The following is a 572,186-nucleotide window of genomic DNA, read 5'->3' as shown; positions in this document are numbered from 1 at the left end:
GACTGAATGCTCAGTGTGTACAAGCAGGATATCTCTGTTACAACCAGCAGGGTTGACCTGTTAAAGCTATTCCCTTAAGCAGCCTGAGCCTGGGAGCAGCTCCAGCCTAGCTGTCCTTTTGTCTCTGCCAATAGCTCCGGTAAGTGGGTGTATAATCACTGTCCTGAATTTTTCTGAGCCCCACTATCTTTTATGTTTTAAGTACTGAATGTGTAAAATTAGATGCCGAAGTGTTTTCCCTAGGTTATTTCATTTCATTCTTACTTCAACCCCTGTAAGGTGCAAGCACTCTTACTGCCCGCCTTTTACAGGTGAGGATGCTCACTGTGGCATGGGATGATTAACCTGCCCCAGGACTCCACCACCAGAATTCTACGCCCAGGTATGTGGATGTCAGAACACATCTGTGTTCTCCATGCTCTGCTATAGTGCCAAAGCCATGATGGTTTTGTCTACACACCTCACTAATAAGTAGATCTCTCTCTGACTTTGACATTGCCTCGCCGCACAGGTGGTAAAGCCAGTGTGCTCTTTACAAAAGAGATTCCTCTGCATAGTTCAGAGTCACATTTCCTGTTCTAGACTCAGCTTGATTCATGAATGAATTATCCCTCTCTTTCATGGGGGAAAGATTTAACTTGGAGCAGGTCTAGAGGAAGCTGGCAGATGGCCCTTCCAGGCTTCTCTACTGCTTTTCTTCAAGTGAGTACAGCCTGAAGCACTATTCCTCCTCCTCCCCTCACCACAGCAACCTCAGCCATGGGTTCCGTGAATTCGGCTCTTGAGTTGTCTTGTTGGATTTTGTTCCTTCTCCATTTTCCCATATTCTAACCACCCCACCCTCTGACAGACACCTGTTCTTCCTTAGAGCAAACCTCCAGTCCCGACCCTATAGATTCCCATAGAAGCCTCACAGTAGTTAGTATCAATAAGTCTCCAGAGAGGCTCTGTCTGCCCAGATTCCCAGAACCCCTTCTTCACTAGCAGTTGGCCCAGTATTTGGATCAACCAAAGCCAATCTCATCAGCTTCCATTCAAGAGTTTTGCTTGGCTTTTTAAATTTCAGAGGGCATTTCCCTGTACTCTCTAAAATGATATTTCCCAGATGTTTCCTGACCTCCACCGGGGGGGGGGGGGATTCAATATCTTTCTCTCCAGAGGCTTCTCCCAAAAATAAAATCTCAAATTCCTTGGGACTTAGGGTGGTTTAGAGGGCTGTGGTATCTTTGAATCTTGTCTAAAAAGGAAGATCATAATTTAAACTTAGCACCCCTATGATTATTGTAGTCTTTAAATCAGTGATTCTTAAATCGCGGGCCTAGATCAAGAGCATTAGTGTCCCTCAGAAACTGTTGTTGGCAATACAAAGTCTTTTTTGATTTTTTGTTTTGTTTGTTTTTTGTTTTTTTTGTCCCACTACCCCATAACCTGGAACTAGCTCTGTAGACCAGGCTGGTCTTGAGCTCACAGAGATCCGCCTGCCTCTTGTCTCCTGAGTGTGCGCCAACTCCCAACCCCTGCCCCCAGCGGCAGTACAAATTCTTGGGCCCCACAGACCTACCAAATAAGAACCTCTGGTCCTTCAGGTGATGTGACACACACTAAGGTGTAAGCTTTCTTTTGAAGTCTTAGGTTTAAGAATATGATAAAAAACTGGGGCTTTCTCAGTGACTTCATAGAACCTACCCCAAAGTCCAAGTTAAACTCTAGAACTTCCCCACCCCACCCCAACTGCCACCTGCCATCAAAACTACCATGATAGGGGGCGACAACCTACTCTCTGTGCATCCTTACTGTCAGATGTCACCAAAGGTATGCATCCCCTGCAGACAGCACAGGAGTCAGGTTTGCTGATCTCTGTGTCTGCAGTAATCGTAATCTATTGATAATATACTACAACAACCAGAAAAATAGGGGTTGAAGAGATAGCTCAGCAGATAAGAGCATGGACTCATCTTCCAGACGACCCAGGTTTGATTCCCGTATCTACATGGTGGTTCATAACCATCTGCAACTCCACTCTCAAGGGATACAACACCCTCATGATGCACAGACAAACATACAAGCAAAACATCAATATACATAAATGTTAATTTACAGAAAAAAAATTAAATGCTAAGCTGGGTATAGTGGAATATTCCTGTAATTCTAGCATTGCAAGCTGCATGAAGCAAGACTGCTCACGAGTTTGAGGCCAGCCTGGCCTACACAGAGAGATCCTGTCTGAAAAAAATGAAAGAAAGGAATAAAAACCATGGACCGTCAGTCCAGGCATCTGGGGCCAGATAAAGCAACTGACCACTTGTAGAGCTGGGAGCTGAGTGTCACAGGAGAGTAGAACTGTCAAACTCTGCAGCAGGCTGACTAAGGCAAGGGGAAGGTGATGGCAGCTAGAGTTTTATCAGTGGCAAATCTTGATCTCTCGAGAGAGACTCCCAAGACCAGGGCCCCTGCTTGAATTCTTCCTAAAAGCACCTGAGCTGTCAGTGACTGGCAGCCATGCCCAGCGTCTGTCTGTCTTTCTTTCTTAGATTTATTTATTTTTATTTTATCTTTATGAGTGTTTTGCCTACATTCCATGTGTGCCTGGTATTTGTGGGGGTCAGAAGATGTCACCAGATTCTCCCAGACCTGGAGTTACAGCTGGTAGTGATCCACCATGCAGGTGCTGGGAACTGAACCTGGGACTTTTGGAGGAGCAGCAGGTACTCTCTAAGTCCTTGACTCATGACTCAGAGCAGCCTCATTGGGGTGTAGGCAGAGTTTTTCATGGGGACTGCTGGCTCCACAGTAATCTACATGGAGACTTTTTATTGTAAGTGCTTAACTGATAGCTTAGGCTTGTTACTAACCAGCTCTTTCAATGTAACCCATATTTCTCATCTATGCTCCACCATGTGGTGGTACCATTTTTCAGTATGTTCATCTCATGCTTTCTCTGCATCTGTCTGACTCCGCCCTTCTTCATCTCTGCTCTCTTTTTTGTCTGCAAGTCCTACTCTTGGCCAGTCCACCCTTTATTAGACCAGTGAGAACAGCAAATATTCAGCACACAAAAAAAGATTATCCCAGAGCTTTGGGGAAATCTTTCCTCTGTAACTGGAGCCTACTAAGAAGGCTGACTGAAAGATATGTCCAGCTATAGGGATTGATTATCTCGTAAATCTCTCCCTGTGACTGGTTCTAAGAAGTGGCCAGGCTGGCTGGCTGGCTGGCTGGCTGGCTGGCTGGCTGGCTGGCTGGCTGGCTGGCTGGCTGGCTGGCTGGCTTATTTATTTATTTATTTATTTATTTATTTATTTATTTATTTATTTATTTATTTATTTATTTATTTATTTATTATGTCATTAGGCCAGGTTTCATTGTGCAGCCTTGGCTGGCCTGAGACTCACAGAGACCCATCTTCTTCTGTTTCCCAAGAGCTAAGACTAAAAGTGTGTGCCATCAGGCCCAGCAAAAAGAGGCTTATTTTTGAACTTGCTAACTTCACACTTCTGAAACAGCAACTTAAATCACTCAGAAGTCCATTTCTCTTCCCATCTTATTTCTCTCTGTTGTAATAAATAGCATTACCATATACAAATTGTTTAAATCAGAAACAAAACTTGTTTTCTGCTCTACTCTCCCTCTTCATTGGCCACATCTCCTGGACCACACTACTGTCCCTGTAGCTCAGTGGTTCTCACACTTCACACTGTCTCACAGTCTCCTGAGGGACTTGTTAGAACACATGTGCTCCAATAGCTGGAGGTGGAGGTCAGTGGGGAAATGCCTAGCACATGTGATGCCTGGGCTTTGATTCCTAGCACCGCACACATACATATACACACCACACACATACCACACACACACACCTATACCACACACATACACACTCCAAACACCTACACCAGACACACACAGACTACACACCCCACACCTACACATACACCACACACACATACATATTCCACACACCAGACACACCCATTTCACCCCTCCACATACACACACACCACACCTATACAGTATGTGTATATACACACACCTACACCACACACACTTCACACACACTACACCTCACATATCACACACACACACATCTACATATACACCTATACCGGACACACACACTCTACATCACACAAACACACACGCAAACCACTTACACACCATACTCCACAGAAATACCCCTCACAGGTCCTAATAGGCCTATCTTGAGTTTCTCATTCAGCAGGTCTGAAGTGAACCCTGAGGATTTTCATTTCTAGCAAGTTCTCAGGTAATGCTCCTGCTAATGATGTAGGAAAACATGTTGATAAACACTGCTCATCTGTTTTCCTTCCTAAGTCATCCCTACTTGTCCCCTACTGCATCCTGCATCATCCCTTCTGGGCTCCTGGAACCAATCATACCTCCTGAGGTCCATCCTTACACACTACAGCCAAAGGGAGCTGTTTGGTTTTGAGACAGAGTCTCACTATGTAGCCTTGACTGTCCTGGAACTCACTATGTAGACCAGACTCCCCGCCTCTGTTCCCTGCTTCTCACTCACTCAGGATAAAGTCTAACTCTACGCAGTTACACGGCCACAGTGACCTGACTCTAAGTCTGGCTTTCTCTCTTTCCTCTCAGCCCCTTGTCGGTTTCTCTCAGTTTCTTACCCATGTGGAGTGCAGGGCTGCCCAAGGGCCTTTACGCTTCCTGGAAGGCACTTCCCTCACACTTTCAGACGCTCCCCCCTTCACAGGCAGGCTTCTGCTCCTGTGTTGGCTCCTCAGTGGCATCCCTTGACAACCCAAACTGAAAAATTCCCTTCAATCTCCCCTCAGCACTCTGCCTAGTGCTTCCCACTGTTCAAATTTCCTTCCTTGCTTATATATTTTTGGTTTTTTTTTTTTTTTCCAGACAGGGTTTCTCTGTGTTGCTTTGGAGCCTGTCCTGGAACTAGCTCTTTTTTTTTTTTTTTTTTTTTTAATATTTATTTATTATGTGTGTATCTCTGCAGGCCAGAAGAGTGAGCCACTATGTGGTTGCTGGGACTTGAACTCAGGACCTTTGGAAGGGCAGGCAATGCTCTTAACCACTGAGCCATCTCTCCAGCCCCCTGGAACTAGCTCTTGTAGACCAGGCTGGCCTCAAACTCACAGAGATCCGCCTGCTTCTGCCTCTTAAGTGCTGGGATTAGAGGCGTGCACCGCCACCGCCCAGCCTGCTTGTATGTTTTTATCTCTTGGTGGTATAATGCTGAATACGATTCCCATGCCATCTCTAGTACCCAGTCAAGGCTGGCACACATTTCCTGGGCCTTTCTCTTGGGAGTTGGATGCCCACTTTCCTTGAGATGAGCCAGCTGAGCAAAGGGAAGAGACTAGCTCTTTGAGGACAGTTCGCCCCGTTTCCACATCTAAAACGGAAATGAAAACAACCAAACTGCGGACAACTTTCTAGGACTAACGTAGAAAAGAATTGTCCTCATTTAACAGGCTGTGGTGGCACATGCCTGTAACTCCAGCACCTAGGTAAAGGCAGGAGGATCAGAAATTTGAGATCATCTCCAGCTACATAGTAAGTCCAAGGCTAGCCTGGGCTATAATGAGACTCTGTCTCAAAAAGAGGGTTAGGTGGGTAGGAATTTCTTCCTGGTTTTAAATGTAAAGTAAAAATGAAGCTGCTAGGCTCAACTGAGTTTAAAATAAATGTAGACGCCTTGATAATTTTAAGGCTATGGAATTGGACTCAAAAAACAAAGTCATACATAGAGATGGGACACAAAGCTTGAAACTTGCCAGCTGACTCCCAAAAGTAAAAGGATAATCTTTTGAGAACTAGGTTTCTCTGTGGAGGACAGGGACAGGGGACATGACCTGGGAGACCAGATCCTGGTAGATTCCCTGATCTTTGGGGGGAAGGAACAGTGGGAATGGAGTCTAACGTGCTAGATGTGAAATCAGACCCAGGTGCAAAGCCAGGCTTCCCCCTCCTTAGCTCTGCAGCCTCACAGCTCTACAGCAGCCCCTGCTCACAGTGTCCTGACCTGTGAATGGGTACAGCGGTGCCTACTCAACAGCCCCTGCTCACAGTGTCCTGACCTGTGAATGGGTACAGCGGTGCCTACTCAACAGCCCCTGCTCACAGTGTCCTGACCTGTAAATGGGTACAGCGGTGCCTACCTCCTTTGATTATTGGTAGACCCAAGTGAAATAGCTTACATCAAGGCTCATAGCACAGTGCTCGACAGAGTGATGTTAATAAAGTTTGCTGTTATCTTTGTCCTCTTTATTTTTTGTTGTTAGTTTAAAAAAAATTGATGGAAACAAGGGTCAGGAGAGATGACTCAGAGGTAGGTGTGATCACTGCTCTTCTAAAGGACCTGCGCGCAGTTCCCAGCACCCACATCATCCGGTGTAGATGCAGATCCAGGGTATCTGATGCCTCTTCTGGTCTCTGTGGACACCACATACATGGCACACACAAACAGTCATAGATAAAAAAAATAAATCGTTCCCCAAAGGGGGTGGGTGACAGTGAAGGGGAGCCCTTGATAGGGTTCAGTAGCAGCCATATTCCAGGTAGGACACAGAAGAATAGCAAGTGTGTCCGGAATGAAGAACTAGATTTCATTTGGCTGGAGGGAAACCCATCCTGACTCCTTCCTCTTCTACTGTTCTGCCCCTGCCCATGACCTCACAGATAGGGCTATATGCTAGACCACATTTGCTGGGGCTTTCCCCTTTGTGTCTGTGTTCCAGGCCTGGGCTGTTAGAGACCTCCTGACTGCAGTAGAGGAAAGAGCATAAGCAAACTGTGGCCTTAGTCTAGGGACTCTGCTTTCTTTGGATGCTGGTGGTAGCTCTGCCATCTGTCAAGGGTGTGGGATGTCTAGAGGTCAACATTGAATATTAATTTACCTGCTGGACATCTAAGATAGCAGCTAATCAGCCCCAGAAATGGATCTGGAGTGAAGGGAACTGGATTTACCATGGCCAAGAACATTCTAGTCCTAAAATACTCTAGAAATTCTACCCAAGATTAGACCTTCATGGACAATGTACATTCTTCTGATGAAATGATCCTTAGTTTTCATTAAGAAAACAAAAACAAACTCTCAAGCCACAGCTCAAGTCATTTCAGAATTACTTGTCTTGTATTGACCATAGAGCAACTAAAAGGCTGCATCTTTCAGCATGCCTGATGGTCAGGACTCTCAGCCAAAAGAGTCAGAAAACATGGTAGCTAAGGCAGCAAGGGAGGAGAGCCACCCTCCTTGGGAGGCCTCTCTTATCTATATGAGGAGTTTGGGGATTCTTAAGCTCACTACCCCATTTCCCCCAAAGTGTAGGTACAGTAGTAGCAAATACTGCTGTGCCTATTGTTGCCCAAGAGGGGACAGGAGCTCAGAGGTAGGAGGAGGAGTCAGATGGCTTTGTTATGTAGATACGTTGGTTGCAGTACTGGTCTGGGTATGACAGTCTCTTCCTGCTGTCCCCCTGTGAATGCTTGGCACGTGGTTGGTCCACAGCCAATGTTTGTGCTGTTAGGAAGGAGCTGTTTCCTTCTGGGGGCAGTGACTCTAAGCTCCTGAGTCTGCTTTCTAAGTTTTCTAGGGGAGCCCGGTGGTGGTGGCTCGCCTGGGGAACTACAGGTGGCACACGCCTTTAATCCCAGCACTCGGGAGGCAGAGGCAGGCGGATCTCTGTGAGTTCGAGACCAGCCTGGTCTACAAGAGCTAGTTCTAGGACAGGCTCCAAAACCACAGAGAAACCCTGTCTTGAAAAACCAAAAAAAAAAAAAAAAGTTTTCTACGGGCTAGGGACATCCTTTCACAAGGAGTCAGGTGTCTTGGTCTTACCCCAGATGCATTTATTTACTCCTTATATTTCTCTTGAAATCCTACAGTATAGCAGGGCAGTGTTGGCAGATGTCTTTGATCCCAACACCTGGGAGGCACAGGCAGGCAGATCTCTGAATTCCAGGACAGTCAGAGCTAACAGAAAAAGTAACCCTGTCTCAATAATAATAATAATAATAATTATTATTATTATTATTATCGTCATCGTCATCATCATCATCATCATCCTGCAACCTCTGAAAGCTAAGCTGGGGTCTGAGGGATCCCCTGGTGCTTCTTAGAGTATGATCCATCATAGAGGCTGTGCTCTGGCCAGTCTTGACTAGCATCTCCATTTCTCTCAGCACACTCCATTCCTTGTTCTAACTCTGGTCATGCTCTGCGTCTGTTCATGAAACTTCATCTACTCCCCTTCTCTCAAACCCCCAGTACACATATTCAACCCAGTTTATCCATTAGCATTGAATACTGTGAGATCCCAAAGAGTTGAAGGTGTCTGTCCTCCAATCTGAATCAAGCAAGTACCTGCTGAACTTAGAATCTGCTCGCAAATGAGAAATGGGAGCTGAGATAGCATAGCACGGTGGTTCCTGACTCCAGGAACAGACATGATCTCCACAAAGTGCTGTGTCCATACACTCTGAAAGATGAGCCCACAGACTGGAGCCTGTGATGGCTACAGGGACAGCCCTTCCTCCAGGGGTAAAATTGCTCCTGCTCTTCCCACCAAGCTTTCCTTTTCCTCTGTACCCTGTTTCACTCAGCCCATAGATGCTGGACAGCTATCAACAGCACTAACTTGAGTTAGCTCTCCATGGTAGGACACTGGGGTTGATGGATGCTCAGAAACAGACTCTTCCTGCAGTGAGTTGAATTCTGTCAGAAGGAGAAGACAGAGTTTCAAGGCCATCTCTTCTCCCATGCTTCTCCCTCTCACGATGATCCACTCCTCAGTGCCGGACAAATCATTTCTGTTTTTGTTTTAATACATATTTGCAAAAGGCTTTTCATTTTTATATAATCAAATGCATTAGTCCTTTCCTTTTTGGCTTTGTGTTTTGTGGTTCTTAAAGGCTTACCTGTCAACTTTCAAGTATTTTCTTGTGCTTATTTCAGAGTTGGGTTTTTTTGTTAGATCTTTAATTCATCTGGAATTTACTTTTATATTATAACTCTCTCAGAGGTTTGCTTTCTGACCAGTGTTGTCCCATGGGCCATCCTCTCCCAGGGCCTTCAAATACTGTTTTCATACTGGGAAGCCCATGGATACATGTAGCTAATTCTTGATTCTTTGTTGCTTTGAACTGTTCTTCTTTTACCTGGTCCAGTACCATAACATTTTAATTATTGTAGCTTTGGTGTATGATTGGATGAAACCATATTTCTCTCTTTCTTTTTCCTCATAGGACTATTTTATTGGTTTTCATCCTACATATGCTTACTAATCAGCTTTATGTGTTTTTTAATTCCGTGCATATTTTATTTTTGTTTTTATTTGTTGAGGTTGTTTTCTTGTTGTTTCTTTTTTAGAAAATAAGTTTGACTTGCTGCAGTGTATAGCTCATCACTAGCGTGTCAGTTAACAGAAGAGCCCCTTTCTAAATAGCTGATCAAATTTGATTGAACAAACCATCTTGGGATTCTGGTTGGAATCTTACTGGTTGTGTGTATTGCCAGGGGAGAATTGGTACATTTACAATGGTAAGTCTTCTCATCCAGAAACAGAATGTCCCAACTGTGTCTCAGAGGCTTCCAGGGAGACCTTGTCTCTTAGACCACCTCTTAGATCTTCTCATTTCCCTGGGCTGGTATCCTGAGCCACCAAAGCCTTGTAGTGCTTTGTCCAAGACTCCAGTGTTCCTTAGTTCCTCTCAGAGCTGGCTCAACATTTGCTTTTGCTCAGAAATTCTGAGTTTTTTTCTTTCTAAACCCAAAGACCTCCAGAGAGATTGGCCCATTTTTTCTCCCCTCCGTTTGTATGTCACTCTCAGTATCTCCCGTTCCATCACCTTTGTGTGAGCCTATTGTCTCCAGTCGAAACTTCTGGAAGACCCTAGCCAACTTGCAACACAGCTCTTCCTTCCCACCTCCTGTCTTCACATCATCCGTCATTCTGAACTCTGTTGAGGTAAGAACCGTGTCCACAGGGTGTTTAAGGGGAATAAACACTGTCTGTGCCTCTGCAGTGCCCACCCTAAAGACACCATGTACCAGCCTGTAGCTCTCATTGCCAGCCTGAGCCCCACAGAGTTTCTAAGAATTCCTAGCCATTCGATTCCTGATTCTGTCCCCACAACAAGCTTCTCCATCTGGCTAACTGCCAAAGGCCTTGGGGTGAAGGCAGAAGGCTCCAGACCCTCTCCTTAAATCCCTCTCCTGTCTCATTGTCAGTGTGAATCCTGAAAGGGCCAACACACAACTCTAATTGTGTGGGCTTTTGTACCAGGTGTGACCACCAAGTAATAGAAAACAAAAGGCCACCATGAGTCAGAGTACTCCAGAAGATATGAATGGACCGTAAACGTAGGTACAGTGGCAATGCAAAGCCACAGAGTTCCAGCACACAGACACCTTTTACCCAGCCGTGTTCCCCTTTGCTTTGCATCTTTGTGACTATCCCTGTACCAAGCTCCTTTGGGAGTCAGCACCGGTTTCCACTCTACCATCCGTTTGGTCATGAGGCATCTTCATCTGCTGCTTATACAGGGAATACAATTTAAAAGTGAGCACTGTGGAATTCACAACAGTAATTAGAAAATTGCTGTAGCTTGGGACTATCACTAAAATGTTACCTTAGACATTTATGTTTTGAAAGCCAGAGAATGAAGCTAGGCATAGTGACATTAGTAATCATGACACTTCTGAGGCCGAGGCAGGATCACAAACTTGAGACCAGTGTGAGCAACATAGCAAGACCCTTTCTAAAGAAATAAATAACTAAACACATATTTTAAAAGGCAGAAGGAACCAGTCCCTACCATAATGAACCAATTCAGAGACAGGAAGTCTGCCATAAGAGCCGAAAAAGTCCTGGTAACACAAGCAATACTTCAGAATCTGATTCCTTAAGATTCCCTTTTCCAGAGGTAACACTCTACAAAGATCTTTTCCCCAGCTAGTCCCCACCCAGCCCCCAAGTTACTCAAGGCCCAGCCAGCCACCCAGTTTTACATGTCTAAATCTGAAATCAAAGTCCCGGGCAGGGGAAGGGATTGTCACAAGTAATTGCAACATCCCACAAGAATTTGTTTGGGAGTTAAAAGGCGCCAAACCTGGGTCTTCTCCAGAGCTTGCAAGTCTGAGCTTTCTGAGAACCACATTTGATACTTCCAGGGTGTTAAACGTAAATACTTTGTCTTGGGGCTGCCTGGCAGCTTTAGGGGATTCTGTAGGGCCCCGGGTGGCCTTACATATGGTGACAGGTGCATATGTCCCTGAAAGAGGATAGAGTAAGTTAGCCACAGGCCCCCAGAGGTGGCCTTTATCCTGGGCCATCCTCTGCACACTATCCCTGGGAGGAAGAATTGGGAGAATCAGGACTCAGGTAGCCTCAGGGGGGACTTGAATGGGAAGAAAAAGGCCTGGCCTTCTGCTTCACCTTCGTATCTTTCTCACTAGCTTACACTTTGCCCCTTCCCTAGCCCTTACCTTATTTCATTTTATCTCAACATTTCATCTTTATAGGCATCATTTTGAGATGATACCCTCTATTTTCATGTATAGAAAAAAAGAGCTATCTTTAAAAACAAAAAACACTATAGAAGCTGAGTGTGTGGCACATCTATGTAACCCAGGCACTGGATATGCTGAGGCAGGAGGATTGAGTCTTTGAGGACTTCTGCAGCAGTCAAACCCTGTCTTTTTTTTTTTTTTTTTTTTTTTCCAAGACAAGATTTCTGTATGTAACAGTTCTGGCTGTCCTGTAACTCACTCTGTAGACCAGGCTGGCCTCAAACTCACAGGGATCACCTGCCTTTGCCTACTGAGTGCTGAAATTAAAGGCATGCACAACCATTACCTGGCCAAACCCTGTCATTAAAACTGGGGGTGGGGTGTTGAAACAATGGTTTAATGGTTAAGAGCACTGGCTGTTCTTCCAGAAAACCCAGGTTCTATTCCCAGCGCCCATATGGTGGCTCACAACCATCTGTAACTCCAGTTCTAGGGGAATCTAACACCCTCTTCTGCCCTCCCTGGGTACCATGTAAGCAAAACACCATACATTTAAAAAAATTTTTTCAAAAGCAGCCTGTAGATGGAGTTGTTGCCGGCCACTGAGCACACGGATCCTGTGAATCCTCTCCGTAACCCCTTTCTTGTTTTTGGTTGGTTTTATTTTTGTTTGTTTGGAGTTTTTGTTTGTTTGTTTTTGTAGATAAGGTCTCTCTGCTTAGCCCTGGCTCTCTGTAGACCAGACTGGCCTCATACTCACAGAGATCTTCCTGCCTCTGCCTCCTAAGTGCTGGGATTAAAGGCGTGTGCCGCTGCCACCTTGCGAGGGCAATATTTCTATTTCCCATCAAACAAAGAACAGACCAGGCCTGGCAAGATGAACAAGCCTGCTCCAGGCATCCCACTTGTTTGTCTGAGTTTCAGAGGACCTGGGGATATGTCACTATGGCACGTTTTTCTTCCTCAAGGAGAAGAGGAAACAAAGCTGCGACGCACATGCCAGCCTCAGAAGTGTAAGCTGTGCAGGCCTGTGTGGAGGGACGTGCACACCATGTTGTTCACACCGTGTTCACACCATGTCAGCGGGTCTCAGGCCTCCCCTGGGAAATTCAGGCAGTGTATACTGTCCAGCCATGTTTGGGAGGGACGTGCACACCATGTTGTTCACACCATGTTCACACCATGTCAGCAGGTCTCAGGCCTCCCCTGGATCATTCAGAGATATTGATAAATGATGCCTTAGGGATGAGGATGAGAGGAGGGAAAGCCAGTAGGTCGTGTATTGTAGCTTAGAGAACCTTCCATTGTCACAAGCATGTGGTACCTAAGAGGCATCTGAACCCTGACTACTTCCTCCTAGTTCTTCCGGCTGTCCCAAGGGATGGCATGATTTCTTACTGACACCACTCTGGCCCTACTTCAAAAAAAAAAAAAAAAAAAAAAAAAAAAAATGAAGGCCAAGGCTGTCAAAGCAGAATTTTCTGTTTGGAAGCCAGGGGTATGATTGACCCTCAACCCAGTTTTTTTTCAGCATAGCCTAATACCTCTGTCCCCTCTGCTGATTGACATGGTAGGTTTGTTTAATTAGTCAGAGGTTAGTCAAAGTGCAGCTTGTCCTCAGTCAATTAATATTTACGGAGTTACTGCAGTGGATGACGCCAGGGCTGCTGTGTGTTATCTGTATCAGCTTAGGGAACAGACTTCAACCCCTTGAACCTGGTTTGAGTGGGGAACAAGAGCCAGCCAAGGAGGAGAGCTGGGTGGATCTCTTGATCCATGGGCCTCACCTCCCTACCGACAGTGATCATGCTAAGCCTGAGTGCCTGACACAAGGGAGACGTAGGAACTGATGGCTGTGTTCATAAATTTTCCAAAAGGGGTGGCAGAGGAAGGTGACTGGAAGATCATGTCTCTCTGGGGCTCGTTCCAGGGGACAGAGGTGTAATGGAAACAGAAGCTACGGGGGACATATGCCCTTAGCTGTACTTGCTAAGCATCATACATGAATAAACGAGACAGTGTCTCCCTATTTTTCACATGGCTCCTTCTAGGAAAGGGAGCAGGAGGGAGTGACTGATGCTGGAGGAATTCCAGCATCACTGGAGTAAATGGAGTCTCCTTTAGCCCTGACTTGATTGCAAAGGGAAAGAAACCTGGTGTGGGCAAAAAAAAGCAAAAAGAAAAAAAAAAACAAGAAAAAAAGAAAATAACAGCAAAACCCCACTAGACTATGTGGTTCCATTAGGCCAGGGCCCTCCTCCTCTTCTTTTGCCCTCTTCCTGAGTATGTTAGAATCGCACCCCACTCATACCCTGAAGCCTTCTTGCTTGCCTCTTTTCCTAGATGGTACTTCATTGGGTTCCCAGCCAAAGCTAGCCCTCTCCCGTAGAGTGCATTCACAAAGCCATTATTGTGACAAGATCTTGTGTCAGTGCTTGCTTCTGTCCTCCGTGAACTCTAGGACTGCCATACCTGACAAATATCTCACAGCTTGCCGTGACTTTGAATGTTGGGTGGCATGAGAGTTCCATGCTCCACACTGCTTTATGGGTGTTAGTTTAGAAATGCCGGCTCTTGACTTTTCTGGAGCCTCCACACTCCTCCATGGAAGTGACAGCATAGCCAGATATGTCTAGGCTTTTCAGCTGAACTGCCAGGCTTGACCTGTCCGGGCCTGCCAGAGGGTCAGGTTACAGGGGTTACCATGAAACAGCCCCAGGCGTCTTTCTGGAAGCCGAGATCAAGTAAGTAGACATGCCACTGAAATAAGACTCGGCAGTCTGTCTATCTCCAGCTGCCAAAAAGATGACTCTTAGAAGTCAGACAGTACACAGAGAAACCCTGTCTCGAAAAACAACAACCACAACAACAAAAACAAAAAAGTCAAAGACAGGAGCGTGGTTGCAGTAGCCCAAACCCCCCCCCCCCCCCCAGATTTGGACAGGATGACAATGAAGCCTGCAAGCATCTCTCCAGGTTTGCTTGTTTTCTCTCTACAAAGTCAGGGTTGGGATAGGAACTGCCCAGTCACCTGAATGACTTTGATGGGACAAAACTGACAGCCAGATTGTCAGTTGTGCTCAACTCTGATAGATCTAAGGTTCAGAAACCCCTGCGCCCCCTGCTGGTCGCTCAGTCTGGCTTTTGGCTTCCTCCCCTGGAGGCTTCCTCCCAGAGGCTTCTGGCGATCCTTTCTTGCTCCCCTGTACTGGAATGACTGCTTCAGTGGTTTGTAGCATTTTTGCCTTTGAACCTAATGGGGAGCTGCTTTCCTGTTCCGCACGCAGGGTTTTTTTCTTTCTGACAGATACCCTTGGGTCCACCCTCCCTTTCCCAATCAGCCCTCCATCTCACTCCAGACAGGCCCGGAGGATTCTCAGTTTCTCTTTATACATCCTGTCCAGTTGGGACATTCCGGTAGCTCTTAGTGTTCACGGCCCAGCTTCACCATTTCCCCCCCAGGCGTCTGCTGCTGGGTCTGTGCCTGTTCTCTCCCAATTGCGCCTCCCTATTGTGTCTGTGGTCTCCCAACTGTGTTGGCCTTCTGAGACTGGAAGCATCCAGAGGTTGAAAGCCTTAACTCCCATAAAGCCTGGACAAAGCCATCCTCCCCAGGGGCTCTCAAAGGAATGTTGTGCCTCTCCTGAGGAAACGTCCTGACACTCACTTCCTCAGAGCTCTCCTGGGTGTGGCTGGCCCGGGGTTGAGGTCTGGCCAAGGCTGTCATTGTCCCAGGTCACGCCTAGAGATTGGGTGAGGGTGGAAAAACGCTGGAAGATGAGGTTCCTAGGTGTCCTCCATCACATTAATGGAGAAGCTTACACGGAATTTGGAGTATATAGATAGACCCAGAGAAAACCTCAAGTCTCATAATGGCCCTATCCCATCATCTGCCCCTTTTCCTCCCCAAGTCCGCTTGCCTCCCCATTCCCAGAGTGACCTCGGGCGGAGCCCAGTGCTGCTGTGGACAGCTCACTCTGCTGTGCTGCGGAGGCGGCCGCGCCCTGCGAGTCCCGGCGCCGCCAGGGGGCGAGTGCGGTGCCCGGCAGCTCCCGGGCTCCGGGGTGGCCCGCACTGCGCTTGGGAGAGGCCCGGCGGGGTAAGACGCTGCCTTTGGCGACCTCCAAGCCCAGCTCTTGGGAGCGCCTCATGGCTTGGGGTTCCCAGGTCCCGGGATGGGATGTGGTCACACCGCCCGGGGATCCTGGCACAACGCGAGCGGCTGCCGTGTAGGCTCTTGGCGCTGCCTCCTGCTCCTCCGGCCCCCTTGGCTGCCCGGGCCCAGCGTCGCGGTGGCCCACACCTCGAAGCCGGCAGCTGAGTAGGCCGCATCCGGGGCGCAGCGAGCCTAGGACATTGGAATGTCGGTGGGAGGGGGGCGAAGAAAACGTAGTTTTCCTCCCCGCTTTCTCCTCCAGCCCCTCGGAAGAGGCCGCCCGGGCCAGTGTCTTGCAGGGTGCGAGGGGCGGACCCTGAGCCAGCGGCTAGTAGCTGTGCAGCTCCGGGGCGCCGCCGCGCGCACCTGTTAGCGTGAGCCTCCGCTCTCAGCCCCCCACCTTCCAGACCCCCGGAGTGTGCGCAGCCTCCTGCCACACAGGCTACCAGAGCGGCAGTAGCCTCCCAATCCAGCAACGTCCAGCTTTAGGTTATAGAGGAAAACAAGACCGGGGTGGGGTGGGGGTGAGTACGCAGCTACATTTCTGGGTTGCTTCCTGAGTCCTCTCGAGTCTGCAGCGGCTCAAAACAGCTCCAGGGCCGCATTAGACAGCCTGGTAAGAGGTTCTTTTCATGGAGAAATACTCTGTTCCTGGAATCACAAATCAACCCTTGAGAAAACTGCCAGAGTCGGAGCTGGGGGAGCCCCCCGTGTTTCCACACTCTCCTTCATCCTTCCTAGGCGTTTCTTTCTATTGTTGAAGAAATCCTTCCTTACCAAAAACGAAGTCGAGTTGATGTTTCATTTTAAAGGGAGTCCTTGAAGCAACACCTCTGCTTGCCTGCCGACTTACATTTCTGGGTTCGGTTGATTCAGTTAGAGCCTCACATAAGCGCTGATTTCACGTCCAAGCGTTCAGAATGGGTTTCCGCCCTGACAATGCCAAGGCAGAGCCAGATCAACCTGTCTTCTGATTCATGGCTGGTAGATAAGACTCTCAATCCTTTAAGGAGGGAGGGGATCCTGAATAGGGGTACTTCACTGCACACCAGGATGCTCACAAGAGCCTTGCCTCCCAAGCAGCTTTGAGCCAGTACTAAAGTATAGCCCCTGTCCTGCTAACAGCATCCCTTTGTATGGTTCCAGTCTGTGGCAGATGGGAACATCTGTAGAGAATTACAAACAATGAGAAAGAATTCCAGGGTGCTTGGAGCACAAGCCAAGAGGGTGGGGAGAGAAGTCAGTCTGGGTGTAAGGGACCATCCCCATCCCTGACAGAACCTGTCCTGGTGCCTGCCCTCCTTGGGAGGCTGCGGTGCCCTGGTGGTCACTCAGATTTCCTGGCCAGCTTAGTATGGCTTACCTCTGTAGAGCCAGCCATGATAAGGTAAATAGAAACAGACCACCCAAGGAAGCTCTCTACTTCAGCCATTATCACCTGCAAGTGTAGGACTCTGGCCATCGGGCATCAATAAGTTTAACGGAGGTCTGAGTCTCAGTAGTTTGCCCTGAAGCAATACCTGGTTGCAGGAAGAATCACAAACTGAGATTACCCGAGCACCACCCAAGAACAGACCATCCAAAGGAAATGCCTAACGTTCCAGCTGTTGTAGATAGGATCACCTGCCAGCACACTCACCAGGACACCCCTAGGCAAATGTCAGCCAACTAGGGGTCCTGAACCTTAGAAACCCCTCACCCCCACCTTTACTACTATAAAATCCCAACTCTGAGTTCAGGGTTTTCCAATTATTCCAATATGTTGGACATCTGGAGAGATTGAGTTTGTAAACTTGTATAAAATAGAGGCTCTTTGCTTTTACATTCAGGGCCTGGTCTCATTGTTGGTTTTGGGGGACTTTGCGGGACTGGGCATAACACCTCATCTTGTCCTCCATCAAGAGGAGTTAAGGTTTGGAACTTTTAATTTAAAAAAACATTTCTAAGACTGGAGCAATGAGTTTTGAACACTGATACGTGTACACGGCCCTCTTCCATTAGCCTCCATCCTTCTGGCTCCAGAGCTGGCTTGTTTTCAAGGTCTAGCTAAGATAGGTCCCAACCCCCATCCCTCAGAATAGCGGCAGGGCCTGGGCAGCAGGGCTCCCGGGCTGGGACCCTTCCAACAACACGGCCATCCTAGGAGCTGCCTAGGTTATGTTTCTCTTCCACTCCATGTGTCTTGGTGGCACGGACTGCCCTGCTTCTGGGTAAGGACCACACTGCCTGGGCAGCCAGAGGCTGCTCTGTTAAGCACTAGAACAGAGATGTAAGAGACAGCCCTCCATAGCCTAGCCATCCACAGACTGGCTTGGAGAAAGCTGAGAATTCCTCTGCTCCCCTGGGCAGGCATGCAGAAGTCCTCAGAAGGGCGAGCTCCTCACCATGGTGCAAACACTACCCATGGCCAGAGGGTGGGAAGGTATTCTGTGTAGTACTGGGAACTTGATGTAGGCCTTAAGAATCAGCAGTGTGGCCAGAATCAGCAAGTATTCCAAGTCTTTGTGTATAGTCTCTTGCTCTCCCTAGCCGACAGCTCCAGGTGGCCTGCCTGGAAATGTTGGTGTCCCTCTGCAGACACACAAGCACCCATGCCAATACAATGGCTGTGCTGGAGCAGCCTACCCATGACGAGACAGTCTTTAAACTTGTCCTGCTTCCTTTTCTCATTACAGCCCAGTCGTCTGTCTCCCTCACCAGCGCCTGGAGGTGACGTGCAGAAAGGAAAGGCAGCTCCTGCCTTGGACCCCAGTGGTCCTGTTGCTCCCCCTTTTTAAGCACATTGACCTTCTCTGTAAGGCATTGTGGATGCTAAACAGATTCACTGCTAGTCTGGACAGCACTGAGGAATCCTGGATCAATGCTGGGAACATAGATTAAAAATAGTCATTACCTTTAGTTGTTCACTTAATGTGTATACGCAGAGATAAATGCATGAGTCTTATTATTTAATCCTTTTAAATTAATTAGTTGTTTAATCTTATTTATTTAACCCTCACAGGTCTCTACGAGATATCTACTGCTGTTGCATTTCACAGCTTAGGAAATAAGGCTCAGTCTGGTGTTGTGGCGCACTCCTTTAACCCCAGCCCTCGGGAAGCAGAGGCAGGTGGATCCCTGCGTTCAAAGCCAGTCTGATCTATAAAGCAAGTTCCAGGACAGCCAGGGCTACTCAGAGAAACCCCATCTTAAAAAAATTTTTTTAAGAACTAAAATCAAAAAGAAGGAAATAAGGCTCAAAGAAATGAAGATCACAGGACCTCCTCATCCACTTAAGGGGCTCATGGTTTCCCGCCCTCCATCATCCTACCCCCAGGTCCCTGAGCATCCTCTGGCTCTGAATGTGGTAACTTGAAGGTAGGCTGTGGGTTCATCAGCTCTCAGACTCCATGGTTTTGGTGGCTGACTTCCCCAGCCACCTGGGCTACCTGCCTCCACTCCCACCTTGGGCCTAATTAGTAACCCCCTAACACCGCTGACACCTAGCAGGTAGGCAGAGTAAGATAGCAGAGGATCCATAAAGCCAGACGCATCCTCTAAATCTGACGGGGGTGGGGGTGGGACATGGAGATGGAGAGTTCAGAGCCTCTACAACTGAAATACCTCAGAGCTACCCTCCCCTCTCCAGAGGCCCCCATTTCCTATGTGAACGTGGGAAGGGAAGGGGTCATGTGGGAGGGATAGTCACCCCACATCTTGTGACAAAGGGATGAGGAGAATGGAGGGAAAAGAGGCCTTGCATATCTTCATATCGTACAGAAGGGCAATGTTAGGTGTGGGAAATGAGTCTCCCCAACGCCCCCCCCCCAACATCCACAGTTCAGCTGCGTGCTCTTAATGTTACCAGGTTTGGCCACCACCCACACTGCATGGACCCCTTTGGGCAGCTAACACTTGGAAGTCTTACATATTAGGACCAAAGATGAGACCCACCCCATCCTTGGCCGGTAGCAGTTGTGAGATGAAACAGATACTTGACAAGACAAGTATGCTGGAAATAGTATAACATGGCCACTTGAAATAAAAGAAAGCCCCAGGTACTTAGGACAGATGCTGCGAATAGCTGGCCATTTGAAGGAGGGAGGGAGGGGAGAGAGAGATCCTCAGGGCTGCCTTGAGGGAGTCCAGGGGAAGAAGTAAGCAGCAAGACAAGAGGGTCCTGAGTGGTAGGTACCGGTGTCCCTGCAGAAGAGCCCCTTCGGAACTGCTGAGATTGGGTCGCTGGCCTAGACAGAGACAGAAGCGAGCTCCCAGGTAAGAAATCAAGGCCCAGGGACAGGACCTGTGGGTTTACAAGCCTGAGGAGGCAGGGACAGCCAGAACCTCCCACGGACTCCGGGATCTCGCCGCGAACCAGCCCGGGAACATTCCAGCCTAATCGCAGTTCAGATCGGCAGCCCCGGAGAGGACCTGGCGCCCGCCTGCTGCGAGCGAGTTCGCTTGGGGCTACCCGCCTGACCCAGTGGGGACTTAGGAAACCCTACAAAAGCTGGAGGCCCAGGGGTTTCTCCCCTCTCCAGGTTCAGGGGAACTGGGTAGAACTGGAGGGTGGGTGGGCAGGGAGCCAAAGACCCCAAACCGGGGAGGAACACAAAGATCCTGTCCGGAACCGAATGGAACTTGGCAGTCACCACGCCTCTGGGATGCCCTGCTTTGGCTACTATTTCTGGAAAGGACTAAAAGATCCCAGTGTGACAGCCCAGGCCTCTGCAGCACCTGCTCCAGGTCCAGTCCCGCTGCTCTCCTCTGGAGGGGAGGAGGACGCGGTCCGGAGCAACAGCCCCCGCCCCGAAAGGCGGAGTCAAGGGCCAGCTGGACAGATTTAACCCCAGAGATGGCCCCTTTCTTCCTGGTATTGGAGAAGGAGCCACCATGGTCATCTTCATCCTGCCCCAGAGCCTTCTTTACCCTGGTACAGGGAAGCGAGACTCTGGCATTGGTGGAGACAAAGTTACAGTCCCCTTACCACTGAGGCCAGACAGGACACCTTGCTTTCTGGAGGTCTGTAGCAGGAGTTAGGAAAGTGATTCCGAAGATTTCTAAGCTTCCAGTGTGATGCCCAAAATGTGCTGTCAGCTACTACAAATCTAGATCAGGACACCCCTTCACCACCTTCACCACCGGCTCCCCAGACGCCCATCCCAGAGCCTTCTCCAACAGCAGCCAGTTCAGTGACGTCATCCCAGGATATCAGTCACTAATACTTGCCGCTACCGACATTGGTCTCCAATTTTTCATTCATTACTTTTTTTTTTAATCCCTCACAACCCTCATGAGAGTGTGGTCCTGTTTTACAGATGGGGTAACCCCAAGGCTCAGGAAGTGAAGTGTTCTCCCAAGGTCATATACCTTATAGGAGACAGAAGCAAGATTGAAACTTGGCCTACCTGACTCCAAAACCTACATGGTCGCTCAAGCCCTTCCCCCAGCAGACCAGCATTGCCCCCTGCCCCCACCACCAAACCAAGGCTTTCTGGGCATTAGGCATAGTTCCTGGCCCTGCAAGATACCTGTCCTACACCAGCCCAGGACTGGCTGTCCAGAGCTAGAGAGAGAACCGGGTTCAGGAGGAGTCTACTGTTCCCACCCTCATCCTCTTCCCCAGGGCTGTTTAGTTCTAGTGTCTCAAAAAATGAGAGCCACTTAGGTTTTCATGGGGGGTGGACAGGCGTCAAGCCAGCATGTCCTGGCACATGAGAAGAAGCTGAGCTCAACTTGGCCCATGGACTGGGCACAGCCTGGCCAACGGCACAGGACACGGGGGCGTGCCATAGTCGCTTTTGTTAGTTGGGATGACTGCATTCAGAAGTGGGGAGGAAGGGCCCCAGACCAAAATTCCTGGAGTTACAATGGGGGGATTTGCAGCTCAAGGTGGCAAAGAGGGTGCTCAGGTATCTAGGATCCCGCCAGCACAGCTCCCAGCCCTGGGGCTCGCTGTCCGCCTGGCCCAGTACTTCTCTCCCTGTCCTTCCTAGAACCCTTGAGAAAAAGAGACCCTTGTCTCTAGATCTGTACCCATCAGTAGCAGCCACAAAAATAGAACTCAGTTTCTTTCCAGTCAACCGCTGATCTACCCTCACCTCCCAAAGGAAGTCCAGGTTTTAGAGCCAGAGGAATTTGGGTTCAAATCTGAACGCCTCTGCTTTTAGTTGTGGGACTCTAAGCCTTTCTGGGTCTCTGAACTGGCAGAAAATTGTGGCAGAAGTGCAGATTATGGGGCTGGAAGGGTGGCACAGGGATTAGGAGTGCATACTGCGCTTGCTCCCAGCATCCACACCAAACAACTCACAACTCCAGTTCCGAAGCCTCTGATCCGCAAGCGCGCCTGCATTCATGTGCACACAGGCACACATACATGTTTTTTAAAATGCTCATTAAAAAATGTACTGTGCTGCTCATCAGATGCCACTATACACCACGATAGCTCGTGTATCATCTCACTGAACTCTAAAACTAGTCTGTGGGCTGGGAGATACCTCAGTCTGTCTAATGCTTGGAACACAAGCACAAGGAACTGGATTCAATGTCCAGCACACACACACAATTTCTGGTGTGGCAGTACCTGCCTGTAATCTGAAGCAGAGACCAGGGGATCCCTGGGGCTTGCTGGCCAGCAAGTTTAGCTGATTGATGAACTCCAGGTTCTCTGAGAGAGCCTGTTTTAAGAAATAAAATAGAGCTGGACAGTGGTGGTGCACACCTTTAATCTCAGCATGCAGGAGGCAGAGGCAGGTGAATATCTGAGTTCATGGCCAGCCTGGTCTACAGAGTGAGTTCCAGGATAGCCAGAGAAACCCTGTTTCAAAAAGATGAAAAAAGAAAAGAAAAAAGAAAGAAAATGGAGAGTAATTGAAGAAGACACAGCATCAACCTTTGGCCCCCTTGCACACTCACATTTGCATGTGCATCTGCACCCACAAACTCTGAGATCAGGGCTACTAACTGCCCCACCTTATAGACAGGGAAACAAGGCTTGGGGTTAAGTTGCAAGCTACAGAGCTGGGATACTTACCCTCTTCCCCGACTCTGATTCACTGTGCTGTAGGCTACCCCTCTGTGCTTCTGGCTGCTGTGGATGGATACCCACACTGGGTGGCTCCCTACCCCCTCAGTGACAACCAGAAGTGCCAAGCTCAGCCCCCTACCCCTGCCTTTTGAACCTGTGACAAGCTTTTCCTGGCCGCCTCCCCAAAAGTCCCTACTCCTTCCCCAGGGCCCAGCTGGGGCCTGACATCCTGTGGGTGTGTGCAGGACTCACAGCAAGGGCAATGCCTTCTTAGCAGCCTGCATCCTCTGGTGTGTTTGCTTTTGCCTCCTCCCATATGGCCACTCACCAGGCCCAAGAAAGCTGAGTTCCACTGGGTCATCGAGTGGTTCCCAGGAAGGACTTTTCTTGGATAGCCCTTCTTCCTCAGCAGCTCTCATCTCGCTCCCTCAGGGAATATCCCAAGACCAGACTCTGCTCCCTAATGCAGTTAAAACTACTGCTCCTTTTTGGCCTGGCTCATTACCCTACTCGCATGCTGTCCGATTTTTGTGAGCAGGCTCGCAGTGGCTCTGCTCACCATGGTCTCCATGGCACTGCGCAGCACAGGAGACCCAAATGGTAAATGAGGGAAGGAAATGGAGGCTGGCTTGTCTAGGCCCCATGCCCTAAGGAAGCGGAGAAGCTGCAGGAAATCTCCCCCCCCCCCCCCCCCGCCGCCCTAGCAGTGATTACAGCAGAAATAGCTCTGTCCTCAAGCAGAGGGCAAGACCTGTCACCATCCGGGCTTCCTGGACCAATTCACAGTAGAGACCAGAACAGCGCCTGCTCGCCCCAGACCCACCCCTCACCTCCGCGGTGCGTAGTCCGTTACTTGAACACCACGGTTGCAGCCTGAATTGCCAGTTCCTTCTCCAAAAGCAGCTCCAGAGACAATGACTAGTGTCGTTTAGTCCTTGGGCCCCACGCCCTGTGCTTTCAGCACCTCACAATGGCCCTTAGAAATAGCTTTTCTGTTTCCATTTCACACCTGAGGAGGCTGAATCAAGAAAGGTTCGGTCTGCAAAATTCTCTAGGACACATTCCTTGAGGGGAGGTGAAACTGAGCCGCCACGTGGTCTCTGCTAGCATATCTTAATCCCAAGTCTTTGCGCCTCAGGGACACGCAGTCCAAGGTGACGACGGTCTGGACCAGGTGCTGTCTGGTAGGCTACTCCCGACGTATGCAAGCGTGCTGAGTTCTCTGAATCCGGAATGCAGCCTTCACCCTCGCTGCCCCCCGTAGGGCATCTTTCGCTGATTAAGTTGACATATATTTACAGAATACCTACAGCACACTAGACGCTTTAGCAAAAAGAGCTCCCAGAGCCCGTTCTTACAGAACCCATACCAGTAGGAATTAGGCAAACGCGTGACCCATTACAAACAACCACAATGTGAAGGAAGACCCTGAGTGGGAACATCAGAGACAGAATTTAGACAGGAGTGAGTAGCCATAGATAACATTTATGCATTCATGCAACAGGCGAATAAACCGGTTGACCAGTCAGAACCAGAAAAGCCCTCGGGGCCTCCTGCCCGGGCTGCAGAGAACTGGAGCTTTCCCGCGGTCTCTTCTCTTGGGGTAGGAGGTGTGTGTGTGTGGGGGGGGGTGGGATGCTGCAGCCCACGGCCATTTTGCTATTTGTTGAAGTAAAGAGCTCATGAGATTAGAGATCCCTGTGACTTCGGAAGTAAAGGACGACAGAAAAGGCAAACGTGACTTTTGTGTGTGTGTGTGCGCGTGTGGGGGGGGGGGGGGGCGGGAGCGTTGCTCTGGGATAAAACAGGAAGGACAGCGCCCTCCACGCCCCGCTGCGTTTGAGCTGCTGGCTCCTTGCAGCCCTCCCCTGCCCAGAATGTGGTGCTTTGTCGCCACCTGGTGGTTGGAGTGGACCCTGCATAGGACGGCTGGACCCCGCCGCCTGGGGTGGGATGCAGGGCGCCGCTCTCTTTGCGCAAAGGCTAATGAACCCTCAGGTTTGGGTGACTTCCCGGCACGGGGCAGAAGTGGGGAGAAGGAGCGAGGGTGGTGCATGGGGAACCGCTGCTTGAAAGTCAACTGACTGGGGACCGACAATGGCTTCATTGTGTCCGGGGCCTTGACCTTTATTTCCTGCCACTCTCATCCCTGGAGTATGGCATCACCAGGGTCTGATTGGCCAGGAATCCTCTTGGCGACAGTGGGCGGGCTGCAGGGTTGGCCACTCGTCCTTGGGCTCCCCAAAGGCCGCGAAGAAGAGCTGGCCCTACTCCCCAGGAAACCCAAGGGCCGGTGGCTCTTGGGAGTCAGCTGTCGGTCCTTCGCCAGCAGGAGGCAGACTCTGCGGATCCTGAAAGGCTGTGAGGCCTAAGACGTGGGATCCGCAGTCTGTGCGACCAGGTTCCAACCGCTTAGCTCACAGGTGTTAGTGCCGCCCAGGTTTTTTGTTTTTTGTTTTTATTGCTCACACATAGTTACATATTTCCAATGTAAAAGGCAGGCATTCCACAAGGTAATAAAAGCTAAAGCTGCCGATTTGGGTTAGCACTCCTTAGGTAACTATTATTCCTGTACTATATACCCTTCCTGATCCCATCCGATCTATTTATATTCCAGTTAGTATATATAAAAATGTGTGTATCATCGAGGCAGGGCCTGGGAGCCCAACTCCCTACCTCCCGAAGCTAGGGCAGGAGGGTAGAAAGTTCTAGATCAACTAGAGCATTTTAAGGCAACCCTATCTCAAATTTCTTTCTCTCTCCCTTTTTTCCTTCCTTCCTTCCTTCCTTCCTTCCTTCCTTCCTTCCTTCCTTCCTTCCTTCCTTCCTTCCTACCTAACCTAACCTAAAAAAGAGGGCCAGGGACATAGCTGAGGGAAAAAGCCCAGGATGTGCTGAGCTCCTAGATTAATGTCTAACACCACAAAAAGAGGGAAGAAAGAAAGGAGGAAAGAAAGGAAGGAGAACGTGATGTTGGACTAGAGGAGTCTCCTAGCAGTGGAGAACTTGCTTAGCATATGCAAGGCCCTGGGTTCAGTCCTCGGGATCACACACACACACACACACACACACACAGAGTCTGATTTTTGTCTTCCAACTCTGAAGATGGAAATGAAAATAGCAAAGTAGAGAGGTTGTCTGGGGCAGTTAGCACGGTACTTGGCACACAGTGTCTTGATTTTGTCCTTGTCGCTGTTATTGTCTTTGGACCCCAGACCCCAGCAGCTCCTTCCTCCTCCACGCACAGCCTGCTCCTCCAGTCCTCCATCTCCCTCCTAATGAACCAGACTGATAAAAATCTGTGTCCCTAATGCCTGTGTTTTTTGAAAAGCTAGAAAGAGCAGCTGGTGTTTTTGCAGTGTGTCCTCCCCTCCCATATTTGACCTAGATGGGACCACTCATTCTCTGTAGAGAAAACATTCCTATTCCGTGTCAGAAGAAGAAATGTTGACAGCCGACAAGATACCATGGCCCCCACAGTGACTCTACACACAAAGACAAAGCTGTCCCTGGAGAATGCTGAAGGGGAGGCCAAGGGCTCTGTGGAACAGGTAATGCGAGGCTGCTGTCTCAGCTCAGAGCTCCCTGAGGGGCAGCCACGGGCCTGCGCTTCTCCTCCATGGTACTCAGGTCTTCAGTGCTCCAGCAGGCTACCTACTACCCATAAGGAAGCTACCACACTCAAGGGGATGTGGGATAACAGATCACCAGTGCCAGAAGGGACCTGCCTCAGAGAAAGTCCCTGAAAAACAGCGAGTTTTGTGGTATTGTAAAGCAATGTAATGTGCTTTCCCCATACTTCAAGTATGCAAAGGGAATTACCAACAGCTTTCTTCTCTTTAATATAAGCCAGTCTTGCTGGGTGTGATGGCGCATACCTATAATCCAACACTTGGGAGGTGAGGCAGGAGGACTAAGAGTTTAACACCAATTGGACTAAATAGTAAGGAGCCTATCTCAAAAATAACACACACTCTCTCTCTCCCTCCCTCGCTCCCTCCCTCCCTCCCTCCCTCGCTCCCTCCCTCCCTCTCTCACACACACTTGCACACACATGCTCTTACACACTCAGTGCTCTCTTATACACTCCTATTCTCTTACACACTCATACTCTCTTACACACAAGCCTTATACTTTTACACACTCAACACTCTCTTACACACTATTTTACACGATCTCTTGCACACACTCTCTCTTATACACATTCACACCACTTGTCTCTGCAGCACATAGAAAAAAAATTGGCTTTGACCTGAAGAAAGAGAAACTTGACCTGGGGTTCCTGCTAGAACATCTAGCTGTCACCTGTTGATGTTGTTGCGGTTCCCCCATGCCCTCCACCCAGAGACCACAGGACCCAGAAGAATGCTACTCCAGAGGATGCAGCAGGACATTCATGAAACTCCACAGGAATGAAACAGGGCCAAACCACGGGTTCAGCAAGTACCCTCTGGACACCTGCTATGGGTCGAGGGGGCCTCCACAGCGCTTCACAGCCAGGGGTCCCTAGAACACAGCAGTCTAGATTGAGAAAAAACACTTGCAGCAAATACCGACTGGTATTCTTTCTGAGTTTACTAGGTGCCCACTGCTCTAGAAGACTTTAAACAAGAAGGCACATCTGGCCTTCAAGCAACTTGTCTTTCAATAAGTTCCCTAACATGGTAAGTAATTGTGTCCTTTTCTCTGCTCTTTTTTTAAGGCCCAATTTACACACAGTCTGCTTTTTAGTTTATGAATGTTGACAGATGCAGCCATGTAACCACCATCACGACTCTTATCGACGCTACAGTTTCCCTCTGTGCTCTGGCACTAATCTCGCCTTCAGCCCTAATCACTGACCACCACTGCTCCCGTTCTCTTCTTGGAGCTTCTCCTTCCAGCTGAATAATCTCACAGTGAGTAGCCCTTTTAAAAACAGTGTGTATGTGTGTGAGGGAAATAGAGAGAGGGGGAGTAGAGAGAGAGAGAAGGGGGGGGAGAGAGAATGTGTGGCGTGGCGGACCTCTAGAGGTCTGTAGAGGACAGCTCTTTTGGGAGCCAGTTTGCCCCTTCCACAGAGGGTTCCAGGCCCCAAACTCATCAGGCTTGTGTGGCAGGTGCTTTTGTCATCTGGGCCTCGCTGGCCCCAGTGCAAAGCCTTCTGTGAGCTTGATCCTCGTGCCTGCTAGGCAAGGGTCACACATTGTCACTGAGCTGTATCTCCCCACCCTCAGCAGGCTTTTGTCCCCAGCGTTCTGCCACCGTGCTATGGGGATTCATCTTCATTAATGTGCATATCCAATGATATGCAATTGGCCTTCATTTTTTCCTTCAATTTTTTTTTATTATGAGCATTTCCTAATATAGAGTTAAGGGACTAATACAATGAACCTGTAGGTCTACCACCTAGATTCAGTAACAGATGACATTTTGTCATATTTTTAAATGACATCTTTCTATATAGACATACATTTACTGAACCATTTGAAAGTAATTTATAAGGGCTTGAGAAATGGCTCTGTGATTGCTTTAGGCAGTAGTGGTGCACACCTTTAATTCCAGCACTCAGGAGGAAGAGGTAGGTGAATGTCTGTGAGTTCAAGGCCAGCCTGGTCTGCAGAGCAAGTTCTAGGACAGCTAGGGTTGTTACACAGACAAACCCTGTCTCAAAAAATAAAATAAAAAAACAACAAAAAAGAACGCTGGCTGCTTTCACAGAGGGCCTGGGTTCAGTTCCTAGCACTCACATCAGAAAGTTGACAGCCGCCTATAACTCCAGTTCCAAAGAATTGACACCCTCTTCTGGCTTCCTAGGGCATCTGCAGGCACATGCACACACACATACACATACATAAAACAACAATATAGGGGCTGGAGAGATGGCTCAGAGGTTAAGAGCACTGACTGCTCTTTCAGAGGTCCTGAGTTCAATTCCCAGCAACCACATGGTGGCTCAGAGCCATCTATAATGAGATCTGGTGCCCTCTTCTGGCATGCAAGCATACATGGAAGGAATGTTGTATACATAATAAATAAATAAATAAATTTAAGGAAAAAACCCAACAATATAAATCTTTAAAACATCTTTTATTGTTTTTTTTTTCCTCACCTGGTGGAATTTTCTTTTTTTCCTTCTTTCTTTTTGTTTTTCCAGATAGGATTTCTCTGTGTAACCCAGGCTGTCCTGGAACTCATTCTGTAGTCCAGGCTGCCCTGCTACTCAGAGATCCACCTGCCTCTGCCTCCTAAATTCTGGGATTAAAGGTGTGCACCACCACTACCTGGCTGTTTCATTTCTAAACTTTTGGGACTTTAAGCTTTCTGATTTGGGTGCTGGGAACTGAACTAGGGTCCTCTGTAAGAACTTAAAACACTCTTAACTACCGAGCCATCTCCCTGAACTTTTACATTTGTGTTTAGGTTTTGCGTGAACATGAACTTCACATCCCTTGAGGAAATAAGTAGGCATAAGATTGGTGTGTTACAATCTTGTTTGTTTTGTTGTTGATACAGGGTCTTGCTATGTAGCTCAGACTGGCCTGAAACTCATATATAGCCCAAGCTAACCCCAAACTGCACATTCTCCTGCCTCAGTGTACCGCGTACTGAGGTTACACATCTGACTTGCTAATAATTACTGGACTTGCTCTTTGTTGCCCCCCACCCCTGCTTTAAGGATGAGCTTAGCTTTCTAACAAGGATCTCCAGTGTATAAGATGGTATGTGGCACAAAAAAATTAGTGTTTGTGAAGTAAATGTGTCTAGGAAACTTCTTGTGACCCTCCTGTCATCCGATGCCTCCCGTTTTCCCCTGCTCTTCCTGTGGTAGAGATCCTTGGCCTGGCTGCCCCATTTAGGGTTCTCACACCCACTCTGGATTCCTGCCGTGCAGCCTGGAAGACTGGGCCATGACACTGGAAGCCATGGAAACACCACACTCCCTCTGATGCTCACTGGACACTCGGAGGTACACTCCATGCTGCTCTGAACTGTGCTCCCCCTGGACCAAGACCCACTCGTCCCATGGCCGTGATCATTTCACTCCCCATGACCCTAACTTCTGTATCTTAAAGGCAGCGAGCAAGCCTTTCCTTGATTTCTTCGCCTGCAAGGAAGTGGCAGAGATAGAGAAGGGCCCAGGCTAGACGAGAACAAACATGAAACCACAGAGAGATCAATAACAGTTTAAAGATGCAAAATCTGAATAATTATAGATGAAGTGGTGCTTCAAAAAATAACATTTTTAATTGATTCTCTGAAAAATGTATGCATGTATACAATGTGTCTTGATTATATCTACCCCTTATTTTCCACCTCCTCTCCTTAGGTCTTCCCAGGTATTGACTTTTCTTTGGTTTTATGAGTTGATCTTACTGTGTAAGCCTGGCTTCCTGGCTGACCTGGAACTATAAACCAATTGGCCTTGGACTCACAGAGATTCTCCTGCCCCTACCTCCCAAGTGCTGGGATTAAAGATCTGAGCCACCAGGCCCCATCAGGTACTGACTTTTTAACAGATAGTGGTAGAATAATTGACTATCTGGCCCAATGAGATAGTTCAGTGGATAAAGAATTTACTAAACAAACCTGAAGGCCTAAGTTTGGTCCCTAACTCACATAAAGATGGAAGGTGAGAAATGAAGCCACGGGGTTGTCCTCTGACTTCCACACACACTACTACACACACACACTACTACACACACACTACTACACACACACTACTACACACACACTACTACACACACTACTACACACACACTACTACACACACACTACTACACACACTACTACACACACTAGTACACACTACACACACACTACTACACACACACTAGTACACACTACACACACACTACTACACATACACTACTACACACACACTACTACACACACACTACTACACACACTACACACACACTACTACACACACACTACTACACACACTACTACACACACACTACTACACACTACTACACACACACTACTACACACACTACTACAACACACTACTACACACACACACTACTACACACACACTACTACACACACTACTACACACACACACTACTACACACACACATACGCATGCACATGCACACACACCACATACCACATACTCATCATATACATGGAAGACATCATACACACACATATCGCACACACAGTAATAAATAGTTTAAAAAGAATTACTGAATATCCATATGGAAAGCATTGCAATTCAATCCTGACTTCACACAGTAATTAAAATGGACCCAGCAACTGATTGTTTTCTGAAGGAGTAGTGTTGGCCCAGGCTTAGTAGCCACTGTGTAGCCTGTGTGAGCCCTGTGTTTGAGCCTCAGCTGAGAGGGAAAGACAGAGAAATGAACACAGAGGTCATACACCAGAAACAACTTTGCACTATCTCTCTGCATATATGTGCGTGTAAGGACGAGTGCACGTGCAAGTGCGAACTTGTAAAGGCCCAAAGCAGACTGCCTAATTCCTTTATGGCAGGGTTCCTCATTTTTAAAATTTCCTATTTATTAAACTTATTGATTTTTGAGATATGGTCTCACTATGTAGATTAGGCTGGCCTTGAAGTAACAGAGATCCTCTGAGGTAGATTGGATCTCCAGTCGGTCGTTGTTGGGTTTTGTTGTGTTTTTCTTTTTGTTTTTTGGGTTTTTTTTTTTTTTTTTTTTGGCTAGTCAGGCAGCCAGGGATCTTCTAGACTCTGCTCTGCCCCTTGCAGTGCTGGAATCACAGGTATGTGAGGGACCAGACAGTTTTTATGTGGGTACTGGGATCAGAATTCAGCCCTCATCTTTATGCACTGAGCAATCTTAATCGCTGAGTCATCTCTTCAGCCCTAAATATTTTTTTCCACAAAAGATTTTTACTTAGTAAGAAATCTTATAACTCAGAGTACTAACACAGTCAAATTAAAATAATGAAGGAAAGAGTTTAACAAGTGCCTCAAAACTACATCTACACATGAAAAGTTTCTCAACATCATTGGCCATTAGAGACTTGTACATTAAACTCCCAATGAGATAATGATGTAATACCAAGTGTCAATTAGAATAGGTAAGGTTTTTGTTTGTTTGTTTGTTTTTTGTTTGTTTTTTTTTTTTTTTTTTTTGGCAGGGTTTCACTATATAGCCCTAGCAGACCTGGAACTCCCAGAGATCCCCCTTCCTCTGCGTCCCAAATGCTGGGGTTTAAAGGCATGCACCACCACACCTGGCTAGAATAGCTACACTTAGAAAGACTGGAATTTTGCCAGTCTTTCAAAATGCATGTGTCTGTAATCCCAGCCAACAGGAGGCAGAGGCAGGTGAATTTCTATGAATTCAAAGCCAACCTGGTCTACATAATGAGTTCTAGGCCAGTCAGGGCTACACAGTGAGATCCTGTCTCAAAGAAAACAAACAATAACAGTACTTTAAGAAAAAAGAACTGGAAATAACGTGTGTTTGGTAAGAATATGGAGCAATTAAACTCTAGCTTAGTGTGTGGAGAGATAGCCCAGTGGTTATGAGCACTTGCTCCTCCTCCAGAAGACCAAATTCAGTTCCCAGCACACTCTTTTTTTTTTTTTTTAAATATTTATTTATTTATTATGAGTACAATATTCTGTCTGTGTATATGCCTGCAGGCCAGAAGAGGGCACCAGACCTCATTACAGATGGTTGTGAGACACCATGTGGTTGCTGGGAATTGAACTCAGGACCTTTGGAAGAGCAGGCAATGCTCTTAACCACTGAGCCATCTCTCCAGCCCCCCCCAGCACACTCTTAAGGTAGCTTACAGCTACCTGGAACTTCAGCTCCAGGGAATCCAATGCCTCCAGCCTCTGAGGGCACCTGCACTCATGGGCACATACCCACATAGATACACATGCATACTCATAGTTAAAAGTAAATACTAAAGTTTTAAAGAAGGCTAGCAGGTCGCTAACAAGAGTGTGAACTAGAACCATTACTTTGGACAAAAGTCAGAATCCCTTATGAAACTGACCATACTCTGACCGTAAGCCCAGCAAGCTCCATAGCAAGTATGCACTAAAAGACAGAAAGAAAATAGCTGTTCATACAAAGACAGGGATTGTCAGAGCAGCTTTGCTCAGAACACCCAAGACTGGAAATGGCCCAGGTATCCATCAGCAGGAGAATAAATTACAGTAGATTCCTACAATGGCTTATCATTCAGTAATAAAAAGGACAATGGCCCGGGGAATGCACTACATGAGCGCACTGATTACTTTTTGTCAAATTGATACAAACTGGAGTTGTCTGTGAAGAGGGAACCTCTGCAGAGAAATTGCCCCTATCAGATTGGCTTTTGGGCATGTCTCTAGATTGCTTTTTCCCTCAATTAATGATTGATGTGGGAGGGCACAGCCCACTGTGGGTGGTGTCACCCCTAGGCAGGTGCGCAAGCCGTGCGTGGTTCAAGCCAGTAGGCAGCGCTGCTCCAAGCCCTTGCCTCAGTTTCTGTCTCCAGGCTCCTCTTGAGTTCCTCCTCTGACTTCCCTTAATGCTGGACTGTGCCATGGAAATGTAAGCCACATCAACCCTTCCTCCCCTCAGGTATTGGTCAGGGTTTTATTACAGAAACAGAAAGCAAACGATGCAGTGACTGAACCTCAAAAGCACACAAGCTCAGAGAAACCAGACGGAAGAGTGTGTTCCAATCAAAGTTCTAAAACAAAACAAACCAGGTAAAGGTGACGGAGGCTACAGGAGACCCAATCTTAGCAAACCAAACAACAAAACAATGATAATAATTCTGTATTAATGAGTAGCAGTATCATGCAGTAAGTCCTAGCAGGAAGGAAATGTGGTGTTGTCAGAGAGAATAATAAAGAAAGGACTATTTTGATTGGCTGGCCAGGGAAAAATTCTCAAAGGGCTGACATCTGAGCAGTGGGTGGAAAGAGGGAGACACCCATGCAAAAACAAGGTAGAGGGCAATCCAGGCAAAGAGCATTAAAGAACAAAGGCCTGGGACCAGGAAGGAGTTTGGTGAGTCTGGGCCCAGTCTGAGGCCATGGCAACTGACCAGGTCAGGATGGGCGGAGAGGGAACAGAAGCCAGATCCTGCAGGAACTTCCCAGCCCTGATAAAGACTTAAGAATTTGAGACTGTAAATCTCTCAGAGTCTAGTGAGCAGAAACACTTGGGCACATAGAAGAGTCATGATGACAGCAGAGAGTGGCCAGTGCTACTTGGTACATCTGGGAAGTCTTCACAGAGTGACATTTCCCGAGAACAGGAGGGTGGCCGAGAGAATGGGTTAGTCCGGTGGGGTCTAAGGTGCCTACAGGCATGAGGCCGCCTGGGACAGTCACAGGCCTCCCATGTTGTATTATTGAAGGGCTTCCTGTGGGAGATGGGAGGCTCCGAACTTCTCTCACCCTCCATCCTGCAGGGCATGAAACCCTCTGAAGAACTCCACATCTGGGAATATCAGAGTGATGTTATCCTTCAAGCAAGATCTCCATCCTAGACAGGCAGACAGCAGGAACCAGGGTGTAGAGTGAGCTCATGTGGGGAGGAGTGGGGCCGGGTCCTGGAGAAGGGTCAAACTCGGCCACTCACCAGTACGCCCACCTAGGCTGAGGAAGAGCTGCAGAGTTTGCGGAGCCAGAGGACATAAGTTCCAGCTTTGGTGGACATCTGCTCCTGAGGACAGCTGCTCATCACACGGCAAGACCCAGAGGCTCCAAACGCTGGATTTAGAAGCTTTGGGTCTAGTATGAAACTCAAGAATGTGTATACATAAAAAACATGCAGGAACATTTGACAGGCTATGAGAATATTTTTCACTTGCATGCTATGATGGATCTGTCAAAATTTATTTAACTGCCTACCTTAGAAAGGGTGCAACTTATCGAACATAAGATCTACCTTAGGAAGAAGAAAGTGAGCCAACAGGTGTGGTGGTTCACGCTCTCTCTGATACAGGGGGACTCCACACCTTGTGGCTGCCCATGGAGCCTCTCCAGGCTCCTGGAACGGGAGGCAGAATGGGCACATTCTCATCTGGGTTGAGGCTGAAGTGGTCCAGAGAGCCAGGTAAAGCCAGCAGCTCCCATAAGGCTCTGGGTGTGATGTGAACAAAGACAAAGCTGGTGAAGAATTGTGATTGATTGGTCCTGGCCATCTGCACTACAGCGGTTCCTGGTCAACCTTCAGGGATTTGATTCCCAGTGCTGCGGAAACTGTATTACATTCTTGTAATAATAGCACTTGGAGGGCCGAAGCAGAAGAATTAGCAGCTCAGGGTCATTCTTGGCTACTTAGAGAATTTAGATCCGCCTGGATACATGAGAGCCTGTCTCAAAAACAAATCAAGACACAGCAATTAAGGGGAATAACGTTTTAACTTGTAAGGGTGTGGATGAACCGGTCAGCAGGTTCCTGGGTGGGGGTGGGGACTACAGGGAACTGAAGAACAAGCACCTGGGAAAGGAGCCGCCTGGACCACACTTTCGCCCTATTGAGCCTCCACACAGTGGTTGAGCCTGAACCTTCTAGGTTGATGATACTTTTGTGAGGAAACTGAGGTTCAGAAAGATTCAGCTAATGGTTCTGAGTCCCAAAGAAAGGATGTAGGAGCCTACAGCCCGCCCCCCAACACACACACACACTCTGAGCCCTATGTAGCACTGCGCCACCTCCCCCAAAATAAGAGAAGCCACCTGGTAATCATGAGTGATTTTCACAAGGGTGGGTGTGGGTATAAGCTGTGTCCCTGCTCCCCAGAAGGTATCCACGTCCTCCTTGTGTGTGGCTTGAGCGGCTTCCTCTGAGAAGGATCTGAGACCCAGAGGAAGAGGAATTTGGAGCCTCACAGTGTAAACAGAGGTAGAGGTTCCAGCACTTGCCTGGGTCTTCTAAGAATCCCACAGCAGTGCCACATGTCCTCGCCTTATCCAAGCAACAGAAGGAGGTGGTGGAGGCAGCAGCGGCAGCAGCTACAGCAAATCTGTCCCCCTTGCTCCGCAGGGCTGTTTTGCTCTCATGAAACACACATGGCAGATGGTTGTGAAGTTACTATCTTGAGAGCTGATAGAAATGAGATTTTTTTTTTCTTGTGCCAGATCTCATTTCCTTCTGAAACAATTCTTGTAGTAAACAGAGGTTTTTGATCTTGTTAAGATCCAAGGATGGGGATTCCTTTACATATTTTAACTATGAATATTTTATTGAAGAGTTATAATCTGTTAATGGAGGGATGCTTTTGGTTGTTGTTTTGTCTGTCTGTCTGTCTATTTGTTTGTTTGAGACAGGGTTTGTAGCTCAGGCTGACCTGGAACTATGTAGCCTAGACTGGCCTTAAATGCTTGGTAGGTAATTCTCCTGTCTCAGCTTCTATAAAGCTGTGATTACAGACTCAGATCACCATATATATGCACACACACACACGCACACATATATGCACACACACATATATATGCACACATACACACATATATGCACACACACATACATATATATGCACATGCACACATATATATGTATGTATGTTCATTATGTGCATGCAGAAGCCTCAGAGAATAGAAGAGGGCGTCAGATTCCCTGGAACTGGAGTTACAGGGAGCTGTGAGTTGCTGTGCGGACGCTGGCAACTGAGCATATTTCTTCAAGAGCGGTCAGTATTCTTAAACCCTGAGCCACCTCTCCAGCCTAGGGTGTTGTTTTTTTTGTTTTGTTTTGTTGAAATGGGGTCTCCTCATGAAGTTAGAGTTGGCCTTAAACTTTATGTATAGTCAAGACTGGCCTTAAACTCTCTATATAGCGAAGGTTGGCCTTGAACTCCTGATCCTTCTGCATTAACCTCCCTCTGTTCTGGGATTACGGGTGTTCACCATCATGCCCAGCTGGTGCTGTTTTGCTGGTGGCCAGGAGAGGAAGAGACACTGCCATTACCAGAGAGCAATTTCGGCTATAAACCACAGTGGATACGCCTCCATATGTTTCCCTGTGGCTACCGTCTCTCGACAAATGGGCCAGCGAGAATGAAAACCTTGCTGAGTGTAGGAGGTCCCAGGCAGAGGCGATATGGAAGGACCAAGAAGTGGGTAGATTGTGACTTGCATGAGGAGAATTATTTTGAACCAAGCCTTGCATGCTGACAGCATAATAATTATTATTAGAGCCTCAGATATAACATGAAGCCCGCCCTAAAGTTAAATTTTCCCTTTCAGAGAAGTGTGGCCTGCCAGCCCTGTGTAAAACGACGACACTATGCCAACCTCCTCCATGACACGAGATTAGAAGGCTCCAACTATTTCCTTCCTGTACCTTCCCCAAAGCCCTTTGCTTCTTGGGTAAATAAGGACTCAACTTTCTTACCTTAGTATTAAAAAAAAAAAAATCAACCTAAGAGATGTGAGCATTCCAGAGTTGCAGGCTTCTTCTCATAGCCAGCTTTGGGGTTGCAGTCTGGAATTCTACCTCCCAGGGACCCAGTGGGCCCAGTGTGACCTCAAATAGAGGAACAGATCTGTGTCCAGATTACACCCAGCAGATTTTTTTTTTGACTATTACAGTATTTTTGCTTTTTGGTTTTTTTTTTTTTTTTTTTCGAGACAGGGTTTCTCTGTAGCTTTGGTGCCCGTCCCGGAAGTAACTCTTGTAGACCAGGCTGGCCTCAAACTCCCAGAGATCCGCCTGCCTCTGCCTCCCGAGTGCTGGGATTAAAGGTGTGCGCCACCACCGCCCGGCTGACTATTACAGTATTTTGAAACTTGATTTTGCCTTGTTTTTGTTTGTTTGCTTTTTCATTGAAATGTTGCTTGCTTGCTGGGTTTTGTTGAAAATAAGAGAATGGGAACTGGTGAGATGGCTTAGTGTGTAAAGAAAGCATGGAGACATGAGTTTGCATCCCCGTGTAAAGATGAACGGAGCAGCTCACATCCGTAGTTCCAGCACTCCTACAGTGAGACAGGAGACAGAGATGGAGGCTCATGGGCCAGCTAACCTGGTGTGCATGGGAGAACGTCCTCAGCCCCGTCTCAAACAAGGTGGAAGATGAAGACCGACCATGGAGGACTGTCTCTGACCTCCACATGGCAAACACACACGAGAGAGAGAGAGAGAGAGAGAGAGAGAGAGAGAGAGAGAGAGAGAACAGAAATCTGAGTGGGACATGGTAACTAACCCCTGAGAGAGAGAGAGACAGGCATAGGAAGATCAATAGTTTGAGACCACCCTGCTCTACATCCTGAGTTCCAAGCCAGCTAGGGCTAACCTGTAAGAACCTGTCTCAAAAAGACCATAACAAATCAGAGAGCCTGGCCACACCGAGCTGTGTTTCCCATGACAAACTGCTACTACTTGAATAGAGTAGTTGCTTCCTTTCCATAAAGCTTTTTCCCTGCTTCACTACGGACGCTACCACCCCCAGTCATCTCCCATCCACAGGCTAGAAGTTAAGTTCATGCTAAAGGCAAATATGGGCCTGTGGATTTCAGCCTCAGTCCTGCCACTTAATCTCCATGTTCCCCTGAACAGAAATTTGCCTCTCTGTTTTTTGAGACGAGGGTCACATGTTTCCCAGGCTGGTTTCAGATTCAGTACGTATCAGATGATGGCCTTGAACTCCTGATCTCTCCACTTCCCCAGTGCTGACTGGCTAAAATATTTTCCTTGTTGCTACACCTCCAGAGCCTGATATAACCCCTGACCCGTGGTAGTTATCAGCAAATGTATTAGATATATAATTCTTTTTTTTTAAAGATTTATTTATTTATTCTATACACAGTGTTCAGCCTCCAAGTATGCCTGCAGGCCAGAAGAGGGCACCAGATCTCATTACAGATGGTTGTGAGCCACCATGTGGTTACTGGGATTTGAACTCAGGACCTCTGGAAGAGCAGTCAGTGCTCTTAACCTCTGAGCCATCTCTCCAGCCCTAGATATATAATTCTAATGCCTCCCTAACTCTTGTGTCACATACTAAATTCTCCTTGTCCTATTTTATAAAAAAAAAAAATGCAGAAGAGCTGGTGGGTTCATTATTTCCAGATCACGTGTACTGGTTTTCTTTTTGTTCTTCTTTAAAAGGTTGAAATCAGGAAGATGTTTCAGGGTTGTTGGGGCTTTCTTTGTCATCGTCGGCAGAGACCCAGCCCAGGAGAGAAATGGCCTCTGCTCTAGGGCTGGCTTTCTGAGGTCACTCTCGGGATGCCAAGCTATGGCAGGAATCAGTTAGAAATGCATGCACTTTCGTGCTGCCTTTGAAAGCTCTACAAACACACTTAGGGCATTAAGTGCTCCTTGAAGCACCTTCCTTAGAAGCAGGGCTTTCAGAGAAGTCTGTTGCCGTAAAGCCAAAGGCCAGTGCTCTTGGTGGCTGGACTCTGAGTACCAGAGTTGTCCGCTCATTAGATGTTCCTTTGCTGGAACACCAAAGAAGATGAGTGATTCTCAAGGGAGTTCAAGCCTCCTAGAATATTCTATGACATCAGCCTTTTGGAACTTTCAGTAGACTTATGCTCTTGGTGTTGGTGGCCAGTAGGGGTCAGCTCCTACTTCTGCTTACTAAACTTCCACGTTCCTTGGGAAGCCATCCTTCCCTCCTGTGGAACTTAAGGAGAATGAGCTTACTTCTCACTCCAGAGGTGAGCACAGGGCCAGTCAAGGCTTCACACCCCTGCCTACAACCCTACACTCAGAAGAAAGCCAGTTCCGTATGTTATCCAAACCCAAGATTTCATCCTGGGGCTTTCCCCAGTGCTGTTGACAGCCTCGGGTGTGCTGAGCCTTTCAGTGGGGAGCAGGAACTGGGGCACTGAAGGACTGACTTCCCAGTAGTCCTGAATGAAGATGCGTGGAGGAAACAGTGAGAACCAGAGAGATGCCTATTGTCGGCTTTCCCCTGCATCCAGGTACACCTAGTGTTCATATGAACTCAAGTGCTTTGACTAGCGCTTGCAGCAAAGATCATCCCAACTCACAAATCTCAATTCAAAAACGTACGTAGGAAAAAGGCACAAAGCTCAGATGGAAACCACAGCCAGAGGCTGACAAATGACTGAGCTTTTTCCCTTCACACGCACTGTAAATTCCATGAGAGCACTGGACTAGGAAACAGTAGTTTTGTTTGTGTTTGATTTTGAGGCAGGCCACAGGCTATGTAGCCCAGGCTGGCCTCAACTCTATAGCTGAGGCTGACCTTAAATTTCTGGTCCTTCTGTCCCCGTCTCCCAATGCTGTGTTTACAGATGTGTGTCGTGAGCTTAGAAGTGAGCCCCAATCCAGCCTTGTTTCTTTTTCTTTCTTAATTTTTTTCCTGGTTTTCTCTGTGCAATGGCTTTGGCAGTCCTGGAACTCTCTCTATAGACCAGGCTGGCCTCGAACCCACAGAGATCCACCTGCTTCTGCCTCCCAAGTGCTGGGACTAAAGGTTTGCACCACCACCACCTGGTTCCCCCTCATTTCTTCAATTCCACTTCATGGAAGGAGGCGCTAGCCATTCTTCCCTGGGTTTTGTGCATGTCTGGTCATAGTCACATCTGTCTACTGTGGGGGCGGGAATGGCACTTAGATGAGCCAAGTCTTAGTAGATTTCTCCAGAACTTAAAAATTTGCTGTGCTTGACTGAAGAGAATTTTCTAGCATATGCCATTGGCCCTGTAAGCTCCAAAAAGATGTCCTGTTAGTGTGCCTACTGACATTCACTAATAGGATTACCGAGGATGCCATGTGTCAGGCTCCATCTCCCACACAGGGACATGTGGGGGTGGGGAGAGCAGGCTTTCTTTCTGGGGAGTGGCAGCTCTAGCTCCTGGCAGGCCCTTAACCCTTAGAAGCTGCACCTTTGCTCTATGGACCCAACCTGGATTCTGCTCCCAAACATTTTTTTTTTCCACAAAACAATGTATTTCATCCCAATTCCTCAATTCAAGGAACTTGAACGGTTCCTTTTCATTTCTAGACTCAAGATACTTTCTTCCGCTTAGTTCTTAGTTTGAAGCACTTAACTGTATGTTGGGCCCCAGGCTTTGGTTCCACAGTTTCTTAATCCTCAGGAATGCTGTAAAGCAATTAGCAATCTTATCTCCATTGTTGAAGGATCTATTTGCACAGCATTTAAGTCACTTGGTCTAGGTCATGTGACCAGTAAGTCACAGAGTCCCACTGCAATCCTGCCGGTCCGGATCCACACCCTGTGTGCCTACCAGAAGAATCCATTATCTCAAAAACTCCTACACTCCTTCTGTCTCTCTTTTCCAGAACTTCCTGGTTTTCAGTCTGCTTAGGTTGGTTTTATGGGTGTCTACCGTTCTTCCATTCTTTTTATCGTCTTTGCTTATATGTTGACTCATTCATCCATTCCTTCCTTTGCTCAGTAAAGCACATCAGGCTGATTTTACATATTACCTGGTAATTCCTGGTTACCTTTGCTCATTCCTTCATCCGTTCACTCACAGAGCCCCGGTTCAGATGCTCTGTGAGCCAGAATGCCCACTTTCTCCAGTTTCTGCCTAGGTTTCAGGGCTTTGACCTAGACCCTCCCTTTCTTAGAGTGTACCGTAGCCAGTGTAACTGGCATGCTGTTTATACCACGGACAACGAGGGCGCAAAGGATGCGGCAGTTTACAGTTCAGTTCCACTGTGCCTTGGTAATCGCCCATGCTGCCTGGTCTTTCAGCAGGAGTTGGGTGTCTGGAAGACCCAGCCAGGGTGATTAGAAATTAACTCTCTCCCCTCTATATAGATAGAGGTCTTTATATTCCCTGATGGTCTTGAACTTGCTATGTAACTGACGGACAACCTTGGACACCTGTGTTTCTGCTTCTACCTCCCAAGTCCTTGACTACAGGTATAAAACCACAACTCCCAATGTGTCACTGAGTAATCTAACCTAGGACTTCATGCATGCCAGGCAAGCATTCTACCAATGTAACCAGACCCTAGTCCAAGAAACATTATTTTTTTTTCAAAAATGCTAACCTTGAATTCTCTATAGCTTCAAATGAACTTTGAATTCTTCTGTCTTTATATTCTAACTGGTATGATTACAGGCATGTACCACCATGCCTAATTTACACCACGCTAGATATCAAAAACTGCTTGCCTTACATGCGCGAGGCCCATTCTACCCACCAAACTATATTCATAGTTTCTGTAGTAGACTTTTAAAACTATGAAGGCTCTGGGAGTGTAGTTCTGTGAGAGATCACCTGGATAGCTGTGTGAGGAACCAGATTTGATCCCTGGCACCACAAAAATAGAAAGTTATGAATGTGGACTCTTCCTTTGCCCTGCAAGGCCCCTAGAGTGTATGATAATCTTGTGAGGTAGCCTCGTCGTTTTACTGATGGAAGTAAGACTTGCCCAAAGCATAGATTCCCCTCATTGTACCATGTTGCCGCCACATCATTGGACGATTCTTACCGATGAACACATGTTGAAACTCATTGCAACTTCTTTGGTTCATGGACTTCCCAGAAAATACACCTTACCACACACTGTTTCCTCGAACAGAAACTCATTGCCTTTGTGAAGAGATCTGATGAAAGTCCAGCAGCTTCTACCCAGGCCCAATGTAGTCCTGGGACGTGTCAGATCCTAGAATAGAGGCATGTGGTTGTGCCCGCGGGCCACGTCACTCGTTCTTGGAACCCGTCAGCAGCAACCGTGAGCTTTTACTCACAGGACGTCACTTTGTCCATCAGCAGTGGAGGCAGGGGCAGGGATGTTTGGTTTTTTCCTTTGATAATGATTCCTTCACTGTCACCCCTACTAACTCAGGAAAGGGGGAGTAGTTGGGACTTATTGAAAAGATGCATTGGCTTCCTTTCTTCCCCAGGGCAGCCCTCATATGTCCTGGTCTTAAGTAGATGCCATAAGGCTCTTCTCTCTTTCAAAGAAATTGCCTTTCTGCCTCATCCCCACCTTGCTCACTCAGAGTCAAGACAAGGAGACTCATTAGCAAGGGCCTAGAAATAGTCCAGACACAAAGAAAAAGCCTGTATTAGTCAGGGTTCTCAAGACGAATAAAACTAACAGAAGAAATATATCCCATGAAAGGTTCAAAAATCTAGTAGTAGTTCAGTTCATAAAGCTGGACGTCTCAGCTTGTCTCCGGTATATGCCAGAATCTCAAAGAAGTCTCTAATGCCAGTGAAGAAAAACAATCAGGCAGAGTGAGCTTCCTCCTTCGGTGTCCTTTATATACCCAGATTAAAGGTGTACTTTCCCACTCAAATGATTTAATTAAGAAAAAATCCCTAGCCGGGTGGTGGTGGCACACACCTTTAATCCCAGCACTTGGGAGGCAGAGGCAAGCGGATCTCTGGGAGTTCGAGACCAGCCTGGTCTACAAGAGCTAGTTCCGGGACAGGCACCAAAGCTACAAAGAAACCCTGTCTCAAAAAAAAAGAAAAAGAAAAAGAAAAAAAAGAAAAAGAAAACATCCCTCACAGGTGTATCTAGCTGCTCGGGGTCTAGTTAGTTCCAGATGTAGTCAAGTTGACACCCAAGAATATTGTCACACTTCCCTTTCCCTTAATCTCAGCCCTCGAAAAACAGAGGCAGGCAGATCTCTGAGTCGAGGCCAGCCTGTCTATAGAGTGAGTTCCAGGACAACCATGACTATACAGAGAAACCCTGTCTCAATAAAACAAAAATCAAAACCAAAGCCCCCCCCCCTTTTTTTTGGACAGAGTCTTGGTGTGTAGTCTTGAACTTGAGATTTTCCTTCCTTTCCAGAGGGTTGTGATTACAGGCATGCACCACCAGTCCAGATGAGCCTGTCTTGATGAATACTGTCAGGATGTAGTTATGTATGCACCCATATCTTCTCTTCACCATATGTCACAACTGTGTAAAGGGCGGCTCAAACACGCAATGCTCCAGAGATAGTTGTGGGGGTACATGTGGATGACCTCTAGTCCTCAGAGGTTCATGAACAAGGCTGCTCTTGTCAGCCTGCCATCAGCCTGAAGCCATAACTGGGCAGGTGCTCTGTGGTGTCATCTCCCTGCCCCATTCCTTCCTTCCAGGTCTCACTCTTTCAGCCTCTTGGACTTCCTTCTTTTGATGCTGTTACATGCCTCTGCTCTGTCTTCCCTTTCAGAAATCTGTTTCCAAAACCACGGCCCACTCCTCCCTTCTCCCGGCCCCCACCTCAGGATCCATCAAACCTCATCCTGGCCCTACCCTCTTCCCTTATCCCAACTCAGATTTGTTTTCTAGATGGAGGTCTTCTCAGTTCTGCCAGACATCTCAGGCCTTCCTGCCTCTCTGCAGCCCACTATCTTTCTCTCCATTGTTCTCTGCCTGGGTTCAAGTTTTCTTTTTTTCATTAAAACAAACAAACTAAGGTCTCATTCTGTGGCGCAGGCTGACCTTGAGCCTTCTGTGATCCTATTGCTGCACACTCTCGCCCTAGGATCTTCCAGACTCTCGTGTTTCCAATCCCTCTTCTCCTTTAGCTCTTCCTTAGAGTTGCAATGCTTCTCTGCTTTCCACGGCTGTCTTCCATTTGTGTGCTATACTAGTTGGTGGGGTTCTTGCTCAGCATCAGCATGGGTTTGATCCTCAGCATCAAATAAAACCAGGCACAGTTGTACTTACCCACAATCCTAGCACTCAGGACAGAGGCAGGAGGATCAGAAATTCTCCAGCCTCAGCTACACAGAGAGTTCAAAGCCAGCCTGGGAAATATGAGATCCTATTTCAAAATAAATACATAATAAAATACAAGTGCAAAAAATGGTACTACAATAAACAAGTAGTTAGATGTGAAACAGCCCATTACACACACACACACACACACACACGTATGTATGTATGTATGTATGCATGTTTTCTTTTTTTGAGAAAGGGTTTTTTTTTATTTTATTTATTTTTTTTTGGTTTTTCGAGACAGGGTTTCTCTGTGGTTTTGGAGCCCGTCCTGGAACTAGCTCTTGTAGACCAGGCTGGCTTCGAACTCACAGAGATCCGCCTGCCTCTGCCTCCCGAGTGCTGGGATTAAAGGCGTGCACCACCACCGCCCGGCTTGAGAAAGGGTTTTATTGTGTGAGCCAGTCTGGCCTCAAACTCAGATCTTTCAGGTTCAGCCTGAATGTTGGCATTAAAAGCTGTGAACTATGGTCAGGCTGTTTATCTATGTATTCTTGATCTTCTGATGCTGTATATCAAGCAGCCTGGCCCCAAAGGGTACTCAGGTGGTTAGTTGTAAATTAACTTCTTGGTCAAAGATCCTATTGTGTGAAAGCCTGGGAGGACATACAGAAAGCCTTGGTAGAGGTTCAGGGAGTGGGAGACTAAAACTGAAATGGAAGTCAGCAAGAAGTGAAAGGCTCTTAAAACGAGCCCCCCCCTCAGGCTCTTAATACGAGGCCCCCCGGGGTGTGCTTCATTTTCATTTCATTTGTTTACATTTTCATAGTCTGTTTGGAAAGACTGGACAGTGACCGAGGTGTAAAGATACCAGTGTAGCAATCAAGATGAGGAATTTGGGTCGCTTTCCCCCTTTTCTTTGCCAGTTTTGGGAGTCACTTTAGCCTTGCTTGAGCTTCACAAGCACTCAACCACTGAAATATACTCCAGCCCCGAAAATCAGTTTCCAAAATGAAAATCCAAGTTTTTTTTCTTTTTCTCATCTTTTTTCAAGTAGGACTAGGAAACTTGTTATAGGGTGTTCTCCGGGAGCATTGCAGCGGTTTCTTTTCCTGTGGGAATAGGTGACCCTGAGGACCCAGAGGTCCTGGCTGGGATACATAAAAATATTCCTAGTTTTGCAGTTAGTCTCGTTACAGTCTCAAGCACTGGTCACACACTACTGCAGCAAGGTTTATGGCAAGTTGCCAGAGTGCAATTTAGTCATCAGCCTCAGCGGACAACTCCAAAGTAGGCTCCTGAACCTAGCTAGCAGCGGAGAAGAGGCCAGGCGGCAGCAGCTCACAACCCGACGTATTCTGCACCGAGCAGACCCCACAGCCCTTGCTGTTTCTCTCAGGCTTCAGCCTTAGCGATGTGGGGCAGTGTGCCCTCAAGGAGTTAGAGAGGAACTCTAGAGACAGCCTGGGACCGAGGTGCCAAGCGCCAGGCTGTGAACCCCCACCGCCTTGCGGGGGGGCGGGGCTCGCGTTATGACACCGCCCTCGCTTGGCCCCGCCCCCTCGCGCGTTGCCAGGGAGATCAGGTGACTCGGGGCTTCCAGCGCTTGAGGAGCGGGTGACGTCAGGCGCGCCGCTGCGGCTCAGTGGCTCGCGGCAGGTGCGGTGCTGTTGGCGTAGTCGGGTCCTGTCTTCTTCAACAAGACCGGGTCAGCACCCGGCCGCGGCGTGGAGCAGAGAGGTGAGGGTGGTGGGTTTGGAGCGGGGCGGCCAGCCCAAGGCGGGGAGGCGCGGGCGGCTGCGCGGGCAGAGCTGGCGGGACCCGCGGCACGGCGGGTTGGGGCGAGCGACTCCTGAGGAGGAGGGGACTCCACGGTGCCACCACCAGACGTCTGTGGCGAACTGAGAGTCTCCGGTGGTCTGTGGGGTCCGAGGGAGTCCGCGGGCTGGGAGCGGAGCGGGCTCGCCCCACCCTGTCTCCGGGGACGTCTGCGGGAAGCTGCTGGATTTCTTTGCCTTGGGCTGCGATTTCTGCGGCTAGGCGGGCGACGCGTGATCGGGGTCGAGCTTGCTTGAGAGTGGGGGGACCGGTCGCGGGGGAGTGAGCTGCAAAGGGCTAGGGAGACGCGGAGCGGAAGGTGTGGGCGCAGGGAACCCCGGCCGCTTGCTGTGGGCGCCGGATCGGGATCCGAGTGTACACCTGTTGAGGAGATGAAACCGGAGAGGGTGCTGAGGACAGGGAGAGAGGGGACCTCTGGGGAAGGAGACCCGAGTCTTGAACTCTGTGTAGTACGTGCTGGGGCTATCTGGGATGGAGAATTTGGAGCATTAAGTTGGGACCTGTTGGGAAAAAAGCTTGAGCGAGCTGAGGCATCGTTTGCTGTGGGGGGCCATGAAAACTGGGTTAGGGAAGGGAGATCACTATGATGGGGAGGCATTGAAGTGGTTGGTGTGATTCCGGAATAGTTGACAACACCTGAACTCTGGTGAGGGTTCAGGCAGCCTAAGTGCCGGGAACACTTCAGCACATTTAAATTTTATTCTAGAAGGGACGTATCCAACCGTGTCTTATTTTCTTGTATCCCATTTGACTGGGTAGAGTGACTCGTGAGAGAGATAGGCTTTCTTCGTTTTGCATAGAGTCTGGAATGTTCCCAGCACATTGCCCTTCAGAGACCTCGGCACGTCTTGCAAAAAAAAATACCCCTATCCCTAGGGTGAAATCCAAACCGAACTGATTGGCAGGTGTTTCAATGTGGGAAGTCACTAAAGGGAATTAGCACCAAACCAAGCTTATGGAATGTTGAGTAAGGTGTAAATTGTGAAACAGCTCACTATTTTTTCCTACTCAACTTCCCTCAGTTTCTGGTCTTCTCAGAGGAAGATTGCTTAACTTTGTATGTGGATGGTGCCTGTGTGTCTGGTTTTGGTTCTGATTTTGAGGAGATAGTCCCATGTAGTCCAGGTTGGCTTCTGCTTTCTTATTCTGTTTCCACCTCCCAAGTACTGGGTTTACAGGCACACACCATAAACACCCAGCTTTGTTTAAATATTAATTGGACTATTTTTTTCTTGATTTCCCAAGAAACCAGAAAAATGTATTTTGAGTTTATGATTTGGTGATGTATATATATTTTTGTGTTTCTGAAATATATCGATGCTGCTAAAACATCAAATCTTTTGTTTTCTGTAAAGAACTGAAACGACCAAACTTTCCCACCGATTTGTATTGTATTTGTTTCACTCCAGAAAGCAAAATTGGACCTCCAGGGATCTTGTATCGTAAAAAGCAGTTTAGGGAATTGGTAAGAACTTAGGAGGTGGCCTCAGCTGGTTTACATGTAAATGCAAAAACTGGTCCAGCACTCTGGAGAGCCTAACTAGAGTGGTTGAGATGAGGAAAATGAACTTCCAGCCAGCTGTGAAATCAGGCTCCATAAAAGAATCCCTAAGATAGGTGATGTTAAAACAGACACAACCACAAAACAGCAAAGTGCCTAAAGGCCTCAGAGGTTTTTTTGTTTGGTTTTGCTTTTTAATGGTTTTCCAAAGCTGTGTAGCCTTGGCTGTTCTGGAACTCGCTCTATAAATCAAACTGGCCTAGAATTCACAGAGATTCACCTGCCTCTGCCTGCCAAGTTCTGGGATTAAAGACAGGCACCACACTGCCCAGCTAGGCCGCAGAGATTCTCAAGAGTCTCTTCAGGGATCTCTTAAGAAAGGTTAGAAATTGCTGGGCAGTGGTGATGCACAGCTTGGGAGGCAGAGGCAGGCAGATCTCTGTGAGTTCCCGGGCAGCCTGGTCTACAAAGCGAGTTCAGCATAGCCGGGGCCATACAGAGAAACTCTGTCTCAACAAACAAAAAAGAATGGCTAGAAATTAGATGCCTTAGCACGTCAGGTTTTTTTTTTTTTTCTGTTAAAAGTTTTCCCAGTTTCTGATCATATTTCAGATGTCCAGCTAATTCCACCTCTTCTGGAAAGAAACAGACTTTCCCATCCCCCTTTCCCAGACAAGGTCGCAGGGAGTTGTCAGGACAGATACATAGACTGAGAATTTCTTTGGAAATTTTCCATTTTCTTTCACCCTTGCCACTCCCACGTGTTTTTCTCATTGGTAGAGAACTTAAGAGTTCATTGTCAGGGAAAAAAAATGTTAGTGTGTTTTCCTAAAGACAAGCTGTGATAATACACCAGGGCTGGCCTTCCAGCATTCGAAACACATGGTTTTCCTTACATGGACTGGGGCCAAGGACTTGTGATGCAACTCACTGTTGGAGTCTTGCCAAGCATCACCACGACCCACACGGGGTCCATCTCACCCGCAAAGTGGGAAGAGTTGGCTACTGTTTTAATTCCAGTATTTAAGAAGCAGAGAAGGGACATTGCGAGCTGTAGGCCGTCAAGGGTTACATACTGAGTTTGAGCCAAATAATCAAAAGAATTGGGCTGAGGTGAGAGGCTTAGCCTGGTATATTTTGAGCCTTTCATCTCTGTCATTTCTGTCACTCCCTACTTGTCATGGTCGGTGCCCTCTTCACAGAGATACAAGAATTAATGAGAAGCTATATAAAATTCAGATTGCTCCAAAGCAAGACTTTTTTTTTTAATATTCCTGAATGAATGGTGTATTTGAGATACAGGAATTTTTTTAAAAAGAGGTAAAAGTTACAAACTTTTGCTAACATCCCATTTACACTGAGAGGCCTTTTTGCTGTCCAGCCCACCCCGCCCTGTAGTTCTGTGGACTTAGTTACTAATGATCAAGACCTGGAGGCCTGAGATTAAACACCTGCTTGTATTTCATGTGCAAATAAGCACACTTTTCATTATCTTATACTCTTTCTCTATTACCAGGTGTTGATTCTTTCAAGCACTTGCAGTAAGCCAGTAACAGCAAGCTGTGAGGCTGGGCAGCTTCTTACTCAGAATCCTTTGATGGTGATATTATTACTGGAAGTTGTCTCAGCCTGTAAGGAGCTAGTCCTTAAAGCTCTTCCAAGGAAGAAATTGGGGATACTGCTCACTAAATTGATAAAGATCAGAATAGTTATCTTTGAAATTTCCCTATCTTGTTCAGCCACAGGTCTGACCAGAGAGAAATTCAGGTGCTTGCTATTGTTCCAGGAACTCTGACATCAGCCCTCAGACCTCTCACTTTGTTGCCTGAGTAAATCTTTTTTACCTGAGGGAATTTAGACAGAAGAGGCTTCCTGTTTCCTCAAGCTAAGCCAAGTGCTGTGTCCCAGACCTCAGAGCTCCCCACATTTGTCCAAGTCAGCTAATTGGCTTGGCTCTAAAATGGGAGTCAGCAATGAAAAGCAGCAGGGTAGAAGCCAGGGCACTAAGAGCCGGCTCTCCAGCCTCACCCACGAAAGGTTCATGCCACCTTGAGAACTGTAGCCACAGGAAGTTTTAGGGAAGTGTGGAAAGTGCTACCCTGATTTACCAGGGTTCTACTTTTCAGCGGTACAAAGTCTTACCCATATAACCATTCTCGTTTTTTTCCAGTATAGTGTTCAATAAATTAACTACAGATTTTCAATACTCTCCATCTCTCCTCTTCTCTCTCTCTCCCCCTTTAAGGCAGGGTCTCCTCTAGCATGGACTGGCCTCAAATTGCTGTGTGGCTGAGGCGAGGTTTGAACACCTGATCCTGCTGCTTCTGCTTTCCAGGAGCTGGGATTACAGGCACGTGTCACCATACCTGACACCCAGTACTTCATTATGTACTTGCTTTCTGGATGATTTTGTACAGCTGCTGGCTAGTGTTAAGTGTTGCAAGCACATTGAAGGTAGGCTGAGCTAAGCTATGGTGTTTACTATATTAACCACATTTTTATTTATGATAGTTTCAGCTTATGATGGGTTTGTCTGGATGTAACCCCACCATAAATAGAGGGACACTGGGACTGATTTAGGCCTCAAAGACAAATGTGTGTAACTGGTAGGGTCCTCACATCTAAAGCAAGGGAGACAGATGGTTTGAGTCTGACCTCTGAGCAGCAGGTAGCAGGCAGATCGACAGCTTTCTGTACTCTTAATTAGATGGTTTAAGGGAGCGTTGGCAGTTGTGGTGGGAGGAAGGTTTGCTTTACCTGATGCCCTCATTAGGGAGTAAATGCTTGCTTTATTCAGAGATGCCTATCGCTAGTTCCCTGATGGCTTATCTTAAGAATTGTTAGCTAGTCCCAAGAGCATTGCCAGAAAATATGTCACATTGAAAACTACCTAGACATGCCCATTGGCAAGAGAGAGGGCAGGATGGTGAACAGTTGAGCTGCAGAAATATCCAGGGAGAGGGAAATCTGGGAATGGCCTAGACTTCTTCCCCGTTTATTTCAGCATCAGGACTGTAGGTAGGAGCAGCTGGAGAGGCGTGCGAGTAGCAGACATAGGCACGTGCCTGTCTCGCGTCTCCTTTAAGCCTCGTTCTTGCTGCTTTCCTGATGTCCCCAGTAGCCTGTGGACTTACTCAGCCTTTCCAGCAAAGGCCACTGTTAAGCTAGTGTAGATCCCAGTTGCTGCAGCCCTCTGCCTCTGCTGACTCTTGAGTTAGGGTTCTTGGTGCTCTTCAATGTCTGACGGTGGCTATGAAACTGGTGGGGCGCCGGGCTGTGGTGGCGCACGCTTTTAATCCCAGCACTCGGGAGGCAGAGGCAGGTGGATCTCTGTGAGTTCGAGGCCAACCTGGTCTACAAGAGCTAGTTCCAGGACAGGCTCCAAAGCCACAGAGAAACCTTGTCTCAAAAAACCAAAAGAAGCCGGGTGGTGCGACGCCTTTAATCCCAGCACTCGGGAGGCAGAGGCAGGCGGATCTCTGTGAGTTCGAGACCAGCCTGGTCTACAAGAGCTAGACAGGACAGGCTCCAAAACCACAGAGAAACCCTGTCTCGAAAAACCAAAAACCAAACCAAAACAAAAAAAACAAAAAACAAAAAACAAACAAAAAACGGTGGGGCAAAAGTTTTCAGGTGAAAAAGAGAAACCTCATGTCTTTCTCACACTTCATGTTCTATATGTGTGATTTTTGTCCTATCTCCATGCCTTCCTTGCTGTTTTTTAAAAATACTTCTCATTTTTAAATTTTGTGTATGTATGGGTGTTTTGCCTGCATGTATAATTTTGTGCCATATGCATGCATGGTGCCGTGAAGTTCAGAGGAAGGCATTGAATCCCCTGGAACTGGAGTTAAAGATCATCAGGAACTGCCTTGTGGGTGCTGGGAGTCGAGCCTGGGCCCTTTGGAAGAGCAGCCAGTGCTATTAGCCACCAAGCCTTCTCTCCAGTCCAGCTCTTACAGTCTCTTTATAGGGGCAGCGGCTTTTGAGACAGGGTTTCTCTGTATAACCGTAACTGTCCTAACTGCTCTTTGTAGACCAGGCTGGCCTCCAACTCATAGAGATCCACCTGCTTCTACCTCTTGAGTGTAGGGATTAAAGGCTTGTGCCACCACTACCCTGCTTCCAACTCTTATACCCTTTAATTGGCTTAATTAGTGCAGCTGTCAATAACTATCTCTCATTTCATCTTCTTAAAACTTCAAATTTTTATCCCAGAACTCACCTGGTGGGGAAAAAAAGGAGAAAAACTGACGCCCACAAGTTACCCTCTGACTTCCAGATGTGTACCATATTGTACATGGGGTGCTGGAGTGCACACACACACACACACATACACACACAATAAATGTAATGATTTTTTTTAACTTGAAATCTTATTTACAAGGGAAGCTATCATTGCCTTTAAGTTGAAAAGTACGGTACCCGCTGCCACAAATAGAAGGTGAATGTTATAAGCTAAAATAGAGTTGTTTGTATATGTTCTCTAAATCATAGTGCATACATGAGTCACCCGTGGTGAGTTCTCCAGGTGGCAGGAGGTGGATGGTAGAGCTGGTTTATGTAGGCGGGCTTTCAGAGAAGTCTCCCTAAACCCTGTCCTAAAACTTGTATGAAAGTCTGATGCTAAGAAAGCCACAAAATGAAGAACCTAGTTGCTGAGAATAGGTAACTGCGATGGTAACACACACCTACAGACCTACCACTCAGGAAGCTGAGCTAAAAAGGATTGCAAGCTCCAGGCAAGACTGTCTCCCGGAAAAGACAAGTATAATATAGAAACCTCTGTCTTTGTTTGTTTTTCTTATTTTTTTATTTTATTTTTTTTTAACCACTGCCATTTTGATGCGGTTTGCCATAAGGAGGCCTAAGAGGTGGTGATGGTGTGCTCTGTGTTAACTCAGACCAGAAGCTCAGGCCTAGCTTTGTTGATGCCGTAGTGCGGTGTTGTCCTTTCTGTGCAGGTGTGCCCCGGGAAACTCAGGTTTTACCCGGTGGCGAGGGCAGTCCTATTAGTTTCTAGGCTCTTTGACTCCTTTGACTCAGCTGCTTTGAGTCCTTCATCTTTTTGCATGTGGAGTGCTCTTTGTAGGTGCCAGTAGTGACAGAACGTTGTCATTTAGCATTTGTTTCTTCTAGTCTTTGTTACCCATGCCGCTCATACCCTAGACCAGAAGAGGTTGGGCCGTGCTGTTGGGGTGGTGTGATCTCTGGGAGCCTCATGTGGTCGGTATCCATGGCACTGCAGGTGTGAACTGAAATTTACTATTGTCTGTCATGGGTTACCTGCCGTGTTGACAGAGCTGCGGCTCTCTCTGAGGGCTAGAAAAGGAGCTTTCATGGTGGAGCAGAGAGGGCCGTTTGGGTATTCATCAGGAGCTCAGTTAAATTGCCAGCACATTAAGCTGTAGGAGCCTTTTACTAAGCCATCAAGATGTCAACTTTTCCACAAAGCCTACTCTAATGCTCTGGGAGGCTGTGAAACCCGCCTTTCAGGGGCTGTGCTGGGGGGGACCTGACCTGGGAAGTGGCTTTCTCAGGCTCCTTGGGAGGGATGGCCCTGTCCCTTTCTAGTGCGTCCTCTCAACTTGGCAGGGGGCAGGGTTCTTCCTCTCTCCAGCTTTCTATGTGCTAACCCGGTTCATTTCCCTAACTCCTCTCTGTGTTAGCAGCTTTCTCCCCCCTCCCTTCCCTTCTGCTCACTGCTGCCCCTCTTTTGATCCTTTCTATTGCTGGGCCTCATTTTCTCTCTGTTTCCACTTTGAGGGTTGCCTTGTTTGAAGTCCCAGAGTTCCGGTGCTGTCCTGTGACTGGATGTTTTTTGCAGGAGCAGCCAGCCATAGGCTTTCGGCTAACCGCGTTGGTGGGCTGCTGACCAGAGCTGAGCCGCTTGGGCCTAGTATGAAGCGAGTGTGGATTTGCCTGCTGTTCTTAGACTGTCAGGCCAGGGGCTGTGCTGTACCCCCAGAGACTCCTTCTGGAAGCTCAACGCAAAAGGGAGTCCCGCATTCAGACAACCTGTGGTTTTTGCCGAGGACCAAACACAATGAAGGCTGAAACAGGCTGGTGGCCTGGGAACCTGCTAGATGCTTGCAGTTATGGGTACTGCCTTGGAGCCAGGTGTTCCCACATGGTCAGTGGAACAAATCTATTTTCCTTGTACTTGGAAGTGTCTAAAAGCAGCCTTTCCTTCTCAATAAATTAAGACATAAGTTAATTTTTCCCCTAAATTCCATGTGACTTTTAGTCAGGGATAATCAGTAGGCATTGTGAACCTTTATTGCTAAATAAGCCATATGGGCTAGGCATATTTAATCCCGAGTGCTGGGATTAAAGGTGTGTGCCTGGCAGAACCTAATTTTTTATTTATTTACTATTGATTGATTGGTTAAGAGAAGATCTTATTGCTTATTGCTGGCTGGTCGGAATCTACTATGTAGACCAGGCTAGCTGGCCTCAAACTCAGAGATCTGCTCACCTCTGCCTTCCAAATGCTGGGATTTTAATGCCTGACTTAAAACTTTATTTTTAAATCTAAATAACTAAGTAAATGCACTATATTACAAATTGTTGCTTTGCTTTGTTGCTGTTACTTAACCACGTTGGTTCATGTACTTCTGTCTCATTGTTTTGAAGACTCTCAGCGGTATTATTTCTATAGTTTGGGAGTACTTGGGTTTATTTTATCTTCTCATAATAATGGGTTTTTAGAATACTATGTACCCTGTGTATGTGTTATGTTGCTGTTATGAATATATAAAAATGTGTGTATATGTAAAATTTAAAATTTTTAGCGTACTGCTGTAATATGTTATCTGTAAGATGAACCCCCTAAAAGTAGGTCTGCCAGTTCAATAGATAAAATGTTAATTTATTTATTTGGGATATAATTTTAAATATGACCCGGGCACAGTGAGAAACAGTTGTAATCCAGTACTTGGGAGGCTGAGACAGGAGGAACTCAATTACAACCAGCCTGGGCAACATAGGGAGATGTCAGGAAGGAAGGAATGTTAGGAGGGCAGCGTCCTTTGGTAAACACTGCTCCTGAGTGGAGTTGCATCTGAGTTCACTTTCCTCAACTAGCTGCCCATCCACTGTTGCGGCCTGACTTTCCCACTGAGGGCTCTTCTGCTTGTACCTCATAGACCTTGTAGAGCCCTGAGGTGTGGCTCCGGGACCTCCTAACTTGAGTTTGTCTAATCTGAGTAGCTGGACCACTTAATGAGACCTTTGCAATTAGAAATCTCGCAGATTTTCCTTCCTGGAAAAATAATAGACTAATAGAGAAGTTGCTAAAGCCTAAGTAGTGTTAGAACTCTTCTCTGCTGCCCGGCTCGGGTCCTGATGCTCAATAGAGGTGAATAAAGTTCTAAGATTTTTTTTTTTCCTTTTGGTTTTTCGAGACAGGGTTTCTCATCTTCTCAGCCAAAGATTTCCTGGAACTCACTCTATATAGATCAGGCTGGCCTCGAACTCACAGAGATTCACCTGCCTCTGCCTCCTGAGTGCTGGAATTAAAGGCATGCACCACCACTCCTGGCCCTAAGATTCTTTCTGAAAACAGTAAAGGGTAGTTATAAAAAGGGAGGCATATAAAAGAGCATCCTGAGTCTGTCCTTAGCACAGCGGTGCTCACCTTCAGCCTCATTCTGTGCAACAGGTGCTCACCATAGTGATCCCCATCCAACTCTGAAATGTACTTCGTTTTTTCTTTGGTATTTCCCAGATTGTTGCCTCTGACTAATGTGTGAAGTTGGAGTAGTTCTCAGTAGGATCATCACTTATGCGTAGAAACTGACTTGTCTACTCTTGCTCACAGTGCTCTGTGTGTCCCCTCTTAGAGGTTGGTCTGTGATTGCTGCTGCTGCTGCTGTCTGTCTCTCTAGTCAGAACAGAAACTGAATCTTGTCCACACTGTCTCAGTAGTGGGGGAACCTCGAGTGGAGTTACAGCTGATGTTCCAGAAGTTTTCATGGGCTGAATAAATGGCAGATGTGAGTAGCATAAAGTTAGCATACCCAAGTTACAGTAAAGTGGAGTATTTTAGTGAAAACTGTAAGTCAGGGAGATAGATGGCTGCGTAAAACCAAAGCTCAACAATCCTACACATAAAATTATGGTGTAGATTCAAAAAAGTTGAAGGGCCTAGAATATAATACAATCTGTTTACAGTTATCCTGTTAAAAGGCAGCTGAAAGACATGGAGGCCTTTAAGTTAAGATCATGTCTTTGTGTCTTTTCAACTTTAAAGAAAATTATACAAGTTGCCGGAAGGATTCTTAGACTAGAAGTATCCTGACTTCAGGCTTCAATAAGATCAAAGGTGGGAAAGTGTGAATGTCACACACAAAAAATCTTATTTATCCCTGTGTTTTTACCCAGCCAAATCTTCCTAGTTACCACAAAAAGTCACAGCTACAAAAGCCAAAGCAGAGAGACAGCAGTGGACAGACACAGGATAATAGTTAATAAGGGGAAGATTGGAAATAGGAAGGAAAATTGACTCATCAGAAGAGGCCAAGTTTTAAGAGGCAAAATGGTCATTAAAAAGAGCAAGCAGCATAAATATCTCAGAAAGCATGAAGAAAACTTGATTTCCTCAGCTTACTAACAGTGGCCGCCACATTAAGTATAATTTTTAAAAATCACCTGTGATTTCAGCATAAGTCAACGATGATAGATTTTTTTCCTTATAGCTAAGTATTTATCTGTTTGCTTTACAATGTAGAATATGAAAACTTGACTGTTCAACTCGGTGGATTTGTATGTTTTATGAGAACATGACTCAGTTCAAGATCAGATCATTTCTGCCATTCTGGAGGTCTGTCTGTCTCGAGTGTCCTGAAGTCTTGGTGGCTCTTGCTCCTCAAGTGAATGAACATCAGTGGTGGTGCTTGAACAACATCCGGCTGACGGTGCTCACCTGTCTCTGAGAGTCACCGGGTTGCCACAGTGATGGTTCTTTGATTTATTATTTCTGGGTGGCCGTTGTTTGCCCTGTACAAACATACCATAGTTTAAACTGCTGTGCCGCAGATTGTTTCCAGTGTGGAGCAATTATAATTCACAGCTACTCTGGGGTATGTGTCTTGTGGTGGCCTTCGAGCTTCTTCCCTTCAGCGTATAGGAACATGCTGAACACTTGGGCCACCAGCTGCACTGCATACACCAAAAACTGGTCCCTTTAAACTGCTTAGTGGTGATACAGCAGGAGTTGTAGTTTGCTAAAAGTTTGCACAGCAAGTAAATCACCAATGACATAGCTCCACGGAATCCTCAGAATGAATACCGTAGTTAAAGCAGGACTCTGTAGAGATTCCAATTCCTCAGAAGCATCCCTGTAGTTAAGGGAGGCATAACTGGTTATCAGGGAAGAGAACTGCTGAGTCAGAAGAGAAACTGAACATATGACATGCTTTTTCCTAAAAGTGTGATGCTGTAGCTTTTATTTATAGTTCTGTGACATGTTGAGTTATTTTTGTATATAAAGCTAGGAATCACCCCTCCCCCCACAGCCATTAATCTAGATTATTTTATTGGAAACACAGTCTTTTCCTTTCTGAATTGCAGAGGTGCCCTTCTGTTAAATTAAGTCACTGTACTGTGAATTTGTGTTAGGACTTGACATTCTATTAAATTTTTTTTAAAGTTTAATTTAGGGGATAGCAAGATGGCACAGCAGTTACAGGCACCTACCACCAAGCCTGATGACCTGAGTTCAATCCCTGGGACCCACATGGTAAAAGGGAGAACTGACTCCCACAGGTCATCCTCTCGTCTTCACACAGTGTCATGGTACACTCATGCTCACAACACACACACACACACACAAACAAACATAATAAAATTGGATAATTACAATAAAAATTGAATTGAATTTGGTGTGTGTGTGTGTGAGAGAGAGAGAGACAGAGAGACAGAGAGGAGACAGAGAGGAGAGGGAGACATGTGGAGTTCATCAGGTTTGCATGGCAACTTGTTTACAATTGTGTTCTCTCCAGCCCAGGATTATTCTGTTGTATTACATTGATCTTTTTGTTAGTTTTTATTTTAGCAAAATGTGGAATTGTGCAGACTATATAGCTTTCAAGTTTTTTCTTCATGTGTGTGTGTGTGTGTGTGCATATACATAGGTAGGCCAGAAGTTGATGTCTTTTTCTAGTCTTCTTTGTTTATTTCATGTTATTTTTTTGAGACAGGGTTTCTTTGTGTAGCCCTTGCTGTCTTAGAACTCACTTTGTAGACCAGACTGACCTCGAATTTACAGAGATCTGCCTGCCTCTGCTTCCTGAGTGCTGGGATTAAAGGCGTGCGCCACCACTGCCCAGCTTTACTTTTTAACTGACAGTTTTGTGTATACACACACACACACACATATTGAGTAGAGTTTTTTTTTCCACATCCTGTCTCAAAGTCTCCTCTTGTCCATTTTCATCTTATTTTTTAGACAGAGTTTCTCTCAACCTGGAACTCGTCATTTTGGCTAGACTAGCAGGCCAGGAAACACCAGGGATCCCTTTGCTCTTCCCCAGCACTGGGATTATACATTAATGGCTGCTGTGCTCCGCTTTTTATGTGGCTTCTCTGATTGAACTCAGGTCTTTATGTATTCCTGGTAAACTCTTTGCCAGCTGAGACATCTCTCCAACTCCTAAACTCTGCCGCACAGAATTCAGTTTATTTCAAGAGCATAGAACTTGTAGATTGATGGTTGAGCACTTGCTTAGCATGTTTGAGCCTCTGGGTTGAATCTTCAGCACTAGACCCCTACGTATACGCACAGAAATGAAAACAGAGCCCACTAATAGATAAACTATGAGTTGGGTGTACCGGAGTAGCTATTTTCTTCTATAGGTGTGTGGGTTATGATTTCTTTTCCCTGCTTTATGTAGTTCCCGTGTGGAGGTCAGAGGATAATTTGTGAAAGACAGTGCTTTTTTCCCAAGGATTGAACTTGGGTCATCAGGCCTGGAAGGAAGCTCTTTCACCTGCTAAACCATTCTGCCGACCCCTTTTTGGTCTTGTTATTTGTTTTTGTTTTGCTGTTGGTTTTCAAGACAAGGTTTCTCTGTGTAGCTTTGGAGCCTGTCCTGGAGCTCACTCTGTAGACCAGGCTGGCCTCAAACTCACAGAGATCCGCCTGCTTCTGCCTCCCACATGCTGGGATTAAAGGCAGCACCACCACCACCCGGCCCTTTCTGGTTTTTATGTTGAAGGCCTCACCCTCCAGTGTCTGATAATCTTTGTCCATCCATTAATATATAAAGCAATAAATAGAAGTTCTCTGTGCATGACCTTACCATAGTTGACTGGAGAAGTCATTTCTTTGTTATCCTCTTGTGTATTGGTGTTGGATTTGTTTTGTTTTTGAAACAAGGTTTTTCTGTGTAGTCCTGACTATCCTGGAACTCACTCTGTAGACCAGACTGGACATGAACTCAGAGATCTGCCTGTCTCTGCCTCCTGAGTGCTGGGATTAAAGGCATGTGTCACCACCACCTGGCTGGTATCTGTTTTTCTACCATTGAGATATTTCAGTTTTTCTGAAGGAAATGTATTCACCATACTGCTCATAGGGGCAGTGCCGGCAGCTACCAGGTAGACTGTAACAATGACATTTTTCAAAACTATCATATTTTTATTTCTTGGCCTTGATGAGTCCTTAAAGTGTCTCTGTGAACCACTTTCCCAAATAGCTATTGCCCGTCTCACCACACTGCAGAATGACGGTGATCTCGAGGCTGTGTTGTGTGCATCTTGAATGAGGTGGGGAGAACAGTGGGCAGTCTAGTCCATGCCCGGATCCTGCTGTGGCACCCTTTCAGCTCTTCCCTTTGAAGCTCCAGTTTGTCTTTAAGGCTTCATACTGTGTACATTCGGTCTTTAGTAATGCTCTACTTTCAGCAAGGCTCATGTTTTACCAAATTTATGAGGGAAACCAGTCAAGTAACAAAGTCCAGTGTCCCTGATTCAAAATTAGTACTTTGTTAATGAATGCAGCATGGTTTGTAATGCATGTGTCTGTGTTAGGGGATCTTGGTCAGGTCAGCTTGTTTCTTTAGTGGCTGGACAATAATAGGTTTGCCCCAAGTAAAGTCCTGCTTTTCAAATCCTAGCTCTAGACCCTTGATTCAATTTAGATTCTCTCTCTCTGGCTTTTGCTGTTCTTTCATTGTGAGTGGGTTTTTGTTGTTTGTTCGTGTTTGTTTAGAAGAAACTGGACTTAGAACTATCTCTGTTCCTGTAAAGATGGCTGCCTGGGGAGCGCAGACGCGCATGTGGGAGGGAGCCATGGTTGTCGGAGCCCTATGGCTTTCTGTGCGTGTCTCCAAGAACAGATGGTTTTGTTTCCTCTTTAGACTTGTTGTTGCTTGAACAAAGGGAGAAAGGCATACACTAAAAGGAGCCGTGATTGAGGGGCAAGGGCACATTCATTTGGAATAGTGTTTTGAGGGCCTCGGGAAGAGAAGCACAGAATGGCGAGGAGTGAAAACAGACAAATGGGTTGAGAATAGTCAGGAAGTGTGGCGGCAGCAGGCATCGAGTGTGGCAGTTCTGTGCACTTCGTTGTTTCTTCTACACTGCCCATTGTTCTCAGAATCATGTCTTTGGGGAAGGATAGCCTTTGGCTTTGCCTGGGATGAAAATGGTCATCACAGCGTAGGCTTGCTGGATGGATCAGTTTAAAACACAGTTTTAATGGAGTTAGGTCATATATAATGAATTTCAGGCAGAGTAGTTGCATTGACTGTGTTCTACTTTGATGACTTAAATAATGGGAACCAGGCAGTGGTGGCACACATCTTTAATCCCAGCACAATGGAGGCAGAGGTAAGCAGATGTCTGTGAGTTTGAGGCCAGCCTGGTCTACAGAGTGAGTTCCAGGACAGCCAAGGTTACATGGAGAAACCCTATCTTGAAAAACCAAAATAACTAACTAGCTAGCTAACTAACTAACTAATTAGCTAACTAGCTAACCTACTAACTAACTAAGTAATAAAGGCATGGGCATATGAGAGTTAGTGAGATTGATTTCTAGGTTAATCGGCCTTCCTGATAGGAGAGAAGAAACAAACTGCACAAGCGCTCAGTGTTCCCTATGTCTACGTTCGGGCAGTGCTTGTTGGATTAGTCACTGTGGGCAAAGGCTTCCTAGGGTAGGATGGGATGTCGTGTTGGCATATAACAGAGGTCAGAGAATGGGAAAAATCAACGATGGTTTTCACTGTTTGTTCTTGCGGGGTGTGTGTGTGTGTGTGTGCGTGCGCGCGTGCATTCGTGTGTGTGCACACACAAACATACTTGCCATGATGCGTGTGTGGAGGACATTCTCTGGCGTTGATCCTCACCCTCCACAGTGTTGAAAACAGTTGATTCTGTTGATTGTGGCTGTGTACAACAGGATTACAGACATTTAATGTGCTGCTGAACCTGACTTTATGTGGGTTCTGGAGATTGCAGCTCAGGTCTCACGCTTGAGTAAAGCAGCAAGTCCTTCACTCGCCGAGCCATCCCCGCAGCCCCACTAGTTCTCTTTTGAGTCCCTATCAGACCCTGGAAAAGTAAGACTTTAAAGTGGGAGGCATAATGCAGATGATTCCCTTATAACACTGATTCCATACAAACACTGGTTTATTTCCTTCAAGGGCCTCTCCCCGTCCTTCCTCCTCTAGGTTTATGCCTTTACTCTAGCAGTCATTTTGTCTTTCAACCCTTTGCCCAAGAGAAGAATTTGAGCCACACTGGATATCTACTCCCCACTATAGCCCACCTCCTAGTGTGTGTTTAGTTATACGTCGTCGCTTGTTACTTGATGTGCTAATCACTGGTTCTTAGGACTAGAACCCTACACAAACAGCTTAGGTAGGCTGGACTTTGGTCTTTAATTTATGATCTGTTGTACATTCATCTGGAATTCCACCTTCTTTCTGACCTGCCTGTGTGAAATACCCACTGTGTCTTAAGGCTGACACAATTGCTGATTGGCTGGCAGTAATTTTGTCGGTAATAGTTTTCATAGACTTTGTGTGTCTGTATTAGTGGCAAGGGGAGCTTGGGTAAGCGTGCTGCTAGAGCTTTCTACTGACTGAACCACTGCAGACTGGCCACTCCAGTCCCAGTGACCAGGAAATGGCTTTTATCATCCGCTCAGTTCTGGGTTCCTCGAATCATTTGTGATGAAAACGGAGATGCCAACCATGATTGGCTTGGCTGTGGAGGTTCCCCCTGGAGCTGGGACAAGATGAGCTTTTCTTGAAGCGCATGAGCTATAGGAAGAACTGATGGCATCTAACTGGGAATCTGGTAACTATTTGGAAGGAAGAATATGGAAGTTAAATAGATAACCAGAAAAATATGTTACTTTAATCCAGAGCCCCTAGGGAATCTCTGACTGCTTTGGCCTTCAGGAAATCACTTAATATTGATTCCATATTCTGGAGAAGAATTAATAATGAGATGACTAAGTTGTAATTATTTGACTCTTTCCTACTATTTAATTGGGGTTAGAAGATACTCAAATAGGTGAAAAGTTAAATATTAGTCTAGGAGATGCTTAACAGTCAGGCAGTCCGGTATCGCAGATCTCATGCCATTTTGTGACTCATGTGGAGTATGGCCTGTTCCCCAGTTATGATTTGTTTGCTTTTAATCTGGAAGTCTCTGTGCCAGGCACTGTGGAGATTGTAGCGATGATGGAAGCAATATGTTGGCCCTCAGAGCTTCAAGACCAGTCAAGAGAATATTTAATAGGCTCGGGGGCTAGGAAGCATAGCCTCCCTCATAGAAACAAACCACTGCGGGCAGGAACTTGTGAACACAAGTGAGGATTCCTGGTGAGTCTTTCAGAGAATCCCGGGAGTGTGGACGCTTGGGGGAAATTTTTTCTTGGTGTACTCCGTGGGCAGCTCACTGCTTAGAGCAGTGGGTCTGGAAAGAACCATATTATCCCAAAGCAGGGACATGTCTGGTCACTGCTGGCAGTGCCAGCTCTTAGTACTTAGTACACTACTGTAGCCTAACCTTGTTTATTGGAGGGTTTTCTAGTGGACCAGCATCTACTATTCTGGTTGATGGTGCTGTTAGATTTTCTACTATCTTAAAGCTGTCCAGCCGCATTCATGGACATTTCAGGGAATTTAAAAACAAAATATCTGGTTATTCATCCAACACATTTATTTAAGAGACCACAGGTACTAGGCAGGTACATGGTGGTGACCCCAAACTGACTTGATTGATTCATTGTCACGTCCGACTGTAGAACAGAAAGGAAGACAAAGGGGAAACACGCAGCTATGTAAGAGAATAGCCTTGTGGTTCTTGTGAGAATGAACCCAGATGGACATGGTCAGAGGTGTTCCAGTCTTTGAGACACCTTTAAGGCATTTGGTAAATGATCTCATCAGCTGGAAAATGTTTCCTAATGATTTTCATATGCAAATAATTTTTATTTCCTTTGTCTCTTTGGTGCATCGCTAGGTTCCTGATGAATCCAGAGAACCCTCCACCATATCCGGGCCCTGGCCCAACGGCCCCATACCCACCTTATCCACAACAGCCGATGGGGCCTATGGGAGCCCCACCTCCTCAGGGGTACCCCTACCCACCTCCTCAGGGATACCCCTATCAAGGATATCCGCAGTACGGCTGGCAGGGTGGACCTCAGGAGCCTCCTAAGACCACAGGTGGGTGTCTGTGACTATGAGAATGTGCATGTCTTCAGTGCCACACCACCAGACCTTTGTGGTTTCTGATTGATGTTTGGTGCTGACGCTCAGAGTGAGAAACTTGAGGCCCCAGTCAGTTCTACCTTTCTCCTTCATGCCCCTTGAACCCTCTGTGTGGATGACTTCTGGCCTACTTGCTCTCTAGGGGCTACCTCCCATTCAGTGATTCTCAGCCTTCCCAATGTTGAGACCCTTTAATACAGTTCCTTATGTCATAAAATCATCTCATTTCTACTTCATCACTGTGATTTTGCTACTGATGAGTCATAATGTAAATATCTGATATGCAGGGTGTGAGACCCCAAAGGGGTCGAGACCCACAGGTTGAGAACCACTGTCCTACAGCGCTGATGGGGAAAATACCAACTGGTATCTTTCTCTTGCAGTTTTTTGTTTTGTTTTGTTTTAGCTTATTGGGGTTATTTTATCTGTCAGCTTGTTGGCCCTCAAGTCATCCTCCCGTCTTGCTGCTGGAGTTGGTTTTCCTAGGTCTGTTTAGTCTGCGACTTGAGAGTGCAGTTGTTCCGAGTCCTTCGTGTATGCGAGAACAATGCGACCCAAGGCAGTTCACTTATTGACAGTGAACTGTTAGTGGCCTGTGAGGAGAGAAAGTGAGAGCAAAAAAAAGGAATGATTTGATATTCCCCACAGTCAAGCATGTGATCACACTTTACAAAAGCCGTCGGTGCAGGATTAGAAATAAAACATGGCGAGAAGCATTGTGCTGCATACATGTCTCGTGACTATTTATAAGCCTCTGGTCTGTGGAATAGCTGCTTTCATAGCTGTTTCAGCTTTTAAAAATAATTTTACCAACTGCTTGGTTTATGCCAAGTGGTTTCCCAAAAGCTTTATGTCCATCAGCATTTAATCCTTGCAGTATTTCCAGGAGCAAAACGAGGGCCCTGTGTGTGCTAGGCAGAGAGGCCGCCCGCCCGCCCGCCCGCCCGTCACGCTTTAGGGTTAATCTAGATATGCACTCTCCAAGGCGTCCGGTCAGGGGTTTGCACTTTACTGGGCTATGGAAAGGAATTAGCCTAGTGTCCGGCTTGTCTAGTAGCCTCTGCCCAGTGCTTGTCTGGCATCTCATCCTTTACCCAGGGCACTCGTGGTCATCTGTGCCATTTCCAGGCTTACCCTCTAGTGTGCATTTGATGATTTTAGAATTTAGAATATTCAGTTTGTCTAGAGCAAGCATGTCCTAGGTTTGGTGAACTTCATGCAGAAAATGCTGATTTGATTCTCTTTTGTTCATTTAATTAGTATCGATGTCAGCCATTTTGAGAAAAGAAAACTTCTTCATTCCTAAGATTAAAAGACTCTTAGTTTAGTGTTAGCAATCATAATTCACAAATGCAGCTGGAAGCTATTTAACATCCTTCCCCGCGACTGTGAATCATTAACTACCTGCATTCATTGTGTGCCCAAACAAAGCAGGTACTGCCAGCTGGTCAGCTTTCCTCAGGTGGGGCCCCAGTCTGTGACTCGCACTCTGGGGGTGAGTTCATTACAGAGGGAACCTTTGGGGAACTGGTTCACTCCTCATTCTTGGCCTTGTGTCTGAGATCTCCAGTCAGATCATATGCTGTCCTATTAAAGTATCTGAGCTTCACATGGAAATTTAAGCCTTTCGTCTCCAGTTAGAAGATTTTAGATTTATCTCCTGCAGCTCTTCCTACTGAAGTTCAAGTGTGGACTCAGTTCCTTCTGTTAACCGCTGCACAGGTAGAAATGGTTCCTCCTTCAAAGGAAGGAGGCCATTCTTAATCGACTTCTGGTAATTATTAAGGGCTTAATGTGCACGTGATACGTGGGTGGCCAAGTAGCTAATCTAAGAACTTTCTTTGCTCATCTGTTTGTGATACATAGTTCATTTTTCAGGCCTTGTAGTAAAAGGGTCTGCAGGATGGCTCCATGGGCAAAGGAGCTTGCTGCCAACCTGACAGCTTGTTTGATACCCAGAACCCACTCCTGCACGCTGTCTATCTTCATATACTTGAACTATGGCATGCATGCACACACACAAATAAATAATAGAGATTTTTAGTAAGAAATTGTGGCCCAAACTTAAAAAAAAAAAAACAAACAAAACCAAACCTTTTATCTGTCTCAGAAACTCAACCTTTGGAAATCACATAAATGGAAGTACCTGTGGGAATAAGGCCTCCTCCCAAAGGGCATGCCTGCAGCTTGTGTTCAGGATCTCTCACGACTTTTCCTAACGATAACAAGTATTTCTTGTGCATTGTGCTCACTGTTAGCCTCGTGCAATGTTGACAACAAACCTATAACATCAGCCCCATGCTGCAGAGGTAGAATCTGAGGCTTATCGAGGTAGTATTTTAACTATTAAGGACGGTACACCCCAAGGTTCACTGACTTAAAACAGTGGTTGTATTATTATTCTGTGTGTTGGCAGGCAGGGAGATTCTTTTATTTCATGTGATCTCTTGTGGGGTCACTTGTGTGATTTAATCCAGCTGTCAGCGTGGCTGGATCCAGGATGTCCAAGATGGTCTCACTTTCACGAATAGAGGGTTGGTTTGCCTGCACGAACCACTCTGTAGCATCTCTCGTCATTGGGTAGACTAGCTCCCAGTCCTGGAAGGAGATATATTTTGCTGTTCGTATTCCCTCCCATGAATTAAATAGATTCATATCCAAGACTACCAGGCATCTCAGCCAATAACAACATTAGTTTAAACAGTCCACCATTGAGGGTTTGGAACTCTCAGCAGTTAAGAGCACTGGCTGCTCTTCTAGAGGACCCAAGTTCCATTCCTAGCATTTTCATGTCAGCTCATAACCATCTGTATGTAACTCCAGTTCCAGGGATTCCAACACCCTCTTCTGTCCTTTGCAGACACCAGGCATGCACATGGTACATAGACATACATACAGCAAAAATAAAAATAAAAAAATCCATCATTGAAGTAGTTTCTATGTGGACTAGGCCTGTTACTTCTGTTTCACACTCACCCCTCATTCCCACTTTGCCCCATCCTGCCCTACACATCTGCAGATCAGAATAAAACATCTGCATGAAACCTGTGATCACCTCTGCCACATCTCCAGGAGAACTTCCTCCTCCCATATGTGTCACTGTACACGAATGGACTCACTTAGTGTTCATTTTATGTCCAGCTTAACTCCTCAGCGCCCAGATTCAAGTAGCCTCACTGCTTTCCTCCAGACTGTAAGAGACCTGTGACAACCTCAGCCCTTATCACTAACGAGCAACAGAGAACCACCCGAGGAAAGACAGGTTGGTGTGGGAGCAGAGGCTTCAGGGAGCAGAAGCCCTCCTACAACACAGAAGGAAGGAACCCTGAAATATGTTCAGGATTCCTGGGGAGATGAATAAGAGCAGGGGTGCGGGATGAAGGAAGTTCGAGGCAGCCGCACTTAGCCTCGAATGGGAACAACCCCGCACAGGATCACATATGAGATTGCTTTGGGCAGCCAGATCCTGCTGGCCAGAATTTAAGGCTTTCTGCTACCAGTGAAAGTTTTGGTCAGCTGAGCAATTAAAGATTATAATTGTAATTTCGATAGAACTTTGTAGGAAAGGTTCAGCTCTTTTCTGCACGACACAAACCATAATAACAGTGTGCTTGCTCTCTGGCAACCCCTGCCTGTATTTTGAAACAGGTTCTCATGTAGTCCAGGCTAGCCTCAAACTTACTACGTGGCTGAGGATTCCCTGGTTTCCCAAATGCTGGATTAGAGACCTGCATGGCCATGCCAGGCACCACTGCACCCTTTCTTTCCTGTAGTAAGTTTCATAAACATTCCTGCTAACTTTGCATCAAAATAAAGTTGTGCTTTGGTTTGATTTACCCTGCACTGCGGAGAAGAGGCGCAGCTGCTCCTCATCGGTGTCGCTTCAAGAGGCTGAGAGGGAGAGAAGCATGGGGGCAGACTGGCTATGAGGCTGCTAAGAAGATTCTGTTGTTAAGTCTGGACCCAGAGGCCCTTATTCTTGTGTTTCCCACCGCCTTGGGCTCTCCACTCTCACTGGCTGTGCATGACTTCTTCAGTTTCCTTTAAGATTTCATTCAGTTCAGCCATATTCTGTCTGTCAAGCTTTTTAGTTTGGGCGGAATTTGTACTTCTGATTCATTCTAACAAGAACTCCATAGGTAGTCACCGACCAAACATCTTAGCTGAGTGGTTGAAACACTTGGGTGCAGGGTGTCTCTCCCTCTGCTTTTCCCTCCCCTTCCTTCCCTTCGTGGGAAGCTTCAGGGTGGTTAGATCCCAAATCTTCCTTTAAAAATAAACAAAATACTCATTTAACTTGATCCTAAAATAATTTCAGATGTATGTAAACATTGCAAAAGTAGTACAGATCACCCATATTTCCCCAAACTACATTTAATCACAGTGCAGTCATCTGTGATGTTCATTTTGCCCCTCGAATGATATTTCTGTCTTTCATACTCTTTGAGGCAGGCTTTTGCTATGTCTGTGTAGCTCAGGCAGTCTTCAACCTGCAATCTTTCTGCCTCTCCTTTTTGAGTGTTAGGATTACAGGCGTGCACCCTATACCTGCCTTCATCCACTCTTTTAGTCAAAGCAGTCACAGCTCTCTAGTGTATATTCCATTCCAAGGGAGAGTAAGTAGACCCTCCTTGATTGGGGAGGGATGGTGGCGTCACTTTGCAGGATGGGAGGTCTTTGGAAACACAGTTCTGGCAGTGGCAGGTGAACCCCGCGCAGATGTAAATTCTTATGAACATGCAATAGTAGAAACAGCTGGGTGGAAACTGAACATAACAGTTTCTCTAGTCTTGTATCAGAAAACAGGCACCAGGCCTGGTGGTGGATGTCTGCCATTCTGACTGCCTGAGCAGCTGAGACAGGAGGCTCACATTTGAGGCCTGCCAAAGCTACTGAAAAATAGGCACTCTGTTTTTAAGGAGAGTTCTGTAACTGTTAGATCATGAAAAGGGATTTTAATCTTCACTAGATTAAAATGACTCCTGCTCATGTGACTCCAGGGTAATCGCAGCAGCAGGGCCGCCCAGGTTCTGAGTCACAGCAAACATCACTAATCCATTATTGATCTTTCTGTTGTGCGTGGATTCGACTTCTGAGTCCTCACCCAAGCGTGCTAGGCAGCCATTATTAAGTGTGAGTTTCACATGGACCCATTTATCATTTCTTACTAAGCCAACTCCCTCTTTTTAGAGAAACTGATGCCTCAGAACCACTAGGGATTTGCCAAGGTTAGTGAGTCCTTTTGTTTGGGAAGGATTGGTTGTGTTAAGACAAGGTCCTGCTTTGTAGCCAAGGCTGGCTTCCTCAGACTTGAGGCAGTGGTTCTCCACCTGCTTGGTGCGATTGCAAGGTGTGAGCCATAACTCCTGACTAACAGAGTTTTGACTAAGACAGAGGGCTTTGATTTCAAGCCAAGCACATTTCCTCCTTGTGTTCTGGATATCCAACACAGATTTGCCAGAAATTCTGAAGCACCCACCAAAGGAAATTATTTTTTTACCCTTTTCTCTCTCTAATCTGTCTCTCAGAACACAAAAATAAAACAAAAATATGTCGTAATTAATAGACCAGTAGTTTCCCCCTTTTCTTCTTCCTCCTCCCTCTCCTTATTGTTTTCCTCTTTATTGATTGATTTATTGATTGATTGATTGACAGGGTCTCACCATGTAACTAACCCTGGCTATTCTTGAACTCATTGTGTAGATCAGGCTGGCCCTTAACTCAGAGATCCTTCCTGCCTCTGCATCACAAATCTTGAAATTAAAGGCATGCACCACCATGGTAGCTATTAGTTTCCTGACACAGGAATAAATCAGCATCTGATAAACTAGACTCGTATTCCCTTACTAATACTAAAATCCAGGCGAGTTTCTTAAACTCCCTGGTCTTTGACTGTGCCCTGCCTCCACTTGGAAGTCTTAAAAAGGCAGTTTTTCCTCTTTTGTCTCTTCTAGAAAAGGGCTAAGTACATGTTGTACACAGATGTGTATGTGCATGTAGAACTGACATGCACATACATGCACTCACTAAATATGTGTGGGGTGAATGGAAATGTTTCCGAAGGTGGTTGTGAATTTGTGGGTGTCTGGGCCCCTCCCCATTGTCTCTGCCATCCTTCCCTTGCTGTAACCACAAGACCTGTTTTTTTTTTTGGGGGGGGGGGTTTCGAGACAGGGTTTCTCTGTGGTTTTGGAGCCTGTCCTGGAACTAGCTCTTGTAGACCAGGCTGGTCTCGAACTCACTGAGATCCGCCTGCCTCTGCCTCCCGAGTGCTGGGATTAAAGGCGTGCGCCACCATCGCCCGGCACAAGACCTGGTTTTATACATAGTCTTCTAGGACAAAACTATGGTATCTGACAGAGTGCTTATTTAAAATGGATTCTATTTACAGCACTATCCTTTGGGATGCCATGTGGAACTACAAAGCCCAATTGGCCCTGGAATTAGGTTTCTAAGTTGGGAACCTCACATTGACCCCATTTCGGTCCTTTGTAATCTGAGGGAAGGAAAGGGAGTGTATTTTCTGGGGTTGCCTTTCCAGGCTAATAAAAAGTGAGTCAGAGCTGTGGGGAGTGATGGAGAGACGCGTGTTTCTCTTCGTGTGCTCCATTCTTGAGGTCTCGCCTGCTTTCGTTAGTTAGTGTGAGGAGAGAAGGGATGGAAATGTGATGTTTCTGACATCACTGGCTGATTGTCCTGGGTGTGGGGCTGCAGCCTGCATTGTGTGAGCGTTCATGCCTTCTGTCAACGGAAACTCCCATCAGGCAGTTTCATTCCCTGAGAAGCCTCTCCAGCCTGGACAGTCTGGGGCCTTTTTTTTTTTTTTTGCCAGGTGTCAGATGACAGAATGTCTCAGCAAGGACACTGAGTCATGACACCAAAAGCCACATTGATTTAGTACTCCAAGTAGCATTTATCTAGTTTGTGGACGCCAGCTTCCTATCCTGTAAAAATGGGATTATAGGCCCATGGTAAAAATAAATAAAGGAATGCACCTTCCACAGCATATGACACATCTGTGGGCAGTGTAACTTTTGTTTGTAGGTGAACAGAAGTGGGGAAGAACAGGGAGTGCTCAAAACAGGAGGGGAGACAAGTTGCTGGTTCCCCATCACCCTACAGGATCCACTGGCCTGGGACAAAGGGAGTGGTCCCAAGTCACCTCACCTGTAATCATAGCCTCTAGCTGGCTTTCCTCCCTTGTACCCCTGCTGTGTATTCCCTACCAAGACCCCCTAAGTAGCTTCCATTTTATTTAGGTGAAAGCCAGGGTCCTTGCAGGGTACCCAGCTTTGTGAGCTGGCTGCTGCCACTTCTCAGCCTGCTGCTTGCTCTGCTCTTCTGGGGCCACCCTGGGCACTTGCCAGGCCTCACTACAGACCCTTTGCACAGGTTGTTCCCATCCCCCAGGCATCGTCTGCCATACAGCCTTGCTCTCTCTCGGTTCTTGCTGACCTTTTATGGCTAGAAAGGCCTTCCAATTGCTTCTTTCTCCCTAGTCCTTTGTGTACAGTACTCAGACTAGCTCTAGTGTCCCTGTTCCCCTCCCTGGCACTGTTTACTGGTTCATGGCTGCGCCTTCCCCCTTGTAATATAAGCTCCTTGAAGGCTAGGCCTTGTGTGTGTTTTCATTGTTGTTTGAGAAAGGGTCTCACTACGTAAACTAGGCTGGCCTAAAAGCTTGTGCCACCACACCCAGCAGGGGCTTCTTCATGCCAGGGTCACTGCTGGACCTTCTGGTGTCTTGTGCAGTCCTCTCTCAGGCCTCCCTTTTCCTCTGGTCTTATTTGGACTCAGCCTACTGGGCTACATCATGCATCAGGCTTGGTGCTAAATGCTGCATACATATCCTTATCATTTCATCGGCATGACAGTTAAACCTGTAGAAGGTGGAGCCTCGCGAAGAAGCTGGTTTGTGAAGATGCGAGCTAGCAGGGGCAAAGCAGGCATCTGATAGCAGTGTCTGGCTTGTAGCCTGCTCTCTGCAGACACTGCCTTGGCTGCCCCACCCCCTCCAGGATAGGCCACCATTTCCTTTGGACTCTGCTTACTCCATTGTTGCCTTCCTACTCCAGATGTGGCTGTGGGCTGCGCTTGGTGTGCCTTGTGCCTCAAGCACTGCTTCCTCCTTGGCCTCTTAGCTCATCCTGGTCCCTTTCTCAATAGCAAGAGTTGGCTGCTGGGCAAATTACCCTCTGTAGTGGATCCTTAGTTTATCATGTTCAGGATCCTTAAAATTCTTCCCTCGATCACATCTCTGCTATTCTGGGTAAGAAGTCTGGGAAGACACTCTCTTTCTCTTTAAAAGAGTTATTTTTATTATTTAGTTATTTGTATGGGGAGTGGTCTGTGCACATGAGTGTGAGTACCTACAGAGGCCAGAGGTTGTCAGATCCCTCTGATGGCTCAAATTCAGGTCCTCAGGAGGAGCATTATGTGCTCTTAACCACTGAGCCATCTCTCTGACCCTTGCCTTCCTATCTCTTAACTCCTATCCAGGGACATCAGTTCGAGTGTGCCAGTGCTCAAATGGTATAGTAGTAGAATCCTTTGGGAAAATTCCCCTGGGTCTTATATAGGCCTAGACAGCATCTCTTAAGATCGTATCTGGGCATGTCACAGAGTCTGGACACATCCTTTTGCTAGAAAGGAGACATGAAGCTCCTGGTGACCACCAGGACAGTCTGCTCTGGCCTCTCAACTGGAAGAAGACAGATTACTTACGGGCTCTTCCCAGGTTTGTAGCACTTGGTAGGCCATCTTGGAAACTTCCTCTCCACCAGAGAAACTTGCTGGTCCTGGATGTGGAAGGAAGCCCTCTTCTTCCTCCTTGCAGTGTTCCGTTGCCCTCCTAAGGTGGGGGCTCCACCCACTGCCTGGACTTGTGTGTGACAGGTGAGAGGAGGTGACTATAAAACAGCATTTAAGTCTTCCCTCATATTCTTTTCTAATCTTAGAGTAATAGCCAGCATTCAAAAAGACTGAGACCCATCCTGGTCTATCCTGCTTCAGGATGTTTTTGTTTCTTGGTCTCACCAGGCACCCATTCCTACTGAGCTTTTACAAATACCGTTTCCTCTGTGTTGCTTGAGATATCCTTTACCCCTCTCTGACTGGCTGGATAGAGGTAGCCCCTGTGACTTCTTTGTGGTCATATCCTGACTGGGAATGAAGAAAAGACAGAAGTATATCAGCAATCTGTGGTCAGATGGACTGAGTACACTCTGATCTAATGGCTCCAACTACCACACAGCCTGGAACCTCGGCATGGTTATTGTGTACAGCACAGTGAGAGGAACTGGCTAGTCTTTGTAAACATCTGGGAGGAAGAAGCAATAGCTGGGAGTTTTTGCACACACTGGTCAATTTTCCTAAACATTCATACTTGGATCAGAGAAAGGCTTTTGTCGTTCTGAGCCTGGGGGTCGGGAAGGCTTTGCATTTTCCCATGGGGTCTGTAGCATTGGTCTTTACATGACTGTAGTTACCTCCCAGTTGGAGTTAGGTTTCTGTCCTTCACTCTGCTGTCTTCATTCAGAGTTTTATAACCTTGCCTTTGGTTATAGAATTATTTTCACTGATCTAAAAGCACCATGGTAGATCATGTCCAGTTTAACTGACCATCAGATTCCCTGGTAACTATTTGAAAGTGATTTTAAAATGAGCAATTAGCTGGGCATGATGGTGCATGCCTTTAATCTCAGCATAGGGAGGTAGAGGCAGAAGCAGCTTGCTCTGCATGACAAGTTCTGGGGCAAACAGGGCTAAATAGAAAAATCCTGTCTCAAAAAATCTAAAAATATGCAGAGAGAGGACAAGTAATGTAATGTAGGACAGCGCAGAGGGAAACTGGAGGAGCCTTTTCAAGTTGTTAAACCCAGCTTGATTTTGCAGAAAACACTGAACACTTCCTTCCTTCCCTTACTCATTTTTGGTCTGAGAGCATTGTTAAGACGCCAGCAGTCATGAATGTCTGAGGAATCTGAGCTCAGAGGTATAGCTGGGGGCATTCATATCCCATGAGTTCCAGCTCCCACTATCTTCGGTCTCATAACATACTAATAATAGCCCCAGAACTTTAAAAAATTCCACTTATGCTCCAGATACCCCATCATCGCCATTCATTTTCATGTTATTTCCTGGGCAGTTCTCGCTTCCATGCACATGTCCTTTGTACGTGGCTGACACCGGGCTGTTATCTCGTGGGCACCATTGTGTATTGGTTACAGCAGCTTTCCTGTAGGGCAGGTTTCTCAGCATTACTGACCCCTCTACCAGAAATGCTTTATGGGTGTTTTCTTGCGGCATTGCCGCATGTTCAGCGGCTTCCCTGTGCTCCAGCTGCTAGCTGCCGCAGAGGCTCTTGGTTATGCCTCTAGAGCTTACCAAACCTTCTTCAAGGCTCCGCATCACCTTCCCCTGAGAACACTGCTGTAGAGTCGGAATCACTAAAAATTGTGGTGGATCTTTGCCTTTGAGCCCAGAGAAGGAAAAGGCCTTCCTAACCCATTTTGTCAGCTCCTGAAAGGCACAGGACGTGGCCTGCTGATCTGCTGGTGGAATTTGGAACTATGTAGAACTTCTGGGTTGGACAGGCTTCATTTCTCAGTTTCTATAAAACCTGGGGTTAGAGACCTAGATGCTATCAATTCCTGTATTAAAGTTATTAGAACAAAAAGTTTCAGGCCAGTGTTTTCATTTTTTTATATTAAATATTAAGTAGTTCTTTTATTAAATAATAAATACTAGCTAAATAATAGAGCAAATATTTGCTGACTAGTTACGTATGTTGGCTGCTTTTATATGCAAACTCATTTAGTCCTAAGAGCAACTCTGTGAGGTAAGCCTTCTTGTTATCATTGCCATGTGGATAGTAGACAGGTAAGGGCCAGCATGTCCCTGGGCAGCAAAGGTCTGGTGGAGCTGAGATCCAGTCCCAGTGTTCTGAGTCGGGAGCCTGGGCTCCTCTGCAGTGGCCACTTCACTGAGCACCTGTTGCAGTTCTGGTTCTGAGAGTCTCACAGATTAATTTCTGATTTCTTCATAGTCCTTCAGGGCATGTGGCAATATCCATGGGAGACAGAAACTTACAGAAGCTATAAGGTCGTGCTGTGGTCTCTCGGGACGCTGGTCAAAAGCCTCACTTGCTTCCATGTATCATGTGGCCTCCTATGCACAAACAAAAATTAGAGAGGAGATGGCTCAGTGAGTGAATGTGCTACCACCAAGCCTGACGACCTGAGTCTGAGCCCCAGGACCATATGGTAGAAAGAGAGAACCAACTTCCTCAAGGTCTCCCCCCACACACACTCACACACAAATAAATAAAATTTAAAAGATTAAAAAAATGCATAACCTTGGAACCACCATTCTTTCAGCAGGTACCAGTTACATGCATCTTGTCACTCAGGGCTGGTGACAAGTGTTAGTGTCTAGTTGGACCTTATTTGAGTGTTTTGTGGACATCATCTTCTTTAAGCTATAGCAGTCCCAGAGGAGAAAGTAAAATGACTTTCCTCGTCTGTTGACATAGTAGCTAACTGAGCCTGATTTGGAACCCGCATCTGTCCAGTTTCAAGCTGTGTTAACGTTTAGGCCCTTTTGCATTAAAGGAATAGTCTTTAAACACAGCATTAGCAATAGCACACACCGTTAGTTGTAAAGGACTTCTTGGTGAGTTCTCTCTGGTAGCACTCAGTGGACAACTTCACAAAGACAGTGAGAATGGCCGTCAGGAGTCTCTTACTAAGGACTTAGCACCAGCTAGGCCCAGCACTCTAAGGGTGGTCTCCTTGGTAAGTGTGCTGAGTCTCTTAGACCTGTGGGTTATGTGAAGGCAGTCAAGTCTGGTGCACAGGACTTTAATCCCAGCACTTGGGAGACAGACGGAGGTGAACCTCTGAGTTCAAGATCAGCCTGGTGTACAGAGAGTTCCAGGACAGCCAGGGATACACAGAGAAACCCTGTCTCCAAACAGAAAAAAAAGACAGTCTAGCTATGAAGACCTCAGGAGACCACAGACTCCTAAAGATGGGCTCTCTTTCCCCTTTGGGGGAGCAGAGACACGCTGTACTTCAGTCCTGTACTTTATACACAATGCCCCGTGTTTCTTGTTTGCCCAGCACTCGGAGGTAATGGGGTATAAAAACACAACTGCCCTTGCGGACTCCTTTTCCTTGGCTAGCGGATGGGTATATCCATGCCTGCCGGCTGAAAGCAGGCTTGGGCTGCCGAGACCAGTTTGCTCACTGCATTCCCAGCCTCCCTTTACCCACATACAGCCTGGGTTTTCTGCTCAAATATTACTCTACCTTGTCTTGAGAACACAGGACTCACATATCCTTCACTTTTCACATAGATTTTTATTTTTTAGTTAGGCCAGTAGAAACAGTGCAGACGCTGGCTTGGTGGACAAGGAAAACAAGTCACAAACAAGGAAGTTTAAGCTGTGGGCTAGATGGCATGGATAAGTCTCAGGAGACTAGCTGAGCACACACTGTTGGAATTTCTCTTTGCAAGCTTCACTCTATTGAGCAAGACCAGTGCTTCAGGTCATTAGTTCTGGGGACCCCGGGGTGACAGGAAGCTCCCTTAGATACTTCCTTCTGAATAGCAATAAGGCATTAGCTGAACTGCAAGGACCTCTGCTTGCGGGCTTGCACAGAGCAGTGTGGCTCTTGTCACACCACTGCCCATGGCACAATGCCCAAAGCCACCTAGCACCATCTGCCCAGTGGTCAGTGTGGTTAGCCATATTGGAAACCTGAGGAAGACCTCTTTACAACTGAAGTCTCCCTTGGGTTTTCATGGAAGTCACTTTGAGGAGAAGAGGCTCCCCAGGAAATGATGCCTTGTTCAAAGTCGGCCCTCCAGAGTTGAGATGCTCTACAGTTTGGGCTCTGCCACAGGATGATTCTCATTGGGCTGCTGACAGAGGAAACAGCAAGGATTGCTATCAGCACTACTGAGTGAGGACTTAGCCTGGCAGACAGTAGCAGTGTAAAAACCGAATCCAGAACTCCCTGTGGCCAGAAGAGCTGTTTTCTTTCAAAGCCCAGCTTAGTTAGCTCTCCTAACACCCAGGGCTTCTGCCTCTGGTTAGGCCTGGGTTCTGGGTCGTGTGTCCCCCCCCCCAAGAAAGGTTTTCTCAGTGTAGCCTTGGCTGCCCTTGAGCTCGCTCTGTAGACCAGAATGGCCTCAAAATTACAGAAATCCATAGCCTCTACTTTCCGAGCGCTGGGATTAAAAATGTGTGCCACTATGGCCTGACAGGCTCGGTTCTTGTATTAAGAAACCTGGCCGGGGCTGGAGAGATGGCTCAGCGGTTAAGAGCATTGCCTGCTCTTCCAAAGGTCCTGAGTTCAATTCCCAGCAACCACATGGTGGCTCACAACCATCTGTAGTGAGGTCTGGTGGCCTCTTCTGGTCTTCAGGCATACACATAGGAAGAATACTGTATACTTAATAAATAAATAAATATTTAAAAAAAAAGAAACCTGGCCATTTTAAAAAAATAATTTTATGGAGGCTGGAGAGATGACTCAGTGGTTAAGAGCAAGTATTCTCATTCAGAGGACTGAGTTCTGCTCCTAGCACCCATATAAGGTGGCTACTACAACTCCAGCTCTAGGGCCATCAGATGCTTCTAGTCTCCATGGGCCTGTGCACTCACACCCATGTATACAGATACACACATATGCACATAATTGAAAATAGTAAAAAATCAGTCTTTTAAAATGACTTTATAAGTTACTGAGTTAGGAAAGAGCCTGGGATGGGTCAGTGGTGGAGCCTTTGACTAGTATGCACTCTTTCTGCCATGTGAGTCCCAGGAATTGAACTCTGTCAGGCTTGGCAACAGGCGTTATTAACCAAGCCCTCTCTCTAGTTCATGATGCAGCCCTTTTTGAAATTTGTCTAATACATGGTCTTCATCCAGGGGATATATCTGAAGCTAATCCTGTACTCCACATAAGCGTTCTGGGTGTTTGATGTTCTTGTTCCTGTCTCCATTTTACATTGTCAAGGCTGACATTGACTGCATCTTGGCCCCTGAGAATGTGAGCCTTCAGGAGTGGGTATCAGTTTATACCGAGGTCTCCATTTCAGCTGTTAGCCTTACTCTGCTGACTCCGTGCTATGCTTTTGTCCATCCCAGTCTAATATGTGCCTCACCTATGATGTTGGTATTGGGATGTCGTCCCCAGTTGTTTCTGTACCTTATTATCTGAGACAGGATCTCTTACTGAACCTGGAGTTCACTGTTTCTGCTAGACTGACTGGCCAGCAAGCCCCCAGGATCTGTCTGCTCATCACCGTCCCTAAGTACTGGGGTTGTAGGCATATATCATCTGACCAGCTTTTTGAGTGAGTCTTGGGGCTCTGAATTCATGTCCTCCTGTTTGCACAGCAAGTACCCTACTGACTCAGTCGTTCCCCAAGACCAGTCGTTCTTTGTTTTTTAATCACAAAGCAGTGTAACATACTGTGAAAAGATTACTTTTCCTTTTAACTCTTGACTAATTTAGAAAGAATAATACAGTAACAGTCATAATTTTTCTTCTACTTTGTGCTGGGCACTGTGCTAACTGCTTGTGAAGGAATAACTCATACAGTCTTTATAATCATCCTACGAGGTTGCTGCTCTAAGGGCAGCCATTTCTCAGGAAAGGAAACTGAGCCACAGAGGGGATGAGGGACTTGCATTTGACTTCAATGGACTATGCCAAGTATATTAAGCATAACCTAAATCCAGTAAGCTTGTGTCTATAAGAGCTGGACCTTGGGCATACAGAACTGATGAGGCCTGCCTTCCACCTGAGCTAAGTGGAAAAGCTGGCAGGGACCTGGGGTTCACAAAAACAGACCCAGTGAATGGACTCTCGACAATATTCGAGTCGTGCCTTTATCCTCTTGTTTTGCCTTGGCTCTCTAGAAGAGTATGTTTACTCTCCAGGGAATATTTTCCTATCAACTCTTAGGGTAAGGCTTGCCTGCTTGCACCAGGTTTTGAGAGGTCAATAGTATTCTCCTCTTTTTCCTTCCCTGCTATGGGGGGTTGGCTTATGCATTTAGATTGGGATACTGATTGGAAAAGATCCCCCTCCTAGGGTGGGTCTTACTCACTCTTGGCATTTCAGACATAAGGAGCTTTTGAAGCATGGGGGAAGGGCAGACTGCACGTGTTCTCATAATTTCCTATTCTTGGGGTACAGCCCAGGTTCCTGCTTGGGATCCTTGGCATCAGACCTTTCGCCCTTTGACTAAGATATCCCTTCCCAGAGACCATAGGAGCAGCCTAGAGAAGTTTTTTAATATTTATATTTATTTTATGCGAGTGTTTTGCCTGCATGTATGTATGTGCACCATGTACATGCCTGGTGTCCATGGAAGCCAGAAGAAGGCAAAAGATCTCCTGGAACCAAAGTTGCAGGTCACTGTGAGCTGTCATGTGGGTGCTGGGAATTGAACTCAGGTCCTCTACACAGTGATGTTAAGCACTGAGCCATCTCTCCAGCTCCCTGGAAAGATTTTTATGCCTTTCATTTGTACTTTTCTTGAAGGTAGAATCTCCTTATGTCTTTATTTTATTTTTAATAGTCTCTAGATTCTCTCTAAACTTTGGAGATAGAACCCAGGATCTCCTATATGCTTACCACACAAACACATCACCGACTCTCAAGCACGTGCCCAGCTTAGAGGATTTTACAGAGGGACTGTAAGGTTGAATTGGGAAATCCAGGCTTGACGACACACACCAACAATCCCACCACTTGGGTATTTGGGAAGCAGAGGCAGGTGGATCTTTGTGAGTTAAGAGGCCAGCCTGGTCTACATAGTGAGTTCCAGGACAGCCAGAGTTATACATAGTGAGACTCTGTTTCAAGAAATAAACAAATAACAACTCCATAAGATTGTATTTGTGAGTTCTTAAATGAGCAGAATGATTTTTTGATTGTATCATGTACCACGTGTATCATAGGTCATTTGTGAAGGACTACAATTCATTTCCCTTACTTTAGAGTCCCCCCAAATTCCTCTCCAAGCCCCTCTGTGAGCCTTCGAGTAACCATGAATTTCCTAGAGCTGTGGGCAAGATATTCTGGACTATAGAACTAAAAGAAAGGTTCCAAAAAGACCCCTGTGGGAAGGTGCATTCTGTGGCTCAAGGCCTGCTCTCCCTGGCCAACAACTCAGCACCACCACTGCTCTGAGCTCCATTTGCTTGCATGATCCTCTCCCAAGATCTCTCTGCAGTCTGAAGTGATGTCCTGGTGTCGGGTATGGCTGTCAGCCCCTTTACAGAAACGCTAGGGTATGCAGGTATCCAGGTCTTATCTGAGCATGCTAGCACTTGCCTGTAGTTCAGCACTCTAGAGGCTAAGGCAGGGGGATTGCGAGGTTGAGCCTTGCCTAGATTATATAATGAGACCCTATCTCCAAAAAAAGTTTTATGGTTAACTGTCTTCCTTGAGTACTGTGGCTGATCGGTTTTGGTGTTTTCTTACTAATATTTATGGTTCTTCAGAGAGCAACCAGCTAAATTTATACCTGCAGCTTGCTTCCAAGTGAGGCTTGAATAGCAGCTATTCTAGCGACAATCACAGACACACAGCAGATTGCTTATTCATTCACTTGGTGTCTTCTGTGTGCTAGGCCTCCTCAATTCCCTACGGCAGGGTTTGGGCAAAGAATGGTAATGGCATTAAAGACCTGAGCAGTTTTATCCAGGTAGAACTAGGAGCTGGAGGCTCACCTCTTGAAGGTCAAAAAGTATGATCATTGCCCCCTTTAGTCCTGAGAGAAGAATGATGAGGGTAGGAGTACTGGAAGGGTTCGTAATGTCAGCTGGCTTCAGCCTTCTGGTACTGTGGGTGCAAGTACCAAGGATGACTGTGTGTAGTTGTGAATTCTATTTATTGGGAGGCAGCACTCCTGGCCTTTCTGGAATGTCATCCAGCTACCTGGCATTCATTCCTTTTCTACCTGTCTCTTTGTCCCTTGTTGGTTTTTCAAAAACAAGTTAGTTCGTTGTATGTATGTAAGGGCTCTACCAGCTTTATGTAATGCCCACACTGCTCCTAAGTCTCAGCCCCGGGGCCTCTGCCCTTCTTTCTTTGGGCGTCTGGGGAATAGCAATAGCAGCTGAACACTGATGTGTAGTGGACACTGGCCTATGTGGATTGACTCAGCGAGGGAACTCTGCCTCTTACAGATGGGAAACTAAAGCTAGGAGAAAAACTGTTGCTTCCTCAGAGTGGCCTTGAGGCTGGCTGTGGCGTGCCCCGCTCCAGGCTTCTTTCCTTTCTCTGCAGTGTTCTTGGCAGGGCCGGTTGCCAGTGAGATACTGAGTGCACAGGCAGACACAGCTGCACAGCCCAAGAGTATGCTCCAGGGTGAGTGTGTGGCACGGTGGGCTTCCCGAGCTCCCCCAGAGTGCTTTTGTTGTCTCCAGTTTCCCTGTACCAAATGGGCGGGACTATAAATAACCCCACTGCTTTGAGCAGCTGAGCCGTCCTCATGAGTGTGTGAGAGAGCCAAGCCTTCCTGGCAGAGCGGAGACTCCATGTATCCTACCTACTTCACCTCCAAGGCCAAAGGGTTTTATGGCAGAGACTGGTAGCCTGTTTCAGTGGGACTGTGATGGTGGTGGCTGTTTTGACTGCCTCGGTGTGACTAGCTGGCCAGATGATTGTGTTGATCATGGGAGAAGGTGTTTCTCTAAATACTGGCTCTGTCTCCTGGGCTAGAAGAGTTCCAGTCAAAAAGCCCAACACTGCCTCTCTCCCTTTCTCCACTGGGGAAACCTCTGGCCTCTCCTTTGACAAACAGTGTGTCTGTGTGAACAAGGGAGTGGTTTTCAGGACCCTTTGTCATTGACTTTCAGGTGGATGCTGGCTTGTCACGGCTTAGGAAAACAACAGCATTTGTGACTAACAGAGCTCCCCACACTGATCTTCCCAGATGTGCAAGGGTAATCTTCGTTTCTCTAACCCCTGGCCTTGTGCTCATTGCACAGAGGTGAGGCACGAGCCCGTTAGTTCTTACTCGTGAGGTCTGCCCATTCCGTCATAGCCGTTGACAATGTCGTCCTGTCCTGTTCTTGACCTCAGAGCTCTCACTGCACCCAGGAGAAAGCAGCTATTTTTACTGTCATATAATTATGTCTGCTGGTCAAGGAAGAAAACAGCCTGGAGTGTTTTTGCATAAATACATCTGTGGGAGCTGTTAATTAGTAACCTGGAAATCTGTTCCTGGTAGAAGCCAGTTGTGGTCTATATACCTAAGATAAAACCTGCTTTGTGTTCACTAGAAATGATACGGTTGTGTTTGCTCTCCTGGAGAATGTGGCAGATACTGTTTGAATGAGACTCCTGGGGCTGGCACAGCTCATGAGTCAGGCTGACATTGCTGATAATAGCCTCCTGTGCCTTTCTGTGCCTGGGCACCAGCAGTGAAAGCCAGCAGCTTCCTCCTTGGTGATCTCTGCCCAAAGTGCCGGCTCCCCTCAAAGGAACCTCTCCATTTCCCCTTTTCCTGTAACCCAGGACCTGAAAACCAAGAAAGCGACCATTTCTCTGATTTGTTTAGCTCTCGAAAATCATTGTAGCGTCTTATTTTCAAGGCCACCTGGAGGCTGGGCGAACTCTACTACTGAGCCATATCTCAGTCCTCTTAACACAGGCTCCAGAGCTACAGAGAAACCCTGTCTTGAAAAATCAAATAATAATAATTTTTTAAATTTTGAGACAGGGTCTCACAAAACTGCCCGGCTAGTCTAAAATCCAGGTTCAAGCCTTAAGTTCGGCAGTCGTCCTCCCCAGCCACCAGGCCTGACTTGCTCGCTTTAGGTTTCTGTTCTGCTTCTCCTGAACACCCCCTCCCCCTCTTTGGTTCTCTGGTTCCAAACATCTTTGCTGCTGCTATATACAGTATAATAACAGGTCATGTGTTAGCTGCCCTCACCACCATGTCATCCTGCGAGGGTGGGACCACCAGACCATGTGGGCCATACTGATCAGAAGAAGACGGGGCCAACCAAAGTGATCCAGGATTGACAGCCATCCCCCTCAGCTCATTGTGAAAGGACTCTTTCCTGACTCGGGACTTCAGTTGTGTTTCCTGTTGATTCTGCCTGTTCCTCCTTGCATGCGCCTGTGTGCAGCGTCCGTTTCTTCTCCCAAAGGGTTCTGTGAACTCCCCGAGTTAGCCAGTGTGTTCTTTTTCTAGACTCCCCTCCAGGGTTGGCTGTGTCAGGAAGAGAGAAGTGGGCATAGAGGGGGAGACTGAGCCAAGTGTCCACAGTCACAGCTGGGCTCCCCTGGAGCATTGGGAGGTGCTGGGAGGGGAGCAGTCTGGAAGAGTCGACAAGCAGAACAGGCAAGCATCGAAGAAGGCAGAGCAGACTTGGTTTTCTGGTAACCACCTGTTTCTGACTGACTGGAGCCCAGGCTAGCCACAGGGAGTACAGGCCGGAGGAGAGTCAAGGCTGCTACTGGAACACAATGACCCTGGACCACCAGAGTTTCGCCACTGTGAACTAAGCTGTGGTGTCCTCACCTCCTGATGTTGAAGAGCCCTGGAAGCCTCATGAGTCAGTAGAACACTGAAGAATGTGTGCTTTGATAGCACTCAAGAGCCTTGAAAGGATGTGTGTAGTTACATATTTGTAACATCAAAGCTGTTCTTACCCTTGTCTATGGACATGGGCAACATTAACTGCATTTACATGGTTGGTCAGACATTGTCTCCAAAACTTTTTTTCCCAAACTGAAACTTGGTATCTCTTGAATAACAGATCACATATTCTTTGTTCTGCCCTTGACAACCTGCCTTTGCCTATGGATTTCTCTGCTGTATGTAGCTCAGATAAATGGAATCATATAATCATATAGTATTGCCCTTCTGTGACTGGTTGATTTCATGTAGTGAGTCTTTAGAGTTTATCCATATTACAAGATGTGTCCAAATCTTCTTTCTTTTTGAGGATGGATAATATTCCATTGAAGATATATTCCACATTGAGTTTATTCATTCATGGTGGATATTGAGTTGTGTTCACCTTTCAGTCATTTTAGGTAATTTCAAATAGTGTAAATAATGATCATGGGTATACATATTTGTTCAGGTCCTTGCATTCAGTTATTTTGGATGAGGGTATTAAAGCAAGATATCTTTAAAGATTAGTTGCTGAGGGCTTGACTTTCAGACCAAAAGTCAGCTTTACTCACCTTCTAAATTTAGACTACACATACCCATGAGTGGTCACCTCAGCATCACACTAGGTTTTGATATTTGATCGGCTTTCACAACAGGCTACGGCTGTAGTTTTACCTATCACCTTCCATGGAGAGCTCTCGAGTTGCTGATGTCCTTGCAACCATGGGAGTACCCTTGACATCCAGTGGGTGGTCTTGGGCTACACAGAACCCTGCTTATCTTTTGATTTTTATTCCTAGAAATGGCTCCATCTGGGGACTTGAAACCATAAGGTGCTGAAGCCTGAGGATTCTTGTCTTCTACTCATGGCACCTTTGTGTAGGCATGCCAGTGTCCCCAGGTGGATAACCTGCTTTAGAGAACATAGTGAATTGTGGAATTATATGTAGATGTCCCCTAGGGAAATCTGGCCCACTCGTGAAGTTCCTTGGCATCGGGAATTGTCACTGGACTGGTTGTACCGACTAATGACACACCTGCATGGGAGTGGGCTGCAGCTCTCCTGGGCCTGCGTCCCTCTATGTTGGCCTGGCGTTACTACTAGAAATGGAGATGTCTGGTTGTAAGAAGTTGTGTTCTTAATGCTCATTGGTGTTCTAGACCCATAGATGAGCCAACCAGATTTCTTTTGCATAGCCACAGACACGAGGTAAGGACCTAGGTTGTGGGCCATGCAGCCCATGTGAATGCGCAGAGATCCTGCCAGCCCCTGTCACTGCTACCCTTCCCTGGATCTCAGGCCCTATGTGGGCAGTGTGTGAACAGGGAACTCAGAATCCAGTTAGGATGTATGAAGACATCTCGGATAGTCCTGTTCTGCTGTTGATGACCTGAGTAGGAAGGAAGATCACCAGCTCTAGTCTGTATTTCTCCAGCTCACGTGTTCCTGCCCACGCACTGTGCGGCTGGGACTGGCCTGGAGTGGCCCCTCTCTGCCTCGGTGCTCAGTTGATAAGGCTGGTTCTGCACGATTGCAAGTGAATGTGCTCGCAGGAGTCTCGGGCCCCTAAGAGCCTTGGGAGGCTGGAGATGGCAAGGAAGGCCCCTCCCAGGAGCTGTAGGTCCTAGGTGGTGGAGAGCAGAGGCCTTTTGTTCTGACTCTTCTTGGCACAGGGCTACTGGGACAGATGGAGAATAACCCTCTGGTATTCTGATGACAAGACAGTCTCATCTCGGACACTCATTACAAAACACCAGTCTCAATTCTGAGAGGTAACAAGGAGGATCCAAGTTAGGAACAGAGCTGAACCAGGGCCTGACCTGGGGAAGGAAAGGGTGTCTGAGCTAGATAAGGGACGGACCTGCCAGGGCCTGGGTTATGCCCTGCTATTGTCTTGAATGCTAGAGGTCTCATGGGGGGCAGAGGGTAAGGAGGGTATTTTCACAAGGTGACCCAACCTTGAACTGAGTCTTTGGAATCCACTTGGGCAGAGCCAGCTAATGATCAGGCAGCTGGTCTGGGAGCTGACTCAGAGCAGGGTACTATCTGCCCTGAGCCCTGCAGGCCATTCCTTTGCCATGGAAAGAAGAAAGAAGAGTTGTTCAAAGGGTATGTGGCCCCATCAGTTCCTGGAGGTGGATGGGCATGTTTGCTCACAGGTGCTACTGCCCAGTCTGGGTCTTTGAAAATCTGAGGCTTAGCAGGTGGTCTGGGCAGGTGCAGGTGCAACCCATGGGAGGAGCAGGGTTCCTGCTGGGTGCCCAGGATATCCAGGCCTTCAGTGGGTGACGTACATTTTTTACTGAGGATAGACCTGTCACTCCGGTTGTAGCTATGTCTGTGTTCTTGAGCTATAGCCCGTGGACTGCCCTCCCAATGGTTTCCTCTGTTTCAGGCTCCGTATGTAAGATCCCCTCCACTGACTGCCCTTGGAAGTACCTGGGCCTTACCTGGGCTTCTAAGAGTTGGACTTCCCAAAGGTGGGACCTGGACTTTGGACTCCACTATATTGAGGCCAAAGGAAAAATGATGGGAACTGCATGGAGCTGTGTGTGAGCTGATGCCAGGGAAGACAATAGGCAAGACCTTGATTCCAACTATGGCTAACTAGTGTGTGTGCCACCACTGCCTGGCCTGTATGGCTGACCAGCGTGACTGTTTTGCTTTCTGATCCTTCAGGCGAGCTTTATTTATTAAAATACAAATGAAATATCACTACAGCCAACAGTCCAGGCAATTTCTCAACTGAGGCCTCTTCCCAGGTGACTCAAGCTTGTGTCAGGTTGACAAAAACAATCAACACAGCATCGCTTTAGGATACCCAAGGAAGCCAAAGCCCCCCTTTCCATATGTCCCCTTATCACCCGTCAGTAGAGACTTCTGTGACCTCTAACACATGGCGGTCTCTCCCACCAAACAAGCAAGCATCTAATAATGTAGCATCAGATGCCAGCCTGGGTGTTCCCTTATCTGCTTCTCAAGTTGTCCACCCATAATAGCGTCAGATCCCGGAGGCTGAAGGCTCAGTCTCCTTCTAGATGCCAGTTTTGGTCTCTTTGCTTTGCCTGTGGTTCCAATCAACTTACCATTAACATGAGTCCCCACAACCCTCTCCTAGTTCATTTGTTTGCTTGAGTGGCTCAGGGAACACTTTGGTTTGCTGGTTCATTATAAAAGCCAGTACAGGAGACAGGGGTGTAGAACATGGAAGACTTCTGTGCCCTCTCCAGTCTGACACATCCAAGAACTTAGCCATGAGGTTAAGGTTGCCCAGAAGCCCCAAACTCTGCCCTTTGGAATATTTTATGGAGATATTGTCAGGCAGTCATGCTGCTGGGATTGGACTGGAGGGACAGATGTGACACAGAGCAGGGACCTGGAAGGACTGTCAGTGCCGCATTCTTCCCTCCGGGGTGTTGGGCAGGACCCTCGGAGTGAGGAGGGTCTTCTGACCTACTTAGAGGTAGGCCAGAGAGTTCATTTTTGTTTTATTTTGCTTTTTGAAACAGGGTCTCACTATGTAGCTCTGACTGTCCTGGAACTCACTGTGTAGACCAGGCTGGCCTTGAACTCACAAGTATTGGGATTAAAGGTGTTCGCCACCGCGTCCAGCCCAAGGGAGTTCATTCTTTATAGCCAGTCCCAAGACAGAAAGGCGGAGGAGGCTCTGTGTTTCTGTGGATCTGCTTTTCGGAAGAGAAGCCCAGTTTCTGTCTCTGGAGGGAGTTAGGAGCCAGAGACTGTGAGACAAGAACTAAATAACAGACTCTCACCTCCTTCTGTACACAGTTGTCCCATAAGAAGGGCTCCTTCTCTGTTTTTTTTATCTGACTTCCATCACCAGAGTCCGGCAGAACCTACCATCCCTTCATCCTGCCACACTACTTCCTGCTGTGCCTCAGGTTCCTGCAGTAAGGAGAAGGGCTGGAGAGATAGGGACAGGAGTCTTGAAAATGTAGTTAGGGGGCTGTCTTTTTGTGTAGTGCCTCCTGGGGCACTTGGTGTTCTATGCTCCTAGAGCTGGTCTGGGCCACAGGGGAACACCTGTGAGCCATGTGTCTGGCAGATTCTGCCTTACCCCAAGCACACTGCCTGCCTCCCTTCACCCGGCTTCCAGAGACAAGAGTTCCGCAGAGTTCCACAGCTACCAAATACAGGCCTTGGTGCTGCAGACAGAATTTTATCACCTGAAATTCATACTTCTCTTTGGGTCATTCACAGCCTGGTACTTGAATTTTACACTGCACACGTGCCTGGAATTAGGTTCCTTGACTCTTAGCGGGCCTGCTTTCCGTGATCACTGCAAGGCGTCCCTAAGGGGCTGTGCTCTTGTTATGCTGGTAAGCAGCCTGCTTTGGGGACAGATAGGTCAAATCCAGGTCACTCGAGTGCAAGGAAGGGCACTTGGCTCTGAGGTATCGGAGGCCCTATGCACAGTTTGGGCAGTAAAGGACCAAGTGCTGTGGCAGGAGCCTAGGTGTTCCTGAGCAAACGAGTGATATGGTTGGTGGGTAAAGTGTGGGATAGTAAGAAGGTGCTGCAGATTACCTGGGAGACTGGCATGGAAATGCTGGCAGCTGGCTTTGGACAAAATCATGTAACTATTTGGAGTGGTTTCCTTCTCCATGAAATGAACCACAGTATGCTGGCCACCTGCAGATGTGCAGGGCTTCATGGGCTTGGGCCCAGTGATGGTTATGATGAATTATGAAGGCCATGTCTGGGAGATGCAGGCAGGGGTGCTGACTGGGAAGCTTCAGTCCTGTATCCTGCTCAGATGTTGGAGAGCCACCTAGGAGTGTTAAAGGAGATATTTGCAGCAGCTGAGCACATCCTCGGTGTGGTGGATGGGAAGTGAGTAGGTCCTGGAGTTTCTCCTGATAGGGTGCCCTAAGGAACCAGGCCGCAGCAGTGGAAAGCACTAGAGTTGAGACGCAGGGACTCAGGATGGGAGAAGAGCATAAGCAGCACACTGAGGTGAGCAGCGAGGGGATCCAGGGTCTGGAATCCTCCTGGGGGGGGGGGGGTTCAGCAGACACCATTTCCTGTGTTCTCCTCCTCCATGACCCAGCTCAGCCGAGCTCTCACTTCCTAGAAAAACACAGTTCTCTGAGAGATAATGGTAAAGCCAGCACGGCTGTGGTGAGATGGGGGGAAGGGTCATATATTTGGGGCATGGCCTTTCGGGGTTGTATTTGTACTCACAGGGGCCCAGCTCTAAGAATGTCACAAGTGCCTGAGCCCTGTGTTCATCCAGGGCCCATAGGCAGCAAGGCTGGGAGGAATCTGACTAGAGTGGCAGATGCATGGGGCCTGGCATCAGAGGCTGCAGTGTGGCTGGGCGGGGGCATAGGTCAGGTAGGGTCAGGCCAGGTGGGACTTGTAGCTGACAGGGACTTGGGAAGCAGTCCAGGTCAGTCAGCCCCAGGATTAGCGCTTACAGAGAGGACAGAGGGGTCCGAGGCAGCCAAAGTCACAGTTACCTTCCTGCTGGAGCTGGGCCCTCTCCGCTTCCCTCCCTTTTTCACTTTGATGTGTGTGGCTTTAGGGTTAAGAAAAGTGAAAAACGGGAAGTAAAAGCCGCTACTCTTCCCCACACATTAAGTTCCTGGCATTTAAGTTTCTTACATTGTGTCAGAAGCATGGATAACCCTTTCCATATAAATAATATGAAAACGTTGCTATATCCCTCCTTACACTACTGGCCACTAGAGATCTACCAAGCCCTCTCTAGAGGCCGCTGTTCTACTCTGTGCTTTGTCTTCCTGATACTAATGGTTCTTTCTCAGCCAAAGCAGTTGCAGCCCATCCCTACAAATTCCCCTTCCCGACATGTGCGTCCCCGCCCCCAGGTAGGGAGTAGCCGGTAGTAGCAGATTGTGAGGATTAAATGCGTGGGTAAAGCTTTCCCAAAGCCACGGACCTGGGCTGAGGGCAGAGGCTGTAACTGGGTCGTTGCAGACCACGTCAGAGGTGTGTCTGTCAGCTCCTGATGAGCGCAGACACGGAGTGGCCCTGTGCTGCCTCATGGAGCTGACAGTTCTGTGTGAACCTTGCAGTGTGTGTGGTAAGTGCTGCCAGACGGCCCTGCTCCAAACCCCTTAACTGGTCTCTCTCCCCGCCCCTCCCAGTGTACATTTTGGAACGGGAAAGGAAGACGGACACCGATGGCGGCTGTCAGGCAGCCCTGGCTGCATGCTGGGCTGCGCTCTGCTGCTGCTGCCTCCTGGACAGCTTGGACTGAGCAGCCAGAATCCAGTTCTCCCGCAGCTGCCACTCCTGCTACTGGAATAAACAACCAGTGTTACACAGGCTCAAATTTTTTTTTTATTTCTTTGGAAAAAAATGCTAATCTCCAGACTAAAATTCTAGTACCTGTAAATGGGTATGAACTGGTATTTCTCTTTTGCCCTCCAGATTACCACTGACCTTGAACAAATACCAAATATATTTAAATTTTGTGTGTGCACACGTACCCATGTGTTCATGTGCCATGATACACACATGGAGATGAGACAGCTTAGGAGTTGGTTCTCCCACTCTCCATGTTGACTCCAGGAGCTGAACTTGGCAGTGTCTTTACCCACTAAGCTAGCTCTTTGGCCTCTGGTGTATATTCTTAGACTATTTCCCTATTAGTCTTTTCCTACTGACTTTTTAGAGAAGCCTGGTTTGCTTTGTTGCAGGGGGAAACATTTGAGATGTGGTCTTACCATGTAGCTCTGGCTGTCCTGGAATTTACTCTGTAGACCAGGCTGGCCTCAAATTCACGGATGATACCTACCTGCCTCTGCCTCCTCCAAGTGCTGGGATTAAAAGTGTATGCTACTATGCCCAACTGAGAAGTCTCTTTTTGATACATGAGTGCTTGTCTGGTTTATAAGCTTACAATTGTCTTCCACTGGGTTATCTTATGTTCTCTCTCTCTCTCTCTCTCTCCCTCCCTCCCCCCTCTGTGTGTGTGTGTGTGTGTTTGTGTGTGTATGTGTGTGCATGTGTATCTCTGTGGAGGCTGGAGGAGCCATTCTGTTTCTTTGAGGTAGGTACTCTCTCTGAACCTGAGCTGGTGTTTGGGTTTGGTTTTGTTTCTGAGTTGGAAGCCTAGGGATCCTGTGCCTGTGCCCTGAGCAGTGCTGGGATCTGAATTCTGGTCCTCGTGCAGTGAGCACTCTTGTCCATCTGGTTTGCTGTTCCTTCAGTTCTCACCGTGTAGTCGAGCTTCACTGTTTTCCTGCCTGGGCCTCTCAAGTGCGGGTGACAGGCACATGCCGCCATCCCCAGCCTAAGTTTGTGGTCATGGGGGATACAGTTCTGCTTTTTCTGTTGATAGTTCCAGCCCAGATTTTGATTATGTTGTTGAGTAGAAAAAAAATAGACCCTGTCTCAGTTTCTTGTATATGCCGCCATAACAGAGGTCACTTCTGACACTGGACGTGGGAGGTCTGTTCAGCAGAGGCAGATACCAGCCCAGTGTCCTCAGCTCAGCTCATTCTGATGATGCCTGCCAGGAGATGGCATTAGACCCATGAGTGGGGTAGTTGGGGGTTATTAGGACTGTCCCTGTAGCAGGTGTCAGGCATAGACCTCGGGCAGCTTTACTGGGGCTTCTGATACCCGCTATGTAAATCATCCCCATAGCCTTGCCACCAGAGGCTCACAGAGCTCAGGACTCCTGCTGACTGGCTTATTATAAAGACATTACATGCTGATGAAGAGATGTAGAGGGAAGGGGCGGTGAGCCCCTGTGCCTTTTTCTGGGTTCATTACCCTTCAGGGCCTCTACATACTGAGTTTTCTGAACCCCATTCTTCTAGGTTTTCTGGAGACTTCATTGTAGTGGAGTGGCTGTAGGTAGCACAGGCGGCCATGTAGTGTGATCTAATACCCACAGACGGAGTGTGGAAACCCAGCCAGGCCTGCCCATCCCAGTTGTTCATGGCCTCTCCATGCAGAATTCCTTCCTTCCTAATTATTACTCAGACAAGGCAAGTCATAGAATCTCTCCATGGCCAGCTCCAGACCAGGGGCAGAGTGGTGGTGGAGGGCTGAAGTTAGCGTCCCTGACTTGCCTTGAAGAAGATAAATCCCAGTGTCTGTGCTACCCTGGGAAGAAGTTATAAGCTACGGGCAAAGCATATGTCTATAAATATCACAGCCATCCCTCCCCCATTAATTTGAAATGGGATTTGCCATCTACCAAGTTCCCATATATAAATGGTGTGGTGTCTGCTCTCCTGGCTCCTTTCAATTCTCTAACTGGAAGAAAACAGGAACCTGACCAAGACCCTGAACTGTATCATTTTGACATAGATCTGCTGTAGGTCTTCGTTTACTTGTTCTGAAGCCCTGACTGTACTAGGACTTGCTATGTAGATCAGGCTGGCTTTGAAGTCACAGAGATCCACCTGTCTCTGTTCCTGAGTGCTGGGATTAGAAGTGTGCACTACCATGCCCAGCTTTTTTTTTTTTTTTTTAAAAAAAAAAAAGTTGGTGTTTTTGTTTTTTTAATAAATTGATCTTATGAGTAACTTTTGTCTGCACTTACACAAACAGGCAACTGTGTATGCCTGTTTACAAAGAGGTCAGAAGAGAGCTTCAGGTCCCCTGGAACTGAAGCTGTGAATGGTTGTGAGCCAGCATGAGCAAGGGCTCCTAAAAACACTTCACCATCATCCAGCCTTGTTTTCTTTCCTGTGTATGTTTGTTGGAGAAAGTTTCATGTAGCCCCAGCTACCCTTGGACTGTGATGGAACCATGGACTCTGCTATCCCTGCCTCTACCCGCAAAGGCTGGGATTATAGGTCATGTCTATCCTAACAGTGTATTATATCCTATTTATCCTAACAGTGTATTATATAATAACAGCTTTTAATTTTGATAAAATCCAGTTTACCAGAGTGCTGGGATTAAAAGCGTGCACCACCACCATCTAGCTAAGGTTAATTTTTAAAATAAAATGTAATGTTTTAGTTCTGGGGGTGGAGTCAGGGGTGGTGTGCATGGAAGCAGAGGCAGGTGAATCTCTGGGTTCTAACTAGCCTAGACTATAGAGCAAGTTCCCAGATAGCCAACGCCACTCTCAGAAAACCCTCTATCAATCAATCAGTCACTAAGATAGTTTAGGATTGTTTGGTTTCTGTGTTCCCGTTTTCAGCATTCTTTATGAAAAAGCCCCCCTTCATCAAGCCTGCTCTGCATATCTGTGAGCCAGTAGGCAAGGTGGTGCCAGTCTTTCTGTTCCTTGTTGTTCCTTTGATCTGTGGAGACACAGTAGAGAACTGTTAAGTCTTGACTGCTGTAACTTTGGAGGGAATTGTACTTTAATCATCAGTTTTCTTGCTTGTCTTACATTTATCTATGATGTGTCTTGTGATTTTTGTTGGAATAGTATTAAATCTAGATCATCGTGGAGCCTGATCTTATTTTTACTTATTTACTTGAGACAGGGTCTTTTTTTTCCATGATATTTATTGAGCTCTACATTTTTCTCTGCTCCCCTTCCTGCCTCTCCCCTCCCCTCTTCAATCCTCCCCCAAGGTCCCCATGCTCCCAATTTACTCTGGAGATCTTGTCTTTTTATACTTTCTACTTCCCATGTAGATTAGACCTATGTAAGTCTCTCTTAGTGTCCATATTGTTGTCTAAGTTCTCTGGGATTGTGGTTTGTAGGCTGGATTTCTTTGCTTTATGGTTAAAAACCACCTATGAGTGAGTACATGTGATAATTGTTTTTCTGGGTCTGGGTTACCTCACTCAAAATAATGTTTTCTAGTTCCATCCACTTTCCTGCAAAATTCAAGCTGTTGAGACAGGGTCTTACTGTGTAGCGGTGGCTGAGACCCCAGCTGGGCTAGTATTTAAGTGGATCTTTCATTTGTTTTGTATGACACAGGCGGCTCCCTCATTCACTTGCTGTGCGTGGTGGCTGGAATTAGAGCCCCCCGATGACGCAGGCTTCTGTTGAAACCTGGAAGCACCTGAGGTGCAGGGTCCACGCAGACTTTGAAGTCCTCACTCTGGTCAAGACAGAATTGTGGTGCAGTAGGCAAGAGCAGGCTTAATTCTAGTGTTCTCTGCCCACGGCTAACAGACACATTCACAATTATCTCTAAAAACTGCTTCAGAGCCAGGTGTGGTAGCACAAGCCTTTAATCCCAGCACTTGGGGGAACAGAGGCAGTCAGGCATCTGTGAGTTCAAGGTCAGTTTGGTCTACACAGTGGCAGTTCAGTTAGGGCTACATAGACCTTGTTTCAAAAAAAAAAAAAAAACAACACAATTCCTGTATGAGACACTGACCCTCTGCCGTGTACAGTGGTCCCTGTGGTGGGTTTCCAGCACGGGACAAACTGTCTTCTTCCCAGTGCACTCTGGAGCCTTCCTACTTGTTGACCCTCCATTTGCTCCTCACACTGACATCGTCCCAGTTCCCACTCCCATTTCCTCCAGTCTGAGCTGAGTGTCAGCTGTGGTCCAGAAGGCACTGAGGAGCTGCTGTTCTACCCTCCCGTGAAGTGTTCTGGCTGACCCCAGGATCAAAGGAAGCTGGGTCTCTGTCTCACTAAATGTCTCTTCCCTTTGGGGCACATCAGAGTGCTCGGCCAAGGCTGGAGCAGGAAGCGGCCATTTGGGATTCTCTTTGTGGCGTGTTTCCTTCTTTCATCAGCATGGGAAATTCTCTCAGGCTTACAAAAGCAAAATGGATTCTTTGTTTTACTTAAGCCAGAGTATAAGCTTTCATTCTATACACACATCTGGTTAGGGTCCCAGGCAGCTGGTGCACAGGGTGTGGCACCGTGACAGCTTTGCTGTGGTGTTTGCTGCAGAATTTGCAAGGCCAAGATTTGCATGTACTGTGCTGCTCCAAGGGCCCTCCACTCTCCAGTATGTCAGGCCGAACAGTGTAATGTCTACCAGATCAAGACAGCCACTCTGGACTGGCAAGGTTGCTCAGTGGGTAAGACCTACACACACACACGGGGGGGGGGGGCATGCATCCTACTCCCAGAACTTAAAAATGTAATAAAAAATAACTGAAACAAAGAAAGACGCTCTGTGAAAGGTGCTTGAGAAGACTGAGACGCCCCGGGAGGCTGTGTCTCTGTATTTTGACCTGTCTTAATAATACTGCCTTCTCTTCAGCGGCACCTTTATCCTGGGCAGTAGTTTCCACAACTTTGTCCTCTCATTCACAGTACAGCAGGCAGAGGCTTTTCAGAGAAGAGTAAGTCTGGGACCTCAACTCAGTCCTGTCAAGTCCCCCACGTCCCAACAAAGGTCCTAACCTTCTGTTTAAATGGAATAGCACCTGCTTATCGTGGAGGAGTGCCGTCTTTACTGGAGAACAGGAAGAACTTCGGATACTCCAGCCTCTTGCACCCTTAAGGCTTGCTGAAATTTTACATTCTCATTCAGACTAAAGTTTGATTAACCTTTGAAAAACAGCTAAGCCAGGTAATGGTGGCGCTTGCCTTTAATCCCAGCACTTGGAAGGCAGAGGCAGGTGGATCTCTGTGAATTCGAGGCCAACCTGGACTACAAAAGCTAGTTCCAGGACAGGCACCAAAGCTACACAGAGAAACTTTGTCTCAAAAAACCAAAATCATAACTAGCTCAGTCGGTAAAGTACTTGTCCTGCAAGCATGAAGGCCATGGTTCCATTCCCAGCACCCACAAAGCTGGGTGTGGTGGCATACAGCTGTAATCCAAACCCAGCACTGGGGAGGAGGTGGAAACAGGAGACTCTCTAGAGTGCACTGCCCTGCCCATCTGGTCTAACCGGTGAGCTTCAGGTGCAGCAGGACCCTGATTAAGAACGAAGGTGAAACAAACAAGCTGAGGGATATGCACTCTAGATTGTTCTGTCTCCTCCTCCAGTACTCGGATAGCAGGCACACACCATCACACTTGGCTTCTTTACAGGGATGCAGGCGCTGGAACTCGGGTCCCCACAATTGTGCAACAAGCACTTTGCCAACTGAGCCAGCTGCCTGCCCCTTAAGTGTTGACGTCGACTGCCCACGTTCCTGTGTTCTTCAGAACTCCAGTATTGGCGTGTTAGTGATATCTGTATTCACCACAGCCAGGAAAATGTTGCCCCGTGCCTATGAAGTTCTCCTCCCTCCCAGTCCCTGCAGGATCCACTAGCTAAAGCTGTATGTACCTGCCTGCTACCCTGGCCTGGCCCACAAAGGATGACTGCAGGTCATGTGTGTTCCCTTCCCAACACACACACTTGTGCCTAGACTGCTGTTACTCCTTAATAACATGGAACCACACTCATAAACACAGCTTCATATAGGCTGACAGGAGGCCCTCCCCTCACAGACCCAGAATAAGAAAACCTGTATTTTCATGATTTGTCCCGTAGGGTGTCTCCTCGTTGTAGCTCCTTGTGATGTCCTCCCTTCTTGGCCCCATGCCAGGTCCCAGCAAACACTCCACCTCCTCATTTTGTGATAATCTGCTTCCTATGTTACTTTCTGAGCTGTGAGGTCAGCGCTGTGACTTGTTCTGTATCATTAGTGACTCAGCGGCAGAGTCAGGATTGGGATTAGAACCCATGCACATAACCACTATTCCAGAGCATCAAGCCATGAGGAGTCGGGCAGCTGAGGAAAAGCTAAGCAAGTTCTCTTGAAGGGCCAGCAGGGCACCCACTCACCAGGCACATAGGAAATTTACTGTCATGGCTGACTGCTAGAGCAGGTCTTGGGGAATGGGCCCTGACTCAAGCATTCTGGTTTTGGGTGTGTATTTTTGTTTTGTTTTTTCGGGACAGGGTTTCTCTGTGGCTGACTCAAGCATTCTGGAGCAGGGCACTAGCTAGATCTCGACCACCATGCTGGCCTCAAAGGGAGGACAGGTGCACAGGAAGGAGACAGCTTTCTCCTGTCACAGGAGCCACAGTCCATGGTCCGTGTAGCGAGATGGCTTGTCTTATGAGGAGAGCCATCCTGATGTGCGGAGCCCAAGTTTAGGAGGGAGTCGGGTGGAATGGACAGGCGAGGATCCGCCTTTAACTCACTGTGGAGTCCCCGTCGGACTTCTTGTGTGACACTCCAAATCCATATGACTGGCCAAGGTGATCTCAGTTCCACACCTGCATCTCTGGCTCGGAGGCCTTGTCCTCATACTTGGCTAGAGGGTGGTGGTGCAGTCCTACATATTAAGCCAGTACTGTTTGCACAGTGCTCAGTTGTGGCTTAGGGGTTTGGCTAGGGCTCCATCGTGTAGCCTCTTGAGTGCTGAGCATACAGGCATGTGCTGCCACCCAGCCTTCACTGGTCTTGTCCATCCAGAAGCGAGGCCATTGTGTTCTGCTCAGTGTTGGGGTGGACTGCTAATTACCAGGCTGAGCTTGTTACTGAGCCTTGAGCAAAGGTGGGATTGTTTGGGGGTTCGTCTGAATGACCCAGGGGTTCACTAGGTTTGTTTCCTCAGCCTCTCAGAAACCATAGTGGCAGCTGCACTCACTGAAGCCAGGCAACAGGACTCATGCCCAGACCAGCACTCGTACTTCCCAGACCAGCCCACAAACACTGGCTCACATGATCAGAGCACTCCTAGATCAGTGGGGCGCCGCTGCCTGGCCGGCTCTCAGTCTGCTCTTCCTCAGGTACTTTACACTGAGGGTAGAAATTTAGGAGACACGGCGCAGTTTCATAGACGAGAGCATGCGACCAGAACTGAAGCTTCTGAGGGCATCTCAGGAGGAGCAGTGGGGGGGGGGGGGGGGCTAAGATGGAAGGAGAGGAGGGAGGGGAGACTGTGGTTGGTATATAAATGAAAAAGGAAATATAAGGGCCGGAAAGGCACAAGGGGCTGGGAACAGTCCTGCTCAGCGGCAAAGGTAGCTGTGGTCACAGAACCTGGCTGAGGCTGTGCTAAGTCCTGACAGCACCTTATCCTATGGGAGAGGCAGAGGAGTGTGGGAGGGTCTCCTAACTTCTCCTGTCCTCAGTCTTTGGTGTCCAGAGTAAACCTTACAGACTTAAGCTGCCCAGCTGAGCCCTGGGGATGGGGTGGGGCAAAGCTGAGTCTGTCCCTCCACAGTCCTGGTTTCCCTACCCCCACCTACTCACGTACTTGCGGGCTAAGCAGGTGCCTGTGAACATTGTTCACAACATTGCTGTCAGCAATAGGACACCTTTGTGCTGGCAGCAAAAGATGTCACTGGAATGGATAGCCTCCAAAAGGTGAGGCAGAGCAGAGCCCCTTGAAGCTGTGTGCCCTCCCCTTCCCTGCATGAGGGGTGAAGGCCATCCTGTGACGGCTTGAGGTTCTATTTATAATGAAAATGCATAGGATGTCTCCTTTACTTGCCTCGTGGTCTGCGCAGTAGAAAGGCGTTCGGGCATCTCCTGTAAACCCCAGGTTAGCTGCCTTCTGTTGATCTAGATGCCTGATGTGGGATGATGGCAGCTGAGACTCCACTGGTGGGGCTTCTCAGAGATACTGTGGCTATGTGGTCCTTAAAATTGAGGACACCCCCCAGCCTGTCCCTGGTCTGGGACATGACATGTCAAGGTACAGTCTCACTCCTTGTTGCAGGTCCGTGTTCTTGTATTAAAGGCCTGCAGCATCAACCCTGCGTGAGGGCAGACTGTCTGAGTCTGCTCAGATGCGCCCACAGGCATGCATGGGGACCTGTAGACTCTAGCAGCAACCAGAGCCTTTGATTAATCATTTAGAAGGGTAGAGCAGAGCAAGTGAGGTTTCGGATGTCAGGCTGCCATCACCTGAGAAGGCCTCTGTTCACGTTCTTGTGACTCATTCCTGCCCTCCTAAGGGACACCTGTGAGGTTGTAGACTATCTAGGGACCAAGGGACTTCTGGTATGAGGTGTTGGGTAGCCCTGGAGAAAGACCCAGGGATTGGTGAGTAGACACTGACCTTCCTTGTAGCACAAAGACAAGACGTGGGTGACCGCCCTTCCCATAACAGTCGAGCCCTCCCACACTTGCTCTGCACCAGGCCTCTGGGGCCCTCTGACCATTCTGGCCTTCACGGGGCCCTTAGGTCTACCCCAGCACCAACTCTTGCATTTGCACCCAGATTGCAAAGTTCTAGGTATCTGTCCCTCTGCAGCCCCCACACCAGGCTGGGGCTGAGAATACTGACAGCTGGTTCAAGGGAGAGGGATGGCTTCAACAAAAGAGGCAAAGCAGTAAAGGAGCCTAGACCCGATGTCACCCCAGCCTGATCATCAGACCCTTCCTGCTCTACTAATGGCCGAACAGGATGACCTCTGTCCCTAGTGATGAACAAGGCTAGTACTCTGGTTGATGTGAATGTACACAGAACCTAGAACCAGCCTTTGCCTCACGTCTGGCCACCAGGGGGCAGCACTTGACCTCCAAGGATGATCTCAAGCCGGAGCAAGCTCTGCAGCGCCAGCACCTTTCCGGCCAGGGGCAGCCTACCCACTGCTTTGTACCCCTAGCCCCCCTTTTTCTTCTTTAGAAAAGAAAGGCTGAGAGGGGTGTGGAAGAAAGAACCTCACAGGGCTAACACCACTTACAAAGGCTCTCAGCAGCAGCACACACACACACACTGCTTTAGCTATAGAAGGCAGCTACCAGGACAGTCCATCTGGGCTAGAGCCATCTCTGTATGACTGACTGGTACTCCCAGCTCAGCTTCAGTAAGTGCCCACCGAGCAGAGAATACATGACTGATTCGATACTGGGAAGATGTGAGGATTCTCAGGCAGATTCCCTCACAGAGGTGACAGGGACAGTGGCAAAATGGAAGACAGAGTCACGCGGCCCCTGGGTGGACAGAAATCCTGAGGCAGAGATCAGGCCTTGCTATTCAGTACAGGAGACACCCTCTGGAAATGCAATGGAACCTCATGAGCAGGTGGGAGTCTAGAAGGTAACTGTTGGAAGATTTACCGTTTCTAGGCCCACAATCGTGCTACAAGGATCTGGAAGGACTTCCTTTAGACTTACTTCTGGGCCACTGCTGCTTTCGTTAACTTGAAAGCAAGAAAGAGGTGGGTAGGAGACCTGTAGACTCCACCCTGTCCCCATCCGGGTCCCCCTAGCCTCGGTGTGAGGGAAGGGCAGTCAGAAGGGCTTTGGAAGGTTCTGTCCTCTGGAAAAGGGTGCCTTGGGCATCTTTTGACGTCCGTCAGCAATCTGAGAGGAATGGTCTGGAAATCTTTAGGTTACCAGGTTTCTAGGAATTAGTGAGAAATGAGAGCTGGCAGGAATGACCTTGGCTGATCTGGAGAAGGCAGCAGTGAAGGAAGCAGGATTTGGTATTGTGTTGACTTAGCTGAGCAAGCTCAAGGTCCACTGGTTCTCACAGGAGGGAAGGCCCTGTGCCTAGTACCCTATGTCTGCCCCTCAGAGAGGTAGAGGGTTGGATGGCATTGTGCGGTAGGCTTTTGACTTAAGTTTTGGCATTGTGAGCAACTACCCAATGGATGTAGCTGGAGACTATGGGGCCAAGTGGTCTAGCATTAAACCTGTGCCAGATCCCTAGCAAGCCAGGGCACTCTCCTATACCAGCTCCAGTGGCCAAGATATAAAAATAGAAAACACAAGACTGGAGCTGAAGGCCAGCTGCAGGAGAGCTGGCCTGATTCATAAAATCCGTATTCCTCTGCAAGTCTGAAGTCCTTACTGCTTATGGATTTGATGAGTTCTAGGGTTAAAGTAGCTTGCAGCTGCTCCTCAGTGTTTAGAATGAGCCCTGGGGAAGAGAGACCAAGCTGTGCCTATTGTAGGCTTAGATCCAACTCCATTCTGAAAGCCTCCAGCCATCTCCCCACTTGACCTGGCTGCCTTCCCTGCTTGCTTTACAATGTAGTTTGCTGCTGAGCAGCTCTCAAGTTTTTGTTTGCTTGCTTGCTTGTTTGTTTTGAACTCCCAATTACTTCTTTAAGGCACAGATTTGAATTCTATTGGGCTTAGCTGAATCTGAAGGAGTGCCCCTCCCCACAACCTTTGTAGAGCAGGGGACAGCACTTCCTGTCTTCTTAGCTGACTGAAGGCCATCTTTCTATCTGTTGCTTTCATTGGTTAATTAATAAAGAAACTGCTTGGCCTCTGATAGGGTAGAATTAAGATAGGCGGAGTAAACAGAACAGAATGTTGGGAGAAAGGAGCCAAGTCAGTGAGTCGCCATGATTCTCCCACTCCAGAAAGACGCAGGTTAAGATCTTTCCTGGTAAGCCAGCTCGTAGTGCTACACAGAATATTAGAAATGGGTTAGATCAATATGTAAGAGCTAGCCAGTAAGAGGCTGGAACTAATAGGCCAGGCAGTGTTTAAAAGAATACAGTTTCCGTGTAATTATTTTGGGGCATAAGCTAGCCAATGCGGGAGCCTGGGTGGCAGGACGCAGCCCGCCGCTCCGCACAACATGAAGGTCCACCAGCTTCACTGCCTTGGCTTAGGGTCATTCTGTAGTGTCCTAGCGTTCATCCTAGGAGGAAGAATACTGTCCCCTTGAGTGACGGGGGAGAGGAAGTAGCGGGCAGGAGAAGCAGGCTGCAGAGCCCCTCCCTGACACCCTGCTCTGGTCCTGGAGGTTTACACCTGACCACTCTCACTCTCCTCTCTCTCTCCAGTGTATGTGGTGGAAGACCAAAGAAGAGATGACCTGGGCCCATCCACCTGCCTCACAGCCTGCTGGACAGCTCTCTGTTGCTGCTGCCTCTGGGACATGCTCACCTGATGAGCCCAGCTCTCCTGCTGGGCCGTCTGTGGCACCTCTGACAGGTGTGCCTGCTCCCATCTCTTCTGATTGCTGTAATACGTGGCTAGCTCTGCGCGGACACCGCTACCTTGAATCCTATGGAGTTTTAGATTAGCAAGGGTTACTGCTATTTAATTCAGTGACTTGATCTTTTTAATGTTCAAAAGTCATTTCTTACTGATCCTTAACAAATGTGCTAAATAATGTTACTTTTTGGCCAAAGGCTTAGTTATGAAATATATATTTATAATGTTTAAATTATACACTCCAAGGTAATGGCAATATGTGACACACCACTAGATCTCTGCTCACATCCTGTATGTTTCAATAAATCCGTCCAAAACCCGGTCTCTGTTGTATTCCATCCACCAGAGCTTGTAAGATGTGAGCATGTCAGCTGTGACCACTGTCCAAACCATAAAGAAGAACTTTTCTTCTATTCTAGCTACCTCCTCACAGATGGCTTAGGCAGGCGTATTCACCAACACAGTTCAGACTCGCTTTTGCCCGGGCCCTGGGAAAGGGACTTTTGGGTGACTGACTACCCAGGGCTGCTCTCCAGTCCACAATCACAGGGCCTTCCTGTTCCCTCCCTTCCTAAAGTGGTTAGCCAACCTGTTCACCTCACATTTGGCCACAGGGTGTCGCTAAGCTGTCAAAAAACAAGTCGAGTTTCCTTGGCTGCGGGCAGCCCAGAACAGCAGTGGAGGGCAGGGGGGGAGATGTGCTTCCAGTGAAAGTTACCTTTGGCTAAACAGTGAGTATGAGCTAGCCTGGGCTAGATGAGATCATATCTCCGAGAAACAACCCACAATTTTACATCACTATACACCACATCAATACCCCCAATTTACTGAGGCACAAAGCCCACCACCGAACAGTTTAACACCCTGCCTGGACTCAGCAACTGATCTTGAATCCCTGCAGTGGCCAAGTGTAGAGCAACAGGAAGGGATGGATTCTAAATGTTGACTTAAGTCTACACCTAGTTTTCAGTAATAGTTGTGTTTAACTGACGTACAATAAAATTCCTGAAAGCTAAACAAAATGAATGAGCTGTCCCGAGAATGTGTGAGCCATCTCCCCAAAACCACTGCCCCCTTTGGGGGTGCTAGAAAGCAGGACCACTGGCCCACCATGGCCAGACAAGAGAGAGCCTTGGAGATGCTACTTGGTTTGGGAATTTGGGGAGAAAACAAGGGAGAAATCTTGAGGCCAGCTGTGGCTCTGTTCACCTGTCAACTCCCTTCTTCCTCCTGTGCCCTACATAGAGGCCCGTGAGCTACCTGTAAGGACCAGAAGAGGAAAGGGATAAGAGCTGAGGAAGACACTTACTCTCTCCCTCAGCTGGAGAAAAGCAGATGTCACAGAGCAAGACGCAGCCTTTTATTGGTCTAACCCACATGCCTGCTGACAGGCTCGGGCAGCCGTCTCCATCTGCCCTCCAGACTTCCCTCTGTTGAGAGCTCCTGGCTTGCCCCCTGGAGAACAGTGTCCTGGGCAGGGGTGCCAACATTCAGGTGGGGCCTGAAGGGGGCTCAAGGTGTTGGAGAGACCGTGGGGCCGAACCCCGCAGAGCCCCTGCCTTGGCAGGCTAGCAGGGGTCAGGAGGAGAGGACACTGCCAGTGGCTCCTACTGTGCCCTCCGTGCCATCAGCATCTCTCGGATGTTGTCCTCGGCTTCCTTAACACTCCGCTCCAGGTAGGACTTTTTCTGCTGTAATATGAGAAAGAAGGGTTAGGACCAAAGTGAGCAAGCGTAGGTATTACAGCCACAGGTTATGATGTCCTCCCTGGACAGCATGCTGACAAAAAAAAAGGCAGGGAAACCCACCTGCCGCCGCACTCCCCCCAGGCAGCAGACCTAGCCTGGTACAGGAAGCACAAATGCCCTGCAGAGGGCAGGCCATAGCACCCTTCCCCCAGAATGAAGTACATGAGGTTACACTAGATGAAGGCCAGAAAATTCCAGGACAAAGCTCCTGCCCCACAATGGGCTGTCTCCTCTGAGGGTTTTCCATGGCCTGAGCCAGGCATCCCCAGCCCCTGGTGTATAGGGCAGACAGCATGCACACACTGTGCAGCGAGCCCAGAGCAGCAGCCGACTGCACAGCTCAGGCAGGCAGATGAGTCAGGGAGCAATCTGCTTTTCTAATGAATCTGATGCCGCCACGATCCAGAGCAATGACACACCGTTTAGTAAAGCAGGCTTATGGAAGCTCGCCTCTTGTCCCATCTGGGTCCTAAATTAAAAATCTCAACTTCAACAAAGAAACATAACTGCTTTCAGAAGACAGACCAGGACCACAAAGATTAGTCAAAGGAAATGACGTGTGTACATTATTTACCCTGTGCTCATTCCAAAAGTATGGTGGCTTTGCCACAGTCTCCTGTCCGGGGAACAGAGTTGTGGCTGTGTTTCCACTTAGTAGGCATGACGGTGCCCAGTAGAGGATACTCAGAACCACCCCTCCCAGGTACATATGACTGAGGAAGCCCCACTGGAGTTTGGTGCCACCACTGCCTTCACCCAAAGTGCCTACTTGACCCAGGGAAAATCTAAGGCAGACAGCAGGTGGGCCACACATCACTGTGCTTCCAGGTACATCACAACCTGTTCAACAGGCCCTCGCTTGTTTGGAAACTGAAGGTACAGACAAGGAAAGAGCATATCTACAAGGTGGTCATTTGCACCAAACCTCTGATGTACAGTCTGCAGGTCTCTGCCTTAAACTTCTCCCACATGGCCAGTTAGTTATGGAACATGCATTCCAAGGCTCTGCAGAAGTGACACAAATCTGTACCAGTTCCTGTGTGAGCCTGCCTCCAGCCTGACCTTCCAGTCAAACCCCAGTCCCCTGACTCATCTCCCATCTGCCAACTTGCACCCACTTCCTTACAACACCAGGAGCACCATAAAAGCCATCAGGACTATGACAATTCAGCGGCCCCAAATGTGTACTGTTGCTAAGGAATTTTGCTTAAGTACACTGCTTACCCTGATACAACCTATCACTGATAGAGTGGGATTGAACTTCCCTTGATAAACAACCCTTAGAGTTCACTTTTGAGTGTACGAGGCACACACTGATAACTGCTGGCTCATGACTGAAGAATGTGCCCACGTAGAGCTGGTCACAGGGTCACACACCACCTGGACACCTGGGGCCGAGCCTCACAGAAGTACAGACCAGGCCGTGGAGAAAGCAGAGCTCTCCCTGCCACAGCTAACACTTAGGGACCTGGATCTGTTGCCTTTGCTCCAACAAACCGAAGTCACAGATGGCAAAACCATAGACTTAGAACATCCTCGCCCTTCCCAGGCGTCTGAACAAATGCAGGTCATAATCCTCAGCATTGAAACGTTTTTATTCCATAGCATTTTTCCCTTCAACCATCTTTTTAAAAGATAATGCAAATAAGCTTTTCTCTCTTTAAATCTTGGCTGGTTGGTTTTTGTTTTTGTTGTTTCTTCTTTTTTTTTTTTTTTTTAACTTCCTTTTTGAGACAGGGTTTCTCTGTGTAGCTCTGGCTGTCCTGGAACTCGCTCTGTAGAACAGGATGGCCTTAAACTCACAGAGATCCACCTGCCTCTGCCTCCCAAGTACTGGGATCAAAGGTGTGTACCACAACCACCCTAGTTTTTATTTTTAGAAGCAGGATCTCCCTGTGTAACCTGGGCTATCACTGTATTGTAGCAGTCTTCCTGCCTCTGTCTTGCGAGTGCTGATATTATAGGTGCACACCATCAAACCCAGCCCTTCAATCTTCAGTTTAAATAAACTTAATGGACAATTCTAAAAACAGCCAACCACTAACTCAATAGTTTCTGTCTCAGCCTAAGTACAACTAAGCCCAATGACACCCAACCTAGACATGGCACCTGCTGGGAGGTGAGCTCTCACAAAAGGTACCCTGCAGTCCTGTTTCCCATGAACATACTCTTGAACACACACCCTGAAGTCTCCAGATTCAATCCCGTTATGGATTCTAAATCCAGCTAATGTCCTTGAAAGAAGGTGATGTGCAGACAGGTCCCACACAGAGGCAGAATGCCATGTGTGCTCTAAGTAGAGACCTGAATGATTTGCCTACAAGCTGGGAAAGCAAAGCAAGCACTTTCTGAGGCCTTCCAGAGGAAGGGCAGACCCACTGTACCTTAATTCTGGACTCAGCCACCAAGAATGGGAAAACAAGTTGTTGCTCTGTTGTCCTAAATCTATGGATTTGTGGTGACTTCTTATGTAGCTAAGAAATCTACACAGCACCCGAGAAGATGTGTGTCCCAGACACAGTCCATACCGAAGTCTCCTCTGAACCGAGAGGACCCTCCTGATGTGTCACACCTCTGGCCACATCAACTGGGAAATGCCTCTAAACATTTAAATGCTGGGATCATACTTCTCTCAAAAACAACGGTGACAAACTGAACCAAAAATACAAATGAAACCACAGGAGAGGATAAGAAAACGAAGGAAGCAGGACTTAGCTGACCACTTCCCGACTGTAGCTTATCCCCGAGAGGTCGGGAGGTCAGCTCCAGTCCTGGACTGGCTCTGACACTGCAAACGCAGGCACTGTCCTCCACACCTGTGAGCCCTGCCTCAGAAGTATCTGGAACCTTCCTGAAGTGTCTCTGAAGTATCTTTCTTCTGCTCCTGACCTCTACCCAGTGGCTGGGGTCTTCTTTCCACAAAGCCTTCTCTTCCATAGCTTCTCACCTTAGAGGAAAAGGCAAAGCTACTTTGTCTGTGGGCTGATAAATCCAAACAGCATGGCCCGGGCGGCCTTTAAATACCAGTGTTCTGCAGGCTGGGGCAAAGACCAAGGCTGATGAAGGATCTGGTTGGCACTGTCTGGTCACAGACAATAGTTCCTCCTAGCAGTGTGCAAGTGAGCTCCTTGGTCTCTTATAAGGACACTAATCCCATTCAAAGGGCTCCACCCCCATGACCTAATGACTTCCCAAACCCAGCTCCTCCAGGCCTTTATCAAGTGTCAGCTTATCTGAGGAAGATGCGTCCAGTGGGCAAACTTGGTCCTGTCTGTGCCTGGGTCCTAGAGTCTAGAATGGCTGGTGCGCAGCAGCTCCTGCTGCCAACGTCTCAGGGTCCTGCCACACTCGCTGCTCCTTCTCCCCTCCAAGTTTAACAAACAGGGAACACGTACTAGAAGGGGCAAAGGCAGAAAGTGACCATCCTTCACAATGCCTTTCCTGTTTGGGTTTCGGTCCCTAACCTTTTGCCCCTGGATATATATAGATTTAAAACTAAATCTTCACTGATGCCAACAGGGACATCAGAGCCTTGACCTCACAAGTCAAGTCAACTGCTATAGCTTAGGAAACAAATCTTTCCAAGTCCCCAGGTTCTAGGCTCTGGAGTCTGTAAGACACTACACTATCGGGCCGGCCTTGGGGCTTCTGTGAAGTACACTCGGAACCCACCCCTTCCAGCACAGTCCTGGGAAAGGCATGTGCTGTCCCTCACAGCAGCTGCCTCCTGCCTCTCCAGTTCCCCTCAGAGCCCTTTCCCTAGGGAATCCTCTAGTTCCACCAAACCACAGAGCTGTGGGTGCGGCGACATTCTTATGGGACCTTCTTTTGATAAGAATTTCTGAGACTTCCCGTGGGGTCCAGCATGGCCAGGGACGTGATATTGCTGGAGCTCTCGCTCACAGATCCAAGGTTCTTTTTCGGAGAGATAGTCTGAGGCTGGCTTTTCAGTCTCATCAGAGGGACAAGGTTCAAGTACTCAGAACTTTCCCAACATGACACAATCTCTCAGATAGACTCCTGAGGTAATTCACCCTGTGACTCTCCAGGTTTCTCTCTCTCAGGAACTCGATCCCTAACTCTCTTCTAAATCTGTACTTTCCCCTTCCTGTTTGTCATGCCTTAGGGTTTAAAAAAAGATTTTTGTTTTGTCTTTTTTTAAAAAAAAAAAAAGACAAGGTAGCCTGGTTTTTTTTTTTGTTTGTTTTTTTGTTTTTTATAACCCAGGCTGCCTTTGAGCTCATGATGGGAACACAGCTGTGTGCTGCCACACCAGCTACTATAAGCTCCACTCTTCGCTCCTCAGCTCTTTCCATGTGTCCCTTGAATATGCCTCTCAAACTACCCCCTCTCCTCAGCGCCACAGTAGGCCTCCGCCTAGCCCTGTGTTTCCTATCCAGGCTGCAGAGACAACAGGCAGGGCCGTCTTGTCTGCCTGAGATATTTTGTGAGATCCATGTCTTCAGAGGCCAAGTCTGACCTGTTCTGGCCATCTACTTTCTCCTCACAGTGAATCCCAGCTTCTAGCTTCTCTAGACCCTCGCCAGCTTCAGAAAACTGAAGGCAAAGGCTATCTCCTCCTCCTCTGTCCCTTGACATCCCAGATTAAAAGTCCAAAGAACAGTATGATAGCTCATGCCTACCATACATAACCCAGCACCCAACTGTGACTTTAAAAAAGAAAAGAAAGAAGAGAAAAAGGAGTAACAAAGACGGGGTTGGAGAGGGGGCTCTGTTGGTGGTGTGTGGATTCTCAGCACACACTTACAAAGCGAGTGTGGTGGCCCATGCCTGCGATCCTTGTGGGAAAGAAAGACACAGGACTGCCTCTGGTTCCCACTGGCCATATTCGCTGGGCCCCTGCTGCAAAGGAGAAGGTGGAGAGCAGCTAGTGAAGACGCCATGTTGACCTCTGGCCTCCAGTCTCTCACACTGGAGGACACGCACAAACAGGCACACAAAGCACAGCCCAGACTTCTGACCACTCTCGGTCGTCAGACATGTAGCTGGTCCAAGGGGCTGTGCCTACCATAATGAAGCTAGAAAAAGGCCAAGATATACTAAAGGTAAGGGGGTCTATCTTGGCAGACAGGAAGCCAACGTGGAAAGCAAGGGGGAGAGGAAGAAAAAGAAAGGAAGACAACAGGCAGGACAGGAAGTTAGGAGGCAAAATGAGAGGTCTCCCTAGCCAGTGGGAGCATCTCTGGGACAGCAAGGATGTCTGATGAACTGGTGAAGAGAGTGTAACAAAGACAGGAAAAGTCAGGATGTGATAGAAGAGTCAGGTACCGACCACCCGTGAACTCCCACTGAAGATGCTGGTCCCACGGTGACTGCAGAACCACAGCTCTGAAGGACAAGCTCAAAGAGAACAAGCACCTTAGCAGGGTACGGTGCCTGCATTCTTACAGAAACTACAGTAGGGACAGCCTTTGGAGGCCATTCTGCTCAAGGACAGGAAGGAGCCCATAATTTGTTCAGTAGACACAGACTGTAGTTTTCCTGCAGAAAAGTTGATGCTGCTCCCATCTGGGGTCATACCCCAAGCCACCTGGATCCTCTGCTCCTCTGCTCCCTGTCCAACTCAACCCATCACGACAAAGCGCTTGCTACACTGCTCCAGTGGTGTGGGAGAATTGTCTGTATTCTGTCAATCATGTTTTAAATAAACGCTGATTGGCCAGGCAGGAAGTATAGGTGGGAAAACCAGGCAGAAAGTAGAAATGATGCAACGAGAACAGGAGAATTCTGGGAAAGAGGAAGTTGATTTCTCCAGGTCCTATGCAGACCACTGAGGAAGCAGGATGTGACCTACCAGCTGAAAAAGGTACCGAGCCACATGGCAAAAAATAGATCAAAATAATGAGTTAATATAAGCTACAAGAGCTAATAAGTAGCCTGAGCTAATGGGCCAATCAGCTTTATACCCTATAGAGATCCCTGTGTGATTTTCTTTGGGGCTTGCTGGCTGTGGGTTATCGGGCGGGACAGAAACCCCAACAAGCAGGCCCCCTTCGTGTTACACTCCAGCATGTCAGAGCATAAACACGAGATTGGGGGTGGGAGGCTTTCTTCTTCCAAACCAGTGGCTAGACCCTAAGTCCCCCTGAGGTCATGTGACCTCTACTGCTATGAATACCATTGGTGAATAAAGAAACTGTCTTGGTCTGTTGATACGGCAGAACTTAGGTAGGCAGGGAAAACTTAAACTGAATGCTGGGAGAAAGGAGGCAGAGTCAGAGAGAAGCCATGAAGCCACAGCCGGAGACAGGCGCTGAAACTTTGCTGATAGGCCACGACCTCGTGGTGATGCACAGATTAATGGAGATGGGTTAAACTAAGATGTAAGAGTTAGCCAATAAGAAGCTAGAGCTAATGGGCCAATCAATGATTTAAATAACACAGTTTCTGTGCGACTATTCTGGGGCTGAGCAGTCGGAAACCAACATGCGGCCATATTACAACACTGCTGCCTTGCCTAAGAGTTCCATTTAAGCTCCAAGAAAGTTGGGGGGCAAGGGTGAAGGAAAGCTTACAGGGAGTGCAGGGCCAGAAGGCAGCTTGTCCAAAGCAATGGCAATGAGCAGGCTTCACCCAGTCATCAGCAGCAGGCAACACTGGCTTAAAAGTGAGGGTGAAAGCCCAGAAATCCTGTCCACTGGCCGGCACTGATACAGGCTGGGACACTGGTTCAGCAAAGGTTAGGGGGAGAAGGGACCTGGAGAGCAGTGGTTTCTCGTGTGGTTTCACCCCAGAAGCAGAGCATCAGCAGGGAACTTGTCAGAAATGCACATTCTTGGGCCCCAACCAAGACTCACTGAATCAGAAACCCCGGGTTGAGTGATAATCTGTGTTTTTACAGCCATCCGGTGATTCCCAAACCTGCTGAATCCTGAGAGCCAGTGTTCCAAATCAGGAGCCAGGAAAATTTTCCAATGAAAGGCCAGATAATAACTAGTTTATGTTGTATGGGGCTGTCTGTTACTGTAACACGAAAGCGGCCACTGACAATGTGTGAGTCAGTGGTGTACTCTCAGCCGGCACAGCAGGCCTTGGAAAAAAGACTGAGGCCCAGGTCTGCTCGGCAGCTGTAATTTGCCAGCCTCTCTCCTCAAAAAGACGGAGCTTTCCAGGGTGGAATGAGCAGAGCAGGTGGAGTTGCAGTGACGTTAATCAATGAACACTAACAAACATGACCATTTCCATGAACTCATTCATTCAGCTCGCTTCATGGAACAGCTTTCCCGACTTTTTCCTTCAACTGGAAATGTCCTGGTGTCAGACATTCACGGCACCCCACTCCCAGCTGCCTGGATGAGGCCCCATTCACTGAGGGGTGGGGGGGCTCTCTGCCTTCTGCTTACGGAGGTTGCATCATCAAGTGACTTCAACTGGAAAGCAGATGACAACCCACTGATACCCCCCATATTCCACGCAGCTCGGGGTACCCACTAGATTCCACACCTTCAGTGATTGTGCCCCTCCAGGCTGGACTCTCACCACCACCTCGAGACCTCCCGGACACCAGTGCCTGCGTCCGCTCCAGTGCATCCTCAGTCACTCTCACAGTCCAGTGTGCCACCCGTCCCTCCCCACCTACCCGGCTTAGGTGCCACAGACCAGAAAGGAATTTTAAATTTTCAAACACACAAAAACAAGCTGGGTGTGGTGGCGCACGCTTTTAATCCCTGCACCCAGGAGACAGGGGCAGGCGGATCTCTGTGAGTTTGAGGCCAGCCTGGTCTATGAAGAGAGTTCCAGGATAGTCAGGACTATTACACAAAGAAACCTTGTCTCAAATAAACAAAAAAATGGGACTGGAGAGATGGCTCAGCAGTTAAGAGCACCGGGGGCTCTCCAGAATCCCAAGCTCAATTCCCAGCAACCACAGGGTGGCTCACAACCATCTACAGGAGGACTGATGCCCTCTTCTGACCTAAAGGCGCACAAGCATACGGAGCACTCATACATAAAATAAACAAACAAATCTTTAAAAAATGACTTTACTGCCTCCCCTTTCTCCTTTGCCCTTTCCCTCTGTTGCAGCTGCCTAGAAGATGCTAGCCTATGTTAAAGCAGTCACCTATGCATGCCTGCAACGGCTAGGTACTGCTGAAGAAACATTTCAATGTGCAGGACAGTTCCACAGACCATGACCCTCAACGGATACTCATTGGCCAGAAACCTATTAAAGTCCTCAGTGTGTCCACCTGTCTGTGCTCCAAAACTAGTTCATACTCGTTGTCTCTGTCTTTTTGAATCTCTTCTCCAGCCTCCCTCAGTTCACCAGAATAAAGAAAATCTAACGATCAATGCTTTCTGCTGCTGAATGTAATGAATCCACATGTGAGATGCACCCCTCCCCACTGTTAAGCGTCCCTTCCTTTCTGTAGGAATCAAAATCAGTCTCCTACTTAAGCAACAGTGAACTCCTGGTATTGATAATGACTCTCCAAAACACAATAAATAAAAGTGAATTTTAAAGATGTTTTAAAGAGGAGTGGGGTGGAGACATGCTTGACCTGGTGTGGATTTTAAAAATGCAATGCCCACCTCCAGTGACACACTTCCTGCAACAAGGCCACGCCTCCTAATCCTTCTCACATAGTACCACTCCCTGACGACTAAGCATTCAAATATATGAGCCTATGTGGGCCATTTCTTATTTAAAACCACACAGAATGTAATAGGGTTCTGAGGGAAAGCAGTCCACAGGAGGAAGCATCAGAGGTAATCAAGGCTATTGCAGAGGTGCTTCTGAACATAGACCAGGGCAGATGTGTTCAGAGACCTGGATATCAACAAAACTGGAGCACAGAGATGGGCAAGTGAGAATCAGTCAAATTAGACAGAGTCTTGTTGTGGGGTATTTTGTTTACACTCTGACACTACCAATAAAGTTTACCTTGAATCAGAGAGCAGAGTTAGCTACTAGTTGACCAGAATTAGCCTTAGAGGTTTTGGAGGACCCAGGACATAAAGAATGACACAGAAAGTAGTAGGAGGGGCTTAGAATGATTCACAGGCCTTTTTTGGACCAAGGAAGGAGAGGGGAGGGAGGCCACTGGTCGCTTCTCTGGTCAATCAGGTTTTTACCCTGATATCCAACTCCCATGAGTTTTACTTAATAACAGAACAATACAAGTAATTGCTTCAGGGTCTTCTTATTTGTTTTTTGAGACAAGGTCTATCTACATAGCTCTGGCTATACCAGAACTCACTATGTAGCCTGCTACCCTGGAACTCAGATCTACTTGTCTCTGTCTCCAGGGTGCTGGGATTAAAGGCATAGATCACATGCCCAACCAATTATACAGGGACTTAAGCCACCAAAGTTCCAGTATTTATCTTAAATGCAAAATAAAGCCACAAGGTTTTAAACTCTAAGAAAAGTCAAATCTTTTCACAGAATCTCCTTCTGACTGAAGCTCAGAAAGAAAACACAGCTCCCCTCAGAAGGGCCTATGAGTCACAGACAGGTAGCAGGTGTGCTCAGGACAGTGTTTCTTTGTCCGCAGCGAGGCTGCTGTCATGGCTAAGCATCCTGAACCAGTTGCCTGTGATGTGCAGATAGAATGCTGAGTTCTATGGCTGAGAGATGCTGTGAAGTGCAGGATTACAGACCACACATTTTAAATGCGGGAATTTACCAGGGCACTGCAGCAGTCTTTAAAAGACAGTGTCTTACCCGTACCCTCCCCCAAGTCAGGCAGGGGTGGTACTCACCTTAATCCCAGCAACTCAGGAGGCAGAGACAGGAGGATCTCTGTCTGAGTTCAAGTTCAGCTTGATCTACAAAAGAATTGTAGAATAGCTGGGGCTACACAGAGAAACCCTATTTCAAAAACAAACAAAAAAGGGACAGTATCCTAGTGGTGACAGTGGACAGTGAATATAAAGAAGAGAGAGATTTTGGGAGGGGAGAGGCGGGGAGCAGAGAAAAATGTAGAGCACAATAAAAATCAATAAAATAAAATTTAAAAAAAGAAAACAGAAAAATAGAGAGATTTTAAGGAACATCGTGAGGAAGAGTAACAATAGAATTTCACCCAAACCTTCGCTGTAACCTGCATGAGGTATCAGGTGCTGGGGGAGAGGGCGAGAGGGGAATGTTCTCCAGACCCCCCACCTTGCTTGGGCTTGCATGCTGGCTAGCTGGCTGGCATCACCTTTTACTGAGCTTAGGAATCCAGGAACAGGATTGCAAGGGAAGATTACAAATTTTATTTTCAACATACTGTGTATAAGGCACCTATAACACACCCAAGGTAGATGTGAGGTGAAAACCGGACTGGACCTGAAGTCGGCAGAGGTCAGTTGGGGCTGGGGAGAAGGTGTGGTTGATGGACTGCTTGCTGTGCGAGCCTGAGAACCCAAGTCCAATCCACACACCGCACCGCGGGCCGGACCATGGACAGCGGCGCACTCCCCGGAGCCGGAGGCCGAGCAGGTGGGCCCCTGGGGCTTACTTACAGGCCTATGAGAGTCCCTGTCCAAAATACGAGGAATGCCACCCAAAGCTGACTTCTGTCCTCCACATGCACATAAGCGCCTGCACACACATGAACAAAACATAAACCTTTAGCGCCAGCACTCAGGAGGCAGAGGTGAAAGAGCTTTGTGAGTCTGAAACAAGCCTGAGCTACACAGTGACTTCCAGCTAGCAAGACACAAGAGACCCTGTCTCAAAAAACAGAAAGTTGAGAGTATAACTTGGGAGGTTGGGGATGTAATGTAGTTCAGAACATAGTACCTACCTAATACGTGTGGAGCCTGGGATTCAGTTCCCAGGACCACCAAAAGAGAAAAACTAAAATCTCTCTCACACACATATCTATAGATGTATGGGCAGTAGGATGGCTCGGTAGGTAAGGGTGCCTGCCACCATGACCACCTGGGTTTGATTCCCAAGACTCACACGACGGAAGAGAACCCATTCCTGCAAACTAAGATATGAGTGACATTGGAAGTCATGAGAAAGGATGACACTATAGAGTATAAAAGATTAACCTTAAAGAAATTCAACAGCTTCTGACTGGAGGTAGACGAGGAACAAACAGGCTAAAGAGGAGAAAAAAACAAGAGGAAAGTGGCCTACGAAGACATGAGATCTGACAGGAGCAGCGACAATGTCACCGGTGGTGCCTGGTAGGGACGAACGGGGACACACACACACACACACACACACTCTGGGGGGCTGGGACAGGTTAGAAAGGAGGGAGGAGAGGAGGGAAGGAGGGATGGATGGAGGGAAGATGGCTGTGTGGAAAAGGAGGGGCTATCTAGATTCTAGGATATCTTCTACTCTGAGGCCTGACCCCTAAGTTTCATGAAAGAAATAAGGCACTATTGTAGTTGTCAAATGTTTCCCTGAGAGACCCTGGGCCTTGTCAGACCCAGGACCGCTGCAGAAGCATGCTCATAACCAGACGGAGAAGTGCCGAGAAGGCCAGAAGTGCTTGCTCAGGAAATACAGCAGCCCAGAAGATGTCCTCAGAGACCATCCAAGGCCAAGGCTGAGAATCCCATTAAGTACTTGGAGATCAGCAAAAGGCAGCACAGAGAACTACCAGTATCCTCACAGAAACCCCGCGGGATTGCCTGTCTCAGCTGACAAACATTACAAACCTACACACCACAGGTCTCTTTCCAGGAGAAAAATACAAGGGTTTGGTATATAATCAAGAATATGGAGACACACTTTAAAAAAAAATCAAGAATTTTCTTAATATATATTTGCTTTTCCAAGATTAAGAAACGGTTCACAGGGCTGGACAGATGGCTCAGCAATTAAGAGCACTTTCTGTCTTTCCAGGACTCACTCAATTCAGTTCCTAGCACCCACACTGTCTGGTGACTACTGTGACTCCAGCCCCCGAGGCTCAGATGCTCTTTTCTTGCCTCCCTGGGCACCTACACATACATGACACACACACAGAAACATGCACAGCAATTGCTTTAAGGTTTCTAAAAAGAAGGAAACAAGGATCTCGGTAAAAGAAACTGAGGAACTCTCACTCCAGCAGCACTAACGCAAAAGCGGTGGCTGCCCTGTGCACCCTGCCCGTCTTAACAGGAGCCAGAAATCAAGTGTTCACGGCAGAGTTTGGCCTGAAGGCCCAGTAAAGCAGAGTGCACAGGGTGTGCCCAGCTGGGAGAGGAAGCAGGGCCAACACCTCACATTCTTAGAGGCGGGGGTGTGACTGACTCAGCTCAGTTGGGGACAGGACTCCCGCAGGTGTGTGAACTTGTGGCCAGGCTCTCTGCTCCAACTGCTGTTTTCCTACAACTCAATAGCAAAAAGAGCAATTAAAAAAACAAAAACTAAAACAAGCAAAGGGAGCGGGGAGCCGCTCTGTGGGTAGTGCACTAACTTGTTACCAAACCAGATGAACTAAATTCAATCCCAGCTCACACAGTGGAAATTGTCCCCTGGCCTCCACACAACACATACACACCTTCATACATAATAAACAAAATTTAAAAATTATGTTAAATCGAAGAATGTGAAAACAGAATTTTCTTTTTAAAATGACATATTAATGGTCAATCGGCACATGAAAAAATAATTCAACATCATTATTTATTACAAAATTGCAAATACCACAAAAATCTAGTATCACAATGAGAGAACATTTCACTATCTTCAAAATAACAAGTGTTGGTAAGGATACAGAAAAACTGAAACCTCTGTGTTGATGGCAAGAACATAAGGGGTGCAGATACCATGGGCAACAGTTGGGGGGAAGTTAAGACATTAAGTCATATGACCTGCCAGCTTTCACAGGAAGGTGATGCCAAGAGAAAGAAACCCAGGTGCTTGCTGAGACTGTCCTTAGCCAAGGCAGAAACAGTGCACATGCCCATGAGTGTTTAAGACATTATGGAACATTCATACTACGGATTACTATGCAGACAAAATGAGGGGGAAGTATTGGTAAATGCTATATCACAGATAAACCCTGAAAATAATTACGCTAACCCCCAAAAGTTATGTTATACAAACAACAAAAATAATCAATCTAGGACCATGGTGATGACTTGGCAGGTAAAGGTGGCTGGTGCCAAGCCCCAAGACAGCCTGTATTTGATTCCTGGAACCCACACCACAGGAGAGAACAGACCCTCAAAGCTGTCCTCTGACTGCATACAGATGCTACGGCACAAGTATTCCTACACATAAGTCACAAGTGTGTGCACATTAGTGAATAAATAAAAGTGTAATGAAATTTCTAAAGAAAGTCAGGCAATCTAGAAACAGAAAACAGATGAAATGGCTGCCAATGGAGACTCAATGGTGGGAAACTGTAACCAGTATGCAAGCTGGATTCCTTTGGGAAGACTTCTGGAATCACAGTAGTGACGGTTATGCGACAGTTTTAGTTCAGCTGCATTTTATCTCACTTAAAAAAGGTCTTCTCAAACTGATGCACCATGCAGGTGAGGCACTGTGCTGCAGCCTCCGTCTGGAACAGGTGCAACAGAGAAGGAGCACCTAGCGGATGCCACCCCAGTTGTACCCCAAGCAATCTGCAGCCACCTAGAAATTTAAGGGAACCACGCACACAGTGGCCAGGGAAGACAAGCAGAAACCCTAAGCATTAGACCAATGATTTAATAGGGACTCAGAGAGGCAATGAGCAAACAATGGCAAGGAAACTCCCATGTGGTCACATTGCTACTCCCCAATTGAGTTAACATATTTATACAACTGAAAAAATAGAGATATGGCCACCGGAAGCCCATAAAAGGACCTGGAAACGGTGAAAACAAGCTCAAAGCCACGGCAGGCACAGATGCATGAGTCACAGGCACCGCCTGGCTGATCTGTGTGGGTCAACAGAGGGCAGAACTGAGACGACAAATCGACTCCGGTATCAAAGGGCTATTTATAAAGCTTTCCAAAAACCTTGGCTTTTGCTTCATCAAATGGAAAGGAAAAGAGGCTCACTTATACCTGTCCGTAACCCCCCCCCCCCCCCCGGAGACACTGCTGTCTCTAAACTAAACTCCTAGGCTAGACAAGCAACCAGGACCTTGTTCCCAGCCAAGTGCTCTGACAGAAAGACCAGGTCCACATCACCCACTTCTCAGTCCAGGGTGATTGATACAGAGTTCAGACCATGATGAAATCATTCATGGACCAAACGTCACAGTTGTCATTTGTCCTCAACTCCACACCCACCCATGCTACCATGGAACTGGTGTAAACAGACTGCAGTTTCATATGCTATTAGCTCTGATCTAAATAGCTGACATAATACCAATTAAATTTATAATGACTTGGGAGTAATAAAAGTGTCCTTGGCACAATTCTCTATGCAAGCATGATTCAAGGGGTGGTTTCATTTTGCCCTTTCTTCAACCCCTAGGTGACAGGCTCTGGAGAAACCACTCATAATCTCTACTCAGAGCTGAAGTTTTTAAGAGAATTATAATTTTATAAAAAGATCAAAAATCCTAGAACATTCAAACATTCCATAAGAATCCCACCTCTTGGGCTAGTAAGAGGACTCAGAGTAAAGAAAGGTGCTTGCTACAAATCTCTGGAACCCAGAGCAGGGGAGAAACAAGATACACACACACACACACACACAGAGAGAGAGAGAGAGAGAGAAATGTTTGGAATAATTTTCATTTCTTTAGAGCCAAAGTGAATGACGGCATGCGTTGGGGTCTGGTGGCAGAATTCTGGCTTCCCATCTGATGTCCTCTCTTTCTCTGAATAGGTCTTAGCCCTGCCAAGCACATGTGATCTTTATTTCCCAACTATGGGCAAAGGACACCAATTCACGAGATGGCTTTCTTCATTCTCCATGGCTGTAAAGAAATCAGAGCACCAGATACCACACTTATATCCTCCAGTCCAGCAGTGAGCCCTAGAGTTTATGCTTCTTGGAGGAGTCTCGGGGCCCCATGGCACACTTAAGTGAGGTAAACTATAGTTTCAACAGTAGATTCTTCAAACAAAATACAGAAAGTTACTTTTTCTTGTGGAATTTACTACAACAGTTTAATGTCAACAAGCTACATCTACTTATGTAGACAGGGCTTTAAAACTGCTACAGAGTGAAAAGAAGTCGCTAGGAGATCTGAACGGCATTTTGTCCATCATGTGTCCACAGCATGAACACAGCCAACAAAAGCGTTCCCTGGTCACTCAAACAAATGAACTAGGAGGGGCTGTGGGGTCTCCTTCCTGGCAGTAGCTGCTTCTGGCTAACAACAACTAGGCTATACCGCTGGGGAGAGAGCTTTTCAGACTCCAGTCTCATCAGTGTTGTGTGGTGGTGACAGCAGTGGTGGCAGTGATGGCGGTGGTGGCAATGGTGGCGGGCTGGTGTGTGTGGAGGGAGCTGTTGGGGTTTCTTTTTAGGTCATTTTGTTCTCTCCCTATGTAATCCTGACTGGCCTGCAACTCACTATGTAGACCAGGCTGGTCTCGAACTCAACAGATAGATCTGCCTCTCCCTCCAGAGCACTGAAAGGTGTGTGCTTCTGCATCTAGCTTTGGTTTCTGTAAAAACCAAAATTACAGCTAGATGCTGGGGAATGGCTTGCCTAGCACGTGCAAGGCCCAGGGTTCAATCTCCAGTACTGCCGCGAGGGAACAATCAAGCTTTCTTTCATTTGTTAGCTCTGGGTGACGAGTACACGTCTGCTGGTTGAGACAGGGTCTCACATGACCCATGCTTCTCTCAACAACACAATTTCTGACCTTCCTCCTGAGTGCTGGGATTGCAAGCCTGTGTCCCACACCTGGTCTACATGGCACTACTGACCAAACTCAGAACTGAGTTACATCCCAGTCCCAAACGCTGTTTAAATTTTGCATATCTCTATGCCCTGATTTTCCAATTAAAAACAAAACTTTTATAAACATTTGATGGCAATACGCATGATCAGTACACAGGTACAGTGACACACGCCTTTGATCCCACACTTGGGAGGTAGAGGCAGGTGAATCTCTGTGAGTTTGAGACTGGTCTACATAGTGAGTTCCAGCACACTTAGGGCTATCTAGTTGAGACCCTGGCTCAAAAAAATAAAAAAAAAAAAAAAAAAAAAACACAAACAAAAAACAGGTGTCGGGCTCATATCATAAGTAAATAATAAATTACTCATGTGCAAGGCTTAGTACTTTTAAAATTAGTTTTGAAACTTCAAGACTGACTAGGAAACACTGGTGTACAGAGGTTAGCAACATCTGTTCCTATGAACACGTGGACTATCACAGTGGATCACCTCTGGGAGCCCAGGGCACACAGAGCAGTGTATGCAAACCACAGCGAATGAGTCACTGGCACCAGGAACAGCTACTTACTCAGAAGTAGAACTCAGACCAAGCGAGTGAAAGTGATGCCAGCCATTTCCTTTCAGCTCCCTTCTCCTAGGCCTTTCCACTCTGACACGGCCCTGCCCACATCATCTGTGATTCAGATCCCTCCGTCTCAGCCCCCCAGCTGTGGGGAGGTGACAGCCAGCCCTAACCTAACGGCACTGTCCCAGTCAATTAGTGACACTTTCCCCAGGGTGCTTAGATCTGTGTGTGCAGAGTTCCAATTGTCTACATGTCTATAATCCCAGCAGGTAGGATCAGGAGTTCAAGTCTTCCTCAGCTACACAGTGAGTCTGTAGGCCAGTTTAGGCTACCCAAGACCCTGCTTCAAAACACAAAACAAAACCAAAAACTTCCACCACATCTTAAAGGTTGGAGAATGCCTCCATCTTGTGACCCTGTCCCAGACCCTCTCCAACAGAAGGGATGTAAAGTGCAGGAGGAGAAAAGACTCCAGGACACAGGACAAAATCCCAGCCTCGCCTGACTCCTCTTCCATGCTCAGACACAATCATCTTCTCTGCCTTCATATTTATCCACTGCCACCGCCACAGTCCAAGATGGCAGAACCTACCGCCTGGATAGCGCAGAAGCTTTCATCGAACTATCCACTGAAGCCAGCAGGAGATGTAAGAGATGAGTAAAAGCCGGGCGTGCTGGTGCACACCTTTAGTCCTAGTAATCGGGAGACAGAGGCAAGCAGATCTCAGAGGCCAGCCTGGTCTACATAGTGAGTTCCAGGACAGTCAGGGCTACACAGTGAGACTCTGTCTCAAAAAAAAAAAAAAAAAAAAAAGGAGGGGGTGGTGGTAAAGCAAGCATTCCCAAAGCCTGCAGTACCCAAGCTTCATGTGAACACCAGGCTTCCCTCAGACACACTCAAGCCTTCCATCCAAAAAATCTGCAATGAAAACAATCCATTTTTTGGCTCTGGTATTAAAATGGTCAGATTCAGACACTATCCCACTCCAAATCAAAACAGGAATTATGCAAAGAAAGGATTTCAGATGAGACTTTAGCAACCTAGACTATGAAAACCCAAGCAAGTCCTTAGTAGGTTAAGTCAAGAAAAACTCATAACATCAGAAGCCTAACAAAGTCTTTCACCCAATTCACCTCTCTCTGTGACACACAGAGGGGACAGGAAGACATGCGGGGATCCTTCAACAGCTTCACAGACACAGACTGCTGGGTCTCCTTTACAGCGAGCATTATTTTGATTAGGAGAAATGGAGACCAGAGATCCAGACAAACCCAGGCACAGTTTTCCATGTGGCTGTCTCTGACTCTCCGGCTGGCTTTCGGGACCCTATTCTTCATACTGGGTCGCCTTGCCCAGCCTTAGTACATGGGGAGGTACTTAGTCTACTGCCGTGTTTTGTCCACATCCACGGGAGACCTGCCCTTTTCTGAAGAGAAAAGGAGGAGGAGTGGATGGGGGCCCCTCGCCGCCTCCCCCCCACTGGGACGAGAAGAGGGAGGGGAAACTGTGGCCAGGGTTTAAGAATAATTAGTTAATTTTTAAAACCTGCTGAAAAAGAAAAAAAAATCAAATACAGGAAGGGCCAGCAAGATGGCTCAGTGAGTCGAGGTGCCTGCGGCAAAACCTGGCTTTTGGTCCCCAGGACCTACATGGTAGAAGGACAGAACTGACTCCTCGGTCAAGCTGTCTTCAGACTGCAAGCAGGAGCCTGTGCATGATCACACACAAATACATACAAAATAAATAATGTTTCAAGTTTTAAATTAAATGCAGGAAGGTGTACTGGAGTCACATGTGTGCTTAACTTTTTTAGTCAACCTGACTCAGGCACCTGGTTAGGACTAAGTGCATTTCCTTTTCACACATTAACTCTCCCATTCGAACCACCAACCCTCATTTGCCTTCCTTCTCTCAACACACAAGCTCTCGCAGTGCAGCCCCACTATCAAAAGCCAGAGGTACAAGACCACAAATGCATGTTAATCTCCAGCACAAACGGAGTCAGAGCAAGCTTTGTGAGCCCCTGGCTCTGGCTCTCCACTGTAAATGGATGTGAGTATACAGCTCTATGGGGTTTGAGAAAAAGGAGCACTCAACGGTCTTGTCAGTATTTTAAACAAACATCACCTTCCTCCCCAGGAACTCAACTGAGCACCATCCTATGTAGCTCAACAGCAAAGGCCTTAGAACTCCCTCCCCTTATTTGTTATTTTAGCAATTTAGTGGGCGACGCCTGACAACTAAACAGGCCTAGAATAGCTAAAGGGAGGGGGATTATCAAAAACTACCAGCAAAAAACAACGAAGTCACCACTTCCTCCCACCATAAGAAAGAACCATTTTCCACATCTCTGCAGCATCACACAATCTGAACCTTTGGAGTCACAGATAAAAATAGTATTGCAGTACAGAAATCAGTGGAAACTGATACAGTTTCCTGAACTGGAATTCTGTTCCACGCTCACATCTATTTTCTTAAAAACAAAAGCAGAAGTTGGGTGTGGCGGCATATCTCTGTAATCCCAGCACTTGGGAAGCTGAGACAGAAGGACCAGGCCTTCAAGGACAGTCTTAGTTACTTAGCAAGTTCATAAGGGCCAAGGCTACAGAGACCCCCATCTCAAAAAACAAACAAAGCTGAAGTGAATAAAACCAAATTGTTTTACAAAAAAACAAAACAAACAAACAAAAAAACCCTTAGGACTAGCCAGCAGTGGTTAAAGGTTAAAGGTTTGCTGCTTACGCCTGACTTCAACCCCAAATCCCACATGGTGGAAAAGACCTGACTTCCCCTCATCTACTGACCTCTGCCCGTGTACTTCAGTGTGCATGGGTTCATGAGAGAGTGCACACACACACACACACACACACACACCAGGCTGTGAGCCAAACTACTTTTAAACCATCATAGGAAAACCTCTGACTTAAGTTACCACCAAACTATGGAGGGAGATACCATCCTGCCACAGATGCGCTCACTAAAGCAGGCAGAGCCTTCTCCTCACTGAGGAATGAACACTCTGGCTTTTGCTGGACAGCACCTTTCTGTCTGTCTGTCTCAGGTTCTCATGGAGCCCTGGATGGCCTGGAACTACATAACAAAGGAAGACCGTCAACTTCTGATTCCCCTGCCTCTACCTCCCAGACTGCACCTGCTTGGTCAGTATCTGTCTGTAGCTTGAAGCTGGCGATCCCCTGTATTGTAAGAACAGCAACTGACCGAGTGAGAATGAGGGTAAGTGGAAGTCCACATGGTTACACCACCAAGGAGCTGCCCACTAACATGAAGGAAAATTTAAAAAGGAACTCATCAAAAGAAACAAAACTCTAGGTAGCCCAAAAAAGACCTGAGGCACAGGAAGCCAGGAGTCTGTACTTATGACTGGACATATAAAGTGTGTAGCAGCCAAGGCTGAGGTCAACAATCCTCTGAAGCATGCAACAGAACGACTGCTGTGGCACAAACACTACAAGAGGAGCAACAAGGCCACCTAGATTCAGATCCGTGAGAAGAGAACAACTGAGCCAAGATGTAGAAAACCCCCCTCTGGGCTCACTGCGATGCACACGTAGTTACTGAAGGGAAAACTTAGCCGCAAAATGAAGGCTCACCACCAGGGAGTAGAGCCAATCAAAGGAATGAGCATATATAAAGTATCTGTAATGTGTATTTTACAAATAGATAAATAATAGAGTTGTCTAGTTAAAAAGAACAGTCCATTTGAACTGTTTACATCTAAATTCTCCTCAGACCAAAAATATTTCTACTGAGGATATGAAATATACCAAAGTTTCTATTTGGGCAAATTTCACCAACTAGAACACAACACAAGCACACTAAGGCACTGGGAATAGTGATGCAGGGAACATGTGATCAGAACAAGAACACATGTGGGCGCTGAGGGACCGACCCTACACCACTTCTGAAGGCGACACCAGGTGAGCATGAAGTACATCCCGCCGCCTATGACACCAGGACACGGGGTCACATAGAGTTCACCATCAACTAGGCTCTTTCACACTTACATCTTAAACAACCAAAAACTATTTTAAAATGAACATTTTTGTAAGTGCTGAGAATGCAAATGAACTCCATAAAGAAATAACCAGCCATGTATGAAATCTCAATGTACGAAGCACTAAAAACCATCACATGGCCCAGAATTCCAAGCGAAAACAAAGGAACTTGGCTGGAAACTTGGTCTTTGCATTTTTTAAAAATAAAAAAATAGCCAGGTAGTGGTGGCACACGCTTTTAATCCCAGTACTTGGTGGCAGAGGCAGATGGATCTCTGTGAGCTCAAGGCCAGCCTGGTCTACAAGAGCTAGTTCCAGGATAGGTACCAAAGCTACACAGAGAAATCCTGTCTCAAAAAATAAATAAATAAATAAATAAAAATAAAGTCATAAGTGCCTAGCTAGTACTGAAAGTTAGAAGTTTGTGGAGTCAATTTCTGACATATAATTCTTTCTAGGACTCAAGTTCTGCTGGGGTGAAGATAAAGGTAGTCTCCAAAACGAAGTCCCCTTCTCAGCAAGAGTATGCTATAAACTGCCAGGCACTTTGAGGTCTGTAAGGATAAGAATGGACTGTGTCCTAGAACTTCTATACAATGTGATACTAGACAGCAAGTCACCTTGGATAACAAACACTCCACATACAACAAAGTCCAAAAAGAGGTTAAGTCACATTATTTTTAGGATACATTTGCAGGTAATAATACTAATACTTTTATTCTATGGGTGTTTTGCCTTGATGCATATCTGTGTACCACATGCCCAATACCCACAGAAGCCAGAAGGGGGCACAAGATCACTTAGAAACGAGATACATATAGGTGTGAGCTGCTATTGTGGGTGCTGGGAATTGAACCTGGGTCCTCTGGAAGAGTAGCCAGTGCTCTGAATGGCTGAACTATCTCTCTGGGTCCATAAAGAGTAAAGTAGAGCTGAAAAGATGGCTCAGCTGCTAAAAGCACTGACAACTCTTGCAGAGGAAACAAATTTGATTCCGACCCCCCCCCCAGCTGCCTGTAATTCCAGCTCCAGGGGATCTGACACTAGCTTCCTTGGGCAATTGCCCTCTCATGTATGCACCCACACAGACATACACACAAACCCACACTCATACCCACACAGACACACACACATATAAATAAAATAAAACTTAAAAACAAATTTTTTTAGATTTTTAAAAATAACTATCTTTGTGTAGGAATATTTTACATGTGTACCACATGCATGCCTGGTGCCTTTGGAATCTGAAAAAGGATGTTAGATCCCCTAAAACTGGACTTATGAATGGCTGTGAGCTGCCATGTGGGTCTGGGAACTGAACCTGGATCCTCTTCAAGAGCAGCAAGTGCTGGATCATCTCTTCAGCCTCAAACAAATCTTTTTTGAAAAATTAAATGGTTACCTCAAAAGTTAGGGTAGTGAAAATAATTAACTAATTAATTTTTTAAAAAGTCAGGCATGGTGACACATGCCTTTAATCCAAGCACTGAGAGGCAGAGGCAGGCAGATCTCTGAGTTCGAGACCATCTGGACTAGAGGAGTTGGACAGCCAGGGCTATGTAGAGAAATCTTGTCTTGAGAATAAAAGGCGAAAATAGGGTGAGATGGTTGTCAGGTATGGTAGCACTTTCCTTTAAACCCTGAACTCGGGAGGCAGGGACAGGAGGATCTCTGAGTTTGAGACCAGTCTGATGTACAGAATGAGTGGTAGGCCAGCCAGGGCTACAGTGAGACCCTGTCTCAAAAAGAGCAGCTGCCTGTGGGCAGGGGCAAGGGGGTGCAGTGTGACCAGGGAGTGAAAAACAAACATTCTGGCACCTCTGGTGTCTTGCCCATATCTGATTTCTCAGCCTTATAATTATTATCAGTATTTGCTTTATAATTCTTAAACTATATTTAATACATATTTCTTTGAATTCCATATGTCATTACAAAATAATTAATTAGACTAAAATTATAATGGGTTCTAAACTGAGTAATTCAAGCAGCTGAAATGGGTATATTCCATGCCTAAGATTTCTGAGTTATTTTTAAAGAATTATTTTATTATGATGGGGGTGTGCATGCTAGTGCAGCTTGTGGCAGAGGCCAGAGGTGTCAACCCCCCAAGCTGCAGTTACAGGCAGTGTGGGCAGCCTGACGAGAACAGTGGGAACTGAACGCAGGGCCTGCTGAAGAATAGTGTGTGCTCTTAAGCACTGACCATCTCTCCAGCCCTCATGCTAAATGTTTTTAAAGCATTCTGGAGACCTCCAAAGACAGGTCCCATCACAGAACCCCTGCCAGCTCAAAAATGAAATATTTACAGCAAAATTGGACATCCACCCTAAGTGCCACCTGTGCTCTGGAAAAAATTGCCCTCAGTGGGGAGAGTAAAATTTCCTTAATTGTAGGAATTCCCCCAAAATATGTTCTCATCAGGGATCAGAGCTAAGCCAGTTGTAGCATCACAGATGCCTCCTATCTGGTTCCCGCATCAGTTCTCTTCCGCTTTCAGAATTTAATAAAATGTTTTGGATTTTACGTATAGCCTGGGCTGGGGAAATATTTCAACAACCCTAATATTGCAACGCTTTGCCTCAGAAATGGCACAAAGCCAAGGACCAGAGGCCTGCATTTCCTCACTCTTACTCTGTCACTGCTGAGCTAACCAGGGTGGTGGCAAGGGTGGTAACCCTGTTGGACACAGAAGGAAAAGGCAGAAGAGCATACAGATGTGCCTAAAAGCAGAAAGAGACCATGATGAGGGTCAGCCTCAACAGTGCTGATCCCGAACAGCACAGGAGATGAATTAACAACAATCGGATTGACGGCTCTAACAGCGGATGCTAGAAATAAGTGGGAAGCTACTTTCAGAAGAGCTGAGACAGCCCTAAATCAAAAGCGTATGCCCTGAAGTATGCATGCAGTAACCATGGGCACTTACACCCGCACAGCCTCTAATATCACTGCCCACTAGACTGGCGGATGAAAGGCACATTCCTAAATACCCTTAGAGAAGGAGATCCCAGCAATCTTTCATCACTAACTGAATACGCAGAAGAAAAATAAGAGAGAATTATTAAAATTAATGTGAGTCTGTTCTAGTGCACAAGTGGGTTTCAGGTGCAGGAACAGATGATTAATGTGTGCAATTAAAAAAAAAAAAAAAAACCTAAGAGGCAGGCTGTGGTGGCACACGCCTTTAATCCCAGCCCTGTGAAACCAGAGGCAGGAGATCTCTGAGGCCAGCCTGGTCTACAGAGTGAGTTCCAGGACAGCCAGGGCTACACAGAGAGACCCTGTTTCAAAAACCCAAAACCCAAATCCAAAATCAAAACAAAAGCTCATAGGGATTTTTTTCAGGAAAATTTGTTTCAGGAAAGAAAAAGATCTTGCACGTGTAGGCTGATGGTAAAAACAGGGGTCATTGGCCAGGTGGTGGTAGTGCACACCTTTAGTCCCAGCACTCCAGAGGCAGAGCTCTGTGAATTCAAGGCCAGCGTGGTCTACAAAGTGAGTTCCAGGGCAGCAGGAATGTTGCACAGAGAAACCTTGTCTTGAAAAACCAAAACCAGAGGTCACAGGCAGAGATGGAAAGTGAAGGCATCTCACACCACTGTTTTGTAGCTACTGCATTTCTTTTCTTTACTTGCATTTTTTTTACAATTAGAAAGAGAGTGTGTGTGTGTGTGTGTGTGCACGTGCATGTGCTCTCACACACACGTGCACCATGGAGATCAAGAGAACGACTTCAGGAATTGGTCTCTTCTGTCTCTCTGTGTGTTCCAGGGATTGCCATCAGGTTTGGCAGTAATCACCTTTACCATCTCACTGAAACAGCATCGTTTAACACTCGTAGGTTTGTTATAAGCCAGTTAGCATGTCTTCAACAGTGTATGCTAACTTCTGTCTGTGTCATATTGTAGTAATCTCCGGGATACTTCAAACTCCCTCATTTCTCCTGCTCCCCTATCCCTGCCTCCCCCCAGCCTACTCCCATCTACTCCTCCAAAAGGGTAAGGCCTCTCATAGGGAGTCTGCCATATGCATTTTCTAAATAAAATGATATAGGATGCTAGTTAGGGTAAAGTATAATGCAAACACAGCTCTCATAAGTACTGGGAAAACAAAAAAAAATCATTTTAGCCTTAATAATATAGTTTTATAATATATGCTTAAAAATACATGCTTTGTTGTTACCAAAATCTGGGATATCTTCAAGGCTTGTCTGTATGCTAAGGCAGTCATAAGGTGGGAGGAATGGAAAATAAAAAATCAAATAGAAATTTACATTATTAAATCAGAAAGCCATCAATAATTATCAAGTGACATAGAATAATGTTTTATTTTTAAATGTATGTAGGTATGTATTATGTATAAAAATACCTATACTGAGCAAAGTTTAAAACAATACATACCAAATTGTGCAGTAACATTTGGAGGGATACAGGAAAACAAGGAGATTATATTTCCATGCTTAATTTTTTCTATTGCTCGAGTTTTTTTTCTTTTTATGGTGTAGAGTATAATTTTTATAATATAAATAACATATAAAATTAAAGATCTGAAAGAAGAAAATTAACTTCCTAGAGTAGACGTTATTTAGCCCTGGTAGTTTTCTGTGGCTTTAATTAGTCTTTCAGATAGGCGCCAAAGGCCCTAACTTGGTTCTACTAAACAAAATATCCAGCAGTATTTGGGAGATCTGAAAGAAAAGCTTCTACAAAGTAAATTCCCTTGTGTTCGTTAGAACTGAGCAATATGCTAAAATCATGTGTGGCAATTTTATCTTGGTAACGTGTGTGTGTGTGTGTGTGTGTGTGTGTGTGTGTGTGTATGTGAGAGAGAGAGAGAGAGAGAGAGAGAGAGAAGAATGCAGATCTCCACAGAGGCAAGGAGGGCAGTGGAACTCCATAGGTGGTTGTGAGTCAGCTGCCCTGGGTGCTGGGACTGAACAGAGGTGTCCTGTGGGAGCTGCTTAAGCTCAAACTCATGAACACTTACTTCTCTAGGCCCCTGGAACATGTTTAAGTATAAAAGCTAAAAAAATAAGAGCAGAGAGTATAACACTTGCCATCCAAATCTGACCACCTGAGTTTTAGCCCTAAAATCCACAGAACCAACTCCCAAAAACTGACCCTGATCTCTGCTCAAGTGTCATAGTACACACACAAAAACATTAAATTTTGCACAAATAGTTAATGTATATTTATAACTTATTCAACACGGATTATAAGAAAAAAAAATCTGGGGGCAGCGCGACAGCTCTTCTGGTAAAGGCACTTGCCAACAAGCCTGATGACCTGAGTTCAATCTCTAGGTCCCACAGGGCAAAAGGAGACAACCAACTCTTGAGTTGTCCTCTGCCTTCCACACACAAGCCATAGCACATGCATGTTCCACCACCACACGAAAGAAAAACATTATTTCCATACAGTAACCCTGTTTAACAATCCAATATACAGCTTTACATTCAAAAGCCAGGAGTGTTGGCATATACCCACAATCTCACAACTTAGGAATCGGAGACAGGAAAATCAGGAGTTCAAGGTTATCTTTGGCTACACAGCAAGTTAAAGGCCAGTATGAACTAAATGAAACTTAGTCTTGAAAGCCATAACACAACAAAATTTAGACACATAGAATGACTTTAGTTCTGGTTTGTTTCCACAAAGCATTTAAGCACATGGGGCTGAAGAGATGGCTCAGTAAAGTGTTTGCCGTACAAACATGAGGACCTGAGTTCAAATCCCCAGCACCTGTACCATCACAGCTGGGAAGGCAGAGACTTGAGGGTTCCTAGAGTGCTGGCCACATCAGTGAGTTCCAGGTACAGTGAGAGACACTCTCAAAAACTAGAGTGACAGAGAAAAATACCAAGGTTGACCTCAGGCGCCCACATGCACACAAACACATAACACAAATACACATGCACATGAACACATAACACACACACATACACAAAGGAAAAAACTTGCATTCTGCTATTTATTCATCAGAACAATTTTCAAATGTATTCACTTAGCTGCAAAAAACAATTTTTTGTTTAAACTATATGAAATAGTTTCATTTGGGTTATTCAGATATTTTTGTTTTTTCTTGAGTGAAACTAACAGGAAGAATATTTCTCTAAAGCAGCTCCGAGGCACAAAGGCAACAAAACAGGCTATAACAACAAACTGGTTACTGTAGGCTGACGGATTTTTTTTCTTTATGGTTTTTGTTTTATTTTTACATTGCATCTTTCCAAGCCACTAATACATCAAGTTAGTTTAAATTATCAGTCAAACTAAAGTAAATCTAAGAAGCTCTTCCACACTCTCAGGCTATGCCAAATCAGTGCCCTGAGAAACCCCCACTGACTAGAGGGGGTGTCTCCCCAATTCAGCAGAGGGTTGAGTCATATTCTAAACCACTGCCTCAACAGTACTGACAGAAATTAGGTCACCTGACCTATGAAATCATAGTATATCCACCCCGGTCACAGGAAATCTTGGTACCTAAGAAACAGCCATCTAACTGTTGTGATGTACAGGACTGGCCCTTCACCAAAGCCCCGGGAAAAAATCCCATCAAAGGTCTCAACCAAAAGAAAACTGTAATAAGCTTGAGCTTCCCACCACTTCCTGATCTACTATCTTTTACCCAAGCTTTAAAGATGCTTGCTTTCCTCGCAGGAGCACACACCATCACTCAGACTGTTTATTAATTATGGCTCCCTACTTTGTTATTGTCTAAATCTAAGATAAAGAATTGCGTGTAAAAGAGACAGTACAGTAAGACCCTCTGGCAGCTGCTGCTATTGTCCAATATTCTCTCCATCGCCACAGTCCACTACTCTTTTGTCTATGGTTTGTTTTGTTTTGTCTTAAAGAAACTGTGTAGTAAAAGGCAATGGAGAATACACATTCAGACCAACACCTTATCTTTAAAAACTGCCTACAGGGGGCTGGAGAGACGGCTCAGCTCACTGACTGTTCTTCCAAAGGTCCTGAGTTCAATTCCCAGCACCCACATGGCAGCTCACAACTGTCTGTAAATCCAGTTCCAGGGCATCTGACCAATGAACATAAAACAATAATAATAAAATAAATTTACAAAAAAAACTGCCTACAGTTTAAAAAAAAAGTTTCGTTTCTTATCTTCAAATACCGCTATGAATATGGCTGTTCCACAGTTTTAACAATTACAGTAAATTAGAGAAAATGAAGCCACGACCTGCACTCTGTCGGTCAGCTTTCGTTTAACACAACACAAAGGAGTTACCACGTCTCTTCCCTACGAGCTGGCTGCTGTTGTCATGTGGACATACCTCCAGTTCTTTAATTTTTTCTTCTGCTACTTTCTGTTTTTCTAACAGCTGGTTGTGAATTACTTCCTTGGATTGTAGAATAAACCTAGAAAACAAAAGAGTTGAAAATGATGGCACATGGCTACTGTATTCCAGATCAACAGTTACACACCCACAAATACTCAGCACTAGATTCAGGACCAAAAAAAAAAGAAAAAGAAAAAACAAAAACACCCTGTTACATTAAATACTCTGGAAACCATAATGGTTATAAGCTGTCTCAGCCAAGGAAAAAGAAAGGGTTAAAAGTATATTCTGTGTTCCTATTTAAAAGACAATCTGTCATTGGAAGTATTTACGGATAGGAAAAAATGGCAAAAGCATTAAAAAAAATCTATCAAAAAGTCAACATATAAGCTACCAAAATTCCTGGTAACTTTGAGCTGTAGACTTTTGTGTAGACTTTAAAGCAGTATTTGTAAACTGCAGTGTCCTTCCATCTTTTCGAGATTTTGCAGCAACCGTAACTCATGACCTTTCAAAGTCACAATCAAGTACTGTGCTAGGATCAATGCCTTAGTGTGTCTATGAGCTCCGCACACAAAGGCACTGTATAAGCCCTAGTATCTTTTATTATTATTCCCAGAGTATGTAATACCTCTGAAAAGCTCAAAATGCACAAATAGAAAGCTTTAACTTTTCCATTTCACAGTCAGGCACATTATTTACCAGTGCTGAGGGTAAATACGGGGAAGCTTTATATATTAACAGAGTCTGTTCTGCCTGCGGCGTTACGCTCATAATTCTTGCTTCAGGAAAAAAAAGAACAAACCATTTCACTGCTTCAAGAAGAGGGCTGAATGAAGGATTTCTCTTCTACTGGAACCACGGAAAAACTCCAATTACTCAAACCACTTTCAGGATTGTCTAACTAGGCTGAAACAGATTTCAAAGAACAACTGCAACTACTTAGGAACACGGCTCCCCCTTTGCACTTAAGGATTCAGCAGCAAAGAACTAAACATTATCTTTTTAACAAAAAAAAGTCAAACAAATCAAGGTAATAACCATTTGTAATATTCTCTGCCAACTTTGAAGCAGCATCACTGTGCCTAGGCGGGACCTCACCGAGAAGCTCTGTTATCATGGAGAGTGGACAAGGGGAAGGAGTCCACCAGGGCAACTAGAGCCCTGACCCTGGGGAAAATGTCTTCTCCGTCATGAAGAGACCTGACCGTACATATTAATACAATCCCATGAACGCTTTATCATGTCACTAATTGTTAAACTTTATCCATGATGTCAATTGCCCATATATCTTTTTTATAGATTTATTTTTACTTTTATGTGTATGAGCATTTTGCCTGTGTGTATCTGTGTACACTACATGTGTGCCTGGCATCCATGGAGGTCAGAAGAGGACATTGGATGCCTTAGAACTGGAGTTAAAAATGGTAGTGAGCTACCACATGGTGCTGGGAAATGAACCAGGGTCCTCTGTAGGAGCAACAAGTGCTCTTAATGGCTGAGCCACCTCTCCAGCTCCTAGTTCAGCTATCTTAACTATGACTGTTGATTATCTCCTGGAAATATTGCTCACACTCATTTAAAAAAAATCATTAATTGTAGGTCTTTCCCTATAGAACCCATCATTTCTAAATGTTCTCACTGGATCCAAGAGACAAGTGCTATTTCAGATAAGACTGTGTCGCACTGGAAGGGTTGGTTTTCAGAATCAGGTGATGCTCTTCAGGAAGAGCTGCTCTGAGCTGCACTTAGTGACAGGACACGAAGAGCATCACACAAGGCCAGGGCCGGGAGCTGTCAATTACGCCATTCATGTACCATTTGGCTAATCAAAGTCCTTTAGGCAGGGAAGTAATATTCAAAGTAAAATACACATTTTCTAACAGCACTAGTTGCCTACCATTGAGTAGTATTCTCAAATGATAGGTCTGGGAATTTTTCAAGGCTAAGATTAGAGGTCATTACTTTATGTGGCCTTTAAAAAGAAAGTTATCTGAACAGATACTAAATCCCTTGAGCAGAAAATAAAGTCACTAGAAAGCAAGAAGAGTAAACAACAGCAACACGTTGTCCATGGCCACACACTTAAGGTCACTATCTTAGCCAGGCCAGTCTGCGACTGCGAGCTCAAAACATCTCAGCCGTCCAGATATTAAACAAGATGAGAATTTTATAAGCCCAAATGTTTACCAAAAAGGGTTGTTACATAACAAAATTCAAATACAAAATATATGGAAAGTTGAGTCTCAATTCAAAAAGTGGCACAGATACTCTATACAGTTACTAGAAAGACCTCCAAAAAGCTAAGATTTCTGAAAAGTCCTTAGGAGATAATTTATCTATGATCTAAGGGGCAGTGAATAATTTAGAGATGATGTATCTTATTTTCACAATGTGTCTTATTATCACAAGTATTAAACATACAGCTTCTAAAAGAGAATTTCACAAAGATCCTGCCTAATTGTGTCCATAAACAAATAGATAATAAAGACTCTGGAGTTGAGGCTGGATGGGGGCGCACACCTTACACCAGCACTCAGGAGGCAGAGGCTGAATGGGGCGCACACCTTACACCAGCACTCAGGAGGCAGAGGCTGGATGGGGGTGCACACCTTAACCCAGCACTCAGGAGGCAGAGTCAGATGAATTTCTGTGAGATTAAGGCCAGCCTGGTCTACAGAGTGAGTTCCAGGATAGCCAGGGCTACACAGAGAAATCCTGTCTCAAAAAAACAAGATTCTGGAGTCGAAAATGTACCGAAAAGAAAAAAGGAAAGAATTCTGTGACAAATGAGGGGAGCCGGTGTGCAGATAACAGCTGGGGTCACATGACCTGTAGTAGAGCCACTGCTCTGCAAAAGATCTGAAGCCAATGTCCTGTGTTACCTGTTGCATTAACTCCTCATTTGTGTGCATACTTCCCTGACTCCTCCCCGCTGAGGACACCACAGGCTGTGATCCAGATCATACTACAGGACTGACAGGTGATTCCTTTTTGTTTGTTTGTTTGTTTGAGTCAGGGTTTCTCTGTGTATCTCTAGCTGTTCTGTAGACCAGGCTGGCCTTGAACTCAAAAACGTCCACTGCCTCTCCTCAATATATGTAAAACAACTCAGGTGCCAGGCGCATGCCTTTAATCTCAGAACTTGGGAGGCAGAGGTAGGCAGATCTCTGTAAGCTTGAGGCTAGTCTGGTCTACACAGTAAATTCCAGGACAGCCAGAACTATACAGTGAGACCCTCTCTCAAAACAAGCAAACAAATAAAAAAGAATATAGACCCAGGAGCTGGAGCAATGGTTCAGTGGCTAAGAGCACTGGCTGCTCTTCTAGAGGACCCGGATTTGATTCATAGCATCCACATGATGAGTCACAACCATCTATAACTCCAGTTGCAGGGATCTGATGCCCTCTTCCAAACTGAGAGCACCAGACATGCATGTGTGCACATACATACATGCAGGCAAAACACTCATACATATAAAATAAGATCACACACACACACACACAGCCTGGAGAGATGGCTCAGTCATGAAGACAGAACACCATTCTTGCGAAAGACCTGAGTTTGACTCTCAGCATCCATGTGAGACAGCTCACTACCACCTGTTAAGTCCAGCTCCAAGAGCAGCACTTCTGGCCTCTGACACATGTGCACACCTCCCTGCCTCAGAGCACACAAACACAAAATTTAAAGTAATAAAAATTAATCTAAGCTGGGCTGTGGTGGTGCATACCTTTAATCCCAGCATTTGGGTGGTAGAGCCAGGCAGCTCTCTAAAGTTCAAGCCAGCCTGGTCTACCGAGAGTTCCCAGAACAGTAAGGGCTACACAGAGAAACCCTGTCTCAAAAAACACACAAACAACAATAAAAATTCAATCTTTAAAAAAAAAAAAAGCCTGTGGGGAGCGAGTGTGCCTCTGTGTGAGCGAGTGTGCCTCTGTGGGGAGCGAGTGTGCCTCTGCGTGAGCACAGCCGTGTCAAGGATGCCAATGCCTTAGATTCATCAGAGGGCAAAGTTTCCACTGGTCCAAGTACAAATGCTGAGAAATGGCCGTCCAATCTTTAGGTAAAAACAGTATGTGCAAAAACTGACAACTTCAACTTCCTCCTCCTGGATGGCTGCGTGGTCAACCCCCCACCACTCCCCCACAGACACCAAGATCAGAGAGCCCACCTCCTTTTCCTTCACAGTATACATAATAAACACACTTAATACCCAGCTGTGGATGCAGGCCCGCCCAGGCCCAGTCTGACGTTACTTGTGCCTGTCTTTCTCAATCTCCCTTTGCTCCCACTCAGGTTTCCGGCACCCAGTCACATGGGCCATGGCATTAACCACAGCTAGCTTTCTCAAAGTAGCCGACAACTACAGATCCCCAAATATGCTGAGCTCAAAACAACATAGTTAGACAGGCGGCACAGTTCAAGCTGATGCTAAGAACGGCGAATGAAATGCACTCTAGAGGCCGACAAGAAAGCTCACGGGATAAAGCAATTGCTGTGGGAGCCTGAGGGCCTGAGCCGGGAGAGAAAAAACTCTACGAAGTTGTCTCTTCATTTGCATACTCATGCCATGGCAGGCACACAAACCGTACATCTCCCGTACATCTCACACACACACTCTCTCTCTCTCTCTCTTAAAAAAATAAAAAATAGGGCTGGAGAGATGGCTCAGTGATTAAGAGCATTGCCTGCTCTTCCAAAGGTCCTGAGTTCAATTCCCAGCAACCACATGGTGGCTCACAACCATCTGTAAAGAGGTCTGGCGCCCTCTTCTGACCTTCAGACATACACACAGACAGAATATTGTATACATAAATAAATAAATAAATATTTAAAAAAAATAAATAAAAATAAAAAATAGGGCTGGAGAGATGGCTCAGAGGTTGGGAGCACTGGCTGATCTTCCGGAGGTCCTGGGTTCGGTTCCCAGCAACCACGTGGTGGCTCACAGCCATCCGTGGTGAGATCTGGTGCCCTCTTCTGGCCTGTAGGCATACAAGGAGGCTGAACGCTGTGTACACAATAAATAAATGAATCTTAAAAAAAAAAAAAAAAGAAAACACACAGATGTCTACATTAATTATATAAAAAAATAAAAAATAAAAAAGACTACCATAGGGGCTGGAAAGATGGCTCAGCAGTTAAGTGTGCCTGCTGTTTTTCTACTGAACAGAGTTACATTCCCAGCACTCACAATGGCTAACAACCACCTACAATGAGGTCCAGGAGACACAACGCCCTCTTCTGGCCTAAGCAGGCCCCGAACACACGTGGCATACACATACATAAATTTAAATAAAAACAAAAACAATCAACCTTTTATTGATGTCAAGTAAGAAAAAATGAATAATAAAACACACAAAAATAAGTCCTCAAGTTATCTCATGTAGTTAGACCTAGGAGGAAAAAAGGAGAGAAGAAACCTTTAAAGAGATCATGAACTTGCACTTTCTAAAACAAACAGACCACCACTCTAAACCACCACGCTAGGACACTCAGAGTCCCAGCCAGTTTCAAAAATGAGAACTCACAAAAAAACAGAACAAAGTATAAACTACTGCAAACCAAAGATAATGACAGTCTTAAGGGCAGCCAGAAAAATGACACATTATATTCAGAGATAAGAATTATAACATAAACTATGCAAGGAGAAGACAATGGTATGACATTTTCAGAGTACAAAAACATTATTAACCAGCATTATATACAAGGTGAAAATATATTTCAAAAATAAAAGAGAAATTCAAACAAAAGCTGAGAATATTTATCCTGGCAAATATGTGTCATAAGGAATGCTACAAACAGTTTTTCCACCAAAAGAAGTGCCAAGGCTGGGGACAGAGCTCTGGGTGAGAGTGCTTGCCCTGCCTGGCATGTGCAAGACCTGAGCTCAATCTCCAACACTTGGAAGGGGAAGGCAAGAGGATTATGTTTGAGGACAGCCTAGCTACAGAGAGTTCCAGGCAAACCTCGGCTACACTTACCCTGTCTCAAAAACAAACGAACTACACTTGTCCATAACCAACTAATTCTCAACAGCACCAAAAACATACATGGAAGAAAAGACAGCCTACCCAATAAACGGCGCTGGGAAAACTGGAAATACAAACGCAACACATCAAACTTGATTCCTATCTCTTACTCTATACAAAACTGCATCAAAGATCTAGAGGTATCACAGATGCAAAAATCTTAAACAACTGGAGGTAAACAGAGGAAATTATTCAAGGCATTATTACAATTTGGGTGTCCTGGTGGTAGTGACTCTTCCCTGTAATCACATCACTTGAACATTCTAATACAGGAATGACTGCTATAAATTTGAAGCCAGGATTTACTAGGATACCTAGTAAATTCCAACCTGAGTAGTGATAAGTGGGACATCTGTCTCACATAAATAAAAGATAAAGAGATAGAATGACTTTCTAAACAGGACCCCACCCAAGACATGGGAAACAAGATGTTATTTCATGACACTAATAAGCATCTGCACAATAAAGAAAATAACTAACAGTGATGAACCAATCTACAGAGGGAGAAAAAATATTTTCAACTGTCAAGTCAAAGAATCGATGCCCAGACTACACAGAGAACTGAGAAAACATGCCAGGGAGCACTGGAGCTAGGGGTACAGCTCCTTACACGCAAGAGACACTGGGTCCCATCACCATCATCACATAAACCAGGTTTGGGGCCTATAATCCCAAAACTTGGGTAGTGGAGGGAAGGGGATCTGAAGTCCAAGGTCATCCTCTACTACAAAGAGAGTTAGGGCCCGCAAGATGGTGAGCAGGAGGAAAATACCGTTGCCGAGACTGACAACCTGAGTTCAATCCTGGTATGCACTTAGGAATGAGAAAATCAACTCCTGTAAGTTATCCTTTGCTCTCCATATACTTGCATGTCCCTAACCCTGATGGCGCGCGCGCACACACGCACACACGCACACACACACACACACACACACACACACACACAGGGACAAATAAACTACAGCACTCTAGATGCGTTTCACGGCCTCGCAGCCCTTTCCCCTACACTCAGGCTCTTCCGTTCTTTCCACTGTCTCTTCCACAAAGACAGAACTAAGTTCTACAGAGGATGGTATAAATGTCTTATTATGGGATAAATAAGGAGAAATAACGTATAATGAAATCTTTCATAGCTCATGGGTGATTTTGAAAGCTCCCCAAACAAATTATATGTAAAGAAACAGATGTGCCAATTTCCCTAATCCAATCATTGCATATTGCATGTTTGTATTGAAGTGTCACTAATAGGTTGGGTGTGGCACGCACCTTTAATTCCAGCAGGCAGATCTCTGTGCGTTCAAGGTCAGCCTGGTCTACATAGGGACTACACAGTAGTCCAGACCAGCCAAGGACTACATAGTAAAATCTGTCTAATGAAAAGGCTTATACTATAGTTATCTGACTTACATTTTTGACTGCTCAGTTGAAAAGAATGCTACAGAGGCTGGAGAGACGGCTCAGTGGTTAAAAGCACTTGTTCTTGCAGAACAATTGAACTGGGTTCAATTCCCAGTACTGACATGGTGGCTCGCAACCATCTATAACTCCAGTTACAGAGATCCATCACCCTCTTCTGACCTCCATGGGCACCAGGCATGCACACAGTGCTCAAACATACATGTGAGCAGAACGTCCATACACATAAAATAAAGTGATGAATAAATATTTTTAAAAAGTGCTTAAGGAAAATAAGGCTAAAGCAGGCAGTGGTGGCACACACCTTTAATCCCAGCATTCAGGAGGCAGAAGCTGATGGATCTCTGTGGTTCGAGGCCAGCCTGGTCTACAGAGTTACAGGAGAACCAAGGTTACAACGAGAAACCCTGTCTCCAAAAAACACAAAAACCTCCAAAAAGAAAGAAAGAAAGAAAGAAAGAAAGAAAGAAAGAAAGAAAGAAAGAAAGAAAGAAAGAAAGAAAGAAAACATAGCTATATAACGGTAAGATAGAGCCCACACAGTAGGTAAGCGTTATAATCCATGGTAGTTTAGACTGGGGTGGTGTTAAGAACAGCTCAGATTATGGGCTAAATTCAGAAAACCAATAGTATTTGCTACTGGGCTGACTATAAGATCAAATAAAAAGGTAAATCTCCAAAGATTTGGAAGCACTGAAAGGATGGAAAAGTCATTTGCTAAAATGGGAAAGACTGAGCAACACGGCTTACTCATAATGAGCAAGAACTTTATGTTGGCCAAGCTAACTCTGAGATACATATTAGAGCACCAAGAGAGAGGACACCAGACAGGTGGATAAGCAAGCTCGGCATTCAGGAAGGCAGACTAAGTTAAAGATAAAAATGTGGGCCTTTTCGGTATATAAGAAGACATCTGTAGGTTGGTGATGTAGCTGAGTCATAAGGGGCCTGCCTGGTATGCAAAAAGTCCTGGGTTCAAACTCCCAAACCACAAACCAGTGATGGCAGTGCACGCCTATGAACCCAGCACTTAGGATGGAGAGGCAAGAGGAGACATGCACGGTTGGTAAAGCGCGTGCTCTGCAAGCACAAGGACCTGAGTTCAGATTCGCAGCACTCTGTAAAAGGCCAGGCTGTGGTCCACACCTTGTAACCCTAGGGCTGGGCAGACAGGGACAGGAGGCTCCAGGAGCTAACTAACCAACTAATCTTGCTGAACTGATCAATTTTAGGTTCAGTAAATCTTGTCTTGGAGAAAAAAAAGGGGGGGGGGGCTAGAGAGATGGTTCTCACATGGTTAAGAGCATTTGCTGCTCTTTCAGAGAACCCACATCTTCACATAGAGGCACACATGAACATGTACACTCAGCTATACAGTAAATTCAAGGTCAGCCTGGGCTACATATGATACTCTGTCTCCAAAGAGAGAAGGAGAAGTAATTCCAGTAAGACAATTAAATATAAAAGAGAAAAAAAAATCTACGCAGTAAGCCCAAAGTCAACCTAATGTTTACAGATGTGAAAGAAAAGCAGATGGTAGGACCAAGAAGGAATGCACAGCTGGACTCCGTCCTGCGGGGGCAGGGGAGACTCAGCACTCACTGTAGGGCGTGAGCACTCACCTGGCGCTCCTGAGGACCCTGGCCCACCTACAAACATTCTGTGTTCTAGAGAAGCAGCGAACACTGCAGGGTTCAGTTTGTACTAATTTAAAAACATTGTCTATTTTTAAGTCAAAACCATTGCCCCTGAAATGGAAGCTGTAGTACGTTAATCTATTTTAAAACAGGTGTTTATTTTAGGTCACTATCTGGCATTCTAAGTATTCTGGTAAGCAATCACCTCTGATGTTGACCACTTTTATTCTGGCCTTGTCAAGCCTCAGATGCTGAAGTAAGTAGTGAAAAAGCTGACTTCTTTTGTTTAAGACGTGATCTTTCTTTCACTGGGAGGTTAAAATACTGGAAAAGGTATAATCAAGGATAATAAAAAAGTTAATCTTCTATGAGTACTGAAAGACATATACAGAAAGAAAATTGATAAAAGAGCAGAAAGTCATAAAAAGCTTTTTTAATAATTTATTTAACTTTATTTCATGTGTATTGGTGTGAAGGTATAAGACTGTGGAACTGAAGTACAGACAGGTGTGAGCTGCCATGCTGGGAATTGAACCTGGGTCATCTGGAAGAGCAGCCAGTGCTCTTAACGGGTAAGTCATCACTTCAGTCCCCTATAAAAAGTTATTTTTGACACATGTCAAAAGTCAGTCAGAAACACACATACAGGATGCCTATTGGAAGCTGGTTTGGCAATCCTAGTTCTTGGGAATCTGTATCAGGAAAGTCAACGTTAGTTTGAGACTAGCCTGATCTACATGGTGAATTCCTCCAAGCCAGACCAGGCTAAAGTGTGAGAACATGTCTCAAAATGAAGCAAAACAAAACAAAAAATAGGATGCACACTGCCGTCCAAATCTTTTACTCTCAGCCAACATAAAAAGATGGGCAGACAGCAGTCATGAGATCTTACCTATTTAGAAATAGATTTTTAATACTAGGCTCTAGATGCCTGAAAGTTTTGATATCAGAATAATTTAAGTCCTCTTTGAAGCCAAAAGGATAATGTCTTCCAAACACCTGATCCATTTCAAGGTAATGGATATGCCTCAAAACAAGGATGGCTCAGCAGTAAGGGAGTCTGCCACCAAGTCTGGCCACCTGACTTCAAGGCCAAGAACCTAGGTGATGGAAGGAGAGAAGTGACTCCCTCATGTTGTTCTGACTGCCACATGTGTTCTCATATACAATAGATTAATTAATTAAAATCATTAATTTTAAAAAGAGACAGGGACTAGAAAGATGGATCAGTGGTTAAGAGTGCTTGCTGTACCTTCGATGAACCCAAGTTCAGTTCCCAGTACCCACATGAGGCAGCTCACAACCACCTGCAACTGCAAGAACACAACATGTTCTGACACACATGTGTGCGCACACACACACATGCACACATACACGCAATTTTTTTTAACAAGAGAGGTAATAAGAATTCCTGACCAAGATGGATCTAGAAAACATATTGAGTGAGGTAACTCAGACTCCCAAAAGACAACAAATATCTTATGTACTCACTCATGAGTGGCTTTTAGACATAAATAAAAAAAAAAGAGCAGCCTACAATTTACAACCCCAGAGAACCTAGACAACAAAGAGGACCCTAAGAGAGAGAGACATACGTGGATCTAATCTACACAGGAAGTAGAAAAAGGAAAGAACTCCTGAGTAATTTGGGAGCATGGGAACCATGGGAGAGGGTAGGAGGGGAGGGAAGTGGAAAAAAATATATAGCACAATAAAAATAACTAAAACAACAACAACAACAACAAAAGAATTCCTGACCAAGACAATGAGATATTCTCTCTCAGGCATCAGACTCAATCCTTCTGTCTCGGTTCCATGTGCCCAGTGATGGGTTAAAGGGGTGTGCCATCACTCTTAGATCTCAGCAATTTTTTGATACAAGTATTAAGAAAAAAAGAATACTAACAATTCGTTAGTCTCACACCCTGGGTCAGTTCTTTCCTTTTGGGAGTTTGATCGAACCAGCTATAGTCCTTGACACAGCACTGCAGCCCTCTCATTCAGATCAGACTGCAAGCTGCTCCTAAATCTGTCACGATGACATAAGCGGCAGTTAAAATCAGAAAATTCTTTAGTACACTTAAAATGGACTGTTTTCTTCTCAAGTCAGTCGGCTAGAGCACAGTTCCCCAGTGACAAAGCAACACGGGTCGCTGCGAGTGTTTGTGAGTGGTGGTACAGATGCCTGTTTGCCATCTGCTTAGACACACCATGGCATTGTGCTGCTGAGTGACTGCAAAGGCAGACTGTTTAATCCTTTCTGTGGAAAAACAACAACAACAAAACAAACAAACCACGTATCAGGTCTTTTTTCAAAAAGCTATTTCTAATTATTTTATGTGTAGGCATGTTTTGCCTACATGTATGGCTGTGTACCATATGTGGCCTGGAGCTCATGGAGGACAGAAGAGGATACCAGATCCCCTGAAGTTACAGATGGTTGCGAGCCACCACATAAGTGCCGGGAATTGAACCCTGGTCCTCTGGAAGAACAGCAGCCAGTGCTCCCAAGCACTGAGTCATTATCTTTCCAGCCCCTAGGTCAGGTCTGTATGTGTCAGGAATTGTAGATGCTAAACAACAGAATGAATGGAATAGATTCTTAAAAAATAAAAAACAAAAAAACTTAAAGCCTAAAAATAAGTAATGCCATAACAAGGATACATTAAATAAATATTCATTTTAGCATGTTTCAGATTAAGAGACTATCTCAGATAAGAGACTTCTTTTTTCTGACAATCGACTCTAATGACACAACATTTTCTAAGTTAATGTCCTGTTTCCAGTGAGAATGTTCACATTCTGGAGAACTCAGGAGGAAGACAGGAAGGAATTATTAAAGAATCTTCTGCAGAAGAAACATGACTATGTGAGTCTTACGCAAATGTCTGCTAAGCGCTGCAGCCTAAAAACAATTATGTCACTGCACACAGCAGGAGAACAAGTCATAATGAGCATCAAGTTTTAAATCATTGGCAACTTAAGAAAATTAAGATTACTCAAAGGTCGCCTCTCTCCAGAGATGTGCCCATCTGGGGTTCTATACATATTCGACATCAACAAAACTGAAGTCATTTTTCCCAAACACACAGCAGGAAAGTTGTTTTTCTTCCCTCAGAACTCTGAGCGAGGAAAGCAATGACTTTAAATGGCTCTGTATAAAAGCCTGAGAAGGGCGAGTCTGTGTTCTGTTAGGAAAAGCAGTTGAGCAGTAAGAACCTCTCTTAAAAATAAAAATGTTTTACACAAAAAGATAAAAAGCAAAAATATTACCTCTGAAAATCATCTTTGCATTGCTTCTAAATCCTAAAATACAGGTTAATCCCTCGGGAGAGAATATAAAAGGAAGTTACACAACTGTATTAACATAGGGCTCTCCTGCCAAAAGTAATCTACACATTTCCCCATCTGTACTCAGCATCAAGTACCTAAGCTTGAGCCTGGAAAGCCGACTCTTCCGGAGGCCCTGAGTTCAATTCTCAGCATTCACATGGAGACTCACAACTGGCTATTACTGTGGATCCATGGGATCTGCTGCACTCCTCTCTTGTGGAGGTGTACATGCAGACAAAATACATAAATAAACAAATCTTAAAACGTAATAATAAACAAATATCTTAACCTGATTCTGGTGAGAGGCAATAGCATAGCTTGTGTTTATTGTATCACAACAGCAGAATGAACAATGCCAACAATGTTTGCTGTGCGATACTTTTTAATTTTTATTTCCTTATCTCCTGGAAGTAAAATATTACTTTCTTAAATTTTAAAATTACCTCATTTAAACTGGAAGATAAACTCAATATAGATACATGAAATTATAAAAGGGCTACAAACCTGAGATGGCACAACTATTACCTATTAATATTTAACATAAGTAAACTATCCTACCTTTACCAGATGTCACAAGTGAAATTACAAGTCAACTGTCACACGAAAGAGTAAGACAACTGCAGGAACAACATTACAATTTTGGACAAAGGGCAAATCGACCAAGCTGCGATGAAGACTTAGATTTCTTTAGCCTAATTAGCTGAAAATCTGCTTGGACGCATTTTACGAAGTATCTCTTGGCTATCAAGAGTGCACCTACTATTTCATTCCTACCTAAGCAGCATTTAACTTGAGTTTATACTTCTAGATCTTTCAACCAACAAAGATCAACCGTAAAATTACTTCAACAAGTAGAAATAGCCACACTCCCCACCAGCAACCTCTGCATTGCTAGACGCTTATCCAGCTGGTGGATTTATACCATTGTTCATTCTTAGTTCCTAATGTAAAAAATACCCACAGAACGGTAGCATACCTCTAAATTGGTCTAAATATGGCACCAAGTTATTTTTAGTCAGCTTCAAGCTTTAAAAAGGGACTTATCATTCTTTTCAAAGGCTAATCTACTCAAGTTGCTCCCATGTTTAAAAAAAAAAGATAAATAAAAGGCCAATTTATCTGTTTTGAAAATCAGAAATGTTATTTATGCAGTGGTCAACAGTATGTTAGGCTAGTCCTCACATCAAATCACGGTCAGAACTGTGCCTATTGTTTATAAATATACAGTCTTTTCAAACACTAGCATGGCTAAGTGATATTTGTGCATACTTAAATATAATTCTTATCAAAACATTAATATTATTTTTAAAACCTCACCTGAGCCTATACTAAGTAAAAAAGAAAACTCACATTAGAAATTGTTTCTTATTTGTGAAAAAGATACAAGAAATATTCAGATCCCTTTTACTTGAAATCTGGATTCCTCCTTGCACACTAGGAAGATGCAGAGACAAACCCTTGCAAATCTCCAGACGGACCGTCCCACAGTTGTGACTTTCATCACACTTCTCAAAGCAGCGCGGTGAGGTCAGCTCACAAACAGCTTAAGCAGCAGAACTAGGAATCGGTGGTAGTAGTATCAGGCTACATAACAGCCTCTCCAAAGAATATGAAGTAAGAGAATGAAAATGTGCTGGCACCGTCCCAAAAGACGGACAGCTACAGCTTCGAGCCATTAGGTTCAGAGCTTACAGTGGAGAGAATTCCTCTTCCCTGACCCTGCAGCTTGACTTTCCTGACTTTAACCCCAAAATAGCCACATAGAAGTTATTGAACACTGTCAACCATCTCTCTAAATATAAGCTGAAGAGCATGTGGGATTGCAAAGATCTGTTTAAATACACACATGCCCTGAAAAGGAAACTCTGTCTTCCATCGATGCGAAGATGAAGAAAGTCAGACGCAATTTACTGTATAGAACAGCCTTTGTTACCCAGGAATTGTGCCTACAGCATAATTCTGAAGGTTTAGGGGTTTCTTTGTTGTCAGTTTTGACACACTGAAACTGCCTGGCAATGAAAATTAGTCAACTTTCTCAAAAGAAGTAACCCTAGCAGTAATCAAGGCAGATCAAGCAATGCTAAGAAACAATCCCTTTGCCTTTAGTCATAGTTACTTTGTCTGTCAGTTCTGAGTCGGTCTCACTGTGTGACCAGGCGAGGCTAGAACTCCTTCTGTCTCCCAGACTGGACGAGAAACTCAATCCTCCTGCTCAGCCTCCCAAGTACTGGGATTTAAGGCATTTACCACCACACATGGCTTTACATATTACTTTTATAATCTCATCTTGACCAAATCATACATTAAAATAGGATTATAAACCCGAATTCTTGAACCTCTCACACTTTCTAAGCATAACTCTTCTCTAAAGAATCAAGAAGCTAGGCATAGCAGCACAGGCTTGTAATCCTAGCACTTAGAAGGTAGAGGCAAGAGGATCAGGAGTTCAAGACCACTCTCACTACACAGAGTTTAAGGCCAACCTGGGCTATCTGAGATTCCACATCAAAATAAACAAAAATGACTCAAAAGATCCTAGGCTGAAAAACAGTCAAATTTAATTCAAATCAATATATATTTATTTAACATGTATTTTGCACCAAACATTATTCAGAGAATGGAGAAGCCAAAGGTAATCTATGTACAGGGTTTTAAGAGAGTTTATCTCATTGGGGAAATCATATGATACACTCAATGGGTTCTACTAAGAGTCAAAACAAAAACCTTGGTGTTGCTGATGAAAGAGTGGGTAAATCCAGAGATGTCTCGAAGACATCGCAGGATCTGAGCTGTATTCAAGCTCCTTTCACAAAGGAAGAAGAATATGAAAGCCAAAAACAGAATGAGCAAAGCTTTTCCAAAAAAAAAAAAAAGTACAAAAACATGACATATATGGAAGAAAAAACCAAAATACCCTTATAACAAGGGTAAAAACGCCTGGTACACGTGCCAGTGCTCTCGTACCTTCACCCATGACAGACATCAGCAATCAATCAGCAATCATACTTTTTTTTTTTAAATTAAATCAGAGCATACTTAAAAACCACACAAAGTCTCAAAATCCTTCTAAACAGATAACACAAAAAGGCAGAGCCATGAGACGAAATGCCTAGGACTTGAGGCTAGATGGGCCAATTAAAAACAGGATATATGGCCATGAATGTGAGGCTAACAAGTTTAGACTTTCTCCCACAGTAACAGGATAAATAAGATCGATTCTGGCACTGTGAGGAACAGATGTGAGCAGACAGGATGAGCGGCACTGTACGATTAGCTCTCCCATAATCGCACTCTTGGGAGCAAAGGGTAGGTGATAGGAGCTCAACATGATCAAGGCTACAACAATAAATTCAGGCTAGCCTGGGCTACAAAAGACCCTATCTCAACAACAACAACAAACTTGAGAATGTACATCAGTGATACAGCACCTGTCTAGCAGGTGTGAGGCCCACAGTGCAATCCACTGCACAACAGAAAAATAGTAATTGTGGGTCAAAAGAAAAGTAGAAAAACCTATGGCTGGCTCTAAAAAAAAGCAGAGTTTTAGATTCTAAAATCATTTAAAAATAAAAATGGGGGTAAACCCATGTAATTAGAATTCTCAAGTAGCATTCAAAAGGAAGGTAAAGGCTAGGACGAAAGAAGTAAAAAACAATGTTAGGCTCAAGATTACTCCAGACCATAAATTCAGAAGTAGGTATTCCAGGGTTGGCATCAGGAAAGAGAACATCCTCATGACCAGACTGGCACTCAGCAAGTCTCTCCTGCTCTGAGGCACCAATACGCTGGCCAACAGCAGATGTGGTTACCTCACACGCCCTACGTGCCTCGCAGCACAGGGCAGGCTCACGCTGTGCAGAACGCCAAGATGCTCATCTTAAAACCAAGGCTCATCCAAAACTCTAAAACCGCACAGAAACAGAGCTCTCATGAAATAATACCATTCTATCATTAACTACTTATACATAAGCCTTACACTCTTTGCATGAAATACAACCTATCGGTAGAATTTTGGACAGAATGAAAAAAAATTCCTACCTCATATGCAGAATGTTTACTAAATTCTAATTCTAATACATTCTAATTAGATACAAAACTTCAGGGCTGAGGATGCAGCTTAGTGGCTAAGGACTTGTCTGACATGAATAAAGCCCTAGTTTTGATTCTTTTTTTTCCATTTTATTGATTTTTATTGTGCTCTACTTTTTCTCTGCTCCCCTCTCTGCCTCTCCCCTCCCCTTCAACCCTCTCCCAAGGTCCCAATTTACTCAGAAGATCTTGTCTTTTTGTACTTCCCATCTAGTTTTGATTCTTAAAGTCAAACATAAAACAATTAAAATTTAAAACTTTTTTTAATTGCAAACATTAATTTCAGGGCAACACATCCCAATCATCCTAGCCCTTGGAAGATACAAGATCAGAAACTAGCAGGAAGCTAGCCTCAGCTACATGAAGCCCTGTCTCAAGAAAGAACAAAATGCTGGGCATGGGGGTCCGTGTATAATCCCAGCACTCAGGAGGCAGGGGCAGATGGTTCCCTGTGAGCGCAAGGCCAGTTTGGTGTACATAGTTCCAGGCCAGTCAGAACTCCATAGCTCCACAGAGAGACTATTTAAATAATAATAATAATAATAAAATCTTTGGCTGTTATAAACAAAGGCTAAAGTAATAATGTGAAGTCCAAGAATACTAACAGGCTAGCATTACTGTTAAGACCTAAGGATATTCAAATTGAGGGATAGAATTACCTCCAGTGAATGCCAGCAATGTATTTCACACTACACAGACACACAATCAAGGGTTCTATTTTGTTCTAATTCTTTTCTGTACCATTAACAACCTCACAGACTGGAGCCAACACTGAGCACCTGCAATCTCAGCACGTGGTGGACGGAGGCCGGAGGACCAGGTGTTCAGTCACCCTCCACTACACAATTAGAGTGAGACTTTCTCAAAAATAAAGACAAACAAACAAACAAAAAACACAAAAGGGACTCGCAGTCTCTTATAATAAGACAAAATGAAAAATGTGAACATAAAAGAAAATGCATGTGGTTCATTTGAAAAAGCAAATCCAAAATTTATCACTTCTCTCTTAGCAGAAAGAATGAATTTGTCACGGGAAGGGCCACCTTGTCATGATGTCATTCTAAAGTCATCACAGAATTTTACACGTTATGCTTGCTTCCAGTCAATCACAAAGAAGTCATCCTGAGACCGAGGTCAGATTCCATTCTAAAGATCTCCAAACTTAAAGGAATGGTCTGTAAGAACATAACATCCAATACAGACACAGAGACCCCTCCTCCCCAGTTTAAAAAAAAATCAGCTCTTCCCCTTTAGCTAACTGTAATGGAATGTGGCCCATACACAAGGGCTTTCCCATTCTTCATTTTCTCAGAAATATAAAGCAGACTTAATCTTTCTTATAAGGAGAATATGTTTGTGATAGAAAAAAAAATTGTAACATAGTGGTTAATTATATTAATAAGCCTTTTCCCCCCTCATTAGCCCACTCAAATTCTCAGGAGTGCTTTTCCTTTCTCAGCAAACTCTATTTCCTCTCATTAAATTTTCTTTAAATTAATAGTTGATAATTAGTACAAAGGGGGCACCTGCACTCACTTGCACAGACCAACACACAGACACACCATACATACATAATTCATAGAACTTTTTTAAAAGGGGGGGGGTGCAGTGATGGTTCAGCAGTTAAGAGTCCTAGCTGCTCTTGCAGATGGCCCAAGTTCAGTTCCCAGCATCCACATTAGGAGACTCACAAATACCTACAACTCCAGTTCCTAGGGAACCCAAAGCCTCCATGGGCATGGGAGACAGACAAGAGAGCTCCGTGAGTCCGAGGTCAGCCTGGTCTACACACAGTGTGAGATCCAGGATGGCCAGGAATATACAGAGAAACCGTGTCCTTAAAAAGAAAATAAAAAAAGAAAGCTTTCGTAAGTTTTAACCCAAGTTTTAAAATAAACAATTCCACCATTTAATTCACACGAAATCTGTCACAAGAAAGCAGCACAACAGCTGTGTTTTACTCACATCCTCCCGACGCCTTCGTACATGTTAGTCTCATCTACCAGCGTCATAATCTCTGTGTCTGTGAGGTGCGCATGCTTTTTCGTTCTGTTTAGCTGTTCAATCTGTAGGTCTGCAAGCTTCACCTTCTGCTGAGTATCAATAACTTTGGCTTGAAGCTCTGTGAAGGCCTAAGGAAAACAAGACCCTGATTTAGAAAGGAAACATTTAAGTCAAAGCCATATTTATTAAAACAGAACACACTAACCAAAGTTGTCAAACTTACCAAATAAGCACAAATGAGAGTCAACAGAATTCTAATACTATGCTAAATTCTAAAGGTACCCTATTCAGACAATGTGATCAAATGAACAAGCAAAAGTCCATTAAATAACAACCATATTTCAAATAACTAAAGAGTAATAAAAGGAATAAACAAAATACTCGGGGATAAAGCTCAGAGATCCAAAGCAAGAACTGTAAAAGGAACAATTCACTACATCTATATTATATCCTAGAATTCAAAGCACTTCACATCATTTCAAAATCCTGGCTGGAGACTCGGAGCTGGTGTCTCACGCCTGTAACACTAATAGCTGGGAGGTGGAAGCAGAGGATCAGGAGTAGTGAGGACTCAGACACAAGATATCCAAGGCCATCTGGGCTATAAGACACCTTGTCCCAAAAAAGAATTTTTTTTAGGGCCAGTGAGATTAACTCAGCAGATAAAGGCACTCGACACCAAGCCTGAGGACCTAAATTTGATCCCTGGGTGCTACATGGTAAGAGAGAACTGACTCCCTCAAGCTGACCCCTGACCTCCACATGTGCACTCTGGCACACCGTATCAGCACTCACCCTTGAGTGCACACACACACACGCACACGCTCACACACAAATGCAATTTTAAAAAGAAAAGATAGAGAGATACATAGATGGGTGGATAGATACATGGATGGATAGGTAGACACACACACAGACAGAAAGAAATAGATAGTCAGGTAGGTAGACAGAGGTCCATGAGATGGCTCAGCAGGTAAAGGTTCTTACTACCAAGCCCAATAACCTGAGTTCCATCTCTGGAACCTGAATCCACATGATAAAAGAAAACCAGCTCCCCAAAATTATATTCTGATCTCCTCACACTCTGACCACACACTAGCATCGTGACGTGTGTGCCCACACTCACACACATCTGAGATTTACAAGCCATGGATAGAGGTGCACACTTTTAATCCAAGCACTAAGGGTAGGAAGAGAGGCAGGAGGATTTCTTGTGATTTCTAGACCAGGCTGGTCTACACAGTGAGTTCTAGCTAGTCAGGGCTACATGGTGAGTTCCTGTCTCAAAAAGGAAAAAGAAAAAAATAAATAAAAATAAAAGGGGCTGCAATTTACAGCATGAGAGAATGCTGTGTGAGATTAAGTTTACAAGTTTCAGGTCGAGAATGGCAAAGAGCAAGACCCACATACGTAGCATCCCCAGAACAATAACAAATGCCTTCTTTTATTAGCAACAACAGCTATTTCAGCTGTCCCATTGCTTAAACAGGTTAACCAGAGGCAGCTACTTAATATGTTACTGGGAGCTCGGGAAACATTCAGTCAGTTGACTTAAGGTTCACTCCCCATGACCCACAAAGAAAGTTGAGCTTGGGAGTGGAGGGATGGCTCAAGGGCCAAGAGCATTCAATGTTCCTGTAGAGGACCTGGGTTCGGTTCCTAGTACCCACATGGCAGCTCACAACCACCTGTAACTACAGTTTTAGGGGGATCCAAGGCTCAAGGGGGCTGCATACATATGGTAAACAGACATTCATGCAAGCAAGAAGCCCACATACATAAAAATACAGCTTGTTGAATGCTAGGCATGGAGGCAGAGAAAAAAAAAGAGGATCCTTGAAGCTTATTAGCTAGACAGTCTAGTCAGAGGCAATCCCTAGGTCCCAGTGAGTGACCTTATCTCAGAATAAAAGATGAATGCAGGAAGCCCTGGGTGCAATTCCTGGCACTGGGGAAACTGGGTAGAGTGCTGCATGCCAGCTACATAGCCAAGTTCCAGGTCAGCCCAGACTACATAAGACCCTGTCTTTAAGGAAAAACAAAACAAAACAAAAGCAGAATCTGGGTCAGTGAGAAGGCTCATCTTGCCTAAAAGACCTGATGACCAGAGTTCAATCCCCAGTAACCATCTGAACTACCTCCCAAAAGTTGTTCTCTGACCTCCCCTAAGCAACTTGAAGACCTCTCTCTCTCTCTCTCTCTCTCTCTCTCTCTCTCCACACACACACACAAATAAAAATATATAATGTTTTAATATATGCTGCTCACCTACAAAACATAGTTATGATAATACCAAATTCTAAACTCTATTTTTGAAATGATTTTATTATTGTGTGTCTGAGTACGGGCCAGTGTGCTGTGTGGTCTGCCTCTGAGACATTGTGTGTCTGAGTACGGGCCAGTGTGCTGCGGTGTGCCTCTGAGACATTGTGTGTCTGAGTACGGGCCAGTGTGCTGCGGTGTGCCTCTGAGACATTGTGTGTTTGAGTACGGGCCAGTGTGCTGCGGTGTGCCTCTGAGACATTGTGTGTCTGAGTACAGGCCAGTGTGCTGCGGTGTGCCTCTGAGACATTGTGTGTTTGAGTACGGGCCAGTGTGCTGTGGTGTGCCTCTGAGACATTGTGTGTTTGAGTACGGGCCAGTGTGCTGCGGTGTGCCTCTGAGACCTCTGAGACATTGCAGAACAACCCTGAGTTCCTCTCTCTTTCACCATTGGTTCCAGGGACAAAACTTAAACAGGCAAAAGCCTTCACCCACTGACCCATCTTGCTGCCTGGGGTTCAATCTCTTAGGACTTTTCCTGCCAGTGACCCTAGCACACATCTGTTATCCTAATATTCAGGAAGTAGCGGCACTAAAGAGATTAGGGGTACAGGGTCTGACCAAACCAAACAAACAAATCACATACCAAAAAAACACTAGAAGGTTACCTTTCTAGAAAAGTAGATTTAAACTCAATGAATTCTAGGGAGCTTTCTAATTACTGCCAAATCTCCACAAAGGAAGCACAGTCGGAGGTCTTAGTAGTGTTAGACCCTAACACTAAGACTTTTAAGTGGCAAAAATGTTTCCAATTAACCGGCATTTGACTAGAGACTGTAACTCCAGAACTCAGGAGGCTGAGGCAGGAAGACCACCTGGACTTCAAGGCCAATCTGGACACACTGTAAGTACCAGGTCAATCTAGGACACACTGAGATACCGTCTCTAAAAAAACAAAGCAAAATAACAACAAAAATCATTTGTAAGCAAAGGATAGGACAACAACAACAACAAAAAATCCAATTCCTCTGACCGCTCATTTGGAAAACTTTACTGTACTGGGGGAGGGGAAGTTCTTTACAAAGGAGACCGGCCCTGGAGGATTAAGGCCTTGACGAGAACATTGATATAAGAGTGCCTGGTTTTCTGAGGTGTAGAAACAAGGGCCTTCCAAGGGACGGTAAAGAATAAATGTCCTAAAAGCAAAGGCTGAACTAGTAGTTTTTCAAATCAAGTAAGGAAACCGAATTACAGAAGGTGCCCAGGCTCCAGCAAGCACTTTGAAGGGCATGTGTGGGAGACGCTGTCTTTAGTTCTTTTAAATTGGGTCCCTGACGGCTCCGAATGGCTGAGAGATGACTCTGGAGTTCAGGACATGAGGACACACAGCAGCCCACTCACCCAGCCGCCCTAAGCAGCTCCTGCCAGCCAGAGCCCCCGGGGACCCCGGCCCGCCGAGGCGGAGCGACCCCGTCTCAGGACTCCCGGAAGCCAGCCCCCACCCCTACAGTCTCTGTGCTTCGGCGAGACTCCGGGCCCCTCTCTCTTCTTGTCCCCGCTCGCCTCATCATTCAAACAGACGACTCTGTCTGCTCAAAAGCCCCCGTTACCTTCTTCAACTCCAGATCCACGGGGGCCGCCATATTGGAGCACTCTGTGCGCCTGCGTTAGCTGCAAGCCGGAAAGGGATGGGGGAAGGGCGCATTCAGGTTTAATTGAGAGGCTTTCTTCTGCGCCTGCGTTTAAATCAAACCCTACCCCAGATTTCTCACAATGTATATCTACTCCACTCCGTCACTCGGTCATGAGACAAGTGGCTCTAAACATTGGGAACTCCGATAAAATTTGATAAACGTGTAACCGCTCAGGTGTGGCTCTTAGTTACCTTCCACACACAATTAGGCAAATATCTTCGTTTGGGTTGCGGAATTGAAACAGGTGTGTCCATACCCATCAAGTACCGTCCTTCAGGTAATCCCTGTGCTGTCAGGGATGTATAAAGCCCCCAGCTTCCAATCACTGGAAGGTGCGATTCGAATATTCAGCAAAAAAGAACTTAATTCTGCTAAAGCCTCCTCAAAGGTCTTCTAACCACAGCACTTTTCAAAACAAGCCGCATTTGATAGTTGAAATCAGATTCCTGGCTGGAGATGCAGTTCAATTGGCAGAGTACTTGCCCGGCGCACGTGAAACAATGGAACTGAGCCACAGCCCCGCATAAAATAGGTGTGATGGTGATTGCCTGTGATCCAAATGCTAGAAGGGCGGAGGCAGGAGGATCAGAAGTTCAAGATCAGATCAGCAAGATGCACAGGGAATAAAAGTGCTTGCCCCCAAGCCTGCCTACATGAGTTCAATCCCAAGAACCCAAGTGGTGCAGAGAACTGACTCCCACAAGTTATCCTCTGACTTCCATGTTTGTGCCCCTGCACGGGCTTCTGCACACACATATACAATAAATAAATGCAATTTTAAAAATTTTTTATTGTTGATTTTATTGAGCTATACATTTTTCTCTGCTCCCCTCCCTTCCTCTCCCCTCCCCTTCTACGCTCTCACATGGTCTGCATGCTCCCAATTTACTCAGGAGAGCTTGTCTTTTTCTACTTCCCACGTAGGTTAGATCCATGTGTGTCTCTCTTAAGGCCCTCTCTGCTATCTAGGTTCTTTGGGATTGTGAATTGTAGACTGGTTTTCTTTGCTTTATGTCTAAAAACCACTTATGAGTGAGTACATATGATATTTGTCTTTGTGGGTCTGAGTTACCTCACTCAATATGATGTTTTCTAGATCCATCCATTTACCTGCAAAATTCAAGATCTCGTTATTTTTTTCTGCTGTGTAGTACTCCATTGTGTAGATATACCACATTTTCCTTATCCATTCTTCGGTCGAGGGGCATTTAGGTTGTTTCCAACAAATGCAAATTTTAAATTACAATTAGGAACTGGAGAAATGGGTCAGAGCATGTACTCCTCTTCCAGAGGACCAGAGCTTGACTCTCAGCACCGCATCAGAAGACTGACAATGAGCTTATCTCCAGTTCCAGGGGAATCCAACGCTAGACTCTGCAGGCACCTGTGCTTATATGCTCATACACACACACACATACACACACACACACAGATACATAATTTAAAATAATAAGAAGAAATCTTTTTTAAAATTAAAAGAGTTCAAGATATCCTCAGAAGCATAGAGAGTTGGGGATCAGCTTGGGCTGCATGAGACTTGTCTCAAAAAACAAACACTGAAAAATGAAAAAAATGGCAGATGAGGGTCAAGCATGCTTGCCTATGCCTGTGATTCTGGGAAGCTGAGGCAGAAGGATCACCGTGAATTTAAGAGCAGTCTGCTCATGATTCCAGGCCAGTGTAAGCTGGAACACCATGCCAGGAAAGAGAAAGGGGCAGGATATCAACTGAGATCTTATACAGAAATTCATTTTGGCTTTGTCTCTGCTTGGCACACCATATACTTCTTTAACGTAAGGACTTATATAATTCTAGTGAATACACAGCCAGTGTCTAACGAGAAGTATGTTGAAGCACCCACATCTCCCAACCTCTGCTTTACACTTGGGTACTTTCCGATCTCTGAGCTGGAACATGGTTTCCTATAACTCACCTCACCAGTTTAAGGATTGTCTCTTCAGCTGTGTCTCATTTATCATTTCACTCATCCATTGTATTTTTACTTCAATAACTACAAACTTTAATATTTTATTGAGTTTTTTATTTTGTTCCTTTGAGACAGAATTTTACTCTGTAGGCCATGCTAGCCTTAAGCTAATCCTCCTGCTTCAGCCTCCATATACCAACGTCATAGCTATGCACCTCCAAGTCCTGCTAAACTGTGGGTTTAAAATTCTACTTAGGCCAGCCTGGGCTACAAAGATAAATTCTGCCTCAAAAAGCCAGGGGGAGAAATTCCACTTGGTCATTTTCAAATCCATTTGTTCTTTTCCATAATTTTGAAATTACTTGACACTGAGTGCAATTAAAGCATAGTCAATGTAAGTGCTGTAGACTTTCTTCACAAAGCCCCGAGCCCGAGACTTTCTGGATGCAACTTCTTTTATTGAGAACATCTGCTGGATCTCTCTTGGCATGGTTTGATTCTAGCACTGGTTCAGACCATCCAGGACGATATGCTTTAAATACAAGAATAAAAGAAACATCTTTGTGAATGGCTTCCTCTTTTAGGGGGTGGGGGATTTTTTTCTTTTTTTTTTTTTTTTTTTTTTTTTTTTTTTTTTTTTTTGAGGCAGGGTTTCTCTGCGTAGCCCCGGCTGTCCTGGGATTTACTCTGTAGACCAGGCTGGCCTCAAACTCAGAGATCTGCCTGCCTCCTCTACCTCCCGAGTGCTAGGATTAAAGGCATGTGCTACCACAGCCCAGCTGAAATTTATGAGCTCCAGACTATATTTATCAGGTGTGTGTGTGTGTGTGTGTGTGTGTGTGTGTGTGTGTGTGTGTAGGGATGAGATTAGAGCAATGGCTCAGCTGCCAAGAGCACATAGCAGCACACAATTGTCTGTAACTCCACATCTGCAGACACATATAGGTAAACACACAAATATGAAGGTGAAATACAAAGACACATGAAAAATTAAAAATATAGCTGGGTGGCAGTGGCGCACGCCTTTAATTCCAGCACTCAGAAGGCAGAGGCAGGTGGATCTCTGTGAGTTTGAGGCCAGCCTGGTTTAAGAGCAAGTTCCAGGACAGCCAAGACTACACAGAAAAACCCTGTCTCAAAAAACAAATAATAATAATAAATGGAGCCAGCAAAGAATTGCCAAAAGAGCGTTCCAGACAGAGGAAAAGAAAAGAGCAAAGAATTTGGGACTGAGGTGATAGCTCATTTGGTAAAGTGAGTTTGCCTTGCATAAAAACCTGAGTTTGGTACTCAAAATCAATGAAAATAATAAATCAGAGCATTTAACACTGGGAAGATAGAGACAGACTAAGCACTTGTGGGCCAGCCCGGCTACCTGGAGAGTTCCAGGAAAAGACCTTCTCTTGAAGAAATAAAAAGTTGGGGGATTGGAAAGACAGCTCAGCAATTAAGGGGACCTGAGTTCAATTTCTAGCACCCAGATCAGGAGACTCATAATAATTGCTTGTGACTCCATCTCTGGGGATCTAATGATTTTGGTGTTCACAGACACTCGCATACATGTGGCATATAGGCATACAGACGGACACAAACATACATGGTTAAAAGAGTGTGTGTGTGTGTGTGTGTGTGTGTGTGTGTATGTGTGTGAATGGTACCTACAGAACCATACCCTGGACTGTCCTCTGTCTTCTGCATGCACTCGATCACTCACATACACACATAATCTCACAAACACGGCTTAAAAAGGGACAAGGTTGGCATGTTAAGAAAATAAAAAGAAAGAATCAATGTGGCAGGATGGTAGAAGATATCAATGTAGAGATGGATGAGGTTGGATCATGAAAGACCTTGTATGGTTATATTAGAATGTCATTTTGAGTGTGATTGGAAGCCACTAAATGTTTTCATATTGCTTATTTCTAAATTCTTATGTGTGCAGAGGGCAGCGTGTACAGGTATGCATGTGGGTGTATGTGCACCTGTGTGCAGAGGGAAGCGTGTGCAGGTGTGCATGTGGGTGTATGTCCACCTGTGTGTGTAGAGAAGTGTGTGCAGGTGTGCGTGTGGGTGTATGTGCACCTGTGTGCAGAGGGCAGCGTGTGCAGGTGTATGTGGGTGTATGTACACCTGTGTGCAGAGGGCAGTGTGTGCAGGTGTGCATGTGGGTGTATGTGCACCTGTGTGCAGAGGGCAGTGTGTGCCCATCCGAGTGCTGGGCTTAAAGAGTGTGCCACCACTGTCCGGCTATTTCTAGATTTGTTAAAAATTAGAATATGAGAAGCTAATAGATGAAACTAGAAAACTATATTTTGATGTGTGCTTTATATCAAATGACATATATTAATGGGCTCCTTTTTGGCAGTGGGATGGGGGGGTGGTAGTTTGAATGCAATTGGCCCCCATAATTCCATGATCCCACAATCTCATAGGGAGTGGCACTTTAAGAGGTATGACCTTGTTGGAGGAGGTGTGTCTCTGTAAGGGCAGGTTTTGAGGTTTCATATACTCGGGATACTGTCCAGTGTGTAAGTTGACTTTCTGCTGCCTTTTGGTCAAGATGTAGCCAGCACTGTGTCTGCCTGCACACCACCATGGTCCCTGCCATGATGAACTGAACCTCTGGGCTGTAAGCAGACTATCACAATTAAATGTTTCCTTTATAAGAGCTACCATGAGAAGCTTCTATTAGCTTCTCAGCAGATTTCTATGAGTTTGAGGCCAGCCTGGTCTACAGAGTGAGTTCCAGGACAGCTAGGGCTGTTACACAGAGAAACCCTGTCTCGATAAAACAAAACAAAATAAAAAGCAAATCTAGAAATAAAACAATTCACATAAAATAAAATTGCTGAATATATAAAAAATGTTTTATGCCAGGCAGTGGTAGTATACACCTTTAATCCCAGCTCTCAGGAGGCAGAGGCAGGAGGATCTCTGTGAGTTCAAGGCCAGCCTGGTCTACTGAGTAAGTTCCAGGACAGCCAGGGCTATTACACAGAGAAAACCTGTCTCAAAAAACAAACAAAAATTATTTTACAGTCTATGTTAGATATTACTTCTATTTTAAAACCAATTTCAACTTCAATGACTTTTTATATTACTCTGATTTTACAGATATTAAGCACAAGATGGAATTTAAATGCATTAAATTTTAAAAGAAGCAGGAAGTAGTGACTCCTGCCTGTAATTCCAGCATTTGGAAGATCAGGCAAGAAGACCAGAGGTTCAAGGTCAGTCTAGGCTGTATCCCTAGCAAGTTCCAGGCTAGCACAGGTTACAAGAGACCCTGTCTCAACCTGCCTCTCCTCCCAAAATGTATTTTGTTTTTGTTTTTAAATTACAGGGCCTGGAAAGATAGTTAAGTGGTTAAGAGCACTGACTGCCCTAGGTCCCTTCCAGAGGACCTAGGTTTGATTCCCAGCGCCCACATGGCAGCTCATAACCTTCTGTAACTGCAGTTCTGGGGGTCAGACGCTCTCTTCTGGTCTCTGCGGGTACTGCAAGCGTATGGTGCACAGGCATAGCTCTGGCTATCCTGACACAGAGATCTGCCTGCCTCTGCCTCTGGAAAGCTGGGATCAAAGACATTTGCCACACAGGCTCTTTCTTTTTTACTTGATGTGTGTGTGTGTGCCAGTGTGAGTTTATGTGTACTGTGTGTACTCTGGTGCCCACAGAGAAGTGGGGGAGGGACCCAGTGCCTTATTTTAGTTCTTTCTTGTCTGTGCAGTTAAAAAAAAAAAAACAAAAAAAAAACAAAAAAAAAAAAAAACAGCAAGCTGATGATGCAGCTAAACAGGTAAAGATGACAACCTAAGTTTGACCCCTAGATTCATTCGGTAGAAGAAAACAAACCTCTGCAAGATGTTCTTTGATCTTCACACACCACACACACATACACACACACCACACACAGTTTCTTTAAATGTAATTTTTAATGTTTTTAATATAAAATTTTAAAATTCATTAAATAAATAAGAAAGAACTACAATAAAATGAGCAGACGGAGAACTGGAGAGATGGCTCCGTGGTTACGAGCACCGCTGCTGTTCTAAAGAACCTAGTTTCACTTCTCAGCATCCACATGGCAACTCTCCTGTTCCAGGGGATCTGACACCCTCACACAGACATACATGCAGGAAAAACACCAATGCAGATAAAATAAAAATAAAAAGTTATTGTTTAGGCCGGGCGGTGGTGGCGCACGCCTTTAATCCCAGCACTCAGGAGGCAGAGGCAGGCAGATCTCTGTGAGTTTGAGGCCAGCCTGGACTACAAGAGCTAGTTCCAGGACAGGAACCAAAAGCTACGGAGAAATCCTGTCTCGAAAATTAAAAAAAAAAAGAAAGTTATTGTTTAAAAATGAGCAGATGAAGGTGGACAGATGGATCAGAAGTTAAGAGCACATATGTTCTTCCTGAGTGTGGTAGCTTGAAGAAGAATGGCCTCTATAGGCTCATATATGTAAGTGCTTAGTCACCACGGAATGGAACTCTCTTGATTGGATTAGAAGAATTAGAAGGTGTGACCTTGTTGGAGGAAGTGTGTCACTAGGGACTAAACCTCTGATATCGTAAACAAGACCCCAATTAAATGCTTCCTTTTATAAGAGTTGCTTGGTCATCGTGTTTCTTCACAGCATTAGAACAATTACAAGCTGGGCAATGGAGGCACACACCTTCAACCCCAGCACTTAGGAGGCAGAAGTAGGTGGATCTCTGAGAGTTCGAGGTCAGCCTGGTCTACATGAGCGAGTTCCAGGACAACCAAGGCTACACAGAGAAACTCTGTCTCAAAAAAAGAAAAAAATAATAAAAAAATAAAATAAAATAAAATAAAAGAAGAAAAAGAAATGAATAGATATGGTCTAGTTACGGTGGTGTAACCCTCCAACCCCAGCATTCCAGAGGCTGAGCAAGGGGCTTCCTCTGAGTTCAAAGCCAGCCTTGTCTACATATCAAGTTCTGGGTCAGCCAAGACTGTCATAATGAGACCGTGCCTCAAAATAAATAAATAAGCAAACAACTAGCTATATCCACAAAGTGAATCTTGATTGGAAACTTGATAGGTTTCGAACAACTATAAAAACATGTTTCTAGGCCCGCTTAGCAGGGACTATCTAGAGTGGGTTAGATGAGGTGCGAAGAGCCATTTTAAACATGGGTGGTACAATTTCATGGGTGTCTATTCTGGACTGAATGAAAAGGAGAAAGGGCACCAAGCACAGCGCTTTCTCTCCGTTTCCTGACTGAGGATGACATGTGAGCAGCTGCCCCTTGTAGTGCCTTTGATTCTTCTAAGACTATCCTTTCTCCTTTATCTGTCACAAATATCTTATTTTCCTGCAATATTCCCGGGTAAGTCTAGGCATCTATGTAGTTTGGTGGCTGAGTGTCTGCCTACCATGAGCCAGACATTTAATCCCTGCAAGAACAAGAAGATAGCTGGGAACCCTTTCTCTATACACCCTTGTTTTCTATTTCCTGGAATCACCTCTTCTTGATATAGAAGAATCTTCATATCATTTTTGCCATTCCCAATATCCTCCCTCTCTCTCTCTCTCTCTCTCTCTCTCTCTCTCTCTCTCTCTCTCTCTCCCTCATGTTTGTGGGCCAAATGTGAGCTCTCAGCTACTTCTCCAGCACCATGGTCCCCACCATGAGAATCATGGGCTTGCCCTCTGAAACTGTAAGTCCCTAATTAAATGATTCTTTTGTGAGTTAGAAATTAAGATACATACACTCTGACCACTCAGCTAAACTACTCTCACGCTGAACGAGCCATGGCAGATAGCTGGACAATGTGGAAATCAAGTTACACGGTAAACTAGAAAATGACTTCATAAACAGAAAACTCAGAGCAGAATTGATCATTTCCACCACATATCCGTCCTCAATTTCTCTCTCACAGTAACAGAATTTGTGGTACTTAACTAGGCACATAATTGCCTGTGGTAATAATAATGATGTTTTCCAGCCATGTCTGGGTGGATGAGATGGGACAGAGGCAAGCCTTCTGCATGTCTTCAAAAGGAAGAGGTGTCACAAAGGTGCTGGTCCTGACAGCATAGAATACATAATATCGTAGTGACCCGAAGACTGAGGTGACAACATGAAGGCTGTGGCTCTGTGATGGTGGGGAAACTGAGGCACAAAACATTTCAGTGACTTTCCAAGGCTCCTGGGTTTTCTTCGTCTAAAGCCACAAAGTACATGTCGGTGAGTCAAGGGGCCTGAACTACAGACGTGGAAGTTGTAAGACACTGAAGAATGGAAAGATCTGGAAAGGTACGGAAAATGTCGGATTAAATGATTCCTTATTGCAAATGAGGTCTTGATGACTCAATGCTCAGCTATGGTTCTCAGTGACTCAAGAGAAATATTTGACTGCTGAAATCAGTGGCACAAAGAAACACCTGAGAGCCAGCAAGATGGCTCAGGACTCAATGTGTTTGCCACGGAGCCTTTCGTCCTGAATCTGGTTCTTGGAACCCACACAGTAGGAAAGAACCTACAAGCAGGCCCCTGACATCCACACTTACACCAACACATAAATACACCCAAATAAATAAGTGAATGTAAAAGCTAAAACAAACAAATAAAACTAAATAAGAGCAAAAAAGCAAATAAGAAAGAGAAAATTGCACAAGCATTTCCAAGCCGGGGTCTGGGACGGTGGCTCAGGGGCAAAGACCCTTGCCACCAAGGCAGGTAGGTAACCTGAGTTTGAACCCATGGAACCGCATGATAAAATGTAAAAAGTGACTCCTAAAAATCTCCACATGTGTTCCATGACACCTACACACTACACACAAATACACACGTGTACACACAGTGAGACCATGGTTCAGGCAATCACGGTTTGGTATGTCTGGATGAGGGGAACATGTTAATCTCTAAGGAGACTGGACAAATCGGTACTGAGGACCAGAGCTGGGGGGCCTTCCGAGTCAAGCTAAAAAGCTCGAGTTCTCTCATGTGTTGCTGACAGCTCAGAGGCTGTGAGCAGGTCAGTCACTGGTCATATTACCTTTTTAAAGGTGACCGTAGGTGCTTTGTGTAATGTGATTCCCAGAAGACGAGAAACCAGATCTCAGAAGCTGGGGCACCGCCCAGACACCAAGAGGCCAGAACTACGGTACGTGAGGAAGAGGCCATCATCAGGGGCCGTCAGATTTTTCAAACATCCTGTGCTCTCTTGGGCTAGTTCTCTTTCGGTTTTGCCTTGTCACAACCGCTTCTACATGAATTAAATTATTAGGAAATTATTATGAGCAGAGTGGTTCAGCGTGTATCAGTGCTTAAAGGAAAGCCTGACACCCAGGAATCCATGTCCAAAAGCCATGTGCGACCCAGCAAGACAGGAGACAGCGATCAGAGACTGACTTGAGATCTCTTGGACAAGCTAGTCTGGAGTTTGCGGTACGGTGGAAACAAAGATCCTGCCTCAGTGAGTGGAGGGAGAGAACCCGCCCTGAAAACTGTCCTCTGAGCTCCACTCTTGTACTATGGCACCATGCATGCCACGTGTACACACACACACACACACACACACACACACGCACGCACGCGCACACGCACAGTACACACACGCGCGCACACACGCACGCACACACATGCACACACACATGTACACACACGCATGCACACACACACACACAAAATACTTCTGCTATTACTAATAAGAACAACAAGGACAAAACTTAAGCCAGCCCAGTAGCACAGGCTTGTAACCTCAGATTCTGGGGAAGCAGAGACAGGATGATTGTAAATTGAGGCCAGCCTGGGAAACTTATTGAGACCCTGACTCAAAATAAAATTTAAAGCAGGCTGAAAGTATAGCATAGTAATAGAATTCTTGCCTGGCATACACAAGGCCCGTGGTGTTTAGCACTAATTGCCAACTTGACATGCCCCAGAATCGCATGTGAACAGAGTCTCAGTGAGGGATTGTTTAGTTTGGATTGACCTGTGTACATCTGTGGGGGATTGTCTTGATTATGTTAATTCATTAATTGATATAGGAAAGTCCAGTCCTCTCCGGGCAGCTATTCCCTAGGTAGGGTGGGGTTTTTGCGGGTTCTTTGTTTTTTTTAAACAGGGTTTCTCTGTGTAGCCCTGGCTGTCCTGGAACTCACTCTGTAGACCAGGCTGGCCTTGAATTCAGAGATCCGCCTGCCTCTGCCTCCCAAGTGCTGGGACTAAAGGCTTGTGTCACACTACCCAGTGGCAGGGTGTTCTTAACTGCATAAGAATGGAGAGATGACTGAAGGATTAAGATTGTTTGCTGCACTTGCAGCGGATTCAGGCTCAATTCCCAGGACCCACATGATGGAGTCTGTACCTCCAGTTCCAAGGGATTCAACACTTTCTTCTTACTTCTGTAGGCACCAAGGCACAAGGTGTACAAACATACATGTAGGCAAACACTGATACACATAAAATAAAATTTTAAAAAAAAACATTTTTTAAAAGGTGGCAAAACTGTCAGGTGGTGGTGGCGGACACCTTTAATCCCAGAACTCAGGAAGCAGGGGCAGACAGATCTCTATTAGTTTAAGGCCAGCCTGGTCTACAAAGCAATTTTCAGGACAGCCGAGGCTGTTCCACAGAGAAACCCTGTCTCGAAAAATCAAGCATAAATAAATAAAGTGCAGAAACTGGGCTGGAGAGATGGCCTATTGGTTAAGAGAACTGGCTGCTTTTCCAGAGGACCTGGATTCAATTCCAGCACCCACATGGCAGCTCACACCTGTCTATACCTCCAGTCCCAGCAGATCTGACACCCTCACACAGACATGCATGCAGGCAAAACATCAATGCACACAAAACAAAATAAATTATATTTATTTTTTAAAAAGTAGCACATGCTTTTAATCCCAACACTTGGGAAGCAGAAGCAGTAGGATCCTCTGTGAGTTCAAAATCAACCTGAGCTACAGAGTGAGTTCCAGCAGGGCTACACAGAAAAACCCTGTCTTGAAAAAGCAAACAAAAAGCCGGGCAGTGGTGGCGCACGCCTTTAATCCTCGGGAGGCAGAGGCAGGAGGATCTCTGGGAGTTAGAGACCAGCCTGGTCTACAAGAGCTAGTTCCAGGACAGGCTCCAAAACCACAGAGAAACCCTGTCTCGAAAAACCAAAAAAAGAAAAAAAAAGAAAAAGCAAACAAAAAAGGGGAGAAACTGAGATGACCAAAAAAAAAAATAGCAAGCAAACTCATGGGCATCCATTTGTCTCTGCTCTTAGATGCGATGGGATAAGCTGGGTAAACTTTCTATCTTTCCCACAGTGATCAGTTAGGACCTGGAATGGTTGCAGGATTAAACCCTTTCTCCTCTAAGTTACCTTTAGTGAGGAATTTTTATCACAGCTAGAATAAGGCCCAATGTTCAATGAGCATTACTTAAAAATTAGGAGAGAAACACTTTCTTTGCTAATGCACACACATGACTTTGCTATTTGCTAAAGTGGGCTTCCACGGAGCTCAGGATGGCCCATACTCAAGGCTACCCTCCAACCTGCCCATACTTCCCAAGTGCTGGTCTTACAGAAGCTGTACTGGCTTGTTTCATGTCGATTTGACACAAGCTAGAGTCATTTGGGAAGCGGGAACCTCAGTTGAGAAAAGCCCCCATCAGATTGGCTCATGGGCAAGCCTGTGGGGCATGTCCTAGATTGATGATTGGTGTGGGAATGTCCAGCCCACTGTGGGTGCTATGCTATCCCTGGGTAGGTGTGGTGGGGGGTAGTATGAACTAGCAGGCTGAGCAAGCTGTGAGCAAGGCTGTAAGCAGTGTTCCTCCTTGGCCTCTGCATCAGTTCCAGCCTAAGTTCCTCCCCTTACTTTCTTAAATGCCCCACTGTAGCCAGTAAGATGAAATAAACCCTTCCCTCCTCGCATAGTTTTTGGTCATGATGTTTTATTGCACCAATAGGAACCTAACCATGACAGCCAGCATGCACACTACGCTTCTTTCCTGTCCTTCCTTCCTTCCTTCCTTCCTTCCTTCCTTCCTTCCTTCTTCTTTCTTCTTTTCTTTTTTTCCAAGACAGGGTTTCTCTGTGTAGCTCTGGCTGTTCTGGAACTTGCTCTGTAGACCAGGATGGCCTTGAACTCACAGAGGTCTGCCTGACTCTGCCTCCCAAGTGCTGGGATTAAAGCCGTGTGCCACGACCGCGGCTCTTTCCGGATATTTCTACGTAAGAGTTCCCATCACAACGCTTTATGGAGGGGCGGTGTGGTATAGGGGTTAGGAGAATTCTAATGCTGGGGAATGGCTCTGGGGGAAATTGCTGTGAAACCATGAAGGCTTCATTCTGGACCCCCTAGAACTCACATAGAAGGGGTGCAGTAACACTGGGCTGTAATCCCAACACTCCTATGGCACAAGAGGCAGAGGCAGGAGACTCTCTGGAAGCTTTCAGGCCAGACATCTTGGCATACATGTTAGCGTACAAATTATGTATTGCTCTGCACCTCAGTTTTCCCGTATGAAAAAGTGGGAACAAGCAGTGTAGTAACTACCAGGCTCCTTGTAGGGACCAAACAAACTTACATATGCTAAATATTTAGAATGGTGTCCGCAACACTAAGTTTGCTGTGACTAACTTGAAATTATAGCTGTTATGAACATTTATCCCCTGGTTTCTTTCTTATTTTTGTTTTTGTTTTGTTGACACTTCATTTCCAAGCTCTAAGTTACCTCACTCGAGAATAGTAAGAAAATGTGGTGCTGTGGAACTGGAGACTATCTGGCCGGGGAGTAGCCACTATCATACAGAATGAACTACAAGGAACTGAGGCTTGTAAGACCTCCCAAAAGGGCCACCTTCCAATATCCTCAAGAAAGGGGCAAGTAGCTGGGGGTAGCTAACTGGCATATACTTAGCAAGCATGAGGCCCCAGATTTGATCTCTAGTACCATAACCGCCCAGCCTGAAAGAAAGGGGCAGTCTGTACTTATGAGACTGAATTCTATGCGGCAGTGTGCCCAAGAAGGGGATTGCAAGGGCTGAGAACATTTGTGAGCTTATATGGTAGCTCTCTGACAGTCTAAGACATAGAGATGATGAGGAAGGACCCTTCCCACGTGACACATTGCTAAGGCAGTATGAGTTAGCCCTTCCAGCTGACAAAGTAAATTTGGGACTGGCAAGGTCTCAGCCCGGAAAGGGGTTGTCACTGTGCCTACCAAATAAAACAGTCATAGGAAACTTTGCAAGGAGGGGAAGTGAGTCGTCACCAACAGGAACTGACGGTGGCTTTTCCCTGGCATCTTGCCACGTCAATCTGCTTGTGAAAATTCCAAAGAAAGTTAGTATTTCAATCAGCCTGGTGATTAAGCCTGTATAAGCAAGAGAGGTAGGAAAGAGAGTACAGCAAAGACTGGATTTTAGCCCATTGGTCGCCAGAGAAGTGAGGGTACGAGATCCGCCAGAGGCGAGAGCCAGTAATGGGGGTTCTGCCTACATGTAGGCAAGTACTCCATCACTGAGATACCCCAACCCCAGTTGTAAGTGTTTAAATAAAAGCATTTAAAATTGGAAAAAGGGAAAAAAAAAGGAGGGGGATTAATACTTACTAATCAAGGAATTTAGATAAAAAAAAAAAAGCCCCAAATCCGTCAATTCTGTTATTAATTCTCTTGGTGGGGAGTTGAGACAGGGTTTCTTTGTGTATCCCTGACCGTCCTAGAACTAGTTCTGTAGACCAGGCTGGCCTCGAACTCACAGAGGTCCACCTGCCTCTGCCTCCTGAGTACTGGGATTAAAGGCCTGCACCATCACCAGCTGGCTTGTTGTTAATTCTTATCCGTGACCACTAACCAGTGTAGGTAAACACTGGAACACTTTAGCCATGGCGGGTACGTGTACCCGGGAGGCAGAGTAAGGCGGATCTCTGTGAGTTCTAGGCCAGCCTGGTCTACAGAGACACTCTGTGAATTCCAGGACAGTCAAGGCTACAGAGAGAAACCTTATCTAAAAAAAAAAAAAACAAAAAACAAAAAAAAAACAAAAAAAAACAAAAAAAAACAAAAAAACCCAAAGAGGAAAAACAGTAGATATAGATATAAATGATATTGGTATATAGACAGAGGCAGTCGCTGATGAGGGGGGGTGGAAGTTTCCACTTCCTTTTGTCCCAGAAACGAAGACAAAGGCATCCATGTGGGTTTGAGAAGATGGCAAACTTGAGTGACTGCGACCCGCAGTGACCTCATAAGTCTTACAGAAAGCCGTGTAGAACCAGGAGGAAAATTCTCCAAGGACCATGTCAGACCTTGCCACATTGTGTTCTATTGTGCCCTGCTCCCTGAAGTATACGGCTCTACGTGCAGTTTCTGGAAAGGAATCTTGGACTCAAAGAAACGGTAGGGTTGAGTGGCTTATGCCTGTAATTCTACTCCTCAGAAGACCAAAGCAGGAGGATTGCCAATCAAGACAAAGCCAGCCTGGGCTGATTACACAGAGAATTGTAAACCAGCTTGGATTACAGAGTGGGGCAACGCTTTCTCAAGAGAAAGAGAAGTGATGTCTGAGTTAGGACTCGAGCCCCAGAGCCTTGGGTTTGTTTCCAGAGTTCTTTGTACTCTACCCTCTCTTGGGGGAGGTTTGATGAGGCTGCTGTCTCAACCGAGAAATTCGTTTAGTTGGAAGTCTGTCTGTGTCCAGAGGGCTCCTACTTGCAGTCACCTACCACTGATGGCAGTTAGATGAGTGGACCTTGAACAGTACCCTGAGCCCAGAGCACCAAGGGAAGGCAACACAAAGAATCAAATGTCTCTCTGCAGTCAAATTCAAAGAAAACACAATAATAACATAATTCAGACTCTTTGTGTATATTGTATCTTTATGTGACTTATTTTTCTTTACTCCTTTAATCTATGACTGTCTGTACTCTTTTATATTACTCTTACTGTCTCTTTAAAAGCTTTACTTCTCTTTATAACTGTCTATGCTCTTTTTCCTCTCTCTCCCAAGCCTACATGCATTTTTAACTACACTGTGTCTATGTAGAGGTCTTTTATGTCTGAATCTGTTCTATTGTGTATCTGAAATCCTTCTCTGACAAGGAACATTTAAAATGGGAAGCAGTGTGGTTGCAGCAGCCATGGATGCTGGCTCCACCTCTCTTGGCCTTTCAATATGGTGAAGGTAGGTTTACTGCCAGCTCTGGGACTTCTGTGTTCATCACCTCAACTCTGGGAAGCACCATGCAGCACATAAACCCTTTTTGTTTGAGTAAAAGCTAAATCTTCCATACAGCGCACTGCGCAATCTAGAAATATCTCTGTGTATGGCAGCGGGAATCCGCCTTGCTCTCCTGCCTGTGCATGCCTAGCAGACCTCATCAGGACAGATGCCCAGGCAGAGAGTGCTGAGCTGCTACTGTGCTCTCAGATACTCTCCTCCTAACCCTGAGTGGGCATACAGTACCCGAAGTGGATGGCAGACCATGCATGTTAGCCCCAGTCATTTGGGTGCCATTTTGTAGGCAGAGGCTGCTCGTTCATTTCCTGGCCACCCAGACCAGAAATAATTACACAGGAACTATATTAATTACAACACTTCTTGGTCAATAGCTTAGGCTTCTTATTAACTAACTCTTATATCTTTTTCGAGACAGGGTTTCTCTGTGGCTTTGGAGCCTGTCCTGGAACTAGCTCTTGTAGACCAGGCTGGTCTCGAACTCACAGAGATTCACCTGCCTCTGCCTCCCAAGTGCTGGGATTAAAGGCGTGCGCCACCACCGCCCAGCCTAACTCTTATATCTTAAACTAACTCATTTCTATTAATCCATGTATTGCCACGAGACTCATGGTTAACCAGTAAGGTTCGGTAGCTACATGGTGTCTCCTTGACTCCACTTACTTTTTCTCTATATCTCTCTGTTCAGATTTCCCACCTTGCTGTATTCCGCCCTCCCATAGGCCCAAAGTAGATTGTTTATTAACCAACGGTAATAAAACATATTCACAGTATACAGAGGGGAATCCCACATCACCCCAGGGCTCAGCTCCCTAGAGAGAAACTAACCAGGTGACTGATTCATTGGGAACTCTGAGTATTGTGGGCACACCAGCCTAGTTAGGTTATCTTCAGCAGTTTATGCTAAGTGTGCGCCTACAGATGGTATTCTGGATCTGGGTGGGCCTTGTCTTAGTCAGTGTCTTATTGTTATCAAGAGACACCATGATCATGGCCAGAATACTCCTGTTCTCATTGACCCTCCTCTACTTCCTGTCTGGTTGTCCTGCCTATACTTCCTGCCTGACTACTGGCCAATCAGCATTTATTTAAAATATTATTGACAAAATACAGAACAATGTCCCACACCACTGAGAGTTCTACATTTGAGTCTGCAGTCAGCAGGAAGAGAGGAATAGACACTGGGCCTGGCTTGAGCATTTGAAACCCCAAAGCCCATCCCTAGTGACACACCTATTTCAACAAGGCCACACCTCTTAATGCCACTCCCTAAACATTCAAATATGTGAACTTATGGGGCCAATCTTATCCAAACCACCACGGGCCTAGTCTCCTTACCATCTGAAGAAGGTCCCAATAATCCCCAGGTTACTACTTCAGGGGCTGCAGAAATGGCTCAGCAGGAAAGAGCACTGGCAAGCAGAGGACTGACTGTATTCAATTCCCCGTGATCACACGGCAGCTTACAACCCTCTCTAACTCCAGTTCCAGGAATCTTCTGATTTCTTCAAGCAGCAGGCACATGTGTGGTGCACGAACATCATACATATACATATGCTACATATACATAAAATAATAATCAAATATTTGTTTTTGTTTTTTGAGATAAGGTCTCACTATGTAGCTCTGACTGTGCTGGAATTTACTCTGTAGACCAGGCTGGTCTCTAACTCACTGAGATCTACTTGCCTCTGCCTCCTGAGTTTTGGGATTAAAGGCATTAACCGATACACCAGCTATCAAGATAATTTGTTTAAAATTACTACTTCAAAATGATGCTCCCAAGGACATGATTCGTTATTAAAATTACCAACAGAATTTAGTCTTATTTATTACTCTTGTCGATGAGTGTGTACTCAAGTGTATGGTGGGTGGGCACAGTCCGTGTGGCATAGAGTGCCACCGTGTGTGTGCGGAAGTCGGAGATTAAGTTTGTAGAATTGGTTCTCTCCTTCCACTTTCAGGGGCGTGGAATACAGGTCAGGGTTTAATGCCAAGAGGCTTATCTGTCGCGCCATCTTGCTGACCCAGGAGACTATTATTTTATTTTATTTTTAAGGTTAGTTTTGGATCAGTTTCAGAGACTGCAGTCCACTCATGCAGGAAAACTTTGTAGAATCCCTAGGAGCAAGGGCACACAACATGGATTCCTCACATTGTGGCAGACCAGGAAACAGGGTCTAAAGGTCAAGAGGAGTCTAAGAAGTGTTGAGCCCCTCCTGGATCTGCAGGGGGTGTGTAGGGTCCAGAGAATCTGCCTTGTTTGTTTGTTTGTTTACTTACTATAGTCCTGGCTGCCTGGCCTGGAACTCACTATGTAGACCAGGCTGGCCTCTAACTCACAGAGATCCTACTGCCTCTGCCTCCTGAGGACTGGGATTAAAGATGTGTGCCGCCACCATGCTTGGTGAGATTCTACTGTTTCACGAGTTCACCAGGCTTGGGAACTGCAGTAGTTGAAGACAATAGTGAGTAGCAGAGGTGCTTTCTCAGCAAGGAGAATTCAAAATTACCTCAGAGCCTGGCCCTCGAGAGCTATTCTGATGTAAATACTTCCGGGGTTTATGACGAGCAGAGGAGGATTAGAATTCTTGGAAAGACAACTAACCCAAGAAACCATAGAGAAAACAGAAGTATTCAAAAGGTGGTCACGGCCCTGTGACACGGCATTGTGACCACACCCAGACAGATCTTAGCTCACACTTGAGGCTTCTGACTGGCACTCTGGGGTCTGCAAATCCTCAGCTTGTGGGCAGCAGAGCGTTAACACAAAGCCATGACTTCTCGGCAATCTCAATGCCTTAACAAAACCTACTCACGGCACTAAATTTGCTTGGTTACGCATGCAGCAAGAATGTGTTCATGAGACGCTGGGCACTGCCCGAGCAGTGGAGGAGACCGCATCTCCTTTTTTAAAATTATTTATCTTTGCTTTATGTGCATTAGTGCTTTGCCTGCATGTCTGTCTGTGTGAGGGTGTCAGATCTTGGAGTTACAGACAGTTGTTACCTGCCATGTGGGTGCTGGGAATTGACCCTGGGTCCTCTGGAAGAGCAGTCAGTGCTCTTAACTGCTGAGCCATCTCTCCAGCCCCGAGACAGCTTCCCTTGAGTCCCCCGTCATCCTTACCATCCATCATAGGCTCAGGTTCATTCCTAGAAAACTGGATGCAGACGTCTTGGCCTTCACATTGGTGGGCCCATCATCTCATTTCCCTTGCTTTCCTAGAACTTGTCAAGCAGCTTCTTGACTCCAGATTTTCCGTATACTGAATCCTTTTCTAGAGTGTTCTTTGCATTTGGCCTGGTCCCTTACAACTTAACCTGTGGATCTCAACTCAGTACCTGTTTCATGAAGGACCTTTAGCTGACTCTCAGTCCTCCACTGCCTTCTCAAAAGCACATTGAACTCATTATGTGGCCAAGACTGGCCTTGAGCTACTGCTCCTCCTGCTTCCATTCCCAAGTCCTGGGATCACAGACATGAACCAACATGCGTGGTTTTATGCAGAACTAGAGATGGAATCCAAGGCCTCATACATGCTCACCTCCAATCAAGTACAACCAAGTTACCACCCCAGTTCTATCATTGTTGTTTCTGGAGGAGGTTAGTTTTTTTTATACTTAAATATTTTGTTTTATGTTTATGAGTGTTTGCCTACATGTGTGCCTGTATACCATGTGCTTGCCCGGTGCCCACAGAAGGCAGAAGAGTGTCAAGTCCCTGGGAATTGGAGTTACAGATGGTTGTGCTCTGTCATTCGGGTGCTGGGAATTGAACTCAGGTCCTACGCAAGAACAACAAATGCTCTTAACTTATGAGTCACCTCTTCAACTCCACTATTAACAGTGTATTTGCATGATTATTTTTGTTTTTATTTTTTTATGTGCGTGGGTGTTTTAATTGTTTATCTATGTACCACATGCGTGTCTATTGCACTTAGAGACCAGAAGAATCTCGGGTTCTCTGGGACTGAAGTTACTTGTGGTTGTGAGCTACCACACGGGTACTGGGAAACAAATCTGGGTCCTCAGGAAGAGCAGCTTGTGCTCTCAAATACTGAACCATCTCTCCAACCCAATTTTTCTTTGGTTTGGTTGTTTGTTTGGTTGGTTTTTTTGAGACAGGGATTCTAAGGCTGTCCTGGAACTCACTATGTAGACGAGACTGACTTTGAACTCACAGAGATCCACCAGCCTCTGCCTCACAGCAGCAGAACAGTAACCAAGACAAGGAATGAGGCTGAAGTCATACTTCAGTAAGGCTGAGTGCCTCTCTAAGGGGTTTTAAGGGAAATGCTAGTCCTTACTAGGGCCATAACCACAGTGAACTGCAAAGGGCAGGCTGCAAATCGCAGAGCTGGAGAAGAGAAATACAAAGAAGCCAGTGGTCAGACGGTTTTAGGGAGTTAGGTGGTGTTCATTGGTGTTCCGGGATGCTTAGCGCAGACTTATAGAAGAGAAAACATAATTCCTGCCTCCAAGGCTCCTTCATAATCTGTTGGCGGGAGGCAGGTGGATACCACTACTGTAGTTTTGCTGGGCAGTGAGAAGCTGTTCCCATAGGATGAAGTATTTACAGGGCCATGAGTAAAGCTAGCATGTGGGTGTTCAGTGGGGCCCAAAAGATGCACAAGAACTAGCAGACTAGGTGTTCTTCCAACCCAACACCTGTACATTGCTGGTTATGTGCTATGTACTGGGGAGAAGGCAATGAACAGACAGACACAGCATTCCCCTGTCTCACAGAGAAAACGGCCGCTTACCAATCACATAGATACCTCCACTTTCATGCACACTAGCAACAAGAAGACCCTGGGATACAGAAGTGATCACAGCATTTGCTTCTGGAAAGGAGAACCCAAAGGCCAGGCTGGGGGCTACATTGCCTGGTATATTGGTTTTACTGTTTGCATTTTTATATGTGGGTATTATGTGTGTATGTGTGTGTGCATGTGTGTGTGTGTGAACATGTGGGGGTGGGGTGCATGTGCATGCATGTGTGTATGTTTGTGTGCATGTGCGTGCGTTTGTGCACGTGTGCCTGTGTGTGTATGTGTGTGTGCATGTGTGCGTATATGTGCATGCATGTGTGTGTGTGTGCCTGTGTGTGTATGTGTGTGTGTGGCAGTGAAGATAAACCGGAACTTTGTACACACTCAGCAAAGCACTTTACCACTGAACTATATCCCCAGTATTCTTTTTACTTTTAGGGGGTTTTTTACTTAAAATTTTAAGTATTTATTTATCTGTTCATTTATTTATGTGTGTGAGTGTTTTGCCTGCATGTGTGTATTTGCATCTTGTGTCAGCAGAGGTCAGAAGAGGAGTCAGAGCCCTTGGAACCGGAGTTAGAGATGTTTTCAAGCCACCGATGGGTGCCAGGAGTCAAACCCAGGTCCTCTGCAAGAACAAATGCTCTCATTGAGCCATCAATCCAGCTCTACTTTCAGTTTTGAGGCTGGGTCTCAGTAAGTTACCTATGCTGGCCTTGAACTTTGGAACTTCTTGCTTTAGCTCCTGAGTAGCTGGGATTCTAGGCCTCCACCACCAGGTATAGAGAATTCCCCTTTTTAAAGCCTGTAATGGGAGAAGGAGAGATAGTTTGCTGTGAGGAGACACCATAACCAAGGTAATCTTTAAAAGAAAGCGTTTAAGTGGGGCTGGCTTACAGCTTCAGAGGTTTAGTCCATTATCGTCATGGCGGGGAGCGTGGTGGCAGGCAGGCAGGCAGGCATGGCGTAGTGGAGCCTGAGAGCGCACCCTGATCTGGAGGCAGAGAGACAGAAAGACTTGGCATGCCGTGGGCTTTTGAAACCTCAAAGCTCACCCCCAGTGACACACCTCCTCCAACAAGGCCACACCTCCCAATCCTTCTCAGTCTATTAACTGGAGACCAGGTACCCAAATACATGAGCCTTGCAGACCACCCTAGGCAGCGTTCTACTGCTGTAAGGAGACACGGTGACTATGGCAACACTTAGGAAGCCTTTCATTGGGGATGGCTACAGTTTCAGAGATTTAATACAATATCATCATGGCAGGGAGCATGGTGGCACCCAGGCAGACACGGCGCTAGAGAGTCTGGTTTGAGCCCTTAAAACCTCAAAGCCCATCTCCAGTGACAGGTACACTTTCTCCAACAAGGCCACACCTACTCCAGCAAGGCCTTGCCACCCGACCTCTCTCAAGCAGTACCACTCCCAAGCAGTCAAGTATCGAGCCTATGGGGGCCATTCCTATTCAAACCACCACACTTCTCGTTTCTTTTAGCATTTGATATCCTCGTTTATAATGCTGATCTTTCTGAGCTGTTGCCGCAATCAAATGAAGCCTTAGAAAAATTGAGTCAGATGTTTTCCCCTACCCCATCTGTTGTTGTTGTTTGGTTTTCATTTTTATCTGTGAGTTCAAGGCCAGCCTGGTATAAACAGTGAGTTCCAGAACAACTGAAGCTACACAGAGAGACCTTGTCTAGGAAAAAAAAAATCATTTGCCAAGCATGGTGATACATGTCTTTAGTTCCAACACTCAAGAGGCAGAAGCAGGCAATTCTCTGAATTTGAGGCCAGTCTGGTCTACAGAGAAAGTGCCAGGACAGCAAGGACAGCCAGGACTATACAGAGAAACCCTATCTTTTAAAAACCAACCAAAAAAAGAAACTATTTTAAGATTTTTTTTTTTTTTGAGGCAGGGTTTCTGTATGTAGATTTGGAGCCTGCCTGGGCACCCACTTTGTAGACCAGGCTGGCCTCGAACTCACAGAGATTCACCTGCCTTTGCCTTCTGAGTATTGGGATTAAAGGTGTGCGCCACCACAGCCCAGTGTGTCTTTCTAATTTGAGTGTTTAGCCAGTATGTGAGTCTGTGTACCACTTGCATGCAGTTCACTTAATGACCAGAAGAGGGCGTCTGCTCCCCTGGGACTAGAATTAAAGATGGTTGTTAGGGGCCACGTGGCATCTGGTAATTGTACCCAGAGCCAGAAGAGCAACCAGGGCTCTTCACTGCCATCTCTCCGGGTCCTGTTTGCTCTTTTGAGACAGGGTCTCAAGTGACTCATGATCTTTTTATTGTTATGTGTGTGATTGTATAACGTGTATGGGGCACATGTGCCTGCGGAGGTCAGAGGTCAACTCTGTGGCGTCAGCTCTCTCTCTCTCTCTCCACATTTGTGTGGCTCTGAGGACTGAACTTGTGTTGCCAGGCTTCTGTGGCAAGCACCTTTACCTACCGAACCCATCACAATAGCCCTGCAGAGGATGACTTGTTCCGCCCCCCCCCCAGAACTGGGTGTGCAGGTGTGTGTCACTACACCCCACTCTTTTCTTTGTCATGCATATGTGTATGTGCACGTGGGAAGACAACCTCAGGTGTCATCCTCAGGACCACCTGACACTGTATCTCTTACTGGCCTGGAGCTCATCAATTAGGCTGCTGAGCCCCAGAGGTCTTCCTATCTCTAGCTTCCAGGCCTGGGATTTACAGGTGTGAACCACCACACCTGGCTGCCTTCTCTCTCTCTCCCTCCTCCCCCCACTATCTCCCCCTCGTGTGTGTACACACATACGTGTGTGTGTGTGTGTGTGTGTGTGTGTGGTCTCACTATGTAGCCCTTACTCTCCTGGAACTCATTGTGTAGACCAGGCTAGTGTTAAACTCAGAGATCACCTGCTTTTACCTTCCAAGTACTAGAATTAAAGGTGTGCTCCACTGTACCCATCCTTAAAGATTTATTTCATTGCCAGGCAGTGATGGCACACTCCTTTAATCCCAGCACTGGGGGCGGGGGCGGGGGGGACGCAGAGACAGGTTAATCTCTGTGAGTTCGAGGCCAGCCTGGTCTACAGATAAAGTTCCAGGAGAGCCAGGGCTCTTACATAGGGAAACACTGTCTTGAAAAACAAAACAACCAGAAGAGGGTATCCCGTCCCTGAGCTTGAGCTGCAGGCCACTGTGAGCCACACGATATGGGTGCTGGGAACTGAACCAGTGTTCTCATTTGTTGTGGAGTTTTGATTTCAGGCCTTCACAGTTGCAAGGCGAGTGACTGAACTGTCCCCACAGTCTCTCTATTTTACTTACTTGCTTGTTTTTGACACACTCTCACACTGCAGCCCAGGCTGGCCTCAAACTCTCAAACTTGGCAATCCCCTTGCCTCAGCCTCTCAAATGTTGGGACTGTAGGCATGAACCCACAGCAAACTTTAGTAACACCTCTTTAGATAAAAAAAAAAAAAAAGATTTTAAAAAAGTAAGTCTCTACATAGAAAGTAGAATCGGGTAGAAGAATCTATAATTCCGGCCCCAGTTCAGATGTTACGGAGACAATGAGATGTGAATCACAGAGACAAGCTTTTCCTCCTGAACAGTAACCTGATCTACTGACTGCTGTGAAAGAAGCCAGGGAAGGAGCAGATGTGGACGGCAGCCTCTCCCCAGCCCCTCTGAGCACCAGCACTCCGAGCTTTCTCTGTTCCTGTCCTTTTTCATGCAGGCAGGGGCTCTCTGTGTAGCCCAGGATAGCTCAAATTCACAGCCATCTCTTCTCAGCCTCCCGAGTGCTGGGAGGCAGACGTGTGCCACCACACCCAGCTCACCCTGTATTCTTTCCTACTTGGCTTTTGGATATGCTCTTCCATCTCCCTGTCACCTGGAGCTCTAAGCTTAAAGTCTGCACACGGGAAGAATCTGTTGACCTCCTGAAGTCATCGTGCCATCAGTCAGACTTCTTGTAGTGTTCTTACCTCTGAATCGTACCCTTTACAGATGTGCATTCCCACAATAGCCCTCATTAAACCATCCATTTATCTGACTATTTTTTTTCTAAAATTCTCCAGCATGGTAGGCACTGATCTGAATACTACAGAAACAATCATAGGTAAGATAAGACATGGATTCTTCTTCTTCTTCTTCTTCTTCTTCTTCTTCTTCTTCTTCTTCTTCTTCTTCTTCTTCTTCTTCTTCTTCTTCTTCTTCTTCTTCTTGAGACAGGGTTTCTCTGTAGCTTTGGAGCCTATCCTGGAACTAGCTCTTGTAGTTCAAACTCACAGAGATCCGCCTGCCTCTGCCTCCCGAGTGCTGGGATTAAAGGTGTGCGCCACCGCCGCCCCGATTTTGCCCAACACATAGCAGATACTAACTAACTAGCTGGGAAGAAGGGAAGCGCTGTGAGCATGAATGGCAGGCAGTGACAGAGGAGCAAAGGTTGGCCCATAACAAGGTCAACACAGCCAGCTCAGAGGCCTCATCCCATCTTGAGGGGCTGCAGCACTTCCAGAGGGCACTGGAATGGTTTGGGACCTTCCCTCCCCTTCTTAGACTTCGAGCAAGCAGAGAAAGAGAAAGGAGAAGAGGGGTTTGTCTTTACTTCTTCCTGCCGAGTATGGAAATAAGGAGGTGCAAGCCAGAGCTCAGGGATCCCTGTGCCTTCCTGTGCCAGAGCGAAGGAGCTGGCAAAGCCACGTCCTCTTTCTCAGGGTCACCCAGATAACTGCAGTTTCTCATTGCCTTTGTATGAAGGTGTGACCTTTGGTGCATTGTCCACACTCTTTCCTTATCTGGCAACACTTTAAGCTGTGGAGACAGAAATGGCAGAGACATCAGGTGGAAGGACCTGGGTCCCTGAATCTCTCCTTGGAATAGAGCATCCTACTTGTAACAAACTTTTTAATCTTATTTTATTGGGTTTTGTTTTGCTTTATTTTGAGATAAGGTCTCTCTATTATGTAGCTCTGACTGTCATGAAACTCGCTCTGGAGACCAGACTGACCTCTAACTCACAGAGATCCACCTGCCTCTGGCTCCCAAGTGCTGGTATTAAAGGTGTGCACCACCGCACCTGGCAGAAGCACATTTTTTAGAGATTGCCTGACTGAGAAAATTTCGTGATGGGGCTCTGCAGCTGGGAGTTCTCTGAGAATTGCTGGTATTATCTGAATTACCCCCTACCTTATTCGGCAGGCTGATAACCCCTCGCCAGCCCAGAAGCCTCCCCCCAGGCTCTGGGTTTACTGTTCACAACCTGACAGCTGTGCACTGGACATCTCAACCTACAGGGCAGTCATCACTTCTGACTTACAGTGGCCAAAGCTGCCCTTGCTGTGTGGCTCAGGCCCCAGCCTCGGTCTCTTCTCCACTGTAGCCCCCTCTCCGTAGATGGCACCACTTTCTACCCAGGCATGCGAGCCTCAAACTGAAGGTCATTCTTGACTCTCCTTCCCTGTCTCTTGCCTGCCATGTATCTTAAGTTCATAGGCTTCTCTCCTCCAGCACTGTGGCCTGAATCATCTTCCCCAGAGTGGATCTGCTCACACCAACCCCTTCCCATAGTCGCTGAAACGTCCTAGGCCAGCTCCCATCACGCTGTCCATCCCCCCCGGGCTCTTTGGCACAGCCTTGAAGGCCCTGCGTGCTCCAACCTACTGCAGTTCTTCTGACCCTGCGTGTGTTGCGCCAGGCTCCTTTCGGTGCCTGGTTCATGTCCTCTGCCTAGAACTGCTCAACCTTCCTCTTATCTTGATTGCAGCCCCTTTGAGTCTCAATTTCAGTTTCACTTTCTCAGAGCCCTGCCCTCTGACCGCTGCTCATTCCAACTCTCTTGGTGGCTGTGACTCATGTCTTTCCTGTTAAAAGACAGTGTCTGGGTGCTGGACGTGTCTCAGCAGGAATCAGAGACTGCCTACTGGGCGGTAGTGGCGCACAGCTTTAATCCTAGCACTTGGGAGGCAGAGGCAAGTGTATCTCTGTGAGTTTGAGGCCAGCATGGTCTACAGATAAGAGTTCCAGTATGGAGCCGGGCGGTGGTGGCGCACGCCTTTAATCCCAGCACTTGGGAGGCAGAGGCAGGCGGATCTCTGTGAGTTCGAGACCAGCCTGGTCTACAAGAGCTAGTTCCAGGACAGGCTCCAAAACCACAGAGAAACCCTGTCTCGAAAAACCAAAAAAAAAAAAAAAAAAGAGTTCCAGTACAGCCAGGGCTACAAAGAAGAACCCTGCCTCAAAAATAAACAAACAAACAAACAAAATAATCAAACAAAAACACCAACAGAGACCGCCTATTAGATGGTGACGTGGGAGCAATGCACCAGAACATCCAACAGTTTAAAGTTATCGCGATAGCTAGCCAGGCACACTGATGCTTGCCTTCATTCCAGCACTTGGAGGCAGAAGCAGGTAGATTCTCTGAACTGAGGCCAGTTTCATCTATATAGTGAGTTTGAGGCCAGCCAGGGATGCACAGTGTGGCTTTAACTAAAGGCAAACAAACAGAAAGCAAACAAAACCCTACAGAAAAACCCTCTAAATAAATAAAAATAAAGTTGTCATGCTAATGCCTCTTGGGAAATCAGTGTTCTTGGTGACAGTGAGTGGTAATTTCTGTTTCTCTGCTGTCTGAGTCAAGGTGACTTGCCCCCATTTTTTTTTTAAGTCTAAAGTCTCGAGCCTGTGATATATCAGAGGGTGACCTTGAACTCCATCTCCTGTGTTCACCTCCTGAGTACTGGGAGTGTAGGCCTGTTCCACCATGCCCGCCTCATGCCCACATATTCATGACGAAAGCTCCAAAGGAGCAGGCGGTTTGCCCCCAGGAAGCGGTACAGTAAACCTCTGGCTGGCTAGGCCGCGTGACAGCCTGGCCCTATACCTACTGTTCTTGTTTCTGAGCACCAGGCGGAAACGTAATGTCATGACACATTGGGGGATTTCTTTCTTCCCCTACATTTTTCTGATGTGACTCCAGCCTGGGAGTTGGGGGAGCATGGGCCCTGAGAGGAGGGAGGCCAGAGGCAGGAAAGTTAGTTGCTGCAGCGGCGGCATTCCTCAGCGCCTCCGTTCACATAGCTCAAAGAAAGAAAGAAGCTAGCAAGCTTTGGCAGATGCACTGGCTTTTCAGCTCCTGTTCTGGCAGCTTCAGAGGCTACTTGAGCACACTCTCTGCCAAGGCCCTGGAGGCAAGCACTCGCTCTGCCCAGTCTGCCAAGATGAGACAGAAGGGGTCAACGTCTCTTGCCTGACATGGGGGAACACAGAAAGACACCCCTTCTTTCTGCTCAGCCTGACAACCCGTTGGCCCCAAGCCATTCAGTGTGTGTACGCAGGACGAGGCTGAAGGGGGTGTCAATGCTAGAGTGCCTGCCCTTCCCAGCCGAAAAGCTACTGTGGATATCGGGCAGTCTGGGGCAGCTCTGCCCCTCCTCCACCCTGGGGATGTTGGAGGGGGCAGCCCTTGGGCAGATGTCCCCACCCAGCTGCCAGGGCCACTGCCATCACATTCCATGGCAGCCTAAGAGCCACAGAGCATGACTTGAGAAAAGAGAGTGCGGCCTTGATCACCATGGAAACCAGGCTTCCTAGGAAAAGGTCACATATTTGATGTGGCTGTCATCCGGGCACCTTAAATGCAGCACTGTTTCTGTTTTCCCAAGGACACCGCCAGCAAAGAAGGCCTGAGACAATGGGGGTGCCAGCTGACCTGCTTGTCTGGCATTAAACAAGCTACTGTCAACTTCCTCTCAGCAAAGCCCAGGCTGTATCCATGCCTACATGGCCTGACCCCAGCTTGCACCTACCGGAGCAGCCCTTTAGGCCAGGCTTGAGTCTGGAAAGAACTCAGCTGGGCCATGGATCCAGAAGAGGAAGTGCAAACAGGACCCAGCACGAGGGAGAGAATGACAAAGGAGAGTGATAGCTCTGACGCGTGAGTACTCGCTGAGTCCTCCAGGTGCTGAGGCAAACCCTTCTGTGCACCGGAATCTCAGAAACACTAAAAACCACCAGGCTGAGAGAGCACGGTGGCGCACGCCTTTGCTCTCAGCACGCGGAAGGCAGAGGCAGGCAGATCTGAGTTTGAGGCCAACTTGGTCTATGTAGAGAGCCAGAAGGCATACACAGTGGAAAAGGATTTATTGGGCTTATGTGACCACATCCATGTTCATCACTGAAGGAAGCCAGGGCAGGAACTCAAGCAGGGCAGGAATTAGGAGGCAGGGGCTGGTACAGAGGCCGTGGAGAGGTGCTGCTTACTGGCTTGCTCTTCAAGGCTTATTCAACCTGATTTTTTTTTTTTTATAGAACCCAGAACTACCTTCCCAGGCATGGCCTCACCCATTCCCCCCCATCAGTCAGTGATTAAGGAAAATGCCCTACAGACTTGCCTGCAGCCTGATCTTATGGGTGCATTTTCTCAATCCAGGTTCCCTCCTCTCAGATGACTCTAGGTTGTGTCAAGTGACATAAAACTCAGCAGCACAGCCTCCAAGGGCTCACAGTGGGAGAAGCGAATGAGCAAACAGGGAGTGACAGGGCACAGTCGGACGAGAGGCAAGGGGGGCAGCAGAGTTACTGTGGGAAGAGCACCAGTTTTTCCTACATGACATGGGAACAAACAGAATGATGGGCTCACCTGTGGGTGGCATGCTTTCTCCTTATGTCCAGACGCACACCTGGAAGAGCAGTCGGTCTGCAATGTTGAATTTGAGTCAGACTTCATCAGCACACATCCCTACGTTGATTTGAGTAGTCCCCCCTGGTTTTTGAGCATACTGCTTCCTAGTTCTTCCCCTCCCAACTCCCCCAGCTCAGAAAACAACAACAAAAAAGTCAGGTCTTTATTACTAGTGGGTGGTCAGGGTCATTTCCAGGTTCTTGACTCCTTACTCAGGGTTTGAAATAAAAGCCCATACAGATTTGCCAACAACAGCAGCAAAAACAAAAACAAAAACAAAAAAAAAAACTTTCTGTAAAGCAAAGCACTAGGAAATACAAGCTGGGTGGTGTCGGGGGTGCACACATTTAACCTTATCACCCAGGAGGCAGAGGCAGGCAGATCTCTGTGAGTTCCCGGAGAGCCAGAGCTGTTGTACATAGAAACCCTGTCTTAAAAACAACAAAACCCCACAGCTGAAGCTGGTTGCTCTTACAGAAGACTCAGATTCCGTTCCCAGCAACCACACAGTACCTCACAACCATCTATAACTCCCGTTCCAGGGGATCCAATGCTCTCTTCTGGTCTGCGTGGACACAGGCATGCATGTAGTACACATATGTACGTGCACACATATACACATAAAATAAATAAATCTTATCAAGAAGATCAGAACATACCGCAAATGCACAGAGACCACATGAGAGAAGATATTCAAAGACTCCAATTATTGTTTGGGGCTTTCCTTTATAGGGTTCAAGAGGAGGGTGGGTTGGTTACTGTCGTGATTAGTTTTTATCAACTTGACACAAACTCTGATCTGGGAAGAGAAACTCCATTTGAGAAAATGCCTCCATCAAATTGGACTGTAGGCAAGTTGGCAAAGAATTTTCTTGATTAATAATTGATGTGGGAGGGGAAAGCCCATTGCGGGCGCTGCCACATCTGGGCCCATGGTCCTGGGTTGTATAAGGAAGTAAGATGAGCAAGGCATGAGGGGCAAGCCAGGAAGCAGTACTCTTCCTGGACTCTCCTGCCTTCAGTTCCTGCCTTGGCTTCAGTGGATTGTGGCTTGGGATACGTACGCTAAACCTTTCCTTCTACACACTGCTTTTGGTCATGTTCTTTATCACAGCAATAGAAAACTAACTTGAACAGTTATAGAGGCTGTGGTGAGGGTGGTTCTCTGTTTTTATCAGTTAGCTTGTAGAATTATTTTTCTACTGTGCACATCCCTTCGTACAACTCAGCTGACTTTGATTATCTACGCATCTCATTATGCATAGGTATGAGATGCCAAATAGGAGGTCCTTCCTAAAAGTTCACTTGAGTAACAGTTTCGCGTCATGAGCATGCACCAATTCAGACCAGATGGGCTCCCCATCCCTATATCAGGGTGTAACATTTGAATAGAAACTGTCAACATTTCACGGTCATTTAGGGGAGAGAAAAGTTATACCATTGTTCAAAGAGTGGTATATGTATATATAGCTTAATCCAGGTAGGGGGCTTGGGGTTGCTAGGTGCACTGTTCACAGAGGGATGTATTTGCTTATGGTGCAGGTAAAGGAGTTAGATTACCAAGTGCATTATTAGAAGAGGGGGTAAATTGGGTGATGGTGGTGCATGCCTTTAATCCCAGCACTCAGGAGGCAGAGGCAGGCGGCTGTGAGTTCGAGGCCAGCCTGGTCTACAGAGTGAGTTTCAGGACAGCCAAGGCTACACAGAGAAACCCTGTCTTGGAAAAAAAAAAAAAGATAAGAGGTGGTGGGCATAACCCAAACCAAGCACCCTCCTGTCCCAGATTCCCAAATTACCCCTGCCTGTTCGTCTCACCTGGAGTAGCTACATACTGTATGTAGCTTTAAATTTAAATTGTACCATACTAGAGCCGCAAAGGGAAAATGGACCGGCTGCTTTTCCTTCTGTCGTGTACCCAGGAAAGTCTGCTCTCTGTCAACACTGGGCGAGAGTTAAAACGAAACTAGGCCCGCATTATAAAGAAACCAATGCAGTGACTTATAGGTTGGGTGAAGAAATAAGGGTTCAGGGAAGGGGTGATTTAATTCCTCCTGTCTGTCTGGTTCCTACACCCACAACATATGTCTTTGGGCAACCTCCCACACAGACTCTGACCCACTAGCTACAGCTCTCCAGCCCTGAAAGGAGACCTTTTCCTGAGATTCCCTGCTGGTTAGTAATGGGCAAAATGCTGGGAGGGAAAAATAAAGAGAGAAAGGGAGGGGAGGAAGGAGAGGGGAGGGGAGAGTCTTTGAAAAGGAGAGGGAAGTTGGCCTCTTTCACTTTTGTGTGGGTGTCAATGAGCTAATCCATCAGTCAAAGCGGCAATCAAGAAGAAAGTGTGCAATTTGAAAAAGTTCAAAAAGAGAAGCTAACTGGCAAGCAACCACCACACTATATTAATTCGGTGGTGGCCTGACCATAGAGAGACCAATCACGGGATGGGGTGATTCTCAGTTCTTCTTCTGCCCTTGGCTGAGGTTGGCCTCCAAGCAACTAACCTGCTTTGTTCCCATCTTCTAGAGGCTTGGCCTGGGTCAAGCACCTCACCACAGCAAAGAGGAAATGGTGGTACAGCCTTGTCCTCTTCTCTGTGGAGAATAGTGCCAGGATGAGTCATGGCCCTTGAAGAGGCTGGGGCCCCTGGACAAGGTCAGCATCCGGCAAAATTACATTAGCTAATAGCAATCAAGTGTGATTACTTCACCCCTCCAGAACCCAGGGCTGTCAGTCACGAATCTGGGGCTAAAACTACTCCTGTCCTGGTTCGTGTGAGGATCAAATAAGATCTTCTAGAGAGCATGCCACACAAAGACCAGGTGTGAGCTGGACGTACTGACGGACACCTGCAATTTTTGAATTGGGGAAGCGGTAGAGGAAGATCAGGAGTTGCAGGCCCCGCATCCACCCTACTCCATCAGGATAGCTTAGCAGGGCTTCCTCCAAACTCTACCTGCATCTGAAAACTCCTCACCACCTCCTCAGCTACCATCTCCATCCTGGCCATCACTGTTTCTTCTCCAGTCCGGTAGAGTGGTCTCCTAACTTCTTATTTCTTCCTAACTTACCAACTCCTGCTTCTAACACTTGCGTCCATAGAGCCCATTCCCTGCAGAACAGTCTCGGTTCTAAAACACAAATCAAATCACATCATTCCCGCCCCCAAGCTGTTTACCACAGTCTGGGATGGAGGCTCTGTGTGCCCTGGCCTTGCTCTGCTCTTAAGCTCTGGTGACTGCTGCAGCTGCAGGCGCCCCTTTCTGCCTCGTGCACATAAAAAAAAAACCCATGCTTTCCCCTAAGCTTGTTTTTAACTCAAGACCTTCACGTAACTACTCCCTGCCTGTCTCAGGCCAGATGCTGTCTTCTCCGAGAACCCTTCCTGAGCCCCACACCATCTGAATTAAATCTTGTCCCAGCTAATGCCAGGAGAATAACTTATTCCAAAATTACCAGTTTCTGAAATGATTCTATTTCTTTCTGCACATATTGTCGGCCCCCATGTCAGTGTTATTCACTGACAAGTGATTGATTCTCCAGGGACAAAATTAGAGCCTGACATTCTTTAAATGCCCCCCCCTTTTTATGGATAAATGAATATCCTTGCTCCAAAATGTACCCTCCCAGTACCATATCAAGATGCCTTCCCCTTCAGAGCAGAGATCTCATTTGGAAAGTGTCAGAGAGGCCTCCACAAATATTTGCTGAGTGAATGGGGCTAACAGGAGTTACACCAGCAAAGAATGCCGCCCTCGGAAGGCCCAGCCAGTCTCAGGAATCCGCGTGCACCAGCAGGAGCTTGGCCTGCAGGCAGTGTTGACAAAGGGAAGCACTTCAAACCAGTCGAGTTGAAGTGACATATTTGGACAGAACTACTGTCCCAGGGCTGCTCAAGTCCCCGGTATTTACGAGGGTCCCTTTGACATCGAGTGGGAGACAGCAGCTGGAAAAGCATCATTTACCTTTAAGGAAAGGGCAGAGGACCAGCTGGGGCCTGAGTTTCAATCCTAGATGTGCCATAAATTAGGACCTTGGACAGGTCAAAGAATTTGAGGCCAGCCTGGGCTACATGGTGAGCTCCAGGACCCTGTCTCAAACAAAGAAAATTCACTATGTAGCTGAGAATGATCTTGAATTCTTAATCTTCTTGACTGGGATTGCAGGCATGCATCATCGGGCCTGCCTCTGAATATTTTTCAAATGATTTCTTTGCTGCATAATTTCTGGATAAATAGAAAACCAAGACTGGGCGGTGGTGGCACACACCTTTGATCCCAGAGGCCGAGACAGAAGGATCTCTTTGAGTTCAAGGCCAGGCAGGGCTATGTAGAAAGACAGAGAGAGAGAGAGAGAGAGAGAGAGAGAGAGAGAGAGAGAGAGAGAGAGAGAGAACAGTCCAACCTGAAGAGTTCAGGACTATCACTTACAAGTTAGAACTCAGACTTGAGAATGAAGTTTCTCAGTATCCTGACTTTATCCCTTAATTATAAGAGTGCCATCTAACCTCTGTCAGCCTCGATTTTCTCACCTATGCTACAAGAAGCACCTGATTCCCAGATTGTGGTAGGTCAGCCAGTGCCCAGATGTAGTGAGCACGAGCATAGACCTAGATAATGTTAACCTATGAATGATCGTAGTGGCACACACGTTTAATCTCAGCACTTGGGAGACAGAGGCAGGGCAGATCTCTGAGTTCGAGGTCAGCCTAGTCTACACAGAGAAAGCCTATCCTGAAAAATACAAACAAAAAACTCTCAAAGGCATTTGGATGAAAAGCCTGGTGAATAAATTTTGGAGATATTCTTTAAGGCTCAGAGCACCAGTTTTTCCTGATGACTGATGGCTGAGAAGCAGCTGCAAGTTCAGCACCCCGGGACCATGGTGTCATCCACAGAGAAGGCCAGAAGACTGTAAAGTAGAATTCCCATCAGCAACAGGGGCAGGAAGAGAGGAAGCAGAGAGGCTGGAAACTTCCGGCCTGCAGGAAACATAAGCTCAAAACCAAAGCACAATCAGAAAGTCCAGCCCTGTCCAGTGGAAGAGCTTGAGACCAGAAGCCTAGAGCCAGGGAAAAAAGCACCACGGAGAGCCAAAGAAGCCATCTCTCCGGTTATGCCATCTTTACCAGTCTCTGTGATTACCAGAGGCAGGCAAGGGTCCTACACAGAACTGGATGGAAGGCAAGATGGAGTGGCTTTTATCCAAGCTTGTTTATGTTTTGTTTTTGTTCTTTGTGGTAGGGTTTCACGTAACCCAGGATGACCTCAAACTTTCTTTAGAGCTAAGTAATGCCATAAATTTCTGATCCTCATGACTTTATTTTCCAAGTGCTTGGACCAAGCTTAGAGATGAGTTTGATCACCAGAACTCACTTAAAGACCAGAGAGAAGCCGGACGGTGGTGGCGCGCACCTTTAATCCCAGCACTCAGGAGACAGAGGCAGAGGCAGATGGATATTTGTGAGTTCGAGGCCAGCCTGGTCTACAAGAGCTAGTTCTAGGACAGGCTCCAAAGCTACAGAGAACCCTGTCTCGAAAAAAAAAAAAAAAAAAAGATCTGAGAGATTTGACTCTCTAGAGCTGTCCCCTGGCCTTCATACGTGTGCGCTCACCCCTACACAAATAATAATGCATTAAAAATGAATCTCTTTAGTGAAGTATAACACAGAGAAAAATGTGCAAGTCATATTCAGTGGATTTTCTCAGAGAGAATAGTCCTGGGAATCTGGCAGTAGATCATAGAGCAACTTCGTCTTCCCTGTGACTGTTTCCCAACCAGTATCTCTTTCCTGATTTCTTTCACTATAAATTAGTTTTATTTTTAGTACCATGAATTATTGTTATAAGGGAGCAGGACCTGTGTATGTATGGTGGTCAGAGGAACAACTTGGGGAGTCAGCTGTGTGTCTCGGGGATCAGTCTCAGGTCATCAGGCTTGGCTGAGCCATCTAGCTGGTCCAGGCTTTTTTTACTTTCTATGTAATTGGATCCACACAAAAAGTCCTCACTTAGGTCTGGCTCCTTCTGTCACGAACGCTATAAGACTTATCCACTCCACTGCTCAGCCCTTTATTATTAAAATCTGCCAGTTTGTTTATTCGTTTCATCATCAGATACTAAAAGGGGTGTTTTGTGGGATTTTGTTTGGTTTTGTCTGGAGATCAAATCCAGGCCCTTGTGCATGCCAGGAAAGCCCTTTACCCCCAAGCTACAGACCACCACCCCCAGCCCTGCTTTTCTGTTTTCGTTTGTTTTCTTTTGTTTTGAGACAGGGTGTATGTAGCCCAGGCCAATGCCTCTTCCCCCACCCCCATCCCCGCCAACTAGACAGGGTTTCTCTGTGTGACCCTGGCTGTCCTGGAACTAGCTCTGTAGATCAGGCTGGTCTCGAACTCACAGATCCACCAAGCCATGAGCCACCTGCCAAGTGACAGTCAGTATAAACCATCACACTGGTTGGTGACTAAGAGTTTAAAAAAGATATTCAATGTATGTACGTGATCCCTGTTCGGGCTAGGTACAGTAGTTCCCACTTGTAATCCTAGCCCCCAGAAAGTCATGATAGACCCTTAATTTCACTTCTACCCTGTTGTTCAACCCACCCTCCCTGAGAGAGGCACCCTTCTAACCCTAACACAACAACTTTCAGGCCAATGGTAGATTGACTCTGCCCCCTTGATGGTCTTGGAGTTTAGTTTTCCTAACAATAATGTATGAATGTAAAAACCCCGAACGCCTACATCTCAGTTTTATTAGGACGATAAACACACATCATTGGGCTAGCAGTTTAGTGGGGGCAGATCGACTATAAGCAGACGGGAATGTGTCAGTTGTGCTTGAGAACGATGGAGGAACATAAATCCCTCTAAGGAGAGGATGGTATGTTGAAGAATGTTCTGTGTGTGATGGGTTGATCAGGGAAGGCCTGCAGAGTAGACAAGATCTGTTTATGTGTGGGTCATATGTGGGGATTCAAACCTTGGACTTCTTGTCTGCAAAGCATGGGTTCTACCACAGAGCTACCACTCCCAGCCCTGAGTTTTGTTTTAAATAAAAGATCATTCCGGTGAAGAAACAAGGTGAAACTAGGAAGGCGGGAGGCCTCCCAGAGTTCAGGTCTGAGGGGATGGTGTGTGGGACTGGGTGATGATAGGGACAGTACATACATTCAAAAAGCATAGCAGACAAAAGCTGCTGGTGGATTGGCTGTGGGGTGTGAGAGCAGAACCAAAAACATCTTGTTCTTTTCAGGAGTGACAGATGCTTGCAAGTATGGTACACAATTAAATCCCAAGTCTAGGACCTGATAATTAAACACATGTAAGTCCAGCCAGCCAAACGTCCTATACCAGATTTCTAGTCTTTCTTGTGGGAGAAGTAGTAAGCATTAGAATACAGTAACTAGTCCCAGCTCACAGGGTAGTCTTGGGCAAGTTCTACAACCCAAGACTCATTTTCCTCTTTTAGAAAAATGAGATAACAATAGTACCCCCATCCTGGAGGTGTACATAGTGAGAACAGAATTCATAAATATTCCTGACACTGAGACAGCTTAGACAACTCCCATGTTAAACAAATTCCCAGTTAAAGCAAGCAGACTAGAGAAGGGGAAATGGCTCCGTCGGTAAAGTGTTTAATATGCAAACACAAGGATCTTAGTTTGTATCCCCAGGGTCCTTATACACACCAATACACTGGCGTGTGTCTGTAATCCCAGACCCTTAGCAGGAGAGGCAGACACAGGAGAATTCATGAAGCTCATTGACCTAGTAGCCTAGCCGAAATGAATTGACAGGCCTAGCTGAACTGAATTGACGAGCTCCGGGTCCAGTGAGAGACTCTTGTCTGAAAAAAGGAAGAGCAAGCTAGGTGTTAAAGGCCTACATGCCTTTAAACTCAACATGAAGGAGGCAGAGATGGGTAGATTTCTGAGTTCTAAGCCAGCCAGGGCTATGTAGTAAGGTTTTGTCTGAGAAAAAAAAAAAAAGAAAGAAACTAATAAATAATAAAGGAGAACAAACATGAAAGATACCCAAAGTCAACCTCTGATTTTCACACACATAAAAACAAAACAAGCAAGCCCAGTGTGGTGGTGCAAGCACTCAGGAGGCAAAGGCAGACAGATCTGAGTTCAAGACCAGCCTGGTTTACATGTAGAGTTCCAAGGCAGACAGACAGGACTCCACAGTGATACCCTGTACAAAACAACAACAACAACATTAAGCAGACCATGGAGTAAGGGTTATCTTTATTTGGATCACAAAGTATAAATATGAACCAGGTTTTGGAAATATAAGTTGTAACAGTTCATAAATGGCACCAGAAACTTCCATGGGGACCATAACAGTATTACAGTTTTGGTGAGACTGTATAGTTTTCTTACCCAAAACCTTCCCTACCACCAACGCTCTCTGTGGTCAATTACCAAGAATAGTCAACTCCAACATTCCCTGCTCCTCCTCAGCCTTTTTCTTTCCTAATACCTTCTCCAAACTGTCCTCTGCCCTACCAGCCTCTGCATGGACCAGCACCAGAATGGCAGAAGGAAGGGAAATGACTTGACACAATTGGGGATCGGAAAGGGTGATGGAGGAAAAGGGGCCAGGAAATTGAAGGCCTGGACGCCCAACGTCTTCTGCGAGGACACAGGTAAACACCAATATCTATTACACATTGACGTCAGCACCTTGGGCTTGCAAAACACGAACAGTAGACAAAAGGCAAGACGGAAGTCCAACTCACAGAGTGGCTCTGCCCAAATCAATCCCTGCACTCTGACCATACACAACCCCCCGGATACTCTGCTCCTGGGATATCTTCTGAAATGTAGACAGACAATAAATTATGACAGATGGGTTGCAGAGCACACGGGAACGTGGCGCACTGAGCCAGATGGTAGAGCTGCAAAGAGGTGGGCCAGGACATTGCCAAAGTAACAGTCTAGGCACTTGAAATATTATTGTTAGATTGTTAAAAACTAAATAAATTAACATACATAGAATAAAATAAATATATAATTTAAGAGGCATTTTACAAACAAATAACAAAAAAAAAAAAATAGTTGTTATTTTTCCCCTCTGGGTAGAAGTCCCAAAATTCAGAGTTCTTGGGCTTGTGGTATTTCACAGTTAGCTCATCAAATCCAGCGTGCTGGAGGGTCCAAACAGCAGCAGATCCCTTGGGGTTACTTGAACATAAAGCTTCTCAATTCTGTTGCTTTCTTCCAGACCATAAATCATTCCTCCTTCCTCTCCTTTTTTCAGTCAAAAATCCAGGAGCATATGGAGTCTAGCTGGCACTTTAATCCAGAAGCTAAGTGTTTAAACAAGCCGGTGGGTTCAGTGAGGGAGAGTCAGAAAGGCCTGGAGGGCTCTCCTGCTTCCACTGTTCTGATTGGGATCCCAGTGGGCACAGTCTGTTTGGCACTTGGAGGCTCTGATATTTTTGCAGAGCAATTTTGGGAGGCCCAGTCAGGGTAGCAACTGGGAATGAAGAAGTCTTCGCGGCTGCTTGTGAAGTCTTTCTCCTCTGCAGAACTTGTAATGAACCCCTGTCTCAGAGGTAGCCGTCCTCTGAAGGTTCCTGAAATACAGGAGGGAGGTATTTAAAGCTGGGTCCGACCTTATGAGATGCAAAGAGCATTCGGAAGGGGAGCTGAGGGCACTGCAACCTTGTAACCTAACTGGAGATGCCTCACCAAGTCTCTGAAGACCATTCTGCATCACAACTCGAACTCCTCCACAGCAGTAACCTGCCTCCTGCAACCCCCAATCAAAAGGATTCAGCACTCACTGAAACCTCCCCAAGACCCACCCACGCCTTGGCCTCTCTATGCTGCCCAGGGAAAAGAGTGGACCGTTACCTTGAGCACAGGTCCTTCTCAGTGGGAATTAGTCATGCCCAGCTTCACTTTCTCTTCATTTTCCACATCATAACCTCCTCGCCTATGGTACCTGAGGAAGATAAAGGACTGTGAGCAGATGACAAAGTTCAGGCCCCACAGCCAGCCCTCAAAAGGAACTCCCAGGATGCCTCTCCATTTCTTGAAAAAGCCAGAGGGTATGGCAACTCATTGACCTTTAGCCAAAACCTAGCTTTCCCTAGGGATTCCTGTCTCTACCTGCAGAACATTTCTATATTTATGTATATATCTATGCATGCTTTTAGAGACCGCACCTCATAACCCAGACTGGTCTAGCATTTCCTATATAGCCCAGGCTGGCCTCATAGCAGCTACACACCTGTCTTCCCTGACTTTCTTTATTTTAATATTATTTGGTCATCCAAACATCCTCACAGAGTATAATCCCTGAAAGATTATCACCAATAATATTATCCTCGCCTTTACTACCAAACCACACCCTAATGCCAGGAGAAAGAAATATTTAAGATGTGTCTCCATGGGTGAGTCACCAGGCCACAGAGTTAGGAAATGAACCCCGTGAGGAACAGAGGAACAGAACCTGTATGGCCTGGCAATAGGTACCTTGGGCTCTACACACCAGCTTCACAGTGTGTCAGATAAAATAGTTTCTGGGAAATATATAGTAACAAGCCGAGGGGTATGAGAAGAGGCTGTAGGCCTAAGTCCTAGGAGGAGAGAGAAGCGAGTGGTTTGCAGAACTAGCCTTCACGGGCCCCAAACACTTACCTAAACATGAGAAGTCCCACTATGACAAGCAGACAGACAGACGACAGCACCACAGCCACCACAGCCAAGACTGTAGTGTGGTCATACGTTATTAAGCGATTCTCCACCGGTAGGGTCAGCCCATGACACCTCTCTCCATGGTAACCTGGGTGGCACCTAGAATAACAAGAAGAAGACAGAGTTAAGGGTGTATGCACCCTCTCTTCCTCTCTCTCCAACCCCCTATTCCTGGAGTCCTGCTTCAGGCGGGGAAAAAGCGAGGGAGGAGCTGGCGGTTTAGATGTATTCCACATGGGTCTAATCTATTAAATCTGTACTAAGGTGTTTTGCTTGAGCCACTTAAGAGGACTTGAGCATCAGGGCTGATGGACTGAGTTGAGGGGATCGGCATTACTCCCTCTAGAGAGGCCCTTCTGCATTCTGACCCAGAAATAAACCCAGCCTTGCCCATCGATGCATCCACATGCAGTCCCTCCCCGCCGCTGCTCGTCTATTAATAGGCCTGTCCCTGTGCCAGGAATCCTTTTTCTCGTTTCCTTCATTTAACTCCTAGCTCCCAACCTGGGAGCTAAGCTACAGCCTTTGGCCTCTGAACGCTGGACTCTGGGGCCTCCTCCATCACAGGACAAAACAAACAGACTGAGATAACATCTTCCTGCCCAGCCACCCTGTCGCAGCGTGAAAGAATGTCAGAAACAATCCCTTGGCTCTTCTCGCTCAAGAAACACATCACGTGACAGCCGCCGCTTGGAACACAAAGCATTTCCTTGAAGCTCTTAGGAAGACTGCTGAAGAAACACATTCACATCCCTTCCTTTTGAGCACCCCTGAGATCCTTTGATGTTGGTGGGAGCCCCATGCTGCAGAAAGGTGGCATCGCTTCCCAAGGTCATGCAGCAGGGCAGTGGCATGGGCATGGACTCTTAACTTTGCCGGCTCCCTCCACAACTGCTCACCCACCGGCTGGGGATCTTAGGCCAGCAGCTGCTGAAGGAGGCACCAAGGACCCAGTGGCCCTCTACTCTGAACTGCATCTCCTCTGGAGGAGGTTCTGTACCTGGAGCCTCGTAGCCTGGATGTAGCCCTCCTTCCCGATGGCAGGGCCCTGGGTGGGGTGGGGCTGGATGCAGGTAGCTGCATCCCTGTTTCTACTCAGGACTATCTGCACCTACTCCTGGGTACGGAGCAGCATAAAGTCAGGTCAGGCCAACAAAGAACAGAATATCTTTTTTACCTAGCCTTTTCAGCGTGTCCAACCCTTGAGTCAGAGTGGGGAAAAATACATCCCTACCCTGCCAGGACCTAAAGGAAGCTCCCGGGAGTGTCCCTGGAAAATCATGTGTTCACAGAGATAAGGGGTCAAAGAGATTAAGTAATCGGTCAAGTCTCATAACTAAGAAGCAGCAAGGCCAAGATCAGAAGCCACTATGAATCTATGCACTCCCACTGCGAGGGACCAGGTAGCCTAAGAAAACCTATCTGGTAGGTCCTGGGCTGTTGGACCTGTCCACTGGCCATATTGCTGTCATTGTTGATTATCCACAGCTTTACGAATAAATGGAAAGTAATAAAGGCCTGCCGTGACCAAGCATCTGCACTAACTGCTTCACAGGGATTATATTATTTGATCTTTGGTGCTGGGGCCTGAACTCAGGGCCTTTGATTTCATTGGACATTTAAGGTCAAACCATCTGTGAAGCAGAAGCTGTCACCCCCATTTTCAAGCTGAAGAAGCCAAGGCTTACCCTCTGCTAAATAACATGCCAAAGTTACAGAGTTAGTGAGTAGTAGAGCCTGGATTAAACCTAGCAGTCTGGATGAGTTCAGCAACTACGCTATTCCTGGGGAAGGAAGCTGAAGCTCATTCTGTTTTGCACTTCCAAACCATCATTCAAACCCCACAGGTAGTTACTCAGATGATAGAAATAAAACTTGGCCTCAGAGTCCTGCAATTCAGTTATATAATCCTTCTACCACCTCTGTCCTGAGTCAAAAGGATAATAATGCAAATGTGCTAATATTACCCACTTCTCCCTCCCTTCAAATCCTGGCTTCCCAGGGGAGGAGGCAGACTGAATACATTCCACACATCCCTGGATGCAGGGCAAGATCATGTGTCTTGCCCCAAGCCAACACACACACATCCATCAAACTAGGACACATTTCTCCTCTCCAGGAGTTCCTTCCAGGGTCCAGAGATCTCGTCTACACAGTCTAGCATATTTCCACAGCTACCCCTGACATTGGAGGAAGCATCATTTGATAGAGGAGAGCATGATAAATGAGTTCCAGACTGGTTCTTTAATTTCTACCCAGGTGATCTTGGGTAAGTCACACTACTTTCCTAAACTTTAGTTTCCTCGTATCGAAACCAGAGGTAATAAAAGCCTACCTCACTGGAGCATCATGACCAGCCCAGGCCCCACTTCGGTAGTTATTATGTAATCAAAGCAGAGGGGAAAGGCTGCATCTCAAGGAATGGGATGCTCAAGTCAGACGAAGTCAAGAGAAGGGGGCCTCTGCAAGCGAGCAGCAAGGACAGTGCGGCTCCAGGTCTGTCTCTCTTCTAGCTCAGTCCTTCCCGAACCAACTACCCCCAGGTTTCCTCCAGTCACAGGAAACTCTGCAGCCAATCTCTGGGTCAGCGGCCAGTCAGAAGTCCAAGAAACTCGCTCTTTGAGGGAAACTTTTGGCTGGTGACACAGAAGGGTTTTCCTGTTAGTGGTGGCTGTCAGAGGCTGGTCTAGGAAGCCAGCTAGCCTCAAGTTCACCACAGCAGCCAGGACACACCCTCGCTGGCAGTTTCTGGGTCTAAAGCAGAGGAGAAGCCACAAAAAGGGACACAGATGTAGGTGCACAGATGTCACATTGCCCCAAACCAGGATCTCTGTTGTCAGAGAACCCAGCCTATGAAGTGTACCTAGGAAGCTGACAGAACGTCTTCTGGTCACTCGCTACGCCGACACTAGTAAAATCCTAGGACAACAGCTGCGCTCCATAAAATCCTGCTCAACTCCACAAGGACAGGGACAGAGGAGGAAAGCCAACACCCAGTGTGGCCTGGGAGCATGAAAAGCATGCTGGGAAAGGAGCGAGACCCTATCTTCTTCCCATGAATTTATTTAGATGTTGATCTCATGCAAATAACTTCCTACTCACTCTCTGTGGCTTCCTCATTTTTCAAGTAGGGAGAGAAAGTTTTGCCTTCCCTCCCAGCAAAGACGGCTTTTGGAAACCCCAAGAGACCATCTGTTTTCATCCCTTCCGACAGTGTACAGCACCACATAAGTGCTCATCATGCCTGCTGGGCTGAACTTGACGTAAACGCAAGCAATGAAGACCTCGAAGAAATAATACCAATATGATTACCATCACTATTCCTAGAGCCACTGGGAAGGTGGCCTTACACAAGCTTTTTTGGGTTCTCTGAGCTTAGAAGGTCAGGGGAGTCCTGCTTCTCGGCTGATCAATGGAAGCCCTGCACATCCATTTGCCAAACCATCCTGGAGCACAAACATCCTGAGCCAGCGTGGCTAGACAGACCCCTGGCTCTAGTCCATCTCGACTGCCCTCAGAGTCACTTTCTCCTCCCTGAGCTAATGATGCCATCTCGCACATGTAAGACAAACATTTCCTGTCCTGTCCACTGGGAAGGAGCAGACGGAGATCCTGCCTCTCCAGTACACCCAGCTCTCGCCCAGGGTTGTCACAGGAAGGGACATACTGACTGGGAAGGTGGGAAGCAATGGGTCTGTCTGCCAGCTGCTAAATACAGGACAGATCTTCTGTGTAGGGTTAGATGGGACAAGGATGCTTTCAAAGCCAAAAAGCCCATGCCAGTCACAGGTGGAAGAGGTGCCATACAGGATGGGAGACAGAGTACACACAACAGCATCCTGGACTGTCCAGGGTCTCCTAGGAAGGGTCACAGGGCTCCACGAGTCTGTGTCTCACTTGTGGGGTCTGATGTGGGGTACTGGCCTCAGGCAGAGTGGTGACATTATACCTGCAGAGAGCAGGTATATCCCTGAGGGGCTGCCAAGGTGGCCGCTTGCTGGGTTTGGCCTATGAGAGAACAATGAACCCACGACCCCTCCACCCACACTCCTGACGGTGATGCTGCAAACCGAGTTAGGTTCCTGTGAATCCTGCACAAAGAAAACCTTCTCCAGCCCACTCTTCTAGACAAGATCAATATCCTCTGGGCTGGAGAGATGGCTCAGTGGTTAAGAGCATTGCCTGTTCTTCCAAAGGTCCTGAGTTCAATTCCCAGCAACCACATGGTGGCTCACAACCATCTGTAATGATGTCTGGTGCCCTCTTCTGGCCTGCAGACATACACACAGACAGAACATTGTATGTATAATAAATAAATATTTAAAAAAAAAAATATCCTCTGTGTCTCCCACATCCTTCTGTCCCGTCTGGGTGAAAAAGAGTAGGGGTTTCAACTCATTCTACATGACGGTTCTGCTCTGTGTAGTCCTGCCACGCATTAGAATCAGACCGCATCTACTCATTCGCATGCTCGCAGGCACTTGAGTACACACGCCTGCACAGCATGTGACCTACACCAGCTCCACTCCTTCTAGGAATCGACTCAGCCATGTTTCCTATCGGCTTTCCTTCCCCGAGAAGGGTCCAAGGCCAGAATGAAGGCGCTCCTTCACCAGTGTCAGCTCTCCTGGACACACGCTCAGTTATGGGTGTGCACGAGGAAATGTCCTGAAGGATTGGGGAGCGTCACAACCCATGTCACAGGAAATTGCATCCTCTTTGGTGGTAGCGGGGACTTCCGCTGACTAAAAATGTGTCCCTTCCTTTGAACTTCCTCCCAGAGGTTGAAAAGAACCTGGGTGAAATTATGAATTCAAGGAACAGTGACAAAGAGAGCCTGTGGCCGACAGAGTGCTGATGAGATTGGTTCTAGGATGGGCCACTTACTTGCACGATGGAGCCCGGAGATCCTTTACGTATTTGCATTCCCCGTGGATGCAGAAGTCCTTGTATTTCCTAAGACATGGGTCTCTCTTCTTTCCTAATCCCTTGCCTTTCTTCTTTTTTTTCCCGTTCTTTTCTTTGCTTGGCGTGACTAGGGCTTGAGGCTTGGAGGAGAAAGCAACTGCAGGAAGAAAGTTACCCAGTTAAGCCTCTCAACTGTGTCCTTTTGAAAAAGTATCTTCAGATCTAAGCCAGGCTGACCTCAAACCCCCCATCCCCTCCATCCCTCCCATCCCAGCGTCTGAAACATGGAAATTACAGACGGGTACCCCCTACCCAATGAGGATGTACATGCTATTTGATCCCACCTAGAGTCAGAGACCTGGGAAAGCTCTTTAAGAACTACTAGAAAGAGGAAGCTTTGGGAGGAAACAGAAGTTGAGTTGGGTTCCAAGGAAGAAGAGCCTCGTTCTAAGAAAGCCAGAGAAACTGCGGTTCACTGAGCAAAGCTACGGGCCTCGCGCTCGCGTCCTGCCCACCTTCTGCCCCATCTCAACTCCCCCATATCTACTTGGTTCTATTTTAGCCTTCAGTCAGCCTCATTTCCTGACACCGTGCTCAGTGACCCACTTGCAGGAAGATAGTGTCACAGGCAAAGATGACTTTGGGGTAAGGAACTTGGTTGTTTGGGGGGTATAAAGCTTCTAAAATAGGAGCGTCTAAAGCTTTAGAGCCCTTCACAGGAGCTCCCATTCACATCAGGGAATGTCTGGTGCAGACCAAGCTCTGAATCAGCAAATGGGCCATTCCTGATTAAAAAGACCTTTTTCAAATATCCATTTAGATTTATTCCCAAATGTCCTATTTATACCTGGGATAGGGAGGGAGGTTACAATATGTACAAGAAACCATGCAGAAGGAAAGGGAGGGAGGTTATAATATGTACAAGAAACCATGCAGAAGGAAAGGGAGGGAGGTTACAATATGTACAAGAAACCATGCAGAAGGAACTGGACTATGATATCCCCCCTCTTCTTTCCATATTGCAGGGACTGGGGGAGAACCACCTCACATCCACCTGGAACCGGCCATTAGCCCAGGACTCTGGTGCCAGCCTGTCCCATCCCTGAAGCCCACAGTTACAAGGTGCTCGCTGTTCACAGCTACAGCTTGTGTCTGACAGAAAGGGGAACATGGTTAAGTTAAGACTAGGGACACAGAATCCTCAAGACAAATGAGACTTCAACAATGCCAGGGCACTTTCAAGATGAAAACCATAGCATCCCCAGAAGGCAGGGTCTTGTCCCGGGGCAGTGCAGGATTGCGGTCAGAACTGTGGTCTCCAGGCTTCTTTAGAGTTCAGAGAGTGATGTAAATGGCCAGAGAAAGCCAGTTATTGGGTCTCCAGGGAGAGCAGAGCAGGAGGACCCAAAGCAAGCAGAGAGAATAAGAAGATTGACCAGTTAGGCTCCTGCTGAGGAGAGGGAGCAGTGAGTCAGGTTGGCAGAGGTATGAGGAGCAGCCATGTGGGTGGGGGGTGAGTCACTGCCCAGCCCAGCCCTACCCAGCCTAAGAGAGAGCCAGGAGAATCCAGACTGTTGAGGACATGGGTGGCCCCAAGGGTCCACTGTAGAGAGGACGAAATGTGGGGCCCCAGCCTTAGTTTTGGAGCAGACTCTTGACTTGGGCAAAGCAGAGCAAGCGCCTCAGGAAGCCTTGGGTGAGGAGGGAGCAAGGAGGCGGAGCAGCAGGTGGGGCTGAACAGGTGTGTCTCCTTCTGACCAAATATAGTCATTCCGGGGCCACAGGGCTCAGGGCTGGCTCCACCTCTGAGAATCACTGTAAGTGGCCACTGGGTTCTGGACTCTGCCCAGTCCCTGTGTTCAGTCACAGATCCAGGCTACAGAATCACACATAACTCTTTCCTCTGGGAGTCTCCTTAGAGATTCCAGTGGGCAGGAAGTCTACAAGTTTCAGACCCACAGCATTTCAAGACAGCCTCCTAGAGGCCCAGCACTCACCCTTCATTGCCAGCTGCAGGGCTACTAGCCTTATTCACCTAAGCCAAGCGGTCCTCACTGCCCTCTCTTTCCTAACCTAGAGAAAGGTGGAAGGAGACTAACACTGCACACTTTCCAGGCTCTCATCTGTTATCTCTTTTTATATAGAATCACCACATATATAAACATACATTAGACAGGACTTGCACACCCTCCCCCCTTTTTTGCATAGATACTCTAGCGAAAGCTCGGGGGGGAGTGGTGAGTGCACATCTTTAGTCTCAGCGCACGGAAGACAGAGGCAGGCAGATCTCTTTGAGTTTGTGGCCAGCCTGATACACCAAGCGAGTTCCAGGACAGCCAAGCTACACAGAGAAGCCCTGTCCTGAAACACCCCGCCCCTAAAAATAAGAAACTCTAGAAAAAGCATCTCAGCCATGCCTTTCTCCTAGCATCTAGCTTACCTCCGACGACAACCTGCCTCTTTCAGTTTGCTCCAAAGTATACAGAAGTAAGAGACCACACCAAATGAGACCAAAGATAGCACTATATTGCAGAAACCCCAACTCCAACTCGGGAGGCAGAGGCAGGTGGATCTCTGTGAGTTCGAGACCAGCCTGGTCTACAAGAGCTAGTTCCAGGACAGGCTCCAAAGCTACAGAGAAACCCTGTCTCGAAAAACCAAAAAAGAAAGAAAGAAAGAAAGAAAGAAAGAAAGAAAGAAAGAAAGAAAGAAAGAAAGCCCAACTCCAATCAGTCCAGGAGCTTTTCCTTGAATATCCCCTCAAGGGTTGGGGTGGGGGCAACTGAATAAATCTCAGGCCTGTGCATTCTTCAGCTGCAAACAGCATCTAAGGTTAGGCGACCTCCATACCCACCTTTGAAAAGGTCCGGATCTGTCTCTACCAAGTCTTGGACTTCCTGAGCACGACCGTCTCCCGTGGGTAGCAGCTGGTCTGTGGATCCAGTGGGAGAGTCGGGGTTGCTGGTTGCCGCCGCCAGACCTCTCCGAAGCCGCTCCAGACTCTCACCGGTCACCAATGCGGACAACACTGGGCAAGGGAAGAGAGGAGGCCGCATCAGACCCACCGCCTAGACCCCGCACCACCAAGCAATCGAGGTCCACGCCCGCTCTCTAGGGCGCACGGGCCCCACCAAGTGGTCCGCTAGGGGAGGAGGTGGGAGGCAATGCACCGACCTTCCCACGTGTCCCCCGCACGGTGCCCCCACCCCACTCCCTACCTCGGAGACATCAGCTGCCCTCTTACCTGCGGCCAGAAAGAGCTTCAGCATCACCGACGGCAGCAGCTTCATGGTCCGGAGCCTGGCGGAGACGGCGAGGCAGCGATCACTTTGGATGCAGCGGCAGCTGGACGCCTGCACCGGGGCCAGGCGGCGGAGGGCAGCGAGATTCCACCGGGCAAGGTCTGCCCGCTTCTGGGTGCGATCGGCCGCGGTACGTCTGTCTGTTCGGAGTCGGTCCGCTCGTCCGCCCAGCCCTTGTACGCCCGTCAGGCCGACCAGCCACGTACCGCGTGCAGCTCCCGGGGCCAACTGAGCGCTCTGGGGCAGCGCGCGGCCGGGAATAAGGCTCCTGGAAAAGCAGTGGAAGCCCCGCCCCACCCGGCCCCGCCCCCTCCCCTCCCCTCCCCCTCCCGCGCCGTGCCGGACCGGGCCGGGCCGCAGGCGCTGCCCCGGTCTAGGCAGTCACGGCGGGAGGACCCGGAGGCGCTCACATTTTTGGGACCAGGCCAGAGCAGCCGTGGCCGGAGTGTGGGTGTAGGGCGAATGACCAGCAGGTGGCGAAGCCCGGATCCTACCTTTCCTCCAACGCCGGGCGCGCTGCAGCCTAGTGAAAGCTGAGCTGAGAGCTGTTCCCGGCCTGCGTCCCTGCATCTTCTGACAAATCCCTGTTCCATACTAGATATCTGCATTCAGAAACCTACCGACACAGCCAACAGTAAATAATATTTCGTTTATCGTTTAAAAATTAGATATACGAATGCCAGCTAGTCTCCTGAGGGCAAAGTGACCAGATCTGAAGTTGCGGTCATTTGATGCCAATCCAGCAACAGCAAAGGAAGTTAGGAGTGGCTTCCACTGCTTTCCCCCAGGGGACATAGTCTACTTTAGGATTTCTGAGCTATGCAACATAATTTCCAGGCTTTTGCGATCAGAAAGACACAGATTATGGGACAAGCCTCATACTCTTTCTTAGATATTAAGACCACTCTCTCAAACATAAGCTCTCCTCTCAAAGGACCCAACCGGCTAACCTAGATGAGTATGTGCAACCCGTGCCAGATTGATGTTTCTCTTTCAACTGGTGTATTTATGGGGAAGGGGATTGTCCAGAGTCAATGTCCTGACTCAAATAATGATTCCCTCAGTAAGTATTTCAGCTCCCAGGGACGTGCTGGGTAGGGAGTTTGACACAGGGCTGGGTTGGCATTCAGAGCCCTCAAATTGTGCCAGACGGAGCACTTGCCTGATTCAGCCATGTGTAGGGATAAAAACAGGCCTGCTATTTATACACTGTCTATCCCATTCTTTATCCCCACCCCACCCCCAATTTTGCAGGGGTCAATCTGGCTCGTCCCCTCTTAATTTTCCCGATACACTCCCGGGTCTAGGTTTCCACAGTGCACTGCTGTGTCTACAGACTTAGATTGCTACTTATGTGTGACCTTGGATAAGATAATTGATTTTATATCATAGGGAGGAAGCTATTTTGTTTTATTTTATGCCGTACAGGTATTTGCCTACATATATGTCTGTGTACAACATACCTGCCTGGCACCCACAGAGGTCAGAAGAGGACATCAGATTCCCTGGGACTGGAGTTACAGATGGCTGTGAGACCCTGTGTGGACATAGGTAATCAAACTTGGGTTCTCTGGAGGAGCATCCAGGGGTCTTAACTGCTGAGCCATGTCTCTAGCCCCTGATACTTGATTCTACTGAGCCCCGGTTTCTACATATCCCAAATGAAAATAACGGTAGTCACACTAACAAGGGCAGCTTTGCAGAGAGCTTTCTGAGGACTGAGGAGGAAGCACACATGAAGCAGAAATGGTACAAGCTCTGGGTAAACTGCTGTTGTTACCATGGGACACTTCACCTTGGTTACTCCTTTTCCCTCCCTTCCCTAGACATCCAGTCTGACCAGGTGTAGACAAATGGGTCTCAGACGGAAGCTTGCTTCTCACCTATTTGGCAAAAAGCCACCTTGGTATTCCTCTGGGTGCTCGGTATCGGGTCCAGGACTTCGGCAGATGGCACCACCCCAGCCACGCCTTCCCCTCCTCCAGCAGGTGTCTGACTGCCTTCTTAAAACCAAAGCCATCAAGGGGTCAGGGTTCTCCCCAGGGAAGGGTGGAGGGAAATATTTCCTGACACATGACCAAGTCACTCCCCTTCCCCCTCCCACCTCACACCCTGCTATCCTGTCCTAGCCTGCTTCTTCCTTCCTATGCTAGGTTCTTCCGCCTCACCCCCACGTCAGCTCAACCTCACCGGGGCAACTCCAGGCTTTCATCACACCCAGTAGCCTCACCCTATCCAGATCTGTGTGTCAGGTTTTACAAGGAAGGGCCCGGAGAAAAGAAGACGAAAGACCTCTGAAATGGACTTGGGATAGTCACTTCCCTTCCCAGAAGTACAGACAGCCTGGGACCAGAAGACTGAGCAAAATAAAACAAACTACAGAATGGACATGCAACTCAGTGGTAGAGAATTTACCTAGCATGTGCAAAGCCCTGGGTTTGATCTTCAGCTCCTCAAAAGGGGCAAATAAGAAAAACCAGCCGGGCGGTGGTGGCACACGCCTTTAATCCCAGCACTCGGGAGGCAGAGGCAGGCGGATCTCTGTGAGTTCGAGACCAGCCTGGTCTACAAGAGCTAGTTCCAGGACAGGCTCCAAAACCACAGAGAAACACTGTCTCAAAAAAAAAAAAAAAAAAAAGAAAAGAAAAACCACCAGCACTAACACCACCAACAACAACAAAAGCAAATCCCTGCGCACAGAGATACATACCTGTGAGCCCAGCACCCGTAAGGTGGAGGGAAGAGGATCTGGAGTTAGTTCAAGGTCATCCTCAGTTATACGTTGAATTTTAGTCCAGTCTGGACTATATGAGGAACATCTCAATCATAATTCATCCCGGGGTGGCCTCATATGGCTTAGTCCATAAGCATTCATTGAACACCTTTCAGATGCTGGGGAGTGAACGAGCGCTAAGATGAGCGTTCAAATGCTGTGCCATAAGATGTGCTCTGGTGCCCGTACTCACACCTTAGATCTGGTGATGGACTAACAAAATTTTATCTAAAAGGGCAACAAGTAAACAGGCCTGTGTCTGTGACAGAGCACTCTAAGTCACATCAGCAGTGCCAAGAGTAGGCTACAGAAACAACCTTGATGCCTGCAGAGTAACGAGAAGACCAGAGAAGCAGTGATAGGGAATCACAGTGGGACAAAGGCCAGGTCAGAGAGTGGAGGTCATAGGGGATGTCAGAGTAGACAGTGAGTCTTATTCCCTGTCATTGTGAGAATAAAATGAGATAGGAATGGAAAACCAGAGTTATACAAGAATGTTCCACGTTCGTTTTTCCTCCTACCCAGGGCCCTCTTCCTGCTTTGGTTGTCAAGGACCAGAGACACAATCCTAAGCAGAGTTCCGATGGGCAAGTCTGCTTTCTTTAACTATCCACTGAGTGTGAGCAAACGAGGCTTGGAGACTGACTAGCCTTTTACTACTAGTGAGTCAAAGGGGAACTAATCTAGAGCAGACCATGGCATCCTGTTTCCCAGCTCAGGCTGGGTTCCCAGGCAGCTAGAAAGGCAGGCTCCTTGGGACTCCAAGGGCTGCTGACTCACTGCTAAGGCACTGAGTCCTTGATTTGAGAACTCTTGCATGCCAGTGTGGAGGAGCTGGGAGAAAAGCAGCTACATGAAACTGGAGTGGGGCAGGCGTGAAGGGTGCTCTTGGAGTGGGGCGAGTATGAGGGGTGCTCTTGGAGAGGGGCGGGCATGAGGGATGCTCTTGGAAAGGGGCGGGCATGAGGGGTGCTCTTGGAGAGAGGCGGGCATGAGGGGTGCTCTTGAAGAGGGGCGGGCATGAGGAATGCTCTTGGAAAGGGGCGGGCATGAGGGATGCTCTTGGAGAGAGGCGGGTGTGAGGGGTGCTCTTGGAGAGGAACCACTCATGATCCTTCCCCTCTGTGGCTGGGATATATACCCTGTTCGTGGATTCCCCTCAACCTAATCGTGCATCACAATCACCAGGGAATATATTAAAGATGAAAAGGCTCAGCCATAAGTGGTGGTACACACCTTTAGTCCAAACACTTGGGAGGCAGAGGCAGGTGGATGTGAGTTCAAGACTAGCCTGGTCCTGGTCTACAGAGAGAGTTCCAGGACAGCCAGGGCTACACAGAGAGACCATGTCTTGAAACACAAAACAAAACAAAGAAGGCCTAGACTCAAGGTTGGGGATGTAGCTCTATGGATGAGCACATGCCAAGCACGTACAAGGCCTTGCACTATAAATACAACCAGTTGAACAAACGAAAGGTAAAGCCAGACATGGTGGTACATACCTATAATCTCAGCACTTGAGACCAAGACAGAAATATCAAGATTTCAAAACCTGTTGGAATTGAAACCTCTGAGGCAGGGGCAGAATGTGTATCTGAGTAGAGATACACATTCGTGTGCTCAATGCTTAGCTAGTGTTGCCTTACTTGGTCCTCCAACATCAGATATGCTAATAATGTCACCCCCATCTTAAAGGATTAGAGCTTGAAGATGTAACAGCTCAGGGTCACCCAGCTAGAATCACTGTGGCTGACCAACTCTCAGCCCTCTTTGATTTGGGCTTCTAGCTTCAGTTTCACCATAGCTGAACAAGAGGGTGGAAGACAGGGGCCTCCTCTCTGCCTCTGCAGACAAGGGCATCATCAGCTTTATTGAGGGAGTCCTGGGGTGCAGTAACTGGGCTGAAAGGGGGTTTGAATGAGAGCAGAGGAACAGTGAAATGGATTCACACCTAGGAACCACGCAACTCTGAGTTCCAGTTTGAATTTTGGTGCTCATTTTTGCTTTTTTTTTCTCTCAGTTTGTTTTACATTTTTTTGTTCTATTTTATTCGTTGGTCATGAAATCCTTGCTGGAGTCATTTCTCGCCTTCCCTCATGTGGGTCCCAGATATTAAACTCAGGCCCTTAGGCTTGACAGCGGCCCTCACTTGATGAGCCACCTCCCCAGCCCCCTTGTTAAGCTTTCTAATCTGCAGCAAGTTATTCAGTGTCTTCTCATACAGTTTATACATCTAAAGCTGAGGGTGATGATAGTGCTTATCACAGGGCTCTTGTAATGGATAGATCAGATCACATGTATAAAACAGAACATGATGTCTGACGTACACTAGGTGGTAGGTGGTTAATGACAGTGGTTACTATGAACGAATTCATCCCCCTTTTTCTCTCCTTTTTTTCTTCCCAAGTGGGGATTTGATACATATCCATGCACACAATACTTCCTGTGCCCTGCTTCAAGACTTAGATTCCTCACTTGAAAAAATGAGGTGTTGTTAGGCTATGGCGGTGCTCTCCTTTAATCCCAGCACTTGGGAGGAGCAGGGGCAGGAGGATCTCTGCGTTACAGAGTGAGTTCCAAGACAACCAGGACGGTTACACAGAGAAAGCTTACCCCAAAAATATAAAAAGGAAAAAAAAGAAAAGAAAGAAAAAAATGAAAGTTTAAATAATTGTGCTATGTCTAGGGCCAGGAAAATCCATCATGCTTTTTTATTTTTATATTTTTTTTTTGTCATGCTGCTATCAGAAGGCTTGCTGAGACAGTTCTCTGACAATCTAGAGTAGCTAATCTAAAACACTGCTCTGCCCTGGACCAGCCTTCCTTGGAGATGATGTGCTAGAGATGGCCATGTGTAGCAATGAAGTAGAAAATTACAAATTTGGAAGCCTCATCCCAAGAAGAGCAATTCTGACTCAGAGTTTACACAAAAGCTTGTGGGCAGAGGATTTGATTGTGTCCTAAGCAACCTTAGAGCTCTTCTGGGTTGGGGAGAGTGATTAAAGAGCCCTTCTACTGATGCTTTAGCAACAGGTAGCTATGAGGCTGGAGTTACCCAAACTCAGACGGCCAGGATGAACGATCACCATTCCCTGTCTCTGCCTGGTTTCTCTTAGCCTATCTGAGTCAGCTCATCATGCAATTTTAGAATGTTGAATTCTGGCCTTTCTTTGGCCTGCATCCTTTTATGCTGGCCTCAGGCATTTGGTAGTGAATACTCCATCCTGGGAATGGCCATGCTCTGATTCCTGGAGGGGGGGGGGTGTCAGGATTTGAATAATATAAAGAATAGGGATGGAGTGGTAGGATGAAGCTTTGGTAGAAACATCTAGAAATCCACAACACTCAGCCAGGAAAGGACATTTATAATATTCCCTATTTTCTCCCATTCATTTCTATTTCCAACTGCATTTCTGTGACTTTATCCTTCAGCCATTCCGTAACACAGACGACTTTATGCTGGCAGGAAGGGTGCAAAGAATTTCCCCTTCCTCAAACAGTCCAGCTCCTTCGTCAAGCCTTAGATTCCTCATATTAAAAAAAGAGAGAAGGGTTCAAACAATCATGCCATGTGCAGGCATTGGCCATGGAGATCCATCTTGCGTTATTTTGTCACGGTGCTTTCAAAGGCTTGCCGGGACAATCCCCAGATTATGTAGTGACTGATCTACAGGCGTTATAGCTTTCGTCTGTGACTAATCTCTTTGCTGGTAAGTTAAGGCCAGGCAGTGGTGCTGCATGCCTTTAATCAGGAGGTGGAGGCAGCGGATCTCTGTGTTTGAGGCCAGTGTGGTCTACAGAGTGAGTTCCAGGACAGGCAGGAGCTACACAGAGAAATCCTGTCTCAAAAACCAAAAATCAAAAACAAACAAATAGACAAAAGCATCCGCTTATGGTGCTCGTGAGAGAACTGAAGTAGATAGTCTCGGAAGTGCTTAAGAAAATGCAGGGCTCCGTGTGAATAAGTTAAGCACTGTCGTTAATTTTTCCAGTGCTTAACCTTGGAATGCAGTCACACCATACTCTGTACCGGAAACATGCATGTTCAGTTCCTCATTGGTATGCAGTTACAGGGCAGCAATTTAACAGTTTAACAGCCATCTACAGTAGACAATGGTTTAGGAAGGAAAAGATACTGCCCCCTAAAGGACACTCTAGGAATTTGTGGAGAGGTTTTTGGTATCAGGTAATTTTTAAGACATCTGAGCAAAAAAGGGGCCAGAGATACATAGCTAAGGATTGTGCCCAGCCAGGTGGTGACATACAGCTGTCCTGTAATCCCAGCACACGGAAGGTGAAGACAGACCGATCTCTGTTGAGTTCAAAGCCAGCCTCTTCCACACAGTGAATTCCAGGCCACGCAAGAGTACATAGCGAAACCTGTCTAAATAAACAAACAAAAAACAAGAGGCCTCGGTCCTAAATGGGACGTCTAGAGCATATTCCTCCCTCAAGTCTTAGGGACCTGCGCAGAAAGTGGGCAGAAATATCTGTAAGAGCCAGAGCTGGTAAATGACTTCAAGGCAGCCGTGTTTTCCAGACATAATAGGGCAGATACCTATATGAACTCAGTGACTGTGACACAACACATAAAACCTGTACAATTTCAAACCAGAAGAAAGTCCCAGATGGAGGAGAGAAGGTAGACACCAAATCTTACCCCTAGCTTAGGAGTCATTGGTGATTGGTTTTGAGGAAGGGAAAGTCAGTTTTCTTTAATGGTGTGACACCTGGCATATCAGGACAGACCCCATGCCCAGAGGAATCAGTCAACAGAAATGGACTTGATGAGTTCAAAGACAGAGAAACAGAACAAGAAGTTGGGTGGTAGGGAGGAGTTGGGGGGTGGGAGAGGAGAGTCAATGTGATCAAAACACACTGCATGAAGTTTTCAAAGAATTAATTTAAAAATTACCAAAAACCATAAAAACAAACAGACAAATAAAACGAAACACCAAAAAGAAGGGGCTGGAGAGATGGCTGCTCTTCCAGAGGACCTGGGTTCAATTCCCAGATCTCACGTAGCTGCCCCAACTGTATATATAATACCAGTACCAGGGGATCCATCGCCATCTTCTGGCTTTCAAGGGCACTGCATGCACATAGCAGACAACATATAAGTGGGGGACACTCATAATGTAAAATAAATCTTAAAATACATAAAATGGAAAACAAATAAATCACTGTACATTTCATGCTTCTTTTGAGCTGCCTTGCTGGGTTCCTCCTGGCTGAAAACCTGACTACTTGAGCTTAAACCCATTTCAAATTTATATGAAGCATAGAGGTTTTCCTCGTGCTTTTCCAAGAAGGAAGTTAGAATGGAATGCTTGTTTTTGTGATACCTGCATCGGTCAGTATTTATAGCTGTCATATTCCTGGTAAGCCTGTACAGATGTTGTAATGTCATTTCTAGAATAGTCTTGACTGAGGATTTACATATTGAATGATTTTGTTTTGAGATGGGGGTGTATCCTGCTAAGATGTCCAGGCTGACCTTGAACTTCTGGGCTCAAGTACTCCTTCTGCCTCTACTTCTGAGTATCTGGAACTTAAGTTGTTCCATTGTGCCTGCCTCCCGGTATTGATTTCATTTGAAGACTAAGTGTGCACGTAGGGTATTGCCTTTGAACATCATTTCAGGATAGTAATGGAGTTGTGTGAACAGCAGATGTTATAAAAATGAAGGGTAAGGCCGGGCGGTGGTGGCGCACGCCTTTAATCCCAGCCCTTGGGAGGCAGAGGCAGGTGGATCTCTGTGAGTTCAAGACCAACCTGGTCTACAAGAGCTAGTTCCAGGACAGGCTCCAAAACCACAGAGAAACCCTGTCTCGAAAAACCAAAAAAAAAACGAAGGGTAAAAAAGTAAAAAAGTAACTTTCTTTTTTCTTTCTTTTTTTTTTTTGAGAGAGGGTCACATGTTTCATAAGCTGGCCTCCAAGAACAATTCTGAACTAATTCGTGCTTCCATCTCCCAAGAGCTGGGATCACAGGCATCCACCGCATCCTGTTTATTCAATGGTAAGAACTGAACCCCAGACTTCACACATGCTAGGAAAATATTCTACAAACTAATCCACTTCCCAGTCCAGATTTTGAAGGAGTTAAAAACTACTGACAAAAAAAGACATGCATGAGGGTCAGTGAGATGGCTCAGTGGAGAAGGATGCTCGCCACTCAGCCTGAGGAGCTGAGTCCAGTCCCTGAGACACACAGGTAGGAGAGATCAGAATTCTGATAATTGTTCTCCAACTACACACACATTCATTCTCTCTCTCTCCACACCAAAAGAGTTCTCTCGTATCCTTTGTTAAAGTGTTGTTCTAAGTACAATTATTGATGAGATCTCTTGTACAGATTCTTGCAGAGTGGGTTTAGCTGTCATGACTACTAGGTATAGACAATTCCTGTTTTGGTTTGTGTGATGTTTGTTGTTATTTGGTTTGTTGTTTGTTTAGTTGGTTTCTCTTGTTTGTTTTCAAGAGAGGATTTCTCTGTGTAGCCCTGGCTGTCCTGGAGTTCACTCTGTAGACCATCTGGCCTCAAACTCAGGGATCTGTTTGCCTCTGCCTTATGAGTGCTGGGATTAAAGGTGTGCGCCACCACTGACCAGCTATTTGGTGGTTTTTTGATATAAGGTCTCACCGTGTAGTCCTGGCTGTCCTGGAGCTCTCTGTGTAGACCAGGCTGGTCTCAAAATCTCAGAGGCAGAGATCCACCTGCCTCTGCCTCCAGAAAGCTGGGATAAATGTCTGTGCCACCACATCAGGCTCTGTTTTGTTCAGCAAGGATCTCTTTACCACTTACTAGAATGTCACCTTCATCTGGGGAATGGGTGGGCACACTCATCCCTGTGACGGTTTCCCAGATAATACTGCAGGAAGATTTGAATCTTGGGAATTTTCTACCTAACCAACCATCTTTGTGTCTATGAAATAAAGCTGAGACTCATAGACAAGGCCCTTCATCAAGGTCCCCCAGAAGTCTATGATGTCATCGGGATGAGAACCAGGTCATTGAACTCCGGGGTGCACATTCAGGGCTGTTCCTACACACAGCATTCCTTCCCCTGGCCTTGTCTAGGAGACCAGAGGCCTCCTAGCTGACCTGGCTTCCTAGGCAGCTCCTCCAGTCTGCCCAGCTCTGAGCACCCAGGTTCAGAGGTTGAAACAAAGATGGTTGGTTGGGTAGATAATTCCCAAGATTCAAATCTTCCTGCAGTAATATATGGGAAACTGTCACAGGGATGAGTGTGCCCGCCCCCTCCCCAGATGAAGGTGACATTCTAGTAAGTGGTAAAGACATCCTTGTTGAACAAAACAAAGCCTGATGTGGAGATGAGTCTGGTGGTCCCAGCGTTTATAAGGAACTCTCGGTGTTGGGCCAGAGATAGGCAAGGACAGACTTTCCTGAACTTTGGCAGAATTTATGGTGGCGAGTGTTTATGTGGGTTTGGGGTTATTCATGCCAAACCCATGATTCTATCCCCTCAAGCTTTCTTGAGTCACTTGCCCCCTAAGGTTGGGACACATTCTTGAAGGAATGGTCACAGGGGTTCCCCTGCCCTTTCAGTCCCTAGGCCAGTTTCGGCTCCTCTGGGGACTGAAACCACCTCAGTGATTTCGTGACTCCTTCCTTTGCCTTGGACCAACCTCCTGAAGCCTTAGGGAGGTTGGAGGATGGAGACTGAATCCCATTTCCCGTGAGGGCTTTGATTCGCAGTCAAACGAACCTGATTGTCCTTCCCCCTCCCCTCCTGAGAGGCACCTCCACCTTCCGCATGCCATCCCTCGGGCCCAGTCTGCATTGGGCCAGAACTAGGCAGAGATTCAGATACTCTTCCCTGCCATCTTGCCATTTCCAAGCTTTGACAGAAAAACAAAAACATAACCGCTTGGCCTTAGGGAGCGGCTCCTGCGATTCAGGCCATGGGGAGCAGCGCCCTCGTGTGGCACCCAGAAGAAGTGCGATTCTTGACCCAACCCTTTCCTTTCTATGCGGTCATCGAACAAATATTTATTGAGAGACACTATGTGCCAGGCTGCCCAAGGCTCAGGGCCAAGTCAAGTAAGATACCGCTTCATGGGCTGCACAGCTGTATGCGTGTGTGTGGAGAGACAGGCAATAAACCACAAACAATAAACAAGGTTACTAGTAGTGATAACTGCTAAGTAAGAGAAACAAAACAGAAATATCATCGAATGACTCCAGAGGGAAGGTTCCTTGAATAAGTCATATTTGAGATGAGACCTACGTGCAAGGATCCAGGCATGTGAAGACCCAGGGAGAAAACATTCCTTGTAAAGAACAGCAAAGTCTCTTGGGCAGAACCAGACTTTTCATTACCCAGAAAAGGGGCTGGAGGCTGGAGGGTAGGAGAGTAGAAAGAAGGAGGCAAAAGAAGGATGGAGATGTGTTCAGGAGGGTGGGTTGGTGCTGTCACCAGCAGCAGCAAGAGATGCAACTTAATACTGCTGCCTAGGCAGCCTGATGCCTTCCCCTCAGGCACTCAGGACTTCAGGGAGAGTGTGTGCTCATCTCTTCCTTTTTCTTATTCACAGAACTTCATCTTGGAGGAGAAGACCTTTTTAAAGATATATTATGTAGCCAGCAGTGGTGGCGCACACCTTTAATTCCAGCACTCAGGAGGCAGAGACAGGCGGATTTCTGTAAGTTTGAGGCCAGCCTGGTCTACAGATAGAGTTCCAGAACAACGAGGGTTACACAGAGAAACCTTGCATAAATAACCAAAACCAAAATTTTAAAAAAGGTACATTATGTAGGCCTGCAGCTGGAGAAAGGAGTGCCCTACTTATATATAAATCAGAAGGGGGTTGAACTTGAGGCTCAGCTCATTAATGTGTGTGTGTGTGTGTGTGTGTGTGTGTGTGTGTGTGTGTGTTTGTCCTCGTGTAGTGCTCCAGCCGCCCAAGCAACTGGGATTACAGGCCTGTGCCACTAGGTCCAGGTTAGAAAGACTGGAGAGGCAGTGGGGGGAAGGGGGTATTGGGTTGGGGGTATTTTGCCTGCATATATTTCTGTTCATCATCTGTATGCCTTTTACCTGAGAAGACCAGAAGAGAGTGTGTCATATTCTGTGGAGCTGGAGTTACTGACTCTTGTAAGCTGTCATGTGGGTGTTGGGAATCAAACCTGGGTCTTCTGGAAGAGCAGCAAATGTTCTTAACCAATGAGTCATCTCTCTAGCCCTAAAAATATTTTTAAAAGAATTCTTAGCCTTTAAGCCCAGCAGTTAGGGGGCAGAGGCAGACAGATCTCTGAGAGTCTCTTACTCAGTCTCTGTAACAAATTCAGTCTTTCTAACAAATTCCAGGCCAGCCAGGGATAAACAGTGAGACCCTGTCTCAAACAAACAAAGAAACAAAATCCTGCTGTGCTGTGCGGAAGACAGATCTTGGGAAGTGAGAAAGAGCCAAAGCTAAAGAGATTATTGCAAAAGGCTAGTGGGCTACTGAAATAATTCAGGTGCGAGATGGTAGTGGCTTGGATCATAGCAGCAGTGCTGGAGCTGGGGAATGTGTTTGGACTCTGGGTACATTTGGAAGGTAGAATCAATAGAATTTGATTAAGGACCACATTGTTTTTTGTAACTTTGGTTCCAGGAATTCATACACAAATACACACCCCTCTACCTCCTTCAGCGAGGGTCTGAGTTAAAGGGGTACATATCTAAATTGGGTTTCCAGACATTGGATAAAAGAATTTAAGATACAGGCATTGTGTTCTCCATGACCTGTCTCCACTTTCCAAAGTCAGCCCATTTAAGAGTCCTCTATCTTCTCTCTGACTTGCCCTGTCGAGATTCCACAAACCTAGTTATTTATTAGTTCCTTCTTTGGCCAAATGTGTGTCTGTGGCCCCTGCGCTACATTGTTGACACCTAAACAGTCCTGGATCTGTAGTGTCGATATTTGATACAGGGTGGCCAGGGGCAACAGAACCCGGGCTGGGGATCAGTTACTCCTATTTATTTATACAAAATACAGTGAGGTCAGGCCTGATGTACATACACAGGTGGGGCGTTTCCGAAAGGTCTGGGAATGGCTAGGTCAGTCTTACAAACACTTAGGCCAGCAGGGGTCAGAAAACAAGCAGAGGAGGAGATGGGTGGTATTTTCTGGAGCCAACAGGATTGGCTTTGCTTGTGCTGTGCTGTGGTAAGGGGTGCAGCATAAATGCGGCCAGCCAGAGGGCCCCAGCACAGCACAGCACAGCGTTCAAGGTTTTGTGCAAGCCTCCTCAAGATGAAGCTACCAGGGCAAGAGGAATTTGAACATTCCAGTGCTCATGAAAATGTTCTTGCTGAGGAACTGGACAGTGGCCTTGGCCCTGGTCCCAGCCTTGGTGGTCCCTCAGACACAGACAATGGGGAATCGGGGGTATCCAAGGATCCTCTGCTCTTCATTCAACTAAACGAGCTGTTGGGCTGGCCCCAGGCACTGGAGTGGAGGGAGACAGGCAGGTGAGTGGAACCTGGCTAGTTCTACAGCATCCTTCCCACCACAAAGTAGGATGTTCTCCTCGTATTCTTTCCATGAGATTCCTCTACAATATGGTTCTGAGTTCTCTGAGACCCAGTGAAGGGTGACTGACTGCTCAGGGAGAGAGACACTCTGCACAACTGGGTCAAAGGCAGCCACACTGCCCCACCTATGTCCTAGACATGGGAGGGAGTCTACCGTTAACACAGGCTATCCCTTTATCACAGGTGGATGCTGTTTGAAGAAAAGCTAGAAGTAGATGCGGGCCGGTGGAGTGCCCCCCATGTGCCTACCCTGGCACTACCCAGCCTCCAGAACCTTCGAAGTCTCTTGGCTGAGGGTATTGTACTGCTGGACTGCCAAGCTCAGAGCCTCCTGGAGCTTGTGGGTAGGCTTGGGAGACAGTTCATTCCCTGGGAATTTCCTCCCAAATCTTAGAATCTTCCAGAGCCTATCCCACCCCATCCTACCCTAGGGGCTGCTGTTTCTATCACAGAGATAGTGATGGAAAAGCAGCGGAGGTCTCAGCACTTGGCAGGCAGAAGACAGGAGGACCACTGAAAATTGAGCAACCCCGTTTATGCAGTGAGACCTTGTCTCAAAACAATGTGGGAGAGGGCGGTTCAGCAGCCCTTGCATTTCCTGAGACTCTAGAAGGAAAGACTCAGGAATGAGAAGCAGGGAAGGGAGCCAGGAGTGGGATAGAGAGCTCTCGGGTGGGGATTTGAACTTCACGCCTGTTTCTGCAGAGCAGGTGATCAGTGGGGAGTCACTGAGTCCGGAACTGAGAGGACAGCTCCAAGCCTTGCTGCTGCAGAGACCCCAGCACCACATTCAGACCGCAGGCTTCAGGCCCTGCAGAGGTGAGAGATGCCTCTTTGGGCCTAGGATCAAGACTCTGGGATAGGAGGAGCCCAGGTATCATCTATGTTTCTTGAGCCAGGAGTGGCCTCGGCTTGGCTCATTCCTCAGGCCAAGATTCACGGGCAAAAGGAAACCAGGTAATGGTGAAGGTGGAAGGGTAGGAGTACCAGGGCCATACCAGGGCTCTCCTAAGGGGTATCTGTGGCGGCTACTGTGCCGGGAGCTTTGAATGCACTATCTTCTGATGACAGTTACCAGGGAGGCTTGTATTACCGGTATCCCCGAGTAGGCCTGCCCCTAAGGCTTGTGCTCCTAACCACCATGCATTCCTGCTTTGCAGGGCCTAAAGCTTTCAGAAATGCTTCTTTTGATGAGGACACCCCCGTGAAGGTTTGTGGCCCTTCCTTGGGCAAGGCTGGGAGGGAGATCAGGAATTGAGAGATCCACGCTCCACCAGGCTCCTTAGTTGAGTCTCTGCCAGCATTTCCCTCCCTAAATGATCTCTCACACTCTGCCATCCAGCACCAGAACCCCTTGAAACAGAAGCTGCCTCCAGGAGCAGAGGCAGCCGCAGTGCTGGCAGGAGAGCTGGGCTTCCTGGCTCAGCCACTAGGGGCCTTCGTGAGACTGCGAAATCCAGTGGTGCTGGAACCTCTTACAGAGGTGATCCTGCCTAGCAGGTGAGGTGACTGAGAGTCAGGGCTCTTGGGCACAGAAGGAGGGTGGGGTCTTTGGATCCAACTCCCCAAGAGTGTCTAGGAAATGCTACCCAGGGGTCATTCTGCAGGACTGGTGTGCATGTGAGCAGGTAGGGAAGTCAGAGCTAAGTGTCAGAGGCTGCTCTTAGCAGGCAGTGCTGCCCCATGAGAAAGCAGCTTGGAGGCCCCTTTCCTTCTTCAGGTTTTTCTGTCTCCTTTTGGGTCCTCCTACCCTGGGAAGGAGCTACCATGAGATGGGTCGGGCAGCAGCTGTCCTCCTCAGTGACCCGGTGAGTGGAGCAGGTGTTCCTCTGTGTGCATATATGTGCATGTGGAGCATATGTACAGACTCTAATCAGAAATAACAGTGAGACCGGGCGGTGGTAGAACCCCAGCACTCGGGAGGCAGAGGCAGGCGGATCTCTGTGAGTTCAAGGCCAGCTTGATCTACAGAGTTAGTGCCAGGACAGGCTCCAAAGCTACATAGAGAAACCCTGTCTCCAAAAAACAAAACAAAACAAAACAAAACAAAAAAAAAAAAAAACAAAAAAAAGGAAAGAAAGAAAAGAAATAAAAGAAATAACAGTGAGGCAGAGTGTGGCTTTGTGTTTTTTAACATGGGGGCTGACCAATGTAGCCGCATTACAATAGGCACAGAATGAATGAATGAATGAACAAATGTATGCACTTGTGGGTGAATTATGGATTTCTCTGCTTGTAGCTTGTGTGAGTGTGGTTCTGAGAAAATACAAGTGCAAACACATGTAAGAGTCCAAATAATGCGTTTACTGTCCACCCTGTGACCTTAAATGCAGCAATTCCAGTGGTCAGTTCGTCGGGCAAACAATCTTCATGACCTTCTGGCAGCCCTGGATGCCTTTCTACAGGAGGTGACAACTCTACCCCCAGGTCGGTGGGACCGGACAGCCCGGATTCCCCCGCCCAAATGCCTACCCTCTCAGCGCAAAAGGTACCTGGGGTCCTAATTCCACACAGATCTTTCCCTTGGTTATGGGTCTACCGCTCTCCCCAGCTAAGTTTGGATTTCAGACAGTGAGATTGTGACCTGCATCTAACTTCTCCCGGACAATCTGAGGGCGCCCTTAGTAGCCTCCAGGGGGCGGGGCGTCACATACTCTGAAGTCAAATCTTACGTTGGTGGGAGATGTCAGGGCATCTGGGGTTCTCTTTCTGCCCAGACTCTGCTCAGAACTGCAGGAAGTCACCGGCCTCTCCCGTGGGAGTGCGGCCCAGGCAGGGGACAGGCACCACCATGGCCAGCATGCCCCCAGCCCGGAGTTACAAAGGACGGGCAGGTGAGGGGAGCTGTGTGGGAACAAGGGTTGGGATCCTATGGAAGAGTAACAGGGGCATTGAAATGTGCAGGCAATGTGGGAGGGGCTCTCCTGGATACAGAGAAAAGCAGGATGCAGGTGCAGGATGTGGAAATCTGGATCACTGACGACCCACGGGTGGGAGGCTGTTTGGGGGTCTTGTCCAGGACGTGCGCCGGAAGGCATGCTGGTACCCCAGCGATTTCTTGGACGCCCTACACCCCCAGTGTTTCTCAGCTGTGCTCTACATTTACCTGGCCACAGTAACGAACGCCATCACTTTTGGGGGTCTCCTGGGAGATGCCACTGAAGGTGCCCAGGTGCGTGGGTTTGTATGATGGGTTTGGCATAAACTCCGGTGTCCCACCTGTCTGACCTCTTGGGACTGAGTGGGGCTGGGACTCCACAGGACCTTGGGCTCCTGCGTTGGGAGCCAGAGTTCTATGAAGAGCTATGTCCACTTCCAGGGAGTGCTAGAGAGTTTCCTGGGCACAGCGGTGGCTGGAGCTGCCTTCTGCCTGATGGCAGGCCAGCCCCTCACCATCCTTAGCAGCACGGGGCCAGTGCTGGTGTTTGAGCGCCTGCTCTTTTCTTTTAGCAGGTAGGAGACCTCTCTCACCTTTCTAGCCCGTTGGTGGGTGAAGAGGAGAGGGTGAGGGCTTTCTCTGCCCTGCGTTAAGTGGGGAACAGTCAGTCCTGACTGTCCTCACTCCCACAGAGATCACAGCCTGGACTACCTGCCCTTCCGCCTATGGGTAGGCATCTGGGTGGCCACGTTTTGCCTGGTGCTGGTGGCTACAGAGGCCAGCTTGCTGGTGCGCTACTTCACCCGATTCACAGAGGAAGGATTCTGCGCTCTCATCAGCCTCATCTTCATTTATGATGCCGTGGGGAAAATGCTGAACTTGATCCGTGCTTATCCAATCCAAAGGCCAGGATCTCCTGCCCAGGGTTGCTTCTGTCAATTCTCAGGCCCAGGAGGTGAGGGAAATTGGTACCTTGGCCAGGTGAGGAAAGAGATGGGAAATGGACTAAGTTCAGGAAAATGCTGAGTACTTTTCCAATAGCCAGAAGTTTCCTTTCTGGTTCAGGATCAGTTACAAAATAAATCTACAGAAATCCCAGGACTGTCTTTATTTCGGACAGCCCTGACATGGGCTATTGGGCTTCCTAAGAGGGAAGTCATCAGACATACCCATCTAAGAATGGCAGCACTGGATGAGGGACTGGTTCCACCAGAGGAGCAGAGCTAAATACACCAACCAGAGAAGAGAGGAAAGGGCGGGACCAGGCATGCCTGTCTCACTTCCTAAATACACCAACCAGGTAGTCACTCTTGAGAGAAGAGAGGAAGGGCAGGACCAGGCATGCCTGTCTCACTTCCTAAAGTCACCAGTCAAATAAATCACATTCTGAGTGAAAGCAGGTAACTAGGGGAGGGTTTGGAGGGTCACACTTGCATAGATCCCTCCAAATGGAAGGTAGCATCAGGAATGGGGGAAGATGTCCTTTGTGGGGAAGGTCTCCAGGGTAAGACAAGGTCTCATGTAGCCCAGTATAGTCTCCAACTGACTATGTAACCAATGATGACCTTGAACCCCAATCCTCCTGCCTCCATCTTCAACTGCTGAGAGTATAAGCGTGAGCCATCAACTATCTAGCTAAAAATGTATCTTTTCTAATCTGTATCTGATTCTACTAGTCCTGAATGAGACCACTTCTCGCTCGGGTACACACAGATCTGGGAGCTCATGCATTTGATCAATGTTTGATGAGAAAGTGTTGTGGCTCAGTTTTGTGCTCAGCACCAGAGGCCCAGACGGTTGGGAATCCGGGAGTGTGAGTGTATGGAGTAGCAGCTTGAGAACACTCTTAAGTGCAACAGAATCAGCAGAATGATCAGAATCAAGAACTTTCTAGTTCAGGTGGAAGAACAAATTAGGATCCTGTGGAGAAAAGCATCTCAAGGAAAGAGGCTTACACTGCAATTCTCTGCTTCCCAGGAAATGTGTCGGAGTGGACAAGTACAAAGCACAAAGACACAGATGTCTTAAGCGTGGTGAGCGCCTGCGCCTAGAAAGGTCTGAGAAAGAAAAAGAGTCAGAGCTCTTCAGCTCTTCCCACCCACGAGGAAAGAAAGCTTCATTGGTTACTTGAATTTTGCCTATGCCCAATCCTGGGTTCCTGATGTCTCTGTGGGTTCCCCTTCCTCTGATGCCCATTGTCCAATACCTCCCCACTCCTCTCTGCAGCACCTAGGCCTGGTCAATGCATCCTTGCTGTCTCCACCTGAGTGCATCCGGCAAGGAGGCTACCCTCGTGGTCCCAGCTGTCACACGGTGCCAGACATTGCCTTCTTCTCCCTTCTCCTCTTCTTTACGTCCTTCCTTTGTGCCATGGCCTTCAAGCATGTAAAAAATAGCCGCCTCCTCCCCTCTGTGGTGAGTGCCATTTTCCCTTTCTGTGGGAAAGGTCTGGTTTTGGCCCTGGATCCTGTCTGCAAATGGGAAAGGTTAAAGAAGAAATGGCAGGCCCAGAGTAAACCGTCCACTGTATGGCCAGGTGCGCAAGGCGTTCAGTGACTTCTCCTCAGTCCTGGCCATCCTGCTAGGCTGCGGCCTTGATGCTTTTCTGGGCCTAGCCACACCGAAGCTCTTGGTGCCCACAGAATTCAAGGTGAGAGCTGGACAGAAGGAGGAAGGAGGAGGAGAGGGATGGTGGGGCGAGCAACTTTGGAGTAATAAGATGCATAAATTCCATACTTCTCTTCCTCTGAGCTGTTTCCTTCATTCATGATAGAGACAGTAAAAATAATGGTCTCACAGAGTCATTGAGTGATAAAATGAGGTATTTCAACAGACACATAAGGAATGGAGAATGCCGTATACAGTCACTATTATTATAGGGTAGGTGTTGGAGGATGGGATCTGAGCAGCAGGTTTGAGTTGAATTCCATTTCTGCCTCTTCCTAGCTGGCTCTAGGCATCTTTGTTTGTTTGGAGACAGGGTCCCCTGTAGTTCAGATTGACCTCAAATTCCCTACATAGCTGAGGCTGGCCTTGAACTCTTGATCCTCCTTTTTAAATCCTCTGTATGCTGTGATTTCAGGCATACATCACCATACCTCCCCTGAGAATTTTAGTCTATAAAAATGTGATAATTGATAGCTGTTCTCCTATAGGCTGTTTTTGGATTTACATATCATAGTGTAGTTACTACAGTGCTTGGCACAGATCACATACTCAGTAAATGCTGTTACGGCTTCTCCCTGCCATGGACATGGCCCCGCCCACTTCTACACGCCCTACTCTTCTTTACACCCCTCACTGTCAACTCTGACTCTGTAAAGCCGGAGCTCCTGTAGGGCAGGATAGTGTACTGTACCAGACCTTGCCTCGACAATAGAAACCTTTCCCGGGCTGGAGAGATGGCTCAGTGGTTAAGAGCATTACCTGCTCTTCCAAAGGTCCTGAGTTCAATTCCCAGCAACCACATGGTGGCTCACAACCATCTGTAATGAGGTCTGGTGCCCTCTTCTGGACTTCAGGCATACACGCAGAAAGAATATTGTATACATAATAAATAAATAAATATTTTTTTTAAAAAAAAAAAGAAACCTTTCCCCCTAGATCCCACCAGGGCAGGACAGCAAGGGGGTTCTAATGGGGGTGGTTTTAGGGTTCAGAACCCCAACCAATCACCTGGGCCCCCTCCCCACTACAGACGCTTATAATCAGAGCAGACGCAGACACACCTAACCCTGCCCCACCTCTGCCCCAGACCAAGGCAGGTCTGAACTTGAGCTGTCCCATTCTGGATGGCAGTGGGGTGGGGTGTGAACCTAAGGAGGAAGGCTGTGAATAAGAACAAAGCAGTGTGTGCAGGTTATATTCACCAACTCTTCTTCCAGAGAGAACCAAAGTCCAGAGCCCTTGGCTCCATTCAGATTAGTCCCTTCTTTCTGTTCTCTTTTAAGACGCTGGGATACACGGAAGGAGGTGTGTGTGTGTGTGTGTGTGAGAGAGAGAGAGAGAGAGAGAGCTCCCACCTAGAATTTAAGGTCTCAGGAGCAGGAGAAGGTAGAGTGCCAAGGTGGGAGTAGGGGTGTGCAGGTGAGGTGTTCTCGGAGACATTTTCCAACCTGTCCATGGAATGTCCCCTCAGCCTACACTCCCTGGGCGTGGTTGGCTGGTGTCTCCTTTTGGAGCTAACCCCTGGTGGTTGAGTGTGGCAGCTGCCTTGCCTGCTCTGCTGCTGTCTATCCTTATCTTCATGGACCAGCAAATCACAGCCGTTATCCTCAACCGCGCAGAATACAGACTGCAGGTAAGGCTGCCAGGTCAGGTTCTAGACAAGAGAAAGAAACTCCTGAGTCAGGTACATACGGCACTTCTAGCTTCCAATCAACCCCCTTTTCCTGCAGAAGGGAGCTGGCTTCCACCTGGACCTCTTCTGTGTAGCTGTTCTGATGCTGCTCACATCAGCACTTGGGCTGCCCTGGTACGTCTCAGCCACCGTCATCTCTCTGGCCCATATGGATAGTCTTCGGAGAGAGGGCAGAGCCTGTGTCCCTGGTGAAGCCCCTCACTTCCTGGGCATCAGGTAAAGAATAGAGTCAGTAGGCTGGAGTGAGAGGGGCGTGGCACATAAGGGATATGTGAGTTATTTGGGCAGCCTGAGTTCTGAGTTTACGCCCTGTAAGAACTGCAGCAGGGAACGTTGGTGCCTCTGAGATGGGTGAGGGGCCTCAAGAAGAGCATTATACAGGTGGTGGTGGCACACAACTTTAATCCAAACACTGGGAGACAAAAGCAAGCAGATCTCTGTGAGTTTGAGGCCAGCCTGGTCTATAGAGTGAGTTCCAGGACAGTCAGAGCTACACAGAGAAATCCGATCTTGAAAAACCAAACCAAACCAAATCAACCAACCAACCAAACAACCAAATAACCAAACAAACAACAATTCCAGCCCCAGAAAGAAGAGCATTATACATGTAAGGGTGGAGGTAGTCAGGGCTAAAGTGGAGGGTGAGGTGCCACCTAACAGTCCTCACTCAATGTAGAAGTGTACCACGGACACCGCAAAAGAATCCATGACAAAAACTATTGTGTAGCCATTAGAAACAGAGTCTACCTGAAATGCATGAAATTGACTAACTTCGTAAATTATGAAATGCAACTCTTTATGGCAGTGGAAACTGCTAATTTCCTACCACAATAAAAAACAAACTATGGAACTGGGGATGGAATTCAGTGGTGGTGCTCACCTAGTACATATGAGGCCCTAGCTCAATTCCTAGAACCACTAAAACAAACAAACAAAAGACACAATGGGCTGCTGAGGTAGTTCGGTGGGTAAAGGTACTTCCCGTCACACCTCATGACTTCCTGGGACCTGGGTGGTAAAAGAAAGAACTGAGTCCTGCAAGTTGTCCTTTGACCATCACACATACACCAAACAGGCACCTGCGTACGTAATGCATGCACATATACAGCATAAATAAGTAAAATGTAACAGAACATTTTTAAAAAACCAAACAAAACAGAACAATGAACCTGACAGATGAGAGGCCCAGCCCTGTGCTGGAGTGCTTTGTCTTTCCTTTCAGTTCTGCCAGCGGGCAGGGGGCCTTTGCCAGGTGACCTACGGAGGGACTCCCTCCTCTCCTCTCCGGATGCCCGGTCTGTACTAGGCCTGGTTAAGGGGTCTAGCCGGGATCCTCCAGGAGCACACTTCTTCCTTCTCCCCACAGGGAGCAGAGGCTGACGGGTTTGGTGGTGTTCATCCTTACAGGCGTCTCCATCTTCCTGGCACCTGTGCTCAAGGTACATGTTTGGCCAGGATCAGGGCCAGCGCAGCAAAAACAACAGAACTGACCTTGCTCGAATACTTCAGTGTTTTAGGAACTGCGTTTTCTTCTCTCATGGTTTCGATAATCTTCATGCTAACTAGCCCTGAGAGACACACATACTCTACAAATGAGAAACCTTAAGGTTAAAGATGTAAAGTAACTTATAACTGCCCACCAATTTCTCAGATTAAAAAACCCAGACTTCCAGAGCATGGTGGATTATACCTGTAATCTCAGAGTCAAGAGGTTAAGGCAGGAGGGTTGCTTCAACTTTGAGGCCAGTCTGCATATACAATAAATTGTAGAACAGCTTGGGCAATAGTGTGAGACCCTGTCTCAAAAGAAACAAAAAAGTGGTGGTGGAGGTGCTGGTGTGTGTGTCTGAGATGGCTCAATGAATAAAGGTATTAGCTAACAAGCCTGAAGGCCTGAATCTGATATTGGGCCTAGGTCTACAAGATGGAATCAAAGAACTGATTCCAATAAGTTCTTCTCTGTTCTCCATGCTTGTACACACACACACACACACACACACACACACACACTCACACACCCTATATAACTAGCTAGCTATAGAAGAAAAGGTCAACAAACCAAGTAGCAAAGTAGTCAAAGAGGGTGTGGAAATGTCAGACAAGAGTCACTGGCAGAAAGACAAGAGCCGGGGGTTAGGCAGGGCCAAGGTCATGGAGGCTGGGTAAGAGTACTGCAGTAAGTAGGAAAGCCAGATGGACTGGATTAACCACTTGCTAAGTAGGTCGACTCTCATAAATGGTGTACCAGTCACTGTTCCAGGAACTGGAGGTGAGGTATACCGGGGCGATAACATATGTCTCCATCCTCCTTGGAGTCTGGTGATAGAGGATAGATCTTTAAAAGTTAAACAATAGGGTGACCTGTGAGAAAAATAAAAGTGGGTAAGGTGATTAAGAGTGCTAGGGCAGGCCTGGCAAGATGGCTCAGTGGGCAAAAGCATCTGCCATGCAAGACTGATGACTGACCTGAGTGCAGTCCCTGGAAACCATGGTGGAAGGAGAAACCCACCCCCACAAGTCAATCTTTGGCCTCCATATGCAAGCTGTCGAACAAACACATATAGTAACAGTAGTAACTAAATCTTTTTAAATTTTACAAACAGTTCCAGGCCTACTTCAGGTTGAGTAGTCAGAGAAGACCTTTCCAGAGTGAAATGAGATGAAGCATGAGTGTTTGTAAAGTCAAGAGAGGAGAATTTGATTGATTGGTTGGTTGGTTGAGACAGGGTTTCACTGTGTAGCCCTGCCTATCCTGGAACTTGCTACATAGACCAAGGTGGCTTTGAATTTATGTACATTTTCCTGCCTCTGCCTCCTGAGTGCTGGATCACAGGTATGTCACCATGCCCGGACATGAGGAACACTTTAGGAGGAAAGAATAGCAAAGGAAAAGGTCTTGAAAGGGTAAGGAGCAAACGGCAGCATATGAATGGAAAGTGGACAGTATATGGGAGCATGGAGAGCGGGGGGCGTGTGATGGTAAGACAAGAGGAACCTGGATATGGTGTGATCCCAGCATTCAGGAGGCCAGGGCAGGAGGATGTAGAGTCGTAGGGCAGCAATACTGGGTGGAATAAAAAGATTGGAGAGGCAGGAGAGGAGAGGTATGGGCAAGTCACTTCGTCTCTCTAGTTCCTCATCAGTAAGTGCAGACACTAATAACAATCTACCTCATGTGATTGGCATAAAAAGACTCAATGAATCAGGTATGTGGGATGTGAAAGAAAAAGAAAGGCCTGGCAGGCTCCAGTCTGAAGGCCTAAGGTGGGGCACCTGGGAGGCTGGAAGGTAAAAACTCCTTTGCTATCCCTCTACTTCTACTAGTTCATCCCAATGCCTGTGCTCTACGGCATCTTCCTCTACATGGGGGTAGCAGCGCTCAGCAGCATCCAGGTGAGCTCATTACAATCACCTAGCAACCTCACTCCTCCCCACACTTGCCAATCTCACTCATGTCCATTATCCTCCTTCTCCTGGACATAGGCATTATTCTGCTGCCATGCTCCAGATGGAGAAGCCAAGGGAGCCTTCTTCCTTTCCCCTTGCAGGGCTTGTAGCTAACAGTGGCACCCTCCAAATTAACCCCATCATCCTGCCTTCTTTTCCTCTCATTCTCCCAGTTCATGAAGAGAATGCAGCTATTGTTGATGCCAACAAAACATCAGCCAGACATGCTGCTCTTGCGGCATGTACCTCTGAGCAGAGTCCACCTGTTCACGGCCATCCAGCTTGCCTGCCTGGGTCTGCTTTGGATTATCAAGTCTACTCCTGCAGCCATTATCTTCCCACTTATGGTAACCTGGAGTTCTGAGAGACTCTGGGCTTGGAGGGTGGCTGAAAAATACTCCTCTCTCTTACTTTCCCTGGCTCTTTCTGTTGGAAATTTTTTTTTTTTTGATTTTTCGAGACAGGATTTCTCCGTAGCTTTTGGTTCCTGTCCTGGAACTAGCTCTTGTAGACCAGGCTGGCCTTGAACTCACAGAGATCCACCTGCCTCTGCCTCCCAAGTGCTGGGATTAAAGGCGTGCGCCACCACCGCCTGGCTCTGTTGGAAATCTTAAGACCAAGAAAATGGCTGGGGGATACTCATAGATGAACTAGTCCTAGGACTCTTAATTCACCAACTTTCCTAACTAATTTGGTCTTGTCCACAACCCCCTGGCCCCACAAATAACTGAGCTCCTGTAAGGGCAATGCTGATACTTGTTACTCAGTGAGGCACAGAAGAGGAAGTTAAGAGCCACAGGCTTTCCAATAGGATCAGTCTGGTTACCATGTACCAGGTGTGTGACCTCAGGGGCGTCACTAATCTCTTGGGGCTTCACTAATCTCTTGGGGCTTCAGCTGCCTTTTATGTACAGTGGGAGTAAACTGCAAACTGGGTATGGAGGTTTTTGCTTGTAACCCGGTACTTGGGTGGCTGAGGTTGATCAAAGTGAGATCCTGTCTTAAAAAAAAAAAAAAAAACAAAAACAAAAAAAAAACAAAACGAAAGTAGATGTGATGGTGAACACCTGTAATTCTCAGGAGGTAGAGGCAGGGGGATCACCACAAGTTCAAGGCCAGCCTAGTCTACATAGCAAGTTCCAAGCCAGTCAGAGCTACCAGAGCTGCATAGTGAGAACATGTGTCAAAAAAAGAAAAAAGAAAAGAGAAGAAAAAGCTAAGTATGATGGTAGGTGATGCACACTCGTGATCCCAACAGGAACCCTTGAGAGGTTGAGGATCAGGAGCTCAAGGCCAGCCTGAGCTACATAAAACTTTATCTCAAAAACAAAGCAATATCAAACAAACAAAAAGAGTCTACTTCATAGAACTGTGTTATTACCTCACTCAGTGCAATAATAGGAAGCGTGACTGCTTGTCCCAGTGGCTGGCTGTTGCTGAGAGCCCTGGGGCTTGTTTCTGTTTCTGCAGTTACTGGGCCTCGTGGGAGTCAGAAAAGCTCTGGAGTGGGTCTTTTCACCACTGGAACTCCTCTGGCTGGATGAGCTCATGCCAGAGGAGGAGAAGAACATCCCTGAGAGTGGACTGGAGCCAGAGCACTTGTTCAGTAGAGACGGCAATGAAGATGTAAGCTCCAGGCCGAGTCCTAAGAGAATGGGGAGGAGTCGAGAGACTGTTGTCAGAGCTATCTCTAAAGTCTGGTATCTCATTCAGCCTGAAGACCTCATCACAGTTGTTCCCTTTGTCTCTGTAATAATACAGGCAGAATGAAGGGTTTAGGGAAATCTTCCCCATAGGCAGTTCTGGTTTATGAGCCCATGGAGGTAAAGAGAGAAAGGCATACAGCTCCCTGAGCTATCTTCTCAACCCTGGTCTTTGTTTTGTTTTGAATGTGAATTCCTATCTAGTTTCTGAGCCCCTTATTTAGGCTTTTTTTCTTTTTCTTTTTGTCTGTTCCCAAACTACCTTTGAATTTTCCCCCACAGTCAGAATTGATGTATCAGCCAAAGACTCCAGAAATCAACATCTCTGTGAATTAGCTGGAGTCAGAGTGTGGAGACCCCAGGAAACGGACACAGGTGAGGGTGTGGGACAAAGTGCTCCTGATGTTGAGGGAGGAAGGTGTGGGATCAGACCTTGGAACCTCCTGTTTGCTGGATGGATATCCTTGCTTTCTACTCATATTCGGGTCCCTCGGGAACTCTGGAATTGTGGAGGAAGTAGAAGGAACTTCCCCAGAGAAAGAATTCCCAGGGGCAGTTCTGAATTTTTGCCAGTAGAGGGAGTTCAAGCTTATTCCAAACAGATCCCAGGAGTGGAGATGCAGAGAGGAGGAACGACTGAGATGCCCAGGACAGAAGACTGGGAGGGAGGAGGGAAGAATAAAGGCTATGCCTTTCTTTGCCCAGGAGCCTCCTCCCTGAGGGCTGGCAAGAACCGTGTTTCTTCCAGACAGGTGGAGGGTTCTCTAGTCCTTGCTCTCTAGCCTTTCATTTTATTTACCCATGTAGCACTTCTGATTTATATCAATATAGAATAGACAAAACAATCATAGCCCCTAATCTCAGGAAGCTTAAACTGGAGTGGGAGAGACAAAAACATGGACAACTTTTGTTGTTGTTTTGTTTTTTCGACACAGGGTTTCTTTGTGTAGCTTTGGAGCCTGTCCTAGAACTCACTCTGTAGACCAGGCTGACCTTGAACTCACAGAGATTTATTGCCTCTGCCTCCTGAGTGCTGGGACTAAAGGCATGTGCCACCACTGCCCGGCAGCATAGGCAATTTTTAGTGGGGGAGTGGTGAATAAGGAAAGAAGCACAAGCCATGAGAGCAGAGAACCCTTGCACGGAAGTGGGGTAGGAGGAAGAAAAGGTTTCTAGTCGAAAGTAGCCCATAATTTGAAATCTGAAGAATGACTAGAAGTGAGCCAGGATAAGATGGGGGGAAAATATCCTATGCAGAAGCCACGCTATGTGCATGAGCTGAGAAGCTGAACTTTCCTTATGGATGACAGGACACCTCTCCCAACCTCTACCTGTCCAAGAACCTCCATCACTTGAAATGGACTTTTTCTTTTTTAATTGAGAGGGTATTACTATATAACGTAGGCTGCCCTCTAACTTGTGACCCTTCTGCTATATCCTGAGTGTTGAGTTTACAAATGTATGCCACCATGTCTGGTTCTGCATGTTTGGGGGTGTGTGTAGGAGAGGCTGAACAGCGAAAGGACAATTCACTGGCTAAGTCAGAACAACATCTCCCAGGCTTCCCATATCCTTGTTCCTTGTCCTGCTGTGTCCCTGTGCACACCTGCTTTGGGATCACTGTCTTCTCCCAGTTCACAGGTGTTTATTCAGAAAGGCAGAGCACGGGTGGCCTTTGGGTTCAAGGCCAGATGTTGTATGCTGGGGATCTGAAAGAGTGGCGCAGGATAGAAAGGCAGCAGGCAAAGACTAGGTTACCTTTGGAGCTGGGGCCTGGGGTGGGAAGCAGCAGAAGCCGCTGGTTTGTTGCTGTTTAGGGAAGACAGACAAAGCCAAAAGGACCAAAGCAGGCTCCAGTCACTCAGTCTTCACACAGTAATGCACCTGAACACAAGTCCTATTATTTGCTTATTTATTTATTTTTGTTTTTTTTGAGACAGGGTTTCTCTGTTGTGGCCCTGCTAGCCTACTCTGTAGACCAGGGTGGCCAGAGTGAATTCCAGGTATCCAGAGCTGGTACACAGAGAAATCTTGTCTTGAAAACACAAGCAGAAGTGAAAACCAGCGAAACAAAAATATTTATTTTAATGAATAATATGTTAATTTTTTTGTTTTATTTTTGATTTTTCAAGACAGGGTTTCTCTGTGTAGTCTTGGTTGTCCTGGAACTCTGCAGACCAGGTTGGCAGCAAACTCAGAGAACTGCTTGCCTCTGCCTCCTGAGTGCTGGGATTAAAGGCATGTGTCACCACTGCCCAGATGGACAATATGTTTATTAGATTGAATCATCCTACGGCATTTTACAACATACCTGTTACTTAATATCCACTGGATAGTTTCTCCATATACATATCTATATCATTATTTTTATTACCTACTGTCTTAGCTGCTTTTCTATTGCTGTGATAAAATACCATGACCAGAGCAATTTAGGAAAGAAAAAGTTAATTTGGGGCTTCCAGTTTCAGAGAGTTAGAGTTGTTGACTGTCACAGTGGGGAGCATGTCAGCAGGCAGGCATGGCACTGGAACAGTGCTGAGAGCTCACATCTTTCACAAGCACAAGGTAGAGAGAGAGATTCAGAAGGGGTCCAGTGTTTTGAAACCTCAAGGGCACCTCCAGTGACACACCAGCTCCAATAAAGTCACACCTCCTAATCCTTCCCAAACAGTTCCACCAGCTGGGGACCAAGTATTCAAATAGATGAGCCATGGGCTATTCTCATTCAAACCACCATATCTGCATATGACAAATAATTTTATTAAGTTGAAAAAATAAGAAAGAGTATACAAAATGTTTTCTGCAAGTACAAGAATTTCTGTAGTATAAATATCTAGAAGTGGAATTAAAGAATGGTTAAGAGTATGAACACACCATAATAAAGCCACCATTTGTATATAAACCTAAGAATATTTAAAGAATATATATGTTTTTTAGGGACTGGAGAGATGGCTCAGCAATTAAGAGCTCTTGCAGTTCTTCCAGAAGACCTGAGTATGATGACCAGCTTCCATATGGCAACTTATAACCATTCTAACTCCAGTTCCTGGGAATCCAGCGCCCTCTTCTAGCCTTCTTGAGCACCAGGCATGCACAAAGTGCCCTTAAATACATGCAGGCAAAATACTCATACACATAAAATAAAGTAAATCTTGAAAAACATTTCGAGGATAATTAAAAAAAAAAAGAATAATGAGTCAGGTGTGGTAATTTATGCCTACAATCACAGCACTAGAGATGCTGAAGAGGGAGGATTACAAGTTTGAAGTAAGCCTAGGCCTAGGTTCATGGCTAGCCTTGGCTACATAACAAGACTGCCTCAAAATACCAAAACCAAAGAAGAGCAACTAATAACAATGAAGGAGATGGGGATTAGCTCAATGGTAGAGCTCTTGCTTAGAGAACATATGACCCCCAGACACTCTTGCCCTTTTCAAAGAGAGTAGCAATGAAGAGAACACCTTTAGGTTAAAAATAAGATATTTTAAACTGGGTCATAGGTACACATCTGTAATTCCGGAACTCAGAAGGCAGTGGCAGGAGAATTCTGAGTTCAGCTACATAGTACATTTAAGGCTAGCTTGGGCTGTATAAGACCCTGTTTCAAACACAGCTCTCCCCTCACAAAGGGCTGGTGCCACCAAACCTCCTCTCTAGATCTCATTTCAACCTCTGAGTCTGGGTGCTAGAGCTGGACATAGTGGTGAAGGAGCTGCCTAGGAAGCCAGGTCAGCCTCTGGTCTCCTAGACAGGGTCAGGGGAGCAGACCTAAATGGGCACCCCAGGAGTTCACAGACCTGGTTCTCATCCTGATGATGTCATAGACTTCTCAGGTCTTTGATGAAGGGCCTTGCCTGAATCTCAGCTTTCTTTCATGGAAACAAAGATGGTTGGTTGGGTAGATAATTTCCAATTAAGATATGGGAAACTGTCACAGGGATGAGTGTGGCCTCCCCCAAAGGTGCAGGTGCTGTTCTCTAGCAAGTGGTAAAGAGGTTTATCTTTGCTGGTGTGGTGGTATAAGCCTTTTATACAAACACTTGGAAGGCAGAGGCAGGAGGATTTCTGTGAGCCCAAGGCCAGTGTGGTTTACATAGCAAGCTCCAGGACAGCCATGACTATACAGAGAGATCCTGTCTCAAAACAAAAACAAAAAATCCCAAAATAAATAAATTAAAAAAATCAACAAACAATACAAAAACCAAACCAAACCAACAAAAAAACAAAGCCCTCAAAATGGCCTGCAAGATGCTTGCCATACCCAAATTTAATCCACTGGACCTACATGGTAAAACGAGAGAATCAAATCCTTTGATACCCACATTCATGTTGTGGCATACATACACACACATACATGTAGAAGGAGCTGCTTTCCATCCTGCTCGGCTCCCACATGGTTAGCTTTATACCCGAAATAACAACACACAAACTGAATTCTTTTAAACATTGCTTGGCCCATTAGTTCTAGCCTCTTATTGGCTAATTCTCACATCTTGATTAAGCCATTTCTAATAATCTGTGTAGCACCATGACGTGGTGGCTTACCAGGAAAGATTCAGCATGTCTGACCTGGAGGCTGGCTCCATGGCGGCTGCCCTGGAGAGGAGAGGCATGGTGTCTGGCTCACTTCCCTTCTTCCCAGCATTCTGTTCTGTCTACTCCACCCACCTAAAGGCTGGCCTATCAAATGGCCAAGACAGTTTCTTTATTAACCAATGAAATCAACACAAAACAGAAGACCCTCCCATAACACATACACACACACACAACACACAAAATAAATGTAACAAGACAAAAAAAAAAAAAAAGGCAGCCCATTGGTTGCTCTTTCAGATCCAGGGAATGACACTTTCTTCTGTCCTTGGAGGTTACCAGGCACAGTGCTGCACAGACATACTTGCAGGCAAAGCACCCATACACATTAAAAACCCAAACTAAATCAAACCCCTGCTGTAAGCTAAGCAGGTACTTGTGCTTGCCACTGAGCAGTTGATCCCTTATGGTGGAAAGAAAACAACAATGCCCCAAATTTGTCCTCTGACTTCCAAATACCTGTTGTGGAACACATGTACCCACCTATCACCAAATAAGTGTAAATTTAATATTTTTCTTTCATCTTTTAAAAATTTTTCTTTATGTTTGTATGTTGATGTGGCACGTGTGTGGTGTCTGCAGAGGCCAGAAAACAGTGTTAGAATCCCTGGAGCTGAAGTTACAGGCAGTTGTGAGTCACCAACATGGGTGCTGGATATAGACTTAGGGTCCTCTGGAAACTCTGAAAGCACGCAAACTTAACTGCTGAGCCACTTCTCCAGCCTCCTTGCCAGCCTTTGAAAGGTGTTTGTTTGCTTCTTTGTTTTTAGTGAAAAAAATCTAAGCACTATTACAGGGATATAGGCAGATTTACAGAACTGAGATTTGAATGTTAGACAAACAGTCTACCACGAAGCTATAGCCTCAGATCATATACATACATACGTACGTACGTACATTACATACACACAGACATATAAGCTGGGTGTGGTGGCACATGTCTTTAACGTTAGCATTGAGGAGGCAGAGGCAAGGGGAATCTCTGAGTTTGAGACCAGCTTGCTTGGTCTACAAAGCAAGTTTCAGGACAGCCAGGGCTATTACCCACAGAAACCCTGCCGGGGGGGGGGGGGACAGGACAAGCTCACATTGTTACAGCCTAAATTGGTTTCAAACTCTCAATTGAAGACTGGTACCAGTGTTCCATGGTGTAATGGTGAGCGCTCTGGACTCTGAAGACTGGTATGAGTTCAAGGCCAGTGAAAACTCTTTCTCAAAAAAACAAAAACAAAAACAAATCATACATGCATGTACTAAGGTGTTTGTACACACATGTGTACACACATCACGTTTTTAGAAGAGATATTTGAGGTCAGTGTTGGTTTCATACTACACAGCTCTAGGAATAAATCAGTCTGATTAGGGGCAGCTAGAATCAAGAAAAGGCAGACACAGACACAGAACACAGGAAAAGATGGGTTTGTGTGGACTGGGCTTTCTGATGGAGAAACTGCAGCATCTCAGAAGCTCAGTGTGTTTATTATACAGAGTTGAATGTGGAAGCAGGGTTTCTACATACAGATAAACAAGAAGATAAGGAGTAAATGTTCATGGAATACAGCTGGATCAAGGAGATGGGTTTAGCTAATCTCCATAGCAGCAATCTCTGTCGGGGAACAGTCTTCAGGCCATAAAATATCTGGGAGGAAAAAGCTACAGTGAACCCAGTAGGAAGGCTTTGCCATTTCTCTGAGCCTCGCCCCAGGACGGCCGGTAGAAGGCTTTGACATTTCCCCCTGAGTCTGAGGCTATGTCACAACACACACTCACTTAGTACTTCACACACTCAGGACTTCCTCCACTCCCCACATCATATTTAGCCATTCAAACCAGGCCAAATGATCTTAGACATAAGCTACCATTTTCTGTCAATAAAACAGGGACAAGAGCATGGATTTTTTAGTCCTGTATGCTGCAAAAAATTAATTAACGCCTATAACACTGTTTGAAATCTTTAGATGAAAGACCTATGCTGTATATAGAGTTATTAGGGCCTCCTAAGGTCCAGGGAAACCCTTCATATCAACCATTTAAGACCTCTTGTCTCCAGTCTGAACCTGTGGAAGAATCGTTCTCAAACTTTTGTGGGCATTAAAATCATCCAGGGTTACCATGTGAATTCCCGGCCTCTTCTATGGTTCTTATTTCCTTAGAGGTTTTAAATACTAAGTTTTGTGTTTTTCTGTCCTTTTGTCCAGTGCCTCATACTTCTTAATATTTGAGATCTTTTTCTTTGCAAAAGGATCTGAGAGTGTACTTGTATATGCTGGTTAAGTTTTGTCAATATGATATAAACTTAAGACATATCTGGAAAGAGGGAATATATATATATATATATATATATATATATATATATATATATAAAAAATCTGGGAAGAGGGAATATATATATTTGAGGCAGGGTGTCTTTGTGTGGCCCTGACTGTCCTGGAACTGACTCTACAGACCAGGCTGGACTCGAACTCAGAGGTTCACCTGATTCTGCTTCCCAAGTGCTGGGATTAAAGATGTGCGCCACCACCACCAGGGTTAGAAGAGGGAATCTTTTTTTAAAATTTATTAAAAATTTCCGCCTCCTCCCATTCCCCCATTTCCCTCCCACTACCCCCACAAGAGGGAATCTTTTTTTTTTTTTTTTTTTTTTTTGGTTTTTTGAGACAGGGTTTCTCTGTGGTTTTGGAGCCTGTCCTGGAACTAGCTTTTGTAGACCAGGCTGGTCTCGAACTCACAGAGATCCGCCTGCCTCTGCCTCCCAAGCACTGGGATTAAAGGCGTGCGCCACCACCGCCCGGCTCACAAGAGGGAATCTTAATTTGAGCAAATGCCTCCATAAGATTGAACTGTAGGCAAGTGTGTGAGAGTATTGTCTTGATTAATGACTGATGTCACCGTGCATGGTGCCATCCCTGGGCAGTCCTGTGATGTATCAGAAAGCAGGCTGAGTAGGCCAGGAGCAAACCAGTAAGCAGTACACCCCTCTGTGATCTGTTTCAGGTCTTGCCTCCAGGTTCCCACTCTCAGTCACAGCACTGACTTCCCTCAGTGATAGACTAGCTATTATTTGTCTTTCTTGTTAATTGCTAGTGAATTTAAATGATATCTTATTGTGGTTTTCATTTTAATTTCCATGATACTTGATGATGAAGCTCTTTTAATGCTTCTAAGCCATTTATGTATCTTCTTTGAACAAATGTTCCTTTTCCTTTTTTTTTGTTTTTCTAGACGTGGTTTCTCTGTGTAACTGTGTAACAGCTCTGGTTATCCTGGAACTCTCTTTGTAGACCAGGCTGGCCTCACGGAGATCTGCCTGCCTCTGTCTCCCAAGTGCTGGGATTAAAGGCATGTACCACTACTCCTGGTTCCTTTGCCTTTTTTTTACACACACACACACACACACACACACACACACACACACACACACACACACAGAGACAGAGAGAGAGAGCGCGCGCCAGACAGAGAATGGACTTGAACTCTCGAGCAGAGGTCGGCCTTAACTTCTAATCCTTACCTGCATCTCCCCAGGGCTAGGACTACAATCATATGTCACCATACCTACTTCTCACAGTGCCAGGGATGGAATCCAGGCTTGTGCATGTTAAGTATGCGTTATGAGCTAAATTTCTAAACTCAGGAATTTCTTAGTAACATCTATTTTTCTTTCTCCTTTAAGAGCCTAATGAGGAAGAATATAGAATACTGGTAAATTTGGTACTAATGCTTTAAATAATTGTGCTAAGGGAGGCTGGAGAGATGGCTCAGTGGTTAAGAACACTGTCTGTTCTTCCAGAGGTCCTGAGTTCAATTCCCAGCAACCACATGGTGGCTCCAAACCATCTGTAAAGAGATCTGGCGCCCTCCTCTGGTGTGTGGGTATAGGCAGAAAGTTGTATAAATAATAAATAAATCTTTAAAAAAAATTAAAAAAAAAATTGTGCTAAGGTACCAGCAGGTTAAGTACCCCCCACTCCAAGACAAGATTTTGCTGTAGACCAGGCTGGCCTTGAACTCAGAGATCCACCTGCCTCTGCCTCCCGAGTACTGGGATTAAAGGTGTGCAGTATCAATATTATTAATATTATTATTTAATAATAATCTAATTTAAAAAGATTTTTAGTTATATGTGTTTGTACACCAGGTATACCGTGTACATGTGTATGCCCTTGGAGGCCAGAAGAGAGCATTGGATAACCTGGAAATAGTATTCATTGTGGTTGTGATGTGGGTGCTGGAAACCAAACTTGGGTCCTTTGAAAGAGCATGCATTGCTCTTAATCACTGAGCCACCTCTGCAGTGCCCCTGGGCTACATATTTTAGGGTGATGGCCTGAGTGATTTTAGAGGCTACTACAAAACTGTCACGTTTTACAAACAAATTCAAACGTGCATATACAAGTAAAGTGCTGTCTTTTAAAAAACTGAAATAGGAGGTGGTAGATTAGAACTTCAAGTCTAGCCTGGGTTACATGAGACCTTTCTAGCACAATAGCATAGACTTTTTTAGTGATTTCTTTTTTTCTTTTAGGCAAGTATATATAGAATCAGGAAATATTTTAGCTCTATCACAAGTTATTTACCATTTTCTCAATAATGAACAAATAAGGTTTTAATGAATATTCATGTGCACACATTCACATACACCTTGGCTTATATATTTTATTCAACATCTCTCCCCCAGAATTAAATAGGCTTGCTAAAGGAAAGGCATATGCATAAAAAATTCTGGGGTGGGGCTGGAGAGATGGGTCACTGGTGGTGGGTATAAGAGCACTGGCTGGCCAGGTGATGGAGGCACACGTCTTTAATCCCAGCATTCAGGAGGTAGAGGCAGGTGCATCTCTGTGAATTCAAGTCCAGCCTTGTCTACAGAGCTAGTACCAGGCCAGGCTCCAAAGCTACACAGAGAAACCCTGTCTTGAAAAACTGAAAAAGAAAAGAAAGAGCACTGGCTGTTCTTCCAAAGATTGTAGGTTTGATCTCCAGCGCCCACAGCATAGTTTGAATCTGTAACTTTTGTTTCAAGGGATTTGAGGCCCTTGTCTTGCCTCTGTGGGTACTGAATACACATGGTACATGCAGGCAAAATATATATAAAATAAAAATAAATCTAAAAACAAACAAAACAAAGTAAAAAAGACCACTACCATGACAAAAAAAAAAAAAAGCCCCCAAGCATGGACCAGTGAAATGGGACCACTTTGCAATCCTGAGGTCCTGAGTTCAACCCCCAGAACTTACATTAAAAAGAATAATAAAAAAAATAAAATAAAAAATTGGATGCGGTAGCACATATCAATAATCCCAATGGCAGAAACAAGAGGGACCATGGATCGATAGCATAGAAGAGAACTGGCTTTCCATAGGCACACCTGCACGCACGCACACACACACACACACACACACACACGCACACTCTATCTCTCTTTCTCAAATAGTTACCTTTACAGTGACCTTACTAAAGACTCTATCCCTCTGCTCTAGTGCTTGTGGCACATGAGAAGGCACCAGAGAACTTATGAGGTCAATTATTGGACATGAGATTACGAGGCTCCAAGTAGTGGTCTAACCAGTTTTGTTTGAAATATTTCTGAATTCTTTTGTCATTCTCCAGAATTCCCAACATTCACAAGAAATTCTAGGTGTATAGGACAGTGTTGCTGTTTTCTTTGGACTCTAGTATGGCTCAATCTTGATTAAAAACTGCCACTTACAAGCAGAAGTTTTGAGAGGTCACCGGCAAGCCTGCTCTCTTCTCAGACATGTTTTCTATATAACTTTGTAATAGTGAAGTCATTCTCTTTAATCAGCAAACCTTTATATCTAAATCTCTCATAAAGTCCAATATTGCTGTTTTCTTCCCGGGTGCCACTACTGTTGACAACACAGGGTTTAAGAAAGGCTTCTACTTGAAAAGTCCCAGAAGGAATCCTGACTTTTCTGGAGCTTCTACCAGACTCATGGTTCAAATAGGCTTTCTGTACACATGCTCTTGGGGCCACAGGAGACAATGTGCCATTTCTTTAATGAAGAACACCTGGTAGGTGGCACTGTCACCTTGCCCTGCAGGTAAACGCCTTGCTGCGTCTCCTGATTTATGGGCCTGCCTTGATGAGTGAGGGGTGTGGCAAACTGAGTTAAGTTCAAACACTCCAGAAGAGTTTCAGAGATCAGCCTGCAGAATGACTCAGGCCTCACCTGTAAGCTAAAACTGCTCTTCAAATTGGAGTCCTGGGCCTGCACCTTCCCCACTTTGGTAAGCGCATCTAAGTCTCACAGAAAACAATGTGACATGTAAGATCCTGTATGTTATCTTAGAGATTTTCCCAGGAGATACCGACACTAATGCCCAGTGCTCCAGCTAGTGTATCAGAAAGGGAGACATGAGAGAAGGCAAGATGGCTCAGAGTGTAAAAGCACTTACCACAAAGTGCCCTTTACACCAGACACACACAACAACATCATAGAGGTGTGAGCTGTGTGTGATTGTCAACACTTGTGTTATTGGTACGTGGGAAGTGGAGGCAGGAAGTTAGTGAGTTCAAGGCCAGCCTCAGCTATCTGTTGAATCTGAGAACAATCTAGGGTATATATATGGTCTACACCCTTGATGCCGGCACTTGGGAGGCAGAGACTGGTAGACATCTGTGAGTTTGAGGCCAACCTGGTCTACATAGTGAATTCTAGATCAGTCAAGGATACATAGAGAGGCCCTGTCTCAAAAAAGAAAACAAACCCAAAATTTTTCAACTACTGAATTCAAGCAAGGCCACACCGCAAGACCCTATCTCAAAAATAAGTTTTAAAAAAGTGATAGGATTATGAATCCTATCATTCATAATTCCCAGAGGATTCCCAGGAGTCTTTCTGACTCAAAAGTGCTGACTGACTAACTGCCAGGCCACACTAACCTGTGAAATGAGTGGGTTCTTGTGTTGGGGTTGTTGTCCAATGGCTCCCTCATCAACAAAGCCTTTATACATGAGAACCCAAGCTTCCACTGACCTGGGAACTTTAAAGACTAGCAGGACATGGCACTAGCTAAGGAGGGCTTCTAAAGAAAGCTGGTGTGGCTGCCTAAACTGTAGTGTGTAGCATGTAAGAGTACATGTGAAAGGTACAAAGTGGCTACTTGAGGCAGAAGCGGAAATCAGGACTTCCTATTGATTGTAGGCACTCAGAACTTTTTTCCCAATGAGCATGTACAAATGTAGATTGGGCTGCGTTTCAGTACAGTTGCTGATGCACAATCCTCAGTTCCATGTTTGGTTTTTCCTTTACTATGTACCCATATGGGAGAAATGCCATAGAACTGTTATAAGTTTTCATCTTTCATTGCAAAGATGCATCTTCCAGGGAAGGCAATACCCAAAGTATACTCTCCAAGGGCTCACAGGGAAGAAGCGCTTAGTCTCCATTCTGCAGTTTGGTATCTTTTTGAAACATGTTTCTAGTTACTGTGAAGATACTGACTGTGTGTGTTTCTTTTCAGCAGCTTCTCAGGAATTCTAGATTTGGCATGGGTTAAGTTCCTCTAAAGGGGGGCTGGAGAGATGGCTCAGAGGTTAAGAGCATTGCCTGCTCTTCCAAAGGTCCTGAGTTCAATTCCCAGCAACCACATGGTGGCTCACAACCATCTGTAATGGGGTCTGGTGCCCTTTTCTGGCCTGCAGGCATACACACAGACAGAATATTGTATACATAATAAATAAATAAATAAATATTTAAAAAAAAAAGTTCCTCTAAAGGATGAACCAGTCACCTACACCTTCACCTGAAAAATGGTTGTTCCTAGCCCATGCATGGTGGCGCATACCTAAGATCTCAGCACTTGGGAGGTCAATGCAAGAGAATTCCCTTGAGTTTAAGCCTAGAGTGAAACCATATCTCAAAAAAATCAAGTAAAAGAAGTACAAACAAACAAGCACCCCTGCCCACTGCCAAGTATCCCATTTGACTAACTCTTCATTTTATATGTATAGTGTTTTTTTTTAAGAGTCTCATATAGCCCAGGCTGGCCTTGAACATGCCATGGAGTCAAGGATGATCTTGAACTTCTGGTTCCTGCCTTCCCTTCCAAGTAATAGGATTACAACCATTGAAACCATATCTGGTTTGATGAGATGCTGAGGTTCAAACTCAGGACCTTGTGCATGCTAGGCTGGTACTCTACCAACTGAGCTATATTCTCAGCCTTCCTATAGTGATCTTTTCTTTAATACCTTTACTGAATCTTCTGATTACCCAGAGTAATGTACTTACAGATAAGTTGAAAATACAACTAAATAGGGGCTGGAGAGATGGCTCAACGGTTAAGAGCACTGACTGCTCTTCCAGAGGACCCACATGGCAATGCACTACTGTCTGTAACTCCACTTTCCTGGGATCTGACACCTTCACACCAATGCACATATAAAGTTAAAATAGTTATTTAGAAATAGAAAATACAACTACATAAAAGCCACTTACCATCTTGGGTCAGCAAGATGGCTCAGTGGATAAAGAGGCTTTATGATGACCTGAGTTCAACCTCTAGCTGGAGTCACATGGTGAAAGGAGAGAATCTACTCCCTCAAGCTGTTCTCTCCCCGCCACATACGCCCCTGGCAATGAACATACCCGTTCACTCACACACATAAAAAAGACAGAACCAAAGAGGGGCTGGCAAGATGGCTCAGTTGTTGAGAACACTTGCTGCTCTAGAAAAGACCCAAATTCAGTTCCCAGCACCCACATCAGGTGGCTCACAATCACCTGTAACTCCAGCTCCAGGGAATCTGACACATTCTTGTGGCCTCCATATATATACATGTGCTCACACACCCCAGAACTTTATCATTCATAGGGTCATAATCTACCTCTATCTGGTACATGTAAACGTTTTTGTTTTATTTTGAGATACGGTCTTATGCAGCCTAGGCCTCCAACTCATTTTGTAGCCATGGCATTAGGATGAAGGTATGTATAGCCACATCCATTTTTTTTTATTTAAAGATCTCACTCGTTTGGAACTTGATATATTGATCAGGTTGGTTTAAACATGTGGTTCTGGGACTGGAACTATAGTGCAACATGCAGGGGCTCACCTGAGAGCCTGGAATGGTTTGGAAGTCACTCTGTAGCCCAGGCTGACTTCAAGATCCAGTGATTCTCCTGCCTGTACCTCTCCAGTCTGGAGATTACAAGTGTGTTCCACCACTTGTAATGCTGCTTCATTAGTTGGTTTCTTCTTCTTCTTCTTTTTTTTTTTAAAGATTTATTTATTAATTATGTATACAGCATTTTCCCTACATATATGGTGCAGACCAGTAGAGGGCACCAGATCTCATTACAGATGGTTGTGAGCCACCATGTGGTTGCTGGGAATTGAACTCAGGACCTCTGGAAGAGCAGTCAGTGCTCTTAACCTCTGAGCCATCTCTCCAGCCCCCTTTTTTTTTTTTGGTTTTTCGAGACAGGGTTTCTCTGTAGCTTTGGAGCCTGTCCTGGAACTAGCTCTTGTAGACCAGGCTGTTCTCGAACTCACAGAGATCCGCCTGTCTCTGCCTCCCGAGTGCTGGGATTAAAGGCATGCGCCACCACTGCCCGGCTAGTTGGTTTAGTTGGTTTCTTCTTTGTTCTTTTCAGGCAAGGTCTTTTGTAGCCAAGGTTGGCCTTGAACTTGCTTGCCAGGTTTGCCTCATCTCTTGATCCACCTCTCTTTACTTTCCCAGTGCTGAGATTGATTATAGGTGAGCACTACCACACTGAGTTTCATTAACTAAAAAAAAAAAAAAAAAAATTGGTGATGGGAAGCTGGAGAGATGTCTCAATGCCCATGTCAGGCAACTCACAACTGCCTGTAATCCCAGCTCCAGATCTAACATCTAGTCTCTGACACACCTCTACCCCAACACTGAGGTTACAGACACACTTTTAAAAAGATTTTATTTTTAATTATGTGTATGTGTGTGCCTGCATATAGGTATGTGCATCTGAATGCAGGGCATGCAGAAGTCAGAAGTGGATATCAGAACCCTTGAAGCTTGAGCTACAGGAAGCTGTGAGGAACTCAACATGGTGGCTAGGAACTGAACCCCAGTGCTGTGTAAGAGGAATTCATACTCCTGACCACTGAGCAATCTCTCCATTCCCCCATCATAGTTAGGATTTCTATTGCCATCATAACTGTGGCAATTCTTACAAGGAAAAACATTTAACTGGGCTAGCTTACAGTTCAGAGGCTTAGTCCATTATTATCATGGCAGGTGTCAAGCAGGCAGTCATGGCGCTCGAGAAGGAGCTCAGAGTTCTGTATCTTGATCCACAGACAGAGCAGAAGACTGTGTGTCACACTCGGGTGTAAGCCTGCCCCCACAGTGACACACTTCTTCCAACAAGATCACACCTACTCCAGCAAGGCCACACCTCCTAATAGTGCCGCTCCCTATGGGCCAAGCATTCAAAGAAAGCCGAAGTAAACCAATAAATTTGTTTCACTTTGAGGATGTCATAAAATCTTTATAATTCTGTTCTGAAGGTGAACTGGGGAGGTAGTTGGTAGATAAAGTACTTGCTTGTAGAAACATGAGGACCTGAGTTCAGATCACAAAAACCAGGAGTCTATGTGAACCATTCCTATTCAAACCACCACACCCCTTTCTAAATTTTATTCTTACTTAGATGTATATCAGTTTGTGTCAGATGTCCAAGGGGGCTAGAGAGAAAGGTGTTGTATCCCCGGGAGCGGGGCTTACAGATGGTAGTGAGCTGCATGATGTGAGTGCCAAGAACCAAACTCGGGTCCTCTCAAGAGCCACAGAAGCATTGTCGTTCTCTTGTTCTCTCGATCTCTCAATATCAAGACAGGGTCTCACTATATAGCTCTTGTTTGGTCCGAAACTCACTATGCAGACCAGACTGGCCTCAAACTCATAGAGATCTGCCTGCCTCTGCCTCCCAAGTGCTAGGATTAAAGATATACCATGCCTGATCTAAAAACCTTTGATTTAGGGGCGTGGCTCAGTGGTTAAGAGCACCAATTGTTTTACCAGAGGACCCAGGTTCAATTCCCAGTACCCACATTGCAGCTAACAATTGTCTGTAACTCCAAGCAAGATCTGATGATCTCACACAGACATATGCACAGGCAAAACACCAATGCACATAAAAATAAAATTTAAAAATTTTAAATAAAATTTAAAATTTAAAAAAAGAAGAAAAAGGATTTACTTTTTTAAAAAAAGACCTTTATTTCCTTGATGTGCATGAGTTCTTTGTTTGTATGTATGTATATACACGCACCACATGTGTGCCTGCTGCTCAAGGTCAGAAAAAGGGGCCAGATCTCCTGGAACTGGAATTATTACTTATGGGTTTTTGTTTCTTCTTTGTTCGCTTTTTATGTTTTTGTTTTTGCTTTTGTTTTGAGACAAGGTTTCTCTGTATAGTTCTGGCTATTCTGGAACTTGCTCTGCAGACCAGGCTGGCCCTGAACTCAAGAGATGCCCCTGCCTCTGCTTCCCTGGAACTAAAGGCATGTGCCACAATGCCCTGCTTATGGATGGTTGTAAACCATCATATGGGTCCCAAGTCCTCTGCAAGTACAACAAGTACTGTAAACTGCTGAGCCATCCCCGCAGAAACAACAGAAGTTCTCAACCACTAAAGCATTTATTCAGCCCCAATACCTGGTTTTTATGATCTGAACTCAGGTCCTCGTGTTTCTATAAGCAAGTACTTTGTCCATTGAGTTGACTCCCCCAGTTCACCTTCAGAACAGAACTATAACGATTTTATGACTTCATCAAAATGAAACAAATTTATTGGTTTACTTCGGCCTTCTCTGTATAGAATGGAATGAACTATGATAGACTGGTATGCAGAGATTCACTGTTTTGAGAAAATTCAGGTTCCATGAGAAAGAACTAGATGTATGGGCTAGAAAGATGGCTCAATGGCTAAAAGCAGTTGCTGTTCTTCCAGAGGATCTGAGTTCAATTCTAAGCACTCACATCAGGAGGCTCACAACTGCCTGTAGCTCCAGGGAGATCCGACACCTCTCTAAGTACTCCTACTTAGATGTACATAACTAAAAATAATGAAAATAAACCTTAAAAACTACATGTAGTCAAAGTCCCCATATTTATGATTTTTTTTTTTTTTTTTTTGTCAAACTCATATACTTAGCTGGTGGGGGAGACACTATGATCAAGAAAATGGCTTTCCTGGGGCAAATTTTTTAAAAATATTTATTTATTTATTTATTTATTTATTATGCATACAATATTCTGTCTGTGTGTATGTCTGCAGGTCAGAAGAGGACACCAGACCTCATTACAGATGGTTGTGAGCCACCATGTGGTTGCCGGGATTGAACTCAGGACCTCCGGAAGAGCAGCTTTTAATCACTGAGCCATCTCTCCAGCCCCCTGGGGCAAATTTCATCCATTGCTTTTAGACATGCTGACCTCTGCAATTTCTTCAAATGTGAGAAACTCAGGGGCATAATTTGAGTTGGAGGAGAATTTGCTCAATGTCTCTTGTTTTTTTTTTTCTTAAAAATAATAACAACAGTAATAATAAGAATACCACCACCACCACCAACAGCAACAGCCCAGCAAGACTGAAGAGATGGCTTGGGGGATAAGAGCACCTACTGCTTTCCAAGAGGACCAGAGTTCAGTTTCCAGCACAAGACTGAGTGGTTTACAGGGTCTGTAACTCTCCTCCAAGGTCACCTGCACTGAAATGCACATACCTAAACAGGTAAACAAAAACAAATCTTAAAAAACCCATCATATTATGAGGAATGAGCCTCTATTAAGTTTTAAGAATTGTTCTATTAGCTGGGCAGTGAAGGCGCATGCCTTTAATTGAAGCATTCAGGAGGCAGAGGCAGGTGGATTTCTGAGTTTGAGGTCAGCTTGGTCTACAAAGTGAGTTCAAAGACAGCCAGGGCTACACAGAGAAACCCTGTATCAAAAAAATGAAAAAAAACAAAACTTCTATTAAGTTTAAAGAATTCACTTTTTTTTTCAGATAGTGGCATATGCCATCCCAGCACTCAGTAGGCAAAGGCCAGACCCTGGTCCACTCTCCCAAACCCCCAAACCACAAACAAAACCTCTGAAGCTGTAGAGTTTGCCCCCTTTTTCTTTGCCTGTCTGAAAGAGGGTAACAAAGAAATGCACACTTGGAAACATTATTGATATACCGTATATTACTGGGGATGTAGATCAGGAGTAGACCTCACCTAGTATACATGAAGCCCTGTGTGAGCTCCTCAAAACACAAAACACAACACATGAGGACAAACACAGTACACCCTTGTTAGTTTTCTGTAGGATAGTTTTTATTCCAATGCTCACTTCTTTTTTTTTTTTTTTTTTTTTTGGTTTTTCGAGACAGGGTTTCTCTGTGGTTTTGGAGCCTGTCCTGGAACTAGCTCTTGTAGACCAGGCTGGCCTCAAACTCACAAAGATCCACCTGCCTCTGCCTCCCGAGTGCTGGGATTAAAGGCGTGTGCCACCACCGCCCGGCTTCCAATGCTCACTTCTTACAAATATTGCCTGACTGTGACAGGGTCATGCCATGTAGCCCATTTGGCCTTGAATTCTCAGTTCTCCTACCTCAGTTTCTTGAATGGTGGAATTACAGGTGCGGACCAGTATACCCAACTCAACAAACACACAAGCATATACACATGTGTGGCTAGTCTGAGCAACAGAATTCTAGCCAATAACAATAAATATGCCAGGTGGCACGACCTTTATTCCTACTACTTTGAAGACAGAGCAGAAGGATCTCTGTGAGTTTGATGCCAGCCTGGTAAATTGAGTTCCAGGTCAGTCATAGCTACATAATAAAAACAAACAAACCAACCAAAACAAAATAAAAATCCAGCCAGGCACAGGACGTGAAAGAGGGAAGATGAGAATTCAAGGGTAGTCTCCTCTGTGTTGAAAGTTTGCAGCCAGCCTGGGCTATGCAAGACCCTACTTCATAAAATAAAAATCAGGAGCAGGTGAGATGGCTCACTGAGTAAAAATACGCTTACTCACAAGTCTGGAAACCCGAGTTAGATCCCTGGCAACTCTGTAAGGGTGAAATGAGAAAACCCACTCCAGCAAGTTCTTCTTTGACCTCCACAAAATAGCACTGTGGAACATGCAAACATACACACAATATAAAAAAGATTACGGGCGGTGGTGGCACACGCCTTTAATCCCAGCACTTGGGAGGCAGAGGCAGGCGGATCTCTGTGAGTTCGAGACCAGCCTGGTCTACAAGAGCTAGTTCCAGGACAGGCTCCAAAACCACAGAGAAACCCTATCTCGAAAAACCAAAAAGATTAAAAAAAAAAAAAAGGCCTGGAGCGATAGCTTGGTGGTTAAGAGCACTGGTTGTTTTTGCAGAGGAACCAGGGTCCGAGTCCTAGCACCCACATGGCAGCTCACAGCCATCTGTAATTCCAGTTCTTCTGGCCTCTGTGGGTCCCAGACACACATGTGGTACACAGACAAACATGTAGACAAACACTTATACACATAAGAAATTTTTAAAAAATAAATAAAAGCACATAGCTGTAGTTATATGGAATAGTCAATCGTTCTGAACCACACAGCAGTCACCAAAGTCTAGGAGTCTTAGAGTTCCATAGTGATAAACTACCGACTGACAGGTGTGTCAGGCAAAGGTTTAGGGGAAACAATGGTTATTGCTCAATCATATTGACCATGCTCTATGGGCTAGATGCTAGGCACTAATCAACAAGAATGGAGTTCTCGCAAGGATGGAGGAATTGAAAATACCCAGCTTTTGGTTTCCTCTCTTTAAGATTCATTAGTTTGTTTAAATACTCTAATGTATTTGAGTTGCATCAGAAATTCTTTCTGTACCTATGGTAGCAATGACAAATAGTTCCTTTGTAATGTTGCACCAGTCAATACCTGTTTTTGCCTAAGGACGTATCCAAACCAATTCTGGATAAGCCAGCTTTGAGGTGGGTTGGGCAGTGCTAACTTTTTTTTTTCTGTTCTGCTTACTTGCTTAGTTTGGGTTATGAGCTAGTTACACATGCCTTGAAAACAGTGTAAGATGCAGGCTAAGTAAAATTGTATATGTTAGCTGGGCACACCTTTAATCACAGCACTTGGGAGGTAGAGGCTAGGGGAGCTCTCTGAATTCCAGGTTAGCCTGGTCTAGAGTGAGTTCTAGGACAGCCAAGGTTACACAGAGAAACCTTGTCTTGAAAAGCCCAAACCAACCAAAGTTACATAAAATAAGATTTCTCCCATTTTCTACCACTCACTATCTAGAAATGTCAAAATGAGCAATTATGAAGTCTAAGAAGTTAAAAAAAAATGCTTGGCAGAACCAAGTGTTGGTATTACAAGCATGCCTGCTTGATGATGCCCAGAAAAAAAAAAATTCCACTATATTTTTGATGTTTTGGTGAGCTTGGCTTTTAACAGCACAACCATCTCTCCAGCCCACTGATATTCTTTATAGAATAATAAATAATAATGGAGGGGTGAAATACTAAATATTGCAAATCGAGATAGACACAATTCTTTATAAGAGCTTTAACGAGAAGATGACAAGTCTTCTTTTCAGCTAATGTGTACAGACATAACTGTACAATAAATAAAGGCACAGAGCTGTAGTTATATAGAATAGTCAATCATTCTATTGTACAGATATTGTATTGTGTAATTAGCAGAGTAAAAGAACATTTGTCATCCAAACTTCACCAAATTCCTTTGTGATTTTTCACTTTAAATACTGAGGGACCTAACACTTTTAACTTTTTTTTTTTTAATTGATAAAAGGAGGAGGGGATTTGAGAGGGAAAGGAAGGGAAATCATTAGAGACGGGTGACCTCCTTGGTCAGAAATTTTGTTAGAAGCGGTTTAGCTGGCAGAACCCAGAATGGGCAGCGGGCTCCTGAAGAAAGAGAGGACAGACTAAGAAAAGCAAATCTTCCTATAAGTTGGCCACTCTGCTGAGCTCAGTGCGCTTTGATTCACAACCACCCGGTGGGGCGGGTGCTCACGTTCCCATTTTACAGAGAGTAACATCAAACAAGCAAGTGGCGGCCGCGGACCAGAAATAGCCCGCGAGCACGCCCTCCTCTCCGCGTCCAGCCTTGCGGTCGGATTCCGCGCACCGTTCCACCTTCCTCCGCCGGACAGTTCCCGGGACCGAGGGGATGGCGCTGTCCAGCCCGCGGCCGCCATCCCGCCCGAAGGCTGTGCAGCCCGTCCACCCGCTGGCGCGCGCGGGCTCCGAAGCCTCGGGGCGGCCGTCCCGAGCGGCTCCCGGGTTGCTTAACCTCCGCGCGCTGGCTCCAGCTAGGACGGGCGGGAGGCGCCGAGCAGAACCGGCCCGGCCCGCGGAGAGCCGCTCCCGGTCCCCGGCTCCCTCCCCAGCAGCCGGAGGCCAACGGGTTAAGTAGCCTCACCTGTCCCAGAGGCGGAGCCTGCCGCGGTGACTGACGTCGCGGGCCTCCAACCGGGAAATGGCAGGAAGACGGGGCTGCGCGGAGACTGACTGCTTCTTTCCGCCAATCCCCGCGCAGCTACTTCCGGCCGCGGCCGCGGCGCCCGAGGGAGAGCGACAGGTGGGAGCTACTTTGTTACCTCGACGCCTCCTGCACCGTGGACGCACAAGACTCTCCGAGCCAAGGGTTAGGTTTACTTCGTATTTTGTTCATTCTTGCGGGGTTTCTCTTCAGCCCTCCTTTTAACGAGCGATGGAAATTCCCCGGCCCTTTCCCGTCACCTCAGATGGGGGCGGGACGAACAAGATCCCCACAGGCCAATTGTACCACGCGACGTCTCGTGACAAAATGACCGACAGTCCCTGGCGCCAATTGAGTTCCCCATTGTTAGGGTTCCTCCTGAGTGACCGCCGGGCCGACTAATCCGCTTTAAGGTCGTGAGTCGCTAGTCACGGAGGCCGGCCAATGGGCAGAGGCGACGACCGGAAGTCGGCGCGGGAGGCGGAGGAGGCGGGCGTTCACAACCGCCTAGGCCTGCGCGGGTCAACGCAGCTTGGGGGCCGAGAGCCAACTAGCAGCGCGTGACGGCGAGCGTGAGCGACAGCTCGCTGTGGCCAATGGTTCGCGGGCGCCTGGGAGTCGCGACCAGTGATGAGTCGCAGGGGCGGGAGGCAGCAGGTTAGGCAGTGAGAAGTTAGTGGCGCTGCTGGGACGGGGGGGACGGAGACGCTTCTTCCTCCTGCTGCTCCTCACCTTCCTGGGATCCGCCGCGGCGGTGGCCGCGAGTGATTCGGCGGCGGCGGTGTCCCCGGCTCCGCGTGCGAACCATGCTGACGGACAGCGGGGGTGGCGGCACCTCCTTCGAGGAGGATTTGGACTCCGTAGCTCCGCGATCCGCCCCAGCTGGGGCCTCGGAGCCTCCTCCGCCGGGAGGGGTCGGGCTGGGAATCCGCACCGTGAGGCTCTTTGGGGAGGCTGGGCCCGCGCAGGGAGTCGGTGGCGGCGGCGGCACGGGCGGAGGGGACGCGGCGCTGGATTTCAAGTTGGCGGCTGCCGTGCTGAGGACGGGCGGCGGCGGCGGCGGCGCCTCTGGGAGCGACGAGGACGAGGTGTCCGAGGTATAGCTCCAGGACCCTTGTCTCTAACATCGCGTGCGGGAGCCGGGCGATTCTTTGGGCCGGCAGCCGGCGGCTCCGCTCTCCCGCCTCCCGGGTGCAGTGCTGGCTGACAGCGGTCGCCTGTACGGCGGCGGTGGCAGCGGGCGCGGGCCTAGCGAGCGCTCTTGCTTGCTCTCCGGCGCGCGTCTGGAGCGGGACGGGTTCCCGTCAGCGCCTGTCGACCCACAATAGGGGAGTTCTTGGCTCGGCGAGCTTCGCGCGGGAACCAGGACTCCGCACGCTGCCTCCCGCCCACCCCGGGTTGGAGATGGGGGAGGGCGGGGTCTTTGGAGCCCGAGTCCCTGCCCTTGGTACTGAGGGAGCCGGAGAAACTGACGGGCGGACGCGGCCAGCTCAGGGAGCCCTCCTGCTGGTCCTCTGCCTTCCTTGGTGCTTTGCCTATGCATTTAAGCAGAGCGCTTCTTCTTTTCTCTGTAGTTTGAGGCAGGTGAGTATTAAGTTCTCAGTTTTCACGCTGAAAAGGAGTCACGTGACTGGCTCTTGGACGTTTTGTGAAGTTAGGCAGGAAAAGGAAGTTTCAAGGCATCTTTGAGCTTTGGGATAGCTGGATAGTCGAACGCTGAGGTTTTCAGCCTGGGAGAAGGTGAGGTATCCTACAGACATCTTTTCTTGTGAAGAAAATAAGTCGAGCTTTCATTTCTTTTAGCACATGTGTACATTCCCGTGTGCTCATTTCGGGTGAGAGCAACTTTTTTGGCGGTGGTCAGGAGAATGCTGTACTGTGATGTTTTAAGTGCCCAGAATTATTACTTTTTAAAATTTTGACTATGATTTATTGGATGTTTTAATTTAGCCTGTGAGTTGGTATGTAGACTGGGCCGGCTGAACCTTATGTGATCCTCTCCTGCCTGTATCTCCTTAGTGCTGAATTACAGGTGTGCACCACCATGCCTAGCCAAGAATTTCTTTGTTGGGCCTATGTTAGGCCTGGTTCATTCCTTGTGACTTTAACCTCTGGTCCTGGTGTTAAAGTACAGGAATTTCTGTGTACCATAATCCTGGCTTGTGCATTTGAGAATAATAAGGAGAAATTACTGCAAAGTACAGTTAAACACTGTTATTTCTAGGTCTAAACAGGAGTTTATTTGGACTCAACATTTTACTTTGGGAAAGAAAGCTATGTATGTTATCCATCCATATTTTTGAATTTCACTGTAGGGAAATAAATTCTAAGTCAAGATGAGAGAAGAATTTTACTTGGGTAGTTGGTCATTGCGAGAGTCTGTAGCTCCCTTGATTTTGGGTTTGTGGAAGGCTTTATCCATTCAGTCAAACTTGAGCTGAACTCAGAATACATGTATGTTTACCTAGGAAATAAAGCGGTGAGTAACTTTAGATTCTAAAGTTTTGTTTCATTGTTCTTTGTAACTTGAAAGGGAGACTGAGAAGGTTGGTTTTGTTCTAAATGTTACAGGAAGGTAGTCTCCTTGATTTTGGGGGCCACTTTGACATAATTGGTATGAATGAGATTAGAGGTTACTGATTTGCTTTTTAATGAATAGTGTTTAAATTTCTTCACAGATAAAAAGTGCTAGTGAACTTCCAAGTCAAATTCCTGTCTCAGTGTTTGTTTCTGTCACACACACATACAAACACACATTTCATACAATGTGTTAAAGCTATGGGTAAAATCTATACATTTTCACCACTTTGTTTATTTTTGAGGTAAGGTCGGTTCTCTCTTTGTCTCTGTCTCATATTTTTGAGGCAGGGTCTTACTGTGTAGCTCTGGCCAGCCTGGACAGGTTGGCCTTGAATTCATAGAGGTCAGCCTGCTTCTTCCTTCCAAGTACTGGGATTGAGTGTATGTGCTGCCATGCCTATCTTAATACTTAAAAATAAAATTTGGTCTTATATGTAATAGTGTTTTGCCTATATGGTGTGAACCACTTGAGTGCCTGCTGCCCAAGGAGTACAGAAGAGGGTGTCATGTCCCCTGAAACCGGATTTACAGCTGTTGGTGAGCCACCATGTGGGTGCTGGGAATTGAACTGAACAGTCAGTGCTCTTAACCACTGAGCCATCTTTTCAGCCTCAGAACACCTATTCTTTGTTGGTTTTTTTTTTTTTTTTTTCCAAGACAGGGTTTCTCTGTTGACAGCCCTGGCTGTCCTGGAACTCGCTTTGTAGACCAGACTGGCCTCAAACTCACTGAGATCCACCTGCCTCTGCTTCCCAAATGCTGGGATTAAAGGTGTGCGCCACTATGCCTGGCCAGAACACCTATTCTTATTCTCCTGTTTACTTACATATTCTGTGCCGCCCCCAAAATGAATTTGGGTATGAATGTATATTCAGATCTTTTTCTCTGTTTGGACAGGGTTATACATTGTAACCCAGGCTGGACTTGTGTGTGTGCTAGGCAGTCTTCTGTCTGTTCCTCCATTATGTCTGATTGGCTGGCTGGCCTTCCTTCTTTTCTTTTTCTTTTAAAAACAACATCAACAACAGAAAGAAAAAAAAAACTTTAGTTTTGGAATGTAATCCTCTGAGCTTACAGAGCTTTTTTGGGGAGAGATAGGGTGGGGTTCAATGTACATGTAGATTCTTAGCCTATGGAAAAGGAAAGCTATTTTTGTGGTTTTTCTTTTCTTTCAGAAAAGAAATTCCTGAAATATTCCATACCAGCAGTAAGTGTTGCAGGTTCTATAATCTGTTTTTGTGAATGAAATGAACTGTTTGCTTAAGTAAGTTATTTACCTTTTCTCTTTGATGAGCTATCTTAGTCTTGTTGCTTTGAAAGGGATAACATAATATTCTTAGAAAATTACTAACCTATGAAGTATTTGATGAATAATAATAAAATCCTAATTTTCATATTTCCTAAATTATTTTAGAGACAATGAATTAGTTGTTACATAGTTGGAAGTGGAGATTGTCTTCTTCCCCATTTGGGGCAGAACATAAGAAATGAGAAATAAAAGACCCAGTATTGTCTTTTTTTTTTTTTTTTTTTTGGTTTTTCGAGACAGGGTTTCTCTGTGGTTTTGGAGCCTGTCCTGGAACTAGCTCTTGTAGACCAGGCTGGTCTCGAACTCACAGAGATCCGCCTGCCTCTGCCTCCCGAGTGCTGGGATTAAAGGCGTGCGCCACCACCGCCCGGCCCCAGTATTGTCTTTACTGGTTATGTTGAAAGGTCCTGTAGTTTGAGGAGGGGATAGGACTATTACTATTAGTAAATTTTTCTTTTTTTCTCCTAATCTTATTTATTATTATTACGATTATTCTGTGTGCATACATAAATGCATGTGTGTGCAATAATATTCCTGTGGATGTTGTAGGCAATTTGTGGAAGTCAATTCTCTCTACTGTTATGAATTCTGGGGTTTGAACTGAGGTGGCTGGGCTAGATGTGCTTGTTTGCAACTGCTGAGCCATCTCACCATACATTTTTTTTTAAAATACAAAAATTATATTATCTTAGTGAATACCATCATTCTGTTATTTATTTGTTTAGTGGCACTGGGGATTAAACCCAGGGCCTTGCATATGCTAGCAGTATTCGCTAATAACACCCCTAGCATCTCTTTGTAAGATTTGAGATAGGGGCTTACTAAATTGCTCAGGCTATCTTTGAACTTCTTTAGTAGGGATTAAACCTTTTGGGGTTTTTTTTGGTTGTTGTTTTTGTTTTTTCTTTTCTTCTCTCTTTGTTTTTGTTTTTTGTTTGTTTTGTTTTGTTTTTTGAGATAGTCTCACTGTGAAGCCCTGGCTGTCCTGAATGTCCTAAAACTCGTGGAGATCCACCTACCTCTGCTTTCCAAGTGCCTAGGCCACCACACTGGACTTAAAACTTTTAATACTTCTGCTTCAGCCTCAGTATTAAAAGGTCAATGTCACCAGATCTAACTATTATGTATGGTTTTAAATATTGAGAATATCTGTTTTGTATTTCTTCAGGGTTATTGAATCTCTTCCTTCTCCACATAATTCCTTGACTAGAGGAGTCAGAACTTGCATTTGATGATAGAGATCAGGTTAAAAATTTCTTAGAGCTAGGTAAATTCAGTGAGTTGGGAGAATGAATCAGAAGAATCAGGAGCTAAAGGCCAACCCCAGTTTCATAGCAGGGCTAGCCTGAGCTACAGCTACATGAGAACTTGTCTCAAACAAAACCCATATAAGTCAATTTAAATTATCTTTTAAAGATTTACTTTTATTTGTATGTATATGTATGCCTGTATGCTAAATTTGTGGTTCTTTTAGAATCCCTAGAACTGGAAGGCAGTTCTAAGCAGTTCATTGTGGATTCTAGGATCTGAATTCAAGTCCTCTGTAAGAGTAGTCCATGCACTTAACCACTAACTAAGCCATCTCTTCTTACAAACCAGCTTATTTTTTTAACATTGTTTTACGTTCATGAGTGTTTTGTTTGTATGTATCTGTGTGCAATGCCCAACAGAAGCCAGATGAAGACATTGGAACTCCTTGGGACTGGAGTTATTACAGACAGCTTTGAGCCACCATATAGATTCTGGAAATTGAACCTAGGTCCTCTGGAAGAGCAGCCATTCTTAACCACTGAACCATCTTTCCAGCTCACAAACCATTTTTTGTTTGTTTGTTTTTTTGAGACAGGTCTCACTATGTATCTTTGACTGTTCTGGCACTCACCATGTGAGCTGACCTCAGACTCACAGAGACCCGTCTGCCTCTGCCTCCTAGTGCTGGGATCAAAGGCGTGCATCGTTACGCCCAATTACAAACCAGTTTTTGAATGTAAATTTTAGAGTGATATCTCTCCCCTTTTAACAGGTTCGAAGAAAAAATTCCTAAAGAAAGGACTTTTTAGATTGATATTTTTAAGTTATCTCTCATAAGAGTATACATATATTATATTTGAATAATTTGTGGCAGCTTTTAAAATTATAAAAATGGTGTACATACAAATAAGTTTTAATACCAGGCAGACAGATTTCTGAGTTCAAAATCAGCCTGGTCTATATACTATATATTGAACTTCTGACCAACCAGGGCTACACAGTGAAAGAAAAAAGAAACTATGGGGGGGGGGGGATTATTATGGGGCTTAAGGTGTAGCTCAGTGGTAGAGTAGAACTCTTGACTAATGCACATCTATCTCTGGGTTCAAACTCCATTAAAGGGAAAAAAGGTTAAAATTATTATAAACTAAACAGTTTCATGAAGAACAATTCAGCAGTTTCAGCAGTCTAGATAGAAAAGATAATATAGAAAGTAAAAGTTTCCCACCTCAACTAGCCCTTCAACTCACATTCTTTAAGGTAGCTAATAATAGTCTTTTTCTTTTAATAACTGTATATCATATTGACAGTTTTTAAAGCATGTGCTATATTTACAATTTTGTAAAAGCACAGAGATACTGATAGGGACCTGAAAGTTATAGCAGAAGCTTTGTAGGAATTTTTTTCTCTTTCTGAAAATTGCTTTTAGATTCAAAAGCACAGGCTAGATAGTTAGGTCAGTAGTTAAGTCAAAACTACAGATCATAGAGAGGTTTTTTTTTTCCCCCCACTGGCAAAAGAGCTAGTTAATTTCCTTTATAGTTATTTAGTTATTTATTATATAATACAGAGTTTTTTAGTAGCATACTGACATTTTGGGCCAGATTCTTTGTTGTGAGGTCTCTCCTACGCATTAGCAACATCTGTATTTATCCACTAGATGCCAGTAGAAACCACATAATTGAGATAGACCCAAATTCTTCAATCATATGATGCCTTCTGGGAACAAAATCACTCTTGCTTGAGAACCGCTAGTATAGACGTCACACTTGTCAGGGATGGCAGTTTTGTCATGAATACTCTGTATTCAAACTTTAGGTAAACAAGGTGACTCACTGCTTTTAATAGCATCTCAAGGCTTACACATAACCTGAACAAGAGAGAAATAGAAGGTACTGAAAAGTTCAATATAAGTTTATTGGTTAAAATAACTTTTACTTTAAATATTTTCAAAAAGTTTATCTTGTTTTCATGAAAGTAAACATACAAAAATTGTTATGAGGACTTTTAGTGTGTTCAAGACAGAAAGGGTTTTATTATATAAATACCAGTGATAAAATAGGAAATATAACTTTGTATTCTAGTGTGTAAATTTTGGAGACATTGGAAATATTAAATGAAGAGGCTATGTGGAATTATTGTAACTGTTATATACTTCAAGAGTATCATTTTGGAGACATTGGAAATATTAAATGAAGAGGCTATGTGGGATTACTGTAACTGTTATATACTTCAAGAGTATCAATCTTGGGCCGGGTGGTGGTGGCGCACGCCTTTAATCCCAGCACTTGGGAGGCAGAGGCAGGCGGATCTCTGTGAGTTCAAGACCAGCCTGGTCTACAAGAGCTAGTTCCAGCACAGGCTCCAAAGCCACAGAGAAACCCTGTCTCGAAAAACCAAAAAAAAAAAAAAAAAAAAAAAAGAGTATCAATCTTGGACAATATTGTTCTTTCAAGCAGTAAGACAGCATATAAATTAATGCATTGGATGTAATTATATGCGCTATGAATTTAGAGCAATGTAGAACCAGTTAGTGTGAGTGGAAGAAGACTGTATTGTGAAACAAAGTATGAGAGTTGTTTTTGTTGATTTTTCTTTTAAAAAAGCATATTTAGACATAACATGTAGTTCATAAATATAATAAAGGACAAGTAATGAATTCCTGTTTTCATTTTTTTAATGTTCTTTTAGAAAATTGTGTGTGTGAGAAATCAGAGGGAAGAAAGGAGAGAAAGGATGAGGAAGGAAATCCATGACCCATTCCTGAATGTGAAGGTGAGAGGACAACTTTTGGAAGTTGGTTCTCTCCTTCCACTTGGAGATCTGAGTCCAATGCAGGTGTTAGGTTTGTGTGGCAGTGTTTTTATCTGCATAGCCGTCTTTGTTGTCCCTGTCTCCCTTTTTGAGACAGTGTCACATATACAGTCTAGGTTGGCTTGGAACTTAGAATTGTTGTGCCTTTAATCCTTAAATGCTGGGATTACAGGTGTCTATCCCGTTTCTCTTTTTCCCTCAGTTCCTTTCTTCCATTGTAGTTTAAAATTCCATAGTTCTAGGCTGGGAATGTATCTCAGTTGGTAGAGTGCTTGACTAGTATAATAGGAAAATCTGGGTTTATCCCAGCATAGCATTAAACCAAGCTTGGTGGTGCAAGGTTATAATTTCAGTACTTGGGAGGTAGAGGCAGGAGGATCAGAAGCTGAAGGTTGTCCTCAGTGCATACTGAGTTAAGAGTTAGAAGACAGTGGGGGCTACAATGGACCCCATCTCAAAAGAAAGAAAAATAAAAATGAAAGAATTCTAAAGGTCCCTGCCTGTGACTTAGAATACATGGAAGCTAAGGCAAGAAGATCATAGAATGCCCAGGCTAGCCTGACCTATACATAAGAAGATCATAGAATGCCCAGGCTAGCCTGACCTATACATTATGGAATGAAAGATAAGGGTGGATGAGGAGATAGCTTTAAAGTGCTTGCCAGGCAAGCATGATGTTCTGAGTTAGATCCCCAATATTCACGTAAAAAGCCAGAAGTGACAATGTGTGTTTATAATTCTACCCTGGGGATGCCAAGACGGGTAAATCCCGTGGATCTTGCTGGCTGCTAGTTAACCAGCCTAGCCTAGCCTAACTTAATTGGCTATTATTCCCAGGCCGCAGTGAGGCCCTTTTGTCGGGGAAAAAAAAAAACAAAAAAAACAAACAAAACAAAACAAAAAAACAAACCAACCAAAAACCCAAGGTGTATGATGCCTGAGCAGGAAGGGCATCTAAGATTGTTCTCTGACCTCCACCTCTTAACTTCCCTTCCTAAGCAGCTGCTCTTTTGGTAGAGTACTAACCTAGTGTGCACTGATCCCTGGGTTTAATCTCCATGTAAACTAGACTTGCCGATGTACACCTATAATCTCAGCACTTGGGGTAGAGGCAGGAGAATCTGAAATTCAAGGTTGTTCTTAGCTACATAGTGAGTTACACAAGACCCTGCCTTAAGGTAAAACAAAACAAGAATTGATGATCATATTTTAGTGGTCTAGTACTCTCATATCCTGTGCAAGGCCAAAGATCTGTTGTCTTTGCAAAAAGAAAACAGAAAAAGTCTTTCAAGAGGTTAAGTCCTTGATAACTTATTTAAGATTTCTGGTAAAATGCTTGCTGTCAAACCTGGTGACCTGAGTTCAATTCCTAGAACCTGTGTGTGGAAGGAGAGAACTGATTTGCACAGTTGTCTTTTGACTTGCAATGTATACTATGGGACACACACACACAGAGCAAAAAAAAAAAAACTTATTTAAAATGAATTTTGGTTGGTTAAATATCCATCCATCTGTTCAGGGAACTGAAACCTAGGGTCTTGGACATCCCAGGAGAGTTCTCTGTGAATGAGCTATATCCCTAATTATTTTTTTAAGGTATCATTTCATATTGTAGTATTGTCCAGGCTGTCCTGGAATTTACAGCAATCCTGTTTCAGCTTCTCAAGTGCTGGGATTATAGGCATAGCAACGATGCCTGACTCCCAGCTTTTTATCTTTTTCTTTGCGGTACTAAGGATTCCAGCTCTCAGCTCAGGCTGTCCTTGAACTCAGTTCTAACGAACTTTGAATTTCCTGCCTCGACTTCCTAGGTATCTGAGGTTACAGGATTATACCACCAGGCCTTGCCTGATGGTATTTTTGAGTAGATTTATTTATTTAAGATCATCTTATTTGTTAAGCTTTATGCTAGGCTTTAGACGAGAAAAATATTTTCTGCTCTTACGGAAATCAGTATTTTTCAGTAATAGGAATATTTCAAGGAATGAGAAAACTTTACTTTTACCTGTCCGTTTAAACTCCTTTCAATATTAATAAGTTATATTGTGTGTCCCAGGAATGTTGCAATTTAATTACCTCGTCATATTTAATTTTGTTATGGCTTTGTGACAATCCAAGATATCAAATTCAATGTATAATTCTTGCTGTGCATTAATTGGATGATCCCCCCCTAAAGGTAGGATTTGAGTCTTTACTTGAGGCCATGGATGGGCATTAAGAGGTGGACCTACCTATGGGCTAGAGATGGTTTCGTAGTTAAGAGCGTGGATTGCACCGGGCTGTGGTGTCACACACGTTTAATCCCAGCACTCGAGGCAGAGGCAGGCGGATCTCTGTGAGTTCGAGGTCAGCCTGGTCTACAAGAGCTAGTTCCAGGACAGGCTCTAAAGCTACAGAGAAACCCTGTCTCGAAAAAAAAATTTTTTTCACAACATGCTATAGGACTCTATTTTTAAGTAATGTCCAGAATAGGCAGATCCATAGGGACTGGGCAGGGGTCACAGCTTGGAGGGGCTCAGGGAGGGGGATGGGCCATGGGTTTTCTCCGGGGACAGTTTCCTTCTGGGATGAGAGGATGGCTCTGCAGTGTGCAGTGGTGATGGTCACACAATAGTTTGAATGTGTAAATACTAGGAACTACTAGTTCCTTTCCCTTGAGATGGTTAATTTTATGTTATGTGGATTTCACCACAAAGAATGCAGAGTAGGGCCGGGCGGTGGTGGCGCACGCCTTTAATCCCAGCACTTGGGAGGCAGAGGCAGGCGGATCTCTGTGAGTTCGAGACCAGCCTGGTCTACAGAGCTAGTTCCAGGACAGGCTACAAAACCACAGAGAAACCCTGTCTCGAAAAACCAAAAAAAAAAAAAAAAAAAAAAGAATGCAGAGTAGGAAGGGATGCTTTTCCTTTTATTATTTTATTCTAATTTAGCCTGGCCTGTATGCACCACCATGCTTGATTTACAAGGTATTGGGGATGGGACCGGCGTCCTTGTGCGTATTAGGCAAGCCCTTAACCAACTGAATTACACCTCCAGCTCTTTCATTTATTCTTGTTCACCCAAGACAGGGTTTTGCTATGTAGCCCTGGGTAGTCTGGAACTCTACTATTACTGGGTAGCCTTGGGTTTGCAGCAAGTCTTCAGCCTCTGTCTTCTCAGTGCTAGCCAACAGCAGACTAGGCTGATATCTTCAGGAAAACAAAAGTCAAAGAAACAAGCGTCCCCAGGGCAAGATGTAGGAGCAGCACCTGGCCTGGCCAAGGATGCCAGGGAGGAAATGATCTCAGGGAGGGAAAGCAAGAGGCAGGCACCACACAGCCCTTCAAGGGTCCTAAAGCTAGCCTTGCCCTCAGCTGACAGATGGCCTCTCTCATAGTGTCTCTCTCTCTCTCTCTCTCTCTCTCTCTCTCTCTCTCTCTCTCTCTCTCTCTCTCTCTCTGTGTGTGTGTGTGTGTGTGTGTGTGTGTGTGTGGTTTTTCAAGACAGGGTTTCTCTTCATAGCTCTAGCTGTCTTGGAACTTGCTTTGTAAACCAGGCTGGCCTGCCTCTGCATCTCCAAGTGCTGGAATTAAAGGTGCCACCATGCCCAGGCCTACTGGCCTGTCTCTTAATGGGTCTCTCTAGTGTCAATGCTGCTGAAGCTACTTCTTTTTTTTTTTTTCCATTATATTTATTGAGCTCTACATTTTTCTCTGCTCCCCTCCCTGCTTCTCCCGCTCCCCCTTCAACCCTCCTTCAAGGTTCCCATGCTCCCAATTTACTCAGGAGATCTTGTCTTTTTCTACTTTCTACTTCCCATGTAGTTTATATCTATGTAAGTCTCTCTTAGTGTTCATATTGCTGTCTAAGTTCTCTGGGATTGTGGTTTGTAGGCTGGCTTTCTTTGCTTTATGCTTAAAAACCACCTATGAGTGAGTACATGTGATAATTGTTTTTCTGTGTCTGGGTTACCTCACTCAAAATAATGTTTTCTAGTTTCACCCATTTTCCTGAAAAATTCAAGCTGTCGTTATTTTTTTCTGCTGTGTAGTACTCCATTGTGTAAATGTACCACTTTTTTTTTTTTTTTTTTTTTTTTTATCCATTCTTCGATGGAGGGGCATTTAGGTTGTTTCTAGGTTCTGGCTATGACAAACAAAGCTGCAATGAACATAATTGAGCACATGTCTTTGTGGCACGATTGAGCATCTTTTGAATATATACCCAAAAGTGGTATTATTGGGTCTTGAGGAAGGTTGTTTCCTAATTTTCTGAGAAATTGCCACACTGACATCCAAAAGGGTTGTACCAGTTTGCACTCCCACCAGCAATGTAGAATTGTTCCCTTTTCCCCACAATCTCTTCAGCTTAAGTTATCAGTGTTTTTGATCTTGACCATTCTTACAGGTGTAAGATGAAATTTCAGAGTTGTTTTGATTTGCATTCCTCTGATGACTAAGGATGTTGAACATTTCCTTAAGTTTCTTTTAGCCATTTTAGATTCCTCTGTTGAGAGTTCTTTGTTTAGGTCTGTACTCCATTTTTTTTTAAATTGGATTATGTGATCTTTTGGTGTCCATTTTCTTGAGTTCTTTGTATATTTTGGAGATCAGACCTCTGTCTGATGTGGGGTTAGTGAAGATCTTTTCCCATCGAAATTTTTTTTTTTTTTTTTAAAAAAAGAAGAGCATGGATTGCTCTTCCAGAAGTCCTGAACTTCATCCCCAGCAATCACATGGTAGCTCAAAGCCATCTATGGTGGGATCTGATGCCCTGCCCTCTTCTGGTGTGCAGACATACACGCAAGTAGAACATTCATACATAAAATAAATAATTTTTTTAAAAAAGAGGTGAACTTACAAGGATAATAATTTAAAATAAAAGCATTCCTACTCAGTTATCATGGATTATTGTCTTGTGTCTTGTGCTCATATTTTAACAAAAATCCAACTACTTATAACTCTTATTTACTCTGTGGTGGGGGCAGGAGCATGCCATGACATGCATGTGGAAGTCAGAGGAAAACTTCAGAGTGAGCACTCACTTTGTACCTTGTCGTGGCAGGGTCTCTTGTTTGTGCTGCTGCACTGTGTCCTGCAAGCTAGTTGTCCCATGTGCTTCTGAGTAATTCTTCTGTCTCTGCCTCATGTCTGGCTTTTCACTTGGGTTCAGGGAGTTTAACCCTGATTGACAGACTTGCATGGCCAAATGCAGTTTGTACTTTTGTCTGCCAAGCCACTCCCTTAATATGTATACACTGTACCAGCATATTCTACCTTTGCCATTTTCAGGTCCCTCTAATGAGAACATTCTTTTTAAGATATCCATGTAGCTTCCCTCTTTTCTTTATCTTAAGTAATTTTTATCTGGGGGTGATACTACTTGATATCTTTGGCCTGTTGTTTAGTGTCTTTGATGTAGCTTTGACTTGATTACTTTTTAACACTGAGCTACAAACATCAGCAGCCTGATACCCCCACTTATTTAAGTTATTTAAATTTTTTCTGTGTAGCCAGCCCTTGGCTGGCCTTGTGCTTCCTTTGTATCCCAGGCTAGTCTCACACTCTCATTCCTTAACCTTCTCTGTGCTGGGATTACAACTGTGTACTATCATTCCCAGATTCCTTTAAGAGACCTTCCAACTATCTATTGCTTGTTTTTTGTAAATATCTCAGACTCTCCAGTTCTAAAACTGAAACAGTCATTTCCTTCTTCCATCTATTCTGTTCCTTCTTCCTCCTTTTGTGTGTGTGTGTGTGATACTGGACATTAAATCCATGGCTTTGGGCATCATCCTAAGCAGGTGCTTTAGCAATGAGCTACATACTCAGCCTCATCATCTTTGTAAGTAGCATTGCCCTAAAACTAGTAATGTAGGAGGGAGGATTGCTTGTTGGTTCCTGGCCGCCCAGCTAGCTTAGACCTGAAATAATCACATAGAAACTATTAATTAAATCACTGCTTGACCCATTAGCTCTAGCTTCTTATTGGCTAACTCTTACATATTAATTTAACCCATTTTTATTAATCTGTATATTACCGCAAGGTTGTGGCCTACCAGCAAAGTTTCAGCCCGTCTATCTCTGGTGGCTCTGTGGCCTCTTTCTGACTCCGCCCTTCTTTCTCCCAGCATTCAGCTTAGTTTTCTCCTAAATTCTGCCCTATCAACAGGCTAAGCCAGTTTTCCTTATTCATTAGTGGTAATCACAGCATACAGAGGGAAATCCCACATCATAGTAACTCATTGCCCTAACCCAAGTCATAGCTCACACTGCTGCTACTTCTTACTGTAGACATCTTATTCCTTTTTCTGTATTCTTACTTCTGCTGTAAATGAAACTATCTTTCACCTATACTATAATTGTCTGTCTGCCTTTAATCTTAGTTTGTAGATCTTTACCCTGATATCAGAGTAAATTCTCTTTTACTAAAATATTATTCATTTTAACCTGTAGTTCAAGAGCTGTGGAGACTGAGGTAATGGGGATTGGTGCTAGCATAGGCTGTTGAATAGTCCCCTCTCAAAGAAAAAATATTTTTCATAGCATACACAATTATTTTAGATTTTGCTTTTGTTATTTTTACAGATTAATCCTCACTGATCTCCATTTGCTTTTTATGTTTGAGCCATACCAAATTGCTATAGTTCTGAACACCAAGATTTTGTATGTCCTAGAATATTTACTTTCACTGCTTTGACTCCCAGAATCATAGTAATAACTATGATATGTTGAGGTCTCATTGCCACTGTACTAAAATGCTTCCTTATATATTTTAAAAACCAACCTTGTAGGTACCATATAAGGAAAATTATGGTTCTTAATTTGCATATGAGGAAACAAATACAATATATAACATACACAAACATATAGTCAGTTAATGTTAGTGCTATGTTTTTTCTTTTCTTTTTTTGAAGATGTTTGTATTTATTATGTGTGCAGTGTTCATGCATGCATTTCTGCCAGAAGAGGGCACCAGATCTCATTTCGGATGGATGTGACCCATCTTGTAGTTGCTGAGAATTGAACTCAGGACCTCCGGAAGAACATTCAGTGCTCTTAACCTCTGAGCCTTCTCTCCAGTCCCTTGAGGCAGGATTTCTATAACACAGCCCAGGCTAGCCTTGAACTTGACATATTCTTCCTTAGCTTCTGACTAGGATATAGATGTGTACTCCTATATCCAGCAAAAGTCAGTATTTGACCTGATTCAGACCTTTGGGTTTTAAAATTTGTTTATATACTTTTCTTTTGCCGAGGGGGTTCAGTTGAGACAAAGCCTATCTACATAATCCCATTTATCCCATTTGTCCTAAAACTCATTATATAAACTAGGCTGGCCTTGAACTCAAGAGATGTGCCTGCCTCTGTCTCTAGAATGCTGGAATTAAAGGCCTGTGTCACCATGCCCAGCTGTGTACTTGATTTTAGCCAGTAGGCTGAGAAGCTTATTTTTATATAGCTACTGTTTTCTCTCTCTCTCTCTCTCTCTCTCTCTCTCTCTCTTTCTTTCTTTTTTTTTTTTTTTGAGATGGGTTCTTGCTATGTTGCCCAGGCTTCTCTTTATCTCATTGATCATTTATTCTACATCAGCATCCCAAGTAGCTGAAACTACAGGTATGCACCATGCTGTAACCAATTTTTTTTGAGACTAGGTTGTATTATATAGCTGACTAACTTCAATCTTCATAATCTTCCTACCTCAATCTCTTAAGTAATGAGTTTTTTTTTTTAAGTTTATATGGCACCGAGCAGTGGTGGCGCATGCCTTTAATCCCAGCAGTTGGGAGGCAGAGGTAGGCGGATCTCTGTGAGTTCGAGACCAGCCTGGTCTACAAGAGCTGGTTCCAGGACAGGCTCCAAAACCACAGAGAAACCCTGTCTCGAAAATCCAAAAAAAAAAAAAAAAAGTTTATATGGTGTGTGTGTGTGTAGGTCAGATAACAAAGTGTGGGAGTTGGTTTTTTATCCTGCTGCATGAATTTAGGGTCTGAACTTGGGTTGCCAGGTTTGTATGGCAAGCATATTTACCCACTGAGTCATCTTGATCTCCCCACTCCTTTTTTTCTTTTTCTTTAGACAGGGTAACATCAGGTTTGGTCTCAAACTTAGTGTAGCCAAGGCTATTCTCAGACTCCTGCTTTTACCTTCTAGGTGCTGAGATAACAGGTGTGCCACCACACCTTGCCTTTAAAGGCTTTTTGTAAAGACTACCAAAAATAAAATTTGTGTTGGCTTTGTAAAGTTTACCAAAAATGAAATTTGTGGTTGCTAATATTCAACTGTCTACTCAATACAATTTTTAAAAATATTTATTATGTATACAACATTCTATCTGCATGTATGCCTGCAGGCCAGAAGAGGGCACCAGACCTCATTACAGATGGTTGTGAGCCACCATGTGATTGCTGGGAATTGAACTCAGGACCTTTAGAAGGGCAGGCAATGCTCTTAACTGCTGAGCCATCTCTCCAGCCCCTCAATACATTTTTTTAACTTGTATTTCAGAATTTAGGGGATGTTCCTTGTCTTTGCATGGTGTGACTATATTAGGATAGTATACAATCAAAATAATGCATATGTTTTATGTTAGAAGTCTTTTTTTTTTTTTTTTTTTTTTTTTGTCTAGCAGTACTGGGGTTTGAACCTAGGGCTAGGGCCTTCAGCATGCTAAGTGTTCTTCTATTGAGCTATACCTCCATCCTAAAATGTCTTTTTTGGGGGGTGGGGCATGGATTTCAAGACACAGTTTCTCTGTGTAACAACTCTGGCTGTCCAGGAACTCAGCTGTAGACCAGACTGACCATGAAGTCACAGAGATCCACCTGCCTCTGCTTTCCCAGTGCTGGGATTAGAGGCATGTGCCACCACCACCCGGGGGGAATTTTTTTTTTTTTTAGAAATACAGATTAAGAGTAAGATAAAAACTAGATACTTATTGTTGAAAGATTTTTAGCATTTTACCATTATTAGTTTTAAACCATACTAGTATAATAAAAGTTTCAATTTTTTTAACCTTTATGAGATGGGAAACAGGACAGTGGATAGAAAAAATGAAATAGACTTAAATATTAATATTAATTGTGGGTTCATAAGATGGCTCATTGGCTAAGGCTGTTGTTAGACTTCTCTTGCAGAGAACTTGAGGTAGATGCCCAGCCATCCATGGCAGGCAGCTCAAAACCACCTATGATTCTAGTTCTGATGATCTGATGATTTCTTTGTCTTTGTTTTCTGAGGACACCTGTGTTCATGTTAACATATACACCTACAGGCACATACGTATACAAATAATTAAAAATAAATCTTGATAGATTTCAAGAAAGCTATGCCCCTAATTTTTAAAAATTCAATTAGAAATAACTTGATTTAAAATTGGAGAGTTCCATGTATATTTTTTAATTGATTTTTGTTCATACTGTTATTAATTTCAGCAAAATATAAATCAGATACCTGCTAGGTATGATGTATTCTTAGGTATGCACCACCACACCCAGCAGTAGGTTAAATCTAACTCATTTTTTTTTTTTTAAATTTATTTATTATGTATACAAAATTCTGTCTGTGTGTATGCCTGAAGGCCAGAAGAGGGCGCCAGACCTCTTTACAGATGGTTGTGAGCCACCATGTGGTTGCTGGGAATTGAACTCAGGACCTTTGGAAGAGCAGGCAATGCTCTTAACCACTGAGCCATCTCTCCAGCCCCTCTAACTCATTTTTTTAAAGTCAAAATAAATTATTTAGAAAAGAGGACAGTTGTCTTATAATGGCTTAGCAATGCTATTTCTATTTTCAGTATTGGAGATTGAGCCTAGAGTTTTGCATGTTAGGCAAGTGTTCTAATATAAGATAATACCCAGTTCCCACTTACATTTATTTGTTTATCTATGTTTGTATATGTATGTCTACATATGGGTGTCAGTGTAAAGGTCTGAGGACAACTTGCAGAATATAGTTCTCTCGCCGGGCGGTGGTGGCGCACGCCTTTAATCCCAGCACTTGGGAGGCAGAGGCAGGTGAATCTCTGTGAGTTCGAGACCAGCCTGGTCTACAAGAGCTAGTTCCAGGACAGGCTCCAAAACCACAGAGAAACCCTGTCTCGAAAAACCAAAAAAAAAAAAAAAAAAGAATATAGTTCTCTCCTACAATGTGGGTTCCCATGGGCAAACTCGGATCATCAAGCTTGGCAGCAGGTACTTTTACTTTCAGCCGTCCACTGCCTTTCACTCCCCCCCCACACACACAGCCCTTTTTCTGTTTACTTAGGACAAGGGTCTTACTCAGTTGTCTAGGTAAGTCTTGTACTTTGATCTTCTTGCCTCAGCTTCTTGAGCAGTTAGGAGTGCAGGTCTACAATAGGAGGCTTAGCTGTATGCTTGTATGTGTTTGTTAGTTTGCTACCTAGTTCTGTGTACAATTTTCTAAGAGGTTATGCACATATACTTCATAAAAGACACATGTGTATATAGAGTTTTATGCTCTGTGCTAGGAACATAAAGATACAGTGCTCTTCAAGAAACTTATTAGTATGTCTGAGTTATACCTGTCATCATGCTTGAAGATTAACAGAAAATGCTCCCTCAGTTCTGTCCTCATAGCTTGTGTTTATATAATTATCTGGTTATATTTAAATTTCAAATAATACTGACTTAGATTATAGTTATTATAGTCATATTGGCATCAGCTTCATCATTATTCGATCTTTAATTCATAAACAGGTTGAATCATTTATTTTGGACCAAGAAGATTTGGATAACCCAGTCCTTAAAACGTCAGAGATATTCTTATCAAGTACAGCAGAAGGAGCAGATTTACGCACAGTGGATCCAGAGACCCAGGCGAGACTGGAAGCATTGCTAGAAGCAGCGGGTACTCTACTGATTTTCTCTTTAAAAGTAGATCTTACCAGGAATGGCGGCCCATGCCTTTAGTCCTAGCACTTGGGAAGCAGAGGCAGGAGGATCTCTGTAGGACCATCATCTACATGGAGAGACCCTGTCTCACAACAATGACAACAAAAAGTGTAGATCTCTCTAACATTTCATACAAGATTATCTTAGGAATATTTGACATACCAAATTTACTATCTCTAATGTTTATCTTATTTCCTAAAAAATTGCACATTCTGTATTTTAAAAATTCTTGGTTGAATACAATGAATAATTAAGTTAATAAAGATATTTAGTTATCAAGGAAAACAGGTGCATCAAAAATAGGAGTTAAGTGTAGTTTATAAAATTTTTACTGTATTTGAACCTATTCAGGAAATTCTAATATTGTTTACTTATTCATTTTAATTACTGATTACCTAAATTTCTATAATTTAGCTATTTTTATTTTTTAATACTTTCTCTTAAAAGATTTATTTATTATGTATACAGTGTTTTGCTTGCACATGTGCCTGCAAGCCAGAAGAGGACACTAGATCTCATTGTAGATGGTTGTGAGCTACCATGTGGTTGCTGGGAATTGAACTCAGGGCCTCTAGAAGTACAGCAAGTACTCTTAACCTCTGAGCCATCTCTCCAGCCACCACTGTTTTTATTTTTAAATGAGCACAAACTTAGAGTAAAATATACCAGGCTATGCCAAACTACTAGGTTTTTTTTTTTTTTTTGGTTTTTCGAGAGACAGGGTTTCTCTGTGGTTTTGGAGCCTGTCCTGGAACTAGCTCTTGTAGACCAGGCTGGTCTCGAACTCACAGAGATCCGCCTGCCTCTGCCTCCCAAGTGCTGGGATTAAAGGCGTGCGCCACCACCGCCCGGCTACCAAACTACTAGTTTTGAAGTACCAGCAAGAAAATGTGTGATAGGTATAATGTGGTAGCTTATACCTATAATTCTAGCCCTGTATAGGGCTATCTATTATTTTGCTGGACAGCCTGAACTACATAGTGATTTCCAAGCCAGCTGGAGCTGCAGTATGAAATTTTGTCTCGAAAAAACGATTCAGGAGCTGGAGAGGTGTCTTAGCAGTTAAGAGCACTGGCTGTTCTTCCAGAGGACCTGAGTTCAATTCCCAGCACCCACATGGGTCTCTCAGTATACATAAAAAACCTAAAATATCTATGCACAGAAATAATATATGATAAACCTGCTTTATCACTAGGTGTTGTACATATGTGTAAGGGAAGCTGAGACACATGGATCATAGTTACAAGTTATAGACTTAAAAAAGAAAGCACACACATATTTTCTTAATATATACTTATTTTTTAATTTATTGTTATTTAAATTTTATGATCATTGGTGGTTTTTTGCCTACATGTTTTTTGTGTGAGGGTGTCAGAAGCCCTGGAATGGAATCATAGACAGATGTGAGCTGCCATGTGGGTGCTGAGAATTGAACCCAGGTCTTCTGGAAGAGCAGCCCTGAGTTTAACTGCTGAGCCCCTGCTTATTATTTTATAATGTATAGTCTACTCATTATTTATTATGCAGAGTTTCCATTGCCCTGCAATTAAAGCCTTTTATCGTCTCTGAAATACAGAAATCTAGAACAGGGTGTGGTATGGTAGCACAAGTCTATAATCCTGTCACCTGGGACACCAAAGCTAAAGAAGGGCCTCAAATTCAAGAATAGTTTAGCCTCCATAGTGAGACCTTTTCTCACAAAACAAAACAAAAGAAGGAAGTCTAGCCAACTTTTTGGAGTGCATGCTTTTAATTCTGCCACTTGGGAGGATGAAGAAGAAAGATTAGTACAAATCTGTGATCATCCTGGCCTATAAAGTGAAATTCTTTTTTTTTTTCTTGACTGTATGTGTAGGTAGGTATGGTGGCTCATACCTGTGCTTCTAGCACCTGGGAGGCTAAGGTAAAAGAATTAGTGATTGAAGGCCAGCCTTGACTACATGGGCCCTATCTCAAAAACAAAAATTTTTTTAGAGAAATTCATAGGTTAATAAATTTATTATTTATTTTAATTTATTTAATTTTTATTATGTTTGTTTTTCTTTTTTATTTGTGCATATGTATTATGTGGGTACTTGTGCCACATCATGAGTTTGGTGGTCAAAGGATAACTTTCAGGAGTTAATTTTCTCTTATTATCTTGTGGGTCACTGAGGTTAAACTCGGGTCATCATGCTTGGCAGCAGGTGCTTTTACTTGATTAGCCATCTTATTTCCTCATATATTCTATTTTTAAAACAGTACCTAAGCCAGGCATTGGTGGTACATGCCTTTAATCCCAGCACTCAAGAGGCAGTGTCTGGTGGATCTCTTGAGTTTGAGACTAGGTACCTGGTCTACACATTGAGTTCCAGGGCAGCCAGGACCACATAGAGAGACCCTGTTCCCTCAAGAAGGCCCAAATAAAGAAATAACCAGGACTACAAAGAGAGACCTTGTCTCAAATAAATAAGTAAAATAATAAAAAAAGATAGCTACACATTAAGTGCCATATGTTTACTTTATATTAGCTGTTAGCTGGCGTTGTGTTATATACCTATAATCCCAGCAGTTGTGGGTTGGAGGCAGATGGATCGGGAGTTCAGAGCCAGCTTCGTCTGTGCATTACATTTGAGACCAGCCTAGACAATATAAAAGCCAGGGGAATGAAGACTATTAAAAAACTGAAAATTCAAAATAAAAAGTCTTAAAGCTCATAAGTTAGCTTCCTTGTACTACTAACCAGGTGTGCGGTAAGCACAGATGATCTCAGTACTCAGGAAACTCAAGGCAAGAGGATCAGAAGTTCAAGACCAGTCTAGGTCATACAGCAAGTCTATACCAAAAAATAATTAATTAAATATATATGTATGTGTGTATATGTATATGAAGTGTTGGATAGATGTCTCCATGGATAAAAGTGCTTGCTGTGCAAGTATGAGGGCATTAGTTTGGATCCCACACTACATAAAAAGTCAGGTGTGGCAGGCTTGTAACTCCAGTGCTATGGGGGAAGCAGACAGGAGATTCCCTAGGGCTTGCTGGTTCTTGCCTAGCTACTAGTTCAGTGAGAGACTGAATTTAGAAGGACAAAGGTGGAGAGTACTAAAGCAAGACATGTGATATCCTCCTCTGGCCTACACAAAAGCATGTGCACCTACACACATGTGCATACACTATATATACGTACACCATACTCTCCTATACATACATGCTCTTGCAAACAAAATAGTAACAGTAATGAAAACCAAAATCTCAGTATACTGTTAGAGGTTCAGAAAGATTGTTAACAGCTTTTTAACATTTCGTATCAAAGGATATAAAAGAAATTTTGGAACCTATTTATAAATTAAATAAATTCATTGGGTGTTGCATATTTTGGTTTTTCATTTATGGTATCTGTCAGACTCAATTTAAAACATTACTCCAGAAGATGTTAAGTGGATTTGACCAAAATGGGGAAAAAATGTTGGATTGTTTATTATGATAAATTACATTGCTACTGAAAATAGAGTGGGCAAGTGTCGTGTGCTAGAGAGTTTATTGATTTTATTGACAGTTCTTCAAGTGAATTACTCATTTGGTACAATAAGGATCATATTAAGTCAAATTCAGAATTAGGTGTAGGAAAAGTTAATATGTATGGCTTGACGTTAGTGGTAGAACTGAAATCATCAACCTTATTTTTTTACTGTCAGGTTCATATATGGTGTCTATGTCATTTCTTTGACATGTGTAATGGGGCTTAAAATATAATTTCAACAATTTTTGCTTTTTCTTTCCCTGCATTGCCTCATTGACTAAGGAATTGGCAAATTGTCAACTGCTGATGGTAAAGCTTTTGCAGATCCTGAAGTACTCCGGAGACTGACATCTTCAGTTAGCTGTGCACTGGATGAAGCTGCTGCTGCACTGACCCGCATGAGAGCAGAGAACACACACAGTACAGGACAAGTGGACACGTATGTATTCGATACTTTGCTAGTTAGTATTAAATGTTTTCTTGGAAAAATGTGAGCCAAGTGGGTATTTGAGGAGATGTTACATTTTAGGTTGATACATGAATGTGTACATACTATATGAAACTTTTTTGAAGCTGAATCTCTCTACATAGCCCTGGCTGTCTTAGAACTCATTGTAGATCAGGCTAGTCTCGAACTCAGAGATCTGTCTGCCTCTTTTAAATGCTAAAGTTAAGTGATTTTTTTTTATTCTTACATGTATGACTATTTACATGTGTGTATGGTCACTACACATGTACCCCCTCTCCCCTCAAAAACACTGCATGGACTAGAAAATGTTCGTTTTGTTTTTTGAAACAAAGTCTCACTAAGTAACCCTGGCTAGTCTGGAATGCTTTATATATCCTGGAATATGCTAAGTAGATCAGGCTAGACTCAGCTCACAGAGATTTACCTTTCTCTGCCTCCTAAGTGCTGGGATTAAAGATGCCTCACCCTGCTGTGTAACTGGAGGTTTCTTTCACACCTGCCAGTTCCTGAATATTCACTCTGAGGCTAAATATTGATTACAAACTGTTTGGCCTATTAGTTCAGACTTAGTTAACTTATAACTTAAATTAACCCAATTCTATTATTCTATATTTTGCCATGAGGCTCGTGGCTTGTTACCTCATATCTTGCTTCCCCAGTGACTGTTGGCATCTTCCCAACTCCTCCCTCTTTCTCCATTTCTCTGCTTGGATTTTCTGCCTAACTATATTCTGCCCTGCCATAGGCCAAAGCAGCTTTTTTATGAACCAATTCTTATAAAATATATTCACAGCATACAGAAGGGCATCCCACATCAGTGCTGGGTACTGGTTTTATTTTTGAGACAAGATCTCACTCTGTAGCCCAGGCAGCCCTTGAATTCTCAGCAGTCCCGCCTCAGCTTCCTTGAATGCTGGTGTTAAAAGTGTGAGCCATTGTACTTAGATTTGCATTTACTATTAAACATTTTTGTGGGTATTCAGTATTTTAGTATATGAGAAATCTAAACTGAATAAGACCTAGTTTCTACTTCAAAATAAGTTACACATTATAAAGGTTACAGTAATTCTAACCTGACTACTTGATTAGTTATAAATTAAGTGGATTACTTAACAGTCTAGTTGCTGGTTGTTTAAATATGGTCTGTGGAGAATGAGTATATATCAGAGCTTGTTTGAAGTGTACAGTCTTAGGCTATGTGTGGTGGCATATGTTTGTAATACTTAGCACTCTGTAGGTAGAGGCAGGAGCTATTGACAGTTCAAGGCCAGCCATGGCTATATAATGAAGTTGAACTTGGCCTGAGCTGTATGAGAAAGCCTGGACTGTAATCCTGATGTCCTGGATCAAAATCTGCGTTTTAATAGGCAATATAGGTAGTTTCCTGGATTTAAATTATGTGTGCTGGCATACCTGTAATCTCAGCACTTGTGAGACAGAAATGAGATGACTGGTGTGAATTCAAGGCCAGCCTGGGTTACATAGTGAGTTAGTTTGAGGACTGCCGAGACTAGCATGAGTGTGTCTTAATGAAAGGAAAAGGAGCTGGGTAGTGGTGGTGCATGTCTTTAATCCCAGCACTTGGGAGGGGGGCGTGCAGAGATGGATCTCTGAGTTCAAGGCCAGCCTGGTCTTCAAGAGCTAGTTCCAGGATAGGCCCTAAAGCTACAGAGAAACATGTTGGTGGAGCAGCAGGCTGTGTCCCGCCACCTGGCTAGCTTTACACCCGAAACAATTACATAAAAACTGTATTCTTTTTTTTTTTTTAAAGATTTATTTTATTATGTATACAACATTCCTTCCATGTATGCTCGCATGCCAGAAGAGGGCACCAGATCTCATTATAGATGGTTGTGAGCCACCATGTGGTTGCTGGGAATTGAACTCAGGACCTTTGGAAGAGCAGGTAGTGCTCTTAACTGCTGAGCCATCTCTCCATCTTGGAAACTGTATTCTTTTAAACACTGCTTGGCTCATTAGTTCCAGCCTCTTATTAGCTAGCTCTTACATATTGATCTAACCCATTTTTAATATTCTGTGTAGCACCACGAGCTGGTGGCTTACCAGGGAGGATCTTAACCTGCGTCTGTGTCCGGCGGGAGAATCATGGCGACTCATTGACTCTGCTTCTTTCTCCCAGCATTCTGTTCTGTCTACTCCACCTACCTAATTTTCTGTCCTATTAGGGCCAAGCAGTTTTCTTTATTAATTAACCAATGAAAGCAACAGATAAATACAAGACCCACCTTTATCAGAAACGGGTCTCGAAAAACCAAAAAAGAAAAAAATGAGAAAGATTTAAGGAAGGAAGGAAGGAAGGAAGGAAGGAAAAAGTAAATTCATGAATTTGGTTTTATTTATTGGTTTGTTTGTTTTTTGAGATAGGGTTTTACTGTGTAGTCCTGGCCATCCTGGAACGTACTCGGTAAACTAGGTTGACTTCGAACTTACAAAGATCCCCTGCCTCTGCCTCCTGAGTGCTAGGATTAAAGATGTGCCCCATCACTGCCAGGATCAGTAAATTATTTTACAGCAACTGTTTTTTAACCACAGTAAGACTTTAAGCCATAGGTTCATTTACACAAATATCTTTGTGAATCAGTATGGTAGTAGCCTTTAAAAAGCTTGTCCACCTAATGCCTCAAAAGATGTCTTTTTTACAAAGGGAAAAAATAGTATCTTTGCAAAAAAAAAATCATTTAATCTGACTCATTAAGGAAACAGAGGCAAGCAGATCTATGAGTTTAAGGACAGCCAGAAACAAATAATGAAACCCTGTCTCAAAGAACAACAGACCAGTTAATTGGACTCATTATGGGTGACTTTTATGCAGTCTGTTACAATGATGTTTGTTAACACAAGTAGCAGAAGCCGATCAGTGGTGGCCCACACCGTCCATCCCAGTTCCTGGGGGGCAGAGGCAGGTGGATCTCTGTGAGTTTTAAAGCCAGCCTGGTCTACAGAGTGAGTTCCAGGACAGGCTCCAAAGCTACACAGAGAAACCCTGTCTGGATAAAGAAAAACAAACAAAAAAAGCAAACACAAGTAGTAGGGCCAGAACTGTGATGTTAATTTTAATTACAAGAACTTAGGATTCATTCGTAGATTATGATTACTGTAAATTAATGCTTTGAGAAAATCTAAGCTTCAACCCATACCAAAAAACAGCAACAGTAAAAAGGTAGTTCTTTTGTGCTACATCAGTTACATTTTTAATTATTTATAACACTTAAAGCTGAAAAACAAAACTCTAAACAAACTGGCTAACACTCTAATTTTATGATGATAGTATTATTTTTAAAAATACTTTACTTGATGTGTGAGAATACATGCTGCATGTGTATATTTGCATCACATGTATGCCTGATGCTTGTGAAGAAGAGTGTCAGATTGACAGAGCCTTTGTAATTGAAGTTACAGATGGCTGTGAACTGAACCCAGGTCCTCTGCAGGAAGAATAAATTCTCTTAACTACTGAGTCATCTCTCGAGCCTCACAATGATTATTTTTTGGTTAAGAATATTCTTTGGATAAGAATAGTTCTACTATGAGACTTAATACCAGAAGAATTATTTTCTTGCTGATGTTTTGGGATTTGAAATTAATATCTCTGGCCCAGAAAGATGGCTCAAAAGCGGTGAAAGGTCTAACTGCCAAGCCTAACTATATGGGTTTGATTCTTGGGACACACATGTTAGAGGGAGAAAATAAACTCCATATATTCGTTCTGTGACAAAGGTAAACGTATACATGTACACACACATATACACATTTAAATAAATTCACTCTGAGATCCTACTGTTTTCTCTGCTAAGGAATCCACTGCAGAGCTAGTGCCAATGCTTTCACTGCTGTTGTTATATGATCTGTTGTCTAAATGTGATTTTGGATAAATTAAGCTTATATATAACTTTCAAAATCTTAAATTGCTAAAATGGCACCAGTAGTCCATGCCTTTAATCCCAGCACTTGGGAAGCTGAAGCAGGTGAATCTCTGAGTTCTAGGCTAGTCTGGTCCACTTAGTGAGTTCCAGGACAGCCAGGGCTATGTAGAAAGACCTGTCTTTTTAAAAATATTGCTCAAATATTCTTCTAGGACCTCCAGTATTGTTGCATTTTAAAAACCAGCATTCGTGTCTTAGTAAACTTGAGGTTACAGAACCTGAGGGCCAGTAAGGTTTGAAACTCAGATTATCAGGCTTGACAGCACTTGCCTTTCCCCACTCAACCATCTTACTGGCCTTCAATCCCTCTGTGCCTGTCAAAATCTGTAGCAGAGCCAGGTTTGATCAAGTGTGAGTGTAATCCTAGCATTACATAATAGAGTTTGGGGGCCTTCTGGATTACATTAGGCCCATATCAATAAGCAAACACAAGATACTTCTAGATCTAAAACCAACAGTGATTCTATTAGTTGCTTTGATTCTGTAAGCTTTGAGGATTGCTATTTTGTGAAGTCAACTTCAGATATAAAAATTTTACCAGGAAGATTTTGAAAACTAAAAACAGCTGTTATTGGGAGAAGATTGTTGGGAAAGCAGTATAGGAAGAGAAGAGAATCAACAGAAATAAAGTATGTATGGAAAATCTGGTAATGAAACCCATACTGTATATACTACTTAAAAAAAAAACCAATAAAAATAGAGCAGAAGAGATGGCTCAGCAGTTAGGAGCACTTGCTGCTCTTATAGAGGATGCACATGGTGGCTAACAATTGTCTATAACTCAAAAATATTTCTATAAATAATAATAAAAATGACAGTTATTTTCAAATTCTTATTTTTACCTACTTGAAGCATGTATATAATTACAGTTAGGATAGGATGCTTGGCACATAAAATACTCATGCTAGTTTATCTTAGTACATTTTTTATATGTGTATGTTTGATTTAATTTTGTATCATAGGATCATGAGTCCTTTTCCATCAGTTAATTTCATATAATATTTGATTGTAGTCGCAGTCTGGCAGAAGCTTGTTCAGATGGAGATGTAAATGCTGTTCGCAAATTGCTAGATGAAGGCAGAAGTGTAAATGAACATACAGAAGAAGGAGAAAGCCTGCTGTGTTTGGCTTGTTCAGCAGGATATTATGAACTGGCACAAGTAAGCAGAAATAACCTTTATTCATTTTAGTAGTGCTGGGGATCATCAAATCAGGGTCTCGTGAATATGAGGTAAGTGCTTTATCCCTAAGCTACATCCCCAGCCCCGAAATAATCATTAGTGTTTAAAATTATAGAGAGGCTTGGGTATTTTGGTTATTTTTATTACTTATAAAAGAAAATATGATTAGAGGCCAGATCCTCCCTTCCCTTTCTCTTTTAGAAATATACACAATTCATTTTGTGTGTGTGTGTATGTGTGTAGCTAGGCATAGTTTATTTTATTTTATTTTTTTTAAATATTTATTTATTTATTATGTATACAGTATTCTGTCTGTCTGTGTCTGCAGGCCAGAAGAGGGCACCAAACCTCATTACAGATGGTTGTGAGCCACCATGTGGTTGCTGGGAATTGAACTCATGACCTTTGGAAGAGCAGGCAATGCTCTTAACCACTGAGCCATCTCTCCAGCCCCATAGTTTATTTTTATATCATGTATTCAGAGCTTATCCTATTGAGTAAGAATCACTGAATAATCATATTTTGAGGTCTTCTATTTTTGGAATTTTTGTGTACATATGTTGTGTGTGTATGTTTGAATATGTGTGGGGCTATGTAGGGCAGAAGATGATATTAGGTGTGTCTTCCTTGACCATTCTCCACTTTATTCACTGAGATAGGATCTTTTACTCTGGTGAACCTGGAGTTACCAATTTGCTTCTCTAGCTAGCCTGCTTGCCTTGGAGATCTCCTGTTTCTGCCTCTCAAGTTCTTGGAACTCCAGCCTTTCCTCAGGTCTTCATGGTGAACACTATCTATTGCACCGTATCCTCAGTTCTAAACAAACAAACAAACAAAAAAAGTTTATAAGTCAGGCAGTAGTGGCACACACTTTTAATCCCAGGATTTAGGCAGTAAAGGCAGGTGTATCTCTGAGTTCAAGGCTAGCCTGGTTTACAGAGTGAGTTCTAGGACAGACAAGGCTACACAAAGAAACCCTTTCTTGGAAAAGAAAAGAAATAGTATGTAACTGGGGTCTGAGAGGTGGCTTAGTGGTTAAGAGCACTGGTTGTTCTTCAAGGGGATCCAGCACCCACATGGCAGCTCACAATCATCTGTAACTCCAGTTCCAGAGCCTTATGAGCTCTACAAGCACTGTGCAAGGATGTGATGCACAGACATACAGGCATGCAAAACACACATACACCCAAAATAATTTTAAAAAGAAAATAAAATAGATAACTGGTCAGGTGGGATGGAGGCCTGATTTTGTGTTTTATTACTGGGGCCCACCTAGCGAAGAGAGAGAGAGAGATTCAGTTCCTACAAGTTGTCCTCTGACTTCCACCTGTGTGCTATGATCCTTGTGTGCCTGTTCACACAAAGAGAATTAATGTGATGGTGGTGCTCACCTGCACTGGTGCAAGCAGATAAGTTCGAGACCAGCTGAGCTAGGTAGTAAGTCCCTGTCTCAAAAAAATAATAAAAAACAAATAAAAATATAACTATAAAGGAAAGTAGAAGTTTATTTCTACTCCATTCAGATAGGATATCCTGTTCTAATTTTTTTCTTCTACATGGAGCGATATTGAAAAATAAACTATTTTTATTGTTCTCTTTCTATACAATCTCAAGCATAGCACAAATTCTTTTACAAGAGCAGACATATATAATAGGATGGCTAATGAGCTCTTTATTTAAAGATTGTCATGGGGGACTGGCGATATGGCTTAGAGGTTAAGAGCACTGGCTATCTTCCAGACGTCCTGAGTTCAATTTCCAGCAACCACATGGTGTCTCACAACCATGTGTAATGAGATCTGGTGCCCTCTCCTGGTGTGCAGGCAGAAGACTGTATGTATAGTAAATAAGTAATTCTTTAAAAAAAAAAAATTGACATGTAATAGCTAGAAGTGGTAGTGCATGCCTATAACCCTAGCATTTGGGTTGTGGAGAAAGGAGGACTTGGGATTCAAGGTTGTACTTGGCTGCCCACTTAGTTTAAGACCAGCTTCAGATGCATGAGATCTTGTCTCTCAAATAGTATTGGAAAAATATATGATCTGACCTGTCATCTTGACCAGTAAAAATTGGATTTTCCTAACAGGTGATTATTTTTACCTATCTTTTTATCCCTATCTCAAAAGGTTATCGTCTCAAACTGAATATTTTGTCTGTAAGTACTATTAATAGTAAGCAATAACAACTTCTTTGTGTGTTTTTAAAGGTACTACTAGCTATGCATGCTAATGTTGAAGATAGAGGGAATAAAGGAGATATAACTCCTCTGATGGCAGCTTCCAGTGGAGGTTATTTAGATATTGTGAAATTATTACTTCTTCATGATGCAGATGTCAACTCCCAGTCAGCAACGGGTATGTAGAAATTGACATAAAGGAAAAACTGACATTTTTTTTTTTAACATTATAAACTGACTGCCAGGCAGTAGTGGTGCACACCTTTAATCCCAGCACTCAGGAGGCAGAGGCGGGTGGATCTCTGTGAGTTTAAGGCCAGTCTGGTCTACAGAGTGAGTTCTAGGACAGCCAAGGGTACATAGGAAAACTCTGTCACAAAAATTTTAAAAAGAAAGGAAAAGAAAGAAAATGTAATTTATTAGAAAAATTTGATTACTGCAGTGACTGGTGAGATGGTTTAGAGGTTAAGAGGACCAACTGTTGTTCCAGAGGACCTGGATTCAATCCCCAGCACCCACATGTCAGCTCACAACTATCTGTATTCTTTCTTAGGGGGTCTGGTATTCTCACACATACATACAGACAAAAACCAATACAGCACATAAAGTGAAAAAAGAAAAAGTAAATTTGATTACTAGAGCATTGGTGAGGTGAGATAGCACAGCAGTTAAGGCACTTGCCCGGGCTTAATAACCCAAGTTCAGTTTCCAGGATGCAGATGGCAGAAGGAGAGAACCAGCTCTTGAAAGTTGACCTCTTATTTCACTTTCGAGTCATGGCATACACATATCCCACCTCATACACACAGAAAAAAAACAAATGTAATTTTTAAAATTAGATTATTGGGAAAAATGAATGGAAACCTTCTGAAAATAATATTGACTTTGATATCTTTAATAGTCTTTGTTGTAATTGTTGAGTTATGGTCTCAATGTGTAGACCCGAATGGCCTTGGCACTCAAAAATCCTCTTTTCAGCCTCTAGGGTATAGGGATTATAGCATGTACCATCACTCCTGGGTGAAAAGTCTTTAAGTCAGTGTGCAGCCTTACTGAAATTCTAGCACTCAAGAGGCTGAAGTGGGGACTTCTTGAATTTAGGGATAGTCTGGGATTGATAGCAAGGTTCTATTTCCAAAAACAGCAAATCTAACATAAACTTAAACCAAAAAGAGGCACTTGTGTATAATCTTAGCACTTAGGAACCTGAGACAGGAGGATTGCTGTGTGTTTGAAACACATGTTGGATATATAGGGTCTTCCAGGACAGTTCTAGTCTGCATAATAAAACTATCTCAAAAACAAACTTTGTAGGTACTATTTGGTCAAGATGAACAGTTTTTCTGCTACAAATTATTTCTTTTGTCCCAGTGATATGTAATATATAAAGAAAAAGTTATGAGCTATATCTCCTGTAGTTCCTTTCCTTATATAGCTCCTTTGACTTTGTGTTTATGGTATCAGATTTTTATTTATGGTATGCTGAATACATTTATTAATAAGAAAATGCTGTCCCAGCACTCGGGAGGCAGAGGCAGGCGGATCTCTGTGAGTTCGAGACCAGCCTGGTCTACAAGAGCTAGTTCCAGGACAGGCTCCACAACCACAGAGAAATCCTGTCTCGAAAAAAAAAAAAGAAAATGCTGCCCATCCCCAACTTCTCCCTCCTCTTTTTTTAAAATGCCATAAAGAAAATTTTAATAGGCTCTCTACTGATATATATTAAAAGTATGATTTAAATTTAGATCTGGAGCTGGGAATGTAAATAAGTTGGTATAGTACTTACCAAGCATGCGTGAAATCCTCAGTTCGATTCCTAGCATCACATAAACCAAATACTAGTTACTAGTTACCATAAATTAGTTACTTTCCTGTTGCTGTGACAAAACACCATGAACAAAACAACTTCTAAAAGAAAGCATTTAACTGGGTTTATAGTTTGAAAGCATTAGAGTCTGTCATAGTGAAGCAAAGACATGGCATAAGAATAGATGTGAGAACACTTTTTTTGTTTGTTTTCAGTTTTTTGAGACAGGGTTTTTCTGTAACAGTCCTGGCTGTCCTGAAACTTACTGTGTAGACTATGCTGGCCTTGAACCCAGAGATTCACCTGCCTTGGCCTCCCTAGTGCTAGGGAGGCATGTGCCACTGCTGTCTGGCAGGGAACACTCACATCTTGATCTTGATCTTCATGTAGAAAGCAGAGACAGAGAACACACTTGGAATGGCAGAAATCTTTTGAAACCATAAAGCTAGTCCCTAGTGACACGCTTCTTCCAAGACTACACCTGCTTATCCTTCCCAAACAGTTCCACAAACTGAGGCCTACATATCTAGTCATGTGAACCTAAGGAAGCCATTCTCATTCAAACCACTGTATTTCACTCCATGACTCCCAATAGGCTTGTGGCCATATCATAATGCAAAATACATTTAGTCCACCTTTAAAAGTCCTTATAGTCTTTCACAGTTTCAATACTGTTTTAAAGTTTAAGTCTTTTTTGAGATTTAAGGCTAATGTTTCTCAACCAGTGAGTCACTACATGTCGGGAGTCAGATCACCTTTCACAGGGGTGACCAAAGACCATTGGTAAGTACATTATGATTCATAACAGTAACAAAATTAGATTTATGAAGTAGCAATGAAAATTATTTTATGGTTGTGGGGTCACCAAAACATAAGTAACTGTGTTACAGGGTTACAACATTAGGAACGTTGTAAACTACTGCTCAAGGCAATCTCTTAATTGTAACCCCCCTTAAAATCAGAAAAAAATTACATACTTTCAGTATACAATGGCACAGAATATACATTACTATTACAAAAGGGAGGCATGGGGCACAGTGAAGAAATACTAGACCAAGATGGAAAACCAGCAGAGCAAACTCCAAATCCTGTAGTTCCATGTGTGAGATCAAAGGACTTAGATGGTTCTTCCCTTCCTACTTTGCAGCCTGCAACACACTTCATTTTCCTAGGCTGGTTCCATCCCCTGTATGCAGCTTTCCCTGGCAGACATCCTATAGTTCTGGTACCTGTAATATCTTGGGTTCTGCAATGCAGTCCATCTGTTGCCTTGGCAGCTTTATGAAATGGCCTCATGGGCCCACCACATGGACAAAACTGCTAAGTTCAGCCGCCTGCTTGGACTGGAGCTTGATCCCCTTAAACCATATTTACAGTAGTTTTTGTTCATTGTTGCTTTCTAGGAACAGAAAATTTCTTAAGCCTTTTTATAAGTTGTGAGCTTAGTTGGGTGGGGGTCTTCCCCTTTAGTTCTATAGGGATCAGGCCTCACCTTGATCTCCTTACTCATTTCAGCATAAACCTTAACTCTGACATTAAATTTCTTCATACTCTTTTTCTCTTCAAACTGTATAACTTTTATTTATTTTTGTCCCACTTGCTCATTTTCATTGTAGCCCTACATAAGAGTGATTACTAATAACCTTGCACAGAGTCAATAATCTTCAAAATCTGCAACAAAGAATTTTTTGTTATTTGTCATTTTAGCCTCAGGCAGATTTTCAGGAAAAGAGCAGAAGGCTGTCATTTTTTTTTGCCAAAATATCACAAGAATGGTCTCTAGCCCAGTTGGTAATATTGTTTCTCTCTGAAACCTCTTGAGTTAGGCCTCCATAGTCATATCTCTCAGTACTATCTCCCAAGGTCCTGCTAGAAATGGTCTATTAAGGTCTGCTTACAACATTCAACTGCTTTTCTATTCCAAAGTCCCAAACTCTTTTATATTCCTCCCCCTGTCATGTCCCACATGGTCATGTCTGTCACATCAATAGCCCACTCTCTGGTACCAACTTCTATATTAGTTAGGGTTTCTAGTGCTGTGATAAAGCACTATGACCAATGCAACTTATAAAAGCAATCATTTAATTGAATTTGCAACTTCAGAGGGTTAGAGTCCATGATGGCAGAGCAAGGGCATGCTGACAGGTCACATCTTGATCCCTAAGCAGGAGGCAGAAAGAAGACTGGAAATGACACAAGACTTCAAAGACCATCTCAGTGACAGATGTCCTCCCACAAGGCCACACTTTCCAAATCATTCCACCAATGGGGGACCACATATTTAAACGATGAGCATATGGGGGCTTCCTTCAAACAAGGTTTAGTGACACATCTATATAATCCCAGAACTTCGAGCCTGAAGCCAGAGAAGGATTACTATGGGTTCTAGGCCAGCATGGACTACAGAGTGGCAAACTGTATCATTAAATTAAAAAAAAAAAAAAAGGTATTTTTTCTTGAAGGTGTTAAGATGAGAGGAATGTATACCTATCTTGTGGTTATGTTGTGAATATAAGTGTAAGTTTTTTTTCTCAGATCTGGAGAGATGGTATGCCATTTAAGATCAAATACTGCTTATTTCCCAAGATTATTTTCCAGCCCCATGTCAGGTGGCTCTCAACCATCTGTAATTCTAGCTCCAGGAGAATCTAACACCTCTGCTTCTGCCAGCACCTGCATACATGTGTACATATCCACATTGATATATGTATAATAAAATATTAATCTTTTAATAGAAGATAGATGTCTGGAGGAAGTGTATCCAATACAGTGAATTCTTTTGATTTGATCTGTCTGTTAAAAACAGTTTTTAAAAAAATCAGTGGATAGAAATAAAATGTTAAATGTTCTAAGCTATACAGTATTCAAAGGAAAGTAATTTTGAATTATATTTTAGAATTTTATTTTTATTTTTATTTTGTTTGAGGTTAGGGGCTTTGAGACAAGGCCTTACTATGTAGCCTTGACTGTCCTGAAACTCAAAATTTAGACTACCTGGTTTTGAACTCAGATCTACCTGCCTCTGCCTCCTGAGTGCTGGGATTCAGAAAGAAGCCTGGCTATCAGCAAGTAGGTATGTGCCAATGGACTCTTAGTATACTCTATAAATGACTAATAAAAATACTTCACCCCTGCCCTCCCATTTCCACTCACAATTTTAACTCCTATTTAATTGGAAAAATAGAAAATTTCAAAAAGAAGTTGATTCATCTTCCTATAACTAAATTCCTAATCTAGTTACTTTTTAATTAATTAATTGATATACTTATTTTGCATGCTCTTGTATACACCCATGGAGGACAGAAGAGGCCATCAGGTATCCATCTCTGTCACTGCCTACTTTTCTAGGACTCTTTGTTTTCTTGACTAAGCCAACAGCCAGCAACCTGTCTCTACCTCTCTCAGAGCTGGTGTCCAATGCATGTGCAGGATGTCTGGCTTATGTGGGTGTGGTGATCTAAACTCCAATTTCATGTTTGGTTTTGTTTTTTTTTTGTTGTTGTTTTTTGTTTTTTTTTTTGGTTTTTCAAGACAGGGTTTCTCTGTAGCTTTGGTGCCCGTCCCGGAACTAGCTCTTGTAGACCAGGCTGGCCTCGAATGGTTTTGTTTTTTGAGACAGGATTTTTCTGTATAGTTCTGAAACTCACTCTGTAGACCAGACTGGGCTCCAACTTAAGAGATCCACCTGCCTCTGCCTCCTGAGTGCTGGAATTAAAGGCATGCGCTGCCACCGCCCAGACAATCTTATGATTTTAACCAGTGAGCCATCTCTTCAGCCCCCAAATTTATTCATTTTGTTCAATAGACTGTACCTCTACTGTATGCCAGAATTATTTAGTGATTATTAAAAATATAGTTCCCAGGCCGATGCAGTGACTCAGCTGGTAAAAACATTTGCTAGTCAAGCCTGATGACCCAGGTTGATCCTTGAAACCCACATAAGGATTGAACGGAGAAGACCACTTCCTGAAATTTGAGTTCTTACTTCTACATGCATGCATACCAACAGACATGTATGCCCACACGCTCTCACATATAACACTCATAACTAAAGATAAGTTTTCTTTTTAAATTTTCTTTTATGGCATTGGTGTTTTGCCTGCATGTATGTCTGTGTGAGGGTTTCGGATCCCCTGAAACTGGAGGTACAGACAGTTGTGAGTTGCCATGTGGGTGCCGGGAATTGAGCCCAGGTCCTCTGGAAGAACAGTTAGTGCTCTTAACCACTGAACCATCTCTTCAGCCCCCACCCCCAGTAAATATAATTTTTAAAAAGGTTCCCAGAAGTTTCCTTTTTTACTCCAAAGCAGTCCAATCTTGGGGTGACAGAGCTGAAAACCATAGAACTGTACTTTGACTTCATCTGGGGAGGTACTCAGAATTTTTGTCACCTGGTTTTAGGTGCTTTTTGCTTGGTACCAGATATCCTTACTTTTATACCATTTGAGGCTCAGCACAAATATAGCTATTTCCTTTTTGGTGGGGAGCAGAAACCCAAACTAGGTAGTTCAAACCTGTTCTGACTTAGACAAGGGGGTGGGGAGTTTAAGGCAAGCCTAGGTTGCAAAGCTAGGCTGTCTCAAAAATAAAACAGACAGCCAGGTGGTGGTGGTGCACACCTTTAATCCCAGCACTTGGAAGGCAGAGGAAGGCAGATCTCTGCAAGTTTGAGACCAGCCAGGTCTACGAGAACTAGTTCCAGGATAGGCTCCAAAGCTAAAGAGAAACCCTGTCTTGAGGTGTGGGAGAAGATAAAATGTCAGCTTTATTAATATGACTCATCCTGTGGAATTCATGTTTTAAGTGTGCAGTTCTAGAGGTTATGCAGTCTAATTTTAGATTACTTCTGTCACTATTGAAAGATCTCTACGGAGGACCAGGGTTCCAGTCTCAGCGCCCACATTTAGGCTCAAAACTATCCATAATTCCAGTGCCAGAGAATCTGATGCCCTCTTCTTACCTCCTCAAGCACCAGGCATACCTGTGGTGCACATACATACATATACATGCCTGTGGGCAAAACACTCATAAATAAATAAATCTAAAAAGATAATAAATAAGTAAAGGATCTCTACCCATTTGTGTTCTGCTCTTTAAGCAACCACTATTCTGTTTTCGACATTTAGATTTGCCTTTTCTATGCCTTTTATATTGTCTAGACAATTAAAATATGTAGCATTTTGTATTATGCTTTGAAGAAATTCTGTCAGAAAATAAAGATATGCTTTAAATTGATGACAGTTAAAAAAAAAAAAACTGAGATGGGGATGATTTTTTTTACGTTTGTAGTTCCAGCTACTCCTGAAGTTGAGGCAAGAGAATTGTGAGTTCCAGACTAGTGTGGGTAACATGTGGAAAGACTACAGGATGGGGGTGAAAGGAGAACATGTTTGTCTAGCATGTGTGAGACCATGGGTTGAATCTCTTGCACTTAAAAAAACAACAAATAAAGCATATAACTTGCAATCATAGTTGTGGTTTATGTCAAGGAATTGGAGAGAGATAACTAGAACAGTAGTGTGACACATCTGTTGTTAATTTTGTATTTTTTTTTTGTTCTTTGTTAGGGAACACTGCACTTACTTACGCCTGTGCTGGAGGGTTTATTGACATTGTAAAAGTGCTACTTAATGAAGGTGCAAATATAGAAGACCATAATGAAAATGGACACACACCCCTAATGGAAGCAGCTAGTGCAGGTCACGTGGAAGTTGCCAGAGTTCTTCTAGATCACGGTGCAGGCATCAACACTCATTCTAATGAGTTCAAAGAAAGTGCTCTGACACTTGCCTGCTACAAAGGTACCTTTTATGTCATAATATTTATAATTGCTTTTATAACAACTTTAAATATTTGAGTATTGAGTATTTGGGTTAACTTGTATATTCCTTCTTTACCTGAGTATTTGAATTTATATTGTTTTTTTTCTTATCGTGTAAACTTATGTTACAAAACATATTAGAAAGCCTATTATTAACTGTGCTTTCTGTGCTATCTTAATATATATTATTATTATTATTATTTTAATTCATTTAACTATGATGTCAACTTAGATTTAAGGATTTCCATTATTTAATACCCTTTGTTCTATATGATTTTTACATTGAAGTATTATACACAGATCTACTGATACACAGTTGGTGTAGAAAACCTGAAAAATATGTTTGTAGCACAAAGAGAAATTTAAATGGCCTGTAATTAGCATCTAAAGGGGAAAATGCATGTAAACAGTATTTTAGTATTTTTCCAGCATATTTTTAAATAAGTTTTTTAAAATATACATATTTGTGAAATAAAATAGTTTATCAGTTTTATAGTCTATTTTATTTAGTAGTATATCATAAATATGTACTCATCTCAGTAAATGTTCTTGTAACATATTTTTTAATGATCATATACTATTTCAGTTAGATTTTCTAGATTGGTTTGCCTGCAAATACCACAAAACACAGTGTGATTTGTAAAGAAGAGAAACCTAAGCATAAACTGTCTTGTGTTAGCATTGTAATTCATTTTTGTCATCAAGATCCAAGAGTGTTATTCACAGAGATCCACCTGCCTCTGCCTCCCCAAATGCTGGGATTAAAGGCATACTCCGTCATCGCTTGGCTAAGATTGACCTTCTAAAGCACTTATTTCTAGTTAAAATAATCTTACTTGTTCTTTGATTTAATTTACATAAACTATCAAAACACTGGAATCAAACAGAAAGTCAGGTAAAGTTTATTAGAACATATTATCTAGAAAAGCTGCTTTGATAGCATTTGGGGAGGCAGAGGCAGGTGGATCTCTGTGATTTTGAGGCCAGCCTGGTCTACAAAGTAAGTTCCAGGGCAGCCAAGACTGTTACACAGAGAAACCCTATCTTGAAAAAAAAGAGTCAGTCTTTAAAACTTAGGTAGTATGACCTTTTTGAGAGTCTGCCTACTTAATTGTTTTCAGTTGGCTTTGTAAAACTCATTGATTTATTAAATTCAAATGAAAGCTTCATAGATTATATATAGACATGTGAAAATAAAACTCTTCAATTTCATACTTATGCATTCAATTGATAGTCCATTCTTTAACCTTATTTTTAAGGCCATTTGGATATGGTTCGATTTCTGCTTGAAGCTGGTGCAGATCAAGAGCATAAAACTGATGAGATGCATACTGCCTTAATGGAGGCTTGCATGGTAATTTGTGATTACTTGAAATTTTGTGGGAAAAATCCATATATTTGTGTGAGAATTATTATCGTTACTGTTGTTTCTGGTGTGTGTGTGTGCGCGCGTGTGTGCATGTACATGCATGCACGCAGGTACATAAGCCTTTAGAAACCCACAGGACAAACAAACATCAGTCATAATTATAGAGGCAGGGAGGGTCTCTCTTACTGACCTGGAACCTCCTAAGTAGAATAGGCAGGTTTGCTTTGAGTTTCTGTGATCTCGATATATCTCCACCTCACTATTGTGTACCAACAAACCTAGAGTTTTATTTGTGTTTTTGTTTTTTGTTGTTTTACTGTGAGTTCTGGTGACCAAACTTATGTTCTTATTCTTTTTTTTTTTTTTTTTTTGGTTTTTTCGAGACAGGGTTTCTCTTTGGTTTTGGAGCCTGTCCTGGAACTAGCTCTTGTAGACTAGGCTGGTCTCGAACTCACAGAGATCCGCCTGCCTCTGCCTCCTGAGTGCTGGGATTAAAGGTGTGCGCCACCACCGCCCGGCATGTTCTTAGTCTTACATGGCAACCACTTCAAGTGAGTCCAGTCTCACCAAAAATTGTTAGTTAAACATTGGCTTGTATTTTTCACTGAATTTTAAGTTAAAAAAAAAAAAAAAACCTAGCAATGCTTTAATGTATGGACTTTTAAAGGGTTATGGCAACGAGTAATCTTTTTCCCCTGCTTGGTTTTTCTCTTCTCTTCTCTTCTCTTCTCTTCTCTTCTCTTCTCTTCTCTTCTCTTCTCTTCTCTTCTCTTCTCTTTGTTTTGTTTTTGTGACGGTTTCTCTATAGCTTTGGTACCTGTCATGGATCTCTATGTAGACCAGGCGGGCCTCAAATTTAGAGATCCCGGGTGCTGGGATTAAAGGCATGCATAACTAGTAATCTTAATGTAACATTTTTAGAGTTTTGTTTCGTTTTGTTTTTCTCAAGACAGGGTTTCTCTGTGTAGCCCTTGCTGTCCTGGAGCTCATTTTGTAGACCAGGTTGGCCTTGAACTCACAGAGATGTGTCTACCTCTCCCTCTCAAGTACTGGGTTAAAGGCACCACATGGCTCTTTTTTAAAAAAAAAAAATAGTATGTACAGGTTATTTCCTGCATGTATGTCTGTGCACCATGTGTGTATAGTGCCCATGGAGTTCAGAAAAAGTTGTCAGATCCTCTGGAACTAGAGTATGAGTCTTGAGAATTAAACCTGGGTCCTTTGGAAGAGCAGCCAGTGCTCTTAACTGCTGATCTGCAGCCCAAATATATTAATAAAACTCTTAATTTTTGAGATGTTAAACATTGAGATTTCTGATATGCATATCTGTTGTTTTTTTGTTTTGTTTTGTTTTCTTATTGGTTTCACATTAGCCCACATTGGTCTGAAGTAGAAGCTAGTTGCTTGCACCTTACTGTGATCCTCCCTGTCTCCATTTCATGAGTGCTGGGATTACAGGTTGTAAGCTATCATGCCCCACTCTACATTTTTACTCATATTAAAATCCTATAAAGAGGGCCAGTGAGTTGGTTCAACTAGGAAAAACTTGATATACAAGCTGAATAACCTAAATTGGGTCCCCAAAGCACGATGGAAGGTTCTATTGAGAACCAGAATCTCAGTTCATTGGCCTGTTTGTTTATTGAATGGATAATTTGTGAGGTGTTTCTTTTCCTCCAGATATATTTATTTTACATATATGAATGTTTTTCGGGTGTGTATCTTTGTGTAATATATGTATGCCCAGTGCCAACAAGGATCAGAAGATTGTGTCAGATTTCTGGAACTGCAGTTGAGTGTGATTGTGAGCCACCATATGGATGCTGGGATTTGAACCTCTGTAGAGTAGCAAATTCTCTAAACCTCTGAGCCATTTATCTATATCTTTAGCTCTGATTTGTGAGATTTTGGCGCTTTAATGTTTTTGGTTTTTTTGTTTATTTTCTTGTTTGTTTTTTGTGTTTTGTTTTTGTAGTTGGTTTTGGTAGTTTTTTGTTTGACTTTGTTGTTGTTGTTTTTCGTTTTTGAGACAGGGTTTCACTGCGTTCCCTGGCTGACCTAGATCTTGATATGTAGACCAGGCTGGCCTCAAACTCACTTTCCTCTGTCTCCTGAATGCTAGGATTATTTTTTTTCAGTTCTTAAATATAAAGTCCCCTAGTTTTGGCATTTGTGTTAAAAGTAATTAAAATTTGGCCAAGGGTCCATGAGATAGCTCAGCAGATAATGGTGCTGCCACAAATTTGAGTTTGACCCACATGATGAAAACGGAGAACCAGCCCCTACAAGTTGTGCTCTGTCCTCTGACCTGCACACATGTTCTTGTTCTTTTCTTTCCCAACAACCCCTTCTTCCTCTCTTCCCCCAGTATAAAATAAATTAAAATATAATAAAAAATAAACTAAGGAAATTCTATATACTCTAAAAATAATTAAATCTGAAATGTTGAATTTCAGTATTTATCCCTTCTATTATGTCGATCCATGGTTTTGAATTCAAGGTTTTAGTACCGTGGTGTGTGTTTGTGTGTGTGTGAGACTTGCCAGAGGAAGCCAGAAGAGGGTGCTGGATTCTCTGGAACTGGATGTATAGCCAGCCAGTTGTCAGCTGCCATGTGGATGCTGAAAATTGAACCCAGGTCCACTGGAAAGAGCATCCAGTGCTTTTAGTCCAGGAACAATCTCTTCAGTCACCCAAATTTAATTCTTATTAGTGATATTGTGATCATTTTTGAAATGTAGAATGATATAACATTTGACTTCATATGCTTGTAACAAGTATTAAAGCCAATATAATGTTTGAAGTTAAGAATTTAAAACTGAGGACTGAGAATCTGGAGAGATGACTCAGGTTAAGTGTCAAAGTCTCTGTTCTATTACTGTAAAGAGACACCATGACCGAGGTAACTTTTAGAAAAGAAAGCATTTAATTGGGGGCTCGCTTATAGTTTCAGAAGGTTGTCTGTTATCATCATGGCAGGAATATGCTAGCATGTATGGTACTAGTGCAGTGACTAAGAGCTACATCCTGATCCATAGGCATCAGGCAGAGAGAGAGAGACAGCAAACACTCTTGGTCTGGTGTGGGCTTTTGAAATCTCAGGGCCCACCCCCAGTGACACACCTCCTCCAACAAGGCCACAATTCCTAATCCTATGCAAACATTCCACCCACTAAGGCCTAGACATTCAAACATACGAATCTGTGGGGGCTGGTCTCGTCTAAACAACCACAGAGTGCTTAGTGCTCACACAGAGGACCTACGCTCAGATCCCAGCACCCATGTGGTGACTCATAACTTGCTGTAATTCTAACTTTAGAGGATTCAGTGCCCTCTAGCCTCCTGGCACATGGTGCCCATAAACTCACTGGCATACAAATGCACACATAAATAAAAATAAATCTTTAAAACAAAACAAAAAAAATGAGGTCTAGAGAGGAGCTCAGTGGTTAAAATATGGGCTTAGCATATGTAAGACCCTGATAATTTACGTGGGAATATACGCTTTGTTTTTAAAATATTCTTTGCCTTGGTATAACAGATTGCTATGAGGCAAAGATATAGCAATACTAATCCATAGGGATTTAGCTAAGTGACAAAATCCCAATTGGTAATGATTTCACAGTTCATTATGTGGGTTTTTTGTTTGTTATTTTGATCAAGCTTTCCTTTCTAAGGAAGATCTAATACAGTTTCTACATTTGAAAATAGAAACCCTCTATATTTGAGAATATGGTTATATTTGAGCTGATAGTTTTATGAATAGTAATTCTGAACTTCAAAAACTATAAAAATTCAAAGTTATTTGGAAGTGACTTTGTTATCTAGTCGGATTTGTTCTAGAAAATTTTGCACTTTGTGAAAATGAAGGTAAACATTAAACTTAGTAAATTATTTATTTATTAAATTATTTTAAGATTTTATTTTATGTTAATTGGTGTTTTGCCTGCATGTATGTCTATGTGAGTGTATTGGATCCTGGAATTACGGACATTTTTTAGCTGCCATGTGGTTATTAGAAATTGAACCCAGGTCCTCTGAAAGAACAGTCAGTGCTCTTAACCACTGAGCCATCTCTCCAACCCCTTAAACATTTAAAAAATAGTATTAATGGATGTTAGGTGAGGTTCAGGTGGCATGGTAATAATGTGTGTAATCTAGCCTATGTCAGCTAATCTGTCTTTAGACCGTTATTTGTCTTCCACTTTAAAAAAGCAAAACATAAAAAGACAAAGTTCTTTGTTTTATCTCTGAACATCTTCAGGATGGGCATGTAGAAGTGGCACGTTTGCTTTTGGACAGTGGCGCTCAAGTGAATATGCCTGCGGATTCCTTTGAGTCTCCGTTGACTCTAGCTGCTTGTGGTGGACATGTTGAATTGGCAGCACTGCTTATTGAAAGAGGAGCAAATCTTGAAGAAGTTAATGATGAAGGATATACGCCCTTGATGGAAGCTGCTCGGGAAGGGCATGAAGAGATGGTGGCACTGCTGTTAGCACAAGGTAAAGCCATTGTACATTTTAAAGATTAATGTCCTTGTGTGTTTTGTGTATTAGTTGAAATTGATACTGGTTTTGCACTGATGAGAAAATAAATTTTCTGTAGCCTAGGTAGGCCTTGAACTTTGAATCTTACAAAATTCTCCGTACTCTAGAGGGAACAGCCTAAGTAGAGGTGGTAGGTGATTATCATCTTATTTGAACACTGTATTATAATTCTCTTTTGGCTAGTTCTTTTGTTGTGCTTTCAGGTGCAAATATAAATGCCCAGACAGAAGAAACCCAGGAAACTGCTCTTACCTTGGCTTGCTGTGGAGGCTTTTCTGAAGTTGCAGATTTTCTGATTAAGGCAGGGGCTGACATAGAACTTGGCTGCTCCACACCTCTCATGGAGGCTTCTCAAGAGGGACACCTGGAGTTGGTTAAATATTTGCTGGCTGCTGGTATGTGGCTTTTAAAATGCCTTTGTCATAGAAAGAAAAATACAAACAATAATCTATTTATATGTATCAAATTTAAAAACAATTGAACTAAGAAATACAGAGTACAGAGGTGACTACCAGAGTCTATGGATAATATAAGAGGATTAAGAACCTACAGCAAAAAAGGGAGTGCTGTGAAAGAGTGCCAAGGCTCAGTGACTTGCTTTCTTCACAGAATGGTAATGGTGTTTAAGAGTAATGGAGTGTCTTATTTTTAAAAATTTTCATATAGAGAGAGAATATGAGAATGTAAATGCAGTCATGCGTGTGCCACCTGTGGAAGTGAGAGGACAGCCTTGATTGTGTTTTTCCAGTGAGGATTTTAGTAATTGAATTCAGGTTGTTAGGCTTGTGCCTAAGTGCTTCACTTGCTAAGCCATCTCTTCGTCTCCTAATTCAAAACTTCTAATACAAACAGACTGGGTGTTTTTATCACCAAGAAATAATGTATGTCAGGTGATAGATAATAATTAACATGATTTGATTATTTTAGTCTGAATTCAGGTTGTTAGGCTTGTGCCTAAGTGCTTCACTTGCTAAGCCATCTCTTCGTCTCCTAATTCAAAACTTCTAATACAAACAGACTGGGTGTTTTTATCACCAAGAAATAATGTATGTCAGGTGATAGATAATAATTAACATGATTTGATTATTTTAGTCTGTTCTTAACATTGTTCCCCATAAATGTATACAAATATTGACTGTCTATTAGCAATAAAATTAGAGTTAAGGATGTAGATTGGTGTTAGAGGGCTGCTTAGTATGCATTGAGCTCCGGGTTTGTTAGCTTATTGTGCATCTATAGTCTCAGATACTAGGGAGGCTAAAGATAGAATATCACCTGAACCCAGCAGTGTGAAGCCAGCCTGAGCAATAATATTCTAAGACCTTGTCTTTAATAAACTTCTTACTGTTGCTAGTATTTCCTTAGTAATTGTAAGGGCTCTTATAAACTCTCCATTTTCTTTTGGAAGAAAAGTTAATTCTTCCTGCTTAGTTGTGTTGGCATAGTCATGGCTATGGCATGATATTTTAAACCTGTTCATTTTTTGACATTTCTGAGTTGCCTTAAAAAGAAAATAAAGGGATTGGTGTGGTGATGGCTCTGCTGATAAAGCACTTGCCATATAAGCATGAGGGTGACACCCATACCACCTATGTAAAAGCTGGGTGGGCCCAAGGCCACCATGTAACCTCAAGGATGGGGAAGTGGAGACAGGGAATCTGCAGAGCAAGGTGGACTATGGCAAGCTTCAGATTCAGTGAAAGACTCTGCCTTAATAAATAGACAGAATAATCAAAGAAGACACCCAGTGCCATCGTTTGGCCTTTACAAACATTCACAAATATGTTCTACATATATGTGTACATACACATATGTACACTATTGCACACCATAGTCACATACATAGACCCAAAAAGGTGGGAAATAATTTTGTTGGCAAAGTACTTGTTTCAAATATTTGCACTTCATTCTTTGTTAAGTAATATAAAACAATAAGTATTACTTGATAATATATGTTGTCTGTAGGATGTGCCGGAAAAAATTTGGTCCAAATAGAGATATATTTTTGTCTTTTAACAGTATTATTGACTTTCTCATTTTATCCAGCTATGATTCATTGTTTTAAAGCTGAAGTCTGATATGGCAGCACATGCCTGTAATCTCCACATTGGAAAGGTAGAAGCAGGAGGATCCAGCCTGGTTTATAGATTAAGTTCTAGGCCAACCAGAGCTACATAGTGAGACCTTGTCTTAAACAACACAAAGAGAATTTTATATAGGTGGAATCAGGAGTTCAAGACTATCCTTGGCCACATAAGAGCATAGTTGAGATTTATGAGATCATAAACCCAAAACAAAACCAAAGAACTTACTGAATATTAGATATTTTACTCTGCTTTTGTATTGTCTCTATTAATGCCTCTAGTCATTGTGCTATAAAAAAATATTAGTTGGATGTGGTGGTGCATGCTTTTAATCTGAGCATTCAGGAGACTGAGGTAGGTAGATCTCTGATTTCAAAGCCAACCTGGTCTACACAGCAAGTTGCAGACCTTGTGTAAAGTGAGATCCTGTGTGAAAAGAAAGAAACAATATTAAACATTATTGTTTGGTTTATTTATTTGAGTTTTGGTCTCAGTATATATCTCTGTTGACTCTTAGCTCAGCCTTCTGGGAAGCATACTTGGCTTAAACACTTTTTTTTTTTAAAATTCTGAAACTAACTGATGCACAGTTCCTACATAATCTTACCAAGCTAAACCTAGCTAGCATTCAATAATTAAGCCTAGAGCTCCTGGCATTACTTTTTGTTGTATCTCGGTGACTGAGGCATTTGTCTCATACTTGGCACTTGTTGCTACTTGAAGGATATTAGTTCTCAGAGCTCTCCAATTAGAATGATGATTCCAACATCAACCAATTTTTTTTTTTTTTTTTTTGATTTTGGTTTGAGTGAGTTTTGTTTTCTATGACAGACTCTTGTAAAGGACAGGCTGATCTTGACCTTGCTGTTGCTCTTCATCTTTCTGCTTTCACTTCCCAAGTTGGGGTCACAGGTGTGCCCCACCATGTTCAGTTTGTTACCCATCCAATTTTAATTCATGGCCAGCTTTTTTTTTTTTTACATGTATATACTTACCACTGTCCCTATTTAATTTTTTTTCGATTTTATTATGTATACAATATTCTGCCTACATGTATGCTTGCACACCAGAATACGGCTCCAGATTTCATTACAGGTGATTGTGAGCCACTATGTGGTTTCTGCGAATTGAACTCAGGACCTCTGGAAGAGCAGCCAGTGCTCTTAACCTCTTAGCCATCCTTACAGTTTCCAGTTTTCATTATTTTTGAACACTGTTTTAGTTTAAAATAATTTTACCTGGTTTATCATTGTTGTTGGTTTTTCGAAACAGGGTTTCTCTGTGTAACAGTCCTGGCTGCCCTTGAACTCATTCTAGACCAGGCTGGCCTCAAACTCACAGAGATCCGCCTGCTTCTGCAGAGTGCTGGAATTAAAGGCGTGCGCCACCACTACCCAGCTCATTTTTCTTATATTTTCATGAATTAATGGTTAGCTGTAGAGGGAAACTCAGTTGTATTCAAGTACAATTTTTAAAACTGGAAAGACCTTTTTGGTGATATTTTTATAATTTCTTTCATGAATATCTAGTTTTTTTAGTGTCTGGTTTTTCCTCTATTTTTTCTTTTATGGTATCATTCATTTGCCATCATCATAGTGTAGGTCCCTTGGATCATGAGAGGTTTCAAAGTAGAGATATGCTACAACTATATTGTTCCATTCTTGCTTATTAGTTGAGATTTCCTGTTCAAAAGAATTCTACCCTTAATCAGAATTTGGTAGGAATTCATGTAGCAATGATTAGATAAAATTTGGCTTCGTTTTTCTCCCGTTTTATTTATCCATTTCCAGAAATAATGAGATGAAACCCTAGTATCTTTCAGAAATAGCTAGTGTAGTCGTGGGAAAGGAGTGTTCCATTCTTTGGTTTACTTATTTATTTATTTTAATTTCATTTTTCTAGACAGGGTTTCTCTGTGTAGCTCTGGCTGTCCTGGAACTTGATCTGTAGACTGGCTGGCTGTGAACTCACAGAGGCCTGCCTCTCCCTCCCAAGTGCTAAGATTAAAGGTGTGCACTACCACTGCTCGGACTCTTCAGTGTTTCTTAAAATTACTATTTGTGTGCATATACATGCATGTGTCTGTGTATATGTGCGTGAATGCATGGCCACAAATATACCACAGTGTGCATTTGAAGATCAGAGGACAGCTTTGTTGAAGTCAATTTTCTTCTACCTTTGTAGATTCCATTGATCAAACACATGTTGTCAGACTTGCATGGCACTGTTAGCCTGCAGAGCTATCTTACCAGCCTTTACTTTTAGGGTTCTTTGGGCTCCAGTACTTTTTAGTTGGTAGGGTTAGGAAATACATATTTTCTTAAACATTTAAAAACTGTGTCATAAATTCATTGTACTTCTAATTTAGAACCACAAGGTTTTTATTTCACTTAAATAATTCATATGTTTTCTCTTAGCAACAAGAAAAATTTCCATTCTTAACCAAATAATTATTCACTTGATTTGTACCATAATATTCATAGAACTGTTTCAGAAAACAAACCAATATTGATAGCAATATGAATATTTACTGTTTAAATTTTTGTTTTTGTATCTAGTATTTAAGGTATCTTTTGTCAGATATACAGGCAAATTTTTCTGCTATAAAATGATTTGCTTTATTGCTTTGTTGTAAGGCAAAACACATTTTTGTGAAGTTTAGTTAAAGGAAATAAGAAACCAAAAGGGAAAATATGAGTACATAACTGTATTTTTGTGGTGTTTTCACATTTTGAATTCTTTACTTTCATCATATTGTAAAATTGGGCTGTATATAATTCCACAACTCCAGGATAAATGTGTGATTTTATTTTTCTAGGTGCTAATGTGCATGCTACCACAGCAACAGGAGACACAGCTCTAACCTATGCTTGTGAAAATGGACATACAGATGTTGCAGATGTTTTACTTCAAGCAGGGGCCCATTTAGTAAGCTATTTTAAATTTCAAATATTTCTTTTCTTTCCTTTCTTTTTTTTTTTTTTGGGTTTTCGAGACAGGGTTTCTCCGTAGCTTTTGGTTCCTGTCCTGGAACTAGCTCTTGTAGACCAGGCTGGCCTCGAAACTCACAGAGATCCGCCTGCCTCTGCCTCCCGAGTGCTGGGATTAAAGGCGTGCACCACCACCGCCCGGCAGTTTCAAATATTTCCACATTAATGCTAATATTTACTCATAGCTACCATTTAGAAAAACATTGGTAATCATCAATAGTTTGTGCATTTTGAATAAAATTAGAATTGGTAGTATGGCCTTGCCTCAATGACTTGACAACTTGAGTTTGATGGCCAGAACCCTACATGGTAGAAAAGTAAAAAAGAGAGATAACCAACCTCAAAAGTTGTCCTCAAACCTCATGTGTGCTTGTGTGAGTGTGTGTTCGCATGTGCGCGCATACACACACAGATTCATTTGAATAAGCCAAACCTCTGGTCACCTGTAAGTTGTTGGATATAGTAAATCCAATTGAAAATGTTTAATAGAAAACTTTTCTTAGATATTAGTTTCTCATCCTACCCTCATTTAACCTATACTTTTAAAACTGCTGTTTATGGGGCTGGAGAGATGGCTCAGTGGTTAAGAGCATTGCCTGCTCTTACAAAGGTCCTGAGTTCAATTCCTGGCAACCACATGGTGGCTCACAACCATCTGTAATGAGGTGCCCTCTTCTGGCCTGCAGACATACATACACACAGACAGAATATTGTATACATAATTAATAAATATTTTTTAAAAACTGCTATTTATTATATTTATTTATTACATTTATCATAAAATTCAGTGATGTATTCACAGAATAAAGTAACTTGTCAATTCACTTTGGGTGATTCATTTTCTCTAATGACAAACATTTAAAAGCAAAGCTGCTTCTGAGGATATAGTTGACTGGTAGAGTGCCTGCCTGACATGTGTAAGGCCCCAGATCCAGCTTGCAGTATGACAGAAGCTGATACTGTTCATCATCCTAACAACATTACTATGTTCTGTTTTTCCTGTCCTTTTGTATTTGACTTTTTATAATATCAAATTAAATGACAAGTTCATATGCTTAGAGCTATGGAAAATTATAAGCCAGGCAGTAGTGGTGTATGCCTTTAATCCCAGCACTGGAGAGGCAGAGGCAGACAGATCTCTATGAGTTTGAGGCCAACATAGTCTACATAATGAGTTCCAGGACAGCCAGGGCCACACAGAAACCCTCTCAGTGGGGAAGGGAACTATGGAAAATTATAAACAATACGATGACTAGTTATAATACTTGGCATGTCCGAAAGACATCCATAGCTAGAAATTTATAAATTTTAGGAGTTTCACTTATTTTGATAAACCAATACAGTTACCTTTTAATTATTTCCGTAACATTGTTGGAAAGTAATTGAAAAAGGTAGGTGTATAATATGGTTATACTATTATTCTACTATTAAATTATACTACTATACTATTATACATTTCTACTAATTCTAAAAGATTTATTATTTATTATGTATACAGTGTTCTGTGTGCATATATGCCTACACACCAGAAGAGGGCACCAGATCTTCCTATATATGGTTACAAACCAACATGTGGTTGCTGGGAATTGAACTCAGGACCTCTGGAAGAGCAGCCAGTGTTCTTAACCTCGGAGCCATCTCTCCAGGCCCCATTTCTACTAATTCTAAATACTGTAATGATAATCATTATTCTTTTGGTTTGTTGAGATGGGTTTGCTGTGTTTTTCTGGTTGGTGTGATGCTATATAGACCCAGACTCTTTTCTTAATTGCCCACAAGTTGGCATTATAGACTGGTATCACCACATCTCAAGCATTCATTTTTTTTAATAAATATGTTTTTTAAATTGAATTATTATTGCATAATAAATGTGTAAGTGCCACAGAAGACACCTTTTGGGAGTTAGTTTTCTGTCATGGGATCTGGAGATTGAGCTAGAATATCAGGTTTGTGTGACAAGCACTTACCTGTTAAGCCATCTTGTCAACCTACTCGTGTGTGTGTGTGTGTGTGTTTAGTGTGTAGTGTAGCCAGGCAGGAAGTATAGGTGGGGCAACCAGACTAGGAGAAATCTGCGAACAGAAAAGGCAGACAGATACAGTCACCAGCCAGACGCAGAGGAAGCAAGATGAGAATGCCTCGCTGATAATATGGGTTAATTTAAGTTGTAAGAGCTAGTTAACAGTAACCCTGCACTAATCAGCCAAACAGTTTATAATTAATATAAGCCTTTGTGTTATTCTTTGGAACTGAACAGCTGCAGGATCAGGTGGGACAGAAATTTCTGTCTACAAAGGCTGCGGTTTCTGTCCTCAGAAACTTCCGTCTATACTCCTGCCTTGACTCTGTATGTGTGTTATCTAGTCCAGTTTGTAGAATGACTGCCTGATATACCTAAGGCTTCAAGTTTGATCCCCAGCACAGCATAAACCAGGTGTCAGTGCACACACCTCAAAGCAGGAACTTAAGGCAGGAGCATCAGAGCTTCGAGGACACAGCAAGTTCAGGGAAAGCCTTGGAAACATGATACCATATTACAAAACAAAACACACAACTTGGGTACTTTTTTTCCTTAAAGATGTATTTTTATTATTTTATTTTAAATTGTGTATGTGTGTGTTTTGAAGGTGGGTTATGCACACGGTGTCCATGGAGGCCAGAGATATCAGATTATTTTGGAGCTGGAGTTAGAGGCAATTGTGAACTGTCAGTGTGGGTGCTGGAACTGAACTTCTGTCCTCTGCAAGAATAGTATGTGCTCAGCCAGGCGGTACACACCTATAATCCCAGCACTTGGGAGGTAGAAGCAAGTGGTTCTCTGAGTTCAAGGCCAGTCTGGTCTACAAGAGCTTGTTCTAGGACAGGCTTCAAAGCTACAAAGAAACCCTGTCTTGAACCACCCCCCCCAAGAAAATAAGAAAAAAAAATAGTATATGCTCTTAATCACCAAGCCATCACCTCCAGCCCAAAACTTAGTTTTTATTTAAACAAATCACTTAAAGACTCTAAATTTCTCTGAGTCTGCTGCCTTCATATCTCTCTTGTCTCCCCACCCACCCACCTTTCTGGTTTTATTTTTCCTATGGTGTCTCACTATGTAGCCCAGGATGGCATCAAATACCTGCTCTTCCTGCCTCAGTTTTCTAAGTATTGAGATTGTAGGCATGTGACACTATACCTGAATTCCCTTTCCTTTTTTTTTTTTCTCATTTTCCTCACAGATTTGCCTTCCTTTGCCTTCTGAGTGTGCTAGGATTAAAGGCTTACACCACTACTGTCCAGCTAAGATCTTTTTTTTTTATGTGTATGGCTGTTTTGCCTTTATGTATGCATGTATAGCACATGCATATAGTGTCCACAGAGGCTAGAAGAGGGTGTTGGTTCCCCTAGAACTTGAGTATTATACAGTTGTGAACTATCACATGGGTACTAGGAACTGAACTCTGTTCTGTGAAAGAGCAGCAGCAAGTGCTTTTAGCTACTGAGCCATCTGTAAAGATCATGCTAATTCAGTTACCTATCTGCTGGCATGGATGGGTTATGTGGTCCTAAGATGAAATACTTGAAAAAAAATGAATTTTCAGGGTATAAGTTATTTCTTCTAAAATCTTTTTATATATGGGTCTAGAGGAATGATCTTGCAGAGGACCTAAGTTTGGTTCCCAGTATTCTTGATGGGTGGCTCACAACCACCTGTAACTCTAAGAATCCAACACCCTCTTCTGGCCTCCTCAAACACCTACACTCATGCACAGATCTCCCCACCATATACATAATTGAAAATTAAAATCCTTATATATATTAGATGCATCATAAGGCACATTATTTTTTAATTTTCTTATGACTATTTATCAACATGTTTTACAGAATTTATCTGTTTTAATAGATAAGAGTTGTTCATCCCTAAAATACACAATTAACACTTTGTTTCAATAAAAAATAATCTAGTGTTATGATTTCAATTCATGGGCTGAAGGACTAGCTCAATTGTAGAGCACCTGCCCTGTTTATGGGTTCTTTCCTAGCAAAACAAAGTGAAAAAAGGTAAATCATCCATCTCAAGTTTTTTTTCTCTTACAGTTTCATACTACTTAAATAAGTCAAAGAAATAAGAAAAATATTTTTTGATGTCAGTATTCGATTTGGAATATAATTCCTTAGGTTACCTATTGTTATTTACAAATAATTAATTTGACTCAGTTTCAGAGTGTTCAGTTCTTAATTGCTTGGTCTTGCTTACTTGAGCAGAGCATCATAGCAGAAATGGAGGCTGCTCTTCACTTCTTGTCAGATATTAAATGAATAGAACTTTATTTTCATATCCATATTATTGTATATTATATAACCTAATATACTTTGGTTATTTGCATTAATACTGAACACAGAAAATAAACTCAGGTCAATGTTAAGTATGTGGCTTTTTGAAATTTTCTTATCTGATATTCTTATTAGCATACATTAGCATACTAATGTTTAATATGACACTTTCACACATGTATAATCTGATCTGATCATGTTTACCCCTCCTTTCATTACCCTCTTTTATCCCCCTCCCACTTTTTACTAATTTTCTTTCTCTTTCTAGGTAGCCTCTCTTCAGTTTCTATGAATTTTGTTGTTTTTTTCTGTGACCTAGTGAGTTTAGTTAGGATTATTACAGGAGCTTAGGCGATGTTATTTATGGGAGTATGGGTAACTTACCAGTAATTACACCAGAAGAAAATGTCTCTCCCTCCCCCAGCAACCATTAACTGCCTCTAGATCCTCAGAAGTGGATGGGGCCTTGTGAAGCCCTACCCCCAAGCAACTGTTAACCGCCCCTCCCCCTTCCGTGAGGGAATGTTGACAACTCAATCATGTGTAGGTCTTATGCAGGTAAGCACAGCTGCTCTAAGTTCATGAGTGTGATGGTCTTGTCATGCCCCGGAAGACAGCATTCCATAAGACTCTGCCCCTTCCTCTAACTCTTACATTCTTTTTGCCCTTTCTTCTGTGATATTCCCTGGGCCTTGGGTGAAGGGTGGTACTTATGTCATTTAGGGCTGAATAGTCAACAGTCACTTATTCTCAGCACTTTGATGTACCACCAACTATAGCAAAATGAAGCTTCTCTGACAAGAGCTGGCAAAACAACATTAATCAGTCGACAGTTTTTTTTTTTTTTTAATGTGCATGCTGTATGTGCAGGTGTCTCTGGAAGCCAGAAGAGGCTGTCACCTCCTGGAACTGGAGTGCTGGGAAGAGAACTATGGTCCTCTCTGAAAGAGCGGGTACTCCATTTAACCACTGAGATATCTCTCCAGTCTCTCAGCATAAATATTTAGAGGGCAATTTGACCATCCTCAACATGTCCAGTTAGTTAAATAGCAGTATTTGCTCTCTTTTTAGAGCTTGTGACCAGCATGGAGTTTTGGATATTTTTTTGTTGTTGTTTTTAAAGACAATCCTCCTGCCTTCTGGAGTGCTGAGATGATAGGCATGTACAAACCATACCTAAACATTTATGTAAATGTTCTTTTTAAGTTATTTGAAGAACTGGAATAGAAGATAAAATTTTTATTCCATTTCTGTTTTTGTAGAACATCGTAATAGGTTCCGTGTTTGTCACTGTACTTATTGTTCGAACTGGATTTACTATTAGTGGAGATTAATATCCACTAATATTAGAAGAGGGAACAAGGAGACAAACTGAGTATTGGTACTTGATAGTCAGCTTTAAATCATGTAATTATCTCAGTACTTTCTTATTAAATCTGTATTGTAGAAACATGTATCCCCTTACACATCACTAAGGAGGTTGGAGTTACTCCCTTTTCAGACCACATTTCTTATGTTTGGTGGAGATTCCATTCACTCTAGTCAGCGACTGACTGAAAAGCACTAAATCCATAAGGGAAGGGAAAGCTACATAACTAATTATCTTAAAATAGCATTTGACTTTTCCTGCATCTCTTCACATCTTTATTATTCTTGTTACTCCTTCTTGTAGCTTTAGATTTCTTTAGAGACCAAGGCATGAGTGCCTATAATTTAACATAATTACTTCCTTATAAGATTTATATTAACATTTTATTGGAAGACCATTGTCATGTCCTTTAAAAAAGTACTATACTCAAGCCTGGTATGGCAGATAAATCAGTTCTACATATGAGTTCCAAGCCAACCGAGGCAAGTTAGTGATAATCTTGTCTCATGAAAAGAAAACCACTCATCATTGGGGTGTGGTGTCACTCGCCTTTAATCCTGGTTCTCTGGAGGCAGAGGCACTTGGATCCCTATGTTTTCAAGGGCAGCCTTGTCTACCCTTGTAGTTTCAGGACAGCTGGGACTACATCGAGAGACCTTGTCTCAGACAAAAGCCCTGTGCTCATAAGATTATAGTCTTTATTAATTAGGGTTGTTTTACTTGAAAATTCTTAGCTAACAAATAATAAAGCCCAACCCCTGAAGTAGCAGTGACAAGGTCTTTACAAGGTATTCGTGGTCAAATGAGATTTTAATTTTTAGAATGGGATCCATAAGACCTCTTTTCCTCTGGACAACAAGCAGGAGGATGTAAAGACTTTTTTTTTTTTTTTTTTTTTTTTGGTTTTGGTTTTGGTTTTTCGAGACAGGGTTTCTCTGTGGTTTTGGAGCCTGTCCTGGAACTAGCTCTTGTAGACCAAGCTGGTCTCGAACTCACAGAGATCCGCCTGCCTCTGCCTCCCGAGTGCTGGGATTAAAGGCGTGCGCCACCACCGCCCGGCCGTGAAGACTATTTTGAAGGACACAGTTCCAAGCAAAGGATTAGATTATAGTGGCCTTTTGTGATTATGCTACCACATAGAATAGATATTATAGATAATTAGAAATTGGGGTATTTGAATTCCAGCTAAGAAATCAAAGGACTTTGCTGACTGACAAAGAAAATATTCTCTTCAATTTAAAAATATTATGATGTGTCATTGAAGAGATTTCATTGCTAGTAGTTTATTTCCTTTGTATTATTTGTATTTGGTATTTAAAGAACTCTTGCAGAAGAACAAATAAAGTTAATTTTTGTGAATCTCAAATTTAAGTGAACAATCAATCTACTGATATTAATGTCTTGATTAAATATCACAAGCAGATATACATGAAGTAGAAGAAATCTAGCTGGTAAATGACTCAACTCAAAAGAACATTTTCCTAGGCAGGCATTGTGGAAGTCCTAGCACTGGGGAGGGAGAGGCAGGTGGATCTCTGTGAGTTTGAGACTAGCCTGATCTACATAGTGAGTTCCAGGACAGCCAAGGCTTAGTGAGACCCTGTCTCCAAAAAAAAAAAAAAAAAAAAAAAAAAGTGTGTGTGTGTGTAGAGAGAGATACATTCAATTCATACGTATATACACACTTTGTGTACATATATATGCATATAGAAGTAATGGGGAAAATGTAACACAATTTTTCTCTTGTTAGGGTATTGCCATTTAAAAATTAACCTGGAGTATTGAAAATAAAGCTCAGTTTTAATTAAAAGCATGGCAAGAAATATCAGGTGGCAGCGGAAATGTGTGTTTCTGACAATAAAAAGGAAAAGTAGCAGTGATATGCTTTGTCCATCTTCCTTAATGAAAGAGCTATAGTTTAAATTGTTTAAAGTTGTGGGCACAATGAATGCTACAAATTGTGTTAACTTTTTTTAAGAGATGTAGGTGCTGACTACTAATGGTATCAAAAGTACATTCAAACAAGGCATGGAGCTTATGCCTGTAATCCCAGTATTTTAGGGGACTGAAGCAGGAGACTGCTATGAAGTCAAGGCTAGTTTGTGTTCTTCAGAATGAATTCAAGGCCAGTTTAAGACTACTATCTCAAAACAAAGCCAAACAGTAATAAAATTAATATGCTCAAGATTGTAAGATTGTTTAGAGTTTTTTGTTTTGTTTTTATGGTTTTTGTTTTTTTGGTTTTTCAAGACAGGGATTTTTTCGGTGTACCTTTGGAGCCTGTCCTGGAACTTGCTCTTGTAGACTAGGCTGGCCTCAAACTCAAAGAGATCCTCCTGCCTCTGCCTCCCGAGTGCTGGGATTAAAGGCATGTGCCACCACCACCTGGTGTGTGTATGTATATATATACACACTAATATAAGTTGCCAAATTCAAAATCCATTCTAAAACAGGGTTATTTTAGCATTATCTATATTCTCTCATAACTTAGAGTTAGTAAAAATTACCTAATCAACATGTGTAACAAATAAAAAGTCAAAGTAAACTTAATTTTTATCAGTAGTTAAGGAACAATACACACAATCTGGACTTCATAGCCACTTCTTTATCAGATATAGTAGGGTTTACTTGTAGAAGGGCTGAGACAGAACATTTTTAATTTTGAGACCTGTAGACCATCTCTCAAAGTTTAAAAGAAAAAAGTCCTTTTGGATTGAAATTCCTTTTTGCTGTAATCTAGTTTAAACTTTCCAATAAAATGATAATCCACACTTAATTTTTTTTAGTTTTTATGTACTTTATATATGTGTGCTCGGGATGTCTGTGCACCACTTTTGTACTGGGAGCCCATGGAAGCCAGTAGAGGGCATCAGATCTCCTTACTGGAATTAGAGAAACTTGTGAACCCACTCCCCACATGGGTCCTGGGAATCGAACTTGGGTCCTCTGGAAGAGCAGCAAGTTCTCTTAACTGCTGAGACATTGCTCTAGTTGCTACATTTAATTCATAATGTAGATTAAAGTTTTCTATTGTGTTGACAAAGCACTTATTTTTAAATTGATTATATGGCAACTAAGTGACTTTCTGAGTTAATTTAAAAGAATGGTGAAATAAAACCTGTCATTACCTTTTCAACCTTTTCTTAGTAATAAGTCAACTGAACTAGCAGAATTCACATTTACGTACAGGGTATAATTTAAACATGAAGATGGAGGATAGGTCAGAAAACTCTTCATAGAAACAAAGTTATCAGCAACAATTTCAGTACTTAAGTGAATGTAGTAGGAGTTTGCACATTAACCATACTAAGACTACTAACCATATAAGCGAGTTCCTTTCAGTGCCATTTGATATAAGGCCTGGTTAGTGGCTGTTTAATCATTCATTCTTGTAGCTACCAAACTTTCTAGAGAAGAATGATGATCTTGCTGCTAAAATTTTATCTTTTGCCTTTGACTATTCAAGTGTTTAGTTTCTATTCTAAAAAATTCTGTCTGTTGGTTTATTTTTGTTCCCCTTTAAATACTATAATGTTTTTTTTCTTTTTCTTTCTTTTTTTTCTTTGTTTTGTTGTTCTTGTATTTGTTTTTTAAGATAGGGTTTCTCTTTGTAGCCTTGGCTGTCCTAGGATTCACTCTGCAGACCAGGCTGGACTCAAACTCACAGAAATCCGCCTGCCTCTTCCTATCTTTTGGTGGAATCCTTTAAATTTTGTGTGTGTGTGTGTCTATGTGTTTATGTGTGTGTTCATGTGCTTATGCTTGTATGCATATATACCACAGCATTTGTGGAGGTCAGGATAACTGTTAAGAGTCTGTTTTCTCCTTCCATACTTTGATAGATTTCTTAATGGTTCTCAATAGAAGGTCAGGATCCCTTTAATCACTTTATGGGACTTGTTTCTTTCTTCCACAGTTCACATGAATGGTTAAGAATAATACCTTTTTTTTTTTAATTTATTTACTTATTATGTGTAGTGTTCTGCCTGCATTTATCCCTGTGGGCCAGAAGAGGGCACCAGAGCTTATTACAGATGGTTGTGAGTCACTATGTGGGTGCTGGGAGTTGAACTCAGGATCTTTGAAAGAACAATCAGTGCTCTTAACCTCTGAGCCATCTCTCCAGACCCCCAGAAATGCTTTTTTAATCTCATTGTAATTAGAAAAATAAAGTTATTGGGAACCAAACTTCATTAGTTTTATTATCTTTAATGAATATTGTTAGGTATACAAGGTTGAACTTGGCCATGATAGGTTGCGCTATCTTGTGTAACTAAACGGACCTGTACATTAAAAGAATTGAAGTAGAGTAAGTGCTCACAAGTATTAAATCCTCATTGTTTATCATTTCATTAGTACTGAATCCTTAAAATAAATATTTAATTAGTTAATGCTGATTCATTTTTCTGTTTCTTTAATAGGAACATGAATCTGAAGGTGGAAGAACACCTTTGATGAAGGCTGCAAGAGCTGGTCATTTATGCACAGTTCAGTTTCTTATTAGCAAAGGTAAAGCAAGTTTAAATGGTTGTGACTATGAAGCAGGTGGATAACTTAGGGAATTCTTTTATGCTTCTGTAGCTAAACAGAACACCTGGTCATACCCAGCAACAACCCTGCTCATATAATCAGAATTGCCAGGAATAGGAACACATTGAATACTGCCTTTCTAGCTTGTAGGAATGCTAAATAATGCCATTATCTGAACTTATGCTAAACAATTTTAAAAAATCATCTCATGTTGCAAGAACATTCAGCCAGGCATGAAGGTTTTAATCCCAGCACTCAGGAGGGATAGTGGGTAGTGTCCCATTTCTTGTTCTAGGTTCTAATTACACAGGTGTGTTTACTTTGTGAAAATTTTCAAGCTATACACCTATGATTTATACATTGTTTTGTATCTGTATCATAATTGAGAATCATCTTTAAATGATATTGTAGACTGGTTTGCTTTTCACCTTTGTTAAAATTACTGTTTTTCTTAAAGGTGCCAATGTGAATAGGGCTACAGCCAATAATGATCACACAGTAGTATCACTGGCATGTGCAGGAGGCCACTTGGCCGTGGTTGAACTACTATTGGCTCATGGAGCTGACCCTACTCATCGACTCAAGGTATTCTACATTTTTTGTTTTTGTTTGTAGTCAAAGGCTGCTTGTTTGTTTTCCATCTGCCCAGATCCAAAATAACCACACTGAAACTATATTAATTGCAACAGTGCTTGGCCAATGACTCTAACGTATTCCTAGCTGGCTCTTATATCTTAAATTAACCCATTTCTATTAATCTGTTTATCACCAGGTGGTTGTGGCCTACAGGTAAGGTTTTGTTCAGTGTAAGGTTCCATCCGACGTCTGTCTCCTGCGGTGGCTACATGGCTTCTCCTGGACTCTCTCTGTTCTCTCTATATCTTTTCCAGCCTGGCTATATTTTGTTAAGCCATTGGCCAAAAGCAGCTTCTTTATTACCGGTGAAATTCACAGCATACAGAGGGAAATCACACATCATTTGCTTGTTGTTGGGTGTTTTTTTGTGTGTGTTTTGTTTTGTTTGTTTTGTTTTTTTCAAGACGAGGGGGGGTTTCTCTGTATATCTTTGGCTGTCTTGGAACTCACTCTGTAGATCAGGCTAGCCTCGAACTCACAGAGATCCTCTTGCCTCTGCCTCCCTGAGTGCTGGGATTAAAGGCGTTTGCACTACTGTTCGGCTTGTTTTTGTCTTTTGTTGTTTTGAAACAGGGTTTCTGTATATAATTCTGGCGATCTCTGGAGCTCATTTGTAGACCATAGTGTATACTGGTCTCAAGCTCACAGAGATCCTCCTGCCTCTGCCTCACAAGTGCTGGAATTAAAGGCATGCAGCACCACACCCAGTTCAAGGTATTTACTTAACTATATACTAGCTGAGTATGGTAATATATGGTAACAGGATTGTCGGTTATGCCGAAGCAGTACTATTATTGTCAGTTCAAAACCTGCATGGGGCTGGGCAGCGGCAGTGGTGCATACCTTTAATCCCAGCACTTGGAAGGCAGAGGCAGGCAGATCTCTGTGAGTTCGAGGCCAGCCTGGTCCACAAGAACTAGTTTTAGTTCCAGGACAGGCACCAAAGCCACACAGAAACCTTGTCTTGAAAAAACAAAACAAAACAAAAAAACTGCGTGGGGTAAATATTGAGACCATGTTTCAGAAAAAAAAAAAAAAAAAACAAAAACCAGAAACCACCAAATAATAAGATATATTATTATTAGAGGAATGTTTGATCGTTTAGTGCTTAATATTTATTACTCTTAAATATAATTTGAACTGCCTGTGGTAACAGTATTTGAGAAGCCAGAGCCATCAGGATTACCTTGAGTCCAAAGTAATTTTGGGGCTAGATAGCAAGACTGTCTCAAAACCTGAAAATAAAATTATTACATTTTATTTTATTTGTCTTACTAGATAATTTTATCAGATTATAAGAATTAATTTTGTAAAGAATTAACTATGATCAATTATTTCTTAGGATGGATCAACAATGCTTATTGAAGCTGCAAAAGGTGGCCATACCAATGTTGTTTCTTATCTATTGGATTATCCAAATAATGTTCTGTTGGTTCCCACCACAGATGTGTCTCAGCTTACCTCTCCTTCACAAGATGAATCTCAGGTAGAGTAAAATAGAATATTTTTTGATATAGTATTCTTTGAAAGTTTTTGTTTAATGAAAACAGAAATCTTAATTATTAAGTTATCTTGGAAGTTCCTAGTATACTCCAGTTCAGTAAATATGTTGGAATTTTATTTTCTCTTTTACTTGTATAGAATTTGAACAAGAGTAAATTGACCAGTATATAGTATGTGGTTTGTAGTCCTGACTATAATTGGTGCTGCAATACTTTCACTTCAGCAAGAGATAATAATATTAATATTAATTAACCTAAATCATTGAAACTTATATTGTCTTGAGTCTTCAAATTCAGTATTCTCAGAAATTATTCCTTGGTGAAGGCTTAAGAAGAAAATGTTAAGTTTCAATAAATAAAGTTAGGGGATGGGAGAGATGGTTTAGCAGTCAGAAGCACTTGTTACTCTTGCAGAAGACCATGCCTTGGTTCCCAGCACCCACATGGGGTCACAACCATCTGTAACCCCAATTCCTTCTGACCTCCAAGACCACATGTGGTACACATACATACACTCAGGCAAAATACTCATATACATAAAATAAATCTAAAATAGAAAAGAACGAGCCGGGCGGTGGTGGCGCAAGCCTTTAATCCCAGCACTCGGGAGGCAGAGGCAGGCGGATCTCTGTGAGTTCGAGGCCAGCCTGGTCTACAAGAGCTAGTTCCAGGACAGGCTCCAAAAAGCTACGGAGAAACCTGTCTCGAAAAATCAAAAAAAGAAAAGAAAAGAACGAGCTTGTTGGTATATGAAGAAGACATAAAGCAATATATGTTTTTTATTTATGAACCTTTGTTTTCTTCTATGATCTGAGATGACTTTTTTCTGAGTTGATGTTTTAGGTTCCACGTGTACCCGTACACACACTTGCCATGGTTGTGCCTCCCCAGGAACCTGACAGAACTTCCCAGGAGACGTCTCCTGCCCTCTTAGGAGTACAGAAAGGTTAGTTGTTAAATTATTTTCCTTTTTCAACTAAATAAATTATACTTTAGTGGCTTATAGATATAATGTATCTGTGAGCTGATTGAGAAATATAACTTCAACAAATGTCAGAACTGTTAGTGGATGCTTAGGAAAGTCCTAAATACTAGAAAAATGACTTACTGTTTTTCTGTTAATATGCTGCTTGATGTAGTTTTCCATTGATAAAATTACTTAAATAATTTAAGCTTTATATTATATTAAAGCAGAAATTTTTTTAAATTTATTTTTATTTATATGGTGTTCTGCCTGTGTGTATCACTGCAGGCCAGAAGAGGGCACCAAATCCCATTATAGATGGTTGTGAGCCACTATGTGGTTGCTGGGAATTGAACTCAGGACCTTAGGAATAACAAGCAAAGCTCTTAGCCACTGAGCCATCTCTCCAGCCCATAAAGCAGAAAATTTTGTCAAACCATTTTTTTAGCGACCTGACAGTTCTTATTTTGATTTTCAAGACAGGCTCTTGCTACCTAGCTGTGGCTGGCCTAGAACTCAGTACTTGAACTAGGCTGGCCTAATCTTGTGGTATCATTCGGCCTCTGCCTCAGTGCCAGAAATAGGAGCATGTGCTATAACACCTAACTTTTATTTGACAATATTTTGGCCAAACTGTAGTGTAATAATAAAAATATGTGCTGGCTACCTTGGTAAATATTTACAGCATCAATTTAATCAATGAGAAAGTGGTTGAAGAATTGCAGTTTTGCTTTTATAATGCAGGAGTACAGTGGGTGAACCTGATCAAATGATTATCAGTCTGTGAATTTGGATGATTAATTATCAAAATGTATATGAATAAAATCTAGATGACTTTATTAATGAAATAATTTTTTTTTTTACATTTAAGACAGGACTTTATGTTGTAACCCAGGCTGGCCTGGAATTCTCTTTGTAGCCCAGGCTACCCTCATGCTTATGGCAATCCTCTTGCCTCAGTGTTTTGAGTGCCGGGATTGTAGGCCTGAGACCCAAATGATTATTATAGGAGTGCACTCTGTTTGAATGACTACTCAAGCTGCTAAGGTTTTGTTCTCCTATCTTTTTATTTCTAGATATAAAGTATCTTCTCTTGATAATTATATTTTGTAATCTGAGTTTGCTGAAGTAATTTCTAGGATTTTAAAAACCACATAAGAGTTGGAACTGTTGCATAGTAGTGAAACATTTACGTAGCATACATGAGGCCCTGGATTTTATCATCAATACCCACTGCCCAAAAACTTAATGTAAAAATTTTTCCAGCACTCGGGAGGCAGAGGCAGGCGGATCTCTGTGAGTTCGAGACCAGCCTGGTCTACAGAACTAGTTCCAGGACAGGCTCCAAAAAACCACAGAGAAACCCTGTCTCGAAAAACAACAACAACAAAAAAAATTCTATGAATATATCTTATTTAGTTTATAATAAATAAAAGGTGATTGAAGTCACAGTTAGATATATGTTTATATGTTAATGTAGCCACCATATCTGTCTTCCTTCTATTTTTAATCTTAGCAAATGATACATTTTTAAAGTAATCTAACCATAATAACCAGCTAACACCCATTTCTAAAATATTTTAAAGTACCTCTGGTTTTTTTTCCAGATTAAAAAAATTATTAATGTGTTCATATTTTCACATGATGTGTGTGGGAATACATGTGTGAAAGTCAGAGAACAACTTTGTGGAATGGGTTCTCCTTCCAGCTTTACTTGGGTTCTAGAGATCACTCAGGTCACCAGGCTTGCAGCAACCACCTTTACCTTTTGGGCTACTTTGCTGGTTCTGTTTTTCGAGTTTTTATGAGAGAGGGTCTCATTGTGTGGTGCAGGATAATTCCACCATCCTCATGTCTCTCTGCCTCCTGAGTACTGGGATTACAGGTTCATGCCCCTGTACCTGGTTTGTTTTTGTGTTTGAATGACTAAACCCCATAAAGGACTGTAATAATTTGGGCTTCAGAAATTGTTTTTTTTTTGTTTGTTTGTTTGTTTGTTTGTTTTTTGAAACAGGGTTTTTCTGTTTAATGGCTCTAGGTGTCCTGGAACTAGCTCTGTAGACCAGGCTGACCTCAAACTCACAAAGATCCACCTGCCTCTGCCTCCCAAGTTCTGGGATTAAAGGCATGCACCATCACTGCCTGGCTCAGAAATTCAATATTTAACAGTAAATAATTTTTCAACGTTCACACAAAACCACAAAATAACCAAAAAATAATCTAGACAAATTGTTCAGAGAGCAAGTAGAGCATTTTAAATCTAGAGCTAATGTGTAAGCAGCAGAAAATCTTGGGTGGTGATCTTTATGTTGATATTCATAAGCACGGTTTTGCTTAGAAATTATCATATACTAGGGATCCACTTCTTTCTTCGATTCTGTTTTATTGTTTTTACTGAATGGTATAAAAATTAACTAACCTTCTAAACACATTTTATTAAATTAATTTTTTAGTATTTTATTTTATTCATTTTACATACCAACCACAGATTCCCCTCCTTCCTTTCCCTCCTCTGTTTTATTAAATTATTAAGGAAGGACAATAGTTAATATTTGTATCTAAACACTTGGGCACTTTGTCTTAACTACCTAACAATTATAAAGGAACGTATTGTTATAATATATTGAGTTAATTGTCATTTAGCTAAAAAAAAATCAGACTCATTGTAGAATCTTTGTCCCTGTAAATTCTGTTGTTGTTTTCTTAAGTCATTTGGAGGCTGGAAAGTGGCTTAGCAGTTAAGATTTCTACTCTTCCAGAGAATCTAAATTTGATTCCAAGACCTATGTTGGGCAACTCACAACTACTTATAACTACAATTCCAGAAGATACAATGCCCTCTCTGTCAATGGGCACACATACACATAAATTAAAATAAAATCTTTCAGAATGAATAAGTCTTTTGAGTTGGGTGTGGTGATGCAAGACTTTATTCCATCCCTTGGGGGACAGGCAGATCTCTGAGTTTGAGGCTAACCTAGTCAACATAGCAAGTTCCAGCCCACCCAGGGCTGCATAACTAGAGTCTGCCTTAAAATAAATAAATAGATATGAGCTATTTGATTATTTAAAAGTACACAATGAACATGGATAGGTTAGATATAAAAATCCATCTTAAAACATAGATATATTAAGTTTTTAAAATTACATTGTATTTATCTTGTGTATATGTGTGTGATCGCACAAATGGGAAGGTCGGAGGACACTTTGCTGGGTTGCCTAGTATGTAGAAAGCCCTGGGTTCAATTTCTAATACTGCAAGTTTAGATTTTGTTAGCTTTCTTCTTTTTCTTTGTGGTACTTAGTACTGAACCTAGGATCTCACACACAGTGCTCACTCTACTACTGAAATATATACCCCTGGTAGCCCAACATATCTGTGTACCTCAAACCTTCTTGGGAAGTAATTCCTTTTCTGTGAACTTTAGTTACAGAAAAGTGCCATAATACTTACAGTACTTGGTTCTCACTTCCTTCTGACTTGTCACTTCTCTTTCACTACTTCAAGTGTAGTGTTGAATTAATCACACTCAGTTCCTAGTAGTTTTGTCATTATAACTCTTCTGTTTTATTTTCTTGTATTATTTTCCCTTCCATTATTTCCCTAGTGTGTCCAAAGTCCATAGTCCTTTTCTTATAAGTTCTTACAAAATGCTCACTAGTTTTCTCTGTGATTTCCTCCTGTATCATTCCCCACCTCATTTTTTTTTGAGATAAGATCAAACACTAAACCTGGAACTCACATATTTGACCAGGTTAGCTGGCCAGCAGCTCTAGTGATCCCCGTCTCTTCCTCCCATTGGTGAGATTACTGGTGTGGGCTGCTATACCTGACTTAAAGTCTCCATGCTTGCATAGCAAGTACTTTACTAATGGAATCATCTCCCCGGTGCATACCATGTTTGTGTGGTGGGGTGTGTATGTGGGGGAAACGACATACATGGACACACACAGACATGTGCACACATCCCTGAGTGCAAGCATGAAGATGAGAAAGGAGTTCAGAGCCAGGTTTGGCTCATAGGATTGTCTCAAAAAAATGAAACTGACATATTAATTAAAGAAAATAATATATAATATATACTTTAAAAAAATCAAGACATAGTAATGAACTTGGCATGGTAGCACATTCTTTAATCCTAGCACAGGTCTAGTTGAAGCAGGAGGATCACTGTCAGTTCAAGACTAGCCTATACTACAAGCAAGATCTTTCCAAAATATAAACAAAAGGACTGGGTTGGTGGTACACGCTTTTAATCCAGCACTTAGAAGGCAGAGATAGGTGGGTCTCTGAATTAGTGGCCAACCTGTTCCACATAGAGAATTACAGGCCAGGCAGGGCTGCACAGTGAGACTCTGTCTTTAAAAGAGCAGTGTTAAAAGTTGTACTTTTAAAACTTTGACAATGTTTAGAGAGATCCAGAAACAGAAGTGTAAGGGAAAATTGTGCCGCCTCTCCTCCAGAGTTGTTTATTGGAGTTGGTCAGTGTCATGAACTCTCATGCTTTTATGAGAAATTATTAAACTATATAGAAAAATTTGCATATGTTGTAATTCAAATTGAGTTTTCTTCTGTAAATTTTACTAATATCTCTACTAATTTTTAAATATGTTTATGTAAGTTTATGCATTCCCAAACTTACTAATGTGTTTTTACATATAACTGCTTTTATTAAAAAGAGATAGGTTGGGTGAATCTGTTTTCATGGAACATAGATGGTCTATATCTTTGGACATCTTGGTTAAGAGATTTCTATGTTAAAACTGTAGATAACAGATGTTTTCTTTTGGTCATTTTAAATTACACAGTGTGCTAATTCACTGATACAGATTTGAAAATAATAAGGTTAAGCTCATTTCAGTAGAGGACTGAATGTTTCACAAGTGCATACCTCACTCACCTATTGCCCATAGAAATAAACAAGTTGATGAAGGTACATCAGTGGTATAGTGGGCGTGGCTCAGTGGTAAAGCATCTACCACGCATAAGACTCTGGATTCCCTTCCCAATACTGCAACAGAAGAAAAGGTCTGGGAATATAACTCAGTGATAGAATGTTTGCCTATCATGCACAAAACCCTCAGTCCAATCCCCAGCAACAGAAAATCCCAAAATACAGCAATAAAGCTGATTGTAAACTGCTATCGATCACAGTTTCTAGTGCATACTTTTCCTAGGTTTGTTACTAGGGGGAAAAAGCTTAGAGGAAACAAAAAGTGTAGGATAGAAGCCAAACCAAAAGAAATGGTGTCTATTTCTATTTCTAAATTGTACTTGGTATGTCAACTCCATGATATCCATGTACACGTTCCTGTATGTGTGTATGTACATATTTACATATCTGACAGTGGTTTGAAGGGATTGGAAATCTTATTTTCTGGTGTTTTTTAATACTTACTTCATATTAAATTTTTCTCATCAAATGAAGCCCTTTTCAAATTTTTACCCACTAACTGGTATTTCTACAGTTTCAGGTGACATTTTGTTTTTACCGCTCTTGGTTTATAGATTGACTTAGTGCTTTGATGTGTTCTTGTCTAGACAGTTTTAACTCCCTAGTTTTGGATATTTCAACTATTAACTATATGAAAGAAAACTGCTTTTTATGCATTTTAATTTTTATGTTTTCATTTTGTTATGTATGTGCACATGCACACATGTCATGATGTGTGGAAATCAAAGGACAACTTGAGGGAGTTGGTTCTCTTTCCACCAAATAGGCCCTAGGGATCAAACTCCTGTTATTAGGCTTGCAACTGTGTCATCTTGCTGGCCCATCATTGTACATTTAAATTTTTTTTAAATTTAATGTGTATATGTGTGTGATTGAGTGTATTTATGTGTACCATGTAAATGCAATGCCCATGAGTACCAGAAGACATGTTGGATGCCAGGAACCAGAGTTACAGGCAGTTGTGAGTTGCTCAACATGGGTGATGGGAACTCAACCTAGGTTCTCTGGAAGAGCAGCTACCTCTTCAGCCCCCAAATAATGCTACGTATTTTCTAAACCTATTTCTCTGTTCTATGAAATGTCTCTTTTAGTTCCATACAGTATTTCTAATACAGTTGAGCATATCATTAGTATATCTTTCTGTGCTTAACATTCTTCTCTTGTTTTGGATCATCTTACCTGTGAATGTTTAATGTGGGCAGCCTTAATCCTGGTGCACTTGCAACTATATTAGGAAAGTTTGAAGGAATATCCAATCTTGCTGAGCCTTTGCATTTACTCTGCTTATGTCATTACATCTCTTTATGAAACTGAAATTTTTACTTGCTGTACTAGTGGATTTATACCTTGTTATTTGTTGTAGTTTTGCCTCCTTTTTCTTTCCTGTTAAAACATTTGGCTCCTATAGTCTTATGAAACTAATAATCAAATTATCTCTCAAATCTAATAATCTTTTCCTACCACTTTGCTTAAGTAGAAACATGAAATTAAATATGACATGCATTGCTGAATTTGCATTAGGAGTAAGTAAGCCTCTGAAAGTGACTACAGTATGGTACTGAAACTGGTCTTCTGACCAAGGGGAAACCTTGGATCCTTTTAGTAAATTAAAACATAATGCATATATTTGAACTACTTAAAGTTTTTTATTTAATTTTTTGGAGATGTAGTCTCAATTGTGTTGACTTTGAATTCCATATCCTCTTCCTTCAGTTTGGTAAGGAACTGGTATTATAGGTGTGTGCCATCAGGCCTGGCATGTAGCTCTTATTTTCTTTTATTCTGTAAGTCTTTTAAACTTGAGAATGAATTTTGTTATAAGATTTTTTTTCTTTTAAAATTTCTTATGTATGGGTTGGCAAAATGGCTCACAGGAAAGAGGCATTTGTCTCCTTGCCTGATGGCCTAAATTTGATCCCTGGATCCTGTATGGTAGAAGGAAGAAAACTGATGTCTGCAAGGTGTTTTCTGACCTCCACAGTATGAACACACACGTGCACACACACACACACACACACACACACACACACATTCTCCCTCTCTTCCTCTCCCTAAACAAACAAACAAATAAAATGTTAGAAAAAAATCCTTGAATGTGATAGTGCATGCTTGACTTGACCTCCAGCACTCAAGATACTCAAACCCTGGGATGTGAATTTGAGGGTAGCCAACTGAGACTCAATCTTATGCAAAAAGAACAAAACAGATCTAAAGAAAATGCCTTTACTGGGGAGATGGCTCTGTGATATAAAGCAATGTTGCTCTTGCAGAGGACTGGGTTTGATATACAGTACTCATATAGCTACTTACAAGCTCTGATAACTGCAGTCCTGATGGATCTGACCCTCCTCTTTTGGCCTCTGTGGGTTCTAGGCATGCACAGACATATTTGCAGGCAAAGCATCCATACACATAAATTAAGTAAATAAATTTTTTGAAAAATTAAAAATTGCTTTATTGTTTTTAATTATCAAATTCACTCATTAAAATATGAAATGCAGTATATTTTGGTAAATTTACCAAGTTCTGTGACAATCATCACCATCAAGTTTTGAGGTCCTCACTGTTACTCTTGACATTGAGACAGTCAGCCCCCCCCCCTTTTTTTTTTTTTTAAGACAGGGTTTTTTTTGTAACTTTGGAGCCTGTCCTGGAACTAGCTCTTGTAGACTAGGCTGGCCTTGAATTCACAGACATCCACCTGCCTCTACCTCCCAAGTACTAGGATTAAAGGCGTGCACCACCACCGTCTGGCTAGACAGTCGGTCTCAAAGTCCTGATCTCTTGCCTCGGTCTCCCATTTTTTGGGATTCAGGCATTCACTACTCCACACAGTTCCCACTTAGCTTTAACTGCCCCTAAAAGATCTGTTACCTGTTTGCATTTGAACTTTATTCTCATTGCCATACCCCAGGGCCACTACATTCTTTTATGTCTTTTCTCTATAAATTTTATGTTAAGTGAAATTTTACAGTATGTAATTTTGTGTCTGGAATCTTATTTAACTCAGTGTTTTGAAGTTCATCTGTGCTGGTAGATGAATCAGTTATTTGTCCCCTCGCCCCAAGTAGTCCTAGTTCTTCCTGAATAGAATTCATCCCTGAATTTGCTCAGACAAATGAAGGAGTACCTCAAAATTTTTATTTATCCCCTTTAAGGCTATTAATAATTACTTTACAGCAGACTTTTTATGAAGGAGGAACAAATATATTTAATAACCTTAAACAATTTTTTTTAAAAAAAATGTTATCAATATGAGTATTCCTATATGGAATATCTGATTTTTCTCCCTATTAGTAACATTCATTGTTTCTCTCTTAGATGGATATTATTTAAATGGTTTATTTAAAATTAGATCCTTTGTGGTATAAGTTTAACACAGTGTTTAGGTAGAACAATGTTAGCCTTTTTATTGGAGAATTTTATAATGACTCACATTTGTTTTATTGAGAACAAGGTTCTAGGTAGCACAGGCTAGCCTCAAATTCAGCTATGAATTGAATATAACCCTTAATACTTACTTGATTCTTCTACCCTGTCCTTTGAATGTTGACTTTATTGGCATATGGGTTACCATGCCTGTCTAAAGAGATAATGTCTTGAGAAACTGATTTCACATTGTATTTTAATGTAAGAATAGAATTATTTTGCCAACTTAAAAAACATTTGCCCTATTTTGTTCTCTTGGAATAAACTTTACTTGTATAATTATTCCTAGAATAATTGTTTTGAAAAAGCAATTAAACTAGCATTAATATTATTCTGAATGCCATTTTGATTCTGGTTTATATTTGATATTTTTTCTTTTGTTGGGTTTTTGTTTGTTTGTTTTTGTTCTTATTTACTTTAAGCCAAGATACTCACTGTGTAGCCTTGGGTGACCTAGAATTTATGTAGACCAGCTTATCCTGGAACTCGTGAGAATCCCTCTGCCTGCCTCTGCCTCTGAGTTCTGGGATTAAAAGTGTGTGCTAACATGCTCAGCTAGATTTAAAAAGTCCAGCCTGATCAGCAAAATTCTGAGGTTTTTTCCCTCCTTTTCTCTTCGTCCCATCATAATTTCTAAAATCATCCTACATTTAAAAGTATATATTTTTTAAGTTCAATTTTGAGTTGATAACATCTCAGTTTATGCTGTGCAAAAACAGATGAGATAGTTGAGGTTTATCTGCCTCACTAGTGTGACTTTTGAATCATTCTATAGCATTAGTTATAATGGTTTGGGGAAGGAAGTCTGGGAGAGGGGAGGAATGTTTTTTGTGTGTGTTTTTATTTTTGGGACTCTGGTTTTTGGTTGTTTTTTGTTTTGTTTTCTCTTTTTTTCTCTTTTTTCTTTTTCTTTCTTTCTTTCTTTTTTTTTTCTTTAGCATGGCACTTTTTCAAACATTTTTCATGTGCTTAGGTGCATCCAAGCAGAAGTCCAGTTCCCTGCAGGTAGCAGATCAGGACCTACTGCCACCTTTTCACCCATACCAGCCTTTGGAGTGCATAGTAGAAGAGACTGAAGGCAAGCTGAATGAACTGGGACAGAGAATTAGTGCTATTGAGAAAGCACAGCTTAAGTCATTGGAGTTAATTCAAGGTGAGCCTCTAAACAAGGATAAGATAGAAGAACTTAAAAAGAACAGAGAAGAACAAGTCCAGAAGAAGAAGAAAATACTGAAAGAACTGCAGAAAGTGGAAAGGCAGTTGCAGATGAAAACACAGCAGCAGTTTACCAAAGAATACTTGGAAACCAAAGGTCAGAGAGACACAGGGTCTCCACACCAGCAGTGCTCTCATAGAGGAGTCTCCTTGGCAGGGGATGAAGATGGCAGTCTCCCAGAGGATCACTCTTCAGAATCACCCCAGGTTGATACAATCTTATTTAAAGATCATGGTATTGGTGATGAGCAACAATCTCCACCATCAGCAGAACAAATTGATTTTGTCCCAGTCCAGCCTCTATCATCTCCACAATGTGACTTTTCCAGTGACTTAGGTTCTAATGGGACAAATTCTCTTGTGCTTCAGAAAGTATCAGGTAACCAGCAGATCATAGGACAGCCTCAGATTGCTGTTGCTGGACATGAGCAGGGGCTGTTAGTACAAGAGCCAGATGGACTCATGGTTGCAACTCCAGCCCAGACGCTTACCGACACTCTTGATGACCTGATAGCAGGTGGGTTAAGAAATATATCTAAAATACTTTTCTCTTTTATCTGTGTGCTCAACTTCTTTAAATGCCCCTTCAAAAACACAAACTTTGTATTTCTCTATTTTAAAACTGTCTTTGTAAAATTACTGAATTCCTTAGGAATTATGAAAGTGAATTTAATTAAGCCCAGTAGCACTAACACATTAAGGGAGTTTTTCCCCTTTTCTGTTTAAAACAAATACACTTCAAAGATAAATAAGGTTCCCATAATCCTTTAGAAATTTGCTTTCAAAGACAGTTTGTTATTTCCTACATAGGAGCACTCAGTAGAATCTTTTGTACAATTTAGAAGCACGCAGGTAAGGCTACCTATTTAATTTTCTTGCCTGTGAATTTCATGGTTGGACATGAGAATTTTAAAAGACACTACTTTTTGTTATTAGACCAATTTAATTATCTCTAATTAAATGAGAACAGCTGTACACTCCATGGTATAGAGTTTGTGTTCAGAAGATTAAAGTACATTTAAACTGTTGTACTTGTTTTTGAGATTGGAATTTTTGTGTAAACTCTTGATGAACAAGCATACAGAACACTTAATAGTGTGCTTGCATACATGCGCATTCATGTACATACACATAGAAAGAAAAAGGGCTAATAATCTTAAAGTGTATGTTTCTGTTTATTGTTGTGTGGAAAATTACAACTAGATATGAAATGAGGTGCACAAGTTTACTTTCCCTTTCATTGTCCTTGCAGCAGTGGGAAAACAGTGCAATTAATCATTTACCTTCCTAAAGATGGCTGGTGAATGTATCACCTCCATGAGAGCCCAGTTCAGAATTGCAGCCAGAATGGCTGTTGACAGTGGATGAAGACCAAGAACTAAGATGTAGCTGGAGTGATATTCAAAGGCAGGCCAGTCCTCTGTCTCTTGATTGCAACATTTTTTTCCTTATTGTTGTCTGTTTCCTCTTGTCATATTCTCCTCCCCTTCCTACCCCAATTATACTATCCCAGTTTCCTTTCTTCTTTTGTGAGCCTTTAGTCTTCCTAATCTTTACTGAATCTTTAAAAATGTGGAATAAGAGTAAATCAGGAATTTTTATTGAGTATATGTGTTACTTCAGTTGGTTATAGATATCATTTTGCCTTTGAGGCTCCTCTGCCATGTAATAGATAGTATTGTGCAGAGGAGAAATGTCTAGTGTTCTTAAAATTCAAATACTAGGAGATATTTTAAGGAGTTAGTATCTTTATTCTTTAATTTGAATTTTTATATTTTTGGCTTGTAGAGCTTCTTATGTTAAATTTACTTTAGCCAAAACAGCTCTAAAGGAAATTTGTAGTTAACTTTATGTTAATTATTACAGATGTTTCTTAAAAGTTTTTATTTCACTAAAGTGTTTTTAAATAGAAATGACCTTTTATAGAGTTCACATGAGACTTTAAAAATTTACCTCAGAAAACATCTTTTAGTGTTACATGTTGACATAATAAGACTTAATATGTATTAGACATTAACTACTTATCAGATTGTAAATAAGTTTTAAATTGATAAATAAAAAGTTCCATTTATGAAGTTTATATGTTTTGAAATGCATGGCGATAATTGTATTCTCTTTTCAAGATGATGATGTCTCACTTAAAACTATTTTTCCCAAGTCTAATTTTCTTAATTAATAGTGCCAAAAATTAGACAAACTTAATAGCTAACTCTATAGTTGTAAAACATTTAAGCATGTCAGTAGGATTATGGAGCAAGCCATAGACAGAATTAATTCTATTTAAATTTATTTTCATTAGTGAAAGAGAGACTGATATATACTCTTTAAAGTTCACTTTGAAGAATATATCTATCTCTCTGAAGGAAATATTAATTTTCTTCTTTAAGAATGTTTTCGCATATTGCTGTTCTACCTAAATATTTTCATGAAAATTAATAAATTGTTTATATACATAACTAATGTTATAACTTATTTACTTACTCAGCCTGTAACTGATATGTCATACTCTCTACAATCCTAAACAGAATATCTAATTTTGATTAGGAACATGGTACCTCAAATCTTCTTCTGAAAGCCTTAGGTTTTTAGCAGTTACCATAATAACAAATGATCTCAAAAGTTAAAATGTATATCAAATTAATAAGGAAATTGTACATGAAATGTTCATGGAAGCAGTTATTAGATCTGTTATTTCTAATTTTATGTTTGTATTTTGTCAGTTTTCATTAGCTTTAATAGCCATTTTTCTATTTTCTTGCTTTTTTTTTTTTAAATCCCTTCTTGGGCAGGGTTTGTTGACACCTGTAATCCTAGCACCTGGGAAGCAGGAACAGAAGGATCAGGAATTCAGAGCCATCCTTACTACATGTCAAGTTCAAGGCCAGTCCAGGCTATTCAAGTCCTGTCTCAGATAAACAAAAGGGAAAGGAAGGAAAATACGCTTAGTTTAAAACCAAAACAAAAAGTTAAGTCTAGAAATTTAGAGCAATTTAAAGAAATTCAAAATAGTTTTGATTGTTGAGCAATTTTAGAAAGCATTTAATAAAAATTCCATTAATATATAAAGAGGATTGATTAAAAAAATAAATTTATTTACATCTGTGGAACATTTACCATGTGCCAAGCTTTGTGGTAGTTACTTCATTTGCACCTTCACAAGCTGTTTTAAATCCTCCCGTAAAATAGATTCTCCTACCTCAGTTCCGCAGGAAACTGAAGCTTAGAGAAGGGAAGTACAGAGTCTCCCCCTTGTACGTTTCCCAGACTCAGGAGTTCTTTCTTACCTTTCTTTAATAAATCTACATCAATCTGCTCTGCAAGAGGAGTAATACGGTTAGTTCCAGGACAGGCTCCAAAACCACAGAGAAACCCTGTCTCGAAAAACAAAAAAAAACAAAAACAAAAAAAAAAGAGTAATACGGGGAGCTGCTAGTAAGTGCATAGTGCCGAAATCCACTCAGTTCAGCCATATTTAAGGACACTAGTTGAAGCTGGGCATGGTGGTACAGGCCTTGAATTTGGAGACTCATGAGGCAGAGGCACGCAGATCCCTGAGTTCCAGGCCACCTAGAGCTACATAATGAGACCCTGTCTTTTATTTACAAGCAAAAACAAAACAAAGAAAAGAGCCTTAGTATTAGTGTCATGTATATGCATGTGGTTTGAATAAAAGTTTTGCATTTATCTTAAAAATTCTATTATTTCTTATACTTCTAAATCCTATTAAATAACAGTTGCTCTTATTTCTATATTAAGATTTGATATGTATGTGAGTTTTAATATAACTTTGTGTCTAATACAGTATTGCTGTTGGTACTTGGATACATTTGTTTAAATTACAATTCTAGTGTAATTTGCTCTAAGTGGCCTTGCAGTGAGTGATCATTATTAAGTTTAAAAACAAAACTTTAGGGGGCTGGAGAGATGGCTCAGAGGTCCTGAGTTCAATTCCCAGCAACCACATGGTGGCTCACAACCATCTATAATGAGATCTGGCGCCCTCCTCTGGCATGCGGACATATATGGAGGCAGAATGTTGTATACATAATAAATAAATAAATCTTTTTAAAAACAAAACTTTAGGCCTGAAGAATTGGCTCAGAGATTAAGAGCATGTACTGCCCTTTGAGAGGACCCAACTTCTGTTCCCAGTGCCCATGTCAGGTGGCTCACAATCAGCAGAAGAGTTAGGCATGGTGGCACATGTCTTTAATCCCAGCATTCAGGAGACAGAGGCAGAGAGGCAGATAATTCTGTGAGTTTAAGGCTACCCTTGTCTACATAAAGAGTTCCAGGCCAACCAGGGCTTCATAGTGTGATCCTTTCTCTTACACACAGATACATGCGTGCACACACACACACACACACAAAAAGATCAACCACTTCTGTTCCAGGGGATCAAAATTCTAGCTATGAGTATCCGAACATACATGTTACAACACATACATAACATATATACAATAATTAGAAATAAGTCTTTTTACAAAAGAATTTGGAAATCCTGTTATTTTGAGGAGATTTATAAGATATTACCTCTAATGTTAATATTTTATTTTTCACCTTTAGTTTTGCTTTGTTTTTCAAGACAGAGTTTCCTGGCTGTCCTAGTACTAGCTCTATAGACTAGGCTAGCCTCGCCCTCAAAAGCTGAGGCAGGTATATCTCTGAGTTCCACCTGTTTGAGTGCTGGGAGTAAAGGTGTGTGCCATCACCACCCTGCTTAGGTTTTAAATGAAACTGTTTTATCATTACTATGATATATACCAAATGATAGCAATAAAAAGTTCTGCTGTTTTATTTTTTTGAGGTACTGGGCATCAGGATGTCACCAATGTAAGGGAAGTCCTCAGCCCATTTTGTTTTTTGATTTTAAAATAGGATCTCACTCAGTGTCCTTAAGTTCACCCTATAGCCAGGCAGGCTTTGAACTTGTAATCCTTATGGCTTGGCCCTTGGAGCAGCTGGGTTAAACTTATACTACCAGACCTGGAACTTCTATTTGTTTTTGAGACAGGGTCTCATGTAGTCTAGGCTAGCCTTAACCACCTAATACTTAAACTCCAGCCTCTGTCTCGCAAGTGCTAGGATTTACAGGTGGGTAGCACCATGTCCACTAAGAGATAAAATTTTACAAAATATTTTGTCTACCAGTAGCAATAAAATTTTTATGTTAAGATTTATTATTATTCCATACCATATGCAAAATTTTGCTTGGTTTCATAAAAGTCAGGTTAAAATATTTTACTTGGTTCTTCTAGTGCCCTACTTTTGAGCAGTGTAAAATTTTATTTTGAATTGTATATTGATTTTTTTTGTTGTAGTTGTCTGGTTTTGTCATTTTAAGAGACATTTTGTTCAGAGATAGGAAATGTTTTAAAACTTATGAAAATGTCATGGTTCTAAAGTATAATGTTCTTATAATACAACCTTTATAACTTTCATTTGTAATTAATCCTATTAAAGACACTTTCCATGGAATGGTTCTGATTGTCATTATTACAGAGAAAATATCCTAGGATAATGTAGTATAAAAATGTATAAAACATAATCCATGTTTTGGGATTTAATAGAACTGTTAAATACACAGGAAGTGGTCTTTTTTGTTTGTTTTTAAAATAAGTTATGTAAAGGAGTCTTTCATAACATCACATTCTAGCTTTCCGCGCTAGTCAAATACTTTTTTAAAAAATTTAAAATACCTTGCTTTCCAAAAACCACTAAAAGAAGAGATGACATGAATAAATGAATAGAAGAAATACAATTCTTCCAGGGTATATGTTAATAATTATAAGACCCACCACTGAAATCTGTCAGTAAGGTGTTACATATCAATCTAGTATGCGGGGGGGGGGGGTGTTTTTACGTATTAGGTATTTTGAGATATAACAACCTTATCTGCTTCTTTCATTTTTGAATGACAAAAAGTTTAAAGCTTTGTGTCCAGTGTACATATTCTTTAGGTGAAACAAAAGTTTATGATATTATAATCATTCCTAGTTACTTTTGCGGTCAATAAAGTTGTTGGGATTTATATTGCCAAGATTGTTTTATATATCAGTGGGAAGCAAGGGATGGTTCACAGAAGCAAATCTAAGCATCTTAAATTTTACTAAATCTAATAAATTAAAGTAGGATTGGCACATACCAGTAATCCCAACTCTTGGAAGGTGGAGCAGGAGGGTCAGTAAGTAGTTCAGGGCCAACCTGGAGTACATGAGACTCTCTCTTTGAAAATTAAATGATCTAGTCAGTTACTAAGTTGAGTCTGTTATAAGTGTATTGCCATAGTGAAAGCTTCATTATTTTCTATACTATTGGTTATGTGGGTTTTTTTTCTGAGTTTTTTCTTTCTTAAACAGTGATATTTTTATTTTTAATACAGTGAATAATAGTACTGAAAGTATTGTAAAATGCTTTGTTTTACATTTATTGAGCACTTTCCTTGTGCCAGGCACGAGTAAGTGCTTTAAATACATTATCTCAAAAACTACTAGTATCCTTTAAAGATGTCCTTAACCCTTTCAGTCAGAACTCCATCCTCCATGAAACAAAATATATAAGAGACATAAGATATAATTTTCAACTTTCTGTTTTCCAACACCACATTCTGGGTTTGTTTTTGTTTTTCTGAGACAAGATCTCATGAAATCCAGGCTGGCCTCGGATTTGCTGTGTAGCTGGGGATGACTTTGAACTCCTAGCCTTCCTGCCTCCCTCCAAGTACTAGAATTTCTGAAGTGTATCACCATTCAAAACTCCAAACTCCAAATTTTGTGATCTTAAATATAAATTTCTAGTATTCATTTTAAAAATAACTTGACTTTTAGAAGTTGATTTTAACTAACTGGTGCACACCTCCTTCCAACCCCCCCAGACAGTGTTTCTCTATGTAATCTGTGTTTAATCCCAGCAGGCATTTTTGAGCTTAAAGCCAACTTGGTCTACATAGAGAATTCCAGGAAAGACAGGACTACATAGTGAGACCTTGACTCAAAAAAAAAAAAAAAAAAAAGTAAATGCTGAATTTTTAAAAACACATCCCCTGCTGTTTATGTGAAAAATAATCTAACTTGTTGCCCTGACCTGCTACTTTTCATTATTTACAGAATGTTTTTGGCAAACTTTTACAAGCTAAGATAAACATTCTTTCTTTTTTTGTTTTGTTTTGTTTGTTTTTGAGGGGTATCCCACTCTGGCCTTGAACTTGTGATCCTCTTATCTCAGACATCTGAGTCCTACAATTACTAGTATGGATCACCATACCTGGCTACAAACGCTTAAATTAAGAAATGATATACTCCCTATTGGCAGTGCAAAATGCCACCATTTGTTATATATCTACCAACAATTGGCCGTGTTTAGTTACTTTAGAAACTTTCAAGGTGAGCACTACTCATATCCTCATTGAACATATAAGTTGAGGCTCAGATAAGTTAAATAAATTGCATGAATTCAGAAAGTCATTCAATATACGTTCTTTTGACTCCAAAGCTTGTGATTTCACTGTAGTATGTTACTCACATGAACATTTCTGTTTTACATGTTTTTCTGTGTACAAACAATATTATTTATTTAAATGAAATTTAGCAATATAAATTTTTTTTTTCCAGCTGTGAGTACCAGAGTGCCTGCTGGTTCAAATAATCCCTCTCAGACCACAGACTGTCCTACACCCGAATCCTGTTCTCAGACTCCAAGCAATATGGTTTCCCCACCCATGCCCCCTGTGTATCCTTCAGTTGACATTGATGCGCATGTGAGTAGATTCTGTATAAATTTATTTCACATGTTCTCATTTATTTTGAAAGGAAAAACTGTACATTAATGAGGGAAAGGATAATTTTATTGAGAACTCTAAAATATATGAATAAATTTTTTTTTCCCCTTTTTAGACTGAAAGCAATCATGACACAGCTTTAACACTGGCCTGTGCAGGTGGTCATGAAGAACTTGTATCTGTTCTCATTGCACGAGATGCTAAAATTGAACACAGAGATAAAAAAGGTAGGAAATATCATTCACAAATAAAATCTAAGTATTTACACAAGCACACAAAATTACAGAATTTTCGCAATGAATAAGTAGTTCTTATATTTTTACTAATAAAATAAATAGGCAGTGTTCAAGCTTATTCATCTATAGAACCAAATAATTCTCTAAAAATTAAAAACCAAACTATAAATTACTAGTGAAGGTGATGGAGTAGGAGGGCTGAGCTCTTGCCTTGTGTGCCACAAATAGTGGATGCCTTTGTCTTTAATCCTGAGGTGGTTTGTGAGTATAGATTTTAATAGTTTTTATTTATTTATTTATTTATTTATTTTTATTTATTTTTTTTTTTTTTTGGTTTTTCGAGACAGGGTTTCTCTGTGGCTTTGGAGCCTGTCCTGGAACTAGCTCTTGTAGACCAGGCTGGTCTCGAACTCACAGAGATTCACCTGCCTCTGCCTCCCAAGTGCTGGGATTAAAGGCGTGCGCCACCACCGCCCGGCTAGTTTTTATTGATTTAGCATTTCCTCTTGCCAGGTGTTTTTATCATTAACAAATTAGAGTTTAGAGCAGTTCAATGCTAAATTGTTCATTAGTATCTAACTTGAAGTCTTTTAAGTTAAAATAAAAGGAAATTGAAAACAGTGGCATTAAAGTAAATAAAACCACAGATTTGTTAGAAGTTTTTATTTTCTAATTTAGGTTTTACCCCACTGATCCTGGCGGCAACAGCGGGGCATGTTGGAGTTGTTGAAATCCTTTTGGATAAAGGTGGCGATATAGAGGCACAAGCTGAACGAACTAAGGATACTCCACTTTCTTTGGCATGTTCTGGTGGTCGTCAGGAGGTATGTTAACATTGGCTTTCTTTTGTAAATATTTTGCTTATAGTTTTTAATGTATATATGCTTATTACTTTTTCAAGATTTTTTTTTCAAACTTGTGTGTTTGCGCATGCACACACCTATGAAGCCCAAAGATTTAAGATCCAAAAGCTGAAGTTATAGATGATTATGAGCTACCTGATTTGGGTGCTGGGAACTTGGGTCCTCTGCAAGTGAAGTAGGTTTTCTTGACTGCTAAGCTGTTGCTCCAGCCCCATGATTAATATTTTAACTACATGTGAAACACATATGATGTATAAAACACATGTGTTTTACAAGTTCAGTAGACCAGTGCTTCCCAACCTTCCTAATGCTGAAACCATTTAATACAGTTTTTTATGCTGTGACTCCCAACCATAAAATAATTTTTGTTGCTACTTCATAACTAATTTTGCTACTGTTAAGAATTGTAAGTATCTGATTCAATATGCAGAATATTTGATATGTGACCCCTATGTAAGGGTTGCTAAATCTCTGAAAAGGGTCATGACCCATAGGTTGAGAACCATTGCCTTAGATTTTCTGAGGACTGAAATACATTTATTTAAGTTAATGGAAATTGCACATTCATTTTTAAAGGAATATGTTTTTACTCATAAATACAGATATGAATTGTCTTTATTTCTACATTTATTGGCATCCAGTCAAATACAATTCTAACACATATAAAATGCAAATCCATTGTTCATAAATTGATAAGTGGAAAAGGTCTTGTTTCATTACAACTGGCATTTTGAAACTCTGAATTTCTTTTCCCTGCCTGGCCATGGGTTTTTAGGACAGGGTCTCATGTAGTCCAGGTTGGCACTCAACTCATTTTAGTTAAGACCAGCTTTTCTTCATTTCCTGCTTTCACCATACACCATGGGATTTACAGGTATATGCAACTGCACAGAGCACCACACTCTGAATTTGTTTATTTGTGTCTCAGTCTCTTATGTAGCTGAAGGTAGCCTTGAAATTGAGGCAATCCTTCTGAGTCACCCTCCAGGGGGTTATAAGCATGAGCTACCACACAGGCTCACGGTTTTTTAACTTCTTGATAAGAAATTCAGCTAGGCATGGTGGTGCATATGTATAATCCTAGCACTTTAGAGGCCGAGGCAGGAGAATTGCTGCAAGTTTCAGGTCAACCTTGGCTACATAAGCAAGACCCTGTCTCAAAAACAAATATGACCACCCCCAAAAAGTTATTGAATCCATTTATCTTGTGCTGATATTTTAATACTTAAGGCCTAATAAAATATATTTAAAATGTCAAATATTTAGACAAGAAAATTGCAGGTTTTGTTTGTATTTCCTTCATTTTTAACTTGAGCACTAGGTATAAACTTGTTTTATCTGTCCATATTTTACTTTGTAGGTAGTAGATTTGCTCCTGGCCCGAGGAGCCAATAAAGAACATAGGAATGTGTCTGATTATACACCACTGAGTCTGGCTGCATCTGGAGGATACGTGAATATTATTAAGATTTTGCTTAATGCTGGGGCAGAAATTAATTCAAGGTATCACCTGTTCATTCATCTTATCATTTACGATTGCTGAGTTTTTAACCTTAGTCTTAAGCATCTTAAGTAGGAATTGTTTTTTTTTTAATTCTTCTCTCATAAATTGCATCCCTTTCGCAGTTTCCCTTAAGAGTTATGTTTTAAATTATGAGATTTTGCCATTCTTGATTTAGACAGATCTGTACGTCTATGTTAGAAATCTTTCTTTACTGACATTTTCATCTGTCGTGCTTTTTTAAAAACACAAGGTATCATACTAATTTTCTGAGCACATTTCTTCCTTAGGACTGGGAGTAAACTAGGTATTTCTCCTCTGATGTTGGCTGCAATGAATGGACATGTTCCTGCAGTGAAATTGCTGCTTGATATGGGTTCAGATATTAATGCACAAATAGAGACCAACCGGAACACAGCTCTCACACTGGCCTGCTTCCAGGGCCGAGCAGAAGTAGTGAGTTTGCTTTTGGACCGCAAAGCCAATGTTGAACATAGGGCAAAGGTAAGAAATTTTATAATTTGCCAGTTTTTTCAGTTTCAGTTTTATGTAAACACATATGGCATTTCAGCTTATCTCCAGTGCAGATTTAGGGAATTAAACAGTGCCAATAATACACATTATTAACATTTTTAAAAAATCACTTTAATGAGACATATACTTACTACTGATAAAAACTCTAAACAAAAGAAAAAACCTAAAATCTGTTTTAATATGATAAATTCTGAGAGATTCATGACTTTTTGGAATTTAGAAATAGCAATACTTGGACTTTTTTTTAACCTTGAAATATTAGGTACTTAAAAAACTAGGTTTTTAATGAGATGACAACTGAAACTTTATGTCATTTAAGATTGGAAAAATCTAGAAATTTCATCTCTCATTTCTAACAGTTAATATATTTTTTTTTGTTTTTGGTTTGTTGTTTTTGTTTGTTTGTTTGAGATTAGGGTCTCTTTATGTAGTTGTCCTACTTGATCTCTTTCTACAAAGAAAGCTGGCTTCCTTCATTTGCCTCCTGAATGCTAGTATTAAGGCATGTACTACCACTCCCAGCCTTTTTATTTTTTAAAAAATTTATGTGTATGAATGTAATGTGTGTGTGGTGGTGGTGGTGGTGGGGTGCTGGTGAGATGACTCAGTATGTAAAGGTATGTGATATCAAGCCTGGCCACCTTAGTTTCATCCTAAGATCCACATGGTGGAAGGAGAAAACCAACTACAGCAGGTTATCCTGACTTCTACATATTGCCCTGGTAAGCACTGGTGTACACAGGAACATACACACAAAGACATAACAAATGTAATACAAAATGTTTACAAAGAAAATAGGCAGGCTGGAGAGATGGCTCAGAGGTTAAGAGCACTGATTGCTCTTCTATAGGTCCTGAGTTCAATTCCCCGCAACCACATGGTGGCTCACAACAATCAGTAATGAGATCTGGTGCCCTCTTCTGGCCTGCAGACATATATGCAGGAAAAACCCTGTATACATAATAAGTCTCAAAAAACACATTACGTGTGTGTGTGTGTGTGTGTGTATTTTCATGAACATGGGTGGTATTTACTTGAGCAAGGATTCATTACCTGCCAGTGGTTGTTCCAGAAACCATAAACTCTGAGGGGTGGAGCCTTATGAGCCCCTCTGCCATCCATGATGGAATGTTGATGGATCAATCTTATATAGGTAGCCACTGTTGCTGTTGACTTTATGGGTTCAGTGATCATGTGACATCCAAAAGCTGGCCTTTTCCTTTTCAATTTCAAGTATTAATTGTGGTCTAGTCACCTATTAAAAGCCCTAGAATGGTGCATACTGTTTGGAGATTATTATTTGTTTGTTTTCTTCCATTTTGATTTGGGTTTTTGTTTTGTTGTGTTGTGTTGTGTTTTTGAGACAGTAACCCAGGCTAGACTTGAACTTAACCTCCCGACTCTACCTTCTGAGTGCATGGAGTTACAGGCACTATGCCTGGCTGAAGAAAAGTGTCTGATAAAAACTCAGGACAGGCATGGTGGCATAGTCTTAAGATTACAACATTATAGAAGCTGGGGCAGGAAGACTTCATGTTTGAGCGCTGGTCTATATAAGTAAGACTCTTTCAAAGGGATAGTGGTGAGAGAATGAGCAAACTGACTGTAATTCTAGAGCCCTCAAACTCAATCTTCCTGCCTCAGCATCCTAAGAGCTGAGTTCAGGCATCTCCGTGCCTGGCTTTGCTTTCCTTCTTGCATAAGATTATAAGTGAGTGTACTCTGGCATGCCTCGTTAATTCTAACAATTCTCATTTGCTATTTAGTAAGATTTATTTATTTATTTTGGTTGAGACAGGATTTCATGTGGTCAATACTAGGGATTACCTTGAACTCCTCATCCTGATCCTTCTGATTCTACCTCCCAAGAGCTGGGATTACATGAGCTATCAGAAAGCTAATTTAATACAATTGAAAACAGAATGTTATTTAGTTCTTTTGTGAGAGAAAATCAGAATTACTTAAATATGACTTAGTTTAGTCTTTTAAAGAAATTACTTAATTCCATTGCATTCTTTACTGGTTTAAACAGACTGGTCTTACTCCCTTGATGGAAGCAGCTTCTGGAGGATATGCAGAGGTTGGAAGAGTTCTCCTTGATAAAGGAGCAGATGTCAATGCCCCTCCTGTGCCTTCCTCAAGAGACACTGCTTTGACAATAGCAGCTGACAAAGGCCACTACAAATTTTGTGAGCTCCTGATTAACAGGTGTGTAAATTTCTATTGATATATGTAGAACTCCAGTGATTCCTTTCACTGTCTGTGGATTTTTAAAAGTAACCTTAACAACATTTTAAAAACATTGTTATATGGTAAAGAAAACCATAGAGTATCAACCTCTTATAGTAAACAGACTGTGTATATTTTTTGTTTATAGGGGAGCCCATATTGATGTCCGTAACAAGAAGGGAAATACACCTCTTTGGCTGGCATCCAATGGTGGTCATTTTGATGTAGTACAATTGCTAGTGCAAGCAGGTGCTGATGTGGATGCTGCAGACAACCGAAAAATCACACCTCTTATGTCAGCATTTCGCAAGGTAATATGACATATACAGAAAAGACAAAATTTAATAATTTTAAAACAATTATAAGTTGAAACCTTGTGCAAAATATAAACTGATGCTGGGGAATTAAGTGTATGTGCACATAAAAATCACTGCTGCCAGGTGGTGGTGATGCTTGCCTTTAAACCCAGCACTAAAGAGATAGAGGCAGGTGGATCTCTGTGAGTTCCAGACAGCTTGGTCTACACAGTGAATCCAGGACAGTCAGGGCTACACAGTGAAATCCTGTTTTGAAAACTCAAACAAAGTCACTAATTATTGCTAGGCATGGTGTTTCCTGCCTTAATCCCACCACTCAGGAAACCAAAGACAGGAGGATCTCTGAATGCAAGGCCAACCTGTTCTATATGAGATCCAGGCCAGCCAGGGCTATAGAGTGAGATCCTGTGTTTAAAAACAAAACAAAAACAAACAAATAGTACTAGTGCCAGGTATGGTGGCACACCCTATAATATCAGCATTTAGGAGATGAATTCTGTATCTTCAGAGTTCCAGTCCAGCCTTGGCTATAAAAGTAAGTTAAAGGCCATCATGGGATAGATTAGTTCTTATCTTAAAAAATGTTGCTGTCTTTTCAATATTGGTGGCTAAACCTAAGAATTATTTGCTATTTCACTATAATCAGCTTTGTTGTTGATTCATTTAGTGTCTTGACTTACTTTTATTATGTCATACTACTGAAGCGTGAAATTTGGGGCTGGGGAGATGGCTCAGTGACTAAGAATTCTTGTTCTGCATGCAAGAGGACCTCAGTCGGAATGCCTAACACCCAAATTAAAAGCCAGGCATGGCTACACCTCCTAGAACTCCATTGTTTGGATCAGGAACAACCTAGCCAGAATGGCAAACTTCTGGTTCAGTGAAAAACCCTTTCTCAAGGCAATAAGGCAAAAATTAATAGAGTTAAACACCCAGAATCCTGCTCTGGCCTCTACGTGTACACGCTTGCACACACACACCATGAAATTTAAGGAAAGCAATAGATATATATAGATGGTTGTTTCTGAATGAAACGGAATAAACTTTTATGAAAAATGTATAATTCATATCATATGTGTGTGTGTGTATATATATATATGCGTGCTCATTTTCTGTTTTATTTTTAAGTGCCTACATCTTTAAATTGATGACAAATAATAAAGTACCGCATGTGGTCTATGTTGCTCTTCTCTTTTTATGTACTGTATTGTTTTTATCAATGACCTAGAATGCACTAGGATTTTGCTCATCTATTTCCCTGTTTTGAAAATTTACTTACTCTTAACCTGGACCACCATTCTACTCCTCCTTTATTTCTTATTTTAAATGACTTTTCAGAGTTTTTCTCTAATACCTAGTTTGAGAAAAGTTTTATAATTGAGATTTTATTTTCTTTTTAATTTGTAATTGCATCTTCAAACATGCCCATGAGGGCTAAAAAACATTACTATCATTTTGCTACTGTTTACTCCCAGTTTTAAGGTTTCATTTTGTTTATTTATTTTAGTTTTATGTTTTCTTGAAGACAAGTCTTACTATATAACCCTGACTAGCCCAGAACTCAAAATGTAGACCACTGAATTGACAGAGCCTCTGCCTCATAAGGTCTGAACTTAGAGGCATGTGCCACCATACCCAGTTTAAGATTATATGTAGAATGTTTGTATGTAGTAGGGGCTGCGGGCCTGCTTTTTGTCTTGCCCGGCTCCTGCACGGCTAGCTTTACACCAGAAATAATTACAAGGAAACTGTATTCTTTTAAACACTGCCTGGCCCATTTCTATTCATGTATGTAGCACCCCAAGGAGCGCTTACCGGGAAGATTCTAGCCTACGTCCATCCTGGGTCGGAGCTTTATCGTGTCTGCCGGGGAGAGGGGAGCATGGCGTCTGCTCCAGAGAGCAGAGCTGTCGAGTCTGAGCTCACTTCCTCTTCCTCCCAGCATTCTATTCTGTTTACTCCACCTATCTAAATTCTGCCCTATCAGATGGGCCAAGGCAGTTTCTTTATTAGCCAATGACCTTCCTCCATCATTTGTATGCATATATGTGCATCATATGCATGTTTGGTGTTCACGAAGGCTAGAAGAGAACATTGTATCCAATAAAACTAAAATAACAGGTGGTTGTAAAACATCATGTGTATGCAGAAAAACAAACCCCATCTTCTGCCAAAGTAGCAAGTACTCTTTTCCACTGAGCCATTTCTCCAGCCCCCCAATTTATTTAAAGTTGTGTGTATGTGTTGTGCATATCTGTGTGTGGGTATGTGCATGGTCATGCAAGTGGAGGCCAGAGGCTTTAGATCCTAGATACTGGGAACCACACTTGGGTCCTCTGAAGAACAGTATACACTCTTAAACACTAAACCATCTCTCCACCTCTAAGATTTTTAAACTTAACAGTCTTTTGCTTAGTGGTGGCCCATACATTTAATCCTAGCACTGAGGAGGCACAGACAGGCAGGCCTCTAAGAGTTGGAGGCCAACTTGGTATACAAAGTGAGTTCCAGGACAGCCAGGGCTTACACAAACCCTGTCTTGAAAAACAAAAACAAAACAAACTTTTTAAATTAAAGTCTAGTTTAGAGCAAAGAACATAAAACTTGTACACAGCTTAATGACTTTGTATCAATTCATATACTATGTGCTTCATACCCTATAAAGGTGAAAGGTAGTTTTTCTAACCCTACAAGATCATCTAGTATCTGTTTGCATTTAATTTCCTTCCTTCCTTCCTTCCTTCCTTCCTTCCTTCCTTCCTTCCTTCCTTCCTTCCTTCCTTCCTTCCTTCTTTCTTTCCTTCCTTTTCTTTCTTTCCTTCTTTCCTTCTTTCTTTCTTTTTTTGAGACAGGGTTTCTCTATAGCTTTGGTGCTTGTCCTGGAACTAGCTCTCGCAGACCAGGTTGGCCTCGAACTCCCAGAGATCTGCCTGCCTCCGCCTCCCGAGTGCTAGGGTTAAAGGCTTCCGCCACCGCCACCCGGCTCAATTAACTTCTTATTCCAGGTACAACTACTTTCTATTTTCTTGTCTAGAAACAGAGTAATGTCTTTTTGTTGTTGTTATAGTTAAGAAGCCTGTTTTTATGGGAATTACTTTTGCTGTCATTTGTTTGTTTGGGGTGTGTGTCTGTCTGTCTGTCTGTCTGTTAAGTGTAGGAATGGAAGTCAGAAAACAACCTATAGGATTCAGTTTTCTCCTACAGTGTGGATCCTGGGGAATCACATTCAGGTTGTCAGCCTCCGTGGCAAGTGCTTTCACATTCTTGAGGATATTTTTGGACCCTAATAGGAAGGGAAATTTAGCAAGCTTTGTTCTATAAAGTAGATGTGCTTAAACTTTATTACCTATTCAAGCCTTCATAAGAGCATTTAAAAAGTGTTTTATCATCCAAGCAGCTCACACCTTTAATCCTAACACTCAGGAAGCAGAGGCAAGTGGATCTCTGAGTTGAGGCTAGCCTGGTCTACAGAGCAAGTTCCATGATAACCAGGGCTACACAGAGAAACCCTGTCTTGGGAAGAAAGAATTTTATCTATGTGCAAGTCATAAAACTCAGAAAATTTTGTAGACCATCATGTTTATTATTAAGATAAAACCAAAATAATACTTTGAAACCTGGAAAATTGATGTTTAAAGACTTAGTGCCCATTATTTAATATCATTTCACATTGCCCATTTTTACCTTATTAGTAGGTCTATTATATAAAATAATATTTTCAAGAATACTTTCCTGCTTTCTGTGGGAAATAGAATAATTAATGTCTTGTTTGGTTGCTTGTTTTTTTTGGGGGGGGGGCGAGGGGGAGATAAGTTATCTTTATGTAACTCTGACTCTCCTGAAACTTATTATGTAAACCAGACTGGCTTCAAAGTTGCTGGAATTAAAGATATATACCACCATATATTCTTGAGTATGTTATAAGTACCTTTTCCTGTTTATGAACTAAACAATATCCATGTTTTCAGAATTTTAATTATAAATTTAGTACACTATTTTAAAGTGTCAATTTTTCACATTAAGTTAAAAGTGGATAAAATTTCAAAGGATCATTTTGTGTTTTTTTTTGTTATGTTTTTTATAGGGTCATGTAAAAGTTGTTCAGTATTTGGTGAAGGAAGTCAATCAATTTCCATCTGATATAGAATGCATGAGATACATAGCAACAATTACAGATAAGGTAAGTTTACTGTGCTGTTGAAACACATTTTCATTCTTTGGCCTTATATGCCAAGAAGTATAATTAAGAACTTGTTTCCACTGGGCATGTACTCAGTGATAAGAGTATATGCTTAGCTGGCAGAAAGCCATGAGTTCAGTCCCCATCACCAAACAAAAAAAGTCTTTTTGTCATCTAAAGTTTAAAACATGGGTCTTACTGGGTGTTGGTGGCTTACGCCCAAAATCCCATCACTGAGGAGGCAGAAACAGGAGGATCTCTGGGAGATCAAGGACATCCTGGTCTACAGAGTGAGTTCCAAGACAGCCTGGGCTGTTACACAGAGTAGCCCTGTCTCAAAAAGTCCCCGCTTCACCCCCCCCCCCCAAAAAAGATGCCTTTTTCTGTAAACGGACTTTTCCTTTCCTGATTGCCTAGTCCCAAATAACTGACTCAGAGGCCTAATATAAATTATAAATGCTCAGCTGATAGCTCAGGCTTATTACTAGCTAACCCGTACACTTAAATTTCTATTACTATGTATTGCCACATAGCTTGTGGTTTTACCTGTCCTCCAGCATGTCTTATCTCTTGGGCAGGTTGCTGGCTGGCGTCTCCCCTGACTCTACCCTCCTTCCCATGAGAGTAATACATATTCATAGTGCAGAAAAGGATTGTTTTACACCATTTATCTTACATGGTAATGCACACTTATAATCCCAGTACTTGAGAGGAAGAAGCAGGGGGATTGCTAGAAGTTTGACGGCAGCCAGAACTGTATAAGAAATAATATCTCTTTAAAAATTTTTTTTTTTTTTTTTTTGGTTTTTTCAAGACAGGGTTTCTCTGTGGTTTTGGAGCCTGTCCTGGAACTAGCTCTTGTAGACCAGGCTGGTCTCGAACTCACAGAGATCCGCCTGCCTCTGCCTCCCGAGTGCTGGGATTGATATCTCTTTAAATTAAAAAAAAAAAAAAATCTTATTCTTGCCACACGTAGTAGTTGCTTGCCATTATTTCCAACACTTGGTTCCAAGGAAGGAGGTTCAGCAACATAAGTTCAAGGACAGCCTTAACAGTTTAATGGGTTGGAAGCTAGTTTGGACTGAGATGCTGTCTCAAAAAGAAAAAAAAAAAATTTAAAGGTGTTTCATTCTTATAAAAGATTGATGTAGAACTGAATTCAAAGTTTAATTTGATTTAGCCAATTTTTAGTTGTTTAAGGTTTAACTTGTGGACCTTTCTAGTCAACTCTACTTATTTTAAATATTTTTACACTTATATAATTGTATTTTGGCTTGCAGGAACTGCTGAAAAAGTGTCACCAATGTGTTGAGACAATTGTGAAGGCCAAAGACCAGCAGGCTGCAGAAGCAAATAAAAATGCAAGCATTCTCCTAAAAGAACTCGATCTGGAAAAGGTGAGTAGAATGAGCATTCTGTTAGAATTCAAATTTATTATTTGATTTATTAATTTATTGGCTGTATGAATAGTAGTCTTTAACAGAATATGATTAAAAGGTAATTATTAGTAGACTTTCTTTTTTTTGTTTGTTTGTTTGTTTTTCGAGACAGGGTTTCTCTGTGGTTTTGGAGCCTGTCCTGGAACTAGCTCTTGTAGACCAGGCTGGATTAGTAGACTTTCTTTGTAAAGTTTTTATATTCTGAACTATCAAAATAAATATCAGGTCGGGCGGTGGTGGCGCGCGCCTTTAATCCCAGCACTTGGGAGGCAGAGGCAGGCGGATCTCTGTGAGTTCGAGACCAGCCTGGTCTACAAGAGCTAGTTCCAGGACAGGCTCCAAAACCACAGAGAAACCCTGTCTCGAAAAACCAAAAAAAAAAAAAAATAAATAAATAAATAAATAAATAAATATCAGGATTTTTAGTCAAGTCTGTTTGTCACATGACATCACTATCTAAGTTAAGTGGTTTTAACATTACTCTGAGAAGTATACTAAAGCACTAAAATCAATTCATTTACTTATTATAAGATTTGGATTAGAGTAGCTTATTATATTTCCTACTAGAGTATTTTAAGGGTTAGAGGTGACTTGTCTAGGTGATAAGGGAAATCTTAGGTTTGTTCCCAGCACTGTCAGGATGTGTGAGACAATGGAAAAGATTTTAAGAATTAAAAGCCCAGTTTGCGTTTCTGACACTATTACTCAAAAAGAAATAGAAGTGTCCAATAAATAGGTGAAAAATAGTGAAAGCTGGCTATGGTAGTACATATCCATAATTCCAGCACTCTGAGGATTAAGTAAGATGATTTGTTTAAGACCAGCCTGGGTACTACAAGACACCCTGTGCTAAAATACCAGTTCAATCAAGGCCAGGCATGGTATTACACAGCTTTAATCACAGTACTAGGGAGGCAGAGGCAGGCAGACCTCTGAGAGTTTCCGACCAGACAGAGCAACATAGTTAGACTTTTTCTTGAAAATGAATGAATGAATAAATGAAGGAAGGGAGGAACTAGAAAGAGAAGGGAGACTAAAGTATCTGAACAGATTCACAAAGAAATTACCATGTAGTATGATTTCTGCAAATTAATAAGAAGGATATGTATTCTCAACTATCCATTTTTAGAAATCCAACAAGAGGCACATAATCAAAGTGTGAGTATGGATGGCCACAAAGATGGCTCAATGAGTAAAAGCACTTGCTGCAAAATTAACAACCAGGGTTCTATCCCCGGCACCCAAATAAAAGTGGAAGGACAACTCTACAATGTTGTCCCCCGTGATACACTGTGTATACACATACACACTTATGATATACTTGTAATTGTAGTACTACTAATAATAAATTTAAGATAAAAAGATATGTGTGCAAGGTCATTCATTGTTGTATTATAATGAGCAAAAGCAAAAAAAAACTTAAAAGTCTTGTCATTAGGAAATTAATTTTAATATTTTCATGTACTTGATTACAGAAGCCAGACTGGGAAAGAATCATATACATTTTTTTAATTTTTATTTTTATTCATGTTCTGAGACAAGAACATACTCTTAGCCAAGGCTGGACCAGAACTCACTATGCCTCTGATAGAAATGAATTCATAGCAATATGTTTACCTTGGGCTCTCAAGTGCTGGTATTGCAAGAATGTACCTATGCAGCTCATTTTGTTTTGTTGTTCTTTGTTTTTGTTGTTTCCATTTTAATTTAATTTGTGGTGCTAGGGATTAAATCTGGATCCTTGCATGTGCCAGGAAGTATTCTACCTTTAGGCATGGTAGGCAAGCACTCTACCCCTAAGCTATATCACCAACCTTTTTGCTTTTATTTCAATACAGGATCAGGCCAGGAGGTGGTGGCACACACCTTAATTCCAACATTATTCCAGAGCCAGAGGCAGGTGGATCTCTGTGAGTTCAAGACCAGTCTGGTCTACACAGAAAGTTCTATGACAGCCAGAATGGGTTACATAAAGAAACACTATCTTTGAGGGGGAAAAAAAATCAAGACAGCATCTTACCAAGTTTCCTAGGGTAGTCATATACTTACTTTATGCTTACGAAGGCCTTGAACTTGCAGTCCTCCTACTGACTCATCCAATCAAACAGCTGGAATTATAAGGCTATATCACCAGGCCCAGCCCAGCTGAAAAATGATTTTTCTTCTGATGAGCCTTTTTTGCATAATTTTCCTAGAAATATAAGTAACATGTTTTCTCTTATTCCAGACAATGCTAAGCATCTGTTACTGTTAACTGTCTTGTGAAAGTAAAAGCTTATTTTTTCTTGTTAACCACAGATGTTAGCAAAACCCAAAGGCAATGAAGAGTTCTAAATGGGGCTTTAAATTTTTCATAAAGCAGGGAAAACTTAGGTTAGAAAGATGGCTCAGTCGTTAAAAGCTAGATTCACAATCTCTACCACCTCGGGGAGGTGGGGGGAGGAAAACGATTTCTAATTTTATGTTAGTCTCTTCTCAACTTTTTTTTTCTTTTGGTTTTTTAAGAAAGGGTTTCTCTGTGTAGCCTTGGCTGTCCTAGAACTAACAGAGATCCACCTGCCTCTGCCTCCCAAGTGCTGGGATAAAAGGTGTGTGCCCTGCTTAATCTCAGCATTTTTTCAGTGAAATTTGTCAGTCCTTTATAAAGATTATGATAGTTGTGTTTTAGGCAAATATGTGCCATAAAATTGTATTTTTCTATATTTTTAATGAGATTAAATTCTTTTGGGGGGATTTGGTTTTTTGAGACAAGGATTTCTCAGTAGCCATGGAGCCAGTCCTGGAACTCGCTCTGTAGACCAGGTTTGCCTCAAACTCAGAGGTCTGCCTGCCTCTGCCTCCTAAGTGCTGGGACTAAAGGCATCCACCACCACCTGGCAAGATTAAATTCTTATATCAAAACTTACCCATTGAAACTTATACAAATCAGTGTAGTATATTCATTGACTTGTGCATTCATAAGTCACCACAATCTGTTTTAGGTCATCCTCCCCCGACCCCTTTTAGTGTCGTACTGGCTGACTTGAAACCCAGAAATAAACCTGCCTCTGCCTCCCAAGTATATGTGCCACCATACCTAGCCTGTTTTTTTGTTGTTGTTTTATCTTGTTTTCTTTTTAATTATATGTGTGCAGTGCCCAAAGTCAACAGATCTCCCTAAAATTAGAGTTACAGACACCTGTAAGCTGTCCTACTGTGGGTGCTGGAAACCAAACCTTGTGACCTCTGTAGAGCAGTTTATACTCAAGCACTAAACCATCTCTTCAGCCCTTCCTATTTATTTTCAACAGCCCTATTAAGGAATAACTGACAGAATTTTTACGTGTTAATATATGGTTTTATTTATTTCAAAATTCAGTGTAAAAAGCAATTTATTTTTCACTTAATAGTTTAGTTCAGAGGCAGGATCTCACTGTGTTATCCAGGCTGTCCCTGAACTCTTCAGCTGTTTTTCTTCAGCCTCCTGAGCTCTGGGATTATGGTGTATACCAGCACATCCAGTCTGACTTGATGTCTTGTCTACCACTACCACATGTTCAGCAAGTACTCTACCACTGAGCTGTAACCCCTGCTTGTTAGTTCACTTTTCAATTAAGTTATTTGATTATTATTGAATAATAAGAGATGTCTGTATATTTTAGGTATACATGTTCCTTATCAGATAAATTATATGTATTTTTTGGTATTCTATATGTTGTTTTTTCACATTGTTGATCATTTGAATCATAAAAATTATTTAATTTTGATGACACCCAATTTGGTTTTGGTTTTTTTGTTTTTGTTTTTGTTTTTTTTTTGCTTTTATAAATGTGTTTGAGAGTGGCATCCATGAGAAATAAAGAACAAAAATGTTATTTTATTTAGTATTTTAAATTACTACATTATTGCAGATGGAGAGATGACTCGGCTGTTAAGAGCACTTGTGTTGTTACACTTGTAGAAAACCCAGGTTCAGTCTCCAGCACCCACATTGGTGGCTTTATCCTTCCATAATTCCAGTTCTAGAGGATTCCATGCCTGATTTTGATCTCCTCAGGCACCAGACCTGCCAAGTGGTGGAAAGAAACCTATATACAAAATAAATCTAAAAGTAAATAAATAAATGTTTTTACATTATTAAATTAAATGATACACTTTATTCACAGTCAAGAGAAGAGAGCAGAAAGCAAGCTCTTGCTGCTAAAAGAGAGAAAAGAAAAGAAAAGAGAAAAAAGAAAAAAGAGGAGCAGAAAAGGAAACAAGAAGATGAGGAGAACAAACCAAAAGAGAATTCAGAACAACCAGAGGGTGAAGATGAAGAGGACAATGATGAAGATGGTAAAAAAATGACTCATCTGAATTAAATATAAAATTATCCTTTGTTAGCATTGTAGATTAAACCTGTAATCTTGTCACATAGGATGCTGAGACAGGAGAATTGCCATGAATTCAAGGTCAGGCGAAGCTACATAAAAAGACCCTGTTTCTAAATAAACAAAAAAATAAGTAAAATTTAAATTAACCTTTTGGGGGTCACTCTTAAGGGTTTCATTACTTAATCTGAAATTTATAGTTGGCTTTTATAGCAAATTATATATACTAAATGCTTTACAGTATAAACTAATAAAGAAAACAGAAAGTGAAAGCAAGCATGACTTAAGGAGGTGGTGTGTAATCTCAACCTTGTATATATTTAAGGGCACAGTAAAAGGTTTGTCAGTTTTCCTTCAGGTTCTTTTCTACCTCTAACTTCCTTGATTAGAATAATTCCTTAGTAAATTCTTAGCTAAGGTTAATGTTTAAAACCATGGAGGATAGACTTGTCAGTTGAGATGTTTATGGTTCAACCTGGTAATTCTTGGAGTAGGCAATTAATTGTGTTCTATTTGAATTCTAATTTTCACTACTGTTCGAGATTTTTCCTAAATTCAAACTATATTGTGGTTTTTTTTTTAATAGTTTGTAGAACTTGTATTATCAGTTGTAAGAATACTAATAATAGAGCTGGAGAGATGGCTCAGTGGTTAAGAGCACTCATTGGTTATGCTTCTAGAGTACCCAAGTTCAATTCCCAGCACCCACATGTCAGTTCACAACTGTCTGTAATTCCAGTTCTCGGGAATCCAACACCCTCACACAGACATACATGCAGACAAAAAAACCAATGCACATAAGATTAATCATTTTAAAATATAGAATACTACTGGTATATGTATTTTACACCAACTTATACATCAGAATATTCTAACAACAGTAAGGATTTCTTAGTGAAAAGGAAAATATAACCTAATCGATTGGTTTATTATGAATTATTGCATTATTCTGTCACAGTTTGTTTTGAGATCTTTGACTCTTATTGTGATGATTTTTTTTTTTTTAATAATTTCAGTGGAGCAAGAAATTCCCATAGAGCCTCCGAGTGCAACCACGACCACTACAATTGGAATTTCTGCTACGTCTGCCACGTTCACAAATGTATTTGGGAAAAAAAGAGCCAATGTAGTGACAACCCCCAGCACCAATCGGAAAAATAAGAAAAATAAGACAAAAGAGTCCCCTCCCACAGCACATTTAATTTTACCTGAACCCCATATATCTTTAGCACAACAAAAAGCAGATAAAAATAAAATAAATGGAGAACCTAGAGGTGGTGGTACAGGCGGGAATAGTGATTCAGATAACTTAGATAGCACAGACTGCAACAGTGAGAGCAGTAGTGGTGGTAAAAGCCAAGAGTTAAATTTCACTGTGGATATGAATTCCACCAGTGACAGAAGGGGCCCCACAGTTCTCAATTCTCAAGAAGAAAAGACAATTACTGCCACTTCCAAGACTCAGACATGGTAAATTTTTCTATTTTGTTAACTCAATATTCACTGCTTTTATTTCATACCTGGCATAAAATTTCACAGTATGTCATCTATGTACAAGTTATATTAAAGTATCTACAATATTATCTTGTCTCTAGTCTTCAAAACTAAAATCATCTCTGTCCTCTTAATCATGTGTTCATTGTAAAGATTAGTAGATATTTTATAAGATTCTTAGTCTGAAGTTTAAAAAATTATTTCATTACAATTTTGTCTATGTAGTCTCTTGAATGTCTATCTTAAATATATCTTTTGTTGAATTCCGTAATTCCCTTTTCTCAGCCTTGAAGGTGAAGTGAATTCTAATTCCTTGTCAGCAAGCTACAAGTCATTGCCATTAAGCTCTCCAACCATGAAACTGAATCTCACTAGTCCTAAAAGGGGTCAGAAAAGAGAAGAAGGGTGGAAAGAAGTTGTTAGAAGGTAAGTAGGATTAATCTCATCTGTTAGTTTATTTACTTTCTTGTTTGTCCCAGCCCCTCCCCACCCCACCTTCGCTTTCCAAGTAAGCCACCATAGTGGCTTTTTATTTTACTTTGTTTTGTTTTTTGTATGGATCTGATGCAACCCATACTGACCTTAAATTTGATATACAGCCAGGGCTAACCTTAAATTCCTAACCCACCTGCCTCTGCTGCCCAAGTGATAGGATTACAGGTGTATACCAGCACACCTGGCTTAAAATTCCCCATCTTTTATGACATGGTTACCTATTTTATAATTTGAATGTAACCATCATTGCAAACTCTAATACCATACTAAACTCAGAATATACCAAAACAAAACTAGAAACAATATATAAAATTTACATGCATATTTCAGACCTTTTAAAATTGCTAAATATGAACTATTTATTATTTAAAATTACAAACTAGCGTATATTACTCAGTGTATATTTTGTTTTGTTTTTGAAACAGAGTTTCACTATATAGCCCTGAATTTAGAAAGAGAAAGCATGTTAATTGCAGATTAGTTGACTTGTGTTATTTTGAGCAGATTTGAATGCTTACATTATGAGGGAACTAAATAGGATTTTTGGTCTGCCTGCCTGCCTGCCTGCCTGCCTGCCTGCCTGCCTGCCTGCCTGCCTGCCTGCCTGCCTGCCTGCCTGCCTTCCTTCCTTCCTTCCTTCCTTCCTTCCTTCCTTCCTTCCTTCCTTCCTTCCTTCCTTCCTTCCTTCCTTTCCATGCCAATCCCAATTCCTCCTCTCTCCTCTCCTCCCACTCCCCCAGCCTTCTTCCCCACCCCATCATCAGAGGGTAAGGCCTCTCCTGGGAAGTCAGCTGAGTCTTTCCCATCACCTCGTTGATGCAAGACCAAGCCCCCTCTCCCCCGTGTCTAGGCTGAGCAAGGTATCTCTCCATAGAGAATGGGCTCCACAAAGTCAGTTCATGCATTAGAGTTAGATCCTGGTCCCACTGCCAGTGGCCCCATATACCATTGTTGCCTGTATTTAGGGGGCCTAATTCTATGCAGGTTCCCCAGTTGTCAGTATGGTGAGTCAGTGATCTCCCACTAGCTCAGGTCAGTTGATTCTGGGCTTTCCTCATGATAGTCTTGACCTCTTTGTTCATTGTCTTTTGGTTTTTTTTTTTTTTGGTTTGTTTGTTTGAGAAAGAATCTCAATAAGTATCTCTGGCTATCCTGGAACTCACAATGTAGACCAGACTAGCCTCATACTCAGAGATTCCCCTACTTCTGCCCCCCAAGTACTAGGGCTAAAGGCATGCACCACCATGTCCCACTTAGGATTTTTGTTTTAAATGGCAATTTAGTTTTTAATCTAATTTTCCTCAACTAGATTCAATATAATAATAGTTTCTAAAATAAGAATTTAATTAAGGATCAAGAATATTCTAAAAAAAATCCATCAATATACTTAGACATCTTAACTTTTTATTCCAATATTTATTATTTAAAGATGTTAGATTTCATAAGCTCATGGGAAGCCTTCATTTTATAGGTCAAAGAAATTATCTGTTCCAGCCTCAGTGGTGTCCAGAATAATGGGAAGAGGAGGATGTAACATTACAGCAATACAAGATGTTACTGGTGCCCATATTGATGTGGATAAACAAAAAGATAAGAATGGAGAAAGAATGATTACAATAAGGTAACTGCTATAAAATGACAGATATATTACTAGTTCTGAATCAAAATTTTATAAGAAGCATACTTTTAGTAGATAGGAATTTTATTTGAGAGTTGGGATATAGCTCAATGGTAAATTTCTTGCTTAACATATATATTAAGCCCTGGGGTCAACACCAGGTGGAAAAATTGAATCATAAGATTATCTAGGGAAAAAACAAAATGTATTGTAAAAAAATTTCTGTTATAAAAAAGATTACCTAAGGTGTGTTGTTTTTCATATTGTTGGCCTTATTTCATTTGTTCTCCAGAGGTGGTACAGAATCAACAAGATACGCAGTTCAACTTATCAATGCACTTATTCAAGATCCTGCAAAGGAACTAGAAGACTTGATTCCTAAAAACCATATCAGGACACCTGCCAGCACCAAGTCCATTCATACAAACTTCTCATCTGGAGTAGGCACCGCAGCAACTTCCAGCAAGAATGCATTTCCCTTGGGTGCTCCAGCTCTTGTAACATCACAGGCAGCAACATTGTCTACCTTCCAGCCCACTAATAAACTTAGCAAGAATGTGCCAACAAATGTGCGATCTCCTTTCCCAGTTTCTCTTCCCTTAGCTTACCCTCATCCTCATTTTGCTCTGCTGGCTGCTCAGACTATGCAACAGATTCGCCATCCTCGCTTACCCATGGCACAGTTTGGAGGAACCTTCTCACCCTCACCTAACACTTGGGGACCATTCCCAGTGAGACCTGTGAATCCTGGCAATACAAATAGTTCTCCAAAGCATAATAATACAGCCCGTCTACCTAACCAGAATGGACCTGTTTTACCATCAGAATCTCCTGGACTAGCTACTGCCAGTTGTCCTATCACTGTCTCTTCTGTGGTTGCTGCCAGTCAGCAGCTATGTATGACTAATACTCGGACTCCTTCATCAGTCAGAAAGCAATTGTTTGCTTGTGTGCCTAAGACCAGCCCTCCAGCAACAGTGATTTCCTCTGTGACAAGCACTAGTAGTTCCTTGCCTTCTGTCTCCTCCACATCTACCACTAGTGGACAAGTTACCACCACATTTATACCTGCAACTACTCCTCAAGTACAACTTTCTTCACAAAAGATAGAGTCTTTCTCTGCCATACCACCTCCCAAAGAGAAAGTGTCTACACAGGACCAGCCTTTGACAAACCTATGTACACCAACTGCAAACAGTTGTAATAGCTCTGCCAGCAACACCTCAGGAGCTCCAGAAACTCACCCATCCAGTAGTCCTTCTCCTCCCTCCAATAATACACAAGAGGAAGGACAGCCACCCAATGTGTCTGATTTAAATCCTATGTCAATGCCTTTTGCCTCTAACTCAGAACCGGCTCCATTGACTTTGGCATCACCTAGATTGACCACTGCTGATAATCAGGACACTGGTAATTTACCTCAGTTAACTGTACCAACACCTCGAGTTTCTCATCGAATGCAGCCCAGAGGTTCTTTTTACTCAGTGCTACCAAATGCGACTATACACCAAGATCCCCAGTCAATTTTTGTTACCAATCCTGTTCCTTTAACACCACCTCAAGGCCCACCAGCTGCAGTGCAGCTTTCCTCAGCTGTGAACATTATGAATGGTTCTCAGATGCACATAAACCCAGCAAATAAGTCTTTGCAACCTCCATTTGGCCCAGCCACACTCTTTAATCACTTCAGTAGTCTTTTTGATAGCAGCCAGGTGTCAGCTAACCAAGGGTGGGGAGATGGCCCACTGCCCTCAAGAGTTGCTGCAGATGCCTCTTTCACTGTTCAGTCAGCTTTCCTGAGTAACTCTGTACTTGGACACTTGGAAAATGTGCACCCTGACAACTCTAAGGCACCTGGCTTCAGACCACCTTCCCAGAGAGTTTCTACCAGTCCAGTTGGTAAGTCATTAAGTATTGTAGTTAAATATGGGGCTGTTATAACTCACCTCTAAGCTAATTATTTTGCACCTAATATTGCATAACCTTAAAGAAATGCTTTAAATCAGCCATTTATTGCTGTATGTAAATCACATAAAATAAGCTATTCCATTCTTTTGTATTTCTGTACCTAACAGTAAGGAGATTATACCTTGTATTGGTTCAGTCTTTTGGAAGTTGATGTCCATTATATTAATAAAAAGGATCCATAGCATACTTAAAGGATTCCAAATTTATAGATTTTTTTTAATCATAATGATTATTTGTTTTTCTGATTGAAAACATTAGAACTGCACACTGCTCCATCATTCATATTACTTTATATTACACTAATGTGCTCAGTATCTTTTACATCATTAGGTGCAGCTATGGAAGAGATTCCGGTCATGTGCTAACTCAATAGATTTTTTTTTTTGTTGGAGACAAGGTCTCCTTCTGTAGCCACACTGGCCTTAAATTCATAGCAGTGTTCCTATATCACCAGAGTGCTGGGATCATAGGCATGAACCACTGTCTGGCTTTGACTTCTTGACTTAGAAATTAGATGCTGCTGTGGTGGAGAAGGGACTCTCAGAGCTCTTGCTGCTCTCTATTGGCAGCCAACAGATTCTAAGAGAGGGGTAGGCATAGCATCCAGTTGTATACCCACTGGTGAACCCACCAGGCTCAGATAGTTCCAAACTCAGGGTCACCCAAATGGCCCTAGTAAAATTTTGTAGGACATTAAATAAAACCCAATGAATATGTATACAAGATTTGTATAGAAGATGTGGGGTTGCTTGGGTTAGGAGTGAAATAAGTGATTGTCAAAGGGAGAGTAATAATGAATGCATTTGATACATGTATGAAATTGTCAAAGGAAAAAATGACTATTAGCTACTGATAGATATTTGAAAGAGGAAATCTATTTCACAGAGAATAAAAACAAAATTTCAGTCCAGTCTGTACTATACTGAAAAATGAGAAATTTTTAATTATCTGAAATTATTTTGAAACTTAAGGTTAAAAAAATAATAACATAGTTTGAGAATTAGGTTTAGTAGCATACACCTGTAATTGCAACACTTAGGAACTGAGATAGTAGAATCACAAATTCTAGGCCAACCTGAACTACATATCAAGATCCTGTCTCAAATGAAAATGTGGGTACTAGAGAGAGCAGTTAAGAGCACTAGCTGCTCTTACAGAGAACCCAGGATTCAGTTCCTACCACCCACAGCAGCTCACAATTATCTATAACTCCAGTCCCAGAGGATCTGGCACCCCTTTCTGGCCTCCATAGGTACCAGGCATGTATATGGTGCACAGACATACATGCAGACAGAACACCCATACACATAAATAAATAAAATGAATTTTAAAAAATGAAATAAAAGTATGGTGACCCACAGTAGTGATAAGGAACATGCAAGCAAGGCAAAACATCCAGATACATAAAAACAAAACAGGCTGGAGAAATGACTCAGTGGTTAAGAGTACTGACTGCTCTTCCAGAGGACCCAGGTTTAATTCCCAGTACTCACATGACAGCTCACAACTATCTGTAATTCCAGGCTCTGACACCCTCACACAGCCATACATGGCAGGCAAAAAAAATGCACATAAAATAAAAATAAATTATTTTTAAAAAAATAAAGCCAGGCGGTGGTGCATGCCTTTAATTCCAGCACTTTGGAGGCAGAGGCAGGTGGATCACTGTGAGTTCAAGGCCAACCTGGTCTACAAGAGCTAGTTCCAGGACAGGCTTTGAAGCTACAGAGAAACCCTGTCTCGAAAAATCAGTAGTAGTAGTAGTAGTAATAATAATAATAAATAAAATAAAACTCTTGGGAGTTGGAGAGATGAATCAGCTGTTAAGAGCAATATCTCCTCTTCCAGGAGATCTGAATTCAGTATCCAGCACCCACATCATGTGCCTCACAGCTGCCTGTAACTCCAGCTCCATGAGATCTGAAGCCCTCTTCTGGATTCGTGTGCACATACACACAAACACATAATGAAAAAAGTATTGGAAGGAAACACTACTGCCACTTAGCATTCTGTTCTAATTGGGAAACTGCTCTCTGGTCCATGGTGCCCTTTTGATAGTTGTACACTACTAATTTATGTTGTTCTGGATGTGTTGTAGCCTTAACTTTTATTTCAGATATGTTTAGATTTACTTGTCTTTTCAGAGAAACATTGCTGTTATTTTTCAAATATATCTATAACCTTGCAAAACTATTATCCAAACTATCATGTACACATTTCTTTTTTCCTTTCTTTTCTTCGTACCTTCTTTCTTTTTTTTATATTTATTTATTATGTATACAATACTCTGTTTACATGTATGCTTGCAGGCCAGAAGAGGGCACCAGACCTCATTACAGGTTGTGAGCCACCATGTGGCTGCTGGGCATTGAACTCAGGACCTTTGGAAGATCAGACAATGCTCTTAAACTCTGAGCCATCTCTCCAGCCCTCCTTTCTTCCTTTCTTTCTTTCTTTCTTTTTTTTTTTTTTTTTTTTTTAGGTTTTCTAAGACAGTTTCACTGTGTAGCCCTAGCAGTCCCATGACTTACTCTATAGAGCAGGCTGGCCTCAAACTCACCTGCCTCTGCCTCCCAAATGCTGAGATTAAAGAAGGCATGTGTCACTATTGCTTTTTTTTTTTTTTTTTTTTTTTTTTTTTTTTTTTTGTAAATAAGCTTCTATTGTGACTATTCTATTCACTCTGGGAAACTAGTAGAGATTTTCAGAAACCTCAGTGTGAAAGAACTCACTGTTAGTGTGCTCAGAGCTTAATAGAGAATATTTTTCTTTGATTGTCCTTATGGGGAGAAAATGAGGGATGGGAGGTATATATTCATGCACCTGGAGACTAGAAGATAAATGTCAGATGTCCTCCTCAGTAGTTCTCCAGCAATTATTTCTTTTATTTTCATTTATGTATGCATGCATATATGTGTACCTTATGCAAGTACTCTCAGGTAAGAAAAGAATGTCAGATTCCCTGGTACTAGAGTTACAGACAGTGTGAGTCGCCAGCAGTAGTACTGAGGACTTCTGATCGATCTCTTCAGTTCAGTCCCTCTCTACTTTATACATACATACATGCATACATACATACATACTACATTTAGTCTTTGTGTCTGTGTCTATGTGTCTGCCTCAGCACACATGTAGAGGTTAGAAGACAACTTACAGAAGTTAGTTCTCTTTCCCCAACATGGGTTCCTGAGATGAAAACGCAGATCATTAGGTGTGATGGCAAGAGCTCTTGACTGTTTACCCAATCACCAGTCCCTCTCCCCTTATTATTTGAGACAGGATCTCTCACTGAACCTTGAGATTAGTAACTTGGCTAGTCTGGCCAGCAACCCCTTGGGATCCTCTTCAGTGCTGGGGTTACCTATTCATACTGAGCCTGAGTACTTGGGATCAAATTCAGGTTCTTTTGTTTATACAGCATGTGCTTTACCAACTGAGCTATTTCTCTATCGCTCTTTTTATGCTTTTTAAATGGATTTGTGTATTATATACCAAAACCATTTTCCTTAATGATGGGGAAATCAATTGTTTAAAAGTATCTTCTTAAGATAATTTTTGATAACTTTTTATGTTGATAATTGTTGTCGGGGGTTTCTGTCCTGCCTGGCTCCCACAATCATTAAGTTCCAAAGAAATCACACAGAGGTCTACATTAATCATAAACTGATTGGCCCATTAGCTCAGGCTTCTTATTAACTCTTATAACTTACATTAGCCCATTATTCTTATCTATACTAGCCACATGGCTTGATACCTTTTTCAGCGAGACAGTCACATCTTGCTTCTTCTGTGGCGGGCTCACAACTGCAGAGAGAATGGGCTTTCCTCTTCCCCGATTTCTCCTGTTTCACTGACCTGCCTCTAGTTCCTCTCTGGTTATCCCGCCTATACTTCTTGCCTAGCTACTGGCCAATCAGCGTTTGTTTAGAATATAATTGACAGAATGTAGACCATGTTCCCACAGATAATAACTACTTTTTTTGGCTGGACATGGTGGTTTATGTCTATAAGTGTAAAACCTGGGAGTCAGAAACAGGCAAAGTTCAAGGCCTCCCTGGTCTACATAATGAGTTCCTGGCCAGTCAGGGAAAAAAATAATTTTTAAAAAAGAAAAAAGGCTGGAGAGGTGTTTCAGTAGGCAGTTTAGAGTATTGCTCTTGCTAGGTCTGATTCCATAGCAGCTCATAACTCCAATTTCAAAGGATTCAACATTTCCTCCTCTTTTTTTTTTTTCAGATGACAGAGCCTTTACACCTATAACTCTGACTGGTCAAAGAGAGCCACCTGTCTCAGCCTTTTTAGTGCGTTACCACACCCAGCCACCCTCTTCTGACCTTTGAGGGCACCAGGCATGCATGTGGTGTACATACATACATGCAGGCATAAACGAAATAAACTTAAAGTAAAATAGCCAGGCAGTGATGACGCACACCTTTAATCCCAGCACTCAGGAGGCAGAGGCAGGTGGATCTCTGTGAGCTCAAGGCCAGCCTGGTCTACAAAGTGAATTTCCAGGACAGCCAGAGCTACAAAGAGAAAACCTGTCTCAACCCCCCCCCCCATAGACACGAATTGATTGATTGACAGACAGACAGACAGATAGATGGATAAATAGATAGATATAAAGCTGGACATGGGTTTAACTATTTGTGAGCTGCCAAATGCCTATCAGCATTCCTACCACCTGAGTTCAATCGCTAGAAACCACATGGTAAGACCAAGAGAACCAATTCTTAAATGCATGTTCTCCACACATTTGTGTTTTATGCACATAAAAATAAATAATTTAGCTAGGCAGAGATGGCGCACACCTTTAATCCCAGCAGTCTGGAGGCAGAGGCAGGTAGATCTCTGTGAGTTCGAGGCCAGCCTGGTCTGCAGAGCCAGGACAGCCTGGGCTAAACAGAAAAACTCTGTCCGGGAATATATATGTCAACAAATAACATAAAGACAAAAATTCCTTGTTCTGGACTTAAAATTAGTACCTACCTATAATCTTTTTCTAGAAGTTTGTCTCATTTCCCTAATACACTCACTAGAGAAACCAGTGAAATTTAAAGAAAGTACTAAATTTAAATTTATACAAACTAATAGAAGCTATTATATAATTTGCAGTTTTTGTTTATGAGAATACTAAAATTAATAATTTATTGGTTTTTTTTCTTTGTGAATAAAGAAACATTAGTAAATTTTGTTGTTCATCTTCATTGGAAATTACTATAGCTTTATAAGTAACTAGCTTTATTTAAAAGAGTTTCCTCAAAAGAGAATGCATACATTATTGGGCAAGTACCACTTAGATATACACAAAATGATCTTATTTCATGTCCCATTCAGTGACAAAAGCTTGAAGATATATTTAGAACATTACTTCAGATGAAATTCCACTTTGAAACACTGAGTTCACTTTCATTTAGTTAGAGATATTGGGTGATATTCTTCTGATTATAAAAGATTGGGTTTGGCAATATAGTATCATATACATGAGTTCATTTTAATTTATGAAAAATATGCCATATGCTTCTTTATCTTAAAAAAAATTAAGTAAACCTTCAGCTTTCCATTTTAAAGTCTCAGCTAATTGGATATCTTGAACCTGTTTTATTTCAGGGCTGCCATCCATTGACCCATCAGGCAGCTCCCCGTCTGCTGCTGCTCCTCTGACAAGTTTTTCTGGCATACCAGGGACAAGGGTTTTCCTGCAAGGGCCAGCACCTGTCGGCACTCCGAGTTTCAACAGACAACACTTTTCTCCCCATCCTTGGACAAGCGCCTCAAACACATGTAGGAATCCTAGAGAAACTCTTCGCAAAAAATCTTGAATAAACTATTAAGCCATTTGATTATGGGTACATTATGTAGTGGTTTTAGTAAAATAAGAAATATGCAGATACCTGAGGTTTGTATGTGATCAAACTAAAATGTTTCCACTGGGTCTTTGGATCAAGAATCCATGATACACATAGTAGTTTACAAAAGGCTCCTGTGAAGGACAGCAGGGTTGTGAAATTACTCTGAAAAGAAACTAATTGTAGGTGATCCTTCTGACATAGTTTCACACTTATTTTTGCATTTTGGGGATGTATTTATTACCTCTTGTAGATGTACCTTTATTTTTACTTATTTCAATATTTAGAGCATGTGAATTATTTGGTCTCACATAATATATGGTATTCTCCCCCACTGCCTTGTTCTGGAAATTGAGCTCTAACTAGGCAAGTTATTTACCACTAAGCAACAGCTCTTTTTTTTTTTTTTTTTTTTTTTTTTTAAACATAGTCCATATTACCTTTTTATTTTCTTTATTTTTTTTTGAGACAAGATTTCTCTATGTAACCCTGGCTGTCCTTGAATTTAGTATTTAGACCAGACTCACCTCAAACTCACAAAGATCTGCCTGCCTCTGTCTCCCAAGTGTTGGAATTTAAGATGTGCACCACAACACCTGATCTGCATTAGTCTTTGTGACAAAGAAAACTACACATATTACAAGTTCACTAAAGAATCAAAGTTATTACTTAAATTCTAGAATAATTTTAACATTTAACTTCTCTTCCTATAGAAAAAGAGGGCTATAGAAACGGGAGAAAATTAGCTGGGTAGTGGTGGTACACGCCTTTAATCCCAGCACTCGGGAGGCAGAGGTAGGCAGATCTCTGTGAGGCCAGTCTGGTGTACAAGACCTAGTTCCGGGACAGGCTCCAAAGCTATGGAAAAGCCCTGTCTTGGAAAACCAAAAGAAAAAAAAAGAAAGAAAGAAATGGGAGAGAATTAACAAATACATGAAATACATAGCCTTAGTAAATGTAGGATATAATTATGTTTTCAGAGGATTATTTAGTATAATGATAAATTCTTTTCTAGCTTTGTTCAGTTCAGTTGGAAAAAGCCTTACAAGCTCTTTATACTTAGCTTCAGGCAGAAGTATTCTAAACAGTGGTTATAAAAATATTTTCACTTGAATTACCGTTTTAAATGAACTTTTCTTTACAGAACGTATGTTGTTGGAATATATCTCTACAAGGTTTCTCATATTTCTTTAGTTTTTATTTTATTGTAATAAAACAATAGAGAAATATTTTGCCACCAGGTGACTCTCCTATTCCATCTGTTTCTTCGGGATCATCTTCACCTCTTTCAGCCACTTCTGCACCATCAACTCTGGGCCAACAATCAAAAGGAAATAGTGCCAGTCAGGATCGAAAGATACCTCCTCCTATTGGAACAGAGAGGCTGGCCAGGATTCGGCAAGGAGGATCTGTTGCACAAGCTCCCGTAGGGACCAGTTTTGTTGCTCCTGTTGGACACAGTGGGATCTGGTCATTTGGTGTCAATGCTATGTCAGGTACCTTTCTCTCTTTCTATCAAGACATTCTGAATTAATATTATAAGAGTTTGTCATTAAAACTTAATTCCTAGTGATAGGGGAAGAGGGGCTAGAGAGAGGACTCTGATAAAGAGCACTTGTTGCTCTAGCAGAGGACCTAGGTTCAGTTCTAAGCATCATAGCTGCCTGTAACATAATTCCAAGGCATCTGATACCTCTTCAGACCTTTGTGGGCTCCTGCATGTAGGTAGTACACACACATGCATGCATGCACATAGACACATAAAATTAAATAATTTTCCCCCAAAATTGAATTCCTCAAAGGTGTCTATATTGGTACACACCTACTAACACTTCAGAGCCTTAGGAGGATCACCAATCTCAGATCACCGTGAGTTACACAGGGAGTTCAGGGTCCAGTCTGAGCTGTTGCACAGTGAAGCCTTCTCTCACAGCCCTAAAGTAGAGCTCTCACCTTGCACACAAAGCCGTGGGTTGGCTCTCTGATAATACACAGAAGCAAAAAGTTTTTGTTTTTAATGCACACACAGACACAGCATACCAAAGTGTAAAAGAAGAAGAAAAATCAGTGAAATATTCAGTGAAAGAAAGGGATTTATAGCTATGAGGGATTCATTTCTATCCTAATCTAGAATGTTATTTGAGATGATACATAGAATTGATCAGAAGTAAAAGTTTCAGCTGGACCTGGTGGTTCAGGAGGCTGAGGCAAGAATATTGACGTGACTCTCCAAGGCCAGCTGGACTGGGACTGAATAAGCATGGGTTGAAACTGGACTCTCTGAACATGGCGGACAATGAAGGCTGATGAGAAGCCAAGGACAATGGCACTAGGTTTCGATCCTAATACATGAACTGGCTTTGTGGGAGCTTAGCCTGTTTGGATGCTCACCTTCCTGGACCTAGATAGAAGTGGGAGGACCTTGGTCTTCCTGTAGGGCAGGGAATTTGCACTGCTCTTCAGTATCGAGAGGGAGGGGGAATGGACTGGGGGGAGGAGAAGAGGAGTGGGGATAGGGGGAGGGGAACGGGGGGAGGGGGCAATATGTGGGAGGAGGGGGAGGGAAATGGGAAACGGGGAGCAGTTGGAAATTTTAATTAAAAAAGAATAAAAAAAATGAGGAAAAAAAAAAAAGAATATTGACGTGAGTTCCAGCCTAGCCTAAACTACTAGACTAGGTTCCTTTCTCAAAAGAAATATGATCCAAAGCATAATTGTTTTCTGTCTTAAGGCTTCCAGTGCAGAATAGTTTGGGTTCTTTCACATCAGGAGTTGGGGAGTATGCAGAGGCATTTACCTGGTTTTCTAGGAACTTGATTTTTTTTTTTTATTTGATTGATTAGTTATGGCTTGCCAGGGTGTGGTAAATGTTGCAAGAACTCTTGAGAAGAATTATTTTGATATATAGGTGGATCTCTCTGAGTAGAGTCTACAGAGTGAGTTCCAGGACAGCCAGGACTGTTACTCAGAGAAACCCTGTCTCATAAAATAAGAAGTAACAAAGTAGTAATATTTTATTGTTTTATCTAAGCCAATACTAAACATTATTTTTAATTCTTTTTTTCCAGAAGGCTTATCAGGTTGGTCACAGTCTATGATAGGGAACCATCCAATGCATCAACAATTGTCAGACCCAAGCACATTCTCCCAGCATCAGCCAATGGAGAGAGATGATTCTGGAATGGTAGCTCCCTCTAACATTTTTCACCAGCCTATGGTAAGTGGCTTTGTGGGCTTTTCTACAGTGAGTTAACATGCATCATTGTAATTTTGATATATTGCCAACCATTGTAGTCACTGGTTAAGGAATAGTTTATGAGGAAATTACCCTTTTGCTTCTGTGACTGTCAGATCTATTGTTCAGTTTTAAGAGTGGGTACTCTTGTCTTACAGTCCTTCTAAAACACCTGAGAGATATGAGTTCTGCTTTGTTTTCTGGGCCACACATTTGAGAGAGGTCTCTATCCCCTAAAGAACTGACTGTTGGGGCTGGAGAGATGGCTCAGAGGTTAAGAACATTGACTACTCTTCCAGAGGTCCTGAGTTCAATTCCCAGCAACCACATGGTGACTCACAATCATCTATAATAAGATCTGCTGCCTTCTTTTGGTGTGCAGGCAAACATGCAGACAAAACACTGTATATACGTAATAAATTTAAAAAAAAAAAAAGAACTGGCTATTGGATTCATTGTTCTTTTGTGCACTTACAGTTTATTGGCTTCCATATAGCCAAATTATAGCTGTAAATGCTCATACAGAATTATAGTTATCTTTTTTTTTTTTTTTTTTTTTTTTTTTTTTTTTTTTTTTTTTTTAAGATAGGGTCACACCATGTGATCCTGACTGACCTGGAACTCTTTTGTAGACCAGGCTCTCCTCAACTCACAGAGATTCACCTGACTTTGCTTAGGATTAATTTAAAGGCATGCACTAAGCAAATTGAGTATATGAGTATATTATATTTTCATCCAGTGTGGGGAAGTTCCTAATAATTTCAAATTGGATTAGTTTTGGTTTGGTTTTGTTTTATTTTTCTCCTCTCTTACTGAAAAATATTGCAAATGCAGATGAAACACTTGACTTCTCAATACTGTGCCATGATATACTAATAGAATCCTCTGAAGTTATTTGAATAAAGAATTATAAAGAGGTCTCAGCTGGTATTAATGGAGTCATTATCTGTCATTTCATAATTAAGGCTTCTTTCTCTGCTGTTTTAGGGTCTGCCGATTTCCATGTATGGAGGCACCATTATACCTTCTCATCCTCAGCTTGCTGATGTTCCAGGGGGCCCTCTGTTTAATGGACTTCACAACTCAGATCCTGCTTGGAACCCTATGATAAAAGTTATCCAGAATTCAACTGAATGCACTGATGCTCAGCAGGTAAAACAGGCTTAAATCTCTTCTACTTTTCAGATTTGTCATGTGACTCTGAATTTGATGGGAAATGTAAGGTCTGAGTAATGACTATTAATCTGAATTAAGTTTTTCATTATCAAAATGATGATTCTAAACATTCTATTTCTTATATGTGTGTTCTTCCTAGGCAGAAACAGTGCATTGCCATTGAATTTATATATTCATTTCACAAATATGTAAAGATTCCTAATTGGAAATTCCAATTTTTCCTCCCCCTTTTCAGATTTGGCCTGGCACGTGGGCACCTCATATTGGAAACATGCATCTCAAATATGTCAACTAAGTTAGAAGGTCTTTACTCTTTAGCCTTGTTTGGGAAACCTATGACTTTGGAAGGACTCTGGGGTTTTTAATTTTTTTTTTTTTTAATGTGCCTAACTAAAATATTCTGAGGCTTTAGCAATGGAAATTTGATTGCCCATTGTGTAAGAACAAATTGATTTCCTATCCCATCTGAGTATGTTCTCTGGTTAGTTTAGCCATTTTTGACTTGATAAGATGAACCTAGTGCTTATGGCTAAACATACTGAATGCTACTTGTATGCAGAAGAGAATTAGATGATTATATGTTTCAACTTTTTAGGGTGGTAAATACATGTATAATTGTTTACATACTTTAAAAAATATGAGTAAATTTCCTGTCATATAGTGGCTCTACTTAATGTAGCCTGTATTAATGTGAAATATTTACGAGAATATTCAATAAAAAAAAATGAACAGTGTTTAGAAGTGGGGTGTGATCCTTTCAGTGGTCATGAAGATTCCAGCCAATCCACAGTTATATTAAATTATATTGCTAATACTGTATTTATTTGTATCATGCTTTTCACATATAACACTGTAGAGTCTATTCTTAGACAGCCATAAAAAGCACTGTTAAAACTTATTAGCTACTTCTTATTCTCCTGTCTCCTACCTCATTAAATATGAGGGTTTTTAAGCCTTTACAGTTTGTGTTAGCTGACATTAGCAAATAGGCCACTTGGTAGGTTTTGCTCTTTATGGATCATGACTACTAAGGCTTTCCATTGAACAGATTTAGGGATACCCAAATCATCCACTTTGGGTTCCTTTGTGCTTCTTGATTTTTGAATTGGAACATAAGAAGTGGAGGAGTTAATCAGCTATACTGATGAATAACTGAGTAATATTTATAAATCAGTAACTAATGCTGTGTTTAGTCCCATGGACTCAAAAATGAAAAGCCAATATGCTAAACAAATCAATCACAAAAACACTAAACTAAGTTGGCTAAACCATACACTGTGTACAATGGAAATTCTCCTACTAAAACGTATCATCAGTTGTGGGTTTTTTGTTTGCTTGTTTGGTTGGTTTTGGTTTTTTGAGACTGGGTTTCTCTGTAGCTTTGGAGCCTGTCCTGGAACTTGCTCTATAGACTGTGCTGGCCTCGAACTCACAGAGATTCACCTGCTTCTGCCTCCCAAGTGCTGGGATTAAAGATGTGCGCCGCCACCACCTGGCTCAGTTGTATTTTAATGTAGTTCAGTATCCCAGCATTATAAACAGTATTTAAAAGAAAACATTTTGGGGACTGAAAGCAAAAAGAGAATGCACACGCAAACACACACAAGCAACAACCAAGAGCAGAGAATCATGCAAGCATGATTCTTACTCTAAAAGCAATTAAGAATTCTTAATAATCTATGCCTGGGTTCTAAGCCATCACCCGGTCAGAAATATGCTATTAGTTCTATGTAAGATGTAACTTGGTTCTTTGGTCTTCCACATCATTTTACACGTGAGAAAGCTTCCTTAAGCGCATTTCTTATTTTCTATTTTTGATGAATTTGGAAAGTATTACTGGTGGGAAGTTTACTGACTTTATAGTGATCATATAAAATCTTCTCGAGGCCATCTTGCTCTAGGGCAGAACAGTCCTTTAGATTGCCTACATATCTTGTTCTTTCCTCTTATCAATAACAGAAACAATCACTTAAAATTAGTGAAATGAATGAAGCTGCTCTTGATGAAATGGAGAAAGGTAATCTTAAGTAAATTACTCAGTAGAACAAAAAAAAGTGAGTTTTATTCTACATTAATTTTTTGTAAAGTATTTGAATGATCTCGGGATCCTTAAATCTATTTCTAAAGCTTGAATACAACAGAAGAAATTCCGTCTCAGGTCAGAAACTAGAACCAATAAAGAGACAGGAAGGAGAAAATCCCCTAGAGAGTTAGGAAGAAAGAAGAATTGTGCAGTAGGAGCCCTGGGAGATGCTCCTCTCTTCCCTTTTGTCAAATCACCCTCCTTTCTATTTGGATCTTGGTAACCTAATCCCAGCCCTATTTTACTTGCTATAATCTCTTCTTCCTCTTCCTGCCTCTTCCTGACATTACTTTACTGCTATTTTACCAACTTGAACATTGGATAAAACCTAGCTCAGGTAAGAACTTGATTATTTTCAAAACATACAAGGGATGGAGGGAGGCAGTATGGGCACAGTGGAGTGAGTCAAAGGTCTAAGTCCTATTTCCATTTCTGTCATTTACAACTCTGTGACTTTTGGCAAGTCATCTCATTTTTCTGGGCCTCACAATCCCCATCTGAACATGAAATCAATCTTAAATTAACCCAGAGGAGTCTTGTGGTTATAACACAGATTTTCTTCTTTTTCTTGTCAATGAAAATGTATGGATTTGGGAATACTGGAAAAAATGTTTACAGTTCTGAGGTTTGGTTCTGATCACTGGAATCAAAGGCCTTCTATTCTGGAGACCAGTATTGATTTGGAAATTAGTGGAAACAGAAGAAAATGTTACACATTCATAGTGAGCCCTTAAGTTTTAAAGAAACATCCTGCAAAGTAAGACATATGTCAAATCCCATGAGAATAAAAGCTCTTCAAAGAATAAAACTGTATCTTCAAGGTTTCTGGATTCACTTCTTTCAAGTAGTGTTCAGTGTAATAAAATTATTGATGTTTTAGAATCCTTTAAAACTGTCGTGGCTACAGTGTGCTGACTTGCCCTTTTATAGGCCAGTGTGCTTTCTTCAGTCCCTGCTCTCAAGGGGGAAATTCCATCACCTCAGCTAACCAGACCAAAGAAGAGAGTTGGACAGCCAATGGTGATCTCTTCTAACCAGAGGTAAGAAATCTCAAGCCTTATAGTTTCTGTTCCTCCTCCCAACTGGAACACTACTACACAAGAGGTCCGTCATTGGTTTGAGTTGGCTTGTAGAAGCAGGAGAACAAGCATGAGTTCAAGCTAATCAGAGTCCAGCATGGTGTGCACCCCTGGATACCCAGCACTTACAAAGTAGAGGTAGGGGATCAGGATTTTAATGCAAGCCTCAGCTCCATGAAACGCTTATCTCAACACCACTTATACCTCCCCGACAAAAGGCCCAAAGGTTGGACTTCATACCTGATTCTTTCCTAGTGTTGAAGACCTTTGGACCACACTGTAAACTGAGAAGAGACAAACAAACCTGTAGAAAAACAGCTTCAGAACATCTTGTTCTGTGACTAGCAAGAAGTATTTGTACCAAACAATACAGCTGGTCATATCTTCCTAGAGGACCCTGTCCTGGGGTGAGGACTGTGATGATGTTGCATTTTCCATTTACCCACAGTGATCTGGCAACTGACCACAGGCTAGATCTTTCACATTCACTCTCTACTTTAGGAAATGAATGTGGAAATTCAAGTGTGTTAATACCACATCCAATAAAGGTCATAAAGTCCAGCATAGTGGCCTGTGCCTGAAAGTTCCTCCTAAGGTAGAAGTATCACTTGAGCCCAGGAGCTCAATACCAATCTGAACAAAATAAGAAATCCTTCATATCAAAATAATAATAGCAGACATGAACCTGGGCTTCAAGATATAAGAGGGCAAGATCATGACATGTTAGCTGATTTCGAACCTGTCTGTGAGAACTTTTCACTTACATACGTGATCCACCTGCCTCTACCTCCCCAGTCCTGGGAGTAATGGTGTGTGCCACCAAATCCAACTTGTTTTACTTTATTTTGGTGGTACTGCTGGGAATTCAAAGCTGTTTACTTAAGTGGCAGAGACCTGGCATTTGCCTTATAGGTTTAATTGTATCTCTGTTAGTTAATCCTAGGCGTAGTTTTTGTTTTGATATTTTGATTGGTTGTTTTTGTTTCGGAATCAAATAGTAATTAATGTTAAACCTGTGACGTAAACTTTTGATGCTTTATCCAGGTTATGCAGTTGTATGGGTGTGGAGTCTGGCTTTTTTTTTTTTTTTTATAGTTTTCTAGCCCTGCCAGCCCATTGTATGTTATAGGAATAACACTGGCTGCTGTTTTATAGTAGAGATTCAAAGAAGGAAGACATTACTTCACATGCACCTTTCTCGAAAAACTCTAGAATTTGTTTGGGTTTCATTTTCATTTTGACGATGCTGGGGACCAAATCCAGGACCTCAGGCATGCTACACAAGCACTCTACCAGCTGGGCTATATCTTCAGCCTCTATAATTTTTATGTTGCCTCACTATGTAGACCAGGGTGGCCTCAAACTTGAAGATCTGCATGCTTCTGCCTTCCCAGTGCTGGGACTAAAGAATGTGCTACCACATATAGCCTGCCCCTTTAGTTCTACTTGTTTTTTTCTCACTTTGTTTTGGTGAATCACTTTAATTGAATATTAGTATGTAGACCTTCTTGCACTACACCTTCTCAGATTATAGCTTCCCATACTCTTGTATTTCATTTCTGAATAAGTAGGCAGTCCCCCCCGCCCCCGAACCAGTTGTTACAGCTCCTTATAGTGTTCTGTCTTGTTACTCTGCACACAGTATTCATTACTTAATATATAAGCTATGCCCCTGTTTGTTTCCCCTTTTGTAGTTCCAGCTACCCAAGATTCTCAAAGCAGGAGATTGGGAGTTACCCTAGCTTACCTCCATTTTCCTCAGCCTGTCCTTGATCAGATCACTTCACCTTCCACCTTTAAATTTTTATTACAATTATTGGGGAGAGGGGCATACACATGTCAATGTGCCTGTGAAGAGGTTAGAGGACTGCTTGCAGGAATTGGTTCTTTTCTTCCACTTCATGAGGTTGGAGCTTAGATCATCAGGCTTGGCTGTTAGTGCCTTAATCTGATGAGCCATTTCACTGGCCCCTACTTTGTTGTTCTGTATATCTGAATTTCCTCCATTTCTGTCTCCATTGCACTACCCAATGGACTCATTTTCAGAATCACCATCCTCTCTACTACATGCCCCTACTCTTAACCATTAGGCTATTTTCTCACTTTGTTTAAAAGTTGAAATTGTCAAGACAGTTATGCAGTCTGCTTAGGCATGCACCACTTTGTAAGAGACTCCAATACATTTTGGGGAACAATAAAATATATATACACCTGCTACCTGGAATGTGATTTTGAAAACCTGCAGCTTCTGCATTAACAGGAATTGTCCATCATATCAAGCCCAGCCAGGCTTGGTGGTGCATGTCTTTAAGCAACAGTCAGAGGTAAAGGCAGGTAGATCTTTAAATCAAAAGCCAGCCTGATCTATGTACCAACTGCAGGCCAGCTAGATCCTGTCAGGCCAGTGAGAGCCTATCTAAAATCATAATAATAATAATAACAATAATAAACAATACTGTCCACTCTGTCAAACCTATCTTTGTTTCTTTCCAGAGAGCTAACAGGCTAAGCCTTCCTCCCCAAGTCCATAGTTAGCTATGTCCATCAAAGGGCTGACCTCAGCACTCATGATGTCTTGGCTACAGCTTTTCCTGTTCCCATCCCCTAGTTTGCTGAACTTTGAGTAGTCCTGGTGTCACATTCAAAAAGCCTATCTATGGTTTCCCATTATGCTACAAGGCACTACAAAGCTGGGCTGAAGGACCCAAACTCTAGTCACTCAAGATCTGTGGGCATGTTTCCATCAAAAAGCTTGGTTAATAAGTACATTAACTGTCTGAAACTGTTGGAAGAAATGAGTACAACCGTACGTCCTGACATCCAGGAATAATTAGCAAATAAACTCAAGTCAGATCAGATCCTGAGAGCTCCTAGGCAAGTGGGCGGAACCCTCAGGCTGAGTGACTGGCCAATGGCCCACCCAGCGTGTGACGTATCCTAGTGGTGTTGCCTGCTGCCACACGTGGTCAGCTGAGACTGCCTACACTTCAGACCTGCTTTCCCGTGCTTTCAAGGCACCCGCTATGTCTGCCTCTAGAAGTTGCCCTATTCCAGGGTGTCGAGACCGGCTCTCAGATAGCTACAGCACCACGCCAGGGGGCACACTATGTGCCACCACCCCGGGAGGTCAGTGGGCAGGGCAGGGGTTTGTGCTCTGTGGGGCAGTGTGGGGGGTGGAGTTGGGTGGACCTTGGAATTGTTTCTGCAGGGTTCTCCAAGGTATAACATAAGAGGAGACTATTTGAAAATAGTTTACAAAAAAAAATAAATAAAAGGCAGTGCTTTTTAAACTGCTTATAACAGTTCACGTTGTGGTGATTCCCCAGCCATAAAATTATTTTTATTGCTACTTCATAACTGTAATTTTGCTACAGTTATGAATCATAATGTAAACATCTGCAGTTTCTGGTGGTCTTAGGCAACCCCTGTGAGGGGGTTGTGACCAGTAATAGGTTGAGAACCACTGCAATAGAAGGTGGCCACAACAGAAAGCAAGTATTATGTAGTGATTGCAGCCCTGGGTCATGAGCTGCTGCACTGGCAAACAGGTTTCTGCCATGTGGAAACAGAAGGGAGCAGCAAGAATAGGGCAGGGCTCTTCGAGGACACTGTTAGCCATTTTCTCATGGGTGAGGCTAGCCCTAAGGAACTTAGGGGGTGAGGGGGCATGTTTTCCAAGGAATGCAACTCTCCTTTGCAAGAAGTGAAAACCCAAGCCGGGCGGTGATAGCCCAGAGTACCTATGACTAACTAGATGTCCCAACTTGCCTTTATGTTGCTTAGACTGAACCTGGTTGGGCATGTCTTTTGTGGTGTGACCTGCCAGCTGAATCCTGGTTGGGCAGTAACATGTTCAAGATCCTGGTTCTTAACTTCAGCTCTTACTCCTTCACAGGCACCAGGATCATCTACGACCGAAAGTTCCTGCTGGAGTGCAAGAATTCTCCCATTGCCCGGACACCTCCCTACTGCCTCCCTCAGATTCCCGGGGTCACATTTCCCCCAGTCCCACCCTCCAGGCTGGAGCTGCTGAAGGAACAGAAGCAGACAGAGGAAGAGACAACCGGTAAGAAAGTAGGACTAGCAATTAAATGCCTTTGTAAAGTAGAGTTGGGGCTCAATTCCAGGAGGGGTTCCTGTGCTAACTGGGCTTACAAACACTTAAGTGAGTAACTGTTCTCTTGACTTCTCTCCCTAGATGACGAACAATTTGAAATGGACATGTAATGAATGCAGTGCAAGATGACCTGTGTGGAGTTATGGATCTCTCATGCCACTGTTGCCACCACCTCTGCTAGGGTAGTCAAGGGCAGCTGGCCTCATCTAGTCTGGAAGAGAGACTTGTTGGTTCTTGGGCTTCCTTTAGTTCTGAGGCAGCTGGACCAGGGATAGCAGTGGACACTTGCCAAGGCCTCAACTTTCTCTGGTCTATACATATTCCTCCCAAACCCTGGCCCTCAGAGCTGGCACTGGGGAACAGAATATGTCACCTTCTGGCTGCTTAGTAAACATTCAACGAAATGCCTTGGCTCCAGTGTTCTCCTCAGTGCTGAACTTTCAGCTATACAGCTGAGAGACCCAGCAGGCCCAAGTCTGTTCCCAGCTCCCAATGGCCCCCTTCCTGCAGCAATTAGGGCTTGAGGCAGGCTGTGAGAGAAAACTGCTAGAGTTGCTAGGTCATAAAGCACAACAACCGAGCCTTTCCAGGAAGTGAGGGCCCCCAACCCCCATCCATTTGTAATGTTCTCTCCTAGAAGAGATGCTATTTCAGCTAACACCCACCTCAGTTTCTCCCCTACCTTTTCTTCTGCTTCCTATCTCTTAAGTACCAATCAGTTCAATTCTGGAAACCTTGCATCTTTCTTCTCAGCATAACCACCAGTACATTTCTGGTCCCAGCTATTTCTTTTTTGAAAAAAGTGTTAGAAAAGATTGGGAGAAAGGTGCTGGAGAAATAGCTCAGCAGTTAAGAGCACTGGTTGCTCTTGAGTTCAAGTCCCAACAACCAAAAATATCTCACAACTTTCTATAATGGGATTTGATGCCCTCTTCTGTGTGTGAAGGCATATATGTGGACAGAGCACTCATATACATAAATAAATCTAAAAGACTAGCCTGGTAATGGTGGCACACACCTTTAATCCCAGCATTTTAGAGGCAGACAGAACTCTGAGTTCAAGGCCAGCCTGGTTTACAGAACAAGTTTCAGGTTATCTGGGGCTATACAGAGAAACCCTGTCTCAACAAAAACAAAAAGGACTAGGGCTTACACTGAAACAAAAATGAGGCAACACCTTGTTTGGTAAACCAAGATAATCTTGACCTCAGATATCAGTAATCTAATCTTTGTTGTTGAAACAGAATCTCAACACAGCTTAAAGTGGCTTCAAATTCATATAGTGCAGGGTAACCTTGAACTCCTTCCTGCCTCTAGTCTCAAATATTAGGACCATAAGTGTGTGCTACTACACCCCAAAGAAATGCAGGCATCTGGTCTTTTTCTCCTTCAGTTTAAACAGCAGAAACAACCCCAATCACTGATTGTAGAAACAATACACCAAGAATACGGCAAAGGGCCTGGTCTCTTCTGACCAGAAAGTTTCTAGCTATTTGAGTCTATTCTTAGGCTCAAATAGCCAACAACACTGTACTATGTTACAAAAAAATGTGCTTTTCAGTCTAATTTTGAGAAAAGCAGGTAGCAATATGGCTGTACCCATCAAGGCCCTTCTTGATGAATGGAACAAGGAATAGTATTCATGGAGCAGGGAAATTGACACCAGAAAGAACCAATCTGGCATCAGAATGGCTCACCTTTCCTACCCACTTCCCACCATTGAGATTTTTATTGAAATATACATATTATGAGTAACAAGTTATCTTGCAAGTGGCCCAGGTAGGATCTTTGGTCAGGCCCAACACGATTGTCTCCCTGGTGGTAATGGGACCCAAGTGAGAAGAGGCCTTCCACACGAGGCATAGATCATTTGAGTGAGTCTGGGGAGGCCCCAGGATTATGAAGACTGTTGGAAGCCTGGTACTGTCTGGTTCTCAGGTGCCATTGTAGATGTCTCTTCTTTGGCCTCTGAAGACAGACTCCTCTTTTCTGCAATTAACCTTTTAACTCCCACCATCCACTGACTGACCTCAGTCACATGGTCAACCATGAGTGAGCGGTGAATATCATCTGCTGCATCCCACTGGTGGTGTAAAAGTTCTGAGGAGAGACAGGGCTTGAGCAAGTAATATTGGCACTTGGAAGTAATATTCATGTCTTCCATTCCTTCCCTCCCAATAAGTAAAAACCTCTTCACCTGTCAGTTCAGCCATCAATGGGAGGATAAAGGACCCCACCCGTACCTTGCACTAGTAGTACCATCCTCTTCTTTACAGGTATTGACAACTTCCCTCCAGCCCACTGTTCCTGAAGCAGTGCCAAGCGTCGGCTGATATCGTCATGCACCTGTTTCTGAGACAGAAACCGATCCAACTCAGTGCTGCCATTATGTACATTCTCTGGCTCAGGCGTTTGACTCTTGGTCATTTTAGAGTTCATATTCCTTTACCCAAAGGATAGAAGTCCCCCACTAAAAATAAAATGAAACCTATGGATCTCCAAAGACAAAAGACAGACATGACAAGAATTTTAACTTTTCAGTGCCTCCTCAGCCCCTTAGAGACTCATCTTAATGTTACTGTTCAAATAAGGAAAACATGGCCAAAGGTGGTACTACCACGCTGCATCCCCTTTCTTCAATCCTTTATCTCTAGAGGACTGAAGAAACCTTCATACAAAGCTTCTCTTTCTCTCCCAGACAGCACAAAAACAACCGAGTAAATTCTGAATGGCCTCAAGTTACAAAAATAAATAGGCTTATAATTCACTAATAGGAGTTAAATTAAATACAACTCATTCCCATAAAGCCTCTATTGCTAGATGGTCCTTCAAAAGTCCTGAGAATCCCTCTGACATCGGTGTCCATTTCCCTGGAAAATTTCGAGAAATTCCTTAAGGTCCCATCAGAAGTGCTGTTTTTAAGAACCATACTTCATTGAATAGAAGTCCTTTCCACTCCTGGAAGTACCAGGGCCTACCTTTGTGTGGCCACGGCAGTCCTCCAACGCCTGTTCCAGAGGTCTCAGTACATCTTCCATCGGAGCCTCAGACTCAGTGACTGGGGAAGTTGGGGGCTCCACACCAGTAGCAGGACAAGTCCCCATAGGTGGAGGCCTGGAAGCCTTACTTGAAGGAGGTGGATGACCCACTGGAGGTGGTCCAGAAGTTTCTGAAGTTGGGGCTGAAATGTTCAAACTGGATCAAGCAACAAGGCTTAGTACCCTCCGATGATCATTTTATTCCCATCTTCCCATTTCTCTTTGTTCACAATGTTTAATCAACTATGAAATCTGAACACAGTTCTTCATCTCTTACCTCCTACTGCCCAATTGATTAAACCAAAGCATGTTGGGAACCAAACTCAAATCCTCTAGAACAGCAAGTACTCTTAACCACTGAGACATTTCTCCAGTCCCCCATATAATCGAACACTTTTCACTGACAGATTTTTAAAGGGTAAAGGAAACTGCATTTCTCCACTCTTCAAAAATAAACATTTTTGAAGGGGAAAGGGAAGGAAGGGAGGAGAGTAGAGAAAAAATGTATAGCTCAATAAAAAAAAAATTTAAAACATTTTCGCCGGGTAGTGGTGGCACAAACTTTAATTCCAGCATTCAGAATGCAGAGGAAGGCAGATCTCTGAGTTTGAAGCTAGTTTGGTTTACAGAGACAGTTCCAGGACTGGCTCCATAGATACTGGGAAACCCTGTCTCAAGAAACCAAAAAATAAACATTTTCACATCTCTAAACTTCATTTTCTGTAAACACTTCCTTTTTCTATTTCTGGCCATGCCTTATTTCACTGATAAAGCCATCAAGTGGGATTTTTTTGCTGTTTGAGACAGGGTTACACTCTAGCACAGGCGGGCATCAAACTTGTGGCACTCCTCTTGCCTCGGCTTTCTGAATACTGAGACCATAGACATACACCACCATGCCCAGCTCAGGAACTCTCCACTGGTCCTTTTAATCCACCCGTTGGGGCCACCTTCCTTCCTCAGAAAGTGCTTGCTCCTGTTGGAGTAAGTGGAGGGCATTGTCTCCACTCGTACTTTGTAGTCCAGCCCTTCTTTAGGCTTCCCTCCTATGACTATTTCTTTTCTTCATTATGATCACTTCTTGGCCTTTACTCTGTCACCCCATGAACGTACAAATGGACTTTACTGTTTGCTCTCAAAACCCCTTAAATTTCTTTTTTTTTTTTTTTTTGGACAAGGTCTGAAAATCCACACCCTCTCCTTTGGGGATGATGTTCAAGCCCATTACATCAAATCAAATATAGCATCCCACCACCTGCAAACCTATCTTGCAACACTCCATTAAAAAAAAAAAATCTTTTTTGAAGCACTCTACTTCAGTTTCTGAACCAGGCAAAGTTGTTCTCCTCTCAGAGAGTTTGCACTTACCTGTTTATTGTGCTTGAAATACTTTTGTACCTTTTAGTCACATTTCCGTGTTTACTTAAATAGCCCCCAGGACACCTTAGTTACCTGAAAACGTGCTTCTCTGCAGAGTCCCCACCAAGACCTTTTAGCTTGTTTACTATGTTTTAGTTTGCACTCAAACTGTTCCTGGCTCTAGCTTGACAAGTACTCAGTAAATACTAATTAAACAAATGAGAAAGTAACACAAAGTCTGAGATGCTTATAACACAAAGATCATAGTAGGATCGTGGGAAGAGATCTAGGCAAGGAATATCTGAAAACAGTCTGAGTGAGTGTAGTCCTTTTGTCCAACATACCATTTACTGACCGGGGCAGCAGAAAGAAGAGGCTCGAAAAGCGCCTGCGCTGAGCCTCTTACTGGCTCCCAAGTCCACTCTAATCGAGTCCTTGGGAGAGGAAAACAGGCCGATGGTACAGGTTTATCACGGACACCATCTTTCCGTACAGGATTCCGCCCACGGCCCTTACACACCTCTAGGGGATCCATCCTGCGGGGCCGCGACCCTCTTAGTAAGGGGCGTGCGTTTGGGTCCACCAGTCTGAGTCTGCAGCCCATAAGAGAACTGCGGAGGGTCGTTCCAGCCGCGTTCCTTGTTGCCTGCGAAGGCAAGGAAGTGTGTGAAAGGTGACCGGGCACCCAACGGAGGTTACTCTGGGGTCAGGGGGAGTCAGAGTTCGGGCCGAGTACCCACAGCCAGCCCACCCGGCTTGCTCACCCGGCTTCACGTAAAGCTCCGCCATCGCTACTTCCGCGCCGCCAGTGCCAGCGGGGCAGCGCGTCATTTCCGGGGCGGTAGCTTACTCACTCAGTCCAGCTAGTTGCCTGGTGGTTTATGAGGGGCTGCCTAGAGAGCAGGCACCAATTCCTTAAAAAGACAACTGGCTGAGCCGGGCGGTGGTGATGCACGCCTTTAATTCCAGCACTCAGGAGGCAGAGGCAGGCTAGCCTGGTCTACAAGAGCTAGTTCCCTACAAGAGCTAGTTCCAGGACAGGCTCCAAAGCTACAGAGAAACGCTGTCTCGAAATGCAAACAAAAAAAGATGATCTGGATGGAGACTTTGTCAAGGGGCACCAAACAGGTAGGTTTTTCTAATGTCTCCTAGTTTGCTCTCAGGAGCAAATTCACCAGAAGTACCTGCTGGATCTAATCACATCAACCTCTGGAAGCTCGCTTATCAGTAGACTGCCTGCACAATTTTTATTTTCTCTAGGCTCACTAAGAACTTCTTCAGTACACAAATATGTCGACTCTTCAAAATTCTTATGAAATGCCTTGGGACAAGTCTCAGCTGAGCTCCCACAATCCTCTGGTAGTTCCTGGTATCTTCTGCTTACCTACTTGGATGTTTCAACCTCAGAAAGTCTCAGAAGAAATCCTAATAGGCCTACTTTAATATCTGACACAGAAAATCTCGTAAATTGTTTGCTGAATGAATGCAGTCAGATTTCCACTCTGCACCATGCCCCGTGTGACTAAAGGCAGTCAACAACACCAAGTATACATACCCACCTCACACAAGCTGATGGTCCCCAACCTTATCCCACGTCTAATATACTCACAACTAGTGAGGTCACTGAGGGATTTTTATTTGCACTGATTCTGCTATAAAGTTGCTGAGGTAGAGCCAATTGTCCAGGGTTGGACAGGGGCAAGGAACAAAAGGACCCAAGGAAAAGGGTGCCAGGGGCCTAAGTTATAGTGCAGGGCCTCTCAGTCATCCATATAAACAAGGAACTTGGTAATAAGTAGAGGATAGGCAAGGATCGGGGATAGGCAGGAAGGTAAGAGTCTACAGAACCCTGGGAACTGGAGGAGTGTAAAGCCTCCTTCCCCAACCCTCTAAGATCAGTTTAGGACATATGGAGAAGAGAAGGTTTTAGCCTGAAGGCATCAAGAAATGAGAAGACGCCCCGCTTTCGAGGAGCTGCCCCAGCACCACCAACCCCTCCTTTGAGTAGTGGGGGAGGCAGGGGGCCACCAGGGGTGTCCATGGAGCTGGTCCGCTTGAGCCGAAGGCGGGCACGGGCCTGGGCACTCCAGGCCTTACCCCGAGCTGCTGAGGCCACCAGACACTTCTGGTATTGAACCTAGGAAGAAGGTGAGTGTGTGAACATCCAGTTTCTGCCCTTGGACACCTGAAAGCTTCTGTAAGGCAGGTAACTGGCCAAGAATTCTGTCCAGCATTCCCATGTAGCTCAAAAACAAAAACATAAAGCTTGACATTTACTGAGTACTTAAGGAAAGCTAGACACTATGTTAAGTGCTTTGTGTGATAATTTAATAACCTAAGTTATTCATGAGGTGTTGCTTTACTCATCTTGCAAATGAAGATACCAAGGTTCAGAGATAAATGACTTGTGTAAGGCAGTGGTTCTCAACCTGTGGGGGATCACATACCAGATATCCTGCATAACAGATTTTATTTACATTTAAAATAATATTTACATAACGATTCATAGCAGTAGCAAAATTAGTTATGAAGTAGCAACAAAATCACTTTATGATTGGGGGGGTCAGCACAACATGAGGAACTATATTAAAAGACTGTCGCATGAGGAAGATTGAGAACCACTGGTCTAGGGTCGCACAAACAGAAAATGTTATATCTGGCATTCAAATGTAAGTCTGTCCAGCTGCAAAGCTTGCATTTTTGTGTGTGTGTGTTTTTTTTTTTTTTTTTTTGTTGGTTGGTCTTGGTTTTTATGAGACATGGATTCTCTGCAGCCTTGGCTCTCCTGGAACTCACTCTGTAGACCAGGCTGGCCTCAAAACTCAGAGATTCGCCTGCCTCTGCCTCTTGAGTGCTGGGATTAAAAAGGCATGCAATACCAACTATCTGGCCAAAGTTTACACTTTTTTTTTTTTTCCCCCAAGATAAGGTTTCTCTGTGTAGCTTTGGTTCATGTCCTGGAACTAGCTCTTGTAGATCAAGCTGGCCTCAAACTCACAAACATCCTCCTGTCTCTGCCTCCCAAGTGCTGGGATTAAAGGCGTGTGCCACCACCACCCGGTCAAAGCTTGCACTCTTAACTACACCTACCACAGGAGACTATCCTCCATCTCTCAGTGTTCTGTAACAGTATCTGGCAAAACAGACTCTCTAGTGAAGAGAAAGTCTACAAACCCAACCCATCCCCAAAATAACTGTCCCAATCAAACTCTTATTTAAATTACTCCGTGAAGATACTAATTACTTAGCCTTCCTACCTCCTCTTGTGTACCTGCACTGCAGCGTAAGTGGGTAAAATCTGCAGATCTCACTTTACTGTCTTCAGTGGCCCAGGCTAATCTAAGGTTCTCACGACCTGCTCTGTCATTCTTGTTGTGCTATCACTGCATCCTCTTACAGGCCACGCACACCACATTTCTCAGGGACTCTAACCCACTAAACACCTCTCTCACGTCCATTCCTGAGGTTCTCTGGTATATCTGCCCTGTCTCTTCACCTGGCACACTTCTTTGGGTGTCTTTTCTTTTCCCCCTACAGGTGAGGAAGCATCTCCATCATGCAGTAATGTAACTTGCTTCTGATGTGTTTCTGCTTCATTCTGTGATGGCAAAGGCTATATATGCCTTCTATAGCAATGACTTTTTAGGATTAATTACAGTAATTGGACCCTGTAGATACTCATTTGTTGAATGAACAAGTGAACTGAATTAATGTAGCTTAAGCATCCTTCATTCAAACACCCACATACACCAAGAAGTATGTTAAATCAGTAATGGTGCCCACTTTGCATAGCACACCTTCACTTGCATGCTGAAACTTGTAAGGAAAGTGTGTCCATGAGTGTTTGTGTGTATGTGTACGTTGTATTAGTATTCCCCATACTTTAAGAAATCAGAAATAAACCGGATGGTGGTGGCACACGCCTTTAATCCCAGCACTCGAGAGGCAGAGGCAGGAGGATCTCTGTGAGTTCGAGGCCAGCCTGGACTACAAGAGCTAGTTCCAGGGCAGGCAACAAAACGACACACAGAAACCCTGTCTCGAAAAACCAAAAAAAAAAAAAATCAGAAATAGCAATTATTATACAAAATGCCCTAGACTATTAAGTGTTGGTAACCAACACAAAACTTAGCAAAAACAGCATTAAGAGCCAGGTATGTTTGTGAACCAAATTTGGCCCTGGGATCACTGGGTTGTGATTTAAGGGGAGCTGCCCATCTTGAGCCCATTCCATAATACAGAGCGGCTACAAGGAAAGCCTCTCCTATTCCCGCTCCATACCTAACTCACCATACAGGCAGCTTGCACAGCTTCAGAAAGTCCCCCAGCATGAGGCTGGCACCAGAAGGCTGCACACTGGAATCTCTGACAACCAAGGTCAGCGATGAGGCCAAAGGTATGTGGATCACGGCCAACACCAATAAAGGTCACAAGACGCACAGGGCACTGCCACAATGGTTCTTCCTCTGCACTAGCCTCTGCCTGCCCACACAAAGCCTAATTACTACATAGTTAAGCAATTGCCAGACCCAATACTTCCAGTAAAGACACACACCCCCACCTCAACATGCCTGCTCACCCTTCAAAGCCCCGAACTTCACCCTCCCGTGGTACCTGAATGGAATGCGCAGTCATCAGAGAGTCAGACACACTGAGCATAGCAGGAACCCAGGTTTTCTGGTCCCCCCGGGCAGTGAGGGTACCAATGGCCTCATTCAGCACATCCATACCTGAGGAGACATGCCTACTGTGCTGTCTGGCTTGGATAGAAAGGGTGTACAGAGCCGGGCGATGGTGGCGCACGCCTTTAATCCCAGCACTTGGGAGGCAGAGGCAGGCGGATCTCTGTGAGTTCGAGACCAGCCTGGTCTACAAGAGCTAGTTCCAGGACAGGCTCCAAAACCACAGAGAAACCCTGTCTCGAAAAAACCAAAAAAAAAAAAAAAAAAAAAAAAAAAGAAAGGGTGTACAGAGAATTTCTAGGACCCTTTCATTAACTTGGGATTCAGAAAGATGGGAAAAGAAGAGCTGGGGCTGAGCTTGGAATTCTGAGTTGGAAGAATGGGTATATCCCAAATTATAATAAGGTCATGCAAGAACTCTAAGACTCGATACAATGTAGCTCTCACCTCACCCATACTCTCTTTCCTAACACACCGGCGCCATCAGCCCCCTTAGTCCTTACCCATGGCTTTGTTGACTGGTAGGATCCCCATGTACAGTGCCTCGTATTTCTGAGCAGCCTGGCTCACTGCATCCAGCAACTCCACTGAAACATACATATCAAGCACCAATCTAGCACAGAAACTCAGTTGCCCCTTCCCTTGCTGTGGACTACACCACTATGTATAGGTTTTACTATGTAACCAGCTCTGGCTGGCCTGGAACTTGTGAGTCTTCCTATCTCTGCCTTCCAAGTGCTAGGATTACACCATGCCTCCCTCACCATGCCTTGCTTCCACACCCTATAGAATATGCCAGGACTCAAGCTAGAGCTGAGGCTAGTAAAGGAGAGCCTATAGATGCACCTTCAATTCACTGCTTTGGATTCTTGGATCTAGACTCTCCAGGAAGAAGCTAACTCACCAGGAACCCCACCCCCGTACCACCTCCATCTCTCATTAAAGCAGCCTGATGTTGCAATGCAGCGAGCCCTTCCCCATACCTTGCCTTGGGAAGTCTTCAGGGGAAATAGGATCCGGGGAACAGCAAGCAGCTTCTCCACTGACTCCTACCCTCTCCGACAAGATCTAGAATACAGCGCAGCCAGCATGAGGCACACAGAAAGAAAGGGAAGTTAGGGTCAGGAGCCAAGCCCACCCTAACCCAACTCCATATTCCCTGCCCACCACTGGCCTCACCTGTGCACAGAGCCCCTGTAGAGCACTTGCAATGGCCTTTGCAGGCACATCACAGCGAAACACATGGCACTTGAGCATACAGCTGTCTTTGTCACCCGCAACAAAGGCAAAGTCCCTAGCAAGGGCAGGGATAAGACTATTTAGGCCAGGGGCTTCTAAGTGCCTATAAGAAACTTCTAAAGTTAAGCTAAAGATATGGCACAGTTGGAATGGGGAAGCCAGGGACAGGGCTCAGAGTATCTAGTTGTCACATACCTGTCACTGTTCCAGAAGCATGTGGGAGCACAGGATAAAATCAGCCCAGCCTCTCAGCCTCTCCCCCATCTGCCCCTGCTGAGCTGGGCCCATGGGCCCACCCACCCCAACCAGGACTGAACCAGGCAGGGAAGGTCATGCTGGGTCCACATCAGAGATCTGTGTCCAAGGGTTCAGCATCAGTGGGGATGGCAGCCTGCAAGGGGGAAGGGTGATGCAACTCTTGCTCGGGGGAACACAGAAGTCCTCACCGGCCCTTGGAGCTGCCCACACCCCAGACACGGATGTGAACCAGAGGCTGACAATGGATCAGACTGTGGTCCAGGGGATTCACCAGGCTCATGGCATCTTTCTTCAGGATCATCAACATGTTCTGGCCCTGCCAAGGACAGAGTTGGCAGATGAAGGTGGCTAACATGGCAAACAAGCAGTTCACGGAAAACCTACCTCCGCTGAGCCATAGGGTGAACCCCTGGAGAAATCAGACAACTCACCTCACCCCAGGCACCATCATGGGGCTGGCTCCGGTTGCGAGTCTGGGCCAGCTGCTGGATACAGTTATTGACAGCAATACTGCTCTTCCCTGGTGCCAGGTCCTCCTCAGGCACCTCTACCCAGCCCAGAGAGCGGACTGCAAAGCACTGACAAGATGGGGAAAAAGAAGTGACAAGCTGTGGAGTGGTATGACGGGTGACACAGGAACCATCCACATCAACTCCGGTCATCCTATTCTTTATACTTAATCAACCCACTCATTGAATAATTCTACCCCTAATCTTTCCCTTGCAATCTCCCAATGGCTTAAACTGGCCATCAGCTTCAATCACTACCTTAGCTCCTGGCTCCAGGCTCCGGACATAGGAATCTTCACCATACCATGTTAGAGAGTTACTGGAACAAATGAGAGCCAGTAAAAGGATTAGGATTCCTACGTTAGGGGCAATGGTAAAACCTAGCCTACTTGCCGGGCGGTGGTGGCACACGCCTTTAATCCCAGCACTTGGGAGGCAGAGGCAGGTGAATCTGTGTGAGTTCGAGACCTGCTTGGTCTACAAGAGCTAGTTCCCTGTCTCGAAAAACCAAAAAAAAAAAAAACAAAAACAAAACAAACAAACAAAAAAAAACTAGCCTACTTGATCAAGCACAGAATCTGGAACAAGACCCAAAATATAGCACCACAAATGCAAACCCAGAAAAAGCAGGACCCAAAATATGGTTAACCAAGTACAGTTCAAAATTTGAAGAAACCCAGTACACGAGACATAGGCATAAACTAAAATAAATACGGGTATGAATTAAAAGTGTGGACAAAAGCCTCAAACTAGAACAAGAGACTGTAGAACACAAAATAGGAATCCTCCCACTCCCCCCCCCAAAAAAAAACTGAAGCGAACAGACGGAGTCTACTAGAACATGATGGGTCAGGACAGAGGACACAGAACATAGCCCTAATCATAAGGACTTGCAACAGACAAAAATCAAAATACACAACCGTCAAGAACATGGGAAAACCAAGCACAAATAGAGCCCCCGAGTCCAGAACTATAGTTTAAAAGCAAATTGTGGAAACAGGCACAGTATCTACAGTGTGAGTTCCAGGTCAGTTATGGCTACATACACAGTGAAATCTGAGACCGGCTCAAAAAAAAACAAAAAAAAAAAAAACAAAACAAACAAACAAACAAAAAAACAGGAAACTGTGGGTCCAGCTTCATTCTTTTGAGTGCCACGGTAACCGCAAGGCTTTCATTTGGCCTGGGCCACCCCTGTTACCTCCGGTTCAATGAACTGTCCAGGCTGGAGAAGGATCTCCCCTTGGGGGGTCGCAGTTCCCAAATCCCCTCCGTCCTCTATGGAATAGAGATTAGTCAGTGTAGCAGCAGGCCTAGGTGCACACAATGAGCTGAGACCCCCCACTCCTCACGTTCCACCTACCGTTCCTGGGTCCTCTGCACCTCCTAGTTCCCAGGTTGGGCGCTGCCACTGAGTGCTACCGCTGGGTACATGCCAATAGTAAGTGCCTGCAGCATCACGGATCTTTCTCCAGCCAGGGGGTAATCCTGTCTCCCCCTCCAGATTTTGGTCCCCCCACAAGTCATCTATAGGAACAAGGTTTTAAATCAAAGGGCCACATTACTCGTGAGTTCCCAACGATTCTGTCATAACCCTCGCTCCATCCCAGAGGAGACAGCCCTAAACTTAGACGTCAACTCCCCAGTCGTAAAGACAGCACATGCAAGGATCAGTGTTACCTTATCCCCTGGTTCTCGTTCCCGAAATGCCACCCACCTCCATCCCATGTTTAAGCCTCGGGCAGCCTTCCTTCACCCCTCATATCCCCTCAGCTTTTGGTCCTCCCAACCGGACCCTCGGTGCACACCATCGCAGTTGACCAGAATGATGGCCAGCATATAATCCTTGCCCAACATAGCCTCTGACAGCCTGCGCTCTCAGCCCACGGCGACCTCCGGAGCTGCAGGGCCCCCTAGCCCAGCCTCTGCGCCGGAGACCGCCGGGCCAACTGGGCGGGATTGGGCCGGCCTTGGGGGAGGGCAGAGGCGGGCCTGAGCTGCAGGCGCCGCGGCGTCCGGGTCGCCGAGTCCTAGCGCGTCTCGGTGCGTGTGCCCTACGAAGCGCACCGACACTATGAACCCCGCACCCGTAGGCAACTAGGAGTTCCTCGGACGGCGTAGGACCGGCGAGAACGTGCCCTGTGTGCACCAGGGCGCGGATGACATCATCGCGTGGGGCATGAGATCATCACGTCCCGACCTTTGCCCGCCCGCGTACACGGCTCAGGACCAGACGGTAGGGATCCGGTGGCCGTGCCTGAGAACAGCCTAGAGTAATAGGGAAAAAAACGCCCCGCCTTTTCCCGAAATGCCCCGGAAGTGCCTCTACCCTCAGTAGAGTTGGAAGTAACCTTTAACAGCGGAGGCGGGGCTGCGCATGCGCAACAAGTTTGGCGGGGGAAGATGGCGGATGACAAGGTGAGTTGAAATTCAGGGGTGCTTCAGTCGGCGTGGTTTTCAAATTCCTTAACCTTTATAGATTTGAGCAGAGACGACGGGGATAATTCTTGTTTTTTTCCCTGGGTTCCTGTCAACTGCCTCAACAGTAGAGGGCTTTAGGCGAAGGGCTGCTATTCCCGGGACTGACACGGTGCCTAATTCGGAGCACACATTCAAATATATTCACTCTGTAGCAGTGCTCATCCAGGCCGTTTCCTCGCCCCTGAAGTCTCCCTTACAGAGACAGCATTTCCATTCCACCCTTACCACCGCCCTCACTCAAACACTTCCTGCTTCCTACGGACATGCCACCAGACCGAGTCTTGTAGCCACCCTGTTGCTGACACATGTTCGCCACATATTCGTGTATTCTCATTCAGTGTGAAATGACCTGAGCAAATAGCAGGTTAACCTCGAATTGTACGGGAAACTGCTTCAACCTGTTATTCCCAGCTGGTCCAGAAGCCCAGCATCACCCACAGATTTATTCCTAGCCTGCCAGTTTCTCTGTCAGGTACCAGGACACAGCAACGAAAGCAGGCTAATGGCCATTTTCAGCAAGCTTGTACTTCAGCCAATAGTATTTCCTTCCTAAAGCTAAATAGAAGTGCCTCTGCTTGCCCTGAGATTCTGTGGAAGTCATTACAAGTTCCTCATGCACGTTCCATCTGTCACCTCCGGCCCCCACGGCAGTGTTTTGCTTTTCAGTGTCTGTCTTCCTTCATCACTGCTGTCTCAGGAAGGTGTTGTAGGAAGAGATTTATTTGGTTCTTCCCATCATCCCTCCCACAGCTCACCTAGTTCCTAGCCTCTGATAAAATTGAGCAGGGCATGGGACTGGGTCAAGTCTGCTGGAGCCAGCCTCTCCCTTGTCCTAGGATTCTCTGCCGAAGCTGAAGGACCTGACATTTCTCAAAAACCAGCTGGAGCGCCTCCAGCAGCGTGTGGAGGATGAAGTCAACAGTGGCGTGAGCCAGGTAAGGGCCCAGTTGTTCTTGGGAATGTTGAATAGCACATAGAATTGTAGTTTAGCGAGTGGACATTGAGGGCTCAATGAAAGTCTCCCTGTGGAAAAAAAAACTGGAACTGGGCATTGTGGTGCAGGCAAGTTCAAGGCCAACCTGGTACGTAGAGGACTGTAGACCAGCCAGTGCTACACACAAGAGACCCTATCTCAAAACCAGCAGGGGAGGGAAAAAATAGCACTTAAGCTGAGATTCTAAATAGGTATTAAATAGGTGAGGTCGGAGTGGGGGCATTCCAGGTACAGCACAGACAAACCTTGGTGATGAGCAGCATTGTGAACATGAAGCAGGAGAAGAGTAGTTTGTGGTCATCAGTGACCATGCTGGGAAATGAAACTGGAGGAACAGGCAGGGCTCAGGTTCCTCAGAAGCCTCTCTTGCATTCTAGGTGAATGGCATTCTGGGTAGAGCCCTCTAGAATTCTGGTATTGTGTGCTTGGGTCTCTGACATTCTTTTTCTGGCTCCAGAATTTTAAGATAGTCCTTGGAGAAAAGAGCGTAGCTGTCGCCGTGAAGACGGGCAACGGTCCAATGCTCTGAGCCCAGCTTAAAGAGGAGAGCACACCTGATTTCCTTCTGTGTTTTTCCCTGCAGGATGGCTCACTCTTGTCCTCCCCATTCCTCAAGGGATTCCTGGCAGGCTACGTAGTGGCCAAACTGAGGGCATCCGCAGTATTGGGCTTCGCAGTGGGCACTTGCACTGGCATCTATGTGGCTCAGTCATATGCTGTACCCAACGTGGAGAAGACCCTGAAGAACTACTTTAGGTCACTACGAAAGGGGCCTGACTAGACCCTTTGGGGAAGGCAGAATGGGCGTGTTGGGCCTGCAGGTAGAGGCCTTTCTATCACAGACGCTCTGTCTGACTTCCCCTGCCATTGTTCATTTGCTGTCTCCAGCTGACCTGTCTCTTTCATCCTTGCTTGTCGTCCTGCGGAGAGTGGACAGTGCTCAGTCAGCCTGCACCCTGCACTCCTTCCCCCCCTAGTTCCTTGGGACTTACCCCAAAACTATGGGTCATGAGCCCCGCCTTCAAGCCCTAACTGGAACGTGCACCTGACTCTGACATTCAGTATTCTCTGTGGTGAGGCACCACCATTCTGCACTCGATTACCTTCAGATGCCCTCCCCCCCGTCCCTCTGTCGCTTGCTAGCTACACAGGCCACCCAGGGTCTGGTGTAGGCCATGAGTGTAGAAGATGGGGGTGTGCCAGGCCTAGCCCGTCCAAGACAGGCTCGCTGGACCCTGATGCTATTCCTGTCCACTGCCATGTATGGTGCCCATGCACCGTTCCTAGCCCTGTGCCATGTGGATGGCCGAGTGCCCTTCCGGCCCTCCTCAGCTGTGTTGCTCACTGAGCTGACCAAACTATTGCTGTGCGCCTTCTCCCTCCTGATGGGCTGGCAGACATGGCCCCAGGGCACAGCACCCTGGCGCCAGGCTGCCCCTTTTGCCCTGTCAGCCCTGCTCTATGGCGCCAATAACAACCTGGTGATCTATCTGCAGCGTTACATGGACCCCAGCACCTACCAGGTGCTGAGCAATCTCAAGATTGGAAGCACAGCTCTGTTGTACTGCCTCTGCCTTGGGCGTCGCCTCTCTGCACGGCAGGGGTTGGCACTGCTGCTGCTGATGGCTGCAGGAGCCTGCTATGCGTCAGGTGGCTTTCAGGACCCTGTGAGCACCCTTCCTGGACCTCCATCAGCAGCCGGATCCCGTGCCATGCCCTTGCATGTCACTCCCCTGGGACTTCTGCTCCTCCTCTTACACTGCCTCGTCTCTGGCTTGTCCTCGGTGTACACAGAACTGATCATGAAGCGACAGCGGCTGCCCTTGGCTCTTCAGAACCTCTTCCTCTACACTTTCGGGGTGATCCTGAACCTTGCACTGTATGCTGGCAGCGGCCCCGGCCCGGGCTTCCTAGAGGGTTTCTCTGGGTGGGCAGTGCTGGTGGTGCTGAACCAGGCGGTAAATGGACTGCTCATGTCAGCTGTCATGAAGCACGGCAGCAGCATCACGCGCCTCTTCGTCGTGTCCTGCTCCCTGGTGGTCAACGCTGTGCTTTCAGCAGTGCTGCTGCAGCTCCAGCTTACAGCCGTCTTCTTCCTGGCCACGCTGCTCATTGGCCTGGCTGTGTGCTTGTACTATGGTAGCCCCTAAGGCCTTGGCCGCCCTCACGCCCACTTATGTAGATTAGATGCAACCACCAGAGCCACCTCCTTCCTATCTTACCACCACACCCCGCCCAGCAGCCCTGTAACAAGTGCCTTGTAAGAAACACTGAGGTGGCCATGGCCTTTGGATGTTCAGGGGAGTGAGCGTTACCCCTAGGAGGTATAAAGAGTGGGCTTAGTTAAGGAAGCTCCTAACCACACCCCTATATTCCTTCATACTAAAGAACTGGGAGCTCCAAACCCAAGCCTGGGCATCCTGTCCTTGAGGAACCCTGCCTCGTCCTGCATGCACATGGCTACTTAAGTTTGCTCTTCTTGCCTGCTGTGGTCACTCCTGAAGACCCCTGCCCTGAAGCTTGGTGCTGGCTGCTCCAGCCTGGCATGGTGGCCACATAAGGGATTCTTAGTTTGCCCTCTCCACAGTGCCGCTCCTCTTTCCCAGCCATTATTCTGGAAAGGTCAGAGGGGGCTGGGGTTTGATTCATCTCAGGAAACGTTGCCCCTGGACTCTGGCTTAAGCCTACACTCCTGACCCCTGTGCTAACTCAAGGGCCCCGCTGAAGCCCACTTCACCTCTAAGGCATCTAGGAGGTACTGTTTTTCCCACTCGTTCCCCTCCTGGTGTATTCCACCTCCCAACAGCCGTGGAAGGCTCTGCAGAGTAACCAGGGACCAGGTACAGAAAATGTTTATAGCTAATCAGTGTCTAACTACTTAAGCAATAAGGTCTTAATAAAGTGTTTAGGGCGTAGGGTCCTTCCTACAGCCTCTCACAGTTGTCCATGTTCTGTGTTTGCGTTTTATGGTGCGAGTTGCCTGAGGTTTTTTTTTTTTTATTTGATGGCCTATGCCTCAGCTACCTTCTCTGTAGGGAAAAGGTCTCACTTGAAAACCTGCAGTAGATGAAATGGGCTAAAATGTGCCAATTCATAATCCAAGCAGTCCAGTGTTCCCAAGAGTTTCCAGAAACGCTAACAGGAAATTGCCTCAAGTGACAATAAGCTGTTCACCTGTGGAGGGGGGGAGCTAATGATGTAGTGAACACTGGAATCTTTGGCAGGAAGAAGCAAGAATTGTTGCGATTTTAATCCAGGTTCTATCTGGGAAGAAAAATATCACTATTCATGTGATATCCTGGAACTAGCTCTTAGAGCCTTCATATCTCTGGTGACATGCCTTTCCTACCTTCTCATACACAGTAAAGACAAATCTCATCTCTGCTGTATTGATTGCTTGCTGGGTTGTAGGCATGAGTATGAGATTGGGGGAGAAAATCTTTCACTGTTGCTCTCTTGGCCCTTCCCTCTCTCCTCTGTCCTACACACCTTCCCACGCCCTGTATGTTCTCTCTTTTGTTTGTGCTTGGTCTTTTTCTTTATGATGCTAGAGGTTGAAGCTGGAGCCTCAAAACACCCTAGGCAAACACTACTGCTGGTTTACACTCCCAGCCTTTGCTCTCTAGTCTCAGACTTAACTCTTTCCTGTCCCAAAGCTTATCATACTGTTTACGTGGATCCCAAAGTTTTGGCAAGAAATTAGAGGTTATATCAACAAATGTATGCTCTTTTAAAGCTTGCTCTTCATTTTGTTGCCATCACAGATAGTACTTCCATTTAACTGAGGCAGCTCAGTGGTAGAGTGCCTGCCAGCCTGCATGAGGGATTTTTTTTAATTTTATTAATATTTATTGAGCTCTACATTTTTCTCTGCTCCCCTCCCTGCCTCTCCCCTCCCTCCTTGAATCTTCCCCCCAAGGTCCCCATGCTCCCAGTTTACTCAGGAGATCTTGTCTTTTTATACTTTCTACTTCCCATGTAGATTAGATTTATGTAAGTCTCTCTTAGTGTCCGCATTATTGTCTAAGTTCCCTGGGATTGTGGTTTGTAGGCTGGCTTTCTTTGCTTTATGTTTAAAAACCACCAATGAGTGAGTACAGGCGATAATTGTCTTTCTGTGTCTGGGTTACCTCACACAAAATAATGTTTTCTAGCTTCATCCATTTGCCTGAAAAATTCAAGCTGTTGTTATTTTTTTCTGCTGTGTAGTACTCAATTGTGTAAATATACTACATTTTCCTTATCCATTCTTCGATCGAGGGGCATTTAGGTTGTTTCCAGGTTCTGGCTATAACAAACAAAGCTGCTGTGAACATAGTTAAGCATGTGTCCTTCTGGCACGATTGAGCATCCTTTGGATATATACCCAAAAGTGGTATTACTGGGTCTTGAGGAAGGTTGTTTCCTAATTTTTGAGAAATCGCCACACTGACATCCAAAGGGGTTGTACCAGCTTGCATTCCCACCAGCAATGCAGAAGTGTTCCCTTTTCCCTACAACCTCTCCAGCATAAGTTGTCATCAGTGTTTTTGATCTTGGCCATTCTTTTAGGTGTAAGATGGAATCTCAGAGTTGTTTTGATTTGCATTTCTCTGACTAAGGATGTTGAACATTTCCTTAAGTGTCTTTCAGCCATTTTATATTCCTGTTGAGAGTTCTCTGTTTAGGTCTGTACTCCATTTTTTTTTTTATTGGAGTATGTGATCTTTTGGTGTGCAATTTCTTGAGTTCTTTGTATATTTTGGAGATCAGACCTCTGTCTGATGTGGGGTTACTGAAGATCTTTTCCCATTCTGTAGGCTGTCGTTTTGTCTTGGTGACTGTGTCCTTTGCTTTGCAGAAGCTTTTCAGTTTCAGGAGGTTCCATTTATTGTTTCTCTCAGTGTCTGTGCTGCTGGGGTTATATTTAGGAAGTGGTTCCCTGTGCCAATGCGTTCAAATGTACTTCCCACTTTCTCTTCTCTAAGGGTCAGTGTAGCTGGCTTTATGTTGAGGTCTTTGATCCATTTGGACTTGAGTTTTATTCATGGTGATAGATATGGGCCTCTTTTCTTTTTTTTTTTTTTGGTTTTTTCGAGACAGGGTTTCTCTGTGGCTTTGGAGCCTGTCCTGGAACTAGCTCTGTAGACCAGGCTGGTCTCGAACTCACAGAGATCCGCCTGCCTCTGCCTCCCGAGTGCTGGGATTAAAGGCGTGCGCCACCACCGCCCGGCATGGCATGGGTCTCTTTTCATTCTTCTACATGTTGATATCCAGTTTTGCCATCACCACTTGTTAAATATGCTTTCTTTTTTCCATTTGATATTTTTTGCTTCTTACTCAAAGATCAGGTGTTTGAAGGTGTGTAGATTAATATCTGGGTCTTCTATTCGGTTCCATTGGTCTTCCTGTCTGTTCTTCTGCCGATACCAGGCTGTTTTCTGTACTGTAGCTCTATAGTAGAGTTTGAAGTCAGGGATTGTGATACTTCCAGAAGTTCTTTTTTTTTTTTTTTTTCTGTTCAGAGCTCTTTACTTTCCATTATGAAGAGTCATTTCTGAGGAATTGAAACCCCAGAAGGTAACAGCCCCCCAACAGAAAAAGAAACATTTAAAACAAAATTTTAAATGATAGATCAAAACCAGACTTGAGTAGTATTGAAGAGACAGGCGGGAGCAGACGTGGTCTCTGGAGGGAATCGTTCTAATTATTATCTAAAAAGTAAAGTCACATAACTTTGTCAAAGTCATAAGATAAACTGGTACTTGACAATTAGGTTGACTAAATAGAGGAGGGGAGATTTAAAAAGAAAAAGCCACTGAAACAGGAGAATGAGAGGGATTTTAGAGCGGCTGGAGCTGGGGCACAGATCCGTCAGTTCTCGATGCTTCTGGGGCCTCAGCTGCTTCTCTCGCGCTGCTGCTTGTCCCCACCAACTCCAAGAAAGAACTAAATAATCTCTGCTATTTTGTTAGGATTCAGAATTTCAATCCAGTAGCCGTCAGGATCTTGAATGAACGCCAGACCTTTCATTTTACCATCATCAGGTTTCTTCACAAACTTGACCCCCAGCTCTTCAAACCTTTTACAGGCACTGTAGACATCAGGAACGGCAATCCCAATGTGACCAAATCCCCGAGGGTCTGAGTTGCCATTGTGGTAACTCTGGGTCTCATCGTCTTCGGTGCCCCAGTTGTGTGTCAACTCAAGTGTGGCTTTTCTGGAAAACGTCCAAGCTGTTCTCTCACTCTTGTCTTTAGGGATGTCATTCTTATCCTCGTAAGCCAAGAAATAGAGGGAAAATTTCATCGAAGGAAAATCAAGCTTTTGGAGTAGCGTCAGTCCAAGAACCCTAGTGTAGAAATCCAGGGACTTCTTAGGATCCTTAATTCTTAGCATGGTTTGCTGCATTAGGAAGTCCTTGGTGCTGGGGTCCGGGTTGGAGCAGCAGCCGAGGGCGACCTCATCCGTGAGGCCGCTGGACACAGGCTGTGGCTCTGCCATGGTCGCCCTGGAGGATCACCCACCAGCTCTGCCAACAAACCAGAGGACCACACGCTTCGCAGAGCCAGAAGTTCTTTTATTGCATAGGATTGTTTTGGCTATCCTGGGTTTTTTGCTTTTCCAAATGAAGTTGAGTACCGTTCTTTCGAGGTCTTTGAAGAATTCTGCTAGGATTTTGATGGGCTCCCTGAGTTTCTTTTTTTTTTTTTTTTTTTTTTTTTGGTTTTTCGAGACAGGGTTTCTCTGTAGTTTTGGTTCCTGTCCTGGAACTAGCTCTTGTAGACCAGGCTGGCCTCGAACTCCCAGAGATCCACCTGCCTCTGCCTCCCGAGTGCTGGGATTAAAGGCGTGCGCCACCACTGCCCGGCATTCCTGAGTTTCTTAATATCTAGAATAGGAGAGAAACAGTGGCATTGTTTGTCTTGGGAGCTCTGTGGTTCTTGGACTGTCTTGACCAGTTATGGTGAGGCACACCTGGGATCCCAGCACTCCAGGAGGTAGAGCAGGAAGAGGTCAGGCTGATCTGCTTGAGGAGACCCAGTCTCAGAAAAGGAAGCATTGAGGGTGTGGTGATGCAGACTGTGTCTCCTGGGGAGACAGAGGCAGAAGAAGCAAGAGTGCAAGTGGGCCTGGTTTAGCGGATAAGATTGCATGCTGCTCTTGTAGAGGACCCAAGTTCAATTCCACCCATAACTCCATCTCAGGGGGATCTGACACCTCTGGCCTCCATGGCATTCATATACCCACCCACGAACACATAATTAAATATTTTGTTGGTTTTTTGAGACAGGGTTTCTCTGTGTAGCAACTCTGGCTGTCCTGGAACTCACTCTGTAGACCAGGCTGGCTTCAAACTCACAGAAATCTGCCAGCCTCTACCTCCTGAGTGTTGGTATGCACTCACTGCCTGGCTATATATATATATGAAAGGCCAGCCTAGGCTACAGTAGAGTTGGTCTCAAAAAAAAAAAAAAAAAGGGCTGAGATTGTAGTTCAAAAAGACAAGCACTTGCCTACATGTGTAAGCCCTGTGTTCGATCCCCAGCACTGAAAGAACAACAAAAATCACTTTTTTTTTTAAATCACAAGCCCTGAGGCATTTAGAGATTCTTAGGACTGAAAAATACTCTGCTCAGCAGAACAAATTAGGCTAGAAAACACTTAAGGCCACAAATGTTTCACATCATGGTCCAGACTGACCTGGAATGAATGTGCCCAGGTGTCCTCAGATGGAAAGCAGCCCTACCTCAGACTCCATCGTGCAGAGTTTATGGTCATGAGACTCCATACCCAGCCACTGTTTTGACTCTTACTCTCTGATTCTTTCACGTCTAGTACCTGTAGCTGTCTGTCCTTTGAAGTCCTGGCCAGAGGACTGTCAGGCCCTGCTCCCTAGAACAATGGGTGAACTTTTCAAAACAAGACTGCTTCTGTTGTTCTGGTGCCATACTGTAATCCCAGCACTCTGAAGTTGGAGGTGGGAGAGCTCGTAATTCAAGGTCATCCTTAGTTATTTAGCAAGTTCCAGGTCAGCCTGGACTGATTGAGACCCAGTCTCATGAAAGAAAAGAAAAGAAAAAGTTGCAGAGTTAAATCTGTAGTTCAGAAGTAGAGAAGATACTTGGCATGCAGAGACTCTGGGTTCCATCCCTTGACAGGAGGAAGAGGGGGAAGAGGACTCTTCCCTTGCTACTTAGGTGACTGTCCTTGGCAGTTACTAGGACAGGTTAGCTCTGAAATGAGGGTCAAATGCTACAAAGCCAGGGGAGCTGAAAAGTCAGAATGAAGGAATAGGTATTGGGTGCTTAGCAGAGATTGGTACAAGGAGACATGATTAGTGATGGTGGTGATTATCTGTAATGAGGGCCATCTCGATGGATACGCCCCACCTTCCCTCTCCCTTCTGGGGCCCTCATGAATGAGGACAAAGGGAGGCAGCCCCATAGTGTTCCTGATCAGGCTCCTCTCCATACAGGACTCCAGCACAACCGGCCCTCGCTGCACTCTGCTCAAGCTGCTGGTTCCTGGCCTGGAGCTCCTGGGTCTTCAGGGCCAGATCAATGTTGTCTTGGAGGACTCCAGCCAGCAGGCTGCGGTGACGGTGTTCTGTGGCCATGGCCTTCTCCTCCCACAGCCCCTGCCAGGCTCGAAATACCTGTGTTCAGAGTCAGAGGTGCCTGTTGGTCCATCAGCCTTTCCACCAACTTAAGGCCTGCACTCCGTCTCCACTGACCTGCAGCAAGTGGCATGTCCGAGCTCGGGTGGCCTGCACATACAAATCGTAGAGGGCCACCAGATCCTGCTCTGCCACGTCCCGTTCTGCCTGCAGGGCGTCCACCTGAAGTTTCAGGCCTGCCTGCTCCTTCCACTGCCTCTCTCTCTCGTCACAAGCCTGCGGAGAAAGTTGTACCTTTTGGCAAGTGCCACCTGTGTCAGGCTTTATGCGAAAAAGTTCAGATACATGATCTCATTTTGTCCTGGTCAGTCTTATGAGGAAGTTTCCCTTTTACAGCTTTGCAAATAGTGCACCAGGGAAGGGATCGGATTGGCCAAATGCCCATGGCTAATGAGGGGCAGCGCCGAAACGGCACATGCTTTCAACAGTCCCCATCCTCACCGGGTGATCCAAACGCAGAGATGGGACACGCTGTGTCTATAACCTTGCCTCCGACTACACACTTGCTAGACTCTAGCCAGACAGAACAAATCTGTGGACCCAGAGCCAATTTGGCTGCTCTTTCCCTCTGCTTCACTTAGACTTTTGCCTTATCTGAGAACATGTCCCCACCCACTACAGTTTTTAAAATTTATTTTATTTGTTTTTTATAGGGGGAGGATGGAAATGAGGCAGGGTCTTTTTTTATAGTCCAGGCTGACCTTGAACTCACAATCCTCCTGCCTGTGCCTGCTGAATACTGAGAGGCCTGTATCACTGTACTTGGCTACATTTTTTAAAGCAATTTTTAAAATTTATTTATTTTACATCCCAACCACAGTTTCCCCTTCCTCCCCTCTTCTACCTCTCCTCTGCCCCTCTCCCCTCAATCCACTCCTCTGTTTCTGTTCAGAAAGGAGCAGGCCTCCCATGGGTACCAACAAAGTATGGCATATCCATTTCAGTAAGACTTCCCCTGTATTCAGGCTGGGCAAGGCAATCAGTATGAGAAATAGGTTACCAAGAGCCAGCCAAAGCATTAGGGACAGCACCTGCTCCCATTGCTGGGAGTCTTTAAGTCGACCAAGCTATACAGCTCTCACATATACCATGCAGTCTCCCTAGTTGTTAGTTCAGACTGTGAGTTCCTATGAGCCAAGTTAGCTGTTTCCATGGGTACATATTTTATTTCTTTTTTGTTTGTTCCTTTGTTTTTTGAGACAGTTGTTTCTCTTATAACACGCTGTCCTGGAACTCACTCTGTAGACCAGGCTGGTCTCACACAGAGATCCACCTGCCTCTGGTCTCGAGTGCTGGGATTAAAGACATACACCACCACTGCCCGGCCATGTTTTATTTCTTAAACAGTTGCTTACTGAGCACCTTTGTGATGAGCATGAACTGTTCTCAAGGAGCTGCACACAGTGAATTCCTGCACTGACTCTAGTTCTCCGGAGTTCTACTTAGGCCCAGTCTCCTCTGTTCCTCTCCAGCCTGGGTAAAGTGGACCTCATTGTGCCCATCAAAGCAAACAGCTCTGAATGTGGCTTCTCCTGTGTTCCATAAGGCGTATGGACCAGTCTGTTACGGTTGAGTCTAGATCCTTGCTACTGTGCCTAGCCTAGGTACAAGGAGCCTCAAGCCCCATACTCCTCCCCTCCCTCCTCACCTCTTCTGCTACTATGCCTTTGATCTGTTTACAGGCTACTTCCTCCTGATGTTCCAAATGTTTCAGCTCTTCCTGCATCCAAATCTGGTGTTCCTCTCGAAGCTTCTGTCTCCGGGCCTGGGCCAGAAAGAACTGTAGGGGCACATCTGGGGCCTGATGGGCCTAAATGACATCGTTTGAGGGTTAATCAGAAAACAAGATATGCATACATTTGGAACACAGACCCCAACCTTTCCAACAGAACTCCATTGCCAGGGCTGTCCCTAGGATCCAACTGGTCTGCGAGAGTCCATAGACTAGGCAGAGACTCAGCAGGCTGTGGGTAAAGGGAGAGACCTTCCCCTGCGGCTGGTGCTGTCCTCGTAGAAGGGTCCCAGCACTCGGGTCCATCGCAGAACAGTAGCTCCTCCCATGATCCCCCCCAAGAGATCCAGGAAGCCTTTAAGCCCTTGTCAAGCTCTGTATTCCTTCCCAGTATCAGCTCAGGGTTCATCCCCCTTTATTCCCCCAGGTTCCCCGTTGTTTTGGGGTACATGAAGTGCTATTTTTACCTGTTCCTCAGAGTGCTTGAGAGGATGTTTTTGGTGGAGACCAGACCCTAGAAATCGTCTTCTTACCTCTGGAGGAAAATGTCATTAGTCATATCAAAGTGTGTGTGTGTGTATGTGTGTGTGTATGTGTGTGTGCGTGTGTGTATGTGTGTGTGCGTGTGTGTATGTGTATGTGTGCGTGTGTATGTATGAGTGTTTGCGTGTGTGTTTGTGTGTGTATGTATGTGTATGTGTGTGCTTGTGTGTGTATGTGTGTGTATATGTGTGTATGTGTGTATGTGTGTTTGTGTGTGTGCTTGTGTATGTATGTGTATGTGTTTGTGTGTGTGTATATGTGTGTATGTGTGTGTGCATGTGTATGTGTGTATGTGTGTGTATGTGTGTATATGTGTGTGTATGTGTGTGCGTGTGTGTGTGTGCGTGCGCGCGCAAATTAGAGAGGGGATGAATATGATCATGTAACCAAAGCTCAGGGCAGTAACACACTTGTGGGGTGGGGGTGTGGGGGAGGAAGTTAGGAAAAAACTGGTTTCAACCATTCTACAGCAAATTCTGGAAGACAGTGCCCCCTTTTGAACAAGAATGGCTTTGTCTAAAGCAGTGGTTTTCAACTTGTGGGTCTCTACCCCTCAGAGAGTCAAATGACCCCTGTGAAAATGGTCTAAGACATCGGAAACACAGATATTTACATTACAATCCATAACAGTAGCAAAATTACAGTTATGAAAGAGCAATGAAAATAATTTTATGGTCAGAAGATATGAGGAGGTTGAGAACCGCTGGACTCTACAGGGCTTCCAGCATCCCACCCCAGGGCCTAGAGTGACACTGTCTGCGACACTGGGCTACTCACATTTCTTCTCTGAGCCTCAGTTTGCTCACCTGAGAAAGGAACGAAATGTCTTCCCTGCTCATTGTAGCTCAGTGGTTCGCCTTTAACCTTCAAGAGACAATCCGAATGTCTCAGTAGATGTCCCAAGCCTGTGCGCCCTAGCCTCTGCCTCCATCCCCAGTCCATTCCTGACTCTCTCTCTGTCTCCAGTTTCCAGCAAATTAAATTGCTTGCAGTTTCCCAAAGATCTGCTGGATTCTGTTTCTGCATGGTTCTCTCTGCCTGGAATGTTCTTGGCTATCTTTATAAACCTCGATCGGGAGTCACTTCCTATGAAATCTTGCTTTCCTCTCTTTGCAAGGCTCTATTGATGCCTCATAGAGTCAGGTGTGGCCAAGCCTTTCAGAGCATTGAGCACGGCAGTGTAATCATTTCTCCTCAGACTAAACTCTACCGGGGCAGGGAAATCCAAGGGCTAACATGGCTCTGTACCCAACATATGATGCACAGTCAATAAATATATGGGAATCAATAACTAAGTAGAATATTCTGTAAACAAAGAAGAGGGAGGCAGACATATATGGAGCCCTCAAGAGTTTGGATGAGAAAATGTACCTGTGGCTCTAGGAGCCCCGCAGCCTCAGCTCCAGCCCCTTTGGGTGCATGGTTTCTCGGGTCCCAGGCTTTTACTACCTAGGAGAAAAGCACTCAAGTGGGGACTGGCCACTTCTGACCCAGGTGCCCAGGTCTCATCTTGCTTACCTGTAGCTCCCAGAGTGTCCTTCCTACTTGGTTCAACCCAGCATCTGTCAAGGTGTCTCCAAGGAGCCCTAAACGCAGTGTCTTCAGGGTGGCCCTACGGGCCCTCATCTCCTCTACTGGGTTCCACAGGGTGGGTCTCACCTCTTTTGCCTGCACCCTCTTTTCTGAGGCCCCCAACAGAGCAGCCTGGAGCAAACTCAGGGAGCTATCTAGGAAGAGACAACACAGTAAACTACTCTTTTCCTGCGCCACAGAACACACTGCCTGCAACGCTCTAAATTTCTATCAAGGGCTGTTTATCAAAATTCCCAACCCTTGCCATGTCTGGTGGTATAGCACTGTCACCTTAGCTACTACAATTGGCTGAGGCAGGATAGCAAGTTCAAGGCTTGGTTTCACAACTTAGTAAGCCCATCTCAAAATAAAAAGTACAAGAGACTAGGGACGTAGCTCAGTGGTAGACTTGCCTGGCATGTGTTAGGGTCCCAGGTTCAATCTCAAGTCCAAAATCATCATATCACCTTCACATCAAAATCACATCATCCTTGCCACCAGCATCATTTTCATCTTCAATAGTAGCAGCAGCATCACCACCATCATCACCATCATCATCACCACCACCATCACCACCACCACGATCACCACCATCATCACCATCATCATCACCACCACCATCACCACCACCATCACCACCACCACCACGATCACCACGATCACCATCATCATCACCATCATCACCACCACCACCATCACCACCACCACCACCACGATCACCACCATCATCACCATCATCACCACCATCACCACCACCACCACCACAATCACCACCATCATCACCATCATCATCACCACCACCATCACCATCACCACCACACCATGATCACCACGATCACCACCATCATCACCATCATCATCACCATCATCACCACCACCATCACGATCACCACCATCATCACCACCACCATCATCATCTAGTAACTCCTATTTGACTTTTACTGTGTTTGATGGCCCTGTACTCAGGCTGCTCTTGGACTTATCTTTGTATCCACAGCAACTCTAATCCATCTACCACGTAAAGCCCCTGTTGTTCACCAGAAGATAAAACCAACCTGCAGATAAATACACACCAGCCCCTCCTTGTATGTCTGCCCTCCCTGCAGACAGGTGTTTATCTACAGGTTAGTTTTATATTCTGATTGATATCTCAAGAGTGTGAAATGCTCCAACTTATCTTCTTCTTCTGTCCATCTTGGGACAAGAGGAGGTCTGGGAACTTCTGGCCAAAGGAATGATTGTTGGTTGTGAGAAAGAGGGTTGTACATTTTTTTACTCTTTGTTTTTCCTCAGAGCTGGGAGTCAGCTCCAGGCCTTAAGCACGCTAGGTGAGTGTTTTCCACTAAGCTGCTCCCCAACCATTCCATGGTGGTGGTGTTTCCCAGCCTTTTGTGTGAGAACATCTGCTTGTGGAACTCACTCTAGCCTTGCAGCGCTCTGACCCCAGTCCTCTGAGTGTTAGGATCGCAGGTATCTGCCACCATACTCAGCTTCCTTCCCATTGCTGTCTGCTCTGTGCCCCCCCCGCCCCCACTGTAACCTCCTGCAAATCTCTAGTATTACAGCTTCAAGGGCCTCATTCTTCGACTTTCGGAGTCTGTGACAGTAGGAAAGTGTTTTCTCCTGAATGGTCCTTTCCTAATATAATGTAATTGGGCCAGGAGTTCAAGGCCAGCTTGGGCTACGGTGAGACCCTGTCAAGAGAAAAAGTGTTAAAATGCTTGATAAAGATCCTCAATATGGGGACTGGAGAGATTGCTCAGAGGTTAAGAGCACTGGCTGCTCTTCCAGAGGTCCTGAGTTCAATTCCCAGCAACCACATGGTGGCTCGCTCAGCCATCTGTAATGAGATCTGGTGCCCTCTACTGGCCTATAGGGATATATGTAGGCAGAATATTGTATATATAAGTAAATAAATCTTTAAAAAAAAAAAAAGATCCTCAATATGGCATGGTGCAGGCCTTTAATCCCAGCACTGGGGAGACAGAGACGAATGTGGATCTCTGTGAATTCAAGGCCAGCCTGGTCTACAGAGCGAGTTCCAGGACACCCAGAAATCCTGTCTTGAAAAACAAAAAAGATCCTACTATGGTGTCAAACAGCTATAACCCTGTACTCAGGAAGTTAAGACTGAAAATGGTGAGTTTTAGCTAGCTTGGGCTATTTATATACATATACACATCAAGAGCAGCCGGGCCTTCCTGAATGCTGGCCCTCCCAGAGAATCCAGCACTCTCTCTGGGCTACAATAGGGCTGTGGCTGGTTGAGCAATAACATGAAACAAGCCCACCAAATCCCAGAGCTTTCCAAAGGACCCCACCCCACCCTCACCACCTTGCGGTTCCAGACGAAGAAAGAGGCTACTGTAGCTGTTTCCCTCCAGGAGCCAGGACACAATCCAGGGCAGAGAGCCCTTCTCCTCCCCAGCAGCCTTACCAGCCAGCACGCGCAGCAGGGGGCAGTCTCTGCCAGAGGGAGGGAAGAAAGGTGATGCCCTGTGGTGGATGAGGAGAACCAACCCTGGCCAGAATCACTTAACCAAGTCTATTCTCTCTTTTTAGTACCATCAGACAGGGATTAAGAGGACTTGCTCTTGCAGAGGACATGGGCTCAGTTCCCAGTATCCACATCGAGTGGTTCAAGCTGCCTATAACTCCAGTTCTAGGGGATCCATAGGCACTGGGCATATGCGATGCACATATAGGCAACACACACAGACACATGAATAAAAATAAATGAATTTTTTAGAAAAAAAATCTTACACAATAAAAGAGGAAATCTTAGAATACTCTGAAGTTTAGGTTATCTCCCCTTTTTATTTCTAGTTTGTTTTCAGACACTTAGGAGTTTTGAAATATTCCTATGATACTACACAGTTTGCAAATTGGCCTGAAATGATTATTTGCTGTGATAACCTGAGGTTTTCATTATCTTTACTTATTTTTTGTGTGTGCAGGCACGCCTTTATGCCAGAAGAGGGCATCAGATCCCACTGGAGATGGTTATGAGCCACCATGTGGGAGTTGAACTCAGGACCTCTGGAAGAGCAGCCAGTTCTCTTAACCACTGAGCCATCTCTCCAGCCCCCAGTTTTCATTATTTTTGAACATTGAGGGGAAGGGGTGCATGGGGCCTAACGATGGGCTGATTACTTGGGGAATTTTCCAATCTTGGTTTTGAGCATTTTGATTCACATCCCTATTTAGGCCTTCATCTTATCTCCCAATGCAGGCACAAGAGCTCCTCAGACTTACGGGTCTCCTGGAAGCTGCATGATCCTCAAGGTACCTCGACACACTTGCTGGGTCTCAGGTCCCGGGCAGGACATGGTAAGAGTGAGCAGAGAGCAGGCCCTGCAGAGCACATGGCCAGCTTGGAAATGAGACCTAGAGCTCTATAGGGATGAAGCGTGGTGGGTTGATGGGGAGGGGTCTCATCCTCACCTGCCTTCACTCCCAGCAGCCTTCAGGTACAGTTCAGAGGCAGCTCGGGCATCAGACACCTCTACCTCTCTGGCATCTTTCACCACCCTGAAGGAAAGGGAAATTGACCACAGCCCATTAGTCCCTATACTATGCAAAAACCTCTAGCATCTCTGTGTCAAAGTCCATGACAGTGTCTAAAGCACTCAAGAATCATCCCAGAGGCTCGGAACTCATTATACTTTCCTAAGTGTCTCTCATCTTCCTAACCTTGGTTTTTGGGTTTTTGTTTGGTTGGTTTGTTTATGTTTTGTTTTGTTTTGTTTCAAGACAGGGTTTCTCTGTAGCTTTGGAGCCTGTCCTGGAACTCGCTCTTGTAGACCAGGCTGGCCTCAAACTCACAGAGATCCGCCTGCCTCTGCCTCCCAAGTGCTGGGATAAAGGCATGCGCCACCACTGCTCGACCTTGGTTGGTTTTTTATTCCTTTGTTTGGTTGGTTGGTTTTCTGAGACAGGATTTCTCTGTGTAACAACAGTCATGGATTTCCTGGAACTTGCTCTGTAGACCAGGCTGGTCTTGAACTCATAGAGATCTGCCTTCTTCTGCTTCTCAAGTGCTGGGATTAAAGATGTGCACCACCACCGCCTGGCTCTAACCTTGTTTTTTTCTCCTATTGTCTTCTCAGGAAGGGAAACAAGTTAGTTGGGACCATTTCAAAGATGGAAAATCTGCTCTGTGAGGTGTTTGGAACCACTCGGTGTGATACTGGGCTGACTCAGGCCATGAGGGTGGGCACAAGAGTTGGAAGCTACTTGATATGAAGGGAATAAGATGTCTAGATGTGAGAAAAGGAAAAGGGTGGGGAAGAGATCCCGAGAGTCCATCTAGGCCCAGTACGCATGACTCCAAGCTGAGGGCTTCATTCTCCTGGGATGGCAGAGTAGAAACCTCCCTACCTCGAAGCTTATCTTGATCAAAAGTTTATCTGGAAGGTTTCACTGTGGCTTTAAGGCAAGCGCCCCTGTCATATAGGGCCCGAACACTTACAAGCCCAGAGGAGCCACATTCAGTACTGGCAGGTCCTCCATACATGGGGAGAGCAGGTCCCGAGTCTGCCCGCTGAGGCTAATCTGGGATCACACAAAGACAATTGTCACAAGCCTTTTCTCTGTTGTACGTCCTGAGGGCTAAGTGAAGATAAAAATTAGCCAGGCAATGGTGGTGCACACTTTAATCCCAGCACTGGGAGGCAGAGGCGGGTGGATCTCTGTGAGTTTAAGGCCAGCCTGGTCTTCAGAGTAAGTTCCAGGACAGCCAGAGCTACTACACAGACAAACGCTGTCTTGAAAAACAAACAAAAAATTCATCCACTGACAGTTGGCATATAAAACTGACTCCAGAGGGGCTGGAAAGATGGCTCAGAACTTAAGAGCACTTGCTGATTTTACAGAGGACCTAAATTCAATTCTCAGCAACCATCCATAATGAGATTTGGTGCTCTCTTCTGGCCTGCAGGGATACATGCAGGGAGAACACTATACATAAGAAGGAAAGAAAGAAAAAGAGAGACAGAGAGAAAGAGAGAAAGAAAAAAGGTGACCCCAGCTGGAGCAGCAAAGTAGGGCTTGGACCCATCTCCCTCCCCATTTCCCCATTCTCCACGCCTCAGGGAGTTTCTGTGGTGTCACACAGCTCCGCCCTCCCAGTGACCTCACCTGCACCAGGCTGAGAGTACAAAGCACAGGACCAGAGCTGCAGAGAGGCAGAGCCTCCTTGAACAGCATCTGCAGCACCTAAAGTAGAGAGAGGAGCTCAGTGGAGAACAAGTCCGCATCATTCGCCCATCGGTGGTGACGCATGCGCATGCCTTTAATCCCAGCACTCGAGAGGCAGAGGCAGGCGGATCTGTGTGAGTTCAAGGCCAGCCTGGTCTACGAGAGCTAGTTCCAGAACAGGCTCCAAAGCTACAGAGAAACCCTGCCTCGAAAAACAAGCAAACAAACAAACAACAACAACCAACCAAACAAACAAAAAAGAGGGCATCATTCTGTCCTTCAGCACTGAAGTCTGCCACAAGCCCTGCCCTGGATACTTGATGGACAGAACAGAACAGCCCCCTCTTCCCCTGAAGGCCGACAGACCAAGAAGCAGTCTTCTTCAGCAGGCCTTTCCGGTGTTGGGCAGGGTTGTGGTAAGGTTCTGAGGCAGCTGTTTTGATTTGAAGGTCTTTTGATGAAACCTTCAGAGTAAAGATTTTAACGTCGTATTGGCGGTAATTACCAAGAAGCGGGGAACTTAGATGTCCTGGGGATTTGATTTGTGTGTCACTTCTCCCCGATTCTCTCATTCGTGTGAGCCACAGCTTTCTATCTTTTTTGACTTCTCGTCTGCATAAAGTGGCCTTGGTAAAACGTGACAGGTGCACCACAGGGTGCACGGGCCACCTGAGCTGTCCCTAGTCCGGCTGGAGTGAGCAGGCAGATTTCCCAAGTCATAGTTGAACACCAGGATACCTATGTGCGGGTGGCTCCTCACCTGAGGCACAAACCGGGGTGCCTCTGTTTCCCGGCCCCGGAGCAGCAGGGCTGTATCGTACCCTTGTCCCACGGAGGCCAGCATAGGCTGGATTTGTGTCAACAGCTCCTGCTCTGCTTCCTGTAGGAACACACAGGTACGCCCCTCTGTGTCAGGGGACCCCTTACAGCCTGCTCTGCGCAAAAGAACTGGACCAGTCAGAATCCCAAGATGCAGAGGCCTGCGAGCTTTCCTTCTCCTCCCGCCCCTTTCTCAGAACCCCATACCTGAGCAGCACAAGGACCCAGAACTCTGTCAAAGACGAAGCGGTGTTCCTACGGACACAAGCAGGGTCAGTAGCGGCATTTTCAGCTTCCTCTGCTCCCCTCATCCCACACCGTCTACCTGAGGCTCCAGAGTGCCTGGCTGGAGAAGGCGAAGGTTCTTGGATCCCTCCAAGACAAGTGTAGGGCCATGGGTCTCCTTGAGGCCTGGGAGGGGTAGGCTTCATGTAGGTTTTCTTGAGAGAAGATGAGCTCTGGGGCTCCCTAGTCTTGCCCTTACCCCCAACCTCCAGCCTGAGCTGCTTAGCCCTGACTCTCACCCTGCCCTCCTTCAGGCCTTCTTTTTTTGCTTTTCAATATAGCTTAGGGAATCAAACTTGGAACCTCTCATACTAGGCAAGTATTCTACCACTGAACTCTGTTCCCAGTGCTTTCTTCTTTTTTTACACAGGTTTTCCTGATGTAGTTCAGGCTGGCCTGGAACTGTTATTTAGCCAAGGATGACCTTGAACTTCTGACCCTCCTGCCTCATCTTCCAAGTAATGAGATTACAGGGAAGAGCCACAGCGCTTAGTTTACGCTGTAAATCCAACCCAGATTCACGCATGCAGGTACACTAGGCAAGCACCGACTGAGCTACACCTTCAAACCCCCAAAGCTTCTTACCTGCTCCTTGACCTGGCCCCACTTCTACCACCACGATCAGTGTGGCCGGTGGGATGAGAGAGTCAGTGTGAGCCCCTCGAGGGCACAGAGCTGCCTGGCCGGTAGCAGCCCCTGAGCTCACCACCTTTCCAGACTCCATGGCTATGGAGCCTCTCAAATCCCCCTTAATAATTCATGTCCCTCATCTGTGGGTGGGGTGGCCAGTGGCTCTGGACAGGTTACCTCTCGGAGGAAGTGACACTCGCTTCTCTTCGGTGGTTATCCCTCCCCCTTTCTGAAAACATTAGGACATAGCATAGTAGTGGGAAAAAGAGTATAATGAACCCTCAAGTGACCAGCTTCGTCACTTACCAACTTTTGGCCATTCTTATTCCTTGGGTTCCTCTCCCCACTTTTTAAAAAAAGACTCATTGATAACCTGCTTCATAACTATTTCACTATATATTTCTCATTTTTTTTCTTTTTTGGGGACGGTGTTTTATGTAGCCCAGGTGGCCTCACTATATAGCTGAGGCTGGCCCTGAACTCCTGATTGTTGTGTTGGGTGTTCGTTTTACGCGGGTCCATGGAAGAACAGGGGTTACCCTAGGATAATTTTTAGGCTTTGCGGACACGGGATTGTACCGCCCATAGTACTACGTGTACTACGGTACTGCGCCTGTAGTTTGGCGCCTGCACTACAGGACCATTCCAGGCAAGGGCCTGGAGATTTAAACACACAAAGACACACAGACAGAGACACGGGTCATCCTTGAAACAAGAATGCCCCCTTTATTGTGTACCAGAGCCTCTTCCTTAACTGATAGTCACACCCCAACCAAACCCACCAGAAACCACTCCCCCTCCATCAGGAACTCCTAAGGTTCTCATGCTCAGAGTAGCTACAAACACAGGAAAGACAAGTTGTTCAGAGCAGCTGCAAGCCTAACAAACTGTTTACAGGACATTCGGGGTCTGGGTTCACAGCCCCCAACAGGGGATTCAGTTTCTGGTGAACCGAGTGACTGTAGCTTCACAAAGGGCTTCTTTATGGTTTTACACTTTACACCTTCGCAAGTCAGTTTCTGCACACCGAAACCTCTTCTCGGAAGCTCCCCAAAGCGACAAATGCCTACGGGATCCCCCAGTCACAGTACATCATCTCCGTTTTCTGAGTCCTCCCGCTACCATGGTTTGCACACGCTTTGAACTTTTAGGAAACTCTCAGATAAGATCTGCATACTGAAAACCGAAGGCAGCAGTGAGAAGAGGCAGATGCTGACACTCTGGCATCAACCCAGCTGCTGAGCTCTCCAGGAACTCCTGCTAAACCTGCTCCACTCCCAGGCGCTCGGGTTACAGGCACGGCTATGGTGCCAGGTTACTGTGTGCATTTCTGAGAGATAGTCATTATCTACTTTAATATCAGCCTTTTGAGACGATAAAATTCTTATGACATATAATTTATCCTCTTCTGTGTATGTATATGGGGTGGTGTGTGGAGGCCAGAAGCTGATGGCAGGTGTCTTCCTTGATTGCTTCTTCATCTTTTTATTTATTTATTTGACAGTCAAATCTTTTTGTTTGTTTGTTTGTTTTTTTGTTTTTGTTTTTCAAGACAGGGTTTCTCTGTGGTTTTGGAGCCTGTCCTGGAACTAGCTCTTGTAGACCAGGCTGGTCTCGATCAAATCTTCTTTACTGAGGGACTTGGCCTCTGGGGGGTGGGCCTGGGACCCTCGCTGCACCGCTTGTTCATTGGCACTGCCTCCAGAGTCCTGTGGCTTCACATCTGGACGCTCTGGAGGGCTGGAGAACGGTTCAATGCGCAGTACTTCGAAGGCAGCATCCTCTCGAAAGGCCAAGGCCACTGTGGCTGGGGCCTGTGGCCCTGCTGTCTTGCTAGTGAAGCCACACTCGCCCAGAGTTGTTCCTTTGTCAAGGAGCTGGATATCCTTGTACAGCCCCTGCTCATCGGGCGGCCGCTTGAGGATGTCCTCAACGATGCGCTTCAGCTTGAACACGGTACTCGACTCCTTGGCGTCCGTGAAGATGGTAGTCTTGTGGTGCTGGATCATGAGAAATGCGTCCTAGGGATGGCGAGCCTGCATCAACGCCAGCCTGCGGCCCCCAGCCTGGCCCGGGCGCACCCCCTTTTTATTTATTTTTGTATTAGTTACTGTATTAGCTTTTCTCTTCTCTCTTACTGTAATAAAACACCATGACCAGAAACAATTGAAAGAAATTTGGCTTATGGTTGCAGAGGACTAGAGTCCATAACGTTGAGGGCGGAGGGGGGGGGGCGGGTGAGGATGGGATGGCTCCAAGAGTGGGAATGCCCCGCAGTGGTGGCATACACCTTTAATCCAAACAGATCTCTGCAAGTTCGAGGCCAGCCTGGTCTACAAAGCGAGCTCTAGGACAGCCAGGGCTACACAGAGAAGTCCTGTCCCGAGAAAAAAAATGAGTGGGAACCTGGTTGATCACATTTCTTCCGTATACAGGAAACAAAAATAGAGAACTGGAAATGGCGCAAGGCTTTAAACCTTCAGATCTTATCCCCAGCAGCATCCTTCCTCAAGCAAGGCTCTGCTTCCTAAAGGTTTCATAACCTCCCTAAACAACATCACTGATCAGAGAGCAAGTGCTTCAAATGTATGAGCCTAGCCATGTGGTGGTAGCGCACACCTTAATCCCAGCACTCGGGAGGCAGAGGCAGGCGGATCTCTGTGAGTTCGAGGTCAGCCTGGTCTACAAGAGCTAGTTCCAGGACAGGCTCCAAAGCTACAGAGAATCCCTGCTTTGAAAAACTATATATAGGGGCTGGAGATAGGGGCTGGAGAGTTGGCTCAGAGGTTAAGAGCACTGGCTGTTCTTCCAAAGGTCCTGAGTTCAATTCCCAGCAACCACATAGTGGCTCACAACCATCTGTAATGGGGTCTGGTGCCCTCTTCTGGCCTGTAGGCATACACACAAACAGAATATTGTATACATAATAAGTAAATAAATAAATTTAAAAAAAGAAAAACTATATATATGTGTGTGTGTCTATAGAGTGCATTCTTTTAAGCTGCCCCAGAGAGTTATTTAAATGTTTGTTTGTTTGTTTGTTTAGAGACAGCATTGAATTGACCCTTGACTGGCCCAGAACTCACTATGTAGATCAGGTTGGCCTTAAATTTACAAAGATTTGCCTGACTCTACCTTCTGAGGACCGGGATTAAAGACATAAACCACCATGCCTGGATCATCTATTTATTTATTTATTTATTTCATTTATTTTGAGACAGGATCTCTTAGTGTTCTAGAGCTGTGAAGAGACACCACCGTGGCAACTCATAAAACAAAACATGGTTTCTGAGGGTTAGTCCATTATCATGGTGAGAGCAGGCAAGGTGCCTCCTCCCAGTGGCACACCTCCTTCAACAGGCAACACTTCCAAGTCCACCAACTGGGAAACCAGCATTCAAATATATGAGCCTTTGGGGGGGGGCGGGGAAGGTCAATCACATTCAAAATACCACAGTCTCTCCGTATAGCCCAGAACTGGCTAGTTCAGAACTCACTACATAGACCAGGCTGACCTCAGATTCACTGATCAGTCTGTCTATGTCCTCTGAGTACTGAGATTAAAGGCATGTGACACCACACCTAGCTTTATTTACTTTGAACTGGTCTCTTACTGAACCTCAAGCTCATGAATTTGACGAGCTCAGCAAGCCTCAGAGACTTTTGTGTCTCTGACTCCCTAGCTTTGGTTTTTAAAGGCATATGCTGTTGTGGGGACGAGGGCTCCAAACTCATGCCTGCATAGCAAGTCATTGAAGCCATTCCTCTTCATATCCTTCATAAATAGAGTCTCAGAGTGTAGCCCAGGCTGGCCTTGAATTTGCGATATTCCACCCTAACACCGAGATTGAGTTTAAGTGTGCACTACTATACCTAGCTTACAATTTATCATATGAAGTTTAATTCACTGGTTATCAGTATATTCTCAGATATGTTAACTATCTCACCACAGTTAACTTGAACATCTCCAGCACATGAAGGAATCTACCAGCTCCCTAATCCATTGCACCCAACTCAACCTCAACCCTCAAACCTTAGACCCCTTATCTGCTTTTTATTTCTTTTCTTTTCTTTTTTTTATTTTTTCTTTTTATTTTTTTTTGGTTTTTCGAGACAGGGTTTCTCTGTGGTTTTGGAGCCTGTCCTGGAACTAGCTCTGTAGACCAGGCTGGTCTCGAACTCACAGAGATCCGCCTGCCTCTGCCTCCCAAGTGCTAGGATTAAAGGCGTGCGCCACCACCGCCCGGCTTGCTTTTTATTTCTATAGATTAGATTAGACATTGTATAGACAAGATCATAAACCCCATCATCTTTTGAGTCTGGTTTCTTTCAAGTACCATACCAATGTCCGTGTTTACCCATGTGGTAGTATGGATTCTGGCCTTCTTCCTTCCCATAGCTGAAAATGTCCTATGCAGGCCTCTATCACCAACTGCCTGGAATGGAGCAGAATTTCACAGTGGGGTGCATCCTCTCCCACAAGGCTGCACTTACTCCAGACAGCAGACTCAGGCACAAGGTCTCTGAGCCGCCCTTGTCCCACCTGGTTACACCTCAGTGTCTCTATGGTTCTCCTCACAGAACTTGTAAAAGCCCTGTGCTTACTGCAGCCAACAGAAACTTTTTAAAAAAGATTTGTTTATCTTTATGTGCATGAGTGTTTAGTCCTTATGTATGTATATACGTCATGTGTGTTTCTGGTGCCTTTGAGGGGCCATCAGAGGGCATTAGATCTCCTGGGACTGGAGTAGAGATATGGGTGACCATATGGGTGCTGGGAGCAGAACCTGCATCTTCCGCAAGAGCAGCAAATGCTCTTAGCCGCCGAGCCATCTCTCCCTCCCCCAGTCACCAATTTTATGACAGCAGATGAATGTTCTACAATTGAATTTTTATTTTGTTTCGGTTGTTTTTTGAGACATAGTATTGCTCTGAAGCTTTGGTTCGCCTGGAACTCACTTCCTGACTCTGTCCGTCAAAGTTGGGATCACAGATGGTTGCCAGCCAGCCTGGCCTATAATTGAATGTAATCTGGACACTGACTACCTGGAGTTAGTGACAGCGCTCACAAGTTTAAATGCAAAGTTCCCAGCAGATTGCTTTTAACTTAGATGCCAGCCACAAGTAAGTTCCCAGGATTTCTATCCTTCCGACTGACTTCAGGGTCAGTAATTCATTAGAGGGACTGGAAGTATATCTCAGTGGTAAAGTGTATTCTCAGTACCAACACATAGCACCAGTAATAATAATAGTAATAATATTAATAATAATAATAGAGGCTGGAGAGAGATGGCTCTTCAGTTAAGAGTGTTTTCTCCTCCTTACTTAAGCAAATGGTGTTTTTTGGTGTTTTTGTTTTTGTTTTTTCCAGCAGCCAGTCCCAGAGACCACGAGGCAGGGAAGGTGACAAACGGATAGCGGTGGGTGAGAGGGACAGATAGGCACATCATGTAGAGTAAAATTGGACATTTATTAGGGGGGTATGGAGGGGAAGGAAAAAGGAGAGAAGGGGGGTGGAAGCAGAGGAGTGGGGAGAGAGGCGAAGAACAGAGTGTAGAGAATAGAGCAAACAGTGAGACTGGCGCCGGGGCCTTGAACTGTGTAACAAGCACTTGGAGTAGGGACCGAGGGAGCCTGGAGGCTAGCATGGACCGTGACTATGCTGATCAGTGCTACACATTATAGTCATTGGAGGGCCATGTGTTCTGTTCCCAGGAGGTAAGGGAAATGGCTCCTGAGGAATGCTGGCTTTTATCCACCAGAAATCCTCCTGTAACCCGGCTGGAGCTCATTTCTGGCTATTTGGACTGCCTTTGGGAGTTTGGGGTACTGGAATTTCCTTTATACTTGACACAGACAAGAGACGACAAAGAGGGGTTTTCCCCTGACATCGCTTTTAGAACAGATGTTTGTGCCCAGGGTTCTCTCAGCCTTGTTCATTCTCCCCAACCAGGAAGTGACTGGAACTAAATTACCCACTGGTAGGGAGGTGCTAGGTGTTGGCCTGCCTGGAAGAGGTTGCTCCAGGGCATGGGGCTGTTTCTACACTTGCCAGTCTCTCTGCAGCCACTCATCCCTTGTCCCTAAGTTGTCACCTCAAGTGAACATGTTGGGAAGTTTACTTCCCATTTTAGAGCCTTATCCTACGAGACTTCTTTCTATTTCTTTTTTTTTCTAATAATTTATTTTTATTTTATGAGCAGTGATTGGTGTCTCGCCTACATGTATGCCTGTGTGAGGGTTTCAATCCCCTGGAACTGGAATTGCAGAGAGTTGTGAGCTGCCATGTGGGAGCTGGGAATTGAACCTGAGTCCCCTGTAAGAGCAGCCAGTGCTCTTAAGCACTTTACCAACTCTCCAGCCCCAACTTCAGCTTCTGTTTTGTGCTCATCAAAACTAAAAGACTGTGTAGATTTCTGCAATCTTATTGGTCCCCGTTTACCATACCCGTTTAATACGGCCTGGGGGCAGGGGTTGTATTCCTTCTGTTTTACAGTACCAGGGAGGGGAAGCATCTTCAGCTGGGTATATTACTCCTCAAATGCCGTTAGCTAACAGAGATGTTACTCACACATAAAGTCTGCTCACATGTAACTATTTCACTTATTTGTTTCTTTTACTTGAAACAGGGTCTCACCACATAGCCAGGCTGGGCTGGTCTTGAACTTGCAATCTTTCTGACTCAGTCTCCGCAGTGCTGAGATCACAAATACAAGCTGAAACATAAATGTTGGTGGCTTTGTTTGCTCTTTGCCAAGGTTTCACTGTGTAGACCAGACTAGCCTGCCTCTGCTTCCTGAGTGTTGAAATCGAAGACGTGGGCCATGGGGACTGGAAAGATGATTCAGGGGTTAAAAGCTGTTGCTGCTCTTGCAGAGGACTCTAGTTCTGTTCCTAGCCCTCATCACAATCAGCCACAACCCCAGCTTCAGGGAATCCTGCAGGGCACCAGGCATGTACATCATGCACAGACATACCTGCAGGCAAACATACATACATACATACATACATACATACATACATACATACAAAATGAATCTTTAAAAAAAGAGTGTATTATCACATCTAGGAACACATAGGGTTTTTTGTTTGTTTGAGGTTTAGGTTTTTGGTTCTTTTTTGTTTTGTTTGTGGGTTTTTTTTTTGTTGTTGTTGTTGTTTTCAAGTTTGAGACAGGGTTTCTCTGTCTCTGTGTAGCCTCAACTGTTCTGAGTCTCACAGCTGTGGAATAATCCTTTTGTACATGTGAAGATGGGTTGCTGTCATTGTTAATTAAGAATTGATTGACCAGTAGCTTGTCAAGAAGAGATTAGGCGGGAGAGCCAAACGGAGCTAAGGTGGGCATGAAGAAGGCTGAAGCCACCAGCGAGATGCAGAGGAAACAGGAGATGAACATGCCATGCTGAAAAAAGGTGGTAGGGGGGAGATAAGAAGTGTGGATTAATTTAAGTTGTAAGAGCTAGCTAGTAACAAGCCTAAGTTATTGGTCGATCATTTATAATTAATAATAAGTCTCCATGTGCTTATTGGGAACTGTCTGACGGGACAGAGAAAGTCCTCCAACATGTCACAGTGTAGACCTGGCTGGCTTCGAACTCATGAAGATCTGCCTCACCTGCCTCTGCTCCCTAAGTGCTAGGATCAAAGGCGTGAGCCACCACATCAGATGACAATGTTTTCACTCACTCCTCGGTCTTTCTTTCATCAACTCTTGCAGCTCTAACCTTAGCCTGCGTTATGATGGCAACACATTTTAGTTTATGTATGCGAGGCAAGGAAAGTGTTCCCATTCAAATGCAATATATGTTCCCATAAGCTGCCCAGATAAAGGAGAAAACAACAGTTTTTTATACAATCTGTTAAACAGTCCACGTCCATCCTTTTATTCCACCGGTCTGCCTTTGTATATGGTCTTGATCTAATTGTGGTCTCCACCAGGGCTTCATTAAGGGGGTGCTATCACGAATATGGCTCCAATATCTGAAAGTCCCCCAAATGTCTCTTTTCCACTCCCTAGCTGCCTTCCTCATCCATAGTCATCCTCTGTGTGTGTGTGTGTCTCTGTGAGCAGAGAGTGTTGGACTGAAGGACTCAGGGACTTTGTTTTCAGTCCAGGTGATTCAGGTCAGGCTTCTTGAATTCTTCCAAACAAAGGCACAAGCAGCTCCCGTTCCATCTGTTCTGATCTTTTTGGGGCAGGAAGGAAGACGGGGAACAATAAGGGGCTGGGTTTGGGAAAGAAAAGAAACTGGAATCTTAGTTTTTATTTTCTGCTGGCTGAGAATCAAGACAAATATTTATTATGTAACATAATTGACAAAGGTAAAGTTCCTTACCAAGATGGGGCATGTTTTCCTAAAGCCACTGTTACCAGAGTCTTTAGGGACAGAGCGAGGACCTTGACAGTGCCAACAGGCTGGGCATGGCCATCCATTCCCAACAGGCAAGACAGACAGACATATAATAGTGAAAAGCAGAGGGAAGAATATTTATTCAACGATGCCACATTAGAGAGAGGAACCAATAAAAGTCCTTGATCACCAGCCAAGTCCATCTTGATGTTCTGACCTGGGGTTTGGTTTAAACAGAAGGCAAAAGGAAAGCCTGATTAAGCAGTCGTGCCCGAGGTACAGTTGGTCCTAGCACTGATGCACCTTTGTCTGGGCTCCAGTACATCCTGAAACGGGGTCTAGCAAGCTGTCAAAGGCATGGTGGTGCACACCTTTAATCCCAGCACTTGGGAGAAGCAGGCAGATCTCTGTGAGTTTGAGGCCAGTCTGTTCTACAGAGCAAGTTCTAGGACAGCCAAAGCGACACAGAGAAACTCTGTCCCAAAATACAAAAAACAAAACAAAACAAACAAACAAAAAAAAACCCCAAAACCCAAAACTTTGTGAACTCCCCCTCCCTAAGAGAACTTTCACCTTTCTCCTCTGGCTGGCATCAGGCTCCAGCCTTTCTCTTTTCCCAACAGGAGATTCCTGGGCGAGGGGTGTTGGGAGGGGTGGGAATTCCAGTTTGTTCAGGCCCTGAAAGCCAAAGGGAGGGGCATAAATGTCTCTTTAGAATATTTTGATTGGCAGGATAATTGCAACATCTCAAATAAGAAAGTTAAAAATAACAAACTTACTTAGGGCCAGAATGTCTGTGGTTTACTTGTTATTGTTCTTCTCTCTAAGTCTTAACAATGAGTCTCATAAAACATCCTACAATCTAATTTATAAAAGGAAAACCTTTGGGACAGCTCAGTGGTTCAGAGGCCCTGGGGTTCAATCCCCAGCACCCACAAGGCAGCTCACAACCGTGTGTAACTCTAGTTTCTGAGAGTCCAACACCTTCTCACAGACATACATTCGGACAAAACACCAATGCTCGTAAAACAAAAATAAATGAATGTTTTAAAAAAAGCAAAAATCCTTCAACGTAAGACAAACAAGGGCTGTTGCTATCACTCGGTACTAGAGTGTTTTCCTAGCGTGCTCAAGGTCCTGGATTTGATCCCCAGCACCACAAACACTTTACATCCCTGAATTGACTTTGCCGGGTGTGGTGGTAGTTTGTGTTTGTTAAGCCAACACTTGGAAAGTGAAAGCCAGGGGATCAAAGCCAGGCTCAGGGATGCAGTGTAAGTGAGGGGGCAGTATAGAACACAAAAATGGCTATGCAACAGTTAGGGAAGGTTTTTTCTTTTTTCTTTTTCTTTTTTATCATAGGTAAGAGAGAGAATAGCAAGGCATCTGGGGAGTCAGGGAACGGGGAGGAGCAGAGAGGAAAGGCAGAGAAAGGAACAGTCTGCTGATTGCCAGGGCTTTCTCCAGGGCATAGAAAGGGGAGCAGAAATGTCGGCAAAGTCCTGTCGGTTCTATAGGGTTCTACTGAGGTGGGAGGAGGGCGGTTTAGCTGGAACAGCCTAGGATCTAACATGGGGCTCTGATCTGTTGGAGGCTTGCATGAGTTAATAAAGAACTAGATTTGAGTTAATAAAAAACTAGACAATGTCTCCAGAGGTTCGGGGAAGAGGGTGGGACCAGGTAAGAAAGTAAGGCTTTTACTGGCAAGCAGAAACCCACTTTACAAGGTTTCTGAAGAATGTCAAGAGTTTTCTGGGTCAGAGTTCAGTCTGAGCTGAACCCAAACTGTCATTTTGGTAGATTGAGATCTAACACATTTCTAGGCTATATGAGAACTGTCTCAAAAGCGAGGGAGAGGGAGAGAGAGAGACAGAAGAGAGAGAGAGAGAGAGAGAGAGAGAGAGAGAGAGAGAGAGAGAGAGAGAGAGAGAGACGAGAGAGAGGAGAGAGAGGCAGACCACCTTGTATATTTTTCACTTTTCCACTCCAACTTTAAACTTTGCTTATTATTTAAACCTTGTTATAAATTACATCATTTAAACCATGTAACTTAAAAAGCCACAAAGTCATCTATGTAGCCAATGTCCTGATGCCTGAGGAAGACGCTCCTTCTTGAGAAGCCCCTGCTTCAGGTCTCCTGATTCCGCCCCTTTCCTTCCTCTGACAGCCGCCTGCACTTAATCCTGAAGCCACCTTATCCCTTCTCTCTGCGTAATCAATTCACTGTGTTCTACTCTGATTTGCCCTAAAGGCAAGGATCTGACCTCATCAGACTGAAGGTCACGAAGGATGACCCCCTCCTGTTCTATGGCTTTCTGGGCTTCTGATAATTCCATTTTATTTTTTTTCCCCCTAGGTTTTTTTGAGACAGGGTTTCTCTGTGTAGCCCTGGCTGTCCTGAAACTCGCTCTGTAGACCAGGCTGGCATCAAGCTCAGAGATCTGCCTGCCTCTGCCTCCGAAGTGCTGGGATTAAGGATTTAAGGAGTGTGTCCCCATCAATTAGCTGACAATTTCATTTTATTAATAACGGTCTAAAGATGGTTTCTTTGGCCCTCCTTGTTTTTCTCTTCACACTCAGGCTAATGATCTTGGCTGTTGGGTCAGCCAGCATCTAAGTAACTCACCTTCGGAAGCTTCACCAGTGTGTTCCTTCAGTGAAACTCTGAGACGGGAGACTGAAGCTCAAACCACCAGATGACAGCAGGTCCCATTTCCCCCCTCATTTTAGTCATTAACAGATGACCACCATGAGATTGTAGACTTAGCTTTAATTTCTTTAATTTGCTTATACTTTCACTTTTTTCTTTTCTTTTTTGCATTTGTTTGTTTTGTTGTTGTTGTTGTTTTGAGGCAGGGTTCCTCTGTGTAACAGCCTTAGCTGTTGTAGACCAGGTTGGCCTTGAACTCACAGAGATCCACCTGCCTCTGCACCCCAAGTACTGCTAGTGCTAGGATTAAAGGTGTGAGCCAGCACCGCCCGGCTAATTTCACTTCTTACATTGTATGTGTATGTGTGCGCATAGGTACAGGTTGTGCCAGTGCCTGTGGAGGCAGAGGGTGGAAACGCTGGGTCAGGAATGTGTCTGTCACCTTTGAGACAGGGTTTTTCACTGGCCTGGAGCTCACCAGTTAGCTTTTTCTTGTTGGTCAGGGAACCCGAGGTATCTGCCTGTCTCTGCCCCCACAGCACTGGGGTTTTAATTGCGTGGCATCATGCCTGGCTCTTACAAGGGTGTCAGGAATCGAGGACTTAGAACTTCGTGTTGCAAGATGAGCACTCTGTTATCTGAGATCTCCTCCCACCCCAAGTTTAAATTTTCCCAACTCCTCACGAGTTGGATTGGTAATTTCTAAATCTTTCTAATAACTGATCACACAGCCTTTGCTGCTCCTCGTGCTAGGGTAAGGACGGTGGCAGCCTACCCAGGAAATCACAGTTCCTCATTTTCCTCCCTTTGGTCTTTCTCTTCACAGATCAGACAGAGCAGTCTCTGTTTGCCCACAGCTTCAGTCACCTAAGGTCAGCTGTGGCCCGGAAACAGTAAATGGAAAATTCCAGAAATCATTCGTAGGTTCTCAATCGCCCCCCCCCCACACACACCATTGCGTGATGAAACTCGGTGCTGTCCCATCCAGTCCTGACTGGATGTGACTCATTCCTTCACCCAGGATATTGGCACCACACACCGCTACATCTTGGTCACTTATTCGTCAGAGCCAAGTTGTGAAGCACAGTGATTGTGCTTGTTACAACTGTTCTATAGCACGTTATCATCGATAGTGTCTTCCTCTGCCTGATTTTAAAGTCAAACTTACTCATTTTATTTTATGTGTGTTTTGCCTCCATGTACACATAAGCGCGCGCGCGCACACACACACACACCCGTCCCCGGGTGCTTAGCGGGTGCTCACACAGGTCAGAACAGATCCCCTGGAACTGGAGTTACAGGTGGTTGTGAATCACCATATGGGTGCTGGGAATTGAACCCAGGTCCCCTTCAAGAGCAACAAGTGCTTCAAACCACTGAGCCTTTTTAACTAGTACCTCGTTCTGTTCACATACTGTGTATTCAACCTGTTCAAGATTATCTGATCTCTAAAAAAAGGTTCAACCAATATTACAGTACTTTGGACTTCCGATATAATTAACTCCTCCAAACAGGGTGGTGACAGTGCATGCCTTTAATCCCAGCACTTGGGAGGCAGAGGTAAGTGATGTCTGGAGTTTGAGGCCAGCCTGGTCTACAGAGTTCCAGGACAGACTCCAAAGGCACTTGGAGAAACCCTGTCTCAAAAAAACAAACAAAAGCTGGGCGGTGGTGGCGCACGCCTTTAATCCCAGCACTCGGGAGGCAGAGGCAGGCGGATCTCTGTGAGTTCAAGACCAGCCTGGTCGACAAGAGCTAGTTCCAGGACAGGCTCCAAAACCACAGAGAAACCCTGTCTTGAAAAAGCAAAAAAAAAAAAAAATTAACTCCTCCAAGCTCAGCTGAACACACAGCTCTCCTTGTCCCATATTCTGTGTTTTTCTTTTGTGAAGAAACACACTTATGTCTCTGACTCAGAACAAAGTGTGTATATGAGATGCCCTGATGGCCAGGTTTAAGACCGTTCTCTGGAGCGCCAGGCATTGGAAGGGACGGAGGAAGCAAGATGTGGGATAAAGTGATACCCGGTTCCTTCGTGTGCTGTTCTGAGTCAGGAGGTCCAGAAGAATGGCTTCTCCCGCATGAGATGCCTGTAAAAGGTTGATTAGGACAAAGCTCCTCGTTCTGTCTCCTTACTGTGTTCGCTGTGCTCGGTGTGCAGAGAGGGTGCCTTTGTTTAGGACTTCTTTAGATTAGACAACTCTTAGATTAGACTGTTCTCTTCCAGACTAGACTTCTTTTAGATTGGATTACTATTAGATGAGAAGAGGGGAGATCAAAACCTCCGAATAAATCAGGCCCCCTCTCGGGTAAACGACCCCAGAAGTTACTTTCCTGTTTCATGCGTCACCACAAATATGAACCATTTGGATACAGATTTGTGCTCGAAACCCTTCCTCATTTTCTTTATTTGTTTGCTTATTTATTTTGAAATTCTCCTGCTGCCTAAGCTAGCCTCAAACTCATTATACAGCTGAGAATGACCGTGGATTCTAATCCTTCTTCCTCTATTCCTCCAAAGCAAAGATTACAGACATGTGTACTCTCAGTTTGTATGGTGGTGGGAATCACATCTAGAGCTTTTTGTATGTTAGACAAGGTTTCCACCAACCGGATTATATTCCTAGACTCTCTTTAGTCTTTGAGACCCAGTCTTACTATGTAGCTCAGGATAGCCTGGGACTCACGATCTACCCTTCTGCCTCAACTTTCTTTTTTTTTTATGCTTTATTCTGTTTTTTTGTTTGTTTGTTTGTTTTTTCTTTTGTTTTTCGAGACAGGGTTTCTCTGTAGCTTTGGTGCCCGTCCTGGAACTAGCTCTTGTAGACCAGGCTGGCCTCGAACTCCCAGAGATCCGCCTGCCTCTGCCTCCCGAGTACTGGGATTAAAGGCGTGCACCACCACCGCCCGGCTCAAAAGAAAATTTTGACAAAATCCAACACCTTTCATAAAAAAACATTCAACAAAAGAAAAATCTAAGAGTTTCCTCTCATCGTAATGAACTGTATGAAAAAATGTCAGCTGAGACCATATTTGATGATGAAAGATAGATGTTTTTGCCCTAAGATCATCAACAACACAAGGGTGCATATTCTCAGAGCTTCTAGTCAACAATGCGCTAGAGGGTCCGGTCATGATAATTCATCATGGAAAGCATGGCTTTGCCTCAAAAAACAAAAAACACAGCAGGCTGGGAAGATGGCTAATGAGTAAAGTGATGGCTGAACAATCGTGAGGACCCAGATTCAGATCCCCACTACCCACGTAAAAGTTCTGCTTAGCAGCAGCTAGCTATAACCTTGGCACTGGTGGTGGGGAGCAGAGGCAAGTGGGGCTGAGGGTTTACTGGCCACTCAATCCCGCTGAAACAGTAAACTCCAGGTTCGTGGAGAGAACGCGTCTCAAAAACAAATGGGGGAAACTTGGAGCTTGAAAGACAGTTCAGCAGTTATGAGCACTTGCACTCTTGCGGAGGGCCCCGGCTCACTTCCCAGTACCCCTCCACGTGGCTTCTCACAACCGTCTGCCCCCCTTTCTGCTGAGTGGACTCTGTGCCAGCTAAATTGATCTTACAGTAAAGTCTGAGGTAAGGACTCAAGCTCATCCATCCACAAGGGGATAATATAGTGTCACTGTACCATTAGTTGAGACCATAGTGGTTTCCCATTTAATTCTATCAACACCATTTTTACAGTCATTGTATATAGGCACATCGACTTACCTGAGTTCTCTTTATTTTATATTGATGTCTATCACTACCTTACACTATCATCACATTGTCTTGATTACCATTGTTTAAAGAACAGGATTTGAAACTAGGAAGTATGAGTTTCCTAACTTAGTTCTTCTTTTTCCAAACACTCACAAACACTCATCTCCTTTCATGTTGACATCAGGCTGCACCCTGTTCCAAGTTGCTTTGTGTTGCGTAAACAGTAGGGTTCTTTTTGTCTGTACAAACAGCATTTGACTCCATTTTGTGGGCACATCAGAGGCAGATGACTCTGCACCTCTTGGGCACATAAACAACGACGTCTAGTGGGACCCATGAGGCATAGAGACTGGTAGATAACTTACCCGTCAAAGGGTGCCATCCTGTAATGGAGCAAAGTAACTTAAGCCCATGGCTGTATAAAATCACAATGGAAAAACCAAAGCCGGGAGTGGTAGCTCAATGGTCCCAGCACTTGGAAAGCAGAGGCAGGTGGATCTCTGTGAGTCTGAGGCCAGCCTGGTCTACGAAACAAGTTCCAGGACAGCCAAGGCTATACAGAAAAAACCCTGTCTCAAAAATGTTTTTCTGAAAACCAAGCTGAAGAACTTCTCCAACACTCTGTACTGAAATACAAGTGCAATGCCTGGACCAGGGAGACGACTCATCTGTTAAGAGCACTGACCTGGTTTAGTTCCCACAACTCACAACGTGGCTCGTAGCCATCTGTGGTTCCAGTTCTAGGAAATCCAATGCCCTCTTATGGCTCCAGGATACCAGACACACATGTGGTACACAGGCAAAACACCCACAGACTTTAAAAAAACAAAAGTGTAATACCATTACCTGGATACATAGAAGACACCAAGCCCTGAAATGGTGACGGATGCCGCTGATCTGTCGTGTGCTTATCTGATGTGTGTGTCAAGGGACTGACAGACAACTCATATCTGCCTCAGAGTTTCTTCTTGACTAAGTACCCATTGTCGATGTGGCCTACTTGAATTTCTGTTCATTTATCTAGACCTGGGTCTGTCTAGGAAACTGGAGGAAGTTCTGAGTGAGTGAAGTCCTGAGTGAATGTGCATTGTTGATGTGGGCACTGCCATAACAAAGACTTGGACCCCTGGGAAAGTGGCAAAGGCATTCCTCATATTGGCAAAGCCTTTTTTTCTTAGGCTTTCTTATTGCTATGATGAAACACCATGACCAAAAGTAAGTTGGGTTTATTTGGCTTACACTTCCACATCACTGTTCATCATTGAAGGAAGTCAAGACAAGAACTCAAGCAGGGCAGGAGCCTGGAGTCAGGAGCTGATGCAGGGGCCATGAGGAGTGCTGCTCACTCACTTGCTCCTTGTAGCTTGTTCAGCCGCCTTCTTAGAAAACCCAGGACCACCAGCACCGGAGTGGCACCACTCACAGTAGCCTGGGCCCTTCCACATCCATCACCAATAAAGACAATTCTCTACAGGCTTGCCTGTAGCCTGCTTTTTTTGTTTTGTTTCATTTGTTTTTCAAGACAGGGTTTCTCTGTGTAGCAACTCTGCCTGTCCTGAAACCTGGAACTCACTCTGTAGACCAGGCTGGCCTCAAACTCACAGAGATCCACCTGCCTCTGCCTCCCGAGTGATGGGGTTAAAGGTTTGCGCCACCACTGCCCTGCTAAGTTGCTAGCTTTCTAAGATGTGGCATTGTATATAGTAAGCATGATATTGTGGCTTAATTTAGGAAAGAAAAGAAACAAGGTAGGCATTGGTGGCGCAAACCTTTAACCCCATCACTCGGGAGGCAGAGGCAGGTGGATCTCTGTGAGTTTGAGGCCAGCCTGGTCTACAGAGTGAGTTCCAGGACATCCAGGGCTACACAGAGAAACCTTGCCTTCAAAAACAAAAACAAAAAAAAAAAAAAAGAAAGAAAAAGAAAAGAAAGAAAAAGAAGAGGAAAAATAATGTCTTGCTGGGGTGAGGACATATACCTACCACCCAGGATGTAGGGCTGTCTGACTATGTACAAAGCCTCAAAAAGTTTTTTTAAGATATCTTTTTATGGTCTATTTAACGTTATTTTATATGCATTGGTGTGGAGGTGTCAGATCCCCTGCCACTGGATCTTCGGACAGTTGTAGCTGCCATATGGGTGCTGGGAATTGAACCCGGGTCCTCTGGAAGAGCAGTCAGTGCTCTTAATCACTGAGCCATCTCTCCAGCTCCCCCTCAAAAAGTTTTTGCCACAATGATTTAAATCAGAGCTCAAATGTTCTTTACAAGATATAGCTTTAAGTGGCTTAAGAAGATCTTTGTGTGATCTGGGGAATGAGGGATTCTGAGCATTAGGGAAAGTGGCTGGAGGGTGTAGGTTGGAAGGGACTGAATAAGAATAAAACATGACTTTGTTTTCAGGGTAAAACTCTTCATCTGGGAGTCGAGAACAAGACCAAGGGTGTGTTTCACTCCAGATGCCAGACAAGGAAAAGAAGCTAGAAGGGATCATCTTCTGGCTCAGGAAAGCCCTCTGACCACATTTCACACTTCAGCAGAAAAAAAGCTACCCACATTAGATACCTGACCGCAGAGTGCCGTGTAGAGCCTCACTTCTCCAATCCTGCCCCTTCCTTCCTTCCTTCGCTTCCTTCTGTCTTGGCAAGGGTGTGTTACTCAACCTTGCTCCATCAGTTCAAGTTTCTCAATCTTTGGTCTTCTCTGGGCTGCCTTGTACCTCTTGTTTTAACTGTAGATGAATGAGTTTTCTCTCTAGGCTGCTGGGTGCTACCCAGAAAACATATATCACAGGTCTTGACCCTGGAAGCGGGACACATAGTCCCCAGTTTCTCTAACCTCCAAAGTCAGCTAGGAAACTCTTCTTTTTTTAAAATATTTATTTATTTGTTATGTATATAATATTCTATCATGGTGTGTATGCCTACAGGCCAGAATAGGGCACCAGACTTTTATTACAGATGGTTGTGAGCCACCATGAGGTTGCTGGGAATTGAACTCAGGACCTTTGGAAGAGCAAGCAATACCCTTAACCGATGAGCCATTTCTCCAGTCCCCTAGGAAACTCTTCTTGATTGGCCTTAGGGTATGTGTTATTTCCACATTGTCTTCTAAGTCTTTGTGCTAGCAATACCCAGTCCTACATCCATTCCTCTCATCCAATCAATCTTCCAGGAAAGATTGGTGGAGCATTTGCTGGGATTCACAGAGACGCAGGGATTCACATAGGTACCACTTTCGGGGCCTGGGTATTCAGAGCTGAGTAAGGGAAGCTCCTAGCTTCATTGAGCTATGTTGTTTATCACAGTGGCTTGACCACTTTATGCCCCCACTGATGGGGGGCCTCCCGTCAGCTAGCTCTCTGTAGGCTGTGGGGGAAATCCTGCATGGGGAAAGCGGCAAATGGCTCACATGCCTTATAGTGAGAACAGATGCTGGAATTGAAAGGAAGATTAAGGGTTAAAACAGAGTTTAGAGTCTAATAAAGATGAATAAGAGAGCTTGTCACTGGGTGTATAATAGTCAAACTAGATGGATAAAAAGGACAAGGATCAGTCGGGCAGTGGTGCTGACCGCCTTTGATCTCATCATGTGGGAGTGAGAGGCAGGAGAATTTCTGTGAGTTCAAGGCTAACCTGGTCTACAAAGTGAGTTTCAGGACAGTCAAGGGTACTCAGAGAAACCTATCTCAAAAAACAAACAAACAACAACAGAAAAGAAGACAAGGATCTGGGGCAGTTTGTTCTCCTCCTACACCCCTTAACCTCACTCTGAAGCTTTTGACAGACGTATATAAGGCACTATTGCCCTATTATATATTCTTGCTTCTAACAGAGCTAATTGTAACAGACTAAATTGTAAGGAAGCTTCCACATAGGTGGCCGCTCCATAGCTGAAGCGCTACATACACATGAAATAACCAAGGAAGACTACAGCCACATCCCTCGGAAGATGTTAGCTCCCTGCCATGGTAAAACTACAAGCTGAGCCTGTAAATGTGAGCACAAAGACAGCTTAGTGTAACTACCAGCAGTTGAGATAACTGCAGGATTGGCAAAGCTTGAGCTGGAGAGGAACACAGAGGCTTCAAACACCCCTAACTGGGTGGGCAGAGCCACACAACCATCTTTCTGGCTGGGCCACGGGAACATATATAGTGTGGGGTCCTCATTGGCTTGACCTATGATATCACAGAAATTAATGGCTCTTTTTTTAAAGATCATTCATTCATTCATTCATTCATTCATTCTGCCTGTATATACGCCTGCACACCACACCAGAAGAGGGCACCAGATCTCATTATAGATGGTTATGAGTTACCTTGTGGTTGCTAGGAATTGAACTCAGGACCTCTCTGTAAGAGCAGCCAGTGCCATTAACCTCTGAGCCATCTCTCCAGGCCAGAAATTAACCAGTCTTAACAGAGATTTCTTTAGCTATGTCCAATTTCTGTCATTACTCTATAAAAACCCTGGATGGAACTGGAGAGATGGCTCAGTGGTTAAGAACACTTGCTGTTCTTCCAAAGGACCCAAGTTTGATTCCAAGTTCCTATGTTGGATGGCTTACAACCTCGTGTAATTCCAGCTCCATGAGGTTCTATACTCTTTTCTGGCTCCCACTGGTATGACATACAAGTAGCATATACACAAAGATAGACACACTAAATAATATTTCTTTCTTTTTTAAAAATAATTTTTTATTTTGATTTTATGTGCTTTGGGGTTTGCCCGCTCTTCCAGAGGACCTGGATTCAATTCTCAGCACCTACTTCGCAGTTCACAACTGTCTGTAAGTCCAAGGTCTGAGACCTTCACATAGACAAAGATGCAGGGAAAACACCAATGCACATAGAATAAATAAACAGATAAATAAATTTAGATAAATAAATAAATAAAATTTATAAAACCCTACCATGATCTCAAGTATTCTAGCCTAGCCCCAGGCTCACTTTGTAACTAAGGATAACCTTGAACTTTTTTGCTTTTTGTTTTTTGAGACAGGGTTTCTCTGTGCAGCCTTGGCTGTCCTGGAACTATCTCTGTGGACCAGGCTGGTCCCAAATTCACAGTGATCCACCTGCCTCTGCTGGGATCAAAGGTATATGTCACCACTACTGGCAGCCTTGAATTTCTTCTCCTTTTTCCTCCACCTCTGAATGTTGAGATTCTAGGATTTATGTGGCACTAGTTATTGAGCTCGGGGCTTGGTGAGTGCTAGCCAACCACTCTGCCGACTAAGCTGTGACCCCGGCTCTGCAACATGTGCATTTTGAAGGGACGCAGCTATTTAGTCCACAGCACCCTCTATCCAACCAGAATCCAACTCCGTGAGAGAAGAAACTTCTGCTTTATTCCTCTTGAGTTCCCAGGGTTTTGTGCAGCGCGATGGAATGGGGACTTAAATGAGAAAGTATTCCCAGCTTCCATTACAATGATCTGTAGCTCTTTCCAACCAGTGGGAGCAGTTTTGCTCATCTACTCTTATAGGTTCTGAGCCTGGAACATGGTGGCCATTTCTGTGTGGGATGTGCTTTCTGGAGAAGTGAAGAGTTATGCTGTAACAATCAGAGTCAGCTGGACGGTGGTGGCGCACGCCTTTAATCCCAGCACTTGGGAGGCAGAGGCAGGCGGATCTCTGTGAGTTCAAGGTCAGCCTGGTCTACAAGAGCTAGTTCCAGGACAGGCTCCAAAGCAACAGAGAAACTCTGTCTGGAAAAAACAAAAAACAAAAAGAGAATCAGAGTCAATGTTTCGTTTCTTTGTAGTTCCTTCAAAAATAGAATTGATTCTTCCCTCTCCTGAATTACAACTATCTTTTACGTCCACCGGTCTAACTGGACTAGGAATTATGTGAAAGTATATGTTTATGTTTCACTTTCATATACTGATGGAGTGTTATCAAACTGTTCAAATGTAAGAAACTGTCTTGAGATGATCAATTCTCTGATGCTAAATATTCCTAAGGGATGAGGTGCCATCCTGTCTGCAAACCAACAAATCAGTTTGGAGGGTTATCCTCCTGTTTATAACCAGAGCAGCAGAGCGCTGGCTGGAGGACAGACTGCCTGACCTACGGGTTTGAGATGGGGAAAGTCGGAGACATTTATTTATTTATTTATTTATTTATTTATTTATTTTTTGTTTAGCGAGACAGGGTTTCTCTGTGGTTTTGGAGCCTGTCCTGGAACTAGCTCTTGTAGACCAGGCTGGTCTCGAACTCACAGAGATCCGCCTGCCTCTGCCTTCCAAGTGCTGGGATTAAAGGCGTGCGCCACCACCGCCTGGCTGGAGACATTTATTTATATGAGAGACAAGATCTCTGGAATTACAAAACCCAAGGGTTTATGGAGTCCAGGAGGCATCTCTGTTCCTCCGGAATGTGGAAGAAAAAGGGAGAGTACAAGAAAATGGTTGGGAGTTTTATTATTGGCTCTTGAAAGTTGAGGATCAAACAACCCTTTCACAGGAGTCTCCTAAGGCCACCAGAAACACAGATATTTACAATACAATTCATAACAATAGCAAATTTACAGTTATGGAGTAGCAACAAAACTATTTTTATAGTTGGGGTCGTCAGAGCATGAGAAGCCGTATTAAAGGGTCACAGCGTTAGGAAGATTGAGACCCACTGATTTAGAGGCTCAGGTAGAGTCCATGACTACCATGGTAGGGAGTGTGGCAACTGCCAGGGTCCACCAGGCTCAGGCTCCTGTCTTGATCTCAAAGCACAAGGCAGAGAACTGGGAACGGCTTAGGCTTTTGAAACTCAAAGCCTACCCCCTCCAACAAGGCCACACCTCCAATCCTTAGCACAGTTTCATGACTGGGGATTAAATATTCAAACATATGAGGCTGTGGGGGCCAATCTCAGTCAAATCGCAATTCATCCAACTATCCTTTAACCCTAGTGCCTGTGATCTGAAAGCCCTCGCTATGCCTTCACTGTCTCCCACAGGTCTAGCTTGAGAACACTTGTGTGATGTTTTACTCTTTTGACTTTTTGAGGGGCCACCCATCTCCCAAATAAATCACACACGGAGGCTTATTCTTAGTTATGAATGCCTGGTCTTGGCTTGTTTCTTGCCAGCTTTTCTTAACTTAAATTATCCCCACTACCTTTTGCCTCTGGGCTTTTTCCTTTTCTTCTGTGTATCTTACTTTCAGTCTGACTCCTTAGCTGGCTGGGTGGCTGGGTGCCTGGCCCTTGAAGTCCTCCCCTCCTTGTCTTCTTGTTCCTCCTCTTCCTTATTTTCTCCTTCTATTTATACTCTCTGCCTGCCAGCCCTGCTTATCTTTGCTCCTGCTTAGCTATTGAAAGTTCAGCTCTTTATTAGAACCATCAGGTGTTTTAGATGGGCAAAACAACAACAACAACAAACAAACAAAAACAAACCAAAAACCCCCCCAAAACAAACAACCCCTCACAGTTTCATAGAGTTAAACACATGCGGCATAAACAAAAGTTACACACCTGAAAATAATATTCCCCAACAAACACTTTTCTGTTCCTTCCGACCCTGCAGTTCTTTCTTGGGGGAGGTAGGACTTCTAGGGAGGTAGAGAAAGTCTAAGAATGAATTTCTGCTCTTGCATTGAGCCTGATGTGTAGAAGATACTCGCTGGGGTGATGGCACACGCCTTTAATTCCCAGCACTCGGGAGGCAGAGGCAGGCAGAGCTCTGTGAGTTTGAGGCCAGCCTGGTCTACAGAGTGAGTTCCAGGACAGCCAGGACTGTTACACAGAGAAACCCTGACTCAAAAAACCAAAAAAAAAAAAGAAAATAAAAAAAGAAAGAAAGATAGATAGATAGATAGATAGATAGATAGAAAGAAAGAAAGAAAAGAAAAAGAGGATACTCAGTAAAGACCTGTGGAGTGAATGACGTGGACTCTTGAGGCCAATCAGGGCTACATAGCCAGACTGTCTCAACAGACAAGCAAACAACAACAAAATTCCAATCAGACAAAACCAGCAGATTGTTATTTTAAAAATATTTATTTTGTGAGCATGTATGTATGTATACACATACACACGTGTGTGCACACACACAATTGTGTCACAGCACGTGTGTAATAGTCAGATGGACAACTTTCAGGACAGAGGTCTTTCCTTCCATGTGGATTCTGAGGATCAAAATCAAGGGTCAAGCTTGGTGGCCTTTACCCATTTAGCCATCTAGACTGTCTTTTTTCCCTTACATCGTGGTTTAAGATTTTAATAACTGTAAGACAGAGGATTCGTTGGTCAAGAAGTTCTGATCAACCTGACCAGGACCCTTAGAAGCCAGGACAATGTAAATGTTTTTCGAGACAGGGTTTCTCTGTGGTTTTGGAGCCTGTCCTGGAACTAGCTCTTGTAGACCAGGCTGGTCTCGAACTCACAGAGATCCGCCTGCCTCTGCCTGGGATTAAAGGCGTGCGCCACCGCCCGGCTAAATGTTCATTTTTTTTCTCCCTTTGGCACTAGGCAAAAAGGCCGGCTCCTTGGAAAACAGCCAACGTTGTCGACAAACCCACTGCCAGGGATGAACGCACTGGGGCTACGACTACGCCAGAGTTGTACCCCTCCGAGTGGGGCTCAGAGTCTAAGAAGGGATTTCCTGTAAGTGACAGGTGAACCACCTTGGGCAGCTCATCTGGCCTAGGTTGCCTATACAGCCTGTTGTAACTGAGATCAAGTACGCGGAGTTTGGCTGGCAGTCCCTTAGGAACCTGCTCCAGTTCACTGTAAGACAGATTGAGCGAGTTTAGCTTGCTAGGCCAGTCACACCCGGGGGAGCCTTCAGTATCCCGCAGTGAATTGTGACTAAGGTCCAGTTCTTCCAGCTGCAAACTTGCCGCGGCCAGCGCAGAGCACACGCCGCTGGGCGTCTCCAACCCGGCGTTGCGCAGCGCTAAAACTTTGAGGGCCGGGAACTTGCTCCGACACAGAGCCGAGATCAGTCCTCTCTCGCCCAATTCAGGGTTATTGGACAGGTCTAAGGTGGCAAGAGCGGGGAAGACTCGGACCTGTTCGCAGGAAAAGTTGAGTGAGTGTGCTTGGGCAATATGCAATACCTTGAGTCCCGGCTTTAGCCACTGCTGCAGTTCTGCGAGCCAGGCATCCCCTGTCGCCCACGACACGTTGCTGAGGCGCAAGGTGTCGAGATTCGGTCCGGAGCCTTCCAGGAGCGGCGGCAGCGCGGTGCCGGTTACCTCGAGGTTTTCAAGGGTTAATTCCTTGAGGTTGGTAAACCCGAGCAAACGCAGGACTCCGAATAGCATCGGAGCAGGAACCCGCGCGTTCCCCAAGGTAAGCCGCTCCCACGGCAGGGACTGGAGCACATCTGTGATGTCCTTCGACGGGTTTGCTTCGGTGTTCACACGCTTTAGAAAATGTTCCAGGCTGCGGCCGCCGCCGTAGAACTCCACGTCTATCGCCCCGGTACACAGAAAAGCGCTGGACCAGTTCGGCTGCTGATCTGAGAAGTTGCAGGCGCAGCGGACACTGTCCTCATCCAGCTCGCAGGGCTCTGGCGTGGCAGGGAAGGCGTGCGCCAGCGTCAGTAACAACAGAAACAAGCCAAGCTGACGCTCCTGAGGAGACAGCAGTGGTCAGGGAGACTCCTGGGTTTCCTCAGGTGGGCCCGGTTCCACCCCAAGACCATCTGACTCACCATGGTCGGTAGATTCTGAGAGTTTCGATGGCCCAGGCCGGCTCTGAAAACGGCTTCAGGCTCTTTTCTGTACAGCGGTGTTCTCTGGTTTCCAAGTTTCACGCGCTTGTTTGCTCTCTTTGACAGCCCCTGTGAGTTTATGTAATCGCGGGATGTCACCCAGTCCCCTCCTCTGTGACCTCTAATCACTTCCCCACTTTTCTTCCTCCTAACAGTCCTCCTACTCCTAGTAAATATTGCAATGAAGTATTTTACAGGGAGGAACCAAAACAGGAAGAATTCTTTGTGGCATTAGGGCACTCTGTGCCAAGAGGATGACCTAAGCGCCTCAGGCTAGTCTGGTACATACAGGAAAAGGATGAACCACACCAGGGCCTTACTCAGTGTTCTGCTGCCCAGTCCCAGGGATTCAGCTCCGTTTCCCCTAGTCTCAGTTTCTAACGATTTTCCACCATTCAAATCCGAGTCCTTGACTTTCTTCAAGAGTGTGACTGACGGGACGTTTGTGGAAGATTGTGAATTTATCTATGAATTCCAGAGGAAGAATAAAGTTCAAGGTTGAGAGTTAGCATGAAGAACAACCCTCCCTTCTCTCCATCTTATTCCCTTCTTCAGTAATTCATTCTCCTCCCACTCTCCCTCCCTCTTTCTTCCCCACATTCTCTCATTTTAGCAGCCCATTCTGTCCCAGAACTCACTGTACGTAGTTCAGCCTAGCCTTGAACTCATGATTTTCTTCCTGCCTCTGCTTCCCAAGTCCTGGGGTTGCAGGCGTGAGCCATGCCCAGCTTGTTTAATGATTTTCTTTTTCTCTTTCTTTCTTTCTTTCTTTTTTTTTTTTTTGAGACAGGGGTTCTCTGTGAAGCCTTGATTGTTCTGGAACTCACTCTGTAGACTAGGCTGTCCTTGAACTCATAGAGATCTGCCTGCCTCTGTCTTCCAGTTACTGGGATTAAAGGTATGTGCCACCGTTGTTCAGGTAATAATTAAAAAAAAAAAAAGATCTAGCTAGGCTAATGGCACACACCTTTAATCCCAGCACTCAGGAGGCAAAGACAGATAGATCTCTGTGAGTTCAAGTCCAGCATGGTCTACAAAGAGAGTTTCAGGAAAGCTAGGACTACATAGAGAGACCTTGGTCAAAAACAGAACAAAGCAAAATGTAGTATTTGGTAGACACATTGGCCAAATCACATTGCCATGTACAACAGACCCCAAATTGGGAAGCAAGGTTTATTATTACTATTTTATTATTATTACTATTTTTTTCTTTTTTTGTTTTGTTTTTTGTTTTTCGAGACAGGGTTTCTCTGTGGCTTTGGAGCCTGTCCTGGAACTAGCTCTTGTAGACCAGGCTGGTCTCGAACTCACAGAGATCCACCTGCCTCTGCCTCCCGAGTGCTGGGATTAAAGGCGTGCGCCACCATCGCCCAGCTATCCTCACTTTTTCCTTGTCATGACCAAGAAATTCAGAGTGCCTTGATAGTCTGATTTACCAGATTTGTCATGTTTTTTTTCCCCCTTGAACCCAAGCCAGGGCCTTGAATGATTCTGGGCATTAACAAAAGTATGTAGGTTATTAAAACACTGAAGGAGACTAGCCACAGCCCTTAAGCTTCCAACTCTCATACAAACTCTGTGACGTAGACTTACGTAGGCAGAACATCCCTCACTGTCCAGTTTGAGGATGCTGCAGCCCTTCTTGGTAGGTAAGTTCTTTAATAAATGATTTAGATGAAGTGTTGTAATTAAAAAAATGCCCTGCGACAGAACTCATGTGGTGGAGGGTGTTTGTTTGTTTGTGGTTTTTTCGAGACAGGGTTTCTCTGTAGCTTTGGAGCCTATCCTGGAACTAGCCCTTGTAGACCAGGTTGGCCTCAAACTCACAGAGATCCGCCTGCCTCTGCCTCCTGAGTGCTGGAATTAAAAGCGTGCGCCACCACTGCCAGGCATGTGTAGGGTTTTTTTTTTAATTGGGGGATAGGGAATGGGAAAAGGGGGAGGGGGGAGATTGGCTTCTGGGGACAGGAGTGGCAGAAGAGAAGAGAGAGGCGGGGGGGGGGGGGGAGGAAGAGGTGGGCAAGGCCCACCTTTTAAAAGGGAATTAGCAAATGTTCACAGGAGGTGCTCTTAGTGGCTGCAGCTGAGGGCGCATCCTGTCAGGACTCTGAGAGCAGGCCAGTACAGATGCCTAAATACTAACACCAGACCATCCTAGCATTTAGTGTTTTTTTTTTTTCTTAGAAACTGCCACTGAGACCCCCCACTGGCATAATGTATCTTTATAGAATTTATGTCTATGTCTATTCCTGGCATCTTTTGATCTTTGGTCATAAGACGTCACCGTGGCTCTGCGTGTACTAACTTCTCATAGAAAGGGAGAGCCTGACACCTCGTTCTTTTCTTTGCTCATCAGTATAAGTCTCTGTATAGGGCAGAGGTAACTCCAGCTGTCCTGACTTTGCTGTTGTATACGCCGTATACGTGTATAGTAGGAAGAGGCCTTTAATCTGTTTTGTGGCTAACTCCTCTAGCCCACCAAATCCTGTTGACCTATTTAAGTTTACTTTGTTTTGTTTTGATTATCTTGTTCCTGAGTAAGTACAGGGACAGATGTTTCAAGAATGTCTCATAGCCTCGTAAAGAGACCTCTGTCTTCATGTGTGTCACAACCTCCAAGGCCTAAGGAAGACCTTCAAGTAGATAAGGCTATCTCCCTAAAAGCTGAAGGAGTAGTATGTTCAGGACTTTCCTGGGGTAATTTAGAAGCCGTATTCCTGGGAGAAGTCAGAAATGATACATAAGCAAATTTTCATCAATACAATGTCCCCAAATTGTACAAATATTAAAAGTCTTCCAAGTATGAATCAGGCGGAGATCAAAAGTGGCACGGTGGCCGTCATGCGGCTCAACTTTGCTGGATTTTGTCAAGCAGCCATTCTGGCTTTATGACTTTTGCCATTCCCATCAGATATGGCTGTGCTAGCTCCCCGTTTTGTGTTTGTTAACTCAAGAGTGTGTAGGTCTTGTGTGGCATGTAGGGCAGTTTTCAGTTCTCAGAAGATGACTCCCAAATTACCGATACGAGACCAAAAGGTCTGTCCTGAGACAAAATAAGTGAGCGAGCCGGCGGTGGTGGCGCACGCCTTTAATCCCAGCACTTGGGAGGCAGAGGCAGGTGGGTCTCTGTGAGTTCGAGGCCAGCCTAGTCTACAGAGCGAGTTCCAGGACAGGCTCCAAAGCTACACAGAGAAACCGTGTCTCGAAAAACAAAAAAACAACATCAAAAAAATCTATTTGTAATCTCAGAAGCAGAGGTGGATTCTAATTGGGCTGAACTAATGGCTGTAATTTGTTGCTGCAAAGACTGCATGTTTATAGCTAGTTCAGAATTGTTCCACAGGTCATGGAGGTGGGGCCTAACCTATGTCCAGGTTACCTTAGAAGCAGTATACGGAAGCTGAGTGTCACAAATCCATTTAAATTGTGAATGATGGGAAACAATCAGTCTAACTTTAATTTAATTTTTGAATTTGATTACCTATAAATAAGATTGCTTCTTCTTCTTCTTTTTTTTTTTTTGTTTTGTTTTGTTTTGTTTTTTCGAGACAGGGTTTCTCTGTGGTTTTGGAGCCTGTCCTGGAACTAGCTCTTGTAGACCAGGCTGGTCTCGAAAAGATTGCTTCTTCTAAAGTGTTTACCCTGTCTTCTAGATTTTTATTAATTGTTTCTTTTTTTTGAGAGTTAAACAAATGCAACATAAAAGAATGAAACATATCTTTGTATCATAAAACGAATGTTCCAGGCTGGAGAGATGGCTCAGAAGTTAAGACTACTGGCTGCTCTTCCAGAGTTCAATTCCCACATGGTGACTCACAACCATCTGTAATGAGATCTGGTGCCCTCTTCTGGCCTGCAGGCAGAACACTGTATACATAATAAATAAAATCTTAAAAATCTTAATAAAATCTTAAAAAAGCTGATTGGCTTGCTCCTCATGACTTGCTCAGCCTGTTTTCTTCTAGACTCCAGGACTACCAGCCCAGGGGTGGCCCCATCCCCCATCAATCACCAGTTAAGAAAATGCCCTACATGCTTGTCTACAGCCTGATCTTACAGAGACTTTTTCTTGGTAGAGATTCCTTCCTCTCAGATGACTGTATGTTGTGTCAAGGTGACATAAAACTATCCAGCATAGCAACTTCCAATAGACGAAATAGTTTATTTGGGACTTACAGTTTCAGAGAAGTAAGAGTCCATCATCATCATGGCGGAAAAACTTGCATGATGGAGAAGTAGGCAAGCTTGTGGCAGGGAACCCGAGAGCTGATATCTCAAGCTGCAGATACCAAGCAGAGAGAGCAAAGTAGAAATGGCGCGAAGCCTGCTTCCAGTGACATATCTCCTCTAGCAAGGCCATGCCTCCTAAACAGCACAAATGGGGACTAAGTATTTAAAGGTACAGGACTATGGGGACATCTCTTTTAAACCACCACAGCATGGTTAGCAGTCATGATGCCATATGTAAGGGGGCAATGGTCTAATGGCCTGGAATATGTGACAATGGAGCTGGAGTTGAGGGTGTATTGAGGATCTTGCTATGTAGTCCAGGCTTGCCTCAAACTTATGGCACACCTCCTTCATCGTCTCCTGAGTGTTAGAAACCACATCTGGTCTGGAGTTGGGGCCTTAGGTTGATGTTTGGGAAAGTGCAGGCAATGGGCGGAGCTCTAGGCAGAGGGAACAACCAGTGCCTTAGCTCAGGAAGTGGAGAAAACATCACTCATTCAAAGGACAAACTGAAGGTCTGTTGGGTGGGTAAGGTGAAGTGCCTTTATAGTCCAGCCTAGAGAAGAGAATTAGAATCATAGCATACATCACCTAATCGGTCACAATTTGGATTTTGAGTTTTGAGAAATTTTCGCCTCACCCAGTACTTAGAGTGGTGACATTAAAAATTTGTTAAATTACTTTATCTTAAAAAAAAAAAATAGCTGGCCAGTGGTGGTGCAAACCTTTAATCCCAGTGCTTAGGAAGCAGAGGCAAGCAGATCTCTGTGTGTTTGAGGCCAACCTGATCTACAGAGTAAGTTCCGGGACAGCTGGAGTTACACACAGAGAAACCCTGTCTCAGAAAACAAACAAAAACAAAACAAAACAAAACGGTGATGTGGGTTGTCTCTCTATAGATTGTGGATATACTTTATTACCATTGGTTAATAAAGAAGCTGATTTGACCAATAACAGAATAGAGCCAGGCAGGAAATCCAAGTAAAGATAAAGGGAAAATTAAGGCAGAGTCAAAGAGATGCCAACAGCCACCGGGGAAGCAAGATGTGAGGTAACAACTCACAAGCCTTATGGTAAAATGTATACTAATAGATACAGCTTAATTTAAATTGTAAGGACTAGTTAATAATAAGCCTGAACTAATAGTCCAAATAGTTTGTAATTAATATTAAGTCTGTAAGTTGTTATATTAAAAGCAGGACCAAGTGGGACGAGAAACCTCCAGTTACAGAAGGGACATGAGGTGGTTATAACCTTATCCATAAAAAAGGGATAATGGTCCTTGTGGATCATCCAGTGGAGCACCGTTGTTGTTTGGTTTTGGTTTTTCAAGACAGGGTTTCTTTGCACAGGCTGTCCAGGAGTTCACTCTGTGGTCCAGGCTGGCCTTGAACTTGAGAGATCTGCCTGCCTCTGCCTCCCGAGTGCTGGGATTAAAGGCATGTATCACTACTGCCTGGCCATTGGGAATTTTCTTTGGGTGGTGTTTTAAAGATTTATTTTTTTCTTGGGGATGGAGAGATGGCTTGGCAGTTGAGAGCACTGGTTGCTCTTCAGAGGACCTGGGTTCGATTCCCAGCAACCATAGGGCAGCTTGTAATTATCTTTAATTCTGGTTCCAGCTACTCTGATACAGTCTTCTGTCCTCCATGGGCACCTGGAACGTTAGTAGTGCACAGATATACATTCAGGCAAAACACTTATACACATAAAATAAAAATAAGTAAATAAATCTTTATTAAATAGATTTATTCTTTTCTTTTTTTTGGTTTTTTCGAGACAGCGTTTCTCTGTGGTTTTGGAGCCTGTCCTGGAACTAACTCTTGTAGACCAGGCTGGTCTCGAACTCACAGAGATCCGCCTGCCTCTGCCTCCCGAGTGCTGCTGGGATTAAAGGCGTGCGCCACCACCGCCCCGCCGAGATTTATTCATGCAGGAATTGGAGTTACAGATAGTTGTTAGCTGTGAGCTGCCAGAGGCGCGTGCTGGAATTCGAACCCAGGCCCTACTGGAAGAGTAGTAAATGCTCTTAAAGCTGTCTCTCAAACCCTCAATGGGACATTATGCTTTAAGCATTAGGAAGTTCTCATCAAAGGAAGCCCAGTAATTAGTGAAACTGGCTGTTATACTGAGCGTGGAGGACACGGGGGTAAGCTGTGTTTGCTGGGTGGAGCGTGACACTGCGGGCCTATGGAGGCCAAGCTCTGCGTCTCTTTACTGAGTTTGAGTGGGGAGAGATAACAGAACGCGATCTACAGTTACTGAATTTTAGCTTGATTACGCAGCCCGGGTCATCGCATCGCCCTTGCCCCGCCCTCACCCACGGAGTCACGCCCCTCACGTACAGCCCCGCCCCCCACCTCGTGCAGAGTCTGGATTCCGTTCTGTTCAGCGCCTGCGCGGTTCTATGCTTTCCCTGCCGAGTTTCCTTTCCTGCACGATGTGGAGTCGGCGGCACTGCTGTCTCAGGACGGTGGCATGTGGGGTGGAGGATCTGCGATGCCGCCGGCGGGAGCGGGAGGCAGGTGCGAACGGATGAAGGAGTGGAGCGGATGCGAATGTGGCGGTTGGGAGTAGGGGAGTGAGACCCTTGGCCCTGAGTGTCTGCTGATTGGTTTCCCCTCCTTAACTGAGCCATTCCTCTGCCCCCAGCCCTGCGGAAGGCGCGGAGGGAGCAGCAGTTGGTCAGCAAGAGGCTGCTAAGGGAAGATGCTCAGGAAGAAGGCGAAGGTCAAAGTGCTGCCGTGCTCCTTGGGGAGGCCGAGGTGAGAGGGCAGGGCGACCCAAACTTGAATGCCAAGCTACTCCACCCCTCCAGCCACCCGCTGGATCAAGCCGGAAACAGAATTAATTACCCTGTGTAGTTAACTCTGTGTCCCTCATCCTGACATCAGTCCGTCTTCAAATTAAATCTTTGCCGGGCGGTGGTGGCGCACGCCTTTAATCCCAGCACTCGGGAGGCAGAGGCAGGCGGATCTCTGTGAGTTCGAGACCAGCCTGGTCTACAAGAGCTAGTTCCAGGACAGGCTCCAAAGCCACAGAGAAACCCTGTCTCGAAAAACTAAAAAAAAAAAAAAAAAAAAAAAAATTAAATCTTTGCCTTTTGTTTTCTAAACCTCTTGAAGATTTCTGGACTCTACGAGCCTCTCCATCGTGGGTGTCTCAACCATCCGGACAGGACAGTATCATTCTAAAAGGGTCTGCATCTACTACCCTGATTCGTTGTAGAAACACAGAACCCAAAATCCTTCCAGTGACCCGCTAAACTACGCATAGTCCAATCTCTTATTGATTTAACACTTATTCAATACAACCACGGCATTCTCAGTTCCTGGAACATACACCGGCTGTCCCAGGGGCTTTGCTCTTACTACAGCTGACGTTTGTGACCTCCTGCCCTAGCTCAGGTACTAGACTTACTGGTGCGCACCACCACATCCAGCTCTTCGAACTAGACCTAACTAGACCCTGTCTTGTCATACAAACTCAGGAGCAGCCTGTAGCCCCTTAGTAGAGTGCTTGCCTAGCATGTTCAGGCCCTAGATTCAGATCTGCGATGTGAAGGGATGGTGGGAACATGAGGCAGGTGTGTTATGTCTCACCTGTAATCCCAACACTTAGGGGTGTTGAGGCAGAAGTATCCTGAGTTTGAGGCCAGTTTTGGCTACCCTGTAAAAAATAAAAATAAAAGCCGGGCGGTGGTGGCGCACACCTTTAATCCCAGCACTCGGGAGGCAGAGGCAGGTGGATCTCTGTGAGTTTGAGGCCAGCCTGGTCTAGTTCCAGCTAGTTCCAGGACAAGAACCAAAAGCTACGGAGAAACCCTGTCTCGAAAATCCAAAATAAAAAAAAAAAAAATCTAGACACCTGCACAATATCTGGAATAAAGCTGTTCATTGCTTTTTTTGTTGTTATTGTTTATTTTGTTTGACAGGGTTGCTTGTACTCTCTAAGCTGAGGATGACCTTGAACCTTGCTTGATGCTTTGGCTTCCGCGTCCCAAGTGCTGGGTTTATAGTTGTTCACCACCACACCTGGTTAACTGGGAGCTGGGAATCTAATCCAGGAATTTGAATGAGCTAGGCAAGCCTTTACCAACCGTGCTTCATCCCCAGCACAGATTTACTGAATAAGTAAATGAAAGTGTGTATACATTCGGCAGACATTGCTTTTGTCTTGTTTCAGCAGTGCCTGTGTTTATATATTACTTCTACAGAGGAGTTGCACCTAGGATATGACATTTATTCGTTGTATGCTTCCTTTATGCCGGGGCATTGAGCAGTGAGGCATGCAAAGACTGACAAGGTAGAGTTCAAAGTTTAAAGACGGGGCTGGAGAGCTGTTTCAATGGTTAAGAAAACTGGCTGCCCTTGCAGAGGACCCAGGTTCGATTCCTGGACCCACATAATGGCTCACAGCTGCCTTTAACTTCTGTTCCAGGAGAATAATCCCCTCTTCTGACCTCCACAGGAACCAGGCACAGTAAACAGACATACATGCAAAGCAAAACATTCATAAAATAAAAGTAAAATTAGAAGAAATGATGATGATGATGATGATAATAGTAGTGTTCAAAGGCCAATGAAGGAAACATTTCCTACCTTTTTTATCATGGGAGGAAACGTGAGGCATAAGAGAAACTCAGGTTTGTAGGGGGAAGCCAGAGGTACTAACTTCCCTAAGGCCATGAAAAGTATAAACCTTTAAGACATGAGTCTGGTGTGTATCAGACAGAGGTGATGGGTGTGCAAAAGGTTGGAAGTGTTCAACGTGGTATTGTAGGGTTTACTGGAGTGTAGTTTGCTTGGGAGGAAAGGAAGTTTTGTCAGGTAGAGGGGTTTAATACTATCCTGGAAATGCCCTATAAGAAAGCAGAGTAAGTCAGGTGGTGGTGGGGTGGGCACATCTTGAGTTTGAGGCTAGCCTGGTCTACGGATTGAGTTTTAGGACAGTCAGGGATACACAGAGAAACACACAGAAGCCAAACAAACAAGGCAGAGTAGATACCATTCTAATTTTTTCAGATGAGGAAGCAGTTTCAAATTCTTTGAAAGTTAGCAGCAGGGCTGGTACTAGGATCCCATCTGTCTCTCCTTCTGAAAAGGTGGTGCTTAGGAACCATTTTTTTTATTTTATTTTATTTTATTTTTGAAATAGGGTCTCTTTATAGCTCCGACTGTTCTGGAACTCACTATGTAGAAGAGGCTGGCCTCAAACTCGACATGATCTGCCTGCCTTAGCTGAGATGAAAGGCTTGTGCCATCACACCAGGCCGTATTGTTATTAATAACAAGTTCTGAGTAGCGCTATTGTAGTGGTATTGAAGATGGTCGCATGAAGCTGATAGACAGACTTAGGACTTGCTTCAGGGCAGTGAAATGTCATCCTTTTCCCGTGTTGGCACTCAGGTCCAGCAGTTCCTTCGGCTAGCCCAACGAGGAACAGATGAAAAGGAGAGGGAGAAGGCTCTGGTCAGCCTTCGTCGAGGCCTGCAGCACCCTGAAACACAGCAGACCTTTATCAGGTGAGTGGGGCTGGCGTGAGTGGTTGGCTGGGGTTTTCCTCAGAGTGGAGGGGATAGAGCACAGGCTTAGTTGGGTTCTGGTGTCATTCATGTAGGCTGGAGGGCAGCATGCGGACCCTTGTCGGGCTCCTGACCAGCAACCGGGCCCTGTTGCAGCTTGAGGCGGCTCGGTGCCTACATGAGCTCTCTCATTCTGAGCAGTCTGCAGTGGCGGAGGCCTGCCTGCCAGCCACTTCCTACCTCCTCACCTACCTCTCTGGTCACAGCTCAGACTTCATAGTAAGGCCTGCCCCTTTTAACCTTGCTCTGGGCTTAGAGTTTATATGTATGCCTTTGGGGCCAGCTTCAGCTGGCAGGTATAGGAACATAAAAGGCAGTGCATGTACCCATCATCTCTCCTCTCTTGTGAGCTTCAAGGACAGGGACATGCCATCCCCTTCTCCCGCCCCTGGCCTGGTGTGATGAGCCCAGCCCAGTGCTTTCGTTGCCTGCTCTCAGGAGCTGTGTCTGTATACCCTGGGGAACCTGATCGTGGAGAGCGAGGCTGTGAGAAAGCAGCTCCTGCCACAGGGCATTGTTCCAGCCTTGGCTGCCTGCATCCAGGTGAGTGCTCCCTTGGTCCCTTCCCTGGCAAGCCTTCCCTTGCTTCTCTCCACATTCCCCTGGTAGCTCCAACCTCTGTCCTGTGACAAGGAGGGAAAAGTCTCCCAGGTCCTTATGTCCCGTTTTCCAGTCAGATTCCTTACCCTGTCTGTTTCTAGTCCCCCCATGTGGCTGTGCTGGAAGCCCTTGGATATGCCTTGTCCCAGCTTCTGCAGGCCAAGGAAGCTCCAGAGCAGATCATTCCGTGAGTAAAATGATGTCTCTAGATACCCGGCCATGGTTGACCTTCATGGCAGTATCGCCCATGGGTGCCTGATCAGATCTGATTTCTGCATTTTGAACTCTCTGTATCTAGCTAGAGAGAACTTGGAGTTTGGATACTTTCTTGCTCTAAGTGTTTGAAGGAGCCATTGGTATCCCCATGGTTCCTGCTCACAGCCTGCTTCTGCTGGCAGCTCTCTTCTGGACTCCAGTCTTCCCCAGCACATGCTGCGACTGATGCAGCCAGGCCCGAAGCTGAACCTTGGGGTTGCTGTGGAGTTTGCCTGGTGCCTTCACTACATCATTTGCAGGTAACAGGCCAACTGGGACGATGTCTTTCTTGGGGCTCCCTGCTTATGACTTAAGTCTTTGGACTGAATTCAGTTTCTAGAGTTGCTTTGGTGAGTTTTCATCCCTCTGTGGTGCTTTCTTTTGCTCAGGCAGCCCACAGACCAAGGCTGTTTTGTAACTTGAGCACAGGATTGACTTGATAGTGACTGCTTGCCATCTGTTACCCAGCCAGGTCAACAATGCTATGCTTCTCACCCATGGGGCTCTGCCCACGTTGGCAATGCTACTGTTGGACTTGGCTGGGGCTGTCCAGAGAATGGATGATGTGGGACTGGAGCTAGTAAGTAAAAAGGATCTGTGAGCCCTTTTGTATCTGCTGCCTCTTCCTCCTCTCCCCACCTTCAACTTGTCTTTGCAGCTTGCCTGCCCTGTGCTTCGGTGTCTAAGCAACCTGTTAACAGAAGTGCCAGTGGAGGCCCTGGAGCAGATGGAGCTCAGAGACGAGCGAGTCGTGGCAGCCTTATTTATCCTTCTTCAGTTCTTCCTTCAGAAACAGCCCACCTTGCTGCCTGAGGGCCTCTGGCTCCTCAACAACCTCACTGGTATGCTATTACAGTTTGCACAGGCCTGGTCTTTTTTTTTTTTTTTTAAAGATTTATTTATTTATTATGTATACAATGTTCTGTCTGCATGTGTGCCTACATGCCAGAAGAGGGCACCAGATCTCATTACAGATGGTTGTGAGCCACCATGTAGTTGCTGGGAATTGAACTCAGGACCTCTGGAAGGAAAGTCAGTGCTCTTAACCTCTGAGCCATCTCTCCAGCCCCCAGGCCTGGTCTCTTATCATCATTAAAATATTTATAAAACCAAAGGAGGGGGTAGACTTGTTAGGAAACAAAGTACAGATTGGAGGGGAAGGAAGAGAATAAGGGCAGTTGGGCAGGGCAGTTGAAATGCTATAGGAGGGGCCCACACTTTTTGCCTACTTTGTCAGTGAAGGTCTCCCCTCTCATAACCATCTTGCAGGGGTCCCTGGGTTCCTAAAAGGACCCCTTTGGAGGAAGACCATACCTCCCATCTACCCCTGGTTCTCCATCCTCCCAATAAATTGCCTGGGTCTTAGTTCCTTCAGGATGGGATAAAAGCAATCTCAGGGATCCCTACCTTTTGCTTAGGGTTACCAGTCCTGTACCTCTTCCTCTCTTCCAATCTTAGCTTGTTCCCCAGAATTGCCAGAGACACACAGTAAATAATACACCATTAAAGCTTTGTCAGAAAAATCTTTTAAATGAAGTGCTCTCACTTCTTGCAGACCCACCCAGCCAAGTGTCTCCTCGTCTTACCTAGGTCATTCTGAAAATTCTGGGGCAGGTGGTAAGCCTAGGTTTCATGGAGGTTCCTGGAACTTGGAGATTGAAAATGTAGCAAGAGCTCCCCCATGTGGACACACAATTTCTTGAAAGCCTTAGACTGGCTCTCATCTGTAGCACACACATAAGTGTGTCCTCTTCCTAGTGTGTGTTCATACGTTGAGTACTGGGTGCCATGTATATAACACAAAATCCTTTCTTTCATGGCATGCTTAGCCTCTTGGTAGCTAGATTTCAGAGCTTAAAGCTACTGGAGACAGGAAGTAGGAATAAACTTTTCCAGCAGGGAGAACCAAGGGCACGGGACTTCAGAGACAGGATGGGTATTTTGGGAGGAGATCCAACCAGACTGGGAATGTTGGGTCTTCAAAGCTGTGATCCGGGTAAGTTTGTAGTCAGGGCCTTGTGGGACGGAGTGGAGACTCAAGGAAGACCCTAAAGTCCTCTTGCCCATGCTCCAGGGACAAGCTGGCAGCCATCTGAGTTGACATTTGTTTCTTGCCATCATTTGGACAGTAGCAATACTTACTGCAGACTGAGCAGGCTCTGAATCTTTAGCAGATAGTTCCTCATGGCCTAGGCTGTAGTGGATCAGATTGTGAGGGTGGCAGTTCAGAACTCTGGTACATCATATGACATTTTCCTTTCCAGCAAATAGTCCTACTGTTTGTACCTCCTTGCTGTCTCTGGATCTCATTGAGCCCCTCTTGCAGCTGCTGCCATTATCAAACGTGATAAGTGTGCTGGTGTGTATTAGTATCAGAATTTGTGTCCATGAACTGCTCGTCAAAGCAAATAGGAAGTGGGCTCTCTTAAGCTGATAGGTGGTGTGGTTTAGTTTCAGAGCTAGTACAGTCTAGATTTTTTTTTAAATAATTTTTTTTTTTTTTTTTATGTGCATGGGTTGTTTTCCCTGCATGTATGCTGTGTGAGGGTGTCAGATCTTGGAATTATAGACGTTATCTGCTCTGTGCATGCTGGGAATTGAATCTGTGTCCTGGAAGAACAGTCAGTACTTTTCCACTGAGCCATCTCTCTAGCCCCCCTGGGTATAAGTCTTAAAGCCTACTTGCTTATGGTCCTTGAGTAAATAAAAAACCAAGCCATTGGAAGCTTCAACCTCTTCACTCATAAATGGGTACTATCTCAGAGGTGGTTGTGGGAATTACATATAAAGGAGCTTATAATAGTGCTTGGGCACATAGTCAGCCTTGCTTACATGATCATAATTCTTGGTTTTCATCCTTTTGGGGGGTGTCCAGGTGCTTACAGTTCTATGCAATGTTGTAGAGAAGGGTCCGGCTTACTGCCAGCGGTTGTGGCCAGGGCCCTTGCTCTCCTGCTTGCTCAACACACTGGTTCTCTCTGACACTGAAGTAGTGGGCCAAAGTTTGGAGCTGCTGCAGCTGCTATTCCTGTATCAGCCAGAGGTGGGTTTGGTTTCCCAGTCCCTTGCTCAGAAGTCACTGATCTTACCATATAACCCTACCTGTTAGGAATGTATTGTCTTAAGTGGGCCGACCCATGGAACTAACTATAGGAATTGGAATTGGGTTTTATGACCTGATGTTGGTCCTTCTCTGTCCTCAGGCTGCCCAGGCCTTCCTGCAGCAGTCAGGGCTGCAGGCCCTAGAAAGGCATCGGGAAGAAGCCCAGCTTCAGGACAGGATACTTGCGCTCCAGCAGACAGCTATTCATGGATGACCCAGCTGCCTAATGTCACCCCTATCCCCTGTGGTCTGTTTACCCCAGGGTCCCCTATTTTGATTTAGAAGCTGGTAGCTTTTTATGTCCCCGAGGGTGGTCTTGAACTTGAGATTGTCATGTTTCACCGTCTTTTTTGTTTTTTTCACTGTCTTAAGCAGGTTGGTTAATGACATGTGATACCACAGCTGACAGCTGGTGGTCTTTGATGAAGAATAAATTTTTATGTAAAACTGCTTTGCCTTGGTGTTTGCACAGGGAAGGGAGAGGGACTAAGGATGAGAACATTCTGAAGCAACACTGTTCAGCGATAAGCTTTATAAGGAACGGAAGAGCACACTTTCCCACATTGTGTTCAGTCCAGCAGAGCCCAGGTTCTGGTGCCCTTGCTCACAGTCTTCAGTGAAGACACTTCAGGCTTTGCTCAGCACATTCTCCACGGCTCTGGTTACCTCATCAGCACTCAGGTTGTTCAGAGACACATTCTTCTCTTGGCCAAAAGCTGAGGAAAGGTAATTTAATGAATATCCTGCACAATGGGCCACAGAATTAGAAAGGGTCTTTATTTCAAAGTTGTTAGACTAAGAAAGGAAAGAGATATGGCTTGCTGAACACAGTAGTTCATGCCTACATAGCCAGGCTGACTGTGGCTATATTTTTAAAGAGGTTTTGCTGTGCTTAGCATTAATCCAGTGAATCTATTTGGAATCCCAAGTCCTACTAGAATTTACCTGAAAAGAAAGGTCTGAGTGATGCTTTAGGTCCCTGTAGGCATTAACTACCGAGCAGGGGTCTGTCCTTGCCCAGCTGTCCATTTTTTGGCTGGCCACAGACCACTTAGCTAGTATGTGGCGCTATGCACATGCAGCACCACACGCTAACGTCTTTCTTGTCTGTCCTGTGTGCTTAGGAGGAACCGTTTTATTGGTGTATAGGAGTCTTCGGTTACAACCAGTCTGTAGTAGCACGTGACTCTCTCCACCCCAGGGTTGAAAAATCTCACCATCTAGTGTACCAGCTACCTGCTATCTGGTAGCCAGTGTGTTAAGGTAACAGACTGATGAACTGGACTCGTGTCGTGTAATAGGCAATGTTATTGCTGGTCAGGGGGCGCCTTACTGAAAATCAAACCCAGGGCCTCCCACTGAAAGGCAATCACTAGCCGCCTTTGTACCTTTACAATTCTGAGACAAGCTCTCACTAAATTTCCCAGTCAGGGCTTGAGTTTGTGATCCTCCTGCCTCTGCCTGGGAAGATCTGTAGCTGGGATTTACAGGCTGGTTCATGAATGCCTTTTTTGAGACAGTAATATAAATGGTTAAATTCAAGTAACAACCAGGATGATGGGAGCCAACCATATTATCAGTACACTATAAGGAAGGGGCATAAAATGTAAAAAACGCAACCCTGTTCTAGTCTAGCTGCGTAAGAGTCTATGTTTAGGTTAAATTTTCTAATAACTATGAAAGAAAAGTACCCATTCACAATATTAATGAAGACTTATGTACAAGGGAAGTACACAGCACAAGCCTTAGGCATGAAGTGCTCTACATTACTGAAATTCTCAGTCCCTAAATTTGCACTGACTAAGGCGTAATTCGTGGCATAATTTGGAAGGATATACATTGTCATGGAAGAGCATTTTTTGTTTTTTAACCTTAAAGTTAAAAACTACTTTGGCTTTTTAAACTTAAGTCCATTGTGAATTGCAAAAACTACCGGTTCTTACCCTAGACCCAGCCAGGCTCCATATATACGCTGCCAGGAATACAGGAATAAAAAGCATCACACAGCCAGACGGTACTGGCGGATGCCTTTAATCCCAGCACTTGGGAGGCAGAGGCAGGCGGATCTCTGTGATCTGGAGACCAGCCTGGTCTACAAGGAGAGTTGTAGGTCAGGCTCCAAAGCTACAGAGAAACCTTGTCTCGAAAAGAACAAAAACCCCATCACACAACTAGGTGAATTTCATCACCAGGAGAAGTTCGAGTTTTTGTCCCTCAGTCCTTTTGTCTAACCCATATTCTGCGACCCGGGTCTCTGCCTCCAGCGATCAGTACTCACCGTAGCGGGCCCAGAGCTTGGGTTGCACCTCCGAACATTCGCGTATTAGAATGGGCAGGCTGGGGTGCGCCTTCTTCAGCTCCACGTACCGTTGCTGGATGAAATCCCTGCAGGGCCGGAGAGACCGCCGCTAGCGCGAAGGGCACGGACCGCCCCCCCCCAAGGTCAAAGTCGTAACTCCCGCTTCCGAAGTCCGCTCGCCCCCCGACGCCACGCCTCACCTCACACCCTGGCTGCCCGGCGAACGCTGGCACAAGTGGATGCGAATCTCACGGAGCCCCAGCTTGCTTCCGACCGCTCGGCCCGCAGCGGCGGCCGCCATGTTTGCAGTAAAGGAGCGCCCAATCACGACTTTCCAGCCGCCTCCATCGGACCAATAGCGGGTCCTCTAGTCTCCGCCATCGATTGGATGCCGGAGGGGCGGGATCAATCTCCGCCAATGACGTGAGGCCTTCGTAGCGGCTGTGAGGTGTGACGCTAAGGAAGCCGGAAGCCGGGAACGCAGAGCGCCGTGGCGAGTGTTCGCGGTGCACTGTGGGAAGGAGCTTGTAGCTGTTGTTTTGTCGAGATTTCACTACCGCCGGCTTTGAGAGACCGCGGCCGAAATGCCGGAGCGAGATAGTAAGTCAGCCGCTCTTCTGTGCCCACCGGACTCGGGGTTTATGCCACGTGTCGTGTACGGCGGAGCCTCGCCAACCGCTGGTCTCCGGGAGGGGCCCGGCCGAGCTGCCCCCGAGGTTCGCTCCTTAGTGGAGGAGCAGCGTTTTGAATCCGGGAGGCAGCCCCACCTCCCTGCTCCCGCCTTAGTCAACCGTGGCCGGGCCTCGGTTCGGGGACTTGGTTTGTTTATATGACACGGCAGGGGAGGGGCTCGCTTCGCTGTCAGGCAAACCACAAAGTCCCGAAGAGTTGGGATTACCGGATGCTGGGTTCTTTCATGTAGTTTAAGAACGATCTCTTAAATAAATTTTGTTGTTGTTGTCGATTCTCCACTTCGTTTAGGAAAGCCCGTCTTTATAACTTTTTCTTTTTTCCCAAGTGAGACGGAATCTCGAACCCAGGGGGGTTTCGAACTCTTGATCCACCGCTCAAGTGCTGGGGTGACGGGCGCGGGCCACCACCGACAGCCCTTCTGCTCGTTTCTCTTTGAGCTAGTCTTTTTGAGTTTCTTTTGAGCTAGCTAGTGTAGCCCAAACTGGCCGTGGACTCTTGGCAGTCTCCCTTGTGCTGGGTGTACAGGTGTCGGTCACCACCCCAGCTTCTGATGACAGAGCTTCTCCTAGTTCTGCAGTTCCGCACTTACTGCGTAACTGCTGCTCCTCTTGTCTTCTCTTTTGTTCATTTTTATAATCGCCAGTTTTTGCACCGAAGCAAAAACGAGTGATTAATGTAATGTCAATATTTCTTTCTTTTTTTTTTTTAAAGGTGAACCCTTCTCTAATCCATTGGCCCCAGATGGCCACGATGTGGACGATCCCCATTCCTTCCACCAGTGAGTACTTTGTCCTTGAACCAGGGACTGAGTTGAACTGCGAGCAAGAGGGATGGTAGAGATAATGAAAGAATTCTGAATATTTTGTTGGCAAGAATAATCAAAAAGTTCATAGCAGGTGAATTATTGGGAGGAAACCGATAATCTATACATCGTGTTGAAACTATTTTCTCGCAGAAAGCTTTATCATAACTTCATTTACCTTACCGAGATAATGTAGTTATGCTTAATTTTGTAAGTTACACAGAGTGATTGATTTTAGTAAAGTTGTAATTATGAACTAAAAAAAGACAAGTAAAAAGTCTGGACCATTTAGCCCTTTAGCTCTGTGAACCTCGTGAATCAGGAACATTACAGAACATTACATTAGAAGAGAATTTATGACTTGGGAGAGTCTAATTTTTTCTCCTGATAATGGTTGCACTAAGATTACAGATACCTGGATGTTTTTGATTGGTTGGTTTTTTGTTTTTCAAGACAGGTTTTCTCTGTAGCCTTTTGGAGCCTGTCCTAGAACTTTCTCTGTAGACCAGACTGGCCTCGAACTCACAGAGATCCACCTGAACTCACAGAGAGCCTCCTGAGTGCTGGGATTCAAGGCGTGCACCACTAGCGCCCAGTGGTTACAGCACTTGTACTCCTGTGCCCAGCCGTTCATGGGTTCTGGAAACCTGAACTTAGGTTGTTAGACTTGCACAGCAAGCACTTTACTCACCCAGCTCTCCCCCCAGCCCTCTTTTTTTTTTTTGGATATAGATTCACACTTTATCCTAGACTGACATGGAACTCATGGCATTCCTCCTCCCTCAAGTCTCCTAAGTGTTGAGATTGCGGGCATGAACTACTGTATCTTACTTCTTTTTTAAATTTTTATTTATTTATTTGAAACAGACTTTCTCCTGTCTCACTCTCTCAAGTGCTGGGATTATAGGGCATGTTCTCCTACGCTGTAACCCAAGAATTCTTCTTCTTTTTTTTTTTTTTTTTTTTTTTTTTTTTTTTTTTTTTTTTTTTTTTTTTTGTAATGCTGAGGATTAAATCTGGGGCCTTATACATGAGCTAGGCCCTTGCCCTTTAGGTATAGCCCAGGTTTGCTTCAGATTAGCAGTCCTTTTGCTTCTTGTTTCTAGCATTCGTCAGCATGTGCCACTATGACCAGCATGTCCCAGTTTTGACTAGGCCTTGTCCTTTGTTGTATTCCCAGTTTAGTAAAGAATTAAGTTCCCATTCCAGCATTTCTGCAACTGTATGAGAGTATCCATGTTCTCAAATTTTACTCACATTTGATTTGATAAAACTTCTAAGCTGGATGGTAGTGACACACACCTTTAATCCCAGCACTAGGGAAGCAGAGGAAAGTGGATCAGAGTTTGAGACCAGCCTGGTCTACAGAGGGAGTTCTAGGACAGCCAGGGCTACACAGAGAAACTTTGTCTCAAAATACTTAAAACAAACAAACAAACAAAAAAAAACCCCAAAAAACTTCTGGTAGTTAACACTAATGTGTTGAAAGTGAAATCTCTCCTTTCATTTGCATTTCTCTTGTTTTTGTAACATTAACCGTGTATTTACAGGTCTCTTTTCTATTTCCTTTTGGGAACTAATTTTAAAAATCTTTGCAATTTCTTTAAAGATCGAAACTTACCAATGAAGACTTCAGGAAACTTCTCATGACCCCAAGGGCTGCACCTACTTCTGCACCACCTTCTAAGTCACGCCACCATGAGTAAGTCTTCTTCATTCCTGTCTGTTCTTTTCTATGGAACCAGAATTTGGTAGGTTCTTGAAAGCTAATCCTCTGTTAAAGTCTCTGCTTTTGATTTTTTTTCTCATAAAGACCAAAGTTTTAGTGATGACTTGGATGCTGTGATTCTTACAGTTCCTTCTTGAATAGTTGTCGTAGAGTTACTGCTGGTACAGATGGACAGATTTCTGGGCCTGTCTATACCTTACAGACTCATACTCTGCCACAGTTTTTTTTAGGTGATGTCTAATATTAACGTCAATTTAATATTGATGATGCTTTTTAAAATTTGAGAGATATAGATATTAATAATATGACTGCCTGATGAACACTGGTTTTTGTGTTGTGTTGTTTTCCTTTTTCTCTTTTACTTAAGAATGGTCTGACTATGTAGCCATGACTAACCTAGAATTTACTGTGTAGACAAGGTTGGCCTTGAACTCATGGAGATCTGCTTTCCTCTGTCTCCTGAGTGCTGAGCTCAAAGGTGTGTGCCATCAGTATGACTTCTCTCTCTCTCTCTCTCTTTGAGACATTGTCTAGACTTGACTGGAATTTACCGTGTAGTTCAGGCTGGCCTTAGACTATGAGCCTGCTATTTCAGCCTCTGATATGTCCTCCCGGTCCTCTGCGGGTTTTCAGGGCTGGGGCATTATTTTACTATGAGTGAGCTTCTTTGTGTCTTCTAGAATGCCAAGAGAGTACAATGAGGATGAAGACCCAGCTGCACGAAGGAGGAAAAAGAAAAGGTAAAGGGATGGCAGAAGATGATTGCTTTGTCAGGTGGATACTGCTTGTGGGGAAAGGAGGAGAGGAGTTGTGTAGTAACAGAGTTTCCCGGTGGGAAAGTGTCGCTCTGAAAGGGCGGTAGTAGCAGTTACAGACCTGAGGTGGAAGAAACTGAATTTCTGATGTTCAGGAGGTGACAGGCAGTTTTAGAAAGACAAACATAGTCTTTACCATAGAGAGCTACTTGAAGTTACAAGAAAACAGGAGCAGTTGTGCTGACCTTGAGACAGGAGCTGGTAAGCCTTCTTACATATTCCCTTTCTCTGGTCACAGCTATTACGCCAAGCTACGCCAACAAGAAATTGAGAGAGAGAGAGAACTCGCAGAGAAATACCGGGACCGTGCCAAGGAGCGAAGAGATGGCGTGAACAAAGATTATGAGGAAACTGAACTGATTAGTACCACGGCCAACTATCGGGCTGTGGGCCCCACTGCTGAGGCGTGAGTACTGTGGTGATCCTAAGGCCTGTTTTCATCCTATCAGGGACATATTCACACTGTAAATGTTTCTTACTGTTCACCCTCTTCCAGAGAATGCTCCAGACATCTCAGAAGGGATTTGTCACTCATAAAGGACTGTTTCAATAAGGCTCTTCTATTCTTGCTTCCAGGGACAAATCAGCTGCAGAAAAGAGGAGACAGTTGATTCAGGAGTCCAAATTCTTGGGTGGTGATATGGAGCATACCCATTTGGTGAAAGGTTTGGACTTTGCTTTGCTTCAGAAGGTGAGTTCTAGTTGAAGAGGTGGAGAGAGCTACTAGTGTTGAATGCTCATGTTTGGACCTCTGTGAGGGAAAAGACACATGATTGTCCAGACCATCTAGTTTGGCACTAGAATTAAGGTGGCCTGTCTGTAGAACTAGTGGCTGCTCATCTTTCCGTTTGTCTGAATTTCTTGGGGACGTCTTTTTTGATGACACTGGTGTGATTAAGGCCCAGCTCCCTCACTTCCCTCTTTGTACTCTCCTATCCTCCTATCTTCATTAGGTACGCGCTGAGATTGCCAGCAAGGAGAAGGAGGAAGAGGAACTCATGGAAAAGCCCCAAAAGGAAACCAAGTGAGTCAATAGCAGTGAGGGCTTGAAGTTTAGAGGGTGACACCCAAGGTGGAACACCTTTTAGCATCCCCCCTCCAACATATTTTTCTTCTGTTTTCAGGAAAGATGAGGATCCTGAAAACAAAATTGAATTTAAAACACGACTTGGTGAGTAGTTTCTGTAGTAATGAGTGCATTCAGGTGGACTGTAAGGAATACAACATCACTAGGATATGCTTTCTTCTTTTAGCCCCTAAACCAGCTTTTTCTCTATAAATTATTCTTAGAGAACTCAGACATGGATTATTTTCCATGTCATTAATGTCTCCTTAGACCAGAAATCTTTTCAGGTGTTTTTGTTTTCTGTTTTTTGTTTTATTTTTTGAGACAGGGTTTCTCTGTGTAACTTTAGAGCCTATTCTGGAACTCACTCTGTAGACCAGGCTGACCTTGAACTCACAGAGATCTGCCTGCCTCTGCCTCCGAGTGCTGGGGTTAAAGGCATGCACCATCATTGCCTGGCCCTTTTTAGGTATTCAATATGTGTGCATCAAAGAAGGTAGGATAGGTTGGAGGTGATGCTGTAATCTTACAGTCCCAGAACTCACATGGCTGAGGCAGGAAGATAGTTAAAGGTAGTATTGGGTACATAGCAAGACCTTGCTTTAGAAAGCCCACACTAGCTAATAGTATGGTGGTGCATACCTGTAATCCTAGCATTTGGAAAGATAATCAAGAGTTGGGTCGGGCTGGAGAGATGGCTCAGTGGTTAAGAGCATTGCCTGCTCTTCCAAAGGTCCTGAGTTCAATTCCTGGCAACCACATGGTGGCTCACAACCATCTGGAATGAGGTCTGGTACCCTCTTCTGGCCTGCAGACATACACACAGACAGAATATTGTATACATAATAAATAAATTTTTTTTTTTTTTGGTTTTTCGAGACAGGGTTTCTCTGTAGCTTTGGTGCCTGGCCTGGAACTAGCTCTTGTAGACCAGGCTGGCCTCGAACTCACAGAGATCCGCCTGCCTCTGCCTCCCAAGTGCTGGGATTAAAGGCGTGCGCCACCACCGCCCGGCAATAAATACATTTTAAAAAAAAAAGAGTTGGGTCAGCCTTGGCAGCATGAGACTCCCATTTCAAATAAATAGTAAGTAAAAGAATAAGTAAATAAGGCAAATTAATTTTTTAAAAACTGACCGTAAAATAGTAAAAATATAAAGAATGGAGGACTAGTGACATAATTTTTTGTTTTTGTTTTTTTTTTTTTTGCAAGTACAGGCAGGAGGACCTGAGTTGATACTCAGAACACATGTATAAAAGTTGGGTATTGGGCTGGAGAGATGGCTCAGAGGTTAAGAGCATTGATTGTTCTTCCAGAGGTTCTGAGTTCAATTCCCAGCAACCACATGGTGGCTCACAACCATCTGTAATGAAATCTGGCCTGTAGGCATACATGCAGATAGAACACTGTATACAAAATAAATAAATAAGCCTTAAAAAAAAAAGAAAGTTGGGTGTTGTGGCATACTCTTGTAATCTCAGTACCAAGGACCTGGATACAGGTGGAATATTTTATTTTATTTTATTTTATTTTATTTTATTTTGAGGCAGGGTTTCTTTGTGTAGCCCTAGATGGCCTGGAACTAGCTGTGTAGACCAGACTGGCCTCAAACTCACAGAAATCTGCCTGCCTCTGCCTCCTGAGTGCTTAAAAGTGTGTGCCACCACTGCCTGGCAACTTTAGTATTCTTAATCAGTGAAAAGTATTGATCCGCATCTCACAGCATAAGGTTGTTTGAAGATTTAATGTAGCAGAACACAAATAGCACTTGGCCTGGTGCCCAGCACAGACGGGTAATTAATAAATGACTACTGTAACAATAGAAGTTTCTCATTAGCTGTTTGTTAATCTTTCCTTTTGTGTAGGCCGCAATGTGTATCGCATGCTGTTCAAGAGTAAATCATATGAGCGCAATGAGCTGTTCTTACCAGGCCGTATGGCCTATGTGGTAGACCTGGATGATGAGTATGCAGACACGGATATCCCCACCACTCTTATCCGCAGCAAGGCTGATTGTCCCACCATGGAGGTGAGGAGCTAAGTTCTAAGAACCTGTTAAAATCTTCAGATCTGCCTTGCCATTGTCCTGTTCCTCACCTATGGTATCCTCATGTTCTGTTCAATTTTTTTGTTTTTGCTTTTTTTTTTTTTTAAATCTCAGTTTCAGTTGAATCCATTCTTCTCCACCAGCAATATTCTAGTTTAAACCACAATTTATTTATTTATTTTTTTGTTTGTTTTTGTTTTTCGCGACAGGGTTTCTTTGTGTAGCTTCGGAGCCTGTCCTAGAACTCGCTCTGTAGACCAGGCTGGCCTCGAACTCACAGAGGTCTGCCTGACTCTGTCTCCTGAGTGCTGGGATTAAAGGATTGTGCCACCACCACCCAGCTAGTGTGTTGTTTTTATTGAGCTACAATTCGCATGCCATATAATCTACCCTTTTAGTTTCTATTTCAAATAATTTTATCATATTTGCCAAATTGTATAGCCACTACCATAGTTTTAGAACATTCTCCCAAAGAAACCTTGTACTCTTAACACCCATTGCCTGAATCTCTCCACTCTAGCTTCCATTAATGGATTTTACGCATGACTAAGATGATGTTTTATAAATGCAAATTTTTATTTCACTACTACGGAGAAGCTTTCTGTGGTTTCTTGTTCTTAGGGTTCAGCGTAGAAAGTCTGTGAGCCCCTGCAACAGCTGGACTTTGTAGCCTTTTTCAGCATGCCTTCCTATTTGTTCTCCAGCTCTTCTGGGTTCCTTTAGTGTTTTTGTGCTACCATTTCATCTGTGTGGAGCGTCCTTCATCACACCTTCTTACTTGTCATCTTCCTAGCTAGCAACTGTGTATAACTTGTTCTTGAGTTAAGTGAATGGATAATAGCTGGTGAGATTACTGTTAAGAGAGATATTCTTCTTCTTCTTTGGGTTTTTCCAGGCCCAGACAACACTAACTACGAATGACATTGTTATCAGCAAGCTCACCCAGATTTTGTCATACCTGAGGCAGGGTACCCGAAACAAGAAGCTCAAGAAAAAGGATAAAGGTACCTCATGGGAAGGGAAGGGAACCTTACTCTTGGAGGGCATTTGATGGTGAAACCAAGGTCTCTGGAAGACCATGTAGACATTGGATAACTTCTAGACAACAAAGGAGAATGATGAAATGGAACTCTGGGGCAAGATGAGTGTGTCCAAATTCTGCTTGATCCACTCAGAGCCCACTACTTGGGTTTGAAGTGGCAAGGAGAGTGGAAATTTTTGTCCATTATAAACAGCATATGGTTAAAAAGGCCCTGAGGCCGCTGGAGAGGCTTAGCAGAAAAGAGCATCCAGGCTTGATTCCCAACACTGTTAGGGTTGCTCACTACCATCTGGAACTCCAGTTCCCCGGGACCCAGCACCCTCTTCTGGCCTGAGTGGTCTTGGCATGTATGTGGTGTACAGACATTCATATGGGCAAAACACCTATACATATAATATAAAAATTGTTATTTATTTATTTATTTTTTAAGACAGGGTCTCTGTCTGTAGTCCTGACTACCCTAGAACTCCATATGTAGACTAAACTGGCCTTGAACTCAGAGATTGCCTGTCTCTGCCTCCTGAGTTCTGGGATTAAAGATGTGTGCCACCATGCCTCACTATATATATATAATTAAAAAGTCACTGAGACAAGCTCTTTATATTGCAGGAAAGCTGGAAGAAAAGAAGCCTCCTGAGGCAGACATGAAGTATGTATCCCAGCCCTGTGCATCTGTGAGCAAAAGATTTGTGTTTCTTGTCTTTGGCCCTTTTGGAGAAATGGCGGCATGAGTATGTACGATTTTAGCAACTAGTGATACCTGGGTTTTTTCCAGCATTTTTGAAGACATTGGGGATTATGTTCCCTCTACAACCAAGACACCTCGGGACAAGGAGCGGGAGAGATACCGGGAACGTGAACGTGATCGGGAACGGGACAGAGACCGCGAGCGGGAGCGAGATCGGGAGCGGGAGCGAGACCGGGAGCGAGACCGGGAGCGGGAGCGAGAGGAAGAAAAGAAAAGGCACAGCTACTTTGAGAAGCCAAAAGTGGACGATGAGGTGAGATGTGGGACATTGATTCCAGACTGTGAAAACTGCTCCAGAAATGCCTTTCTAGCCAGGCACAGGACCCTTTTCCTTCTCAGCAGCTGTGTGGCTTCACAGCAGTAACTGGGCCAACTAACCTAGGGTGGGAACCGTCTAGGAAATGGAACAGAAGTGGGCTAGGGAATCGATTCAGACTTGAGGGAGAGATGAATAGAAATTCCTCGTAATGATACTAACTTGAGTTTTTGTTTTCTTTTCAGCCCATGGATGTTGACAAAGGTGGGTTGTGTCAATGACATCTTACACTGCACTAGCAAGCCTACTCTCCTTGCAGAACCCTGCTGCTCTAAGCTCATGAAAGTAGCATTTGGGCTACCTACTAGTTTTGTGCTCTCATAAGAACCATGTCTTAATTTATGGACGAGGCAGGGCACATTTGCTCTTACATCTAATTCTTTCAGTTCTGAGGCTTTGAGGTGAGGCTGAGGTTGAGTATACAGTATTCTAGAGATCCTACTGTTAACCAGAGTAGCTCATTAGTTGGAATTTGGTTAAAATTTTCATAGATAAGAGGGTTCCTTTGCCTTAAAAATATGTTTTAATTTGCAAGATGTGGTTGTATTCATCTATAATCCCAGCATTCTGGAGGCTGAGGTAAGATTGGGAGTTCGAGGCTAGCCTAAACTCCATAGTTCTAGGTCAACCTAGCCTACATAGTGAGACTGCCTCAAGTACAAACAAAAACTTTAAAAAATAGATCAAAAACAAACCCCCCAAAGCTACCACTGTTATTTATTTGGTGCGTGCATGCATGTGTGTGTGTATTTGGACATGGGTGTGCCAGTCAATTTCTAGGAGTTGGTTCTCTCCTTCCACCCTTTGGTTCCTAGAATTGAACCCAGGTTGTTGGGGTTTGGCAGCAAGGGTTCTTACCTGCTAACTATCTTGTGAGCCCTGTAAGAACATTTTTTTTTTTTTTTTTTTTTTTTTTTTTTTTTGATTTTTCGAGACAGGGTTTCTCTGTAGCTTTTGGTTCCTGCCCTGGAACTAGCTCTTGTAGACCAGGCTGGCCTCGAACTCACAGAGATCCGCCTGTCTCTGCCTCCCGAGTGCTGGGATTAAAGGCGTGCGCCACCAACGCCCGGCTGTAAGAACATTTTTAAAGCTGGAATCAGGTTAGTGGGAGGAGGTTGTAAAAGCATTAGTTCGAGTCTGAGCAGAGTTGTCTTTTCTTCCAGGACCTGGGTCTGCCAAAGAGTTGATCAAGTCCATCAATGAAAAATTTGCTGGGTCTGCTGGTTGGGAAGGCACGGAATCATATCCTTTATTTACATTTTTTCCTGTTTTTTTTTTTTTTTTAAATATTTATTTATTTATTATGTATACAATATTCTGTCTGTGTGTATGCCCACATGCCAGAAGAGGGCAGCAGACCCCATTACAGATGGTTGTGAGCCACCATGTGGTTGCTGGGAATTGAACTCAAGACCTTTGGAAGAGCAGGCAATGCTCTTAACCTCTGAGCCATCTCTCCAGCCCCCTTTTTCCTGTTTTTTAATTGTTTTTCCTTATTAATACTGAGACAGTGTTTCTGTCTTTTGAGTGCTGAGATTATAGCATGCACTCTATGCCTGGCTGTCCCTGGGTTATAGGAGCCATTTTCTTTTCATCCAACTCCAGTTGTTCTCTGTTCCCGTTTACCTGTCTTTGCTGTGTGGGCTGGGATGAAATCATGCTTTGTATCAACTAGAGAACCAATTCAAGTTCACAGCTGCTTTCTGAAATGTTCATGTTGAAGCCTCTAGCTTCTGGTCCCTCTCGACCAAATTTTTCTGCATTTGATGGAATTTTCTTTAACATGGCGTATGTTGAAGAAGCCAGAAGACAAGAAGCAACTGGGTGATTTCTTTGGCATGTCCAATAGTTATGCAGAATGTTATCCAGCCACGTAAGTGGGTTTAAGTAAGGGAAGTGGGGTGGTTATGAGATTTAAATTTGACTTGTTGGGAACTAAGGGTACTTTCTACTTGGGTGAATTCTTCTGTTTTGTTCTGAGAAGGGTATCAGGTGGGTTTCTGAATGAAATATCGTAATATGGATCTAAAGTATCTGTTAACTTCTGTTTCTCTTTAGGATGGATGACATGGCTGTAGATAGTGATGAAGAGGTAGATTATAGCAAAATGGACCAGGTATGAGGTTAAAAGGGTATTTAAGGTTGTTGGCAGCCTTTGATCAGTAATTTTTAATTTTTGTTTTATGTTTACTTAGTGTGTTCATAGCATGAGTGTGGAGGTCAGAGGACAACTCGCAGGAGTCGGCACTCTCCTGAAGTGATTAGTTAAGAACATGTTGTTGTTGTTGTTGTTTGTTTTGAGGATCTTGTAGCCCAGCCTGGATATGTAGCTGAGGATGCCTTTAAACTCCCCCTCCTGTCCCCACTTTTCTAGTCCTGAGATTATAAATGATGGGTGTGTACTGCCATGCCCAGATAAAATAAATTTTTACTTATTTTTCACTGCTGGAGAACCCTTGCATGCTAGCCAAGTACTGTATCACTGAGTGCATCCCAGACTCAGAAGCTTCTTGTTTTCTGTTGTCCTAGGGACCAAACTTAGGACTTCACATATGCTGGGCAAGTGCTCTACTGCTGAGCCACATACCCAAGAGCATGGTTTAGTCTTGGAGCCTTGTTTAATTTTATCTTTGCCATTTGCTAGTTTTGTGACCTTGCCATGTTCTTTCCTTGTTTACAACTGCCTTTGTTTTTATATCATAAAAAGAGAAATAAAATTCTCACTTTAGAATTTTTGTAAGAATTAAGGTATATATTTAATGTTCAGAGTAATGTATATAATGTAAGTCTGTAGGAATGTTATTTATTAGCGTAAGATTTATACTGGTGGATTATTATTGTGGATTGTGGGCTTCTGGTTTTGTTCAGAGAAAATTCCCTTTCCACTGATAGCTTTTCCTCCCTACCTGCTCTACCACAGGGTAACAAGAAGGGTCCCTTAGGCCGCTGGGACTTTGATACTCAGGAGGAATATAGCGAGTATATGAACAACAAGGAGGCTTTGCCCAAGTGAGTAAATATGGGCAGAGAAGTAGGGTGTGGCGTTTTGTTGGACTAGCCCAAAATGGGTTAGAGAAAGCAGTCTAGCTGGCTGCAGTGTTTCCCGATAGGTACTTTAAGAACGTCTCCCTACTGCTGTGAGACTTCTAATGCCTTCTTCTGACAATGAACCTTTTCAGGGCTGCATTCCAGTATGGCATCAAGATGTCTGAAGGACGGAAGACGAGACGCTTCAAAGAAACCAATGATAAGGCAGAGCTTGATCGCCAGTGGAAGAAAATAAGTGCGGTTAGTGGACTCTTTCTTAGGTGGGAGGGTTTCAGTAGAGAAGAGACACTGACAGATCCAGGAGCAGACAGGGTGGGTTAGCCATAGAAGTTGAGTGAGGTCATCTTTGGGCTTTAGGTGGACGTAAATCATTAGAAGGATGCTTATAACCTACTGCTGTTCTTGTACAGATCATTGAGAAGAGGAAGAAGATGGAGGCTGATGGGTGAGCAGCATTGCTCTTTCTCTTTGGGCCTGGTGGGAATTGTTCAGTGTCTGATCCTTTGCTGATCTGCTTCTCCTTTGATTTCAGGGTTGAAGTGAAAAGACCAAAGTACTGATCTCTAGTTCCAACCGTCACCACATGGCTGTGCTTTCAGCTGTTTGTTTCTACAATTCCTAGAAAGGTTGCAAACTGTTTTTGTTTGTGAATGTTTATAAACGTATATTGTATAACTTTGTTTATAGATCTGCCTCCCAAGTGCTAAGATTAATGGCATGCAGCATCATGCCCAACATGTTCAATTAAAATTAGTTAAACCCGCTGTCTTCTGTGTTGGGCATTCTTTCTGGAGGGTCCCTTGAAGAAGGTAGTTTCAGTAGTTGTGTCTATTAGCATATCAGAGCTGACACTGGTCGCCAAGTTCTCGCAACATATGTTTGCTAGCCCAGTTTCCAAGAGGGAAGGGAAGAGTCATTGATGGCAAGAGAGATGTCAAGTTAAATGGCCAGACTTAGTCAGTTCTATCTGGGGTCCTAGTCTGAGACTGGAGATTCTCTGGGGACTAAGATCATCCTGCTAGACTGGTTTCAAGGCTGCATAGGATCGAACTTAGTGAAGCTATATTAATAAAAATCACTTGTGGAAACAAAAGCCTTTTATGAGTTTATACCCTTAGTGGGGAGCATCTTTGTTGTATTCCACGCAAGGCCTACTTGGCTAAACGACTAACGGGGGCTGGGATGGGGAACTCCTTGAGGTAAAACTAGTATATACTGGTCCAAAAGGTGTTGGTGCCCTTCACCCTGAGAAGTTTGTCAAGGCCCGGAGTGAGCGAACTGTCTCCTTTGTGTTTTTTGCCAACACTTTGGTCTAGTGTTCATTAGGGTCTCTACTTTTTCTGGCTGAGTATTGAGTCTAGCATCTGTGGTTTCACCAATTCCTAGGGAAACTGGATGTCACCAAGCTTAGCCATTGACTTCGACCGTTCTATCTTGATAAGGAAAGGACATCTTGGTTTTGGTGGCATTGTACATCGAACTCAGCTGTGCATGCTAGACTCTACCACTACGTTAAACCCACAGCTGCAGAAAAGGGCTTTTTGAGGCATCCAGCTTTGCCAATAGTGCTTAAGCAGAAAATGGACTGTCTTCATCAGTACCTAGAATGGCTTTAGACAAATGGTGCCATGGTCCAATGGTTGTAGGTCACAGTTCTAATTAGGAAAACGGTCACAGAGACATGATTCATATGAATACCTAGAATCAATAAGCAAGATCTGAGGGTTGACCGCCAGCTTAATATTGTTTCTACAGTACTCTAACCCTTTAATCCCTCTTCAGATAGATGATTTCTCTTCTTTCAAACCCACCTCATGCTCACTTTTTTTTTTTCAAGACAGGGTTTCTTTGTGTAGCCCTGGCTGTCTTGGAACTTGCTCTGGAGATCAGGCTGACCTCCAACTCAGAGATCTACCTGTTTTCTGCCTCCCCAAGTGCTGGGACTTAAGGTGTGCACCACCACTCCCCGGCAATAATTTATTTCTGTTTTATCAACATTGATTGATGTTTTGCTTGCATGTATGTCTGTGTGAGATCCCCTGGAACTGGAGTTGTGGACAGTCGTAGACTGCCATGTGGGTGATGGGATTGAACCCAGACCCTCGGGAAGAGCAGCCAGTGTTCTTACCTGCTGAGCCATCTCTCCAGTCCCTCATGTTCACATTATTTTCCTTTCTCAGTATACAGATCAGGCTGGCCTGATAGTCTCACGAGATCCACCTGCCTTTGTCTCCCTGCCCCGAAGTGTGCTACCATCCAGTACATGCCTTAGAAGGCCTACCACACTGCCATGGAAAGCAGCCTTGTTATTGGAGCCTTTGTTAACAGGGATGTCCAGAGCATCAGCTGTCATGCTTGTTTTTCAAGTAGTCTAAGTACAACTGGTCATGCCCATCAAAGGTCAGGAGCCAAACTACGAGACTGGACTGTTCACTGTTTTTTTGGAGGCCGGAAGATGTTGGCCTGGGCAGCTGATGGAGCATGTGTGAAGGCTGCCTCCTGTTAATAATCCCTGTCTGTTAACTTAGGGTTGCATGGACTCTTTTTCCTTCTTGAGCAATGTGCCTGCCCCTAGCCTTGGTCTTAGGTTTCACCAAGTCAGGAATGATTGGGATCCCCCTCTATGTTAGGACAGGACTGGATGGAAGGATAGGGTAGAATTTAGGGTGTTCCCAAATATGTAAAGCGGCTTAGGAGGGAGGGCAGGCCTCAAAGGTCACACAGTCTAGCCAGCTAGCCCAAGCACAGGCCACAGTGGGTCAGGTAAGGTAGGTCTGGGGTGGGGGAGCAGGAGATGGCACAGCCGGTTGAGGATCGGAGTTTAATCACTGGAACCTCCAGTGGGAGGAGAGAACCGACTCCATAAGGTTCACGCAGCGCGCCGTGACAGGCATGGTATTCATTATACAGGAAAACACTGAGGAAGGGGAAATCCTCTGAAACCAAGCCCGTATTTTCTGAAGTGTCTTTCTTCCTCAGCTCTTTTTTCTTAGCCCTTTAAAAAAAAAAAAAAAAGAAACTTCTCCAAAACCACAGAGAAACCCTGTCTCGAAAAACCAAAAAAAAAAAAAAAAAAAAGAAACTTTTAATGAACTGCAACTCACTCAGCTTTATTTACAATGAATAAATAAATAAATAAATAAAAAGGGGGGGGTAGGGTAGTGACTCTTAGAGGGCACAGAAGGCCGTGACCGCTCCACTCTCAGCGCCCACCGGAGGCAAAAGGTCCGTTCCTTTCTGACGTCCTTCCCAGTGCACTTCCGATCCCGCCTCTTTCCGGAAGGAGCGACCTAAGCCACGCCTCATTAAATGTACTTGGCTCCTCGGCGCGCGCGTGGGTCCTATGGATCGCATGTGTGAGGAGAGTCCCTCAGAGAACTCTAGCAATGAAGAAGAAGACCTTGACTCCACGAAGGCAGCACCCCGGATTCGTGATACCCCAGAAGACATCGTGCTGGAAGCCCCAGCCAGTGGCCTGGCGTTCCATCCCACCCGAGATCTGCTGGCAGCAGGGGACGTAGACGGGGACGTGTTCGTGTGAGTGGGGTGTAGGGCGGAGGTGTGGTGGGCGCGTGGGCTCCAGGGTCTTAAAGCTCTTCTGGGATGGAGGTGAGGGTAGAGTGTGGCGGGAAAACATTTTACGAGACTGACGGCCCGACTCGTTCAGTAACATTCAGCAAGTGTGCTTGTGGAGGCCTCACATTGATTCCAGTTTATCTTCCCACGTCCCTCTCCACCTTTTCTTGTTTTATTATTTTATTTTTAGGCAAGGAGTCTTGTTGAGCCTGAACTCGACGATCTTGGCTAGTCTTAACTAGCTAGCCAGCTTGTCTCAGGGGTCCCATCTCGTCTTCCTAAATGCTGGGAATAGAGTTGGCCACAATTCCTGCCCAACTTTTAAATAGGTTTTGGGGATCCCAAGGCTGGAGGCAAGCACTTTATCCATTGAACCACCTTCCCAGCCCTCCACCTCTATTTTAAGTTGTCAGTACGGTGACATTGGTAAAAATGTATAGTAATTAACTGTGCCCTTCTCTAGCTTCTGTGGACTCTGATTATGACCTTTGCAATCTGGGACTGGATTTGTCAGTAGCTTTTCTTTTTTCTTTTTTTTTTTTTCTTTTTTTTTTTGGTTTTTCGAGACAGGGTTTCTCTGTGGCTTTGGAGCCTGTCCTGGAACTAGCTCTTGTAGACCAGGCTGGTCTCGAACTCACAAAGATCCGCCTGCCTCTGCCTCCCAAGTGCTGGGATTAAAGGCGTGCGCCACCACTGCCCGGCTCTTTTTTCTTTTTTCGAGACAGGGCTTCTCTGCAGCTTTGGAGCCTGTCCTGGAACTCGCTCTTGTAGACCAGGCTGACCTCGAACTCACAGAGATCTGCCTGCCTCCCGAGTGCTGGTATTAAAGGCGTGCACCACCACTGCCCAGCCCAGTTATTTTTCTTTGAGACAGATCTCACTATGACCCAGAATAGTTTCAAAGGATCCTGACTCCAGTTTCAGATTATTTTTCCCCCAATGTTTTTAAGTCAGTTTCTCTAAGTATCTCTGACCGTCCTTGCTCTGTAGATCAGGGTGGCCTCAAACTCAGAGGTCTGTCTGCCTCTATTTCCCGAGTGCTGAGTAAAGGCATGCGCCGCCACCACCACCCAGCTTGATCTTGGAATTCTTTTTGTTTGTTTTTGTTTTCCTGAGACGGGGATTTTCTGCCTGTCTAACAGCCCTGGCTGTCCTGGAACTCACGGTAGACCAGATTGGCTTCAACTCAGAGACAGCCACCTTCCTCTGCCTTCAGAGTGCTGGGATTAAAGGCATCTGCCACCACTTGGGAGGCAGAGGCAGGCGGATCTCTGTGAGTTCGAGACCATTCTGGTCTACAAGAGCTAGTTCCAGGACAGGCTCCAAAACCACAGAGAAACCCTGTCTCGAAAAACCAAAAAAAAAAAAAAAAGAATTCTTAAGAAAATAGGCATCCATCAACACACCCAGTTTGCCATTAGTTTAATCAAGTATTTCTGGGCCCCCACAGAGGTCCAGACCCAGTATTTCCCAAGGCTCAGACTTTTGAGGATGAGACAAAGAATTAAAAATTCCAGGCTAAAGGGGTTGGTTGGTGGTAGCACACACCTTTAATCCTAGCTCTTGGGAGGTGGAGCTAGCAGGTAAATCTCTTGAGTTCAAGGCCAGCCTGGTCTACAGAGTACCTAAGACAGCCAGGGTTACACAGAGAACCTCTGTTTAGAAAAAAAAAATTTAGCTGGGCGGTGGTGGCGCACACCTTTAATCCCAGCACTCGGGAGGCAGAGGCAGGCGGATTTCTGTGAGTTCGAGGCCAGCCTGGTCTAGAAGAGCTAGTTCCAGGACAGGAACCAAAAGCCACGGAGAAACCCTGTCTCGAAAAATCCAGAAAAAAAAAAAAAGAAAAAAGAAAAAAAAAAAACAGAACAAAAAAAAGAAAACAAGTTCCAGGCTAGCCTTGGGTATGTAGTGAGGTCGTGCCACAACCTGACCCATTCCCCAAAGCAGCCCTATACAGGTATATTTTGAATTAAATGTGTACTGAAACAAGATCTAACATTTGAAGTTAATTTAAAATGGATAAATGAACCAGATGGTGGTGGTTCATGCCTTTAACCCTAGCACTTGGGAGGTAGAGGCAGGTGGATCTCTGAGTTCAAGACCAGCCTGGTCTGTGAGTACCAGGACAGCCAGGTACACAGAGAAACCCTGTCTTGAAAAACCAAAACCAACCAAACAGAATAACTAAAAGAAAAAAATATATAAAGAAAGAGAAATGATTAAATAGGCTGGGGGTGTGTGGCTCAATAGCAGAGTTTTACTGAGCACGTTTGAAGGCTTGAGTTCCATTCCGTTATTACAAAGCAAATTGCTAAGCAGAATGGTAAGCTTTTTGGTCTTGGAAGCACCGTACCTACGTGGGAAGGTTGGATTTTTGTGCTCCATGCCTTTCAGGTTTGGTATGGGAGCATTCACTCTCTCTTCCTTTCCTCAGCTTCTCATACTCTTGTCAGGAGGGCGAAACCAAGGAACTCTGGTCCTCAGGACACCACCTCAAGTCCTGCAGAGCTGTGGGCTTCTCAGAGGATGGGCAGAGTGAGTACTGGGGAGGGCAGCCAGCCGTGTGGGAGAGGCTAGATGGCAATGAGCAATACCGTAAGCTGGGCCTTTCCCCCCAGAACTTGTCACTGTCTCTAAGGACAAAGCAATCCACGTATTAGATGTCGAACGAGGACAGTTGGAAAGACGAATTTCCAAGGCTCACAGGTAAGAAAAATCAATTAGATATACGCGTACCAGGTGAGGGGTAGGGGTAAGGACGGAGAGGTCTCATTAGAACAAGTTCATATTCTTTGTTTTTCCAGTGCCCCCATTAACAGTCTTCTGCTTGTGGATGAGAATGTCCTAGTCACTGGGGATGACACAGGTGGTATCCGGCTCTGGGACCAGCGGAAAGAGGGCCCTCTCATGGATATGCGGCAGCATGAGGAGTACATTGCTGACATGGCTCTAGACCCAGCCAAAAAGCTGCTGCTGACAGCCAGGTACAACCTTACACCTGACTCCCTGCTCTTTGCCTCCCGCTAGACCACTTGGAACCCACTTTGTGTTATGAGCTTCCCATTCAATCTGTTCTCTACAGTGGGGATGGCTGCCTTGGTGTCTTCAACATCAAGAGACGCCGATTTGAGTTACTCTCAGAGCCTCAGTCAGGCGACCTAACCTCCGTCACCCTCATGAAAGTACAGCTGGGTATGATGGGATGGGGTATGTATGCCAGGGGGTTCATTGTGAAGTCGCTCCACAAACACGATTTACCTTGTTAACCTGCAGTATGGGAAGAAGGTGGCCTGTGGATCTAGTGAAGGTACCATCTACCTCTTCAATTGGAATGGTTTTGGGGCCACAAGTGACCGCTTTGCCCTGAGGGCAGAGTCCATTGACTGCATGGTTCCAGTCACCGAGAACCTGCTGTGCACCGGCTCCACTGATGGAACCATCAGGTAAGGGAAGCCAGAGCAGCCCTGGGGCTGAGGAAGAGGCAAGCCAGCCGGGACCTAACACTGTTCTCTCCTCAGGGCTGTGAATATCTTGCCAAACCGAGTGGTAGGCACCGTGGGCCAGCACGCTGGGGAGCCTGTGGAGGAGCTAGCCCTGTCCCATTGCGGCCAATTTTTGGCCAGTAGTGGCCATGACCAGCGACTCAAATTTTGGAACATGACTCAGCTGCGGACTGTGGTTGTGGACGACTATCGGCGACGCAAGAAAAAGGGAGGACCGCTTCGTGCCTTGAGCAGTAAGGCCTGGAGCACTGATGACTTCTTTGCTGGGCTGAGAGAAGATGGGGAGGATGCCAAGGCTTCAGAGGAGGTGGCAAAGGACAGCAATGACGACAGTGACTGAGGGCACGAGGACAATGTCAGGACAGGGAGCCGTGTTTTCTGGGACAGCCCTGAAGAGATTTGTGTTTTGATGCTGTAGACTGAACCTACAATCTTGAGTATAAGCTTAGCTCTGCCACTGAGTGACACCCCAAGTCCCCAAATAGGAGTTCCCAATACTCTGTTGTATGAACTCATGGCCCCGAAGTGGGAAAGCATTTGCTCACCCTACTGTTGTTTTTTTTTTTTTTTTGGTTTTTCGAGACAGGGTTTCTCTGTGGTTTTGGAGCCTGTCCTGGAACTAGCTCTTGTAGACCAGGCTGGTCTCGAACTCACAGAGATCCGCCTGCCTCTGCCTCCCAAGTGCTGGGATTAAAGGCGCGCGCCACCACCGCCCAGCTTCACCCTACTGTTGTTAAACAAATTCTATTATAGCAAGACAGCACAGACAGACATGTGTATACCAACCAGGGTTTTAATATAAATATAACCAATGTAGAAAAAAGAAAACCAGGTAAGCCCAAAAAAGTAACAAGTGGTGGAAGGGCCTTTGGCTCAAATAAAAACACAGATTCATAGTAAGCTCTTTTGTGTGGGTATGGTGAGTTACTTGTCAAACTGGGAATTGACCAAGGATACTAGGCCAGAGGTCAGATCAGACCCTGGGCTCAATAGGGAAGGGCAAAGTTCTTCACAACTAAGGTAGCACTTAGGTGTGACAGGATTTGCCCTAGCAAGGAAGCTGTAGCCAGGCCCTGTCACTTTGTGATTCAGTAGTGGCTGCCCAGGCCTGCTGGGCTGGGGACAGGCACAGGTTATGTCTACCCATTTAGGATGCCTGTAGAGAAGAGGGGGAGGGGTCACTGCTTAACCATGGTACCTGCTTCAGCCCCAGGAGACCACAAGCTGGTCCTAGACTCACTCAGTGTTTCCAGCAACTGTGCAGAAACAGCATCCTTGGCCACCTCATGCCCATCCTGCCAATCAGAGGCCAGCACAACCCAAATGAGGCCACTGAAAGGCACTGGGTGTCCAGGGATCACAACCTGGTACCAAAAGCGATGCCAGCCAGCGGGCCCTGTGCCTAAACACTTGGTAAGGAACACTGGGCTGCCCAGCTTCATTCGCTGACACAGCAGCTGCAGAGCGGCCCGAGCCCCTTGGAACCCTAGCCTGTCCCTGCTCTGCTGGCTGCCATCAGGCCGGAGGAGTCGCAGTGAGGGACCTGCAAGCTGCTGGCGGAAGTGCTGCTTCAGGTCTGGCTTGAGCCACTCGACAGCCACCTGTTCTCCACAAAGGCGTGACTGCCCTGCAAGACAAAGGCAAGAGATAAGGGCAGATCTGAGTACAGAGACAGGAGTTGGCCTGTGAAGTGTCTTGCCTCAGGCTGTGTTTAATGCCTTTACTTCCTGGTGATGTGACAATGACTTCCCCAAGTCTCACTGCATTTATTTGTGAAGGGGCTGTAATACCACTATCTAATTATCCCTAGGGCAACACAGGGCATTCAGGCTTCATTTACCTAACCATTATCACAACAGCAGAAACAGCACTGCTTAATCTGCTGAAGGGCAGGAGCTACAAAGATAAGCAGGCCCATCTCAACACTTTACAGCTCTGGGAAAATGGGGAAACATCAAGGACTAACACAGGATACAACAGCAGGTGGTGGTGGCACAAACCTTTAATCTAATAACTTGGGAAGCAGAGGCAGGTGGATTATCTGTGAGTTTGATGCCAGGACAGCCAAGGCTACGCGGAGAAACCCTGTCTCAGAATACAACGTACGGGAGGAACTTAGACAGGTAGTAGCTTACATTTAGGTAAGTAGTGGCTGTAGTACTATTGCATGGCGGCAATCTGTGAACTCCACACGTCTGCCTCTTAAGATTTGGGGATATGCTTTTAAGTAGCCAGCCGCCCTCCCGCAGCTTCCACCCCTACCTTCTACCAGGGCCTTTTTGGCCATGGCAGCTGCTCGGTGTGTGCTGAACTTGAGCAGTGCAATCTGAGAGGGCGCCGACCCAGGGCTGGGTAGCAGCAATGTCTCCTGCAGGCTGGGACCCAGAGGTTGGAGGGCGAGCAGTAGCGTGCGACGGTTCAAGCTCGGAGGCAGCCCGTCTACTGTCAGCTCACACTTCTCGGTGCTTCTGCACACCAGAAGCTGGCAAGAAGGGCGCAGCTGGTGGTTGTGCAGAGTGGCAATGGCGGCCTGGGCACCGCGCCGTGAGCTGTAGCGCGCATAGGCAAAGCCGCGGTTCAAGCCACTGAAGGTCATCATTAGGCGGAACTCGTAGAGACGCCCCACGCGCTGGAAGAGTGGGATCAGCTGGTGCTCATAGACGTCCTGGGGTAGTCGTCCAATAAACACCTCGGACCCTGAAGGTGGCGGGCTGCCCACCCAACCTGGAGGGAGAGGTTATGGAGGGGTACTGTGGTTTACCGAGATGGTTTTATTTGTAAGCCCCAGGAAATAGCTGGGGTGTGTGTGTCGGAGGGAGGGTGAGATCATCTAGAAATATTGACACCCTTCTGGCTCCTGGTCCTTAGCATAATGGGGCCACTGGACTGCATAAACAACCAGGCTGGCACTGAGTGGGAGAGTGGAAAGGGAAGCCAGACAAAACCCGAATCTAACAGAGGGTATGTCAGTCAGGTAGTTTCGGGTTTCTGACTTTGGAGCTTGGGGACAGGCCCTTCCCACAAGAGTGACCGAGGCTGGTGTAGAGACACACGGGGTGGGGCTACCATACCTGGGGGTGGCCCGCCATACTTCCTTTGCCCGTTGACCTGCACCAGGCGGATGCCAGTCTCTCTTACCCACGCCTCCAGGGCTGCCTTGTTCTCTGGATTCACCCTCTCGCACCATTGCTGGGGTGGGAAGAGGTAGGTTGGAATGACGCATCACGGGCGGTCCCACCTCGCTTGCGGTACTGGGGTCACGGTAACCGCCCCTTGTGCAGGCGGGGCCCAAGGACCCCTTAGGTCTTCTTTTACTTACCTCACACTCACGTTTCGACTGCATAGCTCTCTCCTAGGTCTGCCAGTACGCTTTAGAACTTCCTTGAGCTTCTGTCTCTGGAAGATTCCCTGTCCTCCACGCCCCCTCAAGCTCTCATTGGCTCAGAGAGCAACCCCGCCTCTCAAGGAGGCACCCATTGCACGTGCGCGAGCCCCTGGGGGGCGAGCTAGCTAAACCCTGTGTGTGGGTGGAGCTCCATCGCCAGAGGTAGAGGTGGGGCAGAGTCCGGTCAGGATGGACACTGGGCCCACAGTGTGGGTATCCTTTAACCAGTGGGTTTCTGACGGGGACCGTCGCTCTTTCATACCAGTTACTAGAATGGTTTGAATGGTTCAGGGCCTGAAGAGGAAGGTAGCATTAGGTATCACGGACACAGACAGGCTAAGTTAGCGGTGGAGACATTTATTGGACTTTTTGGCGATAGGTTATAGGGAGACATCTGTTCATCTGGTGTGTGGCTCTGCAATGAAGCCACCTCAGGTCCATACAGGAGTTTAGGAGGCAGAACCTTGATTAATCCACCTACACTGTTCCTCCCCATCCCCGACAAGGAAAGTGTAGTACCTGGACTTTTTTTTGCCAGTGATTACCAATATTAAGGTATTAATAAAAACAAGAAGCCTCTGTTCTGACTACCCTTCAGTCTTCTGCTGGATCAGAGATATGCAAACTGTTTAAATATATGTGCAGTTTTGTTTCAGTTCAAACAAAGTCAACCATGCTTCCTCTGGAAGTTTGCCCAGTTCAGCAGATAGAGGGGGGCTGATCTGTTCTTCTTCTGATCTCCTCCACAAGGTCTTCTCTTCGGACATCCACCTGGCCAGGATGGAGGGAGAAGGTATGAGCATCTTCCGCTCAGCTATTCACTGAGGGCCTACTTTTAGTTATCAGGGTTGGCTCACTGGGACATAAACCCAATTAGATACGCCAGGGTAGATAATGCCCCTAGTCAAACGGTGCACGTGGATTCTGGAGATCTTAAAGCATTTGATGCCCCCGTGTCCTTTATCGTCCTGCTTGCCTCCTTACCTCTTCTCTGCTCGTCACGGACCGCAGCTTGACGACGCCGTCCTTGAGCTCCTGCTCGCCAATGATGGCCACCAGCGGGATGCCCGCGTCCTCACAGTACTGCAGCTGGTTCAGTAACTTTGGGTTCTTCTTGTAGAGCAGCTCGGCCTGCAAATGACCCAAGAAGAAAACAAAGGCTTCTGTGTTCTCAGGGAGAAACTTCGGGGGTGGGGGGCGCAGCAGGAAGAATGATCGGCCTTATTTGAACTAAACAAAACTGCACGCGTACTTAAACAGTCTGCACTTGCTTTGCTCCGTCTCAGGAGTAATGGGAGAGGCACCATGTGAGCTTCTAGAGTCTGTGCCTGTACTCCCACGTTTGCTACCACCCTGGGGGTTGCTTCCTGTACCTTGATCCCAGCATCCCACAACTCGGAGACAAGCTTCAGTCTCTCCTCCAGCAGCTTCTTCTGTGCAGATGCCACGAGCACCTGGGTCTCTGTGGTCCGAACCTTTTCCTCTAAAGCCTGGGGAGAGGCAGGCAAGAGAAGAGCGGGACTAAGCGATCAAGGAACAACAGGAAGGGCTGTAGTTAGGAATTGAGTTCAACTAGGGCAGGGTCCCAGCCTTCTCATCTACCAGTAGAACATGAAAATAGTTTTTAGAGGGTGTAAGAAATGAACTGATTTGTCTGACTTGTCAGAATAAATAATGAATGAAAAGCTGGGTACATCTATAATTCTAGTACTTGGGAGGTGAAGACAGAAGGATCAGGCCTTCAAGGCTCGCCTTGAATATGTGAGTTTGAGGCTAGTGTGTCTCCAAAAAAAACAAACAAAAAACACCCCCAAACCCAACCAAACAAACAAACAAAACAAATAAGTGGCTGGAGAGATGGCTCAGCAGTTAAGAGCACTGGCTGCTCTTCTAGAGAACCTGAGTCTGTCTGATTTCCAGCAACCACATAGCAGTTTACAGCTGTTTAAATTCCAGTCATCTGATGCCCTCTTCTGGCCTCTGTGGGCACCAGGCACAGACAAACATGTAGGCAAAACACCCATACACAAAAAATTTTTTAAACAAAAACAAAACACCAAAACACAACAACAAAAAGGAATAAATACTCCAGGGTAGCAGTACAGTAAAGCTAAAATTCCTTTCCATCTAGGTTAGGGGCCACGCACAGTCACCAGGGAAAACAGAGAGACCACCTCAAGCCGTCACTGGCATCCAGTCTTCGCCGCCTACTCCCCCGTCTGAGACTAGGTGTGTGTGGATGCGGAACAAGGCTGCTCTCTGGAAAACTACTCCTCCCCCCCTTGGTTTTTTGAGACAGGGTTTCTCTGTGTAACAGCCCTAGCTGTCTTGGAACTAGCTCTTGTAGACCAGGCTGGCCTCGAACTCACAGAGATCCGCCTGCCTCTGCCTCCCAAGTGCTGGGATTAAGAGCTTACGCCACTACCACTGGCTGGAAACTGTTTTCAAAGTTACAACATAAACTGCCTACCAGAATAATGACCTCAAGTAGGCAACATGGATGGTGTCATCCTAGAGGTAAAAAAATCAGGAATAGTGGGAAAGTTGCTAGAACATCCCTGAAAATCAAATGTAATGAGCCATTTAAGAGTACCAGCAACAAAAGGGAACATCCTTGGTGTTACTCCAGGCCCCAGGGAGTCAGAACAGCCGTTGGAGCAAGCCCAGGGCCTCGGACCTGTTTTCCACTGAGAGGCAGCATCAGAATGGTTAACATAACACCTAACTATCTGGATCACACTCTGACTCTCCTACTTACAAGTATCACGACCTTGAGCAAATTATCTGATTGCTAGTATTTAGCTTCCTTATCTGAAAACGCACCAAGCACGTAGGCCCGGCACAGGGCAGTATATCTTAGACACACCAGCCTCGATTTTCGATAGCTCTGATTCAGGGGAAAAAGAATAAAGATCCACAAAACTATCCTAGAAGCCAGGCCCGATGGCTTAATCCAGCCCAGCTATTCAGAGGCTGAGCCAGGAGGATTCAAGGCCCACCTGGGCTACACAGAGTTCAAAGCCACCCTGGGTAACCTAGTGAGACCCTGTCGCAAGTGAAAAATAGCATAGTGCTAACAGTGCTTGCCTAGAGTGCACAAGGCCCAAGTTCAATTTCCAGAATCATAAAACATATATAATGACACACATGAAGATGGTCCATAACCATCCATCTCTTCTGCATTTCTCAAAGGTGCCTGCCCAAAGCAGCACCTGTTCCTAAAAGATCAAAGGTAGCCTGGGTACCATTACCCACCCTTTTGCGTTCTACCCACCCCCAGGACTTACCTCTAATCTTTGCTCTACAATGGAGAAGATTCGCTCTACTCCAATACTGAGCCCAACACATGGCACCTTACGCCCTTTGGGGTCAAACATGCCCACTAGCCCATCGTAGCGCCCTCCAGCAGCTACACTGCCCACACCCAGGGGCTCTTCCCCAGCCTGGGCTGGCATCTGTAGTAGCACCGCCTCATAGATGACCCCAGTATAGTAGTCCAGGCCTCGAGCAAGGCTCAAGTCAAAGGAGATCTGTGGAGGTAAGGTCATGGTCAGTACCAGACTAGGGTCAGGGACCCTAAGCCACAGCGTCAGCTAGGGCTCCTGTCTCCAATCTGACTTACCTTGTCATCAATGCCAAACAGGGTCAGATATTCAAACAGCAGCTTTAGGTCTCCCAAGCCCTCCAAGGCCTGTTTGTTTTGGGAGAGTTTAGGATCCTGGAGCAACTGCTCCACCAGAGACACCCCACCTGAGGAAACAAATTTGTAAGTCAGACAAGAAAAAAAAAGCAGGCCTGCCTTTTGGGTGCAGTACATGTACACAGGAACACACAGACATGAACAACACACCCCTTCACACACACACAAACAAACAACACACCCCTTCACACACATACACACAAACAACACACCCCTTCACACACACAAACAACACACTTCTTCACACACACAAACAACACACCCCTTCACACACATACACGAACACACCCCTTCATACACACAAACAACACACCCCTTCATACACACACACCCCTTTACACACACACATGAACAACACACCCCTTCATACACACACATGAACAACACACCCCTTCACACACACACACCCACACATGAACAACACACCCCTTCATGCACACGCACACATGAACAACACACCCTTTCACACACACACACACGAACACACACGAACCTACCCCTTCACGCTCACACACGCATACATGAACAACACACCCCTTCACACACACACACACGAACACACCCCTTCACACACACATACATGAACAACACACCTCTTCACACACACATAAACAACACACCCCTTCACACACACACACACACACGTTTCAACTTTAGGACTGAGGGCAGTGACGTGGCTGCTAGGTTCTTTTCTTACCATGCTGCTGGACATAGTCCCCAATGCGATCAGCCACTTCCGGTGCAAGGCCCTTCTCTCCCACCATCTCATTCTTCACTTCCTCCCAGGACACCTGGGCAGACAACAACAGTCAGAGGCCACTACACAGCTTCTCTACAACAGAACAAGTGTGGGCCCATTCAAGAAGCAATCTGAGAGCAAAGCGGCCCTTCAGCCTCTGTGCTGGGGCCAGAACTCCTCCAGGGGGTACAGAGGCAGCTACCTCTTCCTCCTAAACTCTCTCATCGCTTAAAACAGGGTAGGATCTAGAAGTCAGGTGTGCAGGTGTTACCTTGTCTAGTTTGTCCACTGAGGAGCAGATGGTACGGAACTTGCTGTCAGGAACACCACAGACAGCAAACATCCCATCTAGGATGCGCCTGTCGTTTACCTGTGAGGAGCAAGGTATGGGGAAGAAATCTGCTCATTTTGCACGATTCCCAATCGTCTCTATCCCACTGGCTACTGATCTCTGAGGGGCCAGGCCCCCCAGTCCCAACCAGCCCTGACCTTGACCAGGAAGTTGCCTATCTGAAGTGAACTCAGGATCTCACACATGATCTTCAGACACTCCGCATCAGGAATCATGGGATCGAACTGGCCAGCAATGTCAAAATCCTGCAAGGAAACAGAGAGGGGGAGGTGGCACGCGAGGCTCCTGAGACCTGTGCTGCCTGCATTGACGCACAGGCCTCCCCTTCATTTCCTGCTTCATCTGGAAGACTTGACAACAACGCACACTGAATTTCCTCATCCTCTGTTGTGACTGTAAAACTGTTGTTTAATAGAAAAACCTGGAGCTAGGAATGTAGCTCAGTGGTAGAACAATTGCCCAGTGTCCCAGTGCGTACAGTCCTCAGCACTAAAATATACACCCCCATACCCCAAACTAGGCCCCAAGCCCCAGATTTGATTGTCTTATTCATTTCCACTAACCCATTATGAGGGCTACCTGAAAATATCACAGAAATTTAAGAGCATTTTCGAGGTCATCCAGTTTGTTCCGGACACCATAGCGTTTGGTAGATCCTATTAGAGAGGGCCTGAGTTACCCATCAAACTCCATGGTTTTCCAACACTCACACACTGATAGAACTCGCGATAACGGCCTCTGGTCATTGCAGGGTTGTCCCGGCGATACACCTTTGCTATGTGGTAGCGTTTAATGTTGGTGAGTTTATTCATTGCCAGATACCGAGCAAAAGGGACCTGAGGACAGAGTGTTAAGGAAAAGAGCCTCCTGTGGCTGCTGGGAATTATCACCCACAGAAGCTGGGGTCTAACCCTGCCTGTATAGATAAAACCGCTGCCTGGAAGAGTTACAGCGCTTCTAACTGTCAGAGATTAACTGTAATCACAAAAGGCAGCTGAAGAGGAAAGGCAGGCGGTGAGGACTCCTGCCTCTCCCTTTCGCTGGTCTCTCCTGGACTATGCCGACTAGGGGAGAGAAGGGGACGTGGCAGGTTAGACACTGGAGGAAAAGGCCGTGTGAATCCCTGACTGGATGACTGGCAGTGGCTTGGTGTGGTGGTCTGAATGAATCTAGCCACACAGGCTTGTGTTTTTCCATGCTTAGTCCCCAGCTGATGAACTGTTTGGGAGGATTAGGTAGTTAGGAGGAGGTGTGTCACGGGATTCGGCTCTGAAGTTTCAAAGGCCCACTGCAGGCCCAGGTGCTCTTGTGCTTTCTGTTTGCTGCTCGTGGAGCAGGATGTAAAGCCCTCAGCTTTTTCTCCAGCACCATGCCTGCCTTTGTGCTGCCATCCTCTCTGGCGTGATGATCATGGACTAACCCTCTGAACTGTAAGCAAGCCCCTGATTAAATGGCTTTCGCTTATAAGAGTTGCCATGGCCATGGTGTCCCTCCACAGCAAAGAACACTAACTAAGACACTTGGAGATAAAGGAAATACTGGCCAATTACAGAAATTTCTGCCCACTGGGAGGGTAGGGGAGAGCTATTCTTCAAGACAGGTTTCTCTGTGTAACATCCCTGGTTGTCCCAGAACTTTCTCTGTAGGCCAGGCTGGCCTCGAACTCACAGAGTGCTGGGATTAAAGGCCTGCGCCACTGCTTCCCAGCTCAGGAAAGTTATTCTTGAGCCAGGAGACTGCTGTAAAACCAGGAACAGGGTCCTGACAGAAAGATGAAGATTTCTAAGACTATATTCCGCTTAGCCAAAGTCCTTTATCTTGGTTTAAAGAAATAAATTGTAAATGGTTTCATTTGTAATCTTACCTATGCCTGCTTGCTGTCCCTACACCCAAGTTCAGCCTCAGTCAGTGAGTGCCAATTCGCCCAAAGTCTTAAGAACCCGAGTGCAGAAGGATACAGTGAGGTCATAACGAAGGGACAGCAGCTCCCCGCCCTGGTCCTTCAGGTCATAGATGAGCTTTGAGTCTTCTCCGTACTTCCCAGTCAGTGTTTCCTGGAGAAACCAAGAAGCAATGTGATCACAATAATAAACTACATTTGAACTTTTCTTTTGAGCCTGTACAGGGTCTTACTATGTATCCCTGGCTAGCCTTGAGCTTCCACGGATCTGTCTGCCTCTACCTCTTGAATGCTGGGATTAAAGGCTTGAGCCATCATGCCTGGATAGAAATCAGTTGATTATTATTACTATGTGATGCTAGGGATAGAACCTAGGCTTTGTACTTGGTGGGCAATCACTGGGCTGTATTCCCAGCCCTTAAAAGACCATTATGAACACAAAAGCTTACTATTCTAACATGATTAATCTCAACTTGTCAATAGTCTTAGAATTCCTCTGCTATATATCATAATGCTTACAAGTCTGACATAGTTACAATAAAAAAGTAATAACAGGCACACCTTTTATCCCAGGACCCAGAAGGTACAGGCAGGTAATCTTGTGAATTCAAGGCCTGCTTGGTCTACAAAGAAAGACCCTGTTTCAAAAAGACAAAACAAAATGAAAATAAAAGGGAGTAACAGTTTTGTGTTGATATTCTGTTTATTTTTTTTCTGTTTTGTGGCAAAGCTATTTTTCCCCCCATTTGTTTTTTTTGAGACAGGGTTTCTCTATGTAGCCCTGGATGTCCTGAAACTCACTCTGTAGACCAGGGTAGCCTCGAAGTCACAGAGATCTGCCTGCTTCTGCCTCCTAAGTGCTGGGATAAAGGTGTGTGCCACCCCTAACCCCTGTAAGTATTACTTTTAATTTACTTTTTAAAAAATAATCGTTTATTTATATTGTGTGCGTTCATGGGCCATGGCTTGCATACGGAGGGCGGGTGATTGTGAGAGTCGGTTCTCTTCTTCCGTCTTGTGAGTTCTCAAGATTAAACTCGTCAGGCTTGGTAGTAAATGTCTTTTCCCAAGCTGAGCCACCTTAGTCATTTCTAAGGTATTATTATTGAAATAATAAAAAATGTATTTATGTGTATGAATGCTTTGTCTGTGTGTGTGTCCATCAATGCGTGTCTGGTGCCCATGGCGGTCAGAAGAGAGTGTTGGATCCTCTAGAACTAGAGTTACAGATGGATGTGAGTCACCACATGGATGTCGGGAACAACACCCAGATCCTCTGCACAAGCAACAGGTGCTCTAACTGCTGAGCTACCTCTCCAGCCCTAATAAAGTAGTTAGGAATTCGTACTGATCTTGCAGAAGACCTAAGTTCGATTCACAGCACCCATGTCAGTCAGCTCCGTGGGCATCCTACATGTCTGACCTCCTCGGGTACATGTACACACTTTCCTGTATGACACATAATTAAAAATAAATCTAACTCTCACCATTGTTAAAAGGTAAATAAATAAAAAAGGTGTATAATTTTCCAGTGAGACTTGGGGCAGTGAACTACACCTGTAACTATGGCACTAGGAAGGCAGAAGCACCAGGCTTCTGGTTCAAGGCCAGCCTGGGTTGCAACGAGACCATCTTAGAACAGGAGTGCAAAGATTTGTTTGCTAACATTGTCCTATTATGCTTATGTAGCTCCAATTAAAATACATTTCCAAAATAAGCCAACAGGCATAACTGTGCACACAGCTTTCTGGTTTTGAAGATAAGCTTGTAGGAATGCATTATCAGGACAGCAAACATAGATGCTTTTATAACATCTGAGAGCTGAACAATGTCAGAAACCAAAATAGAACTTCAGGATGTTACAGCTGTCTCTGCCCTTCGATGTCTTCAACTGGTTATAACATAGCCCTCTGACCAAACAGGCCATGCTTTAAAAGCTTGAAAATGCTCCACGTGTGAACTCAAACAATTGTGCTCTAGTGCTGACACAGGCGGAACTCTGTCGGCCCCATTAATGTGTTAAAATTCTAACCTTTGTAGCCTTAGACTCCTTCACTGTCCTCTTTGGTATTCATAAGCCCACAGGTCCACTGCTCAGTCTCCCCTTACCCATCTCTCACCTTCAGTTCAAACACAGGTGTATCAATCACTTCTGCTCCATGGCGCTTGAAGCAGCGGATGATGACATCAAACACCTTCTCCCGAACTGCCATCTGCCGGGGACTGTAGTCTCTTGTGCCCTTGGGAGTCAAAATCAAAACAAGAATGACATTTAAAATAAAGAACAAGGGGCTGGAGAGATGGCTCAGCGGTTAAGAGCACTGACTGCTCTTCCAAAGGACCCGGGTTCAATTCCCAGCACCCTCACGGCAGCTCACAACTGTCTGTAACTCCAGTTCCAGGGGATCTGATACCCTCACACAGAAAAACATTCAGGCAAAACACCAACACACATAAAATAAATAAAAATAAAGAACAATAAACTGCAGAACTATCCAAAGTCTAGCTCAGCAACAAGGAACACAAATGATGCTGCAAGCATGGGATTTCCTACAGTCACCAAGCAGGAAGACAGCTCAGAACAAGCCCTGTCAATCCTAGGAGTCACTGCCATCAGCTGGCTTGTACAGCAGACAATATCTACCAGACAAGCGTATTATCATTCAAAGTGGCTCAACAGGTTGAATTCTAAAATTTACATGCAATTTTTCAACATAAGTTCCTTTTACATTCTATTTAACCAAATTATTTCTGATAAAAAGCTCTAGCGAAACTGAGTTTGGTGGCACTTGGAAGCAGAGGAAGGCGGGTCAGTGAATTTAAAGCCAGCTTGGGCCATAGCAATGAAACCGTTTCTTAAGAAGGAAAAAAAGTTCTAACTCAGGTTTGGCAGATACATTGTCTAGCTAAATTACAGGCTGTCAAGAAGTCAAGTTACTACCCGAGAGCACTCAGCAAGCCTGGAGTAGAGTCTGTCTCCCACTAGGTCAGAGTTTTAGTCTGGAACATTACAGCCCGCTCCAAAACCTTTGGTGGGCAAACCTTTTCACAGTCCTAGCTACTGTCAACTCAAAGTGTATTCTTTCTATATACATTTGTCACATTTAAAATTAAAAGTGCAAAAATTTATCAATATACCATTACAAATGAACACAAATAATATTTTGAGAGCATTAAAAAGTGCATGGGAAACCCTGTCTCGAAAAATCCAAAAAAAAAAAAAAAAAGTGCTTTTAATGATACATTGACCACAGTTTTGCAACTCTTGTTTTCCATCTTATTTTTCATGCACGTATGTTCATGCATCACTTGCATGTCTGGTGCCCATGGAGACCAGAAGAGGATGTCAGATCCTTTGGAATTAGAGTTACAGGTAGTTGTCAGTCACCAGATGGGTGCTCGGAATCTGGATGCTCTGGAAGAGCAGCCAGTGCTCTTAAAGCTGAGCCATCTCTCCAGCCCCATTTCTGCAAATCTTTAATGTTTTTCTTAATAAAACTCAGCCAAGTTTCCTATGTGCTTTTTGTATTAAATACCAAAAAAAAAAAAAACCCAAAACCCTCCAACTCAATAAACAACAACAAACCCTACTAGTGTATCTTATATGTTGAATGGCTCTTTTGCTCATGTATAATTTTATGACATCTATACTGGTCATCTACAAAACACTGGCTTATTGGAAAGTTATAGAGATCTTAATATTGACATTATATAACACTCAGGAAATAATTTATTAACGCCACCAGGTATCTCACCAGGAAAATGTAAGTACTGAGAAGTTGTCAAACTCAGGGTAAGAGATAAGTTTTCCAAATTTTTGTTTTGTTTTGTCTTTTTGGAGACAGGGTTCCTCTGTAGCTTTGGAGCCTGTCCTGGAACTAGCTCTTGTAGACCAGGCTGGCCTCGAACTCACAGAGATCCGCCTGCCTCTGCCTCCCGAGTGCTGGGATTAAAGGCGTGCGCCACCACCGCCTGGCCATATTCTAAACATATTATATTTAGATGACAATGTCCATTTAATTCACAACAGCTTTCTGTTCTTCCTTTTTTCTTCTTCTGTGGTGTCTGATTTGGACCCCAGGCCTTCTCACACTGAGCCACACTCTTATCCCTGCCCCTCCATGTTATTTACTTAAGAAACTGGATAATTTGTCCTAAAAGGTCTCACGTTCTGGACTCAGGCAGCAGTATCACCGATACGACACTTTGCACTGCCCCACCGTGGTCTGCAGGCCTAATCAGATTCCTGGGGGTGCCCTGGGCTTTTTATTGTGTCACCCCAACAGGATTACTCTTGCTGCTTCCGCTTTACTGAATTTTCCACCCCATTCAACAGTCTGAGCCATTACTGACCATTATTTCTGTAATGCCATGTGTGAGGGCATCCTTGGAGGCCAGCTGGAGTTACAGCAGCTGCTATATGTGGGTGCTGAGGACCTAACTCCGATCTAGAAAAACAATAAGCACCCTTAATATTGCACCATCTTCCAGTCCCCATTTTGCTGAGATTTTAAACGCCTCTTCACCCTTTGAAAAAAAAAAATGTGTGGGATGGGTGTGGTGGTACATGCCTGTAATTCCAGTACCTGTTAGGTGGAGACCTAAGGATCAGAATTTCAAAACTAACCTCTGCTACATAGCAAGTCTGAGGCTAGCCAGACTTGGTGTTTTGTTTTGTTTTTAAAAGACTACGCAGAAAGGCACAGCTTGATGAATCTGGCTTAAAGAGAATTAATCCTACCATCTAACTTTATCCCACCTCTGCCTTTTGGGCACAAGGTTTTCCTATCTTACTATGTCGTCCCCACTGGCCTGAAACCTGTACCCCAGTCTGTCCTGACTTTGGTTCCCAGCATCTAGGTTGGGCAGCCTATAACTGCTGTAACTCCAGCTGCTCCCTCACACACACACACACAAAACCAAAGCTATGTAGAGATGCCCTATCTCAATAAAATAAAACCTCAAAGAAATGATGACCAATAACTATTATGGTCATTGAATAAAGTAAAAAATAGGGAATTTGTGGTAGATTAGTCCCTCTTCACTTAAACCTAATGATCTGTCTTACTATCACTAAAACTCACAAAGATCTGCCTGCCTCCTCTTCCTGGGTCCTGGGATTAAAGATGTGCACCACGACAGATGGCTTCTCTTTGGAAATCAACTTAAAATACATTCATTAAATATAATTTTGTTTCCAGGCACCCAGTCTTAGCTTCTGGCAAATAAACTTCATGAATAACTACCAGAAGTTGTTGCACAGGGCAGGAGAGATGGCTCAGCAGGTAAGCACTCTTGATGCTCTTCCAGAGCACATTAGTACGGCTCACAACTGCCTGTAACTCCAGCTCCAGGGAATCTGACACCCTCTCCTGGCTTCTGCGGGCACCCATACTCTCGTGCATACACACACACACACACACACACACACACACACACCTAAGTGAAAATTCAAAGTCTGCGCAATGGGAACTAAGTATCAAGTGCCAAGGGAGCCCAATGAAGGTGTGGAGTTCTGTTTACAGAACTTACATAATAGCATCTGAACTGAAGCCCCGAGCCTGAGCTTCTCTGACTTTGTTTCTATTTGAACAGGTCTTCTTCTAGTTCCTAGGAAGTCTCAAAGTTCTTTTCTGCATCAGGGTGTCCATACACTACTGAGCCTATCATCCCAACAGTCTTTTCCTGGCTATCTCCTACCCACTTGAGGGTTCATTAGTATATCACTCCCTCGGTGTGACTTCTCAGATTCCCCAGTTCCCCCTTATTTTTCTCAGAACATCTCTGTAAGTTTCTCTCTCTCTTTTTTAAAGTTTCTTTATAATTTTTATACATTTTTGTGTATGTGTGTGTGTGAGAGAGAGAGAGAGAGAGAGAGAGAGAGACACAGAGACAGAGAGCTGGAGTTACAGACAGCTGTGAGCTACCTGATATAGGTGCAGGGAATCAAACTTGGATTCTCTGCATACTCTTATCTGCTGAACCACCTCTCAAGCCCTAATTTTCTTCATATCACCTATCATATTTTGTAATTGCATATCCCTGCGTGGAATTATTTGTCTTAAATCTCTGTCTCAGTGGGATGTAAGCATCACAAAGACAGGCATATCCAGCATGGTATATTCAGTATACAATACCACACACTAGACTTACTCGGTGAATAGGTAATGAATGGAAGGACTGGCAGTTAGCAGGCTGATTCCCCTGAGCAGCTCTGTTTCTGTCATCACCGAATGACTCAGGTTGCAATCAATCCAGCCTGGTGCCTACACCAACCACTTACTCCTTTGCAGTATTTCAGACTGATCAGGACCTCCCTTTGAGTCCTCTCACAGGAATAGCTTACCTTCGGGGTTTTGAGCACAAACTTCTGCTTGCCTTCATCATGGCCCAGCTGTGCCTTCAGTTTTAGGAGTTTCGCCACCTCCTCCTCGATCTGGGAGAGAAAAACACCGCTGGACTGTCCATTTGTGCACTCGATACTCCTACCCTAGCTTCTCTCGGGATCCACCCTGGCTACCTTCTTTCTCACTCAGCCCCTTTCATTCTACCAGCCTACTCTTCATTCACAAGCGTGTCCTCCAGCCAGACCACCCTCTATGTCCCTCTGGTTTGTCGGGCCCCTTTCCTTCCATCTGAGTCGCACCTGCTCAGCGGAGGCTTTCTGCTGTTTGAGGCCCCGCACATGCTCTCCCTGGAGTCGCACCAGCTCCTCCAGCGCAGCACGATCAGCCATCCTGGCTGCCAACCGGAACCGACTGCTGCCTAACCCGCCTGAGTAGACTTAGCCTAGCTTCGGATGACTTCCGGCTATCGAGTCACCGGCTTTCGTGGCCTAGAACGTCTCTGGCGAGAGCGAAAACACTTCCGGGTCGGGGAGCGTGAGATACTCGGAGTTCAGTCCCACCCGCGACTAACGCCGACCTCGGGTGCTTTCAGGGGCTCGTGCTAGGTTCTTCAACTCCTTGTCGCCTTTCTGAGGTCGGGCTGGCCTCGTTCCCAGACCCTTGGCTCCTGCTCCGGGAAGCTGACGTCCTGCTGCACGATGTCCCACCTGGGGCCCCTGCGGCGTGGCGCCTGGGCTGCGCTGCTCCGCCAGCTCCTGCGACCTCCCCGCGCTGTGTGCACCCGGGCGGTTGGCTGTCACAGCCAGGTGAGCCACCCTGAGTCGACTCCGCCGACTCCCGGCGGGGCCTCCTGGCCTGAAAGCATAGACTTGTTGCCTGTTGTATTATTAAAATTAGGTTTTAATTTTTAAGGGTTTATTTTTTATGTGTATGAGTATTTGCTTGCTGCGTCCGCCCCTGGTGTCCGCAAGTGGGCGTCGGATCACAGAGCCCGTGCTGATGGAACTCAGGTCTTCTAAAAGAGCCATCTCTCCAAACCTGAAGTTGGTTTTTATTGATTAGCCACTTTGTACCTGCGCCGAACTAAGAGTTTCAGATGCTTTTGTCATTTTATTATTGGAGCAATCTCAGATGTTGAGGGTTTATCTCTATTTTACAGCTGAGTAAGCGGATATCACAGGGATAAATGACTTATAGGGCTACATAACAACTAAATACTATAATGAGGTTTACTCTCAATCATTCGAAATTCTTGAGCATGTTAGAATTTGAATCAGATCTATATAGAATGTCTCCAAACCATAAATGAACTGAGTTTATGCACATCAAATGAATTTATCTTAAAATGAATCTCAGAGAAACATTTTTAAAGATAGTTGGATTCTGGAATTAGAATTAGGGATTGTGGTCTTGAACTTAGACTTCTCTTTGGGGACTTTCCAAAGTATGGAGATTACCACCATTTGTATTTCTGGAAGGGAATACAGCCTTGGGGGCTTCAAGTCTGATTCTTTTTTTTTTTTTAAAGTTCATTTATCTATTAATATGTATGGGGTGTTGGTGTGCCATGGCTCATTCTGTTCTTGTCTTTACCTGAGGGGTCTGGGGGCTGAACTTAGGTGGTCTCCATAAGTGGCGAGCCCCATTACCCAGGAGCCATTTCACTAGCACGGTCAGCGGTTGTTACCTCTCTCCGAAGGCAGGTGCTTTGTACCATCATGCTCAACAGGCTCAGGTCTTTTATTCATTTTTTAAGTCACAGCATTTTACTAGTCTGGGATTTTTTTCCCCAACCAGGAAATTGTTCCTATCAGTCCATAGGTTTTATTGTATGTGAGTGTAAGTATATAGGAGAACAACTTGTGGGAATTGGTTTTCTCCTTCAACTTGTGAGTGGGTCCCAGGGATCCAACTCAGGTGGTCAGGTTTGATGGCTTCCCACTGAGCCATCTCCTTGGCCCAGGTTTGTTCTTTTTGGGGGGTTGGTTCTGTCTTTATGTACCCTGACTCCAGGTCTGACAATGACTTTATTTGTTTTTGAGACAGGGTCTCACTCTGCACTCTTGGCTGTTCTGGCACTCACTGTGTAGACCAGGTTGATTTAAACTCATACTGATCCGCCTGTCTCTGCCTCCCACTGCTGGGATTAAAGGCATGCACCACCTTTTTTGTTATTTGAGTAAGATCTGAGAATTGGAGTTCTTTTTGTTTATTCGTTTGAGACAGGGTCTCACTGTGTAACTCCAGCTGTCCTGGAACTCACTCTGTAGACCAGGCTGGCCTCAGACTCACAGAGGTCCTCCTGCTTCTGTCTTCCAAGTGCTGGGATTACATGTGTGTGCCACCATGTCCAGTTAAGAACTGAGTTCTAATTCCTATTTGTAGACATTTAGTGGTGGCAGCTGTGGGTTCCGTGTTTTTATTATTCTCAGGTGCTTCAACTTTTTCAGACATTTAAAAACTCCAAACAATGAAGAAGTTTGTGTAATAAAGATCGATCGAACTATGTATTGCAGGTGTAACTGGAAATTCCACGTGGATTATTGAGGGTGGAAGGAGATGAGGGTAGATAATGTGGTGTTCAGGCAACTTTTTGTGCGGGATCAAGGGTCTTCTCAGGTTGATGGTCCACAGCTATGGCCAGTGTTCAGAAAAGGCACATCTTTTTCTTCCAGGTTGCAGAGGCAGTGTTAACATCCCAACTGAAACCACATCAAGAGAAACCAAATTTTATCATCAAGGTTCCAAAGGTAACAACATCCTTTACCCACCCTGCCTATCGGTGTTACGAAGGGCGCGCCAGCTCTCCTTACTTCTCTCTTTTAACCTAGGTCCTTTCAGGGGATCGGTGGGTTGTTTTATTCTTGAAATTTAGATGGGGCTCAAATTAGTTTCAAACCTTAGATTATGGGTATAATTTAACCTTTAGTCTTAAATGGTCTTGATTTTTTTGCTTTGACTGCTTTTGTTTTCCAGGGCACCAGGGATTTAAATCCTCAACAGATGGTTTTGAGGGAGAAAATTCTTGATGAGATTATCAGCTGCTTTAAACGTCATGGGGCAAAGGGGTTGGATACACCAGCATTCGAGCTCACAGTAAGGACAGAAGGGTGCCGGGAACCCCATTGTTTACCTGCCCTCGGTTGCCCTCAGGGCTTCTCATCTGTGTTCTGTAGTCAGTCACGGAGCTGTGGCTTCTGTCTGACACTCGCAGGAAATGCTCACCGAGAAGTATGAAGACAATTTCGGCCTCATGTACGATTTGAAGGATCAAGGTGGAGAGTTGTTGTCTCTTCGCTATGACCTTACCGTATCCTTCTGCGTGCTGGACCTGACCCGTTCCAAATCCTAAGGGCTCTCTGGCAGAAGGGAGTAGAGGAATTTTGACTTTTCATTTCCAGTTTCTTCTAGGAGGCAATTCTGTCATCAGAGCCTAACCTGAAGGCCCCGTTATTTAACTTGCGTGCATATGGAGAATCTTTCCAGGAAGTTTGCAGAAACACAGATTATTGACCCTGGCTCCAGAGATTCTAAATTCTTTCACTGGAGTGCTATTTATAAACATGCACGTGAAAGAAAATTAATTTGTGTGTGTGTGTGTGTATGGATGGTGTTTATGTGGACACACATGTGCAGATCACAGGACAGCTTTGTGGAGTTCTGGGGACAGAACTTAGGGTGCCAGATTTGTGCAGTGTATCCCTTCCCCTACTGCACCATCTTGCATGTGCTACGCCAGAGCTTCTCAACTTGTGGGTTGCAACCCCCCAGGGGTCATATATCTGATATTTACATTATGATAAGAGTAGCAAAATAACTACGGTTATAAAGTAACAGTGAAATAATTTTTATGGTTGGGGGGTCACCACAACACAAGGAACTGTATTAAATGGTCGCAGCCTTAGGAAGGTTGAGAAGCACAGCTCTAAACAGAATCCTGGAAATGTGCATGTGGTCTTTGTCCGAGCTTTCAGAAACCGAGTTTTAGATTGTAGGCAAATTCAGTTCTGAAGCCTGAGGGCTTTTCAGTTAGTTGGGTAATGATCTGGATGGGAGGAAACGGACCGGACCTAAGCGTCTGAGGTCCTTGCCGTCCCTGCCTCTTTTTTTCTGGTCAGCTTTCAGTTTCATAAGTGAAATGCCTTCATCAACACCAACTCTGCTAGGTTTCGGAGACAGTGGAAACCAGCTTGAAGACAAGGATGGTTTCTAGGAACCCAGTTCTCCCTCCTGTCTGATGGTGGGCCTAAATGTGGAACATAGTGTCTTTCTTCCTTAACCTGCTTACATAAGGTCCCCTTTGCTCGCTATCTGGCCATGAATAAACTGAAGAAGATGAAGCGATATCAAGTTGGAAAGGTGTGGCGGCGAGAGAGCCCAACCATAGTCCAGGGCCGCTACCGGGAGTTCTGCCAGTGTGTAAGGGACCCGACTGGGGCTTCGTAGTTTAGTGATGGTTAAGTTGGGGATTACCTGATCAGTGGGAGGTTTGTTTTTCTTCTGTTTGGTTTGCTTGGTTTGTTTTTGGGTTTTGGTTTTGTTGAGATAGATATTTGAGATTTCTATATATCTCTGACTGTCCTGGAACTGACCAGGCTGCCTTGAACTCCCTGAGAGATCCATCTGCCTCTGCCTTCCGAGTGCTGCCATTAAAGGCGTGTGCTGCTCTGCCTCTTTTTTTCTTGTAGGATTTTGACATTGCCGGTCAGTTCGACCCTATGATCCCCGATGCAGAATGTCTGAAGGTCATGTGTGAAATCCTAAGTGGATTGCAGCTGGGGGACTTTCTCATTAAGGTGAGGCCAGCCTGCTGGACATAGTGAAGGAAAAGTTTGGATTGGGCCTGTGAAATTGTCTTTAAGAGTCAAGCGTTTTAGAGATGGCCATTAACCCAAAGACACTTGTGTTAATTCTGTTGAGTTCACAGGTAAATGACCGGCGGGTTGTAGATGGGATGTTTGCTGTCTGTGGTGTTCCTGAGAGCAAGTTCCGTACCATCTGCTCCTCAATGGACAAACTAGACAAGGTAACAGAGAAAACATGCTTTAAACAGACCCTGCCTGGGTTTCTGCCCTGCCCGGTAATCCATGCCATTAGGGAAGAGTAAGGAGACCGTGTGTGTGGGGGGGGATTAAGGAGACTTTTTTTTTTTTTTTTTAGTTTTTCGAGACAAGGTTTCTCTGTAGCTTTGGAGCCTGTCCTGGAACTAGCTCTTGTAGACCAGGCTGGCCTCGAACTCACAGAGATCCGCCTGCCTCTGCCTCCCGAGTGCTGGGATTAAAGGCGTGCGCCACCACCGCCCGGCCTAAGGAGACATTTTTAAACTAAGTCTGAGTTATGCCATATAGTGGGGATTGTGGCTGGGCTTCTTAAATTGCCTCTGATTTTGCTGAATTTACTGTGAATTCCTCAAGATATCTATGCCAAATGAAAACAAGATGTCCTGCATCAGTTAGGTGAAGAGGAGCTTGGGTTGAGCTAATTGTTTATCTCAATGCAGATGTCTTGGGAAGATGTGAGACATGAGATGGTGGTCAAGAAAGGCCTGGCTCCTGAGGTGGCCGATCGGATTGGGGAGTATGCCCAATGTCACGGTAAGAACTAGTGCTTTCAGAGCCGTGGTCAACAGTCTGAGGGTGACATGTGTCCAGCTCCAGAGTCTGGCCTGGATCAAGTTTCCCTTTTATGTATTGAAACTGCTTTATGTCTTCTTGTTTGTTTGTTTGTTTGTTTGTTTTAAGAAAATGAGGAAGGTGGGTTAGAGCAGATAAATTCAAGCTGGCTGTGGTGGCACATGTTTTTAGTCCCAGCCCTTGGGAGGCAGGGGCAGGTGGATCTCCATGAGTTTGAGGCCAACCTGGTGTACATAATGAATTCTAGGATAGCCTGGGCTATGTAGAGAGACTCTATCCAAAATCAAACAAACAAAAACTCAGACTGAAACAGCAACAACAAACACCTAGATAAATTTGGATCAAACACACTTGGGGCAAACAACACAGACTTTACCTGACTTTTCTTCCCAGGGGGGATATCCCTGGTAGAGGAAATGTCCAAGGATCCCAATCTGTCCCAAAGCCAGCTGGCCCTGCAGGGCTTGGCAGACCTGAAGCTGCTCTTTGAATACCTGACTCTCTTTGGAATTGCCGAAAAGGTAGGAAGAGCTGGAATTGACCTTCTGTTGAGCTCCTAGGTTCTCAGAGTCTGGTCTGGGACTGACTGTAGCTTTTCCCTTACAGATCTCCTTTGACTTAAGTCTGGCCCGGGGCCTAGACTATTATACAGGAGTGATCTATGAAGCAGTACTACTACCGTCTCCGGGTCAGGCTGCAACGGAGGCTCTGAATGTGGGCAGTGTGGCTGCTGGTGGACGCTATGATGGCCTGGTAGCCCAGTTTGATCCCAAGGGCCATAACGTGCCCTGTGTGGGGTTGAGCATTGGAGTAGAGAGAATCTTCTTCCTTGTGGAGCAGAAGATGAAGGTAGGTCCTAGGTAGAGTTGAAGTGACCTTGAAAGCTAAGAACTAGTTTCTGGAGGTGCATTTTGTACCTTTTTTTTTTTCTTTTTGCTTCTTGGAATTGATAGTACAAAGGAAATATCTATCGTTCTTTTTTAAAAGATTGATTCTATCTTTTTATGTGCATGAGTGTTTAGCCTGAAGGTGTGGGCGTGCTTGGTGCCAATGGAGGTCAGAAGTGGGTGGTCAGAGCTGTGGGTGAGCCACCATGTCAGTGTGGAGGACTGAACTTGGATCTTTTGAAAGAACAAGCACTCTAACTTCTGAGCCATTTCTCCAAGCCTTTCCTCCCAACCCCCTTAAAAGAACTATCTGAAATAAGATTTCTTTCTGAGCCTAGGTGGGCCTTGATCTTAGGGTCTTCCTGCCCTAGACACCTGAGTACTGGGATTACAGTTGTGAGAGCTGCCCTAGGCTGTAGTTTTAGTTTCTTCTCTCTGTTTTATTAGGCTTCTGGTAAGAAGGTTCGAACCACAGAGACCCAAGTGTTTGTGGCCACACCCCAGAAGAACTTTCTTCGAGAACGGTTGAAGCTAATCGCAGAGCTTTGGGATGCTGGGATCAAGGTTTGGTAGCGCTGGTATCAGAGTGATCTGGGTGTATGTGGACATGATAATCATGGCTCATTTCATGCCTGCGGTGGTACTCAGGACATTTTTAGCTTACCACTAGAGGGCTAGCTACTTATTTCTGGCTCCCTTGGAAATGTATGTTCTTGGGCACTTACGTACTATAACTATAACCACGTTAACTCCCCTACTTTCTTTTTATCCTTTTCAGGCAGAGATACTCTATAAAAACAACCCTAAACTATTAACCCAGCTGCATTATTGTGAGAAAACAGATATTCCTCTGATGGTCATCATTGGTGAGCAAGAACAGAAGGAAGGTGTCCTCAAGCTCCGTTCAGTGGCCAGCAGAGAAGAAGTGAGTGGGACCTTGCGGAAATACTGAGTTCCAAATGCTGCACCCCACTCCCACCCTTTTAAAGACAGGGTTGCACTTTTTAGCTCAGAATGGTCCTTGAACTCTTGATCTTCATGCTACAACCTCTCAAGTGCTGTGGCTACAGGCATATATTGTCATGCCTAGGTCCCAGATTCCTTTTTTTTTTTAGACTGGGTTTCTCTGTGTAGCTCTAATTGTCCTGGAACTTGCTCTGTAGACCAACCAGGCTGGTCTTGAACTTGGAGATCTAGTTGCCCCTGCCTCCTGGGACTAAAGGTGTATCCCACCATCACCCAACTGATTCCAGATTCTTTTCAGAGATGCGGTCTCTGAGGAAATACATGTAAAACTTTTTCTTTTAAATTATGTGTGTGTGTCTGTCTGTCTGTCTGTGTGTGTTTGTGTTTGTGCACATATATCTCATGCATATATGTGTATTTCATCTTGCAGGAGTCCCTTCTCTCCTTCCATCATATGGGTCCCAGGTGTAAATAGTGGGAATAGATTCAGGGGGCTGGAGAAATAGCTTAGAGTCTAAGAGCATTGGTTGCTGGCTGCTCTTCAGAGGTTTTGAGTTCAATTCCCAGTAACCACATGGTGGCTCACAACCATTATAATGAGATCTGGTGCCCTCTTCTGGCGAGAAGGCATACATGCAGATGAGAGAGAGAGAATTCAGAATGAAGTAAATTTGGAAAAACTGGCTAAGTATCATTTTCTATTTTATCACACAAGGATTCTCTTATGTTTTAGGTGACCATTAATCGAGAAAGTCTTGTGGCTGAAATTCAAAAGCGACTGTCTGAGTCTTGATTGTTGCCTGATTTCTGTCTGCTGCCCTTAGAAGAAAAGTTTTCATCTAGGACTGAGTTCTGGTGGACTTTACAACAGCTGGTCAGCATGGCTGCTGTACAGTTGCCTTATGCCTCCATCTGTCCTGGATACAGAAGTAGGCGGCCCTGAGGACTCATGAATCAGCAGCTACTCTGCTTGAGTGAACATGGCTGGCATGCAGAAGAAGCACACTCCAGCTGCAAAGGCAGAGCTGAAATGCCTTTGAATTCTGTCAAGAGATGTTAAGATGGTTACTGTGAACGAGGCTCTGGAAGAGTTGCCTTAGGCCAAGACTCTGGACCATTGAAATGAGAAGCTAAATATATACTTCACTTTACTGTATTGTATCTTGGGAACAAGATTTTGGAGAAATTGTCTACATTAGACTATGGTCTGTCTGTGGAGTATTAAAAAGACAGTAAGAAAGGACAGTGAACAGAGATGATGTCTCAAGGACCAGGAGTGCATCTGCTTCTTCCAGTTAACAGTAGAAGGGTGGGGCTTTTTAATTATTTTGGACATTGAGTTTAATGGATGATAAGTTAGCGATCTGATCTGATCTTTGGAGATTGTGGACACCATTCCCTTTGAGGTGAAAGTAGGAGGATGAGAAGCTCAACGCTGGCTTTGGGGCCAGGCCGTGGTGGCGCACGCCTTTAATCCCAGCACTCGGGAGGCAGAGGCAGGCGGATCTCTGTGAGTTCGAGGCCAGCCTGGTCTACAAGAGCTAGTTCCAGGACAGGCTTCAGAGCAACACAGAGAAACCCTGTCTCAAAAAACAAAAAATAAAAATAAAACAAAAAAATATGAATAAATAGATAAAAATTCAGCCTTGGGTTTACATGAGACCCCTTTGCAAAACAACATCAACAGCAACAACTTCTGCCCGATGTGCACATGTTTAATCCCAGCAGTGGAGTGGTGGGGCAGAGGCAGCAGAATCTCTTGAGTTCGAGGTTAACTGAACAAGAGTAAAGATTAAAACAAGCAGAACACAGAAAAAGGGAGGATGCTCAGACAAGAGGTTGGATAGATGAAGAGGGAAAGTGGCCTCAAAGAGGGAGGTTTTCTTTATTGGGAATCCAGATGGGCAGAGTTCTTGTGACTCCAGTTAATACACTGAGGAAAATACAAAGAGTTTCAGATTAGCCAGGCCCAATAGATCTTGTCTTAAAACATACCATGCCTATAACCCTAGCGCTTGGAAAGTGGAGGCAGGAGGTTCAGGAGATTAAAACCATCCTCTCTGCATCATGGCCTGGGGTACGTGAGACTGTCTCAAACACTACAAACTTGTCAAGAGTGCTGACTGCTTTATTCTGGGGGTGCTGGCTGATGAAAGTGTCAAGATTAAATTGTACTTCATAAATTGAATGAGTTTAAATGTTCTCCAGACATGAAAATAATTTTAACCAAAGAATAGTATCTTTGTTTCAGGGGAAAAGAACCCAAACGTAAAATTGCTTGTCTTTTGTACATAATTTAGAGCCACACTCATAGTACATGCTGGTGAATAGGACATCCAGACCACTGATAGTGTGTTAGCTTTTAAAATAAGGTTTACTAGGCAGAGTCCAATTGGTAGAATGCCTGATCGCATGAACGAAGCCCTGGGTTCAAGCTCCAGCACCACATGAACGGGGCATGGTGGCTCATGCCTGTAAACCCAGTCCAGTCTGGGCTACCTGAGAACCTGTCTTAAAAAAAAAAAAAAAAAAAAAAGCTGAGATGAGATGCAGGTAAAGTTGATTCGCTCATGGGGTACTGTTTCCGAACCTCTGAGTCTTTGTAAAATACAAGGAAGAGCTGAGCTCTTACTCTTCCAGGGCTTGTTTTGAAAGCCGGAGAGAAAAACGTTGGCCAGTGCCCTTACTTCCGTGTTGCTTCATGCTCCCTTTGCGCCTGCGCCGTCTCCTTGGAACAGAGGGCGGGGCTAACAGGATAGCCTTAGAATCGCTCCAGTCCTTAACGCAGTTAGAACGCGAGGCTCGAATCTTATTGGAGCGTGATCTTGCCTTATGGCTCCCGGGCGCGCTTTACGGCATTTTACGGCTTTCCATTCACTTCGCTGTGAAGATGGCGTCGGGCAGCGGGGTAGGTGTTGGTGTGAGGAGGTTTGAGGGGTCCGGGGTGGTTTTTCGGAGCTAAATAGAGACAAGCTGTGAGACTTGGCTGTTTTCCTGACACCTCTTCGCGATCTCAGGGTCCAGGTTCGAGGACTCCCCCGTAAGGCCTTGGCGCAGGGACCGTGGAATCTCGGAAGTCTCTCGGGTTGGGGTCCCGAGTGCCCCAGACCCCAGAGAGACTTCTCTTTTGAAAGGTCCTGGGGCCGCCTTGGTGGCAGTTAGGCGGTTCCCTTAGTTTCTTCAGGGGAACAGGCACAACGACGGATCTTGAGCACTTTTTCCCCCTACAGACAAAAAACTTGGACTTTCGCCGAAAGTGGGACAAAGATGAATATGAGAAGCTCGCGGAGAAGAGACTCACAGAAGAGAGAGAAAAGAAGGATGGTGGGTGCTCTCTTCACGAAGGGCTAAGGGGATGGTAGAGTTGATGCAGTGGCTCGAGAAGGAATGCCCCGGCAACAGGATAGATAGCTTGCAGTTAGCATGTGACGACAAGCAAGCGAAAAAACCAAAGCTTTCCTCTCTCCTTTTACATGAGCTGCCCCCTGGTGTGGCCCATATTCAGGGTGGGTTTTCCCATCTTTTTTGTTTTGTCTTTGTTTTTCGAGACAGGGTTTCTCTGTAGCTTTGGAGCCTGTCCTAGAACTAGCTTTTGTAGACCAGACTGGCCTCGAACTCACAGAGATCCGCCTGCCTCTGCCTCCCGAGTGCTGGGATTAAAGGCGTGCGTCACCACCACCCAGCTGGGTTTTCCCATCTTAAATGATCCAGCTCATCCCCCCCCCCCCCAAAAATAAAAATAAAAATAAACTGCAAACAAGTGTGCTCAGCTGCTTGGGTTTCAGTGACTCCAGATGTAGTCAAGTTGACAACCAGTGTTAGCCATCACACGCACGAAAACATTGGACATTGTGTTATGGAGTGTGAGTTCCCCTCTTCTGAGAGGTTTAAGGTTTACTTCGAACAAAACTTCAGAACTCCTCAGTTCAGCTAGACTAGGAAGCTCTGTTAAGTGTGCTAGCTTTAAAGTGGAGAAAAGCTCTTGAGAGTTGGGATTACCATCAAATCCGAGGTCAGCTTGGTCCACATAGTGAGTTCCAGACCAATTAGAGTTTTTTCTGGCCTCTTAACTGCTGTATAAACTATCTATTGTGTCCCTTCGTTGAGGAATCAAAAACAAAACAAAACAAAAAAACAACAAGAGTAGTCATCTTCATTTTGGGGTTCATGTATTTCTTTTTCTTTTTGGCCAAGGCACTGTAATACTCACTGTTAATCCCTGTACTCAGGAGGCAGGGGCAGGTGGATCGCTGAGTTTGAGGCCAACCTGGTTGACAAAGTGAGTTCAGTATAGCAAGGGCTACACAGAGAAGCCCTGTCTTAAAACACACACACACACACACACAGAGAGAGAGAGAGAGAGATTCTAGTAAATACTGAAGGGACCCACTTTGTCGTTCTGTTTCAGGAAAACCAGTGCAACCCGTCAAGCGGGAGCTTCTTCGGCACAGGGATTATAAGGTGGACTTGGAGTCCAAGCTTGGGAAGACGATCGTCATTACCAAGACGACCCCACAGTCTGAAATGGGAGGGTGAGTAGCTTTTTGTCCTTTTCTAATACCAAGGCTGGTCTAATAAACTATTCATGTTGAGGAAAGTCTCAGGTCAGGGATGGCGACCTTATTGACCATAACTCGATTCTTTGTTTTTCTTTGCCCCCTCCTGAAATTTGAAGTCAACTCAGCCCTATTTCCAGGGGAGCTTGTTCTGTGAGCTGCTTCTCATCTGTAGTACCCTCAAAGGGGTTATATGGTCTGTTATGAAGGCACTGGGGTGTTTTAGGTGGAGTGTTAGCTGTAGTTACTATACACCAGTTCTGTGACCTGTAGAGGAGTTCCACAGAGCTGGTCACCCCTTTGCCACCATTCCTTCAATTCTGTCTAGTTAGAGTTTATCCGGAGACTCATACAGATATATAGCAGTTAGCCACATTTCTGTAGATTATTTAGTAAGCCCACTGTTTTGATGCCTTTGCTGTATAAATTAGTAAGTTAAACCTCTAGGATCATAAAGTAATAATAGTAGCTCATAGTTTCATGGGCACAGAATTGAGGGGTAGTTAGTTTCCTAGGAGGTTCTGGATCAGGGTCTCCAATGAATCTGCAGTCATGGAATTGACTAAGTTTGCTTGCATTCACTGGAGCTTAAATCAAGTTAGAAGATCTTCTTCCAGGCTCTCAGATGCCTATGGTTTGGAGGCTGAAGTTCACCCTGTGGGCCTATTTGTAAAGTTGTTCACAATAAAACATAAAGAGATGAATTTCCCCAAACCAGGTCATCCTCACTCACGCAGAAGCCACTGTATGGTAATCTAATCTTGGAAGTGATAAACCACTGCTTTTGCATGTTCTGACTATCACACAGAACATTTTGGCACAGATTGGGAGGAAGCTACAAAGGAAGGGAAAACAACGAGAGTCAGGCTGCCTTGGAGGGTGGAGACTATCTTCTAAGGCTTTATGAAAATACACATCTGTAATTCTAGCATTTACGAAGGGCAGGACAAGCTCTGCATGTCTGAGGCCAGCTTGGTCTTAGACCAGTTAATGTCTCCATTAATGAAACAGATTTCATATAAGTTTCCCAAAAATTTGAGTTTCTTCCCTGAAAACAGTAAGATCCTTGAAAACCAGATTGACCCATGTGCTGTTTCTTCCTGTTTGTCAGCTACTACTGCAACGTCTGTGACTGCGTGGTGAAAGACTCCATCAACTTCCTGGATCACATTAATGGAAAGAAACGTAAGACATGGAGGTAGTTCAGGACCGGAGCTAGGACTAGTCGAGGGGAAGTGTGGTAGGGTGGTTTTCTCGGTGTGTGTGTGTGTGTGTGTGTGTTTATTTATAAATGTGTATTGCTGAGTATGTGACTCCTGTGCAGAAGCACAGAGGCCAGAGGAGGAGGTTAGCTGACCTGGTTGATAATCTGATTAGTAAATGCAGTTGAAAGCTACCTGCTAATTATCTGGGGCTGCCACTGCTGAGAGCAGGTGAGACCCAGAGCTGCTTTTAGCCATAGTTATTTTTGTATTTTATTATGAAAAGGTTTTTTTCAAAAAGAAAAAAAAAAAAGCAAGGGCCAGACTTTTTGAGGGGCTGAGACTGTTAAAGTTATGGTTGCCTTCACTGTTCACCTCACCCAGATCAGCGAAACTTGGGTATGTCTATGCGTGTGGAACGCTCCACTCTGGATCAGGTAAAGAAACGTTTTGAGGTCAACAAGAAGAAGATGGAAGAGAAGCAGAAGGACTATGATTTTGAGGAAAGAATGAAGGAACTCAGAGAAGAGGTGAGACTCTCCTGACCCTGCTCCCCACCTTTGACATTTTACCTTGTGAATTGGGGGTGTCCGTCTTCCTGATCTCCAGTTTTGTTCTTGGATTTCTGTGTACTAGGGTGTCCTTGTTTGAGATTCATGAGAAATGGCTCAAAACCTATCCACTTCTCTTTGGCTCTTTAGACCAGATCACTTGGGAGTTAATTTTTCATTTGCTTTGTTTTTTAGACAGGTTTGTTTTAGTTTCATTTTAGGTTCATAGCAAAATGAAGAAAGTTCAGAACTTCCGACTGCTATCATACTTGCATGCACGTGTAGCTTCCCCACACTGTTTACTCCCTTTGAGACTATAGGAGGGAGTAACTAAATATAACTAGTCCCTAGTTGGTCTATGGATCCAGGCTATAGGGTCAGAATCCTTTTTCTTCCATGTATTTGCATGAATTTGGGGAAAGTTAAATAGCTTCAGTGTACCTCATTTTCTGCACGGGAGATATTAGGATGATATTTACACTGAACTGAGAGCAGATATTAGCATATCCTGCATGCCCCAGGATGTTGTCTGGATGAACTAGAGATGAACTAGGGTGTATAATTAAGAACTCCAGAGACTTAATGAATCTCTTCTTATCCCTTAAAATCTTTTCTTACAATCTTCCTCCATGCCGGGCGATGGTGGCGCACGCCTTTAATCCCAGCACTCGGGAGGCAGAGGCAGGCGGATCTCTGTGAGTTCGAGACCAGCCTGGTCTACAGAGCTAGTTCCAGGACAGGCTCCAAAGCCACAGAGAAACCCTGTCTCGAAAAACAAAAAAACAAAACAAACAAACAAACAAAAAAACAATCTTCCTCCACTGCCGTCCTAGGCATCAGTCTCAGGGTCTCATGCGTACTGGACAAGGGTTTTATCCCTGACTTTTTAACCTTTACTGTGGCTGTTGGTCATGCTGAAAGATGGAAAAGAATCTTGAAGCTCATGTATCTCTTGCAACAATATCATCTCTGGAGCGAACTAATTCTGTAATTTTCTCTTTTTTGGCCTTTAGGAGGAAAAGGCTAAAGCATACAAGAAAGAGAAGCAGAAGGAGAAGAAAAGGAGGGCCGAGGAGGACTTGACGTTTGAGGAGGATGATGAGATGGCCGCTGTGATGGGCTTCTCTGGCTTTGGCTCCACCAAGAAGAGTTACTGAGGCGTTCTCTTTGGCCTAACTTTGGCCTGTGCTGGACCTAACTTTGAGTGTGTGTTGAGGTGGGGTGGGGTGTCATTTCTTTTTGGGTACTGGAGAAAGTCCTTACGAGTGTTAATGGGCAGGGCTAGAGGGTGGGTGTTTGTGGTTTCCCTCTGCATCGGGAGAGGGCACAGGATGTAGAGGGGAAGCTGTGGCAGATTCTGTCAGCCTCGGTATATTATTGGAGTCACAGATCCTCTGCCCATCCTTGTTCCCAATAAAGAAAGACCTCCCTCTTTGAGGCTGCTTTCCCCCAGTTCCCCTGCATCTTACCCTCTTCATCTCTTCATCTATCCTCCTTTTCCCTGTGTTCTGATTTTGTTCTGATCTTTACTCTTGTTCAGCCTGCACCAGAAGTCTCCAGTACACAGGTGCTGGCGTATGCTTGCCCAGCTCTTCCTCCCGTCCCGCCCAGCAGTTCTCCAGCCACCTGTGCATGCATGTGACTTCTGCCTGGGTCAATGTGTGTGTGGGTATGTGTGCATGATTTATCACAAAGAGGGGCCTGAGCTAGAATCTCAGGGCATTCCTGCCCTGGGACCTAATGTTTTTGGTTTCCTCGGTGCATGTAACAGGAAATTAAATGGGATGAGTGGTGTGGCTTGTGTCTGGTGAGTTTTTAACCTTGTTTCTTCTGTTTCACTTCACTGAGGATTTCTGTTTTTGTCTTCCTCGGGAACAGGTTCTTGGAAGAACCTATTTGATGCAAAAAAGAATGAAACCAACAAGACAAAAGAACCCTTAAACCAAACAGACAAACTCTGGGAGACCCTGGTTCTCAGACACTCTTCAACATTACAATAAATAGCACTGACTGGGCCTGTTTCACATTTGTTGGGAACCTTTTCGTATCGTCCCCTGTCCCGGAAGTTTCTACAGTAAGGGTTTCCACATAGAGCCTTCCCCTTCTGATTTGAAACCCCCCCTCCCCCAGTATAGGTTTCCTCAGTGTGAGTTTTCCCTCTCTGCTAATAGAATCTGTGCCCTTGTGAGTCTGAGCAACAGTTTAGCCTCCTGTAAATTTAGCATCCTCTGATCTTACCAGAAGAGCTCAGGGTTGGTACAGTTGATAATGAGCTAGGTAAGCCTTTGAAGTTTTTCTTTAGTATTTTTGAGACAGGGTCTCACTTGGTTGGCTTTGAACTCAGATCCAGCTGTCTCAGCCTCTTCGGTGCTGGGATTAACTGGCCAGCTATGTTTGAAGGGGTTGTTCTGTGCACCGTAGGATGTTGAGCAGCATCCCTGGCCTTCACTTAGTAGATGTCAGTAGCACTTGCATCCACTTGTGACAACTAAAAATACCTTTGTTACCTGAGAATGGGTAAATGGCTCCCCCATTGAAAATGACTAAGAAACTTCCCCACTGTGGTATAACCTGTGAACTGCATGACATAGAGTGGTCAACCCCCCCCCCCCCAACACTGAGAACTCCTGGATCACGTAGTGTGCCTTGTGTAAGGTATTCAAGGATGAGACGGGGATGAGGGCAGAGGGGACAGTCATACAAGTCATGTAAACAGATGAAACTCCTTTGGCTGGCTCTATGCTCTCAATAAAGGGGTCCATTTGAGTTAATGAGACTGCCACAATATGACTCTTTCTCTGATCCATGTAGTTCCTCACCTTTAGGTGGCATCTGACACACTGGGTCACAAAGCCCTGGACCCTGCCCTTTGGGTTTGTGTGTAAGATTTCGGTACTGATAGGTCTGCCTTTTGATGAATGAGTTCCCACATGGAATTTGGCCATTGGAGCTGTTGTATAAACATGTGCTTCCATGTGGGCTCACTTCCTGACTCAGGAATTCACAGTGTTGAGCATGGTGATGCACACCTGTAACCCCAGCACTTGGGAAACAGAAGCAGGATTGCTATAAAACCATGGCCAGTCTGGTTTGGATAGCAAGACTTTATATCAAAGAAATCTTAGAGTTGGTAGGCCGATTGCAGGTAAGTTCACATTTGCATTCGTAGGCAGGATTGCTTACACTATCTATCTGTCCTAGAAAGAGTAACATGGTTGAGTGATCCTCCCCCCCCCCAAGACTGATAAGGTTTCAGTAAGAAGAGATTCTAACCTTGGGAAATCACCTCTGCAACTGAACAATGAGTGTTTTTTCTCTACTGTGGTGAGATCACCTCTGTCATTTCCATTATAACTATGTGTTTCAGGTTTTGTAAACTTGGGACAGGTAAATGACATGGCTAGGTTCTATGGGGGTGGTGTTAAGATGGGAGCTTGGGGCGGTCGATGGTGGCTCACGCCTTTAATCCCAGCATTGGGGAGGCAGAGGCATCTCAGTTCGAAGCCAACCTGGTCTACAGAGTGAGGTCCAGGACAGACAGGGCTACACAGAGTAACCCTGTCTTGAAAAAAAAAAAAAAAAAAAAAACAACGCAAAACAGATGGGAGCTTGGAGGCTGGAAAGAGGGTGGGGTGGGAATTTAGAACACAGAACAGGGGGCTGGAGAGATGGCTCAGCGGTTAAGAGCATTGCCTGCTCTTCCAAAGTTCCTGAGTTCAATTCCCAGCAACCACATGGTGACTCAAAACCATCTGTAATGAGGTCTGGTGTCCTCTTCTGGCCTGCAGGCATACATGCAGACAGAATATTGTATACATAATAATAATAAAAAAAAAGAACACAGAACAATCTCAACTCAGGAATCTCTTACAAGGAAGTTCAAGCTGTAGAAAATTTGTATTTTAGTTAAGTACCTATTGTCCTACTTGGGTTAATTTATTCACTGACCTATTAAGAGAGAAACTTTGAGGCAATCTTAGGATCCCCTGTCTCGGTCTCCCATGTACTCTGGGACTACAGGCACTCAGGACCATGTCTGGTAAAGGCATTGGTATCTTCTGGAGCAGGGCGTCAAGATCCACAGGTAGGGGATTTCCTTCTAGTGGAATTCCTATTTAAAATTGGAGCCAGGTGTGGTAAAACATGCAATTAATCTTGTTACTCAGGAGGCAGAAGCATCAGATCTCTGAATTTTAGACAAGCCTGGTCTACATAAACCTTGTGTCAAAACAAAACCAGGAAACACAAGGTGGCTCTGTGGCTTCTCAGGATCTCTTGTAGTCTAGGCTGGCCTTGAACTTACTATGTTCCAAGGATGACCCTGAATCCTGTTCCTCCTGCCTCCACTTCCCATAAATGGTCGGGTTATGGACATTTGCCACCATGTTGTCTGTAAGTATCTAAAAACACTTAGGGGTGGTAGCGGATGGGAATATAGCTCAGCTGGTAAAGTGCCTGTGAAGCATGGGCAAAGCCCTAGGTTCAGTCCCTGGCAACTCCTACAACGGGGTGTGTGGGCACACTGCAATCTAGGAGGGTCAGAAACTCAAGGGCATCCTCTGCTAGGCCCTGGTTATAAGAGACCCTCTTTACAGACAAAAACTAGTTCTTGTCCCAGCACTTGGGAGGCAGAGGCAGGTGGATCTCTGTGAGTTCAAGGTCAGCCTGGTCTACAAGAGCTAGTTCCAGGACAGGCTCCAAAACCACAGAGAAACCCTGTCTCGAAAAACCAAACAACAACAACAACAACAAAAAACTGGTTCTTGTGATACACATAGCCTTCATGAGGTTTGATCCCCAGCCCTACAAAGAAACAGGCTTGATGGCACTCTATAATTCCCTACTAGGGAGGCTGAGGCAGGAGGATGGCAAGTTTAAGGGCCAATCTTAAGGTTATAGAGTGAGCTTGTCTCCAAAACAAAAATCATACACAAATAGCATGCTTCTGAATAAATCAATAGATACAAAGGGATTTTTTAAATGAGTGTATTTAGGGCAGACGCTAAAATGCAGGTGAGTTAGGTATATAACTCAAGGAAGCTCTCCAAGCTTTTGTTTGAGACAGGGTCTATTGTAGCCAGTTTCTGTCTTCGCCTTCCAAATGCTGTGTCTGAGACAGTTACCTAAATCAAAAGAATAAACCATCAAACAGCAAAACAAAAGTTCAACATTGTGTCTGGGAGAAACCACACTGGTATATTATGTTGGCTAATGGAGAGACAGGAATTTTGAGGAAAATTAGTTGTTTTCAGTACATAAAAGGTATAAGAGTTGACCGGGTATTTGGAATTATATGATAGAACAAACGCGAATATACATCTGGGAGAGCCGCTTTAAGGCACGAAGTTCAAAGCTACGGCTGGAATAACCTTTTGCACTTTGCAAAGCTTCCACTTCCTCGGGTGGGAGAGGCAGTAACTGAACATACTTAGGGTACACAGCGCCGAAGATGGTTGTTGGACCAGCGGAATGGACAAGGGGAGGAGCTCTGCATTGGGTGAGCCCCGGAGTCCCGGCAGGCGCTGCAGGCACCCGGGAAGCCCTCGCCTAGTGGCCGGAACGGGATCCGATTGGTCGGTTGCACACGCCCTGTTAGCAAAAAACTTTCAGTCTCTGGATGACGTATGTTTCTCTCACAGTCATGTAGCTATATCCAGGAAGAAGCTGCCGGGCTGGCTGTAGCTCAGCGGTTACTTCGACAGTGCTTCAGTCTGATTCCGACCTTTCGTGGTTGTGTCCAGACGCCACAACCAACCGCATGGTTGGTTCGAGACCCGCGGGCGCTTTCCAGTCCTTTTGCTGCCTTGAGCCCTCGGCTACTTTTCCACGTTAAAAAGAACTAAAACTTCTTGAATAAATTGTGCTTTCAAAAACTGACATCTTTAGCACGTCTTACGTAGCTCCAGAAAATAATGGAGGCCTAAAAAAAACAACAGGACTTAATTTTAAAAATTAGACTACTTAGTAATATTTTTGTTTCAATAGTTAGGTATACTTGTATCTTTTATAATGCCATTTCACCCTTTGAAATCTGGAGGATTTTTTCATTTAATTAAAAAAGTTTCAGAAGATTTTATTTTTGTGTCTATGCGATTGTGTGAATGTATTACATGCGAACCTTCCCAGCCTCTTATCAGTTTATATGATTTCCTAAGATACTCATCATAATTTGCCATTCCAGATGAGTTCCTGTAACACAAGTTTATTTCCAGAAAGTTTTCTGATGCTAATACTTTGAATGTATTCCATTATTTTCTTCTTTGGGAACTGTATCTATCACGTTCTCCAAGGACCTGCTTGCTTGCTTTTTTCTTTCTGCTTTTTCTTTTTCTTTCTATCTTTCCTTCTCTCTCTCTCTCTCTCTCTCTCTCTCTCTCTCTAATTTTGTTCCTCTTTTTTTCTGAATGGATTTGTTTTATTCAATATCTGTTACTTCAGCCAATTCTGTCGTCTTCTTTTAGTTTTTTTTTTTTTGTCAATTTCTAAGTTATAGTTCTGGTTAAATAGTGTTTTTTCTGTTTCATGTCATAAAGTGATAATTAAGGTTATTTAATTTAGATTGGATTGTTGCGCTCCAGTTTTCCTCTTTAATGGTTAGTTTTTAAAGGGTCATTGATTTTAAATTTTAATTTTCTTCATGTAATGCCACGCAATTCTGTGCGTTTTCAATGTTTTGTTTTCCTGCTTTAGCAGTTGCCAATGAGAGTAATCAGCGTTCTGAGGTCAAGAGTGCCCTCTCGTGTCCGCAGAGCAGAATGCAGCTGTTTGGTTGGATGGAGGTTGATTCTGGGATTCATTCTTTGGTGACTGTGGGACTTTTTTCTCTGTATACTTCTTTCTCACAAAATCAGTCTCTCACGGTGTGTATTCCTTCACACCATCTCTTTCCTCTTGAAGGGGTCGCTTCCCAGACTGCTGTTTCTCGTTTCAAGCCATTTCAGGACATTCTTTTAGCTTCTCAGTTCCCTTTGTCAGCAGGTCTCCGCACTCCGCAGTGTCATAATTTCTCCACTGCAGTTTTTCTGATGATGGATTTACCTGTCTTTCACTATTGGTGGCCCCTGCTGCTTTCTAGCGTACTGTGTGTGCCTTGTCCTCACATCCATCTGTAACTCCAGTTCCAGGGGATCTGACTCCATATTTAGGGTTCTGCAGACACTAGGGACTTGGGTGGTGCACACACATGCATACATGCAGGCAAAAACACTTGTGCTTCTATCTTAGTTAAGGTTTCTGTTGCTGTGAAGAGACACCATGACTATGGCAACTCTTAGAAAGGAAAACATCTCACTGGGGTTGGCTTACAGTTTAGAGGTTTAGTTCTTTATCATTATGGTAGGACATGGAGGCATCAGGCAGACACGGTGCTGAAGAGGTAGCTGACAGCAGGAAGAGAGTGACACGGGGCCTGACTTGATCATCTGAAACTTCAAAGGCCACCACCACTGGTGTACTTCTTCCAGCAAGACCACACCTACCCTAATAGTGCCGCTCCCTGTGGGTCTATGGGGGCCGTTTTCATTCAAACCACCACAACATAGAAAACAAAATAAATACATCTAAACATTTGAAATTGTTTGATTATGGTAAAATACCCATAACAAAATTAGGTATATTCACATTTCCCCATTGTTCAATTCAGTGGCAGTACGCAGTTAATTAAGTTGCTATGCCATGGCCTTCACTGTTCATCTACAGAACCCTTTCCCTTGTAAGACTGTAGCTATACAAATTACATAACAACTTCCCATTTCCCTGTTTTTAAACCCTAGCAACCACCGTTCTGTTTGTTTCCACAGAGAATAATACAATATTTGCTTATTATCATTTATTGTTTTTAGAGACCAGGTCTCATGTATCCCATGATAACCATGTTTATGTAGCAAAGGATGGTCTTGAACTCCTAATCTTCCTGTTTCCACCTCCAAATGCTTAAGTTACAGGATTGTACCACCACACCCAGCTCCTATTTGTCCTTTCTTTCTCTTTTGGCGTTTTGAGACAGAGTCTCTCTATATCACTCTCTGGTTGGTCTAGAACGTAGACTAGGCTAGCTTCAGACTCACTGAGATCCACCCACTTGCCTCTGCTTCCCAAGTGTTGGGATTAGACTGTGTTCGCCACCACACTCAGCTCTGTTTGTCTTTTCTAGGTGAATTATTTCACTTAGCACAATATCTAGGCGGTTCATCTATGTTGTAGCGTGTGTTGTCAGAATTTCATCCCTTTAAAAAGGGGAATGCCAGGGACCTTAGTCACGGCAAGGCAGTTAAGAGCACTTTGTGAGTATTTGCGTTCAGTCCCTTCTGTCCCTTACATTCACTTCACAGCTTCCTACGACTCTAGTTCCAGGAGACCTGATGCCTTCTTTTGGTCCCATATGTGACACATGCTCAGACACATACACCTAAATCAAACTCTAAATACATCTGAAAAACATAAATATGCTAGAAAATAATTTGTTTCTGAAAATGTTACATTTTGTAGCTGGACATATGGGTTGTTTTAGTTTTGCTAAACATAATGCTTCTATGGACATGGATATATAGATCTATGTTTAAATTTCTGTACTCAGTTATTTTAGAATCTATTTAGAATAAGAACTTCGGTGTTATGGTAATTTTATTTATGCTGGGTGCAGTGGCACACATCTTTAAATTCAGATCTTGGGAGGCAGGGGCAGGTGGATCTCCATGAGTTTGAGGCCAGCCTGGTCTACAGAGTGAATTCCATAACAGGCAGGTCTATGTAGAGACACCTTCTTTCAAAAGAACCCAAAAAACTACTTTTTCATATTTTTTGTGTGTGAGTGTTTTGCCTGCATTCATCGATGTATGCCATGTGTGCCTGGTGCCCTTGGAGTTGTAAGGGCATTAAATCTCCTGGAACTGGAGTAACATATAGTTGTGAGCCATGTTGCTGCTGGAAACCAAACCTGACCCTTTGCAAGAGCAACAATTACTCTTAACTGCTTAGCCAGCTCTCCAGTCCCTGTAATTCTCTTCTTAATTATGTAAGGGACTATCATTTTGATTTCTATAGTGGCTACATCATTTTATAATCATACTGACACTGTACAAGTATTTGAATGGTTCCATGTTCTTACTACACTTTTTTTAGGCAGGCTTTTCTTTGGGCTGCTAGCTCACAAAAAGCATAGAGACTTAATATTAATTACAAAAGCTCAGCTATAGCTTAGACCTGTCCCGCTAGCCCTTTTAACTTAACCCATTTCTATTCATTTACATGTCGCCACGTGACTCGTGGATTTTACCCCTATGTCTTGCTCTCTCTCCATCTAGCTGGTGGCTCTACCTTTCTTCTCCCCAGAGTCTTCTCTGCTCAAAAAATCCTTCCTAGCCATTGGATGTCAGCTTTTTTTTTTTTTTTTTTTGGTTTTCCGAGACAGAGTTTCTCTGTGGTTTTGGAGCCTGTCCTGGAACTAGCTCTGTAGACCAGGCTGGACTTGAACTCACAGAGATCCGCCTGACTCTGCCTCCCAAGTGCTGGGATTAAAGGTGTGCGCCACCATCGCCCGGCTCAGCTTTTTATTAAACCAATCTGAGTGACACATCTTCACAGTGTACAAAAAGATTATTTCACAACACATTTTCTCCCCCCCATCTCCCTTCCAACCATCTCTCCTCCCCCTTTCTTTCTTCCTCTCTTTCGGTTTTTTGAGACTGGGTTTCTCTGTGTAGCCCTGACTATCCTGGAACTCACACTGTAGACCAGGCTGGCCTCAAACTCACAGAGATCTGCTTCCCCCTTCTTTCTGTGTGCTGAGATTAAAGGCGCACACCACCACGGTTCTAACTGAGGTGTGTCACCCAGTGGTTTCTGTGCATAAAAGACAACTGTGAGGTTTGAGAGCTGCCTGATTTGGGCAAGTTCCCCATGTAGCTAGTGGCCAGCAACAAAGACTTTCATCCAACATCTCATTACTAATCTGTAAAGTCTGTATCACTTCTAAAAGTTTCTCATTTTTGACTCTTTAAACCATTTTTTAAGGATATAATATGATGTAACAAATTAATAGCATCTATGCCTAAGAATGTATATGTACCAGGTGAGTCATATATCTCCTTTAGAATTCCCTCCATAGTAGAGATGTTAAGATTTTTAAATTCCTGGATGGTGATATTGCCAGCAATTATCAGATGATTTACCATCACTAAAATCTTGCTTGAGATGAGAATTTTTTTTTTTTTTCGAGACAGGGTTTCTCTGTGGTTTTGGAGCCGGTCCTGGAACTAGCTCTTGTAGACCAGGCTGGTCTCGAACTCACAGAGATCCACCTGCCTCTGCCTCCCAAGTGCTGGGATTAAAGGCGTGTGCCACCACCGCCTGGCCTTGAGATGAGAATTTTAAGGTGCAATAATGATGTGGGTCAGCAGGTGTCACAGTTATACTGCTAAAGCAGTCTAGAGATGCTGCTGGCGTCCTGGTCTTACTTGTTCCAATGTTGTTAACCTGTGGATTTTCTAAGCCGAACTAAAAACCAAACTAATGGATTTTTGTGAAAGAGATGCCAGTCAGGTAAGCTGTGCAGTGGGTGCATGTGGGCTGCGGTGCTGTGGGACAATGGTTTTTACCCTGTCAAATATATTATGAATAAATGCTGATTGGCCAGTAGCCAGGCAGGAAGTATAGGTGGGACAACCAGACAGGAAGTAGAGGTGGGCCAATAAGAACAGAATTCTGTGAAGAAGGAATTCCTAGTTTGCAGTCCTAACTCAGCTACAGAAGAAGCAAGATGTTACTGCCTCGCCGAATAAGGTACTGAGCCACATGGCTAACAGACAAGAATAATGGGCTAATATAAGTTATAAATGGATCAATCAGTTTATAACTAATGTAGACCTCTGTGTGATTTCTTTGGCACTTAACGATTGTGGGAACCCGGCAGGACATAAAACTTCAGTCAACACTGTGGGAGCCATGGAAAACCATGGTATCTACATGTGAAAGCCACATGCAAAGTTGGCGGTAAGCCACAGGACTGTAGGAGCCACAGTAAGCTGTGTGTGGGGCACACAGGAAGTTGTGTGGGTGCATGTGGGTGGCAGCAAGTTGAGGGTGCCACAGGAAGCCATGGGCAGATGGGTAGGGCAGGAAAGGAAGATATTCTGGGGCAGATGGGAATTGGGACTGCTAGTTGTTCTCCTGAACCTAGGTGGCTAGGTTTGGATCCAGTTCTGTGCTGTGCTGGTGGCTAAAACGTCTTAGGCAAATGACTTTTTTTCATGAATTTGTAATTCAAATGGGTGCCACATATAGCACGATTAATAAAAACTCGGAGACAGATATTGGGGTTCAACATGAGGTCAGAAAAGCAAAACAGCTAGCTACTGGTTCTTACTTCTACCTCAGTCTGAAATGGTGATCATGCCTCCAGGAACCTCAGAATGAGACTGTGTCTGAGAGCTGTCTCCTTCCATTTTATATTCCTCTCTAGGGCTGGGATTAAAGGCATGCACCACTACTGACCAATTTCTATGGCAAACTAGTGTGGCTAATGAGATTAAAGGTGTGTGTCACCACTGCCTGGTCTGTAAGGCTGATCAGTGCAGTTTTTTTTTTTTTTTTTTTTTTTTGTTTTTTTTTTGTTTTTCGAGACAGGGTTTCTCTGTGGTTTTGGAGCCTATCCTGGAACTAGCTCTTGTAGACCAGGCTGGCCTCGAACTCACAGAGATCCGCCTGCCTCTGCCTCCCGAGTGCTGGGATTAAAGGCGTGCGCCACCACCGCCCGGCTTACTTTCTTATTATAAGGCAAACTTTATTTATTAAATACAAATGAAATATCACTACAATGGAGGAATGTGCTTACTGGCTTGCTCTCTGTGGGTTGCCCAGTTGACTTTCTTATAAAGCCTAGGGATGGTGCGACAGTGGGATGGACCCTCTCCTCTCTAACAAGGCCACGCCTCCCAGTAGTGTCACTTCTTATGAGCTACGGGGTCCAATGACATTCAAACTACCACATTCCTGGCCCCCATAAGCTTGTAGCAATATCATGATGCAAAATGCGTTTAATCCAACTTTGAAAAGTCCTCACAGTCTATCACAGTCTCAACGATGTTTCAAAGTCCAAAGTTCAAAGTGTCTTTGAATCCTGGGGAGGTGGAGATGAGAGAATCTCTGGTGTTTGCTGCCAGTTAGTCTAGCAGAATGGGTGAACTCCAGTGTTACGAGGCAATCACAGGGACATTCTTTTTTTAATTATTTATTTATTATGTGTACAATATTCTGTCTGTGTGTCTGCCTGCAGGCCAGAAGAGGGCATACAGATCGCATTTCAGATGGTTGTGAGCCACCATGTGGTTGCTGGGAATTGAGCTCAGGACCTTTGGAAGAGCAGGCAATGCTCTTAACCTCTGAGCCATCTCTCCAGCCCCACAGGGACACTCTTAAAGCCTAAAAGAAATTAACCAATTGACAATAAAGTAAAACATCTCACAGACATGAATATATATATATCCCCTTAGTTGCTCTAGGTTTATGTCATGTTGACATCTGAAGACAAGTATGACAATGCCTCATTCATGTAAGCAAGCACTCCACATCTGAATTATTCTCTTTTCTTTCTACACCACCCTGGTACTGGGGATTAAATTTAGGACTTCATGCATGTCAGAAAGTACTCTACCACTGAGCTATATCCCCAGACTGACAATTCTTAGAAAATATTGAGGCAGCATGAAGGTAAAGAAGCTAAAACACAGAAACAAAGATCAGAACAGAAACCAAACTACAGCCTGTATTTATTTCATCTGTTCTCTTCAAACACCTTCTATCAAATTCTTTTTGCTCCTTTTTTTTTTTTTTTTTTTTTTGAGACACGGTTTCTCTGTGTAACAGCCCTGACTGTCCTGGAACTCCCTTTGTAGACCAGGCTGGTCTCTGCTTCTCCAGGCTGTGATTACAAAGACATGCCAACATGCTGACTTTTTTTAAAAATATTTATTTATTATGTATACAATATTCTGTCTGTGTGTATGCCTGCAGGCCAGAAGAGGGCACTAGACCCCATTACAGATGGTTGTGAACCACCATGTGGTTGCTGGGAATTGAACTCAGGACCTTTAGAAGAGCAGACAATGCTCTTAACCTCTGAGCCATCTCGCCAGCCCTGACTTTTTTTTTTTAACAAAGAGAACTCTTTATTTTTTTTTAAAGATTTTATTTATTTATTATGTAGACAACATTCTACCTCCATGTATACCTGCAGGCCAGAAGAGGGCGCCAGATCTCATTACAGATGGTTGCGAACCACCATATGGCTGCTGAGAATTGAACTCAGGTCCTCTGGAAGAACAGTCAATGCTCTTAACCACTGAACCATCTCTCCAGCCCACGTGCTGACTTTTTATTTAAGTGCTGGGAGTTGAACTCAGGTCCTACTGCTTGCATATCAAATACTTTACCAATTGAACTGTCTCCCTAGCTTTTATTCTTTCTTTATTTATTATTTGGAGAGAATGTCTCATGTAACTAGAGCTGATCAAGAACTCCTGTTTCAGTCTGATAAGTGACTATAGTTATGCCACCAGCTTAACTTCATATTTGTTTTGTTTTAAATCTTTTAGAACTTTAAATTTCATGTGTATCAGTCTTCTGCTTGCATGTACATGTGTGTACCATGTGCATGCCTAGTGACCATGAAGAAGAGAGCATTTGATCCCCTGGAATGGGAGTTACAGTTGATTGTGAACCATGTGGTAGATGGGAACCAAACATGGCTTCTTTGTGATGGATCATCCTGACTCTATCTTAAAGTTTGTCTTAGGGCATTTATTGCTATGAAGAGACACCTTGACCACAGCAACTCTTATAAGGAAAACATTTAATTGGGATGACTCACAGTTTCAGAGGTTCAGTCCATTATCATCATAATGATACACAGTAACGTGCAGGAAGACATGGTGCTGTAGCTGAGAGTTTTACATCTTGCAAGCAACAGGAAGCCACTGCTACACTGAGGGAGTTTGAGCAAAGGAGGTGTCAAAGCCCACCTCACAGTGGCACACTTCCTCCAACAAGGCCACGCCTTCTAATAGTGCCATTTCCTTTGGGGACCATTTTCTTTCAAACCATCACAAGGTTGAAAGCCATTTTTTTTTTTAAAAAAAAAAAACAAGGTCAGGATAAGTTTATTTCTGTTCACTGTAAAAACTCAAGTTTGACTCTGCTTTCACCTATTTCTGGGTTTTGAGATGCTCTGCAACCCACTCTATGAGTTTGACTCACCCTTTCCAAGAATCCTAAGCTCTGCCCTGATCAGACATTCTGCCAATTATGAGATATTATGCCAAGATGATCTATCAAATAATCTTATTGCTGTCTACTTCTGTAATTTGCTTGCCAAGTCCTTGTGCTACTTAATTCCTCTGAAAATCCCCACTTTGCACCTTTTTCACTATAAAAGGAGGCCTGAACATTTCACCCTCACAGATCTTTCAAATCCAGATTTGGAGAGCCAGTCCTATGCATAGTAAATAAAGGCTTAATTGGCCTTAATTTGGGTGGAGACCATCTTTCTGTCTCGGTGAAATCAACACTTTGCAGAAGTAGCAAATGCTCATAACTAGTGAGCCCTTGCTCTAACCCCTGGATTTGTTTTTGTAATGAATGTCTCATTGTTCTCATAGGTGACCTTTGGTGAATATTTATTTTTGTATTCAGGAAATGTGCTATTATTATTATTATTATTATTATTTTTTTTTTTTTTTGGTTTTTCGAGACAGGGTTTCTCTGTGGTTTTGGAGCCTGTCCTGGAACTAGCTCTTGTAGACCAGGCTGGTCTCGAACGCACAGAGATCCGCCTGCCTCTGCCTCCCGAGTGCTGGGATTAAAGGCGTGCGCCACCACCGCCCGGCCTGTGCTATTATTTTTAACTCTTTTCTTTTCTTTTTAAAGATTTTATTTATTATGTATAGTGTTCTGCCTGCAAGTACACCTACAGGCCAGAAGAGGGCACCAGATCTCATAGATGGTTGTGAGCCACCATGTGGTTGCTGGGACTTGAACTCAGGACCTCTGGAAGAGGAGTCAGTGCTCTTACCCTCTAAGTCATCTCTCCAGCCCTCTTTTATTTTTTCTATAGATTTTTTTTTCTGGATATACTAATGTCAAAATCATTAATTCTAAGAAATCTTTCAGAAGCTGATGACTTATGCCAAGCAAGCTTATTAAGAAGTACAGCATGGCATAAGAACAGACAGGAGGACCAATGGAACTGAATAGAAGACCTGGATATCAATCCACACATCTTCAAATACCTGATTTTTGACAAAGAAGCAAAAAATATCAAACGGAAAAAAGAAAGCATATTTAACAAGTGGTGCTGGCATAACTGGATATCAACATGTAGAAGAATGAAAATAGACCCAAATCTATCACCATGCACAAAACTCAAGTCCAAATGGATCAAAGGCCTCAACATAAACCCAGCCACACTGGACCTTACAGAAGAGAAACTGGGAAGTACACTTGAATGCATTGGCACAGGGAACCACTTCCTAAATATAACCCCAGCAGCACAGACACTGAGAGAAACAATTAATAAATGGGACCTCCTGAAACTGAAAAGCTTCTGTAAAGCAAAGGACACGGTCAACAAGAAAAAGCGACAGCCTACAGAATGGGAGAAGATCTTCACTAACCCCACATCAGACAGAGGTCTGATCTCAAAAATATACAAAGAGCTCAAGAAATTGGACACCAAAAGACCACATAATCCAATAAAAAGATGGAGTACAGACCTAAACAGAGAACTCTCAACAGAGGAATCTAAAATGGCTGAAAGACACTTAAGGAAATGTTCACCATCCTTAGTCATCAGAGAAATGCAAATCAAAACAACTCTGAGATTCCATCTTACACCCGTAAGAATGGCCAAGATCAAAACACTGATGACAACTTGTGCTGGAGAGGTTGTAGGGAAAAGGGAACACTTCTGAATTGCTGGTGGGAATGCAAGCTGGTACAGCCCCTCTGGATGTCAGTGTGGCAATTTCTCAGAAAATTAGGAAACAACCTTCCTCAGGACCCAGTGATACCACTTTTGGATATATTTCCAAAGGATGCTCAATCATGCCACAAGGACTTGTGCGCAACCATGTTCATATCAGCTTTGTTTGTCATAGCCAGAACCTGGAAACAACCTAAATGCCCCTTGACTGAAGAATGCATAAGGAGAATGTACACAATGGAGTACTACACAGCAGAAAAAAGACATCTTGAATTTTGCAGGAAAATGGATGAAGCTAGAAAACATTATTTTTTGAGTGAAGTAACCCAGACACAGAAAGACAATTATCACATGTACTCACTCATAGGTGGTTTTTAAACATAAAGCAAAGAAAATCAGCCTACAAACCACAATCCCAGAGAACTTAGACAACAATGAGGACACTAAGCGAGACTTACATGGATCTAATCTACATGGGAAGTAGAAAAAGACAAGGTCTCCTGATTACAATGGGAGCATGGTGACCTTGGGGGAGGGCTGAAGGGGGAAGGAGAGAGGCAGGGAGGGGAGCAGAGAAAAATGTAGAGCTCAATAAAAATAAAAAAAGAAGTACAGAAACCTATGTGCAATTTGCAGGGGCAAATGGTCAAGGTCAGTAGAGAGCTACGTCAGACAATGTTAGCAGTGTTGGAGAACACAGGATACCTCAGGCAGATCTGCCTTGGCATTAATAACCACAGCTCTGGCAGAAGAGTCGGATCCCCTGAACCTGCAACCCTGACTCCTCCAAGGCACTGGCTCAAGCCTTATACCTGCCTTGCCAAGTCCACTTCTGAACAAGGACACAGACCTAAAGTTCCCTCTGTCATTTCATCAGGGCCTCTGACAAAGTCTTGAGTCACTCTGGCTCCCCAAAAAACACATAAAACATAAAACAAAATATTGGCATAATTTCTTGTATCTTATCAAATAATAAAGAATAAAACTAGAAATCAAAGGCATGAGAATCTACAAAAAAGACACAATCAATCAAGAGATTGAAAAATGTGTTTTTAAATGATTAGTGGTCATTGAAAAATATCAGGGGAAGTTAAAAGCTATAGTCAAAAGAAAATGAAAACAGTACTCACTGGAATCTGTGTAATATAGCAAAGGCAAGTCTAACAGGAAGTTTTTGGGTTGTTTGCTTTTTTGAGATAGGGTATCGCTCTTTAGCCCACATTGGTGTGGAATTCATTATATTGTCTGGGTTGTCCTTGAACTCAAAATAATCCTCCCTCAACCTCCCATGTTCTGGGATTACTGAAAACTCTTGTGCCTAACTAAGAGGGAACTTCATAACTACTAGTGTTCACAGTTTAAAAAAAATTCTGGCCGGGCGGTGGTGGTGCACGCCTTTAATTCCAGCACTTGGGAGGCAGAGGCAGGCGGATCTCTGTGAGTTCGAGACCAGCCTGGTCTACAGAGCTAGTTCCAGGACAGGCTCCAAAACCACAGAGAAACCCTGTCTTGAAAAACTAAAAAAAAAAAAAAAAAAAAATCTGAGCTCTCTCAAAAAACCTAATACTTAGGGAGTAGACTAGAAAGTTAAAATTAGTAAAGCAAAGGTATTAATTATTAAAATGATGTGGAAATAGGGAAATGTAAAAAAAAGAAAAGCACCAAGATAGGAAAGAGGGTAAAATATGAGATAAAGGTATAAGAAACAACAGCAGCTATTCAGTAGTGGCGCACACCTTTAATCCTAGCACTTGGGAGGCAGAGGCAGACAGATTTTTTTGACTTTGAGGACAGCCTGTTCTACAAGAGTTTTAGGACAGCCAGGGCTGTTACACAGAGAAACTCTGTCAAGAAAAACAAAAAAGAAAAAAAAAAATAGCAAGGGAAAACACTGTAAAATAAAGGAGAAAGATTCTCTCCAGCCAATGTCATCTCCCTGCTGAGAAGGAAAAGGAAGGGAATGCTTCACTTTCTATCATTTATCTTTTCTTGGTGTAGGAGGCAGCTATTTTCTTTCTGAAGTCCAAACAAGTTACACCAGAGAGAGCTATTTGCAGACCTTTTTTTTTCCTGCTGGGTAATTGCACTGACTAATGTCACTGTTATCTGTATGTCAATATGAAGAGTTTAAAATCTTCCTTCTAACTGCTCCCACCAGCTGAGTCTAAGCACTCTTGGTGGAAAGCATGCTTGTACCAGAAGTTATTTGCATGTCTGGAGTTTGGCATGGGAGCTTCCAGAGCCGTGACTGTCCCCCTAAAATTGCTCTGGCCGTCTGAGAATGCAAAGAAGTCACATGAAAGCAATCTGCCTTGGCAGGACAAGGCATAGGGCACTGCGAGATACTTTGGCTCCCGGTTGATCCTGGTCATGGGAGGCGTTACAACAACTCGCAGGGTGAACAGAATCCCTATGTCTTCCCCTCCTGGATCATACAACCGTAACCCCAAAGTATTGTCTGTTAACAGTTAACTCTTTTTCCCTCCTCAGTGAAGGTGATTGTGATTTCAGATTCTCCTGGTGTGTGTGGTACGGGTAAAAGAGACTAAGTCCTTTTTGCTAACCCCCAACCAGGAGACACTGACATTGGTTTCACATCCCCAGGCAGTACAATAAAATACTTCAGCCTCCCCCTCCCCTCCCCGACTGTGGAGTTCGCTTACCCCGGGACAAATATACCATTCTGAATATCTGCATGCAAGATAAGAGTTTCCGGGGGTGCATTCAGTATTCTCCCAAGACTCTTTTGCTAAAACACATAGGTCAAAACTTAGCTGGGGGAACCAGGTATCCAGGGGATGGACTCCAGTGGCTAGCCTTAAGGCTTGATCAGTCTCAAAGTTAGGGTCCGGGTTAAGTCCTGAGGTGTATGGGAGTTTTTAGTACTATATGTGTACAGAAACCTCAGGGCAAAAAAAATCATCAAGCCTGGCAGAATCAGGCCTCCTTGACTAATCTCAGTTTTAGAGGATTTGGGGTATGCTGAAGCTTCCATTTGGAAGGTCCTGGGTTATCCTGTGGAGGTGCTGGCTTGACGTGAGATGCGTGGATCCAGGCTGCAATACTGTCCACTTTGAGGGCAGTAGGTGTCTTAAGAAGCATGGTGCAGGGTCCCTTCCAGCGAGGTTCAAGTTTCTGAGACTGGTGTCTCTGAACGTACACAGAATCGCCAACCTGGAATGGGTGCGAGATCTCTGGGTGCCCAGGCTGGTAGGCAGCAGCCAAGGGGAAGCCTGCTTCCGACTGTCTGTTAACCATCTCTGTCCGCCCTCCAGGAGGCAGCCCAGGTAGGCTACTTGCGTCTTGCAGATCTGTGCCTTTTTAGCAGATGCCCTGTAGTCCAGTTTACCTAATCTGGTGAGTAGGGCTGAGTACCTCTGAGGCATTCCTGCTCAGTCTCTGTGGCCAGCAGGAGGTCATCTACATATTGGAGTAAGATTACCTCTGGATTGGTGGTGCAGAAGGATCCTTAGGACTTGGAGTGGGGCCCAGGGCCCTGGCAAGGGGGGCTACCCTGGCTGGGGCTAGCTGGCCCTGGTCAGGCAATACCCAACCCAGTATTGGTGCAGACTTCCAAAATTCCACAGCACTTTGAAGAATTAAGAACAGCTATAGACGAGGACTTAAGGGCCCTAGAACAATCTATCTCCAAGCTTGAAATTTCAATAACCTCACTTTCCAGAGTAGTGTTACAAAATAGGTGTGGGTTAGACTTGCTATTTCTTCAAGAGGACTCTGCGCTGCCCTAAGAGAACAATGTTATTTTTACGTAGATCACTCTGGGGTAATTAAGGATTCGATGGTTAAGCTCAGAGACAGGTTAGACAAGAGATGGAGAGACAGGGAGGCACAACAAGGTTGGTTTGAAGACTGGTTCATTCGCTTCCCCTAGTTCACGACACTCATTTCCACTATCACTGGTCCCTTGATCATTCTGTTACTCATCCTGACCTTTGGGCTCTGTATCCTCAATCGACTCCTGATGTTCATTCACAAGCGACTTAGCATTACTCAAGCTTTGGTGTTGATCCAGCAATATCATTCTTAGGGAAAATCCCTAAGAATCCCAAGATTGGGATTCGATCAAATCAGAGGCGGGGATGAAAGACTTTGGGGCACCTCAGCATTACTGTACCCCACCACCCTGGGAACCATGACCCTGGGAACCAACCGCGTGTGCCCTGGAGCTTTGAGTATTTTCCATCCCCTTTGTATTCTTTCTTCAATAGACCCGGACCCTGGAACTGGGGTGCGAAACTGGCCAGATCCTGGTGCAGGGCCTCATCATCGAATAGAGTTGGCGAATTCTTGAATCCCTGGGGTTTCAAGGTGAGCTGACCAGAAACTCTTTTTTTTTTTAAATATTTACTTATTATGTATATAATCTGTCTGCATGTATGCCTGCAGGCCAGAAGAGGGCACCAGACCTCATTACAGATGGTTGTGAGCCACCATGTGGTTGCGGGGAATTGAACTCAGGACCTTTGGAAGAGCAGGCAATGCTCTTAACCACTGAGCCATCTCTCCAGCCAGACCAGAAACTCTCAAATCGGGATCCTTCCATTCAAAGGCAAACAAGGGCTGGCTCTGAGGGCTAAGTCTCAGACAGAAAAAAGCATCTTTTAAATCAAGTACTGAGTACCACACAGGGATCGGAGGCAGGGCACTTAAGAGATTATAAGGGTTGGGCACCGTAGGATGAATGTCTAGAATGTGGCGATTAATTTCCCTTAAATATAGGACTTGTCTGTAGTCCCCTGTGTCTGGCTTTTTTACTGGGGGGAGAGGGGCTTTCCAAGGGGGAATGGCAGGCCTTTAAGATGCCCAATGTTAAAAGTCTCTGAATGTGGGGCCTGATTCCTTCTCAGGCTTCGCAGCTCATAGGGTACTGTTTTATGGAAACTGGTGTGGCCAATGGTTTTAATTCTATTATCAGGGGAGGCTGATTGCTTGCCAGCCCCATACCTGCAGTTTCTGCCCAGGCCTGGGGGAAATCATGGAGCCATTCATCATCGATGGGCAGCTCCTAGGGAGGGGGCAGTTCAAACAGCTTATGTTCATCCTCTAATCTTAAAGTTAGAATTTGTAGAGCCTGGCCAGTATTTTCAGTGGCTGACTGCTTTCATAGGTTTGGGTATGTTGTATCTTTATTTTCATTGAATTCAAGGAAGACTTTAATTTCTTTCTTTAGTTCTTCCTTGACACAGAGGTGGTTCAGTAGCTGGCTGTTCAGTTTCCATGAGTTTGTAGGCTTTCTGGGGGTGGTGTTGTTAAATTCTAACTTTATTCCATGGTGATCCGATAAGACACAGGTGGTTACTACAATTTTTTTTGTATCTGTGGATGTTTTGTTACTGAGGAATGTGATCAATTTTCAAGAAGCTTCCATGAGATGCTGAGAAGAAGGTATATTCTTTCCTATTTGGGAGGAATGTTCTATAGATGTCTGTTAAGTCCATTTGATTCATTACATTACATCTGTTAGTTCTCTTATTTCTCTGTTAATTTTCTGTCTGGTTGACCTGTCCATTGGTGAAAGAGGAGTGTTGAAATCTCCTACTGTTAGTGTGTGTGGTTTCATGTGTGCTTTGAGTTCTAGTAATGTTTCTTTTACATAAGTGGGTGCTTTTATATAAGTGGCATAGATATGCAGGATTGAGACTTCATCCTGATGAATTGCTCCTGTTATGAATATAAAGTGGCCTTCTCCATCTCTTCTGATTGATTTTAGTTTGAAATCAATTTTGTTAGATATAGTTTAGCCACAAGTATAGTATGCTTGTTTTTTAGGTCCGTTTAATTGAAAATCCTTTTCCCAACCCTTTACTCTGAGGTAATGTCTGTATTTGAGGTTGAGGTGTCTTTCTTGTAAACAGCAGAATGCTGGATCCTGTTTTCATATCCATTCTTTTAACCTGTGTCTTTTTATAGGTGAATTGAGTCCATTGATATTAAGCGATATTAATGACCAGTGGTTGGTTTTTTTTTTTTTTTTTTTTTTTTTTTTGGTTTTTCGAGACAGGGTTTCTCTGTGGTTTTGGAGCCTGTCCTGGAACTAGCTCTTGTAGACCAGGCTGGTCTCGAACTCACAGAGATCCGCCTGCCTCTGCCTCCCGAGTGCTGGGATTAAAGGCGTGCGCCACCACCGCCCGGCTGACCAGTGGTTGTTAACTCTGGTTATTTTTTTTTTTTTTGGTAGTAGTGTTTGTGTGTTTCCCTTCTTTGAGTTGTGCTGGTAGAGGGTTGTCAGATGTCTGTGATATTATGGGTGTTGTTGGCTTCCTTGGGTTGTGGTTTTCCTTCTAGTACTTTCTGTAAGGCTGGGTTTATGGCTACATATTGTTTTAATCTGTTTTTGTCCTGGATTATCTTGTTTTCTCCATTGATGGTGAATGCAAGCTTTGCAGGGTATAGTAGTCTGGGCTTGCATCCATGGTCTCCTAGTGTTTGCAGCACATCTATCCAGACCTTCTGGCTTTCATGGTTTCCACAGAGAAGTCAGGTGTAATTCTGATAGGTTTACCTTTATATGTTACTTTGACCTTTTTCCTTTGCAGCTCTTAATATTCCTTTTTTATTCTGTATGTTTTGATTATTATATGGCGAGGGGAATTTTTTGATCTAGTCAATAAAGAATTGGTGTTCTATATGCTTCTTGAACCTTCATAGGAATATCCTTCTTTAGGTTGGGAAAGTTTTCTTCTATAATTTTGTTGAATATATTTTCTGAGCCTTTGAGCAGTAATTCTTCTCCTTCTTCTACCCCTATTATTCTTAGGTTTGGTCTTTTCATGGTGTCCCAGATTTCCTGGATGTTTTGTGTTAAGAATTTGTTGGATTTGGTGTTTTCTTTGATCAGTGAGTTTATTTCCTCAATAGTATCTTCAGCATCTAAGATTCTTTTTTCTATCTCTTGTATTCTGTTGGTTATACTTGTCTCTGTAGTTCCTGTTCATTTACCCAGATTTTCCATATCCAGCCATCCCTCGGTTTGTGTTTTCTTTATTATCTCCATTTTATTCTTCTAGTCTTGAACTGTTTCCTTTACCTGCTTGATTGCTTTTTTGATATTCTTGGGTATCTTTGAGGGATTTATTAATTTCTTCTAACTTTTTGTTTGTCTTCTCTTCCATTTCTTTAAGGGAGTTTTTCACTTCCTGTTTAAGGGTCTCTATTATTTTCATAATGTTACATTTAAAGTCAATTTCTTCTACTTCTTCTGGATTAGGATGTTCAAATCTTCCTGTTGCATGATTGCTGGATTCTGGTGTTACCATGTTGCTTTTCAGGTTGTTGGAGGAATTCTTGCATTGGCACCTGCTCATCTCTTCCTTAAAATTCAGCCAGGAGAGTCTTGGTGTCTTGGCCCAATCTTTGCTGTGGTGACTGTGTACTTGGGGGGCTGTTCTTGATCTGCCCTCTCTTAGGTTCCCTCAGCACTGGAGTTGTCTCTCAGATCCCCTCCACTCTGAAGCAGGCTGTGATGGTGGATCTAAGGACCCGGAGATGGAAAGGAGTTCTTGGGGGCAAGATGGGATGGGGCAAATAGAGAAAGCCAGTACCCAAGAGACGCCCCACTGAATGGTCAGAAATGTTTAGGGAATTGGAGGGGGCCTGTACTCTGTTCCTGGAGCATCCAGCATGCCAGGCCGGCACACACTTATCCCTCTGGATGGATTTCCTCAGTACAGGAGCAGGGCCTCTTGCTGGCCCAGGACCTCACAGACAAAAGGGCAGGCTTGGAGGGGGCAGGGTGGTGTGGAACAAAGAAGCCCCTGCCGTAGGAGCATTCACCACTGGCTCACCAGAACCTCATACCCAAAGAAGGCTGAGTTGGGGGATCTTAGGACCCCGCAGATGGAAAGGGGTACTTGGGAGCAAGATGGAATGGGGTAAATAGAGAAAGCCAGTAGCCAGGGAGACACCCCCATTGAATGGTCAGAAATGTTTAGGGAATTGGAGGGGGCCTGTACTCCATTCCTGGAGCATCCAGCAGGCCGGGCAGACACACACTTACCCCTCAGGATGGATCATCTCAATACAGTAGCAGGGCCTCTTGCTGGCCAAGGACCTCGCAGACCCAGGTCCTACTTCTTGATTCAGGAATATCAGAACAGGATTATTTGCAAGGTCAGTCCTTCTAAAGTATCCTTTGGATGACCCTGATATGTCTATGTGTGCTCCTACCTGTGGTGACCTTGATGTGTCTTTGTGTGCTCCTACCTGTGGTGACCTTGACGTGTCTCTGTGTGCTCCTACCTGTGGATGACCCTGTGTGTCTCTGTGTGCTCCTACCTGTGGATGACCCTGTGTGTCCATATGTGCTCCTACCTGTGGTGACTCTGATGTGTCTATGTGTGCTCCTACCTGTGGTGACTCTGATGTGTCTCTGTGTGCTCCTACCTATGGTGACTCTGATGTGTTCATGTGTGCTCCTACCTGTGGTGACCCTGTGTGTCCATGTGTGCTCCTACCTGTGGTGACCCTGTGTGTCCATGTGTGCTCCTATCTGTGGTGATTCTGATGTGTTCATGTGTGCTCCTACCTGTGGTGACCCTGTGTGTCCATGTGTGCTCCTACCTGTGGTGACTCTGATATGTCTATGTGTGCTCCTACCTGTGGTGACCCTGTGTGTCCATGTGTGCTCCTACCTGTGGTGACCCTGTGTGTCCATGTGTGCTCCTACCTGTGGTGACCCTGTGTGTCCATGTGTGCTCCTACCTGTGGTGACAGCTGGTGTATATATGTTGTCTCCTACACAGCTCAGGTTCTGAAGCATGGAGCAGGGTCACTAACATTGTTCCTTACTCAGACAGCTCTTGTCAACGTCTGTTAGTCTCACTTTCTTTCCCACTTTTTTATCAAAAGCAGCAGCCTCCTTGTTCCCATAACCTTTCTTCTCTATAAAGCCCTCCCAGTCCCAAGGAGGCTTGTAGCCAAGAGACTTGTCAGACAAGTTTGGATCCCCAATGAGGAGGAGACTGTTCCACCTGCTCTGCTGCTAAAACTCCAAGCATGCTCACCATGCTCTCTACAGAGAGACTTTCAGCCTGAGGAAGGACCAGCCCGGACACCAGAGCACCTTCTCTCTGGCTTCCAGGACAATCTGTCATTGTTAGACCCTGGGTTATGGAAGTTCTCCTGCTGAGTCCTCCAATTTACCCCTACTTCTGGGTTTAGGGCTTTTTGTTTGTTTCTAGGAGATAGAGTTTATTTCCAGACAGGGTTCCTTTATTAACCAATGGCAATAAAACGTATTCACAGCATGCAGAGGGGGAATCCCACATCAGTAGACCTTGAACTCAGAGATCCAACTGCTGGGATCCAGTGCTGGGATTAAAGGTGTGCGCCACCATGGCTGGCCCGGTTGAGGCTCTTTCAATGAAGCAAGTCATGTGGAACAAATCACAGGCCCTGGTCCAGACAGAGGAGCAGCTTATTCATTTCTCCTCCTCTGTGCTGACATCATGAGAGAACTCCCCAGTCCACTGACATCCTGAGGTTGGAAAGGCACCATCCAAATCCTTAGTATTTATTATGAGCTGCCGTCTTCCATACGTTCAGCTATTTGGTGGATACTTATATCTACTAGCCCAAAGTCGGTTTCTTTCGTCCTTCCTGTTTGTCTTTTATTTTGTTCTGGAACAGAGTTTCTGTGGGCAGCCCTGGCTGTCCTAGAACTCACTCTGTAGATTGGGCTGGATTTGAACTCAGAGATCTGCCGGCCTCTGCTTCCTGAGTGCTAGGATTAAAGGTGTGTGCCTTTAAGTTTAATTTAAATTGTGTGGTTTGTTTGTTTGTTTTTCCAAAGACAGTTTCTTAAGAAGTTTATAGATTTTAATAAGAGAACTTCTGGTGCCTTTAATTCTGGGAGGAGCAGCTTTGGCAGATGGAAACTCAACTTTGCTGTCCATACTTTTCCCTTTGGAATGCAGCCATTCCTCCAAGGTTAAAACCTTTCATTTTGGAGGACAATTTCTTAAGATATAAGATGCAAAATAGAAAACTGCTTAGAAGAGACATAGACCAGTTTGGAAGAATCAGAGAGAAGCTGAGCTGCCTCTAAGAAGCTCAGACCAGCTGAGGCACCTGGGAAGGAAACTCTCCAGTCTGTGGAGCTGCCTGCAGGCTGTGCGGTGTGCTCCAGGTTTTCTGCTTTTGTGAGCTGTCACCCATGCTGAGGTGGACTTTGGTGATGTAGATGACTTTGAGTTGTTTTTGCCTTCTGTAAGTAATCCCTCATCCATATTTCTGTAAGGAACCCCAATGAAACTCTTTAATTCTGTCTAGATAGATGGCTCAGAGGTTAAGAGTACTTGGTGCTTTTGCAGGGGACCTGGGTATGATTTCCAGCACCCATATGGCGGCTCACAGGCATCCACAATTTCAGGAGATCTAACATGCTTGCATGTGATACAATATCATCAATGCAGGCAAAGCATTCGTATGAATCAAGCAAAATAAACGTAAAAGTAATTTTTTTTTTGGTTTTTTTTTTTTTTTTTTTTTTTTGGTTTTTCGAGACAGGGTTTCTCTGTAGCTTTGGAGCCTGTCCTGGAACTCCCTTTGTAGACCAGGCTGGCCTCGAACTCACAGAGATCCGCCTGATTCTGCTTCCTGAGTGCTGGGATTAAAGGCGTGCGCCACCACCGCCCGACTTAAAGGTGTGCGCCACCACCGCCCGGCAAAGCAATATTAAAACAAAACACAAACCTCAGTGCTAACCAAGTTGGATTTTGGTGATTTAGTACTTTGGATTGTCATTAGTTCCCTATCTGGTGTGGTAGATACTTGTGTTCCCCCCCCCCCCCAGGAACAGTGTCATACAATGCCCTTTCCTACTGAAAGTCACTAGATTTATACCTGAGTGCTCCCCAGTTTTTCCAGGGATGAGGGGATCAGGCCAACTCCTCTGCTGCCCAGGTCTGAGTTCTGTCATTTCTACACTTTCCCTTCTCTTATGGCTGCAGTCACTTCAGGTAAACAAACACGGGTCCTCACAGTTGCTTCTGTAGTAATTCCAGAGAGACCCATGAAGACAGCCTCCCCAGGATCACATGTTAGCAAAGTCTGAAAACAGGACAACAGCTATGGCAATCTGATGCAGTCATTTTTTATTCATTGCCTTGTCCCCTCTGGCCAGAGCTTTACATCACCAACAATACCAGCCCAGGTGAGCCCAGAGGCACACGAAGAGCTGCTACTCCATCTGCTGGCTTGATAGCTCTGTGTGAAAGCCTTAATTCCTCATAAGGCAGTCTCTGGCTCTGAACCTAGAGATCAAACTAAGGTTATGATGATAAAGATATCCAGTCATTTCATCAGAGATGACATCTGCTCCTTCCACCTCAAACCTATAGACACATAGCCAAGTACACTTGCATCTCAGACATTCTGGGGAATAATGAACCACTCAGGCAAGGATTGCGCTGAGACTATAATATAGCCTTGCCTAAATCCCATAGACAGTAACTTCAACCATGATCAGGATAGGAACTGTTAAGAATGACATTTAGCTGGGAAGTGGTAGCACAAGCCACCATTTTAATCTGAGCACGTGGGAGGCAGAGAAGGATGGATCCCTGAGTTCAAAGGCAGCCTGGTCTACAGAGCAAGTTCCAGGACAGGCTCCAAAGCTACAGAGAAACTTTGTCTCTAAAAAAAAAAAAAGTAGCTTGTTGGTGGTGGCTCACGCCTTTAATCCCAGCACTCAGGAGGCAGAGGCAGATGGATCTCTGTGAAATCGAGGCCAGCCTGGTCTACAAAAGCTAGTTCCAGGACAGGCTTCAAAGCTACAGAGAAACCCTGTCTCGAAAAAAAAAAAATTAAAGAAAAAAAAGTGACATTCAGAATGTGACTGACAAAATTACCTTTTTCTTCTCATTAAGCCTGCCATCTCTTCCGGTCACCTTTACAATGAGGCCTTCTCTGCTGCTTAATCGCTGCCTAGTGTCTGTACCCCGCCCAGAGTCATCTCAGGTCTCACAACTTGCGGTTTATCTGCCCTGACTGAGGGAAGGAGAGATAGGGTGCATTTCTCAGTTATAGACAATTATAATTCTTCAACAGAAAGGAGGAGCACAATGTTATTGCCTGTCTTTACTCAGAAATTACCTGCTTCCTGCAGTTCCGGCTACAGTAACTACTCTGTGGTTACTTTGTTTCAGTAAAACAAAGGACCCTGTAGTCACCTTGTCTCAGTATCACTTGTTTCAGCAGAGCCCAATTTATAGCATGACTACCAAAGTGAAGCATCAGCAAAAATGCCCGTATATCTCCTTCCCTCAGTTGTATTATAAATGTCACTTTTTTTCTTTAATTTTTTTTGAGTCCTCCATCTGTCTTATATAACTCTGTTCTCTGTTGGGGCCAGCCCCTACAGAAATGCCTTTCTCCAGAGTAGAGGCATGGGGATTTAGAAATATAGTAAGGAATATGAAGATGCGAATGAAAACAATAATATAGAGAAACATATAGGATAGTATCAGAAGCAAATTCCAGTGAGTACAGAAAATTTGCTGGCCTTTAATTTCCAACTGCTTAAAATACCCCTGACCCCAAAACAAAACGTAGAAGAAAGGCAAATGATTTCATTAACATACCAGTTGAAATTCCTGGGCTACAATCATAGTTAAACATTCTGTTGCTAAACAAAGCAAGTGGCCAAGTCACCCTTAAGCCCTAGACTTGTGCCTTAGACTCCTGCTCCAGACCAGCCACTCTGTAGATAAACCACTCCCTGGGTGGAATCTGAACTTATTTCCATAAAGGGAACTGAAACTTAGTTGGACCCTTAGACTTTTGTTTTGGGTAGGAACAAACTAAGTCCCTAGTCCAGATGCAGGAGGTCCAGCAATTTGCCACACCTGTTGACAACAACCTTGAGGAAGCAGAACTCCAGTTCACAACTAGGTGGGAGCTTTGAACTGGGTAAAAGCACAATAACCTTGAAGGAATGAGAAACAAATTCCAAATCTCTGACATTTGGCCTTTTGGGGCCTCCACAGTTCCCAACCTGAAGGAAAATACAGAGCAAGACTGACTCACACCTGTGCAGTGATGGCATTTTCTCTGCAACCTGAAACCTAGCTGTCAAACTAATCAAAGCAGCTTCTCTTTTTGATGTATTATACTTTTTTGTCTCCTCAGAAGGCATCCAAGTTGATGGGTTAGTAAGCATCTCAGACAACAAAACCTACTAATTTAATACTCTCTACGTTTCACGAAGGAAGCTCAGGAAAGGGCATGAGAGGAACCACCTTCGAATGCTCTCAGGTGCTGTCTGGGAAGCACACGTGGGAACTGCCTCCTGAAATCTGTTACAGGAACATGAAAAACTAAGAACCACCAAAAAGTGACAAATTCCTAAAGTACACCACATTTTTTATTTCCTGAAGATGGGAGGTGCCACCACATGACATTTATCGTTGAGGACATTGAATAAAACGTCATCTCCGTCACCAGTTTACAGAGACATTGCTGTAAAAACCTAAAAGTAACCATGGATGGTGGTGAACGTCTGTAATCCAAGCACCTTGGAGGCTGGGGCAAGATGATTCAAGTTTAGGGCCAGTTTGGGCTACATAACATAGCCCTGCTTCAAAAATATTTGTAGTTCTTACCAATCACCAAGGAGGAGGAGTCGCCCCAAGAGACCATCTCTCATCACAGCTGTTGTAAAAGCATGAGGATTTTATTCTGTCATGACAGGGTCTTCCAGCAGTCACGAGGCTAGAAGACCCTGAATGTCTGGTACAGGCTATTTTTTAAAAATATTTATTTATTTATTATGTATACAATATTCTGTCTGTGTGTATGCCTGAAGGCCAGAGAGGGCACCAGATCTCATTACAGATGGTTGTGAGCCACCATGTGGTTGCTGGGAATTGAACTCAGGACCTTTGGAAGAGCAGGCAATGCTCTTAACCTCTGAGCCATCTCTCGAGCCCCTGGTACAGGCTATTTTTAAAGGGAAAAACCACAGAAGGAAGGGGTGTCTGGGGGTTGTTCTTTAACTATTATGATTGGCTTATTCAAAAGGGCTATTACCAATAATTGGCTGGAAAGTGGTTGCCAGATCAGATGAGGTAAGGGGAAACTCCTGAGGGTCACTTTGCCTCTTCCCAGGGACTAAGTCAAAACAACACTAACAGAGTCAACACCTAAGGGTTATCTTGCCCCTATTCAGGGAGATGGAAAGTTCCCAACATCTCAGTACGTACACACATAGCTCTTAAGTCCTTGGTTCCCAGGGGAGGAGGGGAAGTACTGAGAGTTGTCAGAAATGGCTTCAGAATTGTCTTAAGGTTCTACAATAGTTATAAATCCTGTGTTTTATATCACAGATTAAATTTACTTTCAACCTTTTTAAAATGTTCTGCAGGGCTGGGGTATAAGTGCAGAGGCCTCTTAGTTACCTATATAGTAAGCCTTGAATTACATTGTGGTTACCCTACAAATTTTAGACATTTTAACTACTTTTTAAATTCTGCAACCTAATGTTACTGCTATTAAGAGTGGAGAAGGCCAGTATTACACCGCTCATCTCTTTATAGGGGAATACATAGGGAAAGAGCAGATTTGCTTAGAGTGTATAATGCAGGTTCTGGATATGACAGACTGACTTGCCGGGCGGTGGTGTAGCATGCCTTTAATCCCAGCACTTGGGAGGCAGGCAGGGAGATCACTATGAGTTCAAGGCTAGCCTGGTCTACAAGAGCTAGTTCCAGGACAGGCTCCAAAGCTACAGAGAAACCCTGTCTCGAAAAACCAAAAAAAAAAAAAAGACTGACATAAAATTCTGGCTTTATCATTCAATTGCTCTGTGACCAAAATTCACATATATAACCACTCTAAACCTCATCTGCCAAATGGGAATATCAACAATATTTACTTCAAAACATGTAATAAGCACACTACTACTGGGGTACTTAATATTTAATAGCTATTATTACTATCCTAATGACAATTCCTATTAGTGGATGCAACTACATACTTAAATTGAAACTACTTATCCATGCCAAACCATCAATTATGGGGCCTGTGCCATGGTATTTGCCATCAAGCCTGGGATCCACATGGTAGAAGGAACCAAATCCTGTAGTTGTCCCCTGACCTCCACATGCATACGATAAAGATCCTCCCCTACACAAATGAGGAAATGGTATTCAAACATTACAAAACCATGCCTACTAGAATATTTATTTTATAGGATACTGGGATTGAGGTCAGGCTTTGTGCATATTAAGCACACACTTTACCATTAAGATACACTCCCCAGATGCAAAGCATTCAAACATAAACAACGATATTAGTGCCTCGCAATCCCTCCCACCACTAGGAGTTCTTTCTCACTTTTCCTTAGACTGCAGATTGGCAAAACTCTGAAAAATGCCTGCATGTGCTAAACACACCAGAGTGAATTTAAGGCCAGATTGCACAACATGAACCCTATCTAAAAAGATAAAAATTAGTGGTGCACACTTTTAATACAAACACTAGCCAGGCGGATCTGTCCCTTTGAGGCTAGCATGATCTAGGCTGCAAATTAGAGGTCAGCCAGGGCTACATGGTGAGACTCTATTAAACACGAGATCGGACAAATACCACGTGTATTACACACAGGTAGTGTAGTATCGCTTGTTCTGTTCGGCAAACATTTATCCTCATGCAAGTTATGCGCCGGTTCTTTCAATTTCATTCGGTAGGGAAATGGCGACGGAGAAATCAACATAATAGAGTGCTGTGTAATGAGCAGCGCCTGTGGGCTCTGGACCTCTCTGTCCGCCTGTAGTTACGTGAACCCTTCTTAGATTCAGTTTATTTCTTCGCCTTCGGGCTGTAAATGCTCATTTGCAAAGCAGTGTGGAAGGCTGTCTTTCATTCTGGTAAGTATTAAAAGCTTCTATTGTTAGTTTCATGCTTTGAACATTTAACAAATTGAAGGGTGCCCCTATCCAGGTGTGCATACTTCAAGCTGTGCACAAGTGCTGACAGAGAAAGAGCACGGGTACACTCAACAGTGCCTCAGGGCATGATGGTGCCCGCTCCAAGAAGAGGCCTGAGGAGAAACTTCGAGGCGCTCCGTGCGACTTCGTGCTCCGGGTACTCTCGGGCAAACACAGGAGCATCCAATGAAGTCCACAGTTAAGTCCCAAACACGGTTCCTCCACGCCCTGCGCACCTGCGCTCTAGGACCTCAGTCGGTTGCCAAGGACGCAGGTGCAGGAGGGTCGTCCTGGGCACCTGATGCAAGGAGACTGCAATCAAGGCTAAAGTAATCGGCCTGTAATTCAGCACGTGTGTCCTTGAGTCTTTACAGCAGCAAGGGCCCGGGCTGTCTGAAGCACTGCCTGTGTGTTCCTCTTCCTCGTCTCCCTTCTTTCTGCTCCCGCAGCGGCGGCGGCCGTGTTGAGGACAGCACTTTTCAACAATCTTGCTGCCAGCTGTGCTCGCCGCGGGCTGCGGTTCTGGGAGCAGCAGCCGTGCAGTCTCTGGTCAGGTCACACTTGGACCCTCAGCGGAAGAGCGGGACTTCGTGCCGCGGCCGTCAATCCCAGCCCCACCCCACGTGGTTGGAGGTTTTTAGAAGCATGGCCACCGCTGCGTCGTGCAGCTCCGGACCTGTGCGGTGTTTGCTCTCTGCACTCGCATCCCATCCCCTCCGTCCAGCCGCCATGATAAGCACCAGCAGATCCTTGGCTGCGTGTCTCGCGGGCGCCTCAGCCCGGAGTCTGGCGCCCTCCCCCCCCCCCCCCCGTCACCAGGTGAGGAAATACCTTGCCTTCTGGAAGGGGCTCCAGGCCCTGACTTGAGTGAGGTAGGTCTTGCCCTTCAGGGTCGGACTCTAGGAGAAATCCGGAGCGAAGAAAGGTAACAGACCTTCGGTGGTCAGGGCTGCTGGCCTTGGTCAGTGCTTTAACGTCGAGCTCTGCTGGGTCACAATCCATGGCGTTTTGGAGTCGCACCCACTAATTCATGAGGTAGCGGTCCTCCCCACCTGACATGGGGCGCATTGGATGTGCTTGGTCCCAGGCAGCGGATGTTGTCTATCGGAAGGCAGAACTATGAGCTAGGCTCTGTTTCCTAAAGTGCTGAAGGACAGTTCCAGATCTGTTTTTTCTTTTCTTTTCTTTTCTTTTCTTTTCTTTTCTTTTCTTTTCTTTTCTTTTCTTTCTTTTCCTTTCTTTTCCTTTCCCCCTTTCCTTTCCCCCTTCTTTCCTTTCCCCCTTCTTTCCTTTCCCCCTTCTTTCCTTTCCCCCTTCTTTCCTTTCCCCCTTCTTTCCTTTCCCCCTTTCCTTTTTCCTTTCCTTTCCTTTCTGGAAGGAGTCTGTCTTTGTAGACCTGGCTGGCCGGGAACTGACCATGTAGACCTCATAGAGACCTGCCCGTCCTTGCCTCACCAGTGCTGAGATTGAAGGTGTGCACCACCCACCACACCTAGCTCCAACCTTAGTGACTATTTTTAAAAGCTATTTATTATGTATAGTGTTTGGCCTGCATGTATGCTGCAGGCCAGAAGAGGGCACCAGATCTCATTATAGTGATTTGAGCCACCATGTAGTTGCTGGGAATTGAACTCAAGACCTCAGGAAGAGCAATCAGTGCTCTTAACCCTCAGAGCCATCTCTCCAGTCCCTTAGAGGCTTTTTTTTTTTTAAAAAAAATGGCTTGGATTTACATGTGGATTCTAATAGAACAGGAGGAAGATTATGGAGCCTGGTCTGAATAAGAGAAAGTATTATTAAGTATACAGTATTCTGTCTGCATGTATGCCTGCAGGCCAGAAGAGGGCACCAGACCTCATTGCAGATGGTTGTGAGTCACCATGTGGTTGCTGGGAATTGAACTCAAGACCTTTGGAAGAGCAGGCAGTGCTCTTAACCTCTGAGCCATCTATGTTCTTTGAGTCTGCAGTTCTCCAAGTAGTTGTTGGCAAGGGCACTGGAAGTGGTTCCAGTACCTTTGGCCGTGCACACATAATTAGGTCAAGGGGGACACAGCTGTGAGTTTGAGACAGCGTCTCACTGTGTAGCCTTGATTGTCCTGGAACTTATCAACGTAGACATTCCAGACTCTTTGGATAAAGGGGTGCTGGCTTAAGTCTGGCTACTTCGTGTGGGCTTGGGGAGACATGGGTGAGGGAAGACTTGGGAGTTGGTGGGCTCACGCTCGAGAGGAGTGGCTGGAGAGGCACCCAGTTTGCTGACATCCTGGAGACCTCAGGCAGCTGTTCCTTGAAGGAGATGAGAAGGCAGGAGGCTAGGAGAAAAAAAATATTGTTGTTATATGCTCTTTAAAGCCAGATTTTAGTTGGTTTGTGTCCTTTTGAGCCAGGAGAGTTGGTACCAATGGTGAAGTCCTGGGAGCTGGTGCTGGTGTTGGTGATGTCTGCAGGGCACATTGTGAGTTGGTCTTGGCCCAGACAGCAGGAGTGACTTGTAAAATATGCTTAAATGGGTGGGGTTAAAATAGGCTCTGGAGACTGTTTGCTTCTGGACCTGATTTCCTGATAAAGTAGCAGAAGTTTTGCCAGGAATCTGCAGGTATTTAAGACAACTGGAACAGGAACATTTTAAACAATTAGAGGGAATTGGGAACTCTAGATCTTTGAAGATACATCTGAAACCTGTTAATCCTGGACTATGAAGCCTGTGAAAGACGCACACCTGTCTGTATCTTTGTAGGGAATTTAATGCATGAAGTAATGAGCTACTGCTACCTTAAGTCATCAAAAGCCATTAGATGGATCTGGGATGGCTAAATGAGCAGAAATGACTTTTTTTTCCAGGTACGCAGGCAATTCAAGTCTCTCTGTAATAGTCTTTGGTGAACACCACTCTAAGAAGCGGTACCTGTCGTTCGTTAGCTGCTGAGTCCAGGAGGCCCGAATTTTCCTGTGGGGGAGTCTACCTGTCTTACAGGATGAGAATTGGCACTTTAGAATTGGGTACCATTACCTGTTATATTTAAATTAGACATAAGTTAAATTTAGACATGTGTTGTACCTAATTAGTTACAGCTTACCAATGGCAGTAAATGTAAGAAGATTAAAAGGAATATTTTAGTAAAAGAATTTGAGCCGGAATGTCTCCTTGGTAGATCCAGAACACGTGGGTACGCTTACCAAAATAGAAGTGAGGTCAAATGTGTTTATCTTTTTAGGGCTCTTTTAATCTGGAGTTACAAGTTTTAGAGATTTTTTTTTTCTTTTTTCGAGACAGGGTTTCTCTGTGGTTTTTGAGCCTGTCCTGGAACTAGCTCTTGTAGACCAGGCTGGTCTCGAACTCACAGAGATGCACCTGCCTCTGCCTCCCAAGTGCTGGGATTAAAGGTGTGCACCACCACCGCCTGGCAAGTTTTAGAGATCTTAAAACACGCACACATACACAAAAATAAGACAAGCATACTATGGAAACAGACAAACGCACATAGACATAAAAGCATAGTATGGCCACATTATTTTAACAGACAACTTTTTAGGAACCTGTGCCAGCTAAGCAACTTAAAAATCCTGCTGTAGGCAGGCAGCAGGAGACCGGGAAGCACACAGGTGGTCCCATTAAAGACCAGATACGCAGATGCTGTAAGAGGGAACAAACGGGAGGATGGAACACTTTACAGTCTTAGTAGAAGGACAGGGGAAAAGGAGTCCCTTGTAGAGTCCTAGTGTGAGACAGAGAAGCAGGGAGGGGGCGGGAGGGGGAGCGGGAGCTGGAGCACAGCATCCAGAAGCCATGGCCATTTGGAGCCTTGTTTGTTTTGCGTTAGGCAGCCCAAATTTAAAAGGATTTTTGTCAAAGGCAGCCCAAGAGCGTTTGTACATGACGCCTAGAATTGCAAATGTCCATATTTTACAAGTCTATGCCAAGTCTGTGGATTCAATGCCTCCACGGTGATAGGTCAAAAAATAGGGGTGTGAGAATTTCGTAGATGGAGGAGTCAGGTCAGGAGACTGCTGCTGCCGTGGCTTCAGCAGACTGCCCAAGGAGGAATAGGCCATGCACTTGAAAAAGGGAAACCCAGACGAAGCCTGGAACAGTGGGAAAAATGCCCATTTCAGTGGGACCTCTATCTGTAAAGTTCTTCCGTCCCGATAAGCCTCTCTGCCAAGGCAATAATCGAAATCAGAACAAATCAAACCAAGTTAGAAAAAGCCCAGGATTAATGGGTGCCAGTGCTTCCAGGTGGCCCTCTGGGAAAACAAGGAGAACTGGAGAGACCACGTGTTTCCTTTCCTGAGGGGCAGTTTAAATAGCCTGTGGGAGTGGTCTTGACCCTCTCTGGGGAGGGCTCACCTTTTCGTGGGCTTTCTCGGAGGTGGAGTTTGGACTGAGGCAGCTCCCAGGGGGTGGGGGCTTGAAATGGAGAGGGGCTGAGGTCACAATTCCCACCAATCAAGACCAGACCTGCCCCTGGCTTTCAAGTGTTGGTTAAAGGTGGTTGCCACCAGGCCCGGCAACTGTGAATTAATTTTGAAATTTTTGCATACTGTCTCCTTAATCTGATCATCTGCAGGACACGTTGTTCCCCCACATCAGGGGAATTGGGGGGTGGCATGTCTGTCAGCTTCCGGGTTGTGTTGGCTTTGAGGGATACTAATTTATGGACTTCTTTTTGGTAAAGACTGGAGTTGCTTCTAAGCATTCCATACTTAACGGGGGGTGCCAGATCAATAATGTCAAAGTTGAACTCTCTGTTGCACTATAATTCCTTTTTAAAAATTTTTTTTAACGCTAGGTGTCTTTGAAATGGTTGTTTCTCTGTGTAGCTCAGGCTGTCCTGAAACTTTTGTAGAACAGGTGGGCCTTGAACTCAGGATCCTTCTGCCTTCACCTCCTAAATGCTGGGATTGAAGAATTGGGCCACCAACACTTCCTGTCTGGTTTTGTTTTTTGTCTTTTTTTCTTTGTAATTTAAGACAATTAGAATTTCTTTCTTTCTTTCTTTTTTTTTTTTTTTTTTGGTTTTTCGAGACAGGGTTTCTCTGTGGTTTTGGTTCCTGTCCTGGAACTAGCTCTTGTAGACCAGGCTGGCCTCAAACTCCCAGAGATCCGCCTGCCTCTGCCTCCCGAGTGCTGGGATTAAAGGCGTGCGCCACCACCGCCCGGTGACAATTAGAATTTTTTATGGTTTAAGACAATTTGCTTATTTTTGACAGTCTGGAAAACCTGTAGATGTGTGGTAGATAATGTAGATATTTCTCCTTGATGTATCTTACATATGAAGGACTTTTCATTGTGCTTTAGTCCTAAATCCTACTACTTAATCCTGAAGGTTGCATCTGTTTCTCAGAGTAATAATTGGAAAAAGTCCAAGTGTACTTGTGTAGTTGACGGATGATGCATCCCCCCCGCCCCAGGATGGCTGGAATGGACTTTGTCACGAGGCTTTTACCGTTGTTTCAAGAAGAGATTATGCGTAAGTATAACTCTAGTTTCTTTGGGAGAAAACACATATTAATTGAACACCTGGGCTGTGGTCTATACATTTAAATAATTTTCCCTCTGTGACTAACTTTACATTTGTAGTTTATGAAACGTGCCACTGTTAACACTGACATAAAGCACAGTTATTATGTTGGAGACTGTTAAGCTCACCACAGTGTTTGACATATCTTACAGATCAGCGGCAACGAAAGGTGTAGTTGTTGGCATTGATCTGGGTACTACCAACTCCTGTGTGGCAGTTATGGAGGGCAAACAAGCAAAGGTGAGCACAATGGGAAGCTGGGGTCACTTAGGTTTCCTGCCTGACCTTCGTTGTCTAGGAATACTGAACCGAGCCGGGCAAGGTGTTACACACCTTCAGGCAGGGGACTCTCTGAGTTTGAGGCCATCCTGGGCTATAAATAGAACCCCTGTCTCAAAATGAACAACAACAACAAAGTTGAATCGAGTTTGGTGCTGGTTTTTCTTTTGAGACACTATATCCTAGGCTATCCTCAAATGTGGATTATCTGTGCAGCGCTAACATTACACACATTAGCTATTACTTCAGACTTTTTTTGGTTTTTGGAGATGGGATTTCTCTAGCTTCGGAGCCTGTCCTGAAACTTGCTCTGTAGAGCAGGGTTGCCTGGAACTCAGAGATTGACCTGCCTCTGTTTCGGGAGTGCTAGGATTAAAGGCAAGCGCCCCACCTTCTGACCTAATTTGCATTTTAAAACTGCTTTTATTTTATTTATTTGCACTTAGGAATTCACTTGAGTATTGATAATTGAATGAATACAACTTTCCAGGATAGAATCTAAATGTGTTCTCTAGCAGTATGGGTGGTAATGCCATTAGAGGACTTGGAATGGCTTTCTCAGCTTGGAGCTCAGCAGGGTTCAAGGTGTCTGCTATGGAGAAGCTGTTAGAGCCTCCTCAGAATGCGCAGATCTTTTCCTTTGAGTTGTCAAGACTTGAGAGCACCTGTAATTCTAGAGTTGTCTGTTCATTCTTGACCCTTCATGTTTTCTTTTCCCATGCTCTCATCTGAAACAACTCGGGCTATTTACAGGAGTCTGGCTTACTGGATACTAAGAGAAGTGAAGCCCTTCCTTGGTTCTAATTTATGCTGCTTATCCCTCCCACCCCCCATTTTCTGAAGCTTTAGCTTCCACAAGAATTTTGCATAATAGCCATTTTCAAGGTGGTATGATCATAGACTTCTCCATACATTTGAAATGATACTGTGTAGCATTCCCAGCAGTAAACATGCCAACTTAGTGTTATCCTTTTAGCATTTGTTTTATGATTTGAGCTGTGATTGTATCTTAAATCAGAGCTACAAAGATGCCAGTGATGACTAGTATCTTAATCATTATCTTTGGTAATTTTAGATCCTGGTAAATACTGAAGGTGCCAGAACTACGCCTTCTGTTGTTGCCTTTATAGCAGATGGAGAACAACTTGTTGGCATGCCAGCAAAGCGACAGACTGTCATCAACCCAAACAACACCTTCTATGCTACTAAGCGTCTAATTGGACGTTGCTATGATGACCCTGAAGTACAGAAAGACACATGAGTAGGAAAAGCAACCTAGAGTGCTTTGCTCGAGGTCCTATGAGCAAGTCTCTTTTTCATTATTGTTCCTAGGAGATATTCCCATCTCCGCCAAGAGTAAACGGTTTTTAAAAGCCCATTTGTGCTTTCACAGACTAGGTTTTTGTTTTGATGCACATGACGGGTAATATGTTAAGATACATTAAGGTTTTTGAGATATTCCTAAACGGTGTCTTCCTCATCAGTCATGTAAAGCTGTTATATGTCCTTAAGTTACATACATGTGTGTGTGCAGTCCTTTCCCATTATTTATTTTTATTTGTTCGAGACAGGGTTACCTCTTGTAGCCCTTGCTATCCTGGAAATCACCTGTAGACCAGGCTGGCCTTGAATTCAGATTTGCCTGCCCCTCCTCCTGAGTGCTGGGATTAAAGGTGTGTGCCACCTCTGCTTGGCTAAACTTTTATTTATTAACATTTTTTGTTTGTGGGTGTATTCATCCTTTCACAAGACAGGTCAGAGTACAACTTGCTGGATTCTGTTCTCCTGTGTAAGTCCTGGGCATTAGCCTTGACAGTATAAGCCCTTATTTGGTTTTGGTTTTTCAAGACAGGGTTTCCCTGTGTAACATAGCTGTCCTGGACCTAGCTCTGTAGACCAGGCTGGCCTCGGACTCACAGGGATTCGCCTGCCTCTGCCTCTCGAGTGCTGGGATTTTCTTTTTAAATATTTCTTTATTATGTATACAATATTCTGTCTGCGTGTATGCCTGGAGGCCAGAAGAGGGCACCAGACACCATTATGGATGGTTGTGAGCCACCATGTGGTTGCTGGGAATTGAACTCAGGACCTTTGGAAGAGCAGGCAGTGCTCTTAACCTCTGAGCCATCTCTCCAGCCCCTTGAAACAATTTCAAAAGTTATCAGGTTCACATTTTTACGTGACATTATATAGAGAATTTTAATAAAACGGTCTCCAGAAATTTTCATTTTTGGCTCATTGGTTTATTTTTATAATTTGAAATGGATAGATATGTGATGACATAATTCTTTTTATTTTTCAGCAAAAATGTTCCCTTTAAGATTGGCCGTGCCTCTAATGGTGATGCCTGGGTTGAGGCTCATGGGAAACTCTACTCTCCTAGTCAGATAGGTGTCAGGAGCCGTGTCCCCCCAAAATTTACAGGAAGCACCACCGTGAGGAGTTTTTGCAGAGGGCTTCACTTTCCAATTGTATTGAGAATAGTCTTATTGACCAAGCCTATCTCACACCCAAATTAACTGTTAATAGAGAGCTATCTGTTAAGGGAACCTGCCTCACATTCCAGACTATCTAGACAACTAGGTGTGTCACCTTGTGACTTCCCGACCAAGGAATCGTGACCTGACCGATCGTAACCTCTTGGACTACGTGACCGGCATGGACCACGTGGCAAGGTCCCATGCCCCAGCCCCCCAAGCTCCTCATCCAGGGGCTATATAAGCTGTAACCATGACTCTAATAAACGGAGGCTTCGACAAATCTGCCTAGCCTCCTTCCCCTTATCAGCCTATGTCTTTCAGGTGGTGCCTCTCCGTGACCCTGGAATAACTGACCAGCCAGGCGGGTTACAAACCCTAGACAGAGTAACCCGTCGAGGCGGTCTACAGATAGGAGCATTTGTTTTGATGAAGATGAAGGAGACTGCGGGTGAGAAGATGTAGCTCATTCTGGGGAAATTGGAAGTATTGGTGGTTCCTCTGAGCTCATAGACTCGTGCCCTGTAGGTTATGTTCTCTGCACAGGAAATGTAGGAAGGGCAAAACTGTACAGATGAAGTTTTTTTCACACTTCATCTGCAGGTTGAGTTTAATTTACCTAATGATACAGGCTGTTGCCTTTTCAATAGGGGGCAGTGTATTGTAGTATTTGTTAAAATCCGGAAAGCTACCCATTAAACTTAGAGTCTAAAGGTCAGTTGATGTTGGTAAGTCTTGGCTGAAATGCTAAAGGTAATTTGGAATTTCTGGCCAGTACCACCTTGGCTGCTGGGCTACACAAAATTACTCCCTACATCTCCAAATCACTTTGTAGTGGGGGAGGGGCTGGCTGTCTTGGGCTTCTGGTACTACTGTCACAGCGTCTGAAGGACTAACAGTGGTCAAGGTGATTTGTTTCTGAGAATAAATTTCATACTGGGGTTTACGTTATCTTCAGACTGATTTTGTAGCCAAGGCTGGTGTCAAACTTAGGGTGATCTTCCTGCCTCAGCTTTGGAAGCCAAGATAACAAAAGGCATGAGCTGTGTTAACTCAGAACAGCCTTAAACTCATCTTCCTCTTGCTGCCTCCCTGGTGCTAGATTACTAGGGTATAATACAGTGTTCAATGTTTTTCTTATGTGGCCTGTCTGTAGGTTAAGCTGCAAAGGAGGTGAGTGTTCTCTGTTGCTCTACAAGGGGATTTGAGGAGGGATATTAGGCTTTGTTAGTAATTTTGATGCTTTTTTTCCTGACATAGTGCCACAATTGAAGTTTTTATTCTTTTCCAGAAAATTACTTGGGTCACACAGCAAAGAAGGCTGTGATCACAGTCCCTGCTTATTTCAATGACTCACAGTGACAGGTAAGGTTAATTATATCTCCTATTTGCCTGGGGGGAAAGGTGCCAGAGTTAAAGTATAGAAAGACAACACTTTTATTTCTACTTTTCCTAGGCCACTAAGGATGCTGGCCAGATATCTGGGCTGAATGTCCTTAGAGTGATTAATGAGCCTACAGCTGCTGCCCTGGCCTATGGTCTGGACAAATCCGAAGATAAAGTGTAAGTTTATAAAGCGTGGATGCTCGTGCATGAATTATAGGTTTTTACGTGATTTTTTTTATTACATTTTCTAATTTTGTGTTGGTACTTATGTTGGAGGTATGTTTATGCTATGGTATGTATGTGGGGGTCAGAAGATAAAATGTGTGAGCTGGCTTTTGTCTTTCTCCAACACGGGTCTTGGATCAGGATGTCGGGCTTGACAGCAAGTGCCCTCATCCTCAAAGGCCCTTTCATTTTTTAAATTAAAGTTAACTCCTTTTTAATTGTAAATGTGTTTGTGTATGGGTATATACACGACACCTTCAGAGATGTTAGATTCCCTTAGAGCTACCTGATGTAGGTACTGGAAATCAAACTGGTCCCCTCTGCTTTAAAAGCTGCTGACTCACTCTAACCCATACCCTCCTTGTCACTGACTGTGTGTGTGGTGGGGCATGTTCATAACAGTGTGCATGTGGAAGGGCAAAGTGGAGTTCATTCTCCTTCCACATAGGTTCCTGGGGTTGCGTCAGGCTTGGAGCCAAGGATCTTCACCGTATAAAAAGCTATCTTGCCAGTCCTCATGTAGTAAATTTTTTTTTTGTTTTTCAAGACAGAATTTTGCTGTGTAGCCCTGTCTTTCCAGGGACACAAAACTAGCTCCTAACTCAGATCCACATAGATAAATAAATCATTCTTTATTTTATTTATTTATTTATTTTTAATTTTTTTATTTTGTTTTTGTTTTTTGAGATAGGGTTTCTCTGTGGTTTTGGAGCCTGTCCTGGAACTAGCTCTTGTAGACCAGGCTGGTCTCGAACTCACAGAGATCCGCCTGCCTCTGCCTCCTGAGTGCTGGGATTAAAGGTGTGCGCCACCACCGCCGGGCTTATTATTATTATTATTTTTTTTTTGGTTTTTCGAGACAGGGTTTCTCTGTGGTTTTGGAGCCTGTCTTGGAACTAGCTCTTGTACACCAGGCTGGTCTCGAACTCAAAGAAATCCGCCTGCCTCTGCCTCCCGAGTGCTGGGATTAAAGGCGTGTGCCACCACCGCCCGGCAAGTGCTAGGTTTAAAGACTGTACAGGCACCACTTTCACCCAGTTTTGTCCCCTAGCCCACAAATCTCACAATTTATATTTCTTTATAAAGGGATGACCCTTTCACAAGCAAACAAAAATCTACATTGCCACTGCAGTTTCTTTATTGTCTTATGAATCCTATTTTGTAGACAGGGGTTGATTTGACCAAAGACAACATGGCACTTCAGAGGGTTCGGGAAGCTGCGGAGAAGGCTAAGTGTTAACTCTCCGACTCTGTACAGGTGAGACGTGAAGAAATCCGAGTTCTTTTGGTGGATATTTTTAGCCTAACCTTATTTGAATCATATATTCTAATTTACCTAATGTCAGGGTAGCCTGTTTAGTTTTCTATTTGCTAAAAACCTTGAACAAGATGGGCAGTGCTGGCATACGCCTTTAATCCCAGTACTCTGCGAGTTCGAGGCCAGCCTGGTCTACAGAGTGATTTCCAGGATAGGCTCTAAAGCTACCGAGAGAAACCCTGTCTCGAAAATAGAACAAAAACCTTGAGCCGGCCAGTGGTGGTGCACGCCTTTAATCTCAGGAGGCAGAGGCAGGCGCATCTTTGTGAGTTCGAGGCCAGCCTGGTTTACAAAGCTAGTTGCAGGACAAGCTTCAAAGCTTCAGAGAAACCCTGTCTTGACCCCCCCCCCCAAAAAAAAACCCAAAAAACAAAAAAACCTAGCACTCAGGAGGTGGAGGTAGGCAGATCTGAGTTCAAGGCTACCTGGTCTACAAGAGGTAGTTAGAAGACAGGGCTGTAATACAGAGAAATCGTCTCAAAAGAAAAAGAAAAACCTTAACCAAAGAACAATACGATGATGATCACTTTTCTTTTTAATGAATTAGGTAAAATTTTATGTGTGTGGATCTTTTGCCTGCATGTGGATATGTACTATGTGTGTGCTTAATCCCTGCAGAGGCCAGAACTGCCATCTTCTCTAGGTGTTAAGTGGTTGTTGCTAACTAAGTTGCTGAAACCTGAGCGCTGTATACAATAATTTCTGAGTTCAGCCCTAGCTCCCAAACCTTCACTGTTGTTAGTTACCAAGTTGTCCGTACTATGCTCCTGGGTAGTGATGCCATTTTCCCTGGTGAGTGACAGACCTTGTGTGACTTATTCATGTTTAAGGTTGTGGTTTAAGAGCCTGGGTTTGTCAGTAGAAAGAGAAATATATAAGTCTCAGATTTGATACTGGGAGGGGAAAAGGTTGTTTACATTTACATGGCTGTGTCTTACTGACGGACATTTTCTTTTCTAGCCTTTAGCACTTTAGCAAAGTATTTAGCCAAGTCGGTGTATAGTTATGATTTTAAATCTATAAAATAAATGCTTGGGAACATCTCAGAAGACTTAATAGTGTACTATGAAATGATGGATTTTAGCTAGCCCTATGGTGGTGACGCATACTTTTAATGCTAGCACTTGGGAGGCAGAGGCAGGCAGATCTGAATTCAAAGCCAGTCTGGTCTACAAACCAAGTTCCAGGACAGCCAAGGCTTCAGAGAGAAACCCTGTCTTGAAAAATTAAAAAAATATTAATAACCCATAAGATTCATTTATCTTAATTTCATTTTATGTATATGTTTTCTTGCCTGCCTGCATGGTTGTCTGTGCCACATGCATGCCTAGTTCCTGCAGAGGTCAGAAAAAGGTGTCAGAACTTCTGCCACTGGAATTAGTTGGCTGTGAGCTTACTATGTGGGTGCTAGAAATTGAACTCTGATCTTCTGCAAAGCAGCCAGTGTATCTGGGTGGTAGTTGCTATGACTATACAGAGAAACCCATCTTAAACTGAGAGTGTCTAGGACTCGCTCTGTAGACCAGGATAACAGCCTCAGATCTGCCTGCCTCTGCCTCCCCAGTGCTGGAATTAAAGTGGTCAGGCATCACCACACATGCCTTGAGGTAGTTGGTGTTCTTAACCACTGAGATTTCTTTCTCTCTCTTTTTTTTTAAACAGGATTTTAGAATTATTAACTAAGGTAGCCCATCGAGCACAATACTGGGCATGTATATTTTTTATTGCTTTTTATTGAGCTTTACATTTTTCTCTGCTTCCCTCCTGCTTCTCCTCTCCCCACTTCAACCCTCCCTCAAGGTCCCCATGTTCCCAATTTACTCAGGAGTTCTTTTTCTACTTCCTATGTAGATTAGACCTATGTAAGTCTCTTTTAGTGTCCACATTGTTGTCTAAGTTCTCTGGGATTGTGGTTTGTAGACTGGCTTTCTTTGCTTTATGTTTAAAAACCACCTATGAGTGAGCATATGTGATAATTGTCTTTTTGTGTTTGGGTTACCTCACTCAAAATAATGTTTTCTAGCTCCATCCATTTTCCTGCAAAATTCATGCTGTCGTTTTTTTTCTGCTGCGTAGTACTCCATTGTGTAAATGTACCACATTTTCCTTATACATTCTTCAGTCGAGGGACATTTAGGTTGTTTCCAGGTTCTATGACAAACAAAGCTGCTATGAACATAGCTGAGCACATGTCCTTGTGGCATGATTGAGCATCCTTTGGAAATATACCCAAAAGTGGTATTACTGGGTCCTGAGGAAGGTTGTTTCCTAATTTCCAGAGAAATCGGCACACTGACATCCAAAGGGGTTGTACCAGATTGCATTCCCACCAGTAATACAGAAGTGTTCCCTTTACCCCACAACCACTCCTGCATAAGTTGTCATTAGTGTTTTTGATCTTGGCCATTCTTACAGGTGTAAGATGGAATCTCAGTTGTTTTGATTTGCATTTCTCTGACTAAGGATGTTGAACATTTCCTTAAGTGTCTTCAGCCATTTTAGATTCATCTGTTGAGAGGTCTCTGTTTAGGTCTGTATTCCATTTTTTTTTATTGGATTATGTGATCTTTTGGTGTCCAATTTCTTGAGCTCTTTGTATATTTTGGAGATCAGACCTCTGTCTGATGTGGGGTTAGTGAAGATCTTTTCCCATTCTGTAGGCTGTCGTTTTGTCTTGTTCACCATGTCTTTTACTTTACAGAAGCTTTTCAGTTTCAGGAGGTCCCATTTATTGTTTCTCTCAGTGTCTGTGCTGCTGGGGTTCTATTTAGGAAGTGGTTCCCTGTGCCAATGCATTCAAGTATACTTCCCAGTTTCTCTTCTATAAGGTTCAGTGTGGCTGGGTTTATGTTGAGGTGTTTGATCCATTTGGACTTGAGTTTTGTGCATGGTGATAGATATGGGTCTATTTTCATTTTTCTACATGTTGAAAGCCAGCTATGCCAGCACCACTTTTAAAATATGCTTTTTTTTTCCCATTTGAAATTTTTTGCTTCTTTGTCAAAAATCAGGTATTTGAAGATGTGTGGATTGATATCCGGGTCTTCTATTCAGTTCCATGGGTCCTCCTCTCTGTTCTTATGCCAATATTAGGCTGTTTTCAGTACTGTAGCTTTGTAGTAGAGTTTGAAGTCAGGGATTGTGATGCCTCCAGAAGTTCTTTATTGTACAGGATTGTTTTGGCTATCTTGGGTTTTTTTTCTTTTCCATATGAAGTTGAGTATTCTTTCGAGGTCTATGAAGAATTTTGCTGGGACTTTGATGGGCATTGTATTGATTCTGTAGCACTGAAATATTTCTCCAGCCCCACTCCTAAGGTTCTAGAGATAGTGCCAGACCAATTAAAAATAAAAATAAGCAAAGATTAAACCTTGTACGTTTTGCATAATGAGTTAACTAGGAAACCCATAATAGATTCCTCATCCTGCGTGACGGGAAAGGCAGATGGTCTCTCCAGCCCCACTCCTAACGTTCTTAATTGCATGGTTTTATGTGCATTATTTTACTTATAATATACAAGTGTGATTACAAGTGTGATAACTTCCTCTTAGAATTGTGCAGTTTACCAGATCAATATTAGATAAATGTATAGGAAAACTACTGAATAGTGAGGACTGTTCATTAATAACTTCAAGGTGAAGGTTGCATGCATCAAGTTAAGGGTAGTGTAGTCTTGAGGTGCCTGGAAAGCTGTGGTTTATTCAATGAGCAGGATGTTTTTCTTTTTGGTTTCCAGCACCTACACAAAGCAGCACTTTTGTTTATCTCTGGTTCACAGACTCTGACACCCTTCTGTCTTCTGTAGACAACTGCACATGTGCAGTAAACATTGCATACATTATGGTAACACAACACTTCTGACCAGGTTGGCCTTGAACTCAGATCCACCTGCCCTCTGTCTCCTGAGTGCTGGGATTAAAGGCGTGCACCACCACCTTCGTTTTATCTCTGGTTGCTGTTGCTGCTTTTGGGGGTGGGGAACAGGGATAGTTTTGGAGAAAATTGAGATGGGCATTATCTATAAGTCTCTAGGGTAAAGACCTGGGGAAGGGTTATTTATAATAGGTGAGCACAGGCCTGGCATGGTGTCACAGTTTTAATCCCAGCACTCAGAAGGCAGAGGCAGGCAGATCTCTGAGGCAGAAGCAGGTAGCTTGTTCTGAGGCCAACTTGCTGTACATAGTGAGAACCAATTTTGAACCACTCAACAAGAGAGTTGGTAGTCCTAGAGTTTTAGATTGTCATTATAGTATAGAATTATGCTAGTACAGTACCACATGAAAGTATTTGAGTTAATTAAAAAAATGAAATTCAAATTTTTATTCAGTTTACTATACTAGCTTATATAAAGTCCTCAGTAATTAGATACATGATGCTAGCGATTGCCAAATTGGTAGTGTTTTTGTTGACAGAATTCTGACAAATAGTTTTGATGTTAATTTTTGTTTTTGATACATCACTAAAGGTTTCAAAGAATTTGTCATATGCATTCAAGCAATAACTAACTGATTTATAGTGTGTTGATAAGAGCATAATATAGTAGGTAAATTTCATCTAGATTTTCCATACAAGTATACAGTATGTTTACCATATTCAGTTTAGATATTCTTGATTATACAGGTATGACCCCAACGATTGAGGTCTGAGAAATCTATCAGATTTCCTGATGCACCGTCCTGAGACTGGTAGAGTAGGCAAAGGCTTGAGCCTGCAGCGTCAAGCAATTCTATAGTAGCATTAGTCTACTGAGGAGGATAAAACCCTCATCCCCCTTTAGGACCTCAAAGACTTGACAAGTGGGAGATCTGTTCCAGCCACAACACTCAACTACTTCCTAGGCAGATGAGGAATCTGTAGTTTCCTCTGTTCTATTTACAACTTTAAAATCTTCAAGTCTCTTAAGCTGTCATGTAACAGGGCACATAATAGCACCGTGGAACACTTTTCATACAGATTTGATTAATGTTACCTTGCTCAGTCCACACCTGACACTTAACCCGAAGTATTTCAGCATCTGCTTTACACGATTCCCACAATTATCAAGGTCAGAAATATTAGCACTGAAATAACATTTTAATATATAATTCATATTAAAACTCTGTCAAGTATCTTGCTCACAGCTGAAATCCCAGCACTTAGAGAATCCCCCAGCCTCAGCCTCCTATGTTTGGAGATAGCATAGATCACAGTGAGACCAGTTTCTTGTCTTGAAAACAGTAAAGCAATCCCTTTGATCAGAGCACAGGACATCAGTCCTCAAGTAAACTAAATCTGAAGCTCTTTTTTTTTTTTTTTTTTTTTTTGGTTTTTTCGAGACAGGGTTTCTCTGGTTTTGGAGCCTGTCCTGGAACTAGCTCTTGTAGATCAGGCTGGCCTCGAACTCACAGAGATCCGCCTGCCTCTGCCTCCCGAGTGCTGGGATTAAAGGCGTGCGCCACCACCGCCCGGCTCCATTCTCTTAACCTCTGCCTTTTTATAGGTGAATTGAGTCTATTGATATTAAGTGATATTAATGACCAGTGGTTATTAACTCCAGTTATTTTTTCTGGTGATAGTTTGTGTTTTTCCCTTCTTTGAGTTGTGCTGATGGAGGGTTGTCAGATGCTTGTGTTATTATGGGTGTTGTTGACTTCCTTGGTTTGTGATTTTCCTTCTAGTATTTTCTGTAAGTCTGGGTTTGTGGCAATGTATTGTTTAAATCTGTTTTTGTCCTGGAATATCTTGTTTTCTCCATTGATGGTGAATGCAAGCTTTGCAGGGTATAGTAGTCTGGGCTTGCATCCATGGTCTCTTAGTGCCTGCAGCACATCGATCCAAGACCTTCTGGCTTTCATGGTTTCCATTGAGAAGTCAGGTGTAATTCTGATAGGTTTCCCTTTATATGTTACTTGACCTTTTTCCCTTGCAGTTCTTAATATTTGTTCTTTATTCTGTATGTTTTGTGTTTTATTATATGGTGAGGGGATGCTTTTTTTTTATCCAGTCTATTTGGTGTTCTGTAAGCTTCTTGTACTTTCATAGAAATATCCTTCTTTAGGTTGGGAAAGTTTTCTTCTATAATTTTGTTGAATATATTTTCTGGGCCTTTGAGCTGTAATTCTTCTCCTTCTTCTACCCCTATTATTCTTAGGTTTGGTCTTTTCATGGTGTCCCAGATTTCCTGGATGTTTTTTTTCTTTTTTTTTTATTATTTTTATTCTTTTTTAATTATAATTTCCACCTGTCCCCATTTCCCATTTCCCTCCCCCTCCTCCCAAATATTGCCCCCTCCCCCCACTCCCCTTTCCCTATCCCCACTCCTCTTCTCCTCCCCCCACTCCATTCCCCCTCCCTCTCGATACTGAAGAGCAGTACAAATTCCCTGCCCTGCGGGAAGACCAAGGTCCTCCCACTTCTGTCTAGGTCCAGGAAGGTGATCTTCCAAACAGGCTAAGCTCCCACAAAGCCAGTTCATGTATTAGGATCGAAACCTAGTGCCATTGTCCTTGGCTTCTCATCAGCCTTCATTGTCCGCCATGTTCAGAGAGTCCAGTTTCAACCCATGCTTATTCAGTCCCAGTCCAGCTGGCCTTGGTGGGCTTCCAATAAATCAGTTCCATTGTCACAGTGGGTGGGTGCACCCCTCGTGGTCCTGACTTCCTTGCTCATGTTCTCCCTCCTTCTGCTCCTCATTTGGACCTTAAGAGTTCAGACCGTTGCTTCAAATTGAGTCTCTGTCTCTATCTCGATCCATCGCCAGATGAAGGTTCTAAGGTGATATGTAAGATATTCATCAGAATAGGATAGGATCATTTCAGGTTCCCTCTCCTCAGTTGCCCAAGGTACCAGCTGGGGACATCTCCCTGGACACCTGCAAGCCCCTCTAGAGTCAAGTCTCTTGCCAACCCCAAGATGGCTCCCTTAGTTAGGATATATACTTCGCTGCTCCCGTATCCACCCTTCCTATATCCCAACCATCCCAATCCCTCAAGCTCCTCCCATCCTCCCCTTCTCACGTTTCTCTTCCCATTTCCCCTTAGCCCCAAGCCACCTCACCTGCAAGTTCCCAGTTTTTGCCCGGCAATCTTGTCTACTTCCCCTATCCAGGTGGATGACTATACGATTTTCTTTGGGTTCACTTTCTTATCTAGCTTCTCTAGGATCACAGATTATATGCTCAATGTCCTTTATTTATGGCTAGAACCAATTATGAGTGAGTACATCCCATGTTCCTCTTTTTGGGTCTGGGATACCTCACTCAGGATAGTGTTTTCTATTTCCATCCATTTGCATGCAAAATTCGAGAAGTCATTGTTTTTTACCGCTGAGTAGTACTCTAATATGTATATATTCCACACTTTCTTTATCCATTCCTCCACTGAAGGGCATCTAGGTTGTTTCCAGGTTCTGGCTATTAAGGACACTGTCACTAAGACAAAAAGGCAACCCACTGACTGGGAGAAGATCTTCACCAACCCTGCAACAGACAAAGGTCTGATCTCCAAAATATATAAAGAACTCAAGAAACTAGACTTTAAAATGCTAATTAACCCAATTAAAAAATGGGGCACTGAACTGAACAGAGAATTCTCAACAAAAGAAATTCAAATGGCCAAAAGACACTTAAGGTCATGCTCAACCTCCTTAGTGATAAGGGAAATGCAAATTAAAACAACTTTGAGATACCATCTTACACCTGTCAGAATGGCTAAAATCAAAAACACCAATGATAGCCTTTGCTGGAGAGGGTGTGGAGAAAGGGGCACACTCATCCATTGCTGGTGGGAATGCAAACTTGTGCAACCACTTTGGAAATCAGTGTGGCGATTTCTCAGGAAATTTGGGATCAACCTACCCCAAGATCCAGTAATACCACCCTTGGGAATATACCCAAGAGATGCCCTATCATATGACAAAAGTATCTGTTCAACTATGTTCCTGGATGTTTTGTTTTAAGAATTTGTTGGATTTGTTTTGTTCTTTATTCAGTGAGTTTATTTCCTCTATAGTATCTTTAGTGTCTGAGATTCTTATATCTCTTGTATTCTGTTGGTAATACTTGTCTCTGTAGTTCTTGTTCATTTACCCTGATTTTCCATATCCAGCCTTCCCTCGGTTTGTGTTTTCTTCATTACCTCCATTTCATTTTTCAAGTCTTGAACTGTTTCCCTTACCTGTTTGATTGCTTTTTCTTGTTTTTTCTTTGAGAGATTTATTCATTTCCTCTACCTTTTTGTTTGTCATCTCCATTTCTCTATGACAGTTTTTCACCTCTTGTTTAAGGTCCTCTATTATTTTTATAAAGTTTCGTTTAAAGTCCATTTATTCTATTTCTTCTGGAGTAGAGTATTCAATTCTTCTTGTTTCGAGATCCTTGGATTCTGGTGATGTCATGTTGACTTTCAGGTTGTTGGAAGAATTCTTGCATTGGCGCCTGCCCATTTCTTCCTTCAAATGGAGCCAGGAGAGTCATGGTGTCTTGGTCCAGTCTTTGCCGTGATTGACTCTCTGGGTGGATCTCCTCAGTGCAGGGGCAGGAACTTTTCCTGTCTGGATGGAACTCCTCAGCAGTGAAACAGGGATGCCTGGTAGTCCAAGGACACCGCAGACAAAAGGGCAAGTGTGGGGCATTTCCTTAATTGTCTTTCAGCCATTTTAGATTCCTTTGTTGAGAGTTCACTGTTTAAGTCGGTACTCCATTTTTTATTGGATTATGTGATCTTTTGGTGACCGTTTCTTGAGTTCTTTGTATATGTTGGAGATCAGACCTCTGTCTGATGTGGGGTTAGTAAAGATCTTTTTCCATTCTGTAAGCTAGCGTTTTGTCTTGTTGACCATGTCCTTTGCTTTACAGAAGCTTTGCAGTTTCAGGAGGTCCCATTTATTAATTGTTTCTCTCAGTGTCTGTGCTGCTGGGGTTCTATTTAGGAAGTGGTTCCCTGTGCCAATGCATTCAAGTATACTTCCCAGTTTCTCTTCTATAAGGTTCAGTGTAGCTGGGTTTATGTTGAGGTGTTTGATCCATTTGGACTTGAGTTTTGTGCATGGTGATAGATATGGGTCTATTTTCATTTTTCTACATGTTGAAAGCCAGTTATGCCAGCACCACTTTCAAAATATGCTTCTTTTTTCCATTTGAAATTTTTTGCTTCTTTGTCAAAAATCAGGTGTTCAAAGATGTGTGGATTGATATCCGGGTCTTCTATTCAGTTCCATGGGTCCTCCTCTCTGTTCTTATGCTAATACCAGGCTGTTTTTAGAACTGTAGCTTTGTAGTAGAGTTTGAAGTCAGGGATTGTGATGCCTCCAGAAGTTCTTTATTGTACAGGATTGTTTTGGCTATCTTGGGTTTTTTTTCTTTTCCATATGAAGTTGAGTATTCTTTCGAGGTCTATGAAGAATTTTGCTGGGATTTTGATGGGCATTGTATTGAATCTGTAGCACTGAGATATTTCTCCAGCCCCACTGCCTCCCAAATGCTGGGATTAAAGGTGTACACCATCCCTGCACAGCTACATTCATTTTATTAATTCCTCTTATTAGTCAATTTGTTTGTCAAATAATAGAGGAATTTGACTTCTCTTTTTCTGAAGTACCAATTTCATTTGATGGTAGAGTAAGCCTGATTAACTAGCTTTTCACATTTCTGATTTGTTCTTCTCATTATTATTATTATTTTAATTAATTATTATTATTATTTTTTTGGTTTTTCGAGACAGGGTTTCTCTGTGGTTTTGGAGCCTGTCCTGGAACTAGCTCTTGTAGACCAGGGTAGTCTCGAACTCACAGAGATCCGCCTGCCTCTGCCTCCCAAGTGCTGGAATTAAATGTTCTTCTCATTATTATCTTTGTTATTTATTCCCTCATGTAACTCATAGTAAACTGCCTTTGCTACTGGGTCTTAGAGCCAGAAGCCCATGCCTTCATGGGTGTTACTTCCAACCACAGGGATTCCTTTTCATGGTTCTGGTTTCTTCCTTCCTGTGACTGTCTCTCTGTTACCCAGTCTTAGGGTCTAATGGTTTGTGCCGTCATGGAGGGAAGTCATATGGTAAGGAATCTGGGGATGCTTCTAGAAGACTCACATGATAGATAACAAACCTGCTTGCACTTTCTCCCAAGGACAGTGCAGGGAGGTGGTTTCCTGACTACTGTTCTTTGTTCTGCCTTCTGCCTGTAATCTGTTAAAAGCAAGTTCTGAAGTAAACAGGGCTGGTTGGTATTTACCAACAGACCTTCTGAATCTATCCTATGTTTTCTGTCTCAATTTCTTGCAATCTACCATCTTGTCAACCTCACAGCCCCTTCCAGGTACCCTAGCTGACTTGGTTGAAGCAGGCTCCAACGTCCCCCGAAGATAACAGCACCGACAAACAACAGGAAATAGTCTAGAGAGCAACATCCATATTCCCAAAAGATTGGTTATGGATGTCTCTCATCACTTAAGAAGGGTTAATTACAAATTGTTATTGGACATAGTCAGTAAAATGCTAAATAACAGAGTTAAATTCAAAGATCACTTTCCAATGTAAAAAAGGGCATAGCATATAGATATGGTAGTATAAGAGGCTAGATTATTGAATATACTTTTAAACAAAAATATTAATCTCAAAATACTTTACATTGGTATGGATTCTGGTTGATTAATATAAATTTAAAGTTAATTTTGCTATACTGTGTATATGTTTCTACTCTTGTTTGAGGTATTGTGTTTATGCAACTCATTAAAAAAACTAATATACCTCAGGGCAAGATTCCACCCAGCTAAATTTCCAATTTGTGAAAAGGAATTAAAGAAAAAGCTTAGATACAGGTGTGGTGGTACATAATTTTAATCCCATCACTGGGGAGGCTGAGACTTGAGGATCTCTGAGTATAAATCCAGCCTGGTCCACAGATCAAGTTCTAGAATAGCCAAGCTTAGACAATGAAGGTAAGCATCACACACAAATGGGAGAGAGAGAGAGAGAGAGAGAGAGAGAGAGAGAGAGAGAGAGAGAGAGAGAGAGAGAGAGAGGTGGTGGTGATGGTGAAGATGTAATTGAAAGATCTCTGAGCTCAAGACTATCCTGCTCTGGAGATCCAGTTTCAGGACAATTAATCTTAGGCAGTGAAGGTAACTATGGAAAACATTAAGCTGACAAATATGTAATTGAACAAGGAGGCCATGTTCTAGTCCCAACAAGTAGCAGAAATTTGCAGTTTCGGCCATGTGGTTCTAGCTTTAGAGTCAAGGACAAGGGGTTATGGAACCTTCCTCTGTGACTAAGAAAAGCTGCTGAAGCCAGGCATGTATCAGGGGTGTCCTTGAATTGATACCCAGAGAGGCCGCTGTTTGAAACTTTGAAGGGGAAGCCTGGATTTTCTCAGAGATCCCAAGATGCTAACAGGGAGTAGAACCAGCCCAAGAGAAGGAAGTATGCTGTCAACAAAACTAAAATGAATTGGAGATGCAAAGAGTGTTTTGACATCAGATATGTGATGTGGGAGTCCCCCCTGTGTGTTGCTTGTATTAGCTAATGAATAAAGAAACTGCCTTGTCCTGATAGGGCAGAACTTAGGTAGGTGGAGAAGATAGAACTGAATTCTGGGAGAAAGAAAGCAGAGTTGGAAGGTGCCATGGATCCACCGCCAGAGTAAGACATGCTGCTGAAACTTACCTGGTAAGCCACTGCCATGTGGCAATACACAGATTAATAGAAATGGGTTAAATAAGATGTAAGAATTAGCCAATAAGAAGCTAGAGCTAATGGGCCAAGCGGTGATTTAATTAATACAGTTTCTGTGTGGTTATTTTGGGGCTAAGCTCGCCAGGTGGCCAGGACGAACAAGCAGCCCCTCCTTGCAACAGACATGGAGATGCAGTTTGGAGTTTTCCAGGCTGGTTTTGGTCTTGCTTTGGTCCAGTATTTCCTTCCTATCCTCCTTTCCCTCCATTTTGGAGTGGCAATGTATATCCTGTGCCATTTTATGTTGGAAGCATGCGACCTTTTTTTTTTAATTTTTTTTTTAATTTTGACTTTATGGGGGATTACAGTTAAGAGATTACATAAATTTCAGAAGAGACTTTGAACTTTGGACTTTAAAACATTGTTGAGACTTTGATAGACTATGGGGATGTTGAAGCTGGACTAAATGCATTTTGCATTATTATATGGTTATAAGTTTATGCTGGCCAAGGAGTAGAATGTGGTAGTTTGAATGTAATTGACCCCCATAAGCTCACTGGGAGTGAAACTATTGGGAGGTGTGGCTTTGTTGGAGTAGGTATAGTCTTGTAGGAGGAAGTGTGTCACTGTGAATGCAGGCTTTGAAGCCTCATATATGCTCAAGTCATGCCCAATTTCTCAGCTCACTTCCTCTTGTCTGCAGATCAAAGATGTAGAATTCTCTGCTCTTTCTTCAGCACCATATCTGTCTGCATGCCACCATGCTACACCATGATGATAATGGACTGAACCTCCGAACTGTAAGTCACCTAATTAAATGTCTTCCTTTATAAGAGTTGCCATAGTCATGATGTCTCTTCACAGTGATAGAAATCCCAATTAAGACAGTGCTTTCTGAAATTGTCAAAAAAAGAATACTTGATGCCATCATTCTCACATTAGTCCTGTGTCAAAAACCAGTATCTTATGTATTAAACTGACAAATTTGCCTGCCATCTTGTAATGACCCTCACTACTTGAATTGCATTAGCAGTGGCTTTTCTATTCATTTTATTTCTTGAACAGAAAACTCCTTAGTCTTCTTGCACAAGTTAGAAACCTAGCTGGGTCACGTCTTGCCTTGAAGATATCCTTCTCTTTATGTTAGTGCAGGACATGAGTATAGTGTGAATTCTAATTGGTCTTAATAATAAAAACCTGGAATCAGATATTAGAGTGAAAGCTGAATGATTAGAGAAGCAGAGTAGCTAGCCACTAGAGTTCTTACTTCTATGAAATCTCAGATCAAAGGAGTTGAGCTCTTGTCTCTAGGAATCCTGAGACCAAATGAGCAAGAGATCCTGTCTCCATACACCTTATATTCCTATCTCTACCTCCCTAGTGCTGGGCTTATATCATGTGCCTCCCAAGTACTGGGATCAAAGATGTGTGCCACCACTGTCTGGCCTCTATGGTTAACTAATGACTAGCTCCTCCCTCTGCTCTTCAGGCAAGTTTTATTTGTTAGAGTACAAACAAAATATTACCACACATGAGGCTTCTCCTTAACTGTTCTAATCTTCTTAATAATTACAGACTTTCTTCTGGCACATGCCCTGATGATAACAATAAGCTTCTTAGTGATCTTTCCCTTTCTAAACTGAATATTTTGTATTTATTTCTGTCCTACTTGTTCTTTTTCATTGTAAATCTGTGTGTTATCAATAAGAATCAATCCACGTATTTAACACTATGCAATCTTCATTTCCTCCTGTGAAGAAATTCATTAATTTTAAATTTAGCCTCTGATAAGTTCTTAGGACATGGGGAGTAGGAAGCCAGACTCTGCCAAAATTTTACAGGACTGTCCCCTGGCTCAGTTGCTAAGATTGTTCCCTTTGACACCTCTTGTGCTGGTCTTCCATAGTCCACATTGCTCTCAGCACTATTGTCTTCCAGGATACTACTAGAAAAGCCCATTAATCTATGCTTATAGCATTAAACTTATTTATTAGAAAGTCTCCCACATTCCCACATGAAACAACTTGGTTAGTTTCTTCATAACAAGAGTTCATTCTCTGGCACCAGATCATATATAGTTGTTACTTTTCTCTTGCTGCGATAAATACCATGACCAAAAGATACTAATGGATTTATGAGTTTATTTTGGGGTTAAAGTTCCAGAGGACTGTGAGTCCATCGTTGTGGGGATATACGGCAGGAGGTAGGCGTGGAAATTGGATCAGGAAGCTGAGAGATTACATTCTTAACCACAAGCATGAATTAGGGAGAACAAATTGGAAGGGGGTGAAGTCAACTCTTGGAAAGTAAAACATTTAATGGGGGGCTGGCTTACAGTTCAGAGGTTTAGTGCATTATCACCTTGGTGGGAAGTGTGGTGACACATAGACAGACATGGTACTGAAGAGGTAGCTGAGAGTTTTACACCTGGACCAGTAGGTGGCAGGAAGAGATTGACTCTGGGCCTGAACTGAACATCTGAAACCTCAAAGCCCACTCCCAGTGACATACTTCCTCTAACAAGGCTACACCTGTTCCAACAAGGGTATGCTTCCTAACAGTACTATTCTCTGGTGACCAAGTATTCAAAAGCATGGGTCTGTGGGGAAGCTATTCTCATTCAAACCACCACAGGGACAATTCTTATTCAATCCAACATAGTTAGCAAGAAGTCCAAAGAGGTTGCTATCTGCTATTCACTTGGTGCAATCAGCATGATGTCTTCAACATAGTGGACCAGTGTGATACTTTGTGGAAGAGATAGGCTATCAAAACTCCTTCAAACTGGGTTACTACACAGTGCTAGAGAGTTAATATATCCTTGAGGGAAGACTGTAAAGCTATACTTCTGGTTTTGCCAACTAGAAGCAAATCATTGTTGATTGTTCTTATGGCTAGGCACCAAGCAAAAGGCAGTTGCTAGATCAATAGCTACATATCATGTACCAGGAGATGTGTTTATTTGTTCAAGTAAGGACACCACATCTGGAACAGCAACTGCAGTCAGAGTCACAATCTGACTGAGTTTCCAATAGTCACTGTCGTTCTCCATGATCCATTTGTCTTCTGAACTTGAATCTGGTACAATGGGGTAACAAATGACACCCCTTTGACCCTGACTTTAGATCATTGGAAAGAGGTTACGGACCGAGCTCATAATCATTGGAAATCCGGGGCGGGGGGGGGGGGACACGACGACGACAAAACAACAACACCACTGGCAGACATTCTGTTCCTCTGAATGATCCACTTTTAAAGTGGGCTGGCCACATGACGGGGCATTTAATCTGGATATTACTCTGCAGGTCAAGGTGAAAGTCTTCCAGCCTGGTCTGCATGGCTACCCGGACCAGATTCCATATATCCTTACCTGGGAGAGCTTGTCCAGAGACCTCCCACCCTGGGTCAAACCATTTGTCCCACCTACAGGAACACAAAGCCCAATACCGAGCCCCCTGGTCATCTTCCAGCCCTCTGACCTAGATGATGGCAGCACCAGCCCAGTCTGCCCCCCTCCGAGCCCCTTGTCTTCTCTTTTTCTCATTCAGGATTGACCAAAACAGATCCCTGACATCACTGGTCCTCTCTGACACCCAGTCCGACCTCCTGCTCTTCCCTCCTCCTCCTCCCTACCCTCAACCGCCTCTGCCTCAGGTCGAGGCACCCCCTCCTCACGCCTGTTCCTGAAGAACCTGCTGGGGATCCTGATCGGGCCCCTAGCCCTGATACAACTGAGACCGCTTCTGGGGGGTCTAGCCCGCAGCTGTCAGGCCACCTACGTCTCCACCGAGAAAAGGGGGGAGCATCCACAAGGGAAAGATGGACCTCCCAAGTGCTTCCCCTCCACTCAGTTCCAGGCCAACTATAATACTGGCCTTTCTCAGCCTCCCATCTTTATAATTGGAAAACTCATAATCCTTCTTTCTCTCAGGACTCATAGAATCTGTTCTGATTATCCGCCAGCCCACTTGGGACGATTGCCAACAGCTTCTACAGGTGCTCCTCACCACAGCTTTTCCTGCATTTATCTCTTGCTCTCTCCATAAGGAGGTTCCCTTTCTCATTTCCCTAATTGCATCACTGATATCCTGCTGTTTTATTTAACCTCCTTCTGTACTGGCATTTCATTTGTATTTTAATAAATAAAGCTTGCCTGAAGGTCAGAAAAGTACAACAGCCTCACTGGCCAGCCTTACTCATTAGGCAGCAATGACCACACTAGTTTGCCGTAGAAACCAGGCAATAGTGGTGCATGTCTTTAATCCCAGAACTAGAGAGGATTATAAGATGGGAGGAGACAGTTCTCACCCTCAGTCTCATCCTGAGATTCCTGGAGGCAGGATCACCATATTTGGACCGAGGTAGAGGTAAGAGCCAGTGGCTGGCCATTTTGCTTTTCTGACCTTCAGGCTGAACCTCAATATCTGACTCTGTGTTTTTATTAATCATGCTTGACTCTTCCTCTATTTATTTACCTTCTTCCCACTCCTTAAGGAGCCTTCAATGTCCTCATTTCATTGATCAGATTACCAATACCCTGCTGTTTCCCACTCAATTTCTCCCCAGCAAACCTTTTATACTGACAATGGCCTAGTTCTACTTTTCTGTTCTGCATTTGCTTTGGAACTTGGAGCCTCCAGTAAAACAGAAGATACAAAATTTGTCTTTCTGGGTCTGGGTTCCTCTTTGAATACTGTATTTTCTTGTTTCATCCATTTACCTGCAATGTTCTGATTTTGTTTTCTTTCTACACTGAATAATATTCCAAAACCTACACATTATTTTTTTTAAAAGAAGAATTAGTCAGCTGGATGGTGGTAGCACACTCCTTTAATCTCAGTATTTTGGAGGCATAGACAGATGTAATTCTGAGTTTGAGGCCAGCATGTTCTACAGAGTGAGTTCCAGGACATCCAGGGTTACACAGAGAAACCCTGTCTCAAAATCCACATCCACCCAAAAGAATTAGTTAAATAAGAATCATTGAGTCTGATTTAATACTCTACTTTTCTAAATGGAAATCCTTAATAAGGCCTGTCCATGCCCCAATATACTCTTAAAATATTTCTTATGAGGGAAAGGGTATTTCCACACGTAATTATGTTAAGGATATTAAGATATAAATATCTTGAACTCCAAAGGTGGTCATTAATTCCATTAATGAATATCCTCATAAGGTCAGAAAAAGATACAGAGTGAGTATAAAGTTATATAAATTGGATCCATAGAATGGAGTGATACAGTGATAAGAAATACTGTTAATCACCAGAATCTGGAGATGGTAGGGGATATGATCTCTTATGCTTTTAGATGGAATATAGACTTATTAACTTCTTGATCTTATGTATTTTACCACTAGAACTGTGAGAGATTGAATTTGTTACTTTGAGCTTCTACATATGTGGTAAATAGGCATGAAAATGAATAAGATGCTTTTAGGTACTGTTTGATTTTAATCTTTTAGCTATTTTAGTGCAAAAATAAAAACAACTATTTGGTTTGAATGAAAAATGTTTCATATAGTCAGTCTCAGGCACTTGAACATTTCCCTACCAGTTGGTAGTGCTGTTTGGGGAGCCTTATGAGATTTAACATTGCTTGCAGGACACGTGTCACTGGAGGCAGGCTGTGAGAGCTTAGAGACTCACACCACTTCTCGTTTCTTTATCTGCTTTAGGCTTGCAGTTTTCAAAATATGAGTTCTCAGCATCCAGTTTCTGCCACCATGCCTTTTCTTGATGCCACACTTCCTCCCATGATGCACTCTAATTTTCTGTAACTTTTTCTGTAACTGTTGGCCAAACAAATCCTTCCTTCTATGGGCTGCCTTGGTCATAGTATTTTTTTCACTGCAATAGAGATTAATTCAAACTGCAAATGTGTTAATAGGGAGGAGAGTCATACAGATCACCACCAGCCTATGAACTCATCATTCTGAAGAGAAGACAACAAATATGTCAACTAGTAATTTAAAAAAAAATATTAAAGTCAGGCGGTGAAGGCACACCATTTTAATCCCAGTTCTCAGAAGGCAGAGGCAGGTGGATTTCTGTGAGTTTGAAGCCAATCTGGTCTTCAGAGTGAGTTCCAGGACAGACAGGACTACACATAGAAACCCTATGTCAAAGAACACACACACCACACAGAAAACATATTAAGAAATAACAAATTTAACTAGGAAAGAGCATTACAAAAATAAAAAAAGAAATAATAAATTTGACTATTGACTATAAGGCTTCCATGCAGTGGTAGTTGTAATACGGTATTTGGTACTGAAAGGCTCATATATTTGAATGCTCCATTCTTGGTTGGTGGAATGATTTGGGAAGGATTAGGAGTTGCAATCTTATTGGAGTCACTCAACTGGGTATGGGATTTGAAGGTTTCAATGACTCACACTATTAATTTTGCGCTCTATGAGTCTTGCTTATAAATTGAGATATGAGTTCTCTATTGTTCCTGCTGTCATGCCTTCACTCAATCCTCCCGGACTCTAACTCTCTGAAGCCATAATCCCAATTAAAGAGTTTGTTTTAACAAGTTGTATTGACCATAATATTTTTATCACAACAATAGAAAGGTAACTAGTACATATGCTTTTAAATGAATGACAATAGGTGTTGGTTAGGTATACCTGTAACCTCAGCATTTTGGAGGATGAGAGAGAAGGATAAGAAGGTCAAAGTCAACTAGGCTATATATCAAGACCCTAATTTAAAAGAAAAAAAATAAATGATTGAAATTGTATGAACATGATTCAGATGAAATGATTTACTTTTAATTATCCTCTATAATATATGACCACTCATAAATATTCTGTGTTATTTTATGTAATTCATAATTGAATGTCTATGTATGTAATATCATGCATCATATTCTTCTAAAACTTAGGAAAAATCCTCTGATCAAAAATATTGTGAATATAAATAATTTGAGATGAACTGTAAGGCTAGAAATGATTTACTGAACATCAGAGAACTCATACTGGTAAAAACCACAATGACAGCAAATAATTTGAATACAGGTTTAAATTTAACATATCTTTACCACACCATAATACATTTATCTTAGTGAGAAACCATACCTATCAAGAATGTGAGAGGGCTGGAGAGATGGCTCAGCGGTTAAGAGCATTGCCTGCTCTTCCAAAGGTCCTGAGTTCAATTCCCGGCAACCACATGGTGGCTCACAACCATCTGGAATGAGGTCTGGTGCCCTCTTCTGGCCTGCAGACATACACATAAACAGAATATTGTGTACATAATAAATAAATATTAAAAAAAAGAATGTGAGAAAATGTTATTATAAGTAATCAGCATCTGAGGATTCATACTGGGTAAGAAATTCCATGAAAATACAGAACAAGGAAGTTATTTTCAGCTAGTTAAATTTGTTCTGAAAATGAGAGAATTCATACTGTGTATTCTTATGGATGATAGCTATATGAGAAAGCCTTTATTGTATTTGAGGAGTTACTAAATTTAAAACCTTCTTACCAGTGAGATAATGAATTTAATATGCATATATGTTCAGGATTCAGTTTTTATTATGTAAAAGAGAATTCATACTGATAAGAAGACTCATGAATATTAGGAATACAGTAAAGTTTTAATGAAATGTAGTCAATTTATTAAACACCATAGTATTCACACATTTGAGAAATTCCATGGTTGTAAGCAATACATAACAGTCTTTATACATAATTTAGTTCTCCCCAAAACTTGATTAAATTATACTGTTGATAAAACTTTTAGTGTATTGGATTTTTAACTGTCACTATGCTTTGTGGACAAGTTGCTTATAGAGAATTTATACTACAGAGAACCTAGTGGCTGTTAAGAAATATAAGAAAATATTTATACTTTATTTTGTCCTTACTATATTCCAGAGAAGTCATACTGGTGTTTTTGTATATTATTAACAAAATGGCCATAAAGCCCTACTGTGATTTATCAGTTTCAGATTTGAACACACACACACACACACATATACATATATATATACATATATATGTATGTTTTGAAATTTGTTATAAATAAATTTTAATAAGACTACTAGTGTATATTGACAAATGGCTAAATCAGAATATTTCTATTGTTGAAATGGTCTTTATATGTAGGAAACTCAGGACTGATTTTAGAATTTATCAGTGAATTTATACTTATACAAATTATCCATTTACTCAAAAAAGAAAGGGTAAATATTAGTATATAAAAGAGAATTCATACTGACTAAATATCCTATAATCACAAACACAATGGAGAGATGTGTTAGCAAAAATATTTTTCTGTGATCAAATACCTGAAATAAATAAGTTAAAGAAGATAAACCTATGTGGGTTCATGACTCATGGAGTCATGGTTTTAGAAGTTTAATTCCATAGTCATTGGGTCTATCATGGTGTCATGATGTTAGGAATACCTGGAAGACCAGAGGTATTCACTTAATAGTGGACATAAATTTGAAATCATACTAGGAGCCAGGGAAATGTGTTGCATGATCGTATACACAGAACCTATTTTCCTTTGCAAAGTACTACCTCCTAAAATCTTCATAACCTCCTAAAATAATGACATTCAATGGTGCTAAAGACACCCAGTACATGGTTCCATTAGAGGCATTTCAAGTTCAAGCAGAGCAAATGATAATGAATGAATATCAATTTGCTCAATGTAAGAGAATTCATATAGGATTGAAAACATGAATATGAAGTATGAAGTATTTAAATAATTAACTATAGCAAAAATGCTTATTAAGACCCACAAGAAGGATGTTGAGTGCCTATTATGCAGCATTAGAAATTCATGACATATACTGTGTGCAATAAATTAATCAAAGAAAGAAATAAACAATATACAAAAGAGAATTCATACTGTTGAAAATTCTATGATTATATATTCTTTGCTGTGTGATATTAAGTTAGTCATGAATTCTTTTTTTTTTTGAGACAGGATCTCACTATGTAGCCTTGGCTAACTGGAACTTGATATTTAGGCCAGGCTGGCATTGGAAACACAGAGCTCGACCTGCTTTTGCCTCACCCATGCTACAATTAAAGTTGTGCACCATCATGCCTAGCCTACATGTATTTTTTATGTATGTATTTGTAGTCTATCCTCAAGACTATTTGGAGAACACATAGTCTTAAGATTATATCTAAGTTATATAGTTTTACCATGTAAAATTTGGACTCACGGAGGTCACTATGGAGGATATTTGTCATCCTATTAACTGCCTTTCTCATTGCTATGATAAAATTCCATGACAGAAAGAAGTGGCTTATTTTGGCTCACAGTTCAGACTCCAGTACATCATAGTATAGAAGTCATGCAACAGAAGTAGCTAATCATATGTCATCAAAAGTCATAACACAGGATCAGGTGAATGCTCATGTTCAGCAAGCTTTCTTTATTTTGTGTAGTTTGCCACTCCATCCCATGGTATGCTACTGTCCATATTTTTGGTGGGTTTTTCCCACTTACACTAACTTAATCAAGAAAATGTCTTACAGGCATGTCTGGAGTCTCAAGTGATCTAGGAAATTTATTTCAGGTGTGATCAGAAGCTTGTTGAGTGGTTAATTGTAGATTGTATCAATCAAGTTGACAATATTATTCATTGCAGGTCTACCTTTTGTTAACATGACATACAAACACATCATATTAAAGTCATAACTTCCTCTCCTTGACCATATAGACTCAAGGCCATGTCATAATGCAAATATACATTTAGTCTAATTTTCAAATCCATGTAGTTTTTGACAGTACCAATTCTTTAAAAGTCTTGTCCCTTTTCAGACTCAAAGCAATCTCTCAAGGCCTTTATAACACAAAAGTTATAGGATATGCATGATGGCACATGCCCTTTAACCCCAGCACCTGGAAACCAGAAGTAGATGATATCTAAATTCAAGGCCAACTTGGTATACAAAATGAGTTCCAGGACTGCTAGAACACGCAGAGAAACCCTGTGTAAAAACAACAGCAACAACTGGGGAATAGCAAGGCAAATAGGACCAAAGCAATACCGAAAATCCCACCTGGAAAACACCAAATCCTTCAGCTACATACTTAGCATCTAGGGTTTGTGTTAGAATAATTTGGGCTTCAAAAAACTAGGACATCCCCCCCAACCAGATGTGGTTCCTGAAACACACAAAGCCTTTAATTTAGGCATGGTCTACTCCATACGTGCAGCTTTCTCTGGCAGACATCCCATAGTCTGGTACCTTCAACTTCCTGTGATCTCCACTTCAATGTAGGCTTTGCTTTCATAGCTTCTCACAATGACCTCTCAGGAGAAAGACCCTAATTGGCTCTCAGTCTTGCTTCTTTTAATGCCTGTGAACTGATACCATATGATTGACTCCCACACTGTTTTGCTGCCAGCAGAAGATGTGGCTTGGCTACCTTGAGCTACAGTTGTATCTACTTCTGGGTGATGACTCGCAGGGGAACACTTTTCTAGGCATACAATTTCAAGGAATAAGAAGCCCAATCAGTTGCATTCTTAGTTCAGGTGCTCTCTTCAAATCAGTTCGTAGTTTTACAACCTGAAGGCTTCGACGGATGAACCTTCCCATTCAGGCACAGTTACTACTGTCTCAGTGCAGGGAACAATGTTTTTTTAAATAGTTACAACTTCTTTTTTAGGATATTTATTGGCTGAAAAGATTATCTCTTCCTGCTTTTTTGCTCACTGACAAACCGTTTTTTATATTTTCTGTAGCTATGTATAAGCACAACAAAAAGTATTCTTGACACAGCCTGAGTGTGGTTAACATTCCCACTACCAATAAAATTCATCCTTTATTATTAAACTCAACTCCATGGAAGTTCTCAGGATATGTGCAGAAATGAAGTTAGATTCTAAACCTAAGTATCACATGAATGGCTCCAGCTAGTGATAAAGTCCCTTTTCCTTATGGAAACCTCATAAGACAGTCCTTTACAGTCTGCATTTTTCATGGCCTTCTGGTATACCTGATTTCTGTCACTAAAGTGTCCACAAATCTCTGCTTATTGTATTCAAATACTTTTATAATTCACAGTTCCAAACTCTTCCATACCCTTCCCCAGTTCCAATAGATTACATAATCAGGTTTATCATAGCCATGGACCCCCTTCTTAGAGCTAGTTTTCTGTATTATATTTTTTGTTGCTGTGATAAAATACCTTGAAAGAGCAACATAAGGAAGGAAGGTGTTCATTTTGGCTCACAAAAAATTTCGTACAGTTTGGGACCCAAGCTAATGGAATTGCACTGCCCAAATTTAGTGTGAATTTTTGCAGTCTAATGTGAAAATCCCTCATAGGCATAACCAAAGAGTAACCTGATATAGGTAATCCTTACGTGTGTGTTTGATATCTGATAGATTGTGTCAAGGTGAAACTTTTAACCACCACAGATATGGAGTGTGTTGTACAATTTAGAGGAACCTTGGAACTAACGGGAAATAAAATTTCTGTTTTCCATTCGATTTAATTTGCTTATTTTGTGAAAGAGGAATGAAATAAATATGTAATATTCAAGCAAAATATTGACTTCAATTTTCAACAAGTTTTTCTTTAGACTAAAGCACTTGAAAAACATGTGAAATTCATAACTGCCAAATTTTAAATGCAGGAAAACCCATTGTATTCATTTCCTATGCAGTCCACATTTCTCTTATTCACTTCCAAGATCTCACCGAACCTTCACTAGTTCTTCACTTTACTCTTTCTTTTTACCCCTATGCGTCATAAAATTGATGTGTGTGAGGCTCTGGAGAAATGATTCTATGACTAAAAATACTTCCTGAAGACCTGGGTTCAACAGGCAGCACCCACACAACAGTTCACAATCATCTGTAACTTCAGTCATAGGAAATCCAATAACTTCTAGCCTTCAAAGGCACCACGTGCATGTATGTGGTACACAGATATACATGTAGATGCATATAAAAATAAATGAAAAATATTATTTTAAAATTGCATTTGGAACATCACATGTCATATCATTTAGATTTTGGGGACACTGCTTCAAGTTCATACATACCAAAATAAAAATACAGAAGTATCTAAGGAAGTGATCTGCATGGTTTTATGTTTATTAGTGTGGATTATTTTATTAATATGTTTTAGAGTGTTAAAATAACTTTGAATTCCCATAATCCCTTGGTCATTATCTTAGATATTTTTTGTTAGATGTGGAAAGACACCATGACTGATGTGGGAGTGTCATATATCAATCTGTTGATTTCATTGGTTAATTAATAAAGAAACTGCTTGGCCTGATAGGCTAGAACATAGGTGGGTGGAGTAAACAGAACAGAATGCTGAGAAGAAGGGAAGTGAGCTCAGACGCCATGCTGCTCCTCTCCAGGGCAGACGTGATGAAGCTCCGACCCAGGATGGACGTAGGCTAGAATCTTCCTGGTAAGCACACCTCATGGTGCTACACACATTAATAGAAATGGGCCAAGCAGTGTTTATATGAATACAGTTTGTGTGTTGTTATTTTGGGGCATAAGCTAGCCAGGGGGCTGGGAGCCAGGTGGCAGGAATGCAGCCCGCAGCTCCCTCAACACATGACCAAAGAAACTAGTAGAAATAAGAGTTTATTGGAACTTATAGCTTCATATGGTGAGTCCTTGAGCAACCTGGCAAGGAAGCATGGCAGCAGGCAGGCAGGTACCGCACTTCTGTTGTAGCTGAGATTTCACATCTTGAGTCATAACCATGAATCAGAGAACACTAACAAAGAATGGCATGGGCATTTGAAACCTGAATCCTGACTCCAGCGACACATCTCCTCCAACAAGACCTCTATAGAGTCTTTTGCAAACAGTTCCACCAAATGTGGACCAATTATTCAAACGTGCGCTTATGGAGCCATTCTCTCTCAAACCCACCACAGTCATAATTTGGAATCTTCAGAGATATTTGTGAATTTTATATGCTAATGTGTTCTTGATCAGTTTTACATTTTGATCTGTAAAAGGTATTTCCAGAACATATTTTCCAGGCTGGAGAGATGACTCAGTGGTTAAGAGCACTGGCTGCTCTTTCAGAAGTCCTTAGTTCAATTCAGCCACATGGTAGCTCACAACCATCTATAATAATAGGATCTGACGCCCTTTTCTAGCATGCAGTTTTTGGGATGTTGCCATGCTGCTATCCTTATGGCTACAAACTAAAAAAACCTAATGGTTGTACTACTTGGTACTTCCACAAACAGTGAACAAAGATTCCTTTTCCTCTATCATCACCAGCGTTAGTTGTAAGATTTCTTGGCAGCAACCACTTTGACAGAGGTGAGGTGGTATCTCAAAGTAGTTATAATTTGTATTTGTTTTATGGTTAGATATATTGGACATAATTAAAGGCATTTATTAATCATTTGTGCTTCTTAAGAATTATCTGTCAATTTTATTAGCCTATTTGGCAACTAGCAGGTTTTTTGGTGTTTAATTTTTGCAGTTGTTCATAAATTCTGGTTATTAGATCGTCTGAGTGGAGCCAATAGATTTCCCCATTCTTAACACTTTCTTCTTGCTCTGCTGATAGTTCCCTTTGCTATGTAGAAACCATTTTAATTTCATACTGCACCATATGTTAATTTTTATGCTATTTCTTGAGCTGTTGAACTTATTCCCAGAAAGTTCTTTACCATACCTATATCCAAGTGTTTTTTCCCTGTATTTTCCTTTAGCGATTTCAATTTTCCATATTTTAAACAAAGATCTTTGATCCACTTTGAATTAATTAATTTCATATGGGCTGAAATTAATGGATATTTCATTCTCTTGCAGGTGAATATCCAGTTTGTTGGCATTGTTTCCTGACTATTCTTTGATTTTGCTACTGCATGACATTGACACCTTTGTAAAAAAAATTGGTGGCCATAGATTTATCCGTTTATTTCTAGATATTCTATTTCTTTCTTGGCTTACCTGTCTATTTTTATGCCAGTATTCAGCTGGTTTTTTTTTTTTTTTTTGGATTTTCGAGACAGGGTTTCTCCGTAGCTCTTTGGTTCCTGTCCTGGAACTAGCTCTTGTAGACCAGGCTGGCCTCGAACTCACAGAGATCCGCCTGCCTCTGCCTCCCGAGTGCTGGGATTAAAGGCGTGCGCCACCACCACCCGGCTATTCAGCTGTTTTTTGTTACTATAAGGCTGCAGTATAATTTGAGGCCCAGTATTGTGATGCCTCTAGCTGTGTTTCTTCTCTTTAGGATTGCTTTGATGATTTATCACCTTTTGTTGTTCCATATAAATTTCTAGATTTTCCTCCCAATTCTGAAAAGAATGGCATCAATATTTTAAATGGAAATTTCACTGAATATGTAGACTACTTTTAAGAATATAGACATTTTCTGGCTTAAAGATACTTAAGGAAATATTCAACATCCTTAGTCATCAGAGAAATGCAAATCAAAACAACTCTCAGATTCCATCTCACACCTGTAAGAATGGCCAGGATCAAAAACACTAATGACAACTTATGCTAGAGAGGTTGTGCGGTAAAGGGAACACTTCTGCGTTGCTGATGGGAATGCAAGCTGGTACAACCCCTTTGGATGTCAGTGTGCCAATTTCCTTTTTTTTTTTTATTGAAAAAAAAATTCCGCCTCCTCCCCGCCTCCCAATTCCCTCCCCCTCCTCCCCCCCTCCCCCCTCCCCCCCACTCCTCTTCTCCTCCTTCTCCAGTCCGAGGAGCAGTCAGGGTTCCCTGCCCTGTGGAAAGTCCAAGGTCCTCCCTGCTCCATCCAGGTCTAGGAAGGTGAACATCCAAACTGTCTAGGCTCCCACAAAGCCAGACCATGAAGTGGGATCAAAACCCCATGCCATTGTCCTTGGCCTCTCATCAGCTCTCATTGTCTGCCATGTTCAGAGAGTCCGGTTTTATCCCATGCTTTTTCTTTTCTTGGTTTTTGTTTTTTGTTTTTTGTTTTTTGTTTTTTCGAGACAGGGTTTCTCTGTGGTTTTGGAGCCTGTCCTGGAACTAGCTCTTGTAGACCAGGCTGGTCTCGAACTCACAGAGATCCGCCTGCCTCTGCCTCCCAAGTGCTGGGATTAAAGGTGTGCGCCACCACCGCCTGGCCCTATCCCATGCTTTTTCAGTCACAGTCCAGCTGGCCTTGGTGAGCTCCCAATAGATTGGCCCCACTGTCTCAGTGGGTGGGTGCACCCCTCGTGGTCCTGACTTCCTTGCTCATGTTCTCCTTCCTTCTGCTCCTCGTTAGGACCTTGGGAGCTCAGTCCGGTGCTCTAGGGTGGGTCTCTGTCTCTATCTCCATCCATCGCTAGATGAAGGTTCTATGATGATATGCAAGATATTCATCAGTATGGCTATAGGATAGAGTCATTTCAGGTTCCCTATCCTCAGATGCCCAAGGAACTAACTGAGGACATTGCCCTGGGCACCTGGTAGCCCCTCCAGGTTCAAGTCTCTTGCCAACCCTTAGGTGGCTCCCTTAACTAAGATATGTGCTTCCCTGCTCACCTATCCAACCTTCCTTTATCCCCAATCATCCCGTTTCCCCAAATTCCCCCTATCCTCTCCTTCACACTTTTCTCTCCCCATCTCCCCTTAACCCCATCCCACCCCACTCCCAAGATTCCAATTTTTGCCCGGCAATCTTGTCTACTTCCCATAGCAAGGAGGATAACTATATGTTTTTCCTTGGGTTCACCCTCTTATTTAGCTTCTTTAGGATCACAAATTATAGACTCAGTGGCCCCATCCATGGCTCAACCTCCTTAGTGATCAGAGAAATGTGGATCAAAACAACTTTGAGATATCATCTTACACCTGTCAGAATGGCTAAAATCAAAAACACCAATGATAGCCTTTGCTGGAGAGGTTGTGGAGAAAGGGGTACCCTCATCCATTGCTGGTGGGAATGCAAACTTATGCAACCACTTTGGAAATCAGTGTGGCGGTTTCTCAGGAAATTTGGGATCAACCTACTTCTGGACCCAGCAGTACCACTCTTGGGAATATACCCAAGAGATGCCCTATCATATGACAAAAGCATTTGTTCAACTATGTTCATAGCAGCATTATTTGTAATAGCCAGAACCTGGAAGCAACCTAGATGTCCTTCAATGGAAGAATGGATGAAGAAAGTGTGAAATATATACACTTTAGAGTACTACTCTGTGGTAAAAAACAATGACTTCTCGAATTTTGCATGCAAATGGATGGAAATAGAAAACAGTATCCTGAGTGAGGTAATCCAGACCCAAAAAGAAGATCATGGGATGTACTCACTCATAATTGGTGCCAATTTCTCAGAAAATTAGGAAACAACCTTCCTCAAGACCCAGCAATACCACTTTTGGGTAAATATCCAAAAGATGTTCAATCATGCCACAAGGACATATGACCAACTATGTTCATAGCAGCATTGTTTGTCATAGCCAGAACCTGGAAACAACCTAAATAAATGCCCCTTGTCCAAAGAATGGATAAGGAAAATGTGGTATATTTACACAATGGAGTACTACACAGCAGAAAAAAATAATGACATCTTGAATTTTTCAGGAAAATGGATGGAGCTAGAAAACATTATTTTGAGTGAGATAACCCAGACACAGAAAGACAATTATCACATGTACTCACTAATAGGTGGTTTTAAAACATAAAGCATAGAAAGCCAGTCTACAAAACACAATCCCAGAGAATTTAGACAACAATGAGGACACTAAGAGAGACATACATGCATCTAATCTACATGGGAAGTAGAAAGTAGAAAAAGACAAGATCTCCTGAGTATATTGGGAGCATGGGGACCTTGGGAGAGGGCTAAAGGGGGGAGAGGCAGAGAGGGGAGCAGAGAAAAATGTAGAGATCAATAAATATCAATAAAAAGGATAAGGGGGCCAAGAAAAAAATAGAAGCAATTTGAGGAATGAACAGACACATCTAATGACAGAGTCCACCTTTATTCTCACTGCACAAAAACAGAACATGCTTAGAAGTTAATTGATGGGTCAATCAAAGGAAACTTTTGAAGCCCCAGAATCTGAGGTGATGTAGGGGGACCTTTTTCTATGTGTTACTTTCATTGGTTAATAAAGAAACTGCCTTGGCCCTTTGATAGGACAGAAAATTAAGTAGGTGGGAAAATGATGTAGGTGGGTCTTCTATCTATCTGTTGCTTTCATTGGTTAATTAATAAAGAAACTTCTTGGCCTGATAGATCAGAGTGGAGTAGACAGAACAGAATGCTGGGAAGAAGGGAAGTGAGTCAGACACCATGATTCTTCGACCCGAGACAGATGTAGGCTAGAATCTTCCTGGCAAGCCAACACTTTGTGGTGGTACACAGATTATTAGAAATGGGTTAATCAAGATGTGAGAATTAGCCAGTAAGAGGCTGAAACTAATGGGCCAGGCAGTGTTTAAATGAATACAGTTTCCTTGCTATTATTTCTGGGTCTTAGCATGCCGTGTGGGAGCTGGATGAGACAAAAAGCAGGCCTGCTTGTCTCATCACTACACTGAGGAGGAGGGCATTCATTGATACCCAGTAAGTATAGCATGAGGTGGGAAAGTCTCCTTCACACAGTAAAAATAAGCTTTTAGAAGATATTAATTCAAGATAATGGAGCAGAAAATAAAAGAAATGCAACAAGGACTTGGAATAATTTACAAATGACAGAATAATAAGTTGTTTTTAAGAGGATAAAGTTTCATTTAATTGCAAAGGTTGATGCTGAGGACAATGCCAACTGGCCCACATCCTCTTCCTGCAAACAGAGCCCTGGCCAGTGGCACAACAGTCTTGGGCTGTTTGGCAAAGTCTTGTGATCTGAATTTGACCTGCAGAAAGAAACACCCAGAATGACATTCTCTTCAAATTATAATTTTAAAAAGCACTGTCACTTAGCCAGGCGGTGGTGATGCACGCCTTTAATCCCAGCACTCGGGAGGCAGAGGCAGGCGGATATCTTTGAGTTTGAGGCCAGCCTGGTCTACAAGAGCTAGTTCCAGGACAGGAATCAAAGCTACAGAGAAACCCTGTCTTGGAAAATAAATTAAAAAAAAAGCACTGTCACTTATCACAGAATTTTCAGTAATTAGTATTCAGGAACAAGTAAATATAGCACTCTATATTTGTCCAGAGAAGATAAATGGCCAGCAGGTATATGACAAGATGCATAGTGTCAATAATCATAAGAGGAGTGTAAGTCAATACCACAGTGAGAGATCACTTCATACATGTTAAGATGACTTTTAGTAACCAAATAAAAGATGATAAGAACTAGTTGGGGTGGAGAGAAACTGGAACTCTTGTTCAATGCTACTAAGAAGGCAAAACAGTACAACAATCACAAAACAAAAAAATAATATAGACATTTTCATGATACTAATTTTGCCAGTCTAGGAGCATGGAGGATTAGAGCATCATCTAGTATTTTTGTTGTTTTCTTTTTTGATATCTCAAGTTTTCAATGTAGAAGTCTCTTGCTTGGTTAAGTTTATTCCTAGATACCTTATTATTTATTATTTTTGTATTATTATGAATATGATATTTTCCTAATTTTAAAATTTAAATTTAATGTTTGTACATATGAAGGCTACTGATTTCATATATATTAAAATATAATACGCATTTAATATATTACATTGTATTAATATATATTGTTTATTTTTGAGACAGGATCTCTTTACATAACTAGAGTTGTCCTGGAACTCACTATTTAGACCAGTCTGGTTTCAAACTCACTGATATTCTTCTGCCTCTGCCTCCCACAGTTGCCACGACAGAAATATTTATTTTTATTTTACCTGTATGGGTATTTTTCCTGAATATACATCAGTGCACCATATGGTATCTTGCCAGAGGAAGCATCATATCTCTGGAACTGGGAGTTACACATGGTTATGAGCTGTCATTTGGGTACTGGGAATTGAACCTGGGTTTTCTAGTCACTAAGCCATCTTTCCAGCCCCAGATTACTGATATTTGTACATCGATTTTGTATCCTACAATTTTACTGAAAGTATTTATTGTATCTAAGAGTTTTCTGGTCAAATCTATAAGGTCTTTAAAATATAGAATCATGTCACATGTAAAATGGATAGTTTGACTTCTTTCTTTTCTAGTTTTATCCGTTTTTAAATTTTCTTTCTTTTTTTTAGTTCTTTGACAGTTTCATACAGCATGTCTTGATTATATTCATCTCCCCTCACTCACATTCCCTTTTTTTAACCACCCAAGTTTGTATCTTAATTTAAAGAAATCTTTCAGGACTGATTTGGGCTGCCCAAATATTCTTAGAAATGTGGCCTTCTACTTGAGAATGGTTGACTTGGTAGGAGCTACCCTCCTTTCTGTCTCTCTGTTAATATTTGCTAATATCTCTACAGTTTGGGTGGAGTCATGTGCCTGACTTCTACGGGATTTAATTTGTCTTGGGTTTACAGAGGTTTTATACATGCTGTTGCAAACACTGTGAGTTCATGTACACAGCTGCCTGATGTTTCTAGAATATCATATTTCCTTGTAGCAATCTACATCCTTGGGCTCCTATACTCTTTCTGCCCCCTCAGAACTGATCCCTAAGTCTTTGGAGAATGTGCATGTGCTTTTTATTATTTTCTTTGTCTTTCTTCTCTGGCCAAGACTTATTACTTTCCCAGCTAAAAGAGGTAAGAGTGTGTACATTGAGTTTGAGTGTTTTAATATATATACTAGTTAAATATATATACTAGTTAAAAGTGCTTTGTTAGATATGTACATCCAAACATGGTTTCCAAAATTTTAGCTCTGCTCTCATCTTTTTTTTTCTTTTTTTTTATTCTTTTTTAATTAAAATTTCCACCTGCTCCCCGTTTCCCATTTCCCTCCCCTCCTCCCAAATATTGCCCCCTCACCCCACTTTCCTCCCCCTATCCCCACTCCTCTTCTCCTCCCCCCACTCCATTCCCCCTCCCTCTCGATACTGAAGAGCAGTCCAAATTCCCTGCCCTGCGGGAAGACCAAGGTCCTTCTATCTACGTCCAGAAAGGTGAGCGTCCAAACAGGCTAAGCTCCCACAAAGCCAGTTCATGTATTAGGATCGAAACCTAGTGCCATTGTCCTTGGCTTCTCATCAGCCTTCATTGACTGCCATGCTCAGAGAGTCCGTGCTTATTCAGTCCCAGACCAGCTGGCCTTGGTGGGCTCCCTATAAATCAGTTCCACTGTCACAGTGGGTGGGTGCATCCCTCGTGGTCCTGATTTTTTGCTCATGTTCTCCCTCCTTCTGCTCCTCATTTGGACCTTAAGAGCTCAGACCGTTGCTCCAAATTGAGACTCTGTCTCTACCTCGATCCATCGCCAGATGAAGGTTCTAAGGTGATATGTAAGATATTCATCAGTATAGGATAGGGTCATTTCAGGTTCCCTCTCCTTAGTTGCCCAAGGTACCAGCTGGGGACATATTCCTGGACACCTGCGAACCCCTCAAGAGTCAAGTCTCTTGCCAACCCTAAGATGGCTCCCTTAGATAGGATATATACTTCGCTGCTCCCGTATCCATCCTTCCTATATCCCAACCATCCCAATCCCCCGAGCTCCTCCCATCCTCCCCTTCTCATGTTTCTCATCCCATTTCCCCTTTGCCCCATGCCACCTCACCCGCAAGTTCCCAGTTTTTGCCCTGCAATCTTGTCTACTTCCCCCTCTCCATGCTGATGACTATATGATTTTCTTTGGGTTCACTTTCTTATTTAAGTTCTATAGTATCACACATTATATGCTTAATGTCTTTTATTTATGGCTAGAAACCGATTATGAGTGAGTACATCCCATGTTCCTCTTTTTGGGTCTGGGATACCTCACTCAGGATAGTGTTTTCTATTTCCATCCATTTGCACGCAAAATTCGAGAAGTCATTGTTTTTTACTGCTGAGTAGTACTCTAATATGTATATATTCCACACTTTCTTCATCCATTCCTCCATTGAAGGGCATCTAGGTTGTTTCCAGGTTTTGGCTATTACAAACAATGCTGCTATGAACATAGTTGAACAGATACTTTTGTCATTTGATGTGGCATCTCTTGGGTATATTCCCAATAGTGGTATTACTGGATCTTAGGGTAGGTTGATCCATTTTCCAGTGTAAAATGTAAAAATGTCTCTAAGGTCTAGTTCATTAGTCCTTTCATACATTTCACTTTTGATACCGAGTCAGAGAATCTTTACCTAGATTCAGAACCTAGACATTGTCTTGTATGTTTTTGTTTGTAAGAATCTTAGAGATTTATGTATTACTTTTACATTTGTTACACACTTGGAATTAACCTTAGAACAATATGTGATGTTTATGATGAGTTTTTGTTTGTTTTGCCCATATAAATTTTTTCAGAGTTTCTCTAGCTTTATATGTGTAAATATTTTGCTTAAATTGTGTCTGTGTACCACTGTATGCATCAGCTGCCCTAGCAGGGTAGATAAAAGTTTACTGGATCCCTTGGAACTCAAGTTACAGGTGGGCGTGACCCTACATGTGAATTGAACTCATGTACTCTGTAATTGCAGTCACTGCTGCTAACTTCTGAGCCATCTGTCCAGTGCCATGTTTGTTTATTCTGCAGGGTTGAATATTGGCTCTGGACATCCAATTGCTTAAACAATATTTGTAATCAGAGACTGCTTGTGTTTCCTGATTGCCTGGATCTGAATATTCACACAGAAACTGTATTAATTACAACACTGTTTAGCCTATTAATGCAGGCTTTTTATTAACTAACACTTCTATCTTAGTTTACCCAATATTTATTAATCTATGTATTGCTACATGGTCGTGTTGTTACCTCATTTCTACATGTCTTGTTTCCTTGGTGGCTGGCTTGTATCTGCTCGACTCTGCCTACTCTTTCTATCTCTGTTTAGATTTTCCACCTGGCTTTACTCTGCTAAGCCATTGGCCAAAGCAGTTTCTTTATTAACCAATGGTAGTAAAACATATTCATAGCATGCAGAGGAGAATCCCACACCAACTATTGCTTTATTGTGAGTTGTTTATTTATTCTTTGACAATTTCATACATGTGTATGGTGTACTTTGGACATATTTATCCCAAACTCCTCCTCCCACCTCCCTATCCAATACTATCTATTGAAATGTTGCTTTTTCATTTGTCCAACTATGTTCATAGCAGCATTATTTGTAATAGCCAGAACCTGGAAGCAACCTAGATGCCCTTCAATGGAAGAATGGATGAAGAAAGTGTGGAATATATACACATTAGAGTATTACTCTGCGGTAAAAAACAATGACTTCTCGAATTTTGCATGCAAATGGATGGAAATAGAAAATACGATCCTGAGTGAGGTAACCCAGACCCAAAAAGAAGAACATGGGATGTACTCACTCATAATTGGATTCTAGCCATGGATAGGGGCCACTGAGTCTATAATTTGTGATCCTAAAGAAGCTAAACAAGAGGGTAAACCCAAGGAAAAACATATAGATATCCTCCCAGCTATGGGAAATAGACATGATTGATGGGCAAAAAATTGGAATCTTGGGGGTGGGGTGGGATGGGGATGAGGCGTGATGGGGAGAGAAAAGTGTGAAGGAGAAGATGAGGGGAACTGGGGGAATCGGGGTGATTGGGGATACAGGAAGGTTGGATAGGGGAGCAGGGAAACTCATACCTTAGGTAAGGGAGCCACCTAAGGGTTGGCAAGAGACTTGAACTTGGAATGGCTACCAGATGCCCAGGGCAATGTCCCCAGTTAGTTCATTGGGGCACCTGAGGATAGGAACCTGAAATGAACCTATCCTATAATCATACTGATGAATATCTTGCATATCGCCATAGAACCTTCATCTAGCGATGGATGGAGATAGAGACAGAGACCCACACTGGAGCACCGGACTGAGCTCCCAAGGTTATAATGAGGAGCAGAAGGAGAGAGAACATGAACAAGGAAGTCAGGACCATGAGGGGTGCACCCAACCACTGAGACAGTGGGGCCGATCTATTGGGAGCTCACCAAGGCCAGCTCGACTGCTACTGAAAAAACATGGGATAAAACCGGACTCTCTGAATGTGGCGGACAATGAGAGCTGACGAGAGGCCAAGGAGAATGGCACAGGAACTTTCATCTGGCGATAGATCGAGAGAGAGACAGAGACCCAATTTGGAGCAACGGTCTGAGCTCTTAAGGTCCAAATGAGGAGCAGAAGGAGGGAGAACATGAGCAAGGAAATCAGGACCACGAGGCGTGCACCCACCCACTGTGACAGTGGAACTGATCTATTGGGAGCTCTCCAAGGCCAGCTGGACTGGGACTGAATAAGCATGGGTTGAAACTGGACTCTCTGAACATGGCGGACAATGAAGGCTGATGAGAAGCCAAGGACAATGGCACTAGGTTTCGATCCTAATACATGAACTGGCTTTGTGGGAGCTTAGCCTGTTTGGATGCTCACCTTCCTGGGCCTGGATGGAAGTGGGAGGACCTTGGTCTTCCTGTAGGGCTGGGAATTTGGACTGCTCTTCAGTATCGAGAGGGAGGGGGAATGGACTGGGGGGAGGAGAAGAGGAGTGGGGATGGGGGAGGGGAGTGGGGGGAGGGGGCAATATGTGGGAGGAGGGGGAGGGAAATGGGAAACGGGGAGCAGTTGGAAATTTTAATTAAAAAAAGAATTAAAAAAAATAAAAAAAAAGAAATGTTGCTTTTTGTGTAGTTGATTGCTTTTGCCCTTTGTCAGAATTTGCTTGATCTATTTTAGATTATTTTTCAATTGATATATACCTACCCATTGTAGGTGGAATTTTTGTCCCACCAGTCAGCTTCCAAATAACCACACAGAATTATTATTAATTATAAATGCTCAGTTGATAGCTTAGGCTTATTACTATATAACTTAAATTAATATATATTTCTGATCTACATTTTATCATTGTAGCTCAGTATCTTTTTTCTTTATTTAGAATTTTATTTTTATTACTTTATAAATAATATCAATCAAAATTCCCACTTTTTCCCCTCCTCCCACTTCCCTCCTGCTCCCCTACACACCCTCACCCCCACCCCCTCCAGTCTTAAGAGAGGGCAAGGCACCCTGCCCTGTGGAAAGTCCAAGGCCCTTGCCCTACATTCAGGTTTAGGAAGGTATGCATCCAAAGAGAATATGATCCCCAAAAGCCAGTCCATGCTGTAGAAACAAATCCCAGTGCCATTGTCATTGGCTCCTCAGTCTGCCCCAATTGTCAACCACATTCATTGGGTCCAGTTTAATCCCATGCTCGTTCATTCCCAGTCCAGCTGGAGTTGGCGAGCTCCCATTAGCTCAGGAACACTGTCTCAGTGGGTGGATCAATCCCTCCTGGTCCTGATTTCCTTGCTCATATTCTCCCTCCTTCCACTCTTCAACCTTGGGGGAGCTCAGTCCAGTGCTTCAATGTGGGTCTCTGTCTCTTTCTCCATCTGTTGCCAGACGAAGGTTCTATGGTGATATTCAAGATAGTCATCAGTCTGACTATTGGACAAGGCCAGGTCAGGCACCCTCTCCTCCACTGCCCAGGGTCCTAGCTGGGGTCATCTCTATGGACTCCTGGGAACCCCTCCAGAGCCAAGCTTCTTGCCAACCCCAAAATGGCTCCCTCAACTAAGATATCTCCTTCCCTGCTCCCATATCCATCCTTCCTCCATCACAACCATCCCACTCCCCCAAGCTCTTCCCAACCCTCCCCTTCTCTGCTCTCTTTCCCCCTCTCCCCTTCCCTCTACAGCCCCCCTTCCCCCATGCTCCCAACTTTTGCCTGGTGATCTTGTCTGCTTCCAGTTTACAGAAGGATCTATATATGTTTTCCTTTGGGTTTACCTTAATACTTAGCTTCTCTAGGATCATGAACTATAGGCTCAATATCCTTTGTTTATGGCTAGAATCCACTAATGAGTGAGTACATATCATATTCATATTTTTGGGTCTGGGTTATCTCACTCAGGATAGTGTTTTCTACTTCTATCCATTTGCATGCAAAATTCAAGATGTCATTGTTTTTTACCGCTGAGTAGTACTCTAATGTGTGGATGTGCCACACTTTTTTTTTATTCATTCTTCCATTGAAGGGCATCTAGGTTGTTTCCAGGTTCTGGCTATCACAAATAATGCTGCTATGAACATAGTTGAACAAATGCTTTTATAGTATGATTGAGAATCTTTTGGGTATATTCCCAAGAGTGGTATTGCTGGATCTTTTTTCAACATGGAATGTTCATTTTTCTTCTCCCTGTATCTCCTGGTGACTCCTTCTTCTTCATCCCAGTGAGCTCATTCCCTGTCTGTAAGTCCTGCCTTACCTCTTCCTGCCTAGCTATTGGCCATTTAACTCTTTTTTTTTTTTTTTGGTTTTTTGAGACAGGGTTTCTCTGTGGTTTTGGAGCCTGTCCTGGAGGCCATTTAACTCTTTATTAAACCAATGAGAGCAACACATCTTCACAGTGTACAAAAAGATTGTTCCACAGCAACCCATCTGCCAATAAAACAGTCTTTCTTACTTTCATGTGTGTATGTGTGTGTGTCTATGTGCACATGAAACTGGAGGTTTCTCTGCTGCCAACCAGTTCCTGAATAACTGGATAATAACACTAATGCTTAGTATTAACTACAAACTGTTTGGCTGATGACTCAAGCTTCTTACTGGCTAGCTCTACATATAAATAAACTTATTTCTAATAATATGTATATTACCATGTGCAAGGGCCCTTGGATTACAGGTAATATTCTGGCACTTACTCCTTCATTCACTGCCGGTATCACCTTGACTCTGCCTTCTTTCTCCCTCTATCTCTGCTTGGATTTCCTACCTAACTATATTCTGTTCTGCCATAGACCAAGCCAGCTTTATTCATCAACCAATAAATGCAATACATATTTTCAGCATACAGAAAACCATTTCACATCATCTCCCCTTTTCTGTGTAGTTAAAAAGGAAGGTTTTAACTTTAACATTGTAAAATTACATTTAACAAAAACAGTTATCTAGCAAAAATTATAGTTGTAATATTTAGTCTGTTTGTATTTGGAAAAATTAAAGAAAGAAAATACTCTATAATCTTTCCTATCTTTGTGAGTCAAAAATTTTACATCTAATTTATCTTTTATCATAACTAAGGAAAATTATAAATATAAATATCTAGTCTTCAACTCCATCAAGGACCCCAGAAGTATGTAATATTACCTGAGTAATCACAAAGTACAAACAAGTGACTTCCAAAAGATGCAAGAAATGACAAAAACAGCTGGCTGCCTGGACAGTCACCCAAAGTCTTCTGTAGCATTGAGGCATTCTACACAATGCCTATAGGCAGCCTATAGGCCTAGAGTTTCTGGCAGATTTCTCAGTGAAGCAAGGAACTTGAAACTGTCCCTTATATTAGCAGTTTGTCAGTCATTTTCCTCTGCGTCCTTTAGAATGTCTGGCAGATTCTTCCATGAAGCAGGAACTCTGAAGGACTGCCCTATCTTGTTTTGGCAAGTTCAGCAGTCACTTTTCTGTGGGTCTTTAATGTCCAGTTTATACAGTATATAGGCAAGCTCAAGGCAAGAGCAGTTTCTTACCTAAATGGCTAGTCTTGCCACATTGAAAGTAAACTCTATAAGGAGTTCCTTCAATGCCTATCATCCTCTTGAAATAAATGGTGCTGCCAGGAGCAAATGTGTCTTACTGTCAAGAATAGTCTAAGTTCTTAAAAACATTTAAATGCCATATTCTGTAGGTCTTTGAAGTGTTTGAAGATTACCTATCTATTTGAAATATGTCTCTGTTTATCTAGAAGACCTAACTAATATTGTTGAAAATTTGAGTATTGTAGATGACTATTAATTTGTATTTCTTAACTATATATACATTTTAAAATGAGCTGCATAAAAATAATACCTTAAACAAGAGTATAAACATACATGCAATATAACAAAATTGACCCTGAATTTGTATCAGTAAACCAAAATCCATACCAATGTAAAATATTTTGAGATTAACAGATTTTTTTGGATAAAGTAGATTCAATAATCTGCCTTTTCATCATCATTTCTATTGGTGCACCAATGTACCTGACTATATCCATGTAAAACCTGAGAAAACTTGGAAAGAAATTCTAGACACACACTAAAAACAGAGTTTAACACAGCTTCTTGCTCTGTTTGCTGGCGGCTGGCTGCAGCTCCTTTAAGAAAGGTCTAGCCAGGTGGAGGTGGCACACACCTTTAATCCCAGAACTTGGGAGATGGATCTCTGTGAGTTCAAGGCCAGCTTGGTCTACAAGAGCTAGTTCCAGGCCAGGCTCTAAAACTACAGTGAAACCCTGCCTCGAAAAACAAAAACAAACAAAAAGAAAGATCTAAAAAACCAACCCCCCCCCCAAAAAAAAAACAAACCCAAAACGAAAAATGTGTGATTTTGAAGCAGAGGCTTCCTGGGCTGTGCTGCCAGTGTGAACTCTGGCTCTTTTAGGAGGCCAAGCATTTAAATGGGATTTGTGGGCAGCATGCTGCAAGTTACTTGGTGGCAGAACGGGCCAACTTGTTATCAGAATTGAGGTGGTGAGGATGGGTTCTATTCAGCAATCTCAGAGGCAGTGAAGGGACCTTTGCCATGATGGACTGGGTGGAGAAAAGGTAAAGCAGCCTTGGTCCCATCCAAGCTGCTTTAGCATTTTAAGAAGCAGTCTTGGCCAGAAAAGGATTACAGATGCATAATAGGACAGTTTCAGATTTAAAAGACCTCTAAATGAGATGCTGTGTATTTAAAAATATATGTAGGCTTGGGAGAGAGAAAAAAACAATTATAGAGTGTTATAAAAAAAGAAGTAAATGGTTTTAAAAATAAAGGAAAGACTTTAAAAAGACAGTAAACTTGCAGAAAAAGTAATGAGTAAAGAAAAATAAGCCACGTAAAGATGGAATATACACAGAGAGTCTGGATTATGTATATTATTGTGTTTTCTTTGAACTTTTTGACTGTGAAGGAGCTAAGTACAGAGAGACATTTCATTGTATGGGCTGCTAAGCTAAACCAGCATATATATTTCAAAAGTATCTTGATTTCAAAATTTGGGTGTAAGGATTTGTTGCTTTGGAAAGAGGTTCTTCTTTTGTTTCCACAGAGGATGAGAATCTGTGGATTTCTTCCATACTAATGTGGTTTCATGGACCAAGACTACCCAAAAGGTCTCCATGAACACCCCAAAATTCCCTTGCCCAATAAAAAGCAGGAAGCAGTTTGGAGAGAACTATGCCTAAATTCCCTAAATTATTGTTTATAAATGTTTAC

At 44.1% G+C, this 572,186-nt stretch overlaps 20 protein-coding genes and 1 long non-coding RNA gene across 38 annotated transcripts; 10 read left to right on the top strand and 11 right to left on the bottom strand.

Annotated features, from left to right (window-relative positions):
* Positions 1-45,814: 45,814 nt before the first annotated feature.
* LOC130886810 (uncharacterized) lies at positions 45,815-100,997 on the top strand. Its single transcript, XR_009058304.1, has 3 exons — positions 45,815-45,956; positions 63,037-63,242; positions 100,531-100,997. It is a non-coding gene; the product is annotated as an uncharacterized LOC130886810 (long non-coding RNA).
* A 377-nt stretch (positions 100,998-101,374) lies between these two features.
* Pfdn1 (prefoldin subunit 1) lies at positions 101,375-152,531 on the bottom strand. The gene is made up of 4 exons (XM_057788969.1): positions 152,458-152,531; positions 148,547-148,713; positions 130,065-130,149; positions 101,375-102,375 (listed from the first exon to the last, which is right to left on the bottom strand). The coding sequence occupies exons 1-4, from the start codon at positions 152,488-152,490 to the stop codon at positions 102,292-102,294; spliced, it is 369 nt and encodes a 122-aa protein (XP_057644952.1). The 5' UTR covers positions 152,491-152,531; the 3' UTR covers positions 101,375-102,291.
* Positions 152,532-189,350: 36,819 nt separating this feature from the next.
* Positions 189,351-200,313, bottom strand: Hbegf (heparin binding EGF like growth factor). Its single transcript, XM_057788763.1, has 6 exons — positions 199,983-200,313; positions 199,593-199,766; positions 196,718-196,895; positions 191,774-191,929; positions 190,985-191,075; positions 189,351-190,704 (listed from the first exon to the last, which is right to left on the bottom strand). The coding sequence occupies exons 1-5, from the start codon at positions 200,026-200,028 to the stop codon at positions 191,003-191,005; spliced, it is 627 nt and encodes a 208-aa protein (XP_057644746.1). The 5' UTR covers positions 200,029-200,313; the 3' UTR covers positions 189,351-190,704; positions 190,985-191,002.
* Positions 200,314-213,078: 12,765 nt separating this feature from the next.
* Positions 213,079-226,083, top strand: Slc4a9 (solute carrier family 4 member 9). Of its 7 annotated transcripts, none has more exons than XM_057788631.1 (21): positions 213,079-213,296; positions 213,543-213,703; positions 214,065-214,178; positions 214,520-214,569; positions 214,702-214,859; positions 215,080-215,167; positions 215,693-215,847; positions 216,077-216,189; positions 216,386-216,531; positions 216,679-216,812; positions 216,930-217,192; positions 218,215-218,270; positions 218,464-218,652; positions 218,774-218,887; positions 220,376-220,537; positions 220,635-220,813; positions 221,964-222,036; positions 223,922-223,990; positions 224,218-224,391; positions 225,515-225,670; positions 226,030-226,083. In XM_057788631.1, exons 1-21 carry the CDS (start codon positions 213,079-213,081, stop codon positions 226,081-226,083), a joined length of 2,826 nt encoding a protein of 941 aa, XP_057644614.1. The 7 variants fall into 7 exon arrangements, with proteins under 7 accessions (XP_057644614.1, XP_057644612.1, XP_057644610.1 ...); XM_057788629.1 differs by having other exon boundaries at positions 216,077-216,193; positions 216,357-216,531; positions 218,215-218,267; positions 220,635-220,711; XM_057788627.1 differs by having other exon boundaries at positions 216,077-216,193; positions 216,357-216,531; positions 218,215-218,267.
* A 21,456-nt stretch (positions 226,084-247,539) lies between these two features.
* Positions 247,540-366,021, top strand: Ankhd1 (ankyrin repeat and KH domain containing 1). Of its 9 annotated transcripts, none has more exons than XM_057788247.1 (36): positions 247,540-247,939; positions 265,493-265,643; positions 269,472-269,628; positions 274,615-274,762; positions 276,990-277,137; positions 284,334-284,567; positions 285,847-285,941; positions 290,221-290,458; positions 290,707-290,898; positions 295,406-295,515; positions 305,685-305,772; positions 306,251-306,378; positions 307,772-307,915; positions 308,775-308,877; positions 318,253-319,011; positions 326,105-326,250; positions 326,387-326,498; positions 327,186-327,331; positions 328,731-328,873; positions 329,162-329,375; positions 331,438-331,613; positions 331,783-331,945; positions 336,036-336,131; positions 337,412-337,528; positions 341,716-341,887; positions 342,939-343,392; positions 343,702-343,842; positions 345,383-345,532; positions 345,822-347,428; positions 353,108-353,281; positions 354,588-354,842; positions 356,418-356,563; positions 357,569-357,733; positions 360,771-360,880; positions 364,815-364,985; positions 365,118-366,021. In XM_057788247.1, the coding sequence occupies exons 1-36, from the start codon at positions 247,649-247,651 to the stop codon at positions 365,119-365,121; spliced, it is 7,848 nt and encodes a 2,615-aa protein (XP_057644230.1). In that variant the 5' UTR covers positions 247,540-247,648; the 3' UTR covers positions 365,122-366,021. The 9 variants fall into 9 exon arrangements, with proteins under 9 accessions (XP_057644230.1, XP_057644231.1, XP_057644232.1 ...); XM_057788248.1 differs by having other exon boundaries at positions 308,823-308,877; positions 356,415-356,563; positions 365,118-366,020; XM_057788249.1 differs by having other exon boundaries at positions 354,639-354,842; positions 356,415-356,563; positions 365,118-366,020.
* A 17-nt stretch (positions 366,022-366,038) lies between these two features.
* Positions 366,039-370,336, bottom strand: Sra1 (steroid receptor RNA activator 1). 2 transcript variants are annotated; one of them, XM_057788256.1, is made up of 5 exons: positions 370,198-370,336; positions 369,954-370,079; positions 368,015-368,217; positions 367,280-367,388; positions 366,039-367,136 (listed from the first exon to the last, which is right to left on the bottom strand). In XM_057788256.1, the coding sequence occupies exons 1-5, from the start codon at positions 370,262-370,264 to the stop codon at positions 366,934-366,936; spliced, it is 708 nt and encodes a 235-aa protein (XP_057644239.1). In that variant the 5' UTR covers positions 370,265-370,336; the 3' UTR covers positions 366,039-366,933. The 2 variants fall into 2 exon arrangements, with proteins under 2 accessions (XP_057644239.1, XP_057644240.1); XM_057788257.1 differs by having other exon boundaries at positions 367,383-367,388.
* A 984-nt stretch (positions 370,337-371,320) lies between these two features.
* Apbb3 (amyloid beta precursor protein binding family B member 3) lies at positions 371,321-378,365 on the bottom strand. The gene is made up of 13 exons (XM_057788259.1): positions 377,930-378,365; positions 377,485-377,648; positions 377,323-377,399; positions 376,380-376,440; positions 376,044-376,190; positions 375,801-375,928; positions 375,550-375,555; positions 375,295-375,430; positions 375,099-375,183; positions 374,619-374,702; positions 374,048-374,163; positions 373,724-373,915; positions 371,321-371,570 (listed from the first exon to the last, which is right to left on the bottom strand). The coding sequence occupies exons 1-13, from the start codon at positions 377,976-377,978 to the stop codon at positions 371,334-371,336; spliced, it is 1,482 nt and encodes a 493-aa protein (XP_057644242.1). The 5' UTR covers positions 377,979-378,365; the 3' UTR covers positions 371,321-371,333.
* Positions 378,366-378,378: 13 nt separating this feature from the next.
* On the top strand, positions 378,379-380,387 carry LOC130886459 (SLC35A4 upstream open reading frame protein). Its single transcript, XM_057788258.1, has 3 exons — positions 378,379-378,539; positions 379,439-379,537; positions 380,180-380,387. The coding sequence occupies exons 1-3, from the start codon at positions 378,525-378,527 to the stop codon at positions 380,375-380,377; spliced, it is 312 nt and encodes a 103-aa protein (XP_057644241.1). The 5' UTR covers positions 378,379-378,524; the 3' UTR covers positions 380,378-380,387.
* Positions 380,388-380,756: 369 nt separating this feature from the next.
* LOC130886456 (probable UDP-sugar transporter protein SLC35A4) lies at positions 380,757-382,528 on the top strand. Its single transcript, XM_057788255.1, has one exon. It carries the CDS (start codon positions 380,772-380,774, stop codon positions 381,744-381,746), a length of 975 nt encoding a protein of 324 aa, XP_057644238.1. The 5' UTR covers positions 380,757-380,771; the 3' UTR covers positions 381,747-382,528.
* A 2,567-nt stretch (positions 382,529-385,095) lies between these two features.
* On the bottom strand, positions 385,096-386,137 carry LOC130886858 (lactoylglutathione lyase-like). The gene has a single exon (XM_057789067.1). The coding sequence runs from the start codon at positions 386,077-386,079 to the stop codon at positions 385,525-385,527; it is 555 nt and encodes a 184-aa protein (XP_057645050.1). The 5' UTR covers positions 386,080-386,137; the 3' UTR covers positions 385,096-385,524.
* A 1,854-nt stretch (positions 386,138-387,991) lies between these two features.
* LOC130887085 (uncharacterized) lies at positions 387,992-398,145 on the bottom strand. Its single transcript, XM_057789380.1, has 12 exons — positions 398,062-398,145; positions 397,242-397,319; positions 396,574-396,656; positions 395,547-395,633; positions 394,438-394,568; positions 392,049-392,257; positions 391,902-391,979; positions 391,337-391,394; positions 390,455-390,522; positions 389,904-390,065; positions 388,313-388,471; positions 387,992-388,234 (listed from the first exon to the last, which is right to left on the bottom strand). Exons 1-12 carry the CDS (start codon positions 398,143-398,145, stop codon positions 387,992-387,994), a joined length of 1,440 nt encoding a protein of 479 aa, XP_057645363.1.
* Positions 398,146-398,224: 79 nt separating this feature from the next.
* LOC130886518 (elongin-B-like) lies at positions 398,225-407,469 on the bottom strand. Its single transcript, XM_057788438.1, has 4 exons — positions 407,407-407,469; positions 400,669-401,056; positions 399,213-399,264; positions 398,225-398,375 (listed from the first exon to the last, which is right to left on the bottom strand). Exons 1-4 carry the CDS (start codon positions 407,467-407,469, stop codon positions 398,225-398,227), a joined length of 654 nt encoding a protein of 217 aa, XP_057644421.1.
* A 14,130-nt stretch (positions 407,470-421,599) lies between these two features.
* Positions 421,600-423,695, bottom strand: Cd14 (CD14 molecule). Its single transcript, XM_057788828.1, has 2 exons — positions 423,406-423,695; positions 421,600-423,325 (listed from the first exon to the last, which is right to left on the bottom strand). The coding sequence occupies exons 1-2, from the start codon at positions 423,406-423,408 to the stop codon at positions 422,213-422,215; spliced, it is 1,116 nt and encodes a 371-aa protein (XP_057644811.1). The 5' UTR covers positions 423,409-423,695; the 3' UTR covers positions 421,600-422,212.
* A 6,393-nt stretch (positions 423,696-430,088) lies between these two features.
* Positions 430,089-437,679, top strand: Tmco6 (transmembrane and coiled-coil domains 6). Of its 3 annotated transcripts, XM_057788544.1 has the most exons (12): positions 430,089-430,220; positions 430,348-430,460; positions 433,104-433,219; positions 433,315-433,498; positions 433,718-433,822; positions 433,981-434,066; positions 434,278-434,394; positions 434,603-434,714; positions 434,793-434,976; positions 436,399-436,493; positions 437,010-437,177; positions 437,338-437,679. In XM_057788544.1, the coding sequence occupies exons 1-12, from the start codon at positions 430,103-430,105 to the stop codon at positions 437,449-437,451; spliced, it is 1,512 nt and encodes a 503-aa protein (XP_057644527.1). In that variant the 5' UTR covers positions 430,089-430,102; the 3' UTR covers positions 437,452-437,679. The 3 variants fall into 3 exon arrangements, 2 of the variants coding, with proteins under 2 accessions (XP_057644527.1, XP_057644528.1); XR_009058297.1 differs by lacking the exon at positions 436,399-436,493 and having other exon boundaries at positions 437,338-437,472; XM_057788545.1 differs by lacking the exons at positions 436,399-436,493; positions 437,338-437,679 and having other exon boundaries at positions 437,010-437,218.
* Positions 437,680-437,754: 75 nt separating this feature from the next.
* On the bottom strand, positions 437,755-439,894 carry Ndufa2 (NADH:ubiquinone oxidoreductase subunit A2). Its single transcript, XM_057788546.1, has 3 exons — positions 439,737-439,894; positions 439,516-439,622; positions 437,755-437,953 (listed from the first exon to the last, which is right to left on the bottom strand). Exons 1-3 carry the CDS (start codon positions 439,835-439,837, stop codon positions 437,865-437,867), a joined length of 297 nt encoding a protein of 98 aa, XP_057644529.1. The 5' UTR covers positions 439,838-439,894; the 3' UTR covers positions 437,755-437,864.
* A 109-nt stretch (positions 439,895-440,003) lies between these two features.
* Positions 440,004-452,606, top strand: Ik (IK cytokine). Its single transcript, XM_057788543.1, has 20 exons — positions 440,004-440,136; positions 440,941-441,007; positions 442,641-442,733; positions 443,441-443,500; positions 443,814-443,981; positions 444,152-444,266; positions 444,529-444,599; positions 444,700-444,746; positions 446,507-446,670; positions 447,584-447,692; positions 448,340-448,379; positions 448,506-448,731; positions 448,980-448,998; positions 449,958-450,036; positions 450,587-450,667; positions 450,853-450,910; positions 451,715-451,803; positions 451,974-452,082; positions 452,253-452,287; positions 452,375-452,606. The coding sequence occupies exons 1-20, from the start codon at positions 440,121-440,123 to the stop codon at positions 452,400-452,402; spliced, it is 1,674 nt and encodes a 557-aa protein (XP_057644526.1). The 5' UTR covers positions 440,004-440,120; the 3' UTR covers positions 452,403-452,606.
* Positions 452,607-455,132: 2,526 nt separating this feature from the next.
* Wdr55 (WD repeat domain 55) lies at positions 455,133-459,703 on the top strand. The gene is made up of 7 exons (XM_057788677.1): positions 455,133-455,379; positions 457,853-457,953; positions 458,037-458,124; positions 458,223-458,402; positions 458,501-458,600; positions 458,692-458,861; positions 458,937-459,703. Exons 1-7 carry the CDS (start codon positions 455,186-455,188, stop codon positions 459,259-459,261), a joined length of 1,158 nt encoding a protein of 385 aa, XP_057644660.1. The 5' UTR covers positions 455,133-455,185; the 3' UTR covers positions 459,262-459,703.
* Positions 459,697-462,507, bottom strand: Dnd1 (DND microRNA-mediated repression inhibitor 1). Its single transcript, XM_057788678.1, has 4 exons — positions 462,241-462,507; positions 461,993-462,110; positions 461,184-461,645; positions 459,697-460,548 (listed from the first exon to the last, which is right to left on the bottom strand). The coding sequence occupies exons 1-4, from the start codon at positions 462,262-462,264 to the stop codon at positions 460,100-460,102; spliced, it is 1,053 nt and encodes a 350-aa protein (XP_057644661.1). The 5' UTR covers positions 462,265-462,507; the 3' UTR covers positions 459,697-460,099.
* A 140-nt stretch (positions 462,508-462,647) lies between these two features.
* On the bottom strand, positions 462,648-475,796 carry Hars1 (histidyl-tRNA synthetase 1). The gene is made up of 13 exons (XM_057788676.1): positions 475,644-475,796; positions 475,344-475,433; positions 471,118-471,237; positions 469,056-469,151; positions 467,808-467,933; positions 467,235-467,342; positions 467,017-467,115; positions 466,704-466,797; positions 465,929-466,056; positions 465,594-465,836; positions 463,680-463,796; positions 463,291-463,437; positions 462,648-463,077 (listed from the first exon to the last, which is right to left on the bottom strand). The coding sequence occupies exons 1-13, from the start codon at positions 475,731-475,733 to the stop codon at positions 463,006-463,008; spliced, it is 1,530 nt and encodes a 509-aa protein (XP_057644659.1). The 5' UTR covers positions 475,734-475,796; the 3' UTR covers positions 462,648-463,005.
* An 84-nt stretch (positions 475,797-475,880) lies between these two features.
* Positions 475,881-484,887, top strand: Hars2 (histidyl-tRNA synthetase 2, mitochondrial). The gene is made up of 13 exons (XM_057789193.1): positions 475,881-476,150; positions 478,020-478,094; positions 478,321-478,440; positions 478,559-478,654; positions 479,638-479,763; positions 480,033-480,140; positions 480,272-480,370; positions 480,845-480,938; positions 481,371-481,498; positions 481,584-481,826; positions 482,312-482,428; positions 482,643-482,789; positions 483,564-484,887. Exons 1-13 carry the CDS (start codon positions 476,043-476,045, stop codon positions 483,621-483,623), a joined length of 1,521 nt encoding a protein of 506 aa, XP_057645176.1. The 5' UTR covers positions 475,881-476,042; the 3' UTR covers positions 483,624-484,887.
* Positions 484,888-485,671: 784 nt separating this feature from the next.
* Zmat2 (zinc finger matrin-type 2) lies at positions 485,672-491,154 on the top strand. Its single transcript, XM_057788757.1, has 6 exons — positions 485,672-485,738; positions 486,061-486,154; positions 487,239-487,362; positions 488,498-488,571; positions 488,973-489,118; positions 490,153-491,154. The coding sequence occupies exons 1-6, from the start codon at positions 485,721-485,723 to the stop codon at positions 490,294-490,296; spliced, it is 600 nt and encodes a 199-aa protein (XP_057644740.1). The 5' UTR covers positions 485,672-485,720; the 3' UTR covers positions 490,297-491,154.
* The last annotated feature ends 81,032 nt before the right edge of the window (positions 491,155-572,186 follow it).

The sequence above is a fragment of the Chionomys nivalis genome, chromosome 14, assembly GCF_950005125.1.
Source record: "Chionomys nivalis chromosome 14, mChiNiv1.1, whole genome shotgun sequence".
Classification (NCBI taxonomy): Eukaryota; Metazoa; Chordata; class Mammalia; order Rodentia; family Cricetidae; genus Chionomys; species Chionomys nivalis.
The sequence above is the reverse complement of the archived record's forward strand: the minus strand, read 5'-3'. Positions and strand labels throughout refer to the sequence as shown.

Coding starts and splice junctions, on each gene's coding strand:
- Tmco6 (XM_057788544.1), top strand. CDS start 430,103: ATGCTTTCCCTGCCGAGTTTCCTTTCCTGCACGATGTGGAGTCGGCGG. Junction 430,461..433,103: donor TGCTCCTTGGGGAGGCCGAG/GTGAGAGGGCAG, acceptor GTTGGCACTCAG/GTCCAGCAGTTCCTTCGGCT. Junction 433,499..433,717: donor GTCACAGCTCAGACTTCATA/GTAAGGCCTGCC, acceptor GCCTGCTCTCAG/GAGCTGTGTCTGTATACCCT.
- LOC130886518 (XM_057788438.1), bottom strand. CDS start 407,469: ATGGATGGCCATGCCCAGCCTGTTGGCACTGTCAAGGTCCTCGCTCTG. Junction 401,057..407,406: donor CTCTGTCCCTAAAGACTCTG/GTAACAGTGGCT, acceptor CGCCATCCCTAG/GACGCATTTCTCATGATCCA. Junction 399,265..400,668: donor CCCAGAGGCCAAGTCCCTCA/GTAAAGAAGATT, acceptor TAATGTTTTCAG/AAAGGGGGAGGGATAACCAC.
- LOC130887085 (XM_057789380.1), bottom strand. CDS start 398,145: ATGCTGGCCTCCGTGGGACAAGGGTACGATACAGCCCTGCTGCTCCGG. Junction 397,320..398,061: donor CACCCCGGTTTGTGCCTCAG/GTGAGGAGCCAC, acceptor TCTCTACTTTAG/GTGCTGCAGATGCTGTTCAA. Junction 391,395..391,901: donor CGGGGCTCCTAGAGCCACAG/GTACATTTTCTC, acceptor TGTCTCTTGAAG/GTTAAAGGCGAACCACTGAG.
- Apbb3 (XM_057788259.1), bottom strand. CDS start 377,978: ATGTTGGGCAAGGATTATATGCTGGCCATCATTCTGGTCAACTGCGAT. Junction 376,441..377,322: donor GACAGTTCATTGAACCGGAG/GTAACAGGGGTG, acceptor CATTTGTTCCAG/TAACTCTCTAACATGGTATG. Junction 375,929..376,043: donor ATGATGGTGCCTGGGGTGAG/GTGAGTTGTCTG, acceptor TGTCCTTGGCAG/GGCCAGAACATGTTGATGAT.
- Ik (XM_057788543.1), top strand. Junction 443,982..444,151: donor GTGGGCCCCACTGCTGAGGC/GTGAGTACTGTG, acceptor TCTTGCTTCCAG/GGACAAATCAGCTGCAGAAA. Junction 450,668..450,852: donor GCAGAATGTTATCCAGCCAC/GTAAGTGGGTTT, acceptor GTTTCTCTTTAG/GATGGATGACATGGCTGTAG.
- Wdr55 (XM_057788677.1), top strand. CDS start 455,186: ATGGATCGCATGTGTGAGGAGAGTCCCTCAGAGAACTCTAGCAATGAA. Junction 457,954..458,036: donor CTTCTCAGAGGATGGGCAGA/GTGAGTACTGGG, acceptor CTTTCCCCCCAG/AACTTGTCACTGTCTCTAAG. Junction 458,862..458,936: donor TCCACTGATGGAACCATCAG/GTAAGGGAAGCC, acceptor TTCTCTCCTCAG/GGCTGTGAATATCTTGCCAA.
- LOC130886456 (XM_057788255.1), top strand. CDS start 380,772: ATGAGTGTAGAAGATGGGGGTGTGCCAGGCCTAGCCCGTCCAAGACAG.
- Dnd1 (XM_057788678.1), bottom strand. CDS start 462,264: ATGCAGTCGAAACGTGAGTGTGAG. Junction 461,646..461,992: donor GTATGGCGGGCCACCCCCAG/GTATGGTAGCCC, acceptor CTCTCCCTCCAG/GTTGGGTGGGCAGCCCGCCA. Junction 460,549..461,183: donor CAAAAAGGCCCTGGTAGAAG/GTAGGGGTGGAA, acceptor TTTGTCTTGCAG/GGCAGTCACGCCTTTGTGGA.
- Pfdn1 (XM_057788969.1), bottom strand. CDS start 152,490: ATGGCGGCCCCCGTGGATCTGGAGTTGAAGAAG. Junction 148,714..152,457: donor TGGATCTGGAGTTGAAGAAG/GTAACGGGGGCT, acceptor TGTTTTCCTTAG/GCCTTCACAGAGCTTCAAGC. Junction 130,150..148,546: donor TACGAAGGCGTCGGGAGGAT/GTGAGTAAAACA, acceptor TTTGTTTTCTAG/GTTTATTCTACAATCCAAGG.
- LOC130886858 (XM_057789067.1), bottom strand. CDS start 386,079: ATGGCAGAGCCACAGCCTGTGTCCAGCGGCCTCACGGATGAGGTCGCC.
- Slc4a9 (XM_057788626.1), top strand. CDS start 213,079: ATGAAGCTACCAGGGCAAGAGGAATTTGAACATTCCAGTGCTCATGAA. Junction 213,704..214,064: donor GAGCCTCCTGGAGCTTGTGG/GTAGGCTTGGGA, acceptor CTGTTTCTGCAG/AGCAGGTGATCAGTGGGGAG. Junction 214,570..214,701: donor ATGAGGACACCCCCGTGAAG/GTTTGTGGCCCT, acceptor TCTGCCATCCAG/CACCAGAACCCCTTGAAACA.
- Hbegf (XM_057788763.1), bottom strand. CDS start 200,028: ATGAAGCTGCTGCCGTCGGTGATGCTGAAGCTCTTTCTGGCCGCAG. Junction 191,930..196,717: donor CTCCGGGCTCCATCGTGCAA/GTAAGTGGCCCA, acceptor TTGTTATTCTAG/GTGCCACCCAGGTTACCATG. Junction 191,076..191,773: donor GTGGGACTTCTCATGTTTAG/GTAAGTGTTTGG, acceptor TATCTTCCTCAG/GTACCATAGGCGAGGAGGTT.
- Hars1 (XM_057788676.1), bottom strand. CDS start 475,733: ATGGCTGATCGTGCTGCGCTGGAGGAGCTGGTGCGACTCCAGGGAGAG. Junction 466,798..467,016: donor CAGTGGACAAACTAGACAAG/GTAACACCTGCA, acceptor TTGTCTGCCCAG/GTGTCCTGGGAGGAAGTGAA. Junction 463,078..463,290: donor CCGTGACGAGCAGAGAAGAG/GTAAGGAGGCAA, acceptor CATCCTGGCCAG/GTGGATGTCCGAAGAGAAGA.
- LOC130886459 (XM_057788258.1), top strand. Junction 379,538..380,179: donor TCAACAGTGGCGTGAGCCAG/GTAAGGGCCCAG, acceptor TTTTCCCTGCAG/GATGGCTCACTCTTGTCCTC.
- Ankhd1 (XM_057788245.1), top strand. CDS start 247,649: ATGCTGACGGACAGCGGGGGTGGCGGCACCTCCTTCGAGGAGGATTTG. Junction 329,376..331,437: donor ATGTTGAACATAGGGCAAAG/GTAAGAAATTTT, acceptor TGGTTTAAACAG/ACTGGTCTTACTCCCTTGAT. Junction 331,946..336,035: donor TTATGTCAGCATTTCGCAAG/GTAATATGACAT, acceptor TGTTTTTTATAG/GGTCATGTAAAAGTTGTTCA.
- Zmat2 (XM_057788757.1), top strand. Junction 487,363..488,497: donor CCACAGTCTGAAATGGGAGG/GTGAGTAGCTTT, acceptor CCTGTTTGTCAG/CTACTACTGCAACGTCTGTG. Junction 489,119..490,152: donor TGAAGGAACTCAGAGAAGAG/GTGAGACTCTCC, acceptor TTTGGCCTTTAG/GAGGAAAAGGCTAAAGCATA.
- Ndufa2 (XM_057788546.1), bottom strand. CDS start 439,837: ATGGCGGCCGCCGCTGCGGGCCGAGCGGTCGGAAGCAAGCTGGGGCTC. Junction 439,623..439,736: donor CCGGGCAGCCAGGGTGTGAG/GTGAGGCGTGGC, acceptor CCGGCCCTGCAG/GGATTTCATCCAGCAACGGT. Junction 437,954..439,515: donor CAAGCTCTGGGCCCGCTACG/GTGAGTACTGAT, acceptor ACCTTTCCTCAG/CTTTTGGCCAAGAGAAGAAT.
- Sra1 (XM_057788256.1), bottom strand. CDS start 370,264: ATGACGCGCTGCCCCGCTGGCACTGGCGGCGCGGAAGTAGCGATGGCG. Junction 370,080..370,197: donor GGAGCTTTACGTGAAGCCGG/GTGAGCAAGCCG, acceptor TTGCCTTCGCAG/GCAACAAGGAACGCGGCTGG. Junction 367,137..367,279: donor GATGGTACTACTAGTGCAAG/GTACGGGTGGGG, acceptor GTCTCTCCTCAG/AACTTTTACACCACCAGTGG.
- Hars2 (XM_057789193.1), top strand. CDS start 476,043: ATGTCCCACCTGGGGCCCCTGCGGCGTGGCGCCTGGGCTGCGCTGCTC. Junction 478,095..478,320: donor TTATCATCAAGGTTCCAAAG/GTAACAACATCC, acceptor TTTGTTTTCCAG/GGCACCAGGGATTTAAATCC. Junction 480,939..481,370: donor GGAGTATGCCCAATGTCACG/GTAAGAACTAGT, acceptor TTTTCTTCCCAG/GGGGGATATCCCTGGTAGAG.